Here is a 530521-nt window from a genome sequence, read left to right as displayed (position 1 = left end):
GTCGTAAAATTTCCTTGCTAATAAATATTCCATAGTCAACTGTCAGTGGTATTATAATAAAGTGGAAGCGATTGGGAATGACAGCAACTCAGCCACGAAGTGCTAGGCCACGTAAAATGACAGAGCGGGGTCAGCGGATGCTGAGGCGCATAGTGCGCAGAGGTCGCCAACTTTCTGTCAATCGCTACAGACCTCCAAACTTCATGTGGCCTTCAGATTAGCTCAAGAACAGTGCGTAGAGAGCTTCATGGAATGGGTTTCCATGGCCGAGCAGCTGCATCCAAGCCTTACATCACCAAGCGCAATGCAAAGGATGCAGTGGTGTAAAGCATGCCGCCACTGGACTCTAGAGCAGTGGAGACGTGTTTTCTGAAGTGACGAATCACGCTTCTCCGTCTGGCAATCCGATGGATGAGTCTGGGCTTGGCGGTTGCCAGGAGAACGGTACTTGTCTGACTGCCAAGTGTAAAGTTTGGTGGAGGGGGGATTATGGTGTGGGGTTGTTTTTCAGGAGTTGGACTTGGCCCCTTAGTTCCAGTGAAAGGAACTCTTAATGCTTCAGAATACCAAGAGATTTTGGACAATTTCATGCTCCCAACTTTGTGGGAACAGTTTGGGGATGGCCCCTTTCTGTTTCAACATGACTGTGCACCGGTGCACAAAGCAAGGTCCATAAAGACATGGATGAGCGAGTTTGGTGTTGAAGAACTTGACTGGCCTGCACAGAGTCCTGACCTCAACCCGATAGAACACCGTTGGGATGAATTCGAGCAGAGACTGAGGCAGACCCTCTGGTCCAACATCAGTGTCTGACCTCACAAATGCGCTTCTGGAAGAATGGTCAAAAATTTCCACAAACACACTCCCAAACCTTGTGGAAAGCCTTCCCAGAAGAGTTGAAGCTGTAATAGCTGCAAAGGGTGGGCTGACATCATATTAAACCCTATGGATTAAGAATGGGATGTCACTTAAGTTCATATGCGTGTGAAGGCAGACGAGCAAATACTTTTGGCAATATAGTGTATTATATGCACAAGACCGTTATCACAAATTATCTGGCCAGCGTGTGAGATTTATACACCGATCAGCCATAACATTAAAACCACCTCTTTGCTTCTACATTCACTGTCCATTTTATCAGCTCCACTTACCATATCAGAAGCACTTTGTAGTTCTACAATTACTGACTGTAGTCCATCTGTTTCTCTGCATGCTTTGTTAGCCCCCTTCCATGATGTTCTTCAATGGCCAGGACTCTCCCAGGACCACTACAGAGTAGGTATTATTTGGGTGGTGGATCATTTTCAGCACTGCAGTGACACTGACATGGTGGTGGTGTGTTAGTGTGTGTTTTGCTGGTATGAATGGATAAGACAGCAGCGCTGATGGAGTTTTTAAACACCTCACTGTCACTGCTGGACTGAGAATAGTCCACAAACCAAAAACATCCAGCCAACAGCACCCTGTGGGCAGCGTCCTGTGACCACTGATAAAAGTTTAAAAGATGACCAACTCAAACAGCAGCCTTTACGTCTACAAGGTGGACCAACTAGGTAGGAGTGTCCAATAGAGTGGACAGTGAGTGGACACGGTATTTAAAAACTTCAGCAACGCTGCTGTGTCTGATCCACTCATACCAGCACAACACACACTAACACACCACCACCATGTCATTGTCACTGCAGTGCTGAGAATGATCCACTACCTAAATAATACCTGCTTCGTGGGGGTCCTGACCATTGAAGAACAGGGTGAGAGCAGGCTGAAAAGATAAGTAGAGAAACAGATGGACTACAGTCAGTAATTGTAGGACTACAAAGTGCTTCTATATGGTAAGTGAAGCTGATAAAATGGACAGTAAGTGTAGAAACGAGGTGATTTCAATGTTATGGCTTATCGGTGTATACTATAAAAGTAAAGGTCCAGAGACAGACCGTTTGGGCACTTCTTTAGCTAGTGGGGCAAATGATAATGTGTAGACCTTATGATCAGAGCACCAACTGGAAATCATTATTAGTGTCAAATGCTAGTGTTTTCCAGGAGATTTAGAAAATTGGGAAAACTAGCATAAGTAGAAAGTAAGAGATCAACAACAACTTTAAACAAAGTGGTCTTAGTACTGTGCAGCCAGACTAAAAAGGATCATATTAATCAATTCTGCTACGAAACTCCTAAAGCTACAACTATTCCTATTACCTTAGCTAAGAAAGGGAAAGAGAGGTTGAATAGAGGTCTGTAGTTGGAAAATGAAAAAGTATCTAAAGTATCTTTTTTAATGGGTGTAACTGCAGCCATTTTAAAGAAGTGGGGATAAGAACATGAAGATAACCACTGATTAATCACATGAGCTATAGGAGAAGAAACCGCAAATTCAAACGAAACGAAATTTAAGAACAGTAGTAGGAGCAGGCTTAAGCAGATAAGAGAAAGAACACTTAGAAATTAATCTCAGAGACTATAGATGAATCTACATAGATGAAAGCAGAGAGCTTGCATGGTAATACTTAATTACTTAAAGCAAAACACTGGTAGATGCAGTGGGTTTTATTCATAAAGAAATCCTGAACAGCTGTCATACCTCTGAGCTCACGGGTGAACCATTGGGTGGTACAAGAAGAAAGGACCAACTTAGTTTTAAGCAAAGAACGTTAAATATGTTAAATAAGTCTAATTTCTAAGTGAAACAATGATGTCAAGGAAAGGAAAGTTCACGAAAGTTTGAAATAGATTAAGCCTGAAAAAGGTTCAAAAGAATTAGAATTACAGGTCAACAAAATTAAGGTTGCAGAAAGAAAGTTTATTGTAAAGACGTTTAGTATTTTTCACATTTTACATCTACTGCTGACGACCTCCACTCTTGACTCCGAGACGTGTGCAGTTGTCGGGCACTTCTTTATTACCTGCTTGAGGCAGGTTTATATGGAGATCTGTACCGTGCACGGATAGTCACACATCAATCTGCATTATCCCCTGTCTCTGTGCACGCACCACAGATCAGCCAGCAGAGGTCGTAATTGCAGAGGTTATGAGAAATTCTCTCTGGCACACCCGGCAAGAAAAGCTGAGATTGAATTTGCGTTGCGCCACCTGATCGCCGAAACATTTTCAGAACAGTGGGGCAGAGTAGGTGTAGTATTTAACCATGATTATGAGTATCTCCCTACTCAACAAGCTGAGTAAAAATTAAACATTCATGGACTGTCAAGAGCAGAAAGTGAGCAGTTACCGTCAACATGAATATTAAAGTCATCCAGCAGTGTAATAGCAAAGCAGATAGAAGAGGCCATTGAAAGCAGTTCATTAATAAAGTGATCTATTTATCAATCTGTCTGTTCAAATCAGACAAAATAGGCAGCAGATTTTGAAGAATGATTAATTGGAAGCAGAGGCAATTAAATAGGTGAGGAAACTTTAAAAGTCAAGTATTTGAAAGAAGTAATATGAAAAAACACTTATTTGACCTTCAAGCTGCTGCTACAGCCAACCTCCATACTTTTTTGGGCGTGGTTGTCTACCAGTGATGCAACTGGGTGTCCATGAGTCCAGAGATCCAAAGTATCATATATATAGTCTTATAAACGTATATTCATTTTTGAATTACATGCTTTACTTTAAACTGTTATCTAGTTTTAAGTTTCAGATGTGTCATGTTTGTAACAACCCTGGTTTGATACTTATTCTTATCCCCAATGCATGAGAATTTAGAGGTGTGGCAGGAGACCAAAATCTGGCAAATTTCCATGAAAATTTGTGTATGGGGATTATTAGGTCTGTTCCCTACTGGCAAAACACAGAACAGGTAAAGCAGGTTGTGCAACATGGTATGGCAACAAAAAACAGAGAAAGATGTGTAGTAATGGTGCACTACTTACTATTTTCATTTTACAAATGAAAAATATCTGGAGAAAATAATTAAATGGAATAAGGGGAGCAGTTAATTGCATTGTGTGCAGACAATAATAAATGTGTTAATAATCCATCATTTCTGTAAGTTTAAGAAAAAAACATTGTTTTTGTAGTTCACCTTAACACCCAATGCACTTTTAAACCTTAAAATCTTTTATTGTTGATAGTGTTTTCTATGCACTTATTTTGACATTTTTAATGTATCGCGGTAAAGTACATATAATAGAATCATGTTTTTAGTATTTTATTGCATTATTATTATTATTATTGTATTTTTAAAAAGTTTGTGTTTACACAAAGCAACATTAAATTAACTATAAAAATATAGGGGTTATGTCATAATATAACTTATAATATTATTTAATTATATGAAGTAACTGATTTAGTCCACTCTGGGTAAGGACTGGGTATTCTGAGGACTAAAGCATCGCAGAGTGACAGACATACCCATTCTCTTATTTCACTTTTTCCCACCTAAAGGTCATTTAGACTAGCCAATTCACTAGTAATGGTAAGTACCATATGGTAATTCTTTAAATGCCATGGAACTCTGGGGTAACCTACAAGGAAATGCCATTAGGAGAACATGCCAATATCTTTGACATTTATTGGAGGCAGTGTCTAAACCCAGCTGTTTAAAGATATAAAGGTAACCCAAGTGTTCAGCCCTACCTGTCCTTGTGTGCAAAAAGTAATTGATTACTTGGTGTATTTAGTATCCAATTTCAATTAACAATTAGGTTAAATTTAATTAGAAGCAGGCATTATTACTGCCAGGTCTGCTAAATTCAAACATCACTTAAATAAAACCTGTCTGGCTTTGTGGAACAGACCAAATCCCAAAAAGCAACACATGATTTCACGTTCTAAAAAGACTTTTTAAAAAGATGTAAAACAAAATCATTAAAAATTTGAGGTAATGGGTGCAGATTTTGAATAACATTTTAAATGGAATGGAAATTCAACAGCTGCATTTTGATTGTGCTCGTGTCTATCTTATTTGAAAAGTGGGCGGCACGGTGGCTCAGTGGGTAGCACTGTCGCCTCACAGCAAGAAGGTTCTGTGTTCGATCCCCAGGTGGGGCGGTCCGGGTCCTTTCTGTGTGGAGTTTGCATGTTCTCCCCGTGTCCGTGTGGGTTTCCTCCGGGTGCTCCGGTTTCCTCCCACAGTCCAAAAACGTGCAAATGAGGTGAACTGGAGATGACTTTGTGTTGTCCAAAAATTGTCCATGACTGTGTTCGATATATTCTTGTGTGAACTGATGAATCTCGTGTGATGAGTAACTACCGTTCCTGTCATGAATGTAACCAAAGTGTAAAACATGACGTTAAAATCCTAATAAACAAACAAACAAATTTGAAAAGTAACGAAGCTGAAATGTTTGTTACAAATAAGCAACACTAAAATAAACTGAGAATGAGCAAATACTTTTTCACAGCACTGTAAGAGAGAGTATAGTCTAGACTTCTCAACAAATTTTGACAGTTTTATTGTTCAAAGGGGACGGGCATACATGTGCATTTTATGTGGTGGTAACACCTGTCAAACACACGTTTCACATCTAAAATATAAGAAGACGGGTCAAAGTGAAAGGAAGTTACGATGATATATTTATATATTTACAAAATTTTCTTCTAAAAACATTAATCCTTAGTTTATTAAACAGTCACACCTGTCACACGTGCAAGTAAATAGGGCAAAAAAACGGGCTTGGCAAGTGAGGGGTGTGCATATCTAAAAGCTGTATACAAGTCGTGGTGTCATCAACGGGACAGACAATTTAGAGTCTGAACATCGTTAATATCTCGAAATGTCAAAAAATGAATGGAAATGAATAGGGCAAAAAAAAAAAACTGGCGTGGCAGGTGAGCGGGTGTGCGTATACAAAAGCTGTATATACAAGTCGCTATGTCATCAATGGGACGTACAACGCTGTTGATATCTCGCAATTTATAAAAATTAATAGGGGTGAATGGGGCACAAAAAAAAAACCCAGGTGTGTGTATCCAAATGCTGTATAAAAATAGTGGTGTGAATAACGGGACAGACAATTAAGAGCTGGAATGGCATTGATATCTCAAAATTTCAAAAAATTAATGGAAGTGAATAGGGCAAAAAAAAAAACAGGCGTGGCGGGTGAAAGGGTGCATGAATCCCAAAATTGTATACAAGTCACGGTGTCATAAACAGGGCAGACAATTTAGGATTTGGAATTTAATTGGAACAATTTAATTGGAACGACATTGATATCTCGAAAATTGGTTAAATTCAGTGGCGGCTCCTGCCAAATCTCTCAGGATGGGTGCAATTGTTGCGATGATGGCCAAGGTGACCCGTTCAATGGGTAAATTAAAGCTTAAACAATTAACATTTTAAGTCATTTGTCAGTTTGCCCTTACAAATAACTTTGAACATGGAGAGAGACCAGCTTTATCATTAATCATAAAATTAAGTAAAGTCTTCACACTAACCATTTAATTAAGTTTTCATCAGACAGCATTTTATTTTAGGTGCAGCAGATCCAATTAGGGTTGCCAACTTTCAGAACTGGAAATAAGGAACACCCTGGGCTGGCGGGTTGGCAGAAGGCATAGGGTGAGGGGTGGGATGGCGGGTGTTTACCTGAGCGGGAGTGGGGGTAGGCAGTTAGGGTTGCACCTATAAAAATATAACGGCTCTTACACCGCCATAGGAACATTATCAAAATGTTTTATTTAGGCTGTTTAAAATTTATTATTTTCATTCTTTATAATAATAAATCAGAACCATATTTTAGGCAAAACAACATAAAGAACAGTGCAAACAAAATTTTTACATAATCCATCTTCACACTGACATGCAGCCCCGGTTCTGAACTGCGTTGCTTAGGGGGCAGTGAGAAAAGTACCGGCCCTGCTTGGTGTTACTTTACTTTCGCTCTACACACGGTGTTACTAAAACTAAAATCGCCCTGTCTCAGTCTAATCTGCAGCATTTCTCTCCCATTGATAAAAATACGGAACATCACCTTTAGTTTCCAAATAAGGAACGATTACGTGTGACGCAGGCACGTAAGTACGTGCCCCCCCGGAAGTCATTCAAAATGCATTACAGTGCCTGCAATACGAAAAAAAGAGCCTTAACATGAGAGTCTATGAGAGCGATCTGGGGCGAATTTCAGTTAGAGTGGAGTTGCCCCAAAAAGGGGCGATACTGTACGGTACACAACTCGACGCTGATTGGACTACGATATTCAGAGACAAGACTGACTCCAGAACAGTCACAGCTAGTTTAACACTGGTTGAATGTGATAGAAAAATTTCTTCCCTTTCGCCCTTTGGTGGTGCGTCGCCCGATCGCCCTAATGAACTATAAATAAATTAATAAATTGCCCCTGGGTGCAACCCTTACTGCCTACGGGGCTCCCGCTCAGGTAAACACCCGCCATCCCACCCCCCACCCTATGCCTTCTGCCAACCCGCCAGCCCAGGGTGTTCCTTATTTCCAGTTCTGAAAGTTGGCAACCCTAATTGGATCTGCTGCACCTAAAATAAAATGCTGTCTGATGAAGACTGAATTAAATGGTTAGTGTGAAGACTTTACTTAATTTTATGATTAATGGTAAAGCTGGTCTCTCTCCATGTTCAAAGTTATTTGTGAGGACAAACTGACAGATGACTTAAAATGTTAATTGTTTAAGCTTTAATTTACCCATTGAACGGGTCACCTTGGCCATCATCGCAACAATTGCCTCTTCTGAGAGATTTGGCAGGAGCCGACACTGAGTGGAGGGTGAGCTGATGTACACGGTAAAAGTTAGTTTTATATTGGACATTCGCCTGACATTGATTTTCTGCTCGTTCTTGGCTAATAAACATCTACAAATTAATTAAATTGCACGATGTTCCGATTGGTGGTCCGCGCTCCGCCTCCACGAAATAGCAGCGATCTATTTGTTATCACTCCCGTGACATCTCTGCCCAGTCTACGATCGATTCGCTGAAACCTGCTAAACACAAAGTGGGAGGGGAACACCGACTAACATTTTGGTTTACGCTACCTTTCAGCGAGGCGTAAACAATTACATCGTTTTCCCCAAGAAAAAAAAAACACACAATTATTAGAGTGTAAAACTCTCTATATTTTTTTTTTGTGCCTTGTTTTGTTTTTCAGGGGAACTAAAGTCAGTCCTAAATTAATCTAATTTTTTTTTCTCTCTCTCGTTCACAATGTATATAGAATCTCAGTAAATAATAGTTTTTCGTTTGTTTGTATTTTTCCCCGCTAATATCAAAGTTAGTTAAGACTCCAACAACTCCACAAAGGTTTTGTTTTGTGGTTGTGGGGGAGAAGGTAAAGAAGTCGGAGTAGTGGAAGGAGAAAAATTATTCTCTCTGGCAAAATGGCTGTGGCTATGTTTAAATTAGCAGATTTCGTTTGTTGTCCTACCATAGAAGAAGTTGATTTGTGTAGAAAGGATGATCTGTGCGAAATAGCCAAACATTATGATATCAAGGTTTCGAGACAGATGTTAAAGAAGGACATTAAGAAATTAGTGTTGGGTAAATTAATGGAGTTAAATGTCCTACAGTCAAACGCTATGGCAGACACCACAGTGGGTTCTGAGGAGATGGATTTGCAGGCATCTCAATGGTGGTGGGTTAGAAGCTATACCTCACACCTTGCCCATGTATGATCCTTTATCATCAGTTTCTCCAAAGACATCCGAGAATGCTCGGTACAGGGTTCGGTTGGCACGACTGCGAATGGAGGCAGAGGAGAGGGAAAAAGTTCGCCATGCCGACACGGAGCTGAGGTTGGCGATAAGAAAACTGGAGCTCGAGGCCGAGAAGGAGGTCCGTTTCTGAGAGCTGGAGCTGGGTGTGGTGAAGACTGCAACAGGTTTTGCCAATGGAGTGGCGACTGATCGTGCCTCTGAGCCGGTGGATGGTGACCCTCCTGTTTTTTCCAATGCGGTATCTCCCGAACCCGACCCGGTGTTGTCCAGGAGTGCTGATGTAAGCAGACACATTGGCTTGGTTCCTCAGTTCAAGGAAAACGAGGTAGATGCTTACTTTCCTATTTTCGAACGAATTGCTATAACTCTGAATTGGCCAAAAAGTTTGTGGGCATTGTTGTTGCAATGTAAATTAGTGGGTAAAGCGCAAGAAGTTTGTTCGGCATTAACAATAGAGCAGAGTATGGACTACGAAACAGTCAAAGCAGCAGTACTGAGGGCTTATGAGCTTGTGCCAGAAGCTTACCGGCAAAAGTTTCGGGATGCGGAGAGACGCTCCGGTCCGGTCTACATTTGTAGAGTTCGCTCATGAAAAAGCGAGTTTGTTTGATAAATGGTGTTCGGCCAATAACGTCACCACATTTGAGGGACTTAGGGAATTAGTTTTGTTAGAAGAGTTCAAGAAGTGTTTACCTGACCCTCTGGTTATTTATTTAAATGAACAAAAAGTCCTTAAGTTAACTCAAGCCGCAACTCTGGCCGACGAATTTGCGCTTACGCACAAAACTGTTTTTGGTAATCCTTATAGAAGAACATCTCAGGGACAGAGAAGTTATGTTCGAAATAAGTTTAGTGGGTCAAAAACTGACACCGAAACGCGATCATGTTTTTATTGTCATGAGCCAGGTCATTTGATTGCTGAGTGTCGTGTTTTAAAAAAGAAAAGTGAGCGTAGTCAGCCATTAAAAAAGGTAAATACCATTAATACAGGGGAAACAGTTTTCAAAATGTCAGAGACATCTACACTGGGGGAAGTAGAAACTTCGTTTAAACCCTTTACGTTTATGGGTCATGTTTCTCTCCCAGGGGTTTCAGAAAGGAAACACATATCTATTTTAAGGGATACGGGGGCAGCCCAATCCCTCATTTTAGAAACCGTGCTTCCATTCTCTTTTAACAGCTATTGTGGCAGCGATGTGCTACTTCAAGGAGTCGGTATGGGTATTGTGTGTGTGCGCCCCTACATAATATATTATTAGAACTCCCTGATTTTACCAAGCATGCCAAGGTTGCAGTTCGGTCACACCTGCCAGTAAATGGGATATCCATGATCTTAGGGAATGATTTAGCCGGAGGTAAACTGTGCACCGTTCCTGAAGTGATTACTAACCCCTTTCCGAACGTAGATGAAACTGAGTCTAACCTTTTCCCTTCGTGTGTGGTTGCACATGCCATGAAGAGGAAATGTCCAGATATGGTGACTTTGTCAGATACGATATTTGTTAAGGATGATCCATTGTCTGCTGTTGCTGTAAAGAATGCTCAAAATAACTGTGAGTTCAAATTTTATTTTTCAGATAAGAAGGTGGATGACTCTGTGGTAAATAGAGAAAAACTTGTACTAGCTCAAAAGGCTGATGAGACCTTGAAACTTTGTTTTAAAATGGCTATTGAATGTGTACATGGTTATTACTTGAAAGATGACGTTCTAATGAGACATTGGTCTCCTGCTTCTTTTGTTTCAGATGACCATTTTGATGTTCACCAGGTGGTGTGCCTCAGCCATTCCGATCACAGGTCCTCGCCTTAGCTCACGACCATCCTTGTTCGGGACATTTAGGGGTCCGAAAGACGTATCACCGGACTCTTCGGTATTTCTTTTGGCCTTCCATAAAGTCTGATGTCGCTAATTATTGCCGTTCCTGTCATATTTGCCAACTGGTAGGGAAACCTAATCAAGCCATCAAGCCTGCACCACTTCACCCAATTCAGATTAACAGCGAACCATTTGAACGTATCTTGGTTGATTGTGTGGGACCGTTGCCAAAAACGCATTCTGGAAATAGCTATCTGCTGACGCTTATGTGTGCCGCTACTCGTTTTCACCAAGCAGTCCCCCTTCGTACGTTACGTGCGCGTGTAATTGTAAAAGCGTTAATAAAATTTTGTACTACGTTTGGGCTACCAAAAATTGTTCAGTCAGATCAAGGGTCGAACTTCATGTCTTGACTATTCTCCCAAGTTATGAATGAACTTGGCATAACTCACCAGGTTTCTACGGCGTATCACCCCGAGTCACAGGGTGCGTTAGAACGTTTCCACCAAACGTTCAAGAATATGTTACGGGCGTTTTGTGTAGAAGTGGGTAAAGACTGGGATGACGGAGTGCCGTTTTTACTGTTTGCAGTTCGCGATGCCGTTCAGGAGTCGAATGGTTTTTGGACATATGGTCAGGGGTCCATTGAAAGCACTACAAGAACAGTGGTTGTGTCCGGGTTTGAATTGCCAGAAAAAGTCCGTATTAGAATACAATTCGTATTAGAATGACAATTGCTCGGCAGGTGGCCGCAAATACGTTGTCATTAACTCAAAAGAAAATGAAAGCAAATTTTGATCGTGTTGCTGTTGAACGTTCGTTTCAAGTAGGTGACTCTGTTTTAGCATTACTGCCAGTGCCTGGGTCAGCACTTCAAGCACGTTTCGCAGGTCCTTACCAGGTTAAGGAAAAATTAAGTGACCTTAATTATGTGATTTCAACACCTGACCGGAGGAAGAAAACTCGTGTTTGTCACATAAATTTGTAAATATATTTTCATGTTCGTCCATCTCAGTCTCCAGAGTCAGCAGCAGTTGCTGCAGTTTCAGAAATTGCACTTAAGGAATATTCGCCCAAAGCGGATGATTTGTGTTTAGGACATTATAGTTTGCCGGGCATTCGTTTACAAAATTCAACAGTTCTGAAAGCCTTGGATTCAAAACTGGCCCAGTTAAGTCTAAATTGTCAGGATGATCTAAAAAGCTTTATTCATTTCCCGACCTGTTTTCGGATACGTTAGCTTGTACATCAGTTTTGTACCACGACATAGACGTCGGAAACCATCCACCGATTAAACAGCATCCCTACCAAGTGAACCCTACCAAACGTGTCATTCTGAAGCAAGAAACTGACTATCTTGTTCAGCATGGTCTTGCTACCCCCAGTTTTAGTCCCTGGTCTTCCTCGTGTTTGTTGGTACCTAAGTCAGATGGTACCTTTCGTTTTTGTACGGATTTTAGGAAGGTAAATGCTGTGACCAAGTCTGATTGCTATCCGTTGCCCCGGATGGAGGACTGCGTTGACCGAGTTGGCTTTGCCAAATTTGTAACCAAGTTGGACTTGCTAAAAGGCTATTGGCAAGTGCCTTTAACTCCTCGAGCTTCGGAAATCTCAGCTTTTGTCACACCAGACTCGTTCCTACAGTATTCCGTAATGGCATTTGGGTTACGGAACGCTCCAGCTACGTTCCAGCGATTAATGAATACTGTGTTGGCAGGTGTACCAAATTGTACGGCTTATTTAGATGATGTGGTGATTTATGCAAAGGGTTGGGATCAGCATCTGTCGGTGTTACGGTCTTTGTTTGTTCGGTTGAGAGATGCCAATCTGGTTCTAAACCTGGATAAATGTGAATTTGGCAAGGGTGTGGTAACGTATCTCTGGAAGGTAGTGGGGAATGGTCAAGTGAAACCGCTAGATGCCAAGATATGTGCTATCCAAACCTACCCCAAACCTACAACGAAGCGGGAACTGCGTAGATTTCTTGGTATGGCTGGATACTATCGTTGTTTCTGTAAAAAATTTTCAGTGATTGTAAGTCCTCTCACTTCTTTGTTACGTGCAAACGTTCCATTTGAGTGGTCTTCAAATGCCCAGAGTGCTTTCGTAGCCATCAAAACTTTACTCAGTGAATCCCCGGTATTAGCTGCCCCAGCTTTTGATCGTCCGTTCAAATTAGAAGTCGATGCGTGTGAGACAGGTGCTGGTGCTTTTTTAATCCAAGAAGATGACTTGAAGGTTGACCATCCAGTTTGCTATTTTTCTAAAAAGTTTTTGAAACATCAGTTGGCGTATAGTACAATCGAAAAAGAAGCCCTGGCTCTACTGCTTGCTCTCCAACACTTTGAGGTTTATTTAGGTAGCAGCAGTAACCCTATTCGTGTGTATACGGACCATAACCCACTTGTATTCCTCAACAGAATGGCCAAACAAGGAACTTTACAATCAAATTTGGTAAAAAAAAATTTCTGTTAATTTTTATTTAACGTTATTTCGTAAATGTGAGGTGCATCTGCGTTGAAATGAGCGTCTAGAAAGTGCTTGAAGCTGAGGTGTTGTATTTACCCAGTGGCATGTACCATCTAATACAATTGTATTAAGTCCTACAGTATGGGTACAGTAAAAATCAAGAAACGCAAAATTTGATAAGACAAAGGTTGTAGTAATTAACTAGTCACCTGTACTAGTTACTACAACCACAATACGAATGAAGAGTCCCACATCATGGGTACAACAAGTAATCAAAAATTTTAAAAAAAATTAACAAACATCAAGAAACGCTAATTTTGATATGACGAGAGTTGTAGTAGTTAACTAGTCTCCTTTACTAGTTACTACAATCACAATACAAATTTAATGTCCCACAGCATGGGTATAATAGGTAATCAAATATTTTTTAAAAATTAACAAAAATCGAGAAACGCAAATTTTGATAAGACAAAGGTTGTAGTACTTAACTAGTCACCTGTACTAGTCACTACAACCACAGTAAAGATTAAAAGTCCCACAGCATGGGTATAATAGGTAATCAAATTTTTTTTTTAATTAACAAAAATCGAAAACGCAAATTTTGATAAGACAAAGGTTGTAGTAGTTAACTAGTCGCCTGTACTAGTTACTACAACCACAAAACTAATAAAAGTCCTGCAGCATTGGTACAGTAACAAATAAAAAATTTAAGAAAATTAACAAAAATCAAGAAACGCAGATTTTGATAAGACAAAGGTTGCATACTGTCTAAGCAATTAAGGGCCTTGCTCAAGGGCCCCACAGCAACAACCTGGCAGTGGTAAGGCTTGAACCGGTGACCTTTTGATTACTAGTCCAGTACCTTAACCACTAGGCTACAACTGCAGTATAGGTACAGAAGGTAATTAAATAATGTAAAATATTAACAAAAATCAAAAAACACAAATGTTGATATGATAAGGGTTGTAGTAGTTAACTAGTCACCTGTACTAGTTACTACAACAACAATACAAATTAAAAGTCCCACAGTATAGGTACAGTACTGAATCAAAATATTTACAAAATTAACAAAAATCGAGAAATGCTAATTTTTATAAGACAAAGGTTGTAGTAGTTAACTAGTCTCCTGTACTAGTTACTACAACCACAATACAAATTAAAAGTCCCATAGCATGAGTACAGTAACGAATAAAATTTTTTAAAAAATATACAAAAATCGAGAAATACACATTTTGATAAGACAAAGGTTGTAGTAGTTAACTAGTCATTTGCACTACATACTACAACCACAATACAAATTAAAATTTTACAGCATGGGTACAGTAAGTAATAAAAAAGAATTATCGATTTTTGTAAAAAAAATTTACTGACTTTTAATTTGTATTGTGGTTGTAGTAACTAGTACAGGAGACTAGTTTACTACTACAACCCTCGTCTTATCAAAATTTGCGTTTCTCGATTTTTGTTATTTTTGTTATTTTAAATTTGTTACTGTACTCATGCTGTAGGACATTTAATTTGTATTGTGGTTATAGTAAGTGGTACAGGAGACTAGTTAACTACTACAACCTTTGTCTTATAAAAATTTGCGTTTCTCGGTTTTTGTTATTTTTTTATTTTTTTTTTATTTGTTACTGTACCGACGCTGTGGGATTTTTAATTTGTATTGTCATTTTTTTATTACTTGCTGTACCCATGATGTGGGACTTTTAATTTGTATTGTAATTGTAGTAGCTAGTACAGGAGACTAGTTAACTACTACAACCTTTGTCTTATCAAAATTTGTGTTGCTCGATTTTTGTTAATTTTTTGATTACTTTTGATTACCCATGATGTGGGACTCTTCGTTTGTATTGTGGTTGTAGTAACTAGTACAGGTGACTAGTTAACTACTACAACCTTTGTCTCATCAAATTTTGCGTTTCTTGATTTTTACTGTACCCATACTGTAGGACTTAATACAGTTGTATTAGATGGTACATGCCACTGGGTAAGTACAACACCTCAGCTTCAAGCACTTTGTAGACGCTCCCTTAGCACTTCCTTAGCATTTCAACGCAGATGCACCTCACATTTACGAAATAACGTTAAATAAAAATTAACAGAAAACATTTTTTAAACAAATTTGATTGTAGTTTGTTCCTTGTTAACTGAGGTATCAGTGCGTGCAATGTAATTAATTTTTGGATATTTATTAGCCGAGAACGAGCCGAAAGAAATTCGAATGTCAGGTGAATGTCCAATATACAAAAGCTGTATACAAGTTGCAGTGTCGCCAATGGGACAGGCGATTGAGAGGTGGAACGGCGTTGATATTTCAAATTTTTTTTAAATTAAATGAAAGTAATAGGGGCAAAAAAGGGGCGTGGCGGATGTGAGTATACAAAAATTGTATGCAAGCCGACGTGTCATCAATATGACTGACAATTTGTAGTTGGAACAGCGTTGATATCTAGAAATGTAAAAAAAAATGAATGGAAGTTAATGGGGCAAAAAAACTGGGCTAATAATATGAGTAACATAACAATAGTGTGATTGCCTACTGCAGTCATACTAATAAGACTAACGGATAACAATAGTGTAATTGCCTACTGCAATCACACTAATAATAATAATAATAATATTAATATGGCTAACGGATAACAATAGTGTGATTGCCTACTGCAATCTCACTAATAATAATAATATTAATAATAATATTAATAATAATAATATAACTAACGGATAACAATAGTGTGATTGTCTACTGCAATCACACTAATAATAAGACTAACAGATAACAATAGTGTGATTGCCTACTGCAATCACACTAATAATAATAAAAATATGACTAAAGGATAACAATAGTGTGATTGCAGTAGGCAGTATATATAATTGCATTATACACTGCCTGTGTGTGTATCCAAAAATTGTATCCATGTCGCGGTGTCATCAATGGACCAGACGATTTAGAGTTGAAACAGCGCTGATATCTCAAACTTTATTATTAATAATAATAATAATAATAATAATATAACTAACGAATAACAATAGTGTGATTGCCTATTGCAATCATACTAATAAGACTAACGGATAACAATAGTGTGATTGCCTACTGCAATCAAACTAATAATATGACTAACGGATAACAATAGTGTAATTGCCTACTGCAATCATCCTAATAAGACTAACGGATAACAATAGTGTGATTGCCTACTGCAATCAGACTAATAATATGACTAACAGATAACAGTAGTGTGATTGCCTACTGCAGTCATACTAATAAGACTAACGGATAACAGCAGTAAATAATAATAATAATAATAATAATATGGCTAACGGATAACAATAGTGTGATTGCCAACTGCAATAAAACTAATAAGACTAATGGATAACAATAGTGTGATTGCCTACTGCAATCATACTAATAAGACTAACGGATAACAGCAGTAAATAATAATAATAATAATAATAATATGGCTAACGGATAACAATAGTGTGATTGCCTACTGCAATCTCACTAATAATAATAATATTAATAATATTAATAATAATAATATAACTAACGGATAACAATAGTGTAATTGCCTACTGCAATCATACTAATAAGACTAACGGATAACAATAGTGTGATTGCCTACTGCAATCATACTAATAAGACTAACGGATAACAATAGTGTGATTGCCTACTGCAATCATACTAATAAGACTAACGGATAACAGCAGTAAATAATAATAATAATAATAATAATATGGCTAACGGATAACAATAGTGTGATTGCCTACTGCAATTTCACTAATAATAATAATATTAATAATATTAATAATAATAATATAACTAACGGATAACAATAGTGTGATTGCCTACTGCAATCACACAAATAGTAGTAACATGACTAACAGATAACAATAGTGTGATTGCCTACTGCAAACACACTGATAATAATAATAATAATGATAATAATAATAATAATAATATGGCTAACGAATAACAATAGTGTGATTGCCTTCTGCAATGAGACTAATAATATGACCAACAGATAACAATAGTGTGATTGCCTACTGCAGTCATACTAATAAGACTAATGGATAACAATAGTGTGATTGCCTACTGCAATCATACTAATAAGACTAACGTATAACAATAGTGCGATTGCCTACTGCAATCACACTAATAATAATAATAATAATAATAATAATAATAATATGGCTAACGGATAACAATAGTGTGATTGCCTTCTGCAATCACAATAATAATAATAATAATAATAATAATATAACTAACAGATGACAATAGTGTGATTGCCTACTGCAATCATACTAATAAGACTAACGGATAACAATAGTGTGATTGCCTACTGCAATCAGACTAATAATATGACTAACAGATAACAATAGTGTGATTGCCTACTGCAGTCATACTAATAAGACTAACGGATAACAATAGTGTGATTGCCTACTGCAATCATACTAATAAGACTAATGGATAACAATAGTGTGATTACCTACTGCAATCATACTAATAAGACTAACGGATAACAATAGTGTGATGCCTAACGAATAACAATAGTGTGATTGCCTACTGCAATAGTAATATAACTAACAAATAACAATAGTGTGATTGCCTATTGCAATCACACTAATAATAATAAGTTTAACGGATAACAATAGTGTGATTGCTTACTGCAATCATACTAATAAGACTAACGGATAACAACAGTGTGATTGCCTACTGCAATCAGACTAATAATATGACTAACAGATAACAATAGTGTGATTGCCTACTGCAGTCATACTAATAAGACTAACGGATACAACAGTGTGATTGCCTACTGCAATCATACTAATAAGACTAACGGATAACAATAGTCTGATTGCTTACTGCAATCATACTAATAAGACTAACGGATAACAAAAGTGTGATTGCCTACTGCAATCACAGAAATAGTAGTAACATGACTAACGGATAACAATAGTGTGATTGCCTATTGCAGGGCTGTTAAATTTGGTGTTTTGGGTACAATTCTCTCATACTGGCCACTGGATATTCAACATGGCACCTCATGGCAAAGAACTCTCTGAGGATGTGAGAAATAGAATTGTTGCTCTCCACAAAGATGGCCTGGGCTATAAGAAGATTGCTAACACCCTGAAACTGAGCTACAGCATGGTGGCCAAGGTCATACAGCGGTTTTCCAGGACAGGTTCCACTCGGAACAGGCTTCGCCAGGGTCGACCAAAGAAGTTGAGTCCACGTGTTCGGCGTCATATCCAGAGGTTGGCTTTAAAAAATAGACACATGAGTGCTGCCAGCATTGCTGCAGAGGTTGAAGACGTGGGAGGTCAGCCTGTCAGTGCTCAGACCATACGCCGCACACTGCATCAACTCGGTCTGCATGGTCGTCATCCCAGAAGGAAGCTGACGCACAAGAAAGCCCGCAAACAGTTTGCTGAAGACAAGCAGTCCAAGAACATGGATTACTGGATTGCCCTGTGGTCTGACGAGACCAAGATAAACTTGTTTGGCTCAGATGGTGTCCAGCATGTGTGGCGGCGCCCTGGTGAGAAGTACCAAGACAACTGTATCTTGCCTACAGTCAAGCATGGTGGTGGTAGCATCATGGTCTTGGGCTGCATGAGTGTTGCTGGCACTGGGGAGCTGCAGTTCATTGAGGGAAACATGAATTCCAAAATGTACTGTGACATTCTGAAACAGAGCATGATCCCCTCCCTTCGAAAACTGGGCCTCATGGCAGTTTTCCAACAGGATAACGACCCCAAACACAACCTCCAAGATGACAACTGCCTTGCTGAGGAAGCTGAAGGTAAAGGTGATGGACTAAACCCAATTGAGCACCTGTGGCGCATCCTCAAGTGGAAGGTGGAGGAGTTCAAGGTGTCTAACATCCACCAGCTCCGTGATGTCATCATGGAGGAGTGGAAGAGGATTCCAGTAGCAACCTGTGCAGCTCTGGTGAATTCCATGCCCAGGAGGGTTAAGGCAGTGCTGGATAATAATGGTGGTCACACAAAATATTGACACTTTGGGCACAATTTGGACATGTTCACTGTGGGGTGTACTCACTTATGTTGCCAGCCATTTAGACATTAATGGCTGTGTGTTGAGTTATTTTCAGAAGACAGTAAATCTACACTGCTATACAAGTTGTACACTGACGACTCTAAGTTATATCCAAGTTTTATTTCTATAGTGTTGTTCCATGAAAAGATATAATAAAATATTTGAAGAAATGTGAGGGGTGTACTCACTTTTGTGATACACTGTATAACAATAGTGTGATTGCCTACTGCAATCACACTAATAATAATAAAAATATGACTAAAGGATAACAATAGTGTGATTGTTGTCATCAATGGACCAGACGATTTAGAGCTGGAACAGCGCTGATATCTCGAACTTTATTAATAATAATAATAATAATAATAATAATATAACATAACGGATAACAATAGTGTGATTGCCTACTGCAATCATACTAATAAGACTAACGGATAACAATAGTGTGATTGCCTACTGCAATCATACTAATAAGACTAACAGATAACAATAGTGTGATTGCCTACTGCAATCAGACTAATAATAAGACTAACGGATAACAATAGTGTGATTGCCTACTGCAATCAGACTAATAATAAGACTAACGGATAACAATAGTGTAATTGCCTACTGCAATCATACTAATAAGACTAACGGATAACAATAGTGTGATTGCCTACTGCAATCATACTAATAAGACTAACGGATAACAATGTGTGATTGCCTACTGCAATCACACTAATAATAATAATAATAATAATAATATGGCTAACGGATAACAATAGTGTGATTGCCTACTGCAATCATACTAATAAGACTAACGGATAACAATAGTGTGATTGCCTACTGCAAACATACTAATAAGACTAACAGATAACAATAGTGTGATTGCCTACTGCAATCAGACTAATAATAAGACTAACGGATAACAATAGTGTAATTGCCTACTGCAATCATACTAATAAGACTAACGGATAACAATAGTGTGATTTCCTACTGCAATCATACTAAAAAGAGTAACGGATAACAATAGTGTGATTGCCTACTGCAATCATACTAATAAGACTAACGGATAACAATGTGTGATTGCCTACTGCAATCACACTAATAATAATAATAATAATATGGCTAACGGATAACAATAGTGTGATTGCCTACTGCAATCTCACTAATAATAATAATATTAATAATAATAATAATAATATGGCTAACGAATAACAATAGTGTGATTGCCTACTGCAATCTCACTAATAATAATAATATTAATAATAATAATAATATAACTAATGGTAACAATAGTGTGATGGCCTACTGCAATCACACAAAAAATATGACTAACGGATAACAATAGTGTGATTGCCTATTGCAATCATACTAATAAGAATCACACAAATAATAGTAACGTGACTAACGGATGTTATGGAAGAAATTAGATTTTATGCTTAATATTACTTAAAGTTTAGTAATATGTTGTTTTGTGTCTTAAATCCTGTGTTATATTGTGCTAGAGCAGAGACTGGGAGTTTAGACCACAGATAAGCAACTGTTGTTAAGTAATAAAATGTAAAGCAAATGGGGGTAATTGTTAACAGGGTGGGGACTTCAATAGACAAAACGCATTCGCTGTGGCATTGTTTCCACAAGCTTCTGCAATGTCACAACATTTATTTCTGTCCAGAGTTGCATACATTTTTACCCAAGATCTTGTATTGATGATGGGAGATTTGGACCACTGCGCGAAGTCTTCTTCAGCACATCCCAAAGATTCTCAATGGTGTTCAGGTCTGGACTCTGGTGGCCAATCCATGTGTGAAAATGATGTCTCATGCTCCCTGAACCACTCTTTTACAATTTGAGCCCGATGAATCCTGGCAATGTCATCTTGGAATATGCCCGTGCCATCAGGGAAGAAAAAATCCATTGATGGAATAACCTGGTCGTTCAGTATATTCAGGTACTCAGCTGACCTCATTCTTTGGGCACATAACGTTTCTGAACCTAGACCTGACCAACTGCAGCAACCCCAGATCATAGCACTGCCCCCACAGGCTTGTACGGTAGGCACTAGGCATGATGGGTGCATCACTTCAGCTACCTCTCTTCTTACTCTGATGTGCCCATCACTCTGGAACAGGGTTAATCTGGACTCATCAGACCACATGACCTTCTTCCATTGCTCCAGAGTCCAATCTTTATGCTCCCTAGCAAATTGAAGCCGTTTTTGCTGTTAAGCCTCACTGACAAGTGGTTTTCTTAAGGCTACACAGCTGTTTAGTCCCAATCCCTTGAGTTCCCTTCGCATTGTGTGTGTGGAAATGCTCTTACTTTCACTATTAAACATATCCCTGAGTTCTACTGTAGTTTTTCTACGATTTGATTTCACTAAACGTTTAAGATCATTCAAGATTTTTTTCCGACCACATTCCTTCCTCAACGATGATGTTTCCCCACTGTCCTTCCACTTTTTAATAATGCGTTGGACAGTTCTTAACCCGATTTTAGTCGTTTCAGCAATCTCTAGATGTTTTCTCTGCTTGATGCATGCCAATAATTTGACCCTTCTGAAACAGAATAACATCTTTTCCACGACCACAGGATGTGTCTTTCGACATGGTTGTTTAACAAATGAGAAGCTACTCACTGCATCAGTTAGGGTTAAATAACTTGTTGCCAGCTGAAACATAATCACCCATGCAGTAATTATCCAATGGGAGGCTCTTACCTATTTGCTTAGTTAAATCCAGGTGGTGACCTTTTTTTTGGCCAGGCAGTGTATATAAATACATCAGTAAATTTGTTTGCACGTATACAAAAATTTCCAGAATTCCTGAAAAAAGACTTTTTATGTCCTGCTATGCTAAAAGCACAGTGTTTTGCAATGTGTAATAACTGCTGTGTGGTGTTTACGCATTGGCTGGCTTTGAGTGTCATTTGATGGCATTGTTTTTGAGCAAAGATAAAATAGTTTTGAGTTGAAGACAAGTCAGATGTTTTGTGAATGTAGCTTATATTCTGGGTTTTGTGTTTACTGTTTTGAGAACTCAGAACTTAGCAACTCAGAAAAACTATTATAAAACTACTGGATAACAATAGTGAAAGTTCCTGGTTCTTGTCCAGATACACTGCTGTAAGAACCCATGATTGTGCCAATAAATGCTCCAATTCAGTCAACTGTAATCTTTTGTTTTCATTTATTATCTCACCATATTTTTCCACAACAACTTTTTACAAAATTGTCATTGTTTGATTTATATTTGTGTTTCCGTTTCAGTAACATGTTTTAATTTTTTTAAAACATGTATAGATGTGATGAAAAACTCATTTGGTTAAAAACTTTATTTTGTATTGCAATTCAAACTTTAATTAGCTGTTTTGAAAACTTAAGTCTCAAGTGACAATAGATGATACTTTACAAAGTCAGACATAGTGGGAACACGAAAACTCCATACCTGGACTGCTCCACCTGGTAATAAAACCCAGGACCTTCTTGTTTGATTGAAACCTTAATATGACATTTAAAGAAGCTAATGACTCATCAAATAACTAGTAAATTACTAAGTCATGATTCTTGTACTGAAAATAAATGACCAGAGCATAAAGCATGTTTATTGTTTGTGCAATTTTGAAACATGAACAAAGTAAAAAATACACTTACAGACAGTGTGAATTGGCATATCATGACAACAAAAGACAGCTTGACATTCTTTCCTTTTTGGGACACTGTTGAGTTCAATAGGACTTCCAAAACTTATTAAATCTTGTTACACCAACACCCCAATATTTTTCTATTGTACAGTACGTGGCATTAAATACGTCAGGTCTGTTTTTTTCTGATTACAATACCATATGTTTTATTACAATTGTCTCATCATTCAATTTATTTTCTTTTACCTTCTTTTCGCTACTACAGAAAAATCATGTATATTTATTACAATGCTTATTACCATGCTTCTTAAAATAAGTATATTTTAACTGTTCTGTTAACAGTTGACTGTTCTATAAACCTCTCTGCACTTCTCGCATTTGTTTTTGTGACAAAACGTAGTTTGAGAGACCTGAGAAGCTCGCCTGCGATTCCAGGTGGTGATAGATCGTGTAGTGTGAAAGCCACACCGACTTAAAAGACTCCCGATTACAAGAGCTCCAGTTGTGTAGTGTGAACTGTACAGCTACCTGACGACTTGGAAAGTCATGTAGTATGAACTTGGCATTAGACATCTACTGCAAAAAATATTCTCTGATTCAGAATTTCATTGCAAACATGAAAATAATGTAGCACACTCAAGGAATTAGACAAATTCCTATAAGTGTTTCGATTGTTGAAAGTTTCTTCCCAATATTTATCTAAATTAAAGCTTAAGGTTTGCAGGACTACTACATTCATTTAACACTATTGTTATAATAACCACCTAAACCTGGTCAGGGTCACAGTTGGGCTGCCACCTCCCGAAATACTGAGCACAAGTCAGAAACACACCAATCCAGTACAGATTATCACACATTCACTTTTTATTTCTAACTATAAGGAATTAGGTAGCCCGCCTTTTAAGTTTTTTTTAAATTATATGCAAAGTAATTAAAAGAGAACTAAGCTAACAAACAGCATATGTCAAAAAACCGTACTGCTGCCGCTCAGGTGGCGCAGCGGTAAAAAGAGACGCGCTGCAACCAGGGCTGGATTCTGAGAAGCGTGGTATCGAATCCAGCCTTGCTTTACCGGTTCGAAGCTGAGTGGCTATATGAGCAACGATTGGCCGGTTGCTCATGTGGGGGGTGGGACAAAGAACCGGATGTGGGTCTCTCTCTGTCAGAATGCGATTGCGTTCTCTGCCGGCTGATTGGAGGCGCTTACACAGAGATGGGAGAGGGTGCCCTTAGGGTGTGTCTCTCCGCATGCAACGCTAGGTGGCGCCAAACTCGTCAATGTGTGGGTGGCAAAGATGCATCTGGCTGCTGCTCGTGTTTCGGAGGGGATACGGGTTAGCTTCAATCACCTCCGTCAGGGCAGGGTTCGGCATAGACAGAGAGGAAGCACGATGCTAATTGAACAATTGGATGCGCTAAAAGGGGAGAAAAAGGGGTAAAAAAAAAAAAAAAAAAAAACCGTACTGCTTCATTTCTCCACCTATAATTTAACTGTCTGTTAAAAAATAAAATGGAAGACACAGTAGTTTAGCACACCAATGTAGTTTTACACGATAGCACACCAATGCGAATTAATCTGGCCAGGCGTTCACACAATCGGTCGTGTTTAAAGAAGGGAAAGTCGGATAGAGTCTTTTACTGCTGCTAATATGTGATCACCTGTGTGAAAGACAAGGGAAAACCCCTGGTTTCTCTCCAGTCTTCACCAGATTGTCCGTTGACGCCACTGTTGTTTCTGATCGACTCACCTTAATCCTGAACTCTAATTTACTTAATTTTAGTTTTCTCCTGGATCCCCTGCTTCTTTTGTTTCTGGACACAAGCCCTTCCCTTCTCCTGCTGCCATCCCAGCCTCTTGGTTCCCTCGCTGTTTCTTCAAAAGTCTCTCCTGCCCTGGGTATTTAGATTTTTTTTTTGTGGTCTTCAATAAACCTGTTAAATCTTATCTCTGAATTCTGTGTGTGGTGTTTGCGTTGTGGTTCCAAAAAACCTTGACTGGCCTACTGCCACTCGTAACAAATGGTTTGTTCCCAGTGTTTCCAGAAGGCTCTGAACCAACCATGACCTAGATCAGAGTAAAGCAGTTATTTAAGATGAATTCCAATTAAAGAAATTATTTAACAAATTACATAACATTGACTGAAACAGAAAGTAAGGGTAACTAGGCACTTAACAAAGTTTAGCTTTCTGACTGGCAGCTGTATTGCTTAAAAAATAAATTAAAAGACATGGCACTTACAGTGGGGCCAAAAAGTATTGTCAGCCACTGATTGCGCAGGTTCTCCTACTTAGAAAGATGAGAGAGGTCTGTAATTTTCATCATAGGTACACTTCAACTATGAGAGACAAAATGAGAAAAAAAAATCCAGGAAATCACATTGAAGGATTTTTAAAGAATTTATTTGTAAATTTGGTCAATAACAAAAGTTCAACTCAATACTTTGTAACATAACCTTTGTTGGCAATGACAGAGGTCAAACGTTTCCTGTAAGTCTTCACCAGGTTTGCACACACTGTAGCTGGTATTTTGTCCCATTCCTCCATGCAGATCTCCTCTAGAGCAGTGATGTTTTGGGGCTGTCGCTGGGCAACACAGACTCCACAAATTTTCTATGGGGTTGAGGTCTGGAGACTGGCTAGGCCACTCCAGGACCTTGAAATGCTTTTTACGGAGCCACTCCTTCGTTGCCCGAGTTTGGGATCATTGTCATGCTGGAAGACCCAGCCACGTTCCATCTTCAATGCTCTCACTGATGGAAGGAGGTTTTGGCTTAAAATCTCATGATACATGGCCCCGTTCATTCTTCCCTGAACACGGATCAGTCGTCCTGTCCCCTTTGCAGAAAAACAGCCCCAAAGCATGATGTTTCCACCCCCATGCTACACAGTAGGTATGGTGTTCTTGGATTTTTCTTCTTCCTCCAAACACGACGAGTTGAGTTTTTACCAAAAAGTTCCATTTTGGTTTCATCTGACCACATGATATTCTCCAAATCCTCTTCTGGATCATCCATATGCTCTCTGGGAAACATCAGACGGGCCTGGTCATGTACTGGCTTAAGCAGGGGGACACGCCTGGCACTGCAGGATTTGAGTCCCTTCGGCGTAGTGTGTATACTGATGGTAGCCTTTGTTACTTTGGTCCCAGCTCTCTGCAGGTCATTCATCAGGTCCCTCCGTGTAGTTCTGGGATTTTTGCTCACCGTTCTCATGATCATTTTGACCCCACGGGATGAGATCTTGACCCCAGGGGAGATTATCAATGGTCTTGTATGTCTTCCATTTTCTTACAATTGCTCCCACAGTTGATTTATTCACACCAACCTGCTTGCCTATTGTAGATTTACTCTTCCCAGCCTGGTGCAGGTCTACAATTTTCTTCCTGGTGTCCTTCGACAGCTCTTTGGTCTTGGCCATGGTTGAGTTTGGAGTCTGACTGTTTGAGGCTGTGGACAGGTGTCTTTTATACAGATAACGAGGTCAAACAGGTGCCATTAATACAGGTAACGAGTGGAGGACAGAAGAGCTTCTTAAAGAAGAAGTTACAGGTCTGTGATAGCCAGAAATCTTGCTTGTTTGTTATTGACCAAATACTTATTTTCCACCATAATTTACGAATAAATTCTTTAAAAATCCTACAATGTGATTTCCTGGATTTTGTTTTCTCATTTTGTCTCTCATAGTTGAAGTGTACCTATGATGAAAATTACAGACCTCTCTCATCTTTCTAAGTAGGAGAACCTGCACAATCAGTGGCTGACTAAATACTTTTTGACCCCACTGTAAATGGTTTATGAATCCACAGTGCTTCATTATATCCATTTGATCTCTGAATTACCAAGTAAATCATTGTTATCTGCATCACAGCTAAACAAAATGCCTTATGTACAGAGCAGACCGTCTGTGCAAAACTTAAATGGAACCCTTTTTATTCATGACCATTACAAATTTCATGAATATCAATGAAAGGTAATTGGTGCTCTAGTATGTTCAGCATTAAGGTAAGACTTCTAAAAACACTCCTTTGTGGATTCTCCATCAGCTAATCAAATGCAAAAAACAAAATAATTGTCCATCATCTAATCATTATTTAATAGTATTACTTGCTAAAATGTTTAAGTGACTTTAAACTGAATTTAAAACCACATATCTGTACACCATACTCTGTAGATTATATTTTTGTGATGCAAAAAAAAATTCTCATAAAAAAAGGCCATAATTTATAACCTTTATGAATATGCAAATTGGAAATGTATTATTAATTTAGTAAGTATAAAACAAACCACAAAGTCCACTATTTTATCTGCTTCCAAGCCCACGTACATCTGCACCCAGTTTCTTTTCATTTCCATCAACTGCTTTAACCTATTTTATAAGGGCTTCAGGCTGGCCTATAGATCAGGGTTCATTCATTAATTGTCTGTTTTATCATTGCTCCTTGTCAGGGTCTTCTTGGGTCCAATTCAATGGATGAACCGAAGGAAAGACCCCAACAGGATTCCAGTTCATTACAGCAGTACCGAGTTTGAGGGCTAGCTTAACAGACCACTACATCACATGAACAAACATTTGTAGTAAATAATGTGTGTTCTTACACTGTGTCATGTATTCTTACACTGTGTCATGTATTCTTACACAGTGTAGTATGTACAGTAGTATGGAAAATAACTTTTAGCAATAACAAATGAACATACTGGCTAGCTACAGCAGTGTAAATATGAAACAAAATACAAATATTCTCTCATAACCATTTTATGCAGATTAGGTAACATTACCAAAACCCAGAACTTGAAGCCAAGTTGGTTAGCAACTAATAGGCCTATACATTGCACTGGTTACAGGTACACAATCTTAGTACATTCCTAGTGATTTAGTTAACAGTATATAGTAATGTACTTTTAAAAAATGCAAAGTAAATTAGATTCTAAGTTTGCTTTTATAATGTGAGTAACATTGGCACAGCATTTTCATTATTTTTGGCATAGTTAACAAAAGCACATAGCTAGTTTTGGGAGGCCTTGTAATTCACATTTAGTCCAACATTAAGTTGACTGGTTATCAATATTGATAAATACACTATATTGCCAAAAGTATTCACTCACCCATCCAAATCACTGAATTCAGGTGTTCCAATCACTTCCATGGCCACAGGTGTATAAAAACAAACACCTAGGCATGCAGACTGCTTCTACAAACATTTGTGAAAGAATGGGTCACTCTCAGGAGCTCAGTGAATTCCAGCGTGGTACCGTGATAGGATGCCACCTGTGCAACAAGTCCAGTCGTGAAATTTCCTCGCTACTAAATATTCCACAGTCGACTGTCAGTGCTATTATAACCAAGTGGATGTGATTGGGAACGACTGCAACTAAGCCACGAAGTGGTAGGCCACGTAAAATGACAAGATTTATCAGATCAAGTCTTTAATTTTAAACACAGTCATGAACAATTTTGTATCTCCAATTCACCTCACTTGCTTGTCTTTGGACTGTGGGAGGAAACCGGAGCTCCCGAAGGAAACCCATGCTAACACGGGGAGAACATGCAAACAACACAGAAAGGACAGGGATTGCTCCACCTGGGAATCAAACCCAAGACCTTCTTGCTGTGAGGAAAAAGTGCTACCCACTGAGCAACTGTGCTGCCCTGGATTGTAATGTAACTCAAGGTTACATTACACCTTTAACTTTTTGTTTTGTCTGAACTACTCAGTCTTAGTTTTAAAGGAATGGTCTGTGATTCGACTCGAAAAGATAAAATTATTGTTAGCAATTATAAAGTATTTCCCTAATTTAAAGCAATTTAAACTGTTACAAGTTAATGATTATCACCTTCATTCATTTCTGTACAACTAATATTTTATAATCTGTATTTTTTCACTATTTCTCAGATCCTTACCTATCCCTTATATGCATGTTTTAATCTTTTTTTAAATCCTCTTCTTTTTTTTTTTGACAGAACAGATGTGAGACAGGATCAGGTCCACCATATTTTTAACAATGACTGGGGGTGGGTGCAGCTGATGGGGAAGGTGGTGAGCCAGTGTCATCTCCCAGGCGTCCAGCAGACGCACATTGAGTCCTCGGAACATGGCGCGCAGCACAACATCCTGTTGCTGAGAAAACCAGTCGCTATTAAATAAGCTGGATTCTGGCTCAAGCTTCTGCAGATTGGCAGTTCGAATGACCACCAGAGTGGCCGGCTCACGGTTCAGTAGACGCACTACAGCTCTACGGATATGCCGGAGGCGCCGGATGTACACCTCTACTGGAAAGGTGCTAAAGTGAGACCAGACACCCACAAGAACCACCGTGTCTGGTCCACCCCGAATTCTGTCCAGCTCATTTGCTACATAGTGCAGCTCAGAGGTGGACACAGAAGTAAAGCGAATTGGTGGCCCATGGCAACGGTAGCTTAAAAGTATACTGTTTGCAATGTCTACAGCCATGAATGGCCCCACATTCTTAGGGCTGTGAAGGTTTAACTCTTTTAGCTCTGCAAGAGACACACCAAGAGACATAGTATGAAAAAATAAGAAATATAAGAAAAGTAAGGGCAAATAAACAAGAAAAAACATTTAAAGATGCCGGCTCTTACCAGGAACAAAGGACTTAAGATACTCAAAACATTGCCGTACAGTAGAATCTCCAAACATGTATACAACCTTCCCTTTAAGACACTGTGTTATAGCTGATGAGTCATTGAATTGTTGCATGACTTTCCCACTCAAAGGTCTCCATAAGTCATGATAGTAGTATCCAGAGGTGGCGAGTTTAATTCTTTTTACTTTGTTTTTTCCTTAGGGAAGCAAAAGAGATAAGCCTTTTGTTAAGAATTTATTAAAAGGTTCTCAGGGCCTTTGGAGGAAAAACAGCCCTAAAACATCACAAATCCTTCATCATAGGGTGTGTTCGAAAACCTAGTGAGCTGCCTTGCTGTCTTACTGCCTTCATAGGCAGGTAGAGAGGATTCTAATAAGTCATTGACTTATAAGGCATGTTATTCAAACGCACTTTTTAGACAAAGATTCCATCAGTTTTCGCTAACTAAGCTAACATGGTTAGCCTCATGCCATTCATGAGGTTACATTCGCTGACAAGCCCGAATTTGCAAATAAATGACACTTGTGCAAGTTCATACATATAAATTAAAAATCAATAATAATTTATTTATGTTCAAAAATAACTCCTCCGCACCATCCGCCATGTTTTTTATTTTTCTGTGAGAGAAGTTGTGCCGCACTGAATGCTGGGATTGCCTCCATTGCTAAGGCAGCATCGGATGCTCACTCGTTCTTGAGTCAAAATACAGGTGAAATTTTAGGATACCTAACTAGCAAGCATATTAAGGCATCTAGGATTTCGAACAGCCTCCTTCTCGGGAGCATGAGTAGTATGACGTAAAATGCTGTCTATGTAGAGAGCTCCCTAGGTTTTCGAACACACCCATAATTACCAGTTAACATCAGGTTCTTCCCACCCTAGACATCCTTCTTTTTTACAGCAAACCCACCTTGAGTGTTTATTACCAAAAGCTTTAATTTAAATTTCATCTGACCCAAAGAACAAGGTTCTAGTCAAAGTCTCGGTAGCATTTAGCAAACATCAGGCACTAACATTTGTGGTTGGACAACAAGTAAAGGCTTTTTACTGGCAAGCCTTACCAATAAATTGTTGGCATTCGATGGCATTGATGGTGACTATTTGGTGTTATGTACTGTAGGAATTTTAACTATAACACTTTGGGATTTTTGATGGAAAGTCAACAAACTTTTCCCTTGAATTGTGTATTTTCTTGTTTTTCCCATGTTAAAGAATAACTAAGAAGATAACTAAGAAGAACTAGATAACTAAGAATTTGACCTTATCTGTTGATGCATGCTCAATAATCCAGGTACACAAATCCACAAAGTTGAATCAGTTCATCTGGACACAAGTTTGTTGTAGAGATACGTTTCGTCACTCAATCCAAATGACTTCTTCAGTCTGAGCTGGTGTTGAATACCCCAACCTTATATGCAGTTGATTTGCATAACGACCGATCACCGCCCATTGCATAACAATGGAACTGGTGATCAGGTCTATATGAAATTCACAATGACCATTAATTACAATGGCCATGTGTGTCTTTCACACATGATTGGGGTAACGCTCCAATTACGGCGTTGTATGATGGTGAGAGATGTACTCTCAGGCCCCCTCCCCGGTTCAGAGATGGTCATTCCCTCTTCACGTAAATGGCCTCTTTGACTCCACGTTCAAACCAGCGTTCCTCCTTGTCAAGGATCTGCACATCTTCATCATTAAATGAGTGGCCGCAGAGTCCTGGCCAGAAGAGGTCGATCTTCTATGTTGGGCCATCCGTTTCGCCAGTGGCTGTTTAGTTTCCCCGATGTACAGTTCCCGGCAATCCTCCCGGCACCTAACAGCATACACTATGTTACTCTGTTTGTGTCGAGGAACCCGGTCCTTAGGGTGAACTAATTTCTGGCGTAGCGTGTTCTGGGGTTTGAAAGCAACTGAAACACGGTGTTTGGAGAATATCCGTCTTAATTGTTCCGATACTCCCGCCACATACGGAATCACCACTGGTTTGCGCTTAGCCCGCGGTTGTTCTCCTCCCTTCGATCCACTGGAGCTGTGTTTGGGCATTTTTCCCGCTTTTACGAATGCCCAGTTGGGATAACCACATTCACCCAGGGCCTTCTTGACATGAGATTTCTCTCTATCCTTGGCCGTAGTGTCTGTGGGGATGCTGTTCGCCCGGTGGTGCAGCGTCCTGATGACTCCTAGTTTGTGCTCAAAAGGATGATGGGAGTCCAGATGAACTGATTCAACTTTGTGAATTTGACCTTATATTTACAGTGGATTTAAAAGTCTACACACCCCTGTTAAAATGTCAGGTCTTTGTGATGTCGAAAAACAGACTAGGAAAAAAAATTTGGGATTTATTTCAACCTTTAATGTGACCTTTAATCTGTGCATTTCAATTAAAAAAATAAAATTGTTTAGAGGGAAAAAAAAATAAAATAAGTGCACACACCCTGTGTTCAGAATAAACCAATTACATTCAAACTTATGTAAAATAGTCAGTACACATCTGCCACCAATTACTGTAAATCTGATTAACCCATACAATGTTTAGCTGTTCTAGTCCGATTTTCCTGACATTTACTTAGTTGCATCTTAAAGCAAAATCCATGGAACTCAAAGAGCTTAGAAAGCATCAAAAGAATCTCATTGCTAGAAACGTACAAAAAATTCAAGGCATTACATATACTGTGGAACACAGTGAATAAAATATGGCACAACAGTGACATTATCAAAATCTGGATGTGAAGTAAACTGATCCGAGAGGTTGCCAAGAGGCCTACAGTAAAATTAAAGCAACCGCAGGAATTTCTTGCAAATACTAGTTGTGTACTACATGTGGTAATCTTTGCATATCTGGGCTGTGGGATAGGGTGGCAAGACAAAAGCCTTTTCTTACAAGCAATAACATCCAATCCTGGCTACATTTTGCAAAAACATGCCAAAAACATGTGGGAAAATGTGTTACAATATGATAAGACCAAGGCTAAACAACCAAGGCCATAATTCCAAAAAATATGTTTGGTGAAAATCAACACTACACATCACTGTTTTTCCTCAGCTGGAACTGGGGCTTTAGTCAGGGTGGGGGTAAATCTTGAACAGTTCCAAATATCAGTCAGTTTTGGCACAAAACCTTTAGCCCTCTGCTAAATAAGCTGAAGACTAACAACAACAACGACCCAAAGCACATCTTCACATTAATCATCTTGGGGTAAAGACATTCTTTTGTTAAAGTTTTGGAATGGCCCAGCCAGAGCCTAAATCTAGCTGAAAATCTGTGATTCCTACACTCCTACTCAAAAGACCAAATGCTGTCATTGAATCAAAAGGTTCTTCAGCAAAGCATTAAGTTTTACTCATTGTACTCATTCTAACAGGTGTGTAGACAGTTTTTATATCCACTGTATACCATTCGGCAGAATTCGGTTTTGTTAAAAATAGTTGTTTCTTGATGAACCAACTTTTTTTTCTAAATAAATTCATCTTGATTTAAGGTTGGACTTTGGTAGTTTTTGCTGTCAGATTAACCTAATATGCCAAAATATCAATTTCTCATAACATGTCTTTACTCACCTTTACCTTACCAGAAATGCCAACATATAGAAAACAAAAAGTACTCCAATAATGATTCATAGTCAATAAATTAAAAAGATTAATTAGCTTAAACAATACATAAATAATTCTTATTACTGATTATACACAGAAAGGATGCAAAACAAATACTGCTGGTGCAGCTGTTCATTAACTGGCCTTTGGTGCACCACATGGGGTTGCCAGGCAAGCAGAGGATTTTTACAATTCAGCAATTAAACAATGAAAATGGAGCTTCGCAAAGATCAATCCAACTTCTGTAATGGTTAAAACCTGCATAGTTTAGGTTATATTAAATGTTTTCCTTACGTCTTTCAATGCCACTTTGCTAAGAAATGTGGTGGGGTCACAAAGATTTTATTCTGTTTATTACTAAATTAAAGTTTTATTAAGTTTAAAACCTACCTCTTACTCCAGGTAATACAGTCACATTGTACATCCCTGATGCATGTATAGGAACTTTAATATTCACACCACTGAAACACAAAAAATAACATTAGTACATTAGAACATTAGTTATATTATTATTACATTATTTCTTTTAGAGAAAGCATACACTTTATAACCAAAAATGAACACTCCTAATAATTGAATTCCATTGTCTATTTACTGTTTATACACTGTCCATTGCTCACAGGTGTATGAATTTTTTATAAAAATTAATTACATAAATAAACTATGAACCTATATCTTGAAGGTAACAGTTTGGTAAAGATACTGTGCTGTTACCATATGTGCCCCTGTGCTCAATTAGGACAGAGTTTTAAAGTTTCATGTGAAGGGTCTCCACTAGACAGAGCACTAAAGGCACACATTAAAATCTTATGGGACAGGGACCCAAGTGGTGCAGCAGTCTAAACCCATACTGTTGCACACCTTACAACGTGTTAGCAGGAAGACTGGGACACAAAAACCTGAAGCATTCCATTGCTCGTTATCCTTGGTGCCAAAATGTCATTATGAGAAGCGTTGTGAGAAGAAATGGCAATATTACATTTGCTGAATGCTTTTCCATGACAACTTTTTAGAATGTTTTGCAGGCCTAAAATGCAGGTGTGGATATATATTAGCAAATAAAATGAATTTGACTAGACACAACATGAAATACCTTGGGTTCATATTGTATGCAATTAAACAAATGTAGGAAATGTTTTATGCATTTTCCATACTGTCACAACTGAGGTTGTACAATCATGAATTGAAAGGGACTAGTTCAGGAGAAAAAAATGAAGATAAAATGTTGGCCAAGAAATGTACTAATTGTTTAAATAGAGCAGACTGGCAGCTTACCTTTGAAAGAACTGTGCTTCGTAGTTAGTAAGTAGGCTTTTCTTATAGCCCCCTTTAAAATGATTGATTCGTGTGTCACAACCAAGCATTTTGGGTTTGTAGCAGTACCAAGGTTCTCCAGTTTGGGGGTCAGTATAATTACAGAGTGGTTGCTGCTTGGGCGGTAGGCAAAGATTGCACACTGTGGTCTCCGACAGAAAGCCAGAGCGAAACAAGCTTTTAAAATATACTCTATCTGGTTGCTCCTTCCGCAGGCGCTTTAGCACAACCACAGCCTCGCTGGGGTGCACCATAATAACTTCTACTTGCACTATGCCAGCCCACAAAAGAGGAAAGAGCACTGTATAATTGCCATTGCAGTGGTCATGCACTTGACCTGCAACTCCAGCACCCAACTCAGGTGAATGCAGCCGTGCAACCAAGAAATCTCCACCATGCTTCTTAGGCTGACCCATAAAATTTAGCATATGGACGTCAACCACAAGCTGATTGCCTACCCGCTGCTCTGATGAGCCCTGAATTACAAAATAGCTCTGAAGAGGGTCACTGCTGAGGCGCAAAGGCAGGTCTTTCTCTGGGGGGCCTGGCCATGAAATTGAATTGAGCAGATATCCCTCTTCTCTGATCTCCTGTAAGGTGGGTTCCTGGCCCAGGTGAGCACAGTATGTATTGTTGAGTTCTAGCGGCCACAGGGTTTCAGCAGACCTGAAGGCTGAATGGATGCTGTTTTGGATTTGGTAGAAAGTGGACATTGCCTGACAGTTCCACTTCTGTAAGCAAAGAGAATATGAGCAATTATCTTCCACACACAATTCCACTTTTTAGTTTGGCATATTATAGTATGGTTTTCTAATGCAAATCAAAATCTATCCACAGCATTTGAGGATCAATGTGAAAACAATACCCACTGAAGTTTTCTGTTTTGTTTGGTGATGATTGACAGTCCACTAATCAAGGAATCATTATTAAACAACATCAATTAGTAACATCATATTTAAAATTTTAAAATTTGACCACATATTCCACATAAAAGTTACTTAGATGCTAAATGTTGTGCAGAATTTTCATGGGGGACATGTTCATTCCAATGCTTTACTGGCAGGTCAAAGCTACCATACATCAATTTAAACATGCTCCAACAGTTACAATCAAAATATTCAACCTCCTCAAAGAAAATATGGATTTAGAACAAAACTTTTCTGCAAAGCTAGACTGCTTTAATGTCTAAAGTTACAGCAAAAAAAAGAAAATTAATAATGCCTTCTTTAAGGTAAACTAAGGTGCTGTCATAAAATGGACATAAGATTACCAAGACCTTAAACATTTTTAGAGATACCATTGGAAGTACTGTCTAGAAATTGTAAAAGTATTTGCGCAATTTAAAAGTTTTTAAAAGTAATTTGATATAGGAGAAAAAGCCCAAAAACCTCATTCAGATGCCTTAGCAATCTCATCAGCACAATGAAGAAAAACCTCTCACTTAAAGGATGTCCTGATGAAGGCTGGGACAAATGTTTTAATGGCAACCATAAGAAAATCATTTGACAACCAAAGATTTCTTGGCCAGTCTCCACAAAGCATGACACTCTTGACCAAGAAGCACAGGAAGGGTTGACTGGAATATTTTAGAAGTAATTTGCATAGGCTTGAAGAGTTCTGGGACAGTTCTATGGAGTGACAAATCAAAACTGGGACAAAAGTGTAGGACTGGAACTGGCAATCATGACCGTGTGACTGCTTTCATAGATTTACAAAACTACCAAGGCATTTTGGGCAGAAATATTATACCTTCTGTAGTGAAACTGAACCTTTTTGCAAGTTAATAATCCCAAGCACACTTCCAAGCCAACCAAAGCTTGGTTATGGAATTAGCCCTGGAGTTTCCTTAACGGCCTCCTCAGTCTCCAGATTTAAATCCCACAGTCTTTAGTGGGACTTGAAGATAGAAGTTGTTGCCATCAAACTTTAATGAGCCTAAAGCTTTTGCATGAGAGGAACAACTAAAGATTCCACAAGAGAAGTGTCAAAAGCATGTTTAGCACTTAATAAAATCACTTATCAGAGGTTATATAGTCAAAATAATGTTCAACTTCTGTTATTAAAATTCCTTGCATGTACAAACCCCATTTCCAGAAATGTTGGAACACTTTCTAAAAATACAATAAATAAAGGTTCAAGTGAATTAACAAACTACGTACATGTTTAAGTTTTTAACAGACAAAGGTCAAAAAAGATTTTCAGTGTTTCCAATGTCTGACAAATTTATAAATTGATGCCTGTAACACACTCAAAAAGCTAAATTAAAGATACTAATTTGTACATTTTTGCACTCCAAAGTGTCCCAACGTCAGTTCTATACACATCACCCTAATATCTGTTAAGGTGAATGGAACAGATCTGATTGCAACTGTAGCCTAAATATTGCACATGTCAAATCTGTGGCAAATATTTTGAGGGTCAAAGGCACAAGGTTGTTATTATTTACATGCTGAGCTCTAAAAAGGATGTACTTACTTCCAGTGATGTAATGTTGCAGACAAGCAATATAAACACTGACAGTGCCAAAACAACAAAAATGGGTGTGAATCTTGGCACATGTCTCCCCATGTTCGGGTGCCATCCTCCAGCATCACAGCACACAGTGCCAGTTATCTGAGAGAACATTTACAACCTAAAAAAGAAGAAAGGACAGAAAACATAAATAAGCATTGCTGGACCTTTGAGGCTACTTTAAAGACATTTTACCTCTATAAGAAACAATATAATCAGTTTCTGTTTAATGTGGTTTTACATTACGGTGATTTTAAATCACAGCTATTTGAGACTTTGACCAGGATAAAACTTATAATTTTCATAATAGACAAGCAGGTTTATCTCAGAGCAATGTATCTATTTTCTTACTCAAATCACACCTAGGAGTAATAATAACAAAGACCATGGAATGTAATTTTGTCAGCTATATAAAATGCAATAAAATAAAATCACATATTCTTGTTTTCATTGCATTTTATTAAATAGCCTGACTTTTCCAGAAATAGGTTTTTTACATCAGGGTGAATTTATAATTAGAAGATGATTGAGGATAATCTGTTGTGTCTGCTAATTAATTTTAAGCACAATAGGGGGTCTACATTGATGAGTCAAAAGTTTAGGACCACTCACCTAATATTATGTAAAAACAACTTTAAAAAAGTATAAATTTCTTAATTTTTCTAATAATGGGATAAAGAAAGAATTTTTTTTTACATATCTAATGTACATATACATCTTATATTCCACATTTGTTTGGCATTCATCATTGCTTAGTCACACTAGTCGAAATGATGCACAAGACATTTTACAGTTAAATTAAAATGTCAAAAAACACTTTAATAAAAATCTAAGTCTAAAATCTAAGCTCAACAAACAAACAAACAAAAAACAACCCAAAATTAATCTAGCTGTAAAAGCTTCCATAGCTGCTAGCAAGTTGGTAACCATTGTTAATTTGTTAATTAGCCATGTCAGAATACCCAAACCAATGTCGTTCAAATACCACGAAATGTATTTGTGGAAACAAAAATTTTATTTATTTTACAACCCCAAATCAGGACAGTATGAAAAATGCAAATAAAATAAAAATGCAGTGTTTCTTACATTTACTTTGACTTTTATTTGATTGCAGACCATTTGAACACAAGATATTTTATGTTCTGCTCAACTTTGTTTCATTTGTTAATATATCTCCATTCCTGCATTTCAGGCCTGCAACACATTCCAAAAAGGGGGGGGGGAATGATGTGATTCCAAACAGGTGATGTCAACAGGTGATTGTAATCACAGTTTGGTACAAAAGCAGCATCCAGGAAAGGAGTCTTTGATAAGCAAAGATGGCCGGAGGATCTCGAGTTTCTCAACAAATGCATGAGAAAATGATTGAAATGTTTAAAAACAATGTACCTCAAAGAAAGATTGAAAGGGATTTGCATATTTCTACCTCTACAGCACATAATATAAATAAACGATTCAAGGAATCGGGAGGAATTTCAGTGCATAAAGACCAAGGGCACAAGCTTAAGCTGGACGCCTGTGATCTTCGATCCCTCAGACGGCACTGCACCAAGAACCGCATTCAACAATAGCTGATATAACCACATGGGCAAGGGATTACTTTGGCAAACCTTTGTCAAGCACTACAATACTGAGTAACATGCACAAATGCCACTTAAAACTTTACCGTGCAAAAAAGAAGCCTTATGTTAACCATGTCCTGGAGTGGCGTTGACTTCTCTGGGCTCTGAGGCATCTAGGATGGACTATCACACCGTGGAAACATGTATTGTGGTCAGATGAATCAGCATTCCAGGTCTTTTTAGGAAAAAATGGACCCCAGGTTCTCCGGATTAAAGACGAAAGGACCATCCAGACTGTTATTAGCAACAAGTCCAAAAGCCAGGTTCTGTCATGGTATGGGGTCGTGTCAGTGCCCTTGGCAAAGGTCATTTACACTTCTGTGATGGCAGCATTAATGCAGAAAAGTACATTGGGACTTTAGAGCAACATATGCTGCCCTCAAGACGTCATCTTTTCCTGGGACATCCATGCATTTTTCAACAAGACAATGCAAAACCACATGCTGCACACATTACAAAGGAATGGCTGCGGAAGAAGAGGGTTTGGGTACTGGACTGGCCTGCCTGCAGTCCTAACCTGTCCCTAATAGAGAACGTGTGGAGAATTTTGAAACAAAAAATGCCACAGCAAAGACCCCGTACTGTAGCAGATCTTAGGATGTGTTTGCAGGAAGAATGGGACAAAATAAAACCTGAAACAATAAATCACTTGGTATCCTCAGTGCCAAAACTTCTTTTAAGTGTGGTAAAAAGGAATGGCAACGTTACAAAGTGTTAAATGCTTTACTTTCCCAACTTTCTTTGGAATGTGTTGCAGGCCTGAAACGCAGAAATGGATGTTTATTTAAAAAAGAAATGAAGTTGACCAGACAAAACATTAAATCTCTCAGGTTAATTCTGTCTGCAATAAAATAAAATATACAGTGGTGTTCAAAAAAATAGCAGTCCAACACCCTTAACTTGATAAATCAATGTTTTTAGTAGAAATGCTATTTCTACATAGCAAAAAATTTACTTGAAAGTGTAGTAGAGTATTTAAAACAGAACAAACCCAACAATTAGGACATGCATGCCGTTCATTCTGAGTAATCGAAGCATTGATTGAAAGGGGGTTGTTCAAAATAATAGCAGTGAGGAGTTCAATTGGTGAAGTCATTCATTCTGCAGAAGAATGGGTGTCAATTTTGGCCCTTATTTAAGGTAAGGAGGGTGGCAAATGTTGCACAGGTTGGTCATAGCGCATTTCCTTCTGAAATACTGGGTAAAATGGGTTGTTCCAGACATTGTTCTGATGAACAGCGTACTTTGATTAAAAAGTTGATTTTAGAGGGAAAAAACATACAGAGAAGTGCAGCAAATGATAGGCTGCTCAGCTAAAATGATCTCAAATGCCTTAAAGTGACAACCAAAACCTGAAAGATGCAGAAGGAAGCGTGGAACTACTGTTTGAATGGATCAAAGAATAGCCAGAATGGCAAAGGTTCAGCCAGTGATCACCTCCAGAAAGATCAAGGAACATCTGAAGTTCCCAGTGAGTACAGAAGATGATTAAGTGAAGCCAATTTACCAGCAAGAACTCCTTGCAAAGTTCCGTTGTTAAGAAAAAGACATGTCCTGAATGGGTTCAAATTTCACAAAGAACACATTGACTGGTCCAAAGAGAAATGGCTCAACATTTTGTGGACTGGTGAAAGCAAAATTGTTCTTTTTGGGTCAAGTGGCCATAGACAGTATGTCAGATGACCCTCGAGCACTGAATTCGAGCCAAAGTACACTGTGAAGACAGTGGTACATGGTGGTACAAAACTATGATATGGGGATTTTTTTCATACCATGGTGTTACGTCTATTTATCACATACGAGGGATCATGGATCAGTTTAAATATATCAGAATACTTGAGGAGATCATGTTGCCCTATGTCGAAGAAGAAATGCCCTTAAAATGGGTGTTTTAACATGACAATGACCCAAAACATCTTGGTTACAGACAAACAAGATTGAGGTAATACAGTGGCCAGCCCAATCCCCTGACTTCAATCCCATAGAGAACTTGTGGGCTGAAATCTGAAACGCGTTTTTTTGAGGCAAAACCCAAAATTGCAGAAGAACTGTGGAATGTAGTCTAATCATCCTGGACTGGAATACCTGTTCAGAGGTGCCAGAAGTTGGTCGACTCCATGCAACACAGGTCTCGGAAACAATTGTTATGCCAATAAATATTAGTTCAGTAATTTAAAGTAAAGTGAAACCTCAAACATTTTAAGTTTATATTTTTTGAGTTTTTAAAGAAAAAGCTGGCACTGCTATTTTTTTGAACGGCCTAATATTCATTTTTCTTAACCTTCTGTAAAGGATTAACACAAACTGGCTAAATGTTGTTAATGTTTTGATTTAGAATTAAAAGTGTAGTATTTTCAGTGCATTTGCATTTATGGAAATAAAAGTTATTATAATGATTTTGTGCTTTATTCACTTTTTTAAAATCACTGCTATTTTTTTTAACACTACTGTAAGAAACTCTGTGGTTTTTTTTTATTATTATTTGCATTTTCCATGCTGTCCCAACTTTTTCTGATTTGGGGTTGTATAATAATTTCATAATGATGATGAATACATCTATACATAATTTCCGGTTTCCGGTGGTACGCACGCTGAGACTGTAGCCTAGTTGTTTGTTTGTTTGTAGCCATTAGCTAAATAACTTTTTATATACGTATGTTTTAAGCGTTAATCTTTCGCGCATAGTTGATATAGAGTGTTATTTTGTCTATTGTAAAAAAGCGCTTCTGTTTACTAACGTAAATTCCTATCTTGTGAAGACTTCTGCTACCGCCATCCGAACGAAGCCCGGTTTTAGTTTGTTTTGTAATTCAGCGCATAAACATTTTATTCATCCAGAATTAAAACCGCTTTCTGTCCGCACGAAGCACGTTTGTGTTTGTTTGTTTTTGTATTTTAGCGCTTAAACACCTTTGTTTTGTGGAGAGTTAAAGCCGTTTCCTGTTCGTACGAAGCGCGTTCTGTTTATTTGTTTTGTACACCAGCACATAAACACCGTTTTCCTTTAGAATTACAGCCGGTTTTGTCGGAAACAAAGCGCGTTTGTGTTTGTTTGTTTTTGTAGTTCAGCGCTTAAACACCTTTGTTTTGTGGGGAGTTAAAACCGTTTTCTGTCTGTAGGAACCGCGTTCTGTTTATTTATTTTGTACACCAGCGCATAAACACCGTTTTCCTTTAGAATTACAGCCGTTTTATCCGAACGAAGCGCGTTTGTGTTGTTTGGTTGTTGGTTTTTATATTTCAGCTTATCAACGCCTGTTTCGTCCGGAATTAAAGCCGTTTTTCTGTGACTACCAGCAGAAGCGCCGGTGAAACCAACATGTTTATCAACTTCAACTCATCCTCTAAAGCTAAGTACCTTTCTTTGTTATTATGTCTCCTGCAGGAGCTTTATATCCCTGTTCCGAGTGCAACATGTTCAGTTATTCCTTCTCCGTGTTTAGTGATAACTTTATATGTGATAAGTGCAGATTAGTTGTTAGTCTGACGGAGAAGATCTCAGTGTTAGAAGGGCGCATTCGGGCGTTAGAACAGACTACTACTAGTGAGTGTTTAGATACAGCTGTAGCAGTCCCGAATGCCAGCAGTTCAGTTATAGACCCCAGACTCCGGCATTAGAGTCCTCACAGCGGGGCGACTGGGTGACGTCTCGGCGACATAGTCGTAGGGCAAAGCACCGACCATCTCAGTTGCACGTGTCCAACAGGTTTTCCCCACTCAGTGACCCACCCGCTGAGAAGCCTGTTAATGTAAGTGCTCTGGTTATAGGAGATTCTCAGCTCCGACACGTGCGTATTGCAACCATCATAGAGACACCAGCAACCATAGTCACTTGTATTCCGGAGGCCAGGGCGCCTGACATCAGAGCAAATCTGAAAGTGCTGGCTAATGCTAATCGTAGATTTTCAAAGATTGTTATCCACGTCGGCACTAATGATGTTCGTTTACGGCTGTCTGAGGTTACTAAGAGTAATGTTAAAGAGGTGTGTGAGTTAGCTAGGTCGATGTCTGAGGCAGTAGTGTGCTCTGGCCCCTTACCGATTCGACCCAGTGGCGAAACCTACAGCAGGTTGTTGTCGCTGAACCGCTGGATGTCTAAATGGTGCTCAGAAAACTGCATTGATTTTGTAGATAACTGGTCCACCTTTGAGGGAAGGCCTGGTCTTTTGAAGCGGGATGGTGTCCACCCCACGTGGGAGGGTGCTGCTTGCATTTCTTGCAGCATAGGTGACAGGCTTTACCACCGTGTTAGTGTAGCGGCAGATAGTGTTAAATGACTATCCAGAGTCAAGACCAGACAGCAGACAAACAGGCCTAACCAACTGTCTGCGAGTCGCCATCGGAAGTCACCTGGAATCCTTAGGTCACAAACCATTGAGACTGTGTCTGTTTACCATGGCAGGTGTGAGCCAAAACAAAATCAAAAAGTATGTCATAATAACTTAATTAAAATTAATCTAAATGAGCATCATGAAAACCATAGTAAGGCTAATCTGAAGTTAGGACTTCTAAACATCAGGTCACTTGCATGCAAAACAGTAATTGTAAATGAAATAATTACAGATAATTGTCTAACCGAGACCTGGGCTAGATCTGATGAGTATCTAGGTTTAAATGAAGCATCTCCTCCGGGTTACAGTTATGAACATAAGCCACATCTTAGCAGTCGTGGTGGAGGAATAGCCACAATTTTTTGATAAAGACATAGGTCTTACTGTAAAATCATCTCCCCTAACAAACTCGTTTGAAGTTCTTATCTCTGACATAACCAATAAATGTTCATCTGATAAAACTAGTATGTTTAAGCTGGTTACTGTTTATCGACCCCCTGGTCCTTACTCAGAATTTCTTAACGAATTTGCAGATTTTCTTTCTAAATTAGTTTTATCAACTAAAAAAGCTTTAATAGTTGGTGACTTTAATATTCATTATGAGGATAAGTGTAATCCACTCAAAATTGCGTTTGATTCTATTTTAGAATCTCTAGGCTTTACCCAAAATGTAACAGGACCCACTCACCGCTGTAAACATACCTTAGATTGAATACTTACTTATGGTATAAACATAGACAACCTGGAAATTGTACCACAGAATGACTTAATTTCTGATCACTCCCTACTAATTTATGAAGTGTCCCTGTCCAATGATATACAGCAACCACATCGTTTTAAATGTAAGCGCACTATTACATCTGCAACTGCAGCAGCGTTCATAAACTGCCTACCAGAATTACCAAATATACCAGCATCAGAACCTAAAGAACTAGATCAGGCAACTCAAAACCTAGAGACTGTACTGCGCACAACCTTAGATAACGTAGCCCCACTCAAAACTAAACTGATTAGGGAGAAAAAACTTGCTCCTTGGTACAATGACCACACATGTGCACTTAAACAAGCAGCACGGAAATTAGAACGCAAGTGGCGTCACACTACACTGGAGGTGTATAAGATTGCTTGGAAAGATGCTCTAACTGAGTATAAACATGCACTTATAAAAGCTAAATCTTTATATTATTCGTCCCTAATAGAGAAAAATAAAAACAATCCTAGATTCCTTTTTGAGACAGTGTCCAAATTAACTAAAAACTTCAATGAAACTGAATCTAATATACCACCCAACTGTACCAGCGATGATTTTTTAAAATTCTTTAATGACAAAAAATACGACTTAAGAGTCAAAGTGTGTCACTTGCCAATGTTAAGTATGGACTCACTCCGAGCAGCATTGGTGATAATAGTGATGATAATAGTAACGAGTTAACTCAACTAAATTCCTTTAATCCAATCTCCCAAAATGAACTAACTGTGTTGATTAAATCATCGAAGTCATCAACGTGTATACTCGATCGTGTTTCAACTCGTTTACTTAAAGATTTACTCCCAGCTATTGTAGAGCCCCTGCTTACATTAATCAATGCATCCCTTAGCCTTGGGTATGTACCTAAATTGTTTAAAAGTGCCGTTATTAAACCCCTGATTAAAAAACCTAATCTTGATCCACATGTTTTATCTAATTATAGGCCAATTTCAAACCTTCCTTTTGTCTCTAAAATATTAGAAAAAGTCATTTCCAAACAATTATGTTCTTATTTGAATGAAAATTGTATTCATGAAAAATTTCAATCAGGATTTAGACTTAATCATAGTACCGAAACCGCATTAATTAGAGTAGTTAACGAGTTGTTAATGTCTTCTGATAATGGATGTGTCTCTTTTCTTGTTCTATTAGATCTTAGCGCAGCGTTTGATACGGTCGATCATAACATTTTACTGGAGAGGCTAGAAAATACAGTAGGTGTTAAAGGACTCGCACTCTCTTGGTTTCAATCATATCTGACTGACCGCTCGCAATTTGTTTATGTAAATAATAAATGCTCGGAAACTACAAAAGTAAAGTGTGGTGTTCCACAGGGGTCGGTACTGGGACCACTATTATTTACACTCTATATGCTTCCACTAGGTGAAATTATTCATAAACATGGCATAAAATTTCACTGCTATGCAGATGACACACAGCTGTATATATCAGCCAAACCAAATGATACTGACACAATCAGTAAGATAGAAGATTGTGTAAATGACATAAACATCTGGATGTCGTGTAATTTTCTTTTACTTAATTCAGATAAAACTGAGGTTTTACTTGTTGGCTCTAAAGCTGCAAGACACAAGTTGTCTAACCTGGTGCTAAACCTAAACACTTTCTCTGTTACTCCCAGCCCAGATGTAAAAAACTTGGGTGTCACACTAGATTCAGATCTTTCCTTTGATACACACATTAATAATATTACTAGAGTTGCTTTCTATCATTTGCGTAATATCTCTAAAATAAGAAATATACTATCTGTTAATGACGCCGAAAAAATGATCCATGCGTTTAAAACTTCTCGGTTAGATTATTGTAATGCTCTTCTAACTGGATGCTCTGGTAGATCCATACACAAACTCCAGTTAGTTCAAAATGCAGCAGCTCGAGTGCTAACTAGAACAAAAAAATTTGATCATATTAGTCCTGTTCTATCATCTCTACACTGGCTGCCAGTTAAATTCCGCATTGATTACAAAATACTTTTACTAACCTATAAGGCGCTACATGGTCTGGCTCCACAGTATCTGAGTGAACTTATTAATCACTACAACTCAGCGCGTCCACTTCATTCACAAGATGCAGGGTTACTTAAAGTTCCTAAAATTAAAAAGACCACAGCTGGTGGAAGAGCATTTTCTTACAAAGCTCCACAACTTTGGAATAATCTTCCCGCCTCTGTTCGGTGGAGAGGTGGGCGCTGATGTCCTGTGAAAGCCTTCATGACCTTGTTACCTGCTTGCTCTCCCTTTTAGTTATGCTGTAATAATTAGGGCTGCCGGAGTCTAAAACTCTCTGTAAAACTGTTTTACTCAACTAGCATTGTACATTATTAACTACATTCTTTGTTGTTTTACTCCAAAGGCATTCTGATGGAAACCTGTTTACCCGCCGAGGTTAAGGATTAAAGTCGAGACTGCCGTGACAACTATGCTGCTCCTGCCGGATGTGACGGGTCTGGAGTAATTGCACCAAGAATGACAAGAACTCACTACAGACTTTATTGAAGACTAGAGCGAATAACAACTCTATTATTATTTATTTATCTATTTATAACTTTTAGATCATTTAATTCTGTGTTTGTATGCTTTGTGTAAATCGTGTATTTATTTAAAGTATCCTCCAGACCACCCAAGAAGGATGGGCCCTGCTGAGTCTGGTTCCTCTCAAGGTTTCTTCCTGTAATTTTCAGGGAGTTTTTCCTTGCCACAGTCGTCCTCGGCTTGCTCAACAGGGGTTTTTGTATCTGTTGGTCCTGGATTTTGTAAAGTTGCTTTGAGACAATGTCTATTGTAAAAAGCGCTATATAAATAAAGTTGACTTGACTTGATCTATTGAAGTCTCACACCACACCATTAAACTTTTGATGTAATGTAGGATACACATTATATACAGTATACTTACAGTAATTAAAAAAAAACAGTACAATTTTAGTAAATGACATAGTACTTAATATAACTTAATATAAACACAGTGTCCTACATAATATTTACAGTAATAAAGAATAAACAGGGAAAACAAAATCACTAGGTAACTACTGCAACCGTTATTATATAACATTTATTAATTTTGAATGATTTTACATGATATAATTTATTACTGTACTCATACTGTACAAATTGGAGTCTGTAATACAAGTGCAATAATGAGTACGTGACGCTAGGTCACTGCTACAATCTTTATAATTTACATTTCTTTTTTTTTTTTTTTCATCTTTACGTTATTGTCGTACCCATACTGTAGGACTTTTATTCTGTAATAGACGTGTGGTAAGTGGTACACTCACTAGGTACCCTTAACCTTCAACGCAGTTCGTTTCAGGGTGTGTTAATACAATTAAATTTATTTTTGAATGTTTACTGACAGAAGACGTAAAAAAAATTCGAATAAAAGGCGAATGTCCAATATATTCTTGACCGCGGTAATTACAGTGTGTTGACCATTTTATTTACCAGTGAAGCTTTAAACGAAGTAAATGGTGTGCGTTATTCCACCAAGTGAAACACCGAAATACCTTAGTCAAACCAAGTCAGAGCTGTCGCTCTCGGGATGGCACGCGCCACTCCGGTGTTAATAAGCGCAGATATACAGTACATGTAAACCGTTGCACAAATATTGTATGTTCTACATGGTTGTTATGCTTGACTGTGTATGTGTTGTTTTCTGTAAAAAATAAAACGTATGTTGTCCTTGGTGTTTTTGTAATGTTCTAGCGCTGCTTGGTCTGTGTAGTTGATTAAGGAGCAAAGAGTGATTTAGCTTCGCATCGCCATTTGTCCACTTTGAATAAAATTGCTCTTACTGCCTCGTTCTTGACTCTATCTACGCAACAATGTTAAGTTTACCGCAGTGCTTACCTGGAACTATGCTTGAGTGGAAAGCAGTTCTTTTGATCAAAGTGTGTGGGTTCCAGATATTTCCATACGATCAATGCTGCTTTCTTCTCGCTCTCTGGTTCTGTGTTGGTGCAGCACATGAAGCCTGTACTGGTTTCACTGCGCCCCTATTGCACGTTTCTGTTGTAACATTGCACATACGATCGTGTTAGGCATTATTATTCTATTCAATGTTCGCCAACATAAGGTAGACAAAAGGTTTTTGGTCTACCAGATTGACAGCTATCGTCATGCGCTGTTTTAAACAGTGTTGCCAACTCCTCAGTAAAGCAAGTAGCTATTGGCTGTCCTAAAAATAGCTAAAAGTCACTAAATGACGTCATCGCCTTATTTGCATATAAGGCGCTATAGATTAGAAAAAACGTCAAGTAAAAAAAAAAACACCCTAAATATGTTTAGAACTACAAATGAACTTTCTTCTGTTGATTCTTGGTTTGTTTGGGTTTTTTCTGTCACTGAAATTGGCCATCACTTCTCAAAATAACTTGACTTTAATGCTTTGTCTAGACCAGGGGTGTCAAACTCATTTTCACCGAGGGCCACATCAGCATTATGGTGGCCCTCAAAGGGCCGATTGTAACGTATCCTGCTGTGATTGTAGTCTGTTGTTTTTCTTAGAGGCTGAATTCTGCATTTATATTGTCCTCCTTTACCACAGACACAGCCTCATAACACAGACACACCGGTTTCCCTTCCTGAAGCACAAACTTGTATTCACTTTCATTAAATTTTCTCCTTCTGCTTAATTTTCTTAATTATCTTCTTGTACATTTTGGGATTATGTGTAAATATTTCTTAACATCATCTACTGGCGGGATGTGTCACTTTGCAGGTCACAAAATCAGCATGCATTTTGAGAGATGCAGTTAATGTAGGATTTTACAGTGTATTTTAAGACAATTGTTCTGCCCTCACTAATAGTTTATCCCCCATTCTCAGCTAAACAGACAGACAGACAGACAGCTCCATTCAGAATACAGTCGGTTTTATTTGCTTCCCAGCTGTGTGAAGTAAAAATACAAACAATAAAATCAGTAAAGAACTTAATACAGTACAAGCACACTAATTGCTATAGTAACGTAACAACAGTATTTAATTACGGTAAATTTGTAACTAAAACGCTGTGATATACTTACTAAACATTTACAAACAACTGAGAATATTAACGCCACTACTTACAGACGATGCTTCTGTATTATATTGCAAGATAATTATTTATATTTATTATTATTGTTTACATTACTACCCGCGTTCTTTTGCCGTAAAAGTCACATGGCTTCTCAGCGAAGGTCAAAGTTAGTTGCCATGACTACGATGTCAACAGTTGCCGCTTTTAAAGGCGCAGGTGTCCTATTAAATTATAAGCGCGTCTCTGTAACGACTCGAACCATCACAACTATTGTACAGTCGTTTAAGCTCTCGCGGGCCACATAAAATGACGTGGCGGGCCGGATCTGGCCCGCGGGCCTTGAGTTTGACACCCCTGGTCTAGACCAGTGGCGGCTGCTGGTCTTTCAAAGAGGGGAAGCTCATTGTCGGCTTACATCATAAAATTTGTCAATTTATTTATACATAAATTCTGCCCTCCGTTCCTTTTCAAGAAAATGGCCTGAACTCAAACAAGGAAATGTTGAAATTATGTTAAACTGAAACAAATACTATGAGTGTGTTTTATTTACACAATGAACAATAGAAATGGTCAAGTAATTTCACCGAGCAAATACCAAGAAATGGGTTGCAGTTTGTCTTTTGACTTCATTCGCAAAATTTGTGACAGTGTAGATCTCAAAATAGCTGTCAATCAAAACGGGATTCAGCCTTTCGTCTGATCCTCCAATCATCTTGCAGAAGCTCCGCGTCCAGACCCGCTCAGCATCCGGGGACGGGACAAAATTGTGGCATTTATCCAATGACCGGTGATGTTTCGAAGAAGTGAATAGACGCTCAGCTTCTACGGGCAAATGCATTGACGCTACGGGAATGTATGAGAAGTTAACAAAATCGAGTCAGTCGATTTGTGATAAGTAGCTGATTCTGAACGAACTCGTCTTCGAGATGAATGTGTTCTAACGCATTTGTAGTCAATGAAATGTTAACACAACTGTACATATTTGACCATTTAATGTTTGACATTTTAGGGGAAGCTGAGCTTCCCTTGCAGTCTTAAAGAAATCGCCACTGGTCTAGACCCACATTATAATGTTGAGACTGTTGTGTGTTTGGTGTCACTAAAGTACCTTATCACAACCCCAGGTACTTAGAAACACATCTGTGGACTCATCGAGGAGGAAACTCTGGTCAACCACATCTGCGACCAACTTTTTTATGAAAGTATGGTGCTGGAACACCATTAATCATTTCTGTGCACTTTGTTCTGTGCATTTTGAAGTGAGCAGCAGCAGTAAAGTCTGAGAAAGCAGCTTTACATGCTTCCCCAATGTGATCACTTGCCAGCATGGAACGGTGTTTAGCAATAGTTAATGCCGTGGTTTTTGCAGAGTCTAATTTTTTACTCATCAACGGCAGCTTGCTTTGTATGGAACTGTTATAACCAATAAACGGCTTCAACCAGCCTTTGAATTCAGGCTTTGATTCCCACTCCTTTCTGTATTTTTGAGCGTACAGTTAAGACTGAGACATGATGAGCTAGCTAGCTAGATGTTTAGCTTATTTCACAGAGAGGCACACACACAGTGGACGAGGTAAGTGACTGAGACTGTGTGAGTCAAATGCAGTGAAATTTTAGTGTCATACTGAAGAAACATTTACATCCTGCTCTGTAAGCCAGGGCGGGATCAGTGGCGGCTTTGGGCATGCGCGATTCATTTGCAGTCTGAACGCGAAGTGGGATGGTGTGGGTCTCCTCTCTGCTCTGACTGCAGCTACTGTAAGACTGACCGCCTGTGAGTGCTTTGGGATGGGGGAGGGGCTCACGGCAGCACCCACTGCTCGTTGAGGACAGTAACTGCAGAACGATATGTGCTCTCCAAAAGTCTCCAATAACAGCAGAAAAAGTCCCTAGATTTGCCGCTAGTCGCTTTTTTGAAAAAGAGTCGCTAGAGGGACCTGAATACTTGTTAAATATAGCGACTAAGTCACTAAGTTGGCAACACTGGTTTTAAAGGGGTGGCAGTGCACCCCCCCAATCTGATTGGCCGACAGATCCCGCTGAAATAGACCCAGGTGAGGAAGCTCCAAAATCACCAAAAATCAGGAAAGATTTATACATAGTAGCTTTTGTCATCCTCACTTAAGCGTATAATAACCCATTGTCAAGGGGGTCCTAGATTTTTTTTATCACAAGGGGGATCGTAGAGAAAAAAAACACAAGAAGCACTGCAATAAGTGTCCAGTATTTAATGCTAGCTAAGAATCCATTATTTGATGCATGGTTGATATCAAGTCAAGTCAAGTCAAATTTATTTGTATAGCGCTTTTTACAATGAACATTGTCTCAAAGCAACTTTACACAATCCCATACCTACAGACCAAAAACCCCTGTTGAGCAAGCCCAGGGCAACAGTGGCAAGGAAAAACTCCCTTAATAATACTTATATAATAATACTCCCTTAATAAATTATTTACAAAGATAAATTGAAAGTGGTTAGTCAAATAGGATTTAAACCAAGAGAGTGCGAGTCCATTAACCTACTGTATTTTCTGGCCTATCCAGTAAAATGTTATGATCGACAGTATTAAATGCTGCACTAAGATCCAACAAGAAAAGAGACGAACCCATTATCAGAGGACATTAATAATTAGCAAGCCTAATTAATGCAGTTTCAGTAATATGTTTGGGTCTAAATCCTGACTGAAATTTTTTATGAATACTGTTTTCATGTAAATAAGAACCGTATAGAAACCGCTTTTTCTATAATCTTGGAGACAAAAGGTTTGAAATTGGCCTATAATTACAGAACGTGTGGATCGAAATTGGGTTTTTTAATTAGGGGTCTAATAACAGCACATTTGAACATTTTAGGTACGTACCCAAGGCTAAGGGATGCATTTATTAAAGTAAGCAGTACAATGGCTGGGAGTAAATCTTGTAAATCTGGGAGTAAACGCGTTGGAACAGGGTTGAGTATACATGACAATGACTTTGATGATTTAGTCAACGCAGTTGGCTTCCTGTGCAGTATAGGATCCAGTTTAAAATTTGAACTATTACTTACAGAGCATTGCATGGTCAGGCTCCCTATATCAGAGTCACTCCACCCATGTGTATCGGGGGGCTCTCTTAGGTCTAGCAGGCTGAACTTGCTGTCTGTCCCACGCTCCCGCTTAAGGACTCGTGGGGATCATGCGTTTGATGTCAATGCTCCAAAATTATGGAATGCACTACCCAACTTTTTAGGATCCGCAGATTCAGTAGATTCTTTTAAAAAACAACTAAAGACTTATCTTTTCAAGCAGGCATTTGTATGATGTTGAATATTTTTGATGTTTTCATTGTTGTGTGTTTTATTATATAGATGTGTGTGTATATTTTATGTCATGTGATGTTTTTGTAAAGCACTTTGTGATTCTTATCTGTGAAAAGTGCTATATAAATAAATTTTACTTACTTACTTAGTTAATTTTGGAAGATTGGACTAAAGGGACTTATTATTTTATTAGATAATCACTATTATCATCCATGCTGCTCAAAGTGAATTGATACTTAACATTGGCAAGTGACACACTCTGACTTTGAAGTCGACTTTTTTTCTACCTTATAATGATGCACATGATGGCGCTTGTTTGTTTTTTGGCTGCTTGTTTTATTTCGCATCCTCTGTTTTATTTTATGCTTCTTTGTTCCTCTCTCTCTCTATCCACCCTCTTTTATGACCGGGAGTCTCTCCGGTGTGTAACCAAATTAATTTGCCCTTTCATCTGAAGAGACGCCGAAGGAAACGCGGCAAGCGAGGAGTTCGGGCAAAGATTAGGAGGTATTTTCGGCCTCCCGATGAGCGTAACAGCGCGCTCTTGGACGTCAATCCCGGAAGCGGTTGTTTCATCTCTCGGCGCTCTGTGGAATACAGATACTCCGAGCTTCTTCAGCTTGTTCCTGCCTGCCCGTCAGCTAAGCTGCCCTGCCATCTTCCGAGTACATGTCCGCAGCGGTGGAATTAATCATCAGAACCTGCGTCCTCTGGAGTATCAGCCCCCGGTACACAGTGTGAAATCCACCTCAGTTAAAATGGCTCTTATTAATGCCCGATCGATCTCAAATAAGACTTTTATTCCGAATGATTTTATAAAGTCACATGACCTGGATGTTTCATTTGTAACTGAAACTTGGCTTTCGACTTTTCTTTTTTATTTTTTTATTTTACCCCTTTTTTCTCCCACTTTTTTTTGAGCGCATCCAATTTCTACCCGTCAATCATCCTCTCACTAATGCTGGTCCCTGCTCCTGATTAAGGGGGACGAGGCTGCTCCACGCCCCCTCCGACATGTGCACAGCAATTGAACATCTTATCACCTACACTTGACAAGTGCAGTACGGTACAGCACTGTGCACGGAGGGCAACACTCTCTACCGCACTCCTTTTCCATCTCTGTGCAGGCGCCACCAACCAGCCAGCAAAGGTCGTAATCGCACTAGTCTGAGATAGAGTCCCCATCCGGCTTAGTCATGCCCCTTATCTGAACAACAGGCCAATCGTTGTTTATGTAGCCACTCAGCTGGCAAGGCAGAGCCGAGATTCAATATGATGTATTCTAGATCTCAGCTCCGGTGAACAGCGTGTGCTTTACTGCTGCGCCACCTGAGTGGCGACTTTTCATTTTTTAATACTCCTAGAGAGGTGGGAAGGGGTGGAGGTCTGGCATCTAGAGTCGCTTTAACTGCCAGCTGATACCTGTAGAAAAGTTTTCAAGCTTTGAGGTTCAGCTGGTTAAAGTGGTTTTACCATCTCCACTGCTTTGTGCTCTTCTGTACCAACCTCCTAAATGTAACAATAATTTTATACATCAATTCTCAGATTTTTTATCTCTGATAGTTTCCAGTACTGACTCTCTTTTGATTCTTGGTCACTTCAATAATCATCTCTGCTGCCCGTCAAAGCCTCTGGTCACTGAATTCCAAAACCTGTTAGACTCGTTTAATCTTTTTCAGTCAGTTAAAACCCCCACTCATCAACATGGTCATGTTCTTGACCTGGTGCTGTCCTCTGGTTGTCCAGTCTGTAATGTGGAAGTTCAGGATGTTTGTTTCTCAGATCATATACCTTTTATGAAATTTTCAGAGACTCATTAATTAGGTTTCAGCTTTCTGTGAAAGTGGCCAGAGCCAAATACTTTTCAGATTTGATCTCTGACCACTCTCACAACTCTAAGATTCTTTTTAATAAAATTAATACAATTCTAAGTCCTGCCGAGACCCCACACCTTGAGTCTCCTGATTTATGTGAGGAATTTCTCCATTTTTTTATTAACAAAATACAGTGCTCTGAGCTCACGGTCTGCTCTGCTTTTCTGATTTAGTTTGACTCTGTGACTTTGTCTTTTTTAACTGATATTGTAACTTATATGAAGTCTACCAATTCCGCTTTGGATGTTATTCCACCATGTTTACTTTTGGGACATTGTTGGCCCTTCTGTTTTGTCCATCATTAACAGTAGCCTTAATGATGGGTTTGTCCCTTTGTGTTTTAAACATTTTGAGGTTCACCCACTCATTAAAAAATCTAATCTAGATCACAACTCCTTCTCTAGTTGTAGACCTATTTCAAAACTGCCGTTCTTATCAAAAGTTTTAGAGAAGGTTGTCTATCTCCAGCTGTTACCACAATTAGCTGAGAACAATATTTTGGTTTCAGGGCTCATCACAGTACAGAGTCAGCTCTACTTAAACTGATTAATAATTATTACTTTCTCTTGATTCTAGTCATTGTGTCATTCTACAGGTCCTTCTCAAAAAATTAGCATATTGTGATAAAGTTCATTATTTTCCATAATGTAATGATAAAAATTAAACTTTCATATATTTTAGATTCATTGCACACCAACTGAAATATTTCAGGTCTTTTATTGTTTTAATACTGATGATTTTGGCATACAGCTCATGAAAACCCAAAATTCCTATCTCAAAAAATTAGCATATTTCATCCGACCAATAAAAGAAAAGTGTTTTTAATACAAAAAAAGTCAACCTTCAAATAATTATGTTCAGTTATGCACTCAATACTTGGTCGGGAATCCTTTTGCAGAAATGACTGCTTCAATGCGGCGTGGCATGGAGGCAATCAGCCTGTGGCACTGCTGAGGTGTTATGGAGGCCCAGGATGCTTCGATAGTGGCCTTAAGCTCATCCAGAGTGTTGGGTCTTGTGTCTCTCAACTTTCTCTTCACAATATCCCACAGATTCTCTATGGGGTTCAGGTCAGGAGAGTTGGCAGGCCAATTGAGCACAGTAATACCATGGTCAGTAAACCATTCACCAGTGGTTTTGGCACTGTGAGCAGGTGCCAGGTCGTGCTGAAAAATGAAATCTTCATCTCCATAAAGCTTTTCAGCAGATGGAAGCATGAAGTGCTCCAAAATCTCCTGATAGCTAGCTGCATTGACCCTGCCCTTGATAAAACACAGTGGACCAACACCAGCAGCTGACATGGCACCCCAGACCATCACTGACTGTGGGTACTTGACACTGGACTTCAGGCATTTTGGCATTTCCTTCTCCCCAGTCTTCCTCCAGACTCTGGCACCTTGATTTCCGAATGACATGCAAAATTTGCTTTCATCCGAAAACAGTACTTTGGACCACTGAGCAACAGTCCAGTGCTGCTGTTTCTGGTTCAAAAGTGGCATGACCTGGGGAATGCGGCACCTGTAGCCCATTTCCTGCACACGCCTGTGCACGGTGGCTCTGGATGTTTCTACTCCAGACTCAGTCCACTGCTTCCGCAGGTCCCCCAAGGTCTGGAATCGGCCCTTCTCCACAATCTTCCTCAGGGTCCGGTCACCTCTTCTCGTTGTGCAGCGTTTTCTGCCACACTTTTTCCTTCCCACAGACTTCCCACTGAGGTGCCTTGATACAGCACTCTGGGAACAGCCTATTCGTTCAGAAATTTCTTTCTGTGTCTTACCCTCTTGCTTGAGGGTGTCAATGATGGCCTTCTGGACAGCAGTCAGGTCGGCAGTCTTACCCATGATTGCAGTTTTGAGTAATGAACCAGGCTGGGAGTTTTTAAAAGCCTCAGGAATCTTTTGCAGGTGTTTAGAGTTAATTCGTTGATTCAGATGATTAGGTTAATAGCTCGTTTAGAGAACCTTTTCATGATATGCTAATTTTTTGAGATAGGAATTTTGGGTTTTCATGAGCTGTATGCCAAAATCATCAGTATTAAAACAATAAAAGACCTGAAATATTTCAGTTGGTGTGCAATGAATCTAAAATATATGAAAGTTTAATTTTTATCATTACATTATGGAAAATAATGAACTTTATCACAATATGCTAATTTTTTGAGAAGGACCTGTAGTTATGCTGAATTTAACTGCAGCATTTGACACTATTGATCATAATATTCTTTTAAAGCGGCTTTACTCCATTGCTGGAATTCAGGGGAAAGCTCTAGGTCGGTTTTCCTCCTACCTGAAAGATCGCTCATTCGCAGTTCAATTAGGTAAATGGACTTCCACTCCAGCTCCCATTAACTATGGTTTACCTCAAGGCTCTGTCCTGGGCCCTGTCCTATTTTCACTATATCTGACCCCCCTGGGTAAAATCTTTCAGAAATTTGGAATTTCTCATCTTTGTTATGCAGATGACACTCAGTTGTACTTTCCACTCAAACCTGGGGACAACCATTCCTTGAGTAGGCTCTCTGAATGTATGAAGGAGGTTAGACACTGGTTAACTAGTAACTTACAGCTCAATGAGAGCAGGTCTGAGGTAGTCATCTTTGGTTCATCTTCATCAAGTTCCCAAATTATTGGCGATGATTTAAAACTTATCTTCCCTACTTTGTCCTGCTGTGCTAAATATCTAGGGGTTACTTTTGATCCAGCTCTCAAATTTGACAGACAAATTAATTCTGTTGCAAAAAGTATCTTTTACCAATTAAGACGCATTGCCAAATTGAAATCTGTTTTATCATTTAAAGATTTTGAATGTTTGAATTTTGAGTCATTCATGCCTTTATTACGTCACGCCTTGATTATTGTAATTCACTTTACATGAGTGTTTGTCAGTCTTCTTTGACCCGGTTGCAGCTTATCCAATATGCCGCCACTAGATTGCTTACTGGTACGAAAAAACGTGAACACATTACACCTGTCATGGCCTCCCTACATTGGCTCCCCATCAAATATAGGGTCCCATTTAAAATTTTACTCTTTGTATTTAAGGCTCTCCACGGTATGGCCCCACTGTTCATTAGTGACATGATATGTTCCTATAAGGCACAAAGGACACTCCGATTTTCAAACAAATCTTTCCTAAATGTACCTCAGTCTCGCTTAAAACACAAGGGTGACCAGGCTTTCTCAGTCGCTGCTCCCAGACTGTGAAATTCATTACATCCTGGTATTAAATCCCAGATTTTATTTGATGCTTTTAAAACCTACCTTTTCTCTCTGGTATATGAAGATGGTTAACCAGGTGTTTCTTTTACTCATGCTGTTTTATTTTTTGTATATTCTATATTTATTAATCTAACAATGTATATTTATATATATGTATTTTCTTTTAATGTTGTTTTCTGCTGTACAGCACTTTGGTTAGCTTCGGCTTTCAAATGTGCTTTATAAATAAATTGAATTGAATTGAATTAAAGAATTTTAAAAAATCATCGCTGGTACAGTCAATTGGTATATTGGATTCAGTTTCATTGACATTTTTAGTTAGTTTGGACACTGTCTCCAAAAGGAATGTAGGATTGTTCTTATTATTCTCTATTAAGGAAGAAAAATATGAAGCTTTAGTTTTTATAAGTGCATGTTTATACTTGGTTAGAGCATCTTTCCATGCGATCCTATACACTTCCAGTGTAGTGTGCCGCCACTTGCGTTCTAATTTTTGTGCTGCTTGTTTTAGCGCACGTGTGTTCTTTGTACCATGGAGCAAGCTTTTTCTCCCTAATCACTTTAGTTTTAACTGGGGCTAAACTATCTAAGGTTGTGCGGAATACAGACTCTAAGTGTTGAGTTGCCTGATCTAGCTCTTTAGGCTCAGATGGTGATATAGTTGGTAATTCTGGTAGGCAGTTTATAAACGATGCTGCAGTTGCAGACATAATAGTAAGCTTAGATTTAAAACGATATAGTCGCTGTACATTATTAGATAGGAACACTTCATATATTAGGAGGGAGTGATCAGAAATCAAGTCATTCTGTGGTAAAACTACCAGGTTGTTTATGTTCATACCATAAGTTAGTATTAAGTCTAAGGTATGTTTACAGTGGGGAGTGGGTCCTGTTACATTTTGGGTAACACCTATAGGTTCTAAAATAAAATCAAATGCAATTTTAAACGGATCAGACTTATCTTCGTAATGAATATTAGTCTCAAACAATTAAAGCCTTTTCAGTTGATAAGACTAATTTGGAATGAAAATCGGCAAATTCGAGTAAGGACCAGGGGGTCGATAATTAGTAACTAGTTTAAACATACCAGTTTTATCAAATGAAGATTTATTGCTATGTCAGCAATAAAAACTTCAAATGAGTTAGTTATGAGTTGATTTTACAGTAAGACCTATGTCTTTGTCATAAATTGTGGCTACTCCTCCTCCATGACCATTAAGACATGGCTTATGTTCATAACTGTTTCCCGAAGGAGCTGCTTCATTTAAACCTAGATACTCATCGGGTCTAGCCCAGGTCTCGGTTAAACAAAGTATAATCTCATTTACAATTACAGTTTTACACGCAAGTGATCTAATGTTTAGTAGTCCTAACTTTAGTTTAACTTTACTATTGTTTTTATGAGGCTCGTGTAGATTAATTTTATTTAAGTTATTATGACATACTTTTTGATATTGTTTTCGCTTACAACTGACACGGTAAACAGACACAGTCCTAATGGTTTGAGGATTCCAGATGACGTCCAATGGCAACTCGACAGTTGGTTTCGCCTGTTTGTCTGCTGCCTGGCCTTGGCTCTGTATAATCAGTTACCACTATCTGTCGCTGCACTAACACGTGATAGCCTGTCACCTATACTGCAAGAAATGCGAGCAGCACCCTCTCGCGAGGGGTGGACACCATCCTGCTTCAAAAGACCAGGCCTTCCCTCAAAAGTGGACCAGTTATCTACAAAAGCAATGTTGTTTTCTGACATCCAGCAATTCAGTGACAATAACCTGCTGTAGGTTTTGCCACTGGGTCGAACTGGCAAGGGGCCAGAGCATACTACTGCCTCGGACATCGACCTAGCTAACTAACACATTTCCTTAACTTTACTGCCGAAAACAAACATCATTAGAGCCAACGTGGATAGCAATCTTAGAGAATCTACGATTACCATTAGCCAGCTCTTTGAGATTTGCTCTGATGTCGGGCGCCCTGGCCCCCAGAATACAGGTGACTATGGTCGCTGGTGTCTCTATGGGGGTTGCAATACGCACGTGTTGAAGCTGAGAGTCATCTATAACCAGAGCACTTACATAAACAGGCTTGGGTCGCTAAGTGGGGAAAACCTGTTGGACACGTGTGACTGAAAAGTTTGGTGCTTTGCCCTATGACTATGTCACCGAGACATCACCCAGCCCTGCTGTGAGGGATCTAATGCTGGAGTCTGGAGCTCTATATCTGAACTAGTGGCATTCAGGACTGCTACAGCTGTATCCAAGCACTCACTAATATTAGTCTGTTCTAAAGCCCGAATGCACCCTTCTAACCCTGAAATCTTCTCTGTCAAACTAACTACTAATGCACACTTATCACATGTAAAATTATCACTAACGATGGGGAGAGAATAACTGAACATGGCACACTCAATACAAGGATACAGAGCACCTGCAGGAGCCATAATAACAGGGGAAATATACTTAGCTTTAAATGAAACATTGAAATGCTGTTTAAGTTGGATACACCGGTGCTTCTGCTGGTGGTCACAGAAAACAGCTTTAATTCCAGACAAAAAAGGTGTTATTGCGCTGGAGTACAAAAATAAACAAAGAACACGCTTTGTTTGGATGCCAATAGCTCGAATTTCCCGGTAACAGACTTCAAAAACAAGCAGGGATTTACGTCAGAGAACACGAGCGCTGATTTAAGACGAACAAAATAAAATACTATAAATCTAGACACTCTATCTCAGGGGTGTCAAACTCATTTTCACCGAGGGCCACATCAGCATTATGGTGGCCCTCAAAGGGCCGATTGTAACGTATCCTGCTGTGATTGCAGTCTGTTGTTTTTCTTAGAGGCTTAATTCTGCATTTATATTGTCCTCCTTTACCACAGACACAGCCTCATAACACAGACGCACCGGTTTCCCTTCCTGAAGCACAGACTTTGTAATTTTGGGATTATGTGTAAATATTTCTTAACATCATCTACTGGCGGGATGTGTCACTTTGCAGGTCACAAAATCAGCTTGCATTTTGAGAGATGCAGTTAATGTAGGATTTTACAGTGTATTTTAAGACAATTGTTCTGCCCTCACTAATAGTTTATCCCCCTTTCTCAGCTAGACAGACAGACAGACAGCTCCCTTCAGAATACAGTCGGTTTGACACCCCTGCTCTATCTGATATGATATGAACTCTTTTATACGTTCAGTTTTTTCTGGTATGTATTAATTTCAAGGCAACAATAAATTTGAATATGCATCAGTTGTGTTCGTACAGTGGCTTTCTCATTTTACATAGAAACTATTCACAAATGTTACAGTAGATATCATTTCTGCATGGAATGTCATGGTGAAGGTAGATATCAACCTGGATCTGTAATTTTCAACTGATTATCTTGTTTGGAATTTAGGCAATACTTTTTTGTCTAGTTAACTTCATTTCATTTGTTAATATACAGTACATCAATTCCTGCATGACAGGTTTACAGAACATTCCAAAAAAAGTTGGGATGGCAAAGCCTTTACCACTTTGTAATCTTGCCATTCCTTCTCACAGCACTTAAATTAACACATGAAACACTTCATCGCTTGGTTTGCTTGGTGCCAAAATCTTTTATCCCATTCTTCCTACAAACATGTCTTAAGGTGTGCAACAGTAATAGTCGTTGCATTTTTAGTTTTAAAATTCTCCACACATTTTCTATTGGGTACAGGTCAGGACTGCAGGCAGGCCAGTCCAGTATCCGTACCTTATTCTTCCACAGCCAAGCCTTTGTAATATGTGCAGCATGTGGTATTGCATTGTTTTGTTGAAAAAAATCATCTTTACTCCTTAAAGACTTAGGCTTTTGTGGATACTGCTTTAAGTAAAAATAAGAAACACTGTTTTTTATTTGCATTTTTCATACCACCCAACCTTCTCTCATATGGGATTGTATATCAGTATATACAACCCCAACTCAGAAAAGCTGGGGCAGTATGGAAAATGCTAATAAAATAAAAATGCAGTGTTCCTTACATTTACTTTGAGTTTTTTTTTATTGCAGACAGTTTGAACCCAAGATATTTCATGTTTTGTCTGCTCAACTTCATTTCATTTGTTATTATACCTCCATTCCTGCATTTCAGGTCTGCAACACATTCCAAAAAAAGTTGGGACGGGGCAATTTAGGGCTAGTAATAAGGTGAAAAAAACTAGATAATTATGTGATTCCAAACAGGTGATGTCAACAGGTGATTGTAATCGTGGTTTGGTACAAAAGCAGCATCCAGGAAAGGCTGAGTCTTTGATTAGCAAAGATGGCCAGAGGATCTCCAGTTTCTCAACAAACGCATGAGAAAATTATTGAAATGGGATTACTTTGGCAAACCTTTGTCAAGCACTGCAATACAGAGTCACATGCACAAATGCCACTTAAAACTGTGCAAAAAAGAAGCCTTATGTTAACCATGTCCAGAAGCGACAGCGAATTCTCTGGGCTCTGAGGCATCTAGGATGGACTATCACACAGTGGAAATGTGTATTGTGGTCAGATAAATCAGCATTCCATGTCTTTTTGGAAAAAAATGGACGACGTGTGCTCCGGACCACAGACGAAAAGGACCATCCAGACTGTTATCAGCAACAAGTCCAAAAGCCAGGGTCTGTCATGGTATGGGGTCGTGTCAGTGCCCTTGGCAAAGGTCATTTACACTTCTGTGATGGCAGCATTAATGCAGAAAAGTACACTGAGATCTTAGAGCAACATATGCTGCCCTCAAGACGTCATCTTTTCCAGGGACGTCCATTTTTTAACAAGACAATGCAAAACCACATGCTGCACACATTACAAAGGAATGGCTGCGGAGGAAGAGGGTACAGGTACTGGACTGGCCTGCCTGCTGTCCTTACCTGTCCCTAATAGATAATGCGTGTATAATTTTGAAACAAAAAATGGGACAACGACGACCCGTACTGTTGCACATCTTAAGACGTGTTTGCAGGAAGAATGGGACAAAATAAAACCTGAAACACTAAATCACTTGGAATCCTCTGTGTCAAAACGTCTTTTAAGTGTGGTGAAAAGGAATGGCAACATTACAAAGTGGTAAATGCTTTACTGTCCCAGCTTTTTTTTGGAATGTGTTGCAGGCCTAAAATGCAGAAATTTATGTTTATTAATAAATGAAATAAAGTTGACCAGACAAAACATGAAATAGCTCAGGTTCATACTGTCTGCAATGAAATAAAAGTCAATGTAAGAAACTGTGTTTTTTTTTTTATTTCTTTGCATTTTCCATGCTGTCCCAACTTTCTGATTTTGGGTTGTAGTATGATATATTATACTGTATAATTCTGTAATTTTTAATGAATTCAGAGAAACACTACCCAAGTTTTGGTGGTTTGTTTGAAGCATTTGACCAAATGAATGAGCTCAGAAAAACATGTTAACATACTTGACTATAATGGCCATGTAAATGAGAAGACAAGAGATAAATGTGTGCGTGCTGGTTAAGACACAAAGCCAACCAACATAAGTTTAACAGAGGTACTAAGGTGCAGACTTCGGTCATAGTAAACAATACAGACATTTAGTGCTGCTGTACAATCAGCAGTGACCCTCGTGTGCACGCCCATCTGATGTCAAAACATCTTTTTGTAAAGAGTTTAACCAGGGGTGTCAAACAAACGGCCCGCGGGCCAGGTACGGCCCGCCACGTCATTTTATGTGGCCTGCGAGAGCTTAAACGACTATATGATTGTTGTGATGGTTCGAGTCGTTACAGAGACGCACTTATAATTTAATGGGACACCTGCACATCGTAGTCATGGCAACTAACTTTGACCTTCGCTGAGAAGCCATTTGACTTTTACGGCAAAAGAACACAGGTAGTAATGTAAACAATAATAATAAATATAAATAATTATCTTGCAGTATAATACCAAAGCATCGTCTGTAAGTAGTGGCGTATATATTCTCAGTTGTTTGTAAATGTTTAGTAAGTATATCACAGCGTTTTACAGTGTATCACAAAAGTGAGTACACCCCTCACATTTCTGCAAATATTTTATTATATATTTTCATGGGACAACACTATAGAAATAAAACTTGGATATAACTTAGAGTCGTCAGTGTACAACTTGTATAGCAGTGTAGATTTACTGTCTTCTGAAAATAACTCAACACACAGCCATTAATGTCTAAATGGCTGGCAACATAAGTGAGTACACCCCACAGTGAACATGTCCAAATTGTGCCCAAAGTGTCAATATTTTGTGTGACCACCATTATTATCCAGCACTGCCTTAACCCTCCTGGGCATGGAATTCACCAGAGCTGCACAGGTTGCGACTAGAATCCTCTTCCACTCCTCCATGATGACATCACGGAGCTGGTGGATGTTAGACACCTTGAACTCCTCCACCTTCCACTTGAGGATGCGCCACAGGTGCTCAATTGGGTTTAGTCCATCACCTTTACCTTCAGCTTCCTCAGCAAGGCAGTTGTCATCTTGGAGGTTGTGTTTGGGGTCGTTATCCTGTTGGAAAACTGCCATGAGGCCCAGTTTTCGAAGGGAGGGCATCATGCTCTGTTTCAGAATGTCACAGTACATGTTGGAATTCATGTTTCCCTCAATGAACTGCAGCTCCCCAGTGCCAGCAACACTCATGCAGCCCAAGACCATGATGCTACCACCACCATGCTTGACTGTAGGCAAGATACAGTTGTCTTGGTACTTCTCACCAGGGCGCCGCCACACATGCTGGACACCATCTGAGCCAAACAAGTTTATCTTGGTCTCGTCAGACCACAGGGCATTCCAGTAATCCATGTTCTTGGACTGCTTGTCTTCAGCAAACTGTTTGCGGGCTTTCTTGTGCGTCAGCTTCCTTCTGGGATGACGACCATGCAGACCGAGTTGATGCAGTGTGCGGCGTATGGTCTGAGCACTGACAGGCTGACCTCCCACGTCTTCAACCTCTGCAGCAATGCTGGCAGCACTCATGTGTCTATTTTTTAAAGCCAACCTCTGGATATGACGCCGAACACGTGGACTCAACTTCTTTGGTCGACCCTGGCGAAGTCTGTTCCGAGTGGAACCTGTCCTGGAAAACCGCTGTATGACCTTGGCCACCATGCTGTAGCTCAGCTTCAGGGTGTTAGCAATCTTCTTATAGCCCAGGCCATCTTTGTGGAGAGCAACAATTCTATTTCTCACATCCTCAGAGAGTTATTTGCCATGAGGTGCCATGTTGAATATCCAGTGGCCAGTATGAGAGAATTGTACCCAAAACACCAAATTTAACAGCCCTGCTCCCCATTTACACCTGGGACCTTGACACATGACACCAGGGAGGGACAACGACACATTTGGGCACAATTTGGACATGTTCACTGTGGGGTGTACTCACTTATGTTGCCAGCTATTTAGACATTAATGGCTGTGTGTTGAGTTATTTTCAGAAGACAGTAAATCTACACTGCTATACAAGCTGTACACTGACTACTCTAAGTTATATCCAAGTTTCATGTCTATAGTGTTGTCCCATGAAAAGATATAATGAAATATTTGCAGAAATGTGAGGGGTGTACTCACTTTTGTGATACACTGTAGTTACAAATTAACCGTAATTAAATACAGTTGTTACCGTTACTAGAACAATTAGTATCTTTACACAAAATGCTAACTCGTTAGCGCTATTTTACGTTTGGTTAAATCTCATATTGTACCAGATGTAACACTTGACTACAGCTGTGTGCTTGTACTGTATTAAGTTCTTTACTGTTTTTATTGTTTGTATTTTTACTTCATTCTGGTGCACACAGTGTATCACACAGCTGGGAAGCAAAAAAAACCAACTATATTCTGAAGAGAGCTGTCTGTCTGTCTGTCTAGCTGAGCAAGGGGGATAAACTATTAGTGAGGGCAAAACAATTGTCTTAAAATACACTGTAAAATACTACATTAACTGCATCTCTCAAAATGCATGCTGATTTTGTGACCTGCAAAGTGACACATCCCGCCAGTAGATGATGTTAAGAAATATTTACACATAATCCCAAAATGTACAAGAAGATAAATAAGAAAATCAAGCAGAAGGAGGAAGTTTAATGAAAATGAATACAAGTTTGTGCTTCAGGAAGAGAAAACAGTGTGTCTCTTGTGTTATGAGGCTGTGTCTGTGGTAAAGGAGGACAATATAAATGCAGAATTTAGCCTCCAAGAAAAACAACAGACTGCAATCACAGCAGAATCTGTTACAATCGGCCCTTTGAGGGCCACCATAATGCTGATGTGGCCCTCGGTGAAAATGAGTTTGACACCCCTGAGTTTAACGATTTACAATATATTACAATTATTCGCCATGTTACGATACTTTCGTTCCGTTCCACGCTACCATAAAATCCGTCACAGAGGGTTGCCAAGTCGAGACAAAGCCTGGCTACTGAAACAGAAAACAACCAAGCTATGATTTTGACAGCGTATCATGGGTAGTTTTTATTTATTTTTATTTATTATATTATTTATTAATATTTACCGCTTAATTGTGGCCAGGGTCGCAGTTGGCTCGGGTGCTACCTGAAAACACTTGGAACACGACAGTAATACACCTTAAACCAGGTGCAAGTCATGTTGCTCAGCAGCACCCACTGTACTTGCTGTACACAACTTGCCATGTGTAGTCTCAGTGGGTCCAGAGCCACCTAGAAATACAATGGTCAAGACCAGAATACACCCTGGACATGATCTAAATCAATTCCAGGGCACCACACCGAAAGGGGTTATGAACAATCTATGGGCATACAAGAAGGCACTCGCTATGGCAGGCCGTTTTAACATAAAATAGCTTTCGTCTGATTATCTGTAATTAAATTCGGGATATCTAAATATGAGTTTTGACTAGTAACAATTACATTTTGACGCATTTGACGGGTCAAAATGGCTTTCAGGATATCTCAAATGATGTCACTGGATTCGTCATTTGAATGGTCACACATCCGTAATTATAATTCAAGCAGGGGTGGCTCGTTCATTAGTGCGATCGGGCGACGCACCACCAAATGGCGAAAGGGAAGAAATTTTTCTATCACATTCAACCAGTGTTAAACTAGCTGTGACTGTTCTGGAGTCAGTCTTGTCTCTGAATATCGTAGTCCAATCAGCGTCGAGTTGTGTTCCGTACAGTCTAACTGAAATTCGCCCCAGATCGCTCTCATAGACTCTCATGTTAAGGCTCTTTTTTTCGTATTGCAGGCACTGTAATGCATTTTGAATGACTTCCGGGGGGGCACGCACTTACGTGCCTGCGTCACACGTAATCGTTCCTTATTTGGAAACTAAAGGTGATGTCATGGCTGGATTACTGACCGGGCCAGTGGGGCCAGCGCCCAGGGGCCCTTGAGGTCAGGGGGCCCCAGGGGGGCCCTGGCCCAAAACATTTTGCGATGCCTATCAATATTTATGATACAATATATTTTTATTTCCGAGGGCCCTCCATTTTAAGGATCCTCTGACTATTAGGGACTTTGACCCCAGGGCCTCTTGGGGCCCCTAGCCATGCTTTTGGGGGCCCTAGCCATGCCTTTGGGCCCCTTATGAAAATGGATGAGGCGTTGTGGCACTGCTCTGACTTCGACTTCTGGCTATTAGGGGTCCTAGGAAAGAGGGCGGCATATTTTTAGAGGGCCCTGGTTATGAGAGCCCCTACCAGGGGGCCCTAGAGAAGAGCAGGGCATACCATTAGAGGGCCCTTGATCACGAGGGCCCCTACTATGGGGCCCTTGACTTCCATAGAAGTCGTTTACCATGGCTCCTTGACTTTCTAGGGACCTACAAATTGCCAGGCAAGCTACCATATTTCATAACAGACGTTTTGTTGCAAATATACGATTCAGGCCCTTACTTAATCTTTCTGAATTTGTATTGTTTCAAAATTATTATGTTCAATTTCTCTTAAGCGCAGAGACACAAACTAATTTAGCAATTTTGCAATTATTTAAATTTAAGACAAGCAATTTGTCTGATGAATGCTATCTTTGACACCGATTAAATTGAGTTAATTTTGACCAAGGGTGTGATTTCACTTATGTGAAAACAACAAGCCATTTGACTAGTTTCATGTTTCCCCTTTAATAAACAACAGTAAAGAGACCAGTGGTCACTCTAGCTCTAAAGCAGGGGTGTCAAACTCACGGCCCGTGGGCCAGATCCGGCCCGCCGCGTCATTTGATCCGGCCCGCGAGAGCTTAAACGACTGTATGATTGTTGTGATGGTTCGAGTCGTTACAGAGACGCGCTTATAATTTAATGCGCTCCTGCGCCTTTAAGAGACAACGTGACATCGTAGTCATGGCAACTAACTTTAACCTTTGCTAAGAAGCCATGTGACTTTTACGGCAAAAGAACGCGGGGTAGCGTAGTCAGTAATGTAAACAATAATAAATAAATACAGATAATTATCTTGCAATATAATACCCAAGCATTGTCTGTAAGTAGTGGCGTTTATATTCTCAGTTGTTAGTAAATGTTTAGTGAGTATATCACAGCGTTTTAGTTACAAATTTACCGTAATTAAATACTGTTGTTACGTTACTATAGCAATTAGTATCTTTACACACAATTTTAACTCGTTATTTTACATTTGGTTAAATCTCATATTGTACCAGATGTAACACTTGACTACAGCTGTGTGCTTTTACTGTATTAGGTTCTTTATTGTTTGTATTTTTACTTCATTTTGATGCACACATTTACATTTTCAGCATTTAGCAGACGCTCTTATCCAGAGCGACTTACAGAAGTGCTTCTATAGTGAACATTTTATTTCTCAAGTTTAGGTAAACAACAGTCGAAGAACATAAATCTGCTAAAACCTGTTAGAACCAAAGTGCTTTTTTTTTTTTTTTTTTTTTTGGAAATGGAAAAGAATGGAACAAAATGTTAGTAAATAAGTACAAGTCAGCCTAAGTGTTTAGTAAAAAGGTGGGTTTTTAATCGTTTTTTAAAGACAGCAAGAGACTCAGATGTTCAAACAGACAGAGGAAGTTCATTCCACCACTTCGGCGCTAGAACAGAGAACAGCCTTGATGCTTGTCTTCCTCGAGTCCTGGGTTGCGTGGTACAGAGCGGGGTTTGATTAGGCCACGAAGGTAGCTTGGGGCTGGTCCATTTTTGGCTTTGTAGGCAAGCGTCAGTGTTTTAAACTGAATGCGTGCAGCTACAGGAAGCCAGTGAAGAGAACGTAGCAGTGGGGTGATGTGGCAGTGTTTGGGTTGGTTAAAAACCAGACGTGCAGCTGCATTTTGAATTAGCTGTAAGGGTTTAATCGTGGACATGGGAGCTCCAGCCAGAAGGGAGTTGCAGTAGTCCAACCGTGAGATTACAAGTGATTGCACCAGAATCTGGGTAGCTTCCCTGGAGAGAAATGGACGAATCTTCCTGATGTTGTACAGGAGGAACCGACACGCTCTTGTCATGTTGGCTATATGAGGAGAGAATGTCAGCTGGTTATCAAGGACAACACCAAGACTTCTTACCTTATCAGATGGTCTGATCTGGGAGTCATCCAGAGAAATGACTAGGTCCTGGGTTGGAGACTGATCTCCAGGAATGAGCAACATCTCTGTCTTGCTGGGATTAAGTTTTAGATGATGAGCCGACATCCATTGTGAGATATCTTGCAGACATGCTGAGATGCGAGCTGAGACTTGTCTGAAGGAGGAAATGACAGAACGAGCTGAGTGTCATCTGCATAGGAGTGGTAGGAGAAGCCATGGGAGGCTATGACCTTGCCCAGAGAGCTGGTGTAGATAGAGAAAAGAAGTGGGCCAAGTACAGAGCCCTGAGGAACACCGGTTGAGAGAGTGCATGGGGGAGATATGGATCCCCTCCATGACACTTGGTAGGAGCGCCCTTCCAGGTAGGAGGCCATCCATTGCCATGCTGAACCTGTTACTCCAAGGTTGGAGAGAGTGGTCAGGAGAATGCTGTGATTCACTGTGTCGAAGGCTGCAGAGAGGTCAAGAAGAATAAGGACAGATGACAGTTTGGCTGCATGAAGCTTCTCAGTAACAGCTACAAGAGCTGTTTCTGTAGAATGTGCTGCCTTGAAGCCAGACTGGTACGGATCGTGGAGGTCATTCTGAGTGAGAAAGGCAGATAGTTGGTTATAGACAGCACGTTCAAGAATTTTGGATAGAAAAGAGAGGAGTGAGACAGGTCTGTAGTTGTTAATGTCTGTAGTGTCTAGTGTAGGTTTCTTAAGAAGGGGAATGACCTGAGCCTTCTTAAAAGCAGTAGGGACAACACCTGATGTCAGGGAGTTGTTGATGATGGGTGTGATGGAGGGGATTATGTCCTGTGAGATGTCTTTGAGGATGGTGGATGGTATAGGGTCAAGTGTGCATGTAGTGGGATTGCTGGATGAGAGGAGCTGTGTAACCTCATCCATGGTGAGTGGGGTGAAGCTGGTAAGTGTGTTGGTGGGTTGAGGGTCAGTTGAAAGTGGGTCAGTCGGAGAGAAGGATTGATTGATTTTGTCGATCTTGTCCTGAAAGAATGTTGAAAAGTCAGTAGCAGTGAGAGAGGCAGATGGGGGAGGAGGAGGAGGGTTTAGAAGAGAGGAAAAGATAGCATGAAGCTTACGTGGGTCAGCAGCAGATTGTTCAAGCTTGGCTTTGTAAAAAGATGTTTTTGCAGCAGTCACGTCAGATGAGAACCTGGACAGCAGATTGTGGTAGGAGTGAAGATCAACCCCGAGCTTAGATTTCCTCCACTTTCTCTCAGCTGCCCTTAATTCTCTTCTGTTGCTGCGCAGTGCATCTGAAAGCCAAGGAGCAGGGTGAGAAGGTTTTCCTCGTTTGAGGGTAGGAGGACAGAGCTGATCGAGGGATGTTGAAAGAGAAGAGAGTAGAGTATTAGTTGCGAAGTTGAGTGGAAGGGTAGCAAGCATGTCAGGGTTAGGTAGTGAAGTTAGGATGGTGGAGATCAGCAGGGAGGGAGATAAAGAGTGAAGATTGGGGCGTGTTGTAAGGGTGAAAGTGTGGTTGGAGGTAGGAAGAGTTGGGAGACAGAGAGAGAAGGACACAAAGTGATGGTCAGAGAGGTGGAGTGGGGTGACAGTGAGGTCCAGAACAGAAGCTGGACGGCTGAAGACAAGGTCCAGAAGATTGCCTCCTTTGTGTGTCGGAGGGCTGTGGTTAAAGAGGAGGTCGAAAGATGAAAGAAGAGGAAGAAGACAGGAGGACTGAAGTGTAGGGAGATTAAAGTCACCAAGAAGAGTCAGAGGAGTTCCATCTGAAGGGAAGAAACTCAGAAGAACATCCAGCTCTTCTATGAAGTCTCCCAGTGCACCAGGTGGTCTGTAAATGACAATGATATGAAGAGTAATCGGAAAAGTAACAGTAATAGCATGAAATTCAAAAGATGAAATGTTAAGGTGAGAAACATTCACAGTAGTGAATTGCCATTTCCTGGTCAGGAGCAAACCTGTACCACCACCCCTACCAGATCCTCTCGGTGTATGAGAGAAGGTGTAGGCAGAGGATAAGGCTGCTGGTGTTGCTGAGTTCTCGGTGGTGATCCATGTCTCAGTCAGTGCCAGGAAGTCAAGGCTGTGAGAAAGTGCAAAAGCTGAGATAAAGTCAGCTTTCTGGATGGCTGATTGACAGTTCCAGACCCCACCTACCACCACTGTTTGAGACTGTTGCAACAGTTGGGGGTAGATGAGGTTGCTGGTGTTGCTGCTCCTGTAATGTGCCCTCTGATGTCTGCAGGGTCTGTGAGATATAAGCACAGGAATGTTTGAGTAGCACATGCTGAGAAAAAAGTTTGATAGATTGAACAATGTCAGAGACTGATAGTACTTACCCAAGTTGGTTTAGATTAGTAGAAAAAAAAACCTAGTGATAGAGAAGACCAGGAGATTTAATTTTATACTAAGCTTAGCCCTGCCCCTCAATTCACACCTAGGCCTCCAACAATAGGCACCTGAAGCCACTTTAACCAATCAGCAAAACACAGATTAATGCATCAACAGACTATCTTTTAACAATAGTTAAATGCTACTTAAATGCTACTTCAATTCTAGCAATGTTAATAATCAAAGTTACAAAGATAGAGTCTAGAACAAGTTACAGCAAAAAATATACACTTTAACCAGAAGCTTACCTTATCCAGGAATACAAATGAACACTATAAAAGTTACAAGCACTGATTAATTCAATGGCTGGAGATTTAATTTTATACTAAGCTTAGCCCTGCCCCTCAATTCACACCTAGGCCTCCAACAATAGGCACCTGAAGCCACTTTAACCAATCAGCAAAACACAGATTAATGCATCAACAGACTATCTTTTAACAATAGTTAAATGCTACTTAAATGCTACTTCAATTCTAGCAATGTTAATAATCAAAGTTACAGTCTAGAACAAGTTACAGCAAAAAATATACACTTTAACCAGAAGCTTACCTTACCCAGGAATACACATGAACACTATAAAAGTTACAAGCACTTTTATAGTGCACACAGCATAATGCACACAGCTGGGGAGCAAATAAACCGACTGTATTCTGTAGGGAGCTGTCTGTCTGTCTGTCTGTCTGTCTGTCTGTCTGTCTGTCTGTCTGTCTGTCTAGCTGAGAAAGTTACAAGCACTTTTATAGTGCACACAGCATAATGCACACAGCTGGGGAGCAAATAAACCGACTGTATTCTGTAGGGAGCTGTCTGTCTGTCTGTCTGTCTGTCTGTCTGTCTGTCTGTCTGTCTGTCTATTAGTGAGGGCAGAATGATTGTCTTAAAAATACACTGTCCTAAATAAACTGCATCTTTCAAAATGCAGGCTGATTTTGTGACCTGCAAAGTGACACAGCCTGCCAGTAGATGATGTTACACATATTTACACATAATCCTAAAATGTACAAAAAGATAATTAAGAAAATTAAGCATGAGGAGGAAATTTAATGAAAGTTAAAACAAGTTTGTGCTTCAGGAAGAGAAACCGGTGCGTCTCTTGTGTTATGAGGCCATGTCTGTGGTTAAGTAGAACAATATAAATGCAGAATTCAGCCTCCAAGAAAAACAGCAATGTGACTGCAATCAAGCAGGATACGTTACAATCGGCCCTTTGAGGGCCACCATAATGCTGATGTGGCCCTCGGTGAAAATGAGTTTGACACCCCTACTCTAAAGGAATGCATGAAAGGAAAAGTGCCTTTTCATACAACAGAACTGCAAGCTAATTTTACTGAGTAGCACAATTTTGGTTTGGTGACAGATGATGAAACAGCAAGTGGTTTTGTTGTAGTAGCTGTGGCTGCGTATGCGTGTAACCCTGATATTTTGTTTGAGGATTATTTATTGGAAAACATATTTTATTCAGCTTGTTATTCAATGACTATTCAATGACAGTTTGACATGACGACATGTTTCAAGGCAGTGTGAAGGGGTCTTGACAATAATTAAACTTGATTTAATATCATTAACACAGCATTTTTAATATACTCAAAACCTTCCCCCTGTCTCCCTCTCCATGCCTCTCTCTCTCACACACACACACACACACACAAAACAGCATTTTTTGTAGTAGATAGTGGCTGCCCCTCCCCCACTCTCTCACTCAGTGGTGAAAAATTGTTACATTGCCCTAAATTCCCACGGGGGCTGAGCCAATCAGGTGTTGCGAGAACTTCCAAGTGAATATGCAAGATCTATATAAAACCCCCTGCCAGTATCAAAACTCCTCACATTCAGACAGTTCAGCTTGCGAACTTGCTCTGTGCTTTTACTACAACTTTTACCTTGCTATTACCAGATCAGCAACCAACAGCCTTTTTAAAGGCTCATTGCCCTTTATACTGCATTATATTATTTTATAATATATATAAATATTTTTATATTATATTATACTATACTATATTGCATATATTCTGTTACATTCTTTTCATAGTCTTTTCAAAGGCTTATATATTATATTATATTATATTATATTATATTATATTATATTACATGATATAATATTATATTACTATATATAATAAACTTTGAAAGGTTCACAGCCTTTTTCAAGGCTAGTGTAACGTTGCTAACTAGCAACTCACAGCTTTTTTAAAAGCTTATTGTTATTTGCATATTACATTATTGATAATAGTAGAAGTGTAAGCTTTATAATATTAGTACATACATACAATACATTTACAATAACAACAATTTATAGCTAAATAGTTATAGGTCAGCCTTTTTTTATTACATATTGTATCTGGTTCTACAATTTTGTGATTGTATTTTTTTCCTGAACATACAACATAGAAACAACATAGTAAGTATTGGATAGGAATAGGAATTTGCAAGACAAGCTTCTATATTTGCATCTTAAGAAACACTTGCCATTAATAACATGGATCCCAAACAAAAAAGTGGTGCCTCAAAAAGAAAAGCAAAAAAGATTAAGGAAGCAAATCAGGCAGATTTCCTGAAAAGCGTTCCTTTGATCTCAAACTTCTCTGAGAAACCGCTGGATATGAGTGAGACAAGTATTGCTAATGTTAGCAGTGATCAGAGTTCTAGCAATGAAGATGTGATCACCACTGGCTTAGTGTCACCTGTCAGTGACTATGTACCTTTGCAGACCCAGTCAGGTGCAGAGCAGGAATGCCAGCCCTGCCAGGCTACCACAGACCAGCAGCAGAAAGACCATGAAAGGAAAGTGTGTCAGACCCACAATCAGACCAGCCAGCTGCATCGTGTGAGTGTCGTTTTTCAAATGAGGAGGGCAAGGACCCCAACTCCTGGTGTGAAACGGTCAACGACCCTGCTTTATGGCCCAGTACCATTACCGACCAAGCCAAGTCGATTCTTGTTAGTAGAGGAGAAGCTGCATTTCAAAACAGAAGTGCTAAGTACCCAGCCTCAGTCAGGGATAGAGGCACTGGGGGTACCAGTAGGAGCTTTACAAATGCTCTACTCAGTTGCTCTCTACCCAACGGGCAAACTGTGACTAGGCAGTGGCTACTTTACTCTCCTTCAACTGGCTGTGTGTATTGTTTTGCTTGCAAACTGTTTTCCAGTAAGCACAATACTTTTGTTCATGGATTTTCTGACTGGAAACATTCAGAGCGGATTGGTGAGCATGAGGGGAGTGTGGAGCATAGGGCTTGCATGCTAGCATTATATAATCGCTCCAGAGGCACAGCAACAATTGATTCTGATATTGTCAAACAAATTGATGCAGAAAGACAATACTGGCAGGAAGTTTTGAAAAGAGTTGTTGCAGTCATCCAGTTTTTGGGGGAGAGGGGACTTGCTTTCAGGGGAGATGATGAGCTATTAGGATCAGCCCACAATGGTAATTTTTTGGGCATCATAGAACTCTTAGCCAAATTTGACCCATTCCTAGCTGAGCACCTCCAAAGGTTTGGAGGTAAGGGAAAAGGTTCTGTGTCCTACTTATCATCGACAGTGTGTGAAGAATTTATCCATTTGATGGGACAGAGAACAAAGCAGGCAATTGTTAATGAGATCAAAGAATCAAAATACTTCTCTGTTATAGTTGACTCCACTCCAGACCTTGCTCATGTGGACCAACTTACTTTTATTTTCAGGTTTGTTAATAATGACGGACATGTAGTTGAGCGTTTTCTAGCTTTTGAGCCTATTGAAAACCATAGTGAGGACAGTTTGGCAGAGTGTGTCGTTGCTATGGTGGAGAATCTGGGCCTAGACTTATCCAACTGTAGGGGCCAGTCATATGATAATGCAAGTAACATGTCGGGAAAGTACAATGGAGTCCAAGCTCATCTTAAACAAAGAAACCCTTTGATTTGTTATGTCCCCTGTGCAGCACATTCACTGAATTTAGTTGGTGTCAATGCTGTTGACAGTAGCCCAGAAGCTGGATGTTTTTTTGACTTTGTACAGGCAATGTACACATTTTGTGCATCATCTACACACAGGTGGGGAAAGGTTTTCCGTGATACTGATATCAAACTCACACTGAAATCACTGTCAGGTACTCGATGGAGCGCACGAGCTGAGTCAACTAAGGCTCTTTGGAAATATTATGCACAACTGAGAGAGGCATTGAATGATATGTCTAAAGATATGGAGGAGAAATGTGTAACTCGAAATGAAGCCTCTGCACTCTGTGACAAATTGGACACGTTGGATGGCCTTCATGGCAACTCTTTGCCCAGGGGCCCAGACTATCCTTAATCCGTCCTTGGGTGATGTTCCGTATTTTTATCAATGGGAGAGAAATGCTGCAGATTAGACTGAGACAGGGCGATATGTATGAAACATTAACGTTATTATTTTTATTATTATTATTATTATTTTAAGTAGTATTCACTTTTAGTCTTAGTAACGCCATGTGTAGGGCGAAAGTAAAGTAACACAAGCAGGGCCGGTACTTTTCTCACTGCCCCCCTAAGCAACGCAGTCCAGAACCGGGGCTGCATGTCAGTGTGAAGATGGATTATGTAAAAATGTTGTTTGCACTGTTGTTTATGTTATGTTGTTTTGCCTAAAATATGGTTCTGATTTATTATTATAAAGAATGAAAATAATAAGTGTTAAACAGCCTAAATAAAATATTTTGATAATGTTCCTATGGCGGTGTAAGAGCCGTTATATTTTTATTAGGGCTGTCGAAGTTAACGCGATAATAACGCATTAACGCAATCTCAATTTAACGCGATTAAAAATAATAGTGCCGTTAACGCAGATTCTAGTTCATGTTGAGACTTGACTGGTAGAACCAACGTTTTAATGTCGGACTTGCCACCGTTGTTCATTTGCGGTTTGTTAAAATAATATAACTGAGCGTCGTAGGGATGCACTTGCATAATAAAGAAATAAATACACGGTATATTCACAAGTTGTCGGGAGCAAAACACTTTATTAACTTAATCTGTTACGGCACTGAATACCGGAGTCAAGCACGCTAGTCCATGAACTATGGAAGCCCCAAAAGGGTCAAAACACACTCACTTCGTGTAGAAACGTCCACTTTTCACATTTCACTTAAAATACCTTGTTTTCTATAACATTTACACAGATTTTATTTAATGCGATTAATCGCGATTAACTATATGAAATTCTGAGATTAATCGCGATTAAAAATTTTAATCGTTTGACAGCCCTAATTTTTATAGGTGCAACCCTTACTCTGCACTTATTACAGACAAGTCTTGTAATGTATTGATGAATTAATGTCAAACTATTTTTATACAAACACATCAATGTTTCTCATCTACTACAAACCCTATATGTATATTTTTAAAGTTAATATTTATTTTATATTAATTTTAAATGAAGATCAGTAAATCTGTGATAATTTTATATTGGAGATAAATAAATCTATAATTGTCTCAAGAAATTTTTAGCATTCTTATATGCAAACAATCAATGTTCCTCACCTACTACAAACCTTGTTTTTTTATTGTAATTTATTTTATAATAAATGTATATTAAAGATAAATAAATGTATTAAAGTCTGATGTGGTTTGATGAAATAATGTCAAACAATTTTTTATAAACACATTAATGTTCCTCACATCCTACAAACCTTGTTTTATATTTTTATTTTATTTTAATTTATAATTAAAATAAGTAAATCCATAATAAGTGTATATTAGAGATAAATCTAATAAACTCTGATATGGTTTAAATTAATAAAGTCAAACTATTTTTTTATAAACACATATGAATGTCCCTCACATCCTACAAACCGTAGAAATAAATTTGGTCTTTTTTTATATATGTAATGATTTTTAATATTATTGTGCAAATAAATAAATGTATTAAAGTTTTGTATAATTTGATAAATTAGTGTTAAACAAGTTTTATTTTACTGTATTATTAATACAATCACATTATTGTCCCTCATCTCGTACAAACCTTATATTTTAAAATAACTTTTGTTTTGTATTCATTTTATATTAATTTTAAATGAAGATTAATACATTTGTTATCATTTAATAGTGGAGATAAATAAATCTATTAAAGTCTGATGATGTATTTACTTTTGTCAAACCACATTCATTTCTCTTACCTACTACAAACTTTATTTTTTTTAATGCATTTTATATATTTATTTTTAGTGATAAATAAATATGTGATAATTGTACAGTGCTCATAATTAAATCTTTTAAAAGATTGTGTGAATTATTTTATTGATGTAAAACCATTTTATACATGTTGCTTAATTCCTCGAGCACGAGCTGCAGCACTAAAAATCGTGTTAAAAACACGAGAAAGTGAGTTCGACTGGCCCGACATTGCATGCAGACCACTGATTAGCAAATGCAAACAATGCCAAAATGCTTAATAAACTTCGCGCTAAAATGCTACGTAAATCTGGGACGTTTTGACTAGACAGAATGATTATTCAGGATATCTACAAACACGTTCTGACTATTCAGTATGATAATTCAAGATATCCGATATACAAAAGCCATCTAGGTAAAAAAAATGTTCAAGATATCTTTAATTTATTTGGAGATATCTTAAAAGGACTTTTGACTAGTCAAAAACAGTGCTGGATATCCCTAACTTAGTTTTGCCTAGTCATTATTTGCTTTCAAGATATCTGCAATTTAATTTGCACTAATCGAATCTTAGTTTCAGATATCTAAAAATACATTTAAGTTATCTTAAATAATGAGAACATTTAGGATATCTTTAATTGCAATTATGACTAATCAGAACAAAAAGCGAGATATGTGTAATTTACTTTATGACTAGTCATGATTTAATTGTAGATATCTGAAATGTACGTTTCAGATAGTCAGTAATTAGCAGATATCTTGAACTGGAGCCTCCATACAACTCAACGGTAAATTTTACGTCATTTATACTAGTCAGAATGTAATAAGAGATATCTCAAATTGGTATTTTACCTAGTCAAAATATAAATAGAGATATCTTAATTAATATGTCTAGTCATAAATGAATTACAGATATCTGTAATGTAAGTGTGGTAAAGCCAATTTTATGACCTGCCGTACACTCGCTATGTCTGCTGCTTGCTAGAGCTGCACGAGTTTATAAAAAAAAAAAAAAAAAAAAAAAGCTTAATATTTTGGCGACTGGTCGGTTTGCCTTTAAAGTAGGCAGAGGGCGTTCCCCTGCATTCGTCATCGGCCGTCAGAGTCTGGCATCCCATTATTTTAAGGGTTAAAATGGGCTTTTAATGGTTGGAATAGTGTGGGGCACGTAATGTGAAAAGTTATTATCCAAATGCCTAATGTGTTCGTTTCTATGTTAAGTTTATAAGTTTTACTTTGCGTTTGGTGGTGAACCTGTTCTTGACGGTTTGATATTACAGGAGTGGTCGGTGTATGGAGATTGAGCCTCTTCTTCGAGCTTTTGAAGCAACCGAATAAAAAGTGCTGCCTCCTTCAGTTGAAAAAATCAGAAATGTCTCGTTCTCCTCTGCCGAACCAACAATATATGCTGTTTAAAGTTCGCTGAAGCTAGAAATCCCTATACCTTTTAAGGTATAACTTTAAAATTTTAAACTAAAAAACTAACTAATTTTAAACTAAATTTTTTTTTACATTTAATCTGTTGGAAAAAACATGGTTTTATGGTAAACATGGCATTAGGGGGGGGCACTACCAGCAGGGTAAGCCTTTATGTGCCTTCTGCCTTATGTGCCTAATGCCTAGTTCACATGTGATTTCTGCCCTGATTTTCACTCGCCAACAGGTCGCCAACTTGGAGGCAAATTTGTGACCTTATAATCTACGCCAAACCATAATACCAACATTGCATTGCAAAAAAAAAAAATTTACTCAACTCTCTCTGCAGAAAAGACAATTCATTGTTTACTTTTCTTTTTCCTTCTTGCTTTTTCGCTGCATATCAGCACACAAATAATTTGATTGCTTGCTTCTTGCTGACGACCATTTTTGAAAGCTAAAAACCCATCTTACACACTTCTTGCATGTTTTTGTGACAAAACCTAGTTTGGAAGACCAGACTCGTCTGCGATTCCTCCTGGTGGTAGATTGTGTAATGTGTGACCCCCTACCACCGATCAATTGTGTAATGTGAAAACCACAGTAACTTAAAAGACTCCCAAATACAATAGATTAAGTTGTGTAGTGTGAACTGTACAGCGATCTGACCATTTTAAAAGTCATGTAGTGTGAACTTAGCATTATGCGGCACCACTGGCATATTATCTGGTCCCGCAGATGGCTTCCCATCCGTGTTAATGTAATATAGTTTCTATATACACTTGTCCCTTACTTCTTGCAACCTGTTCTTTAAGCGACCAGGGCAAAGCTCAAACCCAGATACCACTGATCCATTTTGCTGCAAGACACCCATTCTACTAGCAAATTTAAAGTGCCACTGGAAATAGTTTTGTACCTGTATATTTACCATATGTTAGCAGGTTCAGTTATATGGAAAATGTTTACCAGGCATAAATTTTTATTGCAAATAAGCAAAATACATTTCTTGATTATAGCACAAAACTGGCTTTTTAAATTCAGAACCTGAAATTAAATCAAGGCTAAACTGACCTGTCTGCTTCTACTGGTGAGACTAATTACAGTCAAGCTGGAAAGGCTGCACAGCCCTTTCACCTTCCCAATGTCTTATTACATTACAGACTCATTCTATAATACCGTAGATTGAGTTATTTTTTTGCCTCAAACATCTACACACCATTGCCAAGAATTACGAAGTGAAAACAGGAATATGCAATTTTATTTTACTGACAAAAATCGTTTAGGGGTTACATATCTGTACACACCCTTAGCCTAATACTTGGTTGCCCATTCCTCTTGGCATATTTTTCAGGTTGTATGGGGAGCGTACACAGCAATCTTCAGCTTCTTCCACAGATGTTTGATTGGATTTAGGTCTGAGCTCTGGCTGGGCCACTAAAGGACATTCACAGACTTTCTCCAAAGCCACTCTTCTCTTGGCTGTGTGCTTTGGGTTGTGTGCTGGTTTCCTCCAGATGTGACGCTTGGTATTCAGGCCAAAAAGTTAAATTTTGGTGTCATCAGACCAGTTTCTCATGGTTTGAGAGTCATCCAAGTGCCTTTTGGCAAGCTCCAAGCGGGCAGTCATGTGCCCTTTACTAAGGCATGGTCTCCGTCTGGCCACTCTACCATAAAGGCGTGATTTGGGGATTGCTGCCTGGATGGTTGATCTTCTGATAGATTATCCCATCTTCACAAGGATATGCTGGAGCTCTGTCAGAGTGACCCTCGGGTTCCTGCTTACCTCCCTGGCCAAGGCTTGTCTTCCCCGATCGCTCAGTTTGGCCGGGCGGATAGGTCTAGAAACATTTTTGGTGGTTCCAAACATCTTCCATTTACGAATGATGGTGGCCACTGTGCTCTTTGGGACTTGTAAAGCTGCAGCAATTTTTCTGTACTCTTCTCCAGATCTATGCCTTGACACAATCCTGTTTCTGAGGTCTGCAGGTAATTCCTTTGACCCCATGGCTTGGAGTTTGCTCTGATATGCACTGTCAACTGTGACCTTATATAGGCAGGTGTTGGCAATCCCCAATCATGTCCAATTAATTGAATTTATCACAGGTGGACTTTAATTAAATTGTAGAAACATCTCAAGCAGTATCAGTGAAAACAAAATGCACCTCAGCTCACTTTTGGGTGTCATATCAAAGGGTGTGCACATTTACATTTGTACATATGATATTTTACATTTAGATTTTTAATAAATTAGCACAAATGTCTAAAAATCTGCTTTTACTTTGTCATTGTGGGCTATTTTGTGTCGATTTTTGTGACAAAAAATGAACTCAATCTATTATAGAACGAGTCTGTAATGTAATACAACGTGGAGAAGGTGAAAGAGGTGTTCAGACTTTCTAGCTTGACTGTATGCTGCAGCAGTCATTTACACCCTCAAATCGACAGTTTGGATCTAAAAATATACTTATCTCCAGCAATTGAATGCAGTGTGAGTGCATTTTCTTTACTTACCTAAACTTAGCAAGTTTGGCTTTAGTAAGTTTGTATCCTTATCAGGGACACAGTGGACCTTCTACAAAAACATAGGCATAACGCCAGACCACTGTGCACAGGGTGCCAATCACTGGACATCGTATACTTCATTTATCACATAATACATTTACACCAAAGAGCAATTTAGAAAAGGCAATACACCTTGTGCATGTTTTTAAAAGGCACGATGAATTATAAAAATTTAATAATGTTTGTTTGGGTTAAAAATTAAACAAAAATGATAATCTGCTGATATGTAAATCTTTCCACAAAGTCCAGCAAATTTCCTTTACAAATGTAAATGTGCAAAGTTTTGCCTTAAAAGTGTGCCTTAGACAGCCTGGTTTAATGCTTGTGGGTAATCTTTTCCTTCCCAGACTTTCAATTCTTTCACTCAATCAGGGTACCATAGTAAAGGTAATAACACAAAGTAAATATACTAAAATTCTTTTTTATTTTATTCTCCGTTTTTTGGTGGTTCCTACATACATTCTACATACCGGTGGCTCCAACACTGATCTGCCATAACATTAAAACCACCTCCTTGTTTCTACACACTGTCCATTTTAACAGCTCCACTTACCATATAGAAGCACTTTGTAGTTCTACAATTACTGAATGTAGTCCAGCTGTTTCTCTACATGCTTTGTTAGCCCCCTTTCATGCTGTTCTTCAATGGTCAGGACTCTCCCAGGACCACTACAGAGTAGGTATTACTTGGGTGTTGGATAATTCATCATCATCAGAACAGGATGAAAGCAGGCTAAAAAAAAGTATGTAGAGAAATAGATGGACTACAGTCAGTAACTGTAGAACTACAAAGTGCTCCTATATGGTAAGTGGAGCGGATAAAATAAACAGTGAGTATAGAAACAAGGAGGTTGTTTTAATGTTATTGCTCATCAGTGTATTTGCCCTTTGGTGTAAATAAGTAAGTTTACATGGTGTTGAACTGTAATGGGTTGATATTCTGTCCAGGGTGTAATCATGCCTTGCAAGATTGGGGAATATAAATAAATAAAATAACACAAATCAGTTAGCCTAGTTTAAAAACAAAATAAAAACAATAGCAATTCATTTTAAATGTTAAATAACTGATTTTGATCTGTACTGAAAAATAATTAATGCCATAGATTCCCAGCAACTTTAATGATATGATTTTAGCAAACTAAAAGTAAAATCTGAAAATTCCACAAATGCTTAGTAAATATTTCCTATGGAATACAAGTGATGTTTACAGTATGTAGCCCAATAAAAAGAACTATGGAAAGCATCTTCCATATAAAGCACTAGGTACATTAAATGAATACTATTACATGTAATTTAACAAGTAACATGTTGTGCGTTTACTGACTAAGTCTTTAAAATCACATTTAGGATATTCAAAAGATGGCATGAAATAATATGCTAGACACAATTCTTTAAAGTTACATAATTGCTAAAAAAGACAACATTTTCTGGGGATAAGGCTCAGCTGGGAATCCCTTTGTAACCCAAGAAATGACACTGATGTGTCAGTGGAATCAAGCCTCTGCAGCTTTCTTCTTTGCCTTTTCCTCTTGATTGTACCTGAAGAAGTAAGTAAATATTAGGATTTGTGAGTTAGTGAGTTAATATTAATAAATATCAACTTTATGATTTACAGTGTCGTTAAAAACATCATAAACAGGTTTAAATGAAAAAGTACAACCCCAAATTAATAAAATTTGGGAAAGTATGGAAACTGCAAATTAAAGGGATATTTAATTATTCTTCTGGTCAATTTCATTTGGTAATATACGTACATCCATTGCCAAAAAATGGATGAGGGGAAATTTAAGGCTAACACTGAGGTTTAGAAAATATATGGGCGCCCAGCGGGATATTTCGCTAGCACACCAGCACTGAGATTCTGAACTCCTCGGTTTAAATATCGGTGTTGCCATCGGTCGGCTGGGCGCCATCTGGCGGGCATAATTGGCAGTGCCTGCAGTAGATACTAATTGGCCACCATATCTGCAGGGTTGGGGCCAGACTATGTGTGGTTGGGTGGGTGGGTCTTCATACGCTGTGTAAGGACCCTGATTGGTGGAAGAGACTCCTGTGCAGAATAGACCACTGAGGTCATCCGTCATTCTGTAGTCCTCGTTATGCCCATATTTGGAGACCCGGGTCAAAGCCCGATTTCCTGTGCCAAAAATGAATGGGGTTTTAAAAAATCGGCTCTAACGCATCCTGTGCTAAATAAAAACGTTATTTACGCTATACGTTTTGTATAGCACGCTATTTAGCACGCTATCCTGTGCTAAATAAAAACGTTATTTACGCTATACGTTTTGTCCTATGTACATTTTTCTCCTGTACATCACTGGATCCTCTGAATTACGAGGTTGTTAAAGGATCATAATATTAATAATGCTACACGAAAGCTAATGCTACTGTGCATTAATTAGACGTCACTGAACTACAATGAGCAGCCCGCAATACCTCCAGTTTGGTGACTGCAACCAAAGGCGTAACACCCAACCATCCTTGCTTTCTACTTTAATGTAGCTAGCTACTAAAAATCTAAACTAAAACTTGTGAATATCACTCCACTGTTACACTGATGAATCACGCTGCTTTGTGCGGTTATTTAAGAGACTTCCAGTCTAGTGACGTCAATTCAGTGCGCAGTAGCACTAGCTTACATGTAGCAATATTCATATTTCGACTCATAATTCAGAGGATCCAGTGATAATAGACAGAAGAATCTCCATAAAACAAAACGTAACAGCTTTGGAACATTTTTTATGACTACAGGATGCGAGAGAGGCAATTTTCGAAATCTCCATTCATTTTTCCCATTAAAAATTTTTCTTAGACCCCGGTTACCAAATATGGGCATAATAACATGGCGTGGACTACAAAATGACAACGTGACTTCAGTGGTCTATGCAGGAGTGAGAAGAGGAGGGCTGTGCACGTGTTGAAAGAGGCGTGTACAGCGGCGTGCTCTCCTCGTCATGATTTGGGGGGATGTAGATTATGCATATGGTGATGGTTTAGGGTATAATATTCAATGTTCTGTTTGCTGTTATTTGCAATTGTGTATTGAGAGGAGGGTGGCTGTGGGGGATGTTGTTCTTTATATAGAATGATGTTCCTCCAGATGTCCTGGTGGTATTTGAAGTTTTTACTGGTATGTTAGCATCCGATGGTATCTGGGTTTCCTGGAGGCAGATGGATTGATGAGTACTGTTAGTCTTTGGAGCTCAATAAAGTTTGCCCCGAGTTCTCAACAGTTCAATTGTATTATTCATTATCTTTGTGCGAGATCTATTTCTGTTTTTTGGGGAAAAGCTACAGTTTCTAGCAGAACCATCTTCCTTTATTTCAATGTCCTTGGATGTATCTGTTTTCTGTATGTTGCAGTCTGATTTAGTTTGTGGTTGGCGGTTCTCTGATTTTGATTATTTTGGCTGTGAGGGCATGACTAGACTTTGTTTTTTTTTGTTTTTTTTGAGGGGGTTGGATTTTTAGTTGTGTTGATAAGATGTGGATTTTCTCTTTTCAGTTTGGCAGCTACTTAAGTTGTTTTTACTATTTCTGTAAAGTTTTTTGCCAATTTGAATTTCGGAGAGTCAGTCACCTGATTTTTGGCCCTGGCCTGGCTGATCTTTTTGGTACATTTAATTTTGTGAATTTCCATCTTTTTCATTCATGCTGGACAGGTTCTGCCTGAAGCTTCATGGACCTCCTCTCCACAGTTACAACAGGTTAGGACACTTCTTCACATGGCTAATCCATGCCCAGACTTTTGAAATTTATAACATCTTGTGGGGTTTGGGATGTAGAGGTCCACATCCACCCTTGCATATCCAATCATGAGTTTGCTAAGGAGTATTGCTCTAGTGAATGTCATAATGTAGGTGTTGGTTCTTACGATTTTGTCTTGTCTTTAAATCATGATTCGTTTTACACTGTTTACTTTTTGGGGCATCACCTCCTTTGTTAATTCCCCCTTGTGCATGTCTTTTAGCTTGAGGCCACAGATGACTCCCCTGCAGCTGTTTAGAGCAGGATGAAGGAAAGTCTTTATGCTGATGTTTGCAAAGAGTTTTTATGCCGTCAGCTTGGACTCTCTTAAGGCATTCTATTAAGATTTACCCCAAGCGTAGCTTTTTGGCACATTTAATGGTGCCTGCTATAGCCATAATGCCTTTTTGAATAGCAAAAGGTGATCATTTGGTTAGAACCAAGTCAGCCTGTGTCAATTTCGTAATCACAAATTTAGGCCAGCTGTTGATCAATCCAAAGGGGTTTAATTCGGTTGTCAGATCTGGGTCATTCTCACAGTCCAGTGTGTTTGGGGTTGTGTTTAGTGTCAATATTTGTAGGGTTTCATCTTCATCATTCTTACCCCCCACAACAAGCCCAACTAAGGGATACACGGTGCTCCGGACCTTCAGAAGTTGCATATCAGGGCTACAAGGATGATATACTAGACACACCAGATGTTTTTGCCATTCGGGTGACCCTAAGCCAGTGCCTTTTATGGATCTCAGGTTGTAATGAGATACAACCTAAAGCATGTCCTGACCAGCCATTGTCCTAGAGCATGTCCTGACCTCTTCCAAACCTTCCCTTTATGTAAAATCAGGGCCAAAGTGCTTTGTTGGGGACATGACAGCTGCAGCCAGCACTCCCGCCAAACACCAAGATGCCTTTCTATTTTTTGGTTTAACACCATGTTAACACATTGGTAACATTTATGGCAGGATAACTTTTTTTTTTAATAGATCAAGTCATAGTCTTTCTTGTTTCGTTTTTCTTTTGTCTATCTTTATATGTGAGTTTTATATTCGTGAATGATTGGTTGATTGGGGTCATGCTCATTGTAAGTGCTTTCGACAGTGGGCAGGAGTAAGCAAGGGAACTTACAACTACTGGCAAGTATGCAGCCCCATACAGCAAAAGGTCTGATGCACTGTTTGTTGTGACACATATAGCTCATCACCAGATTTTAAACTATCCACTGCCATCAATGTGTCTTGGCCACCCAACAACCTGACAGCGGTTTAAGGCTTGATGCCTCTTTATGCTGCTGCATTCAACACGTTACAACAGGAACAACATTAAATATATCCCTGATCCTGATAATGTATACCCGTTACAAAATAGGCTTTCTCATGAAAATTTTTTGTGGGGTGGACCTAATGTTTTGGTCATCTGTGTCAAATTTGATAGTAATGTAATGACAACTTACTTCCATATCCGAAAGAGTTGAGATCCACCTGCACCTCCAACAAAAAAGTTGACAGCAAAGAGATTCCAGTTTTTAGGTATAATAACTAGTGAATACCTGGACCAAATAAGACCTACAAACATGGAAGCAATCATTAAGGTGTGCAAACCATGCAACTGTATTCCAAAAAACAACTGTCTGCAATTTGTAAAAACACTTTACCTGTGGCAGTCAGCACAGCAGACTGGGATGTACTGAGTTTTTCAGCTGGTCTGGTCATATCTGCTAAGCCAGCAAACACCAGACCCTGAGGTAAAATAGATAAAAACCGTAGAAAAAAATGGAACTTCAGAACTTTTCACAGCTATGTGTAAGAATGTTTAGGAAAAATACAGGGGTTGGACAATGAAACTGAAACACCTGGTTTTAGACCACAATAATTTATTAGTATGGTGTAGGGCCTCCTTTTGCGGCCAATACAGCGTCAATTCGTCTTGGAAATGACATATACAAGTCCTGCACAGTGGTCAGAGGGATTTTAAGCCATTCTTCTTGCAGGATAGTGGCCAGGTCACTACGTGATGCTGGTGGAGGAAAACGTTTCCTGACTCGCTTCTCCAAAACACCCCAAAGTGGCTCAATAATATTTAGATCTGGTGACTGTGCAGGCCATGGGAGATGTTCAACTTCACTTTCATGTTCATCAAACCAATCTTTCACTAGTCTTGCTGTGTGTATTGGTGCATTGTCATCCTGATACACGGCACCGCCTTCAGGATACAATGTTTGAACCATTGGATGCACATGGTCCTCCAGAATGGTTCGGTAGTCCTTGGCAGTGACGCGCCCATCTAGCACAAGTATTGGGCCAAGGGAATGCCATGATATGGCAGCCCAAACCATCACTGATCCACCCCCATGCTTCACTCTGGGCATGCAACAGTCTGGGTGGTACGCTTCTTTGGGGCTTCTCCACACCGTAACTCTCCCGGATGTGGGGAAAACAGTAAAGGTGGACTCATCAGAGAACAATACATGTTTCACATTGTCCACAGCCCAAGATTTGCGCTCCTTGCACCATTGAAACCGACGTTTGGCATTGGCACAAGTGACCAGATGCGCCAGCAAGACGTGCACCAACAATTTGTCCTCTTTTGAACTCTGGTATGTCACCCATAATGTTGTGTGCATTGCAATATTTTGAGCAAAACTGTGCTCTTACCCTGCTAATTGAACCTTCACACTCTGCTCTTACTGGTGCAATGTGCAATTAATGAAGATTGGCCACCAGACTGGTCCAATTTAGCCATGAAACCTCCCACACTAAAATGACAGGTGTTTCAGTTTCATTGTCCAACCCCTGTATATTAGAAGAAGCTTTTGATCTACCATTGATAAATCAGAATTAGCACAAATAATAATAAAATATGTTATTAATATTAGTCTTTTTATAAACCTTTTGCAAAGTTAAGGGTATAGTGGACAACATTCAGTTGTGTTTTTACTATTTTAAATAAGGTGAAAATATGTGGTGATGACAATAAAACAATTATTAAAACAATGTGATCAAACAAAGCATCAAAGACTGAGATGGCTTGTTCACGTCTTCGGGCCCTCGAGCATTTATTTGCATTGTAATCACTTTCAAGTGTACGTTGCTTTGTTTCCTAAAAAGCCATAAAAAGCCTTTCCTGTTTCAGCATGACTGTACTCATGTGCACAAAGCAAGGTCCATACAGACATGAGTAAAATCTTGGTTTGAAAAAACTCAAATGGTCTTCACAAAGCCCTGCCCACATACCCACTTTACAGCATTAAGTGTAAAGCTTAAAGTTAGCAATTAAGGCTTTCTTGAACAACATCAGTGCCCAGCCAGCTCTTTCGCCTGAATGGGCACTAATTCTCACAGACATACTTTGAAGTCTTCTCAGAAGAGTGGATGTTATCACATAAATGTCACTGTATTTTACAGTTTTTCTCAAAACAGTAAACCCAAAACCCAAAATGTAAGCTACTTTCACAAAACCTCTGACTTGCCTTGTCTCTGACTTTTAAAAAACTGACTTTTAAAAATCCTTTTGCATGCAGAATCCAGGCTTGAAAAGATTCCACTCTAATGTCATCACATACTGCATCCATTGACTGGGTTTAGAAAGAGAGAGTATGGTGGAGGGCCTAGATTTATGAAATGGAGGTTATTGATAAACCACTCACATATGTTTTGACAACGGTAAAAGCTCACACTGTCCCAAACGACAACGTACACAGAATGCTATCTCAGCTCAGGATCCCCCTGCTCAAGTCCAAGCAAAGCGTCTAGTAGACCATCCAGAAATGTTAGATGTTTTGTGTTGTAGGGCTCTAATGTAACATGGTCAATGCAGAACCCCATTGCTGTTAATGGCCGCATACATTTTACATTTTCAGCATTTAGCAGACGCTTTTATCCAAAGCAACTTACAGTATACAGTTTAAGCAACTGAGAGTTAAGGGTCTTGCTCAAAGGCCCAACAGTGGCAACCTGGCAGTGGTGGAGTTTGAACCTGCAACCTTCTGCTTACCAGTCCAGTACCTTAACCACTAGGCTACCTCTTCTCCATCTCTTTGTGAGACTAAATCTAAACATTCATGGGGCCTCTCCATGGGTTTTAGTTTAAATGACACATCATGACAGACCTCATGTTGTTGTATACATGTGCTGCTTTACACAGAATACAGTATTTAATATGACTGCTTTTGTTCTTGGTCATCCTCATCTTTCTCTTCGCCACCACCTCTCCTCTTCTTCTTCTATTGTTGCCCTCCAATGCTAGTCACAATACAGCTCAGAAATGCCACACACATTTGAATTGACTTTTATCCTATTATCCTAACCTACTAATTTTAACCCTATTTACTAAAATGACACGTGTGCACAGTTTTTACTTGTAGTGTGTTAACGATGACAATAGTGTGTTTGTTGTGTTTAATCTTTGTGGCCTGAGTGTGCCATTTTGCATCAAAGTGCACTACCATGAGAAATGTGTGTTAGCATCATCCTTAAATGAATTTTGATGTTTTGTCTCACAATGGCAGTGCACACTCGAGGTCCAACAAACAACAATTTCACTGCACACAGAGTTGGTCTTTCCGTTGAATAAATCCATACGAATCTATTGTTGAAATGAACACATCCAATTTAGCATGGTTAGCTGCCATATTATACTAAGTTTGCACTAACTTGAAACTGACTCACAACCTACTTAACTAGTGGTTACTACACCATAAGCATAAGCAACTGTTTGCTATTAATAAGGCAAAGCCCTGAGTTTTTACCTTTATTGTATTTACTCTCACAAATAAGTGTGCCAGGCAAACATGCCCTATGTGCCAGCTGTGGCCCACATGCCATAGGTTGCTGACCCATAGGTTTCAGCACAGTGGCCTCAATAATGTTGAACTAAAAAAACCTTGGTACAACATTGAACCTTCCTAGAGGTTATCGCCTGTCCAAATTTGGCATATGAACTAAGGTTACTCAAAGAACTTAATAAAATGCAGAGATGGGAAAACCTGTTAGATGGACACCCATTACTGAAGCACTACTCAAATCAGGCCTTTGTGACAGAGTGTTATGGCTTCTCCAAGAAAACTTAGGGTTAGGTTAGCTGTAAGTGCTACCAAATGGGCTTCTACAAAGTACTGAATAAATGGTCTGAATCCTTTTATGGTATATGTTGTTGAGACATATTTTTTGCGTTTCAGCAATGTTTTAAATAACACCGCTTGAGGGTCAAGGAATCTGAATATTTTTTTATTTTACTGTAGGTCTATGTAGGTTGTACAACCAATTCAATCACTGTATAAAAAGAGCATCAGTAATACATACCCATTTAAACATGGGTGCCCAAAAGAAGACAGTCTTGGGACCTAGAGTAAAAAAAAAAAAAGAAATGAACAAATTCATACAAATATTATTTGTACATTACATTATCCTGCAAGGAAGAATCAATGACTGAAGCCAATAAATAGTATAAACTGTCATAGACAAGAGATAATTGATCTTTGACAGATGATGTAAAACCGAAGTGGATTGTGGGTTAACCGCTATTTTGGAGGTATTCAGTGGTCTGTTTTGTAATTAACCTGGAAAATTTTCTTTTGTTTGCTTTTTTCTTGATTATATGGTACAATCTTTCTTAAACATTAAACAGCTACAGCATTAAAATGCAATATGTACATTAATACAGTTGTAGTATTAATCCAATAATGTAAATACTTAGTTAAAGGATATAGTCAAGCCAGGACGTCTGCACACCACTTTCACCTTCTCCACATTTTATTACATTATAGACTCGTTCTATAATACTGTAGTTTGAGTTCATTTTTTGTCACAAAATTCTACACAACATAGCCCTCAATGACAAAGTAAAAGCAGGTTTTTGTGCTACTTTATTAAAAATCAAAATGTAAAATATCATATGTACACAAGTGTGCACACCCTTTGATATGACACCCAAAAGTGAGCTGAGGTGCATTTTGTTTTCACTGATACTGCTTGAGATGTTTCTACAATTTAATTGGAGTCCACCTGTGGTACATTCAATTAATTGGACATGATTGGGGATTGCCGACACCTGCCTATATAAGGTCCCACAGTTGACAGTGCATATCAGAGCAAACTCTTAGCCATAGGGTCAAAGGAATTATCTGCAGACCTCAGAAACAGGATTGTGTCAAGGCATAGATATGGAGAAGGGTATAGAAAAATTGCTGCAGCTTTACAGATCTCAAAGAGCACAGTGGCCTCCATCATTCATAAATGAAAGAAGTTTGGAACCACCAAAAATCTTCCTAGACCTGGTCGCCCGGCCAAACTGAGCGATCAAGGAAGACAGGCCTTGGCCAGGGAGGTAAGCAGGAACCCGAGGATCACTCTGACAGAGCTCCAGTGTATTCTTGTGGAGATGGGAGAACCTATCAGAAGATCAACCATCCAGGCAGCACTCCACAAATCATGCCTTTATGGTAGAGTGGCCAGACGGAAGCCACTCCTTAGTAAAAGGCACATTGACAGCCCGCTTGGAGTTTGCCAGAAGGCACCTAAAGGACTCTTAAACCATGAAAAACAAGATTCTCTGGTCTGATGAAACCAAAATTGTACTTTTTGGCCTAAATACCAAGAGTCACGTCTGGAGGAAACCAGGCACTGCTCATCACCTGGTTAATGCCATCCCTACAGTGGAGAATGGCAGCATCATGATGTGGGGATGTATTCAGCAGCGGGACTGGGGCGACTAGTCCTGATAGAGGGAAAGATAAATGCAGCTAAGTACTCTGAGGTCCTTGAAGAAAACCTGCTCCAGAGCGCTCTGGACCTCAGACTGGGCCGAAGGTTTACCTTCCAACATGACAACGACCCGAAGTACACAGCCAAGAGAAGAAAGGAGTGGCCTCAGAGAAAGTCTGTGAATGTCCTTTTCTTAAAACCTCTTAACTATAAAAGTAGCACATTAGTTAAGGAGGGATGGAAATGCCTCAGTGGACTCGAAAAGCTAATTTATGACAAAGTGAAGAAACATTTTCATGAGCAAAAGAGAAGTCAGTACTTTCAATCTAAAGGTTTTCTCTGTTAATAAAGAATAAAAAGCATAGACCAGCTACTATAAATGTCTACAGAACATGTGAGAAAATTAAGATGCTCACTAATAGATATACATTTAGCATGTTGCTGCACGATATCTAAGCCAAAACGTCAGTGCCACCCCCAGGTCAGCCATGCTACACAGAAGATAAAAATCCACCAGCATCAAATGATGGTCCCCACTTTGTATAGCTGGTTGAATCATTGAGACCAGATCTCAGACAGGCTCTGGTGACAGCTGTTAGACTTGGATCTAGATCCAAACCATGTTTCAGCATCAATACTTGCCCTTACAGCGAATAAATCTAACTTGGGTTCCAATCAGATGTTCTATAATCAGACAAAGGAGTGTTGTTACGGTCATAAATCAGTCATTATACAAAATGGTGTCATAGAAAACAGGCAGATAATCACAGAAAAAGCTTAAAGATGGAGAGTCAGGAAAAATCAACTAATTAAACCAATTTGCCTGGCCGATTCAGCCTATCTGTGTGCTATCAGTAAGGTATTTGAGAGCTGCCTTTTTGTTGATGTTCAAATTAAGACACATTTTTTTTTTCATTTCTTGTAGACACAGCGGCTCAAGTCACTACTCTTTTTTAGAAACAGTTTGTGTATCTTTAGGAATACCTTTAACAAACAAACATATCACAACTGAGGGAATAGGTAATGTTTGAATTTCCTTAACTCTATCTTTACCCATATCTGTTAAGGCCTAAAATAATTTCATGCCAGTTTTGGGTAGGAAAAGTTTAAAACATTTGTGGTATGGATTTTCTGAGGGAGCTGAACTGCTCTCTATCAATTTCTGCTGATTCTTGTGATTGGAACATTGCTCCTTTAAATGAGTTTGACTTGGCTGATCATATGATTTGGTCTGAAGATAAGGATGACTATGGGCTTTTGAATATGGAACCAATCATCCTCACAGGTCTCTAGCCTCTTTGCACTAAATGATATCCCATTAACAGTGAAGCTTTGCAAGGAATTTGGCCTATTATTGATCAGCTTGAGAAAAGAGGCATTTTGGTCAAAACACACAGTTTATCCACTAGTCCTTTATGGCCGATCTGTAAGGCTAATGGAACGTTGCGGCTATCGGTAGACTACAGAGTAGCCAATCAGCATATTGACAAGCTAACTCCATTGGTTGCTGACCTATCATCTTCAATGACATTCCCACTAAACACAGTGTTTTCTCTGTTATTAATATGGCCAATGGTTTTAGGTCAGTTCTGTTAGCAGCACAAAGCCTTGCTTTCACAGTAGGGGATGTGCAATACCAATGGACATGGCTGCCACAGGGGTTTCACAATAGCTCCACTATTTACTATCAGGTCCTCGGGAAACACCTCGCTCAGGCAGAGCACATTTTACAGTTATCTGTCATTATTCAGTATGTTGATGATGTTCTATTGAGTAGTGAGAATGAGGAAAAGATATGAGGGCACTTCTTGATTTTTTTGGCTAGCAAAGGACACAAGTCGTACAATATTTGGGACAATAGGTTACCCAGGATTCTAAAGGAATTTTGCCTGCTAGAAGCTCTGCAATTAATGCAATGACATTGACAACTACAGTGCACAAATTGCAAGCAAGGTCTATGCAAATTGCAAGGTATGTGTGTAATTACTGTAGATAGATTCTTATGCTGCTATTTCACAACCACTATCTGATCTACTCAAAGGGTTAACCCTGGACAATATGACCCTGTTGTACACACATATAACAGCACAACTGCTTTTGTGAAGCACAAGTCAGCCTTAGTATTTGCACCAGCTCTCAGTTGTGATCCAAACAAGCCTGTTTTTTTACATGAGGATTGCGGCTTCATGACATTCTGTCTAACTCAGGAGCATGGTGGTATACAACAACCAACAGCTTACCATTCAGCTCAATTACATGCTGTGGCATACGGAATGGGTCAGTGTTTAAGAGTGGTACAGACTACCTATTTTGCATTACTAACCATATAACCACAAACGCTAGAACAAACACTAATAGTCAAAGGTCCTCATTCCGTTTAGGCACTACTCAATAATGGTTGTGTTGTCAGTGACAGCCTCCAGATGCAGTTTTGACAGCTCCATGAACAACTCTTTCTTTTTTTACGATGTCTTCACTGACGTATGCTAATGAGGAAGGGGACGACCATGACTGAATTTAATTATCTAATCCTCATCCTGTTTTTAAAGATGCCCCTTTTGATAATCCTAATTTGATTCTTTTTACCGATGGTTCCTCAACCCACATTGATGGTCAACATAAATCTGGATGGGCAGTAACTGACAGCTATCAAACTTTAGCCAGCGGTAGTCTTCCTTCCTCTTACTCAGCTGAGCAGGCTGAGTTAGTGGCCCTTACTGAATGTAAACTTGGATCAGGCAAGATGTTTACACAGATTCCCGCTATGCATTTGGGGTGACCTATGACTTTGGGCACTTGTGGAGACATAGAGGTTTTCTGACAGCGCCTAGAACTTACCCAGCTACAAAGATACATTCTTTAGGCCACACTGGGGTGGCAAAGATGGTTAATCAATTTTCGCATTTCTGGTGGTATCCTAAATTTAGGAAACAATCTACAGTAGAACAGTTGTTTAAATTGTGTTGCTTATAATGAGTTAATGCTGAACCACAGATGCAAACTCCTGCCATTAAAACAGTGGCTCCTCCAGGTTCATTTAGCCATTTACAGGAAGAATATTTCTAAATAAGAAGGAAAACAAGATGTTTTAATTACAATGGTTAAATCTTCTCATTGGATTAAGGGCTACCCAACTTATACTGCCACACATACTGCTAAGATGCTAGTGCAGGAATTCATTCGCAGATGGGGCTCCCTGAGCAGATTGAGTCTGATCAAGGCACTCATTTCACTGGACAGGTAGTACATGCTGTATGTAAACTTTTGAAGGTAAACTGGAAACTTCACTGTCCATACAGTCCACAAGCCTCAGGGCAGGTACAGCGTACAAACCGTCTAATCAAGAAACGACTGACGAAACTCCACAGTCAGGGAGCAAAGTGGACTGCAGCCAGCAGTACTTTGTAAAGGGCAACAAGCAACAAAACTGTTTTCTTTGTTCAACAGACCTTTTATCATCGCCTCGTCTTTTCCATTTTCCTGCCATCATAATCCCCCTTCTACTTCTACCCCCCCCTTCCTAGAGTAGATAAAGCTACCCAAAAATATGTCAATTCAGACTTGTTGGTAAGCCAAGTTGCGCTCATACATCTGTATGTACACTATACTGCTTTAGACCCAGTCTCCTGACTCCTGTATGCCGAATTTCTAACACACCATTACAATAACAAAACCCATTTTGATGCTATATAGAACAGTTTGCATTTCCCGCACATTGGCCATTAATCTGCTTCTCCAGCTTATTATGTATTTTGCTGCTTCTTTCACTGTACCGCTGACAAAAACAATAGCACCTCAATGACATCACAGACACTAATCACACAGGACTAACAAAGACCAATAGCACATAAAGTAACTATATAAAACACTGGGAATGCCCCATGTCATAAAAATTGTGTGTGTTAGTCATGGATATCTTAAATGTTGAGGTAAGTCCTACATTACTGTGAATGAGTTTCGGCCCACCTTTCTTGCAGAATTGTTTTAATTTGGCTACATTATAAGGTTTTTGAGCTTGAACTACCCATTTAAGGTCTTGCCACACCAAAAACTTAATTTGGTTTCTTTTGAGCCGTTCAAAGTTAGACTTGATGTGTGCTTGTGATCATTGTCCTGCTGGATAGTTAACAGCACTGACTGGCAAGTGTTCTCTAAACTTGAAATCTTTAAAACTCTACACCCTTTCACGACAAATTTTTACCCTTAAACTCGATGTTTTCCTTAAACTTGACCTGCGTGCGAGAACTTGTTAGGCTCGCATAGCTCAAACTGCACAGCAAAACGAAGGGGTAAGCAATGTAAACAGCGTTAGTCACACATCCCAGTGCAATACTTACTAAGCATTTTCTCATGTTTTTGTGCAGTTTTTGCCCTTAATCTTTATCATGGCTCCTAAGAGAGTGAAAAGTGCTGAGCAGAAGAGGAAGATATTGGATTTTTAATGTAGTATTATTGTATTTTTAACTGTTTTTCCATTGTATTTCAGTGTTTATATTATATGTGTTATTTTCAGTGTATTATTATTATTATTTATTAAGATTTTAATGTTATGTTTTACACGCTTTGGTTATATTCAGGACAGGAAATTACACAAGGCTCATCAAGTCTTTAATGGGGGTGCCTATCCCAGCTTTTCAATGGGCTCAAGGCACACAGTAACACTCTGGACGGGGCGCCAGTCCATTGCAGGGCAGACACACACACACACACACACACACACACACACACACACACACACACACACACACACACACACCTATAGGGCAATTCAGTGTCTCCAATTAACCTGACTGCATGTTTTTGGACTGTGGGAGGAAACCGGAGCTCCTGGAGGAAACCCATACAGACACTATTTTCAGTGTGTAAGTGTCAAAAACAACCCCATTATTTTAAATTAGCCTAATTATGTAGTTCCACAGAACCATGGAATGCATTAACAGGTTTCCCAAAAATCCTTATGGGAAAAATGCCTTAAAAACTCAGTGTCTTTTAAACTTGACGCCACTCCCAGAACCAATTGACAAAGTTTCAAGGTACCCGCCATGCGAAAGCAAAGCAGCCCAGCCAGCCACACAACAACAACCATGTTTGATTGTTAGTACGGTGTTCTTATGGTGGAATTCAGTGTTAGCTTTACACCAGATGTATCAGGACTCATGTCACCCAAAAAGTTCCACCTTTGACTCATCAGTACACAGATTTATGCAGTTCTTTAGATGTTTTGGTTCTTTTGTAACTTCCTGGATGAGTTGTTATTGTTATCTTGGTAAAATTTTGGTAGGCCAGCCACTCACAAGTTCACTGGGGTTTTGATTTTTCTGCTTTGTGGATAATGGCCCTTACTGTGGTTCATTGGAGCTCCAGAGCTTAAGCAATGACTTAATACTAGGGCTGTCAAACGATTAACAATTTTAATCGTGATTAATCTCAGAATTTCATATAGTTAATCACGATTAATCACATAAAAAAAAATCTGTGTAAATGTTATAGAAAACAGGGATTTTTAAGTGAAATGTTACAATTAAAATGGTGAACACATTTTATGCTAAATGTACTTATGTTAAAAACTGCTGGGACAAGAGAAAACTGTAAGGGAGTTTTATTCACTCACATACTAGGTAGTAATACTATCCAGCAGAGACCCTTGACTTCGTATATATGTCAGATTGTAGGTTAAAATTTCTCCATCAGCAAACATTGTAGATCAGCGGTGCTTCAGGTGGGATAAGGCGTAGTTATTAACAGACTTTTCTGTGGTTGTATCGTGACAATGGTTTGATGGACGTTTCTACACGAAGTGAGTGTGTTTTGACCCTTTGGGGCTTCCATAGTTCATGGAATAGCATGCTTGGCTAACGACTCTAGCTGTCCGCTATTCGGTACCGTAACAGAAAAAGTAATAAAAGTGTTCTGCTCCCGACAACTTGTGAATTTACCTTGTATTTATTTCTTTATTAAGAAAGTGCATCATCACAACGCTCGGTTACATTTGAGAAACGCTGTCTTAATGAGAGATGCCGTGCACGGTCAAGTCTCAACATGAACTACGGATGACTCGCAGAGCCAAATAGAATTTGCGTTAACGGCACTATTTTTTTTAATCGCGTTAAATTGAGATCGCGTTAATGCGTTATTATCACGTTAACTTCGACAGCCCTACTTAATACCAATTGTAAATTCAATTGTCAATTGGTGATCTGTTGATGAAGATCTGAAACAATGAATTGTCACAAATTAGTTAAAACACAAGAAATTGTGAAAGGGCAAATACTTTTTCACAGAACTGTATATCACACCTCCTTTTACTATTTAAGACCTGACTCGGTAAACACTGAATGAGCAAACAGGTAAAAAATAAAAATAAACTTGTTTTTCACTATTTGAACAAATAAGTGATGATAAGACTTGTGTAGCTCCTTTCAAAATTATGTTAACACTACATTTACAGGATTGTCTCAACCTATTATGTTCAACACACAAAAACGGAAGCCCGGACACACATTTCGTGGGGAATAGATTCATTAGTGTTAACATAATTTTGACCCGGTATTAATATTTAGTATTAGTATTTAGTATTAGTATTAATATTTTCCAACACTACATATATTTGCAGCAGACATACATGTATATCAATATAAATTTAACTAACTTTTGCTTGTAACAGACTGGCAACGCCTGGTCCACCTAAGCTCAAGAACATATACAAATAAATAAATGTGTTGCTGTGGCAGCTAGATGTTAAAATCAAGTTTGAATCAATAATCTTCACTCATACTCTGTCCCACCTGAGTAGAAAATAATAATTGTAAATATAAAAGGAACATCCTTAATATACTATTTATGCCTGGTCAATTTCAATGTCCCTCCCACTGGATTTGTTAACATCCATTCCCTTTTTTAGAACTTGATCACCAGCTACATAATTTATTTCATTTATTTATTGTTTTACCACCATTTTATCCTGGGTATTAAACACACTGAACTAGTATTTTTTAAATTACTTAGCCATCTAAACTCAAATAAACAAAAATGTTTTGATTAAATCAGGGTTAAAACAAGGGGTCAATTTTCTTTAATATATATTTTATCTGGTCAGATAAAACAATTGACATCATGTTATGAAAAAAAATGGCTTGTGCGTATGATCACAAAACAGCATATCAACAATGAAGTATGAAGGACGGCGCATCATGATATGGGGCTACATTTAAGCGAACAGTATTAACCCTGTAACTAGAAACGTTATTTATTCAAGGTCTATAAACATTTTTTTCTTCCTATTCCAGGATCAAAAATATTCAATCCCACTCACCTCAAAAGGTACTATAGTGAAAGGTATGGAATTGAATGAAAATGTACAACAAGGAGTCTCATTAAACAGAGAAATAATATTCCTTGACAGATACATGCAATTTTTATAAAGTTGACATAATTTTGGGTTTAAATGACAAACTTGACAAACCTTCTTGTGTTTCTTGGTCAAGAGTGGCATGCATGAATTAAATAACTGTGACATGACAGTATTAACTAAATATCCTGCTATTGTAAAGTTTTAAATAAATTATTTCCTTTGTTCATTTGCTATAACATTACCAGATGAAGACTTAAGGTAAAGTAAACCTTAGAGGGAAACTACAGGGGTTGGACAAAATAACTGAAACACCTGTCATTTTAGTGAGGGAGGTTTCATGGCTAAATTGGACCAGTCTGGTGGCCAATCTTCATTAATTGCACATTGCACCAGTAAGAACAGAGTGTGAAGGTTCAATTAGCAGGGTAAGAGCACAGTTTTGCTCAAAATATTGCAATGCACACAACATTATGGGTGACATACCAGAGTTCAAAAGAGGACAAATTGTTGGTGCACGTCTTGCTGGCGCATCTGTGACCAAGACAGCAAGTGTTTGTGATGTATCAAGAGCCACGGTATCCAGGGTAATGTCAGCATACCACCAAGAAGGACAAACCACATCCAACAGGATTAACTGTGGACGCAAGAGGAAGCTGTCTGAAAGGGATGTTCGGGTGCTAACCCGGATTGTATCCAAAAAACATAAAACCACGGCTGCCCAAATCACGGGAGAATTAAATGTGCACCTCGACTCTCCTGTTTCCACCAGAACTGTCCGTCGGGAGCTCCACAGGGTCGATATACACGGCCGGGCTGCTATAGCCAAACCTTTGGTCACTCGTGCCAATGCCAAACGTCGGTTTCAATGGTGCAAGGAGCGCAAATCTTGGGCTGTGGACAATGTGAAACATGTATTGTTCTCTGATGAGTCCACCTTTACTGTTTTCCCCACATCCGGGAGAGTTACGGTGTGGAGAAGCCCCAAAGAAGCGTACCACCCAGACTGTTGCATGCCCAGAGTGAAGCATGGGGGTGGATCAGTGATGGTTTGGGCTGCCATATCATGGCATTCCCTTGGCCCAATACTTGTGCTAGATGGGCGCGTCACTGCCAAGGACTACTGAACCATTCTGGAGGACCATGTGCATCCAATGGCGGTGCCGTGTATCAGGATGACAATGCACCAATACACACAGCAAGACTGGTGAAAGATTGGTTTGATGAACATGAAAGTGAAGTTGAACATCTCCCATGGCCTGCACAGTCACCAGATCTAAATATTATTGAGCCACTTTGGGGTGTTTTGGAGAAGCGAGTCAGGAAACGTTTTCCTCCACCAGCATCACGTAGTGACCTGGCCACTATCCTGCAAGAAGAATGGCTTAAAATCCCTCTGACCACTGTGCAGGACTTGTATATGTCATTTCCAAGACGAATTGACGCTGTATTGGCCGCAAAAGGAGGCCCTACACCATACTAATAAATTATTGTGGTCTAAAACCAGGTGTTTCAGTTATTTTGTCCAACCCCTGTACATATTTGCAAATGTGAATGATATGTAAATAAAATTAAAACACAGTAGCCACTAAGAAACTTTAGAGCCACTTTAATAAAACAGGGTAAAAGTACAAGCCTCAATGTTGAATCAGTTCATCTGGACACAAGTTTGGTGTAGAGATACGTTTCGTTCTGGTTGCTGAGGCAGTGGAGGTGATCCGTAGGAAACTACAAGGCGACCCCAACCTGAGCAAGAGAACCACCCTTACCACTGACCAGGTGTGCTCACTCCTAAAACTGTGTCTTCAGTCCACCTACTTCAAGTACAGGGGACAATTCTATAAACAGAAACATGGGTGTGCTTTGGGGTCCCTAGTCTCACTTAGTCTTATTGTTGCAAACCTGTACATGGACGACATGGAAAAGAAGGCACTAAGGTCCTACTGAGGGACACCAGCCAGTCATTGGTTCAGATATTTGGGGGACATTTGAAAGTAGATGTGTATGGCAAACCGACACATACAGACCATTACTTAAGATTTGACTACCATCATCTACTGGAGCACAAACTAGGAATCATCATGACGCTGCACCACCGAGTGAACAGCATTCCCACTGACACTACGGCCAAGGAAAAAGAGAAATCTCATATTAAGAAGGCTCTGGGTAAAGGCGGTTACCCAACTGGGCACTCATCAAACCCGGAAAAATGCCCAAACACTGCTCCAGCGGATCTAAGGGAGAGGGAAGCCAACAGCAATCTAAGCGCAAACCAGTGGTGATTCTGTATGTGGCAAGAGTAGCATAACAATTGCGGCACATATTTCCAAACACCACTTGTCAGTTGCTTTCAAACCCCAAAACATGCAACGCCAGAAACTAGTTCACCCTAAGGATCAGATCCCCTGACACAAAGTAGTGTATGCTGATAGGTACCGGGAAAAATGCCGGGAACTGTACATCGGGGAAACTAAACAGCCACTGCCGAAACGGATGGCACAACATAGAAGATCGACCTCTTCTGACCAGGACTCTGCGGTTTACACTTATCTGCAAACCTAGCCACTCATTTAATGATAAAGATGTGCAGATCCTTTACACGCTGTTGTGAAGTTGTAAACTAGGAAAAGCAAAGAAATAATTTTTTTTTAACATTATTTCCTTAGTGGGACCAGTAAAGAGATAAAGACGTGCATTTTCCTCAACACCATAAATCTTTCCTCTGCCAGTGTAATACAGAAGTTAGCTGAAGAAATATTTGTTGGCAGGTGAGTTTTTGAAAATTATGGACATGTCTTAAAAATTTATTCCAACAACATTTAGTGAAACATTATATCTGTGGTTTGAATGTAATCAAAACTGTTAGCTAGATATCTTCACTTAAAGATATCTTTACTTAACAATCTTAATGCTTATTATAACAAATAAAAACTATGATGCTGTGGCTTTACTTTGTTAATCATTCTTAACTTACATCAGTGTGTTTCGTGAGGTTGGATAGGGAGTTCTGTTTGGCTTCACCACTGATCTAACTTACAAGCGCAGATTCGCCACTCCTGCTTGCAGTTTGTCACACATCTTACAGCATTTCGCTACCAAATTTCTTGTTGTTTTATTTTGTAGTAACAAGTAACGAATTTTCATGTGGCAAATGCATTGGAGTAAAAGTACTGTACACATTTTCTATAGAAAATGTAGTGGAGTAAAAGTAGCTGAAATTTTTCACTCAAAGTACAGATACTCCAAAAAATACAGTACTGTAACAAATTATTATTACTTCGTTACTTTACACCACTGTTTAAGGTTGGGGTATTCACTACCAGTACAGACTGAAGAGTCACTTGGATGGGAGACGAAACTTGTCTCCACACCAAACTTGATGAACTAATTCAGCTTTGTGAATTTGTGTACCTGGATTACTGAACGTGCATCAAGAAAAAAATGCAATGTTCCTTACATTTACTTTTATTCCATTGCAGACAGTATGAACTCAAGATCATGTTTTGTCTGGTCAACTTCCTTTTATTTGTTAATATACATTCAATCCTGAATTTTAGGCCTGTACCACATTCTAAAAAAGTTGGAACAGAAAAGCACTTTGCAATATTGCAATTTCTTCTCATAACACATCAAAAACATTTTGGCATCAGGAATACCAAGCGATGAAGTGTTTCAGCTGTTCACATTCTACCTGCAGTTAAATCTGCACTCTACCTAGGAAGTGTGGCGGTGCATTAGTGGAGAGAACTTATTAGCAGTAATAATTAAGAGAGGTTTAGTGTTCCTGTGTCATTCTTTTAATACATTACATCCAGTGGTGTATAAAGTACCGGAAGGCCATACTTGAGTAAAAGTACAAGTATCTTACCAGAAATTTACTTTGATAGAAGTAAGTCACCTTTTAGAATATTACTTGAGTAAAAGTATAAAAGTATCTGATGCTTAATGTACTTAAGTACCAAAAGTAATTTGATATTAAATGTACTTAAGTATTAAAAGTAGAAGTAAAAGTAAATGCTGTTAGTATAAATGGAAGCGGTCATTTTAAATATAAAGATTGTTCTTTTAAGCCTGTAAACCACCATAACAATTAACCTTTCTTCCTTTCATCTGAACATGATTTGTGCCAATTCATGATCATAATCAACTGTTGACATCACCTGTTTGATATCATGACATTATTTAGTTGTTTTTTTTAACTTATTACGAGCCCTAAATGTTCCTGTTCCAACATTTTTAGAATGTGAGTCGATGTAAATGTAAGATGCATCTATTTTATTTGCATTTTCTATACTGTCCCATTTTTTTATTTGGGTAGTATATTACAATAACAATAATAATTTTGGCATAATTGATCTAAAGCAAAACTCAAGAGTTTAACAACGTGTGGCACTTTTATCCCTTTAATGATCTGTTCAACCATTATTTTAAATAAAAATATTTGAGTAAAATAAGCTGTATTTAAATCATCTTTTTTGGGGCCGTATCTACTCACTGAATGGCATGTGTTAAACTAAAAAAATATTGGTATTCTTACTTTAAGAAAACACCATTTCTAACTTGAAGCCAACAGCTGAAAAATCATGAATAATAAGTTGGATAAGTTGAGTTCTTGTTGAGATGATTAAAGGGTTAAAGATGTGCTGCATGTTCCTCAGCACCATGAATCTCTCCTCTACTGGTCTAATACATAAGTTATCTGAGGAAATATTTGTCTGTAGGTGAGTTTTTAAAAATAATGGACGTGTCTTCATGAGTTTTGCAGTCAATGAATTCTAAACAAATGTAATGATTTATGAAACGTTTTATTTGTGGTTCGAATGTAATCGGTAAAAATGGTAGGTAGATATCTGAACAATGTTAATGCTAATAATATTAAAAAACGCTTACGCTACAGCTTTACTTTGTTATTCATTGTTAACTCACATCAGTGTGTTGGACGGGGAGCTTCTGAAATGTCCATATTTGCGGGTCTTTGGGTGAACGACGCACTTTTAGAAAACTCCGATAGCTTTTAGAGAACGTTTGCACATGCGCAGTAATGTGTTTAACCACCGTCTAACTCACAAGCGCAGATTCACCAAACCAGCGTGCAGTCCGTCACACATCTCACATCATTCAACTTTCATTCTGTAGTAACGAGTAACGAATTTACATACAGCGAATGTAACAGAGTAAAAGTACACAATTTCTTTAGAAAATGTAGTGGAGTAAAAGTGAAAGTTGCCGAAAATTTTTATACTCCAGTAAAGTACAAGTACTTCAAAAAACTACTTAAGTACTGTAACGAAGTATTATTACTTCGTTACTATACACCACTGATTACATCAACCTTTTTTTTTACGATTAGCATTTTAGACTCGGAAAAGCTGATTCTCAACAATTTTCTGAACTTGAGCTATAACAAAAGTGTAAAAGTAAAACAGGAGGGAAATCCAGCTAAACACAGATACATGTGGACGCTTTCAGAGTGGATTTGATGGTTATTCCACACTGATGCAGATTTGTCTCATATGTGCACTTTGATGACATTTTACCGCACCGCTCAAGCCAAAGCGCTGAACAAAGCGGCTGTTATTAATTTAAAATTAAATGAATACATTTTCAAAAAGCTAAACATGTCACGTTTAGGGCTGCACCTCACGACTATTTTTTATCAATTATCTAACAATTCTTTTTCGAATAATCAATTAAACAAAACCTGTTTATTGATTATTGTAAAGGGGTTTGTGTGTGTGCTCAAATAAAATAATGAAAAAACAGAATTAATCTTAATGTTTCAATATTTTCTTTAATCTTCTCTTAACACAATATGCACTTCTGCAAAAAATACCTGTGTTAAAAGGTCCCTTAATTGTAATGTCAAACATAAAGTCTCCCATAAAATTAAGGCAAGTAGCTTGTAAAATTCAAGTAAAGAAATATAGAATGCCTTTATTTGTCACATATACAGATGTACAGTACAATGAAATTCTTTCTTTGCATATCCCAGCTTGTGTGAAAGCTGGGGTCAGAGCACAGGGTCAGCCATTGTATGGCGCAGAGAGGGCTAAGTGCCTTGCTTAAGGGCCCAACAGTGGCTGGGATTTGAACTCTTAACCTTTCAGTTGATATCTCAAAGCCCTACCCATTAGGCTACCACTGTCCCTGTAGTACAATACATTTAACAACAACAACAATGTAAAGTCTTTCTTAAGATGAATACCACCAGTCCAAAATAAAATTGTTTTACAGTAAAAATTGGTGCAGTTTAAGTAATACTCTTGTTGTCTTAACAATCAACTAAAGGATGCTGTCAGACAGCTCAGCAGCCATCTGGGGTGTGCATGGACTAGGGTTTTTTTTTGTGGAAAAAGTCCCCCACACATCTTTGCTTGACCCTTAAAAAGAGATATATAAAGCATTTCTGAATTACAACGATAAAGGCATAATCACTACTGTGTTGTCAGACGTTTCATCAGAAAACCACTAGACCTCAAATTTAAATTGCTGTGGCAGCTTTTTTTTTACCACTGTATGTCACAGAACTCTTTACCTGAAATATAGAATCAATGTTCTACTTAAAACTACACTTAAAACTTAAAATAGTTATAACTGGGAATAAAACGATTTGTAATGTTAGTTTAAGCTATAATCTCCCTTTAACATGCCATTAGCGTAAACAGAAAAATATATAAATCGGGCGAATAACAATCTTACCTAACGCATGGTGCTACATTACGTTACCACAAGAGCAACGGTGCAGAAATCTTTTTTATTATTATTTATTATTTTATTCACTTTACTAACATGGAGCGATGAAGACGGTTAAAAATCAACTTTTTAGTGACTACTACTAACATAGCACTACTAACAGCACCTTAGCTACACATGTTAATATCCCTAATATATAACTCTAGGGTGGAGAAGTAAATGTAAAAAGAACTTACGGTCGTGTCTTGCTGCCGTCTTGAAAATGCGCTTCGGGATGTTTGCTCTTTAAGTGTCAGTGCATAGAAGTCAAACAGCTGTGATAAACCATCTCTATTTTGCGTTAAGAGAGCACCATATTGTTGGGTCTCTGTCAAAAACACTCCCACACTTTAGTTGCTCGTGTGCAAGTTTTTTTTAGCCGCCACCTCCCCAGAGAAAGCTGTGTTATCGGTGGGGGTGGCCATCTTTGCAACGCGTTGATGCACATTTTTGCAAATCTACGAATTTTCGCAAACGATTACACCGATGCGTCGCCCCACCCCTAGTAAGTTAAAGGAAAATGTCGAGTTTAAGGGTACAAATTTCTCCATGACGGACATCAAGTTTCAAAGAATTTGACTTTTGGGGACATCAAGTTACAAAGTACCACTAAACCTGTCTTTTTTGAGGATTCAGTTTTTGTTCCAAATCATGTTTACAATCCCCAGTTGACATCACCTAATTAAAATCACATCTTTATTTTGTTTTTCTTTTTACCTTATTACTAGCCCCAAATTGCCCCTGTCCCAACAATTTTTTGGAATGTGTTGCATGCCTAAAATGCAGGAATGGATGTATATTAACAAATGAAATAAAGTATGTTTTTTTTTTTACTGGGACTTTTTATATGTCTGTGGCTTATTCTACTGTCATAAGTACATAGAATATAAAAAATTACCATGTATATAAAGAAGGTCTTCAGTACTATAAGTAGAGATGGAACGATCGATCGGCTATAAATCGATATCGGCCGATTTTTAATGGATCCAGACTTTGAGCTACAAAGCACCAACCATCACATCACCATTCATCAACCATCGTACAGAAACCATCATGAAAGCTCTTCACGACCTAAAATAACATAATTAACGTTGTGCATCATACATAGCTCAGGATCATCTGCTCTGACTGACAGAAAACTTTTAGTTCCACAGACGGAACGAGTCTGACTCGGTTACAGATCTGTGGTAATAGCAGTTTAATTAAACTTTTTAACTTTTTAAATGAGCTTTTTAATGTAAGAGAGTCACATAAAATGTTCTTTAGTAGCTGGTGTTTATTTAAAACCACGACATTAATTAATAACAGTAAACACGGAGAGATAACTGAGAAAAGAAACTTACGCTTCGCATAAAATGAATCGACTCATGAATCACTTATATCGATACTGTGAACAGAGCGTCTCTCTTAAAGGCACACACACGTCAATGCTTCCGTCATCGGTTTATCTTCACTGTTCGTCCTATTTTTAAGGTTTTTTCTGTATAACATCTAACGTGCGTGTGTGCGTGGTCAGTTAGACTAATGAGATATGTCTCCCGTGGGTGAAAAATGAATTGCTTTAGTTTTAGAAGTAAAAAAAACTCGCAATGCCGCCACACCCCCTGGTCAGGCACTCGCGCCCCACAGGTTGAACACCCCCCCACACACACACACACCCCACCCCGGTTCGGCATCGGCTATCGGCCGATCGCTCTGAAAAGAAATCGGAGATCGAAATCGCCGTCAAAAACCCCGATCGGTACATCTCTAACTATAAGCTTTACTTGGCCCCAGAAAATGACAATATATTATGGAATCAGTACGTGTGAAACTATTGCAATAAATACAATTTTTATTGTTTATTTAATATTTAAGTATTGTACAATTACCCTTAGCTCTCCCTTTAACAAATTAAACGATGTTTGCAAACTCCACTGTACAACTTGACCACAGGTCTGTTGTAGAAAAGTGGACAACTTTATATATCTCCACTTCCAGTTCGCTAATAACATTGGTTTAACAACTGACCTGAAGTATTTTCGTAAGACGTACCTGGAATCCACTGTTTTAATTGTTGCTCTGAAAGCTTCTTTCTCGACTGACTATAGAGGAATATTATATGATTTGCTGCCTACTGAAGTCTACAGCTGTTGTATTAACTATGTTACGGTATGGCGGTATTTGAAAAATCCATACAGTATGAAGAATCAAAGACGGTATACCGAATGTACCGTCATACCACCAGCCCAATTCAAAGTTCTTGATTAGCAACTTTAAAGCGTTTAATGTAAATGGGTAGGCTAAGGAGGCTTGTTAACTAGCGCAGCACCTTTGTATAAACTGGCTCAGAGTTTTCAAAACTACTAAAGTATTGTCAGGTCTTGCGACATATATGTGCATAACCAGACCCCCTTTGACTAATATGCCTAGTGTGTTTATGGTCACAATTGGCTCATGGATCTCAAATGTTTTTTTGTATTTTTTTGTTTTGTTTTCGAAGGATCAATCAATTCCTGTGATTAAATAATAGCTTATGCAAATAAAAAACTGCACTTGCTCAGATTGGGACTACACTTTTTTTTATTATTATTAAAAAAAGTCACTATTATTCATTTATTAAATGTATTATTATTATTACTATTATGTATTATTATTATTATCTAGTCATATCCAGTTTTACATTGCTGCCTAAGAAGGGCCATAGACTGTCATGTGCCCCCTCTAACATGCACGCTGCCACTGACCCTTTCTTTTTACCAGTTAAAGACAGGGACTGCACAGGGCTCTAGACTAACGTTTTGCACTGGTTGCACTGGTGCGCCTAACTTTTTTTCTTAGGTGCACCAGCACAAAAGTTAGGTGCACCCAAATTTTCGACCGCATCGCATTTAACACCACAGTTTTACAGGTTCACTTTTTTTTTTTTTAAATCACTGTCCATACAGGCAATACTGACTTGTAAATAACTAACAATCTGGTCAACATGATGATCTGTTTGCTGCTGCCTGTCGCTGAAAGGCAGTGGGGAGAGGGGACACTTGGGCAGTGCATTTATTGCGGCATGTAATGTGTTTTATAGATGCATTGTGCTTTTTCAGCCTTTCAATTCGATAATACAGTTAATTATAGTAATGTAGACTAATTATAGCACACTTATAAAAATAATAATAGAGTAAATGTGTATGTATGTGTGTATATCTATTTATATGTGTGTGTATATTTAAAATTATATGTATATGTTTGTGTGTGTGTGTGTGTGTATGGGGCTCTAGAGTGTATCTTTTACACAGATTCCCAAAATCGCTTGCTGTGCACTCACTGCGTATTTTGACTACATGTATTGTAATATATTATAGTCTTTTAGTTATTTTTATATTTTACTTAACGAAAATATTGTCGTGTTTTTACTTCCTTTACTATCGCCGCACTTTACCGCTAGCATTAGCCCCTTGCTACTGTAGTGGGTCGGCTCACCTAGCCGCTGTCCGGTGGGGATGCTGCGGGTCTTTTGCTGTGCGGTGGTGGAGGTGTGGGAATAAACACACGACAGGGTAGAGTCACTTTAACTGTTTAGTCAGGACTTAAGTGAGCGTTACAACACTTTACACCGCCGAGCTCCAGAACCCGAACTTCCATTCTGGGGACATCCGGCGAGTCTCATATACAAAACTAAACTTACTGCAGAACGTCCGAACGCACATGTATAAACCTGGTGCTGCATTCTGATTGGCTAAGCTGAATGTCGCTCACATATCACCGCTACAATATTGTCCCGCCCTTCACTATCTCTGATTGGTTTAGACCATGATATTGGCCTAATGTGTGTCTTGTTTTGTTTTTCCCTCGGTCGCCTGGTCGCACCGGTGCGACCTGAGATTTTTTTTAGTTGCACCATTGAGAAATTAGGTCGCATGTGCGACCAAATTGGTCGCACTCTAGAGCCCTGCTGCATTATCGCATACAGAGAGCCATGCACTGCCATCTACAATTAAACACCCCTTGTGCGGGTGCCCCAACCATCCAGCAGAGGCATTAAAAGCAGCAGCGATGAATAGCCTCTACAGACACAGCCAATCGTTTGTCAGTGTAGGCAATCATTCAGTTGACAGCACAGCAGATTAAGTTTTAGAATAATTAGTTCTGCCCTTTGTGACAAAACGATTTGGAGGTGATGAGTTTCATGCAACTCATTATACCACCTTTACATTTGGTGAAAGTGTTACATCTTTTTATCTTTAACTAAGATCGAAATCTAAACCCCAGCTAGATAAACTGAACTTGAGGCTTTTGCGCCTGCTAAACACAGTGGCTAATCGCTCAGTGTCACCCATTCAGTTTTAGTTTTAATGTGACAGAAGCAGGACAGATTATGAAAAGCCGCTAATTATTATTTGTGTTTTCACCCTTGCTTAAGTATTTTAGTGAAATTTAAACCAAGTTTTCCTGGATTTTTCTTTATTTCCAAACTATGACTAAATAGTAAATTACTCACAGTAAAGTGTAGGGTTTTACCAGCCCTGGTAAAGGAGGACCACTGCCCTGCAAGTTTTTCATGCTCCTAACACACCTAGCCCAGTTCATGAAGGACTTGATAATTATCTCACAAACAATATCAGGCATGTATTTTATAGGTCAGTGGTTCCTTTGAACTAGAGTTGAGAAATCCTGTTGAAAGCCTGTGTGTTTGACTTTTACTTTTTGGTTTAAGTTAATTATCATACATATAATTAAAATAAAATACTGATTAAATTGTCTTTCTTGACTTTATACATTCTGACACATACCTCTAGACTAAGCACTCTCTACATAAACAGGACGACTGGACTAAGCTGGTTTTAAGGTTTAGTTTGCTAAAAATGAGACTACAATGTTGTGAGCTCCAAGGTCAACTGTACGCAAACTCGCTAATGCTTTACTTTCTAGAGTCTCATCATGCCACAACACAAACACTGCAGAATCTCATAATACTAATCACAGCTAGGCAGTCCGAGATCTGCTAAGTAAAAAAATAATGGTTTTGCTTAATGTGTAGAACCCATGAGCGGTACCAAAGTGCAAAAATCAGACCGTACTCGGTATGTGTTACCTGCGGGGTGGTTGTAGATGGGTCTGAGTTTAGCTGGGAGTAAGTGCTCGATCCGATCCAACATCCTGTGATAGGAAGCTCTCAGTCCTACCATAGCCATGGTCACTTCTACACAAACAACAAAATGTTGTTTAAAGCACAGCAGGACAAAATTATACCCGTCAGTCCCCCTAAAAACCGTTCAAAGCAAGCACGTCAAGAGTTAGTACCTTTTTGTCCTACTGTCGACCTTTCTATTAGTGTTTCCTTCCGGAAATGTGCAGACTGGCCTGGTTCGGCGAAGCCTTTCTTTCCTCACCCGTGTTGCGGCAAATTGTATAGTTCATAACCGCGTCTCTTCTTCTTCTTCTTCTGTGATTTTTATTGGCAGTTTGCATTCTCTGTGCATTACCGCCATCCACTGGACTGATGTGTGATCACTTTAGGACTTCATGTTAATAAAGAAACAATAAAATTTATAGTCTCCTTGTGATTTGAGTTTCTTTTAGGAATTTCATGACCGCTTTGCTTGTGGATTCTGTTTCTAGATTTAATAAGTTATTCAGTGTTAACGGTTTCTTTATTGCCTTCTTTAATTCTTCTCTTTCTTTGGAATAATATCTGCATATAAGTAATACATGTTTTACAGTTTCTACCTCATTACAGTATGGGCACATCCCAGTGTCGTGTTTTCCTAAAATGTATAGGCCGCTGTTTAAACCTGTGTGCCCTATTCTTAGTCTAGTAATCCATGTTTCCTCCTGCCGTGAGAATGAGATGTTTTTCCTATTTGTTACCTTTTGCTGGATATTATACAAGTGTCTCCCTTTTCCTTCTTTACTCCATTTTTCCTGCCATACTTTTTGAATACCTTCTTTAATTATTGTTTTAAATTCTAATTTACTTAGTGGGATCTGTACTTCTACCTGTTCTGATTGTGTTGCTTCTTTTGCCAGCTTATCTACCCTTTCATTTCCCTCAATACCTATGTGTGCTGGAATCCAGGTGAACTGTAACTGTACATTTTGTTGATTTATTATGTAAATCATCTGATGTGCTTCATCAACCAAATCTTGTCTACTTGTGGATTTACCGGTTTGTATGCTTGTTAGAGCGGACATTGAGTCTGAACAAATTACTGTTTTATGTGGTTTAGCTTCTTCTACCCAGTGTAGTGCTAATATAATGGCCATCATCTCTGCAGTGAATATTGAGATGTGATCTGTGGTTCTCTTTTTTATTGTTCTGTTGTATTTGGGTATGTAAACTGCCACGCCCGTTTTACCTGTTGGCTCTTTAGACGCATCTGTGAATATTTGTACTACTTCATTATATGTTTCATGACGGTACTGTTGAATGTTTTGATGACCTCTAGTCTTGATTATATTTTTTATTTCTAGGTTGACTGCCGGATATACGAAAAGCCACGGCGGGATTGTGCTCATGGTAACGGTTTTATTGCACTGTATATTTCTAATTCCCATATTCTCTGCTTCTTTATCACCATACCATCCGAAACTATTTTGCACCTTGTGCCCGTACTCCCAGCATTCTTTTAAAACTTGTTTTGTGGGATGTGAACTTTCATGTCCTTTCAAGTTAACCCAGTATGCAAGAGAGAGCTTTAGCCTCCTGAGACTTAACGGCATCTCTCCTGCTTCTATTTGTAATGATGGGATAGGGGAAGTTCGAAATGCTCCACAACACAGTCTGAGAGCTTTGGCCTGCACCCTATCTAGTTCAGCTATTGTGGATTTTGCTGCTGATTTATATACTGTACTTCCATAATCAAGCTTTGATCGAATCACTGCTATGTAAATTCTTTTCAATGAGAGACCTGTTGCCCCCCAGTTGTACCCTGATAGACATTTCAGTATATTGATGGCCTTCTTACATTTATCAATTACTTTTTGTACATGAGTTTTAAAAGTGAGCTTAGAGTCGAACCACACTCCTAGATACCTAATTTCACTGACCTGCTTTAGTGTTTGTCCATATAACTTTAGGTCTATTGTAGGTCTAACCCTTTCATTCAAATGACCATTTTTCAACCTGTCTTATTGCTATTTGCATTCTATACTGTAGGTTATCGATGTTCCGACCCCTTACCCATAATGCCCCATCATCTGCATATAACCGCGTCTCTTGTCCGCCAATCAAAAACATCTTAGCGAGCCGGGGGGTGGGGGGGGGGGGGGGAAGACAACTACTGTCCAATCCATGCGTGTGTGGAGCGACTTCACCGGCCAATCCACATACAGATGGCTGTTTTTGTCTGAATGTGGTTGGCTCACTACTAACTACAAAGCGTATTAGATAAGGCTTTCATATCTAATGCTCCAGCTTCATTCATACCACGATTTATCCTGGTCGCTGTCGCGGTGTGTTAGGTTTCCCCAGGATCAGTGGGCGCAATGTACACGCCTCAAAAGACATAGCCAACCATGTCTGTATGTAGACACCCGACTGGCCAAGAGCACGGGCAATTCCAGCGATAGTGGGCTAGCGTAATTTTACCGTTGTGCCACCCGATCTCCTATGCTACATCTTTTCAACACTAATCTACTGCGGAACGCACCATATGTTAGGCATAGTGCTTTATAAAGTGTTTATAAAGCGACCCCGCCCCCTCAGCTAGTGCACAGCTGTGGAATTTTTTTTCAGATACTCAATGAAGATCTACTGTAATTTGCCCTGCTTTGATATTACAGTTTTTCTCAATCGCTAAAATACTAAACCCCATTCTTGGAACACATCTGTCATCTGCCAACCTTAAACCATATTCTCCTAGTATGACACAATTTTTATATCTGATTCAACCTTTTTGCAAAACTCTAAACACATTCTCACTGACTAACACACATTTCTCATGGTAGTGCACTTTGATGCAAAACGGCAGAGATGGAAATGCAGAACCCCATTGCTGTTGATGGCCACACTTACATTTTAAGTATTTAGCAGACACTTTTATCCAAAGCAACTTACAGCATACAGTCTAAGCAACTGAGGGTTAAGGGCCTTGCTCAAGGGCCCAGCAGTGGCAACCTGGAAGTGGTGCGGTTTATACCTGCAACCTTCTGCTTACTGGTCCAGTACCTTAACCACTAGGCTACATGGTCACATTGCCACCACGATGGACAGGCATTTCTATAATTGCAGGTTCACCAATTATGTTGCAACCACTTTGCCTCTTTGTGAGATTGAACCCAGTTTCGTCCAAATATAAACATTTATGGGGCCTCTCCATGGGTTTCAATTTAAATGTGACACATCATAACAGACCTTATGATGTTGTATACATGTGCTGCTTTACATACAATACAGTATTTGATATGAATGCTCATGTTCTTGGTTGTCCTCGTCTTCCTCTTCGTCCACCACAATGCAAAATGTGTTTTTGTCAGTGATAATCTGTTTAAAGTTTTGCAAAAAGGTTGAATCAGATATGAAAACTGTGTCAAACTGGGAGAAAATGGTTTAAGGTTTTGTGAAAAAAGTTGACAGATATGTTCCAAGAATGGATTTTAGTATTTTAGCAATTCAGGAAAACTGTAAGACTATCAAAAAATCAGTATACAAATACAAATGATGGAAATTTCATCAAGGGAAATATTTACCCTGAGTGAAGGAAAAACACTTAACAAAATAGAAACACTCTTATAACAACCTTATTCTAACCTTAACCAGTTCTGTTCCCCCTCTGAATGTTAACCCAACAACCCTAACCATTAACTTGGTTCTGCTTGTAAATAATTCTCTTTGGTCTCTCCTCTCAAGTACACCTGTTATCTTCTAAATCTATATAACTCCCTCCTCCCTTCCATACAATAAACTGGAAACTTACTCAAACTTACTGCCCAATTCTGGCAGAAGTCCAACCAACACAAAGCAAAACAGCATGCAGCCACACAGAAGCACAACCAGGTTATTCAGAGCAAAAACTTACAGAACGCACAGGGAGTGGATTCTCTCCCAAGAATACACCTGCTCCACACTTACCTGTTCTTATAAAATCTACAACCTATGCTGTATTATCCAACTGTGTGTGTGTCCGAATACATTTGGTGATGCAGTTGGTGGTATCTGGATACTTATGGTCTTGTAGTTTGTAACGCCTCAAAACTTTTGGTCATGTAGTTGGTTGTATTCAAACAAGTCTGGTGATGTAGTTGGTGGTGTCTGAAAACTTTTGGTCTTGTAGTTGGTCATGTCCAAGCATGTTTGGTGATGTAGTTAATTGTGTTCAAATACTTTTGGTGTTGTATTTGGTGGTGTCCAAGTACTTTTGGTCGCGCAGTTTGTGGTGTCCGAATACTTTTGGTGATGAAGTTGGTGGTGTTCGAATACTTTTGGTCATGTAGTTGGTGTTTTCTGAATACTTTTGGTGATGAAGTTGGTGGTGTTCGAATACTTTTGGTCATGTAGTTGCTGGCATCCAAATATGGTGTCTGAATAGTTTTAGTCTTGTAGTTGTTGTTGTCTGAGTAATTTTGGTCATATAGTCATCTAAAAAAGCAATGTTGTTTTCTGAGCACCATTTAGACATCCAGCAGTTCAGCGACAATAACCTGCTGTAGGTTTTGCCACTGCGCTGAACTGCGTAAGGGGCCAGAGCATACTATTGCCAAGTTCACACTACACGACTTTCCAAGTCGTCAGGTCACTGTACAGTTCACACTACACAACTGGATCTCTTGTAATCGGAAGTCTTTCAAGTCGGTGTGGCTTTCCCACTACATGACTGATCGGCAATAGGGGGTTTCACACTACATGATCTATCACCAACTGGAATCGCAAGTGAGCTTCTCTGGTCTCCCACACTACGTTTTGTCATGAAAACAAACGCGAGAAGTGACAAAAGATTTAATGATACCACGTCCAAAAATGCACGTCAACAAGTAGTGAGCAATCAAAGTTTGTGCGCTGATGTTGCGTAAAGTCAAGGAGAAAAAAAAAATGAATCTGAGTGGATTTGGCTTGGATTGTTCTGTAGTGAGTTGGAGGTTAATAAACATTTTTTGCAATGCAATGTTGGTGTTTTGTAGAGAACGATAAGGTCAGAAATACTGTAAAACTTGTGTGTGTGCTGATGTATTCTCATATAAACTATATTACGCCCCTGTCCCACCTTTTTACAACTCCTCCCCTATGTTTCCCCTCACACTGTATCTTGCGTTCTCATTGACTGTTCGACATGGCACTCATTGCCAGTCGGGCAACGCAGATCCAGATATTTGACAAGCTAGATATATAACTTCACTCGGCGAGCCGCTTGGATTGAGTTGTTGCGTAGTTCACACATAGCGTTTTGATCGCAGAGCGAATGCCGAGTTGCTCCCGAGCCGGCAAATCTAGCGCCGACTAGTCGGCGAACGAACATCAGGGCAAAAAGTCATGTAGTGTGAACTAGGCACAACTCACACACCTCTTTAGCATTACTCTTCATAACCTCAGACTGCCTCAACTGTACATCATTAGTGCTGACGTGAATAAACATAGGTAAAAATCTACGGTTAGCATTAGCCAGCACTTTAAGCTTTGCTCTGACGTCGGGCGCCCTGGCCCCCGGAATGCAGGTGACTATGGTTGCTGGTGTATCCACCAAGCACAAGGCAGAAATACCCACTGGAAACACCCAACAGATAAGCCAATCAATGTATAGGCGCCCGGCCATAGCAGAGCAGAGATGAGAATCTAACCCACACGTTTGGGATGCTGTGCCGCCTTAACATTTAAAAAATTTTTGGATCTAAATTGTAAATATTGTGGTGGAACATTTGAATTAGTTTAATTTTTCTTTAATTATTTTTCCTTCTAATTGCATTTCTGATCTTCTCCCAGATACCTGAACAGGGGCCCTAAAGAGAAACATTATTCCTCTATTGTACATCTGACATCAGACAGTCTGAGACTAAGCTGCAAATTAACCAATATATGTGCAGTCATAGTTTACAATCACCTATTGAACGCCCGTAGACGAAAAGCTTGAGAGGCCAATTCACACTTGGCCATCTTGACCCAAGAAGGTCATAAAACCCCCAAAGAGCTTCAAAAGAACATGCAAACTCCACACAGAAAGGGCCCAGATTGCTCCTCTTGGGAATTGAACCCACAACCTTGCTGTAAGGCGGCAGTGCTACCCACCGAGCCACCATTCCACCTTGATTTACCAATGCCTCCTCCTGTTCCTAGAGTAGATAAGGCCTCCCCAGAAATGTCAATTTAAGTCTGTTTGTCATCCGAGCTGTGCCCATTAAGTGTTAATAAAGACCTGCTGAAGACCTGATCTCCTAATTCCTGTATGCCAGATTTCTAACAACCTACCATTACACATTTGATACCATTACATTAGAAATCATATTCAAGTTATTTATATCTGAACCTATTTTGCATGTTTAATGTTTTTTCATATTTTTAAATTTTTTTATTTATTTATGCATTTTCTCCCCCTTTTCTCCCTTTTAGCGTGTCCAATTGCCCGATTGCGTCATGCTTCCTCTCCACCAATGCCGATCCCTGCTCTGATTGAGGAGAACGAAGACAACCCGCGCCCCCTCCGAAACGTGGGCAGCATGTCGTATGCATCTTATCACCTACACTTTGACGAGTGCAGTGCAACTCAGCACTGTGTACGGAGAGACACACTCTGAGAGCACTCTTTACTCATCTCTGTGGAGGCGCCATCAATCAGCCAGCAGAGGTCGTAATTGCATTAGTTATGAAAGAGAAACCCTATCTGGCTTAATCCCACCCATATCTGAAAAACAATCATTGTTCATGTGGCCGCTCAGCTTAGCTAGCAGGCAGAGTTGAGATTCGATACGATGTATTCGAGATCCCAGCTCTGGTTCCAGCATGTGTTTTTACCGCTGCGCCACCTGAGTGGCTGTTTTTTCTTATGTTAAGGATGTTCTTTTACTCGCTTTATAACTAGGATAGGAGGATAGGTGTATCTAGAGGTGTTAAATAGTAATTTTTGAAAAAGGTCAAATGGATTTTTTATATCAAGTGACATAATTTGGAAAAGGAGGACAAAGTTTTTTGGTAAGCTGTAAGCTTGCTCTTATTCAGAACAGTAAAAAGCCTTACCTGGTTAGAAAAAGGAAGTTGGAGAAAAAAACGGAAAACAGCAGACTTCATAACTGCAACTTCATAACTTCGCACTACTTCACTCAACATGTAAATTCATCAAAGGCCATCGAAGTGTCTGCGTAACTTTGCGCTCACTTGATGCTCTTGAATGCTCGCGGGAGCTGCGTACGCGCAAACGTTTAGGGAGCTGCGTGTTGATTGGTGGTTGTGTAAGCGCTGGCACACAGTGTGCACTTGAGTTAGCAAACATAGCTTGTTTATTTTTAACTGGTGATGACTCTGAGGCAGAACCTAGGGTTCTGTAGGGTTGTCGACTGTGTCCGATTTTCTGTGAGATTAAGCCTTGGAGTGAAGGAAAGGAAGAAGAAAGAGGCACTGCTAAGCTAAGAGCTGTAGCGCATGAAGTGGATTGTTGTTTTTCTTCGTGCTGAGAGGTTGTACTAGAACACAACTGTGAGAGACAGACAGCACCATGTCCTGTTCTGGGAATTTCATATGGGATGTGAGGAAACGAGCCATCGGATACACACATCCTAACACAATCCGCACAAATTATTTAGGTAAGTCGATCAAGCAGGCTGTTTGTGTTTTAGCGTTTTTCTGTTAGTGACATTTAAACTCGTTTGTTTATCTCGGGTACTAACAGCTGTCACTTCTCGAATGAGTGGGCTGATCACAAAGTGTTTCGACTGACATGTTTCCACTGAACCTCTGTTTGAATATTACTTATGATGACCTATAATATAGAGCTCATGTCACATACAGCCGAAGTCAAAAGTATGCATACAGGTCTTAGAAGCATGTTTGAATCTCTCTGAAGTCAGTCAGTTTGTAGGTTTACATGCTATGTCGTGCAAACAAAGTAGCCCCTGCACTTGTATTATCTTTGTCTTTGTGATTAGAAAGACATTAGTCAAACTTTCAATCTTTAAGCTCTTGGTGATGTAAAGCTTGGGGGTTAGTGGACAGTGACACCTAGTTTCCAGCAGCTGCTGACTCAGACCATTTTTGATGCCTATTAAAAAGGGCACCCTTATTTTTAGACACAGAAGAGTCAGGCACACAAAAAGGGCTAAATAAGTAGAACTTCCTCCACAATAATAATAATAATAATAAAAATAATCATAGTTGCAATATAAATGTTTTTTAATTAAAACTTTATAATAAATTAATTAAATCTTAAATTGGTCAAATGTTTTTTGCTAAATAAGTTTACTTTTGCAGTTTTGTTTTGCATCTGTATTTGAAAATCTTTACATGACATCTGAATGTGGCGTCATGTACCGCCTTTTACATTTACGGCATTTAGCAGACGCTTATATCCAAAGCGACTTACTGTACCTTGACAGTATACAGTCAAAGCAGTTGAGGGTTTAGGGCCTTGCTTAAGGGCCCAACAGCGAAAATCTGACAGTGGTGGGGCATGAACCAACGACCTTTCGATTACTAGTCCAGTACCTTTACCGCTAGGCTACAACTTCTTGTTGAGACATTTTATTCTGCCATTATGTACAACCCCAAATCAGAAAAAGTTGGGACAGTATGGAAAATCCAAATAATAAAAAAAACCCACAAAGTTTCTTACTTTTACTTTGACTTGTATTTCTAGTATGAACCTGAGATATTTCATGTTTTATCTGCTTAGCTTTATTTCATTTATTAATAAACATCAATTCCTGCATTACAGGGCTGCAACACATTCCAGAAAAAGTTGGGACAGTAAAAAATTGACCACTTTGTAATGTTGCCATTCCTTTTCACCACACTTAAAAGACGTTCTGGCACCGAGGATACCAAGTGATTTAGTGTTTCAGGTTTTATTTTGTCCCATTCTTCCTGCAAATACGTCTTAAGATGTGCAACATTACGGGGCCATCGTTGTCGCATTTTTCATTTAAAAATTCTCCAAACATTCTCTATTGGGGACAGGTCAGGACTGCAGGCAGGCCAGTCCAATACCCATACCCTCTTTCTTCTGCAGCCATGCCTTTGTAATGTGTGCAGCATGTGGTTTTGCATTGTCTTGTTGAAAAAGGCATGGACGTCCCTGGAAAAGATGACGTCTTGAAGGCAGCATATGTTACTCTAAGATCTCAGTGTACTTTTCTGAATTAATGCTGCCATCACAGAAGTGTAAATGACCTTTGCCAAGGGCACTGACACTGCCCCATACCATGGCAGACCCTGGCTTTTGAACTTGTTGCTGATAACAGTCTGGATGATCCTTTTTTCTTTGGTCTGGAGCACACAGTGTCCATTTTTTCCAAAAAAGACCTGGAATGCTGATTCATCTGACAACAATACACATTCCTACTGTGAGATGGTCCATTGTAGTTGCCTCTGAGCTCAGAGAAGTCAACGCCGCTTCTGGACATGGTAAACATAAGGCTTCTTATTTTCACAGTAAAGTTTTAAGTTGCATTTGTACATGTAACTCTGTATTGTAGTGCTTGACGAAGGTTTGTCAAAGTAATCCCTTGCCCATGTGGTTATATCAGCTATTGTTGAGTGTCGGTTTTTGATGCAGTGCCGCCTGAGGGATTGAAGATCACGGGCATTCAGCTTAACCTTGCGCCTTTTGTCTTTATGCATTGAAATTCCTCCCGACTCCTTGAATCGTTTAATGATATTATGCACTGTAGAGGGAGAAATATGCAAATCTCTTTCAGTCTTTCTTGAAGGTACATTGTTTTTAAACATTTCAATAATTTTCTCACACATTTGTTGACAAACTGGAGATCCTCTGGCCATCTTTGCTAATCAAGGACTCAGCCTTTCCTGGATTCTGCTTTTGTACCAAACCATGATTATAATCACCTGTTGACATCACCTGTTTTGAATCACATCATTATTTAGTTTTTTCACCTCATTACTAGCCCTAAATTCCCCCCGTCTTTTTGGAATGTGTTGCAGGCCTGAAATGCAGGAATGAAGGTATATTAACAAATAAAATAAAGTTGAGCAGACAAAACATGAAATATTTTGGGTTCAAACTGTCTGCAATCAAATAAAAGTCAAGGAACACTTTTTCCAGACTGATCAAAGCTCAATGAATTCCAGCGTGGTACTGTAATAGGATGCCACCTGCACAACAAGTCCAGTCGTGAAATTTCCTCGCTACAAAATATTCCACAGTTAACTGTCAGTGGTATTATAACGAAGTGGAAGCGATTGGGAACGACTGCAACTAAGCCACGAAGTGGTAGGCCACGTAAAATGACAGAGCGGTGCATAGTGCGCAGAGGTCGCGAACTTTCTGCAGAGTCACTCGCTACAGACCTCCAAACTTCATGTGGCCTTCAGATTAGCTCAAGAACAGTGCGTAGAGAGCTTTATGGATTGGGTTTCCATGGCCGAGCAGCTTCATCCAAGCCTTACGTCACCAAGTGCAATGCAAAGCGTCAGAAGCAGTGGTGTAAAGCACGCCGCAACAGGACTCTAGAGCAGTGGAGACGTGTTCTCTGGAGTGACGAATCACGCTTGTCCGTCTGGCAATCCGATGGACGACTCTGGGTTTGGCGGTTGCCAGGGGAACGGTATTTGTCTGACTGCGTTGTGCCAAGTGTAAAGGAGTTGGGCTCAGCCATTTAGTTCCAGTAAAAGGTTACAGTGTTAACATCATCTTCGAGGAAGGAATGTGGTCGGAAAAAAATCTTGAATGATCGTGATCGGCGATCACTTAAACATTTGGTGAAATCAAATCGTAGAAAAACTACAGTAGAACTCAGGGATATGTTTAATAGTGAAAGTAAGAGCATTTCCACATGCACAATGTGAAGGGAACTCAAGGGATTGGGACTAAACAGCTGTGTAGCCTTAAAAAACCACTTGTCAGTGAGGCTAACCGGCAAAATAGCTTCAATTTGCTAGGGAGCATAAAGATTGGACTCTGGAGCAATGGAAGAAGGTCATGTGGTCTGATGAGTCCAGATTTACACTGTTCCAGAGTGATGGGCACATCATTGTAAGAAGAGAGGCGGCTGAAGTGATGCACCCATCATGCCTAGTGCCTACCGTACAAGCCTGTGGTGGCAGTGCTATGATCTGGAGTTGCTGCAGTTGGTCAGGATAGGTTCAGCAACGTTATGTGCCCAAAGAATGAGGTCAGCTGACTATTGATGGTTATTCCATCAATGGATTTTTTCTTCCTTGATGGCACGGGCATATTCCAAGATGACAATGCCAGGATTCATCGGGCTCAAATTGTGAAAGAGTGGTTCAGGGAGCATGACGCATCATTTTACACATGGATTGGCCACCACAGACCAGACCTAAACCCCATTGAGAATCTTTGGGATGTGCTGGAGAAGACTTCCATCATCAGTACAAGATCTTGGGGAAAAATTAATGCATCTCTGGACAGAAATAAAAGTTGTGACATTGCAGAAGCTTGTGGAAACGATGCCACAGCGAATGCATGCCGTAATCAAAGCTAAAGGCAGTCCAAGGAAATATTAGAGTGTGTGACCTTTTTTTTTTTTGACCAGGCAGTGTATATATATATATATATATATATATATATATATATATATATACAGGGGTTGGACAATGAAACTGAAACACCTGTCATTTTTGTGTGGGAGGTTTCATGGCTAAATTGGACCAGTCTGGTGGCCAATCTTCATTAATTGCACATTGCACCAGTAAGAGCAGAGTGTGAAGGTTCAATTAGCAGGGTAAGAGCACAGTTTTGCTCAAAATATTGCAATGCACACAACATTATGGGTGACATACCAGAGTTCAAAAGAGGACAAATTGTTGGTGCACGTCTTGCTGGCGCATCTGTGACCAAGACAGCAAGTCTTTGTGATGTATCAAGAGCCACGGTATCCAGGGTAATGTCAGCATACCACCAAGAAGGACAAACCACATCCAACAGGATTAACTGTGGACGCAAGAGGAAGCTGTCTGAAAGGGATGTTCGGGTGCTAACCCGGATTGTATCCAAAAAACATAAAACCACGGCTGCCCAAATCACGGCAGAATTAAATGTGCACCTCAACTCTCCTGTTTCCACCTGGACTGTCCGTCGGGAGCTCTACAGGGTCAATATACACGGCCGGGCTGCTATAGCCAAACCTTTGGTCACTCGTGCCAATGCCAAACGTCGGTTTCAATGGTGCAAGGAGCGCAAATCTTGGGCTGTGGACAATGTGAAACATGTATTGTTCTCTGATGAGTGATGAGTTACGGTGTGGAGAAGCCCCAAAGAAGCGTACCACCCAGACTGTTGCATGCCCAGAGTGAAAGCATGGGGGTGGATCAGTGATGGTTTGGGCTGCCATATCATGGCATTCCCTTGGCCCAATACTTGTGCTAGATGGGCGCGTCACTGCCAAGGACTACCGAACCATTCTGGAGGACCATGTGCATCCAATGGTTCAAACATTGTATCCTGAAGGCGGTGCCGTGTATCAGGATGACAATGCACCAATACACACAGCAAGACTGGTGAAAGATTGGTTTGATGAACATGAAAGTGAAGTTGAACATCTCCCATGGCCTGCACAGTCACCAGATCTAAATATTATTGAGCCACTTTGGGGTGTTTTGGAGAAGCGAGTCAGGAAACGTTTTCCTCCACCAGCATCACGTAGTGACCTGGCCACTATCCTGCAAGAAGAATGGCTTAAAATCCCTCTGACCACTGTGCAGGACTTGTATATGTCATTTCCAAGACGAATTGACGCTGTATTGGCCGCAAAAGGAGGCCCTACACCATACTAATAAATTATTGTGGTCTAAAACCAGATGTTTCAGTTTCATTGTCCAACCCCTGTATATATATATATATATATACTGGTGCTGGTCATAAAATTAGAATATCATGAAAAAGTTGATTTATTTCAGTAATTCCATTCAAAAAGTGAAACTTGTATATTATATTCATTCATTACACACAGACTGATATATTTCAAATGTTTATTTCTTTTAATGTTGATGATTATAACTGACAACTAATGAAAACCCCAAATTCAGTATCTCAGAAAATATTGTGACAAGGTACAATATTGAAGACACCTGGTGCCACACTCTAATCAGCTAATTAACTCAAAACACCTGCAAAGGCCTTTAAATGGTCTCTCAGTCTAGTTCTGTAGGCTACACAATCATGGGGAAGACTGCTGACTTCACAGTTGTCCAAAAGACGACCATTGACACCTTGCACATGGAGGGCAAGACACAAAAGGTCATTGCTAAAGAGGCTGGCTGTTCACAGAGCTCTGTGTCCAAGCACATTAATAGAGAGGCGAAGGGAAGGAAAAGATGTGGTAGAAAAAAGTGTACAAGAAATAGGGATAACCGCACCCTGGAGAGGATTGTGAAACAGAACCCATTCAAAAATGTGGGGGAGATTCACAAAGAGTGGACTGCAGCTGGAGTCAGTGCTTCAAGAACCACCACGCACAGACGTATGCAAGACATGGGTTTCAGCTGTCGCATTCCTTGTGTCAAGCCACTCTTGAACAAGAGACAGCGTCAGAAGCGTCTCGCCTGGGCTAAAGACAAAAAGGACTGCTGAGTGGTCCAAAGTTATGTTCTCTGATAAAAGTAAATTTTGCATTACCTTTGGAAATCAAGGTCCCAGAGTCTGGAGGAAGAGAGGAGAGGCACAGAATCCACGTTGCTTGAGGTCCAGTGTAAAGTTTCCACAGTCAGTGATGGTTTGGAGTGCCATGTCATCTGCTGGTGTTGGTCCACTGTGTTTTCTGAGGTCCAAGGTCAACGCAGCCGTCTACCAGGAAGTTTTAGAGCACTTCATGCTTCCTGCTGCTGACCAACTTTATGGAGATGCAGATTTCATTTTCCAACAGGACTTGGCACCTGCACACAGTGCCAAAGCTACCAGTACCTGGTTTAAGGACCATGGTATCCCTGTTCTTAATTGGCCAGCAAACTCGCCTGACCTTAACCCCATAGAAAATCTATGGGGTATTGTGAAGAGGAAGATGCGATACGCCAGACCCAACAATTCAGAAGAGCTGAAGGCCACTATCAGAGCAACCTGGGCTCTCATAACACCTGAGCAGTGCCACAGACTGATGGACTCCATGCCACGCCGCATTGCTGCAGTAATCCAGGCAAAAGGAGCCCCAACTAAGTATTGAGTGCTGTACATGCTCATACTTTTCATGTTCATACTTTTCAGTTGGCCAACATTTCTAAAAATCCTTTTTTTGTATTGGTCTTAAGTAATATTCTAATTTTCTGAGATACTGAATTTGGGGTTTTCATTAGTTGTCAGTTATAATCATCAACATTAAAAGAAATAAACATTTGAAATATATCAGTCTGTGTGTAATGAATGAATATAATATACAAGTTTCACTTTTTCAATGGAATTACTGAAATAAATCTAATTTTATGACCAGCACCAGTATATGTATATATATATACAGTGTATCACAAAAGTGAGTACACCCCTCACATTTCTGCAGATATTTAAGTATATCTTTTCATGGGACAACACTGACAAAATGACACTTTGACACAATGAAAAGTAGTCTGTGTGCAGCTTATATAACAGTGTAAATTTATTCTTCCCTCAAAATAACTCAATATACAGCCATTAATGTCTAAACCACCGGCAACAAAAGTGAGTGCACCCCTTAGTGAAAGTTCCTGAAGTGTCAATATTTTGTGTGGCCACCATTATTTCCCAGAACTGCCTTAACTCTCCTGGGCATGGAGTTTACCAGAGCTTCACAGGTTGCCACTGGAATGCTTTTCCACTCCTCCATGACGACATCACGGAGCTGGCGGATATTCGAGACTTTGCGCTCCTCCACCTTCCGCTTGAGGATGCCCCAAAGATGTTCTATTGGGTTTAGGTCTGGAGACATGCTTGGCCAGTCCATCACCTTTACCCTCAGCCTCTTCAATACAGCAGTGGTCGTCTTAGAGGTGTGTTTGGGGTCATTATCATGCTGGAACACTGCCCTGCGACCCAGTTTCCGGAGGGAAGGGAACATGCTCTGCTTCAGTATTTCACAGTACATATTGGAGTTCGTGTGTCCCTCAATGAAATGTAACTCCCCAACACCTGCTGCACTCACGCAGCCCCAGACCATGGCATTCCCACCACCATGCTTGACTGTAGGCATGACACACTTATCTTTGTACTCCTCACCTGATTGCCGCCACACATGCTTGAGACCATCTGAACCAAACAAATTAATCTTGGTCTCATCAGACCATAGGACATGGTTCCAGTAATCCATGTCCTTTGTTGACATGTCTTCAGCAAACTGTTTGCGGGCTTTCTTGTGTAGAGACTTCAGAAGAGGCTTCCTTCTGGGGTGACAGCCATGCAGACCAATTTGATGTAGTGTGCGGCGTATGGTCTGAGCACTGACAGGCTGACCCCCCACCTTTTCAATCTCTGCAGCAATGCTGACAGCACTCCTGCGCCTATCTTTCAAAGACAGCAGTTGGATGTGACGCTGAGCACGTGCACTCAGCTTCTTTGGACGACCAACGCGAGGTCTGTTCTGAGTGGACCCTGCTCTTTTAAAACGCTGGATGATCTTGGCCACTGTGCTGCAGCTCAGTTTCAGGGTGTTGGCAATCTTCTTGTAGCCTTGGCCATCTTCATGTAGCGCAACAATTCGTCTTTTAAGATCCTCAGAGAGTTCTTTGCCATGAGGTGCCATGTTGGAACTTTCAGTGACCAGTATGAGAGAGTGTGAGAGCTGTACTACTAAATTGAACACACCTGCTCCCTATGCACACCTGAGACCTAGTAACACTAACAAATCACATGACATTTTGGAGGGAAAATGACAAGCAGTGCTCAATTTGGACATTTAGGGGTGTAGTCTCTTAGGGGTGTACTCACTTTTGTTGCCGGTGGTTTAGACATTAATGGCTGTATATTGAGTTATTTTGAGGGAAGAATAAATTTACACTGTTATATAAGCTGCACACAGACTACTTTTCATTGTGTCAAAGTGTCATTTTGTCAGTGTTGTCCCATGAAAAGATATACTTAAATATCTGCAGAAATGTGAGGGGTGTACTCACTTTTGTGATACACTGTATATGTGTGTGTGTGTGTGTGTGTAACTGGTTTTAGCTAGGTTATTATTTAGCAAATACGTTTGCACATAGTGCTAAACAATTAAATGTAGTTTGATAAAACAGTTTGACTAATATTCAAAACTAAAAGAAACTGCCAAGGGGGCAAATACTTTTTTTACTGCACTTTGCCTGCCGCTGCTGATGTAGTCTTTGCTGCTAATGTAGTCTTTTCAGTTTGACAACAGTGACAATGCAGTGGTTTTTATTAACTGAACCACACCAGAGGCCAGAAGCAAGTTTTGCAAACTACACATGTGCATTATGTCAGATCAAAATGCCTGTTGTGTAGAAATGCTGGTCACACTTCCCTGCTGGTTAAAAACTACTATTAACAACAACAACATAACAATAATAATAATAATAATAATAATAGTGAGTTCATTTTATATAGTGCCTTTGTTATAGCCAGGGATGCTTTACAAAGTAAATATTAGAAAAACAATCACAACAAAGAGGAAGGTTTTTAGTTGACCTCTAAAGGAAAAGATAGAGGAACACTTGCAAAGCGATTGTGGAAGAAAGTGTCAGAGTTTTGGTGCTGTGGAACTCACAGAAGCATGTCTAAAATGAGGTAAAGGTGTTTGGCTTGCCAATAGATATAAGAAAGCATTTGGGACAGTAAGGGTGAAGATGTGCACTGAGGTAGGTAGGGGCAGGGGCATAAAGGTTTTTGTCAAAGTAAACATATTATTTTTAGTAAACATAAGTATTTTGAGTATTTTGTATTTTATACAGAAGGCTATTGGAAGCTAATGCAGTTGATCGAGGATGGGAGTGATGCGGGCAGAATGTTAGGTAGATTTAAGGACTCCAGCTGCTGAATTTTAAATGAGCTGAAGCCGGTTTACTAGCTCAGCAGGAACACTATTAAGAAGGGAACTGCAATAATCCAGGTGTAAAAAGATGAAAGCATTTACCAAAATTTTTGCATTGTCATCGCTGACCACATGGCGAAGGTGTGAAGTCTTAGTGATAGACTTAATGTGGGCCTCAAAAGAAAGTAATGAATTGAAAACAATTCCAAGGTTTTTAACTGTTTATACAGAATTGACAGGTACATTATTTACATTAACAGAAAAAAACAGAAAAATTAGAGACCACACTGCCTTGGGCCCAACAAGCAAAAAGCAAGCAAATGTTTTATTAGGATTTACTGAACAACATAATAAAAGTTTTAGGTCAGCAATTCATGTACTTAGTAACTGAGCTGATGCTGATGTCATTTGCGTAGCAGTAGAATTTAAGTCTGTGATTGTGAATGATCTGACCTAATGGAGAGATACACTGATCAGCCATAACATTAAAACCACCTCCTTGTTTCTACACTAACTGTCCATTTTATTAGCTCCACTTACCATATAGAAGCACTTTGTAGTGCTATAATTACTGACTGTAGTCAGTCTGTTTCTCTGCATGCTTTGTTGGCCCCCTTTTATTCTGTTCTTCAATGGTCAGGACCCTTACAGGACCACCACAGAGCAGGTATTATTTAGGTGGTGGATCATTCTCAGCACTGCAGTGACAATGACATGGTGGTGGTGTGTTAGTGTGTGTTGTGCTGGTATGGGTGGATAAGACACATCAATGCTGCTGGAGTTTTTAAACACCTCACTGTCACTGCTGGACTGAGAATAGTCCACAAACCAAAAACATCCAGCCAACAGTGTCCCGTGGGCAGTGTCCTGGCACTAACTCAAACAGCAGCAACAGATGACCGATCATCTCTGACTTTACATCTGCAAGGTGGACCAACTAGGTAGGAGTGTCTAATAGAGTGGATAGTGAGTGGACATGGTATTTAAAAACTCCAGCAGCGCTGCTGTGTCTGATCCACTCATCCCAGCACAATACACACTAACGCACCACCACCACCATGTCAGTGTCACTGCAGTGCAGAGAATGATCTACCATCTAAATAATACCTGCGCTGTGGTGGTTCTGTGGGGGTCCTGACCATTGAACAACAGGGTGAAAACAGGCTAAATGTAGAGAAACCCTGGGGGTATGTAGAGAAACCCATGAGTGACAGTGGTAGCGGATGATTTATGGGCACCAATACAGATACATTGTTGCCCGTTTTCAAAATGTGAACAGAACCATTTGGATTTTTCTTTTAAAAACATTAATATAACATAAACTAACATAAAACACACATTACCATGCATTCATTGGCACTAACTGCTTAGTTACAGTGCTTTACACAGTAACGATCCCAAATCAGAAAAAGCTGTGACAGTATGGAAAAACCTAATAAAAACTGCAGTGTTCTACATGCACACCTTTTGAACCCAAGGTATCTCATGTTTTCTCTGCTAACTTAATTTTATTTGTAAATATACAGCCATCCCTGCATTTCAGGGCTGCAACATATTATTAAAAGTTGGGATTGGGCAATTTAGGGCTAGTAATGACATCTAAAACTAAGTAATTATGGGATTTTAAACAGGTGATTGTAATCATGGTTTGGTACAGAATCAGTATCCATGAAAGGCTGAGTCTTTGGGGAGCAGAGATGGGCAGTGTGTTTCCAGTTTGTTAACAAATGCCTAAGAAAGTTATTGAAATGTTTAAAAACTATGTTCCTCAAAAAGGATTGGAAGGGATTTGCATATTTTTCCTCTACACTGCAAAATACTAGTATTAAATGATTAAAATAATCTGGATAAATTCTAGTGCATAAAGGGCAAGGGGGCAAGCCTAAGCTCAACACTTTAAAATATCTGATTTGTCAGATGGCACTTAGATGGCAATTGTAATTCATAAATAGCTGATATAAACACATTGGCATGGGGTTACGTTGGAAATCCTTGTCAAGCACTACAATACAGAGTTTATTACTTAACTTAACTTAAACTTACAACTTTACTGTTTTCTTTAAAAAAGAAGCCTTATGTTAACCATGTCACCATCACACAGTGGAAATGTTTTTTGTGGTCAGACGAATTAGTATTCCAGATCATTTTTGAAAGAAGTGGATGCCGCATGCCGCGTCCAAAGACAAAAAAGGACCATTCAGACTGTTATCAGCAACAAGTCCAAACGCAGGGTCTGTGCCTTTGTCAAAGGTAATTTACACTTCTTTGATAGCAGGATTAATGCACAGAAGTATATTGGGAGTTTAAATGTATGTTGACACCTTTTTCAGGGATGTTCATGCATTTTTCAACCACACCATGCAAAACCACATGCTGCACACATGGCTGTGGAAGACAAGTGTAGACTGTGGAAGACTAGACTGGCCTGCCTACAATTCTGACCTCTCCCCAACAGAGAATTTGTGTATAATTTTAAAACGAACAATGCGATAATGACAACCCTGTACTGTTGCGCACCTTAAGACATATTTGCAAGAAGAATGGGACAAGTAACACCAGAAACACTTCATTGCTTTGTATTATCTGTGCCAAACATCCTTTAAGTTCTGTAAGAAGGAATAGGAACATTACAACGTGTTTTTAATGCCTTACTGTCCAACCATTTTGGAATGTGATTCAGGCCTGCAATGCAGTAATGGATACATATTACCAGATAAAATGAAGCTGACAAACCAAATCAGATGTGTGTTTCCTTTAAAAATGTTTTTCCTTTACGGTTTTTGTCAGTATAACTACAAATCCTTTTAGTCGTTAGCAAATCTTTCACTTTTTAACTTAAATTATAACATTGTAAGTTGCAGGTCACTAACTATTACTAAGTTAACCCTGGACATGAATTTTTTTAACTAGAGAGGTTCATTTACTGACGGAACATTTGAGTGTGATTGCAGATCTGCAGTGGCAGAGTATGTGGGGGTTGAATACTTTTGCTCAGATAGGATAGCATGTTTTTTGGTGGGGTGTGAATACACACAAACACCAGTCTGAGCAAAAGTAAGCATGCACACACAAGCATGCTCAGCAATGCTAATGTGTTGCTATGTGTTTGGCAAGGTGTTCTCATTGGTTGTTAAGGTTTTCTTAGATGGCTACTAAAGTATAGCTAGTCTGTTGCTATGGTAACAGGTTGTTGTTAAAGAGTTGCTAGGCAGTTACCAAGATGATGCCAAATGGTTGCTAAGGTGTTGTTAGGTGATTTACTATGGTAGTGGTTTAAGAGCTAACATGAGTTCCCAGGTAGTTGTTAGGGGCAGTTGTCAAGGTGTATAGAGGTTGCTAAGCGGTTGCTAGGTGATTGTTAAGGTGTTGCTAGGCAGTTGCCAAGGCGTATCGAGTGGTTTCTAAGGTGGGGTTACTAAATGGTTGCTAAGGTACTTCTGGTGGTTGGTAGGGTGGTATGGGTGGTTGCTACGGTGTTTTTTTGGTGTATGTGTAAATACTTTCACTCAGTTATGTGACTGGGTGTGTGTTCAAGCATGTATTTTGTGGGGGAATGAATACCTTCGCCCAGGCAGTTTATAAGCACACAGTTGTTGGGGTTAGAATACTTTTGCTCAGACAGGTGTTTGTGTGTGGTTGCCATGGTTTTTAGATGGTTGCTAAGATAAATGAATGAGAGTGATTGGGAAAGAGGGATTAATAAAAGGAAAAACTGAGTAGTATACAGACCATAGCGTCATCTGTGGGACGGATGTTTTATAATTAAAACAGTTTCGATATATTGGAAATTGTGGGAGATGAAAGCTGGACGAAAAACAATCAGAATAATAGTCATAATAATAATAAAAACTAGAGTGTTGCATTTCATGAAGAAAATGCGAGTGTGATTGCAGCTCATAATTAGTATAGTATGTGGAGTGTGAATACTCAGGCAGGTTAGTGTGTGTGTCTGTGCAACCAGTAGATGTCGGTGTCCGAATACTTTTCCTCATGCAGTTGGTGGCGTCCAAATACTTTTGGTCATGTAGTTGGTGGTGTCTGAATACTTTTGGTCATGCAGTTGGTGGTGTCCAAATATTTTTGGTCATGCAGTTGGTGGCGTCCAAATACTTTGGTCATGCAGTTTGTGATGTTTGAATACTTTTGGTGAAGCAGTTGGTGGTGTACGAATACTTTTAGTTATGTAGTTGGTGGGGGTGTAAATACTTTTGGTCATGTAGTTGGTTGGGGTGTGGATATTTTTGGTCATGCAGGTGTCTCTGTACAAACTATCATTTGAGCAAAAGTTTAGCGTATCCACCTGCCTCACAAAAAATAAATGTAAGTCAATAGGGCAAAAAAGGGAGATAAAAATGGGCAGCACGGGTAAACGGGTGTGCATATCCAAAAATTGTATACAAGCCACGGTGTCACCAACGGGCCGGATGATTCGAAGTTGGAATGGCGTTAATATTTTGAAATTTCAAAAAATGAATTGAAGTAAATGGGGCAAGAAAACGGGCATGGCAGGTGTGGGTATCCAAAAATTGTATACAAGTTGCGGTGTCGTCACCGGGCCAGACGATTTAGAATTGAAACAGCGTCGATATCTCGAAATTTCAAAAAATGAATGTAAGTTAATTGGGCAAAAAACGGGTGTGGCGGATGAGTGGGTGTTCATATTCAAAAGCTGCAATCACACTAATACTTATAATAAGACTAAGAATAACAATAGTGTGATCACACTAATAATACATAGATAGAGAGTAGGGCTGGGCGGTATGGCCAAAAATTTGTATCACTGGGATTTTATATAGGTCTTTGGCTTAGTCTTTTTTTCAAGATTACTTAGAATATAAAGCGTTTTCGTTTCATCATGTTTAAATTACACCGATCAACCATAACATTAAAACCACCTTCTTGTTTTTACACTCACTGTCCAGTTTATCAGCTCCACTTACCATATAGAAGCACTTTGTAGTTCTACAATTACTGACTGTAGTCCATCTGTTTCTCTACATGCTTTGTTAGCCCCCTTTCATGCTGTTCTTCAATGGTCAGGACCCCCACAGGACCACCACAGAGTAGGTATTATTTGGGTGGTGGATGATTCTCAGCACTACAGTGACACTGACATGGTGGTGGTGTGTTAGTGTGTGTTGTGCTGGTATGGGTGGATCAGACACAGCAGCGCTGCTGAAGTTCTTAACCACCTCACTGTCACTGCTGGACTGAGAATAGTCCACCAACCAAAAATATCCAGCCAACAGCGCCCCGTGGGCAGCGTCCTGTGACCACTGATGAAGGTCTAGAAGATGACCAACTCAAACTGCAGCAATAGATGTGCGATTGTCTCTGACTTTAAATCTACAAGGTGGACCAACCAGGTAGGAGTGTCTATTAGAGTGGACAGTGAGTGGACACGGTATTTAAAAACTCCAGCAGCACTGCTGTGTCTGATCCACTCATCCCAGCACAACACACACTAACACACCACCACCACGGGTGATAAAATGGACAGTAAGTGGACAAGGAGGTGGTTTTAATGTTATGGCTGATCGGTGTATAACGGAGGTTTTAAGAGCTATAAAATTAGCTTGGCCCCACAAAATGACTCAATATATGAAGGTATGAATATGCATGCAACAGTTGCAGAATGTGAACAATTTTTACTGTGCAAACTGCAAACTGCAAACAGAACGTTGATGCCAAAAACCATAACATTTTATTGTGTAAGTATTATACAGTTTCTTTAGTTCTCCCAGTATAATCGTTATACTGTTATACTGAGGTATTGCTCTATTGTACAACATGATCACAGATTGTTGTTGGAAAGCAGGCGAGTGTATATAGCTCCACTTCCAGCTTGCTTCTGGGTTGTTGGTATAACGTTAAAAAATAACACTATTTTTCGATCCCATAAAAGTGAATCCACTTTTTAACCTTTTTTCTCAACTGTCTATAGAGAAATCATGTCTTTGCATAGGTGGATTGTTGCTGCGTTTGTAAAGTCACGCTATTGATGTGCTATATTAATCTACAGCCTTTTAAAATTTACATTTCACAATTTTTGGATTTTTTTTTTACATTGTTTGATGATTCTATTGATTTCTGGATGTTTATTGGCCGAGAACGAGATGAAAAAACCTTGGACGTCAGGCGAACATTCAGTATAAAACTAACATGACCACGGTGGTGTACGGTGTCCAGTATGCGAATCCCTACACAAGTGCACATTTATTTCCGGTTGAAGTGAAATGTTGAATTCGGAAAATTAAAATATGATCTGTTTTTCAGTTTCTGCTTGTTTGTTATTTGTGAAACCCACATGTTGCTTATATTTGAAGTCTACAGCAACTGTATAAACTATGCCACTGTATAGCGGTATATGAAAAATCCATACCGTACGAATAATTGAAGCCGGTATACCGAATGAACCATCATACCGCCCAGCACTAATAGAGAGGTGCATTTCCTGTAGAAAATGCGAGTGTGATTGCAGTTTAGTGGTGGTAAAGTACATGGGGGGTTGAATACTTTTGGTCATGCATGCAGAAGTTCAGTAGCTCAACCTGCCTTTCAAAAAAATAAATGGAACTGAATGGGGCAAAACATGGGTATAAACGGGTGAATGGGTATGCGTATTCAAAAGCTTTATACAAGCTGTGGTGTCAACAATGGGCTGAACGACTAAGAGTTGGAACGGCATCAGTATTTTGAAATCTAAAAAAATTAATGAAAGAGAATGGGGCAAAAATTGGTATAGAAATGGGTGTGGCAGGTAAATGGGTGCGCATATCCAAAAGCTGTATAGATGTTGCAATGTCATCAATGGGGCAGACGATTAAGAGTTGGAATGGCGTTGATATCTCAAAAATTGCAAATGAAGAAAGCCGGATTATTAACATTTTATTCATTTGTAAAACAACCCTTTAAATTAAACTTTCTTCCTTTTTGTGGTTAATTTGGTTGTGTAAAAAGTTGTACATAATATCCTTTAACATTGTGACATGGCCTCCTAATATTTTTAGTGGTAATGATTGATGGCAGCTGCTGACATCTCTGTTTATAAATAAATAGCAGCAGTGATATCATGTGAAGCTTTATATGAACATGTGATTAGGGGCTGCAGCACAGGAAAGCTTTTGCTCTGAATTGGTTGCTGATTACATTGATAAAAAAGCAGTAGCAGGGTTTCCTACAAGTGTGCATAAAACCGAAGAAAAATAAAAAAACAAATGTGGATAACAATAAACCTGTAATAATTATACTTATATAAAAAATTCTGGTCATTTTTTCACCAACAGTACCTTATGTGAATAAACGTCTGCTTGCACCAATAATATGTAGCATTTTTGTTTTATTTCCTGCAATTAGGTTGAACCTGGATATAACCTTTAATCAAAAGACAAAGACCACCTCTTACTGCCCTTATACTTTAAAATGGTATTTAGGTGTAATGAGTCAATGTTCTATGAATATGGATCGGCACCCTGTCAAGTGCATATTAAAGCCTTTTGCCCCGTGTTTCTGGGTACCTCAACTGTGATCAGGATGTAGCAGTTATATCAATAAATAAATAATTCTTACAATGTGTTTAGCCAAACATAAAATGTAAATAAATTAATTTATTTGTTTTTTCATTAACCACCTCATTCTCGTGCACATTGAATGCATATTGGACAGGGCAACATCTATTGCAGGGCAACACACACTGCTCACTTTTGCATAAAAGCAGTAATAGAACCAGTCAATCTTTTTAAATGTTTTAAAAGGTGGGAGAGCACTGGTGTACCTGGATGAAATCGTGTGAACACAGAATATTTTACATGTTCTTATTCAAATGTTAAACTCATTTAATAATGTTTTTCTTTATAGGCAGACGAGAGTTTGTGCAGCGTTTGAAGCTTGAAGCTGTACTCAATGTGCATGATGGCTGTGTGAGTATAAAAACTTTAAATAAGACTCTTTTGTTTCTTTCTTTGTGTCTTTACACAAAATATTGAATAAGTCACTGAAAATTGTTTGAAAACAGTCAAGTGTAGATGTTTACAAATTTACAGAAAATCCAGAAAGTTTTTAGAATCCTTTGCCTTTTATTGCTTTTTAATGATTAAGTAAACACCTGTTAACAAGTTTTTTTGGAAATGTATTTAAAATCAAGCACTGAAATCTCCTGTCTACAAAAGTATTTATACTAGGGCTGTCACACATTTAAAATTTTTAATCGAGATTAATTGTGATTAAAGAGCAAAATTAATCGCGATTAATCAACTGAAAAATAACTAAGAAAAATTTGAACAGTTATGCACATTTTTATTGCAATAAAACATTTAATAAAGTAATGATAAAATTATTCAATCTAAATTATCTTTAGAAAGCCAGTCAATGCCTATATAGAGTTGTTAACAGCTACCCATCAAGTCTGTTTACATTATCTGGCAAAAGTACACCGATCAGCCATAACATTTAAACCACCTCCTTGTTTCTACACTCACTGTCCATTTTATCAGCTCCACTTATCATATAGAAGTAGTTCTAGTAATATAATTTGTAGTTCTAGTAATATAATTTGTAGTTCTATAATTACTGACTGTAGTCCATCTGTTTCTTTGCATGCTTTGTTAGCCCCCTTTCATGCTGTTTTTCAATGGTCATTTTGTAGATGTAAAGTCAGAGATGATCGTTTATCTATTGCTGCTGTTTGAGTTGGTCATCTTCTAGACCTTCATCAGTGGTTACAGGACGCTGCCCATGGGGCGCTGTTGGTTGGATATTTTTGGTTGGTGGACTATTCTCAGTCCAGCAGTGACAGTTAGGTGTTTAAAAACTCCATCAGCATGGCTGTGTCTTATCCACTCATACCAACACAACACACACTAACACACCACCACCATATCAGTGTCACTGCAGCGCTGAGAATGATCCACCACCCAAGTAATACCTGCTCTGTGGTGGCCCTGTTGACCATTGAAGAACGGGGTGAAAGGAGGTTAAAAAAAGTATGTAGTGAAACAGATTGACTACAGTCAGTAATTGTAGAACTACAAAGTGCTTCTATATGGTAAATGGAGCTGATAAACTGGAGTGTAGCAACAAGGAGGTGGTTTTAATGTTTTGGCTGATCGGTGTATAACCTCATGTAGACCCACATCGTTAACTATGTTAAAGCGTCTACAGTCCATTTTGATCCATTAACACCAGTTTGTAATGTTTCCACAACGTAGTCCATGGGCTTTCGTGGGCGGCACGGTGGCTAAGTGGGTAGCACTGTTGCCTCACAGCAAGAAGGTCCTGGGTTTGATCCCCAGGTGGGGCGGTCCGGGTCCTTTCTGTGTGGAGTTTGCATGTTCTCCCTGTCTGCATGGGTTTCCTCTGGGTGCTCCGATTTCCTCCCACAGTCCAAAGACATGCAAGTGAGGTGAACTGGAGACACTAAATTGTCCATGACTGTGTTCGATATAACCTTGTGAACTGATAAACCTTGTGTAATGAGTGGCTACCGTTCCTGTCATGAATGTAAACAAAAGTGTAAAACATGACATTAAAATCCTAATAAACAAACAAACAAACCATGGGCTTTCCATTCAAATTCCTCTGACATAAATTTGTCTGAGCTCATTTTGCCTGTAGTGTGTATTTGTGCGCGCAGATGCCTGACGAGACAAATGCGTGCTTTGACCAAAGATATTATTAAAGCATCAATTAATAACTGTAATTTTGTCTAGTATAGGGTTGGGCGGTATGACGGTATTACGGTATACCGCGGTATTTAAAAATGGTGACGGTATTTTAAAATGGTGACGGTATTTTAAAAATGTGAAGCGCCAAATTTCTGCTTAAGGTCCACCTTGAAAACGGAGACTTTAAGACCAGCGCGCATTCACAATAAGGGAGGGGCGGTAGTTGTAGGAGGTTGGAGCTCACTGATTGGTTGTGGAGGTGCTCACTGTTTGAGGTGATAACACAAAAGCTAGGGAGCTCTCTACATGGGGTGTGTTCAAACACCTAGTGAGCTGCCTTGCTGTCTTACTGCTTACATAGGCAGCTGCCTCAGTAGAGAGGATTCTAATAAGTCAATGACTTATTATAAGGCAGGTTATTCGAATGCGCTACTTAGACAGCGATTCCATCGGGTTTTGCTTGCTAAGCTAGCAGTTAGCATCTTGCCATTCAAAACCATGGGATGGGGTGACACAACGCGCTAGCATGTCACTATAACATCTCCGTGTACCGAATACGGTTACATTCACCGACAAGCCCGAACTTACACTTGTGCAAGTTTATACAATATAATATTATCTCGGTGTGTGTGTGTCGTGCTCACTATTCACGATACTCGGGTTTTGGATTTGAATTCCGACAATAAACAGCTTTTATTATGTCTGATTAATTCCCCGTACTGATGTGAAGCAGAATGGGTGTATTACAGCCAATAAGAACGACGCAAAAATGAAAAGAACACATAAAACATATATATAACGGTTCTCAGAGATGCGACTCGGATCGTTACTGTATACCGCGGTATTTTATGAAGACAGTATGACGGTATGAAAATCAGCAATATCGCCCAACCCTAGTCTAGTATTGATTTCTCACGCTTTTTGAAAATGAAAATTATTATTAGAAACACCCCTACATTTCGCAACATGTAGCAGCGGCAGCTTGAGTAATTTGTAACTCAGGACCGCAAACAGGAAAAAGACCCGTATTATCGCTATACAGTATAAACACAATGTTGCTATGTTAAAGCAGCGCAAATGGGCTTGTTAAGTCTGACGTCACACGTGACGTTCGGACCATTTCCGGGTCCAAACGCAAACAACTATGATATGATAAGATAAGATAAGGCTGAACCTCTGAACCTTTTTATATATATTGTAAAAGCAATATTGCACTAATTGTAATTTTCTATGTTTATTGTCATAAATATTTCCTGTTTGGTTAAATAATACTTATTTGAAGTGGAGACTTGGTATTTTAACTATTGATAATTTTTCCTGGTAATCAATGTATGCTGTTATTCATTAGTCCTATTTGGTTAGCCCTTAAGAGGGCAGAATTGTATTGGCTCTATATACGGAAAATATATATAAAATATACGGAAAGAAAGAGGACGCGGAGCAATAGATTTTTTACCGTAGTTTTGTTTGTTATACGCCAATTGCGAACATATTGAGTTTTTATTTTGTTTTTATAAGAAACTTGGATTAATGGATAAGCCAATTTAAGAAGAAAGTTAAAATAAATAATGTTTGTGGAAAACTTATGGAACTCTGTGTCGCTGTCATTGGAAATTGGGTTTACAAACACGAGTCATAAACTTCTAGTCCTTCTCAATAGCGATCTGGACGAGAAAAGGTCTTTTATATTTATATATATATATATATATATATATATATATATATATATATATATATATATATATATATACAGTGTATCACAAAAGTGAGTACACCCCTCACATTTCTGCAAATATTTCATTATATCTTTTCATGGGACAACACTATAGACATGAAACTTGGATATAACTTAGAGTAGTCAGTGTACAACTTGTATAGCAGTGTAGATTTACTGTCTTCTGAAAATAACTCAACACACAGCCATTAATGTCTAAATAGCTGCAACATAAGTGAGTACACCCCACAGTGAACATGTCCAAATTGTGCCCAAATGTGTCGTTGTCCCTCCCTGGTGTCATGTGTCAAGGTCCCAGGTGTAAATGGGGAGCAGGGCTGTTAAATTTGGTGTTTTGGGTACAATTCTCTCATACTGGCCACTGGATATTCAACATGGCACCTCATGGCAAAGAACTCTCTGAGGATGTGAGAAATAGAATTGTTGCTATCCACAAAGATGGCCTGGGCTATAAGAAGATTGCTAACATCCTGAAACTGAGCTACAGCATGGTGGCCAAGGTCATACAGCGGTTTTCCAGGACAGGTTCCACTCGGAACAGGCTTCGCCAGGGTCGACCAAAGAAGTCGAGTCCACGTGTTCGGCGTCATATCCAGAGGTTGGCTTTAAAAAATAGACACATGAGTGCTGCCAGCATTGCTGCAGAGGTTGAAGACGTGGGAGGTCAGCCTGTCAGTGCTCAGACCATACGCCGCACACTGCATCAACTCGGTCTGCATGGTCGTCATCCCAGAAGGAAGCTGACGCACAAGAAAACCCGCAAACAGTTTGCTGAAGACAAGCAGTCCAAGAACATGGATTACTGGAATGCCCTGTGGTGTGACGAGACCAAGATAAACTTGTTTGGCTCATATGGTGTCCAGCATGTGTGGCGGCACCCTGGTGAGAAGTACCAAGACAACTGTATCTTGCCTACAGTCAAGCATGGTGGTGGTAGCATCATGGTCTTGGGCTGCATGAGTGTTGCCGGCACTGGGGAGCTGCAGTTCGTTGAGGGAAACATGAATTCCAACATGTACTGTGACATTCTGAAACAGAGCATGATCCCCTCACTTCGAAAACTGGGCCTCATGGCAGTTTTCCAACAGCATAACGACCTAAAACACAACCTCCAAGATGACAACTGCCTTGCTGAGGAAGCTGAAGGTAAAGGTGATGGATTAAACCCAATTGAGCACCTGTGGCGCATCCTCAAGTGGAAGGTGGAGGAGTTCAAGGTGTCTAACATCCACCAGCTCCGTGATGTCATCATGGAGGAGTGGAAGAGGATTCCAGTAGCAACCTGTGCAGCTCTGGTGAATTCCATGCCCAGGAGGGTTAAGGCAGTGCTGGATAATAATGGTGGTCACACAAAATATTGACACTTTGGGCACAATTTGGACATGTTCACTGTGGGGTGTACTCACTTATGTTGCCAGCCATTTAGACATTAATGGCTGTGTGTTGAGTTATTTTCAGAAGACAGTAAATCTACACTGCTATACAAGTTGTACACTGACTACTCTAAGTTATATCCAAGTTTTATTTCTATAGTGTTGTCCCATGAAAAGATATAATAAAATATTTGCAGAAATGTGAGGGGTGTACTCACTTTTGTGATACACTGTATATATATATAGACAAGATGTGCAGTACACTAGTTCATGTCATTATTTAATTTCATGTCAACTCATCAAGAGGTAAGCGGTCATATTTTTAATTCATTACATGAAAACTGACATTTCTGACTCTTTGGTTTTACTTTTAATCAGTATAGCTTATAGCTTATAAAAATCAAAAATCCAGGATATCACATGTAAATTATATGAACATATTACATGTAAATTAAAAACAGCTTGAAACACGTGTAATGAATATACAATTTGACAGTTTACATTAAATTATGAACAAAAATATTACTTCATGATATCTAATTGCAAGAAAAGCGGTAGAAAGACAGTTGGGTAGTTTTTTTCCGACTCGGACACAGCACTGTGGTATATTGAAAATACGAGGGGTCTCAGCCAACTTGGACCCGGATGTGACGTTTCATAAGGTCGACACGTCACGACTTAACAAGCGGATAACCACAGTGATTGTATGTTTAAAGTGGCACAAACATAGCCCAATAAAAATAGTTTGATTATAAATTTTATTCTTGATTAATTTTTTTTTAATTAATGCAATTAACAACATCCCTAATTTAGACCCTTTGCTGTAGTCATCCTTCTTGATTTAATCTTGATTAGGTCTCTATCTGTTGCAAAATTGTTTGAGGAAAGGCATACTGGTGCTGGTCATAAAATTAGAATATCATGAAAAAGTTGATTTATTTCAGTAATTCCATTCAAAAAGTGAAACTTGTATATTATATTCATTCATTACACACAGACTGATATATTTCAAATGTTTATTTCTTTTCATGTTGATGATTATAACTGACAACTAATGAAAACCCCAAATTCAGTATCTCAGAAAATTAGAATATTGTGACAAGGTACAATATTGAAGACACCTGGTGCCACACTCTAATCAGCTAATTAACTCAAAACACCTGCAAAGACCTTTAAATGGTCTCTCAGTCTAGTTCTGTAGGCTACACAATCATGGTGAAGACTGCTGACTTGACAGTTGTCCAAAAGACGACCATTGACACCTTGCACAAGGAGGGCAAGACACAAAAGGTCATTGCTCTGTGAACAAGCACATTAATAGAGAGGTGAAGGGAAGGAAAAGATGTGGTAGAAAAAAGTGCACAAGCAAAAGGGATAACCGCACCCTGGAGAGGATTGTGAAACAAAACCCATTCAAAAATGTGGGGGAGATTCACAAAGAGTGGACTGCAGCTGGAGTCAGTGCTTCAAGAACCACCACGCACAGACGTATGCAAGACATGGGTTTCAGCTGTCGCATTCCTTGTGTCAAGCCACTCTTGAACAAGAGACAGCGTCAGAAGCGTCTCGCCTGGGCTAAAGACAAAAAGGACTGCTGAGTGGTTCAAAGTTATGTTCTCTGATGAAAGTAAATTTTGCATTACCTTTGGAAATCAAGGTCCCAGAGTCTGGAGGAAGAGAGGAGAGGCACAGAATCCACGTTGCTTGAGGTCCAGTGTAAAGTTTCCACAGTCAGTGATGGTTTGGAGTGCCATGTCATCTGCTGGTGTTGGTCCACTGTGTTTTCTGAGGTCCAAGGTCAACGCAGCCATCTACCAGGAAGTTTTAGAGCACTTCATGCTTCCTGCTGCTGTCCAACTTTATGGAAATGCAGATTTCATTTTCCAACGGGACTTGGCACCTGCACACAGTGCCAAAGCTACCAGTACCTAGTTTAAGGACCATGGTATCCCTGTTCTTAATTGGCCAGCAAACTCGCCTGACCTTAACCCCATAGAAAATCTATGGGGTATTGTGAAGAGGAAGATGCGATACGCCAGACCCAACAATTCAGAAGAGCTGAAGGCCACTATCAGAGCAACCTGGGCTCTCATAACACCTGAGCAGTGCCACAGACTGATGGACTACATGCCACGCCGCATTGCTGCAGTAATCCAGGCAAAAGGAGCCCCAACTAAGTATTGAGTGCTGTACATGCTCATACTTTTCATGTTCATACTTTTCAGTTGGCCAACATTTCTAAAAATCCTTTTTTTGTATTGGTCTTAAGTAATATTCTAATTTTCTGAGATACTGAATTTGGGGTTTTCATTAGTTGTCAGTTATAATCATCAACATTAAAAGAAATAAACATTTGAAATATACCAGTCTGTGTGTAATGAATGAATATAATATACAAGTTTCACTTTTTGAATGGAATTACTGAAATAAATCAGCTTTTTCATGATATTCTAATGTTATGACCAGCACCAGTATATTCTGAGAAATACAGGCAGATACTTATCCATCAGGGAGGATTCTGACTGGCTCCAACGACTTCAAACATACAGCCATTAAGTACTATTTTCAGCGTAAAGAAGAACAAGGATTTTTGGAAGTGATGATATGGCCCACACAGAGCACTGTTCTCAACATCATTGAATCTGTCTGAGATGACAAAGAGAGGGAAGCATCTGAGGAAGGTTACATCCACAGAAGATCTGTGGTTAGTTCTCCATGATGTTTGGAACCACCTCTCTGCTGAGTTCCTTCAAAACTGTATGCAAGTGTAGCTAGAAGAATTGATGGTTTATTTTTATGCTTAATTAGTTTGCATTTTGTTATTTGACAAAAATGAACTTTTAACACTTTTTTTCACACCTCCCTAACACGCTCACTACTGTACTTGCATACACTCTTGCAACCACTTTAAACACATCGACTACTTACTAGCATTCTAGCAACCACTTTAAACATTTTAACAAACACCTAGCATCAACATAGTTGATGCAGCTTAGACATTGGCAACTCCCTAGCTTTACCACAGCAACCGCATAACTACATCTTTACAATCAACTCGTTATTACATCTTCCCCCTAGTAACACCTTATCAACCACTTCCTATATCCAGCTACCAATCTAGCAACTCCTTAAGAACATTACAGAAACACCTTAGAAAACACTCTGCATCATCTTAATGACTTAACTATTAACAGCCTATTAACTCATAAAAAACAATCTATTGCCATAGCAATCTTCTATATATACTTTAGCAACCACCTAAGAAAACCTTAACAACAAAAAAGTACACCTTGGCATCCACCTAGCAACACATTAACATTTGCCGAGCAATGAGCCTGCCACATCAGTGACTGACAAGTGTCTGCTATGCTGCAGTCACACTTACATTTTCTTTAGAAAATGCAGCTCACTAGTATTAGTATATTCCACTTGTTTTTTTGGTTGACTTTGTTTTGCCGCAGTTTTCGAGATATTGACACCGTTCCAACTCTAAAACTTCTGACCCACTGATAACACCATGGCTTTTATATAGCTTTCAAATATGTGCAATCGAAATTGACAAAGACCCAACAATGTGGTAATCTGTAAACTTCACAAAATAGAGATGGTTTATCACAGCTGTACGACTGATATGCATGACCACTTGAAGAGCAAACATCTCTGAGCTCATTTTCAGGGCGGCAAAAAGACACCACCGTAGGTTCTGTTGACATGTACTTCTTAGCATTGTATATTAGGGTCATTCGCCCCATATTAGTAAAGTAAATTTAACAGTAATTTCTGCACTGTTGCTGTTGCAGTAACTTAATCTAGCACCAGGCCTAAGATTGTTATTCGGCTGTTTTTTTTTCTTTTCTTTTTTTTACTTTAACATTAAAGGAAGAGAATAGCTTAAACTAGCATTACAGCCTGTTGCTACAGCCTGTAAATCATTTTAGTTGTTTTCTTTGCACTTTATCAATGTAAAAATGCATTTACCAGTTATTATCTTAACTACAAATTACAACAGAATGAAATAGTTCCAGGTTATATCTACTGTATTTTAAGTTTGAAGTCTAGTTTTTAAGTAGAATATTGGTACTATATTTAAGCAATAGAACACGAGAGGGAGTGTGTTATCGCGAATAACATCACAGCCGTGATGTTATTCGCGATAACACACAACCTTGAGTGTTCTAAGAAGAAGAAGAAAGCAAGAACTTCCGAAGGGAAAAAAAGAAATAAAAAACCTCTCGCACACACCAAAGGCTATGGATGAAAACAGAACTACTAGGAGCTGCTAACTGGCTTAACTAACTGTTCGCGTTACAAACACATTAATGTTCCCTAAATAGTGCACTAGATTGTGTATCAGATCATGGATATATGTTCCCTACATAGTGCACTAGATAGTGAATTAGACAATTGGTTATGTTCCCTACACAGTGCGCTAGATTGTATATCAGATAACGGATTTAAAACGCGACCGGGAAAAAAAGGCTGTGTTGCCTGCGTGCGCGTTTGTGTGCATGAAGCTTGTCGTTAATGGCAACGCGTCAGCGGAGTAATACCATTGTGGTGTGAAAAGACTGTGCTGTTATCACGAATATCAGCACGTTTAGAACGCTTCTCAACCAATCAGATTGTAAGGTCGGAACTACCTGTTGTATAATTCTATATAGTATTACAGTTTTTTCTCAATTGCTTAAACACTAAACCCCATTCTTGGAACACATTTGTCGACTGGCAGAACTTCTTTTGAATTAATCACTCTTTTCACAAAACCTTAAACCATTGTCACCTAGTTTGACACCATTTTCATACCTGATTCAACCTTTTTGCAAAACTCTAAACACATTTTCACTGACTAACACACATTTCTCATGGTAGCGCACTTTGATGCAAAACGGCACACACAGGCCACAAAGATTAAACATAACAAACACACTATTGTTATCGTTAATACACTGCAGGTAAAAACTGTATACACATTTGTCATATCAGTAAATAGGGTTAAAATTAGTGTGTAAACAGGATAAAAGTCAGTTTAAATGCATGTGGCATTTCTGAGCTGTATTGTGACTAGCAATGGAGGACAACAATAGAAGAGGAAGAGGAGAGGTGGTGGTGAAGAGAAAGATGAAGATGACCAAGAACAAGAGCAGTCATATCAAATACTGTATTCTGTGTAAAGCAGCACATGTATACAACGACATGAGGGCTGTCATGATATGTCATATTTAAACTAAAACCCATGGAGAGGCCCCATGAATGTTTATATTTGGACAAAGCTGGATTTAGTCTCACAAAGAGGTGGAGAAGAGGTCTCAACATATAACTGGTCAACATGCAATTATAGAAATGCCTGTCCATCGTGGTGGCAATATGATCATGTAGCCTAGCGGTTAAGGTGCTGGACTAGTAAGCAGGTTGCAGGTTCAGACCCCACCACTGCCTGGTTGCCACTGTTGGGCCTTTGAGCAAGGCTCTTAACCCTCAGTTGCTTAGACTGTATACTGTAAATTGCTTTGGATAAAAGCGTCTGCTAAATGCTGAAAATGTAAAATGTATGTGTGGCCATCAACAGCAATGGGGTTCTGCATCGCCATGTAGTGGTGTGCTATATTGTATCGTTTACGATAATTCCGGTATAATTTTTAAAGCGATAAAAAAATCCCATATCATTTTTCTGTTTACTGTGAAGCTTTTGAGTATTTTTGTGTAATTGTTACTGTTAAAATTTAAAAACATGCACAAAATTTTCGGCACTTTTGTTTTTTTAAGGATTTTTTGATACATTATTTATGTTACATTATTTTTATTGGAAAGACAAAATACAGAAAAGTGTGCTTAATTCTTACATACTTCTTACATATTTCTACAAAGTGTTTGAAACATATTAATTCTAAGTAAAACTTGAACATTATTTTTTTTGCAATAGTGTTTTCTTAAAATGAATAAAATATTTTTCAGTGTTTTGTTGTATCGGCAAAAATATTGTTATCGCAAAAATACCCTGAAATTATCGTGATATTAATTTAGGGCCATATCGCCCACCCCTATCACCATGTCACATTAGAACATAGAGAGCATCCTGTTTACGTTGTTGTTTGGAACAATGTGAGCTTTCACCGTTATCAAGACATATGTTTTGGAGGTTTATCAATAACCTCCGTTTTATAAATCTAAGCCTTAATAGTGTGTAATGACTGCTGTGTAGTGTTCATGCAGTGGCTGGCTTTGCGTGTATTTTGACAGCAGTGTTTGATTTTGAGCAAAGATAAAATAGTTTTGAGTTGATTGTTTGATTTTGCAAGACATGTCAGAGGTTTTGTGTTTATATATTTTATATGACATACAGTGATAAAACTGTGACAGCAGTTTAAATTTGAGGTCTGTTGTTTCTCTGATGAGACATTTGACAACACACTACATAATTTTATGTTTGACATTACAGTAGCATTTCCTAATAACTTAATTAATATTAGTCTAAATGAGCTTTATGAAAACAATAATAAAGTTAGATTGAAGTTAGGACCACTAAACATTAGATTGCTTTCATTTGTAAATGAAATACACGTCTTAATGGTTGTGGAGAAGAAGTAGCCACAATTTATGACAAAGACAATTTATGTAAAATGAACTCATATAACTAACTCATTTAAAGTCCTTGTTGCTGACATAGCTTTTATTTGATAAAACTAGTAGGTTTAATCTGATTACTATTTATCAACCCCCTGGTTCTTACTCAGAATTTCTGAATGAATTTGCTGATTTTCTTTCCAAATTAGTCGTATCAACTGAAAAGGCTTTAATTGTTTGATACTTTAATTAGTCATATCAACTGAAAAGGATACTTTAATATCAGTTATAAAAATAAATATGATCTGCTTAAAATTGCGTTTGATTCTATTTTAGAATCTATAGGTATTACCCAAAATTTAACAGGACCCACTCACTGCTGTAAACATACCTTAGACTTAATACTAACTTATGTATGGACATAAACAACCTGGTAGTTCTACCACAAAATGACTTGATTTCTGATCACTCCCTCCTAATATGTGAAGTTTTCCTGTCTAATAATGTACAGCGACTATATCGTTTTAAATCTAAGCTTACTATTACATCTGCAACTGCAGCAGCGTTTATAAACAGCCTATCGGAATGATCAATTATGCTACTATCAGAGCCTAAAGAGCTAGATCAGGCAACTCTAGAGTCCATATTCCGCACAACCTTACATAGTGTAGCCCCAGTTAAAACTAAATTGTTTAGTGAGAAAAAGCTTGCTCCATAGTACAAAGAACACACTTGTGCGCTAAAACAAGCAGCATGAAAATTAGAACACAAGTGGTGGCAGACTACACTGGAAGTGTATAAGATCTCATAGAAAGATGCTCTAACCAAGTATAAACATGCACTTATAAAAACTAAAGCTTCATATTTTTCTTACTTAATAAAGAATAATAAGAACAATCCTACATTCCTTTTGGAGACAGTGTCCAAACTAACTAAAAATGTCATTGAAACTGAATCCAATATACCAATTGACTGTATCAGCGATGAATTCTTTAATGATAAGATAAAAAAAAATACGACTTCAAAGTCAGAGTGTGTCACTTGCCAATGTTAAGTATCAATTCACTTTGAGCAGCATGGGTGATAATAGTGACTTATCTAACAAGATAATCCAACTAAGTTCCTTTAATCCAATCTCCCAAACTGTACTAACTGCGTTGATTAAATCATCAAAGCCATTGTCATGCATACTCGATCCTGTTCCAACTCATTTAATTAAAGATTTACTCCCAGCCATTGTAGAGCCCCTGCTTACTTTAATAAATGCATTCCTTAGCTTTGGGTACGTTGCTGTTATTAAACCCTGATTAAAAAACCTAATCTTGATCCACATGTTCTGTCTAATTATAGGCCAATTTTAAACTTTCCTTTTGTCTCCAAGATTCTAGAAAAAGCAGTTTCTAAACAGATATGTTTCAGTTACATGAAAACAGTATTCATGAAAATCTTTTAATCAGGATTTAGACCCAGACTGCATTAATTAGGTTAGTTAATGATTTATTAATGTCCTCTGATAATGGATGTGTCTCTTTTCTTGTTCTATTAGATCTTAGTGCAGCGTTTGATACTGTCGATCATAACATTTTACTGGATAGGTTAGAAAATACAGTAGGTGTTAATGGGCTTGCACTCTCTTTATAACTTCTCGGTTAGATTATTGTAATGCTCTTCTCACTGGATGGTCTGGTATAGTAATGCTGAAAAACTAATCCATGCGTTAATAACTTCTCGGTTAGATTATTGTAATGCTCTTCTCACTGGATGGTCTGGTAGATCCATAAACAAACTCCTGTTGATTCAAAATGCAGCAGTTCGAGTGCTAACCAGAACTGGAGGGTTTGATCATATTAATCCTGTTCTATAATTTCTACACTGGCTAGCAATTAAATTTTGCATTAATTACAAAATACTTTTCCTAACCTACAAAGCACTACATGGCCTGGCTCCACAGTATCTGAGTGAACTTATTGAGCACTACAACCCAGCACAGCTTTTGATTAGTCTTTCCAGACTAGGGGTGTGTGGCTCTGGTCCTGGAGGTCTGGGCAGTCTGGTGCTCTCATGTTTGTCAGATTTGCTGGCGCTGCGTGTTGGCTGATTTCTGGCCCTTAGGACCGGAGCTGCCCACCCCAAAAATAGACAAAGACGCAGAGCTTGGGGGTTCTTGGTCATAGAAACTTGTGGTGATCAGGGATGTTGGGTTGCTGTCGTTCTGCCTCTCTTGTCCAATCACTCAGGTTTGATGACGGTGGGGGAGGTGGCTTTATGACTTTGTTACCTGCTCGCTCTACCTTTTAGTTATGCTGTAATAATTAGGGGTGTTGGAGTCTCATGCTACTCTCAGCAAAACTCTTAACAATTTCCCATTTTAACTACTTTTTTGTTTTTTAGCCAGAGGTGGTTCTGATGGAAACCTGTTTATCCACCCAAGGTGGAAGACTATAAGTCAAGACTGCCGTGTCAACAATGCTGCTTCTGCTAGATATGACGGGACCCTGGCGTGTTTGCACCAAAAATGTCAAGAACTCACTGCAGACTTTAACACAGACTGGACTGAATAAAAAAGAACTCCAACTGTTTACATTATTAACTTTTTTTTTTAATGTATTTTTAGCTAGTTTTATTTTAGTTAATTTTAATTAATTTTAATTTTAATTTTAGTTCAATTTAATTTTGTGTGTTATTGTTTGATTTGTGTAAATCCTTGCTTGCTGAGTCTGGTTCCTCTCAAGGTTTCTTCCTGAATTTTTAGGGGAGTTTTCCTTGCCACTGTTGCCCTCGGCTTGCTCAACAAGGGGTTTTCGGTCTGTCAGTCATGGATTCTGTAAAGTTGCTTTGAGACAAAGTCTATTGTAAAAAGCACTATACAAATAAATTTGACTTAACAATAAAGGTACCTTTTAACACAGGTATTGTTTGCAGAATAATGCCCTGAAGTGCATATTGTGTTAAGAGAAGATCAGAGAAAATAATGAAACATTTAAATCAATTCTGTCTTTTCATTATTTGGGGTTAATTATTTTATTTGAGCGCACACATAAACCCCTTTAGAATAATGAATAAATTAGCTATTAGATTAATTGATTAATTGAAAAAGAAATAATCATTAGGTGCAGGCCTAGTAATTACACTAAATTCAATTAATTGAACATGATAAGGGATTGCCAACACCTGCCTATTTAAAGTCTCACTGTTGACAGTGCATATCAGAGCAAACTCCAAGCCATGGGGTCAAAGGAATTATCTGCAGACCTCAGAAACAGGATTGTGTCAAGGCATAGAGGCATCTGGAGAAGAGTACAGAAAAATTGCTGCAGCTTCACAGGTCCCAAAGAGCACAGCGGCCACCATCATTCTTAAATTGAAGATGTTTGGAACCACCAAAATCAGAATGATCGGGAAAGACGGGTCTTGGCCAAGGAGGTGAGCAGGAACCCAAGGGTCACTCTTGACAGCGCTCCAGTGTATCCTTTTGGAGATGGGAGAACCTATCAGAAGATCAACCATCCAGGCAGCACTCCACAAATCACGCCTTTATGGTGGAGTGGCCAGACGAAAGCCACTGCTTAGTAAAAGGTGCCAAAATTCACCTAGAGGACTCTCAAACCATGAGAAACAAGATTCTCTGTTCTGATGAAATCAAAATCGAACTTTTTGGCCTGAATACCAAGTGTCACGTCTGCAGGAAACCAGGCACCGCTCATCACCTGGCTAATGCCATCCCTACAGTGAAGCATGTCGGTGACAGCATCATGATGTGGGAATGTTTTTCAGCAGCGGGACCGGGGCGACTAGTCCTGATAGAGGGAAAGATGAATGCATCTACAGTAAGTACACCGAGATCCTGCTCCAGAGAGCTCTGGACCTCAGACTGGGCCGAAGGTTTATCTTCCAACATGTCAACGACCCAAATCACACAGCCAAGAGAACAAAGAAATGACCTCAGAGAAAGTCTGTGAATGTCCTTGAGTGGCCCAGTCAGAGCCCAGACCTGAATCCAATCAAACATCTGTGGAAGGAGCTGATAATGGCTGTGTACCAATGCTCCCCATCCAACCTGACAGAGCTTGCAAGGATATGCCAAGAAGAATGGGCAAAAAGCTTGTAGCTTCTTTCCCAAGATGCCTTGAAGCTGTAAATGCTGCCAAAGGTGCATCAACCAAGTATTAGGCTAAGGGTGTGTACAGATATGTAACCCCTAAATGAAAGATTTTTGTCAGTAAAATAAAATAGCATATTTTCTAAACCCTGTTTTCACTTCATAATTATTGGTGATTGTGTATAGATGTTTGAGGCAAAAACAGAACTCAATCTATTATACAGTAGAATGAGTCTGTAACGTAGTAAAACGTGGAAAAGGTGGTGGGGGGGGTTCTGGCTTACATGCATCTTAGCAACCAACTTGAACACCATCGCAGCCACCCACCAACACCCTAGCAATCACCTTGCAACATCATACTAACTCCTGTATACTGTATCAAGTCTGGAATGTTTGGTGTCATCGGGAAAGATGTGACTGTATACAGTTTTTGGATACGTACTTTCACACGAAAGCCCATTTTATTCTGTTTTTTTGCCTGTTTAATTTAATTTTATTTTTTGAAAGGCACGTCATTCTACATTCACACCCATTTATAACAAATGCACTGCCATTACCCATACTTCAAAGTATATTACAATCACTAATGTGACCAGAAGTGTTCACCTCCCGCATACATACATTCTGTCACTTACCTGAGCAAACATATTCATCCCCACATATATACATACAAACATAGTTTAATTCTTATTATTCCAATTATTTTTACACATTTTGTTTTCTTTTGCAATTTGTGAGATATTGACACTAAATTTACACTAAATTGTCCCACAATGATGACAACATGGCATGCATAAAGCTTTTGGATAAGCGCACTTATTTACATGTCATACCCGTTTTTGTCCTCTTTCTTTGTCTCATTCACGCTCATTAAATTTTTGAAAGACACATACATCTATTATCCCTTTGCTTGACCGATAGCTTGCACACACAGTCACACACCTGCCTGAGCAAAAATATTTATCCCCAGACTAACTGCATGCTTGCACACACACACACAGACACCTGCCCTGGCAAAAGTATTCAGACCGCCACCAAATACACAAAATCACTGATCTTAGCAAAAGTATTCACACCCCATCAGATATGTGCTTGTACACACACTCACCTGTCAGAGCACCAGTATTCACACATTTACAAAAATGTGCTTGCACAGACACAGTTACTTATCTAAGTATTTACATCCCTCCTCTCACATTCATACTTGCATACACCATAGCAGCCACCTAGAACACCATAGCATCTTTCTTCTAGCACCCTAGCAGCCACCTGAAACACCTTAGCAGACACCTAGCAACAGCATAGTCACACACACAATCACCTATCTAAGTAAATTATTCACAACTCCACCAAATATGTTATTTCACACACAATATCACATATCTCACAAAAAACATTCAACTCCCACATACCCCACCACTGCTAAGCTGCAACCACACTCCCAATTTCTTCAGGAAATAAACCTCTCTAGATTTTTCTAGAAATTTTTTTGCCCTTAGTGTAGTTAAACTACTATAGTGTTTTTCTTTTTTATCATAACATATTTTCACTGAAGTACATTATACACACTTTTCCCATGCTCTCTGTTTCTATGAAGCCATGTTGTTGTAGAGTGTGTAAAATAAGGCCTGGCATTGTCTTGCTGAAATAACCATGGTCTTCCCAGGAAAAGACGTTTAACTGATGGCAGCATAGGTCTCTCTAAAATCGCAGTGAATACCTACTTGTCAATGGGGACTTCATAGCATGCATCGGTTCCCATGGCAAGTCACTCATGCCATGGGAACCGATGCACCCCCATACCACTATAGATGTTGGCATTTGTACCATTTGCTGATAACAGTCTGGTTAGTACTTTTGTCATGGAGAATTTGATGTCTGTTTTTCTTAAAAACATGGTGAAACACTGACCTATTGTCTTGCTGAAATAACCATGGTCTTCCCAAGAAAAGACATCTAACTGATGGCAACATAGGTCTCTCTAAAATCTCATTGGACACCTACTTGTCAATGGTGGCTTCATATGCAAGTCACTCATGCCATGGGAACCGATGCACCCCCATACCACTACAGATGTGGGCATTTGTACCTTTTGCTGATAACAGTCTGGTTGGTACTTTTGTCATGACAGTCTTCATGTCTGTTTTTTCTTAAAAACACGATGAAACACGAACCCATTTGAAAACACACGTTTCCATTGTCTTTTGGTCTAAGTGAGATGACTTCAGGCCGGGAGAATTTGTCAGAGTTTCTGCATGTAGTCTTCCCTTCGTGAAATAGAGTTTTAGGTTGCATTTCTTGATGCAGTGCTGGACTGTATTAAGTGACAGTGGTTTTCCGAAGTACTCTTGAGTCCATGTGGCTATATTCATCACCAGAGCATGACAGTTTCTCATACAATGCCGCCTGAGGACTGGACGGTCACGCTCATTCAACAGTGATTACATGGACTAATTTTGTCTGAATTTTAGGAATTATTTCTCAGTGTATGGTAATGAAATATTGATTTCTATATTTTAATTAAGAGCTGATAATTTTTTAGGGGAGGAATTGTTTTTCATTCAAATCCAATGAGCTTTTTCTTTGTTCTTTTTGAAACTGCAGATTCAGAGGGGATTTTTTGCAGCAGGGTGCCATTCTATTTAGTTGTTCATTTTACTTTGGTAGACTGCTATTAGCTAGGATTGCTTTATGATGTGGTTATGGGACTGTTCTATCTTGAGTAATGTCAGTCAGGTTTTAACAGCCTGTTTCTTTGTCTTCAACAGGTTAATACCATATCATGGAGTGACACAGGGGAATACATTTTATCAGGATCTGATGACACACATTTGGTTATCACAAACCCATATAACAGAAAGGTAAGATTAGTCTTTTGTGTTTATTGGAGGTACATGATGTTCTGCAAAGCATACAGTGACTTAGACTATGACTTTCAAATTGCACAAGCATAGTGTAAGCTTTTTTTTGTCACAAGATTAATTTTTGCATCTAAACAAAGTCATAGCCATTCATAACCAAAACTTCAAAAAAAAAAGGTTGGCCATGTTATCTGAGTGGGAATGATTTCATTCTTTGTTAATTAGAGTATTAATAACCAGTTATCAGTTGTCGTATGGGTACATAAAAGGGCAGTAGGCATTTTCAGCTGTTTTATTTTATATTTTAAAAGGAATCAGTGGATGACTATGTGTCCTTCAGGAAGCGTGGGCTAGTCTCCAACCTCACAAACTAAAAATAGATTTTATGAGAACTTTGAAATAGGATAAAATATTATGCTTTTTGCAATCTTTCAATCTGCATAGTCTGGTTAGTAAATGGTAGTCTAATCACACACTGATTGATTACACACTGGCTTAACTGGACATACTGGACTACCTTAACTGCTGCATGGACATTGCTGTTCCAACCAAAACTGTATGCTGATTTGCATTGGATAACCTGCCATGTCAAGGTACTCCTGAACATGAAGAAAAGGGCTTTTAAAAACAAGAACCAGGAGGAGCCTAGGAGAGTACAGAAGGAGCTCAAAGTCTGCTTGAGTGAAGATGAAGGTGGAGCAGAAGCTGCAGGAGAACAACATTAGGGAGGTCTGGGATAGTATGAAGACCATTATAGGCTACAAGCAAAATAATGACAGAACATTAAATAGTAATGTGGAGAAAGCGAATCAGCTTAACCTCTGCTAGAACCTGTTTGATTGCTGTGTTACAGAACTAACTCCTAAAAACTTAACATTAGGTGGCTCCATGATAACGATGAAATTGGCAAAACTGCAGTTAGGGTTGTATAAAAACATCAGAACCAGAATTAGTTTTTTGCATTTTTACTCATACAAGGAATTTGACTTGGTGTGCTAAATGCCTGACATAGAAAAGATAAAAACTAGAAATATTAAATAATTTAAATTCTGTAGTAGAAAAAGAGTCCAGTGTGGATGTTCACAGTTATATGTTTAATGAGCAAATGTGCTGTGCAAATGAGCAGTTGTAGTGCACACACCATTTAATTGACAGTGACAGTGATTCATCACAAATGCATAAACGTTTTATTCAAAGATGTGCATTTTAAATCAATATGATGTGGACTGCGTATGATGAGGATTGAGAGTGGGATCACTGAGGATTTTCACTGGGGGGGGTCCAGGCCTTGATGAGCCCAGTTGCAGTGGGGAAGAAGGTGGTTTTGTGGCAGAAGGTTTTTATCAGTGTAGACCTCAGTCCATTGGCAGAAAGGAGAGGTTGACAAAATGTGTGTCCAGACTAGAAGGAATTAGCCATGACCTTTTCTGCTCACCCCAGTGTGCTGGAGGTGTGTAGATCCTGGAGAGATGTCAGGTTGCAGCCAATCACCTTCTCAGCAGAGTATAAGCTTTTAATAAAATGACTGAATCATCCAAAGCACACCTAAAACCTATTGATAAACACAGAACAGAATTAGTACAACAGCATGACTTTAGCTATAAATTCTATAAATATGATTTAAAAAAAAAACAGAAAGGGCCGCTCAGGTGGCGCAGCGGTAAAGTACGCTAGCACACCAGAGTTGGGGTTTTGAATACATCGTATCGAATCTCAGCTCTGCCTTCCTACTGGGCTGGGCGGCTGCATGAACAATGATTGGCTTTTGTTTATAGGGTTAGAGGGTAAAAAAGTCGGATCATAGGTCCTCATAACTGGTGCAACTGCGGCCCCTGCTGGCTGACTGATGGCGCCTGCACAGAGCTGAGGAATAATGCTGATGGGGGTGTGGCCCTCCGTACACAGTGCCCGTCAGTGTATGAACTCTGACTTGTGCAGGTGAAAAATGCAGTGTGTACTGACTATGTGCTGGAGGGGGCATATGTCAGTTGAGAGGCATCCTCAGTCAGCGGTGAAGGGTCGAATCAGTATAGAGGACGCAATCAGGGTAACTGGACACTACTAGATTAGGGGAGAAAAAGTGGGGAACAATAGAAAATTACAAAAACAAACAAACAAAAAAAATCAGAAAGGCAGTGTGACAACCTATGGTAAAGTGATTTACTTTGCAGTGAAGACCGTGTAAAAAATGTACAGTATACAAGTCAAAAGATTACATATGCTTTTCATATGCTTTTCTGCAACTGTTTTCTTCTTGTACATTTTAATTCAAATGACTTTATTGACTTTGTGTTCTTTATAATTATTTTATTCTTAGTATTCTCTGGGTGAAAAATATACATATAACAATATACAAACCCCATTTCCAGAAAATTGGGACACTTTCTAAAATCCAGTAAAAACTAAAAACTGTAATTTGTTAAATCGCTTAAAGTTTAATTTGACTAAAAGTAAAAAGAGAAGATTTTTTGTGTTTAATCAGATGCAAAGTAAGACTAACAGTCTGGATGGTTTTATTCATATTTGGCAAAGATTAATAAAACCAATGTCTATTTATCCCAAAAATAGGCTGAAAGGTGGACTCATCTGATTATGTTTTACAATGTTGTGAACAGTACATGGTGAAAGACTAAATTATTTGCAATACTGCATTAAGAAATGTTCTTTTTGATGTGGCAATTTTTTCCTGATGTTTGAAACAAAGTCGTGATCCACTACCCATTAATACTTGTAAGGACTGATCCTTTGCTGGATCCTCCCTTTATACCCAAACATGATTCCTCACCTGTTACTAGTTCATCTGGTGAAATAATTCATTATTGTGAAATAGATGACTTGAATATTCTATTAACATTTTAGTCTTATTTTGTCTTTGTCCCAGCATTTTGTAGTGTATTGCTGGCAACAAATTTTAAATGTTTTTTTTTACAAAATGCAGTGAAGCTGATCATTGAAAACATTGAAAATCTTTTATTTCTACTTTTGTCAGTAAACTGAAGATTCAAGAATATTAACAAATCATGTTCTAATGTTAATCTGATATTAATAACATCTTATACTCCTACTCAGGTCAAAACCACCATTCGCTCAGGTCACCGTGCTAACATCTTTAGTGCAAAATTCATGCCCCACACCAACGATCAGCAGATTGTGTCTTGCTCAGGAGATGGCATCATTTTTTTTACTCACACAGAGAGGAGTCAAGAAATCAACAGACAGTGCCAGATGACCTGCCACTATGGAACTGCCTATGAGGTAGAAAAATTAATCAATTCATAGTGTGCTTATAGTGTTACATTCTCACAGGCCCTGATTCTCTTGAGGAGACATTCTGTTTATCCTACAGCAATAAATACAACATTTATTATTTAAAGGACTGTGTAAAATCAATAAGAATTACTGTACAGATGAATTACTGTGTGCAAGTGGTTGAAACTTGTTATGGCCCAAATTAACGTCACCAAGGCATCCATATTCTATGGGGAAAATAATTAAACGGTGAGGAGGGAAAAAGCTATTTTTTGTGGAATTGGCTCTTGAAAACTATTCTGCACAGACAACCTAGTAACACTGCTAAATATATGATGTTTTATTCATTTTGGTAGATACGATAAAAGTGTAAATGAGTGAAGACATTTTAATAATATAAGCAAGTATTACTTTTTAAGGTGTATTACCACCTGGGAAAATTGATGTATTTCCTGTTTATAGATTATGACAGTTCCAAATGACCCCTACACCTTTCTGTCATGTGGGGAGGATGGTACAGTCAGGTGGTATGATCTGCGCACCAAGACCTGCTGCACAAAAGAGGACTGTAAAGATGTAAGAAGATTTTATAACATTGTGCTTTTGCTCTCTCATTTATAGTAGATGTAAATTATAGGATATGAAAGCCCTCCACAAAATCATAAAGATATACTGTATGGCTGGAAGGATGTTGTCACCTGGTTATTATCTTGTTGGTCGTGCCATCTCGAAAGTGTGGGTGTTAATATGGAGCTGCCCATGCAGCTTTGACAACCTCCACTTTTCTGGAAGGCTTTTTAGAAGATTTTAGAATTTAGAGACCTTGCTTTGTGCAAAGGGGCAAACTGTTGCTACAAAATTAGAAGCATATAATGTATTTTTGTTATTTAATTATAGCTGTTAGCATTACATTTATGGCATTTAGCAGATGGGGGCCTTGCTCAAGGGGCCAGCAGTAGCAACCTGGCAGTGGTGTGGCTTAAACCAGCGACTTTTTGATTACTAGTCCAGTACATTAACCACTAGGCTACAACTGCCCTACATTACATTTGCCTAAATCACCTGAACGGGAATCATTCGAATGGATGTCTACATACTGTTGGTACATATTTAGTTGTAAATATGTTGGAACATATTTATCTTTGTTTTGGCAGCATGTCTAGCTTTATGTCAGGACACATCTTGCTTTTCAGTTTTTCTTAATAAATGGGTCTTAATAGTTGATGTAATGCTTTTAGGAGAGGGAGCTTCTCTAATCTGAGGTCAGCTTTTCCATTAAGAGGCCCGTCTCTGTACTCATTTTATATTACTGTCTAGTATAACTATCAAATCTGTTTGGCTGTTTGTAATCAGGATATTTTAATTAATTGCCGGAGAGCTGCTACGTCCATAGCCATCTCTCCCCTGGTGCCATACTACCTTGCTGTGGGATGCTCAGATAGCTCAGTGAGAATCTACGACCGGCGAATGCTTGGCACTAAGGCTACAGGTGAGAACTTCACTTTTACATTAATTGAAAAAGTCGTAAAAGAAATCCACAATCGAACAGTACATCATATTAGGTAGGAGATATAGACCTTGGATTTGGAGTTTGAGGCTACGCTATCGTTCCACTGTTGGGCAAACTGGGCTGAGCTTAAGTGCCCGAGTAGTAATACGGCTTACTACCTGTTGGGAATTCTCATGTCTATATCACTTATGGTTTGGTCTGTTTGTTTGGTTTTAATAGAGAAAAAGAATAATGATAATTATAAGAAGAGCAAATAGAAGAAGAAAAAGTCTAACAAAAACATTTGGTGCTTGTATTGCTAAATACATTTTGATGTTTTAACAAAGTTCATTAAAAAATGGGACAAAAGAACAACCTTGGTATGTATATAGCTAAATGCTTATTCACCCTGAATTCTACAAATTGGTACATTCAAAATTGTACAAAATCTACACACAGATTTATGTTTGTACAACTAGGTCATGATGTACATGATTATGGATCAGGTTTTAATTTATCTGGATTATTTTCAATTGTATTTTTGTGTGGATATGCAGGGAGAAGTATTCAAAAACTTTGGATCTATAGCTGGCTTATCCTCCCTGTATGGAATCTAAAAACGGATTTTTATTAAGTTTCAGATGACATTCATTAAGTACAGTAATAAAATGCCAAATAGCTTTGATTGTGGTTAACAATTGGTACATCAAGCATAGGTCATATATTTATTTATTTTTTAACATAACAGAATACAATTAGTTAATAAACCAATTGCGTGAATACATGTAATGTTCCTATTATTAAAAACCTGTGTTCGAGAACTTAAACCTTAATTGCACTATTTATAGGTAACTACGTTGGTCGAGGGACTACAGGCATGTGTGTGTGGTTTGTCCCTCCCCACTTGTCCAACAAGTTATGCCGTGTGACTTCACTGTGCTACAGTGAAGATGGACAGGAAGTCCTGGTGAGCTACTCTTCTGATTACATCTACCTTTTCGACCCAAAAGATGACCAAGCTCGAGAGCTTAAGGGCCCATCAGCGGAGAGGAGAGAGGAGGTGAGGGGCAGCACTAAGATCACTTTCAAAGCTCACCAAACAGCGTTATACGAAGATTTATGTGCTTAAAGATGAACCTCCATGAGGTGATAAATGACGCATACAAACCCAATTCAGAAAAAGTTGGGAAAATATATAAAACACAGTGTTTTTTTACATTGACTTTTATTTAATTGCAGACAGTATGAACCCAACATATTTTATGTTTTGTCTGATTTCATTGACCTAATTTCATTTGTAGATATACATCCATTCATGCATTTCAGGCCTGCAAGACAATCCATAAAGGTTCGGATGATAAAGTATTTACCACCTTGTAATGTTGCCACCAAGGATGCAAAGCGATTAAGTACAGGGTTGTTGTTGTTGCATTTTTGGTTTAAAATTCTCCACACCTTTTTTTTAGCTTTTAGATGAATGACACATCTAAAAGAATTCTTGATGCAATGCTGTCTAAAGAATTGTGTTCAGCTTAGGCTTGCGTCATTGCCTTTTACACACTTAAATTCCTCTGGATTCCTTAAATCGTTTAATGATATTATGCACTGTAGAGGAAGAAATATGCAAATCTCTTAAACTTTTTCTTTGAGGAACATTTTTTAAAATGTATTAATGCATTTTCTCCCTTTTTCTCCTGATGTTAGTGTAGTCACTTTGTCTTTCGCTGCTGTGGATCCCTGATTGTGTTCAAGGAGGGTATATTACTGCTCATGTGGCCTCCGACGCGTGCGCGGTCCCATCTTTACGTCTGTGCTTTACAGGCACCTTGGTCTGCTTACCAGGGTCCTTGCACAGCGTTTGAAGACCCCACCCACATGGTCCAGTCATTTTCTCATCCAGCAGACACAGTGGCCAATTAGTGTCTGCTGCAGGCACTGCCAATTGTGCCCGCTAGATGGCGCCCAGCCGTGGGGTGTTTAGAATTTTAGCGCTGATGTGTTAGGAATATCCCGCTGCGCCACCTGGGTGCCTGAGGAACATTGTTTTTAAACTGTTCAATAATTTTCTCAAGTATTTGTTGACAAACTGTAGATGTTTAAAACCACATCATAATTTATTTTTTTCTTTATTACTAGCCCTAAATTGGTCCCCTCTTAACTTTTTTTGGATTTTGTTGCAGGCCTTAAATGCAAGAATGGATGTTTATTAAAGAATAAAATGAAGTTGACCAGCCAAAACATGAAATATATTGGGTTCATACTGTCTGAAATAAAATATAAGAAAGTATTATAATAATGTAATAATAATTTTTATAGTACTATAATAACATAATATACTGTAGTTATAGTACTGTATAATATGGTACTACTACCCCAAATCAAAAAAAGTTGGGACAGCATGGAAAATGCAAATAAAAGAAACACAGGGTTTCTTACATTTACTTTGACTTCTATTTCATTGCAGACAGGATGAACCTGAGATGTTTCATGTTTTGTCTGGTCAACTTCATTTCATTTATTAATAAACCTTCATTCCAGCATTTCAGGCCTGCAACACATTCCAAAAAAAGTTGGGACAGTAAAGCATTTTCCACTTTGTAATGTTGCCATTCCTTTTCACCAAGCAATTTAGTGTTTTGAGTTTTATTTTGTCCCATTCTTACTGCATACATGTCTTAAGATGTGCAACAGTACATGGTGGTCGTCGCATTTTTCGTTTCAACAATCTCCACACTTTCTCTATTGGGGACAGGTTAGGACTGCAGGTAGGCCAGTCCAGTATAACAACACCAAACCTATGCTTGTCTTTAAGAAAGTCAGAGAAATGTGTTTCCAAAGACAGAGAAAATACACAGTCATAAAAATTATATTCAACCCTCAATAGACAATAAGGATTTATTACTCTAAACTAAGCTTAGCTGGATTTAGCTGTAAATTAAGTCTTTATTAATTGAATTATATAGCAAACGAACAAGAAAAAATATTGTTGTTTTTTAGACTAGCCATGTCACAATTATCTAACCTAAATAATGGATATAAGATTTCCAAATCATTACACATTTATTGAGACGCCTTGGGTGTATTGTCTGGAATCTTGCCTAGCTGTTGGACACATCTGAAAGCAGTCACCAATCCTTCACCAATTTTCACAGTGGGTGCTAGATAGTGTAGCCTGCAGGCCCCTATTGGTCTCAGTTATCTCAATTAGACAACTGATCGTTGTTCCATGCTGAGAACTGGATTTATCAGGGTGGTGACCTTAATTCTGCAGAAGTCCTCTATGGTCCAGTCTGTATGGTCTTTTGCAGAATTCAGTCTGGCAGCAACCTGACACTCTCCATCCGCCAGTAAATATGGAATTTACAGTCTTTCATTTCTTTACTCTAAACCTTCCTTTGCACTATTTTGTCATGATCTATTTTTAATTCTATATTTATATTTACAAATGTATTTTTTTTTTTATTGTAGTTACTTTTGTGGTACTACAAGCATTAATTTGGTTCAGATGATTACTTAGTCAGTACCTCATGAAGTAGAATAATGTGTGCCTGTGTTGGAGTTTAACAGACACTGAAATAGAGTATGCAATTACTTACTTCAGCCTATCTTTTGCTGTTTACAATGTGTTGTGAAAACCATTGTCACATAACACAGCTTTCCGCTACATCAAGACATACAAACTGAAACTCTCTTATTCTTGTTGGGCACAGGACAGAGGTGAAGAGGCCCTTGTGGGTATCAGCCTTGGCAGCAGAAACTGCCTCTTGGAACGTGAAATGTAACCTCAATGGGGGGAAAGAAGCTGGTGCAGGAGGTACCGTCTAGATTTAGTTGTGCTCACCTGCGAACAGTGTGGGCTCTGGACCCGGGATCCTTGATGGTGGATGGTCTCTCTCCTACTCAGCAGTTGCACAGGGTGAGAGGCACCGGGCGAGTACAATTAAAAATGTTTTTCAGTAGACGAGAGAGTGGCCTCAATGCATCTTCAACTCACAAAAAGGAAAACTTTTTTTGTGCATATGTGCATAAGTAACACCATGTTTATACACAAGGTTGCTTATAAGTGTATTTGGTACCAGAGCACCTTGGGTCAAAGGTCAGTGATCGACTTTGTGGTCTTCTGACCTGAGGCCTTATGTTTCGGGAAAGAGAGGGGCTGAGCTGTCAAATGATCGCCATTTGGTGGGGAGTTTGATTAGTAGTTTGATGGCAGGCAAAACTACCAGACAGACCCGGTAGGCCCAAATGTGTAGTAAGGGTTTGCTGGGAAAGGCTGTTGGAGGACTCCCTCAGGATTCATTTCAACTCTCACCTCCAAGTGAGTAGGGTACTTGGGGTCTAAATGGACCCTGTTTAAGACCTTTATTGTGGAAGCGGCTGCATATACAGTGGGGTCAAAAAGTATTTAGTCAGCCACTGATTGTGCAGGTTCTCCTACTTAGAAAGATGAGAGAGGTCTGTAATTTTCATCATAGGTACACTTCAACTATGAGAGACAAAATGAGAAAAAAAATCCAGGAAATCACATTGTACGATTTTTAAAGACTTTATTTGTAAATTATGGTGGAAAATAAGTATTTGGTCACCCACAAACAAGCAAGATTTCTGGCTCTCACAGACCTGTAACTTCTTCTTTAAGAAGCTTTTCTGTCCTCCACTCGTTACCTGTATTAATGGCACCTGTTTGACCTCGTTATCTGTATAAAAGACACCTGTCCACAGCCTCAAACAGTCAGACTCCAAACTCAACCATGGACAAGACCAAAGAGCTGTCAAAGGACACCAGGAAGAAAATTGTAGACCTGCACGAGGCTGGGAAGAGTGAATCTACAATAGGCAAGCAGGTTGGTGTGAATAAATCAACTGTGGGAGCAATTGTAAGAAAATGGAAGACATACAAGACCATTGACAATCTCCCTTGGGGTCAAGATCTCATCCCGTGGGGTCAAAATAATCATGAGAACGGTGAGCAAAAATCCCAGAACTACACGGAGGGACCTGATGAATGACCTGCAGAGAGCTGGGACCAAAGTACCAAGGCTACCATCAGTAAAACACTACGCCAAGAGGGACTCAAATCCTGCAGTGCCAGGCGTGTCCCCCTGCTTAAGCCAGTACATGTCCAGGCCCATCTGAAGTTTGCCAGAGAGCATATGGATGATCCAGAAGAGGATTGGGAGAATATCATGTGGTCAGATGAAACCAAAATGGAACTTTTTGGTAAAAACTCAACTCGTCGTGTTTGGAGGAAGAAGAAGAACCCAAGAACACCATACCTACTGTGAAGCATGGGGGTGGAAACATCATGCTTTGGGGCTGTTTTTCTGCAAAAGGGACAGGACGACTGATCCGTGTTAAGGGAAGAATGAACGGGGCCATGTATCGTGAGATTTTAAGCCAAAACCTCCTTCCATCAGTGAGAGCATTGAAGATGGAACGTGGCTGGGTCTTCCAGCATGACAATGATCCCAAACACACCGCTCGGGCAATGAAGGAGTGGCTCCGTAAAAAGCATTTCAAGGTCCTGGAGTGGCCTAGCCAGTCTCCAGACCTTAACCCCATAGAAAATTTGTGGAGTCCGTGTTGCCCAGCGACAGCCCCAAAACATCACTGCTCTAGAGGAGATCTGCATGGAGGAATGGGCCAAAATACCAGCTACAGTGTGTGCAAACCTGGTGAAGACTTACAGGAAACGTTTGACCTTTGTCATTGCGAACAAAGGTTATGTTACAAAGTATTGAGTTGAACTTTTGTTATTGACCAAATACAAAAAAATTCTTTAAAAATCCTACAATGTGATTTCCTGAGTTTTTTTTCCCTCATTTTGTCTCTCATAGTTGAAGTGTACCTATGATGAAAATTACAGACCTCTCTCATCTTTCTAAGTAGGAGAACTTGCACAATCAGTGGCTGACTAAATACTTTTTGACCCCACTGTAGCTATGGTGGCAACCCAATGACCCAATGGTGGACACCAGTGGTGAGGAAAACTGTCAAGTGGAAAAAGGAGGCTTTCCGAGCTTGGCTAGCTTGGAGAAATCTGATTCAGCCAATGGGTACTGGCAGGCCAAAAAGGCTGTGGCAGTTGCAGAAGTTTGGAAAGGCCATGGAAAATGACTTTCAGGCAGCCTTAAAGGTGTTCTGGTAAACACTACTGAAACTCAGGAGGGAAAGTTTTGGGACACTGTCCAAGCTGTGCTCTGCAAGGTGAAACTCTAAACTCAACCCGAGAGACATGACTCCTGGGCAGAAGGTAGGGCAGAGGAGTCTGGGGTGTTTCCATTTCCTTGGCTGAAGTCGCAGAGATAGTTGAAAAGCTCCACAGTGGCAGGGCCCTTGGAGTAGGTGAATTGCTGAAGGCCCTCGATTTTTGTGGACTATCTTGGCTGACATGCCTCTACAATATTACATGAACAGCGTAAACAGTACCAAACTGTAGCCTGTTTCTCAGGTCTGTCTTCACCTAATCATATACAGGGGTTGGACAAAATAACTGAAACACCTGTCATTTTAGTGTGGTAGGTTTCATGGCTGAATTGGACCAGTCTGGTGGCCAATCTTCATTAATTGCACATTGCACCAGTAAGAGCAGAGTGTGAAGGTTTAATTAGCAGGGTAAGAGCACAGTTTTGCTCAAAATATTGCAATGCACACAACATTATGGGTGACATACCAGAGTTCAAAAGAGGACAAATTGTTGGTGCACGTCTTGCTGGCGCATCTGTGACCAAGACAGCAAGTCTTTGTGATGTATCAAGAGCCACGGTATCCAGGGTAATGTCAGCATACCACCAAGAAGGACAAACCACATCCAACAGGATTAACTGTGGACGCAAGAGGAAGCTGTCTGAAAGGGATGTTCGGGTGCTAACCCGGATTGTATCCAAAAAACATAAAACCACGGCTGCCCAAATCACGGCAGAATTAAATGTGCATCTCAACTCTCCTGTTTCCACCAGAACTGTCCGTCGGGAGCTCCACAGGGTCAATATACACGGCCGGGCTGCTATAGCCAAACCTTTGGTCACTCGTGCTAATGCCAAACGTCGGTTTCAATGGTGCAAGGAGCGCAAATCTTGGGCTGTGGACAATGTGAAGCATGTATTGTTCTCTGATGAGTCCACCTTTACTGTTTTCCCCACATCCGGGAGAGTTACGGTGTGGAGAAGCCCCAAAGAAGCGTACCACCCAGACTGTTGCATGCCCAGAGTGAAGCATGGGGGTGGATCAGTGATGGTTTGGGCTGCCATATCATGGCATTCCCTTGGCCCAATACTTGTGCTAGATGGGCGCGTCACTGCCAAGGACTACCGAACCATTCTGGAGGACCATGTGCATCCAATGGCGGTGCCGTGTATCAGGATGACAATGCACCAATACACACAGCAAGACTGGTGAAAGATTGGTTTGATGAACATGAAAGTGAAGTTGAACATCTCCCATGGCCTGCACAGTCACCAGATCTAAATATTATTGAGCCACTTTGGGGTGTTTTGGAGAAGCGAGTCAGGAAACGTTTTCCTCCACCAGCATCACGTAGTGACCTGGCCACTATCCTGCAAGAAGAATGGCTTAAAATCCCTCTGACCACTGTGCAGGACTTGTATATGTCATTTCCAAGACGAATTGACGCTGTATTGGCCGCAAAAGGAGGCCCTACACCATACTAATAAATTATTGTGGTCTAAAACCAGGTGTTTCAGTTATTTTGTCCAACCCCTGTATATATACAGTGTATCACAAAAGTGAGTACACCCCTCACATTTCTGCAAATATTTCATTATATCTTTTCATGGGACAACACTATAGACATGAAACTTGGATCTAACTTAGAGTAGTCAGTGTACAACTTGTATAGCAGTGTAGATTTACTGTCTTCTGAAAATAACTCAACACACAGCCATTAATGTCTAAATAGCTGGCAACATAAGTGAGTACACCCCACAGTGAACATGTCCAAATTGTGCCCAAAGTGTCAATATTTTGTGTGACCACCATTATTATCCAGCACTGCCTTAACCCTCCTGGGCATGGAATTCACCAGAGCTGCACAGGTTGCTACTGGAATCCTCTTCCACTCCTCCATGATGACATCACGGAACTGGTGGATGTTAGACACCTTGAACTCCTCCACCTTCCACTTGAGGATGTGCCACAGGTGCTCAATTGGGTTTAGTCCATCACCTTTATCTTCAGCTTCCTCAGCAAGGCAGTTGTCATCTTGGAGGTTTTGTTTGGGGTCGTTATCCTGTTTGAAAACTGCCATGAGGCCCAGTTTTCGAAGGGAGGGGATCATGCTCTGTTTCAGAATGTCACAGTACATGTTGGAATTCATGTTTCCCTCAATGAACTGCAGCTCCCCAGTGCCAGCAACACTCATGCAGCCCAAGACCATGATGCTACCACCACCATGCTTGACTGTAGGCAAGATACAGTTGTCTTGGTACTTCTCACCAGGGCGCCGCCACACATGCTGGACACCATCTGCGCCAAACAAGTTTATCTTGGTCTCGTCAGACCACAGGGCATTCCAGTAATCCATGTTCTTGGACTGCTTGTCTTCAGCAAACTGTTTGCGGGCTTTCTTGTGTGTCAGCTTCCTTCTGGGATGACGACCATGCAGACCGAGTTGATGCAGTGTGCGGCGTATGGTCTGAGCACTGACAGGCTGACCTCCCACGTCTTCAACCTCTGCAGCAATGCTGGCAGCACTCGTGTCTATTTTTTAAAGCCAACCTCTGGATATGACGCCGAACACGTGGACTCAACTTCTTTGGTCGACCCTGGCGAAGCCTGTTCCGAGTGGAACCTGTCCTGGAAAACCGCTGTATGACCTTGGCCACCATGCTGTAGCTCAGTTTCAGGGTGTTAGCAATGTTCTTATAGCCCATGCCATCTTTGTGGAGAGCAACAATTCTATTTCTCACATCCTCAGAGAGTTCTTTGCCATGAGGTGCCATGTTGAATATCCAGTGGCCAGTATGAGAGAATTGTACCCAAAACACCAAATTTAACAGACTGAGGACACCACTCAACTGACTTGCGCCCCCTCCGGCACGCAATCAGTACAGCCTGCATTTTTCACCTGCACGAGCCGAGTTCATACACCGAGAGGCACTGTCTACTGAGGGCCACACCCCCCTCAATGTTAATCCTCAGCCCTGTGCAGGCGCCGTCAGTCAACCAGCAGGGGCCGCAGTCGCACCAGTTATGAGGACCTATGCTCCGACTCTACCCCTAACCCTGAACAACAGCCAAACGTTGTTCATACTGCAGCCCAACCCAGTCGGAAAGGCAGAGCTGAGTTTCGATACGATGCATCTAGAAACCCAACTCTGGGTTTCCCGCTGCGCCACCTGAGCGGCGAATCACATCATTATTTAGTTGTTTCACCTCATTACTAGCCCTAAATTGCCCCCGTCCTAATTTTTTTTGGAATGTGTTGCAGACCTAAAATGCAGGAATGGATGTTTATTAATAAATGAAATGAAGTTGAGCAGATAAAACATGAAATATCTCAGGTTCATCCTGTCTGCAATCAAATAAAAGTCAAAGTAAGTGTAAGGAGCTTTGCATTTTTATTTTATTTGCATTTTCCATACTGTCCCAACTTTTTCTGATTTGGGGTTGTAGATTATGCTGGTAAAACTGCAACAGTTAATATCCTCAGTTCCCAAATTATTAAAAAGTGTAATTAATAGGAAAGATGACATAACACAGGTAATTTTCCAAAATATGTTTAAGGCATCCTTTTAAATTTGTTTATATTAATGGAATACAGTTGTGGGTCAGTGTAGCTATTTGTACCATTCTTCTCTATATAATAGTTTCAGATTGCATTACGCAGACAGCTTTTTTTACTTGTGCCAACTGAGCGCTTAAAGGTCATGCACATTCAACTGTGCCCTACATTAACTAAGAATTTTTCTGTATTCCCTGCATTTCTCACAATATTAAGTATGGTCAGTGGTTAAAGACCTAAATGATTCGCTTTTGTGTTAAGAAAAGTTATTTTTTTAACTGATTGAGCTGGTCAGCTAAAACATCAAAACTTGTCATCTAAAACATCAAAAGTCATTTCTTTGTACTTTACAAAATAATTATTAAATCTGGATTCCTGTTTTTATCACATTTATGATTTTACTTTTTGGATTACATTTTTCACCTCAAAATGGGAACACTTTTTCCTGATATTTGAGTTCAGGTGTTTTAGCCACACATATTTTGTTAACAGGTGAATATAACATGAAACTAATCATATAGACTGCAGAGGTCACTAACAGGCGGACCGCGGTCCGGGTCCGGACCCAGAAGCTGTCCCATACGGACCCGGACCTACAGCCAAAACAGAAAGTTATGATTTGAAACCTGACGGAGCGCTTCTATTTTAACCGGCGCAGCTTCTGTACCATTTACGGTAGCGGTTTAGTGGATGAGAAAACGCACAGACACCAGAGATCACGTGACACCACTCAGCCAATCAAGTCTGTGCATTCCAGTCGGTAAACACTGCAACTCTACAGATGAGAGAGTTAGAGGCGAGTTACATGTGAAAAGACGGTGGAAAGAAAAAGAAAGATAGCGAACGTAGAACAAACGAAGGGAGAGATACAGACGACCGTGCCGGAGAAAGTTGAGAAAAGACGAGTGAGACAGGAGACAAATGACGCTCTCCAAAAAAGAAACGTGTACAGCGAAATTACAGCATTTAATCCGTGATGGAGAGACTCATCTCTGTTCTTACTTCCCACTGGAGCACAATTTATTTTTATTTTCTCCTAATTTGATAAGAGAAAGGTTTGATAAGGTGGGGTGGTCCGGGTCCTCTCTGTGTGCATGTTCTCCCCGTGTCTGCATGGGTTTACTTCGGTGCTCCGGTTTCCTCCCACAGTACAAAGACGTGCAAGTGAGGTGAATTGGAGACACTGAATTGTCCATGACTGTGTTGGATATAAACTTGTGAACTGATGAGTCTTGTGTAATAAGTAACTACCGTTCCTGTCATGAATGTAACCAAAGTGTAAAACATGACGTTATAATCCTAATAAACAAACAGACATTTGATTTGACAGTCAGTTATTGATTACATGCAGATGTTGATACAACTACTAGGCTACTTATATATAATATATATCAATATATATATATTATATGTTATGCAGTGATAGCTCAGTGGTTAAGGTACTGGACTAATAAACAAGGTTGCCGGTTCAAGCCCCACCACCACCAAGTTGCCACTGTTGGGTCCCTGAGTAAGGCCCTTAACCCTCAGTTGCTCATTGTGTAAGTCGCTTTGGATAAAAGTGTCCCCTAAATGCTATATATATATATATATATATATATATATATATATATATATATATATATATACTGTATATATATATATATATACTGTATATATATATACAGGGGTTGGACAAAATAACTGAAACACCTGGTTTTAGACCACAATAATTTATTAGTATGGTGTAGGGCCTCCTTTTGCGGCCAATACAGCGTCAATTCGTCTTGGAAATGACATATACAAGTCCTGCACAGTGGTCAGAGGGATTTTAAGCCATTCTTCTTGCAGGATAGTGGCCAGGTCACTACGTGATGCTGGTGGAGGAAAACGTTTCCTGACTCGCTTCTCCAAAACACCCCAAAGTGGCTCAATAATATTTAGATCTGGTGACTGTGCAGGCCATGGGAGATGTTCAACTTCACTTTCATGTTCATCAAACCAATCTTTCACCAGTCTTGCTGTGTGTATTGGTGCATTGTCATCCTGATACACGGCACCGCCATTGGATGCACATGGTCCTCCAGAATGGTTCGGTAGTCCTTGGCAGTGACGCGCCCATCTAGCACAAGTATTGGGCCAAGGGAATGCCATGATATGGCAGCCCAAACCATCACTGATCCACCCCCATGCTTCACTCTGGGCATGCAACAGTCTGGGTGGTACGCTTCTTTGGGGCTTCTCCACACCGTAACTCTCCCGGATGTGGGGAAAACAGTAAAGGTGGACTCATCAGAGAACAATACATGTTTCACATTGTCCACAGCCCAAGATTTGCACTCCTTGCACCATTGAAACCGACGTTTGGCATTGGCACGAGTGACCAAAGGTTTGGCTATAGCAGCCCGGCCGTGTATATTGACCCTGTGGAGCTCCCGACGGACAGTTCTGGTGGAAACAGGAGAGTTGAGGTGCACATTTAATTCTGCCGTGATTTGGGCAGCCGTGGTTTTATGTTTTTTGGATACAATCCGGGTTAGCACCCGAACATCCCTTTCAGACAGCTTCCTCTTGCGTCCACAGTTAATCCTGTTGGATGTGGTTTGTCCTTCTTGGTGGTATGCTGACATTACCCTGGATACCGTGGCTCTTGATACATCACAAAGACTTGCTGTCTTGGTCACAGATGCGCCAGCAAGACGTGCACCAACAATTTGTCCTCTTTTGAACTCTGGTATGTCACCCATAATGTTGTGTGCATTGCAATATTTTGAGCAAAACTGTGCTCTTACCCTGCTAATTGAACCTTCACACTCTGCTCTTACTGGTGCAATGTGCAATTAATGAAGATTGGCCACCAGACTGGTCCAATTTAGCCATGAAACCTACCACACTAAAATGACAGGTGTTTCAGTTATTTTGTCCAACCCCTGTATATATACTGTATATATAGTTAAACATTCCGGACCTTTGCTTCAAGAAATTTTCCCTAACTGGACCTCTTCAAATTTTAGTTGAATACCCCTGATATAGAGTAAGCAATATGCTTTTAACTTCTTAAAACTTTTCACAACAGTTTGGGGAAGGTTCTGTGCTCCTATAAACAAATAGAGGTCCCCAAAGGAGTTTGTAGTCCGCAGAGAGCCCTTACCTCAAGCCATTTAATCACCTTTAAGATCAGCTGAAACATCAAATTGGAACATGTAGTTTGAATGTTTGTTTGTTTATTAGGATTTTAACATCATGTTTTACACTTTTTGGTTACATTCATGACAGGAAATGGTAGTTACTCATTACTCAAGGTTCATCACTTCACAAGGTTATATCGAACATAGTCATGGACAATTTAGTATATCAAATTCACCTCACTTGCATGTCATTGGACTGTGGGAGGAAACCGGAGCACATGGAATAAACCCATGCAGACACGGGGAGAACATGCAAACTCCACACCTGGGGATCAAACCCAGGACCTTCTTGCTGTGAGGCGGCAGTGCTACCCACTTAGCCACCGTGCTGCCCTAGTTTGAATGTAATGAATAAATAAACACTCCAAAATCAAATATGATTACCTACTGAGACATCGGTCTATTTTTCTCTTTATTCAGTGCATGTAAACCTGATGATCAAATTATTGACAAAACTTCATGCAGTCTTATTGTTCCTATTTTATCAGGTCTACCAAATATTTACCAAAATTTCTCCACAGACATTATTTCCAGAAAAGTTGGGACATTTTGTAAATTTAATTAATGCTGTAACACTCATGGGCGCTAAAAATATGGTGCTAAAAATTGCTAGAAAATGGAAATCTAACTGAGAAAGTTGTTAGTCAAAGGTACCCCAACACGAACAGATGAAGCAAAACCATGCTAAATGATGTATGAACAGGTTTATTATTGGATAAGGGAGGAATATGTACAGAAGTATATGAAGGGCATTTATCAGAAGTATTTACAATAATTATAAAGAACAACAACTTACAACCCCAAATCAGAAAAAGTTGGGACAGTATGGAAAATGCAAATAAAATAAAATTGCAGTGACTTTTATTTGATTGCAGACAGTTTGAACCCAAGATATTTCATGTTTTGTCTGCTCAACTTCATTTGTTAATATACCTCAATTCCTGCATTTCAGGCCTGCAACACATTTCAAAAACAGTTGGGACTGGGCAATTTAGGGCTAGTAATGAGGTAAAAAACTAAATAATTATGTGACGTCAACAGGTGATTGTAAGCATTGTTTGGTACAAAAGCAGCATCCTTAAAGCAATGTACCTCAAAGAAAGATTGGAAGGGATTTGCATATTTCTCCCTCTACAGTGCATAATATCATTAAACGATTCAAGGAATTGGGAGGAATTTCAGTGCGTAAAGACCAAGGGCGCAAGCTTAAGCTGAACGCCGGTAATCTTCGATCCCTCAGATGGCACTGCATCAAGAACCGCCACTCAACAATAGCTGATAAAACCACATGGCAAGTGATTACTTTGGCAAACTTTTGTCAAGCACTACAATACAGAGTCACATGCACAAATGCCACTTAAAACTTTACTGTGCAAAAAAGAAGCCTTATGTTAACCATGTCCAGAAGCAGCGTCGACTTATCTGGGCTCTGAGGCATCTAGGATGGACCATCACACAGTGGAAACATGTATTGTGGTCAGATGAATCAGCATTCCAGGTCTTTTTTGGAAAAAAATGGATGCCGTGTGCTTCGGACCAAAGACGAGAAGGACCATCCAGACTGTTATCAGCAACGAGTCCAAAAGCCAGGGTCTGTCATGGTATGGGGCTGTGTCAGTGCCCTTGGCAAAGGAAATTTACACTTCTGTGATGCCAGCATTAATGCCTGCAGTCCTGACCTGTCCCAAATAGAGAATGTGTGGAGAATTTTGAAATGAAAAATGTGACAATGGCGACCCCGTATTGTTGCACATATTGAGACGTGTTTGCAGGAAGAATGGGACAAAATAAAACCTGTATTGTGAAAAACTTGAAACACTAAATTGATATGAGCTTTAACAATTATGCGAGAATGTAATGTGCGTATTGTAACTGCTTCTGGGAACCTAGTAGCTGCACACATAATCGTTAACAGATAACAATTCCCTTAATGTGTTTTATGTAGAGGCCCTACACAGCCAATAAAAATGCGCTCAAGTGGTTCATTCATGATTTGAATCTTTATAATCTTGTTCTCCTAAAACCGGAAAGATGTGACAAATGCAACAGAACTTGGTAACATCTATTTAAACTCAAATCCAGAAGAAATACCGCAAATACCGTTTATTCGTTATTTTTTACACTTCAAAATGCTTCAGTACGTTTTCATTGTTTTTCTATTTTTTTATTCATTTTCTCCCATTTTCTACCAATTTAGCGTAGTCAGTTTTTCTTCCGCTGCTGGGGGATCCCTGATTGCAGTTATGGTGGGTATATTGCTGCTCATGCCTCCTCTGACCCGCGTGCCCGCTAGATGGTGCCCAGCCGACCAGTGGCAATGGCAAGTTTCGAACCGAGGAGTTCCGAATCTCGGGGCTTGTGTGCTAGTGGAATATCCTGCTGTGCCACCTTGGCGCCAAATTTCAGTCGCTCTTTTACATGGTGTACTTAATATTCAGGGGTGGTAATAAACTTTATGTTTTCACACATATACCTATTTCAGCAGGGCAATGCCATGTCTCAAGTTTCACATGCTACAAGAGGTTTTGTACATACAGTGTGTGTGTGCATTATGTGATTTTTCTCCTATTGAAAATGTATGGCACATTAAGAAGAGAAGAGTCAGACAACCGAGACAAGATATTGTCAAGCATCGATTGAGTCTTGTATCAAGCAAAAAAGCAAAGATTCTGTACAACTACAACAATTGTTGTTCTCTCTTCTTAAATGACTACAAAGTGTAATTAAAAGAAAATGTCTCTGTCCCAACTCTTTAGTCTGTTGCAAGCATTAAATTCTGCATTTGTTTATGTTTATAAAATTTAATTAAGTTGATCAGTGAAAATGCTGGAAATATTTTCTTTGTACCTTTGTCAGCTGAGTAAAGCTTTAAAAGAATGAACAAATCAAAGATTTATAGGGTTTGTATTTACTTGCACAAAAATTTAATGTCTCAAATCTAGTGTCACTCATTGTTTGCATCTGTGATGTTTTTCATAATTCTAGGTTAGTGTTGTATCTGCTGTGTATTATTTAAAACTTCATACTGTTCTGTTTCCATTTAACTTACTGTGGCGTGTATCATCTATCGTCAAGCCTGATATTAATGACACTATTTAACCATGCTTAATCTGTCCAGTTAAGGCAACCACCAGTCAAACGCTTGCGTCTGAGGGGAGACTGGTCAGACACGGGACCTCGTGCCAGGCCTGAGAGTGAAAGAGAACGTGATGGTAATCAAATAGTAGCTTGATTTTTCCACACAGCAGAACCCAGGACATGACAAAATTGATACATGTAAATGAAAGCAGAATAGAGCACAGGACACAATGTTTAATGAGTCTTTATGTGAAAATTCTACTTAATGCACAAGATTTTTAAAACTGAAAAATGGTAGTCATCATTCGGCATTGTGCATGGTGATTTTAGGCTTGCAATTTTAGTGATTTTAACACATCATACACCTAGCACTCGCTGTCCTTTTTTGTAAGCTAATGTGTCCTACTTATTGTTTTACTTTTAGACTTTTCCACTTCACGATAATTTACTCTCCTGTTAATATTCTTAACTCCCCTTTGTTAATTCTAGTTTCTAGTTTACAATATAAGGCATAACTCATTTAGAATTTAGTTCATTAGTTTCTTTGTAAGAGTCTAAGCTTATGATCATGTCTTTCTCCTTATTTTCTCCTCATGCCTAGTTTACACTACACGATTATTGTACTGATTTTCACTCGCTGACAGGTCACCGCTAGATGAGGCAAATATGTGTGAACTGTTTAATGACTTCATACGAGTGGCTCGCCAATCACTCGCAGATTCTATACTAGCATCCTTAGTATCTGGACCTGTCGGTGACTTTAAAAAAGCATGTAGTGTGAAAAGTGTTGCGATCAGGTTGTGACTGGCAGTGCAGAACATATAATCCCTGCTGGTTGCATACTCCCAGTCCACTTTTTCACTCAGATGATTTTCTTTTTTCCTCCTTGCTCTTACACTGCATATCAGCGCACACATAACTTGAATTGCTCGCTTCTTGCCGATGTGCATTTTTGGACATAGTATCAGTATATCCCTTGTCACTTCTTGTGTGTGTTTTCGTGACAAAACATAGTTTGGTAGACCAGACAGACACGTCCGCGATTCCTCCCAGTGATAGATTGTGTAGTGTGCGACCCCCCATCACCGTTTAATCGTGTAGTGTAAAAAGTCATGTAGTGTGAACTTAGCATTAAGTAGCTCTGAGGTATTGAGGATTTTATAAGGATTTACGTAAGGTATGGAAATCTTTTATTTTTCCCTGCAGGAGAACACAGCCCCAATGTATCTCTGATGCAGAGGATGTCAGACATGTTGTCACGTTGGTTTGAAGAGGCCACCGAGACACAGAGCAGCAGAACTCGTCCACAAACTCGCCCCAGAGGTACTAAACATGTGACCATGCTTCTATTAGTTCCGCTTTTAAAATCAGAAATACTTCTATTGTAGCATAACTAAAATAACCAAATACTTTTTTCCTATGTAAATAACAGTTGAACTCAGTCTTACCCGTTGGTGTTTATTTTTGTGTACATTTTTTGTTTTTTTGAAAGCAACTGTTAAATATTCATGAAAACCACACATTTATGGAAGGAAATTATTATTTTTTTTTTTTAAGAATCCCTGACCTCAACATAATTTTAAACCTCACTTGAATGGCTGATTCTAAGATTGTTTTGAGGACAATTTGTTAATACAGCATTGAATTTCAGATTACATTTTTTTTCCATTTGCTCCCAACCTTGTCGCTTCCAATTCGTTCCTGAATCATGTCTATAGCATTGCCCCCCACTTTAAGGAGGACTGAGATCATCACACAACCCTTATGATGTGCATTGCCAGTGGCTACATTTTTTCACCTGCCTGCAATGGAGTCTCTGAGAGAACTGCATTGCATTCACAGACACACAAAGCTCTCCAGATCATCCGTTGCTAGTGCAGGGACCTCAACCAGACAGTAAACGCTGCAAGTGAACTGCATCAATACATTTCCAACTTTTTCCCTCCTTCACTGGCACAGACGGTTGTGCCTGTTTGTGGGTTACTTGCTGGTTGATAGCACAGCAAAGAAGATTCACATTTTTCTGGTAAAACCAAGATTTATACCAAACCTAATTTTGCAAGAGTACTATTAAAAATAATTATGTGGTGAAAAGTTTATGCTTTGTTTCTTGTAGAACTTGTTAGGCTCCACAACTTTAAACTGGTCACATCCAATATTAAAATTATTATTCTTATTACAATAAGGAGGTCCCCAAAAACTTTGAAAGCAGGCTGCTTCGTAGTTAGCTGGTCTGTGCAAACTTAACATAAAATCATGTTTGTTATAAATGTTTTGACTATTATTAAATGCATTGCTTAGAATATAATAAAGCAATCAGATATTCTGATGCTGACATTTCACCTGTTTCTAAACATGGCCATTGCAGGCTATTCCAATTAGCCATTAACAAGCTTTACACTTTAGATATGAACACTACTGACAATATTTAAAGAGCACTACTTTGGCATACTATTCAGTAGTTGTTTGTGATTTGTCTGTCACATTTGCTGCTCAAACTAAATTGTTTTCCAAATATTGTTTGTGATGTTTAATGTTCCTGTTCATGTTTATTGGATCAGTTCAGTGATACTCGAAGGATTAAAAGCTGAACTTGGCATGATGGCTTTCTCCAACAGGCACTGCAGCTCAGCTGATAGGAACACCTGCTGCTTCAGAAAGTCCCGCTCAAGAGTCCGTTGGAGCTGAAGGCTCCATAAATGTGGAATCAGCTACCACAGATCAACCCACTTTACCTGCAAGTGTCTCAGCCTCCGATCAGACCCCCCTCAAATCTTTTGTTTCATCCTCCTCATGTTCTTCCACCACTGTGACATTCCTGCCTTCATCCAGCTCCTCCTCCATGGAGAGCACTGCCTCTACCTCTTCCATGGTCTCCTCTCCAGACACTGAGCAAAAGAGCCAGGCCGAGGTAACGCCCATCAGGTCAGCCCCACTTACAACCACCACCTCCACAGAGCCTGTCTTGTCTGGTAAGAATGCCAGTACATTGGTTATGCATGTCCATATTGTTAATATGTACTACCCCAATTTCTAAAATAGTTGGTATAGTAGGTAAAAACTAATGAATCAAAAAGCAGTGATGTGTAATTTTTTTCTTTCTTTTTTGGCACAGAGAAGAAATATTTTAACCATTTAGCTTTTTGACATTTTTTGAAAATCTGTGCTTTGGGATACGAGTGATATCACAGAGGAGTTTGTGGAATAATAAAACATTTGTTTTAAAACTTTGGAAGAGGCAATTCTATCATGATCCTGTATAAAAGGATCACAGGCTCAGTAGTTTACAATGGGTCAAGGTTCACTTCTTTGATAGTCCAACAGTTTAAACACAAACACTTGTTGGTGATCCCATTTAATAACCATGGGAATTAATACAGAGCTGCCCTTTTTTATGGCCTTAACAGCCTCCTCACTTTAAAAAAAGCCTTCTTCGTTATTCGGAGTGTATTTGCTGGAATCTATCAAAAAACATTTGTACAGTAAAGCAGTAATGTTGCATAAGAAGGCATAATAAGACTCCACACCATCTAACAACCACTATCACTAAGATTTGGTCAAGGTAATTCTACTGGGACAGAAGAAGAAAACAGAATAGAACATATCTTACTCTTATGTGCACACCAGAACTATGTGGTAAGTATAGATACTATGGTGCACACCAGATACTATGCAGTGAGCACTAGATACTATCAGGTACGCACCAGATACTATGTGGTGAGCATCAGATACTATCAGAAAAGTGCTTTCTTGCACTCAGGTGAGAACCATCTTGCAGTAATGCTTTAGCTAAATGGATACCGTGGTCACGGCATTTGGAAGCATTGAATAAGGCAAAGCTGATCACACTTTTGCAATATAGATTGTACAGCCTAATAAACATTCTTTTGTTATAAAACGTTCTGATGCACAAAAATGTATCAGAAAGAGTGTTACAACCTATATGTATGTAATTTAAAATGTTGGAAATTCAGACCTTCACTGTTATTAAAAAATATTTTCAGTTAAATTCATATATTTTTAAAAAATCACTTTCCTAACTACTCATAATACATCCTTCTGTTTTTACTTTGAGGACATGAAATGTCAAAATTATGCAAATGGATAATTTAAAATTCTATAAAATAAGCCAACCAAATTATCAAATGCCACCTTTATGTTCATGAAGAACACTTAGTCTTGTATTCATGTGAGTTTAATACATTTTACTGTAGAAATTTGGAGTAATTAAATGGCTTTACTTACGTACTATAATGTTTATGTTATAAAACAAGCAAATCCAAATTTTTATCAAACCACCCCTATATATTGTTGAAGAACCTTTACTTGTGTTTTCATTATATGAGTTTCAAATATTTTTACTATAGGAATTTGGAGTAATGGGATAGGAAATACAGTATGTCTTAAATAGTGAATTCTTTATATAAACAGTACACACACACAGGTCTAAATTACCGACATTTATACTTTTCTACATCTGGTACATTTTTGTACATCAGAACTGGGTAGCTTATGTTTATTAAGCTGTAAAACTTAACTCTTTGCCTCCTTCAAACGTTTTGCAAATGGGTACCTTAAAACAGGGTTTGGACACGCACAAAACTTTCAGTGTAGATTGCGCAACCAAGCTTTTTCAAAGTGCAAATGCTGTGACCACGGTATCCATTTAGCTAGAGCTTAACTGCAAGATGGTGCTCACCCAAATAGAAGAAAGTGCTTATCACATAGTATTTGGTGTGCACCTGGTAGTATCTAGTGCTCACCACATAGCATCCGATGTGCACAAAATAGTATCTGGTGCTCACCTGATAGTGTCTGGTACGCACATGATCATATCTAGTGCGCATCATTTTTTTCCCCTAAAAAATACATCATTTCCCTTCAGGAAATGTCTATGTCTCTAACTTAATGTTAAATGGTATGTGCTAATGTGTCTAACTCATGGTTAAGTGGTGTGTGCTAATGTCTGCAAAATGCAAGAAAATTCAGAACTAACTGATCACAAAGTAAAATATGATTGTTTACAAAAGTTCTAAAATAAAGAATCATAAAAATAAAATATTTTTTTTTTTCTAACAAGGACCCATGTTATGAGTGGTCTGCTCCAGTTGGTTGGGTTTGGGTGCTGCTCGTGCATTGCAGCTTGTTCTGAGTGTTTCCTTTCTTTTTCATTTCCAAGAACTGTGTTGTTGCAGATGGCTGGAGCAGCCTGTCTTATTGTGACAACTAGTTCTCAGTTCTGCGCTATCCCTGTTCTATACACTTTCTCTGTTGTGGGCTGCGGATGTTTTTGTGTCTTTCATTTGTTAGTGTTGTTGTTTCTGTTAATTTGGCCATCTTATTTATTTGTGATAATCCCCTAGTGACTTTTAGCCACAGTAGTGTTCTTTCTAGGTTAAACATCTTTTATTGTTTTGGGTTATGTTTTTCCATTCTTTCAGGTACAGGGCTTCACTTTGAGGAAAAATATTTTTGGAAAATGCATGATAGTTTCATCTCCCTAGCTCAGTGGATGGAGCAGGCAGGCAGGCAAGAATTGGCAAAAATAAGGAATTTAGCTATGCTTAGATTAGGAAAAAAATAGGGTAAAAACTTACTTAGGCTAAACATGTTTGTATTAGTCAGTTCTACTTTGGATTTTGGTAGTCCTAAGACAAAATGTTTAAAACAAATACTAGTTACCAACATTTTTGTCTGTTTCCCAATGTTTATTTCTATTACCTTGTGCAAACTTGATACTGAACCAGTTCAGCGTGTTTCCGCGTTTACTGCTGGAACCAAAGAATACTAGGGGTTTCAGCGCGAACTGTGACCTCATCTGTGGGCGTGTCAAATTCTAGGGGTTTGGGTGCTTTCACATGAGAAGTGACAAAACCGCTTTGCATTGCTGTGCCCTTATTTTCTATGTGGTGCCTAGCTTGATGCTGCACTTCCTTTCTTTAAAGTTTACCTGATCGAATTTTGAGCCAGTTTGCTGATGAATTTTTTAAATGCCTTCAGTGACACAAACTTTTTGATATGACATGGTAAAAGCGACCCAGGCAGTACAAACAATGTTTAACATGAAAAATAAAGCGTAGCGTGGCTTGTACTAAAACAACGACCAAGGAATTTCAGCAGTACAGAGCACTTATAAACAGAGAAGTTTAGTGTTTCTATGTTGTTCTTTTAGTACAATAAGCCATGTTACACTTTATGTTAAGCATTTTTGACTCTCCCAGAGAAGCTTTTCTCAGCACAACGAGCTCAAGCTCAAGCTGCATAACGAAAGTAAAACCACGACACAGTAAGAACAGCTAAACATATGTATTGCTTCCATAGTGGATTTGATTTTGATGATTATTTCACATTAATGGATTGTGTCGTGGTGCACTTTGGTGATGTTTCACCACACAGCTCTCAAGCATAGAAAGCACAAAACACTTTTCATGTGAATACACTAGAGAAAGCAACAATAGCCACAAACACAAGGAACGGAGTAACCTTCTATGTCTTTTTATCACCAATAGTTGATCGATGCTTTTTGCATAAAAATGAATATCTGTAACAACATGCCCAAATGCTTGCAGGTAATTTACACGCTCCTTCACCTTGTTACTACTCTTGTGTTGCGCAACACCCATCGTTGATGACTCATTCTTGGCTCTCAAAAACTGGTGGAATGTGGGCCGGTTCTCTAAAAAGCCAACCCAAGTTCGTTTGGTGGAATAGCGCTATGAGTGTCTATGTGTCTATGTCTTTATTTTATATCTGTATAGATTAGAACATGGATAAATGGTTAACTTTCCATTGCAATTTGGAAGTCATCTGCAAGGCTGCTCCTTTTCATTGTTATTTTTTTGGTGTTTTGTAGTCAGTAGTGTCGATTTTCTTTCAGTTGCCTCTCCTCTTTTTTTTGCATTTTCCTTTCTTTATACCACCTGATCTTTTTCTTTTTGCTTTCCTGTCAGAATATGGCCCTCGCAGGCTGCCAGTAAGTTTAGTGTGTAGGCGTTTACAGAGGCTACTTCTTCTAAATGACCCCACTGGGTATGGTCAACGTTCAGCGCCAGTGAGACGAGCACAGGATGCTGCCTCGGAGAGCACCCACCCAGCAGGTTACCCGCCATGTTTTTTAGCTGGCCATGAACCCTGCCCTGCTGCAGCCTCTGTCCACCTCTGTCCTCTGTACAGTTGTAGACAATATTATTGGCACCCTTGATTGTTTTGTATAAAAAGCCAATATCTTTAGAAATAAGCAGATATGTACCAACTTTATATAATTAGAATATTTTAATAACATGTCCAAATATATTCAACATAAAAGTTGACTTGACAACATACATGCAGTTGACAAGTCATTTCATAAAATAAATAAAGAAGAAACATAATATATGACATGGACAAAATTAAAGGTAACATAATACAACCTAATACTTGGCAACAACAGCTTCCAATCATTTTTGTAGCCATCTGTAAGCTTCTTGCACCATCTGCTGATAGCATCTTTCACTTTTTTACTGGCTTCTGCAAGTGAAATGACCACTCTTTTACTGCAATTCATTTAAGCTTTGGAATATTTTAAGAATTTCTTTTCCCAATAGCAGATTTTAGCTTGCTTCATGGATTTTCAACTGGATTGGCATCAGAACTCATTTTAAACATCATTTAAAACATCTTTCTTGTTTTCTGATCCTGCAGCAGGATCCATTTTGTTTGAGTTCTAGTTTTCTTATACTTGGGAGCATATTTTGCTTTAAAATGGTTTGATAATCCTATGATTTCATTGTTTTTATAACATATTCAGGGCCTCCAGACCCAGAGGCAGCAAAGCAGCTTCACATCATGGATCCGCCACTGTTTTACTATAGTGTGCACTTTTCTTTATAGGCTTCATTTTGTCATCTATGCATTGCCAAATAGCTCTAGTGAGGTTTTATCTATAGAATATAATGCTTTGTCTACGTCAGTTCTGGCAAAGTTTAGTCACACTTTATCATGCCTTTTTGGGGTCCTTTTTGCTTTTGCCCATGGAGCCCTGTTTTGTTCAATGTGCGACTTATGGTACGGGTTGAAATCATTACTCCAGATATCTCCAGCTCAAGCTGAAGTTCTTTGTTTGTTGTATGTGGTTTCTTTGCCAAATTTTGAACCACTATTTAAAGGGTTCTCACATTAATGTACATATTTCCACCACATGGTGGACGGTTCCTGAATGTTTCATGAGTATCAAACTTCTTGATAACATTTTGAACTGTTGAATAAAATACAGTAGAATAGAATGCATTTGTCAGTGATATGTAATATGTACATACACACATGTACAGTACAATTAAATTATTTTTCTGTATATATCAGCTTGTTTAAAAAGTGGCTTTTTAAGCACCAAAGCCACCATTCATAGGTTAATTCAAGTTATGTGAGCACACAAGGTGACAAAGTGAGTTTAATTTTAATTCATCACAGGTTAATCTGATTTTGACCTTTGTGTCAAACTATACAAAGGGTGCCATTAATCATATCCTGGTGTTCTTTTTAATTTTGTCTGCTTTTTTCAGTTTTTATTTTGTTATTTTGTGTCTTGTGTCTTTCTGTATCAAGCATGTAAGTTTATATAAATATGCAAGCAGTTTCACTAATCACTTTATTAAGTACACCATGTTAAATATCTCCTGAAATATTTAGGGGTGCCAGTAATGTTAACCACAACTGTGTCTGCTCATGTGGCTTTCATGGCTCTGGTTTGATGCCTGTCTGTGCTATTTTTAAAGCTCTATTTTTACCCTCTTAACACTGTTTACACATGCATATGGTGACAATTAAAATAAAAAAAAGGTTTTAGTAAGCTGTTTGGCTACCATAAGCTACCAGAACCGCTGTAATGCATCTCGGCCTAAGTCCTACAAGTTTTTTCAACTGTACTGGATAGATGCAACCACATTCTTTCAAAAATGCTTTGTAAATTGGTGATGGGATCCTAGTCACTTCTATCTACCTTCTATCTACCTATAAGTGCTTTATTGGGTTAAGATCTGGTGACTGCAAGAATAATTTTTTTTTATACTCATCAAACCTTCTTATTGATCCCTTGTTCTCACTGGATGAAGGTGTTGACATTCATTTAAAAGGAACAGTGTAGTAACTGTTCCTGTTAAAACATTTGTCAACTAAGCGCTCTTTATGATTCATGCTATGAACATGATACTTTTAAAATCACTTAAACCTTTTTTTTTTATTTTTTTTTTTACTTTTTTTTATTAGAAATTTTGGTCAACTGGGCCATTTTATGGTATGCTATTACTTGTGTAATTGTATCATCCAGCTGTCTGAAAGGATCTGCATTTACATTTCTTGCCTTAACTTTAATTTGTCACCCATCTGTATGTGCACACATTATTTGTAAAAATAAGTTAGGACAGGCATATGTTTTACTGCTACCCTTTTTGTTATTAAGACACTTCAATTTTAGAGAGAGATGTAGTTCTCTGTTCACATTTTGTATTTGTAATGGATTCACATTTGGATTTTTACAGATTTTTTACTTTGTGTGCAGATCTGTAAAGTGGGCTTTTATTTTTATCAAGATTCCCAATGCACTCCCTCTAAATATAATTAAATTTCTGTGTTACAATTTCTTATCCCAACTAAACTTCATTTCGTTAATGCTTTTTATAAAAGTGTGGCTTCAGGTCACTGCTTGATTTAATGTTCAACGAAATCTAGAATAGCTTGGATCATTAGTCTTTGATATGATTAAAGAAAAAACAGACAGAGCTTTTAAATTAGCACTAGGCATATAATAAATCTGATGCTCTCTTTAAACCACACTACCTGTTTGGCCAAAAATCTGTGTGTCGAATCGATTTTTATTACTGCTTTAAAAGATGCAAAATTTAAAGATAGCACATGTGAATGTAGCCTGTTAATCTCATTTGCGGTTGGAGGTTTTCTTACACATTCAGTGATTTGCTTTGGTTTTCATATATTGTACATAAATATCGACCACAGCACATGGTTGTTACTACACAGCAGTACCATTTTTTTTAATCAATTACCATACACATCATACAAGCTTAAGTCATTAAGATGAATGAAGTTTATCTAGATCTTTTTACAACATTAAGGAGTGGATGCCTGTAGTGGGGCAAATGTTTATTTACATGGAACATAGGATGGTTGTTTTGATGATGGACAGTACTTTCTTACGTTTGATTTATGCTTGTGTTGCAGTGTAATTGCTGGGTGTGATGTTGGCTATGGATATTAGGTTTTCCTTTATTTGCTCATTTCATTTATTTTGTTTGCTTAGTACATCTTGTTTGTGTTCCAGATTTGTCTTCATCTATGGTAAACAAACAGCTTGGATCCATGACTCTGGATGAGCAACAGGGTGCGTCACTTCTTTAACTCCTCACCTACTTTCCATTTCTTTTTTCAATTTTTTTTATCATTGTCTTTTACTCACTAATCTTTGCTAGTTTTCTGATAGTCATCCATGCCTTTTGTTTCACATTGAGGCAATCTTGTTTACTTTCTCTTAAGAATCAGCATCATCAGTCACTGGACAGATCTTTAAAATCCATTTGATTTTTAGCAGTTAATTTAAATTTAAATAAATTTTTTATTCAGGTCTGTTTTGAAATTGAGAGCTCTGAAGTGATCTAATCATCCAGTTAAAAGATTTGTAAAGAGTGATTTTGTTTTGGCCCTAATGATGGACGAACTATTAACTGAAGATGTTGACAGCTTTCTCCTCTAACTTCCATTACTAACATCCAAAGCATGTCCACATAATTCCAGTTTTAGGGCAGCTTATTTTTTTTCTGAGGAGAACCTGCATGTTCAGTTTAAAGTCATGGCTAAAAGCTTTGGGACTGACACAAATTTTGTTTTTCACAAAGTTTGCTGCTTTAGTTTTTATGGTGGTAGTTATTATTTATCGCCATGAAAATTAACTTTTTTTTGCCATAAAAAAAACAGTTTCTACTGCATTTTAGCCCTGCCACAAAATGACCTGTCAACATCATTTCAGTGATCCTCTCATTAGCTCAGGAGAAAGTGTTAATGAGGACAAGGGAGCTGATATCTCTCTGTCATGCTGATTGAATTAGAAGAGCAGACCGGTTGCTTTAAAAGAGGTGTTGTGCTTGAAGTCATTGTTGTCTTCTGTTAACCATGGTTACTTTAAAGGAAACATGTGCAGTCATTATTGCTTTGCAGCAAAAAAGCTTCACATGCAAGGACACTGCTGCTTGTAAGATTGCACCTAAATCAAACGTTTATTGGATCATCAAGAGCTTCAAAGATAGAGGTACAGTTGCTGTGAAGAGGGCTTCAGAGTGCCCAAGAAAGTCAAGCAAGTGCCAGAATCATCTCCTAAAGAGGATTCAGCTAAAGGACTGGGTCACCACCAGTGCAAAGCTTGCTAAGTGATGGCAGCAGGCAGGTGTAAGTGCATCTGCATGCACAGTGAGACAAAGGCTTTTGGAGGATGGCCTGGTTTCAAGAAGGGCAGCAAGGAAGCCAATTATCTCCAAGAAAAAAACATTAAAGACAGACTGACATTCTGCAAGAAAAACAGGGATTGGGATGCAAAAGACTGAGGTAAAGTTGTTTTCTCTGATGAAGCCCCCTTCAGACTGTGTGACCATTCATGTGTGGGGTTGCTTCTCATCCAAGGAGTGGACTCACTCACAATTTTGCCGAAAAACACTGCCATGAATAAAGAATGGTATTAAAAAAAGACCCAGGAGGAATTTGGTGTTAAACAATGTTTTTTTCCAGCATGGTGGAGCACCATGTCACAAGGCAAAAGTGAAAACTAAGTGGCTCAGTGAACAAAACATTGAAATTTTGGCTCAATAGCCAGGAAACTCCCCAGATACCATTGAGAACCTGTGGTCAATTCTCAAAAAGCAGGTGGACAAACAAAAACAAACTGTGATAAACTCCAATCTCTGATTAGGCAACATTGCCATGTCTGGGTGAAATGCACAAGGAAAAGAATTGTCAACTTTGTAAATATGGAGTCTTGCATAAACTTGATGTATTTGTCAATAAAACTTATGAAATGCTCATCAGTACTTCAGTATACCTTAGACACATCTGACAAAAAGGTCTAAAACAGTGAAGCAGCAAACTTTGTGAAAACCAAAATTTGTGTCAGTCTAAAAACCTTTGGCCGCGACTGTGTATCTTCAAGTTTTTCTTTGTGTAGACCACTAAGCCTGGTAGTTTGCTTCATAAGGTCTAAGCTATCCTGTTGAGAACTAATACCTACCTTTGAGCCTAAACAAACGAGCAACAAAAAGAATAACTGGCATTGTATGGGTGAACCATGCTGGTTATGATAACAACAGGAAGAAAAGCACAAGTGTTAATAGTTACTTATTTTATCATTTTAAACTATTTTTTACCACAATATAAGGTGATCCAATCTACTAATAAGTACTAAGTGAATTTTAGAAAATTTATATTAAATGTTGTTTAAATGTTAAAATTAAATGTAGGTTCCCCCTGGGTATTCCTGCCTTGTATCCAAGTGTTTTTTGGCGGAACTGTCAGGAACTGGAACTGACCAGGATAAAGCAGTTGATCGAAATCAATAAATCACAGTATAATGTGTCAGTGCGAGAGGGTAAAAATGATTTTAAAACAGTTTTTTTCACTGTAGCATCTTTGCATAATATTGGAACTAGACATACTTTTTTTTAGATCTTTCTTTAATACTCTTTTAGTCTCTCTTTTTTATCTCAGGAAGCACTGATGCATCAGGGACTGTAAGCTGTGATATGAGTGTGAATGTCAGCGAGGCCTGTACTGAACATAAAGAACCAGCAGCATCCTCAGCATCTCTTGCACCTTCCAGCAGTAGTAGTGGAGGAGCATGCTCGGGCGCCGACCGAATGGCTATGGGAATCGGCACACCTGAGCCAGTACTTAGCCTGCACTACAGCACAGAAGGCACCACCACCAGCACCATTAAACTGGACTTCACAGATGAGTGGTGAGAAAGCAGTTTATCAGCAACATACTGCAAGCAGCTTATGCCTAGTTCACACTACACGATTTGTGCCCTGATTTTTGCTGGCCGACTGGTCGGCGCTAGATTTGTTGGCTCGGGAGCAACTCGGCGTTCGCTCTGTGATCGAAACTCGGCTCTCAATCGCTATATGTGAACAACTCGATCCGAGCGGCTCACCGAGCGCTCGGCAACCTAAGAGAGATATCTAGCATGTCAAATATCTGGATCTGAGTCGCACAACTGGCAATGAGTGCTATGTCGAACTGCCAATGAGAACGCAAGATACAGTGTGAGGGGAAACGCAGGGGAGAAGTTGTAAAAAGGGGCATAATATAGTTTATATCAGAATACATCGGCACACACAGTTTTACAGTATTTCTGACCTTATCGGTCTCTACAAAACATAACACCAACGTTGCATTGCAAAAAATATTTATTAACCTCCAACTCACTATAGAACAATCCATGCTGTTCACGTAGCCCAATCCACTCCGATTCATTTATTTTTTCTCCTTAATTTTACGCTGCACATCAGCGCACAAACTTTGATTGCTTGCTACTTGTTGACCTGCATTTTTGGACGTGGTATCATTAAACCTTTCTTCACTTTTCGCACGTGTTTTTATGACAAAACGTATTTTGGAAGACCAGAGAAGCTCGCCTGCGATTTCAGTTGGTGATAGATCATGTAGTGTGAAACCCCCTATCGCCGATCAGTCGTGTAGCGTGAAAGCCACATCGACTTGAAAGACTCCCGATTACGAAAAACCCAGTTGTGTAGTGTGAACTGTACAGTGACCTGACGACCTGTGCTTTTTAATCACACAGAATCAGATCAGGTTGTAAAGCTGACCAGTGCACATTACATGGGCTCAAGTCATTTCTTAATTCAGTTACTGTACATATACAAATACAGTCATATGTAAACATTGTTATTTAAACATTATAATGCAATTGTGATTTGTTCATTTTCTTGAATTTTTATTTAACCAACAAAGTATCAACTTTATTGTATTTTGTAGATATAAACACATTTAGAATTTGATGCCTGCAGCACACTCCAAAAACACTGGGACAGAGGCATGTTTAGCACTGTGGTCCATCACCTTTCCTATTCCTAACAAGACTTTTTAATGGTTTACAGTTTTGCAAGTGAAATTTTGTTTTAAATATTGCTTTAAAAGAGACTTCAGCTGCTCAACAGTCCATGGTTGCTGCTGTCTGATTCTCCTCTTCATGCTGCACCATACATTTTAACTGCAGGCAGGCCAGTCAAGCACACACACCATGTGTGTTTGAAGGCCTGCTGTTGAGTTGCTCTAGAATCCCAATATTTGCCTCCATGTCAGTTGTACCTTTACACATATACAAGTCACTCATGCCAGGGGCACTGATGCATCCCCATCCCATGACAGATGTTGGCTTTTGCATCTTTTGTCTTTTGAAACGTGGACACAGCTGAGCACAGCACACGTTTCTGCTGTCTTTTGATATGTCTAAAATGAGCCCAGGCCCAGAGAACTTGGCAACATTTATACATACAATTTGTGTATGGCTTCTTTTTTGTGTAATAATAAAGGCATTGCCTTACCCAGACAGAGATTTGTGTGAATTCCCTGTATTTTTCACAATACTATGGATGGTAGATGGTGAAAAACAATTATTCGAAATCTTGCATTTGAAAATGTTCTTTTTGAACTGATTGACAATTTTCCCATGAAGTTTGGCACAAAGTGGTGAGCTACAATCCGTCATTGCCTTTGGTGGACCTTTCTTTTTACACCCAATCATGAATCCTTCACCTGTTACCAATTCACCTGCTTATTGTGAAATGTAACTTTAAATGTTTGCTCTTATGTTGCCTCTATCCCAACTTTTTTGCTCCATGTGGGCACCTGGGGTAGAATAGGTTCTTACCACCCCCTTGCTGATCATAGGAGGAGACAAATAAGGCTTTTGGCTCCTACTTCACACAGACAGGGGTTTTGAGAGGCCCACTCCAGTCATTTCTCTGGTTATCAAGTGTATAACTTCTGGTGTAAAGCTGTGGTTCACTTCTATAGCTGCGGTACATACTTGATGGAGTTCTGTGGCTCTGTATACCCCTTTGTTGTGCTCTGAGGTGGATGGGGAGTAGGAGTGATAAAACATTTAACGGATAAAAATGGAACAAAAACAAAAGAAAAATGACTGATAAAGACATGAAAAGAGAATTGCGGACAGGCCATCTCAGTGAAAAAAGTTTATTTTAATCGAATCACTAACAAAGGAAATGTCCCTCTACAAGAACCCTACGAATGGTAGTTTAAAATGTGGCAAAGAAGCCACTTACAAGAGACAGAGACTTTCAGGCTGAGCTGGAGACATCTGGAGTGATGGTTTCAATTAGTACCATTTACCGCATTTTAAACAAAACAGGGCTCCTGGGGCAAAGACAAGGAGAAATACGCACAGCTTAAAGCAAGGCATAATAAGAGTGACTAAACTTACATAGAAAATCCACAATCCTTCTGGACAGATGAAACCAAACTAGAGCTATTTGGTAATTCAAACTAGTGTTTTGTTTTTATAGAGGACAAATCGAAGCCTGTAAAAAAGTGCACCCTTAATGTTGTGGGGCTGCCTCTTGGACTTGAGGCCTTGAACGTGTTACAAAAACAAAAAAACAGGGATTATTAGAGCATTTTAGAGCAAAATGTGCTCCCAAATGTAAAATTAGGTCTGAGTCAAACAAAATGGGTCATACAGCAGGAGAATCACCCATAGCATACATCTAAAACACACATGAATAGTTAAGAAGGGGAAAAAAAATGACTTTTTTAAACTGACAATCAATGAACCCTCATCTTAATCCAATTGAAAATCTTTGGAGAGAGCTAAAATCTGCTTTTGGGAAAAGGAGCAATGCAAACATTGGAGAGCTTGAGAGAATTGTAGTGTATGAAGCGGACTGGTACAATAGAGCTCATAAATGGCTACAGGTGTTTGGAGGTTGTCATTGTTACCAAAGGTTGTGTAATGAAATATTAAGCAAGCGTGCCTTTAATCCAGTACATATCAAATGTTTCTTCTTTATTTCTTCTCTGAAATGACTGCATGTATGTTGACAGGACAACCTTTTCAGTAAATGTATTTGGACATTCTATTAAAACATCAAATTATATTTCTAAAGGTACTGGCTTTTTTATACAGAACAATCAAGGGTGCCAATATTGTTGACCGCAGCTGTATGGGCTTATAATGTATGCAATAAAGCTAAAAAGTATTCTCTGTTATTTTACAAAGAATAAACATTAGTGTCATAAACAACTAGCCTTTAAATGTAAATGTAATTACAATATTAAGCAAAATATTTTTACCATTTGTGCAATTATGGTGCAGTTAGTAGAACAAAGAAATAAATGTTCTTGTATTAATTGATGTTTAACTCTCTGTACATTATTATGCAGGAGCAATCTGGCATCTAGCTCCAGAACTGGAGGTGAAGGACAAAAGCCGGTTGAAGTTCGAGAGAATCCAGAGCATGCAGGTGTCAGGCCGAAACCTGGTGAGCCAGTCCTTGTTGCTAACTAGGTCAGACATGATCTTATGAAAAGAATATGTCTGGAGAAGGTCATAGCAAAGGTTTTCTATTAACTGCATTTTGAAACCTATGTATTAAAACCTCAGAAACAAAACAATGTCTTAAAATGTAGTGAACTAGTCTTCAGAATGGATGTTTCATGAATAGATTATATTCTTTCCTTCTATACGAAAATCTGAATGTTGATCCTTAATGACTAACATTACATTTACATTTATTTACATTTACTTAATTGTTTTCCTGAGTAGAGGTACACAGCAGCCTCAGTTTACTTTTACCTCCAGTACAAAAATTTTCTTTATACTTTAAGCCTTTTAGGACATACCACACAATACACCTAGTATTTCTCCAGCACCAGCAGTTTCTCCAGAATCCATATGCCTGGCTTTAAGTGACTTGTTCTGGTTTTGTTCTTCCTATTCTGCTGCATTAGCAGATCCAATACCTGCGAAGTTTTCGAGCTTAGAAAGTGGCACTGAGAAGGCCTCAAGTAGCTCTCAGGAAAGCACACAGAACCTAGCTACTTCAGATGATTTACCTACTGCAGAGGAGCGCAAGAGGACCGAGCCGAGTGAGCAAGGCACTCAAGGCTCCTCTCAACCCCTTTCCAGTAATCAGGATTCGGATGACAGTGATGATGACCCCATTCTTATTCCCTCAGTTAGGTACAGAGGATCTCAGGGACAAAGGTATGGGCTTTTTCGTTCAAAAATAAGTAAAAAAAGATGACTGTAGAATAGAAATTCTGTAGTTTTTTTTTAAGCCCTGCCTGTGTGAAGTATGAAGTCCTGTAATATGTGTATAAGTCTATATATTTTGTGGCTTTACATGTGATTTTATGTTTTCATATACCATGACAATGCTGATTTTGGTAGCGATGTCATACTTAATCATAAGAAAATACAAATTTATATCAGGTTGTAAATCAATGTTCCTTGTGGATTCTGTCTACGATATTAAGCACAAATAATGGTTAGGTTTTCCCAAAGTTGCACTTCCTTCCACACAACGACACAATCCCCCAAAAATCTAAAAATAAACATGTTTATTTCAGTTTATCTCAGTTATGTTTAAAGAGCATAAAACGCACTGAAAGGCAGCAGAGTTAATGATTGTGAATCCTGAAAGACCAGAGCAACAACTACAGATACAAACAGAAAAATGTGCCACAAATTGTATAAAAGTCATATACATAATGTATGTTGGTCTGTAAAATACTTGTATACTTGTAGTACAACCCCAACTCAGAAAAAGCAGGAAAAAAATGCAGTTTCTTACATTGCCTTTTATTTCATTACAGACAGTATGACTCCAAGATATTTAAATTTAATATATATCCATTCCTGCATTTCATGCCTGCAACACATTCCAAAAAACGTTGGGACCGTAAACATTTACTTCTTTGTAATGTTGCCATTTCTTTTCATAACACTTGAAATATGTTTTTGTGCAGAGGTGTTATGTTGTCCCATTCTTCCTGCAAACATGTCTTAATGTGTGCAACAATATGGAGTTGTTGGTACAGATGCATTTTCTGATTTAAAATTCTCCACATATCCTTTAATGCAGGTAGGACTGCAAGAAGGCCAGTTCAGTACATGTACCCTTTTCTTAGCAGCCATGCCTTTGTAATGTGTGCAGCATGGGATCTTGCAGAGTTTTGTTGAAAAATAGAAAGATAGAAAGGATGTGGCCTCTCAGGCAGCGTACATGACAGTAAACAGCACCTAATTGTGTTAAAAACTATGTTTCTGCGTATTAGAGAAGCCAATCTTGTGATAAATTTAGCAAAGTGCGAATTTTGGAAAGGTGTAGTGACTTATCTGGAGATACTCTGCCCATCTTTGCTCCTCAAAGACTCTTTTGTGGATGATGCTTTTGTTCCAAATCATGATACCAATTACCTGTCGACATGACCTGTTTAAAATCACATCAATATTTCATTTTATACTCATTACTATTCCTAGAGTGCCCTCGTCCCAATTTTTTTGGGATTGTGTTGCAGGCCTGAAATGCAACCCTCTGCTAACTTTATATAATAAAGCATTTTTTGTAGGTATGATGGTAGTTTGTTTTTAAGTCATGTTAAATGTTAGTTCTTACTATACAGTGCATTTACAAAAGTATTCTGTCAAGTTTTTGAATGCTATATTTTTTTGTTGTTTTGATTTTAACTGGATTTTAACTTGGTGATGATGAAGTGAAAACATTTTTAGCTTATTTTTATTACTCGCCCTAAATTGCCCCATTCTAACTTTTTTATGTGTTGTAGGCCAATGTGCGTTTTTTTCTTTTTTTTTCTTTTTCTCTTTTCCATACTGTTCCATTTTTTCTGATTTTGGGGTTGTAGGATTGTGTTACTTAAAGCTGCAGTAAATTTTGTATTTTTATTTATTTCTTTTTTACAAACAATCAAAAAGTAGAATTAGGAATGAAAACTACATTTCAGTGATCTTGCTAGTAAAAGTTACCCTGGTAAGCCTGAAATCTAAATTTAATGTATATGTAATGTAATTAAAAAAGTATATGTCATCCTGGATTAAAATAACCACCCTTGGCACTGCTTAACACTTTGCTGACTGTTATGGACATGCATTTTTCCGCAATCAGAAAATAGGCACAAAATTATATTTTACATTTATTTTATGCTCCCCAGTCTGTAACATTGTCACAGCGCACACATCATGTCATGTCATATATAACTCTTAACCCTTTATAAAGATGTATGTATGAATTTAATTAGTAAAATTTGTGTAATTATTCAGATTTAATTTCCGAGGCTCTGCAGTCGGTGAAAGGATAATCAGGTATTGTATTAGTGATGATTGAAGTGCAAACATGCAACTTAAAGAAATTAATTTTAACATAAATTAACTTAAAAATGTGTTTTTGCAGTTGCAAATTTTGCCGTGAATAACATTAAACATTTTTGGCTTTAGTGTGTTAGGTGTTTACATAGGTATGACACGGAAATCTGTGATTAACCCAGCAAATAAGTGGCATGCATGGTTTCAATTTTTTATATAGTTTAGTGGCATGCATGTTTTCACTTTTTTTAATAGTTTTAGTGGCATGCTTGTTTTCACTTTTTTAGTTTTTTTTTTTTATCTTAATATTTTTGCAACTATAAGTCAAGTTATATTTATTTGTATAGTGCTGTCTAAAACCCAAACAGAGGTGGAAATATTAAATTGTTGGGCCATGTATAAAAAATTATTCTACCCCTTCCGTGATTTTATTTCTAGGAACTAAATTAGCCTTTCACTTTGTGAATGAAGTAAATGCATTGGGTTGTAGGTTGTTGCCAGGCATCATAGTGCTTTATTGTTTAATAAAAGTATTTTTAAATTATTGCAGAATTTAATTGACAACCAGTGCAGAGATGGTAGGACTAATATGATCAAACTTTCTAGTTAGCATTTGAGCTGCTCTATTTTAAACGAGCTGGAGCTTCTATAAGGAGTATCCAGTAAGAAGGACATTACGGTAATCTAATCTTGAAACTCATTAATCAGTTTTTCAGCGCCCTGAACAGAAAGTACACTGCTCAAAAAATTTTAAAAACACTTAAATTGCCGCTTAGGTGGTGCAGCGGTAAAACATGCTAGCACACCAGAGCTGGGATTTCGAATACATCGTATTAAATCTTGACTGGGCTGGGCGGCTATATGAACAACGTTTGGCTGTTGTTCATCCAGGTAGGGACGTGGATAGGGACCTCATAACTGATGCAATTACGACCTCTGCTGGCTAATTGATGGCGTCTGCACAGAGTAGAGGAATAATGCGATCAGTGTGTGGCTCTCCATTAGGGCTGGGCGATATATCGAGATTTTATAAAATATCGATATATTTTCATACGCGATATAAGATAAGACAATATCGCATATATCGATATAGATGTTACGTTCCAGTTAGATCCGACAGTTCGTCTTTCTCTTCTCCTAGTTTGTCTGCACATGTTCACCTGCCCCGCCCCTCTCCCTCACTGAACACAACTCGCCCCTCCTCTCTCCTTCACTGAACACAACTCGCCCCTCCCCACCGCTTAACCAGTAATTCCTGCAGGCAGCGATAGCATGGAGACGGATAAAGACATGACAGAAGCTATCGAGGAGGAGCTGCTTACTAAAAAGAAAAATAATGACTCTTTTTGGAATTATTTGGAGATGGTTCGGATTCAAAGTGTCAGATGAGCAGCAGAATAATGTATTCTGTAGAGAACGCTGAAAACAAGTCCAGACAAAAGGTTCCAGCTCCGTGTACCTTCATTCGTTTTTCACTTCAAATCCCAAAGTTAAAAACCAAGAAAACGAGTCGTTATTTGTTTTAAAAACCAACACAAGGGCATGCACGCGCTGACATGCACGTATTTACTTCACATTAAGTGTTGAGAAAGTAATAATAACGTAACGGTGCGTCTCCTGTTGTTCTGACTCGTGTGTTTGTATATGTGATGTGCATATACTTGCTCTATCTGTAAAAACAAACATTATGGGGGAGTGATTTCTGTACTGGATGTTGTACGTGGTCGTGTTAGTTTATACTGGACGATCGCCCGACGTCCGGCACGTCATTTATTTATTTATCTTCTATTATAGTATTTCTTGTTGTCGGCCAATAAACAACCAAACATTATTAAATTGCATGAACTAACTCTGCATTAAACAAGGAGCAAACAGCAATTAAACAACAAATAAAGCTGTTAAATAATAATAAAGTGCATGAAGAAGAACGCTGATTAAAATGCATTAAATGTTGTAATAGTTACACAGTAACATGTACGATTAGTTCTGCCTGTATTACAGAACTGAGTTCTATACAGTTAAAGAAAATATTAATGTAAATGTTAATGTTGTGGCGACATATACATAAAATAATGTATAAAGTCCAAACATAACGAGGGGTTTACTTTAACGGGGTTTTACTTTTAATGTCACACAAGCTCAGCCGGAAACCGTGTCATTCCAACATCTTCCCTACACACTCGCTCCCTGTGCCCTATAGTACACTTAACATTCTTAAAGGGCCAGACAATATATTTGTAATTCACATTAGACAACAGGAGATGCCTTAGAAAACAACTCTTGTTTTTCTTAGAATAGCTCTTTTTTTTTTTTTTAAGGAAAAATAATTCTTGTGTGAAGCTTCCCCAGCATGAATATTAATAAAAGTGCCTGTAAAAAAATTGGAACATGTAGCTTTGTCTCAGAAGTGTCTTTTTGTTATTACCTTATGGGATAAAAAAATATCGAGATATATATCGTATATCGCCATTCAGAAAAAAATATCGAGATATAATTTTTTATCCATATCGCCAAGCCCTACTCTCCATGCACAAGGCTGATTTGCACATAAAACTCTCCATCGTGCAGGTGAAAAGATGCAGTCGGGTATTGCTCATGTGTCGGAGGGGACGTGTGTCAGTTCGCTCTCCTCAATCAGGGGCGGGGGTCAGCACCAGTAGAGAGAAAGCATAATGCAATTGGGTAAAAAATTGGTCCACTTCACGTTAAAAATCGGGAGAAAAAGGGAGAAAATGCATTATAAAAACACCTAAATTACAAATCAGATATGAATGAACAAAAGATTCAAGTTGAAAATTTTACTGAAATAAATTGTGTACTTTGTTGAGAACAGTGGAAACTAAAATCATCAGCCCATCAAGGCCTGAATTTAAAATCACACTATCAGTAGTTTGTATGGCCCCCACATGCCTGGATGCACTCTTGACAATGTCTGGGCTCCTTTTGAGATGGCAGATTGTGTCCTGGGTTATCTCCTCCCAGTTTGTTGCACTACTTGGTGGTGATGCACTGATACATTACAGACTAGTTCTCAATTACATTCAGGTCTGGGGGTTAGAAGGCCAGTCAGTGGCATTAGTTTTTTTTGCCTACACAGCAGGTACACTGCCTGCACAACCTGCTCTCAAATGTGAAGAAAACATGGTGCCAGTAGCAGATATGCCTGTTTTGGTGTTCTCTGGTAAATGTCAATCAAGCTACACAGTGCTGAGCTGTGAGCACAAGTCCCATTCTTTTTCTTGATGGTTGTCTTGCTGCTGCCTCTCCAGTGCACCTGTTGTTTGATTCATTTGAACAAATCAGGTTAAACTGATTCACAATCATTTATATCTAATAATTCAATAGATTTATATTCCTGAAGTGTAATTGACTTGGTGAACACCCAAATCAGGGATATTATATTAAATTACCACTTTCATGAAACAGGATTACCAGTCACTGGATGTTCTTGCTTTGTCCACCTGTGTGTAAATTCTTGTGCATGAAAATAACGGAGAATCAAGAATCACATCAGCCCTTTCAGTACCAACAACCATAGCATGATTACTTAGATTACATTTTGCCCCATCCCCATTCTGAAGGAATGTTGTGATGTTTGATATAAATATTAACTGAAGATCTTTGTCCATGTCTGTGTCTTTTTTTTCTGGCATTGTGCTGCTTCCATATGACTTGAAGTAATATTGATAATCAGATAATTACATTAATGTACAGGTGGCTAGTGTGATCTTATTAAAAACCTATTTTAGTCTAATTTTGTGATCTCTAGCCCACAAGCCACTCACAACTGAAATGTTTGAATAGGAACACAAAACTAACTTAAACCTGAAAGCATGATAAAATTGTTACAGTCATGAAACCTACTTTATGACCCATTTTCTTTTAGATTTCTTTAAATTCATTGTGCCTCAATGCCTGTGTCCAGGCGCTCAGCAGCAGCTCGTATCCAGGAGATCCTGCGCAGAAGAAAAGAAAGGCGTGAGATGGAGGAAAGCGAGACACATAACATTAGACGACCTACAGGCAAAATGATGTATAAGGGCCACCGCAACTCCAGGACCATGGTGTGTACCAGTTACTTTATTAGGACTATTCTGTAATTAGGTGCAGGGAGAACTGGTATAAGGCAGTAAAATGATGATGTATAACAATTTATAATGTGTGCTTATTACTATAGGGAGATCAAATTGATGCAGCAAATGCCACACAGCTTCAGTGTCATGGTGATCTGGAGCTGATTTTAGTTTTCAGGTTACTGTCTATGTGGACCTTACATGTTATCCATATATCTGGCTTGGTTTTCTTAGATTTCTCTGGTTTTCTAGATAAAATTGCTTGTTTGGTTATGCTAAATTTGGAATACAAATAGTATTTTCACCTCTTACCAGGTGACTTTAGACTCTGATCAGGATAACCAGGTACTTTAGATAAATACAAAAAAATTGACAGACTTGTGTTAATATATCTTGATCTTTGTGAGCACAGATAAAGGAGTCATGCTTCTGGGGAAATAACTTTGTTATGAGCGGCTCAGACTGTGGCCATATTTTCATCTGGGACAGACACACAGGAGAGCACTTGATGCTGCTAGAAGCTGACAATCATGTAGTCAACTGTCTACAGCCTCACCCTTACGACCCCAGTGAGTAGCCTACTTCTAAGCTAACATAGCACAGCATTAATATTATTATTAATAATATTTTCACACTTTTCATAGTCTGCAGTTTTTGTGGTATATCCCATGTGGCAAAAGTGTGCTTCTGTTTTTGGAAAAGATCAAACTTCTGTTTTTTTCTGTGACAGCCCAGCAAAGTCGACATTTTCCCATCATAAATGAATGGTGGAATGTTCAGAAATGCAAGGTTTTTTGATGCCACTTTCAGAGAACACACTCACAGACCTTCCTCTCTCCCTCAATCCCTAAACCAGAACTACATAGGCAGCAAAATAACCCCTCAGCCTCAACTACCCAACAGCCAATTACCCAACCCTAATTACTCCAACAGCTAAATAACCCTTCAGCCTCAACTACCCAAAGCCAATAACCCATCAACCAAAATTACCACCACAGCCCCTTAACAACTACTCCATCAGCCTAATAGTCCAAATCTACCAAATAAACCAAATCTACCCCATTAGCTTATTAGCCTTCAACCAAAGCTTTGCCAACAGCTGAATACCCCATCAGCCTCAACTTATCACAGCAAATTATCCCTTAACCCAAATTAGGCCACAGCCAAATGCCTCCCAGCAACTACCCCATCAGTCAGATTACCCTCAGCAACTACTACCACAACAACTAACCCCTTAACAACAACTATGGGACTGGCTTAATAGACTTAAATCAAAACTACCCGTATTAGCCTAATAGGTAAATCACATATCTGAGCAAAAGTATTCAAACTTCTCCCGTCTGCTAAAGTTTAGGCAGGTGTGAAGAAATACTGCTAGGTATACCTGCAGACAGTTTTTGAAGGAATTCGACTGGGAGGTTGCTCCAAACATTTTGGAGAACTAACCTCAGCTTCTATGGATGTAGGCTAGCTCAAATAATTCTGTCTCTTCATGTAATCCCAGACAAACTTGATGATGTTAAGATCAGGGCTCTGTGGGGGCCATATAATCACTTTTAGGACTACTTGTTCTTTTTTACGCTGAAGATAGTTTTTAAAGATGTTGGCTGTATGTTTGGGGTCATTGTCCTGCTGCAGAATACAGTCATCAAAATTAGATGTCTTGATAGTATGATAGTATTATAATAGATAGATATCTGCCCATATTTCTCAGCAGTGAGGACACCATTATTCCTGACCAAATCTTCAACTCCATTTGCTGAAATGCAGCCCCAAACTTACAAGGATCCTCCACTATGCTTCACTGTTGCCTGCAGACACTCATTATTGTACTGCTCTTCAGCCCTTGGGCGAACAAACTGCCTTCTCTTACAGCCAAATTGTGACTCATCACTCCAGTTTCTATGTTTTTGTGCACAGTTGAGTCGCTTGGTCTTGTTTCCACATTGAAAGTATGACTTTCTGGCCACAATTAACTTGGTCGACCACTGTGTCTTTGGTCTTCAACATTGCCAGTTTCTTTGTACTTCTTCAAAAGAGTTTAAACATCACATTTTGAAACCCCAGTCTGCTTCATAATTGTTGCCTGGGAGAGATCTTGCTGATGCAGCATATCTACATTGGGTCTTGTTGCTGTGCTCAGTCTTGCTAAACTGTCTTCACCCTCACCTTCGTAGCAGAGTTTGACTGTTTCTCACCCAGTGTTAAGCCTTCGACATTTTAGCAACCACTTGATATATTTTGGCAATGGCCCAACAATGCCTTGGCAACCACCTGGTAACAGCTTAGCAATCTCTGAACACCACCCTTAACCAGTAATACATGGACAGATAAACAACCCCTTAGCCTCACCTACCCCACAGCCAATTACACATCAACCAAATTACCCACACAGCCCCTCAACAACTACCCCACCAGCTAAATTGCCCACATCAAATACCCAAGTAGCCTAATAGCCTTAAACCAAAACTATATTCGCACTCCCACCAAATTACATGCTTACACGCACACACACACAAAAAATCACCTGTATGAGCAAAAGTATTCATCCCCAATAAATACATGATTGCACAAACACAATCACATATCTGAGCGAAAGAATTCCTTCCCCCAACATGTTTTTGCATCCACCCTAGCAACCACCCTTCAGCACCCTAGCAACCACATGAAATACCTTAGCAACCACTTGAAACTACTTAGCAACCACCTAGCTTAGTAACCTCAGTACAACTTGGCAACCACCTTGCTACACCTTAGCAATCTCGCATAACTACACCTTAGCAATCAACACGTTACCATAGCTACCACCTAGGAACAACTTAGCAACCACCTCTTTATCTTACTAGCCAGACCTTAGAAACCATCTAGCAACACCTTAGCAACCAATCAGTATACATTTGCAACCATATAACTACACCTTAGCAACCAACTGGTAACAGCTTAACAACCACCTGATATGCCTTGACAACTGCCTAGCAGCACAATAATAATGACCTAGCAACAGCTTAGCAACCTTGCTGCTAACTGCATATAGTTGACAACTGCATATCAAAATCTTAGTAACCACCCAGCAACACTTGGCATTTTAGCAATTAAACTTCTCCCATTGCAAGTAGCTATTCGTTAGCAACCACCTAAAAAACTTACCTCCTTACACACTACAAGTACATTTTTGTGACCAGCTAGCATTGGTATACCTTGTCAACACATAGCAACACCTTAGCAACCAACTGGTAACAGTATAACAACCCCTTGGCATCATCTTAGTAAATGCCTAGCAACTCTAACATTCTATTATTATATCAACCATTTAGCTATACCTTAGCAACCACCTAAGAAAACCTTCACAACCGATGAGTACACCAGCTAGCAACACATTAGCATTTGCCAAGCATGCTTGTGTGCATGCACACACTATCATCTGTCTCAGCAAAAATATTCACACCAAATACGCAATTATCTACTTACATCGTAGCAATCACTTAACAAAACCTTGGTAATCAAACCTTGGTACCATAGCAACTGCATAGCAACCTTAGCAGCCACATAGTAACAGCTTGGCCACTGCCTAAGAACACCTTAACAACTACCTATCAACTCAGCTTAACAACCCTTTAGCAACTAACCTGTTACCATAGCAATTGACTAGCAACACCTTAGCGACCTCAGTACACCATGGCAACTACATAGCAAAACTGCAATATCTAAGCAACTGCTTAACAACCGATTTAGCAATTAACCTACAACCCCAAATCAGAAAAAGTTGGGACGGCATGGAAAAAGCAAATAATAAAAAACACAATGTCTTACATTTACTTTGACTTTTATTTCATTGCAGACAGTATAGTATGTACCTGAGATATTATTTGCTCAACTTTATTTCATTTATTAAAAACCTTCATTCCTGCCTGCAACACATTTAAAAAAAAGTTGGGACGGTAAAGCATTTACCTCTTTGTAATGTTGCTATTCTTTTTTACCACACTTGAAAGACGTTTTGGCACTGAGGATACCAAGTAATTTAGTGTTTCAGGTTTTATTTTGTCTCATTCTTCCTGAAAACATGTCTTAAGATGTGCAACAGTACGGGGTCGTCATTGTCGCATTTTTCCTTTCAAAATTCTCTATAGTGGGTTTTGCATTGTTTTGTTGAAAAATGCATGGACGTCCCTGGAAAAGATGACGTCTTGAAGGCAGCATATGTTGCTCTAAGATCTCAATGTACTTTTCTGCATTAATGCTGCCATCACAGAAGTGTTAATGACCTTTGCCAAGGGCACTGACACGACCCCATACCATGACAGACCCTGGCTTTTGGACTTGTTGCTGATAACAGTCTGGATGATCCTTTTCGTCTTTGGTCCAGGGCCAGAGTGTGTAGGCAGTTTCTGGACAATGAAGGCATTAATGCCATAGACTGGCCCTCACGTTCCCCAGACCTAAATTCAATTGAGAACCTCTGGGACTTTATGTATCAGTGCATCCGACGCTGCCAAGTCATGCCACAGACTGTTCATGAGCTCACTGATGCCCTGATTCAGATCTGGGAGGACATCCCCCAGGACACCATCCACTGTCTCATTCGGAGCATGCCCAGACATTGCTGGGAGTGCATGCAGGCACGTGGGGGCCACACACACTACTGAGTAATCATTTTGAGTTGCTGTGATGAAATTCACGGAAATTGGATGAGGCTATGATTTCAATGTTTTACTTCGATTTTCGGTATGAATTTGAGTCCAGCCCTCCATGGCTTGATGATTTTGGTTTTCATTGTCTATTGTGTCATTTAGTTCTTAACTAATTACACAATTTATATCAGTAAAGATTTTCAACTTGAATCTTTCGTTCATCGAGATCCAATGTGTGATTTAAGTGTCCCCTTAATTTTTTTGAGCATGTATTTTTGTATTCACAAATTTTCACTTTTCAGTTTGCTGTTTTTGTCGTAGAATCACGTAATTCACAACAAATGTTGATCTTATATGGGGAAAGTGTGCTTGTGCTTTTGAGAAAGATTTTTGCATGGTTTTTGCATAATGGCCTATTTTTCCATAGGGAACGAATGGTGAAATAGTCGTGAATGCAAGATTCTGTGATGTCAGAAAGCACACATATTCTCTTCCTCATTCCCCCAACCAGATCTACATGAACAACTAAACAATCCCTGAGCAACAACTCCCCACAGCCAATTACCTCTCAACCCTCAGCTATCCCAACCGCTAAATAACCCCTCAGCTACTGCACAGACACTTATCCCTCAACCCTTATTACCCCAACGGCTAAATTAGGACTGCACGATATTAGAAAAAATTACATTGCAATATCTTTTTTTCTGCGATATATATTTAGCGATATTTTAGAAATGCTGCCACCAAAATAAATTCATACATCTGACGTTGATTTTCTTGTCGCAACCAAATCGCTGTGGTAAACGACTAGCAGAGGAGTGGGTGCTTAAGATGTTGATTACGAATGATTGGATGGTTCTCTGTGCATGCAGAAATTGCATGTCACTCATAACAACTAGCAACACACCATGTGTGTTCAGTATTAGAGTAAAATAAAGTATTTGGCAGATATCATCTGACTCTGCCAGATATATAATGAAAGATGAGAACTATGCAAACACCAAATTAGAAATCAACACACTACCATGGCAACCACCTAGCTGCAATTGCTGATTTATGATGTATCATTGTCATTTTGTTAAGAATGATTACAACTTTATACAAATTATTGTAGATATAAAGTAATGACCCAAAATCACCCATGTAATTACTAATTTCAAAAGCTGATTGGATATTTGGCAGAATGTTAACATCAGCATAGTGACTGTACAAAAAGTGTCACATCTAAGCATGTAAATGTCCTTGTAAATGTAAATATTGTGCATACTCTACAAATGTGGTCAATAAAGATATCATATCAAGAGTATTCTATTTAAATATTTTAAAAATTTGCAAGAATTGCTGACTTTGTCTTATATCTTTTGGCAGTTCTCGCCTCATCTGGAATTGACTACGACATTAAACTCTGGTCTCCGCTTGAGCAGACACCATCATTTAACATAAACTTGGCTAAGGAGGTACAGAAAGATTATTTGGCTATTTAACTGTAGTATAATATTCCAGCTGTTTATTCATTAGGATCTATGTTGAAATGGGTCACTGAAATTTGAACAGAACAAAAGATGTTTATAGATGTTGTAACCTGTAAAAAGCTGGTCTATCATCCTTACACTTAATCTTTAGTTAAAATCCAGAATTGCTCAAAAAACTATTACCATGTAGCTAAAACATGTGCATAATTAGCTGAAACAATGTAAAATAAATGCAGTTGTTTTAACCTAATTAAATTGGAATGCTGTTTTGGTTAGGTCTTAACAGTAATTTTAAATATGTTTTTAAAACATTGTGAGTTGGTTGACCTTAATGAATTCAGCTATATGTTTAGCTATACTAAAAGAATGTTAAAGACCAAAAACTGTTTAAATATGCAGATTTTATTCATTCTGGCACTAGATGGCAGCAGAATTGTAGGGTCAGTTTAGTTGTGCCAGGGCAGTGATTTTAACCTTTTTGTAGGCTGAGACATGAGTGGCCAGAAGCTTGTTTAGTGGGCCAATGTGGTAATGCATTAAGTCATTAATGTATTGTGATGATAGGGCTAAACTACAAAGGTTTAGGGAGCATCTTTACGTGTTGCAGTGGGCTGTAGGTGAAGAATTCTTGCGTTAGGTTGAGTAGAAGCTAGAACGAGTGATGGGAGGAACCTACTTCACTCTGTGCCTGAGACATAAAAGAGTCATTGTCTGCCTCACCAGCTAATAGAACAGCTGAGCAGAAAACAGCCGCTGGAAACTTCTGCCACTTAACACAAGGAAAGTTACTTTACAGTATCCTTGTTTTAATAGCAGTTTATTCTATCAGATAGACATCAATATTAGTCAGACATAGAGAAGTTTTAAAAAGTCATGCCCCCTTGCTGATTGCCCTATATTTAATAAACTAAATGACCTTAAATCATTCAACAAAACATATTAACACTTGAGAGAACAGCACATATAAAAAAAAACATTTATTTATTAAGGAAAAGCAATTAGTTAGTAAGAAGGGGAGATAATTCAACACAGGCAGCATTGATTTGAAACAACAAACGTCTTATTATGCCCAGCCAAAATAAAATAGAGAAGTTTACATTGAGAACATTGTATCAGCAGTCAAGAATGGTGGTGGTAGTGTGGGTGTTTTACAGTGACAGGACCTATTAACTGTCAGTTATTTAGGAAATGATGAATTCCAATCTTCTTTTAAAAGTTTTAAAGCTCAGGGTATAGCTACTTTTTCATAAGGATGATGTGCCTGTTGGATAATTTTGTCCATTAAACAAACTGTCTTTACAAAATGCAAAAGACATTTACAATTTCAGTGAGCATAACAATTAGTTATGGACAAACCCATACTCAGGTAAAATGTGACCTATTATGGTGACTAACAATGTCATAACTAAGTCAGTGGTGATTAAAAATGTTTTTTTAGATGCAAGCCAACTCATAAGCATGGTTTTTAGGTAGATTAGTTCTGCCTTATATCCTCTGAATTGAAATAAATGTGGAAAATACGTAATGACAAGAAATAAAGGGGCAATTACTTTTAATACACCAGTAATTCTGTACCCAGTTATTGATTAACCATAACCCTATTTTTTGTAGTCATGCTTGTTTCTGTTTAGTAATATGGCCACATTATTTTAAAAGGCATCATTAGTTTCAAAGATTGTCTATATGGCCAGAAATATCCAGTTATTCAATTCATGTATTTTGGTCACATTTATTGCAAGCACATGTATAAATTAATTGTATAAAATTATTTATATTTCTGGAGGGTCCTTTCCTAGTCCAGTTCGACTGTGCCACTGTGCATAAAGTGAGGTATATAAAGACATGGTTAATAATTTTTCGTGTGAAGAAAGTCCAGTGGTTTGCACAGAGCCCTGACCCCAAGTAATTAAACACTAGGTTCATTGTAGACCCAGACTAGTGAAGTACCATATAAACTGAGGCATTTGTCAGTGGTAAAATTGCATGTTTGCATCACAACACTGCAGAATTCAGCAGGCAACCTAATTCCACACACCTAAGTTTATGCCAAACCCTCGATTTCATTACTAATTCTTAATTGCGGCAAATGCTCCATATAATAAAACAATTTACTTTTAATTTACTGTTAAAACACGGAAGCAGATTTTTTTTTTGCGCAATATTATTTCACTATTAGAATAACTAAACTTTACTGAACTTAGTATTAAGGTCTAATTTTTAATAGTGTGATATATTTTTCTATAAAGGAATAACCTCTGACTGGTGTGATTTTCAATCATTTTTATGTTCTAGGTGATCGCTCGTAATGAATTGATGCTGGAGGAGACAAGGAACACCATTACTGTCCCTGCCTCCTTTATGCTACGAATGCTGGCCTCACTTAATCACTACCGAGCAGGTGAAACCCTTAGTCTTCACTTTATACTTTAGTAAGCCAGTATACAGACTTCTGTATGTATGTTTAATCAGATTTTCACCTGCTGTATTCAAACTTTCATTCAAACTTGCGCTTTTAAACATGGAAATATTTGTTGCTTTTAAACTTGGAAAAATAAACTTGGCATTTAGGTGGTTAAAGCTGTGGGAACACTTTAAATATGTGTATGTAACCCTGAGCAATTATGTAAAGTTTACTGATGTGCAGGTTAACCATACCATTACAGATTATGGCTCAAATGTAAACTTGTCCAACTACAGCATGTTTCCACTTTCCATAAGTCAATTTCAGAGGAGACCAAGCCCAGAGAATAGTGTTTACTAACAAGGATGTTTTCTTTTTGACATCCACATTGTTCTATTTATTACAGAACCTCATTTTTAATGTGCTGCTGTCTAACAAGTTTGTTTGTTGTTTATTAGGATTTTAACGTCATGTTTTACACTTTTTTGGTTACATTCATGACAGGAAACAGTAGTTTATCTTCACACAAGGTTCATCAGTTCACAAGGTTATATCGAACAGTCATGGACAATTTAGTGTCTCTAATTTACCTCACTTGCATGTTTTTGGACTGTGGGAGGAAACCGGAGCTCCCGGAGTAAACCCACGCAGACACGGGGAGAACATGCAAACTCCACACAGAAAGGACCCAGACCGCCCCACCTGGGGATCGAACCCAGTACCTTCTTGCTGTGAGGCGACAGTGCTACCCACTTAGCCACCGTGCCGCCCGTCTAACAAGTTAAAGATCATGATTATTCAACTAATGTTTTAGGCCTTGGCCTCAATGCACAAAGATTTTTTTCAGATCCTTTGAATATTTGTGATTGATGTTTTTGTGTAATATGTCTTAATATGTCTAAATTCTCTATAATGAATGACTTCAGGCCGTTTGTCATACACTGTTTTGACACACCGGCTTGAGCAATAGACAACTGGTGAACTGGATAAATCCAGTAACTAAAAAACTTATGTTTTCTGACCTGATTTTTCTTTCCTCCTCTCAGACCGCTCAGAAGGTTCTCTACAAGAAATCGAGGATGAGCAGTAGCATTGCTGGGATTTTTTCCACACAAATCATCAGTGTTTTTGCTTTACAACAGTTTAATATTTGAGATTTGTACGTGTGGTGTAGAATATTCCCTTGTAAGATCCATTTGTAGTATTCTTTTTTAAGATGACTATGTTAATGATTACTCCACATGAGTAAAAGCATTGGTTAAAAAAAAAACTAATATGAGCAATGGCAATATAGAAAAAAGGAGCAGTGGAATCAAGATATTGGGTTAAGAATGTAAGGGGATTGGCATCTGTCCCTACTACAGTCTTTCTCTGAGTACCTTCGCACTATTGCACTAATTATGTAGAGACTTTTGCATTTTAACCATACAAAGAGTCCAACCTATTTAGGGTAAATATACCAGGGTACTTACATTATATACAAGGGTACAATTGCATACTTATTATTTCAGAGTTGTTAATATCATGTAAACCTCATATGTAAATTAAGTACCCTGGCTAATTTTTCCTACATAAGTAAAACGTTCCATGTGAAGGGCCTGCAAAATCCCTACATGACTGGTGTATTATGTGTTGTATAAGAATACTGCAAAAAGCTATATAAAATAGTAGGTACCGAGGCCAATTTCTCTTCAAAAATTCAAGTGCAATATTTTTTCAGGTTGTTGAACTTTGATCTGTGTTGGATATATTTCCTTTATGTGTTATAGAGTTAGGCATGTCATACAAAATCATGCTTTAACTTTGTTATAAAAAAGACCCCCCCTCCCCATTTTTCCTGTGTGGTTTATGTAGTCAGACTGGCTTTTGAAATTATATTTTTTCATGAACCTATGTTCTTTGATGGCCTTTTCCCCAAGAACATACTATATTTATGCTTTATAAGGTTTAAAATTAGCAAGTTATCATTGTTAAGAAAGTTGGCTATTAAGGTGCACTGCATTGGCAAAATTAATGTTAAGGTGTTTCTTAGCCAGCGGGCTAGATGGTGTTTGCTTTTGGCAGCTGGAGAGCAAAGTGCTTGGCTTAAAGGCCACTAATCACAGAAGTCAAACAAAATGGGTCTCCCTCAACATACTATTTTCTGTGCTGCTTTATACCAGCCGTTTTACACTGTTTAGTAATGTTAAGTGCATCCTGTCCATCCACTAGTTTCTCACTCATGAGAGGATTAGCTTCATTTAAGTTAAACAAAGGAAAAAAGCATAATATTAGAATGTATGGTATTGAATGTGCTGTGATGAATACACTGAAAATTACATTTCAAATGGTTTAATAAATACGAATGGATTCAGACTCTGATGCAGAATAAATCATTGCAAGAAACCCTGTATTCAGCATTTTTTATCATACTGATTCATATTAATATACAGCAACATGAATATTGATTTTGGTATAAAAATACTTGACTTGAACCGTACAATTTAAAGCATTCCACAGGAATTCTCTAAAAATTCATTGCAAACCATTCTATTTCAAAAACAGTTAACATTCAACCAGGCATTTATTTATTTTCTATTTCATTTAAAAATGTAGCAAAATGTACCATCTTTCAAATGCCTTAAACCATATATTTAGGATTAACTTGGAATTGGAATCTACCGAGTCTACTCAGTAAAAATGATTATTCCACACAGACAACAAAGGTTCTTAATACAGTGATTATGGCTTCCTTATGAAAAAACTCCATGAAACAGATTTTAAAGGGTAAGCATTTTAAAGGTTTATATCTCAGAATTATATATACCTCTACAGTGGATTAAAAAAAGCATTGAAAACCCTTAAATATTAGCATAATTAGTTGTGTTGTGGATGTTTACTAGATGTTTACTTTACACTTCTGGTTACAATTATGACAGGACAGATATTTAGGTTACACATGATTTATCAGTTCAAGCTTAATGTCAGACACCATCACAGGCAATTCTGTATCTTTAGTATACCTAATTAATATGTCTTTGGACTATGGGAGAACACCTGCTTGCCACCCTGCAATAAAAGGGCTTGATTTATGAAGTGATGCAGAGATGGTTATACAGCCAACAGATTCTCCCATATCTGCACATAACTTTTGAAGCTGAAACGTTTAGCCCAGATGCCCAATTTGGCCAGTTGGCCAACTATATTATTAAGGCCACTGTTAGCCCTTTTTGACCAAAATAACTCTGGATTCCATTCAGGCTTCTTAAAGCCTGCATTTGCACCAGTTTTTATGCGTCATCTATAAAGGGTGCTGCACAACGCACAGTGAAAGTAAACAGTAGTAACAAGCTGCTGCGAGCATTTGTACTATCGTTACAGATGGGGTTTTTTTTTATCCAAAAAGCAATTATGTATCAACTATTTGTGATAAGAAGAGATCCCTTTCCTCTAGAACTTGACACACGCATCGTCACCGGGTCCAACTGAAAACAAACATACCCTGTGTGATTATCTTTTTTTTTTTTTTTAATGCACCAAACTGTTCAAAATCAGATTCACAAACTCCTTGGTGCAAAAGGACTGTTGTCCTTAGAACACTCAAGGGTATGGAATTTTTTTTTCTTTTAATTTTTGAAACCTATAACTTTCACATAATTAAATATAGGCTGTGTACGAATAGCTAGTAATTATTCAAATCCACAACACAATTAAATGTGCAAAAAGGTGTCTGAATACTTGCTGAGGCCAGTGTTCCTGTGTTATTAACTGACATGAATACTTAGCACCATTTATATTTAACCAGCATCATGATTGGGTATCATTAGGCAGCAATTTACATTTCAGCTCTAATCTGTACCTAAAGTGCAGTAAATAAAAAAGCCTAGGCCAGGGCTATTGTCCATTTTAACCTGCAACACATGGAGGTTTGTATTTTTATAGTGTAATACTTTGGTTCATATATATTAATGCATGTATGCTGTCCACAAGCGTGATGTCTGGCAAAAATTAGGACCCAGCTGAAATAAAGGTTGAGAACCACAGAACTAAGTAGATTCATTGACATTCTCCTAAGGAGAATGAACAAGGAGATGTCCTTGTTCATCATCTTTAACAATTCCCTCATCGATACTCTCCATCCGGAGTCTCTGTCCATTTAGGTAGTGTGGTCCTCGTTGTGTGTGGCATACTATGAATAAGTTATTTGGTATTGGCGTGTTTTCACCAAAAAGCTGAATTTTTGCTTCATTTTCTATGACTGTTGCAAGACAAGATGCGAAGTTGTCCAGAGAATTATGGATTTCTGCAGTGGCTTGAACTGTTGCAAAGTCACCTGGAACAAGATTATAATATGGACAAGACACGGCTTGTAATATTAAACAGTTAAAACAGTTTTCCTACTTTTTTTTTACATTAGGTATTCAATATCTACTTATTATTCTGTTTATGCTCAATAAATGTTTTACATTTAATTACTTTTCTAAACGTTCAGACACAAAAGCATTAATAAATGACATACATTTGCGGGGTTGCTCCACTTGGTCCTCAAATGCGACAGAACATCTTCTTTTAAAGCCGCTGTAGTGTGTAGAGTTAGAGACATCTGAAGGATTATCTAGTATCATGACATCTGTAGCTGGAGGGGGACACGATAAGGATCACTGCCTTAAAACAATGGTGTCGTCATGGTCTTTTTTTTGCAACACAAACCAGTGTGCAATCTCACAATATTTATGATAGAACAGAGTGAGAGCTATGATTGTGCCTGTGAGAACTTTTCAAATAATCATCCAGGAATGGTGGGGGTTGGAAGTGGTAGATATTTATTGTAAGTAATTTAATATAAGACATTATATATTTTATAATTTTATTTATTTTGATATTGATTTAATGAACTTGTTTAAATTAATAAAATTTGATGTGTTGACTGATCATAACAACATTACCAGTAAACCAGTAAAGTAGGGGGTAATTTATTTATAATATACAATATTATAACTGGTTTACACTCCTTAATCAGAAACACTTGAGATAGTATGGAAAATGCAAATAAAAACCCACAGTGTTTCTTACATGTACTTTGATATTTATTTCATTGCAGACAGTATGAACCCATGTTTTGACTGGTCAACTGCATTTCATTGTTAATATACTTCCATTTCTGTATGTTAGGCCAGCAACACATTCCAAAAAAGTTGGGACGGGGGCCATATGGGTCACCATCCAAATTTAGTTTAGTATCCTGAAACTTAAATATGTTGGTAGATTGATTTCAAACATGAGTAGATGCAGTCTCAGAACGCCTCAAATAATCAACTGTTATGAATAAGGAAGTATGCATCTAAATAGCCTTTATTATCAAACCAAATAAATGTGTATTTTCAAAAATTACAAAAAGAAAAAGATTGGGGCATGTCACCATGGTGAGTAATTTAAGCCTCTATTAACATAGCCCAAGTGTAAATGACAACAGAAAGTAATGAAAAGTCACTGGTAAATAAAAGTAAATAAAGTGGAGGTCCATCTGTTCATAATTATTAAGCAATTTTGACAGTAATCAGTATGATAAACTGTGGGTAAGCTTTCTGTGTGCTGCAAACATACCAGAATCCTGAGTGTAACTAAACCCGGTGTCTCCTGTGCTGCTGCTACGACCTAAGAGTTGTCCTCCTCCCACCAGCATGGCCGTCAGGTGAGGAGACATTCCCAGATCTGCAGAAAACATTTAGACTGTCAGGAGGCACAGCAGCCAAGTGGTTTCACAACACAACATGCAACATTAGCTACTTAGTGTTTATGTATAATGCGTCCCCATTTACCTGTAATCCGGTTGGAGATGCTGAAAAGTCGTGATGCCCTGTGACGTGTAACAAATGACTCTCTGTAGTACCGGTCTCCAAAGCACATACCCAACAGCTCCTTGCGAACGGTTTTATTCCATAGGCCATAAATCAATGGGTGACATGCTGCACTGGAAAAAGACAGCCAGGACGCCAGAGTCTCCAGCTGTGGAGAAACACTTCCCTTCCCCCACAGTGCCTCAGTTCCTATTACCACCACATAGGGCCCCCAGGTGGTGAGAAATGTCCCTATCACCACCAGAATAGTTATCAAAGCCTTGCACTGGTTTCCAGAGTAGACAAGACTCTTGCGGCTACCACTAGATGAGGTGGAAGTACTTGAGTTCTTGCGACCATTCTTCTGCATGTTAGACTCCTCCTGGGCAACCACCACCGTCCCACAGTACACTTTACGTGCTTTGATTCGAGCTACACGAAATATAACACTGTAGCACACCAACATGACTGCCAGTGGAAGTAAGCAGCACCATGTGACCCAGAAAGCAGTAAAGCTCATTTCTTTGTGCCAGGCTGCCGTGCATGTCCATTTAAACTGATCAAACTCGAACGTTGACCAACCAAAGAGTGGGGGCAGGCAGCCCACCAAGGAGTGAAGCCATATGTAAACAATAGCCACTGCAGCCCGGTTTCCTGTTATTTTCATGGGGTAGATCATGGGGTACAAAACAGCATAATACCTAAAATACAAAGAGTCAATTGTATTAATGCATCTGTCAACCAAATGTCACATGATTCTCTTTTATGTAAATAATATATACACTGATCAGTCATAACATTACAACCACCTCCTTGTTTCTACACTCACTGTTTATTTTATCAGCTCCACTTACCATATAGAAGCACTTTGTAGTTCTACAATTACTGTAGTCCACTGTAGTCCATCTATTTCTCTACATACTTTTTTAGCCTGCTTTTACCCTGTTCTTCAATGATCAGGACCCCCCACAGAACCATCACAGAGTAGGTATTATTTGGGTGGTGGATCATTCTCAGCACTGCAGTGACAATGACATGGTGGTGATGTGTTAGTGTGTGTTGTGCTGGTATGAGTGGATCACACACAGCAGCGCTGCTGGAGTTTTTAAATACAATGTCCACTCACTGTCCACTCTATTAGACACTCCATGCTAGTTTGTTCACTTCGTAGATGTAAAGTCAGAGACGATCGCTCATCTATTGCTGCTGTTTGAGTTGGTCATCTTCTAGATCTTTATCAGTGGTCACAGGACGCTGCCTATGGGGCACTGTTGGCTGGATCTATTTTTGGTTGGTGGACTATTCTCAGTCCAGAAGTGACAGTGAGGTGTTTAAAAACTCCATCAGTGTGCTTATCCACTTATACCAGCACAACACACACTAACACACCACCACCTTGTCAGTGTCACTACAGTGCTGAGAATGACCCACCACCCAAATAATACTTACTCTGTAGTGGTCCTGGGAGAGTCCTGACCATTAAAGAACAGCATGAAAGGGGGCTAACAAAGCATGCAGAGAAACAGATGAACTACAATCCGTAATTGTAGAACTACAAAGTGCTCCTATATGGTAAGTGAAGTCGATAAAATTGACAATGTGTGTAGAAACAAGAAGGTGGTTTTAATGTTATGGCTGATCGGTACAGTCATGTGAAAAAGTTAGGACACCCCATGAGAACCTTTGTTTTTTTTTTATTTAAACATATGGACATTTGAGCTTAATTTGAAAAGTATTGAGAGATGGAGCTTATACAACTAAACAAAAAATACTTTTAAACACAAGTTGTAAAATGTAATTAACAAAAAATGGAAATTTATCGTGAGGAAAAAGTAAGGACACCCTATGCCCTAACAGCTGATATTTCCCCCTTTTGGCTGAAATAACCTCAATTAGACGTTTACTATAACCATCTACCTTCTCTGACATTGACTGGGAGACAGTTTTTCCCCTCTTCTCCACGCATGCAGAATTTCTTCAGATGTGTGAAGTTTGAGGGGTTTCGTGCATGCACAGCCTGTTTCAAATCACCCCACAGCATCTCAGTAGGATTAAGATCCGGTCTTTGACTTGGCCATTCCACAACTTTCCATTTCTTTCTTTTGAGCCATTCCTTGGTGGATTTACTGGAATGCTGCATGGTCCACCTCCACTTCAGCTTCAGTATTTGGACAGATGGTCGTACATTTTCCTCAAGCACCCTCTGATACAATGAAGAATTCATTGTAGACTCTATAATGGAAAACCATGACATTTCCACCTCCATGCTTCACAGTTGGTATGAGGTTCTTGTGCTCAAAGGCTGTGTTTGGTTTGCACCAAACATGTCTTCTGTTACTGTGCCCAAATAATTCAACTTTGGATTTATCTGTCCAAAGCACATTGTTCCACAAGTCCTGGTCTTTGTCTGTCTTCTCTGGTAAACTTTAGTCTTGCCCCCGATGTTTTTTTGACAGCAAGGGTTTCCTCTGTGCAGAACCCTATTAAAATTAAACTTGTGCAGTCTCTTTCTTGTAGTAGATGCATGTACCTTGACATCAACAGTGGTAAGAGCTACCTGTAGGTCCCGTGATGACATTGTAAAATTATTGGAGACTTTTTTACGCATCTTGCGGTCTGCTCTAGGGCTGAACTTGCTAGAACGACCTGACCTGGCCATGTTGGCAGTTGTTTTAAATGTTCCCCACTTTTGAGATCTTTTTAAATCCCCCCCAGATATGCATCTACAATCTTCTTTCTAAAGGCCTCAGAGAGCTCTGTAGATCTCACCATGGTGATAACACTCACTTCAACAATCAATAGCAAACCAAACTAATGTCTGAAGTTTAAATAAAACTCCAATGTCCTCTAACGATGGTCTAATCATTGCAGCTGATGTGGTGCACCGGTTTCTAATTTTAGACATTTTAAGTAGTTATAAATGTGAGGGTGTCCTAACTTTTAAGTTAATGGTTTAGACCTGCAAGCTAATAAGGTCTCATTTAATCAAGGTTTAAAGAATTCATATTCATAACAGTATAACAACTAAATATCATCTAGACATGTCATATATTACTGTTTCACAATACACAGATTATTGCATTATATTATACAGGAAATGTATTCTTCAGCCATGTGGCACATAAAACATACCAGACTAACCCTCATGTAATACATCATCTACATTTATACAATGGGGAAAATTTTGGTAATCATGGTTTAAATAGCTTCCATGGTTTAAAAATGCCTGAATGACAAAAGCTACAAAGCCCAGCAATTGCCTCAAACATTCATCAGTACAACTGGTTTAATAATTTGCAAGTGGAAGGTTCACAGCACAAATGTGCATGCTGTTAGACTAAAACTAGCATCTGAAAGAGTTGCAAAACAACCTAAAAGCAGCAAGAACAACAGTTAAACAGAGTAAGCAATTAAATGCACCACAATTATCACTGTTACTTTACACCACAAAAAAACTTGCTAAAAGGTGCACAGAGATGCAAGTCTAAAATTTGTACAGCCGTATTTTAAAGCAATATGACTATTGACAAAAAAAAGCACCAGAACAATGACACAATTTTGACACACAATTTTGCCCATTGTAGCACTCTAATACCAATAAACTATTTGAACCTTACAACCACACAACTTGTGTGTGTGTTTATATGTAAAAGTCATGGGATAGCAGTAGCAGTATGTAAATTCATTATTAAGTGGTATTACATCAGGGAACGACTTGGGAACACTCACAAGTTGTGAGGTGTTATCTTGTTTGAATGAGGCATGGCAGTGGGAGCCAGACAAATGGGCTTTCCTATTTCTGACAGACATTTAACACTTCTCGACCAACATTGTCACGTGCGTAACAACAATACCAGTCATAGAAGGCATTACCACCCGCAGCGGACTTCGCAATGGCTGCTGTGCAGGCTGGTGGTTCGTCCATACTGGTGTGGGGTGTGTTCTCATGTTATGGACTGGATCCACTGGTCTGCCTAAACGCGTCATTGACCGGTTCCCACTGCGTTTCACCTCTTGGTGACCATTTGCAGCCCTTGTACCACCAAAATGATGGGATATTCCAACAGGATAATGTATCATACCATCTGGGCCAAGGTGTCCAGAATTGGTTGGAGGAGCATAATAATGTGGCCTGCACGTTCACATAAACCCACTTGATCATTTATGGAATGCAGTGGAAAGGTCCATCCACACCCAAGATCCTGCACCTACAAATACCACAGAGCTGTGGGTGGTTCTCCAGATGACATGGCTCAACATCCCAAAACGTCTTCCATCCACTTATGGAATCAATGCCCTGTAAAGTTGCTGCACTTCACTGGGCTAGAGGGGGCACTACACAATACTAGTTCCTGTCCCATGACTTTTGGCATGTCAGTGTATAAATAGTATATTGCATAGATAATTTGTAATTGCTTATTATACTTCAAACAAGCCATGGACATAAAAATTAGACAACTCACCTGTCAATGGCAATGGCACCTAGTGTAAGCATGCTGGCTGAGCTAACCAGCAGATAAAGCAAAGCTGTAAAGTTACACCACACCACCCCAAACATCCATTCTCTTTGAACTGAACTGGCAGCCACAAAGGGCAGTGTCAGCACAGACAGCAGTAGGTTGGACAATGTCAGACTGAACACAAACTTGTTGCTAGGTGTTAGCAGGTAGGGCTTCTTATAAAGTGTCACCACAATTATCAGGTTTCCCAAACAGATAAGCAAACCAATCACTATGATGGAGGTTGATTCCAGCACCACAGTCCCTCTGGCATACTCACTTCCCACCGCTGTGCCATTCTTGCTGCTGTTCATCATTTGAGGTTGCTATGAACCTGAAGAAAGGATATGTAATGAGAATGCACAACTTAAACTTTATGAATTAATTATATCCTGTACCAATTATCTAAAAAGAATGATTGAATTAATAATGCAGCTAATTACAGCTGCTGATACAGTCCATTAAAAAATCCTGGAATTAAACTCCCAATCATACAATACTGCTTTTGTTATATTACAAAGTTTTTAAATTGCTTAGTAAGTTGTACTGAGTTATATTCTGATTTATGAAACTAGGCTTCAGAAGAATTTATGTACTTGTATCTCAAAATTGTCAAAAGTCAGAAAGCACACAAAACAGGAAGTTCCTACTGCTGGTGACATAATGCAGAAAACCATACATAAGTATATTTTAAATGACTGTGCATCCAACTTAAAGCAATGTTTATACACTTGCCACAAAGTGTTAAATAATGACTTTATCATAGGCATCTTCAACCAGATTACATAGGTGCAGCACTGTTGTTAAGATGTTTTATTAGGAACATATATCAGCACTTCTTGTAGGTGTACATTTAGAAACTAGGACTATTTTTCACGCACAATGTGTGTTGGCCTTGATTTGATTTGATTTGATTTTATTGAACCATTTCATATTTTATAAATAGATACAATACCTCCTATAAAAAACTGAAACAGTCAGGGATAACACAAAAAGTCCATAGACTTATTTCCATTGTGGTCCCTATGTGGCCTTCATTTATTTATTTATTTATTTTTTAATTCCAACAACACTGCTGCACCCGATACCAGTACAATGTATCCTGTATAAGATAGATAGATAGATTAGATAGATAGATAGATAGATAGATAGATAGATAGATAGATAGATAGATAGACAGACAGACAGACAGACAGACAGACAGACAGACAGACAGACAGACACTTTATTTTTCCCAAAGGAAATTATTGAAATGCACAATTATTAGGCTTACAATATATCAATAAAAAACACATTCACTATTTTCACTGTAATAATCTAAAACAGGTCAATGACTAAAATTGAACTGATTTTATTAGTTTCAGAATGATTTAAAGAACATGTTTTAAAATAAGTAATATTTATTTTAAATCTTTTAACAATTTACATTAATAAATGTTTTAACAGCTTTAAAACTGTGAAATGTACTGTATATAATTAGCTTTTTCTACCCAGAAAATGCCATCTAAAATATATTAGTAATGTAAATTTGTTAAAATACTAACATATATGGAATATTTTAAAATTGAAATACAGTTTTCCTTAGTGTTGTTTTTAGGAAAGATTGTGTGGCAAAACAGTGCCACTGTCAACAAAATAATAAAATAGGTAAGTATTCAAATGATTTAATTAGAATTATAATAACTGCTTTATCTCGATTAGGGATGTGTTGGGGCCCTGGAAGCAATGAGTGCATAGCAGCAGCAGGCTGGCAATCCATTGCAGGGCATCACACACTTACAGCGAGAATTTATTTAAAGTCAGCAGTCCAAATAATGAGAGAGTAGTGTTAAATTGTTACTAACCTAGTGTTACTGTAAGTCATCTTATAAATGCAAAATGTCCAACCACCAACCCAGGAAAGGAAACAACAAGTAATATTAGATGTACAGTGATGTGAAAAGGTATTTGCCCCCTTAATATTTCTTCTATTTTCACATGTGTTTTAGATAATCAAACTGAACTACCCAAGTAGATAACCCAAGTAAACACAAAATGCTTTCCTTTTAAACAATGATTTATTTATTAAAGCAGGCAGCATGGTTTGCCCTGGGAAGAACTGATGACCAGGGTGTTTCATGCATTTCACCTGATGAATTGTACCCAATGAATTAAGTTTTTTTGTTTTTATTGAGGGCAAAATGCTGTTCAGCCCTACCTTGCTTAATTTGAAAAAGTAATTGCCCCCTTCTTCTAAATTAAACAGTTAATGCACACTGGTATGGAAGAACCCCCAGTCTGCACAGCAGCCACTGCAAAGTCCACTGTGAGTGGTAATGCCTTCTATGACTGGTATTCCTGTTACACACGTGACAATGTTGGTTTTATTCACAAATGGATTATCCACAAATGGAGAAAACGTGGAACAGTTGTGAATCTTCATAAAAGTGGCCAGTCTACCAAAATTTTTGCAAAAACACCACTCATCCAGGAGGTTAAAAAAGAATAATCATTAAAAGCTACGCGTGTTGACTCATGTTATCTTTATCTTAAAATTTGTTAAAAGATCTGATGTGCGACAAATTAGTAAAAATATATAGATATAGTACAACCTCAAATCATAAAAAATTGGGACAGTATGAAAAATGCAAATAAAATAAAAATGCAGTGTTCCTTACATTTACTTTGACTTGCAGACAGTTTGAACCCAATATATTTCATTTGTTAATATACCTTCATTCCTGCATTTTAGGCCTGCAACACATTCCAAAAAAGTTGGGACGGGGGTGAAAAAACTAAATAATAATGTGATTCCAAACAGGTAATGTCAACAGGTGATTGTAATCAATTTGGTACAAAAGAAGCATCCAGGAAAGTCTTTGATGAGCAAAAATGGCCAGAGAATCTCCAGTTTGTCAACAAATGTGTGAGAAAATTATTGAAATGTTTAAAAAGAATGTATCTCAAAAACAGATTAGAAGGGATTTGCATATTTCTCCCTCCACATTGCATTTATTTATTTATTTAAGTTTTAACGCCATGTTTAACACATTGGTGTCATTAAATGGCAGTAATAGGTATTATGTATGTCTTCATATTTTGGTCCATATTATATGTTCATTTTTATTTTTATGGTTGCAAGGTAGGTTAAAAGTCTTCTTGTGTTGTCTTGTGTGAGAGTCTCTTTGATAGTTTCTGGCATGTGTGCTTGTTCTCTTTCTTTAGTGTATTTTGGGCATTCTATCAAGATGTGTTTTATTGATATAGGTGTTTGGCAGGTTTCACAAGTTGGGGGGTTTTCTCCTTTTATCAGGTGTTGGTGGGTTATTCTGGAGTGGCCGATTCGGCACCTCGTGTATATGACCTGGTCTATGCATCGTCCCTGGTGAATTCACTGCGTAAAGGCCAAGGGCACAAGCTTAAGCTGAACGCCCGTGATCTTTGATCCCTCAGACGGCACTGTATCAAGAACCGCCACTCAACAATCGCTGATATAACCACATGGGCAAGGGATTACTTTGGCAAACCTTTGTCAAGCACTACAATACAGAGTTACATGCACAAATGCCACTTAAAACTTTATTGTGCAAAAAAAGAAGCCTTATATTAACCATGTCCAGAAGCGGCGTCGACTTCTCTAGGCTCAGAGGCATCTAGGATGGACCATCACACAGTGAAAATGTATACTGTGGTCAGAAGAATCAGCATTCCAGGTCTTTTTTGGAAAAAATGGATGTCGTGTGCTCCGGACCAAAGATGAAAAGGACCATTCAGACTGTTATCAGGAACAAGTCTAAAAGCCAGGGTCTGTCATGGTATGGTGAGGTGTCAGTGCCCTTGGTGTCATTTACACTTCTGTGATGGCAGCATTAATGCAGAAAAGTACATTGCGATCTTAGAGCAACATATGCTGCCTTCAAGATGTCATCTTTTCCAAGGATGTCCATGCATTTTTTAACAAGACAATGCAAAACCACATGCTGCACACATTACAAAGGAATGGCTGCGGAGGAAGAGGGTACGGGTACTGGACTGGCTTGCCTGCAGTCCTGATCTGTCCCCAATAGAGAATGTGTGGAGAATTTTGAAACAAAAAATGTGACAACGACGACCCCGTACTGTTGCACATCTTAAGATGTATTTGCAGGAAGAATGGGACAAAATAAAACCTGAAACACTAAATTGCTTGGTATCCTCAGTGCCAAAACTTCTTAAGTGTGGTGAAAAGGAATGGCAACATTACAAAGTGGTAAATGCTTTACTGTCCCAACTTTTTTGGAATGTGTTCCAGGCCTAATATGCAGAAATGGATGTTTATTAATAAATGAAATTAAGTTAGACAAACATTAAATATCTCGAGTTCAAACTTCTGCATTCGAAAAAAAGTCAAAGTAAATTTAAGAAACTCTGTGTTTTTTATTATTTGCATTTTCCATGCTGTCCCAACTTTTTCTGATTTGGGGTTGTATAATATAGAAAAAATTGGGTGAGGGGCAAAATGGCAAATACTTGTTCACAGCACTGTAGCACAGTTTAGATGGAATAGCAAGAACCTGACAACAGTCTGAAGTGTGTATTTATTTAAAAATCAGTTCTGTATTACAGTATTTTAGACATCACTAATCAAATGTTTTTTATTTTTAAGGCAAAATCTAGTTAAATTGTCAACAGCAATTAGTTTAAATTTTAGTGCACAACTTTATCCTGGTCAAGGTCGCACCGGGTCCGCGCCGCACTGGGCAGAAATACACTGGACAATCAATTGCAGGGCTTCGGCCAACAGTAAAGCCTATTTGTAAGCAACTAATACAACAAAACGTGAAATTTTACCAATTTATTCATACATTATTTAAACTTGTTCTTCTAAAATGACAATATGATGTAAATGCCGTCATTTCAAACCTCGTAATAAATATTTGAAAACAAAGTAACACATGCAGACGATTGATTGGTTTCGTAAATTAAAATATATTTTTAAGCTGAATATCCACAAATTCTGTTAAATGTTAGGTAAATGTTTAAGAGCTGCGTAGCGTTGTAACTAGGTAACGTAATCTATCTGCTAGCAGTGTATGCTAAAGCTTTCGAGCGCTGCATTGTATCAGAGAGAAAACGCGAGTTACATTCCTTTAATTCGTTTTAGTAATTACTAAACATATTCCATTAAAATAACTAAGGTAAGTAAATATTATAAAAATGACATTAATTTATAATTTAAAGTCAGTCCTGTTCTACCTGTTAAAGGTAAGAAGTTTGTAGCAGTAAGTTACTGCTAGCTGAATTAGCTCGCGATGCTTTGTCTTAAAGAAGTGAAAGTTTGTGGTGGTCGGGACTGCACAATCAGACGCATAAAACTTCTCCTTACCTCGATAAAGATGCTTCAGAGTCTCACTGGAGAACATGGCCGAGTTCTGGCTTTTTCCTAAGTACGCTGTATGAGATATAAGAAAGCATTTTACATGAGAGGAATCTCTCTTTGCGGTGGTCGGTGAGGAGGATGAAAGAGGAGGGCAGTCCTTGTGTTGTAATGGCGTCTTGGATCCCAAAGTTGAAAACTTATCTAAAGCCCTTTCCCTCAGTCAGAAAAAGACCGGCGGTCTCCTTTCACTCAGGCTCAGTTAAGTCATACTCCACCAGAAACAGATTGGTGGTCTGGTCATCTTCTGCCCACAATTCCCCTTCAATTAGCTGAATAAAGAAGAATGAATGCTTGACAATGGTTCCAGACAACTTTCAATGGGCAACCAGTCTGTACTGTTTTTTGGGGGTTTTTTTATCGTTGAGATATTCAGTACTTTGGGTCAAATGTAAAACATTAGACACTAATATAAAAACAGAAATGTAAAATATAAAAGACCAACAAGAGATAATTACTAAAGACTGCTATTTAAATAAATAGTTTCTTAAAACAATTTACCTATTACAAAGTTAGCTAATTTTAGGTTAAACTAGTTTTATCAAATAAATATTACTTTAATTACATTTATTAATAAACAATTAGTCAGAATGTTGTAAAAACATTTCTAGAAAAGTTTTGACACCCTGTAAAATGCCATAAAAACAAGAATCTGTGATAATTCTCTTGAACATTTATTAAACCGACACTGACATAACATACAAAAAAAATCATTCCTGACCAGTTTAACTGTATTTTGTTTGATACCTGCAACACACTCCAATAATTTCTATTAATTTACTTTTTAATTGTTTGGTAACTGAGGATACTAATTGTTGCAGTTTTGAATGTGGAATTTTTGCCTATTCTTGCATTATACAAGACTTCAGCTACTAAATAGTTGGTAGGGTATGATTCTCCTGTTCATGATGCGCCAGACATTTTTAATTGGAGACCGTTCTGGACTGCAAGCAGGCCAGTCAAACACAGGTGCTTTGTGTCTACAATATTTAACAACTTTTTCCTTAAGACATTAAGTCTTTACTGACTTTGTTTTACATCTGTATTTGAATCTCTTTAGAACTTGGCATCGTGTTTCTGTAACAGTTAAAATGTGTATAGGTTTAATGTTATAATTAAACCTAAATTATTTTTCTTTAATATAGCCTGTATTGGTGCTGGGCAGTTTACATTGGGACGTCCCATTTCCATTTTCCCTTTTGATTTTTGTCTTGTATGAGGAGGTAGGTATCAGAATATGCCTCATACCTAATCTGTATTAATTCTACATTTTTAGTTCATAAAAAGCTCACCAGGTTTATATACAGTATATGTCCCTGGGTTCATTGTCAGCAATTGTGTTGTATTATTTTGCTGATGGTCAATTTTAGAGTGAACTATACTTCTGCACATGTTGCTAACATTACACAGCATGGTTCACGCAGTAAATCATTCAGCTAAGTTTATTCTTTTATATATTTTTTTATGAGGAGGTCAGGAGAGCAGAGAGAAAGCAGGGGCTCGCTAACCAATACTAAAGGCTGTATTATTTCTGTTATCAGGTATGCATCATTTTATGTATAAAGTTGTTAAAGCCTGAGATATATTACGGTTATGTTAACGGTTATGTTAACGCAGCAATGCGTAGTAGAGTGACATTATTACTGTATGCACCCATCTAGTCTGCAAACAAATCCAAGTTGTTTTTGTTAATAAGCTGTTGTTATTTTTATAATTTTTATACAATATATTGTTACCTTTACTATAAGCCCTGCTTTTGCAGCCCTTTTGATTTTTGTCTTGTATAAGGAGGAGGTGAGGAGAGCAGAGAGAAAGCAGGGGCTCGCTAACCAATACTAAAGGCTGTATTATTTCTGTTATCGGGAAAAAAAAACAACGAAAACACAACGCAGAGTTCTTTTGTTTATCGGTGGCAGTGGTATCTACATCCACCGGTTACACTTGTTATTAAGACCTAGCCTGATTTACATAGCCAGACAGGTTCTATTTAAGTGATGTTTAGATTTAACAGGGCTGTCAGTAATCATTTCTGTTTAGTCAATAAGAACTCTATTGACATCTGAATTTGGTTAACTGATTTAGAAGCTAAGGGAATAATTAATTTTCATCATGTAAAAATCATTTTGTTGGACACTATACAATGGCTACTCCTGCACTCTGACCCCAAAGAAGGCCAGGTTAGGGCTGAACAGAAGCTGGGCTCTGTGAATAAAGAATTTCATTGTACTATACATGTGTAAATGTAAATATGGCAGTTAAAGGCATTCCATCTGGATTATCCCTATCCTGAGTGCAGTTTTTGGACGCATTCTATAGCAAGCCATTTTAACATTAAATGTCTTTTATCTGATTACCCATAATTAAATACTGGATATCAACAAATGAGTTCTGACTAGTAACAATTACATTTTGACTATTCAGAATGACAGATCCTGATATTTGCATTTACATTCTTACTAGTAAGAACAGCAATTTACCTCTGATCAGATTTGCACCCTGCTAGACCTGTGCTTTACCACAACCTATTTCAAATACAGTAAGGTTTCCTACAGACAAAAGCATGAATGTGCCATGGGTTCCTCAGTTGATCAGAGTTGTAGCCAACCTCTACATGGAGGAGCATCTAGCCATTGGCAGAGGTGGAAAGAGTACTAAAATATTGTACTCAAGTAAAAGTACTATTACTTTAAATAATTTTTACTTAAGTACGAGTACAATTACTAGTCTAAAAACCTAAATCTCACAATAGTTGTTTTTAATTAAAATATAATAGAAAAAACTATGTTGACACAACATTTAAAATATTTAGGGATGTGTCATTTGTAATTTTAGTACAGACCATCCCATAAAACTTTTTCAAACTGTATAACCACTGAAGTTGGCATTAATTATGGATTCTATAGACCAGCCTTCTTTTCATCACCAACAAATACCAAACAACAGTCATACTGCAAATCCATAACTCAAGGTTAGACATTTTGTGACTTTCACTAAATGACCCAAAGAAAACCTTCAAGATGTAAGACAAAACTTTGCCATTCTTTGACATCAGACTATGTTATGTTGTCAAATAACGAAACATCAAACTCCAAACATGTTAAACTTTTAAAATCACCCTTCCCTACGCTATACCTAGATTACAGCTCCTTTATTTTAGCACCAGTTAATTTTCCATCGCAGAATTCACTGCAGCAGTTTCCCAGACGCGATTTTTTTGGGCGTTTTTTTACTCAGTAACGGATGTTATTTAAAATGTAGCGAATTACAATTCTTAATACAAAACATACTTAAGTAAAAATAAAATTACTAGTTGTGAAATCTACTTTAAAAAGTACAAGTACACAAAAAACTACTCAATTACAGTAACGCGAGTAAATGTAATTCGTTACTTTCCACCTCTGGCCATTGGTTTAGGTACGTGGATGACACCTGGGTTAAAATCAAGTGGAGGCTTTCACTAAACACATTAACTCGAGAAAAACATCAGGTTCACCAAGGAGGACACCAAGAGAAAAAAGTTACCACCCCCATACTGTTCTGTGCTCACTGAGGACGATGGTAGACTTAAAATTGAAGTTTATCGGAAACCCACACACACAGACCAGTACCTACACTTTTTCCACCAAACAACTAGCGAAAAAACATTGTTGTCCCATATGTGGCAGGACTGTCTGAGAAATGTAGAAGAATCTTCTACAAGCATAATATCCTGGTACATTTCAAACCCAACAACACCTTTAGCCAAAAACTGGTTCATTCTAAGGACACCCAGACACAAACTGTGCAAAATCGTGTATGCTGTACAATGCAGTGAGGAGTGCTTAAAAAGACAAAACAACCACTCCACAAGTGCATGGCTCAACATAGAAGAGCCAGCTTATCAGGACAAGACTCAGCCATACATTTGCACTTAAAAGAGAAGGGACACTCCTTTGAGAATACAAATGTAGTCATGATATAAGCATTCTATCTAGGGTAGGAATTTCACAATGTTTTGCTACACAACAGTGCTTTTAGCACAACATGGGCCAGAATCTGTTATGGAATCATGAACATCCTAAGGACCCTTTGCATGTGTCTTATATGTTTAAATGTTTAGCTGAAAAATTTTAGTATTGTTGGTGTTGCCCTGTAAATGTCACATTTTCCACATTTATTCTGGGGTCGTTTTTCCCTCTGTGCAAAGGGGGGGGTGGGTCCAGCCTTCAACAAAGATTTAAAGGTCTTTGTTGAAATGGGAAAGATACACAAATTGCTCCAGGAAGACTTTTTGAACTTAAATAAGCACTTACCTAGTATATGGGAAGCCAAGTCTTTCAACAGCATCCATAATGACATTTTCAGGGGCATTGATGTTTTCTAGAAAGGTGCCTTCATGTTAAAACTAAATTAATTAGGGAGAAAAAGCTTGCTCCATAGTGCAATGACCACAAACATGACCACAAAGTGGCGGCACACTACACTGGAAGTGTATAAAATAGCATGGAAAGATGCTCTAACTGAGTATAAACATGCATTTATAAAAACTAAAGCTTTATATTATTCTTCCTTAATAGAAAATAATAAGAATAATCCTTCTTTTTGAGACAAACTAACTAAAAATATAACTAAAACCGAATCTAATATACCATCCAACTGTGTCAGCAATGATTTTTTTTTTTAAAGTTCTTTAATGACAAGATAGAAAAAATACGACTTTAATGTGAGTGTGACACTTATTGAGTGTGAATATTAAGCATCAATTCACTTTGGGCAGCACGGGCGATAATAGTGACTTATCCCACAAGAAAATCCAACTAAATTCCTTTAATCCAATGGTCCAAACTGAACTAACTGCTATAAGTAAATCATCAAAGTCATCGTCATGTATACGTGACCCTGTTTCAACTCATTTACTTGAAGATTTGCTCCCTGCCATTGTAGAACCCCTGCTAACCGTAATAATTCCTTAGCCTTGGGTATGAACCAAACTTGTTCAAATGTGCTGTCATTAAACTCCTGATTAAAAAGCCTAATCTTGATCCACATGTTCTGTCTAATTATAGTCCAATTTCAAACCTTCATTTTGTTTCCAAGATTCTAGAAAAAGCAGAGTTTACCAACAATTATGTTCTTAACTGCATGAAAGTACTGTAGTGTTCGAGAAAATTTTAAATTAGGATTTAGACCCAACCAAACTACAAAAGTAAAGTATGGTGTTCCACAGGGGTCGATATTGGGATCTCTATAATTTACAGTTTATATGCTACTATTAGGAAAAATTATTCATAAACAATTAATTTTCACTGCGATGCAGAACAACACACAGCTGTTTATATCAGCCAAACCCAGTGACACTAACACAATCAGTAAGATTGAAGATTGTGTAAATGTCATAAAAGACTGGATGGCGTGTAACTTTCTTTTACTTAATTTAGATGAAACAAAGGTATTACTTGTTGGATTTTTCTCTGTAACTCCCAGCTCAGATTCAGTTTCAACTTCAAGAATAAAGTCATATAAGTTTTGATTTCGAGAATGAAGTTGAAATATTTTGGCTATAGCAACCTCCTTGTGTTAAAATGGGGAATGTTCATGATTTGGTAAAGTTATACTTTTGTATTGGTTTCACAAATAAAGAAATCTCCACATCAGCACCGGTTTGTTATTAGCGTAAGGATGCTGATACGGCTTTGCAATAAACTGTGTTTATTTAAAAGAACGTGTGCCACCGGTGCACTTGGTGTTGCGTCGTTGCCAGTACTTCAACCGAACCTTATGGACTCGTACGATAAACTAAAGCCGTAGGGCATTGCTATAAATGGTTGCATTGACGGGTTTAGTCGTCATGTCATGTAGATGGAAGTGTACAATACAAACAACGCGGGTTATTGGATAACCACAGTAAAGCGCATTGGAGCCTGCCTTCAGCGCTTGCGTGCCGATCCAGGTACTGAGACCCGTGATTCTCTAAACTGACAAGCCTATGACAGCTGCTCACTCTTTGGCCATAATATTTTGACCAGTGGCCCTAATCCGCCGTAGTAGAAAATGCTCTTTTACCAAGATTATTCTTTGGAATAATCTTCCTGCTTCTGTTTGGGATTTAGTCACAGTCTCAATTTTCAAGTCCAGACTGAAAACATATTTATTTACTTTTTTTATTTACTTGGTTTTGATTAGTTTTTCCAAACCAGGGATGCTACTTTCTGCAAAACTGACATTTTACACTTAATGATTTCACATTTTAACTGAATCTTCAGTTTTTACCCTGAGGTGGTTCTGATAAAAGCTTGTTTACCCACCTGAGGTTGAAGCCTGCAAGTCAAGACTGCTGTGCCAATAATGCTGTTCCTGCTAGATGTGACGGGAACCTGTCATGTTTGCACCAAAGTTTGTTTGTTTATTAGGATTTTAACGTCATGTTTTTACACTTTGGTTACATTCATGACAGGAACGGCAGTTACTCATTACACAAGACCCATCAATACACAAGGTTATATCGAACAGTCATGGACAATTTAGTATCTCCAATTCACCTCACTTGCATGTCTTTGGACTGTGGGAGGAAACCGGAGCACCCGGAGGAAACCCACACGGACACGGGGAGAACATGCAAACTCCACACAGAAAGGACCCACCTGGGGATCGAACCCAGGACCTTCTTGCTGTGAGGCGACAGTGCTACCCACTTAGCCACCGTGCCGCCCTTGCACCAAAAATGTCCAGAACTCACTACAGACTTTATCACGAATTGGACTGAATAATGATGAATTCCACTTGCTTATTCTTTTGCTAATTATAACTTTTAGTTTAAATTCTTTTTGTGTATGTATGATTTGTGTAAGTCTAATTCATTTACATTATTCTCTAGGCCACCCAAGGAGAATGGGGTCCCTGCTGAGTCTGGTTCCTCTCAAGGTTTCTTCTTATAATTTTAAGGGTGTTTTTTTTCTTCTTGCTACTGTTACCCTTGGCTTGCTCAACAGGGGGGTTTGATCTGTCGCTCTGTAGGTTTGACTTGACCTAACAACTTTTTTTAAAGTTATTTCATGATTCTTTGTGTGTACTCTGATGGGTGACATTCTGGTTTCCACCTATTCACTCACCAAAGTGTAAAGCTGACTGGGAATTTACTGTATTTTCGGAATGTTAATTTGTTCTGCTGATAAATCAATAACAATCGTTTCATGTGTAAAATTTAAATGTAAATAATCAAGATCTATGCATGAGGCAGAATGGCTTAAGACAAAATGCAATTTACGTAGCAACCCCTCCAAAATGTCACAGCTAATTAAGACCACGGTCACGCCATCTGCACAAAGAGCTCCTTTGCGCTATTTACACTAAAAGTTTAAGTGTGCATCTAAACCCTGTTTTACGGCAACCCAGTTGCAAAGTGTTGAAGAGGGTAAAACTGCTTTTTACAGCATAATAAACGCAACCTACTGAGTTCTGAAGCTCCAAAATGTATCAGTGTTACAACCAATATGTACAACATTCTAAAAACATTCCAAGTTTTTACAGTTTTTCTGAGTTGCTAAAACACATTTCCTGAAATTTCCTCTCCTTTTCTTAAAACAGTAAACCCAAAACCCAAAATGTAAGCTACTTTTACAAAACCTCTGACTTGTCTTGCAAAATCAATCAACTCAAAACTATGTTATCTTTGCTCAAAACCAAACACTGCTGTCAAATACACACAAAGTCAGCCAATGCATGAACACTACACAGCAGTTATTACACACTACATAAAACAATACAAAACACTGTGCTTTTATCATAGCAAAACCAAACATCTTTATTCAGGAATTCTGGAATTTTTTTGTACACATGAAAACATATTTACTGATGTGTTTATAAATGTATATACTAGAGAATCAACAAAGAAACACAGTATATGAACTGCAATATATATTTATTTATTGTATATACAGTTTGCAATGTCAATCATTTATTCTGCCTCAGGATCATGTCTCTGGGCTCGGTCAGGCCACACGACTTCATCTACATCACAGGCAATATTCTCCCTATCTAGACAACGGAAAAAAAATCCTTTTGCATGCCGTATCCAGGCTTGAAAAGAATCCACTCTAATGTCATCACAGGCTTCATCCATTGACTGGAGTACATTTTCCTGGATATGCTAAGAAGAATTCCTCACATGGGTTTAGGAAGAGAGAGTATGCTGGAAGGCTTGGATTTATGAAATGGAGGTTATTGATAAATCACTCACATATGTTTTGACAACAGTGAAAGCTCACACTGTCCCAAACGACAACATACACAGGATGCTTTCTCAGCTCAGGTTCCCCGCTCAAGTCCATGTTCTGATACAGAATTCTGATCGGACTGCTCTTGTTTTTGGTCATCCTCATCTTTCTCCTCGCCACCACCTCCGACACACTCCCCTCTTCTTCTTCTATTGTTGCCCTCCATTGCTAAAGTCACAATAGAGCTCAGAAACACACATTTGAACTGACTTTTATCCTGTTTACCTACTAATTTTAACCCTTGTCACAATATTCTAATTTTCTGAGATACTGAATTTGGGGTTTTCATTAGTTATCAGTTATAATCATCAACATGAAAAGAAATAAACATTTGAAATATATCAGTCTGTGTGTAATGAATGAATATAATATACAAGTTTCACTTTTTGAATGGAATTACTGAAATAAATCAACTTTTTCATGATATTCTAATTTTATGACCAGCACCAGTATACAGTGGGGTCAAAAAGTATTTAGTCAGCCACTGATTGTGCAGGTTTTCCTACTTAGAAAGATGAGAGAGGTCTGTAATTTTCATCATAGGTATACTTCAACTACGAGAGACAAAATGAGAAAAAAAAAATTGAAGGAAATCACATTGTAGGATTTTTAAAGAATTTATTTGTAAATTATGGTGGAAAATAAGTATTTGGTCAATAACAAAAGTTCAACTCAATACTTTGTAACATAACTTTTGTTGGCAATGACAAAGGTCAAACGTTTCCTGTAAGTCTTCACCAGGTTTGCACACACTGTAGCTGGTATTTTGGCCCATTCCTCCATGCAGATCTCCTCTAGAGCAGTGATGTTTTGGGGCTGTCGCTGGGCAACACGGACTCCACAAATTTTCTATGGGGTTGAGGTCTGGAGACTGGCTAGGCCACTCCAGGACCTTGAAATGCTTTTTACGGAGCCACTCCTTCGTTGCCCGAGCGGTGTGTTTGGGATCATTGTCATGCTGGAAGACCCAGCCACATTCCATCTTCAATGCTCTCACTGATGGAAGGAGGTTTTGGCTTAAAATCTCACGATACATGGCCCCGTTCATTCTTCCCTTAACACGGATCAGTCGTCCTGTCCCCTTTGCAGAAAAACAGCCCCAAAGCATGATGTTTCCACCCCCATGCTTCACAGTAGGTATGGTGTTCTTGGGTTCTTCTTCTTCCTCCAAACACGACGAGTTGAGTTTTTACCAAAAAGTTCCATTTTGGTTTCATCTGACCACATGATATTCTCCCAATCCTCTTCTGGATCATCTATATGCTCTCTGGCAAACTTCAGATGGGCCTGGACATGTACTGGCTTAAGCAGGGGGACACGCCTGGCACTGCAGGATTTGAGTCCCTCTCGGCGTAGTGTGTTACTGATGGTAGCCTTTGTTACTTTGGTCCCAGCTCTCTGCAGGTCATTCATCAGGTCCCTCCGGGTAGTTCTGGGATTTTTGCTCACCGTTCTCATGATCATTTTGACCCCACGGGATGAGATCTTGACCCCAAGGGAGATTATCAATGGTCTTGTATGTCTTCCATTTTCTTACAATTGCTCCCACAGTTGATTTATTCACACCAACCTGCTTGCCTATTGTAGATTCACTCTTCCCAGCCTGGTGCAGGTCTACAATTTTCTTCCTGGTGTCCTTCGACAGCTCTTTGGTCTTGGCCATGGTTGAGTTTGGAGTCTGACTGTTTGAGGCTGTGGACAGGTGTCTTTTATACAGATAACGAGGTCAAACAGGTGCCATTAATACAGGTAACAAGTGGAGGACAGAAGAGCTTCTTAAAGAAGAAGTTACAGGTCTGTGAGAGCCAGAAATCTTGCTTGTTTGTTATTGACCAAATACTTATTTTCCACCATAATTTACAAATAAAGTCTTTAAAAATCCTACAATGTGATTTCCTGGATTTTTTTTCTCATTTTGTGTCTCATAGTTGAAGTGTACCTATGATGAAAATTACAGACCTCTCTCATCTTTCTAAGTAGGAGAACCTGCACAATCAGTGGCTGACTAAATACTTTTTGACCCCACTGTATATATTCTGTTGAAGTTATATTATTGTTTATTAATGCTTGATCTTTTGTTATATCTTTAAGAATAATTAATTAATTAATTAATTACATAAGTACTAATCTAAATATTAAATTATTAATGGCATGTTCTGTTAAAGTTATTTTATTGTTTGTTAATGCTTGATCTTTTGTTACATCTTTGAGAATAATTAATTAATTCATTACATAAGTACTAGTCTAAATATAAATTATTAAGGGCATGTTCTGTTGACGTTATTTTATTGTTTGTTAATGCTGGATCTTTCAGCCTTAACAGTACTATGGTTTTCGTTTTGGTAATATTGTGTCTAACGAAAGAGCACATGCAAGAAAACAGAAGGAAAAAAAACATGGGCCAGTCTGGGGAATTTATTTACCACAAGGAATCATTTCAACAGCCAGATTGTCAGGACCAGTAATCAGAGGCGATTTAACCTGCCTGTGGGCTCAGGGGCTACAGCTGGTTGTGAACTGCCTAGTTCCAGAACCCGAACTTCAATGCTGGGACCATAAGGCGAGTCTCATTTACAAAACTAACTGCAGAACGTCCGAACGCACATGTATAAACCTGGTGCTGCATTCTGATTGGCTGAGCTGAATGTCACTCACATACTAGCTCTAACGTTCACATTGCTTAACTGAAACCACCAATCAGAATTACAGCAGCTCGTTAGAGTTTATCTGGCCAATCAACAGTTAGAAATATGAATAACGTGTAAATGATTTACAAAATCATTGGTTTGTAAGCTTCCCCATTCTTATTAACCAAAATAACTAACGAAATAAATAAAAAATAAAACAGCCAATCCGGGGCCCTCAATTATTCGGGGCCCCTGGGCTGAAGCCCAGGTAAGCCCGTGCATTAAATCACCCCTGCCAGTAATGAATTGGCATGATCAGGTAACTAACATTCTGGACCCCCAAGTCTTACAGAACCAAATAGACCCTTTTTTCAAAATTTGCGATCCCATTAATCCAAAATCCTACGGTAAAAACACTTAAAGGATAGAAGAAAATTAGATTAAAGAAAAGATTAAAGAAGATAGATTGCTTGTTTTATTAAATGTAATCTTAACATAAACGAATACACACTCTACAAAGAGTGATACTCCAAATTGAAGAATGTGTTAAAATCATATACTCAGTACAAGAGTAAGTCTTCAACAATATAGCTGTGTTATTTGATAATTTGATTTGCTAATGTTATGGAATTTTAAAATGATTCATTCATATAAATTTGCCATTTTATGTCTTTAAATTGTCAAAAGTGAAAACAGAAACTGTATTATGAGAGGATATGAGAGTGATTTTTAAAAATACTGTGGCGAGTGGCCGTTATAAAAAGGCAGGGAACGTTCCCCCCGCTTACGTCACTGGCCGTGGGAGCGCTGTATCCTGTGATGCAGTGCGCCCACAGGTGAAACATTAATATGGGTTAAAATGGGTTTTATGGTTGGAATAGTGTGGGGAACGTGAATAGTTGTGTTTGTTATGATGTGATTTATACGGAGCCCCTAAGGTTACATCCCCTAAAAAAATAACGCGTGGCCACGCCTTATTAACGCCTTCCCACGCCTCATTAAGTCGTGGCCACGCATTAATAAGGTGTGGGAACGAGATAATTAAGTCGTGGCCAAGCATTAATAAGGTGTGGGAACGAGATAATTAAGTCGTGGCCACGCATTAATAAGGTGTGGGAACGAGATAATTAAGTCGTGGCCAAGCATTAATAAGGCGTGGGAACGAGATAATTAAGTCGTGGCCACGCATTAATAAGGCGTGGGAACGAGATAATTAAGTCGTGGCCACCAGTGATGGCATAGTTACCTTTAAAAAGTAACTTAGTTACTTTATTGATTACTTGATTTTAAAAGTAACTTAGTTACTTTATTGATTACTTGATTTTTAGTTACTTTATTGATTACTTGATTTTAAAAGTAACTTAGTTACTTTATTGATTACTTGATTTTAAAAGTAACTAAGTTAGATTACAAGTTACTTTATTAGTTACATTCAGCAGCTGCCGTAATGCAACTGGAGCTGCGTAGGCGATTGAAGCGGAATAAGAAACAAGAAAGATAACGGAAAACGGAGTCCTCTGTTCACAAGTGTAAGTAAGATAAATAAAATAAAATTTTTAAAGACAAATAAATAACAAAAAGACGATAAATATCCAAAATTTTGGCGAGTGGGGTTTGTAATGAGTCTGTAACTATGGTGATATTACGTCATCACGTGTAGTACGTAGCGGTGTTGTGTGCATACTGTACACTTCTGTACTGAAAGTATGCACTTCTTTACCGGCCGAGTAGTGCATATTTCCTCCAATCTAGTGCATACTCTGTAAGTATGCAATTTCGGACGCAGCTCGTGACTTAATTGTCGCATAGGCCAGACGTCACTCCCCGAGTTGCAAAAATAGTAACGCACAGTAACTTGGATAAGTAACTTTAATCTGATTACTGGATTGGAAATAGTAACTCGTTAGATTACTTGTTACTGAAAAATGTGGTCAGATTAGAGTAACGCGTTACTAAGTAACGCGTTACTGACATCAGTGGTGGCCACGCATTATTAATACGACTTAAAAAGGTTGAAACAGTTGAATATTGTTTACTCTGTTCCCTTTCTTGACTATCGTGTCAATAAACAGAATGGACGATTAAAGCATTGTACTTGCTTACTTTATATTTATGACATCTACAACGAACATTAACGTGTGTATAAACATTACTATGACAACCCGCATACATCTGTGTGTGCGTCGCTCTAACAGTTCCGTACTGAAACATAAAACATCACACGTTCCATACATTAACACATATTGTTATCTGTAGATTGTTTGTTTTGGAGCCTTGATGTAATATGCAGTCTCCCTCCTGGGTGTAACAGATGATCACACCATATTCAACTGTTTCATACGGAGCCCCTAACAACATGTGTTAATGTATGGAACATGTGATGGTTTTATGTTTCAGTACAGAACTGTTAGAGCGACGCACACACAGATGTATTTTTTTTAGGGTATGTCACCTTAGGGGCTCCGTAGATTTATGTATTTTGTGTTCGTGTTTATGTTTGTCAGAGTTTGTAAGTTACCATTTTTGTTTAGTGTGTTGTGTTTGGTGACCTGTTCTGTTCTCTTGTTCAGCATAGTGGCAGGAATCAGCTGTATATTAGATCTGGTCTCTTTTTTATGCTTTTGTAACTCACTCAAAAGCTTTTGAAAATAAAGAATTCTGCTTTCTACAGTTACAAGTGCAGAACTGTTTCCTTACGTCTCACTGACGCCACAGTATAACAGAGGAGATCTGAATTTCTAGTAAAGACTAGTAAACATATTGGTGCTTGCTATATTTAACAAGCATGTAATGTAGTCAGGCTAACATTTACAGCAGTACAGATTTTTTACAAAGGTAAAAAAAACCAGGTTGTATGTAAGTGCTTTATATAGAATACAAATATGAATTATCCTACATGAGGTTGTCGATTGTCTATTTCTTTTCACAGTGGCTTACTCTCCATGACCAGTAATGCCTAGTTCACACTGTTTGCCCTGATTTTCGCTTGCTGACAGTTTGCCGCTAGATGTGGCAGCTTGGAGGCAACTAGGCGTTCGCCTGAGAGTGACTGCAGCTTTTGAGCGCGCACATGCAATTTCTTGAGCAAGCACTACTTATCCTTAGCAGAGAAAATTCTGCTAGCGCACAAACAAATTGTGCTCTTGACCTTTGGTTTTAATATGATGCCATAGTCTGCTTTAGTCATATTCTCCAGTTTGGTCTCTTCATTCTTCTTACTTGCATTTGCTCAAACTTTATCCCTCTAATCTGTGTACACTTGGTGACAGGGAATTAAGTGTCACAGGTTACAAGGTGTGGAATAGTCTTGTTCATCTGCAGCCATGTTCTTGACTTTTATTGTACAGTGACGTTGGGTGTCATAAAAAGCACTTAAATATAAAGCAATAAAATTATATTATTATTATATTTAACCTGGATCAACTGCCACATCCGCATCTTTTTTCTGCAGTCCATTATCCTTCTAAACAAGGACCTTTTATTTCCCACTTACACTGTTCTTTTTGTAGTACACATGCACTTTAACTTGTTACAGTTACATGTACCCCTGTACTAGATTTTATCTGTACTTTATTCATTGCACAACCTTAAACTTGAAGTCTGATTGTGTACTGTCTGTTTTATGTTTCTATTTTATGTTTAAATAGTTTATTATTTTTTATATTTATTTTATTGGATTTATTTTATGTTGACAACTGCACCAAAATAAATTCCTTGTACACCTGAAACTTGGCAAATAAAAATTCTGATTTAATAATGACATGAATTTATTTAATAGCTTACATAGTTTACTTTTATTTGCAAACAGCAGAAATTAATATATTTCAATTATGAGTAGATATTTATAAAAAAATTTTTTATAAAAGAAATATTCAAGTTTAGTACACTAATACTGAATGACACAATAATGTAATTATTCAAAATCACACCCAAGCAGCTCAATCCTCATAGTGACAGAATTCTGCCATCTATTAGGAATAATTCGAATAAATCTGGAAAATATCGGGGGGTATATGTAATTTTTCTCATGACCATTGTTATTAGAGTTTCCAGAGAATGTCTGTAAACAAAACAAAATCAAACAAAAAACAGGTTAGAAGACAAAGTGTTGTATTAAAACTTTTGTTTACTTCATATTTAATGCGGTACCTTTAGCTCATAGTCATCATCGGTGTACTTGGTCCATATCTTGCCATCATCACTGTACTCTAAGATATAAGCTGTTACAAACATCTCTTTGCCAAGTGTCTTTGCTCCCTGGGTAACAATTCCAGTGATTTTCTTGATTTTATTAAGTTCTATCTGAAGCCATGGTTGTCTGTCATTACTCTGTTTATAAGAGACAATACCAAAATCTAATGAATTACTGGATTTATGTTGTGACCAGATTCTATTTTATTTAGTTGTTAACTACCTGAGCCTGCCAAGCATTGAGAGCTCCTTGTTTATCTAGACGGGCAAACCAAGGCTGCCATGAACCAGAGTACCAGGTGGAAGCAACAGAACTGGCTGTAATCTGATGGTCTTCGATAAGACCACTTTTTATTCCAAGTGGCACAGAACAACCTGTAGGCAGGCACATTTGTCTTTTTATGGTACCCTGTTTACCAAACTGATATTTCAAATAGTGATTGGGTTACATCAAATTTTGAAACTGCATTTATATGAAACATAACATTTTATTCCACAGTGTTTCTTATGTTCACTTAAACTTCTGTTTCATTGCAGACAGTATGAGTCCAAGATATTTCATGTTTTGTCTGGTCAACTTCATTTCATATGGTGGCCGAGAAGTGCAAAACAAATTTACATTTCAGAAAACAAAATTACAAAAAAACAAAAACAACATTTACAATGTAAGCAAAAACAAATTTACAAGTGCTTGGGTACCCAGTGTTTGTAAATATGTTTTGGCATATGTAAAAGTGTTTCAGTACTTGTAAATTTGTTTTCGGCATATGTAATTTTGTTTTCTAAAATGTAAATTTGTTTTGCACTTCTCGGCCGCACATTTCTGACGGAAAAGGTAGGGACAATAACACCGGAAGTGCGTGTTGCTTACCTGCTGTCAATCAAACTGTTTCTCAGCGGTAAAGTGAACGGAGTTTGTGATGGTGACGATAAACAAGGTTTTGTCTAGTTTGTGGAAATCATTTTATCCAGTTAACCCGCTATTGTTTTTCTTGTGGAAAGTTATTAGATTGTGCAGACGTTTAGACGTGGCGTGTGCATCTCTATTTACCGTCCGCTCTTCTAAACATCTAAGGAATTCCCACAAGAACAACAAAAGCGAAATAATGAAAATCATTAACACAAAATGGACAAAACATTGTTTATTAGGGACGGAACATTTGATACCGAGGCTTGTTGAAGCTTGTTTCACTGTTGTAACACTGGACTCAGTGTATCGGAGCTTATATTAAAGCAGCATGTGCGGGACTGATGAAGCTTTGGTGCTGTGTTTTATCTCACTCACTATAAGAGACAATCAAACCAGGGTTACCCACCGTCCTGTAACATACAGAATCCTTCTTTATTTGGAGACTAAATGCCGCGTTCAGTATTGAACTGATACAGGACGCTTTGTTCCGTATTTTTATCAATGGGAGACTGTGGGAATTATATTAAGTAGTGTTCACTTTTATTCTTAGTAACGGTGTGTGTGCGCTGGTTATAGTAACATAACCTGTGTAATACACCGCTGTACGAGTAGCACAGTGGGCGGAGTGCAGATGAAGCCTCATTTAAGCTTTTGAAGCTCTTTTACTGATTGTGCTGAAAATACCTGGGGGAGGGGGGGGGACCTTACACAGTCATGAGAACAAAGGTTTTATTTATGGTGTTTAACATTTATTATTTTTATTCTTTATAATAATAAGTCAGAACCATATTTTAGGCAAAACAACGCACTCCGCCCACTGCGCTGCTCATACAGCGGTGTATTACACAGGTTATATTGCTATAACCAGCGCACACACACCGTTACTAAGAATAAAAGTGAACACTACTTAATATAATTCCCACAGTCTCCCATTGATAAAAATACGGAACAAAGCGTCCTGTATCAGTTCAATACTGAACGCGGCGTTTAGTCTCCAAATAAAGAAGGATTCTGTATGTTACAGGACGGTGGGTAACCCTGGTTTGATTGTCTCTTATATAATCAGTGAGATAAAACACAGCACCAAAGCTTCATCAGTCCCGCACATGCTGCTTTAATATAAGCTCCGATACACTGAGTCCAGTGTTACAAAAGTGAAACAAGATTTAAAGCCTCGGGATCAGATGTTCCGTCCCTAATAAACAATGTTTTGTCCATTTTGTGTTAATTACTTTCATTATTTCGCTTTTGTTGTTCTTGTGGGAATTTCTTAGATGTTTAGAAGAGCGGACAGTAGATAGAGATACATATGCCGAAAACAAATTTACAAGTGCTGAAACACTTTTACATATGCCAAAACAAATTTACAAACACTGGGTACCCAAGCACTTGTAAATTTGTTTTTGCTTTCATTGTAAATGTTGTTTTTGTTTTTTTGTAATTTTGTTTTCTGAAATGTAAATTTGTTTTGCACTTCTCGGCCACCGTAATTTCACTTGTTAATATTTATAAATTCCTGCATTTCAGGCCTGTAACACATTCCAGAAAATTGGGATGGTAAAGAATCTACCACTTTACAATGTTGCCATTTGTTTCAGAACACTTAAAGGATGTTCAAAATATATTGTCTTGATTGCAGCATATGTTGCTCTAAAATCTTAATGTACTTTTCTGCTTTAATGCTGCTATCACAGAAGTGTAAATCACCTTTAGATTCCTTGAAAAGTTTAATGTAGAAGGAGAAATATGCAAAAAGTTCCAATCTTTTTTTAAGGTACATTGTTTTAAAACATTTTAATAATTTTCTTATGCATGTGTTGATATCTTCTTCTTTTTTTTAAAAATATATTTGGTTTATACTGTCTTCAATGAAATTAAAGATAAAGTAAGACAAGATGACATAAGATAACATTAGATAACGTAGATAAGTTATATGTAATCATATATGTAAAAGTTAAAGTGAATGTAAAAAGTCCTGCATTTTTTCATACTTTCCCAACTTTCCAAGCATGTACAAGCATATGTACATACATGTACAAACTGTTTTCTGGGGAAACTGGACCCACCACAACACTGGTCATGATAAAGTGGTGGTAAAAACATTAAAATGTAAATGAATACTATATATATTTACTTTATGTACAGTAGTAACAAGATGCACAGCAGGGGGCTTAATGTCATAGGAGGTACAGGACTGTAAATATTTGGGAACCACTTTTCTAGTATGTCACACTTGTGTACTTGTGTTGTTGAAATAAAAATGATACATTGTTCCCACCTACCATCTAACTCACAGCCATAGAACTCCATGCGAACAGTTGGGTAATTATATGAATAAGATGGGTAAAGCCTCACAAAACGGCCAATTATGGGTGGGAAGAATATATTCTCCTTTGCTTCATGGGCATCCCTATTACCATCAAACATCTTGAAAATAAAAAAAAAGAAAGTAAGCATTTTAAAATTGTAAATGTTATCTAATTAAGTATACAGTTATGCAAGCACTTGCCTTTTTGGAAGTTCTGCTGTCTCCCTTGTAGAAAATCCATTTTTTGCGGTCTGTGCTGTAGGAAATGGTGTAGTTCAGCACAAAGTGAGATGACAACAATTGCTTGGCCCCCTGCGTGGCTATTTTACTAATCACGACTGGTCGTTGAAAATCTACCTAAAGAGCAGAACCCAAAGTCATTACTGTTAAACATATCAGCTTTGAGGTAGTTGACTATCATTAAGTGGAATACCTGAATCCACTGTCCTGACTGTGTTGTACTCCATGCATTGTATTTTCCTGCATTGTGCAGTCTGGCCAAGCTGGGCAGCCAGGAACCTTGAAATTGTAATTTTGTTTATAAACATGATGTGAATATCAAGCTACATGTTGCAAAAGAATAAAAATTTCGTCATACCTCTAAAGTCAGATGCTGTAATTTGGCTGTCTTTTACAGTCCCAGAATAAAGGCCAAGTGGATGGTTGCATACTGCCAAAAAAAAAAAAAGAAGCATATTATTGAAAATAAATGTCGAATAACGAATAACGAAATAACGAATAATATTAAAAGTAGTGTTGGAAAGTCAACTAAAAGTAGGCTATTAGTTTAACTTAATTTGTGAGTAACAAGGTTCTTTGTTTAGTTTGCATGTGGACTGAATGTAATCTCTGGGAGTCAGTCCTCAAAAGTATATGGTGACAAAGATATAATTTTTTTTTTTTTACAAAAACTTTGACTAGCACTAGATGCAATAATAATTTGAAATTATTAAAGTGACATTGCTAATGGTTGTAGCAGGTACATTTAGCTAAAGAATAGTTCTGTTGTTCTGTTGTGAACTACATTTGATTGTAAAGTAATTATCTACATCTTTATATTATTTATTTTTCCCATTTATCTCCCAATCTATTTGCTTTTAGTGTTGACAATCCCCTGCCATCTGCAACCACCCTGCTTTGGCTACAGGAGGGGCAAGTACTGTTATGCACCCAAACCAACATTTGCCCAGCACTGGTTAAAAGACTATGTAAAGGCATGGGTACCATTGTCCAACACTAAAAAAAGAGTCTGCATTCCTTTCTGCTGAGAGACTCCAACCTCAGACTCCAGCAGCCAAAGCCCTGGCTTTGATGGCAACATCTCCAGTGTTGCAAAGTTTCCTGCATAATAAAGCCAGAAATGACAGGAGTAAGGCAAAGCATTTCAGAAGTTAATCAAGTAAATTTTTTAACAAAACAAACCTGGTAAAAGAGGATACACGCTGTGACGATGGTAATTTTTATGCTTGTGCAGGAATGTTTGACCATGAAAATGGATACTGTGGAAATCTTTTGTTGAGCCCATGTTTATAAGATGCCAGTTCACTAGCTGATTGGTGTACATGCGAAGTCCTTTTAGACTGTATATAATTCCATTAATAGCTGAAAAAAGGTGTTATGGTAGGTTTAACTGTAGGTTAACATGTAACTGTTGAAGGATAATCCAGTATTCACATACAGTAGACCCTTGAGTTACGAACGGTTTATCATACGAACATTTCGGGTTACGAGCGATCTTTTTCAATTTAACATACGAACAAATTTCGGATTACGAACAGAAATTCGCGAAACATGTGACGTCATGAACAACTTCACTCCAACCATCTCTCTCTATAAATATACAGTGAGCGAACATTCGGACAGCGGACTGGGTTTTTCCAGTGTTTTCTTTATATTTTGTAAAATTCAATATTAAAATGTCCCAAAGAATGTGCAGAGGAAGCGTAGTGTTGAGAAAATGAAAAAATCATTATTTGTTGTGTTGTATAATTACACCTGCCAGTAGCTGTATATAGTACCATACTGTACATTTTTACTCTTATTGCTTGTTTTAAACTGTAAGTTAATGTTGTATGTATACAAGAAGTTGTTGTTGTCTGATGTGAGCTGCTATAACAAATAAATTTCCTGCAAAGGATCAATAAAGAATCTATCTATCTATCTATCTATCTATCTATCTATCTATCTATCTATCTATCTATCTATCTATCTATCTATCTATCTATCTATCTATCTATCTATCTATCCATCTATCCATCTATCCATCTATCCATCTATCCATCTATCCATCTATCTATCTATCTATCTATCTGTCACTGTGTATCAGACAGAGGGGACAGTGAGTGAGAGAGAAGAAGGAGTATTCTTTCTTTCGTGCAATTACACCTACAAAATACAACACTATTGAAATAAAGAAGGAAATAATAGAGAAATATGAGAGTTATTGTTGTTTCTGGTAGATACATTTTATAATAAAGAAGAAAATGTATTATGGTGTATGGTACAGCACACGTACTGTACTGAAATGTGATGTGTTTTTATGTACAGTACAGTACTACTACTGTGTATTGTTGTTTATTATTATTTATTACAGTAATGTCTATTCTATAATTTAAGATTTAAGGGAAAATATACTTGTATTTATAACAAAAAAGACCTTTTAAAATATTAGAAAGGTTAGGTAAGGGGGTGGTTTGGGAGGTCTGGCACGGATGAATTCTATTTACATTATTGTTACAGTGAGCTCCTGTGTGCCACGCCCCCCTCTCATTGTCTCCTGCCATGCCTCTCACCTGATTGGTTACCCAGGACTAATTAGCTCCAGCTGTCCTCTTATATAGAAGAATAGACATTGGGAACTATTTTGGCTCGGTATGAATTCTGTTTCTAGTCATGTTTATAGCTCTTGTTCCTAGTCATGCTTCTAGCTCTTAGTCATGTTCATAGCTCTTGTTACTAGCCATGTTCCTAGCTCTTATTACTAGCCATGTTCCCAGCTCTTGTTACTAGCCATGTTCCTAGCTATTATTACTAGTCATGTTACTAGTCATGTTCCTAGCTCTTGTTACTAGCCATGTTCCTAGCTCTTGTTACTAGCCATGTTCCTAGCTCTTGTTACTAGTCATGTTTCTAGCTCTTGTTACTAGTCATGTTTCTAGCTCTTGTTACTAGCCATGTAAATAAAGTACTTCCGGAGCTGCGCGAGCGGCTGCCCGTTGCAGCAGGTCCGTCTTTCTTGTTTCTTTTGGTGTGTTTATTTTACTTTTTGTCTTTTTTCTCGCGTTTTTTCTTTTTACGTATCGTATCTCTACACAATCCTGTACAGCCACATGGACATAAAACTGGCAAAATTAGCGGTGTTTTTTCTGTTTATTTTTGGAATCATCGCTATCGCATCTGCAAACCCATTCAGCCATGGATCTATTGTTTACACTTGGGAACAACTGCAAACCACACAAAGTTTCTCTTCGCGGACACATCAGCGATACCGGCAGAAATAAGGAGAAAGAGGAGGGGATGCAGAGCCGGAGTGAGGCGGTGTGTGAGAAAAAGATGATATAAACCTTGTCTTCCGTCTCTTATTATGGGGAATGTAAGATCGCTTTCAAATAAGATGGACGAACTAACGGCGCTGGTCAGACTACAGAAGGAGTACCGGGAATGTAGCATTATGTGCTTCACTGAAACTTGGCTGAATGGACTCACTCCACACTCGCTAGTGTCTGTGGACGGCTTTAAGCTCGTGAGAGCGGATAGGAATGCAGCGGACACCGGTAAGAGGAAGGGAGGAGGGATAGCGATGTTCGTAAATGGTGTAACCCTGGACACATCATTGTTAAAAAACAGTGCTGTACAAAGGACATTGAGCTTCTAGCTGTTGGCATTCGGCCATACTATCTTCCGAGGGAATTCTCGCATGTTATTGCGATCACTGTTTACATCCCGCCCTCTGCCGACGCTGCTGCAGCATGTGATCTCTTACACGCCGTAGTATCAGAGCTGCAGACCTCACACCCTCAGTCCCTCCTCCTCATCTCCGGAGACTTCAATCATGCATCCCTGTTTCCCACTCTGCCCACTTTCACTCAGTATGTTAAATGCCATACAAGGGACAGTAAAACGTTGGATCTACTGTATGTTAACACAAAGGATGCATACAGCTCTTCACCCCTCCCCCCGCTTGGTTGATCTGATCACAACTTGGTGTACCTCCTGCCTGTCTACACCCCCATGGTTAAGAAACAACCCCCTACCACAAGATCTGTGAGGAACTGGTCTGCAGAGGCCAGTGAGGCATTAAAGGACTGTTTCGAGATCACAGACTGGGAGGTGTTATGCAGTCCACACGGTGAGGACATTGACAGCTTGACTCACTGCATAACGGACTACATAAATGTTTGTGTTGAGAGCACCAGCACGAACTGTACAGTGCTTCACTAATAACAAACCCTGGGTGACGCCTGAGCTTAAAGCACTTCTTAACGAAAAGAAGAGGGCTTTTAGATCAAAAGATAAGGAGGAGCTAAAGAGGGTCCAAAAAGAACTCAAAAGGAAAATAAAAGAATGCAAGGACATTTACCTTCAACAAAACAACGCAAGAGAAGTTTGGCGAGGAAGTTTTAGGACAGAGTAGCAGCGGAAACGGACCAGTGTGTGGAGACAGGACATGGGCTAACGAGCTGAATTTGTTTTTGAACAGATTTGACTCGGGCTTCTCCATGCCCCCCATTCACCTGTATATGAACCAAACAGTGTCCAATCCACAACAATCCATGCTATCTCACTTAACCACCCCCTCAACCCCTGAGTCAAATACGGCGTCACCCATGCACAGCTTGGGTCCAGTCCACCCCCCACAACTCATTGGTGAAACCTCCTTGTGTCTACCACCTCTAGATTCCTCCCCATGCATCTCTATAATGGCTGAGCAGGTGAGGAGAGAACTCAAGAGGAACAAAGTGAGAAAAGCCACAGGCCCAGACGGCATCAGCTCCAGACTTCTCAAGGACTGTGCAGACCAACTCTTTGGGGTGGTTCTTCACATCTTCAATCTAAGCCTGAGTTTGAAGAGGGTGCCAGTCCTATGGAAAACTTCCTGCTTGGTTCCAGTGCCTAAGACTGCGCACCCCAGGGAGCTGAATGACTTCAGACCAGTGGCCCTTACTTCACATCTAATGAAGACTCTAGAGCGGATTATACTCAACCACCTTCGACCGATAGTGGACACAACGCTGGACCCCCTGCAGTTTGCCTACAAAACTGGCATTGGTGTAGAGGACGCAGTCATCCACCTGTTACACAGATCCCTCTCACACCTCGACACCCCTGGGAACACTGTGAGGGTCATGTTTTTCGACTTCTCCAGTACTTTCAACACGCTACAACCATCACTACTTGGAAAGAAGCTGGAGGTAGCTGGAGTTGACCGTCACCTCACCACGTGGACGATTGATTACCTCTCCAACAGACCACAGTATGTGAGGCTTCAGGACTGTGTGTCCAATGTAGTGGGACTGTCCTCTCTCCATTTCTTTTTTCCGTATACACCTCAGACTTTCAACATAACACACAAGACTGTTTCCTGCAAAAGTTCTCGGACGACACAGCCATTGTTGGATGTTTATCTGACGGGAATGAACAGGATTACAGGAGTATCATCAAGGACATTGTTACCTGGTGTGAACTGAATGTGCTTCATATTAACACCAGCAAAACTGGTGATCGACTTCAGGAAAAAGTCGCATCACACCACACCTGTGAGCATTCAGGTTTTGGACATTGAGATGGTGAAGGAGTACAAATACCTGGGTGTTCACCTCAATAATAAACTTGACTGGTCTAGCAACTCGGATGCCCTATATAGAAAGGGCCAAAGTCGCCTCCACCTTCTGAGGAGACTGAGGTCTTTTGGAGTGTGCCGACCACTGCTAAGATTTTATGACACTGTGGTAGCATCAGCCATCTTCTACGGAGTGGTGTGCTGGGGTGGTGCAATATCAGAGAGAGACAGAAAAAGACTGAACAAGCTGATCAAGAAAGCGAGCTCTCTCTTGAACTGTCCTCTCGAACCTGTAGAGGAGGTGGGAGAAAGGAGGATGATAGCCAAGCTGTCATCCATCCTGGACATCACCACACATCCACTACATGAGTCTGTAGGAGACCTAACAAGCTCATTCAGTACCAGACTCCTCCACCCCCTGTGTAAGAAGGAGCGCTACCGCTGGTCCTTTATTCCCGCAGCCAAGGACGGATTAAGGATAGTCTGGGCCACTGTGCTGCCACAATGTCTCATAAAGACAAGAGAAGTTGTGTAGCTGTACATATGTAAATATCATGCTTCTGCAGCTGCAGGCTTGTGGCTTGGAACCTCTGTAGTATTGTGTCCCAGAAGTATGCCATGAAGGCCATCTCCAACGTGTCCAATTTGTCACAGAGTGCAGAGGCTTCACTTCGAGTTACACATTTCTCCTCCATATCTTTATACATATCATTCAATGCCTCTCTCAGTTGTGCATAATATTTCCAAAGAGCCTTAGTTGACTCAGCTCGTGCGCTCCATCGAGTACCTGACAGTGATTTCAGTATCACGGAAAACCTTTCCCCACCTGTGTGTAGATGATGCACAAAATGTGTACATTGCCTGTACAAAGTCCAAAAAACGTCCAGCTTCTGGGCTACTGTCAACAGCATTGACACCAACTAAATTCAGTGAATGTGCTGCACAGGGGACATAACAAATCAAAGGGTTTCTTTGTTTAAGATGAGCTTGGACTCCATTGTACTTTCCCGACATGTTACTTGCATTATCATATGACTGGCCCCTACAGTTGGATAAGTCTAGGCCCAGATTCTCCACCATAGCAACGACACACTCTGCCAAACTGTCCTCACTATGGTTTTCAATAGGCTCAAAAGCTAGAAAACGCTCAACTACATGTCCGTCATTATTAACAAACCTGAAAATAAAAGTAAGTTGGTCCACATGAGCAAGGTCTGGAGTGGAGTCAACTATAACAGAGAAGTATTTTGATTCTTTGATCTCATTAACAATTGCCTGCTTTGTTCTCTGTCCCATCAAATGGATAAATTCTTCACACACTGTCGATGATAAGTAGGACACAGAACCTTTTCCCTTACCTCCAAACCTTTGGAGGTGCTCAGCTAGGAATGGGTCAAATTTGGCTAAGAGTTCTATGATGCCCAAAAAATTACCATTGTGGGCTGATCCTAATAGCTCATCATCTCCCCTGAAAGCAAGTCCCCTCTCCCCCAAAAACTGGATGACTGCAACAACTCTTTTCAAAACTTCCCGCCAGTATTGTCTTTCTGCATCAATTTGTTTGACAATATCAGAATCAATTGTTGCTGTGCCTCTGGAGCGATTATATAATGCTAGCATGCAAGCCCTATGCTCCACACTCCCCTCATGCTCACCAATCCACTCTGAATGTTTCCAGTCAGAAAATCCATGAACAAAAGTATTGTGCTTACTGGAAAACAGTTTGCAAGCAAAACAATACACACAGCCAGTTGAAGGAGAGTAAAGTAGCCACTGCCTAGTCACAGTTTGCCCGTTGGGTAGAGAGCAACTGAGTAGAGCATTTGTAAAGCTCCTACTGGTACCCGCAATGCCTCTATCCCTGACTGAGGCTGGGTACTTAGCACTTCTGTTTTGAAATGCAGCTTCTCCTCTACTAACAAGAATCGACTTGGCTTGGTCGGTAATGGTACTGGGCCATAAAGCAGGGTCGTTGACCGTTTCACACCAGGAGTTGGGGTCCTTGCCCTCCTCATTTGAAAAAAGACACTCACACAATGCAGCTGGCTGGTCTGATTGTGGGTCTGACACACCTGCAACTTTCCTTTCATGGTCTTTCTGCTGCTGGTCTGTGGTAGCCTGGCAGGGCTGGCATTCCTGCTCTGCACCTGACTGGGTCTGCAAAGGTACATAGTCACTGACAGGTGACACTAAGCCAGTGGTGATCACATCTTCATTGCTAGAACTCTGATCACTGCTAACATTAGCAATACTTGTCTCACTCATATCCAGCGGTTTCTCAAAGAAGTTTGAGATCAAAGGAACGCTTTTCAGGAAATCTGCCTGATTTGCTTCCTTAATCTTTTTTGCTTTTCTTTTTGAGGCACCACTTTTTTGTTTGGGATCCATGTTATTAATGGCAAGTGTTTCTTAAGATGCAAATATAGAAGCTTGTCTTGCAAATTCCTATTCCTATCCAATACTTACTATGTTGTTTCTATGTTGTATGTTCAGGAAAAAAATACAATCACAAAATTGTAGAAGCAGATACAATATGTAATAAGAAAAGGCTGACCTATAACCATTTAGCTATAAATTGTTGTTATTGTAAATGTATTGTATGTATGTACTAATATTATAAAGCTTACACTTCTACTATTATCAATAATGTAATATGCAAATAACAATAAGCTTTTAAAAAAGCTGTGAGTTGCTAGTTAGCAACGTTACACTAGCCTTGAAAAAGGCTGTGAACCTTTCAAAGTTTAATATATTATATATAGTAATATAATATAATATAATATATAAGCCTTTGAAAAGACTATGAAAAGAATGTAACAGAATATATGCAATATAGTATAGTATAATATAATATAAAAATATTTATATATATTATAAAATAATATAATGCAGTATAAAGGGCAATGAGCCTTTAAAAAGGCTGTTGGTTGCTGATCTGGTAATAGCAAGGTAAAAGTTGTAGTAAAAGCACAGAGCAAGTTCGCAAGCTGAACTGTCTGAATGTGAGGAGTTTTGATACTGGCAGGGGGTTTTATATAGATCTTGCATATTCACTTGGAAGTTCTCGCAACACCTGATTGGCTCAGCCCCCATGGGCAATGTAACAATTTTTCACCACTGAGTGAGAGAGTGGGGGAGGGGCAGCCACTATCTACTACAAAAAATGCTGTTTTGTGTGTGTGTGTGTGTGTGTGTGTGTGAGAGAGAGAGACATGGAGAGGGAGACAGGGGGAAGGTTTTGAGTATATTAAAAATGCTGTGTTAATGATATTAAATCAAGTTTAATTATTGTCGAGACCCCTTCACACTGCCTTGAAACATGTCAAGTCATTAACTGTCATTGAAGAGTCATTGAATAACAAGCTGAATAAAATATGTTTTCCAATAAATAATCCTCAAACAAAATATCAGGTTTACACGCATACGCAGCCACAGCTACTACAACAAAACCACTTGCTGTTTCATCATCTGTCACCAAACCAAAATTGTGCTACTCAGTAAAATTAGCTTGCAGTTCTGTTGTATGAAAAGGCACTTTTCCTTTCATGCATTCCTTTAGAGCTAGAGTGACCACTGGTCTCTTTACTGTTGTTTATTAAAGGGGAAACATGAAACTAGTCAAATGGCTTGTTGTTTTCACATAAGTGAAATCACACTCTTGGCCAAATTCACTCAATTTAATCGGTGTCAAAGATAGCATTCATCAGACAAATTGCTTGTCTTAAATTTAAATAATTGCAAAATTGCAAAATTAATTTGTGTCTCTGCGCTTAAGAGAAATTGAACATAATAATTTTGAAACAATACAAATTCAGAAACATTAAGTAAGGGCCTAAATCGCATATTTGCAACAAAACGTCTGTTATGAAATATGGTAGCTTGCCTGGCAATTTGTAGGTCCCTAGAAAGTCAAGGAGCCATGGTAAACGACTTCTATGGAAGTCAAGGGCCCCATAGCAGGGGCCCTCGTGATCAAGGGCCCTCTAATGGTATGCGCTGCTCTTCTCTAGGGCCCCCTGGTAGGGGCTCTCATAACCAGGGCCCTCTAAAAATATGCCCCCCTCTTTCCTAGGACCCCTAATAGCCAGAAGTCGAAGTCAGAGCAGTGCCACAACGCCTCATCCATTTTCATAAGGGGCCCAAAAGCATGGCTAGGGCCCAAAAGCATGGCTAGGGCCCAAAAGCATGGCTAGGGGCCCCAAAAGCATGGCTAAGGCCCCCAAGAGGCCCTAAGGTCAAAGTCCCTAATAGTCAGAGGATCCTTAAAATGGAGGGCCCTCGGAAATAAAAATATATTGTATCATAAATGTTGATAGGCATCGCAAAATGTTTTGGGCCAGGGCCCCCCCGGGGCCCCCTGACCTCAAGGGCCCCTGGGCGCTGGCCCCACTGGCCCGGTCGGTAATCCAGCCATGCCCGCAGCCATCAGAGCTTACAACAATAATAATATATAATCACTCATTCCTAATCTTTCATGTTGGGTGTAATAACAAGTGCAATATGTAACCTATTCACAATAAGTGCAATAACTTAATATATTTTGCATCTTTTTAATGTATATATTATTTTTTTAGATATTTTATAGAGTAAATAACTACACACTATGTGTGCAATATTTTTTACTTAGTTGTATTTCTTGTATTCTTGTCTTCATACTTCTGTAACAAGTTAATTTCCCTAAGGGGATCAATAAAATCTTATCTTATCTTATCTTATCTTATCTTATCTTATCTTATCTTATCTTATGTTTCTAGCTCATGTTAGGCTAGCTATGTTTCTAGCTCATGTTACGCTAGCTCTTTGTTTTGCCATGTTTTCCATGTGTGCCTAGTTTTGCCTTAGTTAGTTTTGTTTAACTGTGTTTCTCCTTGTTTAGTCCTGTTTGTTTTGTTTGCCCTGTCTTTTGTTATTTAATAAAGATCCTTTGTTTGTATACATCTCTGCGTGTGTTTCCGCCCCTTTGCCTTGTCCTTAGCCCCCCGTTACAATTATTTCTTATGGGAAAAATAGGTTTAACTAACGAACATTTTGACTTAAGAACAGCCCTTTGAAACCAATTAAATTCGTAAGTCAGGGGTCCACTGTATTTTAAGAAAACAGAAACTTAAAATGGCCTTTGAATAATACCATGAAATTGGATGTTTTTGGTGAAATGTGGGTCCATCACTGCTTTTTTGTTTGTCTTTTTAAGAATCTCATAGTTTTTTTCATAGTACCAACTCTTTTTCTCATCAAATGTCATAAAGAGTAACATAAATTCTCGTGTATTCACAAGCTTTTTCGATAGTGTGCCCTTTCTACAGACCAAAAGGGGCCCAATTAATCCAGAATGTATGTCTCGCTCCTGCATTAACAAAATGTAAATATCATTATCCAAATTACTTTTTATATGACAGTAAGAAGGCACTGAATGACATATTTGGACTTACAGGATTGACACCAGAGTAGTATGTCCATATTCGACAGTCAGATTCATCTTTCAATGGTCCCACTTTGGAGTTTACTGTCCAAATGTATGTGAAAGTTTGGTTGGGTTGAACTTCATTATCATACTTGTAGTAGTAAGGCGATCCATCTTCATATTTTAGCCCTTCCATATTTTTTGTATAAGACACTCCGTTGGCATGGAGTGAATATGAGCGAGTGGCAAGATTCTTAAACACAATCTATAAAATAAATGGCAGACTGAAATTAGGTATTATTGTAAATTAAGGCTCATTGTTATGTATATATGTATTTTTATATGTATAATTTACAAATTATGTTAGCAGAGTATAGCAGAGTTTACATAGATGGTCTCATCAACTTCAGCCTTAATGACAGTGCCCATGATGCCCAGGTGCTCATCTACTTCTCCTCGAGTGTGTGGGGTTGTGAAAGAGCTGTCCAAATATTCCCTGAACAAAACTTTTTTGAACATTGTGGGTCTTTCTATTTGAGAGGATCTATCTTCCCTCCTAAAGAGAAAAAAAACAGCAAATAAAATAACAAAGTACATTAATAAAACAAAACATCTACCAAGACCCAAGTTATTATTATTACTATTATTGACACTATACTATATTTCTATATTTATAGTTATTTGTGCAATTGTATGTAGTATGTATACTAGTTAATGAATTGCATTTAAAGGATAGGTGTAGACGTCCGGCACACGAAAATTCAAAACCGGATCTCATTAAACATATTATGCCAGACATTTAGTCCACTTATAGTTTAATTTGAAATATTTACAGATGGATAGATTAGAGTAGAAAGATTAGATTAAATTAGAAAAGATTACCTTTGTCCATAGCCTGCATAATCCCAATTAACTTCCTCAGCAGTAATAAAGTATACCCTGGCATTGCTGTCAGCCATTTTCAAGGAATATTTAGATGCTTCATCAAGGTCAACAGTTGTTATGTCACTTTGCTTCCTGTATGGATCTGTGTATTCTACATATTCATATTCTTCAGTGCTTTCTTGGATGTTTTCAAAATTTTGCCCTTGATAGTGAGCAAATAGTTCATAGTCATTAAAGTCTCTTCTGGGAACTCCAATGACTATGTGCTTCGCCAGCAAGTCTTCTTCATTAAAAATGGGTTTGGTAGTCCTTGGAGTTAAATGAGATGGGGCAAAACCTCTTGGAGAAAAACCATGTGGAGAGATATCACTGCGAGGTTGAGGTTTGTACTCCTTCCTCTTTTTTGTCTTCATGCCATACCCCTTAACTGGTGTCACCCTTTGAAGAATGACTTTTTTCCTGACCTCTTCCACACCACTAGATCTGTTTAGTTCAGCCTCTGCATTGTCTGTTATGTATTTGTTTATGTGATCCGGGAGCTCCATTAATACCAGCTCATGTTTGCCTTCATAGGTCCAGTTCTTTATTTGAGGATCCAAAGGGCTACTGACAATTATTTTACTGTGGTTTCTATTCTTTAAAATAATGACCACTTCTTCATGGCTTTCTTCACTTTCTGGTATTTCTAAAATGTCCTTCTCTTCAGAACGGTTGTTTTTCACAAAGATATCAGTTTGAGAAATGTTTCCATTTGAAGATAAAATGTTAATAACACTAATAGGAAGAGAAATATTTTGCCAACTTTTAGAACTAAACTTTTCAGTTGAGTTGTGGAGCTTGTTGACTTGAGGGCTTGTTGTTTCATTATGTGCATGGTCAGTTATGGATATTATGCTTGACAATAGCAGCTTTTTTGTTTTTTTTGTGCCATTACTTACAATGTATTCAGTAGAATAAGAGTCAAATTTAGAATTTTGGATCTCTTTGCTGTCCGATTGTTGAATATCTGAATTGGATTGGTACTGGGTGCTGTTTAACGCTTTAAGCTCCTCTAGTATAGAGTGTGTTTTGCTGATGTTTAATCCTTTAAACCAACTTAGAGTAAATTCTGTGTTCACATGGGTGCTATTTACATCCTTAAATTCATCAGCTATTAAGTCTGAGTCACCGTGGGTGCTATTTAATGTCTGAAAATCCTTCAGTGAAAACTTTACCTGTACTTGGCTGCTATTTGATTCTTTAAAGATTGATGTGGATTCTGGGGCAACATGGGTGTTATTTGATTCCTTAAGCTTTTTTTTTTCGACCACTATGTTTAATTGGGTACTATTTATTTGCTTATTTTTTTCCAGGGTCAATTCAGAGTCCACTTTGCTTCTGTTTAAATCTGTATACTCTGTAAACCTTTGATGTTGTGTAAAGTCTGAACCTGCTTCTGTACTATTTAATTCTTTAAGTCCATGAAGTGTATACTGTGAGTCCAATTGGGTGCTTTTTGATTTTTTTAACTCCTCCAGTGTAAATTCTAAATTGCTACTGTTTAATTCTTGAAAGTCCTTCTGTGTAAACTCTGAATATATTTGGGTGCTATTTAATATTGTATTATTTGTGTATGAAATATCTGAGTTTACACTGGTGTGATTGAATACTTGAATATCTTGAGATGTTACAGTCTGAGTTGTATTATCCAGTAGTTTCAAAATTGTGTTGTTGATAAGTGTTGCAGGTGAGTAGTTGTACTCAACTGAATGCTGATGGGAAACAGTTTTGATTTCTTCACCACTATCCAACAGCACAAAATCTTCCACCTCTTGGACTTTAAGAGGCTTAGAGGCTGGCACGCTGTAAATAAAGATGTTGTCACTTGACCCCTCTTTGTCTTCTCCTACATTCACAGTGCTTATGACAGATAATTCCTGGGTCTGGGTCTCTGTTGTATTGTCTTCATGGCGCTCTGAATTTTGTTTTTGTTTACTCTCAGTGTCTTGCTGACGTAATATGGTCCTGGAATTTGTGAAAACACTTTTTGTCAAATTGATTGGGGATTTAATGGAACTTGAGTTCAGTGTCATTAAGGACAATGCATCTTCTGTGCTTTCATTTTGAAATTCTGTACTTGTAATGTTGTTAGCATCAAAATCCAGCCGAAAATGGGTCATGTTTTTGATCTCATCATTTAGGCTAGGACTGTTGTTTTCAAGCAGCAAATCATCATTAAAATCTAAAAGAGAAAGGTCCAGCTGTTCCACAGTATCTATACTGTTTCCTTTATTTCTTAATGCCCTAAGCCCAAGGACATCTGCATATGCATCAGTGTCAATATCAATATCCACATTAGTTTTTTTTGTTGGTTTTATGTTTTCCTTCATTATCTCTGTTTCATCAATAGGTTTCCACACAGAGAATGTCTCAGGGCCAACTGTATAATCATCATAGTTGTTTTCCTCTTCTATGACATCCCTGAAGCATTCGACATCCTTAAATTTTACCCTCAAACCTTTTTTAGATTCATGTGTGTTTAATGATGCCAGTAGCCAGATTCCTGTCATACACAGAGAGAAACAGGGCATTAATTATTGTTATTAACAGATGATATACATCATAAAAACGCATTAATTGCAAGATTTTAAGAAGGATGATCGACTGATGATTGACACATTTTCCACTAAACAGTGGACAAAAGTGAACAAAATATTAACTTTCATTAACTCAATTCCAAAAATAGATAGGATAGTAGGTAAAAGCCTATCACCTTAATCCCTCTAAGGGCACTGCATTAATATTGACACTTTAATCAATATAAAGTGGAAAAAATTCTGACCTCTTGATCCCTGGACATCTTATTGTGTTAAAGTTTTAATTTAGAATTAATATGATTGGCACTTTCAACAATCGATATACACTTATTTACCTATAATGATGAAGTAAATAAAATTATTGACATTTTTGTGCATACTGAAACTCCAAAATTGTGACACTCCAAATTGTGGCCAAGTGCATTCTGTTTGCTTTAATTGTACTTGAGATGTGTCTAGAACTCAACTGGTCTCATAAAATCTCATACACTTATTTTGAGGGCCCAATAATAGACAAGAAGGGTCGGGTTCAGAGCAGGGACAGGGAGGGGTGAATGCAGCCAAAAACAAAAACATCCCTAAAGAAAACCTTCTCCAGGGTCTATGCAAATGACAATGACCTTGCTCATACAGCCATAACAACAGTCTAATTTGACAGAGTTTAAGAGGATCTGCTATGAATAATGGGATTATCTGCTAAATTGAACTGTGCAAAACTCATTAAAATATATCCAGGAAGTCTTCTAGCTGTAATTGCTGCCAATTGGCCATCTACAAATTAAGTAAGTGGGTCTAAATACTTGTGTGAGAAAAAGATTTGAGTTTTTTTTTTAATTATAAGCAATTGATTATAATTTATTGTTAAAAATCACAAATATCTACAAATATCTACAAATGTATCTACAAATTCAAGTAACAACTATATTATGCAAAATAGAAGCCAAATACACTATATGGACAAAGTAATAGTACACCTACACATTACACCTGCAAGAGTCAGGCCCAGGCCCAGTCAGATTATTTCACACCAAATTCACCCAACCATTACTTTATGGACCTTCCTTTGTGCACTGGGGCACAATCATGCTGGAAAAGAAAAGGACCTTCCTCAAACTTTTCCCACAAAGTTGGAAGCATACAGTTATCCAAGATGTCTTGGTATGCTGAAGCATAACATTTTCCTTATACTGGAACTAATGGGCTTAGGCCAACTTCTAAAAAACAACCCCAAAACATTTTCTTTTATTTACCAAATTTTGGCACAATTAAGTCAGGCCGGTAACATCCTCCTACCATTTGCCAAACCCAGACTCATCCATCAGACTGCCAAATAGAGAAGCATGATTAATCATTCTACAGAACACTTTTCCATGGCCCCAGAGTCCAGTGGTGGATTGCTTTACACCATTCCATCCAATGCTTGGCATTGGGTTTGGTGATGTAAGGCTTGCATGCAGCTGCTCAGCCATGGAAACCCATGCCACAAAGTTCCCAGTACACAGTTGTTAAGCTAATGTTAATGCCAGAGAAGGTAACCATGCAGTTACTAAGCAGAGCATTGGCGACTTTTATGCACTATGCGCCTTAGAACTCTGAAATTATGCTCTGTAACTTTACACGGTCTGCAACTTAATGCCTGTGGTTTCTAAATGCTTCCACTCACACTTTAGTTCCACTCACAGTTGATCATGGAATATCTAGGACGAAAGAAATTTCACAAATTGACTGACTGCAACAGTGGATCTCATTACAGTAGATAAGTCTCTTAAGAATGACTATTTATTTCACAAATGTTTGGCAGACTGAATGCCTAGAGACCCAAAACTGAGAGGGAATTAAAACAAAAACTGAAAAAGTACTAAATGTTTAGTAAGTACTAGTTTTGAAAGTATTTGGCAGCATGTGTTAAACACTGAAAAACCGCACAGCCGAATGGGCAATGATCTTATGGAAATTTTTATTGGGGCAGTTTTACAGATTTGGACTTGTGTGAAAACATTCCAAGAGAGAATAAAGGTGTCCTGGAAGCAATGATTATTTATTAGATTCTTCACAATCCTATATGTTGTGACAGATTTTATTATTTTGTCCACTTATTGTTTTATGTACCGTGTTTAAATCTTTAATTATAACAACTGTGTCAATTGTCTGCATACTGACCAATATTAGCCATGTTTATAGAGATGGTCTCTCCTGTCATTGGAAACAGACTAAGAATGTCCTCTTCTCTGTTGTTCAGCTCAAACGTGTGTCCATAAAACGTGACGGTGTGAATGTCATCTTGTTCCCCAACACTGGACACATGCCAAGTTGCAATCTCACCATTGCAAAACCCTAGGACTTGGCCACTTTCATACACATAACCATTGATTGCTGATGGGAATTTGTGAAATAATGTTATTATTATATATAGTGCAAAAATAAATACATTATTATGAGATTATTGATTGTGCTTAAGAGTTTACTCACTGTGCATAATATTAGATTTATAAAATTCTGGGTCATCTGTTTTGACTCTTTTTGGGTCTCCACAATACATGTTAATGTTTTCGTCCAAATACCAACTCTTGTTCTCATCAAAAACTGCAAACATAGCATGCTGCTCCTTATCTGCTCTCAGCTACAACAGATCACGTTGTCAAGTAGTTATTCATTTATTGTTTGTTTTACCACTGCTACATCTTGTTTTGTGTAGCGGTAAGATTGATTCCCTCAGCAAAAGGTAGGAAACATCCCAGGCAGGAAGCCAGTCCATCACAGGGCAAAAGTCACTTAATTTAAGTGGCTTCAATTAACTTGACTGCATGTCTTTGGACCTGTGGGAGGAAACTGGAGCACCCCGAGAAAATCCATGCAGACACAAGGAAAACATGCAAACTTCACACAGAAAACACCCGAATCACTTCACCAGGACCTTCTTGTGTGGAAGCGAGTGCTATCCTGCTGCAGTGTCAGGTTAATCTGGTTAAATGAGGTCTTAAAAGTTTTAAATAAAGATATGTTACCTGGACATTTCTAGTGTTGAGGGACTGGCTTTTGCAGATGAGGATGGGCCCAATAAGTCCTGAAGCAATATCTCGTGGTATGTCCACTGCACTATGGTACATCCGGGTAAGACACCTTGAATCTCTGGCTAATGGCTCATCCTCCTCAATAACTTGCCAAACATATGTATAGGTCTCCCCTGGTTGTACAGCACGACTCTGGTTCCCTTCAGGTGATTCAAATCAAAGGGAGTAGGGGTAATGAATTACCTTTTTTAATAAGGTTAAACTATCCACTGTTTTAAAATACATTTTTTTTAGTAAATATATAGACACTTGACTTTTTGCAAACCTTAGATGGTGTAGCATCACCTTAGATAGTGTAGCATCAGTTAAAACTAAACAAATATAGGAGAAAAAGCTTGCTCCATGGTACAATGACCACACACACATGCTCTAAAACAAGCATCACAAAAATAAGAGCGCAAGTGGTGGCACACTACACTGAAAATGTATAAGATAGCATGGAAAGCCCTAACTAAGTATAAACATGCAGGTATAAAAGCCAAATCTTTAATTTATCCTTCATTAATAGAGAATAATAAGACCCTGTTCCAACTTGTTTACTTAAAGATTTACTCCCTGTCATTGTAGAGCCCCTGCTTACCTCGATAAATGCATCCTTTAGCCATTGATATGCACCCAAATTATCAAAATGTGCTGTAATTAAACCCCTGATAGACAAAAACTATTTTTATCCACATATTCTGTCTAATTATAGGCCAATTGTAGGCCACCTTTCTTCACCTTGTCTCCAGATTCTAGAAAAAGCAGTTTGGCAACAGTTCTTATCTGCACAAAAACAGTATTCATAAAACTTTTCAATCAGGATTTAGACCCAGCCATAATACCAAAACTGCATAAATAGGATAGTTAATGATTTACTAATGTCCTCTAATAATGGATGTGTTTCTTTTCTTGTTCTATTAGAGCTTAATGCAGCGTTTAATACTGTAGATCATAATATTTTAGTGGATAGGCTAGAAAATACATAATATTAACTTCCTTGCCTCTCACTGGAATGTGAGGTGGGTGGTTGAGTTCATGTCATCGTCATGTCCTGAATCTAACCCAGATTAAAAATGTTTGTAACATTAACAGTGTTATCTGCCGTTACAGGCTACAAGGTAGCTCCAGTGGATTGCAACACTTTGCTGCGGCCTGTTAAGAACTTGACATGTTTGACTTGCAAAACAGCCTCATAATGCACAAAATCTGTCACCTTAATAATATCCGCTGAATAAAAGAATAAATTGTTGCATAAGTACATACACTGCCTGCTTTGATTACGGCACGCATTCGCTGTGGCATCGTTTCCACAAGATTCTGCAATGTCACAACATTTATTTCTGTCCAAAGTTGCATTAATTTTTCCCCAAGATCTTGTATTGATGATGGGAGATTTGGACCACTGCGCAAAGTCTTCTCCAGCACATCCCAAAGATTCTCAATGGGGTTCAGGTCTGGACTCTGTGGTGGCCAATTCATGTGTGAAAATGATGTCTCATGCTCCCTGAACCTCTCTTTCACATTTTGAGCCTGATGAATCCTGGCATTGTCATCTTGGAATATGCCCGTGCCATCAGGGAAGAAAATATCCATTGATGGAATAACCTGGTCGTTCAGTATATTCAGGTAGTCAGCTGACCTCATTCTTTGGGCACATAACGTTGCTGAACTTAGACCTGACCAACTGCAGCAACCCCAGATCATAGCACTGCCCCCACAGGCTTGTACGGTAGGCACTAGGCATGATGGGTGCATCACTTCAGCCGCCTCTTTTCTTACCCTGATGCGCCCATCACTCTGGAACAGGGTAAATCTGGACTCATCAGACCACATGACCTTCTTCCATTGCTCCAGAGTCCAATATTTATGCTCCCTAGCAAATTGAAGCCGTTTTTGCCGGTTAGCCTCACTGACAAGTGGTTTTCTTAAGGCTACACAGCTGTTTAGTCCTAATCCCTTGAGTTCCCTTCGCATTGTGCATGTGGAAATGCTCTTACTCTCACTATTAAACATATCCCTGAGTTCTACTGTAGTTTTTCTACAATTTGATTTCACCAAACGTTTACGTGATCGCCGATCACGATCATTCAAGATTTTTTTCCGACCACATTCCTTCCTCAAAGATGATGTTTCCCCACTGTCCTTCCACTTTTTAATAATGCGTTGGACAGTTCTTAACCCGATTTTAGTAGTTTCAGCAATCTCCTTAGATGTTTTCTCTGCTTGATGCATGCCAATAATTTGACCCTTCTGAAACAAATTAAGATCTTTTCCACGACCACAGGATGTGTCTTTCAACATGGTTGAGTAACAAATGAGAAGCTACTCACTGCATCAGTTAGGGTTAAATAACTTGTTGCCAGCTGAAACATAATCACCCATGCAGTAATTATCCAATGGAAGGCTCTTACCTATTTGCTTAGTTAAATCCAGGTTGTTACCTTTTTTTTGGCCAGGCAGTGTACATTATTAAAGCAATAAGCCAAGAGAGGCTGTGCGTTACTGTGATTTTAGCACGGAGAATGAAGTTTTTGGCACGACGCGAAGCGGACATAACATAGCGAACATAACGTGAATTTTTTCTTTTCAGTGGCGTATTAATATGGAATGATGTGAGGTGGTCATAGGTGTGCGTTTATCGGGGATTTTACAACGGCTTCGAACGCGGCTCAGCCAATCAGATTTTAGGACCGGAACTATCTGTTTTATAATTACATTTTTTTTACATGGAGCACCCCCCCCCCCCCCCTCCCCCCCACATGAGTTTTCTTTGGGCTACACTTGTTATTTCATCTACTTATTAGATATGAACAGAATAAACATACTTTTTTCAAGCTGGTTAGCTACATGTTGTAGCAGGTTGCCAGTGGTCTCCCACTCAAAGCATAGTTAATAGAAAGTTAGTATAGATAGCTTAGGTCATGCATAGTTGTTGAGAATAGGTTGCTTCTGAATGGTTTGCAAAGCTGACCAATTCTGCTTTAAATTGAACTTAGGACTGCCCACCCAATTGGGTGGAATACAGAAATAAATGAGGAACTGTGAAAATACATGAATAAATAAACATAGAAATACAAAAAATACAAAAGAATGTGGAAATTAATAAATAAATGTATAAATACAGAAATAGACCAAATAGACTTTGATGCATGGAAATGTAGGAAGAAATTCTATTCATTTTTTAAATGACCTTTTCCATGACAAAATGTATTCATTCATTTATTTATTTATATACTAAACTATTTATTTGTAAATTTATATATATATACTTATGCAGTATTGAATAAAGTATCTGATAGCCATACTTAAAAGTACTTAAAAGACTTAAAAGTCACCTCTTAAAATATTACTTGAGTAAAAGTCTTTAAGTACAAAAAGTGATTTTCTGGTATTAAATGTACTTAAGTATTGAAAGTGCAAGTACAAGTAAATGCTGTTAATAAAAACACAAGTGGTCAGAATTGTAAAAAATATAAGATTGTTCTTTTAAGTCTGTAAACCACCTTAACAATAGAGCCTGTGTTTCACCTACAGAAAAACGAGGTCTTCACAACATAAGAATTTATAGAACAAAATAATTTTTTTTCCTTCCCTCTGACCGTCATGATCATGATTACAATCACCTGTTTGAAATCACGTCATTATTTAGCTGTCTGTCACACATCTTACATCACGTAGCTACCAAATCTCTTGCCAGTTCATTTTGTAGTAACGAGTCACGAATTTGCGTAGGACAAATGTATCGGAGTAAAAGTTTACATTTTATTTAGGAAATGTAGTGGAGTAACAGTGAAAGTTGACCAAAATGTAAAAACTCAAGTAAAGTACAGATACTCCAAAAAAATACCTAAGTCCTGTAGGGAAGTGTTATTACTAGTATTATTACACCACTGTACTTATTGATTTTTTTTGTTTTTCATAATGTATGTGTGTACAAGCTGTGCAAACCTTGATGTGGGCAATTTATTCTACTTTCCATGACAGATCCTCTTAGGCTCTGTCAGACCAAATGGTGAGCATCTATGAACAGCCATCTTTAGATTTCTACACAGATTGTTATTGGGGTATAAGCATGGGTCTTTGCTGGACATTTAGACCAGCCCCAAGACCTGCCCCAAAGCCAGTGTAGTGTTGTTTTGGCTTTATTCTTAAGGTTATTGTCATATTAAAATAGACTGTTGCCCATGTCCTGGTTTGCATGCACTCTGTAGGAGGTTATTTTCAAGGATGCAAATTGTGGATCTTAAAGACACAGATGAATGCCTTAGGAAGTATGTCCAGTCAATTCAAATTGCAACAGGTACTTTGGAATGCCATAACAAAGGGCCAGAATACTTTTGTGAAAGAGATTTCAGTTTTTAATTTTTGAAAAAAACTTTTTACAAAATTAAATATTATCGTTCCTCTCCAAACTATCTGAACCGCTCACAGCTTGTTGCTAATTTGTGATTTTAATATCCATGGCAATTACCCTCCAGACTTCAAGCCTGCAAAAGATCTTACTTCAATATTTGATTGTTGAGGATGGATTGTTTCCATCTCACACAACATGTTAATTTTCATGATTTAGAAATTTCAAAACTCTTGATTTAGATGTTCTGAATCTTCACCCTATTCGGTTTCCCATCTCTGATCATAAGCTTATTCTGTTTACAATGCCCATTATTCTAATAGAAGATTTCCTTCTGCTAAATTCAGACCTTTCAGCTTTCGCTCACTCAATCACTACTATTTTTCCCCTCAATGCTGCCCTATCTCCTGATAGGCATGTTACAATGCTTAATGTTTCTCTTTCTGAATCTCTGAACATCTTGGGTCTACTGAGAACTAATTCTGCTCCCTGGTACACTAAAGCAGCCTTTCTCAACCGGGGTGCCGCGGCACCCTGGGGTGCCGTCTGGCTTCGTCAGGGGTGCCGTCAAAAATATTCTGACGTTACTGATATTATGAAATAAATTTAAAATACAAAAAAGTCAACTTATCATGAAAATGTAGACCATTAGCCGCCTCAAACATCAAAATTTGTCTCACACGCCCCTTTCCCCATGCTACAACGTCAACGCGGGTTGCGTGCATTGCCTATAGTGATGAGTCGTTCGCGAACGATCAGATTCTATTGAACGGCTCTTTAAAATGAACAAAAGGAACCGAGTCGCGCCTCTGGGAGCCGCTATATATATACATATACAGTGTATCACAAAAGTGAGTACACCCCTCACATTTCTGCAAATATTTCATTATATCTTTTCATGGGACAACACTATAGACATGAAACTTGGATATAACTTAGAGCAGTCAGTGTACAGCTTGTATAGCAGTGTAGATTTACTGTCTTCTGAAAATAACTCAACACACAGCCATTAATGTCTAAATAGCTGGCAACATAAGTGAGTACACCCCACAGTGAACATGTCCAAATTGTGCCCAAATGTGTCGTTGTCCCTCCCTGGTGTCATGTGTCAAGGTCCCAGGTGTAAATGGGGAGCAGGGCTGTTAAATTTGGTGTTTTGGGTACAATTCTCTCATACTGGCCACTGGATATTCAACATGGCACCTCATGGCAAAGAACTCTCTGAGGATATGAGAAATAGAATTGTTGCTCTCCACAAAGATGGCCTGGGCTATAAGAAGATTGCTAACACCCTGAAACTGAGCTACAGCATGGTGGCCAAGGTCATACAGCGGTTTTCCAGGACAGGTTCCACTCGGAACAGGCTTCGCCAGGGTCGACCAAAGAAGTTGAGTCCACGTGTTCGGCGTCATATCCAGAGGTTGGCTTTAAAAAATAGACACATGAGTGCTGCCAGCATTGCTGCAGAGGTTGAAGACGTGGGAGGTCGGCCTGTCAGTGCTCAGACCATACGCCGCACAATGCATCAACTCGGTCTGCATGGTCGTCATCCCAGAAGGAAGCTGACGCACAAGAAAGCCCGCAAACAGTTTGCTGAAGACAAGCAGTCCAAGAACATGGATTACTGGAATGCCCTGTGGTCTGACGACACCAAGATAAACTTGTTTGGCTCAGATGGTGTCCAGCATGTGTGGCGGCGCCCTGGTGATAAGTACCAAGACAACTGTATCTTGCCTACAGTCAAGCATGGTGATGGTAGCATCATGGTCTTGGGCTGCATGAGTGTTGCTGGCACTGGGGAGCTGCAGTTCATTGAGGGAAACATGAATTCCAACATGTACTGTGACATTCTGAAACAGAGCATGATCCCCTCCCTTTGAAAACTGGGCCTCATGGCAGTTTTCCAACAGGATAACGACCCCAAACACAACCTCCAAGATGACAACTGCCTTGCTGAGGAAGCTGAAGGTAAAGGTGATGGACTAAACCCAATTGAGCACCTGTGGCGCATCCTCAAGTGGAAGGTGGAGGAGTTCAAGGTGTCTAACATCCACCAGCTCCGTGATGTCATCATGGAGGAGTGGAAGAGGATTCCAGTAGCAACCTGTGCAGCTCTGGTTGATTCCATGCCCAGGAAGGTTAAGGCAGTGCTGGATAATAATGGTGGTCACACAAAATATTGACACTGTGGGGTGTACTCACTTATGTTGCCAACCATTTAGACATTAATGGCTGTGTGTTGAGTTATTTTCAGAAGACAGTAAATCTACACTGCTATACAAGCTGTACACTGACTACTCTAAGTTATATCCAAGTTTCATGTCTATAGTGTTGTCCCATGAAAAGATATAATAAAATATTTGCAGAAATGTGAGGGGTGTACTCACTTTTGTGATACACTGTATATATATACGTATATACGTATATATACTGTATATATATATATATATATATATATATATATATATATATATATATATATTAGGGCTGTCGAAGTTAACGCGATAATAACGCATTAACGCAATCTCAATTTAACGCGATTAAGATAAATAGTGCCATTAACGCAAATTCTAGTTCATGTTGAGACTTGACTGGTAGAACAAACGTTTTAATGTCGGACATGTCACCGTTTTTCATTTGCGGTTTGTTAACAAAATGTAAAAGAGCGTCGTAGCATCTGCACTTGCATAATAAAGAAATAAATACACGCTATATTCACAAGTTGTCGGGAGCAGAACACTTTATTAACTGATTCTGTTACGGTAAAGAATACCGGACAGCTGAGTCAAGCACGTTGTCCATGAACTATGGAAGCCCCAAAGGGTCAAAACACACTCACTTCGTGTAGAAACGTCCATCAAACCATTGGATAGTATTACTGCCTAGTATGTGAGTGAATAAAACTCCCTTACAGTTTTCTCTTGTCCCAGCAGTTTTTAACATCAGTACATTTAGCATAAAATGTGTTCACCATTTTAATTGTAACATTTCACTTAAAAATCCTTGTTTTCTATAACATTTACACAGATTTTTTTTTATGCGATTAATCGCGATTAACTATATGAAATTCTGAGATTAATCGCGATTAAAAATTTTAATCGTTTGACAGCCCTAATATATATATATGTATATATATATATATATATACAGTATATATATATATATATATATATGTATATATTTATATTTCTTATTGGCTGTAATTCAACCATTTCGCTTCCATCAGTAGAGGGAATTAATTAGTCATAATAAGAGCTGTTAATTGTCGAAATTCAAATCCCTTTCAGTATCGCGGAGAGAGCAAGCGACACACACACCGACACACTCAAACTCTCAAATGCAAAAGAAGCTTTATTGGCATGACAAATAAGGACATTCGTATTGCCAAAGCAAGTTACAGAGAAATATTACAAATAACAATAAGAAAGAACAAAAATATACAGAAGAGTTACATGTGCAAAAAATATAAAACAGAATAAAATATTAATAGAAACAGTGCAAAATAATAACAATAAAAATTATAATATTTACATTAATGAGGTAGTAATAACAATCAGTTTGTGTGTGTGTGTGTGTGTGAGAGAGAGAGCTCATTACCTCATTAATGTAAATATTATAATTTTTATTGTTTTTATTTTGCAGTTTTCATTAATCTTTTATTCTATTTTATATTTTTGCACAAGTAACTGTTTTGTATATACTTGTTCTTTTTTATTGTTATTTTTATTATTTCTCTGTAACTGAGCTTTGGCAATACGAATGTCATGCCAATAAAGCTTCTTTTGAGTTTGAGTATGAGAGCCATAACTGAGCTACAGAGAAACCATGCAGACAATAAGCAGTGCTAGTGGTATAATGACAAATAATTGAGAAATAAACTATAAACTTGTTTAATGATGTTAAATCTGATTGGTTCATGGTGCGTATGTTTTAAAGCAGAAAGAATTATGTGATATGAATCAGGTTGGTCACAGACTGGAATGTCTTTATTAGTAAACTAAACTTTATCCATTCTGAAGCACATAAACATCATGTATGCACCTATAGAGATGCTTTGCTTGCTGCTAAGTCAACCTATCTCTTCAGTCTTTTCAATAGTGCCAACACAAAAACTCAACATCTATTTTAAACTCTAGCTAAATTATTTAGACTGAATATACTCCTAAACGTACTGCTGATGCAACTTCTAAAATCTGTAATTCTTTCATATACTTCTTTAGTAACAAAATCCCTAGCACCAACAATTCCTTTGTGTTGTACCACACAAGATGTTCCTTCTTTATTTCTCTTTCTTCATCCAGCAACTCGCCCTCCCTCAGTCTTCATGTTTTCAAAACTGTTGATTCAGCTCTCATAACTGATATTACTATCACTGATATTACTATTTCTAAAACTCCCACCTGCTCTTTAGATCCCCTCCCTACATATTTAGCCAAAGTTGATCTTCTTGCCCTGGTGCCTCATTTCACAGCTATTATAATAAATCACTGTTTCTTGGCCAAGTTTCCTCGGTTTACAAGATTGTTCAGAATTCTGCTGCTTCTCACACACACCCGGTTGCATCATCATATAGCACCTATTCTGGATTTTGTAAAGTTGCTTTGAGACAATGTCTATTGTAAAAAGAGCTATATAAATAAAGTTGACTTGACTGGACTATTCTACAGGATTTGCACTGGCTTCCTGTGAAGTACCACATTAAAATTGCTCCACTAAATCTGTCTGACCTTCTATTCCACTTAAAACCCCCTTACTCTCTCACAGGAATGCTCAAACGCTCTCTCTTCTTTAGCTGCTCTACTTACTGTTCCTACATCCAGTTATCAATACGTCAATCCACTTCTCTCTCCATATTTAAATACAACCTTCAACAACTGTCCTTTGGTTGAATCTACTGACTTTTCATTGTGTTTCTTTCTTGTCTTTTTCAGTATTATGTTGGTTATATTTTGTATGTGTAAGCGTCTTTGAGTTTTTAAAAAAGCGCTATAAAAATCCCATGTATTATTATTATTGCTAAAAAGCCTTTTTTGTAAACCACTCACATTCTTTGATGTATGATTGCTTAAAAGTTTAAGTTTGATACCAATAAATACTATATCATAGTATATATATATATATATATATATATATATATATATATATATATATATATATATATTACAATAAATCATGTAAATATTAGTCATATCTTTAGTGAACAGTAAGTTCAGTATTTTTAGTGTACACAAGTGAACAGTACTACAAAAAGCATAAAACAATTGTGTATTACACTATAGACAATATGCTGACCTTCCTTAGGGTAGTTGGCTCCTTCTGCTGCTTTATTAATGCTTAGTCCATGAGGATAGATGCTGTATGGACGTGATGCCTTATTTTTAAACACAATCTGCAAAAATATTTCAAAAATAGTATAGTACATAATTGCTAAAAGAGAGACCATCCTGGGCTAGTAACAGTCATTTTATAAAAAAATTAAATAATAAATATATAATTTGCTTTGGCTTTTCTTACCTTTATAATGTCTCTAATTTGTGCTCTGATCACAGGGCCAAGAATCCCCAATTCATTTTTTCTCTGATTGTGCTCTGCCCTTTCTTTAAACGTTGCATCTTTATACTGGGTGAACACTGCTTTTTTATATTTTTGACCTATGCGCTCTGTACCCGGTTTTAGGTATGTAGACCAGAAATCTCTGTGTAAGAAATAAAAAAAAATATTTAATACAAGAAAGTGATCAAGTTATTGTTTTATACTTAGTGTGTACCCATTAAGGTAATTATAGTAGGTTAATATTACACAACAACAACAACAAAAAACCACACAAAATGCTAAAACAAATTATTTAAATAAAGAAATGTTTTTTTTCATTAAAGGCAATTGATTGATTAAGAGGGTTTTGTCAGGAAGTGCATCCAGCAAAAAAAAAAAAAAGGCCAAATCAGTTATCCAGACCAAAATGATCCATTGTGGCAACCACTCAAATACGGGAGCAGCTGAAAAAAATAAGCAATGAATTAATTTCTATTTATTTTTTTAACTAACCATTCTTGTGCTCTTGTTTTAGTTAAGTAGGCATATTTAAAATATATTAATTGCTTATAATAATAAATGCTCATTTCAGTGAAAAGCAGAATGTATTCAGTTATTCCTCTCAATGGATTCCACAAAATGTAAGTGTTAGGTGTCTTTGGTTTGTACTTACAATTATAAAATATATATCAGGGTCAATGTAAAAAGATGCAATGCAAATTATTTAGACCCCACACTTCCCACCCACTTACAAAATTCAAAGATAACAGTTTGAACTAAGATCCAACAATTAACAACACTAGTACCCATCTACATTTTCAGGCATATTTGGGGCATAATCCCAGATAATCTCCTCAGCCGCAATGTAGTAAATCCACTCCTGGCTCTCTCGTCTTTGTTGGATGGTGAGTTTTCGCTTTGGTGCAGTAAAGTCTTGGCATGTGTTAACATCCAGAAAGCCATACATTCCAGCTAAAATGGTAAAAGACAGAATGCAATCCACATTTACTCTTCTATTGCAATTTTTCTGAAATTATTTTATTTAAAACAGCAATTTAGATTAGTTCTAGGTGTGCCTATGACAATACAAATGGCAATAGGTAATCCAAGAGAATGAGTATAATAAGTAAGTTTGTTGTTGTTGTACTTTTTTTTTATTGTTTATGCATTTTCTCCCCTTTTTTCTCTCTTTTTTTAGCACGTCCAATTGCCCCATTGAGTTATGCTTGCTCTTCACCAATGCCGATCCCTGCTCTGATTGAGGAGAACGAAGCTAACCCATGCCCTCTCTGACACGTGGGCAGCATGCCATATGCATCTTATGACCTACACTTTGACGAGTGCAGTGTAGCTCAGCATTGTGTATGGAGATACACACCCTGAGAGCACTCTTTTCTACTCTCTGTGCAGGCGCCATCAGTTAGCCAGCAGAGGTCGTAATTGCACCAGTCATGGAAGAGAGACCCCATCCGACTTAGTCCCACCCATATCTGAACAACAGGCCAATCGTTGTTCATGTGGCCGCTCAGCCTTAGCCGGCAGGCAGAGCTGAGATTCGATATGATTTATTCGAGATCCCAGCTCTGGTTCCAGCATGTGTTTTTACCACTGCGTCACCTGAGCGGCCTTGTTGTTGTACTTTTAATAAGAACAGCAAGATCTGGCAGAACATTGTACTAATTAATAGATTTAAGATGGGTTTATTTTATTCTTATTCAACTGAAGATGCAGAAAAAATGCATTATCTTGTGATGGTACAGCACAGGATGCTTAACAATATACATTAACATACAGCAGACTAACATCAAAAATTACATACTGTTGAATCTTGCAACACCATGCAACACCACTGCATCAAGAATTGCAAAATAAAAACTCTACTTCACAGTGAGAATGACAAGCATAAATTTAGCAGAAACACAGCCAAGTCCTTTCATGTGGTCAGATGAGTTTATGTTTTAGCTTGTTTTTTGTAAAAAAGGGCATCAAGTTATCCTTGCCAAAGGAAAAAAAATCTGTGAAATATGCAAAAGTCAACACGTATCCAGAGCAAATTACAAAAGTGCTTTCACAGTAAACATTTCCCTACTCTAGTTTAAGTAAACAACAATTCAAGTATACACATCTGCTGAAACCCTGTTAGAACACAGGTATATTTTTTTTAAGATGCTATAGAAGCTTAGTAAGTTCTCAGCTTAAGTGCTTAGTACAGTGGTGGGCCTTTAAATGTCCTTTGAAGATGGCGAGAGACTCAGATTTTCAGACAGACAGGAAAAGTTTGTTTTACCACTTGGATGCTAGTACAGAAAAAAGCCTTTCATGAGTTCTGGGTGGAGGATCAAGATGAGCGAGACTAGTGGCTTTTGCGTGGTACAGAGCAGGGTTTTGAGTATTATTACTTAAAAATTAAAAGGCAACCATCATAGTTTTAAACTGAAAGCGAACAGCTACAGGAAGCCAATGAAGACAATGCAGCAGTGGGGTGATGTGGCAGTGTTTAGGTTGATTGAAAACCAGGCGGGTAGCTGATTTTTGAATCAGTTGCAGGGGTTTAATGATTGACATGATGAGGCATCATGAGTAAAATCAGACAATGATAAACATATACTGTTATGCAGCTGAAGTATTGTAATTAAGTAAGAATGGGCAAAGAATCTACTTGCAAAACTGCAACAGTTAGTATACTCAGTTCCCAAATTATTAAAATAGGAATTACAACCCCAAATCAGAAAAAGTTGAGACAGTATGGAAAATGCAAATAAAATAAAAATGCAGTGTTCCTGACATTTACTTTGACTTTTATTAGTTTGAACCCAAAATATTTCATGTTTTGTCTGCTGAAATTAATTTGACTTCATTTCATTTGTTAATATACCTCCATTCCTGCATTTCAGGCCTGCAACACATTCCAAAAAAAAGTTCGAACGGGGGCAGTTTAAAGCTAGTAATGAGGTGAAAAAACCAGAGGTGGAAAGTAACAAATTACATTTACTCGCATTACTGTAATTGAGTAGTTTTTTTGTGTACTTGTACTTTCGAAAGTAGATTTTACAACCAGTAATTTTACTTTTACTTAAGTATGTTTTGTGTTAAGAATTGTAATTCACTACATTTTAAATAACATCCTTTACTGAGTAAAAAAATCGCGTCTGGGAAACTGCTGCAGTGAATTTTGCGATAGAAAATTAACTGGTGCTAAAATAAAGGAGCTGTAATCTAGGTATAGAGTAGGGAAGGGTGATTTTATAAGTTTAACATGTTTGGAGTTTGATGTTTCGTTATTTAACAACATAATCTGATGTCAAAGAATGGCAAAGTTTTGTCTTATATCTTGAAGGTTTTCTTTGGGTCATTTAGTGAAAGTCACAACACTTGTAACCTTGACTCGTTTTGAGTTATGAGATTTGCAGTATGACTGTTGTTTGGTATTTGTTGGTGATGAAAAGAAGGCTGGTCTATAGAATCCACAATTAATGCCAACTTCAGTGGTTATACAGTTTGAAAAAGTTTTATGGTATAGTCTGTACTAAAATGACACATTACACATCCCTAAGTGTTTTAAATGTTGTATCAACATGTTTTTTTCTATTATATTTAAATTAAAAACAACTATTGTGAGATAAATCCACTCGTCCTGTTTGCATTACACAGGAGAGACACCCTCTACACTAAGTAATGTTTACTCTGAGTACATTTTAAATGAGTTACTTTTTACTTGAGTAGATTTTTAGACTAGTAATTTTACTCTTACTTAAGTGAAAATTCACTAAAGTAATAGTACTTTTACTTGAGTACAATGTTTTAGTACTCTTTCCACCTCTGGAAAAAACTAAATAATGATGTGATTCCAAACAGGTGATGTCAACAGGTGATGGTTCAATACAAAAGCAGCATCCAGGAAATGCTCAGTCTTTGATGGCCAGAGAAAATTATTGTTTGATGTTTAAAAACAATGAACCTCAAAAAAAGATTGGAAGGGATTTGCATATTTCTCCCTCCACAGTGCATAATATCATTAAACGATTCAAGGAATTGGGAGAAATTTCAGTGTGTAAAGGCCAAGGGTGCAAGCTTAAGCTAAAAGCCCATGATCTTTGATCCCTCAGGCAGCACTGCATCAAGATCCGCCACTCAACAATAGCTGATATAACCACTGGGATTACTTTGGCAAACCTTTGTCAAGCACTACAATACGAAGTTACATGCACAAATGCCACTTAAGACTTTACTGTGCAAAAAAGAAGCCTTATGTTAACTATGTCCAGAAGCATTAATGCAGAAAAGTACATTGAGATAGAGCAACATATGCTGCCTTCAAGTCATCTTTTCCAGGGACGTCCATGCATTTTTCAACAATGCAAAACCACATGCTGCACACAGTACAAAGACATGGCTGTGGAAGAAGAGGGTATGGGTACTGGACTGGCCTGCCTGCAGTCCTGACCTGTCCCCAATAGAGAATGTGTGGAGAATTTTGAATTGAAAAATGCTACAACGATGGCCCCGTAGTGTTGCACATCTTAAGATGTGTTTGCTGGAAGAATGGGACAAAATAAAACCTGAAACATTAAATCTCTTGGTCTCTGCGGTGCCAAAACATATTTTAAGTGTGGTGAAAAGGAATGGAAACATTACAAAGTGGTAAATGCTTTACTGTCCCAACTTTTTTGGAATGTGTTGCAGGCCTGAAATGCAGGAATGGATGTTTATTAATAAATGAAAATAAGGTTGACCAGCCAAAACATGAAATATCTCAGGTTCATCCTGTCTGCAATGAAATAAAAGTCAAAGGAAATGTAAGAAAGTTTTTTTTAATTTGCATTTTCCATGCTGTCCCAACTTTTTCTGATTTGGGGTTGTAGGAAAGGTGATGTAATAGTGGTAAGCATGTCTGCGCCCAAACTTTTTTTGAGTGTATTGAAGCATCAAATTCTTATTGCTTATATTTACAAAAAAAGTCAGTCAATAAGAAAAATGAGGTCAGTCACATATAAAAATGTGGCCAAATTAATAGAAACAAAGTAACAAATGAAAGACACAAAAACATCCACAGATTACAATGGAGACAGTGAATATAATAGGCATGGCACAGAACTCAGAACTGGATTTCACAATGACAAGCCAGCTCTCAGAAAAAGGTAAGATAGGGAACTTTTAGAACCTGCCAGTTTGACCATGCATGACTGGAAATTCTACCCCACCAACTGGTGCAACACGCTCTTAACTTTTTTATGGAAATTATGGGTGTGGTAGAAAATGGTGCATCACGTTGCCTCTGGGGCAATCCACTTTCCCAGGGTGGTACCATCGTAAGACCCAAAATTACGTAACACTGGGGTGAATTCCAGAAAAAATGCAGAAGACTGGACTGGATGCAGCAGCCCAGTATCACAGCTTCAGAGAAATGCAAGTGTGACAACAAAGAAGCTGGCAAAACTAAAAAAAAATTTAATATATGGAAGACCTACAGCAAATTAACACTTACAAGGTGCCTCCGTGCCCCCTCTGCAGGCCAAAATAGCAATGCAGAAGGACACAACTATTAACATGACTCACTGCCAAATTAATTCTACAGATGAGCCACATAACAGCACCTGAACACAGTTTGAAATGCCACTGCAAAGAGTCTAAATACTTTTGTGAATAAGAGATTTTATTTTTAAACTTTTAATCAAACGTAAAAACATGTACAGTATTACTTCATTATAATGGGTTACTAGATGTGGATTGATGGGTCCAAATGGCAGTTGTATCCTTTTAAAATCAAATGTACAACACTATAAAGTGCGCCAAAAGTCAATAAGTCTAAATACTTTTTTAATCCACTTTATACGTATTGGTGTTTAAATCATGTTCCCCTAAAATCAACAGATCTTACCTTCCAAATGCTTACTGATGTAAGAAGAGAGGAGCCAACGACCGGGGTAGATTGCAGACATCTCTGCGCTGGTGGCAGTGCCACTAATTATGCCAATTGAAGACACCTTGTGCCCATCTTGCTGTAAGACTTGCCCATTGAAGTGCACAGAAAAGAGCTCTGGTTCAGAACTCATACCCAACAAATGCCAGTTAACTTTGGAATATGCACACACAGCCAAATCTTAAGAAGAACAAAATAAATATTAGTGGAGAATCAAGTCAATTAATCTATATACACATTTAAATGGATTAAATGACCTAACTGACCAGGGATAGAGCCATTTGTAAAGCCATTGATGGTGTATTTTACATTATTTTGGAGTGAAGTACCCTCCTTGCTGTACCAGGTGTTGCCCTCATCAAACACTCCAAACAACACTGTGAGTTCCTGATGGAAATAGACTTGCTTTCCAGTGTCATCAAGGCTATCTGGGGAACACAGAACTTATTAGGCCCACTAACCTTTAAATTAAACAGATTATTATCCCCAATAATTATCCAATTCTTTACCATTAAAAAAAGATCAAACATTGATAAACTGACTCATGGATCTTGGAGGACTAAAGTAAACCTACCTTTCTTACAGATTAGCAGTGTGCCTATAAGACCCGTGTTGTAGTCCTTAACAATGTCATTATGGGAGAAATAAGTGTATGTGACACAGGATGGATCATCAGCTTTAGGGGACACCTCTGAGGTCACTTCCCAGTGGTATGTATGTTCTTTGCCCGGGTAAATGACATCATCCTCTTTTTCAAATTGAGATGTGTTATCAAAGTACAAAGATCCTACAGATTTAAAAATATTATTAAATTATAAAAAAATATTAAATCATAAGGTTGTATCAAATGCAATACATACAATCATTATCTTAGTATTATTAAGAATCTGCCAGTTAGATTTTATGGGGAATTCAATCAACTTATTTTTTGGACCTTTTTATATATTTTCCTTTTTACATTTACATTTTTGGCATTTAGCAGACACTCTTATCCAGAGTGACTTACAGACATGCTTCCACAGTAAACATTTCCCTAATGTAGTTTAAGTAGACAACAGTCCAAGTATACAAATCTGCTAAAACTTGGGTAGAACAAAGAGGTTTTTAAAATAAGATGCTATAGAAGGTTAGTAAGTGTGTTATTGATTAGCCTAAGTGCTTAGTAAAGAGGTGGGTCTTTTGAAGACAATGAGAGACTCAGATGTGTGAAGGGACAGGGGAAGTTTGTTCCACCACTTGGGTGCAAGTACAAAAAAGAGCCTTCATGTGTCTTTCTCGAGTTCTGGGTGGAGGATATATTTTGGTATGTACAGTGTATCACAAAAGTGAGTACACCCCTCACATTTCTGCAGATATTTAAGTATATCTTTTCATGGGACAACACTGACAAAATGACACTTTGACACAATGAAAAGTAGTCTGTGTGCAGCTTATATAACAGTGTAAATTTATTCTTCCCTCAAAATAACTCAATATACAGCCATTAATGTCTAAACCACTGGCAACAAAAGTGAGTACACCCCTAAGTGAAAGTTCCTGAAGTGTCAATATTTTGTGTGGCCACCATTATTTCCCAGAACTGCCTGAACTCTCCTGGGCATGGAGTTTACCAGAGCTTCACAGGTTGCCACTGGAATGCTTTTCCACTCCTCCGTGACGACATCACGGAGCTGGCGGATATTCGAGACTTTGCGCTCCTCCACCTTCCGCTTGAGGATGCCCCAAAGATGTTCTATTGGGTTTAGGTCTGGAGACATGCTTGGCCAGTCCATCACCTTTACCCTCAGCCTCTTCAATAAAGCAGTGGTCGTCTTAGAGGTGTGTTTGGGGTCATTATCATGCTGGAACACTGCCCTGCGACCCAGTTTCCGGAGGGAGGGGATCATGCTCTGCTTCAGTATTTCACAGTACATATTGGAGTTCATGTGTCCCTCAATGAAATGTAACTCCCCAACACCTGCTGCACTCATGCAGCCCCAGACCATGGCATTCCCACCACCATGCTTGACTGTAGGCATGACACACTTATCTTTGTACTCCTCACCTGATTGCCGCCACACATGCTTGAGACCATCTGAACCAAACAAATTAATCTTGGTCTCATCAGACCATAGGACATGGTTCCAGTAATCCATGTCCTTTGTTGACATGTCTTCAGCAAACTGTTTGCGGGCTTTCTTGTGTAGAGACTTCAGAAGAGGCTTCCTTCTGGGGTGACAGCCATGCAGACCAATTTGATGTAGTGTGCGGCGTATGGTCTGAGCACTGACAGGCTGACCCCCCACCTTTTCAATCTCTGCAGCAATGCTGACAGCACTCCTGCGCCTATCTTTCAAAGACAGCAGTCGGATGTGACGCTGAGCACGTGCACTCAGCTTCTTTGGACGACCGACGCGAGGTCTGTTCTGAGTGGACCCTGCTCTTTTAAAACGCTGGATGATCTTGGCCACTGTGCTGCAGCTCAGTTTCAGGGTGTTGGCAATCTTCTTGTAGCCTTGGCCATCGTCATGTAGCGCAACAATTCGTCTTTTAAGATCCTCAGAGAGTTCTTTTCCATGAGGTGCCATGTTGGAACTTTCAGTGACCAGTATAAGAGAGTGTGAGAGCTGTACTACTAAATTGAACACACCTGCTCCCTATGCACACCTGAGACCTAGTAACACTAACAAATCACATGACATTTTGGAGGGAAAATGACAAGCAGTGCTTAATTTGGACATTTAGGGGTGTAGTCTCTTAGGGGTGTACTCACTTTTGTTGCCGGTGGTTTAGACATTAATGGCTGTATATTGAGTTATTTTGAGAGAAGAATAAATTTACACTGTTATATAAGCTGCACACAGACTACTTTTCATTGTGTCAAAGTGTCATTTTGTCAGTGTTGTCCCATGAAAAGATATACTTAAATATCTGCAGAAATGTGAGGGGTGTACTCACTTTTGTGATACACTGTATATGTATGAAAAGGTAAAGTTTAACCGGCAACTTTGTATACAGCTGAATGAGTAACAACTTAAATCAATACAAATAAGTAACAGAAACTTTCCTTTAACCACAAGCTGTTGAATACAGTATTTTTTATTCATTAGTTGTGATCACTTTTGGTTAAACCTCTATAAATAAAATCAGTAGCTGATTGTACCTCTAAAGTTTGCTGTTTGTATGCATTCAGAAGACAACATTTATATGACTAGAAGTAAAGAATAAATGGGAGGATACAGTCACATTTTGTTAGGTTGTTAAAAAAGTGGACTTGGTACAGCCTGTGGTTAATATGTATGAAAAAGACAAATACACCTTTTCACTTTGTTTATTTAGTTCACCAAGTATCAGTAAAATGGACACAATGTTCTCACCAAAACTTGTTTTGCAGCACTACTAACATAAAATTGATATTTTATTTATTTTAGGACAGTCTTGACAATTGTATACTTACCTTCTGATTGTTTGCTATAAGCAATGCCATGTGGATGGATGCTACATGGATGATCTGCCATGTTTCTGAATATGACAATTATAGTGTCACCTTCCTGGCCATGGATTGTGGGTCCCAAAAGCCCTGTAGACATAATAATAACTGATAATTGTTTGGGTTTACAGAAATGATTAGGTGTAGTGACTTGTATAATTGAAGGTAGGTCTTCATTATATTTTAACTGTCACTGATTTCATGTTAACATAGAAACATTTCAAACAGTAATTTGAATACCTGACCATGAGGGATGAGCTTTAGGCTGATTGAAACCAGCATAATACTCTCTGTATACTGCCTTCTTATACGTAGGACCAACCCTGAAAAACAATGGAAATGTAAAGAAAATTAAGAAAAGATAAATCACAGTTACTATTACTTAATCAGTGCTATCCAATAGATGTCAGTTCACAACATATATCTAAATGAAAACTTATTGATTGTTCTGCCCACGGGGGGTAACCTGTAGCTTTTTTAATATTCATAATATTCATATTCTGTGTTATTCTGATAAGGGTCATAGCGAGTCTGCTTCTACCAGGAAACACTGGATGCAAGACAGGTACACTATGAACAGGGCACCAATCCAACACAGGGCCCAGTCACCCCATCCAAACCCAAACCCCTCACACCCCCCATCACAGCCCATTTTGTCTTTGTAGAGGCACCGCTGAGATTTGAACCTGGGTCTAAAAGGTGTTGGGATAGTGTGATAGACTATTGTGCCAGCATCAGAATTTCACTTGTTAGAATATATAAATGAATTTGATGTAAACAATGTTTGATGTATATCTTTGATCTTATTTTTACATTACTACACAAGCATCAATATTGCCTAACTAATACAACAGACTTCATTCCTGCAATGTGCAATGTGTTTTCCACATACAGTAAGAAACTGTTTTGCTGACAGTTATATTTTTAAGTAATTTTATGCATATTTTAAGTAAAACAGAATTGTGGAAGACAAAGAAGATGACTGACAAAAACAAAACTCATATCAGATAAACCTGTGGAAAAGCGTAACTGAATGTAAAACACCCTTAATGCATTTTGTGATTAAATGATTGAATACCTTATATTTGCATGAGTTGTGTAATCCCAGTCAATGTTAACTGCAGCTATATAGTACTGCCTCTCCACTGCTGTTGCACTTTGATTCAGGAGTGTTAGCAGGACAAACACACAGGAAGGCCATGAACAGAACTGAAGCTTCATATCTGAGCCTGAAACGCTAGGTACGGCGCATCTGTTCTCGAATGCATAAACTCCTGATCTCTAAGTAGAGTGCAGTGTTATCCCTCCCTTTATTTCTCCCTCCCTTTTCAGTGACCCACACACATGCACACCCACCGATGGTGATAGGGAACATTTAATGCTTGCTTAACTATTTAAGGAGCATTTCTACATTCTTATTAAAGCACAAACTTTTCCTGCAAACCCACTTTTTCTCGTACACTTAGCAAAAAAAAGAAAACATTAAAACATTAAAAATTTTGCACATATTAAAAACTGACACCACTTGAAAGGTTTTTAATGGGGTAAACTTACATGGACAATTAAATGTTACAATTAATCAGAATAATAACAACAGTATTCTCTACATTAGGGTTATCATATTTTCAAATTAACAAAATTAGTACATTTATGCACACATCATTAAAGTAACATTAGAATATCCATTACAATTCACCCATGATGCTTAGATAACTACATTACTGATTGAAATGATTATTGCTAATAAAATTTAAATCACAGGAAGCAGTGTTTTTACTTTAACTACATTTAAACAAATTATTTGTATTTACTCAAGTGCTCAGTTAAGCCAGTGGTAGCTAACTAGGCTTAGAAGATCACCCATCATCACTCATTGAGTCTGCCCTTAAAATCATTTTACAATGCACCAACATCCATCTCCTTTTTATCATTTCACTTCGCGAGAGTTAACATGTTAAACACTACACGTGTTGGGCCCAGTAACAGGATTGATCTCTGCTGGTTTTGTCATTTGCGCAGGATATCAATTAGGTTTTGATTTTTTTTGGCGCACACCTAAAAAAAATTAAGGCAACTGTTTGCATGGATCTTTTTAAGTTTAACTTTATTATTTTTGCGTAAATGTTAACTATCTAAGCCAGTGAAAATATATTTTAATAAATTACAGTATAACCACAATGACTGTGTTAAGTCAACATTTTTTTAACTCAAAACAAGATTTTTTTTTTTTTTTGCATTTTTCCCAATTTTCTTCCCAATCTAATCATATCCAATTACTGGATTGCATTATGATTCCTCTCTACTGATGTTGACCTCCACCCTGGTTGAGAAGAGCCGACACTGACACACGCCCTCTCCGACACGTGTGAAAGTTAATATGCGGACCAGCTTTGTGTACGGAGAGCCACTGATCACCCTGATCAACGGATTATCCCTCATCTCTGTGCAAGCACCATCAATCAACCAGTAGAGGTCGTAATTGCATCAGGTATGAGGTCAAAATGTTTTTGTTGGGTGCATTTTTTCAAATATATATTGCTTTGAGTCATAACCAGTTTTTACCAACAGCATTGTTGCAAGATCTGGGGGTTTACAATAAATTAGGCTGTTTTCATGAAATTGGGTGAAAAGTGGTGCATGGACAAAACATGTTAACTTAAGCATACATAAACATTTTTGTTTGTTTTTGAGCAATAATGAATTTAAACCATGACTAAAATGGCGAAACAAACAACTTTCTTTTCCACAATCTATCAGTGTTCCCAAAAGAAACAATGCACCAGTTACTTTTTAGATGTCACACAATTAGCACTAAAGCACTAAAATCAATGTCAGTTCAATTTTATTTTAATTTCAGGAACATAATAATACTTCAGGAGACACATGGTTAAGTGGTTAGGTCACATGAAATGACTTTTTCATTTTAATTGAGTCAATTATTTCAGCCATTCATAAAATGTACAACAGTGATGCCCTTCTACCAGGCAGTAAGGGAAAGTGCTAGGTCATTTGGAGAACAACCCTGATTACAGCACTCACCATAACTGTATCACCAATGGTAACCATCTTTGCTCCTCAAAGACTGCTTTTGTTTCAAATCATGATTTACAATCATCTATTGACATCACATATTTTTACCTATTTACTAGCCCTAAATTACCCGTTCCCACGCAACAAATAAGTTGCAGGCCTGACATGCAGGGATGGATGTATGTATACCATTAGAGCCTAAAAAGCTAGAACAGGCAACTCAGCACTTAGAGTCCATATTCCGCACAACCTTTGATAGTGTAGCACCAGATAAAACTAAATTGATTAGTGAGAAAAAGCTTGCTCCATGGTACAATGACCACACACATGCTCTAAAACATGCAGCACGAAAATCAGAGCGCAAGTGGCAGCACACTAAACTGGAAGTCTATAAGATAGAATGGAAAGTTAACTATAAACATACACTTATAAAAGCCAAATCTTGATATTATTTTTCCTTAATAGAGAATAATAAAAATATCCTTTTAAGACAGTGTCCAAACTTCACTAGAAAGAGTCGAAAATTCACTAAAACAGAATCTGATATACCTTCCAACTGTACCAGCAATGATTTGACGAGATAGACAAGATAGAAAAAATATTACTTCATAGTGTGTCAAGTATTCTCACACTATTTTCTTACACTATTCTCACACTAAATTATCAAAACCACTGTCATGTATACTTGACCCTGTTCCATCTTGTTTACTTAAAGATTTGCTCCCTGCCATTGTATAGCCCCTGCTTACCTCAATAAATGCATTTTCTAGCTTTAGAAATATACCAAGATTGTGCAAATGTGCTGATATTAAACCTCTAATTAAAAAAAAACTAATCTTGATCTACATGTTCTGTCTAATTGTAGGCCAATTTAAACATTTCTTTTGTCTTCAAGATTCTAGAAAATCAGTAAGACTGAAGATTGTGTAAACGACATAGACTGGGTGTTGTGCAATTTTCTTTTACTTAATTCAGATAAAACAGAGGTATTGTTGGATATAAGGCTGTTGCCTAACAAGTTTTCTGGGTGTCACAATAGATTCAGATCTCTCCTTTGATGCACATGTTAATAATATTACTTAATAGTTGCTTTCTTTCATTTGCATAATATCTCTAAAATAAGAAATATACTATCTGTTAGTGATGCTGAAAAACTGATCCATGCGTTTATAACTTCTCGGTTAGAGTATTGTAATGCTGTTTTCACTGGATGGTCTGGTAGATCCATAAACAAACTCCTGTTGGATCAAAATGCAGCAGCTCGAGTGCTAACCAGAACTAGAGGGTTTGATCATATTATTCCTGTTCTATCATCTCTACACTGGCTGCCAATTAAATTCTGCATTAATTAAAAAAAATACTTTTACTAACCTATAAAGCGCTACATGGCCTGACTTTACAGTATTTAAGTAAACTTATCAAGCACTACAACCCAGCATGTTTACTTTGTTCACAGGGTGCAGGGATACTTAGTTCCTAGAATTAAAAAGATCACAGCTGGTGGAAAAGTATTTTCTTACAAAGCTTCACAACTTTGGAATAATCTCGCTGCCTCTGTTCGGGATTCAGACAGTCTCAGTCTCAATTTTCAATGCCTACCCTGACAGTAGACAAAGGTGCAGAGCTTGGGGGTTCTAGGTCTTAGAAACTTGTGGTGATCAGGGATGTTGGATTGCTGTTGTTCTGCCTCTCTTGTTAAATCTCTCAGGTTTGTTGATGGTAAGTGAGGTGAGCGCTGACATCCTGTGAAAGCCTTCATGACTGTGTTACCAAAAACCTGACGTGTTTGCACTGAAAATGTCCAGAACTCACTACAGACTTCATCACAGACTGGACTGAATAATAAAGAACTCCAATTGCTTGTTTATTCTTTAGCTAATTATAACTTTTTAGTTTAAATTAATTTTGTACACGTATGATTTGTTTAAGTCTAACTGATAACATTTTTTCTTTAGGCCACCAAAGGAGGATGGGTTTTTTGTTCTGTCAGTCCTGGATTCTGTAAAGTTGCTTTGAGGCTATGTCTATTGTAAAAAAGAGCTTTACAAATAAATTTGACTTGACTTGACTAAGATGTATTGCCACTGGGCTAGCCCTGTCTCAAGCGTTAAGGTGTAGCAGCTGTTGGTCCCTAGAAGCTTGAGGAACAGAGTGTGACCAAGGCCCTCCGCCATGTGCACCAGATTTTTTACTGGCCAGGGTGTCGCCACAATGTCAGACTATTCATGCATTGCTGCTACACCTGCATGGCGAAGAAGGGTCCCTCTGATCGGTCCAACACACTGCTCCAGTCACTCCAGTCTGGAGCCGTGATGGACCATGTGGCAGTACATTTCCTCTGGCACTTTCCAGAAACAGAAAGAGAAAACCGGTATGTTCTGGTCACTATGGATAATTTTTCCAAGTGGCCAGAAGCATACACCGTTCAGGACCAGAGCGCCCAAACCACCGTCAACTGTGGTCATGTGGTCATCCACCATGATAGACTGGCACCGTATTGGCCACGATTCAGCTGAGGCTGAATTCGAGCACTTACCAATTCCAGCGATCTCCACTACGCGGCATCTGGCCAACTTTTTGCTGATTTTCAAATGTAGAGATTGTTGTAATGTTGTGCCATAACGTTGCGTGCTTGAGTTGTTATTTGTTGGGACGTTTTGCATGTTGGGGCCACCGGGATGGTTGGCCCTTGAGAAGGGGTCTGTGTGGTGAGCTGTGGGGATGCTTTTCTTCAGCAGGGACAGGGAAGCTGGTCAGAGTTGATGGGAAGATGGATGGAGCTGAATACAGGGCAATCCTGGAGGAAAACCTGTTAGAGGCTGCAAAAGACTTGAGACTGGGGCGGAGGTTCACCTTTCAGCAGGACAACGACCCTAAACATACAGCCAGAGCTACAATGGAATGGTTTAGATCAAAGCATATTCATGGCCCAGTCAAAGTCCAGACCTAAATCCAATTGAGAATCTGTGGCAAGACTTGAAAATTGCTGTTCACAGACGCTCTCCATCCAATCTGACTGAGCTTGAGCTATTTTGCAAAGAAGAATGGGCAAAAATTTCAGCCTCTAGATGTGCAAAGCTGGTAGAGACATACCCCAAAAGACTTGCAGCTGTAATTGCAGCAAAAGGTGGTCCTACAAAGTATTGACTCAGGGGGGCTGAATATAAATGCACGCCACACTTTCAAGATTTTTATTTGTAAAAAAATTTTAATTCCATGTATTATTTTCTTTTCACTTCACAATTACTTGCTACTTTGTGTTCACATAGCAGATCACATAAAATCCCAATAAAATACATTCAAGTTTGTGGGTGTAACATGAAAAAATGTGGAAAAGTTTAAGGGGTATGAATACTTTTTCAAGGCACTGTATTTACAGATGGCTCAAAAGATCCCGAGGAAGCAACAGTAGGCTCAGCAGTATATGTCCCAGCAAGCAAAACCACTATTAAGGTTAACAAATCACTTGTCTGTATACACTACAGAGCTAATTGCAATGTTACTGGCACTACAGTGGTTACAGGAAAAAGAATGAAGTAACAGTGTCATCATTTCAGATAACTACTCAGCACTTAGAAGCATTCACTCAGGTAGATCACTTAGAACAGATATTTTAAATCAAATATACATCCTGTTACATAAAAAAGATGTCAAAGGTGTGTCTGTAAGTTTTCTTTGAGTTCATGCTCATGTTGGGTTAGAGGGGAATGAGCAGGTGGATAAAATAGCTAAACAAACCTTAAAGCACAAGCACATACGTAGATTTGCAAATCCCACTGAACAAGACAGAGGCAAAGGTTTACATTAAAAAGTATGGCAAAACAGCCTGGCAGGAGTATTGGGATAGAAGTGAAACAGGAAGACATTTATACAGAATACAAAGAAAGATAGATTCAGGTAGAAGGGCAGGCAGGAGTTGGAGGGAGGAAACCATAATAATGCGCCTAAGAATAGGGCACTCAGGTCTTAATCACACACTAAATATAATAAATAAACATAATACAGGGAATTGCATACACTATACCCAAGAAGAAACAGAACATGTACTGCTACATTGTAAAAAATATGAACAAAAAAGAAATAACCTTTTTCAATCCTAGGAAATGGCTCAACATTACAGTTTTACACTAGCTGGATTATTAGGTAAAACATCTAGTTATATATATCATTAATTATCAAGTTTTTTAAAGACATAGAAATATATAAAAGAATCTAGCCCCCCTCCCCCCCAAATCTCATGTTACACACCCCAGCCCAGTTGGTGGCGGTAATGCACCTTTACGTTTGTTTGCCAACCGGCATGAAATCAATAGAAGAAGAAGAAGTTACGACGTTGTGCAAGTCAGAAGCTGTCAGGTTGTCAGCAGAGCCGAGCATACGGGCAAGTAAAAGAATAAATATAATTAAAATATTAACTAAAATAACAGTACAATGTTTAAGTTTATATTTAGTTGTACTGTTTTCTCATTGTGTTTAGTTTATGTTGTCTTTAGGAGGAGAGCTCTGTGCACTGTTTATTATTGTTTACTGTGTAATAGTTGTATTTTGGTTGTTCTGCATTTATTTTGAAGTGACTGCATCTTTCTTTATATTCTTATCATTAGTTTGACATCTTTATGAAAGTTTGCGTGGCAAATCTGACAATTTGCGGTTTTTTGATCCTTCAATTTTCGAATGATCCAACAATTATCGGTGTTTGCTATTGTCTTTAAGAACTAAAGAATGTGGGTTTTTTTTGGCGTGTTTGGTACATGTCGCATGGAATCTATCCAGTCAATAAAATCATATTCTATAGTAAAACCAGGTGCAATTTGTACGAGAAGACATAATTTGCTGCATTAATATCTAGATTTCCCTTAATGTAATCTTTACACAGTTTATGCACTTTATAAGAACAAAGTCAAAACACATTAGTAGTAAATCTGTATAGTGAATATGCACTGAAAACATAATAAATGCAAAAACAAGTGGTAACATAATGTTACAGTGTTCCATACTAGAGTGTGGGTGAATCTGGGCACAGAACAGAAATACACCCTGGGCAGGATGCAAGGCAACACACACACTCAGCCATTCACTTACCTACATATTGGGGCAATTTGGAGCAACCAATCCACATTTGGGACATTTTTGGAAGGTAGAAGGTAACTGAAGTATACGAAAAAATATTGGGAGAATGTGAAAAGTGAAACGTCTTATAAGTTGTGACCAAACGCAAGAAATAAACCTAGGTTTTTAGAACCCCTGTTGTTGTGCTGCACCCACTCGCCAGCTCTGCCACACAGCCACCCACTGAGATTATTTCTCTTAACAATTATGCTGTTTATATACATCTGCTCATGTTACTCACAGTACTCACACTATCATCAACATTTTTAATATGGTTTGCATTTCATTTATACTTCATTCATTCGTTTTCTAACCTTTACCACAGCAGTCCTCCTAAATGGCTCCTTCCTTCTCATCATGCTGCAGCTGCTGTTCTTCTTTATGGAGATGCTCATGCTCCTCAGCATACACCTTGGCTTTGGGTTTGGGATTTGTCGCACTTGGGACCATTCGGATCACCCTGCTTAAATACTCTGCCAATGAGGGTAATGTTGATATTGTTTATGCAAATAGCCTTAATAAGTTTTATGAATGGTCTTTATGTGTCATGTGATTTAACTGTTTTTACCTAAAGCAGGACCTAACTTGGACTGTTGTGCTAGGTGCTGGTCTGCTTCTTATGACCTGATATTTTTTTTTTTTTTGCAGATAGCAAATATGATTTTCTACCAGCTTCTGTGAATTTAATGGCAGAGGCCATCAAACTTGTCATCTGTTTAGTTATGTCACTCCGAGTGATTATTCGAGGTAAACCTTTGCATCAGTTCCTGTGTAATCCTAATAATATTGCATAGACATTTCCTTTAGTTGCACTATTTTTGCAGATTGTCTAGGACTTCTTTATTTGATTATTTAACCAACATTCATAGGACGTTCATATTTAATTGTCAGTAGTGTGACCTTGAATAAAGTTTGTGCAGTTTTGCAATAAGAAGTATTGTAACAGTAACATCTTCCACATAAACAACAATAAAGTTAGAAAATCTATTGATGTAGTAGCAAAATTAACATACTAGCAGCACAACCTGCTTTTGTAAATACAAACCCCATTTTCAGAAAAATTAAGACACTTTCTAAACATTCAATAAAAACTAAAAAAAAAAACTAATTTGTTAAATTAGTTTCAATGTTTTCACATGAACTTTTACTTAACTGGTAAAAGCACTAACAAAATACTTCAATGTTTTCACTGAGAAACCTAATTGTATTTTGTAAATATAAAAACAAAAAAAATGGTAACAGGTAAGGCCATTAAGATATGACTATAGTAAAACCCTAAATCAGAAAAAGTTGGGACAGTATGGAGTATCAAAAAAGTATGTAATGTTTTTATTCACTGACACGTTTTCATACAGTATGAACTCAAAATATTTCATGTGTTGTCTGGTCAATGTCATTTCATTTGTCAGTATATATCCATTTCTGCATTTTAGACCTGCAACACATTCCAAAAAAAAGTAGGGACGGAGCAATTTAGGTCTAGTAATAAGGTAAAAAAAACAGCTGTGCTTTCAAACAGTTGATGTCAACAGGAAATTGTTACAATGATTTGGTCTCCATTAAAGGCTGAGTCTTTAAGGAGCAAAGATGGGCAGAGGACCTTCAGTTTGTCTACAAATACATGAGGAAAATTATTAAAATGTTTTAAAACTATGTTCCTCAAAGAAACCTTGGAAGGGATTGAATACTTTTCTCTTTACAGTGCATAATATTATTAAACAATTCAAGGAATCTGGGGAAATTTCCAGTGATCTCCTATCTCTCAGACAGCACTACATCAACTGTCTTTCAGTAGTAGCTAATATAACCACTTGGGCAAAGGATTACCTTGGCAAACTTATCAAGCACCACAATACAGAGTTACGTTTGCCACTTAAATCTTTACTGTGCAAAAAAGAAGCCTTACAGGTGCATCTCAATAAATTAGAATATCATCGAAAAGTTTATTTCAGCAATTCAATTTAAAAAGTGAAACTCATATATTATATAGATTCATTACACACAGAGTGATATATTTCAAGTGTTTATGACTTACAGCTAATGAAAACCCAAAAGTCAGTATCTCAGAAAATTAGAATATTACATAAGACCAATTAAAAAAAGGATTTTTAATACAGAAATGTTGGTCTACTGAAAAGTATGTACAGTATTTGCACTCAATACTTGGTCAGGGCTCCTTTTGCATGAATTACTGCATCAATGCGGCATGGCATGGAGACGATCAGCCTGTGGCACTGCTGAGGTGTTATGGAAGCCCAGGTTGCTTTGATAGCGGCCTTCAGCTCATCTGCATTGTTGGGTCTGGTGTCTCTCGTCTTCCTTTTGACAATACCCCATAGATTCTCTATGAAGTTTAGGTCAGGTGAATTTGCTGGCCAATGAAGCACAGTAATACCGTGGTTATTAAACCAGGTATTGGCACTTTTGGCAGTGTGTGAGGTGCGAAGTCCTGCTGGAAAATGAAATCAGCATCTCCATAAAGCATGAAGTGCTCTAATCTTTCCTGGTAGACGGCTGCGCTGATTTTATACTTAATATAACACAGTGGACCAACACCAGCAGATGACATGGCTCCCCAAACCATCACTGACTGTGGAAACTTCACACTGGACCTCAAGCAACTTGGATTATGTGCCTATCCACTCTTCCTCCAGACTCTGGGACCTTGATATCCAAATGAAATGCAAAATTTACTTTAATCTGAAAACAGGACTTTGGACCATTTTTCACCTTAGCCCAGGTAAGACGCTTCTGACCTTGTCTCTGGGTCATGAGTGGCTTGACACAAGGAATACGGCTTTTGAAGCACTGACCCCAGCCGCAGTCCACTCCTTGTGAATCTTCCCCAAATTCTTGAATGGCCTTTTCTTGACACTCCTTTCAAGGCTGCAGTTATCCCTGTTGCTTGTGCACCTTTATTTACCACACTTTTTCCTTCCACTCAACTTTCCATTAATATACTTGGATACAGCTCTCTGTGAACAGCCATCTTCTTTAGCAATGAGCTTTTGTGGCTTACCCTCCTTGTGGAGGGTGTCAATGATTGTCTTTTGGACAACTGTCAAGTCAGCAGTCTTCCCCATGATTGTGTAGCCTACTGAACCAGACTGAGGGACCATTTAAGGGTTTGGAAACTTTTGCAGTTGTTTTGTATTGATTAGCTGATTAGAGTGTGACACCATTAGACTACAATATTAAACTTTTTCACAATATTCAAATTTTCTGAGATACTGACTTTTGGGTTTTCATTAGCTGTAAGCCATAATCATCAACATTAAAAGAAATCAACATTTGAAATATATCACTTTGTGTGTAATGAATCTATATAATATATGAGTTTCATTTTTTGAATTGAATTGTTGAAATAACCAAACTTTTCGATAATATTCTAATTTATTGAGATGCACCTGTATGTTAACCATATATAGAAGGCTTTGAGGCATCTGGGATGGATCATAACACAGTGGAAACGTGTATTGTGGTCAGATTAGTATTTAAGCTATTTTTGGAAGAAATTAAGACTAAAGTGCTGGCCTGTCTCTACCAAACATGAACGATCACTGCAGGGTATGGAGAGATTTTTGACTATGTGATAGAATAAGACCTGGGACAGAATCAGAACTGAGACACTTAATTACTTGGTAAACTGTGCCAAAACGTCAATGGCAAAATAAAAATGTTTTACTGTTCCATCTTTTTTTGGAATGTGTTGCAGGCTTAAAATGCAGGAATATACACTGATCAGCCATAACAATAAAACCCTTGTTTCTACACTCACTGTCTATTTTATCAGCTCCACTTACCATAAAGAGGCACTTTGTGGTTCTGCATTTACTGACTGTAGTTCATCTGTTTATCTACATACTTTTTTAGCCTGCTTTCACCCTGTTCTTCAATGGTCAGGACCACCACAGAACAGGTATTATTTAGGTGGTGAATCATTCTCAGCAGTGCAGTGACAATGACATGATGATGGTGTGTTAGTGTGTGTTGTGCTGGTATGAGTGGATCAGACACAGCAGCACTGCTGGAGTTTTTAAATACCGTGTCCACTCACTGTCCACTCTATTAGATACTCCTACCTAGTTGGTCCACCTTGTAGATGTAAAGTCAGAGACGGTCGCTCATCTATTGCTGCTGTTTGAGTTGGTTATCTTCTAGACCTTCGTCAGTGGTCACAGGATGCAGCCCAAGGGGCGCTGTTGGCTGGATGTTTTTGGTTGGTGGACTATTCTCAGTCCAGCAGTGACAGTGAGGTGTTTAAAAACTCCATCAGCGCTGCTGTGTCTTATCCACTCATACCAGCACAACACACACTAACACACCATGTCATTGTCACTGCAGTGCTGAGAATGATCCACCACCCAAATAATACCTACTCTGTGGTGGTCCTGTGGGGGTCCTGACCATTAAAGAACAGCATGAAAGGGGGCTAACAAACCATGCAGAGAAACAGATGGACTACAGTCAGTAATTGTAGAACTACAAAGTGCCTCTATATGGTAAGTGAAGCTGATAAAATGGACAGTGAGTGTAGAAACAATGAGGTGGTTTTAATGTTATGGCTCATTGGTGTATGTATATTAACAAATGAAATGAAGTTGACCAGACAAAACATAAAATATCCTGAGTTTATACTGTCTGCACTAAGATAAAATGTAAAAATTAGTATAACATTTTGTTTACATTTTCCATACTGTCCCAACCTTTTCTGAATTGGGGTTCTATATGAGATATGCTCAAAAGAAGCATCCATGGTTTAGAATTGTAAGCCAGTTCGAAGACTATGTTTCTCAGTGTAAGATTGCAAAGAATTTAGCACGCTTTTACCATCTACAGTTCATAATATCATGAAAGTATTCATGGTGTGTGTTAGGGTAAGAGTGGAAACTGCTGCTGAATGTACATGACCATCATTGTCACTAAACACAATCTGCCACTACATCAAGGAATACAAACTAAAACTGTATTATGCAAATACGAAAACTATGTATTCATTTTGCGCAGAAACGCTAGTGAGTTATCTAGACCAGAAATCATCTGATATGCACTGAAAGACAGGTCAGACGTCCACATTTTCAGCTAGTTTTTGGGAAAAAAATGACATCAGATTCTACCTTTCAAAGATGGAAAAACACCATCCAGACTTTTACCAACAAAAATTGCAAAACCCAGCATCTGTGATGGCATGGGGGTGCATCAGTGCCCACAGCATGGGTAATCTGCATATCTGTGGACGTACCATTCATGAGGAGGCTTATATTGGTATTTTGGAGATGTTTATTTCAACAGGACAATAGCAGCCTTTATTCTGGATGAGTTTTGCAGTTTAGATCTGTTTCCTATTGAAAATGTATGGTGCATCATGAAGAGGACAGCTGCGACCACAAACTGTTGAGCAGCTCAGGTCAGTTTACAGCAAGAATTGGCAAAAATTCAACATGCAAAACTTTTAATATCCTCAATTTCCAAAAGATTACAAAGTATAATTAAAATAAATTGATATGACCCAGTGGGAAACATACCTCTGTTCCAGCTTTTTTACGTTTTTGCAGGTATCAATTTCTAAATATATGTATATTTAACAAATAAAATTAAATTCGTAATTAAAAGCAAAAAATCTTTTCGTTGTCCTTTTGTCTGGTAAATAAAAGTGAATTAACAAATTACAGATTTCAGGTTTTATTGCATAAAGTGTCCCAATGTTTTTGGAAATGGGGTTTGTATTTGCTCAGAGGCTGTCTAAAATTTAGCTGATCTCAATCAGATTGTGGAGATGAAAATGCTATCAGGCAGTGCTTAATTTCTTTATAGGGTAGTTGCTGACATAGTTTTGACATGATGACTGTGATGTGTATATGACATGTTTTGTGTCATGTAAATGTACTGTATGCAAAAACCTTTTCAATATGTCTATTAAATATTTATTTTGTTTTTTATGCATAATGGATAGCAATTTAAAATGTAAAAAAATATTATTATTATTATTGTATGTGCAGCATCTTTTTCTAATGCACCATTTGTATTTTAATGTTTCATTTTTTGTGTGTTTGCTTTGCAGAGGGTCGCTCCTACAAGGACTGGGGCTGCTCCTCTAGTTCTTCTCTTCCTAGCTGCCTGAAGTGGGCAGTACCTGCGTTTCTTTATTTTCTTGATAACCTCATTATTTTTTATGTGATGACCTACCTCCAGCCTGTGAGTTGGATTTAAGCAACTTTGAATATGTCATGCATGCACCTACCACAAAAGCAAAGTATAATTAATCTCACTAATGTCATTAATGTCACTAATAATGTTCATATGGACTGCTTGCATATTTTATTGTATTTAGGCAATAAATATTTCTGTCTAATACAGTGTCTACAATGTTTTTACAGGCTTTGGCAGTATTGTTTTCCAATGTTGTCATTCTCACCACAGCCATTCTTTTCCGGTTTGTACTAAAGTAAGTGTTAAAGTCACATACATTTATGCAGACAAGAAGTGCAAAGCAGATTTTCCTTAATATCTGACCTGAGCTTGTTAGATTATTTGCAGTCTGGTAAAAACAAACAAACAAACTGTTATGAAGTCTTTTTCCATATTGTATTTAGACTACAGTTGTGGAATGCCAATACTGCCCCATCAAAATATAAAGCACACCATCACTGTTCGTATAAACAAATCTTCAGGCTTTATTGATTAAAAAGCAGGTCAGTATATTGACATTGACAGTAATATAAAATAGTACGATAGATAAAACCATTAGTAAAACTAGTTCAGCACTACAGAGGCTAACAAAACATGCTAATCTAAAAGTGGAGATGCTGCCAGTATCTTAAAGTTTAGTGCAGTTATTGGATGATGACTACTTTATGTTATCACTTGCGTCTCTAAATTAGATTTCTAAAATTATTAAAATGTTGTGGTTCACAAACATATAATTACAGCACACCTAATATTTGATTGCATGTCTTTTAGTTTTTTTTCCTACCAACAACAGCTTTTGAGCCATCAACATTGTTCTGACACAACTCTGACTGGAATTTTGACCAGTCTGGCAGACAAAAGTTGGCCAAATTTAACCAGGCTTGTTGGTTTCTACTACCCCAAATCAGAAAAAGTTGGGACAGTATGGAAAATGCAAATAAAATAAAAATGCAGTGTTCCTTACATTTACTATGACTTTTATTTGATTGCAGACAGTTTGAACCCAAAATATTTCATGTTTTGTCTGCTCAACTTAATTTCATTTGTTAATATACCTTCATTTCTGCATTTCAGGCCTGCAACACATTAAAAAAAAAGTTGGGACAGGGGCAATTTAGTAATGAGGTGAAAAAACTAAATAATGATGTGATTCCAAACAGGTGATTGTAATCATTGGTTTGGTACAAAAGCAGCATCCAGTCTTTGATGAGCAAAGATGGCCAGAGGATCTCCAGTTTATCAACAAATGCATGAGAAAATTATTGAAATATTTAAAAACAATGTACCTCAAAGCAAGATTGGAAAAGATTTGCATATTTCACCCTCTACAGTGCATAATATTCAAGGAATCGGGAGGAATTTCAGTGTGTAAAGGCCAAGGGTGCAAGCTTAAGCTAAACACCTGTGATTGTTGATCCTTCAGATGGCACTGCATCAAGAACCGCCACTCAACAATAGCTGATATAACCACATGGGCAAGTGATTACTTTGGCAAACCTTTGTCAAGCACTACAATACAGAGTAACATGCACAAATGCCACTTAAAACATTACTGTGCAAAAAAGAAGCCTTATGTTAACCATGTCCAGAAGCAGCGTTGACTTCTCTGAGCTCGGAGGCATCTAGGATGGACCATCACACAGTGAAAACGTGTATTGTGGTCAGATGAATCAGCATTCCAGGTCTTTTTTGGAAAAAATGGACACCGTGTGCTCCGGACCAAAGACGAAAAGGACCATTCAGACTTTTATCAGCAACAAGTCCAAAAGCCAGGGTCTGTCATGGTATGGGGCTGTGTCAGTGCCCTTGGCAAAGGTCATTTACACTTCTGTGATGGCAGCATTAATGCAGAAAAGTACATTGAGATCTTAGAGCAACAGCAACATATGCTGCCTTCAATACATCATCTTTTCCAAGGACGTCCATGCATTTTTCAACAAGACAATGCAAAACCACATGCTGCACACATTACAAAGACATGGCTGCGTAAGAAGAGGGTACGGGTACTGGACTGGCCCGACTGCAGCCCTGACCTGTCCCCAATAGAGAATGTAAGGAGAATTTTCAAACGAAAAATGTGACAATGACGACCCTGTACTGTTGCACATCTTAAGATGTGTTTGCAGGAAAAACGGGACTAAATAAAACCTGAAACACTAAATTGCTTGGTGTCCTTTGTGCCAAAATGTCTTTTACGTGTAGTGAAAAGGAATGGCAACGTTACGAAGTGTTAAATGCTTTACTGTCTCAACTTGTTAAATAAAAGTCAAAGTAAATGTAAAAAAATCTTTTTTTATTTTTTTATTATTATTTTCATTTTCCATGCTGTCCCAACTTTTTCAGATTTGGGGTTGTAGCTTAGAATGGACTTTTCAGTAAAAAAACACATATTCCTTTAAGGTAAGGAGATAAGTTTAGGACTTATAATAGCTTAATTTCAGCTTAAGTTTGCCATTTCGAAACCAGTATTGCCAGTGTTTTAAATCAGTATATTTGTTATTGCTCTTTGCAGGAGGCGCTTGTCTTGGGTGCAGTGGGCCGCCCTCGTCATTCTCTTTCTTGCCATCGTGGCACTAACCATGGGTACTGGCAGTAACCAGCATGCCACTGGTGTGCATGGGCTGCACACTGCACATGTCTCTGCTCCCTCTCGCATCTGCCTCAACTACACTCAGATGGAGAATGAACAGTTTAACCACACTGAGTCCAGCTGGGCTGATGACTTAGCACCCAAGCTCTGGAACAGCCAGCTTGTTCAGCGCTTGCGTGGCTTTGGCCTGGGGTACATATTGCTGCTTGTCCAGTGCTTTATCTCAGCACTGGCCAACATCTACAATGAAAAGATCCTGAAGGAGGGTGAGCAGCGGGCTGAGAGCATCTTTATCCAGAACAGTAGGCTGTACATCTTTGGAGTGGCCTTTAATGGCCTGGCACTGGTGCTGCGTGCTGATTCACGGGCGATGTTAATGCACTGTGGTCTGCTATATGGTCATAATGCCTACTCTGTAGCACTGGCCTTTGTTACGGCTGCCCTTGGCCTTTTAGTTGCTTTTATCCTGAAGTTCCGTGACAACATGTTTCATGTGCTGACAGGCCAGATCACCACAGTGCTTGTCACAGCCCTCTCAATCTTTCTGTTCGAGTTTCATCCAAAACCAGACTTTTTCTTGCAGGCGCCTGTCGTGTTGCTGGCCATTTTCATTTACCACAGCAGCCGTCTTAAGGACCCAGAGTATGCACTACAGCAGGAAAGACTCCGGGTCATCAATGGAGAGGTGTTTGAGAGGGCTAGAGGGGTAAGAATCCAGCTGCATAGATGTAAAGAACTGCCTAGATTAGTTAATGTAGTCCAAAATCATGTAAAGAGTTGTATCTATTTATATTTTGGGTTAATTTAAACAATTATTGAGCCCCCAGATGCTTTTTCAACTTTTACAGACTGTAATTTGCAGCAGATTATCTAGGAATTGTAAACATTCTGTTCTAGTTTAAGCTTAACATTTTAATTCATCTTTCTGTAGTGTACACCACCACCAACGCACAACATTTTTTTTCTTACCGTTGAAAAAAACTTGCTACCACTACTACATTTTACAGTTGCTGATCTGGTTTGATATACACTGATCAGCCATAACATTAAAACCACCTCCTTGTTTCTACACTCACTGTCCATTTTATCAGCTCCACTTACCATATAGAAGCACTTTGTAGTTCTACAATTACTGACTGTAGTCCATCTATTTCTCTACATACTTTTTTAGCCTGCTTTCACCCTGTTCTTCAATGGTCAGGACCACCACAGAGCAGGTATTATTTGGGTGGTGGATCATTCTCAGCACTGCAGTGACACTGACTTGGTGTTGGTGTGTGTTGAGCTGGTATGAGTGGATCAGACACAGCAGTGCTGCTGGAGTTTTTAAATACTGTGCCCACTGTCTACTCTATTTGACACTCCTACTTAGTTGGTCCACCATGTAGATGTAAAGTCAGAGACGATCGCTCATCTATTGCTGCTGTTTGAGTTGGTCATCTTTTGGACCTTTATCAGTGGTCACAGGACGCTGCCCACGGGCTGCTGTTGGCTGGATATATTTTTGGTCGGTGGACTATTCTCAGTCGAGCAGTGACAGTGAGGTGTTTAAAAACTCCAACAGCATTGCTGTGTCTGATCCACTCATACCAACACAACACACACTAACACACCACCACCATGTCAGTGTCACTGTAGTGCTGAGAATGATCCACCACCCAAATAATACCTACTCTGTAGTGGTCCTGTGGGAATCCTGACCATTGAAGAACAGCATGAAAGGGGGCTAACAAAGCATGCAGAGAAACAGATGAACTACAGTCAGTAATTGTAGAACTACAAAGTGCCTCTATGTGGTAAGTGGAGCTGATAAAATAGTGTGTGCAGAAACAAGGAGGCGGTTTTAATGTTATGGCTGATTGGTGTATAAGTCAAAAATAAGATAAGTTGGGGACTAATTTATGTGAGGTGGTGTGACTTTTTTCATATTTTCTCCATCTAAAACAAGAATAAAAACCTTTTCAATCCCCCTGTTTTTACTTTTTGTTGAAGGGTTTTAACATTTCTTTCTGTTTAATTTAAAAAATATTTTAAGGTACTGTATGTAGGAAACATGATATAACTTTTCATCATTGTATTTGTATGTTTTTATTGAATATTATATATTTACAAATATTTCTTCTTTTTTTATGTACTTTTAGGATGGAGAAGAGTTTGAGAGACTAACCAAATCTAACTCGGAGTGTGATTCTGAGGAGGAATCTTTTTGAACATTTTCTGAAATTCTCACCTTTACCTTGTATGGTTTTGTGAGTTGCCATTCAGGTATCTTAAATGATCTTTAATTTGCCTGTATTTATAATGCTGTCACTGCTTGCTAATCATATTCTTATTACAGATATTGTTTTTATATGGTGATATTTTATAACCTTTAAGTCTTGTTTTTTACTGTCAGGTCTTTGTTGGGGCAGTTCTGAATATTTTTGGAAGACATGAAGCTATTTGTTGACAGTATTTGCACTAAGGATGTTTTGTACTGTAAATGATTACACTACAAAATCATAATAATTAAGACATTAAAATCTACTGGAAACATTTTTTATCAACTTTTCGTCTTCTCATTTGGTGTTTTGGGATTTTTCCAGGTTTTTCATCACTTTAACTGCTCTTGACTTTTTTTTTTTCGTTATATAGGCCCGTCTTGCACCAGTGTTTCTGGGTCATGCCAGTCCCACAGCGATTTTGAGGACAGTTATGAGAATTAATGAAAAAAAATTTATTGGGGACATTTACCAAGACTTTAAAATGTAAAGTATTTACATTTTGTTGTAAGTAAATCTGTATATGTGTAATTTTGTGAAACTTTGTGAAATAATTAAAATGTTTTACTATTTTAAGTGCATTGGTTTCTAAACACTTGACCTGCCTAAAATTTGAATTGCTACACACTTTTCATATCTGATTTAACCTTTTTTGCAAAACTCATTGACAAAACATTCTGCATGGTAGTGCACTCTGATGCAAAAATGACACACACAAAAGTTAAACACAACAAACACACTATTGTCATCGTTAACACACTACAGAGCAGTCATATCAAATACTGTATTGTATGTAAAGCAGTATACAACGACTGAAATCCATGGAGAGGCCCCATGAATGTTTATATTTGGATGAAACTGGGTTCAGAGGCAAAGAAGAGGTCACAACATAATTGGTCAACTTGCAATTATAGAAATGTCTGGCCAGCGTGGTGACAATGTGACCCCTATGTGCAGCCATCAACAGCAATGGGGTTCTGCATCGCCATGTTACATTAGGACCTTACAACACAGAACATATAACATTTCTGGATGGCATGTATTTGCTTTTGCAACTGATGCACATGCTGTCCATGTTTAGGGGAGGTTTCCTTGGCCACCCTATTTATTCTAAGGTTAAAGAGGATGACTGATAAGATACAGACCTATGGGACTCCTGTTTTCTGCTCATGGCTCTCGGGCATTTGGGAGGCGACTCCAGAAAACCATTTTTTACATGCTTTATGATGGTGTAAACAGTTGTCGAAAAAATGTGTTTGGGGTCGTTATCCTGTTGGAAAACTGCCATGAGACCCAGTTTTCGAAGGGAGGGGATCATGCTCTGTTTCAGAATGTCACAGTACATGTTGGAATTCATGTTTCCCTCAATGAACTGCAGCTCCCCAGTGCCAGCAACACTCATGCAGCCCAAGACCATGATGCTACCACCACCATGCTTGACTGTAGGCAAGATACAGTTGTCTTGGTACTTCTCACCAGGGCGCCGCCACACATGCTGGACACCATCTGAGCCAAACAAGTTTATCTTGGTCTCGTCAGACCACAGGGCATTCCAGTAATCCATGTTCTTGGACTGCTTGTCTTCAGCAAACTGTTTGCGGGCTTTCTTGTGCGTCAGCTTCCTTCTGGGATGACGACCATGCAGACCGAGTTGATGCAGTGTGCGGCGTATGGTCTGAGCACTGACAGGCTGACCTCCCACGTCTTCAACCTCTGCAGCAATGCTGGCAGCACTCATGTGTCTATTTTTTAAAGCCAACCTCTGGATATGACGCCGAACACGTGGACTCAACTTCTTTGGTCGACCCTGGCGAAGCCTGTTCCGAGTGGAACCTGTCCTGGAAAACCGCTGTATGACCTTGGCCACCATGCTGTAGCTCAGTTTCAGGGTGTTAGCAATCTTCTTATAGCCTAGGCCATCTTTGTGGAGAGCAACAATTCTATTTCTCACATCCTCAGAGAGTTCTTTGCCATGAGGTGCCATGTTGAATATCCAGTGGCCAGTATGAGAGAATTGTACCCAAAACACCAAATTTAACAGCCCTGCTCCCCATTTACACCTGGGACCTTGACACATGACACCAGGGAGGGACAACGACACATTTGGGCACAATTTGGACATGTTCACTGTGGGGTGTACTCACTTATGTTGCCAGCTATTTAGACATTAATGGCTGTGTGTTGAGTTATTTTCAGAAGACAGTAAATCTACACTGCTATACAAGCTGTACACTGACTGCTCTAAGTTATATCCAAGTTTCATGTCTATAGTGTTGTCCCATGAAAAGATATAATGAAATATTTGCAGAAATGTGAGGGGTGTACTCACTTTTGTGATACACTGTATATATATATATACATACATATAGTAGAGAACCAACAAAGAAATACAGTATGTGAAATGCAATACATTTATTTATTTTATTTATTCCTGGGTATGCTGAGAAGAATTCCTCGGGTTTAGGAAGTGAGAGTATGGTGGAAGACATCAATTTATAAAACAGAGGTTAATGATAAACCACTCACATACTTTTTGACAATGGTGAAAGCTTATATTGTCCCAAATGACAAAGTACACACAATCCCTCAGGATCCCTCTGCTTAAGTCCAAGCAAAGCATCTTGTAAACCAGTAAATGCTCCAAACCCACAACATGCTCTATCCAGCAAATGCAAGATCTCTGATCACAATGTACGCCAAAAATAAATGGCAAACTGAATGGGAATTCCAGGACAGAAATAAAGTACATCAGATATACCCTGTAAAAACACTAATACTATAATTAGACTTAAAACCAAGCAGATCAAACCACTATATCCAGAAATCCAAATATCCACTATATCCACTCCAAAATCACCCATTCACACTTACTAAAGGACCCCCCCCCCAACGTGAGAGACATGCCACTCTACTCTGACCATCAAACACATACTAACCGTATGTTCAATGGCTGCTGAAAATGCCAGAGACTGAAAGAAATCGTTGCACAAGTACATGCATAAATACACGACTAATCTTGAAATCTGTCATGACCATGGCTGGATTACTGACCGGGCCAGTGGGGCCAGCGCCCAGGGGCCCTTGAGGTCAGGGGGCCCCGGGGGGGCCCTGGCCCAAAACATTTTGCGATGCCTATCAACATTTATGATACAATATATTTTTATTTCCGAGGGCCCTCCATTTTAAGGATCCTCTGACTATTAGGGACTTAAACCCCAGGGCCTCTTGGGGGCCCTAGCCATGCTTTTGGGCCCTAGCCATGCTTTTGGGCCCCTTATGAAAATGGATGAGGCGTTGTGGCACTGCTCTGACTTCGACTTCTGGCTATTAGGGGTCCTAGGAAAGAGGGGGGCATATTTTTAGAGGGCCCTGGTTATGAGAACCCCTACCAGGGGGCCCTAGAGAAGAGCAGGGCATACCATTAGAGGGCCCTTGATCACGAGGGCCCCTGCTATGGGGCCCTTGACTTCCATAGAAGTTTACCATGGCTCCTTGACTTTCTAGGGACCTACAAATTGCCAGGCAAGCTACCATATTTCATAACAGACGTTTTGTTGCAAATATGCGATTCAGGCCCTTACTTAATGTTTCTGAATTTGTATTGTTTCAAAATTATTATGTTCAATTTCTCTTAAGCGCAGAGACACAAATTAATTTTGCAATTTTGCAATTATTTAAATTTAAGACAAGCAATTTCAAGCAGTTTGAATGCATACACACACTTAACTGAGCTATTTGATGTTCTTTTCATGTCTGACAATATGTCCAACAGTGAGCTCACTTTAAAGGCTAACTCACTCGCTGCAGCATATCCTTCAGATCTGAACATAAGCCTGGCAGATGAATTGATACAACTCTTTGCCCAGGGGCCCAGACTATCCTTAATCCGTCCTTGGTCATGACCATTACCAATGTTTAACCCACAAACAAACAAAGCATGTGAAAAGACTACATTGCAAAATATAGGTACATACTCAATGCTTTCACCCAGTGTGTGATTATAGTCTGACATGGCAGAGCAGTTTAATAAAAATCCAACAGAGCTGATACTACTTTGACAGTGCAAACATATTTCTGTAACTATAGCTCTACATTTCTTGTGACATAAAGCAAAATCAGCTATCAAGTCTATCAAGTATTTAAGTATTAATGTTAATGAAATTATCACTTTGCTCAGCTCCATAGTTTTCACCATGGTTGCAACACACCACCTTGAACACAACTCTGGGGGTGGTTAAATAACACATCACAGCTGAAGCAAATAGAGCAGGGGTCCTCAAACTTTTTAACCAAAGGGCCAGATTACTGTTCTTCAGTGTTTCAGGGGGCCGGACCGCAGGTGAAATAGTAAACACACCCAAAAAAGCTATTTACTATGTATACTGGATGTATTGTCTGTGCTTTGTATAATTGTAGTTCATAATGATAAGGCAGAAATGTTATTTATTTTAATAATTTCCATTATCCTTCCTCATACAGTGTTTCCTTAAAAAAATCAGTGTGAACTGTGAGCCTACTTTTGCCTGACGAGAGTGAGCATCAGGTTCCATATTTGTTACTTTACGGTGGCCCAGAAGGGTCAACGCAATAAATTAAGCCACAATGCAAATAAAAAAGTCACAACGCAAATAAAAAAGTCACAACGCAAATAAAAATAAGCCACAACACAAATAAAAATAAGCCACAACACAAATAAAAATAAGCCACAACACAAATAAAAAAGTCACAACGCAAATAAAAATAAGCCACAACACAAATAAAAATAGGCCACAACACAAATAAAAATAAGCCACAACACAAATAAAAAAGTCACAACGCAAATAAAAATAAGCCACAACACAAATAAAAATAAGCCACAACACAAATAAAAATAAGCCACAACACAAATAAAAAAAGTCACAACGCAAATAAAAATAAGCCACAACGGAAGTTAAGCCACAACGGAAGCTAGCGGCGGTCCGCCGATGTTATTAGTCTTGACCGGGAGAGGAGACGAAAATTGCCGGCGGAAAGTTTTCAACTTTGAAAAGTAAGTGATAATTTTGTCGCTATGTGATTAATGATGATTCTGTGATTAAAGTCGTTAAATGTTGTTACACATGATCAACGTTGTTCACTGTGTTTATATCGAAATAGTTATGTAGACTGTCATCGAAAGTTATTATTATAGTGAAGCTAGCTACGTAGTAACCGACGTCACTTCGGTAACGTTAGTAAAGCAGATAAATGTAAAGCAATAATCCTGTGTAGATATATGATATTATCCTAATGCCAGGATGAAAGGATATTGATAGAAAGTGTGTGTTTTGAAGTAATCTAGTGCACATGAACATTACATCTACTCTGCTATGTGCAGAACAGTAGTTTTTAAAGTAATCTCCTAGTAATTTCCTTGATAAAATGTAAACCATACCCTAAAACATTGCTTTCTTTTGTCAGGTTATGTTTTGTCCATTTTGTGGAGTAAACCTTCAAACTGTCCTGTCCTATTGTGGCTCATGTGGCAGAAATGTTCAGTTTTTAAGGAGTGTTCAGGTTGAAGGTTTTTTTTTTTGGTCATTTGAAAAAAAAAAAAAAGGTTCCTGTGTTATTATACTATAAATATTTGTGAGAATACCAACTAAGTATGATGAAACTAGCAGCATTCAACCTTAAAGGTTTCAGCATTCAACTTTAAAGGTTTAAAGTGTTGTTCAGCCAGCAGACCTTTATTAGAGAGTAAATACTAAAGGAACAATTAGAACCTAACTGAGTCATGAACTGGCTGCAGTTTCTTATTTGCATACTGTTTATTCATTACTGTGTAAAGGTTGACAATAACATGTGTGTGCAGTTCACATTCCTGCATCTAATATAGTGTTATTATAAACTTGTCCCTTAGGTCTTGGAGCTACAATGGTGGATGAACTTATCCAGAAGTACTATACAGAGGGCCACCGTTCTGAAATAATAATGGACTTACTGGCAACCAAGCACAACATTTTGATGAGTCTTAGCACTTTAAAAAGAAGACTACAGGATGCAAACTTGACCAAAAGGACTAACTACACTCCAATTGCTACTGTGCGGGCAGCTATTTCTCAGGAACTTCAGGGATCAGGCATGCTTTTAGGTTACCGAGCAATGTGGCAAACTCTGAAACAGAAGTATTATTTTACAGTCAGAAGATGTGATGTGATGCACCTAATACAAGAGCTAGATCAGCCTGGAATAGTGAATCGTTCTAGGTGCAGATTTGTCCGAAGAGTGTACCACTCAATGGGACCTAATGAAGTCTGGCATGTTGATGGATATGACAAATTGAAACCCTTTGGAATTGCCATAAGTGGCTGTATTGATGGCTTCTCGAGAAAAATTATGTGGCTCAAATGTGGAAAGTCCAACAATAATCCTGGTGTAATTGCTCACAATTACATTGTGTGTTGATGAGTTTGGAGTTTTTCCCAATGCGTCTCCGCACTGACTGTGGCACAGAAAATGGACTGATAGCAGCACTTCATTGTTCCCTGAGGTCAGAGCATACAGATGAATTTGCAGGAGCCAAAAGCCACATGTATGGCACTTCAACATCCAACCAACGCATTGAAAGCTGGTGGTCCTACTTTCGAAAGCAAAGGTTTTGTGCTCTATTTTACTCCACATTTTTGCATTTATTGTCTGAGTTTATGCTGATTTAAGGCAATACTCACTTTTCTCTTTTGATGCTTTGTCATATTAATTCATTGCCAACATAAGACTGCTTGTGTGGACGCTACATAACACACTACTTTTTAAAGCTTTATATCACAGTGCACTTCTAAACACCACAAGTTAACAATTGTCAAGTATCTTACATGGACAAGGAATTATATAACATAATAGCATATGTGTTCTCTAACTAGGATTCAATTTTGGATGGATCTCTTTGGTGACTTGAGGGAGAGGCACCTGTTCAATGGCAGCTGTGAACACACAAGGTTGCTGCGATACTGCTTTCTGGGTGTCTTGCAGAAAGAACTGGATGAATATAAGCAGTACTGGAACACTCACATTATTCGTCCTGTTCGGCAATCTAAATGCCCATCTGGAAGACCAGAGGCCATGTATTATTTGCCTCACAGGTGAATATTGCGAATCATGTTAAAACAAAGACATTAGATAATATTTTTTTTGAAATACACCTAGAATGAGCATTTAGGGGAAATTCATGTTCAATAACACTGCATAACAATTGTACTGCTTAATCAATATAAACACTTTTCTGTATTTGCTCTCAGATATAATGGGAGGAATTGTGGATTCCCAGCATCTACACACATCCTGAGCCAGCTTGAAAGCCTTGTGCCAGCACCAGCAGCCCCTCCTGAAAATGACCAACAAGTGTCCTTTGAAGACCTACAGAGACAAAGTGGCTTGACACCACTTCTACAATGGGAGTCTGCTGTAGAAAACTACATCACCCTAAAGAACATGGCTGATCTTTAATACAGCTTTATTTATTAGGTATATTACAACCCCTCCATCTCTGCCTGCAGTGGTGGTTGTGTCACTTCCTGTTGGAGCTAGCAGTCAGGGAGGGTTGCCCTTAACTCATTGTGTCTCTGTCTCCTAGGCTTCACACCCCACCAGACCTCTTTGTATACAACAACACACACATGCCTCACTCATCCATACATTTACTTCTGATGCAACTACTTGTCATATTTTTGTAAATAATGAATACTTGTAAATACTACTTTATATAAATAATAAACACTGTGATTGGCATGTCAACCTAATGTGTCTTCCCTCTGTTGTCACATACCTTAAGCCAGGTTTGTAAGACTTAAGTACACACAAAAAAAAAACATTAATAAATTTAAATACCATCTAAACAGAGGAGTCTACAGTCTGGAACTTTTACTTTTATTATTTTACTTTCAACCAACCAGCCACCTTCAGTGTGGCTTTAAGTACATAACATGCATATTCATAAAATCAAGCAAATTAAAGAATTTGGTCCATACAAAATCATAAATTAGACTTCCACTCTACTTTCGTTTGGCCACTTCTAACACAGTAGATAAACTAAACATTATAAACACATTATAAAAACAATACACTATATTGCCAAAAGTATTTACTCGCCTGCCTTCACACGCATATGAACTTGAGTTCATCCTGAAAAACTTACCATATAGAAGCAATTTGAAGTTTTACAATTACTGACTGTAGTTCCATCTGTTTCTCTACATACTTCAAACCTGCTTTCACCCTGTTCTTCAATGGTCAGGACCACCACAGAGCAGGTATTATTTAGGTCATTCTCAGCACTGCAGTAACACTGACATGGTGCTGGTATGAGTCGGTAAGACACAGCAGTGCTGCTGGAGTTTTTAAACACCTCACTGTCACTGCTGGACTGAGAATCGTCCACCAACCAAAAACATCCAGCCAACAGCGCCCTGTGACCACTGATGAAGGTTTAGAAGATGACCAACTCAAACAGCAGCAATAGATGAGCGATCATCTCTGACTTTACATCTACAAGGTGGACCAAATAGGTAGGAGTGTCTAATAGGAGTGGACAGTGAGTGGACACAGTATTTAAAAACTCCAGCAGCGCTGCTGTGTCTGATCCACTCATACCAGCACAGCACACACTAACACACCACCACCATGTCAGTGTCACTGCAGTGCTGAGAATCATCCGCCACATAAATAATACCTGCTCTGTGGGGGTCCTGTGGGGACACAGATGGACTACAGTCAGTAACTGAACTACAAAGTGCTTCTATATGGTAAGTTTTTCAGGATGAACTCATATGCGTTTATATGGCATGTGAAGGCAGATGAGCAAATACTTTTGGCAATATGGAATGTGAATAAAACTTAAACTTGGAACATGGTGTGACAGTTAGTGCAGACTAACTTATTTGTACTTGAAAAAGTGATAGCTGACAGTTGAGGGCCAGCTAGAAGCATCCAAAGCCAGGGGAATTCTTAATCCCAAAGTTCATATTGGCCTTAAAAGTGTTGTAGCTGTCCAGGAGAGGCAGCTTTAAAGTGTTGGCACATGTATTTGCCATAGGGAATTTTGAACTGGTGAGGAATTGAAGGCATGGCCGAGGATCCATTCCAGCAGGAGGAATGTGTGGCACACCTGTGGCAAACATGAAGATCTCATCCAAGGTTACTGAACTGTCATTTTCTAGAAAGAGAAAGCATTGGAGCTAATTTACTGAAAGTAGTATCTGTAAGAACAGCGACATTATAATTATATCTACTGTATATTTATCGACACATAAACAGTGTCTAAATCTGGACAAGTAAAAGGATATAGACTGACCATCGCAATCAAGGAGATAGTCTGCCCAGAAACTTCTTGTTTTGTCCTCCAGGACCCTCCTGTTGCTTCCATCTGGACTAAGTTGTGGTTGGAACAGATTTTCAATGTCTGTTGCAGATAACTTTACATGTGAATGGCAGAGAACAGGGGTCAGGGCTATAAGATGCTGCTGCAGTGCTGTTAAAAAGTGCAAGCTAGCAAATCCATCTTTGAATCTGAAATATAAAAAAAAATAGGGCACTTTTTAAGTTACATGAGTGAATGAGACAGTGACGCCATGTTTTACCCTGAACATTTTAGGAAACAACAATAAAACTAACTACCTTTCAATTGCTCTGTGGTTCCTTTCAATAATGTACCACCTAAGGTACTCCTTCACAATTGATTGCTTTTCCTCTACTGACCTCACATGTTTAAAACACCCTGCAGTTTGCAACATGGTACTGTTTTGTACAATCAGGTCTTGCAGGCTCTGCAATGAGGATGCATTCTCAATCTATAAAAACATGAGATGTCCTTCACTCATTTCAAATGCAAAACATAATTTCAAATAAAAATTATATTAGTAAACTACGATAATAGAAAGTTTCAAGCAGACAAAACTGCTGCCTTTATCAACCAATTACCTTTGCCAAATTTGAACAACCCTCTATCAATGACCCTCATACCTGTTGCAGAACTTTCCCTATTTCTTCATCTGATATGTCTCCTATAGTTGAGGTGAAACTGGACTGCCCTGAGATGTAGCTGACCAGATCTTTAGAGAGAAAATTTGGGCCAGGCCCACCATGTATGATGGACACAGCTATCATCTTCCCTGCCAAAATATATTCATCCTCTCTGATTGCTGCTCAAACAAATGCAGAGTAATAAAGTGTTAAGTTGGTTTCCATACCAAGCAGATTGCAGAATGCATGGTTAAATGTAAACTTTCCCCACAAAGCAGTACCTGTTGAATTGTAGATGAGGTAGCGGCTATCTACAGGACCATCAAATATGGGTCGTTTACTCAGTCTTTTCATCAGAAGTGTGAGGAATTCTCTTTTTGGGCCACCTGTATCTAGGCCTTCCTCAAACCTGCCTCCATCATCAGAAAACCTCACTAGGATGTCCTTGTTTTCAGAGAATGTTCCCCTTTTGAATCCCCTGACAGCTCCATCCCAGACGTCAGAGCGACAAATGTTAAATCTGCTGACAGCATGGCGGTCAATCTGGAGTGCCAGGTTTGCAATTATGTCCAATACAGACTGCTGTTCCACCCTACCAGATAGATTAATTAATTAAATGGTAGCAACAGACATGTTAAACTGATACAAAAAAAAAAAAAAACAGTAAACATAACCATTTTCTTACTCTGCATCCTTTGGAACATCACAGCTGTCCTCATTACTGCTAGAGTCTACCTCATCCTCTACTACAATGGGCGCATATAGTTTTGTGTATTTGCTGAGAATTTAACACAAACATACCTTGTTAATGTTTCCATATCAATCATTATACTTGATATTTGGAAAGAAAAGATTACCTATAGCATGTAGTTTCCATTGCACATTTTGATGTTCCTGGGCCCTCTTCTGAATCAGAAAGTAAGATCTGTTTCACCAAACATAACAAAGATTAAAAAGGTTTTATTTAGTAGAAGAAGAAGAAGATATTCTTTATTTGTCATATATACATATACAGGTGTACAGTACAATTAAATTCTTTCTTCGCATATCCCAGCTTGTTTGGAAGCTGGGGTCAGAGCGCAGGGCCAGCCCTGGAGCAGACAGGTTTAAGGGCCTTGCTCAAGGACCCAACAGTGGCTGCATAGCAGAGCCTGGATTTGAACCGACAATCTTCCAGTTGATAGCCCAAAGCTCTGTCCACTAGGCTACCACTGTAGGTATGTAAGTCACATTAGCTATTTGTACTTGAGCATATCTGACAATATTTTTAGATAAAGCATTTAAACAATAAACATTTTTACTGCTTCAGAATCAATGCATGATTCTCCACCATCATCACTGGTACTGTTCAGGGCAGGTTTCCATAGCTGTAAGGGAAAAAAATAGAGATCTATCACTGTTGCACTTCCAAGTGAATGACAGATCTACTGAATGCATAACAGAGATTAGACAGGTGAGTACTAAAAGAAAAAGGTAATGTTGATGGTAAATTTTGGGCTGTCTGAATGCTGAAGGATTTTAAAAAGTGATTATTATTAGTGATATTGTAATTATCATGCAGAAGAGACATAACATCTCTGTAGCGTGATAATATTGAAAATATAGTAGTATCTTGACACACATTTTAAACATATAATATGCCCCTTGCTATTTCAAAATTGCAGTAAGTTACATTTCAATTTTGATGATTTTTCTTCAGTTCTAGACAGAACCTACTATACAAATTTGCAAGATGGCAAATGTTACACTCACTACTGTATCAGCGGAGTTCAATTCTGCAATACTTCGGCTTGTAATAATCACCTCTGAATCTGAATCTGACATGGATTCCTGAGCTGTGAAATCATGATACTACTTAATATAAGAAATCTCTACTTGATTATTAACTTCAGAATCACTTACAAATGGTATGGAAATCTTCAGCTGTACAAATGTACACAATGATGCGTTGGTACGCCTTTCCCAAAGCCTCCTTATAACGTTTCAGAGTGAAAGATGTTTCTGTCCCTGGTATATTATTTATCTTTGTACCATCAGGGTAAAGTATAATGTAGGGACCATCTTGCAAATTTTTGTTGAAGCCCTTTATTTTTTGTACAGCAGCTTTGTGCAGCTGCTCGGCATCCAAGGTTGGTTTCACTGCAAGTGGAAGGAGTGATCCTCTTGCAGGCTTTAGTGCTCCATCCTTCAATCGCATAAAGGCTACTGAAATCTACAGAGAAAAATAGAACAAGGCTATTTTGTTCATTGACACAATACAAATATATGAGAGGATGGATTACAGCACAATGATTAGCCTACATCAGCAAATAAAACTTACCTTCACAGTGGGGTCTTTTAGTGGTGCTTTTTTTCCCTTTTAAAATCCGGAAATTGTGGAATGACTCCACTACACTTTTTCCAGTGCTTCCTGCGTCAGAGTCTAATCAAATATCATTAAGAGAGTACATGTCTGTTCAGACATCCAGTATTCCAAACTATATTTATACAGTGCAGTACAGTCTCGGTCTAATTTAAAAACACAAATAATCTTTGGAACGTTACCTTTACTCGTGCCACGCTTATCAGCATGGCACAAGAATTGGATGTCCTTGCCACATGAACTGCAGAACGCTGTTTGAGAATACAGGCTGAATCCACAAAATGGACAATACATTGCTCTGCAGGACAACAAATTAAGCATTATTAGGCAGGTACCCACTGTGGCTGGACATTTTAGACAAAAGCCACTTAACATGAATGGTATAGCGTGTTGTTCAACACCTCTGTTGACAACATAATCGATTATCTGCTTTACTAACGTAATATCCTTTCATCCTGGCATTAGGATAATATCATATATCTACACAGGATTATTGCTTTACATTTATCTGCTTTACTAACGTTACCGAAGTGATGTCGGTTACTACGTAGCTAGCTTCAGAATAATAATAACTTTCGATGACAGTCTACATAACTATTTCGATATTCGCTTGTTAAGTGTGACGTCACGCGTCATTTCCGGGGCCAAACGAACCTAATCGCAAACGCAAACAACTATGGCTAAACCTGTGAACCTTTTTATACATATATTGTAAGATCCATATTGCACTAATTGTAATGATCTATGTATATTGTCATAAATATTTTCTGTTTGGTTAAAGAATACTTATTTGAGGTGACTTGGTATTTCAGCTATTGATGATTTTTCCTGCCCAGGAAAAAATGTACTGTGAAATTTCATAGTAAAACTGTGAAATATTTTACAGTTCTACTATGAATTTTTTATGGTAATTTGGCCACTTCATGGTTCTACTGTGAAATTTCATAGTAATCTAGTAGTTGACAGTTCCACTATGAACTTTCACAGTAAAACCATGAATTATTTCACAGTTTTACTGTAAACAGTTTCATAGTAAAACTGAATTATTTTACAGTTCTACTATGAATTGATGGTAATTTGGCCACTTCATGGTTCTACTGTGAAATTTCATAGTAATCTAGTTGACAGTTCCACTATGAACTTTCAGTTTGACCATAAATTATTTCACAGTTCTACTATAACAATTTCATAGTAAAACTGTAAACCTGATTGATTATTTTACTGTGATGTTTAACAGTTCCACTGTAAACTTGGTAAACAGTTTTACTCTGAACTTCACAGTTTACTTTGACTATAATTACTGTACTTTGACATCAATTATACAATACAATACAGTGTATAGATCTCACAACTCAGAACTGTATCTTTGGCTCTTTGCCATTTATTAAGCAACGGTATAATTTCAAACACGCACAAAAACAACTGGTAAGGATACCTTCTAAATGGTAAACTGATAACACATTTACCAACTTGGCAATGTACTGTATATTGCAATGTTAAATGTTCTATAATAATAGTAATATAGAAAATAATAGTAATAGATTGTATTTGTTATATAATAACAATTATATTACACTTAATAATTTATTTTACGATGGTAATTATACAATAATATAATTTTATTATACAGTAATATATACAATTATATAACTGAATAATGTATTGTGTTATAAATCTTTATATATAAACTCTATACATACATAATGAAAAATCTAATTCATAATCATTCACTATGCATTTAATTATGGCAGTATTGGGTGCTTGGATGTGTCCTATGTCTTTGTGTGGGTGCGGGGGCGAGAATTGTGAAATGAATTACACCTCTTGTTTTCCTAGCTTGTCCACATCATTGAATTTGCAGGTGAAGTACACTTTTTGGACCTCCTCCATGGGAAAAATATGTTTGTCCACCTTTGAAAAATAATAAATAAATAATCAAACATTTGCCGCCATCACCTTTAACCCTTTACAGCCGGCCCATTCAAATTTCGAAACAATAATTTCGATGGCTTGAAGCCTTATATCTCCGCCGTCCAATCACTGATTGTAAATCTGAAAACTGCCCCAGGTAGCTGACAACCCAGGCTAAAAGGCAATGTTATTGGTCAAGCGGTTTGTGTCGTGGCTGGTTTGCATATTTAATGAGAAGGCGGAGAATTTATTTTTTTCATTCGCCCCGCCCTCACACGGAGCGCTGCTGAGACAGTCGACTGGATAACAACACAGAAAGAGAAATTCTGTCAGTGAAATAAGGTAAGATTTATTTTAAAACTGTTTATTAGTGTTATTACTTTTCATTTCTACTCAGAAAACTTGGCTTTAATGGTAAAATTGTAATATTATTAGTGTTTACGCTTCGGAAAAGCCGAGGTGATTCTGAGAGTTGCGTTCTAAGTTTAGTCAGTCAGGTGCTCTGCTCTCCTTTCTGAATCGATTGTAATGTTTTTTATGTCCATCTAGATGGAAATAAATACGTGTGGAGAGTTTATCAGATACCTTTTTAGTCTCGTTTGTTTAGTAGTTTGTAAAGTATGCAGCAGTTTTACACAAATAAGTGATTAGTAGTGAACCTAAGCTAAGCTAAGCTACCGGAGCTGTTTGTTGCATCCTGCAGCCATGTGGTTTGAAAAGGCTGCTAAAGGCTGCTCTCAAACTCCAAAGTTAGATTTTATGCATGTAATCTTGAAATCAGTTATAGCTTACTTGTTTTACTTCAATACTGTCTAAAGTCTGCTTAGAAATCACCTTAGCTTTGCTCATAATATCATTACATTTTGCATTGCATGCATTTAGCATGACTGGCTAAAGTAAGCTGAGGCAGAAAGCATAAAGGTGTGGATAATATGTCAGTCTGGGCAATTTATAACCTTTATTTCCATGGTATATTTTATCTGTGGTAATTTGTACTTATAACAGAGAAATATTATTTTATCTATAAAATATTTCTGTCAAATTTGCATCATTTTCTAAAAAATTGCTGCATTTATTTGAAAGAGACTAAAGTATGCTATGCTACCATATAGGTGCATATAGGTAGATAACAAGTCAGTCTGGGCAATTTATAACTTCTTTTTTTACCATAATATATTTTTTTCTGTGGTAATTCTTACTTGTATCAGTGAAATATAGTTTTATCTATAAAATATTTCTGTCAGATTTGCATAATTTTCTAATGTATTGCAAGAGATATTTGAAAGGGACTAAAATATGGTATCAAACTTTTTTTGAAAGCTTTTTTTGAAAGCATACAGGTGCATAACATTTCAGTCTGTGACTATTTACAACATTTTAAATATAACCATAGAATCAAGTTTTGTCTTGTATTTATTGCTCCTCTTAGATAATTATTGTTTTATGTGTAAACCATGTGCCAGATTTGAGAAACTTTTGTCATATGTATTGGTTCAGTGTACTTGAGTTTACTTCTAAACATGAGCCTGTGGACATTAGCTTCTCTGGCAAAAACATATAGAGTATTTGTGATTGAATTCTACATATATGTAATTATTTTTTAAAATAACATCACTGTCACCACCTTTATTCACTGTAATCTCTTTCTTTTATTATTCTGAGATGGATGGAGACAAGGCTCAATATTCACGCCTTATGGAGTCTCTGAAGAGGAGACAGCGGCTAGGCCCTGACGAGCTTAGACTTATTGCTGAACATGACAGCGATGAAGATCATGAAGGCATGACCATTGAAGAGGAGGACTTCATGGACATGGAGCTCCTGGATGAAGGGGAAGAAGAGGATGAAGAGGAGCAAGATGAGCAGAGGGATCAACCAACAACCTCCTATCGGTAAATGCATGTATTCCAATAGTGTGTATTTGTAAATGTGTGTGTGTACATATATGCTGACAATAAATGTCAGCATTTGCACCCACACACACAATCAGGGCTGCCAACAAAAAGTTAAAATTAACAAAAGAGTACAAACTGAGATTATGATTTTTACTAATGTTTGCTTTCTTTTATGGGTTTGGTTAGTCTTTCTTGTCCCATGTCAGGTAGGAAGCGGAAACGCTTTCCTGACTCTGTATCCTTTCCTTCCTATGCTGATGTAGACACAGAAGCACCAAAGCCCATACCATTTAATCCCTCTCGTCCAGTAGGCATAGATCTGGGAAGTGTGCGTAGGGCTGTATGGTCAGCCACAAGTACCTTGCGTGAAATAGACTTCTTCAAGTTGTTTTTCACGTACACCATCGTTGCCGAGATTTGCCAGTTTACAAACTCTAAGGGGTGGGAGCTTGTACTGAATAGGCCGTCTTATGCGAACCATCATGGGGCATGGGAAGAAGTGACCCCGGATGAATTCTACCGGTTTCTTGGGCTCCTTATTTACATGGGTTTCACGTCCCTGCACAGCATTCACAGATATTGGGGAACCAAATCTCTTCAGGGTTCATGGGCCAAGTTATTCATGTCCCGTGACCGTTTCAAGGAATTGATGGCAGCCCTCCATGTTGTAGATCCTGCCACAGAAAATAATCTTGATCGTCTTAGGAAGTTGCGTTACCTGATGGACCACCTCAAAACCAAGTGTCAGCAGCTTTTCCAGGCTAATGAAAATCTGAGCATAGACGAGAGAATGGTAAAATCAAAAGGTCGATCAGGATTCAAGCAGTATATGAAGGGCAAACCTACTCGCTGGGGTTTCAAATTGTGGGTCATTGCAACTTCAAATTCGGGATATACCTTAGACTTTGATGTTTACACAGGCAGTCTTGATGGGCGCATAACTGATTTGGCTATAAAAGTGATCAAAGACCTTGTGCAACCATTTAAAAATCAAGGTCACACAGTTTGGTTTGACAACTTCTATACATCACCAACTGTTATGGTCCGACTTAAGGAGTGGGGAATCAATGCTTGTGGGACATGTAGGATTAATCGTAAGAAATTCCCAGTGGATTTCAAAGATGTCAAGAAATGGGAGCGGCAAGCTAACCGTGGTGATATGAGGTGGTGTAGAATTGACGGAAATGTCTTAGTTGTTCTGCTAATGATTCATCAGAGGTTTCTAGGATGGTAAAGAATGGTGCCACGTGGGACAGGAAAGTAGTCCGTCAACCAGCTGTAGTATAGGACTACAATAAACACATGGGAGGTGTTGACAGATCTGATCAAATGTTAAACACATACAATCTGCTTCAGAAAACTCAAAAGTGGTGGAAAACACTTTCCTTCCATTTTGTGGACATAGCCGTCGTTAATAGTTTCATTTTGTTTCAGGACTGGCATCATTCCAATCCAGCATCACGTTATGGGTTTAGTTCAGCAGGCTACAGCCAGATAAACTTTAGGGAAAATCTGTCGCGCCAACTTGCAGACATTTCTGTCGATTCAATTTTGCCATCTCAGCTTTCAGTAGCTCCAACCACTTCCTCATCGTTTTACGTCACCCACATTCCTCAGATAGAGCAAGTATCAAGAAATTGCTGGCTTTGCTACAAAAAATTCAAAAAAGAAAATAAAACAAAGATTGCATGCATGGCTCCTGAGTGCCAAGGTAGAAGATTTTGTTTAGTTGGCAATCGAAACTGTTTTCAGTCTTGGCATTCTAGCAAAGGAGATGAGTTTCGCAGTTAGACCTACACAGGGCTTCTGTCTTCTACTGTCTCATCCTTCCTCAATCCCTGTGTTTGTGTATATGTTCTTTGTTTCTCTTTCTCTTCACAGGTCAAAGTTCAGTGTGCATTGTTCATTGGAAGGAGGTAATTTGAGGTAATTATCCATTGTGCATTGTCTGTTAAATATTTTGTAGTGAATTTTTGGCAAAATGGCTTAGATGAGATTTGATATCCTGTTGCCTCAAAACTGTTTACTGAATTGTTCAATGATTATCCTGAACAAATAATTGCTTTTTCTTGTATTGTTGAATTGGATTATTTGAGAGTTTGTTTTATGGAGTGATGTTCTTCAATAGTGCTGAACTATATTGTATTGTTGTTTTGAAATTATTTATAGAATGAGAAGTGTATATAATTCTAATAAAAATCTTTAATGTTTTTGAACTATACACTGTTGTTAGAGTGCTTATTTTGTCAAATACATTTTATCTGCTGTCTTATTACAAAAATATGGATGTTGACAATTTAGTAATAATTAAGAAAAAAGTACACTTTCATTGGTTTATAGTGTATGCTGACATTGGTAAAAAGTGAGGTAAAAAAGGAGCTACACGAACATTCTAAATTGCTAAATGACACCTTCTGCTAAATTGATCATAACTTTTGAATAGAAGATGATAGATTCAAAATTATTTTCTTGACAAATGGCTCACAAAATTGCAAACATTTCATATACTCTATATTTTTCTCTAAATTGCACAGAAATGTGTTAAAAATGTAAGTATTTATGTATGAAATAAAAATTGAGAGTTTTTTTAGGTTGATTTTGAAGGATTTTTGTATAGATTTGTTTATATTACACTTAAATAACCATACTGAGTTTTATATCATTTTAAAGAACTGATTCTTCTGGTTATAATGGTGTGTATATATAGTCTATGCTATGTACGGTATTTACACAATAAGGTTTTTTCTATGACCATGTTACATAGTGTCCGAAAATGGAATGTTCCACTCAGGCATGAAAGGGTTAAGCTACAGGGGCCCTAATATACTTGATCAGCAATGCCTTACATCTGATGTATCATAAGGCATATACTTGGTGAGCGTATCAATATATAAATGCAAACATATGTTTATACATGTTCAAAAGATTGATTGATCTTAAGCAGAGGTTAAAGTAACAGACAAAGTACCGTGTATTTTATTTTTTATATATAATCTGTTGTTTGAGTGCTCAATATATGACGAGATATATAAACTGGGTGATCTCACCATTAATATTTATTGTGCAAAAAAATATTTATTGCTGAAAAACATGACTTACCTTCATCTGCACTAATGCACTGACGCAGACAGATCTTTTTTTTTAAATTTCATTATTTTAGCAGCTCTGACTGCCTTAAGATGGATCGGCATGGCCCATCTGATTCACTAGTAGACTGAAAAAGAATCAAATAATTTATATCAGCAGCTATGCAATCAGTACACAGTTTAGCATTCACCCCGTGGTAACACACCCAACAGAAGTTAAAAACAGTCAGGGCTTTAAGCATATATAGATGGGCAGGCGGGCACAAAGGTGGATGAATGAATGGATGAATAGACATTGTCAGCACTAAAACTGTATCAACTAGCACTTACTTCAAGTTTCCCAGATCCAGGCCTCCTTGTAATTTTCTCCTTTACAGCATAGTCCTAGAATGAAATGATTTAGGATATGTAGTTATCTGAGGCTACAAAAACAGTAACATTCTGTGGATGTGATAGTAAAGCAATGGACTGAATATCAAACTTGCTGCTACTATCATGAACTAGAATATGGAAAACATGTCCTTATGTGCTGATGTAAATGTAGGCAGATACTGTTACAATACCCGGGTCTTCTCTGTTGGACACTAAGACTCTCTCAAACTCAGCAGCCTTCCTTGACATGTGGCCATTTTCCTGGAATAAAAATACTGTTTTTAATTTCATATTTAAAATATGTAGTTAACAGAATGCTACAATAGCTTAAACACAGTGGCACGAATGCAGGGTTTTCCCTGGGTTGTTGGTGGGCTTACGTGGTGTGGTCACTGGGCTTGGGCTTAGGTGGTGCCCAAGTCTTATAAGAGTAGGGAAAACCTGAAATGTGTGTTAATAGACATTTTCTGAATAAATCATTTAAACTTTGATCAACTGCCTCAGCTTCACAGCAATAATTTAAAGCACACAATCATTCAAAAGAAAAAGCTGGACCTCCACTATTTTAAGAGCAACAATGTTTTAATTAATGTAGAGATATGTGTACAAATAAGACATATATATATATATATATATATATATATATATATATACTGTATATATATATATATATATATATATATATATATATACATCAATTAAATGTGGACGTTAACCTTGTTGCTCTTAAAATAGTGAAGGTCCAGCAAAAACTAAGTAAGTTAAGTAGTCTTAACGCGTTGCAAACATTACTAAACATTTAAAAAGCACACAATCAACTACCGTCAGCTAACAGACTGTTAATGGTAATGTTATAGTTTAGCTAACGTCCCAAGTAACTAATTTGAAGACATATAATCCTGAGACCTGTGTTATTTTCGGCTTTCTAAAATGGGCACCTATTTTTAATAACATTTCAGGCATAGTAAAGATATCATTGTTTATTATTATAAACTGTTTAAGTTTATGACTTACCATCGAACTTCAGTGTTTAGCAGCGCGCCGCTTCACCAACGTCTTTTTATCCATTTCTCACTTTCCTTTCACCGTAACAGTTTAGCCGTTGACGAGATTTTCCGTCGTCAGATTCTTGTGTCTTTTAATAAGCTCTGACTCAATAACACATGTAGCAGGAACTTTATCTTTAAGTAAATACACAGCGCGGACTTTAACAGACTCGTTTGTGAGAATTAAATCACTGAAACTGACTCTACATTTGTATTTCGCGCGGTTCACCTGACGAGAAGCTCGAGACGCTTGGTTGAGATAACGGTCTCAAATCAAGTGCGCATGTGCGCGCCCAGCTGTCCAGACTGACATCATGTGTGTAGAAGAGAGATTTGCGCAGAATAGGCAGAATAAAAGGTTATAAAGTCATCTGTCTGATGTAATATTGATGTAATGTAATATTTGTCCTGTCTGCATGAGGTTATTTGTATTTTTGTAATATATGTAAATCTGTTCTGTATTCTTTTTTTATTGGAATATTGTTAATCATCTAATTTTTTTAGTCTTTTTGACATGTTTTTCATGTCATGTAATTAACTTAGCCCCACACACATACACGTACACCATTCACGTACCTCCTTTAAATAATACATAAATATTATATTATTATTGTCTTGATATTTGTATCTTTTCGTTTATCTATGTGATCATAGTTAAACTGTAAATTACTGTAAACATCAAACATTAGAAGAGGTGACTATGAACTATTCTTAGTTGAACTGTAAACTGTAAGTTGACTGAATTTTACAATTCAACAATATCATGTTTACAGTTGAACTGTAAACTTCACAGTCAATATTATTAAACACCGGAAGAGGTGGCCATGAACTTCATGGTAACATGAGAGTTCACAGTTGTACTCATGGTCAAACTGTAAAAATGACAGTAGAACTATGAACTATAATGGTTCAACTGTAAACTTAACAGTTAAACTGTAAACTTCACAGTCAATATTATTAAACACTGAGAAGATTACCATGAACTTCATGGTAACATGAGAGTTCACAGTTGTACTCATGGTCAAACTGTAAAAGTGACAGTAGAACTATGAACTATAATGGTTAAACTGTAAACTTAACAGTTAAACTGTAAACTTCACAGTCAATATTATTAAACACTGAGAAGGTTACCATGAACTTCATGGTAACATGAGAGTTCACAGTTGTACTCATGGTCAAACTGTAAAAGTGACAGTAGAACTATGAACTTTTATGGTTTAACTGTAAACTTAACAGTTGAACTGTAAACTTCACAGTTACTATTATTAAACACTGAAAATGTTACCATGAACTTCATGGTAACATGAGAGTTCACAGTTGTACTCATGGTGAAACTGTAAAAATGACAGTAGAACTATGAACTTTTATGGTTTAACTGTAAACTTAACAGTTTTACTGTAAAACTTCACAGTACATTTTTTCCTGGGTGGTAATCAGTGTATGCTGTTATTCATTAGTCCTCTTCGGTGGAGCCTGCGGGGGGGGGGCAGAATTGTACTGACTCTATATACTGACAATATTTATCAAATATACGGAAAGAAAGAGGACGTGGAGCAACAGATTTATGATCGTAGTTTTGTTTGTAATACGCCAATTGCGAACATAGTGAGTTTTTATTAGAAATTTGGATTAACGGATAAGTCAATGTAAGAAGAAAGTTAAAATAAATTCTGTTTGTGGAAAACTTAAGGAACTCGTGTTGCTGTCGTTGGAAATTGGATTTACAAACATTACCCGAGTCATAAATGTCTAGTCCTTCTCAATGGCTGTCTGGACGAGAAAAGGTCTTATTATATACAGTACATATATTATATATATATTAGAAACATTAAGATACAAATAAGACAAGATGTGCAGTACACTAGTGCACTTCAGGTAATCTGAATATCATGAAAAGTTCATGTCATTAATTCATTTCATGTCGCGGTCATATTTTTAATTCATTACATGAAAACTGACATTTCTAACTCTTTGGTTTTACTTTTAAACAGTATAGCTTATAGCTTATATAGTAAAAATTCAGAATCTCACATTATTATATGAAATAAATAAAAAAAGCTTGAAACACGTGTAATGAATATACAATGACAGTTTATCTTTTTACATTGAATTATGAACAAAAATATTACTTCATGATATCTAATCGCAAGGAAAGCGGTAAAAAGACAGTTTGGTAGTTTTTTTTCGACTCGGACCTGTTGAAGCAGTACGGGACACAGCACTGTGGCATATTGAAAATACGAGGGACTCGGCCAACTTGGACCCGCATGTGACGTATCATAAGGTCGACACGTCACCACTTAACAAGCGGATAAACACAGTGAACAACGTTGATCATGTGTAACAACATTTAACGACTTTAATCACAGAATCATCATTAATCACATAGCGACAAAATTATCACTTACTTTTCAAGGTTGAAAACTTTCTGCCGGCAATTTTCGTCTCCTCTCCCGGTCAAGACTAATAACATCGGCGGACCGCCGTTGTGGCTTAACTTCCGTTGTGGCTTATTTTTATTTGCGTTGTGACTTTTTTATTTGTGTTGTGGCTTATTTTTATTTGTGTTGTGGCTTATTTTTATTTGTGTTGTGGCTTATTTTTATTTGCGTTGTGACTTTTTTATTTGTGTTGTGGCTTATTTTTATTTGTGTTGTGGCTTATTTTTATTTGTGTTGTGGCTTATTTTTATTTGCGTTGTGACTTTTTTATTTGTGTTGTGGCTTATTTTTATTTGTATTGTGGATTAATTTTATTTGTGTTGTGGCTTATTTTTATTTGTATTGTGGATTATTTTTATTTGCGTTGTGACTTTTTTATTTGTGTTGTGGCTTATTTTTATTTGTGTTGTGACTTATTTTTATTTGTGTTGTGACTTTTATTTGTGTTGTGGCTTATTTTTATTTGTGTTGTGGCTTATTTTTATTTGTGTTGTGGCTTATTTTTATTTGCGTTGTGACTTTTTTATTTGTGTTGTGGCTTATTTTTATTTGTGTTGTGGCTTATTTTTATTTGTATTGTGGATTAATTTTATTTGCGTTGTGACTTTTTTGTTTGCGTTGTGACTTTTTTATTTGCATTGTGGCTTTATTCTGGGCCACCGTAGTTACTGCCAGTCATAATAGCTAATAAATGTTGATCAGTGAGTCTGGATCTGACTCAGACTCAAACTCAGCTTTATTGTCATTCCAAACCATGTACATGATTAGAACGAAATGCACTTACCCAGCTAACAATTTTTGGTTCCCAGAACGTTCCGGGAACGTTAGTTTTTGGTTCCCAGAACGTTCCGGGAACGTTAGTTTTTGGTTCCCAGAACGTTCTGGGAACAGATCATTTTGGTTGCCCTTTGGTTCCCCAGGAAAGTTTTCTTTACGGAAATAGAACGTTCCCGTTTGGTTGTGCATTATAGTTGTGGGAACGTTCCCCTAACGTTCCCGTAACCTTAAAATTATTGAAACCTTAAGGGAACCTTGTACTAACCTTTAAATTATTGAAAACTTTAGACACAAAAAGGCTGTACAAAAGGCTGTTTTTTTGGTAAGTTCCTACCAAAAAACTTTAAAGATCATAAGAAAACCTTCCGGGAACATTACTGGAACGTTACTTTAAACACATAAGAAAGAAAACCTTAAGGCAACTTTTAGATAACGTTCTCTGTTAGTTTTCATAAAACCATAAGAGAACGTTAGGTTTCATAGTTCCCGGAACGTTCCGGGAACAACGCAAATTTTTTTAACGAAAATAGAACGTTCCCATAACGTTATGGGATGGTTCCCTAAAAATAACCATAGGGGAACCAAAATCTAACGTTACGGGAACGTTCTGTGTTAGCTGGGTACTCAGGTCTCGGTGTGTGTAAACATAATAATATATAAAATATAAATAGCAAGAAAACCAAGTTAAGTAAAAATAAAACTTAGGACTTAAAAAGACTAGAAGAAATAACTAAGATAGGAATTTTAAATATTTACATTCAAGTATTGCACAGGAAATACAGCAGCTTTATGTGGATCTAAAGTGCATGATTCGAACTACAGGTTCTTCTCAAAAAATTAGCATATTGTGATAAAGTTCATTATTTTCCATAATGTAATGATAAAAATTAAACTTTCATATATTTTAGATTAATTGCACACCAACTGAAATATTTCAGGTCTTTTATTGTTTTAATACTGATGATTTTGGCATACAGCTCATGAAAACCCAAAATTCCTATCTCAAAAAATTAGCATATTTCATCCGACCAATAAAAGAAAAGTGTTTTTAATACAAAAAAAGTCAACCTTCAAATAATTATGTTCAGTTATGCACTCAATACTTGGTCGGGAATCCTTTTGCAGAAATGACTGCTTCAATGCGGCGTGGCATGGAGGCAATCAGCCTGTGGCACTGCTGAGGTGTTATGGAGGCCCAGGATGCTTCGATAGCGGCCTTAAGCTCATCCAGAGTGTTGGGTCTTGTGTCTCTCAACTTTCTCTTCACAATATCCCACAGATTCTCTATGGGGTTCAGGTCAGGAGAGTTGGCAGGCCAATTGAGCACAGTAATACCATGGTCAGTAAACCATTCACCAGTGGTTTTGGCACTGTGAGCAGGTGCCAGGTCGTGCTGAAAAATGAAATCTTCATCTCCATAAAGCTTTTCAGCAGATGGAAGCATGAAGTGCTCCAAAATCTCCTGATAGCTAGCTGCATGGACCCTGCCCTTGATAAAACACAGTGGACCAACACCAGCAGCTGACATGGCACCCCAGACCATCACTGACTGTGGGTACTTGACACTGGACTTCAGGCATTTTGGCATTTCCTTCTCCCCAGTCTTCCTCCAGACTCTGGCACCTTGATTTCCGAATGACATGCAAAATTTGCTTTCATCCGAAAACAGTACTTTGGACCACTGAGCAACAGTCCAGTGCTGCTTCTCTGTAGCCCAGGTCAGGCGCTTCTGCCACTGTTTCTGGTTCAAAAGTGGCTTGACCTGGGGAATGCGGCACCTGTAGCCCATTTCCTGCACACGCCTGTGCACGGTGGCTCTGGATGTTTCTACTCCAGATTGCAGTTTTGAGTAATGAACCAGGCTGGGAGTTTTTAAAAGCCTCAGGAATCTTTTGCAGGTGTTTAGAGTTAATTCGTTGATTCAGATGATTAGGTTAATAGCTCGTTTAGAGAACCTTTTCATGATATGCTAATTTTTTGAGATAGGAATTTTGGGTTTTCATGAGCTGTATGCCAAAATCATCAGTATTAAAACAATAAAAGACCTGAAATATTTCAGTTGGTGTGCAATGAATCTAAAATATATGAAAGTTTAATTTTTATCATTACATTATGGAAAATAATGAACTTTATCACAATATGCTAATTTTTTGAGAAGGACCTGTATATCAGCAGAAAAAGGCAGCACCAGGTCACAGGTGTTTAAGGTAACTGGTGAATAGACAGTACATGAGGGGTGGAGCAATTTAGCAGTCTGACTGCATCCGGTTGGAGATTTAAGGTGTTTCAACTTCGAAAAAGTCTGCTCATAGATGCAGATGCTCCCGAAAACGGTAGTTACTTTGAGTGCATGTTTTATTGAGATCGGGGAGCTCACAATGGAAAGAGAAGCATAACAATTAAACAATGTGTTTGAGTTTTGATTTTGGATGCATAAATGCGTTGATCTCCGGGAGCAGGTCGTTAAAACATTTCAAAACTCGCCCCGACTCAGCCAGCGGATCTCAGTAAAGCACATCTTCAGCTCAGACAAGAATTCCTGAAACTGCCTGTAGTTAAGAGCATTAGCTTTAATGAAATTAACACAGGACACGAGGATTTTCAAAACGAAATCCCACTTAACTGCTTCGCAACACAGTTCAGTGGCTGCGGTCACTCATCTCTCTATTGATGCGCCAATCACGCTTGGAGCGCCACCCGTTGGATCGCTGCCGTATAATCTACTGAGACTCCATGTGGCCATTTTTTGTTTCCTCTGTTATTTTTTTCCCCGTTATAATACTGTGAGTTCGAAGATGAACAGCGGCCAGACAACATGTATTGCTGCTGTGGTTAAAGGGGCCGGTCAAATTAAAGCATCGGGCCGTAGTTTGATGACCCCTGAAATAGAGGGTGGGTGTTGAGTTAACTATGCCATTATGACAGCATTTTTTCCATGTCATTTTCATCACTACATAATTCTGATCAATTTTACCAGACAAGAATACCCTGGGCAGGGTGACAATGCGTTGCATGGCTTCAAATTCAAGAGTAAAAGAATATTTGGAGGATTTAAGAGTAAAAGAGAAAGAGGATGGCCAGTAAAAAATAAATTAATTCAATTAAAGCAATAATGAATTGAGACATTTAGAAGCCTAAAGATCTAAACAAAGGACAGGATGTTCTGAAGAAACACTATGGTTGTGGCAGGTCCAGTTGCACTGGAACACTCATAGCTAGATGGGTACTAAGCAGTGGCGATTTCTCTAAGACTGCAAGGGAAGCTCAGCTTCCCCTAAAATGTCCAAAATTAAATGGTCAAATACAGTGCCTTACAAAAGTATTCAGCCCCCTTGAACTTTTCAACCTTTTGCCACATTTCAGGCTTCAAACATAACGATATGAAATTTTAATTTTTTGTGAAGAATCAACAACAAGTGGGACACAATCGTGAAGTGGAACGAAATTTATTGGATATTTTAAACTTTTTTTAGAAATAAAAAACTGAAAAGTGGGGCGTGCAATATTATTCAGCCCCCTTGCGTTAATACTTTGTAGCGCCACCTTTTGCTGCGATTACAGCTGCAAGTCGCTTGGGGTATGTCTCTATCAGTTTTGCACATCGAGAGACAGAAATTTTTGCCCATTCTTCCTTGCAAAACAGCTCGAGCTCAGTGAGGTTGGATGGAGAGCGTTTGTGAACAGCAGTTTTTAGCTCTTTCCACAGATTCTCGATGGGATTCAGGTCTGGACTTTGACTTGGCCATTCTAACACCTGGATACGTTTATTTGTGAACCATTCCATTGTAGATTTTGCTTTATGTTTTGGATCATTGTCTTGTTGGAAGATAAATCTCCGTTCCAGTCTCAGGTCTTTTGCAGACTGCAACAGGTTTTCTTCCAGAATGGTCCTGTATTTGGCTCCATCCATCTTCCCATCAATTTTAACCATCTTCCCTGTCCCTGCTGAAGAAAAGCAGGCCCAAACCATGATGCTGCCACCACCATGTTTGACAGTGGGGATGGTGTGTTCAGGGTGATGAGCTGTGTTGCTTTTACGCCAAACATAACGTTTTGCATTGTGGCCAAAAAGTTCGATTTTGGTTTCATCTGACCAGAGCACCTTCTTCCACATGTTTGGTGTGTCTCCCAGGTGACTTTTTATAGATATCTTTGAGAAATGGCTTTCTTCTTGCCACTCTTCCATAAAGGCCAGATTTGTGCAGTGTACGACTGATTGTGTCCTATGGACAGAGTCTCCCACCTCAGCTGTAGATCTCTGCAGTTCATTCAGAGTGATCATGGGCCTCTTGGCTGCATCCCTGATCAGTCTTCTCCTTGTTTGAGCTGAAAGTTTAGAGGGACGGCCGGGTCTTGGTAGATTTGCAGTGGTCTGATACTCCTTCCATTTCAATATGATCGCTTGCACAGTGCTCCTTGAGATGTTTAAAGCTTGGGAAATCCTTTTGTATCCAAATCCGGCTTTAAACTTCTCCACAACAGTATCTCGGACCTGCCTGGTGTGTTCCTTGGTCTTCGTGATGCTCTCTGCGCTTTAAACAGAACTCTGAGACTGTCACAGAGCAGGTGCATTTATACGGAGACTTGATTACACACAGGTGGATTCTATTTATCACCATCAGTCATTTAGGTCAACATTGGATCATTCAGAGATCCTCACTGAACTTCTGGAGTGAGTTTGCTGCACTGAAAGTAAAGGGGCTGAATAATATTGCACGCCCCACTTTTTAGTTTTTTATTTCTAAAAAAAAGTTTAAAATATCCAATAAATTTCGTTCTACTTCACGATTGTGTCCCACTTGTTGTTGATTCTTCACAAAAAATTAAAATTTCATATCGTTATGTTTGAAGCCTGAAATGTGGCAAAAGGTTGAAAAGTTCAAGGGGGCTGAATACTTTTGCAAGGCACTGTTACAGTTGTGTTAACATTTCATTGACTACAAATGCGTTAGAACACGTTCATCTCGAAGACGAGTTCGTTCAGAATCAGCTACTTATCACAAATCGACTCGATTTTCTTAACTTAACTCATACATTCCCGTAGCGTCAATGCATTTGCCCGCAGAAGCTGAGCGTCTCTTCATTTCTATGGGACTGCGGTGAGGTTTTTTTTTTTATGCTCCGAAACTCGCATAAAATAAATGGATAAATGCCTCGATTTTGTCCCGCCCCCGGACGCTGAGCGTCTCTGGGGGTGAATGTAGCTGTAGGCGGGTGTGGACGCGGAGCTTCTGCAAGATGATTGGAGGATCAGTGGAAAGGCTGAATCCCGTTTTGATTGACAGCTAGTTTGAGCGCTACACCGTCACTTCTCAAACTCAAACTCAAAAGAAGCTTTATTGGCATGACAAATAGGGACATTCGTATTGCCAAAGCAATACACTTCATTAGTCACTTAATCACTGGGAGCTTCAGTCCCATCGCGGATTTTGCGAGTGAAGTCGAAAGACAAACTGCAACCCATTTCAGGCCATTTTCTTGTAAAAGGAACAGAGGGCACAATTTATGTGTAAATAAATTGACAAATTTTATGATGTAAGCCGACAATGAGCTTCCCCTCTTTGAAAGACCAGCAGCCACCACTGGTACTAAGGTATAGTTGGATGGTTGCTATGGTAACAGATTTTTTTAAAGAGTTGTTAGACAGATGATGCCAAGTGGATGCTAAGGTGTTGCTAGATCTTTGTTATGGTAGAGGGTTAATTGCTACTGTATTAGACAGTTGGTAGATGGTTGTTAAGGTGTTACTAGGCAATTGTGAAGGTGTATCAGGTGGTTGCTAAGCTGTTACAAGGTTGTCATTAAGGTGTTGCTAGGTGGTTGCCAAGGTATACATAATGGTTGCTAAGGTGCTTGGTTAGTGGCGTCTGATTATTTTGGTCATGCAGGTGACTGTGTGTCTGCAAGCATGTAGTTGGTGGGGGTATGAATACTTTTGCTCAGACAGGTGAGTGTGTGTGTGCAAGTATGTATTTGTGGGGGTGTGTGAATACTTGAATACTCATGCAGGTGACTTTGGGTTTGTGCCTACTGTGATTACACTAACGAGGGGTGCAAGTGTGATTGCAGCTCAGTTAAATACTTTTGGTGAGATTTGTGATATTGTGTGTACAAGTATGTATTTTTGGGGACATAAATACTTTTGCTCAGATAGGTGACTGTGTGTGTGCAAGTATGTATTTGTGGGGGTGTGTAAATACTTTTGCTCAAACAGGTGACACAAGCATGCTTATCAAATGTTAAGTTTTGCCAGGGTGTACTTGTCGGTTGAGAGTTTTCTTAAGTGGTTGCTAAGACATAGCTAGATGGTTGCTATGGTAGTTAGTTGTTAAGAGAGGCTAGGCTGTTACTAAAATGATGGCAAGTGGCTGCTAAGTGTTGCTGGGTTTTGCTATGGTAGGTAGTTGTTAAAGTGTATTGGGTGTTTCTTTGTGGCTAGTAGGATATAGTGGATGTTTGCTAAGATGTTCTTTGGCAGTTGCTATGACAATGAGTTGATTGCTATGGTGTGGTTACGTGATTTCTAAGGTGTAGCTATGTGGTACTTAGTAGCTGCTAGGTGGTTGCTAAGGTTTTACAGGTTGTTCCCAGGTTGCTTGTAGGTGGATGCTACAGTGTTATTTTGGTTGCTAGGGTGTACGCAAGTATGTATGTGGGAGAAAGAATATGAACGTATGAACTGACATTTTACTCTTAATAATTTCACATTTTAACTACATTTTCTGTTGTTTTACCACAAGGTGCTTCTGACGGACCAACAATGCTGCTCCTGCTAGATATGACGGACACCTGGTGTGTTTGCACCAAAAATGTCCAGAACTAACTACGGATGTTATCACAGACAGGACTGAATAATAAAGAATGCCAATTGTTTCTATTATTATTATATGCTAGTTATAACTTTTAGTTCAATTTAATTTTGTGTATGTATGATTTGTGTAAATCCTATTAATTCAAATATTTTGTCAGGCCTCCCAAGGAGGATAGGGGTCCCTGCTGAGTCTGGTTCCTCTCAAGGTTTCTTCTTGTAATTTTAAGGGAGTTTTTTTTGCCACTGTCGTTCTCGGCTTGCTCAACAGGGGTTTTTGGTCTGTTGGTCCTGGATTCTGTAAAGTTGCTTTGAGACAATGTCCATTGCAAAAAGCGTTATACAAATAAATTTGACTTGACCTGCCTTGAATATTGTTGCTCAGATGGGTGACTATGTGCAAGCATGCAGTTGGTGGGTGTACGAGTACTTTTAATGTGACCATGAATTTTGGTGGCTGCCGAGTAAGGGGAAGATAGTGTTTTTAATAAGGCCAAAACTGAATGGGAGTGAAAGGGAGGAGCGATAAGGAAAACAAAAATTAAACTAGTGCGCATCAAAACAACTTTGAATGTGTAGTGGTGAGCCTGCCATGAGATAGTATATCTGAAACAGCTTTTATCATTAGAGCAGAAATACAGTAGATCAGTGTGCCCTTTAAAAAATGAATAGGACAAAAAAGGGGATTAAAAATGGGCGTGGCAGGTGAACAGGTGCGCATATTCAAAGGCTGTATGCATGACATCATGCTATCATGTCATCAATGGGACAGCCATTTTAGATTAAGAAATTCAGACAAAAATGAAGAAAGACAAATAACTATTATCCTGCACATTCCATTTATTGGTTATTAAATTATAATTAGAATTACATGTATACTTACCACTGCGAGTATACCTATTCTTTTGTCATAATGTATGACCCTTCTATGTTATTTGCCTTTAAAGTTGTCAATAACGTGACAATAACATGTTTATGCTTTGCTAGCTCCTCCTATTTGTTTTATTGGTCCCTGGCAATTTTAACATTTTGGGAGAATTTTTTAAGTTCTTAGGGTTCCTTTTTACACCAGATTGTGTAAATTGGATAAAAATCCAGAGACTAGGCTGCAATTTAAATTTTTGTGATTTTGCATATTATTCAAATTGGCTCAGATGCCTTTTTAGGGAGCAAGTAATCAGGGAAATAAGAATCTCTATCTCACATAGGCAATAGGGACCTTGAAGTTTAATGCTATGCTATAGTGTCATCATTAGGCTGAGCTCAAGCAGCTGCTGGTTGGGCGGGGGGTGGGCGACTACTACCTGTTGAGCAAGTTTCATGTTTCTGTATGACTTACAGTTTGGTCTCTGTGTGTAGTTTAAAAAGAAAAATCTTAACAATAAAACAATAGGGTAACAACACTTTGGTGCTTGGACCCTTAACTAAATATAGCCACAGTGATTACCAGAATCCAAGCACAAATTAGCTAAATGTTGTCCAAATATGGCATACTGTCACAGGGTCATATTTTGTACTTACTTGCCATATTTATTGAGTCTTAAATTTGGTCCCAATTGGACGAAAGAAGAATTTCAGAAGCTCTTCCCGAATGGGTTGATTGACATACTGTAGCTACAAAGTAAGTCACATTTATTTGGAATAATTGTTCACATGAATAGTCTTATTAAGTGACTTTTAATGACTTATTTGTCACGTTCTCAGGAATATGTTGAAAGAGTGTTGCTGAATTAGTATACAATCAATATTTTTAGGAATTTTAGTGTGTCTGACGCCTTTTATGCTTTAAAGGCAATGGGTCGCCTTGGTGGAGCTTGGAGCCCCATCTGGGCACACCTTGGTGGAGCTTGGAGCGCCATCTGGGGTGAGGCGCGTGGAGCCTGGAGAGCCATCGGGCATCAGCAACCTTTCTGGTGTCAACCTATCTGGAGAACCCTGATCTAACATGGGTAGATCATGACCAGACAAACGCGAGGCGATGAGCTATGTCCCCAGTTGGCACTAGAGGCCAAATAGCTCCTAACAAGAGCATTGGAAGACATAGCAGGCACTGGCACCCAGACCACATCAGCAGTGGGCACTGGGGGAACACGAACATCCCCAGCAAGCACTGGATGCCAGGCATCTGCTGCAGTGGGCGACAAGGAGCATCTACAATGGGCACATTAGGTCATGCAGAATTCCCTACACCAAACCTATAGGGGTTTTTCTTTCCTGGAAATTTGGCTCTCAAAAGACTCTCAAACCCCTGAACTGATTTCAGCTCAGCTCCCCTGTCAGACCAAAGCTGCCTAGCCCAATCACGAGCAGCACCCCTCAGTCTGGACATCATAAGCAAAACTTTTTAAATTGGCTGAGGGTCAAGAAGGTTCTGCAGGTAGATCCGTCTCTGAAGACGGAAGCCTGCAACACACAGGTTGCTTCAATCATATGGGGGTGGTACATGCACATGAGCACAGAGAGGCTGGATTCGTGACATGTAGCTTATAGAGTGTAAATAATAAATAAATGTGGAACACCATACTTTACTTTTGTTGTTTTCAAGCATTTATTATTTACAGACAAATTGAGAGCAGTCAGTTAAATAGGATTTAAACCAAGAGAGCCTATCCAGTAAAATATATGATTTACCGTATCAAACGCATCCATTATCAGAAGACATTAATACATTTTAACAACCCTAATTAATGCAGTTTCAGTACTGTGATTTATTCTAAATTTCTAATTGTTTTCTAATGTTTTAATACTGTTTTCATGTGGATAACATAATTGTTGGGAATCTGCTTTTTTTTTTTTAGAAAAGACAAAAGGTTTGAAATCGCCTATAATTAGGACAGAGCATGTGGAGCAAGATTAGGTTTTTGATAACAGGGTTTGAACAATTTGAATACATATCCATATGCATTTATTAAGCTGTACAGTGGTGGTGTACAGTGATGTTTCGAGAACCCAGCCCCTAGTTCATCAGGTGCATTAGATATACAGATTTCTTAGAGAGTTAACAGAGTTTAACTGTAGGAAGCAGTCTTGTTTCCCAATCCTTTGCCTATTGCTAAGATAATTCCGACCAATAGGGGGTGATGTAGGTAAAGGATATGTAAAGACACTGTTACATGCGATAACTTGGCCCTTATTTACTTAATCTGTGGTTATAACTAGTGATTTTAAACTGGTGGTTAAGGAACAATCTATATTTCAAGTGGGAGACTTAATTATGTGATCAGGTACATTTTTGTGATAATTTAGAAACCAGTAAAAAGTGTCTGTGCACTAAAAAGTGAGAGGGAGATGGTAAGCAACATTGTGTGCAATATGATTTTGCAAATGGTTATTCTAAGCATTTAGCAGTTGAGCTATTTTGTTTGTCAGCAAAACAGTTGTTCATCACCAATTTACAACTGCAGTAATTACTTTGACTATTTTTCCTTTTACTGTATTTTATTGTACTAATATAGTAGAAGTTTTTTTAAGAAAAAAAGGATGTTAAGTTATCAGTGCCAAAAAAGAAAAGATCCAACAACAGCCAACATCAGCAACAGCCAACATCTGTCATCATGATATTGTGGTGCATCACGGGTGCCCTCCAAGTATATTTTAATTTTATAGAGTCATATGCTGCCAAGAAGGTAGTATATGAGTTTCCCAGTGAAGTCCATGCTTATTTCAGTAAGACAATGCCAGGCCCAATTTTTTATGCAATTAAACAATGTGGCTTCGTTACAACTATTAGTATGAATAGTAATTCCCTCAGTTCCCAAATGATTAAAAAAAGTGTAATTAATAGGAAAGGGGATGTAGCACAGTGGTAAACGACGCCCAAGTCCCAACTTTTTTTTTATGTTTTACAAAATACAATTAAATTGAGTCCAAGAATCACAAGATTTTTTATTGCATTCTACAAAAAAAAACAAAAAAAACCAGGAAATAGGGTTTGTACAGGGTGTCCCAAAATGAACGGACATTTAAATTTTTTCATAGAACACTTTTTATTTGAACATTAATGTTTTTGCTTTATTTGAAAGTGAAGACATGGAGGTTATGTATGAAACTAAACATCTGACAAATGACCGCCTCGACAGTGGCAGCACATGTTTACTCTTTTGATGAAATTTTCCATGACACATTGACATAATTGCTGAGAAATTTCAGTAATGTTGTGTCAAATTTCTTCTTTGAGGTCCTCAATGGATTGTGGTTTGATGGTGTATACTTTATCCTTAAGATAACCCCAAAGAAAGAAGTCTAACGGCGTCAAGTCACATGATGTTGGCGGCCAGTTCACATCACTATTTTTAAAGTGAATTTTTACAATTTCTACGCGTTTTTCGATTGTGTACCTTTTTATGATTTAACCTCCACGTTTACTAATGACAGCAATTTAAAAATCTCCAACTCTGGTTTTGCCGTGAAAAAATGGCTGCAAATTTAAAATGTCAGTTCATTTTGGGACACCCTGTATTATAGTATTTTTACATACACAGAAAAAAGCTGTGTACCGCATGTGTGCATCTTGTCATAGAGCCCTATTAAGGGCAGTGACACAGCCAATTGAATGTGTGTTGCTAGCTAAAATGGTCATCTTTTTATAAAATTATATATATCATACGAAGAATTGTTTGAAAGGCCACCTAATACAGTTAGAGAAGCACATGTTAAAATAAATACAAATAAAATAAAATAAATAAAAATAAAATAAAGTAAATAAAACTAAAATCTAAATAAATAAAATGATTTTAGCTATTTAACTTCATTACCTGATAAAAGAAATAGGGGGTCAGTAATAATACAAGTGATTAGAAATGACTGACAAAACAGTTCTGCGACTACAACAAAAAAACTGATTCAAAACCTAAAGCATTAAATCATATTATTCTTTTTGACTCATTATAAATATTTTTTTCTACAATGTAGTAAGGAAATTCTAAATGTTGATTTCATGTACATGAAGCAGGTCTTGACCCACAACGACTACATCATAAAAGTATAAAATCATTTAAATCAAAAAATTTTGGGCTGTGTAAACACATCACATATACATCCTTAGGAAAAGAAAGCCATAAACCTATAGAAAAAAAACAAATAGTTTTTAAACACTGATGTAAATCATTAATGGAAAAAGAATGTAACCTCTGACAATAAAACTCAGTCCACTGAAACTTTTTGAATAGGTCAGAAGCTGCCTAAAACTTTCAGTAACCATATCCTTCATGATAGCCCTGTTGATGGCCGTAATGATAACCGTGGTGGTATTCATACTCAGTCTCGGGGCATTGTATGCCTAGGCTCTGCTGGATGGTCATCTCCTGTCTGCGTAATTGCATGGAGTCAATCAGATCATAGATGATATCCATGGACCACATTGGTGATGGATACCATGACTTTACATTGCCATCCTTGCCCACCAGTAACATGGAGAAATACTCATGGCTAATCTGAAAGTAGTTCCTTATGTCTCTCACAAGTGCCACAGACAAGCTCTCACGGTCCACTGATCCACTGCCTGAAAAATTGAAATATTTTTTATTTGCATTGGACAAAAAACAGAAACAGCAGCTGAAAATGAGCTAAACTTTAAAATGCAACTTGAGGTACCTAACAAATTTCCAAAAGGCCTTGATAATTAAATTTAATTAAAAGTTTACGTAGAAAGGTTGTAAAAATCATGAAAGCTACACACAGGAGCAACCACAGAACTGGGAACTGGGTCTGGTAATTGCTTTGCATCGTTTAAGGGCCAACAAATATAAGGTCATTTCAGAAAACCAGGTGCATTCTATGCTGCAAATACTTTTCCTTGAGTTGAGGCTGTTATAGATGCAAAGAAGAGACCCAATTAAAAAAAAAAACTATATTTTTGCAATTTTCCATTTTCCTCCCAATCTAGTCATTTTTACTGTTCTCAGTTGTCCCCCACTGCTTGTACCACCCCTGCCCTGACCATAGAGAGCTGCATACTGTCATTTTTTAATTTTTTACCTGGCAGAGATACAGTCCCACAGAAAAACATGCTGTGCTGCCCTGTGTGCAGGCACCTCAAGCAGCCAGCAGGTTGCATTTGCAGCAGCAATGATGCAATGATGAACTCTGTGACCCTCCCTCTTTCAGGCACAGGCTGTATGATGTCTGGTGAGGTCAATAGCACAGCTGACTCATCACATTTCACATGATCAGTAGTCATCAATTTTGAGACTAAATATCTCATTAATTTATTCATTTTCTGTTTTACCACCACTTTATCCTCTTTAGGTTCGTGGTGTGTCCAATTTACTGGGCGCAAGGTAGGAAACACCCTGGACAGGTCACCACAACAGGGCAAACACACACACACACACACACACAAAAGGCAATTTTAGTAGCTCTAAATAACCTAATTGCATGTCTTTTGACTTTTGAGAGGAAACCGGAGCACCCAGAGCAAACAGAGACGGGGAGCTGCTGCCCCAGGGAATCAAACCCAGAACCTTCTTGCTGTAAAGCCACAATGCTACAAACTGAGCCACTGTGCTGCCCCAGTACATATTTTATTACATATAATTTGGTATGTGGCTGTAAATGCTGTTTGAAGATACAGTATGTTTGTTTTAAAAATCACCATTAATGGCGTAGAGCTCCAATATTCCGTCCATGTCCAGCATTTCAGTCCCCAGGAGCTTTAGAATTGACATATGACGAAGCCCTGTAAAAACACACATTTTAATCAATGATTATACATTATATAAAAATGAAAATGTAACGTTTTTATAAAACAATGTACACAATGTATGATTTACATTTAAAGGAAAACACCCAGACTTACAGACCTCAGCATATGCAACACTGAAAACAAAACCACAGACTAATAACTAATAATGTTGGGTTTTTAGTCACCATTTTGGCTATATTACATTTATATTACATTGCATTTAGTCATGCAATCCCCTTGTTCTGTACTTTTTCTTTAGACCTTCTATTATTATATATTTATTTATCCTTGCAACAATTAGACTTGCTTTTGATGATTCAGCATAAAGAAACACTGGTTTTAGCACAGGTCTAACATAGGTGATTTCATAGTATGGTACTTTTAATGGTTTGTGCTGGGCCCCTATATTTTAGTGAAGGAGAATCTTAATAATTGTGATGGAAAATGTTGATAATATAGTAGAAGTATTGTAGAAAGTTGCGTGCTTCTACCTTCAGTTCTTAAAGAACTGTTCTGGTCGGCGCAGAGTTCCATTTTAACTCTACTCAATACCCTTAAATTAAATTATAAAGCTTACTGGGAGTCAGGTTATATAAACCATTAATGCCTAACCGCACTTTTAAATTAATGCCCATTGTTTTTGATGTGATAGTTGCATGTAAGATAAAAACTAACATCTGTCATATTTTAACCAGTTGCTGAGCTTGTCAGTCATGGTCTCAAATGAGGCTGAAACAAAGACAGGTGCAAAGGGCCATTTATTTATTTAAAACGTTTAACTTACCCAGGTTGCATGTCTGACTGGACATTGCATAGAGCTGCTGCTGATACGCCCAGTCTTCATCACTGGGTGCTGATATCACAAAAAGTCTGCGTCGCCAGCGGAACCTGAGATCAAGCCAGTAAAGAGAATTAAACGATAACTATGAATCATGATGACATGCTTTGGCTAGATCACTTAGTGATCATTGGGTGATAAATTTAATGATATGGTGTAAGGAAACAGGCTGGTTTATGTTTATTTCATATAGTGCACTCAGAAAGTATTCAGAATTTAAAATATGTTTTAAAACCTAAAAGTATGGGTTTTTTAAATGTATTAAAAATAAAAAATCAGACCATTTGAAGTGAAACTCCAAATTGTGGTCAGGTGCATCTTGCTTGGTTTAATTATCTTTACAATGGGGTTAAAACTTAATTGGTGTCCACCTGTTGCAACATAAAGCAATGGGACACACCTGGATCTATAAGGCCCCATAACATACACTACATTTTCAGAAACTGTCTATGGATCTCCATGATCAAATTATGTCAAAGCATAGATCAGGGAAAGAATCTAAAACAATATTTAATGCTTTAAGTGTTCACAGGACCGCTGTAATTTTTAAATGGTAAAGGCTTGGCATCACCATAAACCTTTTTATTTTATTTGTCTAGCCAAGTTCAGCATCTAGGCCAGAAAGACCTTGGTCAGGGAGGAAAGAAAAATCTCAACAATTTTTTGAAAAGAGCTTAAAACTAAAAAAGAAAAAACTAGAATCTTGAATTGTTAATTATTTCTAACTTTTAACAAAAAGGTAAAAAAAGATGCCTGCAAAACAAAGAAAGTTGGGACATGGCATGTTTACCACTAGGTTGCATCATCTTTCCTATTTATTATAATATATTTATAAGAAACCGATCACTGCAGGCAGACCAGTCAAGCTTAAGCAATCTGTGTCTATGAGGTTGGCCCTTTATTTTTTCTATAGAATAGGAATAGCTGAAAACTGGAATGGCACAAGCCTGGTATCACGGCTTTTCAAAAAACTGTTTTGCCAACAAAGAAGCTGGCAAGTTTAAGAGGAAGAAACAGTAATATCTTCCACCTGAAGCAAATTCATGTTAATAAGGCGCAAATCACTGTCAATCAAAAGGAACCAACACACGCCTCCATGCCCCTTCTGCCAGCCAGAAATGGCAGGGCCACATTACAGCACTTACATGTTTCAGATATATGTTTCAAATATTTTTTGAAATGCTGTTCTCATTCATTTAAAAAATGCTGTCCAGCCCTAACTGGCTCTAAAAAAGTAAATACTTAAAAAGTAATTGCCCCCTTATTGGCTACATCAACCAGTTAACCAAATTTAATTGACAATTGGATTAAGTTTTACTAGTTACACACAGACAAAATTACAGCCAGACCTGTTGCATTTTCTGTGATGTTGCCTTTATCTTACATTAAATTAGCTGGAAGATCTGAAACATTTAAATGTAACAGTTTCTCATGCAATGCTGTTTCAAGGGCTCAAGGTTTATGCATATTTAACACGCCCAACATTCCCTGAAATGCAAAATTCAATTGTATAATTACAAATTATTATTAGGGTGTCATGGGGGGAAGTTTGTGGGGCTTTCGTCCTTGTCTTTGATTACAGACAGTGAGCTTTGTATGTTCTCCCTGTGTTAGTTTTGGTTTCCATTTTCCAATTTGATTTCCTCAACCTCCCAAAAACATTCATTAGGTGGTGTGAATGTGTGAGTTATGTATCTGGGCTTTATTCCTGCCTTGACCCCAGTGTTTTGGGTGGCAATGGATCCATTAGAACCCTGACCACAATACTGCGGTTATTTAACATAAATAAATAAATACAGTGGTAAAGTTTTAAACACTATGGGATCAGACCTGACATGGTAAATCAGCCTAACCTTGAATGAACATTTAAAATTACTTTAAAAATACTTTTCAAAGGGCTACTGAACTTGCACCATCAAAAAACTAGTAGCCTTCCCTTTACCCTGCCCATGGTTTTACCATTAAAACCATTACCATTAAAAATTATATTTTTGTAGATTATGCCAGACATCATCTGGAAAGTAATAGATTTCATACAGTGCAAATACATATTATCTAGAATTATTTGGATAGGCGGCTGTACAACCTAACACTTTATAACTTATTGCAAAACTGCTACAATTATTATTTTAATTTACATACCTTTTAATTTAAAATATAAGCATTAAGCAAAATAACAGCATGAAGAAAAATGTTACCTGGACAAAAAATTCTCCAGTGATCGTGGTTTTTCTTTTTTACAGGTCACTCCATCTCGCTTTTGCTGGTCCATTTCTCGGATACGGGAAGAGAATGTGTCGATGTACCCAAATACAGCTTTCATGGCAATTGGAACCTCATAAAATTGCTAAAACATCAAAAGAATATGTTGCACAAACATATGCAAGTAGGCAGAAAGCCACTAAATTTTTACATTTACTAGTTTTGAACAGCTTTTGAAGACATTATCAAGGTAATAAACAAGTTACAGTTTTAACTGTGCGCTTGTCATGTGACAGTTATAAAGCTTATAGAAAAATTTTATGTAGATTTATCTTCAAACCAAAACAAACACACAATTTAAAGCAGAACTGATCTTTTAGACTATTAAGAATTAAGGAACCATGAAAACAGCGAAGAAAAGAACTTATGTTGAAGGAAAGTAAAGCAGCTTTCGGGTGTCTTGATTAGCTAGACTCAGGTTAACAGAGAATCATCTCACTGCCCTTTGCAGCAGCCAGCCTTCACACTGGCCCCTCTGTATACACCAGCCGTCTGCAAACAGGGTTTTACCCTTCAGACAATCATGCAACTGAGGCAGCTGTAAATAGCACTGTATATATACTGTGTGTGGGTATATATATACAGTGTATCACAAAAGTGAGTACACCCCTCACATTTCTGCAAATATTTCATTATATCTTTTCATGGGACAACACTATAGACATGAAACTTGGATATAACTTAGAGTAGTCAGTGTACAGCTTGTATAGCAGTGTAGATTTACTGTCTTCTGAAAATAACTCAACACACAGCCATTAATGTCTAAATAGCTGGCAACATAAGTGAGTACACCCCACAGTGAACATGTCCAAATTGTGCCCAAAGTGTCAATATTTTGTGTGACCACCATTATTATCCAGCACTGCCTTAACCCTCCTGGGCATGGAATTCACCAGAGCTGCACAGGTTGCTACTGGAATCCTCTTCCACTCCTCCATGATGACATCACGGAGCTAGTGGATGTTAGACACCTTGAACTCCTCCACCTTCCACTTGAGGATGCGCCACAGGTGCTCAATTGGGTTTAGTCCATCACCTTTACCTTCAGCTTCCTCAGCAAGGCAGTTGTCATCTTGGAGGTTGTGTTTGGGGTCGTTATCCTGTTGGAAAACTGCCATGAGGCCCAGTTTTCGAAGGGAGGGGATCATGCTCTGTTTCAGAATGTCACAGTACATGTTGGAATTCATGTTTCCCTCAATGAACTGCAGCTCCCCAGTGCCAGCAACACTCATGCAGCCCAAGACCATGATGCTACCACCACCATGCTTGACTGTAGGCAAGATACAGTTGTCTTGGTACTTCTCACCAGGGCGCCGCCACACATGCTGGACACCATCTGAGCCAAACAAGTTTATCTTGGTCTCGTCAGACCACAGGGCATTCCAGTAATCCATGTTCTTGGACTGCTTGTCTTCGGCAAACTGTTTGCGGGCTTTCTTGTGCGTCAGCTTCCTTCTGGGATGACGACCATGCAGACCGAGTTGATGCAGTGTGCGGCGTATGGTCTGAGCACTGACAGGCTGACCTCCCACGTCTTCAACCTCTGCAGCAATGCTGGCAGCACTCATGTGTCTATTTTTTAAAGCCAACCTCTGGATATGACGCCGAACACGTGGACTCGACTTCTTTGGTCGACCCTGGCGAAGCCTGTTCCGAGTGGAACCTGTCCTGGAAAACCGCTGTATGACCTTGGCCACCATGCTGTAGCTCAGTTTCAGGGTGTTAGCAATCTTCTTATAGCCCAGGCCATCTTTGTGGAGAGCAACAATTCTATTTCTCACATCCTCAGAGAGTTCTTTGCCATGAGGTGCCATGTTGAATATCCAGTGGCCAGTATGAGAGAATTGTACCCAAAACACCAAATTTAACAGCCCTGCTCCCCATTTACACCTGGGACCTTGACACATGACACCAGGGAGGGACAACGACACATTTGGGCACAATTTGGACATGTTCACTGTGGGGTGTACTCACTTATGTTGCCAGCTATTTAGACATTAATGTCTGTGTGTTGAGTTATTTTCAGAAGACAGTAAATCTACACTGCTATACAAGCTGTACACTGACTACTCTAAGTTATATCCAAGTTTCATGTCTATAGTGTTGTCCCATGAAAAGATATAATGAAATATTTGCAGAAATGTGAGGGGTGTACTCACTTTTGTGATACACTGTATATATATATATATATATAGTGGCGATTTCTCTAAGACTGCAAGGGAAGCTCAGCTTCCCCTAAAATGTCCAAAATTAAATGGTCAAATATGTACAGTTGTGTTAACATTTCATTGACTACAAATGCGTTAGAACACGTTCATCTCGAAGACGAGTTCGTTCAGAATCAGCTAATTATCACAAATCGACTAGATTTTCTTAACTTAACTCATACATTCCCGTAGTGTCAATGCATTTGCCCGCAGAAGCTGAGCGTCTCTTCACCTCTATGGGACTGCGTTGAGTTTTTTTTTTTTATGCTCCGAAACTCGCCGGTCATTGGATAAATGCCTCGATTTTGTCCCGCCCCCAGACGCTGAGCTTCTGCAAGATGATTGGAGGATCAGTGGAAAGGCTGAATCCCGTTTTGATTGACAGCTAGTTTGAGCGCTACACCGTCACTTCTCAAACTCAAACTCAAACGAAACTTTATTGGCATGACAAATAGGGACATTCGTATTGCCAAAGCAATACACTTCATTAGTCACTTAATCACTAGGAGCTTCAGTCCCATCGCGGATTTTGCGAGTGAAGTCGAAAGACAAACTGCAACCCATTTCAGGCCATTTTCTTGTAAAAGGAACAGAGGGCACAATTTATGTGTAAATAAATTGACAAATTTTATGATGTAAGCCGACAATGAGCTTCCCCTCTTTGAAAGACCAGCAGCCGCCACTGATATATACTGTATATATATATATATACAGTGTATCACAAAAGTGAGTACACCCCTCACATTACTGCAAATATTTTATTATATCTTTTCATGGGACAACACTATAGAAATAAAACTTGGATACAGTGCTTGTAACTTTATGGTGTTCATTTGTATTCTTGGGTAAGGTAAGCTTCTGGTTAAAGTGTATATTTTTTGCTGTAACTTGTTCTAGACCCTGTCTTTGTAACTTTGATTATTCACATTGCTAGAATTGAAGTAGCATTTAACTATTGTTAAAAGATAGTCTGTTGATACATTAATCTGTGTTTTGCTGATTGGTTAAAGTGGTATCAGGTGACTGTTGTTAGACCTGTTGTTAGAGGCTTAGGTGTGAATTGAGGGGCAGGGCTAAGCTTAGTATAAAATTAAAGCTCCGCTACAGATGGTACCTTCTCTATCACTATGTTTTTTTTCTACTAATCTAAACTAACTTGGGTAAGTACTATCAGTCTCTGACATTGTTCAATCTATCAAACTTTTTTCTCAGCACGTGCTACTCAAACATCAGCTCGATCAGCTCGATCAGCTCTGTCCTCCTACCCTCAAACAAGGTAAACCTTCTCACCCTGCTCCTTGGCTTTCAGATGCACTGCGCAGCAACAGAAGAGAATTAAGGGCAGCTGAGAGAAAGTGGAGGAAATCTAAGCTCAGTGTTGATCTCCACGCCTACCACGATCTGCTGTCCAGGTTCTCATCTGACGTGACTGCTGCAAAAACATCTTTTTACAAAGCCAAGCTTGAACAATCTTCTGCTGACCTACGTAAGCTTCATGCTATCTTTTCCTCTCTTCTAAACCCTCCTGCTCCTCCCCCTTCTGCCTCTCTCACTGCTACTGACTTTTCAACATTCTTTCAGGACAAGATCGACAAAATCAATCAATCCTTCTCTCCGACTGACCCACTTTCAACTGACCCTCAACCCACCAACACACTCACCAGCTTCACCCCACTCACCATGGATGAGGTTACACAGCTCCTCTCATCCAGCAATCCCACTACATGCACACTTGACCCTATACCATCCACCATCCTCAAAGACATCTCACAGGACCTAATCCCCTTCATCACACCCATCATCAACAACTCCCTGACATCAGGTGTCGTCCCTACTGCTTTTAAGAAAGCTCAGGTCATTCCCCTTCTTAAGAAACCTACACTAGACACTACAGACATTAACAACTACAGACCTGTCTCACTCCTCTCTTTTCTATCCAAAATTCTGGAACGTGCTGTCTATAACCAACTGTCTGCCTTTCTTACTCAGAATGATCTCCACGATCAGTACCAGTCTGGCTTCAAGGCAGCGCATTCTACGGAAACAGCTCTTGTAGCGGTTACTGAGAAGCTTCATGCAGCCAAAGCAGCCAAACTGTCATCTGTCCTTATTCTTCTTGACCTCTCTGCGGCCTTCGACACAGTGAATCACAGCATTCTCCTGACCACTCTCTCCAACCTTGGAGTAACAGGTTCAGCATGGCAATGGATGGCCTCCTACCTAGAAGGGCGCTCCTACCAAGTGTCATGGAGGGGATCCATATCTCCCCCATGCACTCTCTCAACCAGTGTTCCTCAGGGCTCTGTACTCGGCCCACTTCTTTTCTCTATCTACACCCGCTCTCTGGGCAAGGTCATAGCCTCCCATGGCTTCTCCTACCACTCCTATGCAGATGACACTCAGCTCGTTCTGTCATTTCCTCCTTCAGACACGCAAGTCTCAGCTCGCATCTCAGCATGTCTGCGAGATATCTCACAATGGATGTCGGCTCATCATCTAAAACTTAATCCCAGCAAGACAGAGATGTTGCTCATTCCTGGAGATCAGTCTCCAACCCAGGACCTAGTCATTTCTCTGGATGACTCCCAGATCAGACCATCTGATAAGGTAAGAAGTCTTGGTGTTGTTCTTGATAACCAGCTGACATTCTCTCCTTATATAGCCAACATGACAAGAGCGTGTCGGTTCCTCCTGTACAACATCAGGAAGATTCGTCCATTTCTCTCCAGGGAAGCTACTCAGATTCTGGTGCAATCACTTGTAATCTCACGGTTGGACTACTGCAACTCCCTTCTGGCTGGAGCTCCCATGTCCACGATTAAACCCTTACAGCTCATTCAAAATGCAGCTGCCCGTCTGGTTTTTAACCAACCCAAACACTGCCACATCACCCCACTGCGTTCTCTTCACTGGCTTCCTGTAGCTGCACGCATTCAGTTTAAAACACTGACGCTCGCCTACAAAGCCAAAAAAGGACCAGCCCCAAGCTACCTTCGGGGTCTAATCAAACCCCGCTCTGTACCACGCAACCTCCGAGCCTCTAGTCTCGCTCGACTTGAGCCTCCATCCAGGACTAAAGGAAGACAAGCATCAAGGCTCTTCTCTGTTCTAGCGCCCAAATGGTGGAACGAACTTCCTCTGTCTGTCCGAACATCTGAGTCTCTTGCTGTCTTTAAAAAACGATTAAAAACCCACCTTTTTACTAAACACTTAGACTGACTTGTACTTATTTACTAACACTTTATTCCAATCTTTTCCATTAAAAAAAAAAAAAACCTTTGGTTCTAACAGGTTTTAGCAGATTTGTGTTCTTCGACTGTTGTTTACCTAAACTTGAGAAATGAAATGTTCACTATAGAAGCACTTCTGTAAGTCGCTCTGGATAAGAGTGTCTGCTAAAAACTGAAAATGTAAAATGTAAATGTAAATATAACTTAGAGTAGTCAGTGTACAACTTGTATAGCAGTGTAGATTTACTGTCTTCTGAAAATAACTCAACACACAGCCATTAATGTCTAAATGGCTGGCAACATAAGTGAGTACACCCCACAGTGAACATGTCCAAATTGTGCCCAAAGTGTCAATATTTTGTGTGACCACCATATTATCCAGCACTGCCTTAACCCTCATGGGCATGGAATTCATCAGAGCTGCACAGGTTGCTACTGGAATCCTCTTCCACTCCTCCATGATGACATCACGGAGCTGGTGGATGTTAGACACCTTGAACTCCTCCACCTTCCACTTGAGGATGCGCCACAGGTGCTCAATTGGGTTTAGTCCATAAACTTTACCTTCAGCTTCCTCAGCAAGGCAGTTGTCATCTTGGAGGTTGTGTTTGGGGTCGTTATCCTGTTGGAAAACTGCCATGAGGCCCAGTTTTCGAAGGGAGGGGATCATGCTCTGTTTCAGAATGTCACAGTACATGTTGAAATTCACGTTTCCCTCAATGAACAGCAGCTCCCCAGTGCCAGCAACACTCATGCAGCCCAAGACCATGATGCTACCACCACCATGCTTGACTGTAGGCAAGATACAGTTGTCTTGGTACTTCTCACCAGGGCGCCGCCACACATGCTGGACACCATCTGAGCCAAACAAGTTTATCTTGGTCTCGTCAGACCACAGGGCATTCCAGTAATCCATGTTCTTGGACTGCTTGTCTTCAGCAAACTGTTTGCGGGCTTTCTTGTGCGTCAGCTTCCTTCTGGGATGACGACCATGCAGACCGAGTTGATGCAGTGTGCGGCGTATGGTCTGAGCACTGACAGGCTGACCTCCCACGTCTTCAACCTCTGCAGCAATGCTGGCAGCACTCATGTGTCTATTTTTTAAAGCCAACCTCTGGATATGACGCCGAACACATGGACTCAACTTCGGTCGACCCTGGCGAAGCCTGTTCCGAGTGGAACCTGTCCTGGAAAACCGCTGTATGACCTTGGCCACCATGCTGTAGCTCAGTTTCAGGGTGTTAGCAATCTTCTTATAGCCCAGGCCATCTTTGTGGAGAGCAACAATCCTATTTCTCACATCCTCAGAGTTCTTCGCCATGAGGTGCCATGTTGAATATCCAGTGGCCAGTATGAGAGAATTGTACCCAAAACACCAAATTTAACAGCCCTGCTCCCCATTTACACCTGGGACCTTGACACATGACACCAGGGAGGGACAACGACACATTTGGGCACAATTTGGACATGTTCACTGTGGGGTGTACTCACTTATGTTGCCAGCTATTTAGACATTAATGGCTGTGTGTTGAGTTATTTTCAGAAGACAGTAAATCTACACTGCTATACAAGCTGTACACTGACTACTCTAAGTTATATCCAAGTTTCATGTCTATAGTGTTGTCCCATGAAAAGATATAATGAAATATTTGCAGAAATGTGAGGGGTGTACTCACTTTTGTGATACACTGTATATATACAGTATATACAGTGGGGCCAAAAAGTATTTAGTCAGCCACTGATTGTGCAGGTTCTCCTACTTAGAAAGATGAGAGAGGTCTGTAATTTTCATCATAGGTACACTTCAACTATGAGACACAAAATGAGAAAAACAAATCCAGGAAATCACATTGTAGGATTTTTAAAGAATTTATTTGTAAATTATGGTGGAAAATAAGTATTTGGTCAATAACAAAAGTTCAACTTAATACTTTGTAACATAACCTTTGTTGGCAATGACAGAGGTCAAACGTTTTCTGTAAGTCTTCACCAGGTTTGCACACACTGTAGCTGGTATTTTGGCCCATTCCTCCATGCAGATCTCCTCTAGAGCAGTGATGTTTTGGGGCTGTCACTGGGCAACACAGACTGCACAAATTTTCTATGGGGTTGAGGTCTGGAGACTGGCTAGGCCACTCCAGGACCTTGAAATGCTTTTTACGGAGCCACTCCTTCGTTGCCCGAGCGGTGTGTTTGGGATCATTGTCATGCTGGAAGACCCAGCCACGTTCCATCTTCAATGCTCTCACTGATGGAAGGAGGTTTTGGCTTAAAATCTCATGATACATGGCCCCGTTCATTCTTCCCTTAACACGGATCAGTCGTCCTGTCCCCTCTGCAGAAAAACAGCCCCAAAGCATGATGTTTCCACCCCTATGCTTCACAGTAGGTATGGTGTTCTTGGGTTTTTCTTCTTCCTCCAAACATGACAAGTTGAGTTTTTACCAAAAAGTTTCATTTTGGTTTCATCTGACCACATGATATTCTCCCAATCCTCTTCTGGATCATCCATATGCTCTCTGGCAAACTTCAGACAGGCCTGGACATGTACTGGCTTAAGCAGGGGGACACGCCTGGCACTGCAGGATTTGAGTCCCTCTCGGCGTAGTGTATTACTGATGGTAGCCTTTGTTACTTTGGTCCCAGCTCTCTGCAGGTCATTCATCAGGTCCCTCTGTGTAGTTCTGGGATTTTTGCTCACTGTTCTCATGATCATTTTGACCCCACAGGATGAGATCTTGACCCCAAGGGAGATTATCAATGGTCTTGTATGTCTTCCATTTTCTTACAATTGCTCCCACAGTTGATTTATTCACACAACCTGCTTGCCTATTGTAGATTTACTCTTCCCAGCCTGGTGCAGGTCTACAATTTTCTTCCTGGTGTCCTCCGACAGCTCTTTGGTCTTGGCCATGGTTAAGTTTTGAGTCTGACTGTTTGAGGCTGTGGACAGGTGTCTTTTATACAGATAACGAGGTCAAACAGGTGCCATTAATACAGGTAACGAGTGGAGGACAGAAGAGCTTCTTAAAGAATAAGTTACAGGTCTGTGAGAGCCAGAAATCTTGCTTGTTTGTGGGTGACCAAATACTTATTTTCCACCATAATTTACGAATAAATTCTTTAAAAATCCTACAATGTGATTTCCTGGATTTTTTTTTTTCATTTTGTCTCTCATAGTTGAAGTGTACCTATGATGAAAATTACAGACCTCTCTCATCTTTCTAAGTAGGAGAACTTGCACAATCAGTGACTGACTAAATACTTTTTGACCCCACTGTATATACAGCGGAACCTTGACATACGAGTTTAATTCGTTCTGTGACCAAGCTCGTAACTCAATTTGCTCGTATATCAAATCAAATTTTCCCATTAAAATGAATTGAAACGCTATTAATCCGTTCCAGCCCCCCAAAAACCACACCGATTTTTTTGTTACGTGTTTTTAAATAAGAAAAATGTACTTTATAAATAACAAATAATGTATAAAAAAATAATAACACATAATAAAAGAGAATGTAAAGAAATAAACTGGTTTTATTAAGTGTATTTACCTTAAAAATCAGACGAAGATGCTGGCGGAGGTGGAGATTGGCGGAGGAAGTTGGGGGAGTGTTTCATTTCATGCTCTATCACTTAACTTACTCGCTACACACTTAATGCTACAATATATTGCTAAATTTAACTTACACACTATGCTACACTTTATCGCTAAACATAATTGCTACTTTAAAAAAAACAAAACAGTTTTTTACTTCACTTAATCTTATTCTTCACTGACTTTTGGCTTTTTCGTCACATTTTCCTCTCTTTCACTTGCTTTTACGGCAAGATAACCAGGTGAACTGAACTCAGCTGAGCTCGTAACTCAGATCTCGGCTTGTATCACAAAGCAAAAAATCGACCAAGTGACAGCTCGTATCTCGGAAAATTTGTAAGTTGGGTCACTCGTAAGTCAAGGTTCCACTGTATATATACAGTGTATCACAAAAGTGAGTACACCCCTCACATTTCTGCAGATATTTAAGTATATCTTTTCATGGGACAACACTGACAAAATGACACTTTGACACAATGAAAAGTAGTCTGTGTGCAGCTTATATAACAGTGTAAATTTATTCTTCCCTCAAAATAACTCAATATACAGCCATTAATGTCTAAACCACCGGCAACAAAAGTGAGTACACCCCTAAGAGACTACACCCCTAAATGTCCAAATTGAGCACTGCTTGTCATTTTCCCTCCAAAATGTCATGTGACTCGTTAGTGTTACTAGGTCTCAGGTGTGCATAGGGAGCAGGTGTGTTCAATTTAGTAGTACAGCTCTCACACTCTCTCATACTGGTCACTGAAAGTTCCAACATGGCACCTCATGGCAAAGAACTCTCTGAGGATCTTAAAAGACGAATTGTTGCGCTACATGAAGATGGCCAAGGCTACAAGAAGATTGCCAACACTGAGCTGCAGCACAGTGGCCAAGATCATCCAGCGTTTTAAAAGAGCAGGGTCCACTCAGAACAGACCTCGCGTTGGTCGTCCAAAGAAGCTGAGTGCACGTGCTCAGCGTCACATCCAACTGCTGTCTTTGAAAGATAGGCGCAGGAGTGCTGTCAGCATTGCTGCAGAGATTGAAAAGGTGGGGGGTCAGCCTGTCAGTGCTCAGACCATACGCCGCACACTACATCAAATTGGTCTGCATGGCTGTCACCCCAGAAGGAAGCCTCTTCTGAAGTCTCTACACAAGAAAGCCTGCAAACAGTTTGCTGAAGACATGTCAACAAAGGACATGGATTACTGGAACCATGTCCTATGGTCTGATGAGACCAAGATTAATTTGTTTGGTTCAGATGGTCTCAAGCATGTGTGGCGGCAATCAGGTGAGAAGTACAAAGATAAGTGTGTCATGCCTACAGTCAAGCATGGTGGTGGGAATGCCAAGGTCTGGGGCTGCATGAGTGCAGCAGGTGTTGGGGAGTTACATTTCATTGAGGGACACATGAACTCCAATATGTACTGTGAAATACTGAAGCAGAGCATGATCCCCTCCCTTCGGAAACTGGGTCGCAGGGCAGTGTTCCAGCATGATAATGACCCCAAACACACCTCTAAGACGACCACTGCTTTATTGAAGAGGCTGAGGGTAAAGGTAATGGACTGGCCAAGCATGTCTCCAGACCTAAACCCAATAGAACATCTTTGGGGCATCCTCAAGCGGAAGGTGGAGGAGCGCAAAGTCTCGAATATCCGCCAGCTCCGTGATGTCGTCATGGAGGAGTGGAAAAGCATTCCAGTGGCAACCTGTGAAGCTCTGGTAAACTCCATGCCCAGGAGAGTTAAGGCAGTTCTGGGAAATAATGGTGGCCACACAAAATATTGACACTTCAGGAACTTTCACTAAGGGGTGTACTCACTTTTGTTGCCGGTGGTTTAGACATTAATGGCTGTATATTGAGTTATTTTGAGGAAAGAATAAATTTACACTGTTATAAAAGCTGCACACAGACTACTTTTCATTGTGTCAAAGTGTCATTTTGTCAGTGTTGTCCCATGAAAAGATATACTTAAATATCTGCAGAAATGTGAGGGGTGTACTCACTTTTGTGATACACTGTATATATATATATACAGTGGGGGAAATAAGTATTTGATCCCCTGCTGATTTTGTAAGTTTACCTCCTTACAAAGACTTGAACAGTCTATAAATTTTATGGAAGGTTTATTTTAACAGAGAGAGACAGAATATCAACAAAAAATCCAGAAAAAAAAAGATTAAATAAAAGTTATAAATTAATTTGTATTTAATTAAGGGAAATAAGTATTTGATCCCCTACCAACCAGCAAGAATTCTGACCCCCACAGACCGGTTATGTGCCCATGAGGCACACAAATTAGTCCTGTCCCTGTATAAAAGACTCCTGTCACAGAATCAGTTTCATCCGTTCAAATCTCTCGACCACCATGGGCAAGACCAAAGAGCTATCAAAGGACGTCAGGGACAAGATTGTAGACCTGCACAAGGCTGGAATGGGCTACAAGACCATCAGCAAGAAGCTTGGTGAGAAAGAGACCACTGTTGGTGCGATAATTCGAAAATGGAAGAAATACAAGATCACAGTCAATCACCCTCACTCTGGAGCTCCATGCAAGATCTCTCCTGGTGGGGTAAGAATGATTCTGAGAAAGGTGAGGTCAGTCCAGAATTACACGGGAGGAGCTTGTCAATGATCTCAAGGGAGCTGGGAGCAGAGAAATGCTGGATATGACCCCAAGAACACCATCCCCACCGGGCATTTCTTTGCCTCCAAACAAGGCGAGTGGAGTTGATGCCAAAGAGCTCAATTTTGGTCTCATCTGACCATATCACATTCTCCCAAGCTTTCTCTGAATCATTCAGGTGTTCATTGGCAAACTTCAGACGGGCCTGTACATGAGCCTTCTTGAGCAAAGGGACTGTGATCTTGTATTTCTTCCATTTTCGAATTATCGCACCAACAGTGGTCTCTTTCTCACCAAGCTTCTTGCTGATGGTCTTGTAGCCCATTCCAGCCTTGTGCAGGTCAACAATCTTGTCCCTGACGTCCTTTGATAGCTCTTTGGTCTTGCCCATGGTGGTCGAGAGATTTGAACGGAAGAAACTGATTCTGTGACAGGAGTCTTTTATACAGGGACAGGACTAATTTGTGTGCCTCATGGGCACATAACCGGTCTGTGGGGGTAAGAATTCTTGCTGGTTGGTAGGGGATCAAATACTTATTTCCCTTAATTAAATACAAATTAATTTATAACTTTTATTTAATCTTTTTTTTCTGGACTTTTTGTTGATATTCTGTCTCTCTCTGTTAAAATAAACCTTCCATAAAAATTATAGACTGTTCAAGTCTTTGTAAGGGGGTAAACTTACAAAATCAGCAGGGGATCAAATACTTATTTCCCCCACTGTATAAATATATATATATATATATATATATATATATATATATATATATCCATACACTGCCTGGCCTAAAAAAAATGTTACCACCTGGATTTAACTAAGCAAATAGCCTCCCATTGGATAATTACTGCATGGGTGATTATGTTTCAGCTGGCAACAAGTTATTTAACCCTAACTGATGCAGTAAGTAGCTTCTAATTTGTTAAACAACCATGTCGAAAGACACATCGTGTGGTCGTGGAAAAGATGTTAATGTGTTTCAGAAGGGTAAAATAATTGACATGCATCAAGCAGAGAAAACATGTAAGGAGATTGCTGAAACTACTAAAATCGGGTTAAGAACTGTCCAACGCATTATTAAAAAGTGAAAGGACAGTGGGGAAACATCATCTTCGAGGAAGGAATGTGGTCGGAAAAAAATCTTGAATGATCGTGGTAGGCGATCACTTTAACGTTTGGTGAAATCAAATCGTAAAAAAACTACAGTAGAACTCAGGGAAATGTTTAATAGTGAAAGTAAGAGCATTTCCACACGCACAATGCAAAGGGAACTCAAGGGATTAAGACTAAACGGCTGTGTAGCCTTATGAAAACCACTTGTCAGTAAGGCTAACTGGCAAAAACGGCTTCAGTTTGCTAGGGAGCATAAAAATTGGACTCTGGAGCAATGGAGGAAGGTCATGTGGTCTGATGAGTCCAGATTTACCCTGTTCCAGAGTGATGGGCGCATCAGGGTAAGAAAAGAGGCGGCTGAAGTGATGCACCCATCATGCCTAGTGCCTACTGTACAAGCCTGTGGGGGCAGTGCTATTATCTGGGGTTGCTGCAGTTGGTCAGGTCTAAGTTCAGCAACGTTATGTGCCCAAAGAATGAGGTCAGCTGACTACCTGAATATACTGAACGACCAGGTTATTCCATCAATGGATTTTTTCTTCCCTGATGGCACGGGCATATTCCAAGATGACAATGCCAGGATTCATCGGGCTCAAATTGTGAAAGAGTGGTTCAGGGAGCATGAGACATCATTTTACACATGGATTGGCCACCACAAAGTCCAGACCTGAACCCCATTGAGAATCTTTGGGATGTGCTGGAGAAGACTTTGCGCAGAGGTCCAAATCTCCCATCATCAATACAAGATCTTGGGAAAAAATTTATGCAACTCTGTTGTGACATTGCAGAAGCTTGTGGAAACAATGCCACTGCGAATGCGAGCCATAATCAAAGCTAAAGGCGGTCCAACGAAATATTAGAGTGTGTGACCTTTTTTTTGGCCAGGCAGTGTATATATACAGTATATACAGTATATATATATTAGGAACAATAACAGCTGAAGAGTATTGGAAATGTAACTGCTTTTGTAGCGATCTGTAATTATTTATTCTTTCTGTACGGCCAAGTAATAAATGACCCACGGACCGGTACTGGTCCGCGACCCGGTAATTGGGGACCACTGCACTACACGACTGATCAGCGATAGGGGGTCTGGTCTGTCTAACGTTTTGTCAGGAAAACACATACAACAAGTGACAAGGGGTTAAATTATACCCTATGAGAAACAATTTGTTTGAGCAAGTTGTGTCCCACACATTTACAGCTCTTCCCTCGGGTTTCCTCTCGCTCTGTATCTTGTAAATAGTTCACACATAACGATCGAGTGCCCTGTGCAAACACCGATTTGCCTCCAAGCTGCCACATTTCTCTGCGAACTGTCAGCAAGCAAAAATCAGGGCAAAAATCTTGTTGTGTGAACTAGGCACAACTCTTTGTGCCACCCTTGCCAAGAACAACTGCAATCAAACATTTGCAACATTTCTTTTGAGCCATTCAGAGGTGGACTTGATTGGGTGCTTCGGATCATAACTGCATAATCTACCTAAGTCTTAGCGGCCACCTAGTTTTTTTGTTGTTGTTTTTTTTGGCAAAAGCAAGATAAGCTTTTGTGTTCTTTTTGGTCAGGAGAGGTTTATGCCCTGCAACTAACCCATGGATGCCATTTTGCCCAGTTCTTATTGTGGAATCATGGACATTGACATTAACTGAGGCAAGTACCTGCGGTTCCCTAGATAGGTGTGTGGCTTTTTTGTGACCTAGATACAGTGCATTTGGAAAGTATTCACAGCACTTCACATTTTCCACATTTTGTTATGTTACAGTCTTATTCCAAAATGGATCAAATTCATTTTTTTCCTAAAAATTCTAAACACAATGATGACAAAGTAAAAAAAAAGTTTGTTTGAAATTTTTGCAAATTTACTAAAAATAAAACACAAAAACAACATGTACATAAGTATTTACAGCCTTTGCCATGACACTCAAAATTGAGCTCAGGTGCATCCTGTTTCCACTGATCATCCTTCAGATGTTTCTACAACTCGATTGGAGTCCGCCTGTGGTAAATTCAGTTGATTGGACATGATTTGGAAAGGCACACACCTGTTTATATAAGGTCCCATAGTAGACAGTACATGTCAGCACAAACCAAGCCACGAAGTCCAAGGAATTGTCTGTAGATCTCCAAGACAGGATTATATCAAGGCACAGATCTGGGAAAGGGTACAGAAAAATTGCTGCAGCATTAAATGTCTCAATGAGCACAGTGGCCTCCATCATCCGTAAATGAAGGAAGCTTGGAACCACCAGGACTCTTCCTAGAGCTGGCCACCTGGCTAAACTGAGCAATCGGTGTAGAAGGGCATTAGTCAGGGAGGTGACTAAGAACGATGGTCACTCTGACAGAGCTCCAGTGTATCCTTGTGGAGATGGGATCAACCATCCAGGCAGCACTCCACAAATCATGCCTTTATGGTAGAGTGGCCAGACGAAAGCCACTCCTTAGTAAAAGGCACATGACAGCCCACCTGGAGTTTGCCAAAAGGCAAAAGAAACAAGATTCTGGTCTGATGAAACCAAAATGGAACTTTTTGGCCTGAATATCAAGCGTCACATCTGTAGGAAACCAGGCACCGCTCATCACCTAGCTAATGCCATCCCTACAGTGAAGAATGGCGGTCGCAGCATCATGATGTGGTGATGTGGGAATGTTTTCAGCAGTGGGACCGGGGCTACTAGTCCTGATAGAGTGAAAGATGAATGCAGCCAAGTACACCGAGATCCTTGAAGAAAACCTGCTCCAGAGCGCTCTGGACCTCAGACTGGGGCGAAGGTTTACCTTCCAACATGACAACTCTGTGAATGTCCTTGAGTGGCCCAGCCAGAGCCCAGACTTGAACCTGATCTCTGGAGAGATCTGAAAATAGCTGTGCACCGATGCTCCCCATCCAGCCTGATGGAGCTTGAAAGGTTCTGCAAAGAAGAATGGGAGAAACTGCCCAAAAATAGGTGTCCCAAAGCTTGTAGCATCATACTCAAAAAGACTTGAGGCTGTTATTGCTGCCAAAGGTGCTTTAACAAAGTATTGAGCAAAGGCTGTGGAAAGGCACACACCTGTTTATATGTTATATATTTGTGTTGCAAAAATTTCATACAAACCTTTTTCAATTGTCATCATGGGGTATTGTGTGTAGAATTTTGAGGGGGAAAAAAAATTTAATCCATTTTGGAATAAAGCTGTAAAATAACAAAATGTGGAAAAAGGGAAGCGCTATGAATACTTTCCGGAGGCACTGTAAGTCATTGGCAAATTCTTGGTGCAATTTTGATAGGCCAGCCACTCCTGGGAAAGTTTTTCAGTTTCTCAAGTTTTCTCCATTTGTGGATAATGGCCTTCACTATATTACGCCGGAGTTCCAGAATGGCTTTGTAATCATTTCCTGTTTATATCTCTTTAGCACCTCTTTAGAACCTCTTCGCCTGCTTCACACTGCCAGGAGGGGTCAATTTATGTATATTTAATAGGTTTGGCAGTAATCCAGTTGAATCTGGAAGGGGGAATTATATATATTGCTCTATGGATCCTCCCCCACGCACCCTCGAGCAGCAGTGGAATACACTGCAGTAAGCATGGCTCCAGATACCTGTGACAACCTACCAGGACCTCTCTGAGGCACCTCCAGTCCATCTAGCTGCTGTCTGTGCTGCACATGGCGGTTACTCTGGATATTACCGGTGGTCATAATAATGTGACCCCACTGTGTGTGTATAAACAGTATATATATTTATATATTTATATATATATATATATGTAGTTTAATGATCTGAAAACATATGTGTAACATATGAGGGGACATACTAGCACAGCTTAATACTTAAGAGTGTAAAATGTCAGAACTGAAATGCTTTAATACGCAATTGACAGAAAAAGATAAACTCCTACCTTCCATTTAATGTCTAAATCAGTAAGAACCATATAGAAGTTATTAGAGGTCATCCCAAACTCTTTTCTTAGCTCTGTGATAAGGTCTTGGTTTACCAGATCTTCCTCCCGGAGACCATTCATAGGCCTGTCATCGTCTGCAAATAGATCAAGTTAATCTGATGGTTAGCTTATAAAAATATTTTTTTAAGTTTAATGCATTTGCGTTAGGGCTGGACGATATGGCTAAAATTTATATAACGATATAACTCCTAATTTCGGTCGATACGATATAATTCCGATATCGATATGAATAACACAAATGTCAGAAAAACTGCCAAAAACACCAAAATTGGATGGCTGTACCTGCAAACCTCTTTTCTGGTTTCTGGCAAGAAATACAAGCTGAATACACCACTGAATCAGTCCTTCCTCTCTTATCAGCTATTTCGTCTGCTTCTTTTTCAACTGTGGACAGTGGCAAAGCCAGACAATTTCCATAGGGGTGGCCAGACTGAGACCATTGCTCACACAGGGGTGGCACAGAAACTGTCTGATACCTTATTTTTGTATGTGGCTAGTAGCTGTTGATCTAGTAGTGTTTTGGTCACTCACTCGTTTACCTATACAGGCAGTGAGTGCCATGTAGAATTACATCAAGCCTAGCATAATAAGCTTTTTATTTTTTCTCATTTTCCCTGTGAAAAACTAAAATATAGCCTGTAACCTTAACAGAATTTCAAAGATATTCCTCTGCAATACTTGATCATTTGATTGCAAACTTGTGTGTACTGATGAGACTCATTTGAACCCCAGAACATGCCAGTGTGAATGCATGGAAAACAAATTTTAATTTTCTTTCAAGAATATGACACATTCTGACCAACACTATTAAGCCAAATCAGCATTGAAAATTGACTTTACTTTTAATAGCATTCTACAATGCTGGAGCTTCTTAAAACTGAATATTTTCTTTTAAATAGAAGTGTTATTTAACTGCTATTAAATTGTTTTTGAAAAAAAAACCCGCCCAATTAGGAGGAAAACAGACCAATCTGGCAACAGTGGAACGCGAATATCCCGTTGGTGCCTTTATTCGTAGCGCGCCACAACTAATAAGAAGTAGTAGTAATAACTGGTATTAGTACTCAGTACTAGTACTTTTTCTGTAATTGTGTTGGTGGTTGACATTTATGTTGAGTGTGTAACTGCACTGTTTTGATGGAGAACTACTCGCTTGAGGTGCGCTGTTGAATTGCGTCCCTGTGGGAACACCTGCGAGCAGAAATGCTTCCGCAAAAAAGTAACACGGGCAAAGCGCACTGACGTAATGCATATCGATTGAATTTGTTTAAAAATCATATCACCGTTATTGAAACATATTCTATCGCGATATATATCGATATCGAATTATTGTCCAGCACTAATTTGCGTCTGATGGGGATTAACACTATATGGCCAATGTGTGTCGACACCCCCTCTAGTTATTGAGTTTAAATGTTTGACAATGCCCATTGCTAAAAGGTGTTTACAATTTAAAATAAATATTATTTACATTTTTATGACAACAGTTTTTTTGACCATATGTAGCATCAACTGCTGTACTTACATGCAACAATTAACCTTAATTAGTTACTTATAAAACTACCCAAACTTCTGTGAGTTTTCTAGCTTACTCATGATTATAGCCATGATTATAACACACTAAAAGAATGACACAGGAAAACTACACTTCTCTCAATTATTTCTGGTCATAAGTTTTTTATTCACTAGTGAAATTCCTCGGTCGTTGTTTTAGTACAATAACTCACGTTAAGCTTTTTTCGTACTGCCTGAGTTGCTTTTACCACGTCATATCAATCAGTTCGTCTCATTGAAGGCACTTTGAAAAGGTCAGCAGCAAACTAGGTCAAAGCTTAATCAGGTGAACTTTGAGTGCTGTGGCAAGCACAAAATGTGCAGCACTGCCACACTCCACTGGAAACAATGACACAGCCAGCGCAAAAGCGGTTTTGCCGCTTCTCATAAGAATGCGCTCTAAAACAAACTGCCTATTAATGACACCAGCTTTTAAATATGCAAACTCGTTCCCCCATCATTCCCGTTTTTATACCCCTTTTGTCCCGTTCACTGCAATTAATTTTTTTAATTACTGCTATACTTCTGCTCAACCAATTGCTTTTATACAGTCACCTGTCTGAGCAAAAGTATTTGCAACTCCCACCAACTATGCACACACACAGAGTCACCTATCTGAGCAAAGTGTTTGCACCCCCACCAACTATGAATGTGCACCTAATCGTCTGAGCAAAAGTATTCACACCCCACCAACTACGTGCTTGCACACACCATTACCTGTCTATGCAAAAGTTTTTGCAGCCCCACTAAATACATGCTTGTGCGCACACACACACAATCACCTGTTTGAGCAAAAGTATTAGCACACGACCAAATGGGTGCTTGCATGCACACCCACACACAATTATCTGTCTGAGCAAAAGTATTAGCACCCGACCAAATGTGTGCTTGCATACACACACACACACCCTCTCCCTATATACACACATGCACCCTAGCAACCACCTGAAACAACTGACAAGCAACAATTTAGCAACCACCTAGCAACAGATTAGCAATCTCAGTACACCTTGGCAACTGCATAGCAAAACTTAAGCAACCACCCAGCAACACCTTAGCATTTGCTTAACAACATGTTAACAATTAACCCACTAACATTGTAACCGCTTAGCAACAACTTAGCAACCAGTTTGCTTCATCTTAGTAACTGCCTAGCAAGCTATTACCACAGCAATTGTCCAGTTATACCTTGCGGGACACATAAAAAAAATTAACAACCAACATTATCGCAATCACCTTGCAAAGCATAAGCTTCTGACAAGCAATACCTTAGCAACGATCTTACACGCATACGATCACTTATCTGAGCAAAGTATTCACACCCCCACCAAATACACACACAATCAGACCAAAAGTGTTCATGGATCACCAAGACTTTGAAGCTCTTAATCAGCATGTGTCACTAATAAATGACTTAAATACAACCATTTACAACCAACAATTAAAACAGGGGAAAACCCTAATTTACCACAAGTAAATACAGCTTTACCTTTCATGTGTGGCTGCAAAAATGTGTGAATGGTCATTATATCAGGCTCCGACAGTGTACATGTAGGCTATTGTGATGTGCATGCCTGGTGTAAATGATAAGAAAAATTTGTAAATGTGTAATGTGGCTGCAAAAATTTGTAAATGGCAAATTTGTTGGATCAGGCACCTGTGACATATTTGTAGGCATATGTCAGGTGTAAGTAAGCAAAATACTTGTGTTGTTGCTGCTGTAATGTGTGAAAGTAATAGCATCATGTGTTCATGTGTTATCCTTTCTTGTGTAAAAGGGCTCAGGTAGTCAAAGCATGTCAGACTACCTCAGCAATCCAGGTCCAAAAGCCTGGTTTTCTATATTTTTTAGCTGCTTTGTCAAGCCAACAAAGGTGGTTCACGCTCTTTTCTTTTCTAGTTCCTATTATTATTCTTGGCTTTCTTCCTCCGCAATTTTCAAGATATTGACACCGTTCCAACATTAAAACGTCACTTCTGGGGATGACCCATGGCATGCATACAGCTTTGAGATACATGCACTTGTTCACCCACCACCCCCGTTTTTATTCAGTTTCTGTCCCAAATTACTTAATTTACTTTTTAAAAGGCAAATCAAACACTTCTGCTCGAACACCAGACACTGTTTCAGATGTACAATCTCAGTGCAGGCCAAAACATACTAAATCAATTCATGTACACACCTTGGCTGCAGGTAAACAAGCTCGAATCTACAGCCATTCTTCTGTTTATCCTTTTTCTATCCCTGCTTCCTTCAATTCATTACAAACCCACTGACATTACACATAAATACATTCAGTCACCAGAAAGTATTTGCATCCCTACCATGTACGTGCTTGTGCGCACACACACACACACACACACACAAGCACCTGTCTGAGTGAAACGATTCGCACCCCCACCAAATAAGCGCTTGCACACACTTTTTTTTTGCAACAGTATTCACACACCAACAAAATACATGCTTGTATACACACAATCACACATTTATGCAAAAGTATTCACATCCTTTTAAACCTCATATTTGCTTACACCCTAGCAACCAATAAGAACAACAAGCTAACAACCACCAGCACCTTACAACCACTTAGCAACAGCTTAGTAACCCCAGTACACCTTGGCAACCACCTAGCTACAACTTAGCAACCACTTATATACACCTTAGAAATCAACATTTTACCATAGCAACTGCACTTAGCAAAATGTAGCAAGCTCTGAACACCTTGGAAACTGTGTAGCAAAACTCTAGCAACTACCCAACAACAATTAGCAACCACTACATTGCAACAACCTGGCAACTCCTTAGAAGCAATATGGCATCATCTTGGTAAGTGCCTAGCAACTCTTTAAAAACAACCTGTTATTATAGGAACCATCTAGCTATAAGTTAGCAACCACCAAAAAATCTTACCAACAAGTCCACCTTCGAAAACACCTAGCATACTTGTGTGCTTGCACACAATCACCTGACTGAGCAAATGTATAAAACCCCCGCAACAGAAACTACACGACCAAAAGTATTTGGACACCACCAACTGCATGCTTGCACACACACAGTAAACTGCCTAAGCAAAAGTATTTACTCCCCTAAAAACTGCATGACCAAAAGTATTCGGACACCACCAACTGCATGACCAAAACTATTTGGACACCACCAACTGCATGCTTGAACAGACACAGAGAGACACATGCCTGAGCAAAAGTATTCACACCATCACCAACTGCATGGCCAAAAGTATTCGGATGCCTACCACTGCTGAGCAATCACACTCACATTTTATTAAATAAATGCACCTCTAAAGTTATGATTATTAGTGTGATTACAGTACACAATCACACTAATAAGCATGTTCAAGCATGTTCAAGCATGCAGGGGCAAGCTGTAGCCTAGTGGTTAAGGAACTGGACTAGTAATCAGAAGGTTGCTGGTTCAAGCCACACTACTGCCAGGTTGCTGCTGCTGGGCCCTTGAGCAAGGCCCTTAACCCTCAATTGCTTAGACAGTATACTGTTACTGTAATGTAAGTTGCTTTGGATAAAGGCGTCTGCTAAATGCTGAAAATGTAAATGTAAATGTAATAATAATAAGACTATTGCAATCACAATATTGTTATCTGTTACTATTATTATCATTAGTTTGATTGCAATTTGGACCTCACACCAGTAGGCAACACTGCACACGAGTGTGCTTTATGTGCATACAACCCCAGCCCAATCTTTTTCTGCACAGTGTTCCCACTAGACAAAAGGGTCCACCAGCAATTTGACAGTACATGTCCTCCGAATCCTGAAAATTAGGGCTGACAGTCTGGTCAGCAAGGAACAGACATTCCTGATGCTGCAGAGCTGTTTACTGTGTTGAAGGTGAAAAACCAGTGTCAGAGCTTCCCAGTGATCTGTCCTAAAGTTGCTGGCAAATGGTGTGTGCTAAAGTATGATGATGACTGTATCCTGGCATCATTACAGGTCCACTGCATGCAGAAGATTGGGGTCAACCGGTTTTTGGACATTATGTGTATCATTCCACCCCCGAGACCAGTCTCTGGTATTTCCTTTGGAGATTGAGAAGAAAATCTGGGCCAAAGTAAAGAAGGGTTCTTAGAAAAGCTTTTTGTCTTCATTCTTTCTTAAATTCTGTAGAAGATGGAGAGAATCAAGGAACTGTCTTTAGCAGTGTGCGTTGCAAACAATCATACGTTTGTCCCATCCATGATGGATGTGGCCTTTGCCTCATTGTCTGGTAGGGGTCTGGTCACACTGTCTGATCTCTACTTTGACATAGTGCTGGGCGATTTTCATGATTGATTCTGGTAATTTAAATTAACGTTTTCACATGATGTTAGAAATGTGACGATCGCGATTGTTACAAACCTTATATTTTAATAAAAATACCAATGTCACGAGGCAGAAACTGACCAGATGCTCGTGGAATATACAGTGTATCACAAAAGTGAGTACACCCCTCACATTTCTGCAGATATTTAAGTATATCTTTTCATGGGACAACACTGACAAAATGACACTTTGACACAATGAAAAGTAGTCTGTGTGCAGCTTATATAACAGTGTAAATTTATTCTTCCCTCAAAATAACTCAATATACAGCCATTAATGTCTAAACCACCGGCAACAAAAGTGAGTACACCCCTAAGAGACTACACCCCTAAATGTCCAAATTGAGCACTGCTTGTCATTTTCCCTCCAAAATGTCATGTGATTTGTTAGTGTTACTAGGTCTCAGGTGTGCATAGGGAGCAGGTGTGTTCAATTTAGTAGTACAGCTCTCACACTCTCTCATACTGGTCACTGAAAGTTCCAACATGGCACCTCATGGCAAAGAACTCTCTGAGGATCTTAAAAGACGAATTGTTGCGCTACATGAAGATGGCCAAGGCTACAAGAAGATTGCCAACACCCTGAAACTGAGCTGCAGCACAGTGGCCAAGATCATCCAGCGTTTTAAAAGAGCAGGGTCCACTCAGAACAGACCTCGCGTTGGTCGTCCAAAGAAGCTGAGTGCACGTGCTCAGCGTCACATCCAACTGCTGTCTTTGAAAGATAGGCGCAGGAGTGCTGTCAGCATTGCTGCAGAGATTGAAAAGGTGGGGAGTCAGCCTGTCAGTGCTCAGACCATACGCCGCACACTACATCAAATTGGTCTGCATGGCTGTCACCCCAGAAGGAAGCCTCTTCTAAAGTCTCTACACAAGAAAGCCCGCAAACAGTTTGCTGAAGACATGTCAACAAAGGACATGGATTACTGGAACCATGTCCTATGGTCTGATGAGACCAAGATTAATTTGTTTGGTTCAGATGGTCTCAAGCATGTGTGGCGGCAATCAGGTGAGGAGTACAAAGATAAGTGTGTCATGCCTACAGTCAAGCATGGTGGTGGGAATGCCATGGTCTGGGGCTGCGTGAGTGCAGCAGGTGTTGGGGAGTTACATTTCATTGAGGGACACACAAACTCCAATATGTACTGTGAAATACTGAAGCAGAGCATGATCCCCTCCCTCCGGAAACTGGGTCGCAGGGCAGTGTTCCAGCATGATAATGACCCCAAACACACCTCTAAGACGACCACTGCTGTATTGAAGAGGCTGAGGGTAAAGGTGATGGACTGGCCAAGCATGTCTCCAGACCTAAACCCAATAGAACATCTTTGGGGCATCCTCAAGCGGAAGGTGGAGGAGCGCAGAGTCTCGAATATCCGCCAGCTCCGTGATGTCGTCATGGAGGAGTGGAAAAGCATTCCAGTGGCAACCTGTGAAGCTCTGGTAAACTCCATGCCCAGGAGAGTTAAGGCAGTTCTGGGAAATAATGGTGGCCACACAAAATATTGACACTTCAGGAACTTTCACTAAGGGGTGTACTCACTTTTGTTGCCGGTGGTTTAGACATTAATGGCTGTATATTGAGTTATTTTGAGGGAAGAATAAATTTACACTGTTATATAAGCTGCACACAGACTACTTTTCATTGTGTCAAAGTGTCATTTTGTCAGTGTTGTCCCATGAAAAGATATACTTAAATATCTGCAGAAATGTGAGGGGTGTACTCACTTTTGTGATACACTGTATATCAAGGAAAGTTTAATATTAAAAGGGCAAAATCAGTGTACAAAATCAGGCAGAGTCCAAAACCAGAGGATGAACAGACAGGCAGAGAAAACCAAAGGGTGCAGGCAAAAACAGTAAACAGAAGACAACAAGGGTTATACATGGTAACGGCTAGATTCAGAAATAAGGACCGCTTGGTATGCACGCACACACAGTTGGCAATACTTCACCACGAGACAGACAAACAGAAGTGTTTAAATAAGATTAATGGAATTAAACACAGCTAAACTGAATCAAGGACCGATCAGAATAGGCTGACCGGGGACATGTGATAGTTACGTGAGAGTCCCTGGGAGCATGGGAATTGTAGTCCATATTGTTAGAAGCAGAACGTGCCACCTCCATCCACCCCCCAGTCACAAGAGGTCAAAATCAAAGCTGAGCTGACTGCTTACTTGATTGTCACAGTATTTAAAGTGAGTTGTTTGTGAGCTATTCTTAAAAAGGATATAGCTAATTAAGATTTATATTTTATTTTAATTATTGTTATGTAGTTATTGTTATAAAGTTTGAGTCCCTTGAAAGGATAATTATAGGTAGTGCTGCTAGTATTTTTGCACTTCTGCAGTCTAATAGATTAGAAAATAATCCAGCCCTACTTTGACAGTAATTTTACCTTATTTGAACAACTAGTGCAAAAGTGTGATGTACAAAATCACTTTTTTTTTTTTACAGATATAGAGACATTTTGCAGTTTCTGGCTCAGACTGATTTCCAGCACACCCTCTCAGTTTTTGATTGCAACCCCATTAATAAACAGGCTTTATATTTTATAATCTATTGCCTGCTTCCCCAAAAATGTTTGGAAGAGTAATTGATCCCTCTCCATTTATTGTTTTGTTTGGTGTGGCCTCGGAGAATATTACCTTCAGTATGTTGAAATCAGTATGTTGGCCTTCTGCTCTCTTCTGCTAAATTATTGAAACTTGACTTCCCTCGTCGAGAAATTTGTACTTCTAAACTCGACGTTTCCCTTAAACTCGATGTGCGTGTGATTGTTCAGTGCTTGGCTTGAGTGGTAAGGCGTCATTAAAAGTGCGAATATGATATAAATCTGCAATTGTGTGGAGCATTTAAGAAGTGTGGATCCATGATTAAGAAGCAAAAGGAATCAATATAGAAGTAAAGATAAAGAGCAGGTTTTAATGTATTTAACTGTTTTTCAATTCTATTTTAGTGTTTTTTTTTATATTATATTGTGTTCTTTTCAGTGCATAAGTATCAAGAACAACTCCATTATTTTACATTAACTTAAAATATATGCAGTTCCACGGGACAATGGAACGCATTAACAGGTTTCCCATACATCCTTATGGGAAAAATACATTCAAACTCAACGTCTTTTTTTTTTTTTTTTTCGTTTTCTCCCCTGTCCAATTACCCTGAATAAGTCCTCTATACTGATTCGACCCTTCATCACTGACTGAGGACGCCTCTCAACTGACATACCCTCTCAACAGCCAATCGTTGTTCATGCAGCCACCCAACCCAGTCGGAAGGCAGGGCTGAGATTCGATACGGTGTATTCGAAACCCCAACTCTGGTGCTCTAGCATACTTTACCGCTGTGCCACCTGAGCAGCAAAACTCAACGTCTTTTAAACTCGACGCCACTCCTAAAACCAACTGACGCTGAGTTTCAAGGTAACACTGTATACACAAACACACAAACACATATGCACATGCAAGCGTACACACATTCGCATGCACGCATATATTTTTTGAGAAAAGTGGACTGAGGAATGCAACAGTGTAGTGTTTAGAAACCTTGTAAAAAGAAACAATTGTGCCTGAGATTAAACAATACGCATTCAGTGTGTAACAGAGATTTAAAAATATATTTTATTTCAATATGTTACACCACACAAACGGCGGAATGGCTCATTCAATCACCTGTCTAAGCAAAAGTATACGCACCTTCACCAAATATGTGCTTGCACCCATACACACACACTCACCTATCTGTACAAAAGCATTTGCATCCACCACCAAATGCACATAAACACACATAGACACACACCACTCTAAGCAAAAGTATTCCACCTCCCACACCCACACATACTCTTGCTGAGTTAGTTACACTCACATTTTCTTTAGAAAATGCACCTCTGTACTTATAATTACACCCGTTTTTAGTCCTTTTAGTACCTTTTTCTGCCACAATTTTGAGATAATGACACTGTTTCAATGTCCCTGGCATTGATGACACCATAGCTTGCATACAGCTTTTAAATACATGCACTTGTTCAGCAGCAAAAGTATTCACACCTCCACCAAATATGTGCTTAAACACACCTGTCTAAGGAAAAGTATTTGAACCCCCTATCAAAAATGTGCATGTGCACACACGCACAAGAACACAAAATATTTTATGTTTTATATCCATCCCTGCATTTCAAGCCTGCAACGCATTCCGGAAAAAAGTCTAGCTAGTAATGACTTTTACAAAAAACATTTCTGTAAATAGCGTTTGTATGTTTAAATACACACATCTGATTTTGTCAATTATTTAAATTAAAAATAATTTTCCCTCATTAAGGTCTGTCACAGGTGGGGTATGGTTTAGCTCAGGGGTGAATTAGGAAGGAGGAGACTGAAAGATGAAATAGACAGTTAATTAGTGGTTACACCAGTGCAGGCTAATTACGAAAGATAAGAAAAAGATGTGATATAGATAAACAAAGATATGTTAACATTTTATACAAAAAAGAGCAGAAAATACTACCATAGTGAGTACTACACCAAAATATTTTAGTATTATGGCTAGGTCACCCACCCCAAACAGTGCTCTAAACCTCTAACATTTTAAATTAAAATTCTTGGCTCACCAAGCTGGTAATGGTCAATTTTCATGGTACTGTTGGTCAAGGTGCCAAAAATGGTGATGATGGAGACCTTCCTGATGGCCATCTCACACACATGTTCCAAGTACTCATCCCTTTGTTGCACATACATTTTATTCTCTTCAGTTGGAGCTGTGATCAGCTACAATTAAAGACATATTAAAAACATAAAATATTTATTATTACACAATGCAAAGAGAAACATTAGACAGACTAATAAAAAAGGGGGGGGGGTTAACTTAATAACTTAATTAGTTATATTGTTGTGTTTTAAGCAAATTTCAACCTCTAATAAAAATCCAATTGCTTATAACAAGCAAAAAGATATTTAAGACATATTAACAAAGAGTTAAAGGCAGAAACTCTGGTGTAACTAGTTAGTTGTATAGCTCAGAAACTTGCTAACAAGCAAATCATAAATGAATTGATACTGGCACAATAGTGCACTGCATAGGGTGTTAAAGTATGTTTTATCCCATGTAGTGCTTGCATCTATGCAATAGGAAGCATGAACTTGCACATGATTAGCAGCAAAAATAAACCAACAAAAAGTTCATAGAGCAAAAGTTTCTATTAAAGAAGAAAAAGCTGGGTCATATATTTACAGTGATTTAACATGTTAATGAAATGTTACTTTCACCAATAATTTATCATTACACGTCGCTCTTTATATTTCAATGATTAGAAGACTGGGCCTGTTTGGCTGGAAAAGTCCTGGAGGCATTGCTGAGCTACAGGTACATAAGGTAAAATTTTGGGTCTAGTGGTTACAAGGTGACTTCTTTTAACCCCTGAACCATAAAATGTTAAACAATTAGCAATTGAAAAAAGAGTTGCTATTTTCGTTTGTGAGCAGTAGACTTTGATGAAGTGTTTTGGGGGTATGTTTATAATAGGATGAGCAGAGGGTATGTAAACAAGCTAACAGGGCTTAGATTTTTTTTCTCAACCTCAGAATATACATAATCAGATATTTTAACTTTTTTGCAATAGTAAAAACAACATATCACATGCATCATTACCAGACATAATAAAGACGATACACAGAACAAAAACAGTGTAAAAATGTATTACTTTACAGCATTAAACAATTGATTGTACTTACAATCAGCCGTCTTCTGTTTTCAAAATATTCTAAGAAAGTTTCCAAAGCTGTTTTCACAAGTGGTGGTTTCTTTGGCTTTTGGGTTTCCTTTTTTTCTTTTTTATCTTTCTTTCCCTTCTTCCTGTTTTTCTCCTCCTTAGCTCTACTTTCAGATTTGTCCTTCTTTGGTGGCTTATCTGTTTCATCCTTTTTCTTCTTCTCCGTTTTATCTGGCTTGACCTTTCCTTTATTGGTGGAAACCCCTTCAACTTCTTTCTTATTAGGGTAGGCATCTGTAGGTTTGCCTACACCCTGCTTATTCTCATATGTATTACTCAATTCATCACCACCATTCTTTTTTGAGGGAGGATTAGATTTGTTTGGCTTGTTTATGTTAGACCCAATGCCAGGCTGTTTACGAGCGTTGTCTTTTCGGTCAGTGCGATTGTCAGAATTTTTTCCATTGTATGCTTTGGTGTAATGAAAGAAAGAAGTGGTAGGTTGGACAATGTTTTTTTGAGCTTTGCTGTGGTCCTTAAAGTTGTAATGATGATTTTTGGTTGTAGCTTTGGCATTGGGAAGCAACTGTGGGGTTGTGTGAGGTTTTGCTGTCCTCTGAGCAGTGGTAGTAGGTGTGGAGGTTGTGATATGTCGGGTAGTTGTTGTGGGGTGAGTGGTTGTACTTGTGGTAGTAAGAAGTCTGACTGTAGTTGTTATAGTGGTGAGTCTTCTGTTGGATTCCTTTTTTCTCTCTGGCCATAAAATAGGTGGGTCCACCTGGGTGCCAGTGATGGGGATGCCCTCAACCACCTGACCCTCCTCCCCTGCATCCTTACACTTCTGAATAAACCCCTTCTGTCTGGCCTTTTCCATCTTCCGCATTGGTGACTGGTCTAAAACCTCATACATGGCCTCCAGCCTTACTGGGTATGGGTAGCGTTCCTCTACCTGTAGTGTCTTTTTTAGAAGCACCATGCCAAACTTACCTTTCTCCAACTTAAGGAAGTTCATGAGTCGGGGAATGAGGGCTACATCCAGAGGCTCCTCCATCACCTTGCCCACATTGGTAATGCGTCTCACTTTTCCACCCATCTCGCCCTCCTGGTGAAACATTACAATCTGATGGACATGTCTCTCAGCCAGCTCACAGTAGACATTTGGTTTGAGCAGGCTCATCATCAGTCTATAGTAGCCATCTGATTTATGAGGTGCTGAAATAACCAGTAACCGATTTTTCCCTGCAAATGTGGCCAGCAGGTTGGGAGAACCAGCAGAGGTTGGCATGCGTGATAGGGCTGCCCGTGCTCCAGGCACAGCACCGTCCCTCTGGATAGAGCTACCCACCACACCTTGAATGCTTCTGGCCTGGTTCCCTATTGCCCTCTTGGTTTGGCTTAGGCTGGCAGGGTGTTTGACTTTGTAGTTTTGCATTTTTTTGTCTTTTATCATGACCTTATAGAAAGCACTCTCTCTAAGCATAAAACCTGATGGCTGCCTCACTTTCTTCAGTCTTAGACCAGTTTGCCCTCCATTAGCCATGGTGCCATCCAGCACTGCCCATGCCACACAACACAACAAAATTACCTGCAGCACAACTTGTCCCTTCATATTTATAAGTTACAAAAGGACATGACAAAAACCAAGTGAATAATTTTCAGTCAGCTTACAGTTAAGCGTGATTACCTTAATCGCTGTTGAATTAAACATTTCACACGTCGGTTCACTTGAAACAGTAGCGAGGGTTTATTTACCGAATACTGCTCAAGCTTCAACGCAAAAATGGTTCATCTTACTTCTTCATAGATAAGCACACATTCCTTCAATTAGTTAAATCCATAAAACAATTGAACATTAAACACGAACTTTAGTCCAACTTCAATCCACTTAAAAACTGCTCAGTCCTCAAAACACTCAAGTTCCGTGGTTCAGCAAGTGCACTCACTGGCTCAGATAAAGAAGTACAAGCGGTCGAAGAAGTGAATGGAATAAAAAAAAAACGGGAAGAAGTCTTTATTCTTGGACATTATCCCACACACATTAAAACTCGGTCTCCAACTCTAATATGCAGCACTCTGAACAGGATCAACCTCTAAAGCAGTGGGTTGCCAGATCAGACAGCATAAATCCTTATAACACCCTCCCAGTTAACCAACCTCAAGTTCTATGCTACTTTTACCGGTACGTTTATAAACGTATACTCTAAGCGTTTTACTTCAGTTTAAAAACGTGCTCTATATTCCTGTGCTGCATCTGAGTTCTGTGTTCTATATTTGTTCCAGGTTACTGAGTGTTTGTGATGTTTTCCTATGTCTACACCCGGGTTATAGCAAAGGGACAGTAGATTTTTTAACATTTTTAACAGTTACACGTTTTACTTTGGGGCACTTTGCTCCACTTAATAATCACTTCAGGTATATAAGTATATTTTAAAGATTGTAATCACATTTTTTTAATAAAGAGGGGAACCGCCAGGGTCCTCTAGGGCCTAAGAAATTCTAAAAGTAATATAATATATAATAATAAAAAATAAGACGTGTTTAGGTGTAACATGATCTATTTAGAATTTAAAAACATAGGAAAACATCATTTAAAAAATAAAAATGTAAGCACATAAATTCTTCATACCTGCCTACTCAATTTGTGTTGAAATGTGAAGGGTTAAATAAAAGCCGCCCACCCTCTGCTGTTGCTAAAAAGAGTATTGTTCTGTGATTGACAGTCCAGCTATAATTTTTCAAAGAGGACAAGCAAAAAAAAAAAATCAAAGATTAATTTCCAATGGCAGTAAAACTGACCAATCATATTGAATTCACATCTGGGCCATTCAAAAACTTTGATCTTCTTTTAGTAAAGCCATTCTTTTGTTAATGTGAATGTATAATTTTGGTCATCGTCATACTGAAAGGTGAAATTCCTCTATATCTTTAGCTTTTTAGCAGAGGTCTTTAGGTTTTGTGCCAAAATTGACTGATATTTAGAACTGTTTATAACTCCCTCCACCTTGACTAAGGCCCCAGTTCCAGTTAAAAAAAAAAAAACAGATCCAAAGTATAACGCTGCCACCCGCCATGCTTCACTGTGAGTATAATGTTCTTTTGGTAATGCACAGTATTTTCTTATGGCAAACATACCTTTTGGAATTATGGCCAAAAAGTTCAACCTTGGTCTCATCAGGCCATAACACATTTTCCTCTGTGCTTTTGGCAGATGTGATGTGGGTTTTTGCAAATGTAGTCAGGCTTGGATGTTTGTCTTGCCAATAAAGAATACTGGAGAATGTTGTCACATGTAGTACACAACCAGTACTTGCCAGAAATTTCTGCAGCTCCTTTATTGTTGCTGTAGGCCGCTTGGCAGCCTCCTTCTACTTTTCATAAATTTTGGAGGTATGTCCAGTTTTTGGTAATGTAACTGTTGTGCTATATTTATCTATGTAATGCCTTAAAAAAGTGTATACAAATCTCCTGACTGGTCCCTTTCAACAATGAAATCCCTTAGATACTTTGTAAACTCTTTACAGACCGGATGCAACAAGTAAATTTGCAGTCAGACGTAAATTTCAGGAAAGTTCATACTAGAATATTTGAACATTATATGGGGTTAATCAATTTAATTGTTGGCAGGTGTGTACCACATTATTTGTATTTTATTTTTATTTTTATATTTTAAATTATTTCCTCTTTTGTGGATTGTAGAAATTGACTTTTTACAGTTACAATCAAAATTAATAAACCCCCATTCCAAATTACGCTTTATGACAAGCGTCTTTAGTACTTGGTGAAGCACCTTTTTTGCTGTTATGACCTACTGCAAACATTCTGGCAGAGTTTCTTAAGCCATGTTAGCCAATTCCTTATGGGCTATGGCTATTATTTTAGAATCTATGGGTATCACCCAGAATGTAACGGGACCTACTCACTTCTAGGCATACTTTAAACTTAGCCTGCAGACAATGGTATTTATTATGTAAAAATCAAAACATTATAAAGTCTTTATAACAGCACTGCATTGTACTCCCAAAAATAATTGTATACAATTTACACTCCCTTTAAAAATAATACACTAGAGCTTGGGGCAGTGAATTCTATTTATGTCATGAATATGAGGTTCACACTATGTCCAAGTATTTAAAAACCTGACTATGAGCTTGTTGTCAATCCCATTTTAAAAACAAATGGTATAAAAAAAGAATGATCTCTTAGTGTTTTTCAGCTATACCAACAGCCACTCTTCTAAGAAGGCTTCTCACAAGACTTTGAATGTTTGTACTTGTTTGTGCCAATTTTGTCAAAAGAGCATTTGTATGGCTGGGCACTGTTGGTCAGGAAAGCCTCAAGTGATGTTCCAGTTTATTCCAAAGCTGTTTAATGAGGCTGAGACCAAGCCACTGAAGTCTCTTTAAACCAAGATTTTTTTCATCTCTTCATAGACCTTGTTTTGTGTACAGGGGCACAGTCATGCTGGAACAGGAAATTGCCTTTACTAAACTGTTGCTGGAAAGTTGGCCTCTTGTTCTTAATAAAAGACACCATGTTTTAAAAATTAAGTTAGAAAAGCTTTTTGAAGATCGTGGTACTGTTTTACTTCAAGTACATTAAGTAGCATATAGTTTTATACTTCTGCTTAAATACAATATATAAAAGCCATACTTCAACTTTTACTTGTTTCAATATTAGTAGTGTTTCATGTTTCACATTAGTAATCCTGCCTTTAATTATGATTCTGACAAAATGTAAATATCTAAGTCAATTAAAAACATACTTAGGCTTTTATTTAGTCTTTACAAACCAGGAATGGTGGTCCTGGGGTTTTGGGGTGTGGGCAGTCTCATACTCTCATGGTCTGTACCTCCTACTGACCTGCTGTTTGTGTTATGTTGGGTCATTTGAATGTACTTCAGGGCCGGCGCTGGGGGGGCTGGTGTGGGCATTGCCCAGATTTTCTCACTGCCCCCCCAAGCACAACGCAAGCAAAGGCTATTTTTTTTTTTTTATGATCTCTGAACCAATCACAAAAACACGTTTTGCTGTTCAGTGTGAAATTATTTTTTTTGCTTATTTCTGATTGGCTCTTTGAGTCATATAAAATAGGCAGACTGCTTTGAGCAGCGCAGTAGAGCAGACAGGTGCTGTCAGTGTGAACAGAAGAGGCGATTACATGACTACATGAATACATAAATTTTGCATTTAATAAACATACATTGTAGGAAAACCTATAATGCATCGTTTTCTGAACGCACAAAACTGACATCTTATTATTAATGATTTTGTTTATATCATATTTTAATTACAACTTTTGTTTTTTTACCACAAGGTGATTCTGATGTGAACCTTATCAGCCATCTGAGGCTGAAGTCCACAGGTTTAAAGCTGCCATGCCAACAACGCAGTTTCTGCTGGACTGCAGGGTGTGATGGAAATCTCACAGATCTCACCAACACACTTTATTATATCACTGACTGATTAGAAAAATGATGAACTTTAATTAAATTTTTTATAAAAATAAAATAATTACTAATAATTAAAATAAAACTAATTTTGTTTTACACAAAAAATTATCTAATCTAATTCTAATTAATTCAGATTATCCTTTAGAATACCCAAGGAGGATGGGTTCCTTCATTAATAATTACGGAAAATTTCCTTGCCATTGTTGCTCTTGCTTATCAGAGGTTTTTAGTTCTGGAACCTGTAAATTTGCTTTGAGACAATGACTTGACCTTTTTTCTAACTCTTCGAGTACATGCAAGTTTACATAATAGCTTTTTTTTCTCAGGTAAATGTTCTCACAGAATTGGAATACATTTACAAACATCAACTTTTAAGTTAACTTGTTTTGTCCCTGTTCTTTCTCCTGATCTCTAACAATTAATTCTCTCCTGAATATGTTATAGATCCAACCTGGTATAACACTAAAAGAAAAACTGCAGGTTGAGAGTGGTTTTCCTCAAGAAATTCCAGAGAAATGAGCAGATGGAAATAATGAAAATACTTCCACAGCTCTCCCACTCATGGTGAACCATTTAAAACTTCCAGTGGGAACTTTCTGCTTTAAATACACATGCCAGTTTTCTACTATAAAAGAAAAAGAAAACATCATTTGTTCCAGGAAAGCACTGAATAAATGTTATTAGGCCTTATATTGTCTTGCTAAAATTACCATGAACTTTCTGGGGAATAATCTTTCCTTGATGGTAGGATATGTCTCTCTAAAATTCAGATATAAGCCTCTGCATCAGTTCTGCCTTCCCACATATGCAGGTCACCCATCAGGGCAGTGATGCACCAAAACTAAAATATGGACTCATCTGACCACAGTTTTCACCTGTCTTTCAGTCTATCTGAGATGAGTTTGAGCCCAGAGAACTTGTTGGCATCTCTGCATGTATGGCTTTCTCTTTGCATAATATTTTCATGATGCGTTCTCTAATGCAGTGCTGTCACAGTAGCATGATCATTTCTTCATCTAATTCTGTTTAAGAACTCAAAGGTCACATACATTTAACAGTGGCTTTTGGCCTTGCCCTACATTGACATAGATATGTCTGCCTATGGAAGACCTGACACAACACAGTAGACAGATACATACTGTATAATTCTGCACAAAGGCAGTCAAAATGCACCAGAGACCTATGTGTTTTTTTTTACCAAGATTATAATTTTTTTGCTGTGTGTAATGATCGATGAATCTTTACATTATTACTTTAAGCCATGGAGTCCTTGCACTTCAGACTTTGGGATTTTAGTCCTTAAAATGATTAGAAATTAAGGAGCAAAGTTGATTTGTTTAATCTGTAAATAAATCCAGCGGCATGTGTGGGTGATATAAATCATCAGGGATCTGGGGACCTAACTTTTGATCTTACCACTGTTCACTGTCTGTGAGAGGTTTGGCATGTTCTCTCTGCATCCATGTGGTATCCAGATAATCCCGCTATATTCACCTTGCAAATACACTGCCTGGCCAAAAAAAAGGTCACACACTCTAATATTTTGTTGGACTGCCTTTAGCTTTGACTACGGCACGCCTTCGCTGTGGCATCGTTTCCACAAGCTTGTGCAATGTCACAACATTTATTTCTGTCCAGAGTTGCATTAATTTTTGTATTGATGATGGGAGATTTGGACCACTGCGCAAAGTCTTCTCCAGCACATTCCAAAGATTCTCAATGGGGTTCAAGTCTGGACTCTGTGGTGGCCAATCCATGTGTGAAAATGATGTCTCATGCTCCCTGCCACTCTTTTACAATTTGAGCCCGATTAATCCTGGCATTGTCATCTTGGAATATGCCCGTGCCATCAGGGAAGAAAAAATCCATTGATGGAATAACCTGGTCGTTCAGTATATTCAGGTAGTCAGCTGACATTCTTTGGGCACATAACGTTGCTGAACCTAGACCTGACCAACTGCAGCAACCCCAGATAATAGCACTGCCCCCACAGGCTTGTACGGTAAGCACTAGGCATAATGGGTGCATCACTTCAGCCACCTCTCTTCTTACCCTGATGCGCCCATCACTCTGGAACAGGGTAAATCTGGACTCATCAGACCACATGACCTTCCTCCATTGCTCCAGAGTCCAATCTTTATGCTCCCTAGCAAACTGAAGCCGTTTTTGCCGGTTAGCCTCACTGACGAGTGGTTTTCTTAAGGCTACACAGCTGTTTAGTCCCAATCCCTTGAGTTCCCTTTGCATTGTGCATGTAGAAATGCTCTTACTTTCACTAAGTGAACTAAACATATCCCTACTGTTCTACTGTAGTTTTTCTACGATTTGATTTCACCAAACGTTTAAATGATCACTGATCACGATCATTCAAGATTTTTTTCCGACCACATTCCTTCCTCGAAGATGATGTTTTTCTGTCTTTCCACTTTTTAATAATGCGTTGGACAGTTCTTAACCCGATTTTAGTAGTTTCAGCAATCTCCCTAGATGTTTTCTCTGCTTGATGCATGCCAATAATCTGACCCTTCTGAAACAGATTAACATTTTTTCCAGGACCACAGGATGTGTCTTTTGACATGGTTGTTTAACAAATCATAACACTACAGAGCCCTCAGCTCAACCCCATTAAGTACCCTTGACTGGAATGTTGATTGCAAGTAGACCATTTCATCCAATTTAATGCTTGATCTCACAAAATCTCTTTTGTCTGAACGGGCACAAAAATTCACAAACACACTGAAAATTGTAGTGAAAAGCCTACCCAGAAAAGTGGAGACTGTTATAGCTTCAAATGGTACTGTAGGGTTTGAACAATCCATATTAATACCCAGTTCAACAAGCTCCTTGTCATGTATAAATGTAAGCAGAAAAAGTTGTGTAATGCTATTTAATTTTGTGACATGGTCTCAAATGGCTCAGACTGGTTCAGTCAGGTTGCTTGGGTGGCGCAGCGGTCTATTACTTTATCCCATCACCGCTGAGATCAGGTTTACATGTCAGCAGCTGCTCTTGTTGGGGTTATGTCTGGGATGGGGTGTTGGCCAGGGTGCTGTGACAGATTGGTGCCCTGTCTGGTGTGTGATCCTGGCCTTCGCTCAGTATTTCTCAAGAAACAGGACCCACCGCAACCCTGACCAAGTTAAAACAGGGATGAAGAATAAAAATGCAATAAAAAATTAAATATTATAAAAGTTAAGGCTCTTATGATGTGGGACTGAGCGGCCAAAATACCCATAGCTATTTAATAATACACATTTAAGTGCATATATAATACTTTTGGATTTGAGTTTTATTTTTGTTTTCTGGATAAAAGTTTTAATTAAAATATAAACAATTATTATTGGAGACTAAACATTACTGCAGTGACTTTCTCATCTAGTCTATACAGAAATAATGAATCACCATGACAATCCCTCTGCTGGTATGTTCAGTCAGTAAGATTACGTATAAATATACTTCCGTTCATCCTGTGTGCAGAGCAAACTTGTTCTTGCCTTGAAAGGCTTTTCAGTTGTTTTTTTTGCCTCAAAACCTAAACCCTTTATGCATACCCATTTTAGTGTGATAATGTAATCCCTTAAATAATCTCTCAATGTTTATGCATGTTCAGAGTGGTGTGGGTTGTGTCAATGTATATTAAAATTTAAAACATACAATCTGACTGCAGTGTTTGAACAAGGCATTTCACATTTGGACATTAAAACAACATTCCATGCTAAGCTCCACAGAGCCCTCACCAGGATCGCCCACGCATCACCCCTGCAGCCCATCCTGACTCCCACACACTTAACAGAAAATAAAAAGCAAGCCAAACTTCAGATATTATCTTAAAAATGACCATATTAGTACATGTTAGGTTTTGAATAAATCTTTTTAGCTACTGAGCAATTAATTTGATTGCTGAGGTATTGAAGTACACTACTACACTACAGGTGCAAATCAGATCATCCAAGATCACTCAAATCTCATTTTTTCAAATTTGCATTTAGAGCCATAAGCACAAGGTCTTTATTTAAAATTTTTCATACCATTTTTGCAACAATAGTAACCTTGTTAAACAGGTAACAGAAAAACAGTGATGGTAATTTATGTCAGGTTCATGTTTAATAGCAAAGTGGCTGGGAATTTTGTTAAGTATGTCATTTTTATACTGTGTTTGTAAAAGTAGCTAAGTAGCTAAAAGTGTTAAATACAAATTGTCTTCTAATGTGTGTGTTCAGTAGCATCTGGCACAGAAAGCCTGGTGGGGCACAATAAACTTCACACAAACCTACTTCATCAGTGAATACACACCTCATCAATTAAGTCACAAATGCACACATTAATGTAAAGCAGAAGTTAGCAAAAGTGGAGAATTTGAGTGACATCACCAAAAATGCCATTTGATCTTACACAACTGGTATATTACCTTGCTATAGAGCATCACATTACAAATCCAAAGTTTCCAGCAGCATACAATCCTTGTGGTCTGCAACTGTAATTACACATCCAAGACATTTCAGAGTAGGGAATCCCAATGCTTTCCGTGCTTTAACCTACAGCCTAAATAACACGCCTTATAATGATGCAAATCAGACTCACCTGTGAAGTTTATTGCTTGAAAAGAAAAGATAAATGTTGAGCAAACTTGTCGATAACTTTTCTGTTGAAGTCCACCAATCCATGAATGAATTCATTGTCAATTGATAGTGCAAATAAATCAACTTGATTTATTACGAGGGATCTTCAAAAAGTTTCTGTACTTTTATATTGAGTTGGAAACGGTGAGGGCGGGAGGAGTAGTAATTGGTCATGTCTGAGAGAGCTTATAGTGGGAAAGAAGATTTTCATGTGATGATGTGAAAGCAGCGGTGTATCAGTGGCTATAGGCGCCCAACCAAAAACATTTTTTGCTGATGGCATTAAAAAGGTGGTAAGACACTGGGAAAAATGCATCGGATGGTGATTATGTAGAAAAGTGATGTAATTTGTTTTTGAATTTCTTAATAAATAGAGTTTAAAAGGTGCAGAAACTTTTTGAAGAACCCTTGTATAGTACTTTGCTATTAGTAGTGGGTAACAGAACTGTAATGACTATGTGATGATACCATAAACCACACCTGGGCATTGTTTGATGTTTTTGATATTCATCACTTAAAGGTTTATTTCAAAACTAATATATACTGTAAATAGAACACCCATACTAAGTGGTGACCTGGCTTAACATTCCCAAGTTTGGAACAAACTGAATCAAAGGTGGATCGAGAAACAGTTGATTGTTCAATTGCAACTGTCACTAAAGTCAAGTCAACTTTATTTATATAGCGCTTTTTACAATAGACATTGTCTCAAAGCAACTTTACAAAATCCAGGACCAACAGATACAAAAAACCCCTGTTGAGCAAGCCGAGGGCGACTGTGGCAAGGAAAAACTCCCTGAAAATTACAGGAAGAAACCTTGAGAGGAACCAGACTCAGCAGGGCCCATCCTTCTTGGGTGGCCAGGAGGATACTTTAAATAAATACACGATTTACACAGAGCATACGAACACAGAATTAAATGATCTAAAAGTTATAACTGGTAATAAATAGATAAATAATAATAGAGTTGTTCTTCGGTGTAGTCTTCAATAATGTCTGTAGTGATTTCTTGTCATTCTTGGTGCAATTACTCCAGACCAGTCACATCCGGCAGGAGCAGCATAGTTGTCACGGCAGTCTCGACTTTAATCCTTAACCTCGGCGGGTGAACAGGTTTCCATCAGAACGCCCTTTGGAGTAAAACAACAAAGAATGTAGTTAATAATGTACAATGCGAGTTGAGTATAACAGTTTTACAGAGAGTTTTAGACTCCGGCAGCCCTAATTATTACAGCATAACTAAAAGGGAGAGCGAGCAGGTAACAAGGTCATGAAGGCTTTCACAGGACATCAGCGCCCACCTCTCCTACCCAAACCGGAGTGATTGGACAAGAGAGGCAGAACGACAGCAACCCAACATCCCTGATCACCACAAGTTTCTATGACCAAGAACCCCCAAGCTCTGCGCCTTTGTCTATACTAATCAAAAGCCTGAGAAAATAAATATGTTTTCAGTCTAGACTTAAACATTGAGACTGTGTCCAAATCTCGAATAGAGGCAGGAAGATTATTCCAGAGTTGTGGAGCTTTGTAAGAAAATGCTCTTCCACCAGCTGTGGTCTTTTTAATTTTAGGAACTATAAGTAACCCTGCATCTTGTGAACGAAGTGGACGCGCTGGGCTGTAGTGATTAATAAGTTCACTCAGGGACTGTGGAGCCAGACCATGTAGCGCTTTATAGGTTAGTAAAAGTATTTTGTAATCAATGCGGAATTTAACTGGCAGCCAGTGTAGAACAGGACTGATATGATAGAACAGGACTGATATGATCAAATTTTTTAGTTCTAGTTAGCACTCGAGCTGCTGCATTTTGAACTAACTGGAGTTTGTTTATGGATCTACCAGAGCATCCAGTTAGAAGAGCATTACAATAATCTAACCGAGAAGTTATAAACGCATGGATCAGTTTTTCAGCGTCATTAACAGATAGTATATTTCTTATTTTAGAGATATTACGCAAATGATAGAAAGCAACTCGAGTAATATTATTAACGTGTGTATCAAAGGAAAGATCTGAATCTATTGTGACACCCAAGTTTTTTACATCTGGGCTGGGAGTAACAGAGAAAGTGTTTAGGTTTAGCACCAGGTTAGACAACTTGTCTCTTGCAGCTTTAGAGCCAACAAGTAAAACCTCAGTTTTATCTGAATTAAGTAAAAGAAAATTACACGACATCCAGTTTTTTATGTCGTTTACACAATCTTCTATCTTACTGATTGTGTCAGTATCATTTGGTTTGGCTGATATATACAGCTGTGTGTCATCTGCATAGCAGTGAAATTTTATGCCATGTTTATGAATAATTTCACCTAGTGGAAGCATATAGAGTGTAAATAATAGCGGTCCAAGTACCGACCCCTGTGGAACACCACACTTTACTTTTGTAGTTTCCGAGCATTTATTATTTACATAAACAAATTGCGAGCGGTCAGTCAGATATGATTGAAACCAAGAGAGTGCGAGTCCTTTAACTCCTACTGTGTTTTCTAGCCTCTCCAGTAAAATGTTATGATCGACCGTATCAAACGCTGCGCTAAGATCTAATAGAACAAGAAAAGAGACACATCCATTATCAGAAGACATTAACAACTCGTTAACTACTCTAATTAATGCGGTTTCGGTACTATGATTGGGTCTAAATCCTGATTGAAATTTTTCATGAATACAATTTTCATTCAAATAAGAGCATAACTGTTTGGAAACGACTTTTTCTAATATTTTAGAGACAAAAGGAAGGTTTGAAATTGGCCTATAATTAGCTAGTACATGTGGATCAAGATTAGGTTTTTTAATCAGGGGTTTAATAACGGCACTTTTAAACAATTTAGGTACGTACCCAAGGCTAAGGGATGCATTGATTAATGTAAGCAGGGGCTCTACAATAGCTGGGAGTAAATCTTTAAGTAAACGAGTTGGAACAGGATCGAGTATACACGATGATGACTTTGATGATTTAATCAACATAGTTAGTTCATTTTGGGAGATTGGATTAAAGGAATTTAGTTGGATTAACTCGTTACTATTATCACCAATGCTGCTCGGAGTGAGTCCATACTTAACATTGGCAAGTGACACACTGACTCTAAAGTCGTATTTTTTCTATCTTGTCATTAAAGAATTTTAAAAAATCATCGCTGGTACAGTCAGGCGGTATATTAGATTCAGTTTCATTGACGTTTTAGTTAATTTGGACACTGTCTCGAAAAGGAATCTGGGATTGTTTTTATTTTTCTCTATTAGGGACGAATAATATAAAGATTTAGCTTTTATAAGTGCATGTTTATACTCAGTTAGAGCATCTTTCCAAGCAATCTTATACACCTCCAGTGTAGTGTGACGCCACTTGCGTTCTAATTTCCGTGCTGCTTGTTTAAGTGCGCATGTGTGGTCATTGTACCAAGGAGCAAGTTTTTTCTCCCTAATCAGTTTAGTTTTGAGTGGGGCTACGTTATCTAAGGTTGTGCGCAGCACGGTCTCTAGGTTTTGAGTTGCCTGATCTAGTTCTTTAGGTTCTGATGCTGGTATATTTGGTAATTCTGGTAGGCAGTTTATGAACGCTGCTGCAGTTGCAGATGTAATAGTGCGCTTACATTTAAAACGATGTGGTTGCTGTATATTATTGGACAGGGACACTTCATAAATTAGTAGGGAGTGGTCAGAAATTAAGTCATTCTGTGGTACAATTTCCAGGTTGTCTATGTTTATACCATAAGTAAGTATTAAATCTAAGGTATGTTTACAGCGGTGAGTGGGTCCTGTTACATTTTGGGTGATGCCTAAGGACTCTAAAATAAAATCAAACGCAATTTTGAGTGGATTACACTTATCCTCATAATGAATATTAAAGTCACCAACAAATAAAGCTTTCTTAGTTGATAAGACTAGTCTAGAAAGAAAATCGGCAAATTCGTTAAGAAATTCTGAGTAAGGACCAGGAGGTCGATAAACAGTAACCAGTTTAAACATACTAGTTTTATCAGATGAACATTTATTGGTTATGTCAGAGATAAGAACTTCAAACGAGTTTGTTATGGGAGATGATTTTACAGTAAGACCTACGGTATGTCTTTATCATAAATTGTGGCTATTCCTCCACCACGACCGCTAAGACGTGGCTTATGTTCATAACTGTAACCCAGAGGAGATGCTTCATTTAAACTTAGATACTCATCAGGTCTAGCCCAGGTCTCGGTTAAACAAAGTGCACTAAGACTATTATCTGTAATTATTTCATTTACAATTACTGTTTTGCATGCAAGTGACCTGATGTTTAGAAGTCCTAACTTTAGTTTAGCCTTACTAGGGTTTTCATGATGCTCATTTAGATTAATTTTAATTAAGTTATTATGACATACTTTTTGATTTTGTTTTGGCTTACACCTGCCACGGTAAACAGACACAGTCTCAATGGTTTGTGACCTAAGGATTCCGGGTGACGTCCGATGGCGACTCGCAGACAGTCGGTTAGGCCTGTTTGTCTGCTGCCTGGTCTTGGCTCTGGATAGTCATTTAACACTATCTGCCGCTACACTAACGCGGTGGTAAAGCCTGTCACTTATGCTGCAAGAAATGCGAGCAGCACCCTCCCACATGGGGTGGACACCATTCCGCTTCAAAAGACCAGGCCTTCCCTCAAAGGTGGACCAGTTATCTACAAAATCAATGCAGTTTTCTGAGCACCATTTAGACATCCAGCGGTTCAGCGACAACAACCTGCTGTAGGTTTCGCCACTGGGTCGAATCGGTAAGGGGCCAGAGCACACTACTGCCTCAGACATCGACCTAGCTAACTCACACACCTCTTTAACATTACTCTTAGTAACCTCAGACTGCCGTAAACGAACATCATTAGTGCCGACGTGGATAACAATCTTCGAAAATCTACGATTAGCATTAGCCAGCACTTTCAGATTTGCTCTGATGTCAGGCGCCCTGGCCCCCGGAATACAAGTGACTATGGTTGCTGGTGTCTCTATGGGGGTTGCAATACGCACGTGTCGGAGCTGAGAATCTCCTATAACCAGAGCACTTACATTAACAGGCTTCTCAGCGGGTGGCTCACTGAGTGGGGAAAACCTGTTGGACACGTGCAACTGAGATGGTCGGTGCTTTGCCCTATGACTATGTCGCCGAGATGTCAGCTGTGAGGGCTCTAATGCCGGAGTCTGGGGTTCTATACCTGAACTGCTGGCATTCGGCACTGCTACAGCTGAATCTAAGCCCTCACTAGTAGTAGTCTGTTCTAAAGCCCGAATGTGCCCTTCTAACACTGAGATCTTCTCTGTCAGACTAACAACTAATCTACACTTATCACATATAAAGTTATCACTAAACACGGAGAAGGAATAACTGAACATGTTGCACTCGGAACATGGATATAAAGCTCCTGCTGGGGCCATAATAACAGAGAAATGTACTTAGCTTTAGAAGATGAGTTGAAGTTGATGAGTTGATGTTTAAGTTGGATTCACCGGCGCTTCTGCTGGTAGTCACAGAAAACCGGCTTTAATTCAGGACGAAACAGGCGATGATGAGCTGGAATACAAAAACCAACAACCAAACAACACAAACGCGCTTCGTTCGGATAAAACGGCTGTAATTCTAAAGGAAAACGGTGTTTATGCGCTCATGTACAAAACAAATAAACAAAACGCGGTTCCTACAGACAGAAAATGGTTTTAACTCCCCACAAAACAAAGATGTTTAAGCGCTGAACTACAAAAACAAACAAACACAAACGCGCTTTGTTTCCGACAAAACCGGCTGTAATTCTAAAGGAAAACGGTGTTTATGTGCTGGTGTACAAAACAAATAAACAGAACGCGCTTCCTACGAACAGAAAACGGCTTTAACTCTCCACAAAGTAAATATGTTTAAGCGCTAAAATACAAAAACAAACACAAACGTGCTTCGTGCGGACAGAAAGCGGTTTCAATTCTGGATGAATAATATGTTTATGCGCTATGTTTAGTGTCACACTAAAGAAGTGTGACAATCCAAGACATATTTTAAACACAAATGCAATAAATTTTTAAAGTGGTAATGTGAATAAAAATAAAAACTTAAAGATCATATATCTGGTGAGGCAAACAGAAAATTGTCCAGTTGATGCTACAGCTATTGTTTACATTTACTGCTGTCATGGACAATGCTGTAACAACTGCATCTTTATTGAACTTTCACTATTTTCATAAGTACCCTTTTACAATCAGAAACAGACAATAGCACATTTGGTGTGGTATGGACAGTTCTGGCATTGAATGCAAACTATATTGTACTGTAGAGTAATAAAAAAGGAGGAATTAGACACAAACTTTCCAGTCTGTACTTTTGATCTTATATACAAATTCTAAAATACAGTCTGAAATATTCACAACATATGGTTATGTGTATAGAATTTAATGAAATATACAACGAGAAGTACTTGGAACTTTTTAATTATTGCCCTAACTGTGGATATAAGTCATTTGCCTGACTGATGATGGTCAGCAGAGTTTTCCTTTATTCAAAATGTCTGTCTCAGGTAAATCAAGTAAAATATTAATGAACAAAGCATCAATTACATTTTGTTTCAAAAAAATTCTAGGGGTGCCAATAATTGTGGCACATTTTGAAAATAATTATAATGATGTTTTGTTAAAAATAAAAAATGTTTGATGATGGACCCCCCTTCTTTAATTGTAGAAATTGTTTGATGTAGAGGGGACTTTTTAAAGCTATAATGTCCTATATTATGTATGTATTTAGTTTTTAACTAGCTAGGTAATGTTTACTAATGATGGTTGTAAGGTTGTTTGCCACAGCACATTATAGTATTTAGCCATTGCTGCACCGACCTGCTGTTTATTCGCATGTGCTTGTCTATTATGATGCTCCATGCAGCCTTTTAAGATCCACAGCATGCCACAGTACTGGTACATTGTGGCACTGAGATTGTTTAAATGCCAGTTCCATTAAAATATTTTAGTAATGCCAGTTTTTTTGTCTAATGGTATATGTGTTTGATAGTTTTTGGTCCTTAAATTATGCAATACCTGGCATATTTTGCTATTTGATTTTGTTCTCTGCCCTATGTTTAAGCTCTGATCTCTATGTTTGGGCAATCTACCAAATATTTACTAATACTGTGTTGTGGCACATCAGTCCATTACAGCTTGTGCTGTATTTTGCCCTATTTTTCTTGCTTTTTTTAGTCTGCTATCTAACGCTCACTATGTGTATTTTGGATGGTCCTTAGGTCCATTGATTTGTCCTTAGATAGCTGTCCTGAATCACATCAAGTTTATATGTGTTTACATAGTGGTAGCTCAGGGGTTAAGATACTGGACTAGTAATCAGAGAGTTGCCACTGTTTCCCACCACCAAGTTGCCACTGTGCAAGGCCCTTAACCCTCAATTGCCTAATGTCTAATTGTGTAGATATTGTTGCCTTATATGGATGAACATGGACAGATTGTTAGGAATGTTGTCCTATTGTAATACATTACAGAATGAGGCTACAGATTACAGTAAATAATGTGGCGCCATTTATTTGAAAACATTTTCATCTTCTTCAAGCTATTTTATAGAAATAATAAAACGCTAATTTTTGTTTTTTCTAATTCGCTAATTTTTCGTTGGCCCCAGGGGCCCAAGAGTGCACCTCATTTGAGTGTGGGTTAGGGTTAGCATTCGCTTCACCATCTTGTACCTGTTTAAGAGAGCTGTACTCTGTGTCTTATTCATTTGTGGATTTTTCAACAGTGCATTTTTTATCCTTTCTTCCCATTGTTGCCCCACTTTCTAATTCAGTAATTATCAAAACATGTTTTTGGTAAGTTAGTGGGACAAAATAAGAGTTTTTTTGGAGAAGCTGTTAGGCTGACATTTAGATTGATGGTGTCTCCAGAACCTTCCTCTTTCATGTTAAAAGCACGATTTAATAATTGTTAACAATGTTGTAGTCTATTAAATTGATAGTCACATATCTACCACTTAAAGTATTGAATGATGCTGTATACTGCTGAGGTAATATGTAAGTACACATTTTGTCATGTGAACTAATTTCCCACCCCTACTCCCAATTATAATTGCAGTGTCTTAGAGCTGAACTTGTTAAACTGGATTTTCTGTCTACAAACATTAAACCTTCTTCAATCATAGCTGACCGGTTGCCTGTGGTGAAAGTTATTTGTAATGAAAGAGGATAAAATCAAATATGCTTTTTTATAGAAACTTATCCTGCCTGTCTGCCAGCCACTGATCTTTCCTTTAGGCTCACTACTGAAATACTTTATCTGAACACTAGGTGTTACCATATCCTAACATATCACCCACTTATACTTACATTGAATAAATCATGATCAGAGTTACTGTGGGTCGGGATGTGCAAGGCAGGAAAACACACTGGACAGGGTGGCAGTTACAGTGAACGCACATTCCACAAAAGAGTGTCTTAGAAATTTCAAGCAGTAATCCATCACTTCCTGTTTTACTGGGGTATATATTAATAAGGTTATAGGCCATATAGGTCAAATTGTTTTAGTCTTTAACATGAAAAAGATAAAATAATGCACATTTAAAATAAAGCAAAATGTGTTGACCTTCACAGGTCAGGGGATGATAGTTACTCACATGAAAATGCCCATATCTCACGCACAATGCCGAGGATTGTAAGAAAAACAAAATTCCCAAATGATCACTGAAGGAGAGTTACCAAAAATTAGCAACTTTTTCCTAGGCCTTGGTATCCTCATTGGAGTACATGGGATCATAGACTCCATGAAATATCAGGAAATTTTAAATCAAAATCTGTTTGCCTTTGCCAAGAAACTAAAAATGGGTTGTCATTGGATAGCAGCAAGGACAGCAGGACAATGATCAAAAACATATGTCCAGATCAACACAAAAATGGTTTGCTAAACACAAAATTAAGCGTGAGCTATGACCATCTAAGTCCCATAAAAGTTCATAAAAGTTCTGTGTGGTAAGATAAAGAGGAGAGTGCACAAGGACCTAGGACCCAGGAGCCCTGTTCGTTATTCTCCAACCTAATAAAATGTTAAAGGAGAAGACTAAGAGCTTTTTTATTAGCAAAGAGAGTTTATATATGTTTGTAAATGTGTTGTTGATGGTATAAATAATTGTTACACATGGTTATGTTGAAAAAATCCTCAGAATTAATTTCATTTTGGTTTTTGTTGTTTTTGTTCCAGACCTGAGACTGCATACCTGCATGTTTTATGACCATATTTATGTAAAATGACCATATATAATGATTTATCTCTGTTTCTTGATTAGAATACAGCCGGAAAATACAGGAAACACAGTATTTAAAAAAGTAGGACAAAAGGGAAATTTTCTTATGAAGAAATCTGAATAATTATAAAAGGTTAAAGACAAAAGGGACTAGAAGGCCAGAAAAACTTTTCTCAGAGTTTCTTTTCTGAGGAACCAGATCAAACAAGGAACTGGCTAAGCATGTAGCAGCTCCATCAGGATGCCACTGACGCTTGCTCAGGAATCTTTTTGGAAAGATGGCAGTCAAGAAACCACTTTTATGGAAGGGGAACAGGGTAAAAAAGTTAAAGAATTGTCAACAATATGTAAGAAGAAGAGATGAGATGGAAGAGATGGAATAATGAGTGATTAACATTACTGAAACATTGTGGGGAGTCTGTGCTAGTTTGAGCTGCATTTCTGCCAGTGGTGACAGTTATATTGTCCGAATTGTTGGGACCATGAATGTTGACAAGTACAGACAGGTGTTAATTCATCATGGCATTCCTTTTGATCCCGAGCACACAGCTAATGTAGTGAAAGTATATTTGGAGGGAAAACAGCTGATAAAACACTGACAGGCATTGACCTGAATAATATGGAGGCAGTATAGGATCACCTAGACAGAAAACGCAATAAAAGACTAAATCTAAAGGATAAGGTAAATGCTGAAATATTACGGAAGCGTATTGCTGCCACACAGATAAAAAAAAATACCGTCAGTATGTCGTTATAATGAGAAAAGGATGTCGTTATAACGAGAAAGGATTTCGTTTAAACGAGAAAAGGATGTCGTTATAACGAGAAAAAGTTCATTACCTTAAATGCTGCATAGCTGACGGAAGTGTATCTGCTGATGGAGAGACAGCTTGCACACATACATGATGCTGTAGCTTGTGTAACCTTGCAGCTTGCCGTGCCGATCAAGATTCTCCTTTAGGAACAGTGCAACAATGTCTAAACTTAGTTCAATATTCAACATTTGTCTGACATTCGGCATTCCGATCTAAATAAGTGGTTGAAAAAACACCTAAGACCTTCTTATTTTATGATTTCTTACACAAATGAAAATAGTCAACATACTACAAAAACAATTTTATGTTAATTTTAAGATTACGTCTATTTATCTAAAGAAATGTTATAATGAAACCGTTTATCAAGCTCCCACTTCATCTAATGAGTTAGGGACCGTCATAAAACTAACTGAGAAACGTAGGAAACATTTACTCTGCACTTATCCAGACAAATAAATCCATTTAAATCTTGTATGATTTGATGAATTAATGACAAACAATTTTTACACAAACACATCAATGTTTCTCACCTACTACACAAACCTTAATTTTTGAAATAACATAGTATTTATTTTACATATGGGTACAGTCTGGATAAGTGCAGAGTAAATGTTTCCTACGTTTCTCAGTTAGTTTTATGACGGTCCCTAACTCATTAGACGAAGTGGGAGCTTGATAAACGGTTTCATTATAATATTTCTTTAGATAAACAGACGTAATCTTAAAATGAACATAAAATTGTTTTTGTAGTATGTTGACTATTTTCATTTGTGTAAGAAATCATAAAATAAGATCAGAATGCTGAATGTCAGACAAATGTTGAATATTGAACTAAGTTTAGACATTGTTGCACTGTGCCTAAAGGAGAAGCTTGATCGGCACGGCAAGCTGCAAGGTTACACAAGCTACAGCATCATGTATGTGTGCAAGCTGTCTCTCCATCAGCAGATACGCTTCCGTCAGCTATGCAGCATTTAAGGTAATGAACTTTTCTCGTTATAACGACATCATTTTCTCGTTTTAATGACATACTTTCTCGTTATAATGACATCCTTTCTCGTTATAACGACATACTTTCTCGTTTTAATGACATACTTTCTCGTACTAACGACATCCTTTTCTCGTTATAACGGCATACTGACGGTATTTTTTTTTATCTGTGTGGCAGCAATACGCTTCCGTAAAATATGCCTGATTTAATATACCAGGAGATTACTTCAGAAAACTTTAGGACCGTCTCCCCAAAACAGTTTAAGATGCGCTTAGTGTCAAAGAGGTCACATTAAATACTGACTGTAGAAGCCATTTGTTTTTCTGTTTGTATTTGGATGGTCATTAAAACATTGATAAAACAACAAAGCTCGGCCTAAGACACACATGCACACACATACAGTACGCAGGGGGACTTTTAGTATCTCCAATTAACCTGACTGAATGTCTTTGGAATGTGTGAGGAAACTGAAGCACCCAAAGGAAACCCACGCAGACACAAGGAAAACATGCAACTTCCATACAAAAAACACCCTGACCACTCCACCTGATAATCTATATACAATACAGTATATGTGGACTATGGAAAAACAAGTATAAAAATGACCTTCTATATAAGCTTTTTTGCTTGATTGTGTGTTGTCTTGGTCCTGGTAAAGTGCTGACAGGTAATGGCAATATTGTATACAAAATTGTTTGACAGATAGGTGCTACTGTCTTTTTACTGCTGTATTACACAAAAGATAAAGTGCTGTGTGTATGCTGTGTGAGGTAACAAGTTAGGTGATTTTAACTATTAGAGTTTGAAGGCTTTTACTGGCAAATGTATAGAGACGATCATTGTCTGTAATATCAACATTTAATTTTGCTCTCACATGCATATCACTAATATTGCAATACCAAATGCACGATCATTTTGTTGACATTTTTGTACTCTGATTGTCTTGTTTTTTTGTTAACAAACACATTTTTCTTTTAGCACATTCCATACTTCCAACCCACTGCATTGCTGACCTGCATTCCTGAAAGATTTGCACTCAGGATTTCGATCATTATTGTGTTGTAAACAGGACCTGTCGATTCACATCCCCAGTTATCTTGTTTATAGCTTTTAAACCTGAATTCCTTGGCATGTCCTTCAGAAATGTACATAAGGGTTAAGTAAAGGCATTAACAGCAGGCATGGTGGTGGACAGGTGGACTGCAGGGTTCTGTTTTTCTTCAGCTGTACAGCTGTACTGGCCTGAGATTTGGTATAGGCTTGGTTTGTTCTCAAAGTGTATTTCTTTACCATTATCTAAAATGTCATTGGAGTTACGTTTGGCCATTTGGCCCATCAAGGAATTTTGGAATTTTACAACAACAGAGATGCAACTTTAAAGTGACATACAGCCACACCATTAGTTATAAAACACTGATATGCATTGACAAGGTGTTTCCAGGCAGCTCAAACTGAGAATTACAGAGGTATTTAAAAAGCCCTTCCAAGGTGTCAGAGTTCACTTGCCCCATAAAGAGCCCATAAATCTGGGAAGAAATTGATCATTTTTACCTATGCCCTAGAAATGTCAGGAACAAACCTGAAACTGTGATGGTGGTTTTAAATAATTTAGTTTACTAAATATATGAGAGCACACTTTACACATTATGGAGTAAATATATGAGAGCACACTTAACACATTATGCTCTAAGTCTCTCAGTAAGACCACATTAAGGGGACAATCAGCCGTGACTAATCCAAATTAGACTCTGGCCAGGTTTATCTGGTAATTGTACCACACCATTCTATTTTGAAACATGCCAATGTACATTTGGCTTTAAAAATTCTCATGGTCTTTTTTCTGAGGCAGTGACATAATCTGATCCATTGAGCTTGCACATCCGGATATAACATGGGAGGTATTAGTGCCTATTAATTAGAAAAGATCAGATAGCATACCTGAATGGAGCCTACTCATATTCCTCAAGCTAATAAACATTGCTGTAGTAGTGTATTATTGCAAGTAATGTAGTAAAGTAGTTCTTTGGCTACATTTCTAAGTAACATTTTAAAAAAATGCATATAAATGAGAATTTCATTTATTTAATTTTCTTCAACCTTTATTTAACCGATAAATACAAAAACAAGATTTCAAATGTTTTCATTGACCAACCCAACTGTATTGTGTAAAGATATGTCTGCAACACAATAAACAAATTTGGACCAGAGGCATGTTTACCACTGTTACATCATCTTTCCTAATAATTACACCTGTTGCAAAATTTACTGTTTCTATTTATTTGATGAATTTACCATATAAAAAATTAAATGTGACCACTTTTGCACATGTCACTAATTATGTTTCTGTTAAAATTCAGCAAATGAACAGTAATTACACATTGTATTTGTTCCCTTTAAATGATATGTTTAATTCTTTTCACCTAAATAATTGACAAAAACATCTCTGATAAATAATAAGATTAATGACCAATAAAATTCAGAACATTTCTTATTTACACTCACCAAGCAATATCAAGTTTTACCTGCCACACACTTGCCAAGTAAAACTATCTAATATGTACATGCATTGACTATAAGCTATACATACCACACAGATGTACTTTGTTGGTATACAAATACTGACTGTAGGCCATCCTTTGCTCTCTATACTTTGTCACTCCCCTTTACTCCATTAACCTTTTGAAAAAAGTGCAGAAATAGAAACATCTTGGTCATCAGAGTTGTAACCTGTTAACTACAGCACTCCTTTTCAGATCAACCTCAGCCAGTGTAATATCATGCTACCTTTGCTAGGTGTTGCCCAGGAATTTCCTTATTTTTTAAAAGACATGCCGTGCTAATAGATAACCAATTACAAAATTATAATTTCCTCTCTTCCTTTGAGATTTTTCCAGTGTTTAAGTGCCAATCAAGACTGGAATGCCAGAACATGATTCTTATTTGCTAGGGGTCAGTGCACTAGTGCCCTTACATTCTAAAGCCCCATTGTTCCCAAGGGCTGGGAGACTCCATAACCCCCGGCCCATGCACTTTCCCCCAAAGCTCCCACATCAAGGGCCTGCAGTGTTTACACAGCATCCGCTCAATGAGTGACCTGCTACGTAAAGGATTAAATAAGACAGGCCCTTGCGGAAAAGGACAGGGAGAGTTGAACTGAAAAAGAAAGGAAAAGAAAAAGGTTTTTTTGTGGCAGTGACTGGTAAAATGTGCTTAATTTGCTATTTGAGCTCTATTTTTCTATTGCTATCTTTTTGTGCTTCATTAATGATAATCAATGAAAGGAAAGACTTAAGAATGTGTGGGTACTCATTCATAGCTAGTGGATGTAAACATTCTAGACTTTGATTCGTATAAAAGCCCACTTTTGTGCCATTGGAAGCATGAAAATTTTAACAATGTTAACAATTGATGAAAATGTGCACAATGGAATCAGAAATTAAATGTAATTCAATTAAATTTGCTGAAGTGATTAAATAGCATGGGTTGTGGAATATGAACTGAGAGGCTAATCACACATTTCTTTATAGCCAAGCAAAAGGGCAAAATGGAAAATATGTTTGTGCCATAACTGCCTAATAAAGGGAAAAAAACCTGTGTAACCTGTTTGTAAACCTGTGATTCGCTAAACATGGATAAAAATTTATCCATGTCTTTACTTGAAGAAAAGTGCAAGTTATGTGGCAAAATGCAATGCATTTTGTGTCTCTCAAAGAAACAAAAGCTCATGGCACTTAGGAATTCGCTGTCAAATTAGAAAAAGCACATTGAAGTAAGTGACGTTATGTACGTAAGTACATTTTTGAGTTGTGTCATTCCCACAGTTTGGTGCCTTTTTCCATTACCAGCAGATAATTGTATTTATTATGTAAAATCAGAACATTACAAAGTCTTTTTAACAATTTCATCACAACGCACAATGCAACATGTTCAGCACAATGCATTTTATTTCCAATAACTGTATACACTTCACACTGTATTAATTAATCATACACTAGAGGTTTCCCACGCGTTTGAGCTGGTGAATTGTATTTCTGTCATGAATATAAAAGGTACAATATATAGAAATATATAGAGAAAAAAATGTCTCCCAATGTATTTACATCCAAATGTAGTGAAGTATTTAAGAGTAGAACTGCTCTAGAAACCGGTGAAGCTGCAGTTTGTTTGACTAAAATGCTGTGACAGTATTTTGATGATGACTATTGTTTGTCATTTTGATATACTGCATTACTGAACACTGGCATGTGTGTTTATGGCAGATTTAGCAGCATTTATATACTGTATATAAAAAAACCAAACATGTATTTTGTATATTTAGGTTAATCAAGTCAAAAAATGTTTTATTTTGTTTTATGGTTAGCTAAAGATGATGTTTGTATGATTTTGAAGATGATTTATGCAGTTGTAGTACAAGCCATTATGTACCCTCAGTCCTCATGGATGTGTACTGATTGCCCTCAATAAAAGTTATAAACGCTTTTTAAAGAAATACTTTTACTGTTTTACTGTGTGTACAATAAGTAGCTTGTACTTACTTTAATGTTTTGTACGGGAGTAGCCATAAGAATTTATTTATTCATAAATGTAAATGCTCAAACTAAATTTAATGTATGCAACACATTTTCATTTAATCTATTTAACACCTTTAATACATAGATTTAAATTACAAATTTAAATTAAGTGTGCTATCAGTGTGCAAATGATAATAGATCTAACCTTTCACAAACCCAAATGCAAAAAAAACATATTGAACCAAGGGGGTCAGTAATGCTTACTTTTTTAAATGCACCACTTCTGTGACTATGACTGGCATGCAGAGAATTCCACTGATCATTGTGTGTCCCGGTATGGCTCAGAGGTATGCAGTCAAGTTAGCAGAAACCTGGCCTACCTGACTGATCGAAACTACACCCACACATTAATAACCTCTTAGTGCCTGCCGTGGGAAACAGTGTTAGACTTTTGAAAGCTAATTTTACCTCAAATAAGAAGGACATGAAGATTAATAACTTCAAATGAAGGGAAGAGAGAAAAGTAAGATTTGATTGAGAAGTAAAACTGTTTTTGTTTAGATAAATTGCTATTCTGGCTTGAAGAAAAGCCAGTTATTGCATGTTATATTTCACTATCGAAAGTTATGTCAGATACTGCAGCTTTGATAGCATTTTTTCTTTGGATTGTTATTTGCCATTTATTTTATTTTGGTATTTTAGTGTTATTTTATGCTTTTTTACTTAGCAGTAACACATCTGTATTACTTTTTAAAAGACAGAAAAATATTTGCATTTCCCAACAATTATTGGCACCTCTGGTAAAGATGAGTAATTCTCCTTTTGATAAATTAGCTTAATTTTAAAAAAAAAAAAAAAAAAAAAAAATTAAAAATATTTTCAACAAAAAAATCCACCCTCAAGAATCTAAACAATGTTTCCAGCAGTAATCTGAGGCTTCCTGTTTTATTGGTGTGTATACATGAGATGAGACGAGGTGAAATTAGATCAAATCTTCAACATAAGAATAAAAATGAGCTGCTGGCCTGAAAATGCCCATACCTACAGTTGAAAAAGTTCCTGAACGAGGACCTAAGTTTGCCTTGCCCTCATGCACAGTATGGAGGATTGTAAAAAAAAGCCAAAACTCCTGAGAATTACGTTTGTAGAAAAAATTGACTTGGGGTCACCAAGTCTTCAAAACTACCATTGAACACCACCGCCTTATCCACTAGGGTAAGGCAAAAGTAAAACATGAAAACAAAATAAAATTAAATAAAAAAATTATGATGTCTTCAAATAATTTAATAAAACTCTAACTATTAAAAATAAATGATAGTAGAAAGGGCTTTTCTGTATAAACAAAAGGAAGAATGTGTGCTGCCTTTTTTCACACTAGCAGTAACACACCCCAGACAGGACTAGACCAATCCATGTTGGGGACTTGGCCACCCCCTCAGACATAGCCAATCCTGTCTGTATGCAGACGCCCGACCGGCTGATAGCACCGCTGGGGATTCAAACCCTGGATCCCAGTGGTAGTGGGCTAGCTTAATTTGCTGCTGTGTCACCCAAGCGAGTCATTTGAATATATAAAAAAGTAAAATATTTTAAGTGTATAATCTCTTATTCGAAAGCAAATACTTCAAGATTCTATAGGGTCAGAGAATCTGCTGCCTTCTAACTCCAACATCCAAAGTACCAAATTAGTCAAGCAATTATTATCAAGACTGAGAACTGTATCATTTTTTCCTTAACTGTTTGTAGATACACCTGTGCAAAAGTCCTACTCTTGGTAATGGTAATGGTAATGATCCCTTCAGTTTTATCCTATCTATGCTACTAACATTATATCAGGTATCCATTATATTAAACAACTTTGTGAGAGGTATACTTGACATTTAAAAAGAATGAAAAAAATGTAAAAATGGTCTATAATCACAATAATAAAAATAAGATGGACTTTGTGTGCTCCAGACCAAAGATGTAAAGGACCATCTAGACTGTTATCAGCAACAAGTCCAAAAGCCAGGGTCTGTCATGATATGGGGCTGTGTCAGTGCCATTGGCTGCAGTTCTGACCTGTCCCCAATAGAGAATTTTGAAAAGAAAAATGCGACAACGACGACCCCGTACTGTTGCACATCTTAAGACGTATCTGCAGGAAGAACGGGACAAGTGTGGTGAAAAGGAATAGCAACATTACAAATTGGTAAATGCTTTACCGTCCCAACTTTTTTTGGAATGTGTTACAGACCTGAAATGAGGAATGGATGTTTATTAATAAATGAAATGAAGTTCAGCAGATAAAACATGAAATGTCTCCAATCAAATAAAAGTCAAAGTAAAGAAACTGTCTTTTTTATTATTTGCTTTTTCCATGCTGTCCCAACTTTTTCTGATTTGGGGTTGTATTTATTTATTTGGATTTCTGTGTACACAGAAGTTTTATATTACTAATTACTATCACTAATTACTGTGGCTCCAACCACTTGATGCTGTTTGTTCACTTCTGTTGACTTTGGAAGGTCCTGCTTCTGGCACTATGGTAGCATGTGAGGGCATTAGCCTACTGTGGTTGGTGTGTGTATACCAAATTCTACACACACACTTCTAACATAAGCATTTGTGTTATCACAATGACCTTTTGGTTAGTGACAAATTTATGTCATATCAAGTAAATCAAGTCAAATATATTTGTATAGTGCTTTTTACAATGGACATTGTCATATGTAATTGTTATAGCTAAAACAACTTAGTCAATAGCTTAACTCAGTAACTCAGTAACAATACTGCTAACTTTTTATTTTGGCTCCTTATCTGTAACCACTGACTTGATCTACAAGGTCTCTCTGATTATGTGAATATATGTGGAATGGTAGTAAAGTTTAAATACTTTTTTACTACTCTTTACTTCTTCAACTTTCATAGACAATAGAAGGAAAAGTATTCACACAGCACAAATTAATAACATTTATTAGCCTTTGTAGGGATTTACAGCTCTAAAATAATGTAAAGTTTTGTGTGCAGGGTAGGAAGAGAAATGATTGCTGTGATTCCTTGATAACAATGTTGTTCCTGCTGTTTTCGGTCTTCCTGCAACTCCTTTTTGCAAATTAGAACAACTCAAGAAAAACAAACAGGAAAAAAAGAAAACAAAACAAAAATAACTTGTTCTCATCAGAGAATGTACCAGTAGGAAGGTAGACTCACCAATCCAACAAAGAGATGTCAAAAGGTCACATGCACATGTGCTCCACACTTAAACATACAAAAGGAGAAGCGATAAGCAATGAATTAGCAGACATATAAAAACAATCACCTATACATCTACAGCAAGAAGCCGACCAACCTCCCCACCATATGCCCTGAGCCTAGCTAACAATACTACTCATAAGATGAAATAGGGCCTCAGCTGCCACAGCCTAATTACACAGTCAAGAAAGAAAGAAGAACAGGTAAGAAATACTGTATATAACGGCACTGAAACAATTATAATTCAGGAAATAAACAAACTAACAAATAACAAATGCTAAAATACAAACGACATCACATAAAAAAAAAAAATCAACAAACACAAAGGTAGAAACAAAACAAACACGATGAAAAAAGCGAAACACCAAGGTAAAAGCAAAACATGAAGGTTGAAGCAAAACAGCAGGAGCCAGTTTTGTGTCGTAATTCCGTCTGTCCACAGTAGAGAATAAAAGGTACAAACGTGGTCATTAACTGAAATCCACACGAACATGGCAACCTTGTGTAGCGATGCAAATAATGGCAAACACCCACTTAAAAAAGGTTGGGCAGACACTACAGACGCCAGTCCACAACCCAGCCGTAGGCCCAGACCTCCACCCCCAAGCCACAACCTGGAAACTGCGAGGACTGAAGATGAAACAGAAACTGCCGGAGGAAGCAATCACCCAGACAATGCATTCCCTAGCAGCATTAGGTCAATCCTATTTATAACCACTAGGAAGGCATTGATTGGATTCTACCCAAAATGAAATGGCTGGAAACAACATACTTAAATGGGACAGAGAAGCAATACTGCTACACTTACAGTATTAATAGCCTAAAAGCAAAGTGATGAACGATTTACCATTAGGAAGCTCTTTGTTCAAGTAAACTTCAGGGGGCTTGTGGTCAAGGCCTGTGGTCAAATTAAACCAAATTGTTTTTTTTGGCTTGAACTCAGACTTGAATGTATGCCATGAATCAATTTTTTTTCTATATGGCTTCTTAAATAGCCTGGCAGAACTTTTATTATAGTTACTATATAGTTATAGTTAGGCCTTACTTGCTAATTTATTGTATAGTTCATAAGTAATATTGACTTAAAATTCTATTAGTTGTAAAATAAAAGTGGCTCAACAAAGTAATAAACATAATTTGTAAATATGAATGATTTCATATTTTTGAATTTAAATGCAGATTTCTTTCTTTGATTGTCTCATTCAAAGGCTTCAATTACTAATTAATTTTATTTAAATCCTGAACACTACTATAACCAGTTATTGTGTTAATCAACCATGCTGAGTAAATCAGACGCTGAATAAGTGTCCTCAAATTCTTTGCTCTTTACACATTTTGCCACAACTAGAAGATTATGGTATGTGTAATCAGCAGAGTTCTCCCTACTAATGAAAATACAACAAAATTAAAATCAGCTTTCTATATTAACACCACTCAAAAATACAAAGTTATTTAATTATATGAAAATGTTAAATTCAGGTAGTTGGGTTTCTGTATGCAATGGGGCCATATTAGTGCTGTCACTTTGGAATGACTGGCACTATACTACAGTACATTATACAGCATATGTTTTTATTTTGTCACCGGGAACTGAATGTCCTTTTCAATGCTCAATGCTCAAAGCGGAAGACAGGAAAAACTGCAAGGGCATCATTAAAGTCACATTCATTAATGAACCTTGACAACTTAAAAATGGGTGACTTATTTTGTCTTAAGTTGTAATTATAATTAGCCTACTTTGTTTTAGGCATAGACACATTTTGGCTGCCTGAGACATTACTGTTTTCTTGTTTCATGATTCACCAAACTGATGCCTGTTAGGGCAACTCTTGTTGTATGTGGTATGTGTCAGTATTTTGTTTACTGTATGTATCAGTTTTTGTAAAAGTGTGTAATGATAGAAAACTGGTCAAACTTTCTCCCATTCTGAATGACTGTATCATGGAACATGTCATTTTAACCAGGGGAAGGGCCCAACTGTCATGGAGATCAGCAGTGGGGGAATGGTTTACAGAATCATACTAATTTGCTATACAATGTATGGGAAGCAGAGAAGGCATGGAGACACAGATGATTGACATACAGGTTTCTCCTAACTAGCAGTCACTTGTGCCTCGCTGAGCATTAATTCGCTCTTGGTGGAAGGATGTGTATTTAAATAACAGTTGCTGTGCTAGATTCTGTTATATTGGTTCTTTTGTTGGCAACCTGCCTTTCTTTTTAAATCCGTGCACTGATGCTGGTTTTTTTTATTCTTTCCTGTAAACCTATGGGGTGGCACAGTGGATCAGTGGGTAGCACTGTCGCCTCACAGCAAGAAGGCCCTGGGTTCGATCCCCAGGTGGGGCGGTCTGGGTTGTTTCTGCGTGGAGTCTGTATGTTCTCCCCGTGTCTGCGTGGGTTTCCTTCGGAAACTCCGGTTTCCTCCCACAGTCCAAAGACATGCAGTCAAGTGAATTGGAGACACAAAATTGTCCATGACTATGTTTGACATTAAAGACTTGTGAACCAATGAATCTTGTGTATTGAGTAACTACCGTTTCTGTCATGAATGTAACCAAAGTGTGTAAAACATGATGCTAAAATCCTAATAAATAAATAAATAAACTGTAAACCTACCCACCATTGCGGCTCTTTTGAGCTGTCACAACAGAACCACCCTGGATGGGTGAGTTACCTTCAGAGTTACCTTTCTGAATCGGGCCCTACGTTTGGATCCACTCTGGGTGTGGGCTGTGCCAGTCAGTGGAGTGGCAGTCCCGCTCAGTTTATTGCTTTTCCTGGCTTGTTCTGAATTATTATATTTTTTAGAGAATTTGGTTGTCATAGGCTGGTGGATTGAGCCTTAGTATGACAACCTGTTTTCATTCTATGCTTTCCCTTTTCTATCCACTTTCTCTGCTGTGTGCAGTTGATGTTCATTTCTTTTGTTACTTTTGGACTATTCCCTTTTTCTTTGTGGCTTTTTAGCCGTAGTATTGATTAATGCTGGTTAAGCATCTTGCAAATTGGGTTTGTTGATTTCATTACAAATTGGTTTCAATTCTTACAAGTGCAGGCAATACCTGGCACCTCAGTGGCTAGGTGGGTCTCGTCCCCTTACAGAAAACAACTTATCTTCATTTTCTGTATTAAAGTCTTAAATCAACCTGTTAAATATATTTATTGCATTTGGCAATAATTTGGTGTCCTAAACCACATGCAACTTCTATTGGTGTCATTACAACTCTGACACGTTATTTGGTAAATTATATTTTAGATCATTAACTTTTGTTTATCAATAGTTAGTAGGTGAAAATATCTAGGAGACATTGTGAAACCTTACATAATATTGTAAAAATATTGGAGGAAATCTGCATAAATCTAAGTTTGTATAGGGCAATAATGGAAACCACTAGTGAATGTGTATGACATTCGAGCCCTTAGATGACACATGTGCACTGTAGTAATTAGCGAGGTACAAAGAAAGAGGCAAAATGCAAGTAAAAACAAGAAAAAAAGGATTTTAAAATGTGTTTCTTTAGGTATTTCAGATTTGCAACATGTAACAAAGAAAGAAATCATCAAAAACAACAGTTTTTTCCAAGGGTTAACAGTTATAGTACCAGGTTAATCAGCTGTTACTCACTATGAAAGGAACATTTACAAAAGGCTGAGGTATTTTTGAGCAAGAAGGGGTCGAAGTTTGCAAAAAGCAGTTTTAGAACAACATTCCTCAGTGAACTGTTGTAAGAAATTTGAAGAAGTTTATCATCTACACCTTATTAGATTATAAAATAAGAATCCAGAAAAATCTTTAGGTTTTGAAGGTTGAAGGTTCCACTAGGCTTCTCTAGGGTTAAACTCATCTAACATTAAATGATGCAAAATGGAAACGTGTACTGCGGAATGACAAGTCTTTAACTCACATTGTTTAACATGGCAATTATAGACATGATTCTCTACCAAAGAGGAAAAGGATCATCCTTTTTTATCTAAACCAAAGCTCAGTGTGTGGCAGTAAGAACAGAATTTCTCTCACGATGACTCACGATTTGTGCATGCAACTATCAGTCAGGAGCTGGCCTATTGCCTATCTCTCTAAGGTGAGGAAATGTAAGGAAAGAAAAAACCAAGGACGGCAACCTAAAGGTGTTTGTTTGGTGCAGCTTGTTTCTTCTGTCTTTGCCTAAATGCCACCACACCCTGCCCTTGTTTAAGAAAATCTGCAATCAAGAAGTGGACCATGCATGAAAGAAGCAAAAAAGAGAAGACAATTAGTCAGTGATTTCAAAGAGAGCGTATAATAAAATGCTTCCCTCTTAGGTAAACCTTTTTAATACAAACATGAATTAACCGCCTACGCCAGCACTCTGAATAAGGCAGAAAGAATGCATGGCAGCCCACTCAGCTGCCACTGAAGAGTGACACACTTAGACACACACAGTCTGTTACCACCTGGAAAAAACTGTGGTCTTTCAAAAAATTATATTCATGATATATAATGTTTAGTTTTTTGTCCAAAAGCAGTCCCTTTTCACAGATTTATTTTTGGTACATATGTTTTATATCCATATAATTACAAATGTTGCCCTGTGACAACGTTACAATAGTACAGTATGTTCATTTTATAGTTCCTTGCACTTATTTCTTTGACAAAGTATAATAGAATTCTCATTGTATTTGATTGTGTAGATAGAAAGGCTAATAGCAGCCTATCTTGCAGCTGTCATCTGTTTGGAGTCCGCTTAAGTACAGATGATCACTGCCGCCAACACTCCTGCCTCTCTTCTGTTTCCCTAGCAACAGGCATGGTTTCTCAGGCTTTCACTACATTTCACTGTATGTAACTAATGAAAGACAAAAAACAAGATTTATGCTAAAAATATTTTTTTAAATCCATCTTGAGAATTTCCAAATCCCACATGCAAATTAGACTGTACTGACATTATAGTGTCAGAAATGGTTAACCCTCAGTTTGCTTTGGTCTTTTTTAATCTGTAACAAACAAACAATAAAACACATCAACAAAAAATATTTAATGGGATGACAACACAGCTTAGTAAAAAGGTTTTTAGTAATAAAGTTATGCTACTGGTAGTTTGTGGTGACCACTGACCTCAGGAACATATTTAACAGAGCTGTCACATTAGTGGTGCATCAGTTTCCAGGTAAAATATATTGTTGTATCATCTCTTTACCCACAGAGTTTACATTAGAAACACTCCTCAAGTCTGCTTTAAGATCAATCTGGTATGTTCAGAAAACTGACACTTTAAAGATAAAAACCCATATGATAGAAATATAAACTTCTTTGAAAGACCACAATAAGATAACTGAATAAAAAGTGCAACGGAGCACTGTGGCACATTTTAAAGAATTTATTACAAAAAAAGTGTTTGTTGAAAAAAAGATACTTAATGGCTTTTACCTCTACTGCTAACTGTTAAGATTATTATTATTTCTATTATTATTATTATTAGAAGTAGTAGTAGTTGTAGTAATAGGCTAGCCCACCAGGAGTTCAAATCTCAGTTGTGCAATTGTCAGTCGGCCGTCTGCACAGACATTACTGATGATGATTCATAATAATTATTATTACTATTATAATTATGGTTATTATTATAATTATTATTATTATGTTTTTTGTTGTTCTTCTTGTTATTAGTGAGCAAGCCGTTTGCCACAATATAAACACAATTAGATTTGATGCCTGCAACACACTTCAAAAAAGAAAGCAAAATAAGATTAAAAATGTGACGTTACAGTGTTTTAAAACATTCCACAATAAGCAGGTGAATGGACAACAGATGAGGGAATCAAGATTGGATATAAAGGAAGGATCCACCAATAGCTCATTCTGTACAAGCAATGATGTGTCATAACTTGTGTGTTCCAAACTTAATAAGGACATTCTCAGTCTGTTCAAAAAGAACATTTCTCAATGCAAGATTGCAAAAAAATTTTTTTTTTCCATATTTCTCCATACACCTTACATAATATTGCATAAAAATTCAGGAATCTGGAGAAATCTCAGTCAGCATAGCACAGGAATGAAACCACAACATTACGTGAGAAACTGTCATGCCACTGTGGTTGATAATGCCACATGGGATCGGGAGTGCTTTAAAACACTGTTGTTGACACAGTATGCTACGGCATCAAGAAATGCAACCTAAAACTTTTACTAAAAAAAGAAAAAGCCAGACATCAGTTCTATGCAGAAACACCACTGAGTTCCTTGAACCCGAGCTTATCTCAGATGGACTGAAAGACAATAGACACATGTTGTCATTTAAGTCCATGTTTCTGTTTTTTTAATAAAAAACATTTAGTACTCTCTGACAGCAAACACTGCAAAAAACAGCAATTGTCATGGTATGGGGTTGCATCAGTGCTCATGGCATGGGTGACAATGTCTTTTCTCTGGGAAGTCTGGGGTTATTTCAACATGACAATGCCAGCCCTGTACATGCTATAAAAGTGTGGCTTTATTTGACATACAGTCTGATTAAATGTAAGTAAATGCATGATGTTTTTCATATGATCACTAATATATGCACATGTTCTTCCCTTATTGAGAGCAGTTATCTCATCATTGGTAAATGTCACATTAATTATACCCTCTGTATTAATCACCTCTAAGCCAGGTGTTCTTTGCTGCCTCTTGCTGTAAACCAAGAATTTATGCTATGTTAATTCAGCTGATGTATCTGACATGCTAGGAAAAATGGGACTTCTTCTCTTATGCACTGACTGATCTCTTGCTGCATGTTTACCTGCCGGAACCAAATATTTAAAAAATGAGATGTTGAAGGCGTGATCCCATGATAAAGCAAGGATTGTCTTTGATTCATATATAGGCATTTTATCTTTTTAGCCTACCCGTGACACCCATTCCCAAGTGCTGTGCTATAAATCATAGTGTCCCTTTAGTCAGACAAAGCTATTAAACGCTGATGGAATGCAATAACACTAGCTCCATGGCCAAGATGCAGATTTGCTTTACAGAGGGTTTGGTTTAAATCTTGGTTGTGCAGGTACAGTAAATACTGTATGTGCTGTAGATTTGGCTTTATACAATGACAGATTGAAGTCAGCGAGCCAGTTTTTACACCAAGAGAACATATGCTTGCTGTAAGAACACTTTTAATACAAATGAATGCAATAGGATATAGCCATATGAATATTATAATATGTCTTACATGCATACAAAATGTTTGTGAGCTTTTTGACATTTATTCATAATCTTCCATGACAAATCAGGAAGAAGCAAAGTCAACTGTATACACTGTACATACAATACTCTCAAAAGGTAAATATTTTCTTTGTTCTCACTCTCATGTAAGATACATTAATATTTCTAAAATGGATACTTTCAAAGATTTGCTTCCCATGTGAGAGTAGGTAAACAGAAGGATGACAACAATAAAAATGTTTAACTTGACCAGAGAAGCAATAAGTGCAGATGCTTCTAGACAAGGTTATTTTATCATACAACTGAACAGTTTTTACTATACCCTGTGGAATGTATACAAATAAAAAGGAGTTTAAATTGATCATACATTTGGATTAGGATTGCAAGACAATTTAGATACCTAAAAACATTGGAAAAAAGCACACAATCTGGTTGTTCTTTTGAAATGGGACATTGCGAGATGTCATCCCACACCTCATTGTCGAGAAGTGGACAAATGCATGTGTATCTTACACCAAAAGAACGGTAAAGGTTTGAATGTTTGACTACTGGATTAAGGCAGGAAAGGGGCATTTTTCTAACATGGTTTAGTTCTCTAGGGTCCCAAAGTCCTATTATTTAAGTTATTCCAAAGTTATTTTGATCATTCAATTTCAATGAAGACATTATTTTATTGGTGTAGCCTACAGGGCATTATATATCGAAATGAAATTGTATATATCCAAGGTGATAAGCAATTTATATAATTCTTGTTAAATGTAATTTTATTTATGTCTTTAATTAAATCTGGTGGGTATTGATGGTAGATTGTAATAGTATTTTGAATTTTAATGCAGATTTGAGTGAAATATATTGTAGATACTGGTCTTTTTTAATATTGACTATCAGTACTAGATTCTCAAAAGAAATAAAGGTTTCGTCTTCAAATACATAATTAAGATGTGTTGTTTCTTTCTGTTTACATGTAGTGAATTTTAATGTTATTTTTCCAGTAAAATTTTGGTATTGCAGAATCCAGTGAATTAAATCAGCTAGAAGGTGGTTGGATGGGTATCATGGTAAACACATAATTTAATTTTTAAAAGAATTGACAATTGTACTGTTGTTACATTTTACATTTTTGGCATTTAGCAGACATTTTTATCCAAAGCGAATTGCATACAAAATGTATTTATGGGTGATATTCTCTCCTGTAGAGAGTTGATCGGGTCCTCTAGGTATAACAGTATATAATCTACATTTAGACTATTCTTGTGTTGTATATATGAGACAAAGGGCATCCTGGTGTTTGTTGCCTCTGTGTAGTTTGAAACTCTGAAATGTGAATCCATTAGTAATGACTGTTGGCATGAATGAAGCTTACAGTATTCATATCCAGGGAAATGAGGGCAGTATAAATATGAGGTGGATTTCTAGAATTGTGCTTTAAATCCTGCGTCATTTTTAAAAAACTAGTAGCAAGTTCACGCTACTCGACTTTCGGATCTGTCAGATCTGTGTACAGTTCACACTACACAACTGGATCTCTTGTAATCGGGAGTCTTTTAAGTCATTGTGGTTTTCACACTACACGACTGATCGGCGATAAGGGGTCACACACCACCAGGAGGAATCGCAGACGAGCCTGTCTGGTCTCCCAAACTACGTTTTGTCACACGCAAAAACACACGCAAGAAGTGACGAAGGCGGCACGGTGGCTAAGTGGGTAGCACTGTCACAGCAAGAAGGTCCTGGGTTTGATCCCCAGGTGGGGCGGTCCTGGTCCTTTCTGTGTGGAGTTTGCATGTTCTCCCCATATCCGCGTGGGTTTCCTCCGGGTGCTCCGGTTTCCTCCCACCGTCCAAAGACATGCAAGTGAGGTGAATTGGAGATGCTAAATTGTCCATGACTGTGTTCGATATAACCTTGTGTGAACTGATTATGTCATGAATGTAACCAAAGTGTAAAAACATGACATTGAAATCCTAATAAACAAACTAATAAACAAACAAGAAGTGACGAGGGGTTTAATGATACCACATCGAACAGTGCACATCAACAATAAGCGAGCGATCAAAGTTGTTTGTGTGCTGATGTGTAGCGTAAAAGCAAGCAGGAAAAAGAAATGAATCCAAGTGGATTGGGCTACGCAACAAGCAGGGATTGTCTGTTCTGTAGTGAGTTGGAGGTTAATAAATATTTTTGCAGCATTGGCATTATGGTTTGGCGTGGACGATAAGATCACAAATACAGTAAAGCTTGTGTGTCGAAGTGTTCTGATAAAAACTATATTATGCCCCTGAACCACACATTTACAACTCCTCCCCCGGGTTTCCCCTCACCCCATATCTTGCGTTCTCATTGGCTGTAGTTTCACATAGCACTTGCTGCCACTCGCAACCTGCTTGCAACGCCTTTCACACTACATTGTTGAACAGTTCACTCATAGCGATTGAGAGCCAATTCTTGATCCCCGAGCGAATGCCGAGTTGCTTCTGGGCTGCCACCTCTAGCGGTGACCTGTCTTCGAGCAAAAATCACGGCAAAAATCATGTAGTGTAAACTAGGCATTAGAGATCATTTGCCAAAAGTGTTTATAGATCTTGTTATAGATTAATGTTCTTTAAGAAATGTTAATATTAATGTTAATATTTTTCTTAGATGGTTCTAATTTAGAGGAGTATATCTTTTTAATGAAATGCCTAAACCATGCTATTTATTTTCTGTGATATGTCCAAGATGTCCCCTGCCAAATTCTTTATAGCAGATATAATGGATTTTCTTTATGTTATGAATTTAAAAAATGATGCTATGGCCTTTCCGCTTGCCAGGTTTCTATATTCCCTCCACCAGCGTCTAAACACAAATTACAAAAGAATAAAAAAGAAGAACCAAAAAGAATCTATGACAAGAGACACTGAAGCTGTCTGGGAGGCTTTTGGTAACCCAAAACAAGTTAAGATCCTGAATCTGACTAGGTCATTCTAAAACATACAACATTTTCTCAGTTTTAAACCATTAGTTATTGATTTGTTTGTTTACATGTTTTGGTTTGTTGCATTATTTATACACCTTTAAACGTTAACGGTGATAAAATGCAATCCTTGCACTGTCCTCTTAAATTTCTTGATACAATGTCAAATTCTTTGCTGTTTTTTCCAAACTGTATGGGCTCTGATGCAGTAAAGCCAGAGATGAGGTTTGGTGTTGATGTCCAGTGAGTTTCCCTTTAAACTTCACTTTGTGTACTATATTTTTATATATTTGTCTAACTGATTAATGAACACCTAAGTCTTTGAAAAAGTAGCCTTTTCAAGCTTGCCTACATACAGTTGTTCACATGAAAAGATATTTTGTGTTAAGAGCATATTCAGACTTTGTTTGCCTTTATATTGAACATAGTTTCTTTATGAATTATTGGGAGCCACTGATGATGGGTGACAGGCATTTAAACCTTGACTTGACTAAATATACTCTCTCATTTTTCCAGCAAGTGAACAGCTGAATGGAGTGAATCTGTTGTGCAGTGAGAGTCCCACTGTGATTAGCATGGCAGTAAATGGAGCATATCCAGTAAGCAGATAAGACAAAAGCAAATACCCAGAAATCTCTTGCGCTCCTCTACCTATGAGCAGCTTTTTTTGTAGTTGACCCCCACACCTTGCTAGGAGCTCTCTACCTTGCTAGTCAGCCCACTCTACAACCCCCTCACACACTTACACATCCCCTTATGGCCGTCCCTGAAGAGGATACCCTGATCCTCCTCTGTAGTGTTTATGCCAAGGCAGCCCACTCTTCTGGCTCCTGCAAGGGAGAAAGCCAAGTTCTGCTGAGCAGCTGGTGAAGAGGCAGCGTGCTAACGCTTCTTTCCTTTTCGCCTCTTTCCTTCTCACTTCTTTTCTTTCTCTTTCTTTGACAAATATTTGCAGTCCAGTACTACATTCCGTGAATTTGCATTGCAAATGCTAATCAAACACAATAATCTGCGTGTGAAACTGACAAATACAATTGGAATTTAAGTGCACTTTGCATCATTGTTAAAACAAGCAATCAATATTGTTTTTTGGTATTGCTTTTTGCAAAGGATTTTTAACTATGGTGAAATCACGAAATTCCTTGCAATTATGTGTGGAGAAATATTGTTCATAAGCTGTTGGACTGTTTGTTTAAAGTGTCAAATCTCAGGCCATCCTTGCTGGTAGACAACTAAGCTTTTTGTTAATGTTTCGTATTCCTTTTGCCACAGTTATGACCATATATCCTGTTTAAGCTGGGTTTTTTTTTACGTATCACAGCATGTCTGTCTTAATTTGGTTCTGAGCCAGCTTTTTTAGAATGTGTTGCAGGCATTACATTAAAAATTAACATATATCTACGTAAGTGATATAGCTGATTAGGTCAAACATTTAAATTTTTTGTGTTGTTTTCAATTAAATGACCATCAAGGACATACAAATGATTGGTTTCAGTTCTTATTTGCATGCACCTATTTTTTGTAATTGAGTTTGTGTACTTTTTTAATCAAAATAAAAAAAATGCTGTGTTAATTATTCAAAAATCATGGTGACAATTATTATTTTGTATTGTATAACCATTATGCATATAATAAACATTTAACACATGCTTAGAGCAATACAAAATTTGTTTTGTGTAGATAAAGTTAAAAAGCACAGGGTTGGTTTTCTAACTTCAAAAAATCCTTTCCCCTCTTTAATCCCAGAAAGAGTAATATATTTACACTGCCTGGCCAAAAAAAAGGTCACCACCTGGATTTTACTAAGCAGCAAATAGGTAATGAATGGGTGATTATGTTTCAGCTGGCAACAAGTTATTTAACCCTAACTGATGCAATGAGTAGCTTCTCATTTGTTAAACAACCATGTCAAAAGACACATCCTGTGGTCTTGGAAAAGATGTTAATCTGTTTCAGAAGGGTCAGATTATTGGCATGCATCAAGCAGAGAAAACATGTAAGGAGATTGCTGAAACTACTAAAAACGGGTTAAGAACTGTCCAACGGATTATTAAAAAATGGAAGAACAGTGGGGAAACATCACCTTCGAGAAAGGAATGTGGTCGGAAAAAAATCTTGAATGATCGTGATCGGCGATCACTTAAACGTTTGGTGAAATCAAATCGTAGAAAAACTACAGTAGAACAGGGATATGTTTAATAGTGAAAGTAAGAGCATTTCCACACGCACAATGCAAAGGGAACTCAAGGGATTGGGACTAAACAGCTGTGTAGCCTTAAGAAAACCATTTGTCAGTGAGGATAACTGGCAAACACGGCTTCAATTTAGGAGCATAAAGATTGGACTCTGGAGCAATGGAAGAAGGTCATGTGGTCTGATGAGTCCAGATTTACCCTGCTTCAGAGTGATGGGTGCATCAGAGTAAGAGGAGAGGCGACTGAAGTGATGCACCCATCATGCCTAGTGCCTACCGTACAAGCCTGTGGGTGCAGTGCTATGATCTTGGGGTTGCTGCAGTTGGTCAGGTCTAGGTTCAGCAACGTTATGTGCCCAAAGAATGAGGTCAGCTTACTACCTAAATATACTGAACGACCAGGTTATTCCATCAATGGATTTTTTCTTCCCTGACGGCACGGGCATATTCCAAGATGACAATGCCAGGATTCATTTGAATTGTGAAAGAGTGGTTCAGGGAGCATGAGATATAATTTTCACACATGAATTGGCCACCACAGAGTCCAGACTTGAACCCCATTGAGAAACTTTGGGATGTGCTGGAGAAGACTTTGCGCAGTGGTCCAAATCTCCCATCATCAATACAAGATCTTGGGGAAAAATTAATGCAACTCTGGACAGAAATAAATGTTGTGACATTGCAGAAGCTTGTTGAAATTATGCCACAACGAATGAGTGCCGTAATCAAAGCTAAAGGCGGTCCAACGAGATATTAGAGTGTGTGACCTTTTTTTTTTTGGCCAGGCAGTGTATATACAGTGGTGTTCAAAAAAATTGCAGTCCAACACCATTAACCTGATAAATCAATGTTTTTAGTAGAAGTGATATTTCTACATAGCAAAAAATTTACTTGAAAGTGTAGTAGAGTAATGAAAACAAAACAAACCCAACAAATAGGACATGCATGCCGCTCATTCTGAGTAATCGAAGCATTAATTGAAAGGGGTTTGTTCAAAATAATAGCAGTGAGGAGTTCAATTGGTGAAGTCATTAATTCTGCAGAAGAACGGGTGTCAATTTTGGCCCTTATTTGAGGTAGGAGGGTGGCAAATGTTGCACATGTTGGTCATAGCGCATTTCCTTCTGAAATACTGGGTAAAATGGGTTGTTCCAGACATTGTTCTGATGACCAGCATACTTTGATTAAAAAAGTTGATTGTAGAGGGAAAAACATACAGAGAAGTGCAGCAAATATAAGCTGCTCAGCTAAAATGATCTCAAATGCCTTGAAGTGACAACTAAAACCTGAAAGACACAGAAGGAAGCGTGGAACTACTGTTCGATAGGATCGAAGAATAGCCAAAATGGCAAATACTCAGCCAGTGATCACCTCCAGAAAGATCAAGGAACATCTGAAGTTACCAGTAAGTACAGAAGATGATTAAGTCAAGCCAATTTACCAGCAAAAACCCCTTGCAAAATCCCGTTGTTAAGAAAAAGACGTGTCCTGAATGAGTTCAAATTTGCCAAGGAACACATTGACTGGTCCAAAGAGAAATGGCTCAACATTTTGTGGACTTATGAAAGCAAAATTGTTCTTTTTGGGTCTAGTGGCCATAGACAGTATGTCAGACGTCCCTCAAGCACTGAATACAAGCCAAAGCTCACTGTGAAGACAGTAAAGCATGGTGGTACAAAATGATGATATTGGGATGTTTTTCATACCATAGTGTTACACCTATGTATCACATATGAGGGATCATGGATCAATTTAAATATATCAGAATACTTGAGGAGATCATGTTGCCCTATGTCGAAGAAGAAATGTCCTTAAAATGGGTGTTTCAACATGACAGTGACCCAAAACATCTTGATTACAGACAAACAAGATAAGGTAATAGAGTGGCCAGCACAATCCCCTGACTTCAATCCCATAGAGAACTTGTGTTCTGACATCTGAAACACGTTTTTCTGAGGCAAAACCCAAAAATGCAGAAGAACTGTCTAATCATCCTGGACTGGAATACCTGTTCAGAGGTGACAGAAGTTGGTCGACTCCATGCAACACAGATCTCGGAAACAATTGTTATGCCACTAAATATTAGTTCAGTAATTTAAAGTAAAGTGAAACCTCAAACATTTTTTTCAGTTTATAGATACATTTTTTGAATTTTTGAAGAAAAAAACTGGCAGAGCTATTTTTCTGAACAGCCTAATATTCTTTTTTCTTAACTTTCTGTAAAGGATTGACACAAACTGGCTAAATTATGTTAATGTTTTGATTTAGAATTGAAAGTGTAGTATTTTCAGTGCATTTGCATTTATGGAAATAAAAGGTATTATAATGATTTTGTGCTTTATTCACTTTTTTAAAATTACTGCTATTTTTTTGAACACCACTGTGTTCATTATATATATATATATATATATATATATATATATATATATATATATATATATATATATATATATATAAATGTATTGCACAAAGTACAACAGGTATTGCACAGATTTTAAACAGGTATTGCACATGGTTCAGGTTTATACAGTATTAAATGAGTGCAGATATATTAATTAAAACCATATTAATTACTGTGATGCTGATTATAAAGTCTGACAGCAGAAGGAAGAAAGGAGCTACGGTATCTCTCCTTCGAGCAACACAGGTGGAGAAACCTGTTGCTGAAGGAGCTGCCTAGTGTCTCATACAGTGGGTGAGAGGTATTCTCCATTAAGGATGACAGCTTGGCCATCATCCTTCTTTCCCCTGCTGCACAGCCCAGTACAGAACTTGCCTTCCTGATCAGTTTATCCAATTTCTTGAGTATGAGTCATACTAAGATTAGAGATTAGTGTTGTAGAGGTGGAATATCTAAAAACACAAAACAGCTTTGCTGTAATGTGGACCTCACACAACAAGGCTGCTTTATATGAATCAGTGTTGCAGAGGGATCAGGGCCAGATGCTTGGTGCAATGCAAAAATACATTTTGACTGTCCATTGCAGGGCACAACACAGTGCCATTTACATAATTATTTAATTACACCTAGTGGCAATTTCTCTCCTGGTCTGGTGCATAATATCATTTAACCATTTAAGAAATCTGTAGGAACGGTGGACTTCCGGTGTAGGAATCTGTAGGAATCTGTAGGAATCTGTAGACTTCCGGTGGTACGCACGCTGAGACGCTAGCCTAGTAGTTTGTTTGTAGCCTTTAGCTAAATAACTTTTTATATACGTATGTTTTAAACATATAATTTATACGTTAATCTTCCGTGTGTTGTTGATTTAGTTTTATTTTGTTTATCGTAAAAAAGCGCTTGTGTTTACTAACGTAAATTCGTGCTGTGTTGGAAACTAGGAAACTTCTGCTACCGGCATCCGAACGAAGCCCGGTTTTGTTTGTTTTTGTACTTCAGCGCATAAACATCATAATTATCCAGAATTAAAACCGTTTTCGGTCCGCACGAAGCGCGTTTGTGTTTGGTTGTGTTCTGTATTTCAGCTCTTAAAACACCTCTGTTTTGTGAGGAGTTATAACCGTTTCTGTTCGTAGGAAGCGCGTTTATTTGTTTTGTACACCAGCGCATAAACACCGTTTTCCTTTAGAATTACAGCCGCTTTTGTCCGAACGAAGCACGTTTGTGTTGGTTTGGTTGGTGGTTTTTGTATTCCAGCTCATCATCGCCTGTTTCATCCGGAATTAAAGCCGTTCTTCTGTGACTACCAGCAGAAGCGCCGGTGAATCCAACATAAACATCATCTCCAACTCATCTTGTAAAGCTAAGTATATTTCTTTGTTGTTATGGCCCCAGCAGGAGCGCTGTATCCATGTTCCGAGTGTAATATGTTCAGTTATTCCTTCTCCGTGTTTAGTGATAACTTTACATGTGATAAGTGTAGATTAGTGGTTAGTCTAACGGAGAAGATCTCAGTGTTAGAAGGGCGCATTCGGGCGTTAGAACAGACTACTACTAGTGAGGGCTTAGATTCAGCTGTAGCAGTCCCGAATGCCAGCAGTTCAGGTACAGAACCCCAGACTCCGGCATTAGAGCCCTCACAGCGGGGCGACTGGGTGACGTCTCGGCGACATAGTCGTAGGGAAAAGCACCGACCATCTCAGTTGCACGTGTCCAACAGGTTTTCCCCACTCAGTGAGCCACCCGCTGAGAAGCCTGTTAATGTAAGTGCTCTGGTTATAGGAGATTCTCAGCTCCGACACGTGCGTATTGCAACCCCCATAGAGACACCAGCAACCATAGTCACCTGTATTCCGGGGGCCAGGGCGCCTGACATCAGAGCAAACCTGAAAGTGCTGGCTAATGCTAATCGTAGATTTTCGAAGATTGTTATCCACGTCGGCACTAATGATGTTCGTTTACGGCAGTCTGAGGTTACTAAGAGTAATGTTAAAGAGGTGTGTGAGTTAGCTAGGTCGATGTCTGAGGCAGTAGTGTGCTCTGGCCCCTTACCGATTCGACCCAGTGGCGAAACCTACAGCAGGTTGTTGTCGCTGAACCGCTGGATGTCTAAATGGTGCTCAGAAAACTGCATCGATTTTGTAGATAACTGGTCCACCTTTGAGGGAAGGCCTGGTCTTTTGAAGCGGGATGGTGTCCACCCCACGTGGGAGGGTGCTGCTCGCATTTCTTGCAGCATAGGTGACAGGCTTTACCACCGCGTTAGTGTAGCGGCAGATAGTGTTAAATGACTATCCAGAGCCAAGACCAGGCAGCAGACTAACAGGCCTAACCGACTGTCTGCGAGTCGCCATCGGACGTCACCCGGAATCCTTAGGTCACAAACCATTGAGACTGTGTCTGTTTACCGTGGCAGGTGTAAGCCAAAACAAAATCAAAAAGTATGTCATAATAACTTAATTAAAATTAATCTAAATGAGCATCATGAAAACCCTAGTAAAGTTAAACTAAAGTTAGGACTTCTAAACATCAGGTCACTTGCATGCAAAACAGTAATTGTAAATGAAATAATTACAGATAATTGTCTTAGTGCCCTGTGTTTAACCGAGACCTGGGCTAGACCTGATGAGTATCTAGGTTTAAATGAAGCATCTCCTCCGGGTTACAGTTATGAACATAAGCCACGTCTTAGCGGTCGTGGTGGAGGAATAGCCGCAATTTATGATAAAGACATAGGTCTTACTGTAAAATCATCTCCCATAACAAACTCGTTTGAAGTTCTTATCTCTGACATAACCAATAAATGTTCATCTGATAAAAATAGTATGTTTAAACTGGTTACTGTTTATCGACCCCCTGGTCCTTACTCAGAATTTCTTAACGAATTTGCCGATTTTCTTTCTAAATTAGTCTTATCAACTAAGAAAGCTTTAATTGTTGGTGACTTTAATATTCATTATGAGGATAAGTGTAATCCACTCAAAATTGCGTTTGATTCTATTTTAGAATCCTTAGGCATCACCCAAAATGTAACAGGACCCACTCACCGCTGTAAACATACCTTAGATTTAATACTTACTTATGGTATAAACATAGACAACCTGGAAATTATACCACAGAATGACTTAATCTCTGATCACTCCCTACTAATATATGAAGTGTCCCTGTCCAATAATATACAGCAACCAAATCGTTTTAAATGTAAGCGCACTATTACATCTGCAACTGCAGCAGCGTTCATAAACTGCCTACCAGAATTACCAAATATATCAGCATCAGAACCTAAAGAACTAGATCAGGCAACTCAAAACCTAGAGACCGTACTGCGCACAACCTTAGATAACGTAGCCCCACTCAAAACTAAACTAATTAGGGAGAAAAAACTTGCTCCTTGGTACAATGACCACACATGCGCACTTAAACAAGCAGCACGGAAATTAGAACGTAAGTGGCGTCACACTACACTGGAGGTGTATAAGATTGCTTGGAAAGATGCTCTAACTGAGTATAAACATGCACTTATAAAAGCTAAATCTTTATATTATTCATCCCTAATAGAGAAAAATAAAAACAATCCTAGATTCCTTTTTGAGACAGTGTCCAAATTAACTAAAAACGTCAATGAAACTGAATCTAATATACCGCCCGACTGTACCAGTGATGATTTTTTAAAATTCTTTAATGACAAGATAGAAAAAATACGACTTCAGAGTCAGAGTGTGTCACTTGCCAATGTTAAGTATGGACTCACTCCGAGCAGCATTGGTGATAATAGTAACGAGTTAATCCAACTAAATTCCTTTAATCCAATCTCCCAAAATGAACTAACTGTGTTGATTAAATCATCGAAGTCATCATCGTGTATACTCGATCCTGTTCCAACTCGTTTACTTAAAGATTTACTCCCAGCTATTGTAGAGCCCCTGCTTACATTAATCAATGCATCCCTTAGCCTTGGGTATGTACCTAAATTGTTTAAAAGTGCTGTTATTAAACCCCTGATTAAAAAACCTAATCTTGATCCACATGTTTTATCTAATTATAGGCCAATTTCAAACCTTCCTTTTGTCTCAAAGATATTAGAAAAAGTCGTTTCCAAACAGCTATGTTCTTATTTGAATGAAAATTGTATTCATGAAAAATTTCAATCAGGATTTAGACCCAACCATAGTACCGAAACCGCATTAATTAGAGTAGTTAACGAGTTGTTAATGTCTTCTGATAATGGATGTGTCTCTTTTCTTGTTCTATTAGATCTTAGCGCAGCGTTTGATACGGTCGATCATAACATTTTACTGGAGAGGCTAGAAAATACAGTAGGTGTTAAAGGACTCGCACTCTCTTGGTTTCAATCATATTTGACTGACCGCTCTCAATTCGTTTATGTAAATAATAAATGCTCAGAAACTACAAAAGTAAAGTGTGGTGTTCCACAGGGGTCGGTACTTGGACCGCTATTATTTACACTCTATATGCTTCCACTAGGTGAAATTATTCATAAACATGGCATAAACTTTCACTGCTATGCAGATGACACACAGCTGTATATATCAGCCAAACCAAATGATACTGACACAATCAGTAAGATAGAAGATTGTGTAAACGACATAAAAAACTGGATGTCGTGTAATTTTCTTTTACTTAATTCAGATAAAACTGAGGTTTTACTTGTTGGCTCTAAAGCTGCAAGAGACAAGTTGTCTAACCTGGTGCTAAACTTAAACACGTTCTCTGTTACTCCCAGCCCAGATGTAAAAAACTTAGGTGTCACAATAGATTCAGATCTCTCCTTTGATACACACATTAATAATATTACTAGAGTTGCTTTCTATCATTTGCGTAATATCTCTAAAATAAGAAATATACTATCTGTTAATGACGCCGAAAAACTGATCCATGCGTTTATAACTTCTCGGTTAGATTATTGTAATGCTCTTCTAACTGGATGCTCTGGTAGATCCTTAAACAAACTCCAGTTAGTTCAAAATGCAGCAGCTCGAGTGCTAACTAGAACTAAAAAATTTGATCATATCACTCCTGTTCTATCATCTCTACACTGGCTGCCAGTTAAATTTCGCATTGATTACAAAATACTTTTACTAACCTATAAAGCGCTACATGGTCTGGCTCCACAGTATCTGAGTGAGCTTATTAATTACTACAACCCAGCACGTCCACTTCGTTCACAAGATGCAGGGTTACTTATAGTTCCTAAAATTAAAAAGACCAAAGCTGGTGGAAGAGCATTTTCTTACAAAGCTCCACAACTCTGGAATAATCTTCCTGCCTCTGTTCGGTATTCGGACACAGTCTCAATGTTTAAGTCTAAACTGAAAACATATTTATTTTCTCAGGCTTTTGATTAGTATAGACAAAGGCGCAGAGCTTGGGGGTTCTTGGTCATAGAAACTTGTGGTGATCAGGGATGTTGGGTCGCTGTCGTTCTGCCTCTCTTGTCCAATCACTCTGGTTTGGGTAGGAGAGGTGGGCGCTGATGTCCTGTGAAAGCCTTCATGACCTTGTTACCTGCTCGCTCTCCCTTTTAGTTATGCTGTAATAATTAGGGCTGCCGGAGTCTAAAACTCTCTGTAAAACTGTTTGTCAACTAGCATTGTACATTATTAACTACATTCTCTGTTGTTTTACCCCGAGGGCATTCTGATGGAAACCTGTTTACCCGCCGAGGTTAAGGATTAAAGTCGAGACTGCCGGGACAACGATGCTGCTCCTGTCAGATGTGACGGGTCTGGAGTAATTGCAACGACAAGAAATCACTACAGACTTTATTGAAGACTAGAGCGGATAACAACTCTATTATTATTTAATTGTTTATTTATCTATTTATTACCACTGTATGACTTTTAGATCATTCAATTCTGTGTTTGTATGATTTGTGTAAATCGTGTATTTATTTAAAGTATCCTCCAGACCACCCAAGAAGGATGGGCCCTGTTGAGTCTGGTTCCTCTCAAGGTTTCTTCCTGTAATTTTCAGGGAGTTTTTCCTTGCCACAGTCGCCCTCGGCTTGCTCAACAGGGGTTTTTGTATCTGTTGGTCCTGGATTTTGTAAAGTTGCTTTGAGACAATGTATATTGTAAAAAGCGCTATATAAATAAAGTTGACTTGACTTGACTAGGAATTTTTGTGCGTAAAGGGCATGGGCGCAAGCTTAAGCTGTACACCTGTAATCTCTAATCTCTCAGACGGCATTGCATCATTAACCATCATTTATCAATAGCTGATTTAAACATGGGATTACTTTGGCAAACCTTTGTCAAGCACCACAAAAACCATGTCCAGAAGCAGCATCAAATTCTATCTGCTTGTAGGCATATGGGATGGACCATCATACAGGGGAAATTAGTATTGTAGTTGAACAGATAAGTATTCCAGATTTTTTTGGGAAGAAATGGATGCCATGTGCTTTGGTCCAAAGAGGAAAAGGACCACCCAGACTGTTGTCAGCAACAAGTCCAACAGCCAGGGTCTGTAAAGGTATGGCGTCGTGTCTGTGGCAGAAGAAATGCAGAAAAGTATATTAAGATTTTAGAGCAAAATATGCTGCCTTCAAGATGACATATTTTCCAGAGAAGTCCAACCTTTTTTTTTTTTAAACAAGATAATACAAAACCACATGCGGCACTCATTACAAATGCATGGTATGGATACCTGGTCTGCCAGAAAAAATATGTGGAGAATCTTAAAAAGAAAAATGTGACAATGACAACCCCAAACTGTTGCACACCTTAAGATGTGTTTGCAGGAGTCTGGGGAAAAACACCTGAAACACCTTATTGCTTGGTATCCTTGTTGCCAAAACATCTTTTAAATGTATTAAGAAAGAAATGGCAACTTTACTAAGTGATAAATGCTTTACCATTTCAACTTTTTTTGAAATGTGTTGCAGGCCTAAACTGCAGGACGTATATTAAGAAATGAAATAAAGTTGACTAGACAAACCACAAAATATTTAATATATATTTATGTAATTAAATATAATAAAATAAAAGGCAAAGAAATGTAAAAAAAAACACTTGTTTATTTTTATTTTCCATACTGTCTCATTTTTATGATTTGGGGTTGTTCGCGACCCCTAGTAAATACATTTGCTAAAGTGACAAACTATCTAGCTTTCACTAGATAGGTCTAGTGATCACTTTATCTCTAGATAGTCTTCCCAGAAGAGTAGAGGATAATAATAGCAAATAATTAAAAAATCAAGTATTAATGCTCATGGTTATAGAATGAGATGTCTAAGACACAATAGTTTCTGATATCCAGGTGACTGCATACTTTTGGCCAAGTTTCTTCTCTGTGACTACTGAGAAACAAAAGGGACAGAGGGTGGCATAATTTTTAATAATTAAGCCTACATTCTTACCTTTAGCACTTGTCTTCTGTATATAATGTCTAAACTGGATTCCCATTATTTTCATCACTTTTGTGGGCTGTTTGCATCTGTCTAAAGCAAGGTGTTATATAAGGCAGCTCAGCACGGGGGATGTTGAACTCTCAGTCGGCTCTTGTACCCCAAACGAGAAGCCTACGCTCAGGAAGGGGGTCATCCCACTACCTCCATCTCCATTTTAAAAGAGGGGCTAACCACCCAGCTTGTGATGGAGGAGGAGGCTTACAATAGGCCAGTATTGCAGTGCAGAGAGCAGACAAAAGCTAATGTAGAGCCTACACAGTTGAGTCATGACTCCAGCTTGAATCAGCTGTAGGTGTTATCATAGTGCAGTTGTGTAACATACTGGGGGGCTGTAATCATGATGGACACAGGTCAGTTCTCCTCAGGCACATTGAGCCTCTCACAGGCACTGCTTTCTTACAGAGAGCTAATCCACTAGTGCATTTAAATTTGGCACTCAGTGAATTTAACACCCACGCTTATGTGAGCGTGTGTGCATGTTTGTCTATGCACATGTGTGAGTATTTGAAAAAAATGAACCAAATGACTGAAAGCTGGTAAAATAGACTTTAGCAGAGTTTTTTTTTTCTCCGAAAAGTAAAAAAATAAATAAAAAATGTCATACATCCAGTAATGTTACATCTTAGTTTTCTAAAAGTCTTTTCCTATTAAACTGCTATTCATTGCCAGTTGTCATTTTTTTCTGTAAGTCTATGACTCGCCAGTGCTGGTTCACACATATTCTTCCACCACAGCTTATACACCATTGTGGCTAAGCAGGATAGTGAAACAGATGAGTATGCTAAATGGAACAATAAGAAATATGTGTTAATGTACACAAAAAATTTACTCTTTTAAATAGCAGTATTTTTATTGTACATGTAGGAGAGGGTAACGGTGCAGATATTTTTTTTGTCTAATGTAAGAACATTTGTATTTCTAAGCTATTTTCTTATATACAGTGCCTTGCAAAAGTATTCAGCCCCCTTGAACTTTTCAACCTTTTGCCACATTTCAGGCTTCAAACATAACGATATGAAATTGTAATTTTTTGTGAAGAATCAACAACAAGTGGGACACAATCGTGAAGTGGAACGAAATTTATTGGATATTTTAAACTTTTTTTAGAAATAAAAAACTGAAAAGTGGGGCGTGCAATATTATTCAGCCCCCTTGCGTTAATACTTTGTAGCGCCACCTTTTGCTGCGATTACAGCTGCAAGTCGCTTGGGGTATGTCTCTATCAGTTTTGCACATCGAGAGACAGAAATTTTTGCCCATTCTTCCTTGCAAAACAGCTCGAGCTCAGTGAGGTTGGATGGAGAGCGTTTGTGAACAGCAGTTTTCAGCTCTTTCCACAGATTCTCGATGGGATTCAGGTCTGGACTTTGACTTGGCCATTCTAACACCTGGATACGTTTATTTGTGAACCATTTCATTGTAGATTTTGCTTTATGTTTTGGATCATTGTCTTGTTGGAAGATAAATCTCCGTCCCAGTCTCAGGTCTTTTGCAGACTGCAACAGGTTTTCTTCCAGAATGGTCCTGTATTTGGCTCCATCCATCTTCCCATCAATTTTAACCATCTTCCCTGTCCCTGCTGAAGAAAAGCAGGCCCAAACCATGATGCTGCCACCACCATGTTTGACAGTGGGGATGGTGTGTTCAGGGTGATGAGCTGTGTTGCTTTTACGCCAAACATAACGTTTTGCATTGTGGCCAAAAAGTTCGATTTTGGTTTCATCTGACCAGAGCACCTTCTTCCACATGTTTGGTGTGTCTCCCAGGTGACTTTTTATAGATATCTTTGAGAAATAGCTTTCTTCTTGCCACTCTTCCATAAAGGCCAGATTTGTGCAGTGTACGACTGATTGTGTCCTATGAACAGAGTCTCCCACCTCAGCTGTAGATCTCTGCAGTTCATTCAGAGTGATCATGGGCCTCTTGGCTGCATCTCTGATCAGTCTTCTCCTTGTTTGAGCTGAAAGTTTAGAGGGACGGCCGGGTCTTGGTAGATTTGCAGTGGTCTGATACTCCTTCCATTTCAATATGATCGCTTGCACAGTGCTCCTTGAGATGTTTAAAGCTTGGGAAATCTTTTTGTATCCAAATCCGGCTTTAAACTTCTCCACAACAGTATCTCGGACCTGCCTGGTGTGTTCCTTGGTCTTCATGATGCTCTCTGCGCTTTAAACAGAACTCTGAGACTGTCACAGAGCAGGTGCATTTATACGGAGACTTGATTACACACAGGTGGATTCTATTTATCACCATCAGTCATTTAGGTCAACATTGGATCATTCAGAGATCCTCACTGAACTTCTGGAGTGAGTTTGCTGCACTGAAAGTAAAGGGGCTGAATAATATTGCACGCCCTACTTTTTAGTTTTTTATTTCTAAAAAAAGTTTAAAATATCCAATAAATTTCGTTCTACTTCACGATTGTGTCCCACTTGTTGTTGATTCTTCACAAAAAATTACAATTTCATATCGTTATGTTTGAAGCCTGAAATGTGGCAAAAGGTTGAAAAGTTCAAGGGGGCTGAATACTTTTGCAAGGCACTGTATATACTGTATATATATATATATATATATATATACAGTGGGGAAAATAAGTATTTGATCCCCTGCTGATTTTGTAAGTTTACCCCCTTACAAAGACTTGAACAGTCTATAATTTTTATGGAAGGTTTATTTTAACAGAGAGAGGCAGAATATCAACAAAAAATCCAGAATACATTAAATAAAAGTTATAAATTAATTTGTATTTAATTAAGGGAAATAAGTATTTGATCCCCTACCAACCAGCAAGAATTCTGACCCCCACAGACCGGTTATGTGCCCATGAGGCACACAAATTAGTCCTGTCCCTGTATAAAAGACTCCTGTCACAGAATCAGTTTCTTCCATTCAAATCTCTCGACCACCATGGGCAAGACCAAAGAGCTATCAAAGGACATCAGGGACAAGATTGTAGACCTGCACAAGGCTGGAATGGGCTACAAGACCATCAGCAAGAAGCTTGGTGAGAAAGAGACCACTGTTGGTGCGATCATTCGAAAATGGAAGAAATACAAGATCACAGTCAATCACCCTCACTCTGGAGCTCCATGCAAGATCTCACCTGGTGGGGTAAGAATGATTCTGAGAAAGGTGAGGTCAGTCCAGAATTACACGGGAGGAGCTTGTCAATGATCTCAAGGGAGCTGGGAGCACAGTCACCAAGAAAACCATTAGTAACACACTTCGCCGTAATGGATTGAGATCCTGCAGTGCCCGCAACGTCCCTTTGCTCAAGAAGGCTCATGTACAGGCTCGTCTGAAGTTTGCCAATGAACACCTGAATGATTCAGAGAAAGCTTGGGAGAATGTGATATGGTCAGATGAGACCAAAATTGAGCTCTTTGGCATCAACTCCACTCGCCGTGTTTGGAGGCAAAGAAATGCCCGGTGGGGATGGTGTTCTTGGGGTCATATCCAGCATTTCTCTGCTCCCAGCTCCCTTGAGATCATTGACAAGCTCCTCCCGTGTAATTCTGGACTGACCTCACCTTTCTCAGAATCATTCTTACTCCACCAGGTGAGATCTTGCATGGAGCTCCAGAGCGAGGGTGATTGACTGTGATCTTGTATTTCTTCCATTTTCGAATGATCGCACCAACAGTGGTCTCTTTCTCACCAAGCTTCTTGCTGATGGTCTTGTAGCCCATTCCAGCCTTGTGCAGGTCTACAATCTTGTCCCTGACGTCCTTTGATAGCGCTTTGGTCTTGCCCATGGTGGTCGAGAGATTTGAATGGAAGAAACTGATTCTGTGACAGGAGTCTTTTATACAGGGACAGGACTAATTTGTGTGCCTCATGGGCACATAACCGGTCTGTGGGGGTCAGAATTCTTGCTGGTTAGTAGGGGATCAAATACTTATTTCCCTTAATTAAATACAAATTAATTTATAACTTTTATTTAATGTATTTTTTCTGGATTTTTTGTTGATATTCTGTCTCTCTCTGTTAAAATAAACCTTCCATAAAAATTATAGACTGTTCAAGTCTTTGTAAGGGGGTAAACTTACAAAATCAGCAGGGGATCAAATACTTATTTCCCCCACTGTATATATACAGTATATATATACAGGGGTTGGACAAAATAACTGAAACACCTGGTTTTAGACCACAATAATTTATTAGTATGGTGTAGGGCCTCCTTTTGCGGCCAATACAGCGTAAATTGGTCTTGGAAATGACATATACAAGTCCTGCAAAGTGGTCAGAGGGATTTTAAGCCATTCTTCTTGCAGGATAGTGGCCAGGTCACTACGTGATGCTGGTGGAGGAAAACGTTTCCTGACTCGCTTCTCCAAAACACCCCAAAGTGGCTAAATAATATTTAGATCTGGTGACTGTGCAGGCCATGGGAGATGTTCAACTTCACATTCATGTTCATCAAACCAATCTTTCACCAGTCTTGCTGTGTGTATTGGTGCATTGTCATCCTGATACACGGCACCGCCATTGGATGCACATGGTCCTCCAGAATGGTTCGGTAGTCCTTGGCAGTGACGCGCCCATCTAGCACAAGTATTGGGCCAAGGTAATGCCATGATATGGCAGCCCAAACCATCACTGATCCACCCCCATGCTTCACTCTGGGCATGCAACAGTCTGGGTGGTACGCTTCTTTGGGGCTTCTCCACACCGTAACTCTCCCGGATGTGGGGAAAACAGTAAAGGTGGACTCATCAGAGAACAATACATGTTTCACATTATCCACAGCCCAAGATTTGCGCTCCTTGCACCATTGAAACCGACGTTTGGCATTGGCACGAGTGACCAAAGGTTTGGCTATAGCAGCCCGGCCGTGTATATTGACCCTGTGGAGCTCCCGACGGACAGTTCTGGTGGAAACAGGAGAGTTGAGGTGCACATTTAATTCTGCCGTGATTTGGGCAGCCGTGGTTTTATGTTTTTTGGATACAATCCGGGTTAGCACCCGAACATCCCTTTCAGACAGCTTCCTCTTGCGTCCACCTCTTGCGTGGTTTGTCCTTCTTGGTGGTATGCTGACATTACCCTGGATACCGTGGCTCTTGATACATCACAAAGACTTGCTGTCTTGGTCACAGATGCGCCAGCAAAACGTGCACCAACAATTTGTCCTCTTTTGAACTCTGGTATGTCACCCATAATGTTGTGTGCATTGCAATATTTTGAGCAAAACTGTGCTCTTACCCTGCTAATTGAACCTTCACACTCTGCTCTTACTGGTGCAATGTGCAATTAATGAAGATTGGCCACCAGACTGGTCCAATTTAGCCATGAAACCTCCCACACTAAAATGACAGGTGTTTCAGTTATTTTGTCCAACCCCTGTATATATACAGTATATATATATATATATATATATATATATATATATATATATACAGGGGTTGGACAAAATAACTGAAACACCTGGTTTTAGACCACAATAATTTATTAGTATGGTGTAGGGCCTCCTTTTGCGGCCAATACAGCGTCAATTCGTCTTGGAAATGACATATACAAGTCCTGCACAGTGGTCAGAGGGATTTTAAGCCATTCTTCTTGCAGGATAGTGGCCAGGTCACTACGTGATGCTGGTGGAGGAAAACGTTTCCTGACTCGCTTCTCCAAAACGCCCCAAAGTGGCTCAATAATATTTAGATCTGGTGACTGTGCAGGCCATGGGAGATGTTCAACTTCACTTTCATGTTCATCAAACCAATCTTTCACCAGTCTTGCTGTGTGTATTGGTGCATTGTCATCCTGATACACGGCACCGCCATTGGATGCACATGGTCCTCCAGAATGGTTCGGTAGTCCTTGGCAGTGACGCGCCCATCTAGCACAAGTATTGGGCCAAGGGAATGCCATGATATGGCAGCCCAAACCATCACTGATCCACCCCCATGCTTCACTCTGGGCATGCAACAGTCTGGGTGGTACGCTTCTTTGGGGCTTCTCCACACCGTAACTGTCCCGGATGTGGGGAAAACAGTAAAGGTGGACTCATCAGAGAACAATACATGTTTCACATTGTCCACAGCCCAAGATTTGCGCTCCTTGCACCATTGAAACCGACGTTTGGCATTGGCACGAGTGACCAAAGGTTTGGCTATAGCAGCCCGGCCGTGTATATTGACCCTGTGGAGCTCCCGACGGACAGTTCTGGTGGAAACAGGAGAGTTGAGGTGCACATTTAATTCTGCCGTGATTTGGGCAGCCGTGGTTTTATGTTTTTTGGATACAATCCAGGTTAGCACCCGAACATCCCTTTCAGACAGCTTCCTCTTGTGTCCACAGTTAATCCTGTTGGATGTGGTTTGTCCTTCTTGGTGGTATGCTGACATTACCCTGGATACCGTGGCTCTTGATACATCACAAAGACTTGCTGTCTTGGTCACAGATGCGCCAGCAAGACGTGCACCAACAATTTGTCATCTTTTGAACTCTGGTATGTCACCCATAATGTTGTGTGCATTGCAATATTTTGAGCAAAACTGTGCTCTTACCCTGCTAATTGAACCTTCACACTCTGCTCTTACTGGTGCAATGTGCAATTAATGAAGATTGGCCACCAGACTGGTCCAATTTAGCCATGAAACCTCCCACACTAAAATGACAGGTGTTTCAGTTATTTTGTCCAACCCCTGTATATATAAGTGGGGTCAAAAAGTATTTAGTCAGCCACTGATGGTGCAAGTTCTCCTACTTAGAAAGATGAGAGAGGTCTGCAATTTTCATCATAGGTACACTTCAACTATGAGAGACAAAATGAGAAAAAAAAATCCAGGAAATCACATTGTAGGATTTTTAAAGAATTTATTTGTAAATGATGGTGGAAAATAAGTATTTGGTCAATAACAAACAAGCAAGATTTCTGGCTCTCACAGACCTGTAACTTCTTCTTTAAGAAGCTCTTCTGTCCTCCACTCGTTACCTGTATTAATGGCACCTGTTTGACATCGTTATCTGTATAAAAGACACCTGTCCACAGCCTCAAACAGTCAGACTCCAAACTCAACCATGGCCAAGACCAAAGAGCTGTCGAAGGACACCAGGAAGAAAATTGTAGACCTGCACCAGGCTGGGAAGAGTGAATCTACAATAGGCAAGCAGGTTGGTGTGAATAAACCAACTGTGGGAGCAATTGTAAGAAAATGGAATACATACAAGACCATTGATAATTTCCCTTGGGGTCAAGATCTCATCCCGTGGGGTCAAAATAATCATGAGAATGGTGAGCAAAAATCCCAGAACTACACGGAGGGACCTGATGAATGACCTGCAGAGAGCTGGGACCAAAGTAACAAAGGCTACCATCAGTAACACACTATGTCGAGAGGGACTCAAATCCTGCAGTGCCAGGCGTGTCCCCCTGCTTAAGCCAGTACATGTCCAGGCCCGTCTGAAGTTTGCCAGAGAGCTTATGGATGATCCAGAAGAGGATTGGGAGAATATCATGTGCACTGTTAGCCCGGACTTTATATCTAATCAAACATTTTTAGTACAACTTACATAAATTATTTAAGTTTTTTTGCTCTACTAAAAAATGCAGAGTACAATGTACTCATTTGAGTACACATTTAAATGTGCTAAAAGATTTAAGTTTACTAAACAAAAAAAAATACTTTTCTATCAGATTAACTTACAAAAGTTAAGTTAAGGTAATTAAACAGAAAAACGCCACCATTTACGTGTAAGTCCGCCTTTTTTCAGCTTGCTGTTGGTGAATCAGGCAAAAATTATTTTCTTGTGTTCGGGTAGCCATTTGTTTTAACTTTTGTAACCTGTTGTTGCAAATTACTTTTTACTTTTCATTTAAGGCTTTTTGCAAAAGTAAGCTTGTCTTTTGTGAAGTGGAACTTTTGTTAAACTAAATGGACAAACATTTTCTTCCTCATTATGCTATTTTTGAGTAGCATGTACACCAGTCTGATGGGACTTTTTCATCTTCCGTCCAATTTTGGTAAGTGTTGTACTTTACTTAACAATTTTGTTTAAAATAAATGATATTAATGTTGACACTAAATAAATAATCAAACAGCGCTGCTTTATTTGCCGTGTTTAGGCTACATGCTAGCATGCTAGTCTTCATACGAAGCAAAGAGTGTGCTGGCCTGCTTTATTTTAATCCTTAAATGAATGGTATTAATGTTGATATTAATACTTCTGTTTCTTGTTTTTTTGTTTTGTTTTAGAGAGCTGCAGCCAAACGTTAAGAAATCAGCTTGCTGTGTGAAACCGAGTACAGGTTCATGGTTACTGTGAAGAGCTGTTTGTGTTTCATCAGAACTTTATATACAGTTTGTACAGTTTTTAAGATGTTTTCTTGACATCTTGTATTTTAAGTAAATACTTCTGAAGTGAAATAAAGAAAAATAATGTTATTATTCTGTCTGTTTTTCTATAAACATTTCTAATTGATATTTAAAACGTAATTAACATGAAAACTAAGAAGAAATCTATATATTTGTCCATTGAGCTCAAGATAATAAGTAGAATTATTGGGAAAAGCAGTTGGTATAACCAAAAAAATAAAGTTTAATCAACTTGCCTTTTAGGTGTAATAACTTAATGTTTTAAGTTATGCTAACTCAAGTTTTCATTATACATTACTTAACTTTTTTAAGGCAACCGGTTTTCAAAAATTTTTTAAGTAGATTGAGCTTATCCGGGCTTACAGTGTGGTCAGATTAAACCAAAATGGAACTTTTTGGTAAAAACTCAACTCGACGTGTTTGGAGGAAGAAGAATGCTGAGTAAACACCATACCTACTGTGAAGCATGGGGGTGGAAACATCATGCTTTGGGGCTGTTTTTCTGCAAAGGGGACAGGACGACTGATCCGTGTTAAGGAAAGAATGAACGGGGCCATGTATCGTGAGATTTTAAGCCAAAACCTCCTTCCATCAGTGAGAGCATTGAAGATGGAACGTGGCTGGGTCTTCCAGCATGACAATGATCCCAAACACACCGCTCGGGCAACGAAGGAGTGGCTCCGTAAAAAGCATTTTAAGGTCCTGGAGTGGCCTAACCAGTCTCCAGACCTCAACCGCATAGAAAATTTGTGGAGTCCGTGTTGCCCAGCAACAGCCCCAAAACATCACTGCTCTAGAGGAGATCTGCATGGAGGAATGGGCCAAAATACCAGCTACAGTGTGTGCAAACCTGGTGAAGACTTACAGGAAACGTTTGACCTCTGTCATTGCCAACAAAGGTCATGTTACAAAGTATTGAGTTGAACTTTTGTTATTGACCAAATACTTATTTTCCACCATAATTTACAAATAAATTCTTTAAAAATCCTACAATGTGATTTCCTGGATTTTTTTTTCTCATTTTGTCTCTCATAGTTGAAGTGTACCTATGATGAAAATTACAGACCTCTCTCATCTTTCTAAGTAGGAGAACCTGCACAATCAGTGGCTGACTAAATACTTTTTGGCCCCACTGTATATATATTTAATTTAACTTTGGAGATCTTCACTTGGTTATTTTTTTCTGTTGACGAAACTGCAATTGGAAAAAGTGTATTTGACTTATACCTGACACAATAACTGATGTGGGATGCTGATTTAATGATTATTTAAGTTGGTTGTCACCATTACCATACTGGTTAAAGTGCAACATATCTAAGCTAAAAAAAGTTCAAATAAAAATGAATAACATTTTTACAGCAACATAAAGCTCTTGGTGTGTTTTCTTCCTGCAGTGTGGTATTTCTGTCCTGTGTCTGTTCAGTATTTTGTTAGTCAAATAGCCAGTTTCTATATTACATATTACATCCTATATTTTATTAGATACTGTAGGGTGAGTTGGATAAATTACGGGACCAACAGATTAGGGAAACCTCATAGTGTGGGCTAAGATTTTTTTGCCTTGTACATTATTTCCCCTTTTTTCCACAAGAAAAAAGAAAGATAAAAGGAGTGGCGAGCCAGTTTTATATTTACTTGTTATCCGATTAGTAGATCTAGGTTCATTTAGAAAGAAACACCCCACGTTTTATATATCAAACAGTCCAAAGACATACAGTCAGGTTAATTGGAGATACTAAAAGTCCCTTCAGGTTTGTGTGTGCCCTGTGATGGACGGATGACCTGTCTGGGTGTTTACCGACTTTTTCCCCCTGAATTGTACCCATCACATCCCTGAGTAGGACTAAGCGTTGGTAAAACTGACTAAATGAATGAATACATTTCTCCTCAACTGCTGCAGACCCCTGCCCTGACCAACGAGTGCTGTACTTAATATATGCCTCCTCCAACATTTGAGCACTTGCCAATTGCTTTTTTTTTAACCTGCCTGAGGCGGGTTCACACATTGAGGACTATTGCATACAAAGGGTCATGAACACCCCTTCTTTATTCAACATCTCTGTGTAGGCACTTTCAACCAGCCAGCAGAGGCTGCAATTGCAGCAGTAACAAGGGATCCCCTCTTCCATCCCTCCCAATAGACATACCCAGTTAGGTCTGTGTAGGCACCTGCCTGGTCAACATCGCAGCTTAGATTCGATCAATGACGGTGGTCCAGCACTTCAGACCACTGTTCCACCCAAGAACCCCTTAATGTTTTTTTTTTAAATATAAAAAAAAGAACTCTTTTTTTAAAGTATTTAGACCATTTGCTGTGGTAATCGTAATTTTGGTCAGGTGTATCGTGTTTGCTTTAATCTTTGATATTTGTCTAAAACCCAACTGGAGCCCACCTGTTTTAAACTGAATTGCTTGTACATAATTTGAAAAGGCACCCATCTGGGTCTATAAAGGTAATTTACAATTTGTCATGACAAGAAGCCATTGTTGAAGGAATATTACAGCCCACTTGGGGTTTGGTAAATGACATGTAAATGACTCTGGAAACATTAATAAAAAGACTCTTTTTTTGATGACAAGAGCAAATAGCAAGCACTTTTTCTGGCAAAAGTGGTACTGCACATCACCTGGCTAATATCACCACTAACTGTAAAAAATTGTGCTTAAAATCAGTAAATAGCAGTATTGAGCAGTATATAGAAAAATGTACAAAAATTAAGGAAACACTTAAATCACACACTGGATCTTAATGAATGAAAAATTCTACTTCAAATTTACAATTTTGTCAATGTAAAAAAAAATAACCCATTGAGGCCTTGGTTCAAACTAACATCGGATTAAAAAAAATGGAATCACAGGCTGATCTTATTTATGGGAATTTTATCACGAAAACTGATAATGTGAGTAGTGTGCATGGCCCCTATGGCACACACCTGAGTCTATAAGGGCAGCTTCATGCTATGTTGATGCACCTTAGCATCAGGGACAGGAAGACTTGTAAGAATTAAGGAATGGAGAAATTCAGCCAAATACGAGAACATTCTTTTTTTGTTTTTTAAATTAATGCTTTTTCTCCCCATTTTCCTCCCGATTTAGCTTACTCAGTTTTGTCTTCCGCTGCTACCAGAGATACCAGATTGCATCCAAGGAGAGCACGTCACTGTACACGCCTCTTCAGACACGTGCACAGCCCTCCTCTTCTCGCCCCTGCATTCTGCACAGGCGTCTCTTCCGCCAATCAGGGTTCTTACACAGCGTATGAAGACCCACCCACCCACACATAGTTCGGCCCCCACCCTGCATATATGGTGGCCAATTAGTATCTGCTGCAGGCACTGCCAATTATGCCTGCTAGGTGGCGCCCAGCCGACCGGAGGCAACACCGAGTTTCAAACCGAGGAGTTCAGAAACTCGGTGCTGGTGTGCATGCGGAATATCCCGCTGCGCCACCTGGGCGCCGAATACGAGAACATTCTTTAAAAAAAAACTGTATTCAGAGCACACAAACTCTGAATTGACTTAGGTTTATAGGAGTTTCTTCTTGCCCTTCACACAAAGATAATTATTCTGATTTTCTAAATCCTTTAATAATTATATAGCCTATAGGAGGGGCATTAATACATCACACTGCAATCATGAACTGAAAACTAATGTTCTCAGATTGCTGTACTATATGCTCATGCTGTTTGTCTGTGAACCTAAACCCATCGTTGATCATCAATGACCAAGCCTTCCATTAATGGACCTTTTTATAACAATCTTCTTGCATCACCTGTTACTTATCATTTGGGGCTTGTTTAAAAAAAAAAAAAAACACTAAAATTGATAAACACAATTGATAAATTGTACATTTGTAGCTACAAAGTTTAAAAGCTACTATTCATGTAAAGTGGATATTTAGTGGATATTGCATTGTTAGTACATTAAATGAAGTGGTTAAATATTTGTTTCCTCTATGCATTTTGTCTCTCAATATACTGTATGAAGACAGCCAGCAGGTGAACAAGCATATCTCTTGTTTTATTGGATAGTAGTAACATACAGCTTTGAGGAACTTTGAAAGGAAAGTCAGAGCTCCCAAATGTTCGGTGAATCCTACTTGGGGTGTGCAGTGTGTTGTGCAGGGGTTATCTCGAGACAAACAGTCTTTCTGCTATGTTTATTATTGCTTCTCTATTCAAACGTTACTGTTATTTATTTAAGCAATATTCATTTTTAATGTAGAATTTATTGAGAAGGACTGACTACCTTATTTGACAAAGAATTTTTTCCACAGACGTGGTGACAACATTTGACCAGAATCACTAAGTTCTAGCAGTGTTAAAGAAAGTAATCAAAAGTGAAATGTAGACTGTTAAGCAGTGGTTTATGTTTTCAAGGTTAGCAGATAAAGGCAGGTAAAGATAAAATGCTTCTTTACACAGGTTTTTAATCTTGCATCCCCAGCACACACATGGCAAGGTCATAAAGAGTGCTGTTAAAGGTTGTTGTGTAGGTGGCAAATATGCTGTGTTGTGTTGGAATGTAAGGCTCTGTCCAGCTTAAAGGCCATGAACAGTAAAAAAAAGATACTCCAGGGCTAAATTAATTCAATGAATAATTGAACCCTTTACATTTCAACATAAATTGAATAGGAAGGTATGAAGAGTAGTCTGTATGGCCCCCACATGCCTGTATGCACTACAGACAATACTGAGGTGGCAGATGGTGTCATAGGGGATACCCTCCCAGACCTGGATCAGGCACCGGTGAGCTCCTGGGCAGTCTGTTGCACTACTTTGCTGCATCAGATGCACTGATACATAACGTCTCAGAGTTTCTCAATTTGATTCAGGTCTTGGGAAGGTGAAAGCCAGTCAATGGCATTAATGCCTTTGTCATCCAGGAACTGCCTAAAGTGCCCGGCATTGTCCTTAACCAAGAGGAACCCGATCCTACTTCACCGTAAGGTCTGACAATGGCTTTGAGGATTTTTAGCAGTAGTCTGGGTACCACTGGCGATCACGTGTAGTCTCAAGGATATGACTCCCAGAACATCACTTATCCATTACCAAACCAATCATGCTGGTTTGCATCTGTCACATGTGCTTAGTGTGAACCTGCTTTTATTTGTGAAGAAAACGGGGTGTCAGTGCTGGACCCACCAATTCTGATGTTCTCTGGCAAATGCCGATTAAGCTACATGTTGTTTGCCTGTAAGCACAGGTCCACTAGAGGATGTTGAGTTCATGGATTTCTTTCTAATAATTTGGTCAGGAACATGCACATTGGTAGCCCACTAGAGGTCAATTTGTAGGGCTCTGGCAGTGCTCTTCCTGCTCCTCCTCGCACAAAAAAGCAGATACTGGTCCTGCTGCTGGGTTGATGACCTTCTCTAGCCCTATCCAGTTTTCTTTGTGTAATGGCCAATGTCCTGGTATCTCTTCCATGTTGTGACTGGGAGACACAGCAAACCTTCTTGCAAAGGCACATATGGATGTGCCATCCTGGAGGAGCTGGACTTCCGGTACAACCTGAATGAGCTGCAGGTACCACCTAATGCTACCAAGAGTGACAAGGAAACAAGCAAAATTCAAAACTAAAGAAGAATCAGTCAGGAAGGATAAAGAGAGAGTAACTGTCTGTGGCCACCACCTACAAATATTCCCTTTTGGGGGTTGTGTTGCTGTTTCCTCTGCAGTGCATCTGTTGTCACTTTCATTTCCACCAAAACAGGTGAAATTGATTAACAATTGCTTATGCTTTCTAACTTGGTTAATGATTAATATCCCTAAAGTTTAACTGACTTAGTACAACACTGTAGTGATTAGATTTTATTGTATTTAGGACTAGATTTAGATTTTAGATTTAGAGTTATTTAGATTAAAGGGTGTTTTTAAACAGTTTATTTATTGGCAGCTAGTTATGCTAATATTTACCAACATAACTACATTATAATTGGGTAAGATTTTTTTTGTGTAGCAAGACCAAAGTTCAGATGAATATGTTTTGCAAGTTTAGGAAGTGTAAAGTAAGAATAAACTATTTTGATGAGAATAAAGACTAAATTATATATAAAGTAGTTTATGTGAATAAAAAAGCACCAGTATAAATAAATAGTATATAAATAAAACATTTTTGTTTGACAATTGACATTTTTGATGATATCTTGGGGTGAATAAATGATATGATTTCTGTGAGAGCTGAGAGACTAAAGCATTAAGTTTTTTTGTGTACAGACCAAAGCTGACTATGTCCACTACTCCCAGCTGTGATTTAACAACTGGTTATATGATGGGCAACAAACCTTAAGTGGTTTCTATCCACAAACACTAGTGTTGTCTTCTGCTACCTCCACCCACCCACCCACCCACCCACTCCGAAAAAGAAACCATGCATGCATACTTAAACAGTCATTCTTGTAAGGGCTTCCTGCAGCCATCGCCCACTTGCTTACATCTACCCCCACCCACGTTCTCCTCCACCACGCTCTTCCCTTCTGTGACTGCCAGCACTCCCACCAGCACAGCACAAACTCACTCACACAAACATACATGCACACTTCCACAAGACAGGTCATATGCAGTTCAGTTCAGTACTGTCATATTCAGTGACTTGCTGTGGACTGAAAGTAGTAAGCATTCACTTTGGATTTTAACCATTTTGCAGTCATCTTTATCTTTTTTTGAACATTTGCAACAACACTTCTATAACATCTGCCAAACATCTATTTACAGTTGGCCAAATATTTATTTGATAATAAGAGACTGATTTAGCTATAAAAACTGCAAAGAAAACCAGATTCAGTGAAAATATTTACTTTTCTTTCACAACAGGTTAACCTTTTCCTAAATGCAATCCCTTTAAATAGGTTTTGTGGTAGCTGTGACGAGAGATTCCCAATGCTGGTTTACAACATTTATTTTAGATTAAATAAATTTTAAAAAATCATTGCTGCCCCCGCCCCTTCATTTATATGCAGGAACTGGAAATATGCTGGATTGTTTGGGCTGGCTTTGGCTCCACTGTAAGCATGTGGAGGTCTGGAAGAATACTACATGAGTCACAGCACAGGAAGTGTCAATGGGTTTGACTCAGCCTGGAAAGGAACTGAGACGGGGAGTCATTCTGGCAGGGAGTAGGCTCCAACAAGGGCCACACCAGCCAGAGATACCCACCTAAATCATTCAAAAGAGGAAAGGTGGAGCAAACACACTCATAGGTCATTGTAAGTAAAGGAAAAGAAAATTTTCCTACAGAAGAGGATCCCTTGTATAGATAAGGGTTTGGCAGTAAAAGAAAAAAATACATGATAAAGCAATGGAAAATGTGATATTAAAATACAACCCCAAATCAGAAAAAGTTGGGACAGCATGGAAAATGCAAATAATAAAAAAAACAGTGTTCCTTAAATTTACTTTGACTTTTATTTGATTGCAGACAGGATGAACCTGAGATATTTCATGTTTTATCTGGTCAACTTCATTTAATTTATTAATAAACATTCATTCCTGCATTTCAGGAGTTGGGACAGTAAAGCATTTACCACTTTGTAATGTTGCCATTCCTTTTCACCACACTTTAAAGACGTTACAGGTTTTATTTTGCCCCATTCTTTCTGCAAACACGTCTTAAGATGTGCAACAGTACGGGGTCGTCGTTGTCGCATTTGTCATGTCAATTTTCCACACATTCTCTTTTGGGGACAGGTCAGGACTGCAGGCAGGCCAGTTTAGTACCCGTACCCTCTTCTTCCGCAGCCATGCCTTTGTAATGTGCGCAGCATGTGGTTTTGCATTATCTTGAAGGCAGCATATGTTGCTCTTAATGTATTTTTCTGCATTAATGCTGCCATCACAGAAGTGTAAATTACCTTTGCCAAGGGCACTGACACAGCCCCATACCATGACAGACCCTGACTTTTGGACTTGCTGATAACAGTCTGGATTGTCCTTTGCGTCTTTGGTCCGAAGCATACGACGTCCATTTTTTCCAAAAAAGACCTGAAATGCTGATTCATCTGACCACAATACACGTTTCCACTGTGTGATGGTCCATCCTAGATGCCTCAGAGCCCAGAGAAGTCGACGCCGCTTCTGGACATGGTTAACATAAGGATTCTTTTTTGCACAGTAACGTTTTAAGTGGCATTTGTTCATGTAACTCTGTATTGTAGTGCTTGACAAAGGTTTGCCAAAGTAATCCCTTGCCCATGTGGTTATATCAACTATTGTTGAGTGGCGGTTCTTGATGCAGTGCCGTCTGAGGGATGGAAGATCACAGGCGTTCAGCTTAAACTTGTGCCCTTGGCTCTTAAGCACTGAAATTCCTCCTATTCCTTGAATCGTTTAATGATATTATGCACTGTAGAGGGAGAAATATGCAAATCCCTTCCAATCTATCTTTGAGGTAAATTGTTTTTGAACATTTCAACCATTTTCTCACACATTACAATCACCTGTTGACATCACCTCTTTAGAATCACATCATTATTTAGTTTTTTCATCTCATTACTAGCCCTATATTGCCCCCATCTAACTTTTTTTGGAATGTGTTGCAGGCCTGAAATGCAGGAATGAAGGTATATTAATAAATTAAATTAAGTTGACTAGACAAAACACGAAATATTTTGGGTTCAAACTGTCTGCAATCAAATAAAAGTCAAAGTAAATGTAAGGAACACTGCATTTTTATTTTATTTGCATTTTCCATACTGTCCCAACTTTTTCTGATTTGGGGTTAAACATTTGCATATTCACTTTATATAATCCAGTTCTATTACTAAACAAAGTGGAAACAGACCAGAGACATGACAGATAAAAACCATCTGTTTTTAACACACCATGTTATATTCAAGCTATCTTTGGTATTACAATTAAATAATAGTAGGCATTTGTAGTGATTGGTATGTGTATAATAGCTACCTTCCATGTCTGAGTCATCCAGGGTTGGGAATACATTTCTGAAGCAGGATGCTCTGCTTTCACTTGTCATGACAAGTAAAGTAGAAGTACTGAAATTATCTGAAGTGACAAGCTTGCTGAATAGATTTTACCCTTTAGGTATGCACATAATAGTTAGTGTGAGAATATTAAGGTTGCTAATGGCCTATTCCCAGATTACATAACCATTTAATCTTTATTGTCTTTATGTCCTGTGGGTGTTGAATAACTTAAATAAAGAATCCGAGTTTTTGTCAGATACAACCCTAAATCAGGAAAAGGTGGACAGTATGGAAAATGCAGATAAAAAAAATTAAGACTAGTAATGAGGTAAATAATTGTGTGATTTTAAACAGATAATGTAAACAGGTGATTGTAATCATGATTTTCGAACAATAGCAATATGCACAAAAGGCTGAGTTACTGAAATGTTTTAAAAACAATGTTTCTCAAAGAAAGATTAAAAGGGTTTTTCATATTTCTTCCATAATCTCCAATCTCTCAGACGACACTGCATTAAGAACAATAATTAATCAATAGGTAATATAACCATATGGGCAAAGGATTACTTTTGCAAACCTTTGTATTGCACTACAATATGGACTAACATTCACAAAATGACACTTAAAGCTATACTGTACAAAGCCTTCTGTTAACAATATTTTCTGGGTTCTGGCATCTGGGATGGACCATTACACAGTGGAAACATTTACGTTTTCAGCATTTAGCAGATGCTTTTATGCAAAGCGACTTACAGTACAGTGACAGTATATTGTCTAAGCAATTGAGGGTTAAGGGTCTTGCTCAAGGGCCCAACAGTGGCAACCTGGCAGTGGTGGGGCTTGAACCAGCAACCTTTGGATTAGTAGTCCAGTGCCTTAACCGCTAGGCCACAACTGAAACATGTCTGATCTCAGGACATCTTTTTTCAAAGACGTCTCAAAACAATGCAAAACCACAATCTCTACACATTACAAAGGCATGGCTGCAGAAGAAGATGATATGTGTACTGGACTGGCCTGTTAGCAATCCTGACCTGTCCCCAATAGAAAATGTGTGGAGAATTTTAAAATGGAAAATGTGACAACACTGTGTTTTTTATTTATTAGCATTTTCCATCCTGTCCCTTTTTTATTTGGGGTTGTACATTGTATGGTGAATTCCACTGTGGGTGGATGACAAGAGGAACTGGTTTTTGCTGGTGGGAACTCACTTAGGGAGTGCCTTAACGACAAAGCCCACCCAGAACATTTGCCTCCTTCTTCAAACAGTTTGGGCAGGCACATGTATTTGTTCCTTATCTGTGATTATCACCAACATTAACCTCACCTTGGTTTTGCCAGTCATTAAACATTTCAGGAAGTGTGTTTACCCCGCCAGAAAGTTGTCCCACCAGAAACAATAAGTAGGGCAAGTGTTGCACTTGTTCTTCTTTCAGGAGCAATTACTGGAATGAGACCACTAAATAAGACCACTAGATGCTTAACATGGCTATTATGCAAGTGTTTGTATTTTAAGCATAATTTATAAATGTAAATTTTTTTGTAAAATGTCTTTAAATTTGTGCCAGGTAGGGTTGGAAATTGGGGGGCCAGTGGGGAACAGTTGCCCCCCTTCCTGGTGAAAACATTGAGTTGTCGATCATTGAAATAACTACCTAATAAGTAAGTACATCATTATAAATAATATATAGTAATATGCTGCCTTGAAATAAATTGTGCTAATTTATAAAAAAAAAACCCTGAGGGATTGCTATCCATGATACTGTCCAGCATACCTCTGATACATCAAATCATGCTCCTCATGCTCTAGTTAGACTAAGCTGCCTGTGGAGGAGGGGCGCTACCAGTTAGTAAGATTGGCAAACAACATAGCAGATGCCAGCCAATATGTCAAAAAGGCCAAAGCCCTCTGGTGCTCAGGTGAGAGAAAAATAAAGAAGAGGACAAAAGACGGTAAAAAGGTAGAGGTGATGTAACATGATAAATGAACATTTTATCTGTTGAATAGTAAAAGTTAGCATCAGATGTTCAGAGCATAGCAACAAGGTAGGTAGATAATGTTCTTTAATTTGATAGAAAAAATGTCTTTATTTGTTATATATTTGTTATATATACAGTGGGGCCAAAAAGTATTTAGTCAGCCACTGATTGTGCAGGTTCTCCTACTTAGAAAGATGAGAGAGGTCTGTAATTTTCATCATAGGTACACAAAATGAGAAAAAAAAATCCAGGAAATCACATTGTAGGATTTTTAAAGAATTTATTTGTAAATTATGGTGGAAAATAAGTATTTGGTCAATAACAAAAGTTCAACTTAATACTTTGTAACATAACCTTTGTTGGCAATGACAGAGGTCAAACATTTCCTGTAAGTCTTCACCAGGTTTTTCACACACTGTAGTTGGTATTTTGGCCCATTCCTCCATGCAGATCTCCTGTAGAGCAGTGATGTTTTGGGGCTGTCGCTGGGCAACACGGACTCCACAAATTTTCTATGGGGTTGAGGTCTGGAGACTGGCTAGGCCACTCCAGGACCTTGAAATGCTTTTTACGGAGCCACTCCTTCGTTGCCCGAGTGGTGTGTTTGGGATCATTGTCATGCTGGAAGACCCAGCCACGTTCCATCTTCAATGCTCTCACTGATGGAAGGAGGTTTTGGCTTAAAATCTCACAATACATGGCCCCGTTCATTCTTCCCTTAACACGGATCAGTCGTCCTGTCCCCTTTGCAGAAAAACAGCCCCAAAGCATGATGTTTCCACCCCCATGCTTCACAGTAGGTATGGTGTTCTTGGGTTTTTCTTCTTCCTCCAAACACGACGAGTTGAGTTTTTACCAAAAAGTTCCATTTTGGTTTCATCTGACCACATGATATTCTCCCAATCCTCTTCTGGATCATCCATAAGCTCTCTGGCAAACATCAGACGGGCCTGGACATGTACTGGCTTAAACAGGGGGACACGCCTAGCACTGCAGGATTTGAGTCCCTCTCGGCGTAGTGTGTTACTGATGGTAGCCTTTGTTACTTTGGTCCCAGCTCTCTGCAGGTCATTCATCAGGTCCCTCCGTGTAGTTCTGGGATTTTTGCTCACCGTTCTCATGATCACTTTGACCCCACGGGATGAGATCTTGACCCCAAGGGAGATTATCAATGGTCTTGTATGTCTTCCATTTTCTTACAATTGCTCCCACAGTTCATTTATTCACACCAACCTGCTTGCCTATTGTATATTCACTCTTCCCAGCCTGGTGCAGGTCTACAATTTTCTTCCTGGTGTCCTTCGACAGCTCTTTGGTCTTGGCCATGGTTGAGTTTGGAGTCTGACTGTTTGAGGCTGTGGACAGGTGTCTTTTATACAGATAACGATGTCAAACAGGTGCCATTAATACAGGTAACGAGTGGAGGACAGAAGAGCTTCTTAAAGAAGAAGTTACAGGTCTGTGAGAGCCAGAAATCTTGCTTTTTTGTTATTGACCAAATACTTATTTTCCACCATAATTTACGAATAAATTCTTTAAAAATCCTACAATGTGATTTCCTGGATTTTTTTTTTCTCATTTTGTCTCTCATAGTTGAAGTGTACCTATGATGAAAATTACAGACCTCTCTCATCTTTCTAAGTAGGAGAACTTGCACAATCAGTGGCTGACTAAATACTTTTTGACCCCACTGTACATATACAGGTGTACAGTACAACAAGATTCTTTTTTTGCATTTCCTAGGGTCAGCCATCGTACTGCGCCCCTGAAGCCAAGGGGGTTAGGGCATTGCTCAATGGCCCAAGAGTAGCTGCCTGGCAGAGCTGGGATTCGAACTCTTGACCTTTCGATTGCTAGCCTAAAGGGAATAAATAGCTACCCAGGTAGCAACAGAACATTGGGTCAATGCTGGTAAACTTAACTATTGCAATGTTGGTTTGTGTTTGGCTGCATTATCAAAATACTGGACATTGGTTTCAAAGAATGAAGGTTGGTATTAAAATGCCACATTTTAACCAACGTCAGCTCCATGTTGGGCTATGGTACACAAGTAAAATTCTCATTTTCTACAAACATTTATAATGCACTGTTCCAGACTACTGTGGTTTGTGCCTGGCTGACACATTCTCCAGAGTCAAGACTCTAATTACCACTAATTTTGGCTTCCAAAATGACTCTTAATTCATTGTACTGCACGTTATTTTTCTGAACAAGAGCAAGTGCAAATAAGTTTCTGGAACACAAAAATGATATTTAAGTGGCCATGAGGAACAACAAAGGCAGGCTAAAGAAAATACAGTATTTTGTGATTTACCTTATATTCATAAATTATTCATACTGTATTTACATTGATCAGCCATAACATTAAAACCACCTCCTTGTTTATACACTCACTGTCCATTTTATTAGCTCCACTTACCATATAGAAGCACTTTGTAGTTCTACAATTACTGACTGTAATCCATCTGTTTCTCTGCATGCTTGGTTAGCCCCTTTTCATGCTGTTCTTCAACGGTCAGGACTCTCACAGGACCACCACAGAGCAGGTATTATTTAGGTGGTGGATCATTCTCAGCACTGCAGTGACAATAACGTGGTGGTGGTGTGTTAGTGTGTGTTGTGCTGGTATGAGTGGATAAGACACAGCAGCACTGCTGGAGTTTTTAAATACTTTGTCTATTCCCTGTCCACTCTATTAGACACTCCTACCTAGATATTTTTCAGGGTTTGTGGACTATTCTCAGTCCAGCAGTGACAGCATTGCTGTGTCTTATCCACTCATACCAGCACAACACACACTAACACACCACCACCATGTCAGTGTCACTGCAGTGCGGAGAATGATCCACCACCCAAATGATATTGTTTAATACTGCTTTTTTGTTAATATCATAAAGAAAATTTCTAAGACATAAAGCTATGCAGTATCTATGTGAGTGTATAAAAATAATAACCTATGAATGAATGATGCAAAGAACACCAGGCAAAATCTTGCCTAGGGCACCACATTGGTCAGGACAGGCTCTGTATGAGTGACTGAAGTAGTTACTGTTAAAAGAAAACATTTACCAGTGAAGAAAATAAAACACACTTACATTTGTAACTGGACTGTATTTTGCTCACAAATTGTGTTTGATAATTTTTATTGAACCCCACTAAAACTAAAGTTACAGCCTTAGGAACAGGAATTATTTACTTACTCACATTTACTTAAAAACAATGCTATAGTTTGAATATTGTTCAAATAAATGTTCTGATAATAGAAAATCTACAAAAACTGATTCTGATTGATCCTTATAATAAAGCAGTTTTGTAATCCTGATGGTAAATAACAACTGGGAAAAACACAATGATACTACAGAGAAAATAAAACATTTTCAGAATATTCTGTAATAAATGAAACACATTCCAAATAACTGGTAACATTTCAGCAATAACTAAAAGTACATTAATTACTGTAATGTTTTAAAAACACATAATGCATTAAAGGTTTGCTTTACAAAGAATGTGACAGACTGAATTTGACTGAATTTGAAACGTTTGAATGTTTATTTTTATATATTTAGTATTAAAGGTAAAATTGTTAAATAAATTAAACAAGTTTACATTTATACGTACTTACCAATACACCTTAAAGCTAGGTGACAGGGTGTCAATCCATTGCACAAACTCACTTATTCACACGCTTGGTAGAAAACCAGAATACCTAAATAAATTGGAAATTTAAAAACATTAAAATATTTAACTTAAAATTAAGCCTTGTTTCTTACAGATCCAATGTATTAACTTTGTATCAAGGAATTGTTTGGAATGAAAATAATATTAAATTTCCGCTCACAACATAATCTAAAAGTAGCTTTGATTTAAAGATTTGCTGCTCTTGCTTTCTTCAGCTTAAATTTAAATAATTTCCATGGTGCTAAAGTTTACTTATGAATTTCTTTGTTTAACTACGGGGGAAATCCCTTCGTAATCAAAACCAGAGCAGTATTTTACCAGCATGGCCTCCTCCACATTACTTACCATATATTGAGTAACTAAACTGACATAATTATTTTAAATATAAATTCCAATTAGCATATCCATTTTAATATTGTTAAATGTACAGGGTTGCTATGTGTATAGCTTTGTTGATATAACAAAATGTATCATGCTGTTTTATACTAATTTGCAGTGTTAGTGTTTTGTAGAATTCTTATTTGTATTTTGTTGTTTTTGTTTTTAATGTGCATCTGAAATGCTTTTGCTATCTGCTTTCTTGGCCTACGTCACCACTTCTATCAACCCTCCTGACCTCCCCGTCTGGTCAGAAATGACATAATTTATTATCATTTACAAGTAGCTAGACCGTTAAACTTTTTTTCAACAATTCATTCGCCTCACCAGAACTTCTCTATTCACCTAGAAACAGCTGTTGACAGTTTTTCAATCAACATTTATTATGAATTCTTGGTGGATTTTAAGGATCTTTACTCTCATGTCTCATGTCCAATTAAGAAAAGGGTGGGTTCCTTTTTAAAGATTTGGTTCCTTAATTTTTGTCTAGTGTCACCTTTTCTAGTGTCACCTTCAGATTGCTCATTGGGGCTCTACAGTCAGTTGTTTGTAAGCTGCTTTATGGCAGTGATGTGAAAATTATGATTTAAATAGAATAACTAATATTGTATTTTAGTTTTTTTTTTTACTCTATTCTTTGCAATGGCCATCAATTCTAGTCACTCAATCTCCTCTAATGGTTAGCTGGAAATTCCAGGAGCAGACTCTGAACTCATCTTAGTAGTGCACAGGAAAAAACCTAATCTGTAACATTACCTGCCTGTTTATGGGTCACATCTTATTTATGAAAACTAGCAGCGTTGATGAGTTTTGAAGGCTCATACTTTGGTAAAGGTCTGTTGGGAAAACCTGCTGTTGGTGGTTTGAATGGTGTGAGTCTCTGTTTCTTAGCATTTGATGAGTAATAACCTGACTGAATTCACTGGTGCTTTCACACTTAGCCTTTATCAAGTGCTAATTTTAGGATTTTATATTGCATTAGTTTAATTAGCATTGTAAAAAAAACTCTAAACCAGTATCTGTATCACATCAAAAGGCTTCCACACAGGATGCTGACTTACAAAATAACTAATGTGCAATTGTAATGAAAAATAATAAGTCTAATAGAACAAGCAGATGCATTGCTTAAAAGTATGATTACTATCTACCAAAATGCTTTTTCAAACTAGATCTAACTAGTAAGTTGATTTTATCTTTATTCTTACAAAGAATTACGAGGAGAAAACTATACTTTGCAGGCCCTGAAGTTATAAACCAATTCATAAAGTTTGCAGCTCTAGTTAAGATGTCAGTGACATAATGCAAATTTAATTTAGAACACCTGTCAACAAACTTAAACTTCTAAGGAAGTGTCTGCATCTTTGCTTTTGAGTGAGTTAATTATACAAAGTGTCTGAAAGTATCTGAAAGATGGTGTTCATCTTGTCATTAAGAGACATCAAAAGATCACAACATGCCATAATGTAAAATAGGTTAAGATTTCTATCTAAACAATTTTACTGTTTTTGTTTTTACTGGATTTTCTCCTCTTCTTCCTCCTTTTTCTCCTCCCCCTCCTCACACAAAATTTTCACCACCAACTAGTCTCTAAATTTTCAACCCACATACACAAATTTTGTCAAAGGAACCCCAGCATTTTAAACTTTTATAATTATCAAAAGTTAATTATTTTAAATTATTTTGTTGTCAGATGCCAGTTAAAATATGGGTGAAGCAAGCAACACATAAAGCACACATATACAGAAAGCATTGCACTGATTGTTACCAAACCTAAGAGTCACATAGCATAGAAGGTTCTTAAAAAAAAAAAAAAAAAAAAAAAGGTCTTCTAGTTGGCATGTGATGTATTAATTTAGTAATGAAACTATTAACAACAAAAAAGCAATTACATTTAAATACAGCTTAATTGCCAGTGGCACTAATGTTGATGGGCAACTAAAAGAAACAATGTTTTAAGTAGTTGGCTAGTTAGCTTGTTTCATTACTACACTGTGGATTTAATTAGTATGTACAGTATGTATTAGAACACAGCAGTATCTTTTATAATTTAATACAGTGTATCACAAAAGTGAGTACACTCCTCACATTTCTGCAAATATTTCATTATATCTTTTCATGGGACAACACTATAGACATGAAACTTGGATATAACTTAGAGTAGTCAGTGTACAGCTTGTATAGCAGTGTAGATTTACTGTCTTCTGAAAATAACTCAACACACAGCCATTAATGTCTAAATAGCTGGCAACATAAGTGAGTACACCCCACAGTGAACATGTCCAAATTGTGCCCAAATGTGTCGTTGTCCCTCCCTGGTGTCATGTGTCAAGGTCCCAGGTGTAAATGGGGAGCAGGGCTGTTAAATTTGGTGTTTTGGGTACAATTCTCTCATACTGGCCACTGGATATTCAACATGGCACCTCATGGCAAAGAACTCTCTGAGGATGTGAGAAATAGAATTGTTGCTCTCCACAAAGATGGCCTGGGCTATAAGAAGATTGCTAACACCCTGAAACTGAGCTACAGCATGGTGGCCAAGGTCATACAGCGGTTTTCCAGGACAGGTTCCACTCGGAACAGGCTTCGCCAGGGTCGACCAAAGAAGTTGAGTCCACGTGTTCGGCGTCATATCCAGAGGTTGGCTTTAAAAAAATAGACACATGAGTGCTGCCAGCATTGCTGCAGAGGTTGAAGACGTGGGAGGTCAGCCTGTCAGTGCTCAGACCATACGCCGCACACTGCATCAACTCGGTCTGCATGGTCGTCATCCCAGAAGGAAGCTGACGCACAAGAAAGCCTGCAAACAGTTTGCTGAAGACAAGCAGTCCAAGAACATGGATTACTGGAATGCCCTGTGGTCTGACGAGACCAAGATAAACTTGTTTGGCTCAGATGGTGTCCAGCATGTGTGGCGGCGCCCTGGTGAGAAGTACCAAGACAACTGTATCTTGCCTACAGTCAAGCATGGTGGTGGTAGCATCATGGTCTTGGGCTGCATGAGTGTTGCTGGCACTGGGGAGCTGCAGTTCATTGAGGGAAACATGAATTCCAACATGTACTGTGACATTCTGAAACAGAGCATGATCCCCTCCCTTCGAAAACTGGGCCTCATGGCAGTTTTCCAACAGGATAACACAACCCAAACACAACCTCCAAGATGACAACTGCCTTGCTGAGGAAGCTGAAGGTAAAGGTGATGGACTAAACCCAATTGAGCACCTGTGGCGCATCCTCAAGTGGAAGGTGGAGGAGTTCAAGGTGTCTAACATCCACCAGCTCCGTGATGTCATCATGGAGGAGTGGAAGAGAATTCCAGTAGCAACCTGTGCAGCGCTGGTGAATTCCATGCCCAGGAGGGTTAAGGCAGTGCTGGATAATAATGGTGGTCACACAAAATATTGACACTTTGGGCACAATTTGGACATGTTCACTGTGGGGTGTACTCACTTATGTTGCCAGCCATTTAGACATTAATGGCTGTGTGTTGAGTTATTTTCAGAAGACAGTAAATCTACACTGCTATACAAGTTGTACACTGACTACTCTAAGTTATATCCAAGTTTTATTTCTATAGTGTTGTCCCATGAAAAGATATAATAAAATATTTGCAGAAATGTGAGGGGTGTACTCACTTTTGTGATACACTGTACATATAAAAGTTCAAAGTTCAATTAGTAAATAAATAGTAAATGTGTCTGTGAAAATGTATAAGCAAGGATTTTTTTTTTACTTTTTTTAATGTAGTTAAGAACAGCATAACAAATGTTTTAACTTAAGCAAAAAATAATCTAATACCAAAATGTAATAGACTTATATAATCCTAAAACTACATATTCTTTTTGTTGAATTATTTGTAAAGTGAATGAGGCTAAGGTTTTTGCTGCAATTTACATATTTTTTTGACGGTGTCAGTGCTTTTTTACCATCATCTGCCCACACATACTTTTAGCCTTTTATCTTACACATATTCCCTGAATGTCAGTGAATACCTTCCTGCGCATGCTTTTTAAAGGGCCTAATTATTAACATCGCTTTATGATCACAGAGTTGTTCATGGGCCCACAAGGTCACTTTTAATGCACACTTATAAATATAATACATAATGATATGTATGGGGCTGCTTTCTCAAATGTATAACGTATTCACTTGGATGAGCTTTTAGTCAAAGGGATTACAAAAAAATACAATCCAAGCATATATACAGATCAGGCATAACATTATGACCACCTTCCTAATATTGTGTTGGTCCCCCCTTTGCTGCCAAAACAGCCCTGACCCATCAAGGCATGGACTCCACTAGACCCCTGAAGGTGTGCTGTGGTATCTGGTTAGCAGCAGATTCTTTAACTTCTGTAAGTTGCGAGGTGGGGCCTCCATGGATCAGACTTGTTTGTCCAGCACATCCCACAGATGTTCGATTGGATTGAGATCTTGGGAATTTGGAGGCCAAGTCAACACCTCAAACTCATTGTTGTGCTCCTCAAATCATTCCTGAACCATTTTTGCTAAAAAAGGCCATGGCCATCAGGGAATATTGTTTCCATGAAAGGGTGTACATGGTCTGCAACAATGCTTAGGTAGGTGGTATTTGTGTCAAAGTAACTTCCACAAGGATGGCAGGACCCAAGGTTTCCCAGCAGAACATTGCCCAAAGCATCACACTGCCTTGTTATGCCTGGTCGTGCCTGGTGTATATCACAGCAATACAAGCAGAACAAGATCTAAAAGAACAAAAAAAAAAAAAACACACCCAATATAACCATCCAATAGAACAAGAAAAACATATCCATTACCAGAGCAGATTAATAGATGTTAACTATTCTTACTAATGCAGCTTTAGTAGTATGGATGGGTCTAAATATTTACTGAATCGTTTTAAGAATACTGTTTCTGCACAGATAAGAGCACTTGTATGTAAACTGCTTTTTTGAATCTTCGAGACAAAATAAATGTTTGATATTAACATATTAAACAGCACATATGGATAAAGATTAGGTTTCTTCAAAAAGATTTGAAAACATATCCATAACTAGGGGGCTTATTTATAGTAAGCAAGGTTTTTATGATAGCAGGAAGTAATTCTTTAAGTAAGCATGTTGGATAATATTAATAATAAATAAGTAATAATACTAATATTAATGTCAAACAAGTGATGTCAACTAATCATGGAACAAAAGCACTTTGGAACAAAAGCAATATCCACGAAAATCTGAGGAAAGATTGACTGATTATTTAGTTTGTCAACAAATGTGTGAAAAATGTATTGAAATGTTAAACAATGTTCTTAAAAAAATATTGGAAAGTGATTTACATATTTATTCCTCTACAGTGCACAATATCATTAAATGATTTAAGGCATCTTGGAGGAATTTCAGTGCATAAAGGGTAAAGGCACAAGCCCAAGCTGAACAACCAAAATCTCTGATTCCACAGATGGCACTGCATCAAGAATTGTCATTTATCAATAGCTGATATAACCACATGGGCAAGGGATTTTTTGGCAAACATTTGTCAAGCACTACAAAACAGAGTTACTTCACAAATGCCCCTTGAAACTTTACTGCAAAAAAAGAAGCCTTATGTTAACTATGTCCAAAAGCTGCATCAAGTTCTCTGGGCTTGAAGGCATCTGAGATAAACATAACACAGTGTAAACATGTAATGTGGTCAGATGAATCAGTATTTCAAATCTTTTTTTGTAAGAAATGGATGCAATGGGTTCCGGACCAAAGACAAAAAGGACCATCCAGACTGTTATGAGTAACTAGTCCAAAAGACAGGGTCTGTCATGTTATGTGTTAATGCGTCTGGAAAAGGGTTTTTACACTGCTGTGATGGCAGCATTAATGCAGAAAAGTTTATTGAAATTTTAGAGCAACATATGCTGCCTTCTTGATGACATGCAAAATCACATGCTTACACTACAAAGGCCAACCTGCAGTCCTGACCTGTCCCCACTAGTGAATTAATTTTGGAAAAAAAATGTGTCAATAACAACCCTGTACTGTTACACATGTGTTTGCTGGTAGAATGGGACAAAATAACACTTAAAACACTTTATTAGTTTCATGTTTATACTCAGTCAGAGCATTGCTAGTACAGTGAGCCACAACTGGCTCTCCAACTGTCAATAATTCTGGTAGGATATCAATAAATGCAACTATAGAAGCAGCACTTTAATTGGTAGACACATGTTATTTGTTAAATACAGTTCATGTGTATGTTACACAACAGTGAGTAGGTCTCAATACATTCTTGGTTATACCCATAGACTGTAAAAAAGACTCATCATTAAGACTGATTAGCCACTATGTCTTTGTCATCATACATCTGGAGCTGCTTCATTTAAAACTAAATACTCAGTAGGTCAAGTCCAACTTTCAGTTAGACAAAGTACATTATCTGTGACAATTTCATTTACAATTACAGCTTTAGACAGATCTGATTTAATGTTTAATGGTCTGACTTTAATACTTTTTAATCATTTAGATTACAAATAAAATTTTCACAGGTTTTTACCTACTTTACTTTGTGTCATTTCAGTTTGATCTGATGATGGCATCGATTTAAAAATTGTTTACAAATAACTGCTTTTTGTATTTATTTGCATCTTACTTACTGTTTCAACTGTCTGAGACTAGGGTTTCCACAAAAATTCTTTGTCATGTAAAGATGTATACATGTAAATTGTACATGATCTACAAGTTAAATGTCTATAATATTTAGAAAAGGTTTAACAGGAGAAGCTTAAACATTGTGTTATATCACCTTATACCACAGCACACACTTAGTTTTTGTCTGGGTGTTGATGAAATATGGCTTCCACTGTGCATAGTACAGTCCTAAACTGCATTTGTGGATGCAACAGTAAACTTTGATTATTGACCATTTCCCAGCCCATGTGGTAATATTCATCACAGCAGCATGTCTTTATTTCAGTTCAGAGCAGTCCGAACAGTTAAATATCACAGACATTTAGTTTTTTTTTTTTTTATCTTCGCTGTTTATGCTTTGAGATTTCTCTAAATTCCTAATCTGTCTAAACTGTACAAGATAAATAGCTTAAAAATACATGCACTTATTGAGGAACAGTCTTGCTAAACTGTTGGGGCCAAGACCCATACTGTTTCACTGGCCCTCCGTGCATGCTTGTTTGATATACAAGATTTTTATTGTATACATTAAATATTCCTTTTCTACTGTCTTTCTACTGTTTTTATTTTAAAACAAGTCAGTAGATTTGCAAATCCTGCGCAGACTAGACCTACGGGCCCAGATGAAGAAGGTTGTTGTTACTGTCTTTTTTTATTACTGCCTTAATTTCCTTTTGGATTAATAAAGTATCTATTTATCTATCTATTGAAAATAAATAAAAAAAGTTTTTTATTCTACAAAAAGTAGATTTACAAATCTTTACAAAGAATTCAACCATCTGTGCAGGTCAGAACAACTGTAGAAATCTTTGAAAATCTTTGAGTAAACCTTGTACAAGCATAATAATACATGTTTTATTAATTTACATTACTTTATCACTATTTAAATACATTTTATACATTGACTTCAAGAATTTTTTTGAGTCAGTACAATTTAGTAATTGTACTGTCATGTATTCAGCAATAAGAAAGGAGCTGTAGATCCTGGAATGCTATTAAGAGCCACTGTGATAGTGTTAATTGTACTAATTGTAGGACTGAAATGTGGGGGACAAAAACCTGGTGCTTTGTTTTCTCTACACACAGTGCCTTGGAATATTTAAGGCTCCTTAAATTATTAAATATTTAAATGTATTAGATTGCACATTTCAAAATTAAGTAATATTTTTTAAATGCTTTAATACATCTGTTTACAATCTTACATGTATTTTTTGTTTACTACACAACACTTTAAAGCAACATCAAGTAATGTCTTTTATATCTATTTATAATTACATATTATTACATACACACCTGACACCCAATTATGAGGTTCTTGGACATCCTATTTCAAAACCATGGGCATTAATATGAAGTTACACAATTTACTGATTGCATAATTTTACCAACCCGCTAAAGCAGAATAGTTCTTTTAAAAATCTAGATTAAAAACTTGTTCAACCTGACATATTCATAGTTAATTGGCTTAAATTAATTAATCATGCATTTATTAATTAAAAGTAATTCTGATTTGAGATATGTTATTAGTAATTACAAATTATTTTGTTAGTGTGACTTGTTATAAAGGTCATAATACTATTATAACACTGTTATCAATTGTAACTCTTTCATCATCATCATTAATGTTGGACTGAAGTAGCTCACAATAGCGCATGTGTGTATGTGAGCTGACAGTGAGTGCTGTATGTAGGCAGGAAGTCTTTACGCTCACGCATGCTTACTATGCGGTCCTGGGGGTGGAGAGATGCAATGTAGTTAAACCCTATGCTAGTGGATAAACCACACACAGTAACATACAGATAAGCACAGCAATCAGTAAAGAACTCAGCCTGAGACCTGCACACATGCACACTCACACACACACACACACACACAGTCAAAGTCACACTCATAAAACACACTACAGGACAGCAGTACTTCAACAAGATTCAGTTTGACACCAGCTGAAAAACAAAAAAAAGTAAGGCTGAGAGGGAAGACAAGAGAAGAGACACAAAGACAAAACAAGCTACGAGAGAGTTCAACCATCTGTGCAGGTAAGAACAACAGTATAACTTTTTAAAAATGTGTGTAAAAAAATAAAACAATTGTCTTGTTCTATAGTAAACTTTGTAATTACAAGTAAAACAAAATCTACTGGATTTTATTATTTTAGCATACTTTATTAATGTTTTAATACATTTAATATTGAGAATTATTTTGAGTCAGTACAATACAGTAACAATGTTTGTTGAAATAATCATGTAGTGTATTAAGCAATAATACACTACATAAGTAGCAATAAGTGGAGAGCTGTGGATCCTGGAGTGCTATTAAGAGCCACTGTGATAGTGTTAATTGTACTCAGTAAGTGTGTGTGCAGGACTGAAATGTGGGGGACAAAAACCTGGTGGTGGAATATTCAAGGCTCCTTAAATTATGAAATATTTAATTGTATATAAGAAAGATTGCATATTTAAAATATAGTATTACTTCCTAATGCTTTGATACATTTTCATTATACTGTTTATAATGAAACAATTTATTGCAAGTACAAAAAAACCTAAGAAAGTAATAGAATTTAAAAGGTATTCAGTATTTATAAGACTATTATTAAACTAATCTAAAGTCAAGAGGGTCATTATAAAAAGCTGCACATGAAAAAATACTAATAGATAAGTACTAATAGATAAATAGAATATGAATGTACTATCTCATCAATACTTTTTAAATCCTCACTAAAAAGTTTGATAAAACTAAAGTGGAATTTGAATTTGAAGCATTATGTGCAGTGCATATAACAGGTAACATCTTCTTCAAGGCACATCAGCCAAGCATCACTGTAATACAAATTGCTGGAAGCATCATAGTATAAATTATTACAGCAGCAGGGACAGCTAGAACAGCATTAATTAGAAAATAAATTGCAGAGTACTGAGAAGTCTTAAAAATAAACCTTCTTTCTACCTTATATATTAAATTTGATGACCTTGAAGCACACTGACCCACAAGTACACTACCATAGTAACAGTGAAGTAGTTTAAAATGAATTTAATTTGTCCTTAAGCAACCCAGTCCAGATCAAAACCCAATTAAACATTTGTGACCTGAAAATCAATTTTGTAAATAGAATTAGGTCAACACTGTTCTATCAAATTGTTTAAAATTTAAGTGACAGAAGATAAAACACCCTCATACACCTTACTGAACACCTACGTCAATGCAGCTTCTCTAAACACACAGGATGCACTCATCAAGCATAGTTGTTTGTTTTATTGCTTTACACGAAAAAATCAGATCACAGAAAAGCTTCTCTAGCCTGCAAAATTATTGTATTTCCACACAGGCATAAGTGTGTGGGTGGGTTTGTATCTCGATGTGAATGTGTCGGAGCATGCTGAGTGAGTGTACGCACATGACCCTGTGGGCGTTTGAATATAGGTATTTGTGTAGGTGGAGTGTAGCTGTACATGTGTGGGTGACTAAGAGCATGTGTGCAAAGTGCTTGTGTCTCTGTGTGTTTGTCAACGAGAACTGACACCAGCACGAAAGCTGGAGCACCTGTCAAACTCTGCAGGCTACAATCCTGCACACCCTGAAGCCCAACTAAATGCTGAGAATCTCAGCTGAAATATGAAGTCAATAGCCATGGTGATATTAAGAGGGATTAGCTCTGATAGATCCTAGGGAATCAATCCCCCAGGTGCAGTGGGAAAATCCAGAGCTCAGGCCTGTATTTCAGGTTTTAGTTAGAGACAGTTGCTGCCTGCTGCTGAGGGGCTTTCCAGGCACCATCAAGAGGGAATTCAAAGAGACCCACCTGTAGAGCTCGGTCCTGCAAGACTGCTGAAAGTTTTTATTACAAGTTTGATGATTAATGTAGTAAAGGATGCAAATAGTGTGGTTTAAGATGCAGTATAGGGTTACACTGGAGTGAATGCAGAATAAGCAGAGTGACTTTTATGCTTTTCTATATAAAGGCATGTACTCATGCATATGTTTACACAAACACATACCGTAAACAATAATGCCTTTTATTGTTAATAATTTCTGAGTCAGCTTTTCAAATGAATGCAGTTTCAATTTTATTTGTATATTTAATTTGATAATATAAAATTATATAGATATAGGATATGATAGATAGTCCTTTCTGTGTGGATTTTGCATTTTCTCCCAGTGTATGCGTGGGTTTCCTTCGGGTTCTCTGGTTTCTTCCCACAATGCAGTCAGGTTAACTGGAGATACAAAATTTCCTTCAATATGAGTGTGTGGGTGTGTCCAAAGTGTTCGACAAACCATGAAGCAGTGGTAAAACAATCTTTTTAATTACAGTTTGTTTTAGTTTTTGTACATAGTTGCACATCATTTATTACTGTTAATAAAATGATGATAAAGTACTGTAACCCCACAGTTGCAAAATAATTTTTGTATATCAAAACTGACTACATAAGTACATACATTTACATTTATGGCATTTAGCAGACGCTTTTATCCAAAGGAATTAACTGAGAGTTAAGGGGCTTGATTAGAGGCCCAACAGTGAAAACTTGGCACTAGTGGCAATTGAATCTGATCACTAGTCCAGTATGATAACAGCTGAGCTATTGTTGCAGAGTTATACCAAGTGATTAGGGTTACATTTTTATCAAGCGATAAAAAAAGTACATTATTATTTTGTAAATAAAAATTTAACAGCAAAACAACTTCAGTGATGTTGAGCAGGCTCAGGATCACTAGGAAAAGCTCAAAGTCAGAGAAATCAAGTTTTGATGGCAGAGTGCTGAATGACTGAGGGTTTTAAAAAGGAAGATTCATATAAATTATGTATAAAAGTATGCTCTAATGGCTCAGCCAAATCAAATGTTGAGGTACTGGACTACTAGTAATATGGTTACTGTTAACCTTCAGCTGCTTGCACTGTGATTAGGTACAATTTAAATTAAAGTCACTTTAAATAAAGGCATTTGCTAAATGCCATAAATTTAAATAGTTGGACTTTTATACTGTTAATGATATTTCAAATGCAGGGAGAAAGAAACGTGGTAAATTGAACGAAACAGAGAAATTAAAAAGGGAGAAAACTGGTAATACTGGTAGTATTAACACATTTTATTTAATATGCTTAAATAGAAAACATTTATCAACAAAAAATACATGTTTACAGATTACACTCATCAATAAATTATCAGTGAAAGTAAAGAGTAAATATAATGCAGTCATGTCTATGTTTGGATATTTTAATATGTTGAAGCTGAGCCTGATAATGTTATTCATCACTTGTTTAAGTACAAAGTTACTCTTTGCACTGGTTGACACTGTAAATGCAGAGTGGGAAGTTGTTGGGTCAAAGTTCTCAAGAAGCTCTCTGACCCTCAATTCTTTGATGTTTTTGGTATTTGAGGTCAGTGGTCATGCCTGTAATGAGGACAAAATTTTTATTTTCTCTGTCATTGAGAAGTTAATTCAGGAAAAATAACCAAACCAACCCTGTCACCTAAGTCTACTTAAAAGCTTTTAAATTGTCAATAGAGTCATTCATATTAAGTAAGGTAGCACAATTCAAATTGGTAAAATTTAGTACTTGAAAATTTTTGTATTAAACATGTAATTACCCATCGTCAGAATGTATAATTTCTTAAACCCTGTTTTTTTAAAAGTAAATAATTACATTGCCTCGTGCACACTTGATGTAAGAAATGTCACTTTCTTGACAATATTTTAGGGTGTTAATGATAACTGTAGCATTGTCTTTCATGATGACAGATTGATTAAATGGTCAGTGGCCTTAGCTGAATAGTACTTAAATTAGAAAGTATTGACCAATGTTTGCAAAGAAATAATTAATTCTGATTTTAATTTCAAATTCAGTTTAAAATGTGTAGTTATTTGTGTTTAAGACACAGCACATACAAGAATATTGCTCTGCAAAACTAAGACAGCATGGTGGCATAGCTAATTGGTTTCAGATTCAGGATTTACTTGGTAAAAACAACCTTCTTGTGATGATTTCTGTTACAATAAAGATGTATAAAACATCTTTATAATTATTCTGAAGCTGCACATTTCAAATCATCATCTTGCTTCTCCGAAATGAAAAACAGCTCTGAGACATTTTAGAAAAGGTAAAAGGGACAATGGATTAAAAAAAATGTTCATAAGTCATTTTGGCACCTGGAAATTTTCATGTAAATACTGAGGCACCTCCCACTGTTCTTGTAATTCCCCAGTGCATCCTATCTGCATGTAGGACATGGCTGACGACAGGCTCTGGAGATCAGAGTAAATTCTATGAGGTGAATGAAACAATGCGGTCAGTTAGGTAAACTCCCATCATAATCATTTCCTGCTTGTCATACCTATGGTGAAACCCCGGGTGTCTACTGTAACTGTGTGCTTCAGTAAAGAAGTGGGGTGGGACGAGAAACATGTCATACACGCAATACTTAGGGCTTTCCCTCAACGTAAATGTCTGAATATAGGTGTGTGCATACAGGCACAGTGCTTTTTATCACAATGCAGTGACAGAGAACCATGCAATTTCTACACAATCATACAACCCCAAATCATAAAAGATTAAGACAGCATGAAAAAAATTTTTTTCCACACATTCTCTTTGGCAGGCCTGTCCAGTACCTGTACCCTCGTCTTTCACAGCCATGCCATTTTAATGTGTACTGCGTTGTCTAGTTGAAAAATGCATGGATGTCCCTGAAAAACAAACACTGACACAACCCCATACCATGAAAGAACCTGGCTTTTGGACTTGCTGCTGATAACAGTCTGGATGGTCCTTTTCTTCTTGTCCAGAGCAGACAGCATCTATTTCTTACAAAAAAAAGATTGGGAATACTGATTCATCTGATCACCCCATGAGCCCATAGAGAATTTGATGCCACTTTTAGGCAACGACTTAAGTTTTAAGTGGCATTTGTATGTGTGAATGTTACTCTGTATTGTAGTGCTTGACAAAGGTTTGCCAAAGTAATCTCTTGCCCATGTGGTTATATCAGCTATTGATAAATGACAATTCTTGATGCAGTGCTTTCTGAGGGATCAGAGATCATGCATGTTTAGCTTAGGCTTGCTGAAAAGGTTTGTAATAAAAGCAAGAAGTAGCACACAAATATTATTTGTTGGACATTGCTTGTTTGACATCCCATTTTAAAGCCATGACTATTAATATATAATCAGCCTCCACCAGTTTTAACTTTTCTGGGAAGGTTTTTGGGGGATTGGGGAAAGTTACCACAGATTACCACAGACACACTCTGTAATTGAATTAACCAAATATTAAATTTTATTTTTAAGTTCAGGTTTGTGACTGGCCCATGGTGTGCTATGATTTTACTTCCAGTGGGGCATAAATAATGGTTTTAAATAGGAATGAATTTGGCTATGATCTCCATTTTTTCTTTGTTTTTTATAATTTCTTTTTTCAGTGTTCTACAATTTTGCTATTAATAACTACCACGTACAAACCTGAGGGCATCAAGTACAGTAAAAACTGTATCAACATTCACACACATACTTTTTTAACTCTTCAGTGCAAGATTTAAAAAATCTAAAGTTTTATTTTACTTAGCATGTCCATACATCTATTTTTAATGTCATCCTGAAAAAAGTTAAACATCAAGTCAGATCTTTACTAAGTGCTTTTAGAACTGCAGACCAACTGGGACCATGTTTACAGGTGCAACAAATATTAACAATGTAGGAACATGCATTTCAGTCCTGCATTAAATTCTAACAAAGTTAAGATGGAGGCAATTTAGGGCTATTAATGAGGTAAATAAACTAAATAATGATGTGATTTCAAACAGGTAATGGTAATTATAATTTGGAACAAAAGCAATGTCCACAAAAGACAGTCTTTAAGGAGCAAAGATAGGCATGTTTGTCAACAAATACGTAGGACAATTATTGAGACGTTTAAAAACATGTTCCTGTTTCTAAACATTTCAGAGATTGGAAGGGATTTGCATATTTCCACAGTACATAATGTCAATAAATGATTCAAAGAATCTGGAAGAATTTCAGTGCGTAAAAGGCAAGGGCGCAAGCCAAAGCTGAACACGCATGACCCATCAGACGGCACTGCATCAAGAAATGTCATTTACCAATAGCTGATATAACTACATGAGCAGGGGATTATTTTGGTAAATCTTTGTCAAGCACTACAACACAGAGTTACATGCACAAATGCCACTTAAGATGTATGTTGTCCAAACGCAGCCTTAAATTCTATGGGCTCAGAGGCATCTGAGATGGACCATCACACAGAGGAAATGTGTATTGTGGTCAGACTAATCATAATTTTAGATATTTGTTGAAAGAAATCGACACTGTGTGTTCTGGACCAAAGAGGAAAAGGACAATCCAGACTGTTATCAGCAAGTCCAAAAGCCAGGGTCTGTCATGATATGGAGATGTGTCAGTGCCCTTGACAAAAGTAATTTACACTTCTGTGATGGCAGCATTAATACAGAAAAGTACATTGAGATCTTAGAGCAACATATGCTGCCTTCAAGAAAACATCTTTTCCAGGGACGTTCATGCATTTTTTAATGACACAATGCAAAACCACATGCTGCACACATTACAAAGGCATGTCTGCGGAAGAAGAGGATATGGGGACTGGACAGGCCAGTCTGCAGTCCTGACCTGTCTCCAACAGAGAATGTGTGGAGAATTTTGAAACAAAGAATGCGACACAGGCAACCCTGTTCTGTTGCACATCTTAAGACCTGTTTACAGGAGGAATTGGACAAAACACCACCTAAAACATTAAATCGCTTGGTATCCATGGTGCCAAAATGTCTTTTAGGTGTTGTGAGAAGGAAGGGCAACATTACAAAGTTGTAAATGCTTTACCCTACCAACTTCTTTTGGAATGTGTTGCAGGCCTTAATTGAGGGAATAGATGTATAACAAATGAAATGAAGTTGACCAGACAAAACATGAAATAGGTTCTTACTGTCCACAATAAAATAAAAGTCAAATGTAAAAAAACACTTTGTTTTTTATTTGTATTTTTCATACTGTGCCATTTTTTCTGATTTGTAGTTGTAAATATGTTGGCAATTTAATTTCCTAACATATTTATTCGAATTACCCAGCCTATTTGGCTAAATGTGTTTGGACAAGTTCTTACAAATTAATCACACTCTGGTGACAGAAAAAAATCAAAAGTACATTTTTCATAAGCAAGGTTAGTGTTATAACCTTTACAAACATCTTTTCTTCATAACCCAAATGACATGATTATTTTGCTTTTAACTGTGACGTACCTGTTTTGTAGCTGTGTTGTTATATATTGTTTTACACTGAGAAATATAACTTTGCCCTATAATGGTGACCATGTTTGGGTTGGCAAAGCAATATATTTTGCTAGCACACCACCTCTGATATCTGGGTTTGACTCTCAACAGTGCTATCAGCTGGCTGGTTATGTCGTGAGGGCAATAGAATAGAGCCCTGTCCAGGGTATTCCTGCCTTGTGCCCAGGGTTTCCCAGTGGAACTAGATTCACCACAGCCCTGACAGGATTATGCAGTTAATTAAAATGAAATGAAACGTCTAGCACTCAAGTAAGGATCAAAGAGTGGACAGTGTCACCTGTGTTCAAGCAGCTCCTAATTTATTTGGGCAAAGAGAAATCGCCAGCTGTATTAAATCATAATAACTAATTAGAAGGAATAAAAAGGTCATGCCACAAATTAATGTCAGATCTTTTTAACTAAGTCTTGGTATGTCATGTTTTGCTGTATTTTAGAAAACCCACAATATAGTTGTTAAAAATGGTTGTATGTTTTTTTAGAAAAAAACAGAACAGTTAAAAAAGATCAATGAAATCCCAGGTGTGTCATAAAATAAGTGCCTCAAGAAAACGTTTGGTTATAGAGGATACCTCGATCAATTACGTTGTAAATAGAAAATTTTAGATTAAAGTGTTTTAAATTACCTTACTATAATCCTTTTGGTTGTTATTGTTGCTGCTTTATAATTAAGTGATGAAAAAATCCAACTTTTAATCCGTGTCTTCTTAGAACATGCATTAAATTTTTAAGCGGGGGGGGGCTTGTCAGAAATGAAGAGGCTTATTACAATATCGGACATTCTCTTGCTTAGCACAAAGGTTTCTTGATGTGTTTGCTCAGAAATGTAGTTGTAACCTACAGTTTATAACCTACAGTGAGTGCGTGCGTGCGTGTGTGTCTGTGTGTCTCCGGGACTTGAGAGGGACGGGGGGGATTTCTGGCGCTGTGTAGCGTGTTGTAAGGTTAGTAATGAAGTGAGAGGGCTGTGCGTTAAAGAACATGCAGACATTCAGAATGAGATTAAGGTAGAAATAAGCCGTGAGACAACTGAAGTGATTAAGACAGATACTGAAAAAGAAATGAAATGATACACTGATGGAGAAAGACTAGAGGGAAAGTAAGTGGAAGAGCATGTGCGCTAATAGCGCGTTAAGCCTGATCACGGTCTGGTCTGGATTGGTTTGGTTTGGTTTCCCACGGCGCATCAACACAATGCATTCCTGCCTGGAGATAAGTGACAAGCAGGTGAGTGAGCGAGGGAGTAATTAACGTAAATAGGATTCGCGGCTGGGTTGCTTTGTATTTCACTGAACGCTCTTTCTTTCTTTCTTTCTGTCTGTCTTTCTTTCTAACACAGAGGAGCTTGTGCAGCGGTGAGTGATGGAATTGCATGGTGAAGCAGGACAGAAGGTAGGAGATACAGGTGTTTCAGTGTTTAATAAAAGTGAGGAGCATTTTAGCTCTTTTGGAAGTAAATCTGATTACATGACGAAGCTCAAAATAACAAAAAGGCTTTTTCAGCACACAAATGGATCTTTTTTCTGTAGCATTTTCTCCCTAATTTATATTTTGACCTTAGTTTTTTTTGTTTACCAATGTACCGTATCATACAACAATTCAACTGCCAAATTTACATATTTTAAATTATAAATGTATATTGTTCTAATTTTAGTAAAAAAGCAATGTATGAAAAAGTTGGGACATTTTGTAAAATGCCAATAAAAGAGGAAAATGTTAATTTGTTAATTCTCTTGAATTTTTATTCAAATACAATAAATAGAAACACATTTAGAATTTGGAGGCAAAATGAGAGTGAAAGGTTTAAAAAGTTACTATGTTACACAATAATCAGGTGAATTGGTACAGGTGAGAGAACCATGATTGGGTAAAAAAGGGCAGTCTTTACATTAAATGATGGATTTTGGCTCATCACTTTGTCCCAAACTTCGGGAAAGAATTGCCAATCAGTTCAAATATGAACATTTCTTAATGCAAGGCTGCAAATACTTTAGTCTTTCACCATCTACTGTTCATAATAATGGGAAAACCTTCAGGGAAGCTGTGGAAAGCTCAGTCATGTATGGCCAAGTCCGAAATCACAGCTGAATATGCATGACCTTTGAGCTCTCAGACAGCATCAAACCACTGTGCTACTATGATAAATACAGCCACATGGGCTTGTGAGTACTTCAGAAAAAACATTGTCTGCCTCAAGAAATACAAACTGAAACTTTATTACAGAAAAGGAAAGCTGTTCATCAATTATATGCAGAATCGCCTGGTTTCAGGAAAAACTGACATCAAGTTCTTATTGCCAGAGATGAAAAGGACCATGTAGACTGTTATCAGTAAATGGTGCAAAAAGGCAACAACATTATTATTATACTGTATATTATGGGGCTGCATCAGTGCCCACGGCATGGGTGACTTGCCTATGTGTGAAGGTACCATTGATGCAGAGGGGTATATTGAGCTTTTAGAGAGACACATGCTGTCATCAGCAAGACAATTCCAGGCCTCATTTTGTATGTGCTACAACCGTAGACACAGAATGTGCTTGATTGGCCTGCATGCAGTCAAGAAGAGGCGAATCAGACAATGGCAGCCACATACTGTTGAGCTGCTTGTATCAGTCTTGTATCAAGCAAGAATGGACAAAAATGAAACATGCAAAACTCCAACAATTAGTATCTTCCCTAATCATTAAAAAGTGTTATTAATAAGAAAGGTGATGGAACGCAGGGGTAAACATGTCCCTTTGACCAACTTTTTTGGAGTGTGTTGCAGACATTAGTTTCGAATGTTTAGGTTTCATCAGAGTGATGTATTTTTTCTTGAAGTCAATGATTATTTCAGCAAGATGATAACAGGCCTCACTCTGGATGCACTACAACAGTAGACACTGAATGTGTGTGCTTAAGTGGCATGCCTGCAGTCCAGATTTAGTTAGTATTCTCAGTTCCCAAAACATTAAAAAGTCACATTAATAGGGAAGGTGATGGAACACAGGGGTAAATATGCCTCTGTTCCAACTTTTTTGTAGTGCAGGCATCAAATTTTAAATGTGTTTATATTTACAAAATACACATGAACTTGATCATTGAAAACATTGAAAATCTTTTTTTTACTTTTATTTATTAAATTTTTTACAAATTATTATTTATATTTTTTTTATTGCATTTTACAAAATGTCCCAGTATTTATGGGAAAGGGGTTTGTATTTGGCATTTTTAGTATATTTTGAAGTCATAATTTCAGTACATTCAGACATCAACTTTTATGACATGGTGAAAACATGAATGCTAAATGATTTGAAACGGGAAGCTGTAGTTCCTATAAACTATATAATATACAAAATGGCTTATAAATGTGTTTGTGGGTTAAGGGGTTAAATATTGATATTCTTGTGCTGTGATATCATGAAAAGCCAAATAAATAATAATGCCACGGCAGCACAGACTGTTTCAAGTTTGCCATGAGTCAATAATTGACAGCATACAATGAAATGGTAGTAGACTTACCACTTGTCCTCATCAGATTGATTTGTATGGAGGAGAGCAATATCTGCTCTATTATAAAAGATGCTCTATTATGTATATACCAGAGAGGTGTCCATATCCCCTTTTTTAGATTAGCTTTTTAAGATTAAAATGTGTGCACTGGTCTGCTGAGCGGCTAATTAATTAAGTCGTTTATTCTTAAATAAGATTTGTTGTTATTTTACATCTTAAGGTTTAAAATGTTAAAACATTCTATTTACTAGGACAACTAGTGCACATATTAGGGGTGCGTGGAAGCAGTCATTTGGGCTTCCTTTGGACCACACCTGGGCATTGTACGGCCCCCTGGCCAATTCCGGCCCTTTGGCTGTCCCCAACTGCCCGCATGAGGTCAGTGGTAATTAGAAATCAGTTCTAAATAAGTGTATGTCATACATGCACTACAATAGCATTGTTTTTATTCTGAGGGGACTGTTATTTTTTCAATTTATGTCCATGCGTGTGTACGAGTGTATCCAGCTTTACTGTAATGTGTTGATGAAAAGAACTGTGAGTGAGATTGATACAAAATGTGTAAGTTTTTAACAAGATGTGTACTTTTAAATATTTATTGGCTGAAATGAGGTGTAAAGCGGTGTGTTTAGTTTGTGAAGAACAGACTGCCGTGTTTAGGGATTAGAATTGAACTCACTATTACAGTACTAAACACAGAGAAATACAAGAACTTGAATGATGCTGAACGTTCACATATGAAGATTTACTAGCTAAACTACAAAAGCAACAAGGACTTTTTACAATAAAGTTTTACACATTCAGGACTGGATTAGTCAAGACCAGCTTTGTAAAAAAAAAAAAATCCAACAAGAGCAAAAGACTGAAAAACTGCAAATGAGGTAATTAGACTCCAAACAAAATAGCAATAGCACTTCAGTGAATAATGAATTTAAAAACATGAACATTTTGTTCACACCTAAAGATATTAATGTAATGTGAGATATAACATGCATTAACAAAATCTAGTAAGTGCGTTATGCAATATGTGTGTGGTCCCATCCTAACAACCATTCATATCAGCACACACAAGCTACGAAACTAAAGAAAAATGAGGAAACCGTTTGCACTAAGTGGCCTCAGCGCCTCAGCACTATAACTCCCAGTACCACCACCACCAACACACACACACACACACACACACACACATACACAAAGAGAGAGAGAGAGTGGGTTAGAAACAAACATTACATAGAATTGAGCGGTGCTAAAAAGCGTTTTTTTCTTTTCTCAATTTTAAAGGGGGTCGGGAGGAGGAGGGGTGCTATGTGAACCGTTGAGAAGAAAATTCTTGTGTGTGTTTTGGAATGCGATTGCCCTGGGGGAGATCTCGTGACTAAAAATGAGCTGGAGAATAAAATAAAGAGGCGCGTTTAGAAAGAAAGAGGGAAAAAGCAGGGGCGCGATTCCCCTTTCTGTATTTCCTCTCAGTCTACAACGCCTAGACCCCCAACTACCACACACACGTGCAAGTGCGCAAACGTGCTTTCCCGCTTCAGTATGCATGAATGAAAATATTTTCACTTTTAATTTATCAATAAAAATAACAAAGGCGTATATTATTATTATTGTTATTGTTGTTGTGGATGTGGCTGTTGTTGTTGGTGCTGGTGTTGGTGTTGGTGTTTTCAACCAGGTACTTTGTTTTCTTCCTACATTCCAAACATAACTCAATGTGTATGCAAGGACTGAAACCCCATTTAGGGTGTTTTTACAACTTGTGCTAAGCATTTTCAGCGCTCACCGCAGCATTTACTACGTTTCAGTATGAAGAATGCAAATAATAAAAAATGCAGTGTTCCTTACATTTACTTTGACTTTTATTTCATTGCAGACAGTTTGAACCTGAAATATTTCATATTTTTTCCTTTAACTTGATTTCATTTGTTAACATACATCAATTTCTGCATTTCAGGCCTGTAACACATTCCAAAAAAGCTGGGGCTGTAAAGCATTTTCCACTTTGTAATGTTGCCATTTGTTTAAAAACTCTCCACATATTCTTTATTGGAGACAGGTACAAACTACAGGCAGGCCAGTCCAGTACCCGTACCCTCTTTTTCTTTATGTGTGCAGCGTGTGGTTTTGCATTGTCTTGTTGAAAAAAATAAATATTCCAGGAAAAGCTGTTTTGATGCTGCCATCTGCATTAATGCCTTCATCACAGAAGTGTAAATTGTCGAGGGCACTGACACAGCCCCATACCATGACAGACCCTGGCTTTTTTGCTTATAACAAACAGATTGGTCCTTTCTGTCTTTGGTCTGAAACACACAATGCCCATTTCTTTCAAAAAATTTGTGTCCACAATGCACATTTCCACTATGTGATGGTCAATTGCAGATGCCTCCAAGCCCAGAGACCTCAACACTGCTTTGGGACATGGTTAAAAGGCTTCTTTTTGCTCAGTAAAGTTTTAAGTTGTATTTGTGAACGTAACTCCACATTGTAGTGATTTACAAAGGTTTGCCAAAGCAATCCCATGGCATGTACTTATTAGCTATTGATAAATGACGCTTCTAGATGCAGTGCCATCTGAAGGATCTAAGATCAACCCCAATCTAGTGTGCAGCCTAGATTTGTACCTTTGCCCTTTATGCACTGAAATTAATCCAGATTTCTTGAATCATTTAATAATATTATGCACTGTAGGGGGAATATTATGAAAATCCCTTCCAACCCTTCTTTGAGGAATATTGTTTTAACCGTTTAAATAATATTCTTATGCATATGTTGATGAATCAGAGATCATCTGCCCCTCTTTGCTCCTCAAGGTTCAGCCTGCTATTTTTACTATTTTGGTACCAAATTATGATTACAATTACCAGTTAACATCACCTATTTGAAATCACATCATTGTTTAGTTTTTTCCCTTATTACTAGTCCTAAATTGCCCCCGTCCTTTTTCAGAATGTGTTGCAGGCCTGAACTGCATGAATGTATGTTACCAATATTAATATTATTGAAAATATTATAAAAAAAAAAAAAAAAAAATATATATATATATATATATATATATATATATATATATATATATATATATTTATCATGTTTTACACATTGGTTACATTTATGACAGGACAGGCAGTTGATGAATTTCAATTAATCCAATTTACATTAGAAAAGTGTCACTAAAAGTTTTTCTTTTAATCGGAAACTCACACAAGATCTGCTTTTTTACTATTTTCTTTAGTTGCATACCCAGGTAGTCTTTGGTTTTGCTAGTTTGAACCTAACTATGATATTATTGGCATAATTACTTTGCTAATACTATTCATGTTCACTCTTATTATGTAGTTAATCTAACATAAAAAATGATTTCGATATAAAACATATGCTAATACCAAATGTGATCTCACTGCAATTACAGAGTCTGTAAGTGCTGTCAGGTATGTCACTGGGTTCTTTCATCTGATGGTGCTGTTAATGGATTCAGTACCTCAGCTGCATAATGATAACAATAGTGGTGATTCATATTATAGAATATTGCGATTAAGTTACTTTCTCTTGCTTTCACACCAAAAAGCGTACCCATCATGGAAACTGCTTCGTAATTGCTACATTTTTCTACATCTTCAATTATGTTCAGAAAGGTGATGAGACAGAAAACACCTAGGTGTTTTAAATGTTGCAGTGTAATTTTGATATACTTGTAATTTAGCTGGGAATAAATGAAATAATATGGAATGATGGCAATAATCTCATGGTTTTCTTTTTTCTGATTGAAGCTCTCATCCTTGGAGACCATGCAAGCTCCAGAAGAAGAATAGCTGTTATTAATCACCCACACACACAAATGTGAAATATTTTAATGAGCAATCTGTCTTGTTTGAATATTATCAAGCCAAGCCATTTCTACTTAGTCCTTTAGAGTTTCACAGAATTGGTTTCTAATGAATTGCCATCTTATACTGCATTTTGAGTAGTACATTTGAGAGCTATATAAATGTTTATAATATTTATTTATAAAAAAAATATATTTATTTCAAATGATGGGTCTTAAGCATGTTCCAGGAACACTATGGGGCTAGGCAGTAAAGTTGGAACATTTAGTAAAATGCAATAAAACAGGATTTATTCATATACTTGAAGCTTTATTTAATTGACAAAGGTATGGAGGAATGACCTTTAATGTTTTGGTTGTATGGTTGGTTGTCAACGTGATTGTAGCTTGTAAACATGAACAAAATTTTAATTTGATCATTTGAAACATGGGTATATTTAAGCATTTGAAACATTGCACATTAAGCAGGTGAACTGGTAAAAGGTAGGGGTATTATCACTGCTATCCTGCTCCCATAGTAAGCTATTAGTATCTTGTTAACTGATGCTGCAAAAGGAGTGAAAAGAAAATATGATAACATTGGTAAAAACAATTGTAAAAGAGGAAAGTTAAAAAGAGGATAATTGTATAAAGGGGAGGAGATATGGCAGAAATAAATACTAAAAAATAAAGAACTAAAAGAACAGATGTAAGAAAAAAGAAAGATGAGATGGGATGAAATTAGATTAAATAAGATGAGATTTAGAGAGAAGAGGTAAGGAAATAGATCTGGTGGATAGTGGTCTGGTCGAACTTCCTTTTGTCAGGTTCAGTAAAATGTTTAACCAGTTTCAGTTTCACTTATGTATAAATCCTACAAAGGACCCTTTAGAGTGCAAGAATTAGAGCTTAGTTGCAGTTACTGTATAGTTGATCTTATTGTTATAAAGACTATCTCTGTCTGTGACAGTCATTGAAAATTAAAGACTAAAGACACAGATAGACTAAAACATTTAAGACAATTCCAAATGTAGTGCTGTTTTTACAAAAACACCCACCGAAAACAAAGTAACAAGCCCACTAGCTTACACATCGTGTGTGCTTATTTTCATTTACATTATTTATGCTTGTTCAATTTTGGCTCAGCCCGTGGGCAGAGAGTGTATGTGTATTTGGAGTGGAAGAAAGAAAAGTACACAGAGATGAACATCCTGAGTGGAGCGTAAGGCCCACAGGCTTGGAGCCTGGTGTATTTGCACCCACATTTGGGGTTGTGTGGGTGGGTGAGTGGGCAGTAAACTTGTGACTCATCCTCCTTCAGTCTTGGAAAGGGCACCTCCTCTTCTTCCCTCCTTACTGTTCTCCTCTGTTATCATATCTAGCTCTTCCATTCTTTTTTTCTTCTTTTATCTCCTCTCCTCTAGGCTATTTTTTTTTCTTTAATTTACCTATTCCTTCTAGTTTTGTCCTCTTTAAGTTCAGTCCTTGATACAGAAACTACTTCTCCTGTAACAGGTACTCTTCAGTTGGCTATGTTTATATTTTCTTTTACACTTCTTTCCACATCTCTCCATTCTCTCCATTTTATGTTGATTTCTTCTTTGCTGATTTTTCTGTCTTGTCTTCTATTTCTTTTCCTAATTTCATCTTATTTAACCTAATTTTACCTCATCTCATCTTTCTTTCTTCTCTCATATTTTCTCTTAGTTCTTTATTTTTTAGTATTTATTTCTACCATATCTCCTCTCCTTTACAATTATCCTCTTTTCATTTTTTCCTTTACTATTTTCTTCCTTCAGTGTTTTTTCTACTTTATTCCATTTTAACAATTTAATTCTCACCTATTTCATCTCCTTACATATTCTTTCCCCTTTACTTACCTTGTCTCTATTTTTTCACCATTTCCTACTAACGACCCAATCCATGCCCATTTCTTTATATTCTCTCCTGTCTCCTGTCACTTCTTATTTCCTTTGTTCTTATTTCCCCTGTTATCTTCTCTCCTCTTCTCTTGCCCTCTTTTCTCATCTTACATTTTTTCATATCTTGGGATCTAGTTTCATATTTTTGCTCCGCTTACCCCCTCTCTAAATTGTCAATTCCTGTTCCTTCAACTTTATTTCTTTTTCTGCTCTCCTGTTGTCTCATTTTTGCTCCTCATTACTTTTCTCCTTCTCTCCGCCGTCACTTCTTCTCTGAACTGATCTTTTCTCAACTTCTCCTTTTTTCAATCGTTTTTACTATTCTGATCATAGGTTATCTAATCTATTCTCCTGTTCTTTTTTCCTTTTTATCTCAGTTGTAATTTCTTGGCAATATACCTGTCCAAATAAACTATATAGTAGCACCAGGAAGGCCTTAGGAGATATGGTCTTAATGCCTTTCATAATTATCGACAATGTGAGAGAGACTACCCCAGTTCCAGCTCACCTGGTTAATGAGTTAGATAAGGACATGCATGTATTGGGGTAAATTAAATTAGGTCTCTTAAACCTTCTTTTTCATGCATCAACCTTTCTTTCAAATGAATCTCACATTGTCTCACATGTTCTGACATGCTTTCTCTTGTCCAAAATGGCCTAGGGTTTGCTGGACAAGCCAAACAGAGTAATCAAGGAGTGATTACTTGGTGATGACACCGCTTAGGCTTGGTCAGTAATGATACAGAAAATGTATGTGAATCTGTATTGTGTAACATCAGCAATTTCTCTTTAGCCTGTCAGCTAAGATATTTCAAAGTAGTTTCTCAGGATGTGCCTGAAAGAGTCCCCTTGTCTAGCCTATGGAGGGTGAGAGCAGGCCAGCTGGGGGCTGGGCTCTGACAGCAGGAAACCCTGCTCAGCATGTCGGGGAGAATGGAATGTTTTTAAGAGCATGATCAGAACTTCCAGGATGAGGGTGTAAACTGCTGCCGCTGCGGCTCAGGAGAGGTGGAGGACAGGGAAGCTATATTCGGCATTGGTGTTTCGACACCATCCTGCATGATTCCGCAGAGAGTACAGTCCACTTTCAGGATGTAAGTGTGAGTAAAAGGGCTAGGCTTCGTAAGGATCAAGGCGGGGGTCCTGCATCCTGATTATACTGGGACATCCAGAGGCGGCAGGCTGGGGGACAACAGTCTGGGTGTGTGTAAGTGAGAGTGAGCAAGCACATATGAGCAAGAGTTTGTGGGCAGCAGAGGAAAAAAAAGATGTGGGTGTTGAGGGGGAAAGCAAGGGCTGAAGAATGCTAGCTAGAGAGAACAAGAGGGGGCAAGATAGAGTGAGAAAGCAGCAATCTCAGCTGCTTTTCATCTGACATCTTTTAAAGGGCCAGCCAAGAGCAGCAGACTGGTAGGCTCTATTAAATGTACCCCCCACCCAACTCCCACCCAAAGCCCAGCCATCCCCTGTGACAAGGTACCAAAAAGCCATAACTTTCATGGTCATTTGATGAATTCCTAAAGGTGTGATCTACAAGCATGAGATGGGACCACTTGTCTTTTCTCATTTTTTCCATTCTTCATTCACCTGTCTACATTGCTATAATATTTTCCAAATGCATAAGATTAGAAATACATCTATAAAATTAACAGTATTTATTGTTAATAAAGTGCCAATTCTCTTAGTTGGAGTGTTTTACATTCTCCTAGCTGGATCACTCTCTCCTGTTTGCCAGGGAAATTGCTCATTGTCAGCGATGTCTTTCAAACAGATGGTTGGCAAAACTAAGAGGCATCTGTATGGCATTTCTAGTGCTTTTAAACGCCTAGGCAGGCCTGTGGGTGTGTGTGCATAAGTGTGAGTTGAAATTTAGCACAAGCAGGTGGCAATATATGCAGCTGATAAGACTTGTAAAGTCATGCCTTGCTAGCATGACCATGACGTAATAGCCAGGCCACTGCCACTCTCCAGCCACTAGCCTTTTAGCTGCCTTATATAGCCATGCAGTGCTGGGTGAGCCAAGCAGTCCACCTTAGCTAACAATAAGCAAGGGTGCTGTGCAACCTGACGTACCTCACCAGCTGACTGCCCACATTTCAGTATGGCTCAGTACAGCAGTAAGTCATGTATGGAAGAGCATTCTATCTGCAGAAATCGTTTCTATGCAGGGCTTTTATTCTACGCTCGATTTGATCACCTGATGGTGGCACAGGCTGCCACGATTTGTAAAAGGCCTGGGTTTGGATATCTCTATAGTAGTAAGAAGTGTAATAATTTGGGTGTGCTTGTGTTTTTAATGTCCATATTTTTAGTGCTTGAATTAATTTTGTAACAAATGTTGTGTTTTTAGGAAAATAACATTTTAAATATTGTTTTACAATAATTCATATAAAAGATACAAAAATAAAACATCAAATCTTTACACTGAAATAATTAAATAGAATCAATAAATCTTGCTGAAGTAATCCATATTGCTGGTCAGTCAAGGGCTTTTACTTAGAAAAGCATTACCTTAAACTGATTGATCTGAATGTTTAAATAATTGCAACATCAGTTTATTATATCACATTACAACACATTATATAACATTAACACACTTATGTCTGGTTAATTTCTTTTTTGGTAAAATGTGGTAATTATTAAATGTATAATTGTTAATTAAGTTTATTAAGGCTAATGCTTTATTACAGCATTGCTTTTATTTTTTAATGCACCTTTTTTTTTTTTGCTCAGTTTGCAATTTCTGTAGTGAAAATTACATTCCAGAAGTATATTTTCTAGGAAGTATACTTTAGTATTTATATTGAAGCAGTTAACTGGATATTAAATTTTTTAATGGATGGACAAGATTTTATAATTATGTCCAGCTAACTAAATGTTGTGTTGTTGGTGCTTATAAATAATGTTGATTTTCAAAAGATTTTATTATACCACATTATTATGCTACAGGTTGAGCTGTGGACTGTTAAGCCTCTACCAACCAACTGCTGCTAACCAGTAATGAATTTACAGTGTATAAAGATCTTTTTAGAATATTTTTATTTTTTTTACAAAATATATCTGGTTATTTACTATATTATACTATATTTCATTCATTCATTGTCTGTTTTAACCTTGCTTTATCCTGGTCACAGGACGCACACACTCACACACTCACTGGGCAAAAGGCAGGACACACACACACTTACATTTAGGGCAGTTTTGGTACTGGGGCGGCACAGTGGCTTGGTGGGTAGCACTGTCGGTCCTTTCTGTGTGGAGTTTGCATGTTCTCCCTGTGTCTGTGTGGGTTTTCTCCGGGAGCTCCGGTTTCCTCCCACAGTCCAAAGACATGAAAGTGAGGTAAATTGAAGATACAAAATTGTCCACGACTGTGTTTGATATTAAACTTGAACTGATGAATCTTCTGTAACCAGTAATTACCTGTCCTGTCATGAATGTAACCAAAGTGTTTAAAACATGACATTAAAATCCTAATAAATAAATAAGTAACTACGGTTGGCCTTACTGCATGTCTTTGGACCTGTGGGAGGACACCAGAGCATCTGGAGGAAGCCCATATGGACACAGAGGGAACATACAACATCCACACAGAAAAGGACCTTGTTCACCTGACTGAGGAATCAAACCCAGGCCCTTCTTGCTCTAAGGCGACAGCGCTACCCGCTGTGCCACCCCTTATATTATTTATTAAAAACAATAAAGACAAATTTTAAAAAATCTGAATGGAATTATCTTAAATACAACTGTAATTTAAAAATAATAAAAATAATGATAGATTTTTGTGGTGATTGCATTTAGGTTTGCAAATTGCCTCCAAAGCTAGGGGTCTATCAAATCTCAAGGAGGGTTAGGGGTCAGACCAAGGGGTCCTGCTTTCTCTTTAATCACTACCTTTATGGGGCTGTTGGCAGCCATGGCTTACACCTTCTATACCCAAAGAATGCTAGGAATTCATTTGTATTTTTCAACAAGAGCTTCTTATCTTGGTTATTTGCTTAAAGTTAGCGGCATTCCTACCGTTCAGTGTGGTATAAATATTACACAGATTAAAGCATTCAGTGCATCCCAATTACATATAATTTAAATGTACCTGTTTTATATTGTGTAATTAATGACTGTATTCTAGAAAATTAAAACCTGTGTAGTGTAACAATCGGTGTCATACCTTTTGTACAATTATAAACAATAGAAACTAGCAAATTGTTTAGGAAACAATGTTTGGCTATAGGAATAAATGAATTATTTCAATAAAATTAATTCATAGAATCTTATAAAATTTAAACTGAGCAGTACATTTTAATTCCATACCATTCACATATTTTGGTTACAAACAATTATAATTCAGAATTTGAATGTATTTAATATAGCCCCTGAATAAAATAAAACTTAAGCTCTGCCCATAGAGCAAAATAAAAGATACACGTTGGTTTTAAAGGTCCTGCTTATTAGAATAATGAGAATTAAAATGTTTACTAATAAAGCTATGATTGTTAATTTAAAAGAAATTTGAAATCCAGAAGGATTTTTTTTTATTTTGAAAGAAAAACACTTAATTGTAATGAAATAATGTGTTTTGATAAAAATGAATATCTAACGCTTAAGGTAATATTTAAAATAAATTACAAAATAGAAGCACTACTTCTTTCCCTTAACTTAATCCTTGAAGTAGAAAGCAAGATTTTTACAATAGTGCCCAGACTTGCTCTATACTTACATTTCAAGGCTGAGTCACCAAACTTCAGCCCACTGACAAGAAAATGAGCAAGAACAACCAAACCAATTTGAAAAGCAGAAAATGATGCATTGACACATTACGATGTGTGATTCACCACCACCTCCTCTCTTTTTCAATACAAGCTGTCTATGCTGTGGTCAGGCTTGGTTGGATCATCCAGACTTACACAGCAGGACAGTACAGACACCTACAAAAACATGGTACACACAGACACACACTCCGTCTGCCATGCACAGACTTGCATAGAGAAATCGGCTCTGAGGAAAATCCCTCAGAGAAAGTTTTTCTTAATGATTACTAGAAGTGTTTAAGGTATATAATTGTTTATATACATTTAAAAATGGGATTTGGGATTTACTTTTACATTTATAAATGTAATACAAAATATCATCTCAGCAAGCGAAAACATTTTAAATGTATGTAAGCATGTACTTTATTTCTGATTATAGAATTATTAAATTACACTTCAAAAAACATCAATCAATTTGTAGACCATTTCTGGACCAAGTCAAAAATGATCTTATTAACAGATATACTGTAACTGTTTGTAAGCCTTTCTGCCATTATAATGAGATAACTTATAATATCTAGAAATAGGCCAGCTTATAATGATTGTAAATTGGGTCATGCTCTTTTTCTAAAAAAAACTGGGTTGAATGAAAAGTTTTGTGTGTAAAATGCATCATTCCTGACTGACATTTTAGTGTATTTTGAGCCGGGACCAAGCCTGCCTGGATAAAGTTGCTAAAACCGGGCTTGTGCGATCTCAGCCAATACGAGTAATTCATGTAGTGACTCATTTGCTTTCTGATGACTAATAACAAAAATATGGAAGTTTAAAGTAGTTTCACTGCCACTGTGGATTTAAATAGATTCTAAATGAAATGGCCAAGCATGTAGATTGGTCATTTATTTTTTTTGTCTTTCTCAGTTGTTTTCCCACTTTTTTTGTGGTAAAAGGAAAGTTTTTGACTAAAAGTGGCAGTGAGAGCCAACAATAGTTTTGGGTTTCCCAGAGCCTCTGTGAAAATCTGTAGATAGAGGTGCAGCGGTGGCTGTTGAAGATGATGCCACCCAGATTAGGATTGGATTACAAAACTGCACTGTAAGGAATTTCACTGTAAAATAACAGTACAATTCTGGTACATTCTCTTACAGCTAAACCAAATGATCAGCTCATCCCACCACATAAAGCTCAGAAAAAACACGTTTTGTCACTCAAAATGAGTTATGAGCAACATTAACCTACAATCATCTGTATGATGTTTATGGACAGTGACTTGTAAAGGGATGATGGCACGTATTTCCACAGCTGGACAGAAAATACTGTATTATACTGATAAATTACAGTTCTACTGTTATTGGTTAACCGACTACATTACTGTTCATTTACATGATTATTTAACAATACGTTACAATTATTATTAAATACAGTAAGATACTTTTAAATGTATACTGTTATACATATATTAAATGTATAAGTACAATTACTATACAAACATTGTAAGACACATTTTTATTCTAGCATCTTCAATGTTTCTTGTTCAAACACTTCTATTTTAAGATTATGTGTAGGGCCGTAGTTTATAAAGCCTCATTAAGCTTACTGAGCATGGGCCAAGTAAAGAGGGAGTGCCAGACATTTGCCTCATTTAGAGACACTGACCATTCTTTAGGGTCGCAGGCAGAGGAGTTTCCTGCTCTTGAGGATCCATGACACAGCCGGACATTCTTAGCCAGCCTCTTTTGCTCTCTTATTCCCTCCTTCCTTGTGTGCATTTTTTCTGAATGGTTGTCCTCTTTCTAACCTCTCAATTCAGAGACACTGTGCTGAAGTGTGATAGGTTGCCAGAATTGCTCAGCCCCTTGTAGCTGTGCTATAAGACCTCTGGGAGTCGGGCTGCAGTCTATAAGCTCTTTTCAAGTGAGAAAGAACGAAAGAAAAAGGGAGGTAGGAGGCTATAGAGCAAGCAAATAAGTTAGTATGAGAGCGCAGGGGAGGGAGAGTAAAGAGAGAGGGAGGGAGAGGTTTTTAAATTCTATGACAGCGATAACAGTGATAGTCAGCTCAGGCTCAACCAGCAGACCAGTCTAAGCTCAAACAGTAAAGGATCTCAGGCTTGACATCTGCAGCTTCCATCATTCCTTCAGCATTGCTGACACTTTTGTCACTGATTAGATTCTGGGAAACAAAAAGACAGACAAAATGAGACTGGGAAAATAAGAGAAATCTGAAAGCTGAGAAGCATATGCAGATTGCCAGTAATGGGTTTGAGCTGACTGGACCTCTGTTTTTTTCCACTGGTGAGTTAGCAGATATACCAGAGCACTATCATGCTGTGACTCTGATCTTTAGCTCACTTTCTCTGATTTTTATTCTTTTTTTTTCTTGCTCTGCTTGTGCCTCCTAAAAGGCTGGACTGGGGAAAGACGAAGACTCACCATATGCAAGCAATGCTCAGCCATCAGGAAATATTACTTTGAACCAGACTGAGTAAGTGAATGCAACATAGAAATTTCTAACTACTAATCAAAAGTATATGACTTGTGTTACAACTGAGAAACTGTTTGTATATTTGTGTTAACATTCCTAAAACATATTTTTAAAAATCCAGGACAGGGACTTATACAACTATGAAGTAGTATACTGAAAAAGATTAGGCTAAGCATAACCTTATTAAATTGTATTTGCGTATCAGTGCATGTGTTAGGGTGATATGGTTAAGACTTTACATTAAGAGATTTTGTTACATGAGGAATGAAGGCAAATGCAACTAACATGGGAACAGGTGTAACTGCTTGGGAGTGATACTAGCTGTTCTAAGCACAAGTTAATTTACATTTGGTAGATTATTTAAGGGGAATCCCTTGCTGTCTGTCATGATTTTTTTCCCCGATGGGTGTCCACCTTCTAAAAAGAGCTTGGTTGTGGCTTCTTCAAGAGAAAGAACCATGCATACACTGTACTATAGTAGACTGCTGTTTCTTATGAATGGACCAGGGAAATGCCAGCAGTGATTGGTCAGTTGCACTTCAGTAAGCATAGAAGAAGGGTTTTGGCAGGCCCACAAGTAGTCATTCAGGAGGTGGAGACAACAGTGTTTGGGCTTATAGTATCTAGTGCCTTATACTAACCAGCTGTTACAGTGCGTGTAGGCCAGTGTGTGTGTGTGTGTGTGTGTGTGTGTGTGTGTGTGTGTGTGTGTGTGTGTGTGTGTGTGTGTAGAATTTGTTTGTAGACTTTGTTGAATGAGTTTTAGAATAAAGAATGAATCACTACTAGAAAGGTCAGGAGAGATTTAGTCACTGGACAAACACAGCATCTGTGTATATAGGTAGGTATTCTTCCACAGACATCTAGTTGATTAATATATTTAAGATTATGATTAAATGAAGAGAAGCATTAAATACAGTTGCTTGTGTGTTATTAGCAATATATTTAGCTCCTTTCAACTAAAGTGTTCTCTTTAAAAATAAATTAAATTCTCATACAGTACATAATTTCAGGAAACTAAGCTTGCAAGTGATGTAAAGGTCATTTATGCATAAGTGATTTGTGAAGCCACAACATTTATTGTAACTTTATTAATGAATCCTTAATATATACACTAGCATTCTAAAGTTTGTACACACCTGTTGAAGTAAATTAATTTACTTATGTGAAAACTCCCAATATAGTTGGATACGCCTACTTTATTATTACATTATAATCATACATTGTATAATTAAACGTAGTATTACTTTATGTAGATACATACCAGTTGCATCACGCTTTTTTATGGTATCTGTATAAAATGATGGTTAATTAATTGGATAATTATTTATCCCACATTAATGAATTGGATAATTATTTATCCCACATTATAAATAATGCAGTATACCTGTAGACATGAAAGTAATTGGACATCACACCCTTTGTTTATTTTTCTTTTTAGCCTTTAGGGCCTCTGTAGCAGAAGAAAACCCTGCAATGACTAGATGTGCGCAGACTTTTGACTGGTCATGTATGTCACTAACTAGTCACTTTGGCATGAAGAAACACAGTACCAGACTGGCCTCTAAAGGGGCAGTAAACTGCTGCCATACTAACCTCATTATTTTCCTTCCGGAACCTACTGCACACAATGGCCACCCTAAAATTAGACCTCAAGGCCAATGGTCACCAGTGGAGACTTCAAACGGAAGTGCAGAGCTGAGATACAGGGTGTGGGGAGGGTGTGTGCACGTTTCTGTTGGACTAGTGCTTTGTCCCAATAAAAGGAATGCGTAGGTCACAAATTGACCTCTGTGCGTGCAGCACACTCTTGTGGAAAGGTGCGGCATCCTGACCCCCTTCCGCTACCAATCTCACACATTATACACTCTTTTTGTTTTAGTGCTACACCATACTGACCACTCCCAAACCTCTCCCTATAGCTTAATGACAAGAGTCCATTCACACACTCAACTTATATGAGCCATGTTCAGGAGCTACTTTTTCTGAGACACTATATAAAAAAGGCCGACTTTGCTAATCTAATTTTAAAAATGTCATGCTTTTCTCAAAGAAAATGCTTACTGCCACTTTCAGTTTTAGAACAGACGTCATGCTTTAAGATCTTTGTTGTCTCTGACAAAGCCTAGTAACTGATATAAAAATTAGATTAGCATTCTGTCTAATTTTAAATAGTATCCTTTTGAAAGTATTAGCTTTCTTATTTAATCATTTTTTGGTTTAATCAAACTCATGTCTGTAAAGTGTAATTCTTTATAAGTGAAGTCAAATATGAATGTTGATTTGGGTGTGCCATAAATTTCACCCTTGAAGGAGTTTCGTTGATACAGTTGAATCATCAGAGTTTTTTGTAAGGGACTGAATGGAATAATCATTTGTGCCCTATCAAATGTTACACCTACACTCCTGTGGCAGGAGTGGCAGGTGAAAGGTGGGTTGGCATACACTGGCATGTTCCACCTGAGTCTAAAGTTTAGGTATCACCAGGGCTAAGAAAAAAAAGAAAAACTATTTACTAAATACTTGCACAAGAATTAAAACAGATTGCACAATGATACAAAACACCCAACCTCCAAACCAAGGACATACAAATAATCTACAAAATTTGTGTAAACGCAGTGTTTATTTTGACTTCTATTTTATTGCAGACAGTATAAATCAAGATATTTTATGTTTAATCTGGTCAACTTTATTTTATTTGTTAATATACATTCATTCCTGCATTTCAGGCCTGCAACATATTCCAAAAAGTTGGGGTAGTAAAGCATTTACCTTTTTGTAATGTTGTCATTCCTTTTTACAACACTTTCAAGATGTTTTGGCACCGAGGATATCAAGAGAAGTTTTCAGGTGTTTTTTTTTTTCTGCAAACACGCTTTAAGGTGTGCAACAGTACATGGATGTCACATTTTTTGTTTCAGAATTCTCCACACATTTCTTTATTGGGGACAGTTTTCAGCAGCCATAACTTTGTAATGTGTGCAGCATGTGGTTTTGCATTGTCTTGTTGAAAAATGCATGGCCATCCCTGGAAAAATTTTTGTCTTAAAAGCAGCATATGTTGCTCTAAAATCTTAATGTACTAAATGCTGCTATCACAGAAGTGTAAATTACCTTTGCCAAGGGCACTGACACATCCCCATACCATGACAGACCCTGGCTTTTGGACTTGTTGGTGATAACAGTCTGGATGGTCCTTTTTATCTTTGGTCCAGAGTGCACAGCATTCATTTCTTCTAAAAAAAGATCAGGAATACTGATTGGTCAATCACAATACATGTTTTCACTTTGTGATGAGCCATCCCAGATGCCTAGAAGTCTAGAGAACTCAACGCAGCTTCTGGACATGGTTAACATATGGCTTTTTTGCCTAGTAAAGTTTTAAGTGGCATTTGTGAATGTAACTCTGTATTGTAATGCATTACAAAAGTAATCCCTTGCCCATGTGGTTATACCAGCTATAGATAAATGACAGTTGTTGATGCAGTGCCATCTAAGGGATCAGAGATCATGGATGTTCAGCTTAGGCTTGCACCCTTGACCTGTACACACTGACATTTCTACAGTTTCTTATGTTTCTTATATATATATATACAGTGTATCACAAAAGTGAGTACACCCCTCACATTTCTGCAAATGTTTCATTATATCTTTTCATGGGACAACACTATAGACATGAAACTTGGATATAACTTAGAGTAGTCAGTGTACAGCTTGTATAGCAGTGTAGATTTACTGTCTTCTGAAAATAACTCAACACACAGCCATTAATGTCTAAATAGCTGGCAACATAAGTGAGTACACCCCACAGTGAACATGTCCAAATTGTGCCCAAATGTTTCGTTGTCCCTCCCTGGTGTCATGTGTCAAAGTCCCAGGTGTAAATGGGGAGCAGGGCTGTTAAATTTGGTGTTTTGGGTACAATTCTCTCATACTGGCCACTGGATATTCAACATGGCACCTCATGGCAAAGAACTCTCTGAGGATGTGAGAAATAGAATTGTTGCGCTCCACAAAGATGGCCTGGGCTATAAGAAGATCGCTAACACCCTGAAACTGAGCTACAGCATGGTGGCCAAGGTCATTCAGCGGTTTTCCAGGACAGGTTCCACTCGGAACAGGCTTCGCCAGGGTCGACCAAAGAAGTCGAGTCCACGTGTTCGGCGTCATATCAAGAGGTTGGCTTTAAAAAATAGACACACGAGTGCTGCCAGCATTGCTGCAGAGGTTGAAGACGTGGGAGGTCAGCCTGTCAGTGCTCAGACCATACGCCGCACACTGCATCAACTCGGTCTGCATGGTCGTCATCCCAGAAGGAAGCTGACGCACAAGAAAGCCAGCAAACAGTTTGCTGAAGACAAGCAGTCCAAGAACATGGATTACTGGAATGCCCTGTGGTCTGACGAGACCAAGATAAACTTGTTTGGCTCAGATGGTGTCCAGCATGTGTGGCGGCGCCCTGGTGAGAAGTACCAAGACAACTGTATCTTGCCTACAGTCAAGCATGGTGGTGGTAGCATCATGGTCTTGGGCTGCATGAGTGTTGCTGGCACTGGGGAGCTGCAGTTCATTGAGGGAAACATGAATTCCAACATGTACTGTGACATTCTGAAACAGAGCATGATCCCCTCCCTTCGAAAACTGGGCCTCATGGCAGTTTTCCAACAGGATAACGACCCCAAACACAACCTCCAAGATGACAACTGCCTTGCTGAGGAAGCTGAAGGTAAAGGTGATGGACTAAACCCAATTGAGCACCTGTGGCGCATCCTCAAGTGGAAGGTGGAGGAGTTCAAGGTGTCTAACATCCACCAGCTCCGTGATGTCATCATGGAGGAGTGGAAGAGGATTCCAGTAGCAACCTGTGCAGCTCTGGTGAATTCCATGCCCAGGAGGGTTAAGGCAGTGCTGGATAATAATGGTGGTCACACAAAATATTGACACTTTGGGCACAATTTGGACATGTTCACTGTGGGGTGTACTCACTTATGTTTCCAGCCACTTAGACATTAATGGCTGTGTGTTGAGTTATTTTCAGAAGACAGTAAATCTACACTGCTATACAAGTTGTACACTGACTACTCTAAGTTATATCCAAGTTTCATGTCTATAGTGTTGTCCCATGAAAAGATATAATAAAATATTTGCAGAAATGTGAGGGGTGTACTCACTTTTGTGATACACTGTATATATATATATATATATATATATATATATATATATATATATATATATATATATATATATATATATATATATATTATGACATTAACCAGATTAATTACGTTAACCAGACAAAACATTAAATATCTTCAGTTCATACTGTCTGCATTAAAAGTCAATATAAATAAGAAACACTGCGTTTTTTCCATACTGTCCTAGGAGCAATTCTGTGAGCCATTCTTGATCCAGTTGTCACATAGCACGTTGATGCTCATTCTAAAGTTTGGACACAACTGATTAAAATCAGGCAATCCTGTATGGGGTGCAGTAGTCTTTATTTAAATGCACTGCATCAAACTATTGTCAGCTCATTTTCAGTTTGAAGCTGTTAAATCCCAAATTTAAAATGGTGAGTCCGTGCAAACTGCAAAGTACACATTTATTATCAAACATAGCTTTTATTTGGTACACTGTAATTTTCTTCTAAAAATAACTCAACTCAACTGCTTTTTTTCTGAAAAAATAATTCATATTTGTATTTGTAGTCTTGATATGGTTTGTGTTCACACTTAACAAATCTTGAGGTGTGGACAGTAATGTCACAAAATAGGCTTTTATGGTATGTTTATCACATGAGTACCAAAGGACAGTGTTCTATAAATTAAGTTTACAATATATCCAATATCAGCATTAATTCTTTCTGCTGAACTTACATTTCACTACTTACACAACATGTTGTTAAGGCCATCATCAGGTATGGCACTTGCATTCCTTTCCCACTCAGTTTTTAAACCTGATTGCTGTTGGTAATGACGGTTAAGATATAAAATGTGATTATGTGAAAGCAAGGGTGTGTGTGTGTGTGTGACGTATGTGTTCAGGTAATGGCATATTTGGGCCCATATTTGGGCAGTGTTTCCCTTTCTGGTCAAAGGGAAATACTGACGGCACACTGAACTCCAATAAGCTCAAAAGAGACTTTGCATGTGAAAACACAACATAGAATTAAAAATGGGAACATGTTTTCCACTTTTTCAGTTTTTTGTTTTTTATTTTGGCCCTATAGCATACTGAAACAAAACAATCTGGAAGGTTGTCATACAGAATTTGAGGACTACAGTATTTCTTTTACATAGTCCAAACATAATTATTACAAATATAATACACTATTGTACATAGATAATACATACATAATTACGTAGTTAGCTTTTATGTTAACTAATTCACACAGAATTAACGAATCACATTTGCACTCTGTTGCTATTGTGTCTTTGTTTAAAGACGTGCAAAGTGAAGTGCAAAAGTGAAGCATGATAAAATTTTAATTTTTTATAGGACTTAGAGCAAGTATCTCATTTAACATAAATATACTTTAAACACTCTACAATACTAGCTATTTGTTTAATAATCTGTGATCATTTAATAATACACACATACTTAAGTCATAAACAGTACAAGTACAAGGTAGTTATAGGACTTCTTAATATTTCCTGGTAGATTAGGGATGATCCAACAGCTAAACCATAAGTAATCTTAAAGATTAACAAAATCTTTGAACAAACAAAATTGATCAGACATAAAGAATTAGATGTGTGTTGTAAATCAGTAAATATGAGGATTATCCACAGATCTTTAAAAGATACAAAGACAATTTTTAAACTACAAAAAGAAAATGTTAGTAATTCTCCATTTAAAATAATAGGGTGTGCAAACTTTCACCGTTAATTGAACATAAAACCCCCCATGACAACAAATGGATTATCTTAAAAAATTGGAGATAAGCTACTGCTCATGGTCTTAAGTACACCAAATTATTTGTGACAAAATAAAATGATCATGCTTGTAAAAGCACATAGCAAAGGTTAAATATATATGTCTATATTTTTTATAAACAATGAATTCTGTAATACAGATAATTATACTGTAGTAATTATTTTAAGAGCATTGTGCCAGTCTTTATTTAGTTGCAACACTATACACTTGAGCATGGTTGAAGAGCATGGCTGAACATGGGGTGACTTGGAAAGTCATTCAAACTGGAGTATGTGAACCATTTGTACTGCAGTCCAGTGTGTGTCCTTCCAGACCACTATATTGGGATTTCCCCTTGACCATACTGTAGTAATGAAGTTGACAGTGGCTGACAAGGTCTAAGCATAAATGGCTGAGTGGGTGAATGTGTAGCATGTGTTCTCCTCTGGGGGAAACATTAGAGTGACAAAGATATTCTTTCACATGAAACCTGACTCAAACAAACTCTTAATGGAACAGTCTTGCATTATAAAGATATAAAGTAAATGATGTTCCCAGTCAGGCTGTTAGCCACACTGTGGACACTGATGTTTTTTGTGTTTTATGACCTCTTAAGGTAAGTGGAAGTTGTGTCTCTTGTCTGGTCTTTTACCAGTAAGCAACAATTTTTTAATTGTTTAAATAAATTAAATTAACATACTAAAGAAAAAATTATACCAAAAAAGATTATTAACAGTAGGGATCCTATATCTAACCTTTTTTAAGTATAGTGCTGCTAAATGTCCTCCTTTAAATAAGACGACCTGTTTTGACTGGTGCCTACTACTGCTTTTGTAACTGAGAGATGGCTATAGAACTGAAATCTGTTCATGGACCATGAGTGTATATTCAGAGATTCATGTCAGAAAAGGTTAAACCAACAAAATGCAGAGAAATGTTTTTCATGCCGATAAAATAATAATAATTATTATTATTATTATATTTTTCATATGTATTATTTATTATTATATAAAACAGTAACAACTGGGGGCGGCACGGTGACTTGGTTGGTAGCACTGTCACCTTACAGCAAGAAGGTCCTGGGTTTGATTCCCAGGTGGAGCAAACTGGGTCCTTTCTGTTTGGAGTTTGCTGTCAGGTTAATTGGAGATACAAAACTTCCCTAGCTGTGACTGTGTGTGTGTGTGTGTGTGTGTGTGTGTGTGTGAGTGTTTCCCCTGTGATAGAGTGACGACCTGTCCAGGGTGTTTCCTACCTTTCGCAAAGTAAATTGCACCCACCGTGACCCTGACCAGGATAAAGCGGTGGTAAAACAGAAAATGAATGAATTTATGAATAATAACTATAATAATAATGACTTATTATTAGCTACCTAGTGCACTAATGAATGCTTACTCACTATTGGCTTCAAAAAATGTGTTATTTAACCCAAGACACATTTTATACCTTTTTTTAAATTAGATTTTTATTTAAAACTGTTACATGTGAAATGATCACTACTGATAATGATTCATCAGGATCCATGGCAGAGCATCTTTTCTTAAGTTTAGTCTATACTATACACATGTACAAATCTTAAATTATACAACATAAATTTATTAGATTTAAACCACTTGTTGTGTAATGCTGTTCTAACTTGTAAGACATGTTGGGTTCTAAGAGGTTTTGTTTCTGAAATATTTAATTACTTGTGTATCTTATGACAACTGTTGGCTTTATTAATCTTACTCATTAGAAACAGCGTAAACTAAATTACAAAATCAAAATTGAAAACTTTCAGTGAATTTTAAGCTGACATTCAGAATTCATTGTATTGAAAGTAACTAAAATTGCATAAAAAGTTCATAAAACCCCAACTTTAATCCCACACTGGAACACATCCTTACACACACCCCAGTGCTAACACTTTCCTTCCCTCCTCTTGCTGGGTGAGGGCAATGATTCAGTTCCTGTTCGGTGGCAGACCATGTTGACAGAACTCTGGTCAGGGGCTTGGCTTATGCTCCTCTCAGAATGTGGATGTGGTCAGCACCAGTCATCTCTTAGGCATCTCAGAGGAAACCCACATCAACTGAAACATGTTGTGGCTCCAGGAATAGCCTTGCCTGCAAGGCTACTAACCCCCAATACACCCCTTCCCACCCACTTCTAGCTGAAGAGCATAGATAGTAAAAACAGTGAAGACTTAGAGCAACACCCATAAATTCTGCATCAACAGATCCCCTGCCAGCACTGAATAGCCAGAAAAAGTATTAATAGTAATGCTTATACTGATGTCTTCAAATCGTTTTTCAGTATGTATTTATTACTGAACTCCAGTGCTGTTGCTCAGCAGGATACTGGTGAAAACTATGTTACTGTCGTGCCAAGGAGGAGAAAAGGAGGTGAGGGAGGAAAATGTTCTACAGCAGAGAGAGAGGCAGAATAGCAAGAAGGTAGAAGTCGGAACATTTAATGTGGGCACTATGACTGGTAAAGTAAAAGAGCTATCTGATATTATGGAGAGGAAAAGGGTTGACATACACTATATTGCCAAAAGTATTCACTCACCCACCCAAATCATTGAATTCATGTGTTCCAATCACTTCCATGGCCACAGGTGTATAACACCAAACACCTAGGCATGCAGACTGCTTCTGCAAACATTTGTGAAAGAATGCGTTGCTCTCAGGAGCTCAGTCAATTCCAGCATGGTACCGTGATAGGATGCCACCTGTGCAACAAGTCCAGTCGTGAAATTTCCTCGCTACTAAATATTCCACAGTCAACTGTCAGTGGTATTATAACAAAGTGGAAGCGATTGGGAACGACAGCAAATCAGCCATGAAGTGGCAGCCACGTAAAATGACAAAGAGGGGTCAGCGGATGCTGAGGCGCATAGTGGGCAGAAGTCTCCAACTTTCTGCAGAGTCAATTGCTACAGACCTCCAAACTTCATGTGGCCTTCAGATTAGCTCAAGAACAATGCGTAGAGAGCTTCATGGAATGGGTTCCCATGGTCGAGCAGCTGCATCCAAGCCTTACATCACCAAGCGCAATGCAAAGCGTCAAATGCAGTGGTGTAAAGCACGCCGCCACTGGACTCTAGAGCAGTGGAGACATGTTCTCTGGAGTGACAAATCACGCTTCTCCATCCGATGGACGAGTCTGGGTTTGGCATTTGCCAGGAGAACGGTACTTGTCTGACTGCATTGTGCCAAGTGTAAAGTTTGGTGGAGGGGGGATTATGGTGTGGGGTTATTTTTCAGGAGTTGGACTTGGCCCCTTAGTTCCAGTGACAGGAACTCTTAATGCTGCAGCATACCAAGAGATTTTGGACAATTTCATGCTCCCAACTTTGTGGGAACAGTTTGGGGATGGCCCCTTCCTGTTCCAACATGACTGCGCACCGGTGCACAAAGCAAGGTCCATAAAGACATGGATGGGTGAGTTTGGTGTTGAAGAACTTGACTGGCCTCAACCCGATAGAACACCTTTGGGATGAATTAGAGCGGAGACTGCAAGCCAGGCCTTCTCGTCCAACATCAGTGTCTGACCTCGCAAATGTGCTTCTGGAAGAATGGTCAAAAATTCCCATAAACACACTCCTAAACCTTGTGGAAAGCCTTCCCAGAAGAGTTGAATCTGTTATAGCTGCAAAGGTTGGGCCGACATCATATTAAACCCTATAGATTAAGGATGGGATGTCACTCAAGTTCATATGCGTGTGAAGGCAGACGAGCGAATACTTTTGGCAATATAGTGTATTATGTATGCATCACACCAAGTATAAGGGCAGTATGGCTAGAAGTATTGGAGGTGGGTTTAAACTGTTCTACCATGGTGTAAATGGGAGGAGAAATTGGTTAGGCGTAATCTTAAAAGTAGAGTACATCAAAAATGTAGTAGAAATACTGAGTGCTGAGTGTGAAGCTGCTAATAAATGTCATCAGTGCATATGCCCCACAAGTGGGCTGTGAGATAAAGGAGAAAAAAGATTTCTGGAGTGCATTAGATGCAGTGGTGGACAGGCTACCCAAAGAAGAGTTGTGATTGGAGACTTCAAAGGGGATGTTACTAAAAGGATTTGAGATGAGATGTTTGGTAGATATGGTGATAAGGACATGAATAAGGATGCAGATTGTGATAGATTTTGCAAAAATTATGAAAATGGCTGTAGTAAACACACATTTTAGGAAGAGAGAGGAACATAAGGTGACATAAGAGTGCGGGAAGTCACACACAGTTGGATTTTATCCTATGCAGGAGAAACAACCTGAAAGAGATTGGAGACTGTAAGTGGTGGCAGAAGAAAATGCAGTTAGACAGCATCAGATGGTGGTGTGTGGGAGGTGAAGAGGAGGAAGAGAGTGAGGGCAGAACCAAGGATCTGGATCTGTGGTGTAACATTTAGAGAAGAGGTGAAACAGGTAGATGTGGTATGCACATAATTGGGGTGACAGAGGACAATGCTCAGAACAGGGCAAGATGGAAACTAGCCCTAACGAAAACAGCCAAAAGAAGAATATTTATCATTAAACTATATGTATTAAATATTTATTTTATTTTCATGTTGTACCTCCACTTTATCCTGGTCAGGGTCGCAGTGGGGTCCAGTTTACCCAGAATCATTAAGCGTTAACTATTAACTATTAACTGTTTATGAATAGCATTGCTGGGAATTCAAACCCTTGATTCTAGAGGTAGTGGAACAGGGTATTATTATAATTTGCTGCTGCGCCACTTAAGCGGTATTATTTTTATATTACACATTTTTTTTATTTTTGTAAATATAATGGTATACTTCAGCATTTCCTACTAGCCTTAAACTTTTATGTATGTCTAGTTCAGTATTTTTTTCTCAGTATTTCTGTCAACATGAACTCTTATTCATATGTATGAATAAGATTTTCTTAATCTTAAACCTATTCATTATGATGTTTAAGCGGTGGTTTTAAGCAGGGTTAGTTTTAATCCTCAAACAGATTCTCAGTCTGGCCCTTGGTGTGAAATCTCATTTTCTTTCTATCACTTTACCTCTTTGATAGAAATAGAAATCTTTTTTTTTTTTTAACTATGCACTAAAGATCAGGGTGCAAATACTGATCCTTGTTCCAGAAGCTGTGTGGATTAGTTCAGAGTTCTCAGCCTAGATTTCATATCCTTTTTTTTTTAATTTGCAGTGTTAAAAAGAAGCATCTCAGTGTGTGATGAGGAGTGGGCACTGAGTGATGTAGCTGTTTTTAGAGACCAGTCAGGGGTGGTTGCCATCTTCTTTTTTATTTGATAAAGCTAAATACACTTCATTGTGGTTTGACTGCAACATGAATAGATATTTAAGCTGTAGAGTAAAAAGTAAGCACTATTTGAGCATATAAATATGTATTTAATGTATTTATCCTTTATGTATTCTTAACTAATTGATGTAATCTTCAACAAACTCAGGGATGAATGTGATCAGCTCAAAGCTGTCTGATTTCCATTTTAAATATAGTTATGTTTTGCATTGATTATAAATTACAGTTATGAATACTTCTACAGTTAAGTTTTGTGTATAAGCAATTTCTTAGGGTTTTAGGCCACCAGGGGCCCTATAACATTGCAGGAATTTAGAAATATTATGTATATATCTACCGATCAGCCATTTACCATTTACTATATAGAAGCACTTTGAAGTTCTACACTTACTGACTGTAGTCCATCTATTTCTCTACATACTTTTTTAACCTGCTTTCACCCTGTTCTTCAATGGTCAGGACCCCCACAGGACCACTTAGGTATTTAGGTGGTGAATCATTCTCAGCACTGCAGTGACAATGACGTGGTGGTGGTGTGTTAGTGTGTGTTGTGCTGGTGTGAGTGGATCAGACACAGCAGTGCTGCTGGAGTTTTTAAATACCATGTCCACTCACTGTCCACTCTATTAGACACTCCTAACTAGTTGGTCCATCTTGTAGATGTAAAGTCAGAGACGATTGCTGCTGTATGAGTCATCTTCTAGACCTTCATAAGTGGTCACAGAACGCTACCCACAGGGCGCTGTTGGCTGGATGTTTTTGGTAGGTGGACTATTCTCAGTCCAGCAGTGACAGTGAGGTGTTTAAAAACTTAATCGGCGTTGCTGTGTCTTATCCACTCATACCAGCACAACACACTAACACGCCACCACCATGGCACTGCAGTGCTGCGAATGACCCACCACCCAAATAATACCTACTATGTAGTGGTCCTGGGGGAGACCTGACCATTGAAGGACAGCATGAAAAGGGGTTAACAAAGCATGCAGAGAAACAGATGGACTACAGTCAGTAATTGTAGAACTACGAAGTGTTTCTATATGGTAAGTGGAGCTGATAAAATGGACAATGTGTGTAGAAACAAGGAGGTGGTGTTATGTATATATATATATATACTGTATATATATATATATATATATATATATATATACAGTGTATCACAAACGTGAGTACACCCCTCACATTTCTGCAAATATTTTATTATATCTTTTCATGGGACAACACTATAGAAATAAAACTTGGATATAACTTGGAGTAGTCAGTGTACAACTTGTATAGCAGTGTAGATTTACTGTCTTCTGAAAATAACTCAACACACAGCCATTATTGTCTAAATGGCTGGCAACATAAGTGAGTACACCCCACAGTGAACATGTCCAAATTGTGCCCAAAGTGTCAATATTTTGTGTGACCACCATTATTATCCAGCACTGCCTTAACCCTCCTGGGCATGGAATTCACCAGAGCTGCACAGGTTGCTACTGGAATTCTCTTCCACTCCTCCATGATGACATCACGGAGCTGGTGGATGTTAGACACCTTGAACTCCTCCACCTTCCACTTGAGGATGCGCCACAGGTGCTCAATTGGGTTTAGTCCATCACCTTTACCTTCAGCTTCCTCAGCAAGGCAGTTGTCATCTTGGAGGTTGTGTTTGGGGTCGTTATCCTGTTGGAAAACTGCCATGAGGCCCAGTTTTCAAAGGGAGGGGATCATGCTCTGTTTCAGAATGTCACAGTACATGTTGAAATTCATGTTTCCCTCAATGAACTGCAGCTCCCCAGTGCCAGCAACACTCATGCAGCCCAAGACCATGATGCTACCACCACCATGCTTGACTGTAGGCAAGATACAGTTGTCTTGGTACTTCTCACCAGGGCGCCGCCACACATGCTGGACACCATCTGAGCCAAACAAGTTTATCTTGGTCTCGTCAGACCACAGGGCATTCCAGTAATCCATGTTCTTGGACTGCTTGTCTTCAGCAAACTGTTTGCGGGCTTTCTTGTGCGTCAGCTTTCTTCTGGGATGTTGACCATGCAGACCGAGTTGATGCAGTGTGCGGCGTATGGTCTGAGCACTGACAGGCTGACCTCCCACGTCTCCAACCTCTGCAGCAATGCTGGCAGCACTCATGTGTCTATTTTTTAAAGCCAACCTCTGGATATGACGCCGAACACGTGGACTCAACTTCTTTGGTCGACCCTGGCGAAGCCTGTTCCGAGTGGAACCTGTCCTGGAAAACCGCTGTATGACCTTGGCCACCATGCTGTAGCTCAGTTTCAGGGTGTTAGCAATCTTCTTATAGCCCAGGCCATCTTTGTGGAGAGCAACAATTCTATTTCTCACATCCTCAGAGAGTTCTTTGCCATGAGGTGCCATGTTGAATATCCAGTGGCCAGTATGAGAGAATTGTACCCAAAACACCAAATTTAACAGCCCTGCTCCCCATTTACACCTGGGACCTTGACACATGACACCAGGGAGGGACAACGACACATTTGGGCACAATTTGGACATGTTCACTGTGGAGTGTACTCACTTATGTTGCCAGCTATTTAGACATTAATGGCTGTGTGTTGAGTTATTTTCAGAAGACAGTAAATCTACACTGCTATACAAGCTGTACACTGACTACTCTAAATTATATCCAAGTTTCATGTCTATAGTGTTGTCCCATGAAAAGATATAATGAAATATTTGCAGAAATGTGAGGGGTGTACTCACTTTTGTGATACATTGTATATATATATATATATTATGTTCAACAGATCGATTATTCTGTTAATAAAGCTGTTCTTTTCTGTTGTTTGTTTGTTGCAGGTTTTGAAGGTTTACATTTCAGTGTATTCTACATAAGATGACGGTAACTTCTACATAAGAACAAACATTTTAGGTATGCACAAAATGTATTTTTTTGTATTTATTTATTAAACTGTTAAAACTGTTCTTTAAACATTAATATTATTATATTTAATGCCTGAATTCCACTCAAAAGATTTGAAAATAGTCCTGTCATCTTTTTAATAAAAAAATGCAGACTGGACTAAAATAATAAATACCAGCTGACTGTTTAGGGTGTTGTATACCAAAAACCAAGTGTTGCACTCTGACCACTTTTACTTTAACCACTACTAGTTATAATCATTAACCACATATTGTAAAACATTTCCTACCAATACCCATAATCTATAAATATAAAAGAGCACGCCTAACCTTAATGTAATGTTTAGACACCCTAATAAGTTAAGTGCTAGACCGACAAGATTATGAAGTTAGGTTATTTATTTATTACCTTAACAAAATAATTTGTCCCTTTACAACTACTACTGCTACTACTACTTACTACCGCTTTTATTTTACAAACTGTTGTTTTTATGACTGCTAATGCTTAGTTTACACTATATGATTTTTGGCCTGATTTTCACTCGCCGACAGGTCGCCACTAGATGTGCCAGCTTGGAGACAAATTGGCGTTCGCTCGGGGCTTGAAAATTGGCTCTCAATTGCTATGTGTGAACTGTTCAACAACTCGATCCGAGCAGCTTGCTGATTACTCGCAGACTCAAAAAAAATATGCATATAGCATGCTAAATATCTGGACCTGTCGTGACTCAAAATCCTGTAGTGTGAAAAGTGTTGCAATCAGGTTGTGACTTGTGATCGCATGATACAAAGAGAAGCTATAATATAGTTTCTAACAAAATTTATCGGCTTACACAAGCTTTACAGTATTTGTGACTTATCGTCCACGGCAAACCATAATACCAATGCTGCATTGCAAATAAATATTTAACCCCAGCTCTCTCTGCAGAACAGATCATTTCTGCTGGCCATGTAACCAAATCCACTCCTTCACCCAAATTTATTTCTTTTTTGCTTTTACGCTGCAGATCAGCGCACAAACAACTTTAATCACTCGCTTCTTGTTGACATGCATTTTTGGACATGGTATCATTAAACCCCTTTTCACTTCGTGCGTGTGTTTTTGTGACAAAACGTAGTTTGAGAGACCAGATAGACTCGTCTGTGATTCCTTCTGGTAATAGATTGTGTAGTGTGTGACCCCCTATCGCTGATTAATCGTGTAGTGTGAAAACCACACTGACTTAAAAATCTCCTGATTACAAGAGATCAGGTTGTGTAGTGTGAACTGTACAGCGATCTAAACATCTCGACAGTCATGTAGTGTGAACTTAGCATAAAACGCTTTGGGTGTTTGTTTAGGTTTCTATCATAAACACTTCTATTTATTTATTATCACTTTTAAATCAGGATCCAAGAGATTCTTCATTTTATTGCACTTTACAAAATGTTCCAACTTTTTTGAAAATGGGGTTTGTAGTACATGTGATAGAATTTTAAATGAATGTTGGTATAGTTTTAGATTTTTCAGTCAAGAACCCATGCTGTGGCATTATGTATTACTGTGTTAATCACCTACAGCACATTTAGAAAATGAGGCAAATGTAACTGACCAGATAAAATTCTCATTTGGTATTAATCAGCATAATCATCAATACTTTTTTACAACAGAAAGCACACAACACAAATTTGGCACACTCTATCCTTTTTATTTACATTTAATTAAAATACTATTAAATGTTTGGCCATTATTCTGTTTAATAACAAGCATAGTTGTTGAATGGAACCGTTATAAATGTTAGAGCGATGATTTGGACAGTGTTCTAAAATGCTATGATTTTTTTGTCTGCACAGCTTGAAATTAAATCACATTTCACTTAGCTAAGATATTGCAATTTTCTACAGCAGTATTTTTAAAGAAACAAGGCTGAATTTTACTGCACAAATTGACTACATTGATTTTTTAGGAACTTTTAGTAGGACACCCTGTTATTGAACCTAGTGTTATAGCTATATTCCAGCAATGCTGGATGGCAGATTTAATAGGCATAGCCGGTAGCTGTGCCTATGCCATTAGGCAACACCTTCCAAATCTCTATAACTGGGTTAAAACTGCATCTTAATGATCATTGATGTACCTAAATCAACAATACACTGCAATGTATTTCAAGGGATAATATAAAAAAAGGTAGGTAACGTTCTCATTAGGGTATCAACCTTAGTTCAAAGCAAAGATATATTTGTAAATATATTTTTTCTTCTAAAAGTGCAGTTGGTCGGGAACCTAGAAAAAAATGGCCCAAAATGGGAATATACATTGGATAGGTAGTCATTTCATGGCAGGGAATCACTTCCTTACACATTTAATTACTCACTTAATTTGGGCAATTTAAAGTAGCTACCCAGCATACTTTTTTCCAGTAAGATTAATTAGTAATAGCACTAACACAATTAAAATGTAGAAATGTAATCGGTTTTAGTGTAATATAATATATTTTGTAGTTTTAGTCAGTCATAATCACCCTAGCCAGAATCATACCTCAGCACTTTATGTCCTTATATAACATTCTTGGTCACATTCTCATGTAGGTGACAGCTTGATATTAAAAGGTTAGATTTTGGAAATTTTATCCTTCAATTACACTCACAAAGTAGCATGTAAGTAAAAAGCATGTGTGTTTTCTGTGTCTTTACCCTGCTGCAGCTAGCCTGATTGGTTTACAATAATGTGCACAAAAATGCTGTACAGCTGTTGCTTCTGTCTATCTGCCTTCACATATCTGGGCTAATAGTGTGAAATTAAAACTATTTGCACGCCTTCACAACATGCTTGAAAATGTCCATCAGAAATGTATATGCTACCCTTTGTTATTTCCCTGTGCATGAGCATATAGAAAAGGGCCAACTGAACAGTTCCACAATGTCTAACTGCAACTACCCATATTTTTTTCAGCATGTGAAGATGCCAATGCAGTGTGGATGACTCCAGTGGGTAAGATAGGCTGTTGCTGTGCTATTCTGGTTTGCCCATGAGGTGCTCAGTAGTCAGTGTAGATCCTGTATTGCAATCAGCAGCTACATCTGGCTACTGGGTCTCTGATGGCATTCTACCCTTCCTGTTGGCACATTCCATTTAGATTGTGTGATATGTTATCACAGTGTGGTCTTCATCCTGTCATTCACAGAACAGCACTCACTTCGAGACCCTTGTCAGATAACCTTTCCTGCTTTTAATGTGATTTAGTGTGATTTAGCCTTCATGACTGTTAAGCATATGCACCTGACCTGTTTATACACCTTCATAAATTTAGTGTTTTTCCAGCCTATTGTTTTTCTACATAATTTGACACACACTCTGCATGCACAGACACTGTTAAAGTAACCTGAAATTACTTCAGACTTTTGTTTTGACATGGTGACATTGCATAATGAATTGATCCAGCCTTTTTCTCTCATCTGACTTTTAAAGATGCAGCCTGACTGATTTAATAACAAAACACAAAGAGAAATGGTACATTCATTGTGTGACTAAGCTGTCAGTGTTTCTGGATTTACATGAATGCCTTCAGTGCCTGAATAATAATGAATACAAATGCCTTGCACTACAGAAGCTCATTATTTGTTTATATATTTATTTATTCATTCATTTATTTATTTTTGCAATATGAGGGATACATTTGTCTGCCATCCCGAACCTGGCATACAATGTAGATTTCTGTGTTGTACAATCTACAGCTACATTGTCTGCTGGGTTTCAGGCTGACAAAAATTCTACTTTATAGTTCATTAAGTTAAGGAAAGGTAAGTTGTAACACAATTGATACATTTATTTAGTTTTAAGTATTAGGAATACAAAAATGTGCATAATTGTATATTTCCTATTATTGCTGGAAGGATTTCCTAATAAAAATTTACTGAATTCTTAATATGCCACTGTTATTTCTTTTGTTATCAAGATTATTAAGCTGGAAGCTCATGTTCTTAGAACACACTGAAACATGCTCTTTCCTGTGCTCAAATAAACACATGAACCACCAGCTAAATCAAACATTATAAAGTCACTCTAAACAATGATTTATTTTCACTGTTATTCTACTGTATTCCAGTATATTATTGCAATATTCGAAAAATATTGTAATAATATCAAGGTTTTCACTCAAAACAGACTCATAAAAATCCCTGCACCCTTAGAGAACACCATAAACCAGGTACATGTGCTCTTATAATATGATACAGTAGACCCTTGACTTACGAATTTAATTGGTTCCAAAGGGCTGTTCTTAAGTCAAAATGTTCGTTAGTTAAACCTATTTTTCCCATAAGAAATAATGTAAATAGAATTAATCCGTGCCAGACCTCCCAAACCACCGCATTACCTAACCTTTCTAATGTCTTAAATTGTCTTTTTTTGTTATAAATACAAGTATTTTTCACTTAAATCTTAAATTATAGAATAGACATTACTGTAATAAACAATAATAAACAACAATACACAGTAGTACTGTACATAAAACAACACACATCACATTTCAGTACAGTACATGTGCTGTACTATACACCATAATAAATTTTCTTCTTTTTTTCATAAAATGTATCTACCAGAAACAACAATAACTCTCATATTTCTCTATTATTTCCTTCTTTATTTCAATAGCATTGTATTTTGTAGGTGTAATTGCACGAAATAAAGACTACTTTACTGAGCCGAATTCCTTCTTCTCTCTCACTCACTGTCCCCTCTGTCTGATACACAGTGACAGCTACAGGAGTAATTATATAACAACAAAGTAATAGATAGTGATAGTTTTATTTTCTCACCACTACGCTTTCTCTGCACATTCTTTGAGGCCATTTTAATATTTGGATTTTTTCAAAATATAAAGAAAACACCGAAAACACACCGTCCACTCTCCACTCACTGTATATATATAGAGAGAGAGAGACGGTCGGAGTCAACTTGTTCGTGACGTCATGTGTTTCACGAATTTCAATTCAATTCTGATTATTTGTAGGGTTATCATGCTTTAAATATTTTGATAAAACCACCAGAATTGCAATCCTGTTTTAGGTATATATCCTCCTGCATATATACACACACACTAGTTGTTCCTACTATTGCAAATAAGATGGAATTATCTGTAGAACACAAAGACAAGTCAGTTCAAACTATTTGGTCTAAGCAAGTATATCACAAAAATAAGAAAAGCATTTAGCAGACAACAGAGCTCAGCTTATCTAATGCAGTGCCCCAAACCACATACTACAGTACTAAATACTACATACTAATGTAAAACGTGTGTAATTTAAAAGAAAGCCTTAACATTTGTATCAAAATAATACAAAACACTTTGAAGAATAGCAGTTATATTGTTATATTGATTGTGCTTAAAAGAAAATCAGAAAATCTTTTTTCTTATGTTGCTGTTATGTTGCTGTTTAGCAATCTCCAAGCGATCCTTCAGCGGTGGCTTCTGTCTTGCCATTACCATAGAAACCTAATTTATGGAGTGGCTGGAATCTTAATAGATATTAATCTGATATGTCAAAATGCCTTCCATATACCAGTGTAAAAATATAAATTAACAAATTTCATTCACTAGCTGTACGTACTGTTATGATCCGTCAGTGTTTCTGTCAGTTGTTGATGACACTTATTCTTGTAACGCCATACAATCAGCACTTCACTTCAGCTAAGTCTTTAAAACAGTTCTGACCTGCATGAAAGGGTAGCTATAACATCAGTATATCATTTTGCGCTGAAACTGTAATTGTGGAAACAACATTTTACTAAAAAGTTTCAGTAATTGTATAAAGTAGAAATAAACATTTTTGGTTGAAGCAGGCCAATTTGTGAGTGCTTATCATTCAACCATCCTTAAGGTTAGCCATCATTGCCAAGCAACCTGGAAAGTTAGCCACACATTCATGCAGCGGCCAACAATTGTCCCAGGTCTATTTAACTAACATTAATGGCTTCACATTATATTTGTTAAAAAACCACATGAAATCTCATTAGTCAATCTTCGTAGCAACACGTGTAACATAGTAGACATTTCATTTATTGCATATTTATATAGTATCCTGTGTAGCTGTACTCGCTAATGAAAAATAGAAATATTAGTGTTGTTGAAGTGAAAGTAGTTTTATTTTCCATTACAGCCAGCTTTCATTCACAGTGAGTCATTATAAGCAAGAGGAAGGGTTGCAGTAACATCACCATTCCTTTGGCTGCCTCAGTAAAGAAGAAAAGTAAGTTGAGATCAGTAGGAAAATGCGTACAGGTCAGATGATAGAACAAGAGATGATAGTACAAGAAATAAGCCAGTGTTTCTTGCTATAGTAATTCAAACAGTCAAATCAGATATGATCAATACTCCATTCCTGAACATAATGGAATGAAATACCAGTTGTTTACTGATAATATTTCACAGAACATTTAGAAGGAGAGCGAATGTGCAAGTATGCTCAACAGGCAGTGAGAGACAATAAAAATAAATAAATAGTATGTTCATCTCATATCCATCATCCTCCAACCCCCAAGACCTTGCAGCAAACCCTGCACTATTGGTATCTTTCTTACCTTACTGAGTAGTCCTGGAAACACTCAAACCTTAGATATTGTTACAAATTCTTTTTGTGATCTATGTCTTCATTAATTCAATCACAGTCTGATTGCAGAGATCCAAAGAAAGTTCCTTGGACTTGATTTCTGTCCTGACAATGCAGTGTAAATTGTGGGTCATTGGAGACCCATGTGTGCCTTTCAGACAATGTCCAATTGCAAAGGGGTCTAAATGTTTTTGTAAGAAGGGATTTTAGATTTAGATGTCTAACTAATTCTCAAAACTCTAAAAACATGTTTTTACTTTGATAGATAATTTTACTTTCATTATGGGGGACTAAGTGTGGATTTTAGCCATATAGAATTCACATGACAATCTGATTAGTGCTTGACTTGTATATACTTTTAGGATTACATTATTAGATAGCTAAAGTTCATATTAAAACAGTGATCGGATTTTTGCCATAATCTGATTTTGTGCAATATATTATGTTCATGTGAATATACTTATTGGCTGTATTTTATTCTAAATCTTTGTATGCAGGTATAGGGGCATTTACATTAATTCTAGCCACACTATTTGTACCCTTATTGGCTGTATTTTATTCTAAATCTTTGTATGCAGGTATAGGGGCATTTACATTAATTCTAGCCACACTATTTGTACCCTGTCACTGTCGTTTAATAGACATATTCCAATATCTTGAATAAAAAGAAAACCTATAAACTTGTTACAAAATAATAATGTTATTATTCATCTTTCATAACTGCTTCATCCTGATTATGGTCATAAAGGATTCAGTACAACCTGGAAACACTGTGTGAAAGGCAGGAAAATACACTTGGTAGCAATTCACTGTAGGGAAACACAGAAAGCATTAATTTTCACCTAGGGGCAATTTAGAGCAGACCAACTTCTGTTTACTTTTAGATAAAAAAGAAACCAGAGTAACTGAAGGAAACCTACACAATGTAATCAAGCACAAAACATATACTAAAGGTGGGTTGGCTCTAATGAACACTGTTCATCAAGCAATATTATTTCCAGAGGCAGCTCTGCATTTGCATTTCAGTGCTGTAGACCTATGTCATTCATTTGCTTGTGCCTGTATAACAGCGTGGTGCAGCCATCACAAAGCCGAGGCAGCGGGGCATGCACTAATGATCAAGTTTCCAATTATGGCATTTACTCTTTCTGTACTATTTGGAACAGCAGGAACGTGATGGCAGCACAGGTGATTAAGGGGGTCATATATGTGCAATATTGTGTGGGACTATCAAATGCAAAAATAATTTTAGTCAAACAACAGGAATAAAGAGGGATATAGTCAGATTTGGTCTAGGAATTAGTCTTGGATTATTATGAAAATTATTATGAAAATAATTCATAAGCCCTTACACCAAATCCCAACCTAATTAAACATTTTTTCATTTAATTTTACTTAGCACAATGTCCTTCTGCTTTCTGTTTAAAGACAAATAGCTAGTTAATATCACCTTGATAATAGGAAGAGAGGGGTTGGATTCTGTATAAGTAGCAGGCCGGTAACTGCTAATAAACAACTTACTAGTTTATGGTGACTTGTGATATTTTTTGTTAAATAAGACCACTGTAGTTGCAATTCAAGGCTGGCACTGTACTTTAGATGAATTTGTGACCACAAGTTTAGTTTCACATGCCAAAAAAACAGGATTACCAGAGGGAGAAGCTTTCCAGTGAAAGTATTTCAGTTATGTAAACTTCTGAATGTGTGTAATAGGGGTAAATCACTTCTTTGATAACTTGTGAGGTAAATGCTTAGAGATGACATCAGCGGGTGTCCTCCAGGGCATACTAAAGCATGGACTGAATGCTAATTGATGCTTTGCTGGGGTTTCCTTGGGGCAACAACAGGGACTGATAATACAACCCCAAATCAGAAAACATGGAACAGCATTCCTTTTCACCACACTTAAATGATGTTTTGGCACCGAGGATACCAAGTGATTTAGTGTTTCAGCTTTTATTTTGTCCCATTCTTCCTGCAAATACGTCTTAAGATGTGCAACAGTACGGGGTCGTCATTGTCGCATTTTTCATTTCACAATTCTAAACACATTCTCTATTGGGGACAGGTCAGGACTGCAGGCAGGCCAGTCCAGTAACTGTACCCTCTTCTTCCACAGCCATTCTTTTGTAATGTGTGCAGCATGTGGTTTTGCATTGTCTTGTTGAAAAATGCATGGACGTCCCAGGAAAAGATGACGTCTTGAAGGCAGCATATGTTGCTCTAAGATCTCAATGTACTTTTCTGCATTAGTGCTGCCATCACAGAATTTGTAGCTTGTAGCTGATAACAGTCTGGATGGTCCTTTTCATCTTAGGTTCGGAGCACACAGAAAAAGACCTGGAATGCTGATTCATCTGACCACAATACATGTTTCCACTGTGTGATGGTCCATCCTAGATGCCTCAGAGCCCAGAGAAGTTGATGCCGCTTTTGGACATGGTGAACATAAGGCTTCTTTTTTGCACAGTTAAGTTTTAAGTGGTATTTGTGCATGTAATTCCGTATTGTAGTGCTTGACAAAGGTTTGCCAAAGTAATCCCTTGCCCATGTGGTTATATCAGCTATTGTTGAGTGGCGGTTCTTGATGCAGTGTTGTCTGAGGGATCAAAGATCACGAGTGTTCAGCTTAAGCTTGCGCCCTTGGCCTTTATGCACTGAAATTCCTCCTGATTCCTTGCATCGTTTAATGATATTATGCACTATAGAGGGAGAAATATGCAAATCCCTTCCAATCTTTTTTTGAGGTACATTGTTTTTGAACATTTCAATAATTTTCTCACACATTTGTTGACAAACTGGAGATCCTCTGGCCATCTTTGTTCAAAGACTCAGCCTCTCCTGGATGCTGTTTTTGTACCAAACCATGATTACAATCACCTGTTGACATCACCTGTGTGGAATCACATCATTATTTAGTTTTTTCACCTCATTACTAGCCCTAAATTGCCCCGTCACAATTTTTTTTGGAATGTGTTGCAGGCCTGAAATGCAGGAATGGAGGTATATTAACAAGTTAAATGAAATTGAGCAGACAAAACATGAAATATATCAGACACATACTGTCTGCAATCAAACTAAAGTCAAAGTAAATGTAAGGAACACTGCTTTTTTTTTTTATTTGCATTTTCCATACTGTCCCAACTTTTTCTCATTTGGGGTTGTAGTATAGGTAGGAGGCTTAAAATTGAAGCTAGGCTGTAATATGGCCCTTCTTGACACTGAGCATTTTACGGCAAAGATGAAGGCAAAGAGTGTCAGAGACATGGTCAACTTATTAACATCACTGATGTCATGTGCTCATAATACAGTACACCTGTGCCAAATAATGGTTCTTTTTTCCTGCTACATGCTGAATGGAAGCAAAAATTCTTTTCTCGGTCTCTCTGTCTCACAGAAAACAGCACATATCCAATCAAGGCCATGTAAAGATTGCATAACCTTCAAGAGAGCTTTCATTGAAAACAAGAAATAGAAAAACATCACTGAACACACATCTCCTAAGCTTACATGAATATGGTAATACCAGGCATCTTACAAAAAGAAAGGTCAAAGAAACAGAAATCACAGGCATCTATGACCTGTTCAACACAATACAGTTAGATAAAACACTATACAAAGCTGGACCTATATTAAAAGAAATACATAAGCATTGTAGATTTTTTTCTGGCACACAATGTTAATAGTAATAAAATATTTGTTATAGAGCGCTTCCGGTGGGTTGTATTCTCCTTCAGTACTTATGGACCAATGTAAAAGCTGAAATAAACCTCGGTGCCATAGGCAGATGACAAACTGATGACTGAAGTGTCTACATTTCACTGCCGAGAGCGAACTCCATATGCTCTGTTGGGTACAATGGACACTGGCTTCCAACAGTATGCCTAAGTCAGCCGTTCTGATTGTGAAGCATTTGGTAGGAATACTGCCTTTTTAACTGTTACACTGTTTTAGTTAAAATTGTAGAGCTATAGTTAGGCACCAGTCATAATAAAAAGCATTCCAAACCTTGCAAAGGGTTTATACACATCAAAGTTAAGTTAAATATCAGTGGGAGAATGCTTAAAACGCAACATGGTCGTACCACATGGTCTCCCAAATCTCTGTTTAAAGTGTCAATCACCGGTAACCAATAAAATAGCCAACCTATCCCATTTTTATGCTTTCACTTTTGTTTAATTTAGGATTGCTACCATAAACAGCCATACATCTATACACACACAGTAGCCTAGACAACCTAAAATGTGTTATTTATACAAGAGAAAATAAACGAACTATTTAGTATGTAAACTATGGATGTATAAATAAACTATTTATATTTTAGTAAGATTTTAACAGTGATTTAATGTTACTTTAACATCAGTTTGGCTTACCAAATGCAAATAGGAATCTAGTCGTATATTGCTAGAAATAAGTTTCATTGCATTACAACTGTGACTTTTAAGTAACAAACTTTATGTTTAAGACATAATTTGTCATAATTTAGTAAACACATTTAAACACATAATATAGTTATGATTTTACGTATAAAACCTTTACAACTATGACACCCCCCTAACAGGGTAACAGAGTAAATTTAAGATCTGTGGTATAAATAGAAATACAAATAAATTTGAATTATTCTATTTAAAACATGTTTCATTTTAATTTAATTTTCATCAATCGCTTCATCTTGGTCAGGGTTGTGGTGAGTCTGGTTCCACAGGGAAACACTGGGTGCAAGGCAGGAATACCCTGGACAGGGTATCAATCTATTACAGGGCATCCCTCCCAGACATAGCCAATCATGTCTGTGTAGATGCCTGGCTAGCTGATAGCACTGCTGAAACTGCTGAACTTCGAACCCGGATCACAGTATACCGCTGTGCCAGCAATCTGCATAATCCAAGTATTTTGTTCTTGTAACTGAAGAATCTGCCATAGCTGGGTGACCAGGACAGCCTTCAGTCATCAGTAATTGCTTGGCTATTACCCGATGCTTCTGTAGTGTCCATGGACTCTGGGGGCAGGATTCTGAAACAAACGGAATTAGGACCCTAGTGCAATTTACTAACAGCAACACTATAAAAATATATGCCAAACAGAAAGCCATCCGGCAATTACTTCACCTTGACTAACCTAGTATAGTAGGCAAACGGCCATGATAACCACTAATTAATATCACTAGCCAAAGATAAACAAGAAAAACTAAAGCACCAAACCAGCAGGACAGAACACAAGAGAACTAGAGGCATCAATTAATCTAACAAAAAAAACTGATTAATGAATTCTCAGAGATTTCACATGACAAGGAGTATTGGCAAAGCAAAAGCACATGGGAAGTGCAATGCTGTGCAGCAATGAGTTGTGCCAGGGTGGTATATGAAGGGTAAAGGAATTGGTTCTAGGTGTTAGAACTTTGAGGATGTCCTGCCAAGTGCAGTGCTGATTTTGCGCAGTTACAAATACGAGGTTTAACAAATATTTAACAAGGGTTTTTACTACTATCATGAAAATCTGAATGATTTAAGACACATAGTGACTGCTGATTTAGAGTCTGTAAATCATGATTAAATTATACATACAGAATAGTGGACCAACAAGTTCATTCCTGTTGTTCGCTACTGTCTTTACTGTAGTTACTGACCTAGCCTTCTATGAGTCACATGTACTGGCTTAGCCATGGGCAGACTTTGGTGGAGGCAGTTTGGTATCTCTGGCAGCCCCTTTGTGTGGGTGGGAGCACATTCTTACGGAATTACTCAGTTTTCTGTCTACCTATGGGGCTTTAACAGGTGATACACCCCATAAACAAGCTACAAGCCCTGTCCTGTTGTAGAATTGATGGTACTATCCTGTAGGCCTCAGTGGCTACCTCCCACAGAGTGTACAATACAATATACACATGGGTTTAGCTTTATAATATACCAGGCCATGTGTAGTAGATGTGATATGTGTGATGTTTTACTTCAGCTTATACTTACATTAAAACTGTTGCACCACTTTAACATTGCATCACATGGCATACATAACATTTATTATATTTAGTGCATTGGGCATACATTATATGACCAAAAGTAACATCTGTGCACATCTGACCATAAGCTTATCAAAGATCATTTCCTTTAAACCATGGGCATGAATAGAGGATTGACCTAGCCTTTGCAGCTATATACTACATACTCTTCTGAAAGTGTGTCAGAATTTATGTGAATATTTATGTGAATTTACATTTACATTTGTGGCATTCAGCAGATGCTTTTATCCAAAGCAACTTACAATCATCACTAAATACAATTTAAGTAATTCAACACTGACAACTTATACTTATACTTAGTAATAGTGGGGCTTGAACTGGCAACCTTACGATTAGTAGTCCAGTACTCTAACTGCTGAGCTACCACTGGCCTAACAATTAAACTAATTAGCTATTATAATTACTAATTAATTACTTAGTTATTATAATTGATATTACTATAGTTAATGAATTAAAATATAAAGGTTAACCTTGTTGTAAATACAGAAAAGGAAAAGTTTTAAAAATGCTTAATAATTTATCTATAAATAGAATGATTAAATAAAATGTTATTTAAATACAGCTACACATATCTTGAATTGCACCAAACCAACGCAGCATGACACATACTTCAGCATGTTTTGGAAGGTGGAAGAAAGTACCCAGAGAGAACCCATGTGGACATGTAACTGCAATAATCCACAGTGTCCAGTTTACAGAGGTGCTCTTTCACACCCACATCTCTACAGGCTTCACCTTTCACCTAGAGGCAATGTGTACCTGCAGGACAATTCACCATATGACTGTGAGGAATATGAGGAGGAAACTAACCTAAGTAAACTCATGAGGACATGGGAAACATTCAAAGCTCCTCAAGTGAGGAGGGCTCTCCAGGACTCATGTTTTTATGTGTCGCTACAGCTCTACAAGTGAAAGCTGTAAAGCATTTTGGCAGTAACCCTCCCAATAAATACAATTTTCAGTATTACAGTATTACACAAAAGGCTGTCATTTCTATTGACCAAAATTATGGCACTTTTAGGTAGTAAAGGTATTTATTAGAGTATGCAAGGTAACATAGTAAATTACTCCACACAAAACTTGCCAAACCATGTCTTTAGGAAACTTCCTCAGACTGTTTTCACAAAGTTAAAAACAAATAATTTATTTTATATAACATTTGTTTTATATAATGAATTTTACATACCTCGAGGATCTATTTGAAACACCTGAACTCAGTAATTTATAAAATCATGAATAAGTCATAATAATTTTGTCCACATTTTTTTGGCAAAACAGTGCATTTAACATTTAACATTGTCAGCACTAAAGTATTGCCCTACTTAGGTACACTGGGTACACAGGATTTGGAGGGTAAAAGTAAAATGCAGAACAAATTCTCAAAATATTCTGGTAGATACCAGCATACTGCACTTTGTCAGGCAGTGAATCTGTCTGCTTGCCTCATGCCAGCATTTTCTCTTATGCCTGTGAGTGCCCAAGCACTGGCTGAGCAGCTGACACAGCTTGGTAGAACACCGCCAGAAAACTGACAAAGCGGAACAGTTCAATTGTCAGGCAGCATCTGACCCTGGCCGGGCACCATGTGACATGGGTTAGCCTTCCATTCATGGCCTGCGCTGGACGGAAAGGAAACACTTGTGCAATAATAAGGAGAAGGGGAAAGAAGCCATCAATGATGGTGGGAGAAAAGAGGAAATGAGCATGACAGAAATGAACAGCACATGACATAGAGGCCTGCACAGCTTTTTCAGTTTTTTTTTTCCTAACCTCCCCCTCCTTTTCGTCTGTCTGTGCTAGTCTTGGTAAAATATCAGGACACTGTCTCGTCAGTGCCCTTGATTTTTAATTATGTTTCTAAGCATCCAAAGAACATCTAAAATATAGCATTATGAAGTTGATTATTCGGAAGCTTGAAGGCTGTTCCACTGGCATCAGCTGGCACTGTTAGCACTGCCCACGCTCAGTGCCCTTCTTCACCATGGCTCCTCTACTCCAAAGCTCCAAAGAGTGATTTTGGAGTGAGTCCTTTTGTTTCGAGTATCTTCAGAGTAAGATGGTTGCCTAGCGACTGCCCTACATGACAACATAGCCTTCTGGATGAAGTGTGCAGTTGCTTTTGTGTGCAAGAGAGAGTATGAGCAAGGGCGTTAATCAGTGCACTTTATCCAGTCTGTTCAGGGGTTTTACCCTCAGGTGGTTCACCACTGAACACCACAACATATTACAAATACACACAGTCTATTACACAAAAGCACAGAAAAACTACTTTTATTATTATTATTTTTTTCTGTTTACTTATCCATCTAGATGTTTGAGCTTGCATCCTCAACGTTTTTGTTTAATTAATTTAAACATGCCATTTATTAAAGTAAATAAAGCGGCATATTTTAATGGACAATGACAAAGATTTCAATAACAAAAACACACCACTTAATTTTAAGGTATGTTTTAAGCCCAGCACTTACTAAACTAGCCAGTTTTATCCATTTTACTTTTTAATCCACTGCAAATACACATTTCTGAATCTGCTCTCCAAAATGCATTAGAGTGAAAATTGCCTATATACAAAAACACAGGCACATTAGCTCAAATGTTTATAAACTACAGCGTATTCAAGGTTAGTATGCTAGTTAATAGACCCATCATCTGCTTCTGCAGATTTGGTTTAATAAATACTGAACATAAAAACAAACTGTACTAGAAAAAAATACTCATTAAAATACCAAGTCCAATCTGTTTTGTTTTACTGTAGATAAGAAATATCTGGCTAATAGGCTACAACATTATTGTCACCAAAACTAAAAAAATACCATTTCAAATGCATCTGTTAATGTGAACTATCAACTCTATCTTTTTTAACTTTAACTTTGTATCAATCAGTGATGGCATAGTTACCTTGAAAAAGTAATCTGATTACTGATTACTGATTACTCCTTTAAAAAGTAACTTAGTTACTTTATTGATTACTTGATTTTAAAAGTAACTAAGTTAGATTACAAGTTACTTTATTAGTTATATAATGCGGTCCGCTAATGTATCCCATAATGCAACTGGAGCTGCGTAGGCGATTGAAGCGGAATAAGAAACAAGAAAGATAGCGGAAAACGGAGTCCTCTGTTCACAAGTGTAAGTAAGATAAATAAAATTAAAATTTTTAAAGACAAATAAATAACAAAAAGACGATAAATATCCTAAATTTTGGCGAGTGGGGTTTGTAATGAGTCTGTAACTATGGTGATATTACGTCATCACGTCCTCACGTCATCACTTGACGTTGGTAAGATGTACTTCTTTACCAGCCGAGTAGTGCATACTTCCTCCAATCTAGTACAGACTCTGTAAGTATGCGATTCCGGACGCAGCCCGTGACTTAGTTGTCGCATAGGACAGATGTCACTCCCCGAGACGCAAGAAGAAAGCAAAAATATATCTTTTTACTAGGGAAAATGACAAAAATAGTAACGCACAGTAACTTGGATAAGTAACTTTAATCTGATTACTGGATTGGAAATAGTAACGCGTTAGATTACTCGTTACTGAAAAATGTGGTCAGATTAGAGTAACGCGTTACTAAGTAACGCGTTACTGACCATCAGTGGTATCAATCTATTCTAACCTTTTGAAATTCATGTTCTTTCTCGAGCATCTGCCATTGTGATCTTAAACCAAAACGCTGAACCCCAAGTTAGTGTTACATATTGATATTGAAAATGTTTATTTGAATAGTGACTGTGCAATACAAGGCTTTATTTTTAATGCCACAAGATTCAACAGGTAAAACAGGTACACACTGACATAATAACTGGCAAACTTTTGAAATATAGTTGACGCTCATGTACAGTGTATCACAAAAGTGAGTACACCCCTCACATTTCTGCAAATATTTCATTATATCTTTTCATGGGACAACACTATAGACATGAAACTTGGATATAACTTAGAGTAGTCAGTGTACAACTTGTATAGCAGTGTAGATTTACTGTCTTCTGAAAATAACTCAACACACAGCCATTAATGTCTAAATAGCTGGCAACATAAGTGAGTACACCCCACAGTGAACATGTCCAAATTGTGCCCAAAGTGTCAATATTTTGTGTGACCACCATTATTATCCAGCACTGCCTTAACCCTCCTGGGCATGGAATTCACCAGAGCTGCACAGGTTGCTACTGGAATCCTCTTCCACTCCTCCATGATGACATCACGGAGCTGGTGGATGTTAGACACCTTGAACTCCTCCACCTTCCACTTGAGGATGCGCCACAGGTGCTCAATTGGGTTTAGTCCATCACCTTTACCTTCAGCTTCCTCAGCAAGGCAGTTGTCATCTTGGAGGTTGTGTTTGGGGTCGTTATCCTGTTGGAAAACTGCCATGAGGCCCAGTTTTTGAAGGGAGGGGATCATGCTCTGTTTCAGAATGTCACAGTACATGTTGGAATTCATGTTTCCCTCAATGAACTGCAGCTCCCCAGTGCCAGCAACACTCATGCAGCCCAAGACCATGATGCTACCACCACCATGCTTGACTGTAGGCAAGATACAGTTGTCTTGGTACTTCTCACCAGGGCGCCGCCACACATGCTGGACACCATCTGAGCCAAACAAGTTTATCTTGGTCTCGTCAGACCACAGAGTAACAATTCTATTTCTCACATCCTCAGAGAGTTCTTTGCCATGAGGTGCCATGTTGAATATCCAGTGGCCAGTATGAGAGAATTGTACCCAAAACACCAAATTTAACAGCCCTGCTCCCCATTTACGCCTGGGACCTTGACACATGACACCAGGGAGGGACAACGACACATTTGGGCACAATTTGGACATGTTCACTGTGGGGTGTACTCACTTATGTTGCCAGCTATTTAGACATTAATGGCTGTGTGTTGAGTTATTTTCAGAAGACAATAAATCTACACTGCTATACAAGCTGTACACTGACTACTCTAAGTTATATCCAAGTTTCATGTCTATAGTGTTGTCCCATGAAAAGATATAATGAAATATTTGCAGAAATGTGAGGGGTGTACTCACTTTTGTGATACACTGTATATCCATGCTAACCAAGTTGCTGCGCCAAGAGGTTCCTGCTGACTGAAGAAAAGGGATTATCATCAAGCTCTCAAAAAGAGGTGACACAACACAAGCAATTGTAACAACTTTCAAGGGATCACACTACTTTCTGTACCTGCCAAATTTTATTTGCATCATGCTGTTACGACGCCTTCACAATGCAGTGAACACCAGACTGCAAGAAGAACAAGCCGGATTACGTTGAGGCCATTAATCTGTTCTTTGTATTATTAATTGTTAAGCGACCTTGGGTTTTGTGAAAGGCGCTATATAAGTGTAACTTATTATTATTATTATTATTATTATTAATGCGCCGTGTTGCATAATGTAATCAAGCAGTGCCTTGAAATCATTAGCTATAAATTTGATTGACTTTTAGCTGGATTCTTTATGGACGTTTGTGAGACAGTATAGAATCCCAGTTCATTTCATCCATATTTTCAATAATCTCTATGAGAATTTGAGATGCTATTTTCGATTCGAAGATGAAAACACCAATTTCCCAACACCAATTCATCCGTTGTTGAATCTTCTGGGGTTTTTTTTCGTCCATGTCCAGGGACATCAGCTATAGCGCCTGTAAACTTCTTAATGATGTTGTGCACAGCAAACACAGCAACATTAAGTTCTGGATATCTGGAGATGTAGCATTGAGATAGTCCTTGTATTTGCACAATTTTGGTTCCCACATCTTCTGGCAATTCTAAGCTCCTTTTTCTGGTCTCCATGTTTAGTGTGGTACATACAGACACAAAGATTGAGTTCACTTTTCTCCACTTAAAATGGTTGTAAATATTGCCAGTAGCTATTGTTGTTACAGTTCATTTTATGTACAAATAAAACAGCATGTGTGTAACTTTGTTTTTGAAGACAAGTTTTTTGCTATTCTCTTAGCTTTATTCTGTTGTCCCCATGGAAATTAAAATGTAAAACCGATTTTTTGGGAAAAAAGATAAAAAGGGGGGTCCACTTAAGCATATGTATAGTTTTAAGAAAATGGAGTCCAGTAATTAGAATGTCAAAATGTAGTGTAATGGCTTTTGTTGTTGCTTCTATATTTCAAACTTGTTGGAAAAGTTCTTTAGACTCTAAAATAGGAAACCCTAATTACAATGTGACCAGATTAACTTTGCCAGTTAAAACTGGTCTGCTGTGTTGATCTCCTCCTTTAATGTTTCATTTATTTTAATGTAAACTTTTAAATGCATGTTTATATTAGTTTAAAGGTGCTATAATTTGACATTAGAATGATTGTGCCACCCTTTGCAGTTCTCATTAGGTTATAGGGCTGCTTTGGAAAAAATTCAGCTTCTAACTCTGGACTCTGCAGACTTAACCCCTGACTGTCAAAACTTTGAAACCTGAGAGCTGATGAGAAAGAAAAAAGAGGGACATAAGGGGGCTTTCAGGGGGCTGAAGTGAGATAGTCTATCTCTCCTGTTATTCCTCTGTGTCTCAGATTTGTTCCTCTATGCCCTTTAATGATGCCTTTGGCCAAAGAAAATATCTCCCAGTTCATTTAACATGACCACCAATAAATTCCAGTCACTTTCATGGAACTAGGAATGCTTACCCAACCCCATTTCCCTGGCAGCGCTGAATCAGTCTTAAAAAATTTCACATGGCTGAGTCATACTTCCTAGTGGATATGACAGTGCTTCCTCCACAAAACTAATCTGCCCTCCCCTCCCTAAATCTTAAAGGGACAGGGTATGGAAGAAGTGAGTAATAAGAGCGCTTAGTCCAGCAGTGAAACTGATGCTGACAAACCGACATGGCAGATAAAAGGGCAGCAAGTCATCTATCAAAATGTCAAGCCAGACTTTAATCATACTCAGTAAAGGGGCATTGAACAAGTTGATAATGCGAAACATGGATCAATACAAGATATAACCCTGCATTTACACTGGTGTGACCCGGTGTAACAAAACAAAAATAAGTCTGGCTATGTGCAGTTTCCTCATGAATGTTGGAGTGTATCTGTTGGAATTTGTTCCTCTTCAGTCTAAAAAGCAGTTGTGATGTAAGAAACTCATGTTGTATAAGCCTGTCTCACAACCAACATTCCTCTTCATTCCAAAATTGTTCATTAAAGTTGAAATCAGGGCTCTCTGCCACTGAACGTCCTTTACAGCAAACTAATCAAAGCATGTCTTTATAAACTTCTATAGACCTTGTGCACAGAGGAACAGTCATTCGGTTGCCAATTGTTGCCACAAAATTGGTACACATTATTTATTTGATAAGGGCAGTGGTAGCACAGTAGTTAAGTTAACCCCTTAATGCCTGAATTTATTTATAATTACATAAAAAAATTAATTATTTGTGTTTTTGCTTTAAAGCCGATGCTACGTTAAGTGGAGATTGTAAATTTGTCCATAGCACATAAAATAGATATACATTTAGGTATGTTGCAAATTAGCGACAACAGGCATAAATAGTAAAAAATGGTTAACAGGCATAAATGGTAAAAAAAAAAAAAAAAAAGAAAGAAATGAAACGTCTTCCGTCTCAGATATGTAGACTTTACATTCAGGTATGTAAACTAACATACATACGTATACATACACACACACACACAAACACACACACACATATATATATATATATATATATATATATACAGTGTATCACAAAAGTGAGTACACCCCTCACATTTCTGCAAATATTTTATTATATCTTTTCATGGGACAACACTATGGAAATAAAACTTGGATATAACTTAGAGTAGTCAGTGTACAACTTGTATAGCAGTGTAGATTTACTGTCTTCTGAAAATAACTCAACACACAGCCATTAATGTCTAAATGGCTGGCAACATAAGTGAGTACACCCCACAGTGAACATGTCCAAATTGTGCCCAAAGTGTCAATATTTTGTGTGACCACCATTATTATCCAGCACTGCCTTAACTCTCCTGGGCATGGAATTCACCAGAGCTGCACAGGTTGCTACTGGAATCCTCTTCCACTCCTCCATGATGACATCACGGAGCTGGTGGATGTTAGACACCTTGAACTCCTCCACCTTCCACTTGAGGATGCGCCACAGGTGCTCAATTGGGTTTAGTCCATCACCTTTACCTTCAGCTTCCTCAGCAAGGCAGTTGTCATCTTGGAGGTTGTGTTTGGGGTCGTTATCCTGTTGGAAAACTGCCATGAGTTTTCGAAGGGAAAGGATCATGCTCTGTTTCAGAATGTCACAGTACATGTTGGAATTCATGTTTCCCTCAATGAACTGCAGCTCCCCAGTGCCAGCAACACTCATGCAGCCCAAGACCATGATGCTACCACCACCATGCTTGACTGTAGGCAAGATACAGTTGTCTTGGTACTTCTCACCAGGGCGCCGCCACACATGCTGGACACCATCTGAGCCAAACAAGTTTATCTTGGTCTCGTCAGACCACAGGGCATTCCAGTAATCCATGTTCTTGGACTGCTTGTCTTCAGCAAACTGTTTGCGGGCTTTCTTGTGCGTCAGCTTCCTTCTGGGATGACGACCATGCAGACCGAGTTGATGCAGTGTGCGGCGTATGGTCTGAGCACTGACAGGCTGACCTCCCACGTCTTCAACCTCTGCAGCAATTCTGGCAGCACTCATGTGTCTATTTTTTAAAGCCAACCTCTGGATATGACGCCGAACACGTGGACTCAACTTCTTTGGTCGACCCTGGCGAAGCCTGTTCCGAGTGGAACCTGTCCTGGAAAACCGCTGTATGACCTTGGCCACCATGCTGTAGCTCAGTTTCAGGGTGTTAGCAATCTTCTTATAGCCCAGGCCATCTTTGTGGAGAGCAACAATTCTATTTCTCACATCCTCAGAGAGTTCTTTGCCATGAGGTGCCATGTTGAATATCCAGTGGCCAGTATGAGAGAATTGTACCCAAAACACCAAATTTAACAGCCCTGCTCCCCATTTACACCTGGGACCTTGACACATGACACCAGGCAGGGACAACGACACATTTGGGCACAATTTGGACATGTTCACTGTGGGGTGTACTCACTTATGTTGCCAGCTATTTAGACATTAATGGCTGTGTGTTGAGTTATTTTCAGAAGACAGTAAATCTACACTGCTATACAAGCTGTACACTGACTACTCTAAGTTATATCCACTGTACACACTGTACAGTGTATCACAAAAGTGAGTACACCCCTCACATTTCTGCAAATATTTCATTATATCTTTTCATGGGACAACACTATAGACATGAAACTTGGATATAACTTAGAGTAGTCAGTGTACAGCTTGTATAGCAGTGTAGATTTACTGTCTTCTGAAAATAACTCAACACACAGCCATTAATGTCTAAATAGCTGGCAACATAAGTGAGTACACCCCACAGTGAACATGTCCAAATTGTGCCCAAATGTGTCGTTGTCCCTCCCTGGTGTCATGTGTCAAGGTCCCAGGTGTAAATGGGGAGCAGGGCTGTTAAATTTGGTGTTTTGGGTACAATTCTCTCATACTGGCCACTGGATATTCAACATGGCACATCCTGGCAAAGAACTCTCTGAGGATGTGAGAAATAGAATTGTTGCTCTCCACAAAGATGGCCTGGGCTATAAGAAGATTGCTAACACCCTGAAACTGAGCTACAGCATGGTGGCCAAGGTCATACAGCGGTTTTCCAGGACAGGTTCCACTCGGAACAGGCTTCGCCAGGGTCGACCAAAGAAGTTGAGTCCACGTGTTCGGCGTCATATCCAGAGGTTGGCTTTAAAAAATAGACACATGAGTGCTGCCAGCATTGCTGCAGAGGTTGAAGACGTGGGAGATCAGCCTGTCAGTGCTCAGACCATACACCGCACACTGCATCAACTCGGTCTGCATGGTCGTCATCCCAGAAGGAAGCTGACGCACAAGAAAGCCAGCAAACAGTTTGCTGAAAACAAGCAGTCCAAGAACATGGATTACTGGAATGCCCTGTGGTCTGACGAGACCAAGATAAACTTGTTTGGCTCAGATGGTGTCCAGCATGTGTGGCGGCGCCCTGGTGAGAAGTACCAAGACAACTGTATCTTGCCTACAGTCAAGCATGGTGGTGGTAGCATCATGGTCTTGGGCTGCATGAGTGTTGCTGGCACTGGGGAGCTGCAGTTCATTGAGGGAAACATGAATTCCAACATGTACTGTGACATTCTGAAACAGAGCATGATCCCCTCCCTTCGAAAACTGGGCCTCATGGCAGTTTTCCAACAGGATAACGACCCCAAACACAACCTCCAAGATGACAACTGCCTTGCTGAGGAAGCTGAAGGTAAAGGTGATGGACTAAACCCAATTGAGCACCTGTGGGGCATCCTCAAGTGGAAGGTGGAGGACTTCAAGGTGTCTAACATCCACCAGCTCCGTGATGTCATCATGGAGGAGTGGAAGAGGATTCCAGTAGCAACCTGTGCAGCTCTGGTGAATTCCATGCCCAGGAGGGTTAAGGCAGTGCTGGATAATAATGGTGGTCACACAAAATATTGACACTTTGGGCACAATTTGGACATGTTCACTGTGGGGTGTACTCACTTATGTTGCCAGTCATTTAGACATTAATGGCTGTGTGTTGAGTTATTTTCAGAAGACAGTAAATCTACACTGCTATACAAGTTGTACACTGACTACTCTAACTTATATCCAAGTTTTATTTCTATAGTGTTGTCCCATGAAAAGATATAATGAAATATTTGCAGAAATGTGAGGGGTGTACTCACTTTTGTGATACACTGTATATATATATATATATATACATATACATATACATACATACATACATATACAGTACATACATACATGCTATTTAATAATGATTATACAAATTAACTAGAATGGCATTTCCTAAAGAAAGTGCATGTGCGTGCTGAAATCAATCTAAATACAGCATTATTTATATGCAGACATTATGGCCGATTGTAGCCATTATGGTCGGACGTAGCGAATTCGTGACAAACAGAAAACTTCAAATAACAGAAAAAATATTCGTCACATGAAATCTATTCCAATATGTCAGCTGTAGAAGCAATCAATAATGTGCTACGTATTTTTTATCTTAGCACAACCTGCATCAAATTGGACAATTTCTCCAAATTTGCAGCCGCAAAATGCACAAGTCACTATCCGACAGGTTAGCTTCCGTGAATCGAATGTAGTTCCCACTCCGACCGGTCCTACGAGAAACCAGTGCTTGCAAAAGGTTCCTAGGAATGTATTAAATAAGCACAACCCGGCATTGGAGGAATACATACGCTTTCTCGGCTGCAATCCGAATGAAAGCGCTGTGTTGCGAATTCGCGACAAGCGGCGTTAAGGGGTTTGGACTAGATTATTTTGCTGATTCAAGCTTTACCACTGTTGGGCCACTAAGCAAAGCCCTTAACTCTCAGGTATCCATTCACAAGTGTCTGTGTCTTTGAATGAAAGTGTCTGCTAAATGACATAAATGTTCAAGTAATAAATTATATAATTGCTCAGGTTGATTTTATTATATGGAAAAAAATTATCACTTTTTCTTACACTTACTTCTTATCTCCACTCTCATACAATTTCACCAGTATCTGACCTGTACATCAGGTGCATTACAACAGCCCTGATTAATATGTAATATATGTATCCCCCTTTCATTCTTATTTTATCATGTGAAGGTAAATAACCCTTTAAATGAACCTCCAGGGACACTGTGGATTATGTGCATGTGCGTTTGTGAGTGAGTGAGTGAGTAAGTGAGTGAGTGAGATGTAAAACCTCTCCAAAGAAGTTTCTTCAAACACACATCTTAATCGACACCAACGTAGATCTGAGTGTGGCTTTCAGGGTGGTTCTAAGCTGGGTCAAAGCTAAGAAACCGTGAGTATGTTCTGGATGACAGGGTGATTCACTGTCAGCTGCAAATATGTTATTTCTGTAGTTTGGGTTGGGTAAAAAAAAAAAAGTTATATTATAAAATAAAACTGAATTAAAATAATAATAATAATACAACTAGAAGCTAAAAACTGTATTGTGATTTTTTTATCTTATCTTATGTCTAACAATTAAAAGTCAATTAATTGTAATAAAAAAATGTGCAATATCCATAGCAAAATACTTTAAGTAAAAGTTTCATCATTCAAAAACCTTAAGCAGCACCAAAATATTCAATTATGCTTGCTCAGTGCTGCTGTTCTTTGAATGTGGAAATTAAAATGCACTTTGTGACAGTCAGTTTGACACAAATTGGCATGTATTACATTAACCATTTGCTGTCATGCTTATAAAATTAGCAGGTTACTTTGGGAAAGGTAAATTTGCCTGTCTACAAAGGGCTCTAGAATACATATGCATTTATTTGAGCAGTTTGCAGTCTCTAGCCATTGGTAGAAAAAAAAAAGAAATTAAGGTAAATGAGCGCTCAGTGTTTTAAAATTAATAAACACTGTAATGAAAAAAAGGTACAAAGCCCCCACAAGCACCCTAAACATCCCTGGTTATAGAAATACATTTAATATTTTACAAGTAGAAGTTCCAGTAGATTGTCCACAGACAAATGTGTCTCAAAAAACTGTACACTTCACTATCAGGCTTTTAATGGAGGCAAGTAAGAGAATCAAGCTCTTAATTTTAATTGAGGGCTGAGCTTAAAACAGTACAAAGTACAGTTACACAAAGAACAATAAGCAATCACTTGCATGGCAATCATCTCTGTTCCCACAACCCACGCAAGACACAAGAAAAAATGACACTTCATACTTAGGAACACGAATTTGATCTTGTGAAGATATTGTTATATGACCAGTTAGGCATGAATTATACATTTGTAAATGATTTATTATTTATTCACAATGCATTAAGCATTGAGCAGTTAAGCATTAAGCATTATTTAGTGTGACCTTTATTAGTACTTAATTGTGGGTTATATATATACAGTGTATCACAAAAGTGAGTACACCCCTCACATTTCTGCAGATATTTAAGTATATCTTTTCATGGGACAACACTGACAAAATGACACTTTGACACAATGAAAAGTAGTCTGTGTGCAGCTTATATAACAGTGTAAATTTATTCTTCCCTCAAAATAACTCAATATACAGCCATTAATGTCTAAACCACCGGCAACAAAAGTGAGTACACCCCTAAGAGACTACACCCCTAAATGTCCAAATTGAGCACTGCTTGTCATTTTCCCTCCAAAATGTCATGTGATTTGTTAGTGTTACTAGGTCTCAGGTGTGCATAGGGAGCAGGTGTGTTCAATTTAGTAGTACAGCTCTCACACTCTCTCATACTGGTCACTGAAAGTTCCAACATGGCACCTCATGGCAAAGAACTCTCTGAGGATCTTAAAAGACGAATTGTTGCGCTACATGAAGATGGCCAAGACTACAAGAAGATTGCCAACACCCTGAAACTGAGCTGCAGCACAGTGGCCAAGATCATCCAGCGTTTTAAAAGAGCAGGATCCACTCAGAACAGACCTCGCGTTGGTTGTCCAAAGAAGCTGAGTGCACATGCTCAGCGTCACATCCAACTGCTGTCTTTGAAAGATAGGCGCAGGAGTGCTGTCAGCATTGCTGCAGAGATTGAAAAGGTGGGGGGTCAGCCTGTCAGTGCTCAGACCATACGCCGCACACTACATCAAATTGGTCTGCATGGCTGTCACCCCAGAAGGAAGCCTCTTCTGAAGTCTCTACACAAGAAAGCCCGCAAACAGTTTGCTGAAGACATGTCAACAAAGGACATGGATTACTGGAACCATGTCCTATGGTCTGATGAGACCAAGATTAATTTGTTTGGTTCAGATGGTCTCAAGCATGTGTGGCGGCAATCAGGTGAGGAGTACAAAGATAAGTGTGTCATGCCTACAGTCAAGCATGGTGGTGGGAATGCCATGGTCTGGGGCTGCATGAGTGCAGCAGGTGTTGGGGAGTTACATTTCATTGAGGGACACATGAACTCCAATATGTACTGTGAAATACTGAAGCAGAGCATGATCCCCTCCCTCCGGAAACTGGGTCGCAGGGCAGTGTTCCAGCATGATAATGACCCCAAACACACCTCTAAGATGACCACTGCTTTATTGAAGAGGCTGAGGGTAAAGGTGATGGACTGGCCAAGCATGTCTCCAGACCTAAACCCAATAGAACATCTTTGGGGCATCCTCAAGCGGAAGGTGGAGGAGCGCAAAGTCTCGAATATCCGCCAGCTCCGTGATGTCGTCATGGAGGAGTGGAAAAGCATTCCAGTGGCAACCTGTGAAGCTCTGGTAAACTCCATGCCCAGGAGAGTTAAGGCAGTTCTGGGAAATAATGGTGGCCACACAAAATATTGACACTTCAGGAACTTTCACTAAGGGGTGTACTCACTTTTGTTGCCGGTGGTTTAGACATTAATGGCTGTATATTGAGTTATTTTGAGGGAAGAATAAATTTACACTGTTATATAAGCTGCACACAGACTACTTTTCATTGTGTCAAAGTGTCATTTTGTCAGTGTTGTCCCATGAAAAGATATACTTAAATATCTGCAGAAATGTGAGGGGTGTACTCACTTTTGTGATACACTGTATATATATATATATACTGTATATATATATATATACAGGGGTTGGACAAAATAACTGAAACACCTGGTTTTAGATTTTTAGACCTGGTTTAATTTATTAGTATGGTGTAGGGCCTCCTTTTGCGGCCAATACAGCGTCAATTCGTCTTGGAAATGACATATACAAGTCCTGCACAGTGGTCAGAGGGATTTTAAGCCATTCTTCTTGCAGGATAGTGGCCAGGTCACTACGTGATGCTGGTGGAGGAAAACGTTTCCTGACTCGCTTCTCCAAAACACCCCAAAGTGGCTCAATAATATTTAGATCTGGTGACTGTGCAGGCCATGGGAGATGTTCAACTTCACTTTCATGTTCATCAAACCAATCTTTCACCAGTCTTGCTGTGTGTATTGGTGCATTGTCATCCTGATACACGGCACCGCCATTGGATGCACATGGTCCTCCAGAATGGTTCGGTAGTCCTTGGCAGTGACGCGCCCATCTAGCACAAGTATTGGGCCAAGGGAATGCCATGATATGGCAGCCCAAACCATCACTGATCCACCCCCATGCTTCACTCTGGGCATGCAACAGTCTGGGTGGTACGCTTCTTTGGGGCTTCTCCACACCGTAACTCTCCCTGATGTGGGGAAAACAGTAAAGGTGGACTCATCAGAGAACAATACATGTTTCACATTGTCCACAGCCCAAGATTTGCGCTCCTTGCACCATTGAAACCAACGTTTGGCATTGGCACGAGTGACCAAAGGTTTGGCTATAGCAGCCCGGCCGTGTATATTGACCCTGTGGAGCTCCCGACGGACAGTTCTGGTGGAAACAGGAGAGTTGAGGTGCACATTTAATTCTGCCGTGATTTGGGCAGCCGTGGTTTTATGTTTTTTGGATACAATCAGGGTTAGCACCCGAACATCCCTTTCAGACAGCTTCCTCTTGGGTCCACAGTTAATCCTGTTGGATGTGGTTTGTCCTTCTTGGTGGTATGCTGACATTACCCTGGATACCGTGGCTCTTGATACATCACAAAGACTTGCTGTCTTGGTCACAGATGCGCCAGCAAGACGTGCACCAACAATTTGTCCTCTTTTGAACTCTGGTATGTCACCCATAATGTTGTGTGCATTGCAATATTTTGAGCAAAACTGTGCTCTTACCCTGCTAATTGAACCTTCACACTCTGCTCTTACTGGAGCAATGTGCAATTAATGAAGATTGGCCACCAGACTGGTCCAATTTAGCCATGAAACCTCCCACACTAAAATGACAGGTGTTTCAGTTATTTTGTCCAACCCCTGTATATATATATATATATAAATATATATATAAAGTATATACAGTGTATCACAAAAGTGAGTACACCCCTCACATTTCTGCAAATATTTCATTATATCTTTTCATGGGACAACACTATAGACATGAAACTTGGATATAACTTAGAGTAGTCAGTGTAAAGCTTGTATAGCAGTGTAGATTTACTGTCTTCTGAAAATAACTCAACACACAGCCATTCATGTCTAAATAGCTGGCAACATAAGTGAGTACACCCCACAGTGAACATGTCCAAATTGTGCCCAAATGTGTCGTTGTCCCTCCCTGGTGTCATGTGTCAAGGTCCCAGGTGTAAATGGGGAGCAGGGCTGTTAAATTTGGTGTTTTGGGTACAATTCTCTCATACTGGCCACTGGATATTCAACATGGCACCTCATGGCAAAGAACTCTCTGAGGATGTGAGAAATAGAATTGTTGCTCTCCACAAAGATGGCCTGGGCTATAAGAAGATTGCTAACACCCTGAAACTGAGCTACAGCATGGTGGCCAAGGTCATACAGCGGTTTTCCAGGACAGGTTCCACTCGGAACAGGCTTCGCCAGGGTCAACCAAAGAAGTTGAGTCCACGTGTTCGGTGTCATATCCAGAGGTTAGCTTTAAAAAATAGACACATGAGTGCTGCCAGCATTGCTGCAGAGGTTGAAGACGTGGGAGGTCAGCCTGTCAGTGCTCAGACCATACGCCGCACACTGCATCAACTTGGTCTGCATGGTCGTCATCCCAGAAGGAAGCTGACGCACAAGAAAGCCAGCAAACAGTTTGCTGAAGACAAGCAGTCCAAGAACATGGAATGCCCTGTGGTCTGACGAGACCAAGATAAACTTGTTTGGCTCAGATGGTGTCCAGCATGTGTGGCGGCGCCCTGGTGAGAAGTACCAAGACAACTGTATCTTGCCTACAGTCAAGCATGGTGGTGGTAGCATCATGGTCTTGGGCTGCATGAGTGTTGCTGGCACTGGGGAGCTGCAGTTCATTGAGGGAAACATGAATTCCAACATGTACTGTGACATTCTGAAACAGAGCATGATCCCCTCCCTTCGAAAACTGGGCCTCATGGCAGTTTTCCAACAGGATAACGACCCCAAACACAACCTCCAAGATGACAACTGCCTTACTGAGGAAGCTGAAGGTAAAGGTGATGGACTAAACCCAATTGAGCACCTGTGGCGCATCCTCAAGTGGAAGGTGGAGGAGTTCAAGGTGTCTAACATCCACCAGCTCCGTGATGTCATCATGGAGGAGTGGAAGAGGATTCCAGTAGCAACCTGTGCAGCTCTGGTGAATTCCATGCCCAGGAGGGTTAAGGCAGTGCTGGATAATAATGGTGGTCACACAAAATATTGACACTTTGGGCACAATTTGGACATGTTCACTGTGGGGTGTACTCACTTATGTTGCCAGCCATTTAGACATTAATGGCTGTGTGTTGAGTTATTTTCAGAAGACAGTAAATCTACACTGCTATACAAGTTGTACACTGACTACTCTAAGTTATATCCAAGTTTCATGTCTATAGTGTTGTCCCATGAAAAGATATAATAAAATATTTGCAGAAATGTGAGGGGTGTACTCACTTTTGTGATACACTGTATATACAGTATATGTGTGTGTGTGTGTGTGTGTGTGTGTGTGTGTACACTTGTCCAGGCTCTTGTGATTGCTCCTGTCCCTGCTCTGGTCCTTATTCAGGTATGTACTCTGTTATTTAGTTATCTTAGAATAGAATTAGCCATTAGCATAGGGTTAAGCATTTTCTGTTTTTATCTAGTTTAGATTAGCTTAATTTTGTGACCTGTTCCTTGTCTTTAAGTTATTAGCATTTGTCTAAGCATAGCTTAGCATAGAGTTAGTTAGGTTACATCTTGTCTGTCTGTTCCCAGTCTATTCCTATTGTCTTTGCTTCTAGATCTAGGTGTTACCTTACCTTGCATATGGTTTATTGTCTTTTTGATAAATTTTTAATAAATCCTAATAATGTTTGAATGTCTATGTAAATGTGTCCGACCCACTGCCACCAGGCCAGCATTGCCATTGTATTTTTCAGTAAGAGGTACACACTTAACTTTTAAAAGAAAAAACATATTGACTGACTTAACTGTGCCAAAATAATAACTGCAATTGGCCTATACCAGCAATGATAACACCTGAACTTTACCTGAACCTGAAGATTAACATTTGCAACTCAAATAAAATTACTGTACTGTACTTTCTGTTCTCCTTACCTACAGTATACTGTCCTCCAATAGCACAATTGTGTTATTAAACCATCGCCTTTATAATAGAATATCACAAAGCACATCTTTGTGATCTGCATAGTCTCATATTTGCACATAAGCATTAACTGTAAGTTAATTAGAACAATGGACAGATAAAACAAAAAACAATTATTTACAAATAATTTAGCTTGTTTGGAGTAAGAAGGGGTGCACATATGATTTCAAGAACACCATACCCACAGTTAAGCATGGTGGTGAAAGTATCATGATATGGGACTGTATATGATACATGATACTGGTCATTACACATTATTAGAGAAAGTATGACTAAAAATATATACAGAGACAAGTTAGATGGAATGTAATCCATCTTTGCTTTTGTAACCTTGGAAAAATAAAGAAAATTTACCAAGAGAAATTAAGAGTTAAATTAAATCTCAATGCTTTTAAAATCCATATTATAAGTACAAAGTCAAATTTAAAGTGGATATGTACAATGGTAGTATATGATATAAAAACAAAGGCGGTTACTTGATTCTAATCACTGCAGTTAACTGAAGGCTTAAAATCAGGTACATTTTACTTGATATTAGAGTTAAAGGTACGATAAAATAAAGTGTTAAATAATCTTAACCGAAGCATGTTGAATTGGCATTATCATAAATTTTTGAATTTAATAAGTAAATGTATACATCTAACAAAACACTGAAACATCATCTCCAACTCATCTTGTAAAGCTAAGTACATTTCTTTGTTATTATGGCCCCAGCAGGAGCTTTATATCCATGTTCCGAGTGTAATATGTTCAGTTATTCCTTCTCCGTGTTTAGTGATAACTTTACATGTGATAAGTGTAGATTAGTTGTTAGTCTGACGGAGAAGATCTCAGTGTTAGAAGGGCGCATTCGGGCTTTAGAACAGACTACTACTAGTGAGTGCTTAGATTCAGCTGTAGCAGTCCCGAATGCCAGCAGTTCAGGTACAGAACCCCAGACTCCGGCATTAGAGCCCTCACAGCGGGGCGACTGGGTGACGTCTCGGCGACATAGTCGTAGGGCAAAGCACCGACCATCTCAGTTGCACGTGTCCAACAGGTTTTCCCCACTCAGTGAGCCACCCGCTGAGCAGCCTGTTAATGTAAGTGCTCTGGTTATAGGAGATTCTCAGCTCCGACACGTGCGTATTGCAACCCCCATAGAGACACCAGCAACCATAGTCACCTGTATTCTGGGGGCCAGGGCGCCCGACATCAGAGCAAACCTGAAAGTGCTGGCTAATGCTAATCGTAGATTTTCGAAGATTGTTATCCACGTTGGCACTAATGATGTTCGTTTACGGCAGTCTGAGGTTACTAAGAGTAATGTTAAAGAGGTGTGTGAGTTAGCTAGGTCGATGTCTGAGGCAGTAGTGTGCTCTGGCCCCTTACCGATTCGACCCAGTGGCGAAACCTACAGCAGGTTGTTGTCGCTGAACCGCTGGATGTCTAAATGGTGCTCAGAAAACTGCATTGATTTTGTAGATAACTGGTCCACCTTTGAGGGAAGGCCTGGTCTTTTGAAGCGGGATGGTGTCCACCCCACGTGGGAGGGTGCTGCTCGCATTTCTTGCAGCATAGGTGACAGGCTTTACCACCGCGTTAGTGTAGCGGCAGATAGTGTTAAATGACTATCCAGAGCCAAGACCAGGCAGCAGACTAACAGGCCTAACCAACTGTCTGCGAGTCACCATCGGACGTCACCCGGAATCCTTAGGTCACAAACCATTGAGACTGTGTCTGTTTACCGTGGCAGGTGTAAGCCAAAACAAAATCAAAAAGTATGTCATAATAACTTAATTAAAATTAATCTAAATGAGCATCATGAAAACCATAGTAAAGCTAAACTAAAGTTAGGACTTCTAAACATCAGGTCACTTGCATGCAAAACAGTAATTGTAAATGAAATAATTACAGATAATAGTCTTAGTGCACTTTGTTTAACTGAGACCTGGGCTAGACCTGATGAGTATCTAGGTTTAAATGAAGCATCTCCTCCGGGTTACAGTTATGAACATAAGCCACGTCTTAGTGGTCGTGGTGGAGGAATAGCCGCAATTTATGACAAGGACATAGGTCTCACTGTAAAATCAACTCCCATAACAAACTCGTTTGAAGTTCTTATCTCTGACATAACCAATAAATGTTCATCTGATAAAACTAGTATGTTTAAGCTGGTTACTGTTTATCGACCCCCTGGTCCTTACTCAGAATTTCTTAACGAATTTGCCGATTTTCTTTCTAAATTAGTTTTATCAACTAAGAAAGCTTTAATTGTTGGTGACTTTAATATCCATTATGAGGATAAATGTAATCCACTCAAAACTGCGTTTGATTCTATTTTAGAATCTTTAGGCATCACCCAAAATGTAACAGGACCCACTCACCGCTGTAAACATACCTTAGATTTAATACTTACTTATGGTATAAACATAGACAACCTGGAAATTGTACCACAGAATGACTTAATCTCTGATCACTCTCTACTAATTTATGAAGTGTCCCTGTCCAATAATATACAGCAACCGCATCGTTTTAAATATAAGCGCACTATTACATCTGCAACTGCAGCAGCGTTCATAAACTGCCTACCAGAATTACCAAATATACCAGCATCAGAACCTAAAGAACTAGATCAGGCAACTCAAAACCTAGAGACTGTATTGCGCACAACCTTAGATAACGTAGCCCCACTCAAAACTAAACTGATTAGGGAGAAAAAACTTGCTCCTTGGTACAATGACCACACATGCGCACTTAAACAAGCAGCACGGAAATTAGAACGCAAGTGGCGTCACACTACACTAGAAGTGTATAAGATTGCTTGGAAAGATGCTCTAACTGAGTATAAACATGCACTTATAAAAGCTAAATCTTTATATTATTCATCCCTAATAGAGAAAAATAAAAACAATCCCAGATTCCTTTTTGAGACAGTGTCCAAATTAACTAAAAACGTTAATGAAACTGAATCTAATATACCGCCTGACTGTACCAGCGATGATTTTTTAAAATTCTTTAATGACAAGATAGAAAAAATACGACTTCAGAGTCAGAGTGTGTCACTTGCCAATGTTAAGTATGGACTCACTCCGAGCAGCATTGGTGATAATAGTAACGAGTTAATCCAACTAAATTCCTTTAATCCAATCTCCCAAAATGAACTAACTGTGTTGATTAAATCATCGAAGTCATCATCGTGTATACTCGATCCTGTTCCAACTCGTTTACTTAAAGATTTACTCCCAGCTATTGTAGAGCCCCTGCTTACATTAATCAATGCATCCCTTAGCCTTGGATATGTACCTAAATTGTTTAAAAGTGCTGTTATTAAACCCCTGATTAAAAAACCTAATCTTGATCCACATGTACTAGCTAATTATAGGCCAATTTCAAACCTTCCTTTTGTCTCTAAGATATTAGAAAAAGTCGTTTCCAAACAGTTATGTTCTTATTTGAATGAAAATTGTATTCATGAAAAATTTCAATCAGGATTTAGACCCAACCATAGTACCGAAACCGCATTAACTAGAGTAGTTAACGAGTTGTTAATGTCTTCTGATAATGGATGTGTCTCTTTTCTTGTTCTATTAGATCTTAGCGCAGCGTTTGATACGGTCGATCATAACATTTTACTGGAGAGGCTAGAAAATAAAGTAGGTGTTAAAGGACTCGCACTCTCTTGGTTTAAATCATATCTGACTGACCGCTCTCAATTCGTTTATGTAAATAATAAATGCTCGGAAACTACAAAAGTAAAGTATGGTGTTCCACAGGGGTCGGTACTGGGACCGCTATTATTTACACTCTATATGCTTCCACTAGGTAAAATTATTCATAAACATGGCATAAACTTTCACTGCTATGCAGATGACACACAGCTGTATATATCAGCCAAACCAAATGATACTGACACAATCAGTAAGATAGAAGATTGTGTAAACGACATAAAAAACTGGATGTCGTGTAATTTTCTTTTACTTAATTCAGATAAAACAGAGGTTTTACTTGTTGGCTCTAAAGCTGCAAGAGACAAGTTGTCTAACCTGGTGCTAAACTTAAACACGTTCTCTGTTACTCCCAGCCCAGATGTAAAAAACTTAGGTGTCACAATAGATTCAGATCTCTCATTTGATACACACGTTAATAATATTGCTAGAGTTGCTTTCTATCATTTGCGTAACATTTCTAAAATAAGAAATATACTATCTGTTAATGACGCCGAAAAACTGATCCATGCGTTTATAACTTCTCGGTTAGATTATTGTAATGCTCTTCTAACTGGATGCTCTGGTAGATCCTTAAACAAACTCCAGTTAGTTCAAAATGCAGCAGCTCGAGTGCTAACTAGAACTAAAAAATTTGACCATATTACTCCTGTTCTATCATCTCTACACTGGCTGCCAGTTAAATTTCGCATTGATTACAAAATACTTTTACTAACTTATAAAGCGCTACATGGTCTGGCTCCACAGTATCTGAGTGAACTTATTAATCACTACAGCCCAGCGCGTCCACTTCGTTCACAAGATGCAGGGTTACTTATAGTTCCTAAAATTAAAAAGACCACGGCTGGTGGAAGAGCGTTTTCTTACAAAGCTCCACAACTCTGGAATAATCTTCCTGCCTCTATTCGGGATTCGGACACAGTCTCAATGTTTAAGTCTAGACTGAAAACATATTTATTTTCTCAGGCTTTTGATTAGTATACACAAAGGCGCAGAGCTTGGGGGTTCTTGGTCATAGAAACTTGTGGTGATCAGGGATGTTGGGTTGCTGTCGTTCTGCCTCTCATGTCCGATCACTCAGGTTTGGTGACGGTGGGGAGATGGGCGCTGATGTCCTGTGAAAGCCTTCATGACCTAGTTACCTGCTCGCTCTCCCTTTTAGTTATGCTGTAATAATTAGGGCTGCCGGAGTCTAAAACTCTCTGTAAAACTGTTTGTCAACTAGCATTGTACATTATTAACTACATTCTCTGTTGTTTTACCCCGAGGGCATTCTGATGGAAACCTGTTTACCCGCCGAGGTTAAGGATTGAAGTCGAGACTGCCGGGACAACGATGCTTCTCCTGTCAGATGTGACGGGTCTGGAGTAATTGCAACGACAAGAAATCACTACAGACTTTATTGAAGACTAGAGCGGATAACAACTCTATTATTATTTAATTGTTTATTTATCTATTTATTACCAGTTATGACTTTTAGATCATTTAATTCTGTGTTTGTATGATTTGTGTAAATCGTGTATTTATTTAAAGTATCCTCCAGGCCACCCATGAAGGATGGGCCCTGCTGAGTCTGGTTCCTCTCAAGGTTTCTTCCTGTAATTTTCAGGGAGTTTTTCCTTGCCACAGTCGCCCTCGGCTTGCTCAACAGGGGTTTTTGTATCTGTTGGTCCTGGATTTTGTAAAGTTGCTTTGAGACAATGTCTATTGTAAAAAGCGCTATATAAATAAAGTTGACTTGACTTGACTTGACTTGACTTGACTTGAAATAAAGGCCAGACATTAGTTTATATATATTTTTCTTTTTTACCTTTTTCTATGTAGCTTAATTTACTATCCAGAAAAAGTACTTATATTTACCTCAATATTTACGTCAATGAGCAGTGTGTAAAGTCATGTGTTCATCTTAACACATTAAAAAATAAACAGCTTTCTGATCTACAACTAAAATTATATAAATCTGAATTAATTTATAAATTACATTTAGAAAAATCTAAGGAATTAAAATTCGATCATAAAAACACCTGAACTAAACTGCATATAAAATAAAAACTAGAATTAGAAATTGAACATCTATAGAAAATTAACCTTAGTTATTTTTAAATAAAAAAAGTATTTTAAATAAAAACTGTAATTACCCTAACATGGGTCTAGCATTTGCAGTTATAATAAAGCATTTAACAAATGCAATGCATTTTAACTTTAATGTGTTAGAAATGTAAAAAAAAGATAACTGTACTCATTTATAATAACATGTATTCAACTGCTCTTAGACTAATAGAGGGATCTGACCTTTCACTTATTTAACTGACAGTAATTTCTATGTGCGCGTTGAAAAAAAATATTAAAACATATAACTACATGAAGACCTTATGGCGTCTATTGGCTTTTGTCAAAGAATAAAATACATTTCATAACGCAGTGTAAATAAATTTGTGGTTTTGCTACACTGCCATCATGTGGTGTTTATGTTCACAAACCACTTTTTATGTATATTGACTAGTTTACAGCGTGCGCAACTACTAAGTACCAGCCTCTGTAGATTGTGGTGTAACACGAGTAAAATGTGTCAGTTTTTTTGAGCATTGCTCACAGACTTTGAACTTTAATGATCATATACAAGGTATCTCATTCACCTTGGTTAATTTAGAGGAAAGCGTGTGTCCTCAGGCTAAGATAACAATATAATGCAGAGCTTCCTGTGAGTCAACCCATCAGCACGGCAACTAACACAGACTGGTATTTCGGGGAATTCTGGCCTCTCAAGCATTTACAATGCCGCCTTTTTGACAGAAAAACGGCCAAAACTGCCATTCGGCACCAAGCACACACAAGCACAAACACACACACACACACGCACGCACACACACACACACACACACACACACACACACACACACACACACACACACACATATACAGGGGTTGGACAAAATAACTGAAACACCTGTCATTTTAGTGTGGGAGGTTTCATGGCTAAATTGGACCAGTCTGGTGGCCAATCTTCATTAGTTGCACATTGCACCAGTAAGAGCAGAGTGTGAAGGTTCAATTAGCAGGGTAAGAGCACAGTTTTGCTCAAAATATTGCAATGCACACAACATTATGGGTGACATACCAGAGTTCAAAAGAGGACAAATTGTTGGTGCACGTCTTGCTGGCGCATCTGTGACCAAGACAGCAAGTCTTTGTGATGTATCAAGAGCCACGGTATCCAGGGTAATGTCAGCATACCACCAAGAAGGACAAACCACATCCAACAGGATTAACTGTGGACGCAAGAGGAAGCTGTCTGAAAGGGATGTTCGGGTGCTTACCCTGATTGTATCCAAAAAACATAAAACCACGGCTGCCCAAATCACGGCAGAATTAAATGTGCACCTCAACTCTCCTGTTTCCACCAGAACTGTCCGTTGGGAGCTCCACAGGGTCAATATACACGGCCGGGCTGCTATAGCCAAACCTTTGGTCACTCGTGCCAATGCCAAACGTCGGTTTCAATGGTGCAAGGAGCGCAAATCTTGGGCTGTGGACAATGTGAAACATGTATTGTTCTCTGATGAGTCCACCTTTACTCTTTTCCCCACATCCGGGAGAGTTACGGTGTGGAGAAGCCCCAAAGAAGCGTACCACCCAGACTGTTGCATGCCCAGAGTGAAGCATGGGGGTGGATCAGTGATGGTTTGGGCTGCCATATCATGGCATTCCCTTGGCCCAATACTTGTGCTAGATGGGCGCGTCACTGCAAAGGACTACCGAACCATTCTGGAGGACCATGTGCATCCAATGGCGGTGCCGTGTATCAGGATGACAATGCACCAATACACACAGCAAGACTGGTGAAAGATTGGTTTGATGAACATGAAAGTGAAGTTGAACATCTCCCATGGCCTGCACAGTCACCAGATCTAAATATTATTGAGCCACTTTGGGGTGTTTTGGAGAAGCGAGTCAGGAAACGTTTTCCTCCACTAGCATCACGTAGTGACCTGGCCACTATCCTGCAAGAAGAATGGCTTAAAATCCCTCTGACCACTGTGCAGGACTTGTATATGTCATTTCCAAGACGAATTGACGCTGTATTGGCCGCAAAAGGAGGCCTTACACCATACTAATAAATTATTGTGGTCTAAAACCAGGTGTTTCAGTTATTTTGTCCAACCCCTGTATATATATATATACAGTGTATCACAAAAGTGAGTACACCCCTCACATTTCTGCAAATATTTTATTATATCTTTTCATGGGACAACACTATAGACATAAAACTTGGATATAACTTAGAGTAGTCAGTGTACAACTTGTATAGCAGTGTAGATTTACTGTCTTCTGAAAATAACTCAACACACAGCCATTAATGTCTAAATAGCTGGCAACATAAGTGAGTACACCCCACAGTGAACATGTCCAAATTGTGCCCAAAGTGTCAATATTTTGTGTGACCACCATTATTATCCAGCACTGCCTTAACCCTCCTGGGCATGGAATTCACCAGAGCTGCACAGGTCGCTACTGGAATCCTCTTCCACTCCTCCATGATGACATCACGGAGCTGGTGGATGTTAGACACCTTGAACTCCTCCACCTTCCACTTGAGGATGCGCCACAGGTGCTCAATTGGGTTTAGTCCATCACCTTTACCTTCAGCTTCCTCAGCAAGGCAGTTGTCATCTTGGAGGTTGTGTTTGGGGTCGTTATCCTGTTGGAAAACTGCCATGAGGCCAGTTTTCGAAGGGAGGGGATCATGCTCTGTTTCAGAATGTCACAGTACATGTTGGAATTCATGTTTCCCTCAATGAACTGCAGCTCCCCAGTGCCAGCAACACTCATGCAGCCCAAGACCATGATGCTACCACCACCATGCTTGACTGTAGGCAAGATACAGTTGTCTTGGTACTTCTCACCAGGGCGCCGCCACACATGCTGGACACCATCTGAGCCAAACAAGTTTATCTTGGTCTCGTCAGACCACAGGGCATTCCAGTAATCCATGTTCTTGGACTGCTTGTCTTCAGCAAACTGTTTGCGGGCTTTCTTGTGCGTCAGCTTCCTTCTGGGATGACGACCATGCAGACCGAGTTGATGCAGTGTGCGGCGTATGGTCTGAGCACTGACAGGCTGACCTCCCACGTCTTCAACCTCTGCAGCAATGCTGGCAGCACTCATGTGTCTATTTTTTAAAGCCAACCTCTGGATATGACGCCGAACACGTGGACTCAACTTCTTTGGTCGACCCTGGCGAAGCCTGTTCCGAGTGGAACCTGTCCTGGAAAACCGCTGTATGACCTTGGCCACCATGCTGTAGCTCAGTTTCAGGGTGTTAGCAATCTTCTTATAGCCCAGGCCATCTTTGTGGAGAGCAACAATTCTATTTCTCACATCCTCAGAGAGTTCTTTGCCATGAGGTGCCATGTTGAATATCCAGTGGCCAGTATGAGAGAATTGTACCCAAAACACCAAATTTAACAGCCCTGCTCCCCATTTACACCTGGGACCTTGACACATGACACCAGGGAGGGACAACGACACATTTGGGCACAATTTGGACATGTTCACTGTGGGGTGTACTCACTTATGTTGCCAGCTATTTAGACATTAATGGCTGTGTGTTGAGTTATTTTCAGAAGACAGTAAATCTACACTGCTATACAAGTTGTACACTGACTACTCTAAGTTATATCCAAGTTTCATTTCCATAGTGTTGTCCCATGAAAAGATATAATGAAATATTTGCAGAAATGTGAGGGGTGTACTCACTTTTGTGATACACTGTATATATATATATATATATATATATATATATATATATAGATATATATAGATATATATAGATATATATACAAGCCAAACAGGAAATATATAGCAAATGCTGATATATATGGAATGAAACTTGATATATATATAATGAAACTCGATATATATATAAAGAAACTCGATATATATATAATGAAACTCGATATATATATAATGAAACCTGATATATATATAATGAAACTCGATATATATATAATGAAACTCAATATATATATAATGAAACTCGATATATATATAATGAAACCTGATATATATATAATGAAACTCGATATATATATAATAAAACTCGATATATATATAAAGAAACTCAATATATATATATAATGAAACCTGATATATATATAATGAAACCTGATATATATATAATGAAACCTGATATATATATAATGGAACTTGATATACTGTATATATATAATTAAACTTGATATATATAATGAAACTTGATAAATATACTGAAACCTAATATATATATAATGAAACTCGATATATATATATATATACTGAAACTTGATATATACAGGTCCTTCTCAAAAAATTAGCATATTGTGATAAAGTTCATTATTTTCCATAATGTAATGATAAAAATTAAACTTTCATATATTTTAGATTCATTGCACACCAACTGAAATATTTCAGGTCTTTTATTGTTTTAATACTGATGATTTTGGCATACAGCTCATGAAAACCCAAATCTCAAAAAATTAGCATATCCTGAAAAGGTTCTCTAAACGAGCTATTAACCTAATCATCTGAATCAACGAATTAACTCTAAACACCTGCAAAAGATTCCTGAGGCTTTTAAAAACTCCCAGCCTGGTTCATTACTCAAAACTGCAATCATGGGTAAGACTGCCGACCTGACTGCTGTCCAGAAGGCCATCATTGACACCCTCAAGCAAGAGGGTAAGACACAGAAAGAAATTTCTGAACGAATAGGCTGTTCCCAGAGTGCTGTATCAAGGCACCTCAGTGGGAAGTCTGTGGGAAGGAAAAAGTGTGGCAGAAAACGCTGCACAACGAGAAGAGGTGACCGGACCCTGAGGAAGATTGTGGAGAAGGGCCGATTCCAGACCTTGGGGGACCTACGGAAGCAGTGGACTGAGTCTGGAGTAGAAACATCCAGAGCCACCGTGCACAGGCGTGTGCAGGAAATGGGCTACAGGTGCCGCATTCCCCAGGTCAAGCCACTTTTGAACCAGAAACAGCGGCAGAAGCGCCTGACCTGGGCTACAGAGAAGCAGCACTGGACTGTTGCTCAGTGGTCCAAAGTACTGTTTTCGGATGAAAGCAAATTTTGCATGTCATTCGGAAATCAAGGTGCCAGAGTCTGGAGGAAGACTGGGGAGAAGGAAATGCCAAAATGCCTGAAGTCCAGTGTCAAGTACCCACAATCAGTGATGGTCTGGGGTGCCATGTCAGCTGCTGGTGTTGGTCCACTGTGTTTTATCAAGGGCAGGGTCAATGCAGCTAGCTATCAGGAGATTTTGGAGCACTTCATGCTTCCATCTGCTGAAAAGCTTTATGGAGATGAAGATTTCATTTTTCAGCACGACCTGGCACCTGCTCACAGTGCCAAAACCACTGGTGAATGGTTTATTGACCATGGTATTACTGTGCTCAATTGGCCTGCCAACTCTCCTGACCTGAACCCCATAGACAATCTGTGGGATATTGTGAAGAGAAAGTTGAGAGACACAAGACCCAACACTCTGGATGAGCTTAAGGCCGCTATCGAAGCATCCTGGGCCTCCATAACACCTCAGCAGTGCCACAGGCTGATTGCCTCCATGCCACGCCGCATTGAAGCAGTCATTTCTGCAAAAGGATTCCCGACCAAGTATTGAGTGCATAACTGAACATAATTATTTGAAGGTTGACTTTTTTTGTATTAAAAACACTTTTCTTTTATTGGTCGGATGAAATATGCTAATTTTTTGAGATAGGAATTTTGGGTTTTCATGAGCTGTATGCCAAAATCATCAGTATTAAAACAATAAAAGACCTGAAATATTTCAGTTGGTGTGCAATGAATCTAAAATATATGAAAGTTTAATTTTTATCATTACATTATGGAAAATAATTAACTTTATCACAATATGCTAATTTTTTGAGAAGGACCTGTATATAATGAAACTCGATATATATATATAATGAAACTAGATATATATATATATAATGAAACTTGATATATATATAATGAAACTTGAATGCAACCAGGGCAGGCCCTAGGACCCCCGATTTTCTCACTGGAAATCGGAAATATACGCGCACGCGCGTGCATGCGCTTACATGCTTATATTATTGTTTAGACAGTGTAAATCAAACACAAGTGTTTAAAAAGTAATAATAACGACGCGTCCTGTTGTTCTGACTTTTGTGTTTGTATTTGTGACATGCACATATTTGCTCTATTCGCAAAAAATAAAATAAACAATGTGGGGAAGCGATTTTTGTACTGGACGTTGTAACGTTGTCATGTAAGTTATAGGGTTGCCAACCGTCCCCTAAAATACAGAATCGTTCCTTATTTGGAAACTAAACGTCGCGTTCCGTATTGACCTGATACTGGACGCGCTTTGTTCTGTATTTTTATCAATGGGAGAGAAATGCCGCAGATTAGACTGAGACAGGGCGATATGTATGAAACAGAAGGAAACTGCTGCTGTCGTGGGAATAAGAAAGCGTCTGGTTATTATTTTAAGTAGTATTTAAGTTGTGTGCGCCGCAGACATATCAGCATAAACCTTTTACTATTTCAATGTTTAAGTAGCGCAGTGGGCAGCGCGTCCAGAACCGGGGCTGCATGTCAGTGTAATGATGGATTATGTAAAAATGTTGTTTGCACTATTGAGAAAAAATGTTACATGATGTTCTTTACAGTGGGGGTTCTAGACTATGTGAGGTGGGGGGGGGGGGGGGGGGGGGGTCAGAGGCTATGTTAGAGGGGCCAATTACTTAATAAAATGTGGGTTACTTTGGTGTGCAGCCTTGTCGCTGTGTGTTCGCAAGTTCGCAATTAGGGGGGCCGTAGGGGGGGCCAAGCTGGTTGTCACACTGGCCCAACATCCCACCCCACACCCTATGCCTTCCGCCAACCCGCCAACTCGCGTTCCTTATTTCTGAAAGTTGGCAACCCTAGTTTTATACACAAAAGTCAGAACAGGGGTCAGATCTTATTACTATCAATGTGTGTTTGTTTATTATTTGAAACGAAACT

The 530521-nt window shown here is 38.4% G+C and overlaps 11 protein-coding genes and 3 long non-coding RNA genes across 20 annotated transcripts; 6 read left to right on the top strand and 8 right to left on the bottom strand.

The window, feature by feature from the left end:
• Positions 1-27327: 27327 nt before the first annotated feature.
• On the bottom strand, positions 27328-47271 carry nxpe3 (neurexophilin and PC-esterase domain family, member 3). Its single transcript, XM_063005603.1, has 6 exons — positions 47183-47271; positions 36580-36736; positions 34066-34835; positions 33181-33251; positions 29189-29389; positions 27328-29086 (listed from the first exon to the last, which is right to left on the bottom strand). The coding sequence occupies exons 2-6, from the start codon at positions 36727-36729 to the stop codon at positions 28521-28523; spliced, it is 1758 nt and encodes a 585-aa protein (XP_062861673.1). The 5' UTR covers positions 36730-36736; positions 47183-47271; the 3' UTR covers positions 27328-28520.
• A 34567-nt stretch (positions 47272-81838) lies between these two features.
• Positions 81839-110666, bottom strand: mpc2b (mitochondrial pyruvate carrier 2b). The gene is made up of 6 exons (XM_063005836.1): positions 110541-110666; positions 110332-110439; positions 89783-89823; positions 86137-86221; positions 85936-86047; positions 81839-82277 (listed from the first exon to the last, which is right to left on the bottom strand). Exons 2-6 carry the CDS (start codon positions 110429-110431, stop codon positions 82232-82234), a joined length of 384 nt encoding a protein of 127 aa, XP_062861906.1. The 5' UTR covers positions 110432-110439; positions 110541-110666; the 3' UTR covers positions 81839-82231.
• Positions 110667-117648: 6982 nt separating this feature from the next.
• Positions 117649-208669, top strand: dcaf6 (ddb1 and cul4 associated factor 6). 4 transcript variants are annotated; one of them, XM_063006586.1, is made up of 21 exons: positions 117649-117962; positions 135156-135217; positions 153497-153589; positions 156659-156844; positions 157301-157414; positions 158192-158327; positions 159176-159387; positions 174355-174448; positions 175521-175637; positions 176933-177286; positions 181265-181411; positions 184624-184683; positions 187050-187299; positions 190767-190864; positions 191337-191589; positions 193666-193707; positions 197633-197771; positions 198193-198349; positions 203780-203868; positions 206176-206281; positions 207331-208669. In XM_063006586.1, exons 1-21 carry the CDS (start codon positions 117875-117877, stop codon positions 207372-207374), a joined length of 2841 nt encoding a protein of 946 aa, XP_062862656.1. In that variant the 5' UTR covers positions 117649-117874; the 3' UTR covers positions 207375-208669. The 4 variants fall into 4 exon arrangements, with proteins under 4 accessions (XP_062862656.1, XP_062862655.1, XP_062862658.1 ...); XM_063006585.1 differs by having other exon boundaries at positions 191334-191589; XM_063006588.1 differs by lacking the exon at positions 181265-181411 and having other exon boundaries at positions 191334-191589.
• On the bottom strand, positions 197557-222060 carry gpr161a (G protein-coupled receptor 161a). 2 transcript variants are annotated; one of them, XM_063006590.1, is made up of 6 exons: positions 221944-222060; positions 216564-216933; positions 212083-212801; positions 211868-211975; positions 210783-210899; positions 197557-197663 (listed from the first exon to the last, which is right to left on the bottom strand). In XM_063006590.1, coding segments are annotated over exons 2-6 (1299 nt in total). In that variant the 5' UTR covers positions 216917-216933; positions 221944-222060; the 3' UTR covers positions 197557-197661. The 2 variants fall into 2 exon arrangements, with proteins under 2 accessions (XP_062862660.1, XP_062862659.1); XM_063006589.1 differs by lacking the exon at positions 197557-197663 and adding an exon at positions 208829-210596.
• Positions 221680-230574, top strand: LOC134324667 (uncharacterized). Its single transcript, XR_010014211.1, has 3 exons — positions 221680-221755; positions 223467-223535; positions 229942-230574. It is a non-coding gene; the product is annotated as an uncharacterized LOC134324667 (long non-coding RNA).
• Positions 230575-236601: 6027 nt separating this feature from the next.
• Positions 236602-278514, bottom strand: f5 (coagulation factor V). Its single transcript, XM_063006592.1, has 25 exons — positions 278327-278514; positions 277489-277571; positions 277216-277338; positions 274354-274566; positions 274046-274207; positions 273738-273959; positions 268666-268831; positions 267842-268022; positions 267620-267716; positions 257929-258134; positions 257393-257543; positions 257084-257296; positions 252345-254889; positions 251850-252018; positions 251491-251727; positions 251189-251405; positions 241705-241884; positions 241507-241623; positions 240881-240952; positions 240716-240801; positions 240484-240639; positions 240257-240401; positions 237288-237439; positions 237023-237202; positions 236602-236933 (listed from the first exon to the last, which is right to left on the bottom strand). Exons 1-25 carry the CDS (start codon positions 278467-278469, stop codon positions 236787-236789), a joined length of 6363 nt encoding a protein of 2120 aa, XP_062862662.1. The 5' UTR covers positions 278470-278514; the 3' UTR covers positions 236602-236786.
• Positions 278515-284599: 6085 nt separating this feature from the next.
• Positions 284600-296971, top strand: slc35a5 (solute carrier family 35 member A5). Of its 2 annotated transcripts, none has more exons than XM_063005768.1 (8): positions 284600-284659; positions 285713-285872; positions 286036-286134; positions 291449-291582; positions 291765-291832; positions 294089-294872; positions 296308-296431; positions 296801-296971. In XM_063005768.1, the coding sequence occupies exons 2-7, from the start codon at positions 285725-285727 to the stop codon at positions 296374-296376; spliced, it is 1302 nt and encodes a 433-aa protein (XP_062861838.1). In that variant the 5' UTR covers positions 284600-284659; positions 285713-285724; the 3' UTR covers positions 296377-296431; positions 296801-296971. The 2 variants fall into 2 exon arrangements, with proteins under 2 accessions (XP_062861838.1, XP_062861836.1); XM_063005766.1 differs by having other exon boundaries at positions 296562-296971.
• Positions 296972-304290: 7319 nt separating this feature from the next.
• Positions 304291-308340, bottom strand: LOC134324609 (G2/M phase-specific E3 ubiquitin-protein ligase-like). The gene is made up of 8 exons (XM_063006508.1): positions 308305-308340; positions 307260-307327; positions 307088-307180; positions 306684-306994; positions 306403-306581; positions 306058-306230; positions 305735-305949; positions 304291-305596 (listed from the first exon to the last, which is right to left on the bottom strand). Exons 2-8 carry the CDS (start codon positions 307277-307279, stop codon positions 305361-305363), a joined length of 1227 nt encoding a protein of 408 aa, XP_062862578.1. The 5' UTR covers positions 307280-307327; positions 308305-308340; the 3' UTR covers positions 304291-305360.
• Positions 308341-308471: 131 nt separating this feature from the next.
• LOC134324611 (uncharacterized) lies at positions 308472-317235 on the bottom strand. Its single transcript, XR_010014199.1, has 8 exons — positions 317043-317235; positions 316220-316289; positions 315987-316040; positions 315670-315784; positions 310586-310675; positions 308947-309062; positions 308723-308824; positions 308472-308614 (listed from the first exon to the last, which is right to left on the bottom strand). It is a non-coding gene; the product is annotated as an uncharacterized LOC134324611 (long non-coding RNA).
• Positions 310942-312878, top strand: LOC134324610 (uncharacterized). Its single transcript, XM_063006509.1, has 2 exons — positions 310942-311017; positions 312338-312878. Exon 2 carries the CDS (start codon positions 312338-312340, stop codon positions 312569-312571), a length of 234 nt encoding a protein of 77 aa, XP_062862579.1. The 5' UTR covers positions 310942-311017; the 3' UTR covers positions 312572-312878.
• A 13730-nt stretch (positions 317236-330965) lies between the features above and the next one.
• ccdc80 (coiled-coil domain containing 80) lies at positions 330966-366860 on the bottom strand. Its single transcript, XM_063006369.1, has 7 exons — positions 365213-366860; positions 364093-364249; positions 353530-353666; positions 336819-336967; positions 334567-334670; positions 333693-333776; positions 330966-332600 (listed from the first exon to the last, which is right to left on the bottom strand). Exons 1-7 carry the CDS (start codon positions 366797-366799, stop codon positions 332290-332292), a joined length of 2529 nt encoding a protein of 842 aa, XP_062862439.1. The 5' UTR covers positions 366800-366860; the 3' UTR covers positions 330966-332289.
• A 12709-nt stretch (positions 366861-379569) lies between these two features.
• LOC134323817 (uncharacterized) lies at positions 379570-383558 on the bottom strand. The gene is made up of 2 exons (XM_063005344.1): positions 383486-383558; positions 379570-380410 (listed from the first exon to the last, which is right to left on the bottom strand). The coding sequence occupies exons 1-2, from the start codon at positions 383556-383558 to the stop codon at positions 379767-379769; spliced, it is 717 nt and encodes a 238-aa protein (XP_062861414.1). The 3' UTR covers positions 379570-379766.
• A 25973-nt stretch (positions 383559-409531) lies between these two features.
• Positions 409532-519397, top strand: LOC134324376 (uncharacterized). 2 transcript variants are annotated; one of them, XM_063006202.1, is made up of 2 exons: positions 409532-410801; positions 519076-519397. In XM_063006202.1, the coding sequence occupies exons 1-2, from the start codon at positions 410160-410162 to the stop codon at positions 519391-519393; spliced, it is 960 nt and encodes a 319-aa protein (XP_062862272.1). In that variant the 5' UTR covers positions 409532-410159; the 3' UTR covers positions 519394-519397. The 2 variants fall into 2 exon arrangements, with proteins under 2 accessions (XP_062862272.1, XP_062862273.1); XM_063006203.1 differs by lacking the exon at positions 519076-519397 and having other exon boundaries at positions 409532-411608.
• On the top strand, positions 471464-486956 carry LOC134324727 (uncharacterized). The gene is made up of 3 exons (XR_010014220.1): positions 471464-471707; positions 471818-471897; positions 486912-486956. It is a non-coding gene; the product is annotated as an uncharacterized LOC134324727 (long non-coding RNA).
• Positions 519398-530521: the final 11124 nt, after the last annotated feature.

Source organism: Trichomycterus rosablanca, chromosome 12 (assembly GCF_030014385.1).
Source record: "Trichomycterus rosablanca isolate fTriRos1 chromosome 12, fTriRos1.hap1, whole genome shotgun sequence".
NCBI lineage: Eukaryota > Metazoa > Chordata > Actinopteri > Siluriformes > Trichomycteridae > Trichomycterus > Trichomycterus rosablanca.
This window is presented reverse-complemented; position numbering and strand designations above follow the sequence as displayed.

Excerpts from the sequence above, each read along its gene's own strand:
- gpr161a (XM_063006589.1), bottom strand. The coding sequence starts at position 216,916 with ATGATGAACAGCAGCAAGAATGGCACAGCGGTGGGAAGTGAGTATGCC. Across the intron at positions 212,802-216,563 it reads GGTGCCATTGCCATTGACAG|GTATTATGCTGTTTTGTACC; the intron begins GTGAGTTGTCTA and ends TTTGTATTTTAG. Across the intron at positions 211,976-212,082 it reads CATCTCCAACCGGATTACAG|ATCTGGGAATGTCTCCTCAC; the intron begins GTAAATGGGGAC and ends TGTTTTCTGCAG.
- LOC134324376 (XM_063006202.1), top strand. The coding sequence starts at position 410,160 with ATGGCCCCAGCAGGAGCGCTGTATCCATGTTCCGAGTGTAATATGTTC. Across the intron at positions 410,802-519,075 it reads TAGCTAGGTCGATGTCTGAG|GTTACTAAGAGTAATGTTAA; the intron begins GCAGTAGTGTGC and ends CGGCAGTCTGAG.
- LOC134324610 (XM_063006509.1), top strand. The coding sequence starts at position 312,338 with ATGGATGGAGACAAGGCTCAATATTCACGCCTTATGGAGTCTCTGAAG.
- slc35a5 (XM_063005768.1), top strand. The coding sequence starts at position 285,725 with ATGGCTCCTTCCTTCTCATCATGCTGCAGCTGCTGTTCTTCTTTATGG. Across the intron at positions 291,583-291,764 it reads TGATGACCTACCTCCAGCCT|GCTTTGGCAGTATTGTTTTC; the intron begins GTGAGTTGGATT and ends ATGTTTTTACAG. Across the intron at positions 291,833-294,088 it reads CTTTTCCGGTTTGTACTAAA|GAGGCGCTTGTCTTGGGTGC; the intron begins GTAAGTGTTAAA and ends TGCTCTTTGCAG.
- mpc2b (XM_063005836.1), bottom strand. The coding sequence starts at position 110,431 with ATGGCTATGGTAGGACTGAGAGCTTCCTATCACAGGATGTTGGATCGG. Across the intron at positions 86,222-89,782 it reads GGGCACCCATGTTTAAATGG|GGTCTGGTGTTTGCTGGCTT; the intron begins GTATGTATTACT and ends ATTTTACCTCAG. Across the intron at positions 86,048-86,136 it reads TGCTGTGCTGACTGCCACAG|GTCTTATTTGGTCCAGGTAT; the intron begins GTAAAGTGTTTT and ends CCATGTTTGTAG.
- LOC134324609 (XM_063006508.1), bottom strand. The coding sequence starts at position 307,279 with ATGGAAACTACATGCTATAG. Across the intron at positions 306,995-307,087 it reads GATGTTCCAAAGGATGCAGA|GGTGGAACAGCAGTCTGTAT; the intron begins GTAAGAAAATGG and ends TCTATCTGGTAG. Across the intron at positions 306,231-306,402 it reads TAGGGAAAGTTCTGCAACAG|ATTGAGAATGCATCCTCATT; the intron begins GTATGAGGGTCA and ends ATGTTTTTATAG.
- ccdc80 (XM_063006369.1), bottom strand. The coding sequence starts at position 366,799 with ATGAAGGGACAAGTTGTGCTGCAGGTAATTTTGTTGTGTTGTGTGGCA. Across the intron at positions 333,777-334,566 it reads CAGTCAGACATGCAACCTGG|GGCTTCGTCATATGTCAATT; the intron begins GTAAGTTAAACG and ends GTGTTTTTACAG. Across the intron at positions 332,601-333,692 it reads GGAGCTCTACGCCATTAATG|GCAGTGGATCAGTGGACCGT; the intron begins GTGATTTTTAAA and ends TCAATTTTTCAG.
- nxpe3 (XM_063005603.1), bottom strand. The coding sequence starts at position 36,729 with ATGTTCTCTCAGATAACTGGCACTGTGTGCTGTGATGCTGGAGGATGG. Across the intron at positions 34,836-36,579 it reads GCAACATTACATCACTGGAA|AAGTGGAACTGTCAGGCAAT; the intron begins GTAAGTACATCC and ends CTTTGCTTACAG. Across the intron at positions 33,252-34,065 it reads GAAGCACAGTTCTTTCAAAG|TGGTGTGAATATTAAAGTTC; the intron begins GTAAGCTGCCAG and ends TTTGTGTTTCAG.
- dcaf6 (XM_063006585.1), top strand. The coding sequence starts at position 117,875 with ATGTCCTGTTCTGGGAATTTCATATGGGATGTGAGGAAACGAGCCATC. Across the intron at positions 135,218-153,496 it reads TCAATGTGCATGATGGCTGT|GTTAATACCATATCATGGAG; the intron begins GTGAGTATAAAA and ends TGTCTTCAACAG. Across the intron at positions 193,708-197,632 it reads GTCGGTGAAAGGATAATCAG|GCGCTCAGCAGCAGCTCGTA; the intron begins GTATTGTATTAG and ends GCCTGTGTCCAG.
- f5 (XM_063006592.1), bottom strand. The coding sequence starts at position 278,469 with ATGAAGCTTCAGTTCTGTTCATGGCCTTCCTGTGTGTTTGTCCTGCTA. Across the intron at positions 240,402-240,483 it reads ACAGCAGAACTTCCAAAAAG|ATGTTTGATGGTAATAGGGA; the intron begins GCAAGTGCTTGC and ends TTTATTTTCAAG. Across the intron at positions 236,934-237,022 it reads ATGATGACTATGAGCTAAAG|ACATTCTCTGGAAACTCTAA; the intron begins GTACCGCATTAA and ends TTTTGTTTACAG.
- LOC134323817 (XM_063005344.1), bottom strand. The coding sequence starts at position 383,558 with ATGGTAACACCTAGTGTTCAGATAAAGTATTTCAGTAGTGAGCCTAAA. Across the intron at positions 380,411-383,485 it reads GATCAGTGGCTGGCAGACAG|CCTCACAGCTGACATCTCGG; the intron begins GCAGGATAAGTT and ends CGGCATTAGAGC.